Genomic DNA, 493,797 nt, shown 5'->3' on the forward strand with positions numbered 1-493,797 from the left:
TAGTCGCGATAAAAGTTCGAAACAGAAATCCTATCCAATTTTACAATTGTTATATATAAATAGTAGCTTTTATTATAAAGTATGTCATTGATATGCGCCAAGGTTATGCAGAAGTATGTTTTGGTTTGTCTGGTACATGTCTGTGTCTCATATCCGAAAAACATAATCCAGTATTTTGTAGATTTAACCGTCAGAAAACATACACTAAGCACCCTATCTAAAATACAAAGATATATGTATAGTTTAAAGTTCAAAGTTCACAACCTGAAAACAAAGTAACAGTATGATTTTTTTATTTTTTTATCTTTTTTTATTTATTTATTTATTTATTTTTGAAAATTGTAACATTACTAAAATACTTTGATTGAATAAAGCAAAGAGTGTGGATGTCATTGCTAGGATATTGTATTCGAGATCAATCAATAATACAAATGATAATCCTACCTGGTAGTTATCTATGCTCCAGTATGACACCACTTACAAGGAACAGTGAACTAACTGTATGGCTAAAGTGATCAGTCATTTTATCTAAATATAAATTTTCAAAATAAATATGGAAAAGAGTTTTCTTGTTTTTATATATGATGTGTGATGTGCTACATATTATATCTCAATTTCAACTTATATAGTGGATCTGAATTTATTTTATTAGACTTAAAAAAATAAATTCTGATGTCATACAATATGCTAGTTCACAGTCAGATGAGTTCTTTCAGTAGTAATCTAAATATAATTGGGGATAAAATAATTATCGATGGTTTGATAGGTTGGACGTGCACGGGGTACTACAAGGAAATCAAATAAGACGTTTCAACAAATCTTTAACAACATGTTTAATACGTTTCTTGGCGGCGTTCTATGCTTCAAAGGTATCTTCTTGTAGACTTTATTGTTTTCTACAAAAGCGTTTTCTGATCGGGAATGATTTTTATGTCACTGCATATCATATAGATGATTTACAACAAGTCTTGTATTGTTCATTAAACAGAAATGATTTAGCATCCTTTCATTTCCGTATTGATATATTTTAGGATGAGCCTTCCGTGTTGTTGTTCTCAGAAGTACAGAAAATGACAATATATTGTTATCAGCAAGTAACCCACACTTCGATTTGCATCATCCATGACACATCAGAAGACGTAACACATATGAAATACAGTTCCCTGGCGGTACAAGTTATACTTCTTTTCACGCCTGATAATGTTCAGCACAGTTCATGGTGCACATGGTAATACATTTCGCCAACACTAAGTTTTATATACTTATGATGCATTTATTGCAGCATATTTCTTTCTATATAGAAAACATGTAGGAAAACATATCCGCATTTAATAAAGCAACTATGTATTTTTTAATGAATATTCATTCGGATATAAGATATATTTATACTTACTTTATATGCTCTGAATATTATAAATCAAAGCCTTGAAATGTCTGATGTTTGCGAGGTTTTGGTAGATTTATTTTCTGTTTAAATGCCAGTCTATGAATATACATGAATGAGAAACAAATACAAATTTAATGTGCCTCATATCTAAGATGAACTCTGCCTGACCCAGCTTGTGATGTACCATGGGCTGGAATATCTTATCATTGATAGATCTTATATAATCTAAATGGTCAGTGTGAGTGGATACAGGTTGAATAAGAACTGCTTGTTCATTGATAATTCATCCGCATTGTTCATGAATGGGACTATTTTGTATAGCATATGAACATCATTTGGATGTGATTCAGAATAAAATAGAGATGCTATGATTGTCAGAAATACACTTTAACTTTGGTAGCGGGATAAACCCGCAACCAAAAATAACATTTATTTACACAGTAAATAAACAAAAAACTATCGTAAAACAAATTGATGTTCCCTAAAATATGATTGTTGCTTATCAAAAGAACAAAAGTGAAATTCACTGTATGGACACATATACATATTTTTAGTTTACTAATGTTGAATAATCAAACGGCAATATCTCATTGAAAAATCTTTCCACCGGAACATGAAGAAATGTACGCACCTCCTCTTGAGTGGGAAGGATCTTTTGAATTGCCGCTGTATTCCAGCCACTGTTTACTGACATATACTCCGAACTAAGATGGCGCCATAATTTATTAATGATAAATAATTAAAGGGCAATAACACAGTGAAAATCATCCGAGCGGAACATGAAGACAATTGCACATCGCCTCTTGGAAGTGAAGTTTCCTGTGACGTTTCGATTAATTCTACACGAGGAATACTCCGGACAAGAAATGGTACTATAATATACTACATGTAATGTTGAATAATTGAAGGACAAGAACTTGGTGAACACGAGCTCTCCGTAAGACAGACACTGCTCGACTATTCGAATTATCCCAGAAGCAGGAATATTACCCTTAATGTTACGATATCTATAGAGTTTCAATCCAGTATCTGCATTAGTTTTGGAGATATCTTACATGCAAAACTTTATCAAGAGGTTTTTAAGTTCAAAAGGAGACAAAATACATGTCAAAGTTACGTGCAAACAAAAACAGGGTTCGACAGAAAGAGCTTAACGCGCAAGCGAACAGTTCCAAAATACATGTCTTTACTTTTCTGAAATCAAAACAGTAATCATCTGACTACAAAGGTATTTCTTGTCATCCCATTCGGCTACGAATTTCGGAATAAAATTTTACCCTGATATGGATTTGACATGTGCAGATAATTTCTTTTATTTCAAAGTATTTCATAAACAGGGCGTCCATGTTATGCTAAAGTGTGATTTGGCTTGTTTGAGTACGAATCAATATCTCATATCCGTTAAGCATCCATGAAAATTCCATTTCTTTGCGGATTAAACGCATAAACACGATGCCTTTTCCGGGGCCAACATCCGTTGATAAATAATTATAGTTATAAAAGCGCCGAAATGAATTACAGTTTCCTTTATTCCGGAAATTGCCGTGCCATGGATTACAATGTGATTGCATCGCTTTTGTTCAATATTTATATCGAAAAGCCGTTTACGGCCTTCACAGAATAAAAACAGCACTGACTGGACTGCTTTAATCAATAATATTGTCTTTTAAAACATGATTGATTACCCGGATGGTTCCTTCAGATAAAAGCAAATATTTCATTTCAGACTAAAAGGAAACTTATTTTAGTTTAAAGATACATGTATGTTATTTAGGCTGATCTGTTTGATATATTTGTACTGATTTTACTCTCCTTGAAAGCAGAATATAAGATGTTAGAGTCTTTTTTTTCATTCCTTTTCATGAAAAATACAGTTTAATGTTTACATACTATTAAGAGACACTTAAAAAATACCTACCAAGAGACACTTAAAGACTGCTGTTGTTAAAGTTAATAAAAGCTGTGAGAAGATCCTTTGGAAGCATATAACTGTTCATGAGATATTGTTATTTGTGCAACACCAATCATGCTCGCCAGCAACCTCTTTAGCGGAATTTTATCATCCTGATACAGTGTATGGATATCGAGATCCCACAAGACCAGAAAAAAGTATCTTTTACGGCCGCCACAATACACTTTAAGACTGCTGTGATGATAGTTGATAAAATATGTAAGAAAATTGTTTGGAAACACAGACTGCAGTTAGCACAGACATATGAAATAGCAGAATCGGTTTGACTGAGTGCGTTTCTTAGTGGACATTAATTGCGAAACATACATCGCCTGCTTATATGATCATAGATTTACGTAAATTTAAGCTCCACGACGATGACGCATGGTGCGATTTAAATGCACGAAACATAACTCGTATTTATCTAAAAATGTCTAGTCTAAATCAATATTTATCTGAAATTGTCTAGTCTAAATTGTTGCAACGATACATAAAACATAAAATAGTCTATAGCTGTCTACAAAAACAGTTTCTATTTTGTTTGTTTTTTATACAATTCCATATCACATTGAACACAAGTCTGGAATTGTTCAATAAACTGAAATGATCTAGCACCCTTCTGTTTCAGTGTTGATATAATTTAGGAAGATAACTATCTGTGTAGATGTTCTCACGGGAATAAAAATAATATAGAACGACACTTCCGCCGTTGCTTTCGCAAATCAGAGCGCGGCTCTTGGAAAAGGATCATAGAAATTGGAAGACGTTGATTCTAGAAAGAACAATTTTCCGGAGGATGCATTACAAGTTATAGGGGTTGTTAGTGACCCCGTACGGAAATATATGGAGTCAATATGACAAACGGGGAAAAGTACTGACACTCCGTAGTTCCGTGAAGGGTCACTAACTAACCCAATGATTGATTTGTTTTACTGGCTGTTTTCTTTTTAGCCTGATCTGACATGAAACTCTATTGACCGTCCACAGAAATATAGGTGCCTACATGTGGCCACCTTTTAACCAATGAAAATGCTAGATTCTTTTGGAGGTAAAACAATTACTCTTGGTATTCAATATCCTAAAGATCTGTATCAGCAAAGGGATATGATGTAGATTATAAGTGCTTTTTGTCAACCAGATTGCGAAAACTGTCACCAAATCTGCTAAAGGTTATTTGGAACCAAGCAAACTAATAACTGACTCGGTTTTATGGAATCTTTTCATCAAATATAATGCAAAGTATAAAATCTCTCACACAACCGGGCACCAGTACAAGCGAAACTTCATTATACGTATACATTCGATGGACTCCATTACCCCAAATGACTAACTTTGGAATCCAAGCTGGCAATTTCTAACTTTTCATCATCTGCAAATTGTTGATAACCATGTCTGCCAAAGGATCAGAAAATATAACAACCCCAAGTAAAAGTACGGGACAACATTTCACGGCCACCACATGACACTTAAATGCAGTTGTTTAAATTTCAAATGATACAGGCGATAATTTGGAATCATCGAATACAATCGAGCAAAATAATGTAATAATAAAACAAAAAATAAGATATGACATATAGTGAAATGTTGAGCTCTGTTGGGCAAAAAACATTGAATAGACGCGACGATCCCAAACGACTAGAAAATATTGATACTAAGTACGGGCCATATTTTAATACTACTACTACTGCTGCTGCTGCTTCTGCTGCTGCTGCTGCTACTTCTACTATTACTGCTACCACTACTGTCATCATTTTTTATTATCATCATCATCATCATCGTATACTATTCAGATGTTTATTGACACGTAAAGGCGCGTAAGAGACTTGTGTGCAAAATATAAGACAATGGTAAAAGTAGTAAGTAAAATTCTATTTGAAATTATGCGACGATTGTTGTGAAGCAAACAGTATCACCTAACTACTGAAAGTCATAGACTTGTAAATACTTGAAATGGCAAATAAGAACAATTAAGTTATGCCGATAAAAGCTTATTTCCCTGAAAAAAAAATGTCAAAACAGACCACTTGATGTATTTCGAAAAACTTCACTTTGTTACCGACTGGTTACAGCAGAAAGTACCAGACGCTGTTACACACTTGTAACAATACGGCTTGTCATAACCTTCAGCTTAAGTTACCAACACAACTGAGCCAGACAATGAAATGTGACAGATAAGAAATCACACACACAATATGCACGACCGAATTCAGGACACGCAAAAATGATTTACTACACTAGACAGTTTGTGATCACAATGGTAACCACTATTTTATTGATTTTCTTTCAGTAGTAATAATAGTCTCCATAGAAAAGTAAAACAGCACATTAATAATACATTGTCATTTGACTGGAATGTCGACCGTAAATTTTGCTTTTCCAGACATAGAAAGCCAAATTTTTCGCTGCTTATTACTATGAACTGATGCTGATCGTGTTTCATACATTGTTTGTGCCGTGGGAATCTATTTATTGCTGATATTCTATAAATAGCACAGTTCCCCAGAACATTACGACTGTGTCATGTCCGGTTCATAACTCTGTCATCCAATATTAATTGGCACCAACATTTCCCATAACAATAACATTTCTGAAAAGATCCTTGGAAGCATAGAACGCAACCAAAAAACCCAACAGCAGATTCGGTTTAAGTGGTATTGAAATATGCAACACCCCTCACGCCCCTCTAGCACCGGGTTATGCGTAATGCTACTAGAAAGACTTGAAAATTAACAACATTGGGTCAAAATCACTCGTCTGCAGCCCAACAGTCGACATCACCCTTGAAGGTCGGGCCCATAACTGTCGTCTATCAATGGATACTTACTCGTTCAATTAATGATATAACACCCCTGAAAAAAAATGCAAAAATATGAACAATGAACAACTTCGTTTAAATGCTCAAATGCAGTAAATTTAAATGTGTATGTGCATATGCGTCCATACTTACGTGTATTCGTTTAACTTTACGAATTATTAGTCTTGGATGGCGTGCTCTATATTGACTACTCATTCACGACTTCACCGTGTTCCATTGTTTGTTCGTTCCGTCCTCGTTGCCTGTATGTTTTACCTTTATCTATATATTTTTGTGTTTATTTCAGCCATGTACATCTCTACACAAACACTGCTACGGAGTAGTGTTTAAGGGGCTGCGTTCTTAGATATTTGTTACTTCTTAAGCCATTTCTGCACGTTTGATAAGACAAAAGTAATGGTGTAAGTTCATTTATCCGGATGAGGTAGAATAAAGCTTGGACGAAGTATTCTGAAATGAAAATCGTTTTATGGATCAATGGCAGCCCGTGTGTAAATTTATTAAAACGGCAATATTATTTTTCTTAAGATAAACTATGATACTAAAATGTTTGACAGGTTAAATAATTCCAAGTAATATCTTAAATCAGTAATGTAATGTGTGGATCTCTTTACTCATGGGCAAATATTTCAAAAACAAGCATATGGACCTATACCTTTAATTTCTGTATATCATAAAAACATATGTATATTTATGACTGTGGAAAATTTCATTTAAAACTACGATGTAGAAAATAATGAAACCCTGTGTCGTAAGGTCTATATTTTCAAATAATAATAACTTTTTAATGATAGTTTTTCAGTCTAGCAAAAAATCAAACACACCACCATATCTTGTTTAATTGCCGAACTTCCTAAGTATATTCTTAAGTTTTGAAAAAATCAAACACACCACCATATCTTGTTTAATTGCCGAACTTCCTAAGTATATTCTTAAGTTTTGAAAAATCAGGGTTTAATCAAATTCTAAATTATAGAAAAAATTATCCGAACGCGCAGAACTACTTCAAGTAAAGGCAAATTATCTCTTATGGTTGTCAGCACTTACTATTTGGTCAATGAAGAGATATCGTAATTTGTCTATATCTCTTGTTAACATTTGCACAGTACCTGTATATTGAATGCGTGTATTTTTTTTTTCTCGTATGAATCAGAGTTTTCTATATTCGAATCATAGTTTACTATCTCGTTCACATTATATTATTTTGTGTTTAGATATATAAGTTTTGCACATGATGCATCCGTTTAATGTGATAGCTACCTCAATATATATCGATGTATTACATATCTAAAGACTTTCCTCTTTTAATTGTTCTTGCTAATATATTTCTTACTAAACACACTGTTTCAATATAACGCTTTAATTTTGTTGTGTGTTTGGGCAGTTATCTCTTAACTTTGCTTTAAATGATTACTATTTGCCAAATGAGAAACCATGTCCAATTAAACAGTCCGGTGCATTTCCTTTATCATGAACGGTTGCCTGTCAGCAGATTCCACTTAAAGAAACGCCAAATGTATATTTAATATTTCATCTATTATGGTGAGTTTTTCCTTATTATATTTTATGGTGTCAGTATGTCTGCTGTAAACAGTACGTTTACCAAAGTATGTGCAAGCCCATGTTAAGTACTGTAGGATTTTTTGGTTGAGTGTATTTAAATTTTTCTGGACCCAGTTGTTCGAAACTTGAACAGGCGATTAGGCTAACGGTTGATTTACTTTTAGGGTTATATTTCGACAAGAGTTAAGAGTTATGAACACTAAGAAGAAAATATAATCAAAACATCATATCAGGCGGTTAGTTTAACAACTAGACCCTGAACAATTCTTACATTTTATTATTGATATGCTTTTGATATCTATGTGTCAATGTGGATTTATAACATATCTGGTATCGCTGAATTAATAGATATACCATTTGATATGAAATGTTTAAAGATTTATGTATTTGCCTTTGTCCACAGTGGAATATAAAGTAGATAAAATGACACTATATTATTTCAACGAGCAAACTACCATTTCCCAGAAAGCAATTATAAAAATTTAATAAAATACAACGCAAATATTAATTTCCTACGAAATTAAGACGAATTGATTTAAACAGAATCTTGATATGCGTGATGAAAATCAGTATCAGTAAAAGACAAACTAGCATATGCTAGTTCATTTTATCAGCCAGATTCAACATACACAAGTACATTATCACAACTTGTCTTGTATTTTAATTCATGAGTTCTGTACTCGATTCACGAAAAGGATTCATAAATTACTAATAGCGAAAATAAAGTTACCAAAAGCAGCCACATTCTCATCGTAAATGAAATAATATAGTTTTATTAGCCATACGATCTAATAACGGGTGTTAAAATGCTATTCAATGGCATAATATTTCATTTTTACTAAAAATAATGTGCTTTCTAAATTCATTTCATTACAGCCTATGAATATGACTCAACAGAAGTATCACGTATCAACCTATTTTTACCTGACGTCAATTTCGCGTGATTGCTGAACAAGGTAACTTGTATTTATAGAGATGTCAGGATTTCAATCTCGTATGCGCGTGTTTTTTTGGTTGTTTTTTTGTTCGTTTGTTTTTTTTTTGTTTTTTTTGTTGTTTTTTTTTGTAATTCTAGCCAAATGCTCTGAGACTCAGGAAGTGTCACAAACGTATGTACTGGCATTTCTGACAAATTCTATTTACAGCAGAAAATATTCAAAAGCTGATAGTTGAATATTATCCAAGATACTTCGGTGCATTTGAAACACATTTATGGTCATATCCTGCACAACATGCCACATATGAGACAATCGAATGTGACAGGTTTTATATTATACGGTGAAAAAGTAATGCAGACTGGAACTTGAGGAAGTTTGTAGACCGATGTGTAGACAGTTGGAAACCAATGAATATGGTTACGTACTGAATGTAATTAAAATACTTTTTCTTTGGCATTGGAGCACATTACCTTCTATCGAACTTTAGCTCTTTAATATTCTTTTGTCAATAGCTCTGTAAATAAATGAGAGAGAAAACAACTAGATAAAAAGTCACAAAGCAGTCGACGGTTAGGAAACTTGAAAGCTATTAAAGGTATACTACAACAAAGTATCATATTTCAAATAAGAACAATTGATACATATATAGTTTATGTAAACATATAAGTAGCATGTTTTTGTGTATTTACAGTACTATGCGTCAGGTATAAAACAGTACACACTTTAAACATATAGCTAAACACAGTAATAATGTGTATTACCACTAAAGTATTTCAACAATGGACTGCTACTACATAACATTTAATTGTAAATCTTGCTCTACACACAGTTAATCTACTTATTAGTAATCAAAGCACTGAGAGTACTGATGGGGCGGTGCATTTCAGCTGTTTTTGTAACATTCTTAGATGAAAGTCAAATATTGAGATAGGAACCTGTGGTTTGCGCAAGACACTTCGTCTGACTGACGATGACACTCATGCCAAATATAAGATAGATTGCATGATAAAATGTGAAACACCACATTTTATCAATTATATTCAAAGAGTTTAATAAATTCAACGTGGATAGTCACAAATGTAAGATGAATTCTTTTTATCACATGTTAGCCTTTCTTGTTGAAACACCAAATATTCGACTTTATTCTGCTATATAAACAAGTCAGTTTGACCGACGTCGCCTATACTATAAATGACGTCAATGTCAAAGCTTTATTACAATAGTGTAGTATCGTTTTTATTTAATGGCTGTATTACACTCCTGCAACGTCAAATATGTAATAAATAGAGAATATAAGGTTACTGTCATATAAATCTAAATTTATTAAGCGAGTCAGAGAAAATATAAACAAGAGGGCGATGAAGGCCCTGTTTCGCTCACCTGAGCCGTTGACCTAAAGATTATCAAAATTAACATTCTGACCAAGTTTCATTAAGATATGGTCATAAATGTGGTCTCTAAAGTGTAAACTAGCTTTTCCTTTGATTTGACCCGGTGACCCAGTTTTTGACCCGACATGACCCAAGTTCGAGCTTGACCTAAAGATCACCAAGATTAACATTCCGACCAAGTTTTTCCTTTGATTTGACCTAGTGACCGAGTTTTTTACCCCACCTGACCCAAATTTGCACATGACATAAAGATCATCAAAATTAATATTCTGACCAAGTTTCATTAAGATATCTTCATAAATGTGGCCTCTTTAGTGTAAATTAGCTTTTCCCTTGATTTGACCTGGTGATCTAGTTTTTTTTATTCTAGATGACCTAGATACAAATTGGACCTTACGATCTTTAAGATCAACATTCTGACCAAGTTTCATGAAGATATAGTCATAGATGTGGCCTCTACAGTGTTAACAAGATTTTCCTTTAATTTGAACTGGTGACCTAGTTTTGATCCAAGATAACTTGATATCAAACTCGTCAAAGACTTTATTGTGGGTAACATACTGGCCAAGTTTCATTAAGATTGGGCCAAAATTGTGACCTCTGGAGTGTAAACAAGCTTTTCCTTTAATTTGAATAGGTGACCTAGATTTTGACCCCAGAAAACCCAATGTCAAACTCTTCCAAGATTTTATTGAGGGTTCCATTCTGACCAAGTTTCATTAAGATTAGGCCAAACATTTGACCTCTAGAGTGTTTACAAGCTTTCCCTTTGATTTGACCTGGTGACCTACATGTAGTTTTAGAGCTAAGATGACCCAATCAAGAACTCATCAAAAGTTTTATTAAGGGTAACATTCTGACAAGTTTCATTGAGACTTGCTCAAAAGTGTGAAAATTTCTGCGTGATAACTGTTCAGATTGGGAAAAAATGCCATTTATGGAAAGATGTTGTTTGTGTAAAATAACTTATGGTGTTTTCCTAAAAGTTGAGGGCATCTACGGCGCTATTTAAATCATATGACATTTAAAACGGTTATTCATTTTCAAAAGATATTTGAATAACGAGACATGAATATCGTTAGCATTTCGAAACTTTTTTGATTTTTTAATATCTAAAAATGAACGAAATTATTAAGAATTAAAAAGTCTAATCCCATACACAAACAATGTAAAATTATTTTTTTGCCCACCACCAGATAAACAGGTTAAGAAAAAACTGTGGCTACAAACAACAGTTGATTTCTTTCTTAATTAAGATTTAATTCGACATGGAAAATGTTGTGAAACCAAAAATCGGTCATGTGGTTTACGGAATACCTAAGTTATTATCGATTCCGAAAATGGCAAATCGACAGGATACAGTTAATTGGAGTGGTATTTGTTGCACAAACAATTTGTTTTTAAGTGTACACTAATGGAATGAGGTCCAATTGATTGGATACCAATTTGTAAAAATTTAATGCGACTGGAGCCGTACACCTGTTTACTTTCAAAGAACAACTACCTTTGACGATGTAATTTTTTGCTCGTTCATGACCATCATCAAATACATTCGACTACGGTACCTTGCATAGAAATCTGAAGATTAATACGTCAAACCGTTATCTATCTATTTATACTGCATTACCCCTCTTTACGAGTATTATGTGCAGCTGCGCGCCTGTACAAGAAATTTAAAAGTAGAATTGACAGTAGAATACTAGAATACACAAACAGCTAATTATTGAATAGAGCCTTTGAAATAAATCAATTATATTATAAAATAAGTGTAGTCCAAAATATTAGATGTGAACATGTACATGCTCATTTTACCTTCAACATTCATTATTTTATATTTCATTTTTAATCTGCATTGTAACGTCTAAAAGGGTCCTAATATGTAGAATGTAGCATTTTCTCAAACGTAAAATATACGATGTACGCAGATTTAAACAGTTTAGCCTACCGTTATTTATCATATTCTAGTAATATATCGTTTAAATTTACCTTTAAAAACCCTTATATCCAATATATGTCAATTGTGTACAGTTTTCAATACACATTCCGCCATTTTTCAAGCATATGCAGCAGGTTATAATATATTTAGATGCGACTTGGACGAAAAACAGCGTGAACTATTTGCCAAGTGATTTAGAGCGAAAATATTTCGTCTAAAATTGATTCTCAAAATAAATTGTATTTACACAACATTCGGAATAGACCGGCAATGTTGCACACCATAACACAGATACACAGCGATACATACAGTGGAAAGAAACAGCTCGATATTTATACATGAAAAGTAACTTTTATTTTGTAATTATTCACATATGCATTTGAAAAAGGATTATTTTCTGTGTAAGTAGTGTTCTTTCACTTCGGATTGGGTTATGTTGTTCGTAATTTGAAGAATAAAGGCGACATGATGTGTGTTCACTTCTGACTACATGTTATAAATGGCGATCCGATAAGACCTGACATAACCGACCTGACATAACCGATAGACGTCAAAATGTTAAAATATATTATGTCAGGTCTTATTGATAGGACTAAAAATATGAGCTGATAAACAAACGCTAACCTTGTTTAACTTTGTGCCCGACCTCTCTGTTCTGCTTAACATTCTTGAATAATTTTGGTTTGCTGCCATGCAAAATTTTGTCCGAAGTTCAGTTGTTTACCGAATTACCCATCTTCACTAAACAAACGAATGACGTGACTTATACACACGCCATAACGCCGCTTGATAGAACAAATAGGCAACCCGTATCCTCGATGATTTTATTCAATAACACTCCATTCCAGATGCAATATCTTCCTAGATTGAATTGCAGAAAGCTAAATTCCTGAACAAATGCTAATATGAGTCACTTTCCGTTTCTTCAAGCGTTTCCGTTATAAAAACTTTTATGTAGTAATTGCAAATACGGTATGCATACACTATACATTTGTACCATGGTCTCACGAACCTAATAAAAGTCCAGTTTATAATAATAATCGCGTAGATATGTTTTTTTGCAGTTATTCGAAAGAACAAGATGGTGTCGTTTTAAGAAAAAAATTAAAAAAGTAGTCCGCCAGACTACAAGTCACTGACTTGTATATATTTTTAGACAATTCAGATTAAAACCAAATGGGGTTTTCCCTCATGACGTCAGAATGTAAAAATAGTAAAAATAGTCTGGTTTACCTGCCCCTCCTTCACTGTCGTACTAAAATACATAGTACGACGGGAACCAGACAAGTCTAAAATAGCCGCAATATAGGTCATATTCATCCGCTTTGTTTTAGGTGCTCTTCTTTTTGAGAGAATGTAGAAAGTGGATGCGCTTTGCCGTTTTGCACTAAGAAGTGACGGGCTTTCATTTTCCCGTCTTAATTCCATTGGAGGCGGAGCTTACGCACCGCCCCAAAAATAAATGCATTTGATGAGGATTTCCTGCATTTGAAGTAAATATCGAAACATAACATATATATAAGTAAAATATGGCCATTCGATATATCTATCAACCCGTATAATACTCCTAAACACAACAAATCTACAAAATTATTGTCATTAGTAAATTTTGAAACACCGCTAATCAAGATTCAATCAAACGAACATAGTTCCCTTCCTGTAATAAAAATCTGTAAAATGATCTTTGGAAGCAAAGAATGCAACCAAGAGGAATAATAGCAGCCTCTCACGCCCACTAGCGCCGGCTTAAGCGGAACTCTATTACACATATTATGTTGAATGGACTCCATGATCCCAAAGGACCAGAAAATATAACAACACTGAATCCAAGTACGGGGAGACATTTTACAGCCGCCACACGGCACTTAAATATTGCTGTTGTGATAGTTAATAAAATCTGTAAAACATAAACGAACCGTTCATGGTCTACATTTCTAAAGATTCTCATTTCTCATTTAGGAAAATAATTTCATTAATGTTTTCTTAAATTGTGAGACTAACTCTTGGTTATATTGAGGCTTGTAGATCATTTTGCTTCAAGGTATTTCAATGAAAACTTCAAAAAAATTGTCTCATTATAACAGTTATTTAATGTCAGTATATGATAAATAAATATCTTTAGTAAAGAAGAAATACTTTTGCTTTTCAACAGAATGTAAATTGTTGAGATCACAATATGTTATTTTATGTTATCTTTTTTGTCAAAGCAATGGAACGGTTTCTATCTAGACTGCTTTAGATAAAGGATAACACAGTCATATGTTATATTCAGATGCTATACATAAACAAGCTATTTGCAATGAATCTGTATAATAAAATCCTGTAAGTTGGACAGAAGGATAAACAACTGAACTATGGTGTAACATTCTATACTATATCGGAGTATTTTATCTCCCTAACTGACAATCTACAGAGACTGATATCATTCTGCGTGCGCGTAATTGTTTTCATCACCGTAAGTAATTGAATCAATCGCACTAAAAGGTAGTGTGTGGCTAATTTGTCCATAATTAACACAATTTACTTATTTCTTTTATCTGAATGCAAAATAATGATAACTTCAGTGACATAAAGTAGCATCGTTTCTTATTGTAAATATCTGGTAAGATATATATATAAGTGTAGGCTTTTAAGAAAACAGAGTGGTATTCCATTAACAACGTTTCTGCCTTCTCTAAGATAAGTCTAATTATATTTAAGTATTTTCAGCGAATTACGTTAATTTGTCTTATTTTCTGGCTGACTCTACACCTTAGGACAAACGTACTTTTACAACTTTATGAAGCGTTTGTCGTTTGAAAATGTGCTCTCAAAGCAAATGAAAACTTAAAAAGGCCAACTATCTTGACGTGCTGCAAATCAATTTATCAAAAATGTGCAGAAATTTCGCCTTAACTGGCAACTTTTTTGTTAGGATTAACGTCGCACAGACACAAATTTAGATCATATGGCGACTGTGGAGGAAGACCCCAAAGTGCCCCTCCGTGCAGTATTTAATCAAGGGCGGGCACCTAGGTAAAACCACCGACATTCCGTAAGCTGGCTGGATGGCTTTCCTTACATAAAAAATTCAACGCCTCAAGTGAGGCTTACACCAACATCGGTGAAGGGCAAAGGATTCAAAGTTAGCGACCTTAACCATGGATGTCCCTGCCTTTTGAGACAAGTGAGGGAAATTACAGAGGTTGTAAATTGTTTTGTATTTTCAATTTGTCTTAAAGTAGTTTTGTATAATGTTTATTTTTTTTATTCCACGACACCGAACTGTTCAGAACTGTTTGTACAAATGGAAAAACTATAGACAAAATGAACACATGTGCTCATTCCCACTCTACCCATCGTCCAGCATGCATGATAAAGGTTAAATAATACATAGAATTCAAACTCTTTATTACTCTCAGTAAACATAAAACAACAACATGAGGATATATAAAATGAAAACTCTATATTAAGACAAACAATACCCGCAAATATTATAATAATGAAAAGGGCTAAGCAGGTGAAATCTTACCTTTATATTTATCTACAAGTCTTGAAAAAAAATCTGTAGGTTGATTTCATCCTAAAGATTCATCCGCTGTTATTAGAATATAACATACTAGTAATGGGTTAAAATAAAATTCTTGTGTGCTTAAGCAGCGCAGTGATAGTTGTATTCAAACAGGACGAAAATCTTTCTTTACTTCAAAATATGATCATACCTGAGGTAAAAGTTAATGAATAATAAGATTTTGTTTTTAAAAATAAACTTCAGCGCTGAAAAATCATTGCTATGAGCTGTTTATTAACTGCAAGTAATTGGCTAGTTTGGAACTGAACTGTACACTATATTGTTCAAAAAGTGGAATTGTAGTTTAGAAGTGACACAGGAATAGGACGTGGCATAGTGTAATAGGCGTAGGAGCAAGTGGGGAGGGCGTTTGCCGAAGGAATTCCCCACCCCCATCCCATCCCCTTATCGTACGGTTTACATTATCTTCTAGTTTTGCCAATGACAAAATAATTTGAATGATTTTAATAATTAAAACTAACATGTTTTATCTCAGTTTTTCTCCGATTCATGAAATTTTTCGGGCATGGCATACGAAACTGGACTCGGCTAATGGGTTTTCGGATGTCTGATAATAATTGCTGGTGACAACATATAAAACATGACCACAATGGTCCAATTTGGTACATTACTATTTTCCAATCAGTACTCCACTGGAAACCTATACCTACTGGGAACATAGATCTGTCTGATCTGATAAGCCTGTCTGAACAGAAATATTTGCCTATGATAATATTTTGCCAGTTATTCACATACAAATGAGGGGGGGGTGTCACTTTAAAGTATTCAAAGTAAGCTAAAAGTGATCATATCATTTTAATTAGTAGTAAAAGCACACGTGCTTTATAATATAAATCGGCAAAATGCCTAAAACATACACATTTGACATCAGAACTATTTTATTAAGTAATCAACTTTACCCTTTGATTAACACGAAAACTTGGAGCAGAGGATGGAAATTATATTTTGCTTTGCAATTCGTAACAAACATACAATATGCTAAATGCACATGCACTCTTTTGTTATCTATAGAAATCTCATAACCACTTTGCTCATTATCTACTATGGTAAAGTTCTTCACCAAACAAAACAGTATTGATTTTATTTTGTTGGGTTTAATGTCGCATCGAAACAATTATAGGTTATATGGCGACTTTCCAGCTTTGATGGTGGAGGAAGACCCGAGGTGCCCCTCCGTGCATTATTTCATCACGAGCGGTCACCTGGGTAGAACCACCGACCTTCCGTAAGCCAGCTCGATGGCTTCCTCACATGAAGAATTCAACGCCCCAAGTGAGGCTCGAACCCACATCGATGAGGGGCAAGTCATTTGAAGTCAACGACCTTAACCACTCGGCCACGGAGGCCCCATCAAACGAAACAGAGTTGCAATAATATATTGTTAACACTGGAAAGTTGTAGAACCAATGACTGGATCTTGTCCAAAATCAGTGCTCGCTGATCATGCAAATCCAGTTATTTCCAATTTTTTTTATCAAGCTTCTATCATTTCACGAATTTAATTACCAATTCTTCCTTATCAGCATCGGCATTTTAAAGTGTTTTCTGTAATATCATCGGTGAATCAATTAGATAATTCATTCAGATCGGAAGTAGATATCATAGATTTCCAAAATATGAAATACCAGGATATTCCCCAGATTGTCCTGTTTTAAAGACAGACGGAGAATGAAATAAGATAAAAGAGTTTGTAATATTTTCTACTGAAAATATCTGATTTCATGAAAAAAATGTTTTAGTTTGATCTAGCTTTTGTGACATACTTATATAAAGGAAGATGGGTGAACGACCATTCATACAAATGGACAAAGTAAAATGATGTGCATATTCTTCGTATTTCCTTCTGCGTTATGAATAAGGTTCCATAAAAATATGTTTGTATTTCTGAAGATATGGCAGAATTCACCTTTTGTTACTAGCTGATGGAAAGACAAACAGGCAAAACAATTTATATAAAATGTAATTTTGTAACTTTTGATTCCTAGTTTCCTCCTTAGCGATGGCTGGCCTTAGCTATAGATGTTTTGCTGATAGGTAAGCTGCTGTCAGTACCATAAAATAAGAGTCATCAAGTGTCGTTGTTTTCTTCTTTTGTTATCTAATGTTGTTTCTCGAGAGATACTTAGCATATTGTATCAATGTGTGCTTGTCACTATTTCAATTCTTTTGAAGTCAGTTTTAAATGCAGCGGTGACTTCAAACAATTAACCAAATCCATAACAATTATATGCTATTGTCAAACAATAAACTAATATGATATCTAGTTTCTTTGTGCTGACATTTTTGTATATGTACAATTCTATATATCTGGAACGACTTTTTAATTCTTCTGACATTAATGACATCTTTTCTACCAGATCTAGCATACGGTTGTATGTAAATGTGTTGATTATACACAGTAAATGCCAGTTTTTGGTTTACTTTCTTCTCAAATATATAGCAAACTGGTTTGCTTTAGAAGACTGTGAAATAAATGTTTTTGATATTTCAAGTGATTGTACAAGAAATTAGCGAAATAGATTAAGGGGTTATTAATTTTAGTATAGGAAAGAAAATACTATAGACATTGTAGCCAATGCTATTGATTTGTTTGTTCCATTTCTCCTTGTACAAATGGTAACTGATAGTTTGCACTTGGAAACGGCAACATATTTCATAAATTAGAGTGTAATTATCAGTTAAAGTTGTTCAGATGCGCCAAAACAAAATGTAAGCAAACCATTTCAAAATGTTGCATGGTTTATTAAAAACTAACCATCTGAGTTAAAGTTTGGTTCAAACTATTTTGGTATGAGATAACTTAATCCAAGTTTACAAGTGTTATGTATGAATAGTAGCATTTATCATGAAGTTAATATGAAAATTCTATTATTGTAAAATTAAATGTTCTCCATTATCCCAAAGGAAATAAAATAACAACATTAAGTGCAAGTACTGGGTAACATTTTACGGCCGCGACAAGGCACTTAAAAGACTGCAGTGATGAGGATGCAGTTGATAAAATATGTAAGAAAATTGTTTGGAAGCACAGACTGCACCCAAGCAAACTAAAAGCAGAGTTCGTTCGTTAGACGTACAATGTAAATTAATTGTGTAACACGTCACCTAGCACCTGCTCATCTGATAATCTATCATACAGATACATTGAATGGACTCAATAATCCAAAAGGTCTAGAAAATTTAACAACATCGAGTCAAAGTTTGCTTAGCCTTCTTATATTACTGGGGAAATTGTAGGTGTGCATCAACTTGATCCGAAATATATATGAACATTTAAGCTACACGAAGGAACGATAGATTGTTGTAACCGTCGACGCGTGGGACGAATAAATGCTAACTTTAGTTGAGACAAATGTTCGAAACAGAAATCATATCCAATTTTACAAGTGTTATATATGAACAGAAGCTTTTATCATAAAGTATTTTATTGATATGCGGCAATGTTATGCTGAAGTATGTTTTGGTTTGTCTGGTACATGTCTGTGTCTCATATCCGTAAGACATAATCCAGTATTTTGTAGATTAAACCGTCAGTCAGAAAACATACACTAAGCACACTGTCTAAAATACAAAGATCTATGTAGAGTTTAATTGCATCAAATTTCACAACATGAAAACAAAGTTACAGTATCATTTTTTTTTTTTTTTTTTGAAAAATGTAACATTTTCTGTACTGAAATTATTTTGATTGAATAAAGCTAAGATTGTGGATGTCATTGCTAGCATATTTTATTCGAGATCAATCCATAATACAAATTGTAATCCTACCTGGGAGTTATCTATGCTCCAGTATGACACCACTTACAAGGAACAATGAACTAATTGTTTGGCGAAAGTGATCAGTCATTTTATCGAAATATCAATTTTGAAGGTAAATATGGAAAAGTTTTTTCGTGATTTTACATAATATCAACAATGATCACAGACCATGCAAAGTTTGAATCTGACTTGCACTCTTGAATTCAGAAGAATCTGTGGAGGAGGGTGAATGCTGAGACCTTTAATAATACATGATATTGCTGACACAGTGTGTCAGTCATCAAAGAAAGGTCATAACATTGCACAGTTGGTCAACAATGATTTAAATCCTGTCACATTCTGCCAGTGGAGAAATATCTTATCACAATATTTTAAACTTTTGAAGAAGATAACCAAGTATTACCACTTTATCAGGTATGCAGAAACACCTGGATTGTTAGTGTTAAAAATGACAGTCCAGTTGAGACAGTTAACTTACTAAAATCTACTCCCCCTTGCCAAACAAATATTATTGACATGGAATGACACAAGCCCGACAATGGTACCTGTATGAACTCCTAAGAGAATAGTATTTGTCTGAAAAGTCAAAGGATTCTGTTTGTCCCAGACCACTTGAACTGAAAACTGAAATCGTGATTGACCAGGATTTTTCTGAGAACTGAAAAAAGGAAGTGAATATAAAAGATAGAAATTGTTGTTGAATTCAAACGTTTTAATGCACAACACTTTAGCCTGTTTTGCTGTTCATATAGATGTGTTTAGCTGTTAAGGTTAAACATCAAGTAAAGGTTGTAGTTTCAGTTACCTACATTAAAGTATTAGCTGGAAATAAATATTTACTTTTCACCAGAGCTTGTAGCAGTGTAACCTTCATCAAAAGTTAAGCTATTAGGTTAAGTATTTAATAAAGTATTTTTTTTTTGAAAAGGAATTTAGTATGTATGTTGCCATAGTAACATAATTCAAATTACATTTTATTGAAATTATGGACTTGTGTTTCAATAAGGGATCTACAGTATATAATGTAATGGTAAAAGAATGTTCACTTTCTTCAGTATTGTCAGTTATAACTAGCCAGTGAAAAAAACAGATTATGAGGAAAGGGATGACTGAAATGTTTATTCTTACAATAACTACTTTTTTTTACTTTTTTGTTTTGTTATTTTAAAGTGTTTTATGTGAAATTTTCAGATCTCTTTCCTGAATACTTATACTTTCAAATATTTAACTTACTAGAAATACTTTTTTAAAATAAGCTTTTGTTTTTAAGTAGTATTGTAGGAAAAGGGAATTTAAAACATATGTCGCCATGGTAACACAATTTTCTTAGAAAATATGGAAATTTTTTAATAAGTGTACTTTCTAGTATTCTACTTATAAATAAGCATAAACAATAAAAAAAACAATAGTAATATATGTTTCATTTATTTCAAAATAGTTATTTATTACCAGCAGGTAAAAGGCAAGTTATGAAGAAACAATTACAGAAATGTCTTATTCTTATAGTTATTACTCGTGTTACAAACGCTGTCATAAAACAAAACATTTTAATTTTTTAACATGGAATTTTAAGATAATATTTTTGAATACATACCACTTTATAATATTCAAGTTATCTGAAACACTTTTCCAATTTAGCTCTTTTTTAAAGTATTATTATAGAAAATAGAATCGAATGCATATGTTGCCATGGTAACATAATTTAATAATGTTTTTATAGAAAATTTGAAGGACTTTAGCCAGCTAGATGTTTGCACTTTAAGTGTATATCTAAATATACTTTGTAAAAGAAGATTCATTTATTTAAAAAAAGCCAGTGATTACCAATAAGTAAAAATACAAACTGAAGAAACAACGACTGAAATAGTTTATTCTTGTGGTTATTACCCGTGTTACGAAATCTGTCATAAAACCAAACATTATATATCTTTTCACATAAAATTTTCAAATTTTACTTTCGAATATATATACTTAGAAATATTCAACTTATAAGAAACATTATTTCAAATTTAGCTTTTATTTTTAAGTTCTATTGTAGAAAACGGAATTTAATGCATATGTTGCCATGGTAACACAATTTGAATAATGTTTTCATAGAAAATATGAAAGATTTTAATTAGCTGTATTTTTCTGTTTTAAGTAAGCATCACAAGAATAAAATTTCATAGTAATAGAAGGTTCTTTTTTTCCAAAATAGTCATTTATTACCAGCATCTTAAAGACAAGTTATGAAGAAACAATGACAAATCTAACTTATTCTTATGGTTATGACCCATGTTACAAAAAATTGTCATAAAACCAAACATTCTCAATATTTTCATGTGAAACTTTCAGAATATTTTTATAAATACATATGCCTTCTAATATTTTACTTTTTAAAGTCCTTACTTTAAGTGAACAAGATTTTTTTAAAGTTTTATCATAGAAAAGGGAATTTAATATATTTGTTGCCATGGTAACACAATTTGAGAAACATCTTTATAGAAATTGTTGTAGATTTTAGCTGATTATCATTTTGTGTAATAAGAAGGGATCTTATATATATCATGCAATTGTAACAGAAGATAAATTTATTTCAGATTTGTTAGCCGTTACCAGTAAGTGAGAAATAAACTAGAAAGAAAGAATAACTGAAATATTCTGTTTTTATTTTTAATATCTATGTTACAAAATCGGTCATAAAATTGACAATTTTGAAGATTTTCATCTGGAATTTTCAGGATTTATTTCTGAATGGGTATACTTTCTAAATATGCAAAAACCTGAAAATGTCGAATTTCCTCATCTGGACCCATTTTCTCAGTCATGGTCACATATGATGTTTGATATGCTACGTATTATATCTCAATTTCAGATTATATAGTGAATCTAGATTTATTTTATTAGACTTAAAAATATTTTTTATTCTGATGTCAATATGCAAGTTCACAGTCAGATGAGTTCTTCCAGTAGTAATCCAAATATAATTGAGGATAAAATAATCATCGATGGTTTGATAGGTGGGACTTCTTGCACGGGGTACTACAAGGAAATCAAATAAGGCGTTTCAAAATATCTTTTACAACATGCTTCATACTTTTCTTGGCTGCGCTCTATGCTTCAAAGGTATCTTCTTATAGACTTTATTTAAGAAATGAAATGATTTTTTCGGTGTTCATGCGAAATGAACGACAGAATAGGATCGGCAAATCCATTTAATTTGCCGATCCTATTCTGTCGTTCATTTCGTATGAACACCGAAAAAAATAGTTTCATTTCTTATATTTACATTATATTTCCTTTCCATTTGTAAACAAGATAATATGATAAATTGCACATATTTTGTGGCCTTTAACATTAAAATCAGCTTTCCGGCCATTCTGTTCAACACACGGAATAACTGCGACTTCATCTAAGGAACGTTCTCCCTGCCTATACGCGGACGTCGTCAAAACAGCGGTCGGTTATCACTATGCAGCGATGACGTAAATTTCGCGCCTTTCCTTTTGCTGTTAAAACGAAATGAACGTCATAATTTTCAATGGAAAAGAATAGGGCGAATGTAAATATTTTTTTGATCTGAGTTGATTTTTATGTCACTGCATATCATCTAGACGATTTATTAAGTATTGCATTGTTCAATAAACAGAAATGCTTTAGCATCCTTTCATTTCCATATTAATATATTTTAGGATGAGCTTTCCGTGTTGTTGTTCCCAGAGGAGTTTGAAGTACAGACAATGACAATATATTGTTGTCAGTAAGTAAGCCACACTTCCATTTGCATCATCCGGGGCACATTAGAAGACGTAACACATATGAAATATAGTTTTCTGACGATACAAGTTGTACTTCTTTCCACGCCTGATAATGTTCAGCACAGTTCATGGTGCAAATGGTAATGCATTTCGCCAAAACTACGTTTTATGTACTTTTATTACACCATATCTCATTATATATAGAAAACATATCCGCATTTAATAAAGCAACACTGTATTTTTTTACTGAATATTCATTCGGATATCAGATATATTTGTACTTACTTTATATGCTCTGAATAATATAAAAATAACATTTATTTACATAAATAAACAAGAAAATATCGTAAAACCAATGGATGTTCCCTAAAATATGATTACAATGTATTGCTTATTAAAAGAACTTAAGTGGAATTCACTTTCTTGACACATATACATTTTTGTAGTTTACTAATCTTGAATAATCAAAGGGCAATATCTCATTGAAACACCATTCCACCGGAACATGAACAAATGTGCGCACCTTCTCTTGAAAACGAAGGATCCTGTGAATTTTCGCTGTATTCCAGCCAGTGTTTACTGACAAATACTCCGAATTAAGATGGCGCTGTAATTTACTTATGATAAATTAATTAAAGGGCAATAACTCAGAGAAAAACATCCGACCGGAACATGAAGACAATATGCACATCTCGCCTTGGGAGTGAAGTTTCCTATGAAGTGTCGATGACTTCTAGCTGAGAAATACTCCGGACAAGAAATGGTACTATAATATACTACATGTAATGTTGAATAATTGAAGGACAATAACTCGGTGTTCGTAAGACAGACAATGCTCGACTATTCGATTTGTTGTCCCAGAAGCAGGACTATTACCCTTAATGTTATGATATCTATAGAGTTTCAATCCAGAATCTGCATTAGTTTTGGGGATAGTATCTTATCTTAAAATTTATAAAGAAGTTTTTATGTTCAAAAAGAGATAAAATTTTGCAAATTACATGTCATAGTTACGTGCAAACAAGAACAGGATCCGAAAGATAGAGCTTATCGCGCAAGCGAATAGTTCCAAAACACATGTGTTTGCTTTTCTGAAAACAAAATAGTAATCCTCTGACTATAAAAATATTTCTTGTCATTAGGCTACGGATTTTGGAATACAATTTCATCCTGATATGGATTTGACAAGTGCAGGTAATTTCTTTTATTGAAAAGTATTAAAATTTTCATAAATAAAGCGTCCATGTCATGCTTTATTACATATCGTTTCTATTCCCCGTTAAGTTACACTGGTACCGGAAACGTCAATATTTTTCCATACACTGACGCCTGAATTTCATATCGGGTGCGTGACGTAATTCAATGTGGGTTGTTGCACTATTTTTTTCTATTTAGTTCAGTATTGTCAATCCTATTCAGGCAATTGAACATATTTATGATATTTACATAATATTTATACGTGTAGATGCGTATGTAATAAAAAGGTTATTATATTTGCATCAGGAAATATGCACTCGTTCTTCAGCGGATAATATTGCGCTCCTAAAGTCGCGCAATATTTCCGCTGAAGAACTGGTGCATATTTCCCAATAAAAAGCTAATAACCTATTAATAGTGTGACTTGGCTTGTTTGAGTACGAATAAATATCTCATATCCGTTAAGCATCCATGAAAATCCTAATTCTTTACGGAGTAAACGCATAAACATGGTGCATTTTCCGGGGCGAACATCCGTTGATAAATAATTATAGTTATAAAAGAGCCGAAATGAATTACAGTTTCCTTCTTTCCGGAAATTGCCATGGATTACAATGTGATTGCATCGTGTTTGTTCAATATTTTATATCGTAAAGCCGTTTACGGCCTTTGCATAATAAATACAGCACTGAGTGCTTATTGAATAATATCGTTTTTAAAATATGATTGATTACCCAGATGGTTCCTTCACATAAAAGCTAAATTTTTATTTCAGACGAAACGGAAACTTATTTCAGTTTTAAGATATGTTATTAGGCTGATCTGTTTGGTATATTTTTACTGATTTTATACTCCTTGAAAGCAGTATATAAGATGTTAGAGTCTTTTTTTTTTTCATTCCTTTTCATGGAAAATACAGTTTAATGTTTACATACTCTCAAATATTGAATTATGCGCTGACTGATAAGTTACTAAATCAAAAATAAAAGTTCAACTAAAAACATTTTAAGGTATAAAATTCTTTATATATCTGCTTGGCTTTTGATATTTTAAACTTATACATATAAAATGTATATATACGACCATGCACTGTTTTTGCGAATATGTTTTAAATAGATTATAAAGTATTAGAAGATCCTTTGCAAGCATACAACGCTACAAAACAAACTAATAGAAGAGTCTTTTTTATTGAATCTGTTCATGAGAGGTAATGAAATGTACAACACCCCTCACGCCCCTACCTGGATGCTTGAGCGGAGTTTTATTAGAGTAAAATTAAATGTTTTCCAGGATCCGAAAGGATCAGAAAATATAAGTCCAAATACGTCGAGACTTTTACATCCACCAAGAGGCACTTACAGACTGCTGTTGTTAAAGTTAATAAAAGCTGTGAGAAGATCCTTTGGAAGTGTAACGATTACTGAATGCATAAAGGGAAGTAATTCCATTAATATGCAAATTTGTAAACCTGTCAATTGTCATTGGAGTAAGATGACAGTATATAAGAGCGATAAATCACCTTTGGTGATGAGCTAGCTTTTCACCGACGAGATTTGTGTGGCACTAAAACGTTACAAATGGTGGCAGCGGTGGGATGAAGTCAACTGCCGGACTGGAGTTGCCCTACCCATGTATTTCCTAGGCCAAATCTCGGGACGAGATTTCTCGGAGGGGAAAGTAATGTAACGATTACTGAATGCATAAAGGGAAGTAATTCCATTAATATGCAAATTTGTAAACCTGTCAATTGTCATTGGAGTAAGATGACAGTATATAAGAGCGATAAATCACCTTTGGTGATGAGCTAGCTTTTCACCGACGAGATTTGTGTGGCACTGAAACGTTACAGAAGCATATAACTGTTCATAAGACATTTTACGGCCGCCACAAGACACTTTAAGAATGCTATGATGATAAAATATATAAGAAAATTGTTTGGAAGCACAGACTGCAGTTAAGCAAAAATAAAATAGCAAACTGGTTGACTGAGTCTGTTTGTAATTACAGGAAATTAATTGCGAAACTCACCTCATTTGCTTATGTATATGATCAAAGATTTACGTTAATTTAAGCTCCAGGTGCGATTAAAATGCTTACCTTAGTTGCGATATATGTACGAAATATAACTCTTATTTATCTACAAATGTCTAGTCTAAATATATATTTATCTGGAATTGTCTAGTCTACATTGTTGCAAAATACATAAAACTCTATTTTATAGCTGTCTACAAAAACAGTTTCTATTTTGTATGTCTTCCATACAATTGCATATCACATTGAACACAAGTCTGGTATTGTTCAATAACCTGAAATGATCTACCGCCCTTTTGTTTCGGTGTTGATATATTTTAGGAAGAATTATATCTGTATGGTTTTTCTCACGGGAAAAAAAAAAGAATATAAAACGACGGCGAGTATACTACACTTTGATCGTTGCTTGCGCCAATCAGAGTTTGGCCTTTGGAAAAGGGTCATAGAAATTCTAAGACGTTGATTGCAGAAAGAACAATTTCCGGAGATACATTAAGAAGATGCATTACAAGCTATATTGTTTGTTAGTGACCCTGCACAGAAATATATGAATTCAATATGACAAACGGGGATGAGGCGTTACCTGAATCCCTATATTCATCATACTAACCTCCCCCCACACCCCCACCCCCATAGTCTTATTCACTTTCTAACTTTTTCTGTCTAAAAATTGTTAGTAGTATCAGAAACTCGCTGATTAATTATCAACGACTTCCAAGGCTATCGTGGGTCAAAAAAAAATAACACGGGACTTTATAATAAAACTTGGTTTGGATGAAAATGATATGGGATGTAGTGAAATTTGCAACTTCTCACGCTCGTTGTACAAGAATGTCGAATAGACGTGATCCCAAAGGACCAGAAATTGTAACAACATTGATACTAAGTAAGGGGCCTTATTTTACTACTACTGCTATTTTTACTACTATCGTTATCATTATTATTATTATTATGTTTGTTTTTACTATTTTTATTTAAGAAATAATAAGTTCCCAAACGTGGTTTATCGTAGAATAACCCGAGTTTTGAGTTCTTATGCGTAAGAATATATCACGAAGGCCGTAGGCCTGAGTGATATATTGTTTCGCATAAGATCGAATAGTCGAGCATTGTCTGTCTTTACGATTCTAACACGACATACTAGTATAAAAAGTGTTAGAAAAAATGGTAACTACTTTTTACGACCGTGCTGCGCACCTGGACCGGATGACGTCATTGCACGCGAGTGGTTTATTGCGGAATAACCCGAGATAGATTTTGCTCTACACGTATGTAGGTTATTTGCTGGTCGTGTTAGAATATCTATTCTAACACGATCCGCAGCAATTGCTATATAAATATATAGTGAAGTCGCCTATACATGAATCTACGATATAATATGGTTGGCTGTTACATTTCACCCCCCTATGATTGTAACATAAGAGATTCTACTTCTGTTCCATTACATACGAATTATTTCAGGGCCAAACGGTTGAAAACAGCATTTCAAAAACATAAATATAACAAAAAGTCATACTGACTTATGTGTAGGTCCGTAAAACAAGTTCTGACCTCTGCGAGCGAATTCGATTAGTTTAATTATGATTCAGCGATGACGTCATAAATGTATGACATAAAGTATGACGTCATAATGATGTGACGTCATATAAAAATTAAGCTAGCCACTCGTAACACATGGTCAACTCGCCTATTTTGATGATTCTGTTCATAATTAGTTTGCGAGCTGTTAGATTACTAATTTATAAATACTTCTCAAAATTCTGATAAAAAAGAAACAAATATCTTGGCTATGCAACACTTTCTAACCATAGGGGGTAAATTGTAACAGCATATGACCCGAATGACGTATTACGCTGAAAATGTAGTACTGTAAAATACGAATTATTTGCGTTGTTAGAATCGAAATAATAAATATGTTCCAATAATTTTATCAATTAATAAAACATGGGAAGTCGTTTGGATGCGAATAATTAAATCACTCGTGCTACGCACTCGTGATTTAATTATTACGCATCCAAACTCCTGCCCATATTTTATTAACTGATAAAATTATTGGAACATATTTATTATTTCTTAAATAATAATAATTATTATTATTATTATTATCATCATTAAACACTCGTCAGACGTTTATTGCAAGAACGTAAGAGACCTTTGTACAAAATATACAACTGTAAAAGTAGTTAGCAAAACTCTTTCAGAAATGATGCGATAGTTGTTGTGAAGCAAATAGCATCACCTAACTACTGACAGGCATTGGCAAATGCTGACAATAGCAAATAAAGATAATGATATTATGCCAAGAATAGCTTATTTTTCTGAATAAATGTCAAAAAAGACCATTTGATTTATTTCAAAAAATCTTACTTTATTACCAAGTGGTTCATGCAGAATAGTACCAGACGCTGTTACACACTAATAACACTACGGCTTATCATACCCTTCAGCTTAAGTTACCAAAATAACCAGGTCAGACAATGAAATCTGACATATAAGACATCATAGGCTATATACTGGAAAAGACAATATGCACCACCGAACTCAAGACACGCACTGATCGTGTTTCATATATTATTGGTGCCAAGGGAATCTATTCTTTGCTGACAGATATTCTATAAATAGCACAGTTCCCCCGAACAATACGACTAATTCGTGTCCGGTCCATTACTCTGCCAGCCATGAAATTATGGCACAAATATTTCCCACAATAATAATATCTGTGAACAGATCGTTTGGAAGCATAGGACGCAACCAAGCAATATGATATGAGACTTGGTTTAACTGGGTCTGTTTGTGAGAGGTAATGAAAAGTGCAACAAAGCCTAGCGCCGGCTTCAGTGAAATTCTATTAAAGTAAAATTGAATGTTCTCCATAATCCCAAAGGGCCAGAAAATGTAACAACACTGAGCCAAAACACTTGCCTGTAGCTCAATGAAGGTCGGGTCATAACTGTCATCTATCAATTTCTTATTCCTTCCATTAATAATATAATACCCCTGAAAAAAAATGCAGAAATATGAACACTTTGAACAAATTCCTTTAAATGCTTAGATGAAGAAGTAAGTTGAAAAACGTTATCAAATGTAAGTGAATATTCATCTACGCATATATGAATTCGTTTAACTTCTGACTAACTTGTATACGGATTCTTGGTCTTGGATGGCTTGCTCTATATAGATACCTTTGAAACTTACCATTCACGACCTCATCATGTTACTTTATTTGTTCGTTTCGTCCTCGTGGCCTGTTTTACTTTGTATTTTTATGTATATATCAATCATGTACACATCCACACATTTGATAGATATATTTGGACTGTAATTTACAATCTTGTTCCCGTTGCGATAGCTACCTCAATATATATCGATGTATTACATACCAAAAGACTTGTTTGTCTTGTAAGCTTTAAAGTCACACCGACACAGATATAAGTCATATGGCGACTTTCATATGACGGACCCACATTAGTGTGGGGTAAATGATTTGAAGTAAACGACCTTAACCACTTGGTCAGGGAGGAAAGCTATTCAATAAAACACTCCGATGTATTTCCTATTATCATTTACGGTTGTCTCTCGGCAGATTACACTTAAGGAAACGCCTAATCTACATTGGTTCCTTTCATCTTTTGTGGTGAGTTTGTCCTTATTATATTTGTGTTGTATTTGTGTGGTAAGAGCAAACTCATGTTAAATAGTGGGTTAACCTTCTCCGTGAACTTTGTTTGAATTCTTTTTACTTTTTTTAATATTGATATGCCTTTGATATCACTGCACCAATATTGATTTAAAACACGACTGGTTTTGCTGAAATAGCAGATATACCAGATATATCACTGTTATATTTCGGTATTAATACGTTTAAAAAAGATATGAACTGCGCCATGGGAAAACCAACATAGTGGCTTTGCAACCAGCATGGATCCATGCTGTTCGCTAACAATTTCTCTAATTGCAATAGGCTTTGAAAGCGAACAGCATGGATCCTGACCAGACTGCGCGGATGCGCAGGCTGGTCTGGATCCATGCTGGTCGCAAATCCACTATGTTGGTTTTCTCATGGCGCGGCTCATATTTCTTTGCTTTTGTCCCCAGCGGATTGTAATGTAGATAAAATAACAATAACATTCTTGTAAACGAGCAAATTACACTTAGGCATCTAGAATCAGTTCACGTAAAACAGTTCTAAAAGACTGGATGACGTACAGAGATAATATAACTTTCAATATTTTAATAGAATCTTGACACACGTGACAGTTCATTTTATCAGCCAGATCCACCATACACAACCAGAGCCAACATACACAAGTGCATTATGACAACTTGTATCTAAATTCATGCCTTTTGAATTACACGATCGACGAAAAGAATGCATAAATTACAAGCGGCGCAAATGAAGTTGCCAAATGCAGCCGCATTTTCATCGTAAATGCAATAATATTGCTTTATCAGCCATACGATCTAATAACGGGTGTTAACATGGTATTCAATAGCATAATATTTCACTTTTACTAAAATTTATATGCTTTCTTAATTCATTCGATTACAGTATTTGAATATGACTCAGCAGAAGGATCATGTATTAATTTAATTTTAACTGACGTTAATTTCGCGTTATTGGTGAACAAGGAAACTTGTATTTGTAGAGATGTTAGGATTTAAAGCATGTATGTGCTTGGTTTTTATCATTCTAGCCAAAAGCTCTGAGATTCTGGAAGTGTCTAACAGCTTTATAACGGGTGTACTGACATTTCTGACAAATTCTAGTTACTGCAGAAAATTTACAAACGCTGATAGTTTATCATTATCCAAGACAGGGCCTCCGTGGCCAAGTGGTTAAGGTCGCTGACTTCAAATCACTTGCCCCTCATCGATGCGGGTTCGAGCCTCACTCGGGGCGTTGAATTCTTCATGTGAGTAAGTCACCCAGCCGGCTAACGGAAGGAAGGTACCCGCTAGTGGTGCAACACTGCACGGAAGAGCACCTGGGGTCTTCCTCCACCATCAAATCTGTAAAGTCTCATATTACCTATAATAGTATCGGTAAGACATTCAACCCAACAAAAACAAATTATCCAAGACATTTCGGCGCATTTGTAACACATTTGTCGTCTTATCCTGCACAACATGCCACATATGAGACAATTGAATATGACAAGTTCTACATTATACGGTGAAAAAGTAGAGCGGATTGGGACTTGAGGAAGTGTGTAGACAGATATAAACCAGATCTGGCAAGGATATGTGATCAACATTGAAGACGTTTGTAGATAGTTGGAAACCAGATTTGACAAGAATATATTATCAGTATTGAAGACATGGGTAGAATGTAACTAGAATACAGTACCGTACTGAATGTAATTAATGATGACTTATTCTTTGGCATTGGAGCACATTACGTTCTTTCGAACATTAGCTCTTTAATATTCTTTTGTCTATAATTAAGAGGGAAATCAACTACATAAAAAAGTTACAAAGCAGTCGACGATTATTCTGAAGGTATGATAAATGTTAGGAAACTTGAAAACTATTTACACTTAGCCTGCTAAATTTCTAAATTGGATTGGTCCATCATTTAATTTGGGCAATACCATTTATTATTTGAAGGGGTGTTTAGTGAAAATTTACTGACTAAATAGGAAACAGTGCAGACCATGATCAGCCTGCTCGGATGTGCAGGCTGATCTTGGTCTGCACTGGTCGCAAAGGCAGAATCATTTGCTTCCAGCAGGCTAAAGGTTAAAGGTATATACTACACCAAAGGAAATTAGCATGTTTATGTGTATTTACAGTACTATGCGTCAGGTTTAAAACAGTACATTGTACATACTTTATACACGTATAGCTAAATACGTCAGGTTTAAAACAGCACATTGTACATACTTTATACACGTATAGCTAAATGCGTCAGGTTTAAAACAGCACATTGTACATACTTTATACACGTATAGCTAAATGCGTCAGGTTTAAAACAGTACATTGTACATACTTTATACACGTATAGCTAAATGCGTCAGGTTTAAAACAGTACATTGTACATACTTTATACACGTATAGCTAAACACTGTATAAATGTGTATTACCACTTAAATGTCTTTTCAGCAATGGACTGCTAAATTACTGCATGGCATCTAATCGTAAATGTAGCTCTACACTCTCAGTTATGCTACATATTAGTAAAGATAAATACATTGGATGAATATTTTCTGTATTTGAAGTAAATATCTAAAGAAAACATACATAAGTAAATAATGGGAGTTTGGATACATCTATTGTGCAATCCGAATACTAGTATTCCTTAATATAACAAATATACAGTATATTAATTGTCATTGTTGAGTTTTGAAACATATCTAATCAAGACTTAATCAAAGGAACATAGTTCTTTTCCTGTAAAACACAACATAACCATTCAGGGTTTACGTGTCTTAAGATTCTCATTTCTCATTCAGGTAAATAATCTCAATAATGTTTTCTAAAATTGTGAGACTAACTCTTGGTTATATTGAGGCTTGTAGATCATTTTGCCTCAAGGTATTTCAATAAAAACTTAAAAAATTGTCTCATTATAGCAGTATGTTCAATATCAGTATATGATAAATAAATATCTTTCGTAAAGAAAAACAAACTTGAACCTTTCAACAGAATGTAAATTGTTGAGATCAAAATATGTTATATGATGTTATCTTTCTTTTGTCTAAAGCAATGAAACGGTTTTCTATCTAGGTTAGTTTAGATCAAGGATAACACAGTCATATGCTTTACAAATGGTATATATAAAAATTTGCAATGAATCTAGTAAATTGGACAGAAGGATAAACAACTGAACTATGGTGTAATATTCTGAACTTCCCCTGAGTATTTTATCTCCCTAATTGACAATCTACAGAGACCGATATTATTCTGCGTGCGCGTAATTGTTTTCATCACCGGAAGTAATTGAATCAATCACACTAAAAGGGACTGTGCGGCTAATTTGTCCATTATTAACATAATTTACTGATTTCTTTTATCTTAATGCAAAATAATGATAACTTCAGTGACATAAAGTAGCATCATTTCTTATCGTAAATATCTAGTAAAGTATCAATAAGTAGGCTTTTAAGAAAACAGAGTGGTATTCCATTAACAACGGTTTTGCCTTTTCTGAGATAAGTCTATTTTTAGCGCAGTACGTTAATTTATATCTTATTTTCTGGCCGACTCTACACCTTAGGACAAACACACTTTTACAGCCTTTACGAAGCGTTTGTCATTTGAAAATGTACTCTAGCAAAGGCCAACCCTTTCGATGTGCTGTAAATCAGTTTATCAGAAATGTGCTCTGATTCGTAACAGAAATTTTGCCTTAAGGGACGATTGAACGTCGCACCGACACAGTTATGGGTTTATAATGTTTATGTTTTTGATTCCCGGAATCCGAACTGTTCAGAACCGTTTGGACAAGTGGAAAATGTATAGGCTTAATGAACACAAGTGCTAAGAAACGGACTTATTTCAACTCCAACCATCGTTTATATAATAGTAAAAGTTCCATTAAGTAATACATAAAATTCTTAAATAGTCTCAGTAAGCACAAAACAACGACATAAGGATATATATAGTGAAAACTTGATAATTTGATTTTGTTCATAAGCAATACAGTATATATCACAATGATGAAAAAGGCCAAACAGGCGAAAGTGGTCTTACCTTTACGTTTAAATACAACACTTGCCAAACCAAAAAAAGGTTATTAATAAAACCCGGCCTGGCCCGGCCCGGCCCAAACCACGGAAACAGCCGATTCCGATTGTACGGAAACCATCGGAAACTTACGGACGGAAGGCTAATATAATTACGAATGGTAATACCGTCATCTTATTCAAGGCAAATTTATGTGTATTTTATTTCATTATTACAAAAGTAGAAGCAAAGTATTTAATATTGATGATACGTATGTTTGATGAAGTATTGCACTTGACATAAGCAAAGACCTAAAATAACAAGATATTTGAATCTCACCCGATCAAAGAAGTAATACGTTCGGCAATCGATGTGTCATTTTGTGTACCGGACAGACACGAGATAGCAGTTTGCAGGATACTTTCAACAGAACTGGACAGGCTAGTTAATGGTACGTCGTTATTTCACACCTAACGATGTGACACTAGGTTGTGTAGTACGGCGAAGGGGTCTATACCGTGCACCGGAAGTATTTATAAAATTTGGTTGCCCGACCAAGATAGCGTTTTAGCATATTAAGTATTAATTTAATAAAAATATCTTGCCTTAGGGAACATATGAATATAAACACTCTTATATTAAGGTTGTCAAAGATTTGCATTGATAAGTACACATTTTGCGAAAATTAACTAGAAATGTAAGTTTATAAAATTATTATCATTATACTCCTTTTGCCTATCTCGGTTGCGCAACCAAGATAGATCGAAAATATATGAACTTCGAAGCTATGCGCTGTTTTCATACTTGTCATTTGTTTCAGGTTGTTGAAGTATTCAAATTTGAATATAAAATTATAAATTATATCAAAAGCTAAAAACAGTCCACTTTTTACATTTTTTCATATTAAAGGGAGGCAATTACAAACTTTCATAAAAAGTATCAAAGTGAACATTTCCAGAAGAGGTATAACTCTATGTAATAGGTCTTTGTTCCTGAAATACAAGAAAACTGAAAAAAATATCATAAAATGTTGCTTAAATGATAAATCATATGATTTAGCTTTAAACAAAACCGGGTGATATGTATGGAGATGATACCCGGAGTTGCAGTAAGTTGTAGAAATGAATGAACTGGAGTATAAAATATGAAAGATCGGTCGCAAAGTTTCGAACCCGGACCCCCACCCCCACCCCGATACATGCCCGCTCAGTCTGTATAAAACAAAACAATAAAAAAAAAACGGTAATTTTCTAATATGGATAAATGGGAGGGTAGTGATAGCAATGAACTTTCGTGTTTTAACAATTTACTGCCAACGTTATTTTTGTTTTTAGTTATTTAATTTTTGATTTCACTTTCTTTTATATTTGAAAAAATACTAGCATATCTTGTTAACACAGAATTTAAAAAAAAAGCCGGTCTGGTCGGACTACGAACTATTTCAGCCTATGCTTATACACTATTCACACAATGTTAACTTTTTTGTTTTTAAAATGAACATTTTAAAGCATGGATTACAAATGTGTGTAATTCAGATGTTAAATTATTATGTACACATTTTGCGAAAATTAACTAGAAATGTAAGTTTATAAAATTATTATCATTATACTCCTTTTGCCTATCTCGGTTGCGCAACCAAGATAGATCGAAAATAGATGAACTTCGAAGCTATGCGCTGTTTTCATACTTGTCATTTGTTTCAGGTTGTTGAAGTATTCAAATTTGAATATAAAATTATAAATTATATCAAAAGCTAAAAAAAAAAAACAGTCCACTTTTTTACATTTTTTCATATTAAAGGGAGGCAATTACAAACTTTCATAAAAAGTATCAAAGTGAACATTTCCAGAAGAGGTATAACTCTATGTAATAGGTCTTTGTTCCTGAAATACAAGAAAACTGAAAAAAAATATCATAAAATGTTGCTCAAATGATAAATCATATGATTTAGCTTTAAACAAAACCGGGTGATATGTATGGAGATGATACCCGGAGTTGCAGTAAGTTGTAGAAATGAATGAACTGGAGTATAAAATATGAAAGATCGGTCGCAAAGTTTCGAACCCGGACCCCCACCCCCACCCCGAAACATGCCCGCTCAGTCTGTTTAAAACAAAACAATAAAAAAACGGTAATTTTCTAATATGGATAAAAGGGAGGGTAGTGATAGCAACGAACTTTCGTGTTTTAACAATTTACTGCTAACGTTATTTTTGTTTTTAGTTATTTAATTTTTGATTTCACTTTCTTTTATATTTGAAATAATACTAGCATATCCGTTGTTAACACAGAATTAAAAAAAAAGCCGGTCTGGTCGGACTACGAACTATTTCAGACTATGCTTATACAACTATTCACACAATGTTAACTTTTTTGTTTTTAAAATGAACATTTTAAAGCATGGATTACAAATGTGTGTAATTCAGATGTTAGATTATTATATCCCACACAATGTCCAATGCAATTTTCCCATTAGTTTAACTTGACTAATATATCATCTTTACAAGCGTTTTTATATCTCGTGCGCAAAATCGTTATTTTCAATTTCTGCGCATGTGATATTATACAATAATTGCCTTTTGGTGAGATCGATATGAGCCGCGCCATGAGAAAACCAACATCCACACAGTCTGGTCAGGATCAATGCTGTTTGCTAACGGTTTCTCTAATCGCAATAGACAATGTTAGTTTTCTCATGGCATGGCTCATATGTGGATTTATCGGCCTGATAAAAGCAATATCAACCTCGGGCGAATTTATCGACTTGATATCGCTTTAACAGGTCAATAAATCCACATATCGACCACACATAAAAGGCGACAATTGTTTTATTATTAAATCCAGCCTACTCATAAGTAATGTGTAACTTCCGAAAACCGGACCTTCTGAAAACCGGAAACCTTTGAAAATCGCACGAAACTCAAGGTCCTGTTTTTTCTGTTCTTATTTCTATATACTTTTAACTTCTGAAAACCGGAACTTCCAAATTCTGAAAACCGGACGATTTTTGAAGCACCGTTTATATTTTAACACTAAAATTAACTTCCGAAAACTGAACAGCAAAATATTTGCTGGAATAAAAGTGTCACCTGATAATCCGAAAACGCTGTCAACATGTTCTTCGTTTACTGTTAGCGGCGCGCGTTTATTTTGACACGCTGTATAATCACAATGATCATTTGATGCAAAAGTAAGAAAGTAATTAGCGACTATTTTCATTTTTATTCAATTTATGAAAACGTAATGAATTAAATATCTTACGTGTTAAAAGCTTTCTTAATGCTTGAACGAAGAAAGATAGATGTTTTAAACGATATAGTTACATTGACTATGCATTATATCACATAAATAAAAATTTAAGGTTGACGAACTCGGGACTCCAAAGAGAGTATAATGTAAGTGGAAAATGTTTGCGTTAATGCTGTTATTAAAGTTATGTTGTTTCTTTTTATATTTGTTATTTATGTATTTATTATCCTTAATGTTTGTAATTAATTAATTTATTTATTTATTTATTAATTTCTTTATATGTAATCGTAAAATTAAAAAGGATAATAATTTCCTTCATCCTATGTGAAAGAAAATATAATTCTTGTGCACCACGTCCACTTTGCCTACAAACTTTCAAACTTCTGCATTCCGGAATCTTCCAAAAACCGAACTTTTAGGCTGGTCCGGAGGTCGTTCGGTTTTCGGAAGTTACACTGTATAAACATTAGATACAAATGTCTGCAGCCTTAGATCATCTTTCGTGGTTAATTGTATACGACGTCGCATTGTTTTAACATAATAACGTGTGGACGTCACAGCTGGAGGTCAATATGTGTGTTTGGCTCCGCCTTCGAGAAAATACGAGAAAATTATCGTTGAACATGTGACTACATCTAGAACAATGGAAAGGACTATAAATATAGATTTAATGATAAAAACAATAATTTCATATCACATGCGCAACAACGCTATTTTGTTTTTCTGCGCATGTGATATTACATTTTCATGTCTCCCTATGAGAGATCGATACTTTCGTACTGATTAAAAGACGATGCGCTTATTTATACATAGGATTAAATTACTTTATCTTGTGTTCATACATGTATGAACCCGGCCTATTTTTCTTTTCTGCTTTTGAATGGATTTGTTCTACATGCAACATTTGAAAACAATTTTTCATCAAATATTAAACTGAAACTATCACCATCAGATTGGAAATTAACTAACTACTAACTACTAAGACAATGAGTGCTCTCATTATATGTTCCGTAGCTATCGCCGTTTTTCGAATGTTACAGCTGCTAATTATGTTGAAGTATGCCCATAATACAGCGTTATGTAACCTCAAGACTATACCTATCAAAAAGTATTTTTATACAGCAAAGTCGCGACAATTTCTAAGTGCTTACAAGTAAAGCCTCCTTAATTCTGTCTTCATTATTTGGTAAGTAATAACTTTTTTAATGTTGAATAAATCATTTCATTAATTTTTCGGTATAATAAAATAAATAATGTATTCTTGAGAGGGTGATCCCTCGAAATAACTCTGTCCGTGACTAATATTTTTCAATGCGACAATTGTAAGTTACTGTAGAGAAAGAGTTTAGTATTTAAACTGTAAATGTATAATAAAATGTTGACGAAAATGGGCTTAAAATCCTAAAAGGCCACAACAGGAAATAATTCTTCCCGGCTAATTCTGGCTTTTAAGTTGGTCGGGACTTTGATATGCACAGTCAAAATTTTCATAGCACCGCAGCACGAAAATGAACCTGGTAGTCATTTTATAATTTTATTTCATTCAAAAACATTTCAGGAACATTTTCAGAAAATAAAAAATACATACTGAGTGGCGAAAGATCAGTAAAATGTTTAATAAGAAGTATTATATTATATTTTTCATTACGCCGCTTTTGTGTGTAACATGTATTCAGGTATACACGCGTAACAATAAAGATCCGAAAGAAATCGAAAATAGCTAACAAAATAAGAATATAATTAAAATGAAATTTATGCTGTTATAAACCTTTTTTGGTGATTAACTTATTTTTCCCTTAGAAACAAGAATTTGTATGTAAAAATTGAGTGAGCAATAGCTGTGCGTGAAAATAGGGTAGAACATTAAGACAATACCGCGAAAACGAAGAAGGAGACCCCTGTTTATTTTTCGCTCATATTACAATTCATTTTTTATCATAATTGTATTTGTGAAAAAAAGAAGAACACACTACTTAGTCATTCCATTTGAAAACATATAGGTTTCAATGGGCCTGTTATACCAAATGAAACATAATTACTTTTTGGATATAATGGACAACCCCAAAAATAAATTAATCTCCGTAAAAACAGAAACGTCACAACTATAGATATTTAGGGTTGAGCTAAAATGTGATTTCTCGACGCGATTTGCGTAAGAAGTACGATGTTTACCTTTTCAATACAATGTAATATCGGGTGAAGATCATCTTTTACCATTATTTAAACAAGTTATGAAGGATGCAACTTGTTTTTGGAAAATCCCGCTCTTTACCGTAAAGTTGAAAAAATATGTAAGGTTTAAACTTTTCTGAGATGTTTTATGGATTTGGCCACACATGGGCGTTTAACAAACCATTTTAGCTGGAGAATTACACTCAGATCATTCGTAAAAAACTGCAAACTATCGTACAATTACTCTGTATATAAAAAAAGAGCAACAGTTTAATTTGCATAATTACAATAGGTTTGGTTCTACCAATGAAAAAACTCACAGGGTCTCAGAATGCGACAGCATTAAAGCTGCTCAATATAGATCCAAGTACAGTTCACTTCCGGTGTGGTCACGTGACCATAGTAACTGAAGTAAGCAATGTTAGTGTAAATCGTCTGCAGTACATTGTGATATTGATAAATTTACAAAAACAATCTTAATGAAGAAATTTGTGAGATTTGAAGAAACAACATCCATTCAAAGTTTTATTTTGCTTTTTCCAGACTTATTTGTAAATTATGATTAGCGGGCTCAAACGATTCTTCTGTTGTTATGTATCAAAAATGCCGAGCACTAGCAAACTGACTGAATGGGCATTCTGTATGCAATAATATATCAAATCAACCTAAATAAATTGCAAAGTTTTGCAAGATATGTCTAACCATTGAAGTTTAATCTTGAAGTATCTAAATGCATAATCTGAAAGTGTAGAGCATTGGTAAATATCCAAACGAACCTTAACAAGTTTTTACTTGGTCTTTTTTCACGAAACAGTGTGAATCGTTCTATATACCGAGTGCAGTTAAATGGTAATTTTGTTCCCATTTAAAAGATTTATTTTTCGCGTCTAGTTTTGGTTCACCAACTAATGTGAAATACACTCGATGACTGCTTCCTGGAAACTAACCAGTATTCGCACCGAAAGAAGGGACTGTTGGAGTCACGGTCAAAATCCGCTGACAGGATTCGACCCCGCGGCCTCCGGATTACGAGACATCTGTACAAAAATGAAAAAAAAATGTAAAATTTGTATCTTGATTCTACTCTATATAGTTTTGAACTAATTTGAATATAACTTAAGTAAGTCAGTTTATTCAGAGATTACTTGCAAACTTGAAAAAAAAATAAATAAACAGATGTTAAAACATCATAGCAACCTGCCGAATATGAAATCGATTATCGAAAGTGCAAAGACTATGCCACAAACTGCAATGTATCACAATATATTCAATTTGTGGCTTTCATCGTACGTCAATTCAGTCGACTAAGTTCAAGAGATACTCAGAAAATACTGCGTGAACAAACCTATCTCAGACAGTATTTGTTTCTATATATTTATACAGGAATATTTCAAAAATATGGGGTACCGTGTGTAAAACTTTTCAATATTCAACGCTGCATTCTTCGTGTGTAATCGGTATCCTGACCTATCCTATTTTTTTTTACATGACCCTAAATGTTTTATGGTCTTTGAGATTTTTTAAAATCTTTTTAATAAAAAGTTTTAAAAAACTGCTCATTCTATTCGTTAAAAATTGTCAGTGATATTATAAATTATTATTTTTGGACAAAACGTGATTATAAAATAGTATATAATGATAACGATACAAAATTTCGGGAACTAATTAAAAGGCTCGTCAAAACAACGCTATGTATAACGACTTCCTGTGTACAAGTTTACAAATTATATTAATTAAGAAGTTTCTGCAACCAGAAAGAACACGCAGTCTTAACCCATTCATCAAAGAAGTTCCTCGCGGGCATGATATTACTAAATTCTAAATATGTAAGGTGATATCGACACGATATCATTCGTAATTATATTAGCCTTCCGTCCGTAAGTTTCCGGTGGTTTCCGTACAATCGGAATCGGCTATTTCCGTGGTTGTGCCGGGCCGGGCTGGGCCGGGTTTTATTAATAACCCAAAAAAAACATCGGATGGTTCATCCACTGTTACTAGGATATTTCTAGGATATCATATAATGGGCTAAAATCCAATTCGTGTGTTTCATTTATACAAAGCAGCGCATTGATAGCTGTATTCGAACAGTTTGCATTATATACTTTGTGAAAGTTTGTTTTTCTCTGGTGTTTAATTGTTTTGTTTCATTGTTGTTTTTTGTTTGATCTTTTTAATTCACAACTTCACACTTTGGTTGCGTGTTTATAAAACATTTTTCATGATAAACTTAGTTTCGGGCTCTGCATTTACGGTTTCGTCGTCGTCGTGGTCGTCGTCATCATCATCATCATCAATCATCTAACAATAATAATTATAATGATTGTCTTCTTCTTCTACTCCTTTAGTCTGATTTCAAGTACGGAGCCGTAAATGCATCTCAAGCATACTATAGATGAAAACATGACGATCGTAATTCAAAGGTCAAAATAGACAATATTTAAAAAATAAGTATACATTTGTAAAAGCTACTTGACGCAGGTATTGTCTATTGTCCGTAAGTATTGACCTGGCACTCATTAATTTTCGCCAATATTTTTGGGGGTTTCTGTTATTTTACGAAATTTTTGTATCCTTAAATAATCAATATAGATAACCAATGGCATGGTGGCGTAGTGATAGATGTCTGACTGCCATGCACGTTACCACGAGTTCAAAATCATCTCAGACAACTTTTATTTTTATTTTAAAAAATTCAATGTAATGTTGTTATCGATGTTACTTTTTTCTTACAATATCTACGTCACATCTTTCACGAATTCTGATTATTTTCTCTTGTAGTATTCATTTTCTGGAAACGCTGGTGACAAGTACTTTGTCATTTTATCTAAGATACGTTAAAGATTTTCCATAACGGTTATTTTTTCCAGAAATAGACCATAAGATAAGTATGGCAATATTTCTGCCTGTTAGGTTTGCTGATAAAATTGGGGAGGTGGCAGGGGGGAATGGTCCCACGCAGGAGTTGAACCAAAATTACCGATTGGAAGCTAAACATTTTGTCAGCCTGTAACATTGTGAAAATTAGAAAGAAATATGTTATATCCTTTCTGATAAAGAAGAGATTCTGGAAGCTATTCAAACAAGCGGAGAAAAGATAAAAACCGAAATTCAGAGTGTTCGGTCAGATATATCCAAGATTAAAACAGATGTTGGAAGTGTGAAGCTTATTTGTGATGAAATGAAAGCCAGAGTTGATATAATTGATAAGAAACAGTTAGGAATACAAGATAATATTAAAAGGTTAGATGTTAACATGGATCATTTACGGGCAGATAGAGACATGATGCAACTAGATATTGATTCTCTTAATGATAAATACGAAGAAAAATTAGACTATTTTGAGAAATTAGAAGATGCAGTTGAAAGTTTGGAGCGGCAATCACAAAAGGCTAACTTAAGAGTTTTTTGGATTAGAAGAATCTATAGATGAAACTGAGGCAAATTTAAAATCTAAAGTTATTGAAAATGTCTGCAAAATAGCTTGTCCCAACGATACTTGGAATTCGAATCTCTTTGTGAAGTTTATCGTGTTGGTAAATCTGACAAAAATACTCATCGAATGGTAATTGTAAAATTTAAAAATGTCAGTGATAAACACAAGCTCTTTAAAGGCAGAGAGCAGTTAAGATTGAAAAAGATTAGAATTTCGGAAGAGTTAACTACAAGGCAAAGATTCACTCTGGCTAATTTGAAGGAGCGTGGCAAAGATAGTTACTACTTTAAAGGAAAATTGCACATCAGACCTAATGATAACAAGAGAGAAAATGGAAGGTTGTTCGTAAATGCTAAAAGAAAAACTCAGTTTGCTAACTATAACATGGACATAAACCAGGGCAAAAGCACAGATGATGAGCGTAGCGACAATGATGAATCAAGGGACATAGATGTAGACTAGGGGTTCGGCCGAGCCAAAATAAAAACTTTATTAACATAGCATACTGGAATATTGAGGGGTTTATGAAGAAAATTAAATTTTACAGACTTTGTTGTATATCTAAAATCTTTTGATATATTTGCGCTTGCTGAAACCTGGGAAGAAAATAATGAAGAAACGAAATATTTACTTGACACACATACTGTTTCTTTTTGCCAGCTATAAAATATGCTAGGTAATGGTAGAGCAATGGGTGGCATTCAGTATATTGTAGAAATGAATTAAAAGAATTTGTAAAACAGATAGACGTAGATTGCTGTGTCGGTATAACACTTACTATTAACAAAAGTTTGGTTAATTTCGCTAATGATTTACTTTTAGTTTTCTTGTATTTACCACCTCTTGAATCTTCTTTTTATGTTGATAAAGAAGCAAAGGGTATAAGCCTCTTTGAGGATCTCATGTTAACAGTAAATAGCAAATATGAAGCATGTAACATATTAGTGATGGGCGATTTAAATGCCAGGTGTGGCGAACTTAGTGATTGTATAAATAGTGAAAATAATATTACACTATTGGAACAATATAATGATATTTTTCAATGCCCTATCAATGAAAATAGACAGTCTTGTGATAAAATTGTTAATACACAAGGCCGACAATTGATAGAATTATGTAAGATTTTTTCATTATATATTATGAATGGTAGGATGGGTGAAGATAAAGATATTGGTAACTTTACATATACATCAACAAATGGCTGTAGTGTTATAGATTATTGTTTGGTTTCTAAGGATATTGTAAACTTATAAATAATTTTTGTGTAGCCGAACGAGTGAATCTGCACATTTCCAATAAATGTGGAATTAAACAGTTCCAGTTAAAAAATATAATAAAGAGAACTCTCTTCATATAAAGAGACTGTATATAAACTAAACTGTACACATAAACTGTCATTTCAAAATAAAGCTGAAGAGACATTCTCAAAGGATGTACTTAACAAACTTTTATTTGAAATAGACAACCCAAAGAATAATATTAATGACACCGTATCTAACTTTGTTGAAATGTTAAGAGAGGTTGGTAAACAGTTTGAACATTCTTTTGAAAGGAGAACTGCTGATAAAAATCCAAGATGGTTTGATAAAGAATGTATAATTTCAAAACGTTTAAAGTATCAAAAATTGCGAAAATACAGACAACAAAGAAATGATGAAAATCTTCGGTCTTACATACAGGCTAGGAAAGATTTCAAAAATTTATGTGAAAATAAGTGTAAACAGTTTTATGTGAAACAGTTAAATCAGCTTACAAATGTAGTAAATGACCAACGATCATTTTGGTCAAAACTTAAACAAATTACATGTCATAATCAAACAAGAAGTAATAATATAAGCACTTCTCAATGGATAGAACATTTTGAAGGTCTATTAAATCCTGCATGTGCAAACGAAAACAATATAGGAAACATTGACATTTCGATAGATGAACCAAATAATGATATTGAAAATTATATATTTAATTCAGAAATTTTAGAAGATGAAGTTAGACTCGCAATAAAGCATCTCAAGCAAGGGAAAAAACCTGGTCCAGATAACATATTGCCGAATTCTTTATTTATGGTATTGAGAGTATTATTCATATTTTAGTAAAATTGTTTAATAGGCTTTTTACTACTGGGGAATATCCTGAAAGTTGGTTGGAATCTATTATAATAACACTACATAAGAAGGAGACGTAAATAATGTAGAGAACTATAGAGGCTCTCGTTACAGAATGTTTTTGTGTAAAATATATTGTGGAATTCTTGTCTCGAGGTTAAATTTTTATGTACAAATGTATCATAAGATTTCGGAAAATCAAGCCGGATTTAAAACAGGTTATTCAACTGTTGATAATGCCTTTATTTTAAAGTCTGTTATAGATCGCATTTTAAAAAAAAAGAGACAGAAACTGTATGTTGCTTTTGTGGATTTTCAAAAATGTTTTGACACTATAAATAGGCAGATTCTATGGAATATTTTAAAGGAAAATGGTATAAAAGGTAATTTGTTTAAAAGTTTTCAAAGTATGTATCATAATGTTAAGGCATGCGTTAGATGTAATGGTTCAAGAGGTGAATATATACAAAGTACGATCGGCTTAAAACAGGGCTGTTTAGCCAGTCCTATCTTGTTTTGTTTCTTTATAGATGAACTAGAACGATGTCTTTCAATAATAACGTAGGTGGTATACAATTGCACCCAGATACTATGAAGTTATTTCTTTTAATGTTCGCAGATGAGTTGCATTATTAGCAGACACAGTGTATGGCCTTCAAAGGCAACTGAATATTTTGTCAGATTTTTGTGATACATTTAAATTAAAAGTAAATGAAGGCAAAACTAAAATTGTAGTCTTTAAAAATGGCGGCGTACTTGCGAGGAATGAAAAATGGAAATATAAAGATACTGAGATTGAAGTTGTAAATAAATTTGGTTATGTTGGATTGACATTTACTAGACAGTTATCTATGAATTGTATGGTTCATGACCTATGTGTTAAAGGGAAAAGAGCATTAATCTCTATTCTAAATTCACTATACAACTGTGGTCAATTGTCAAAATCTGTATTTTTTAAAATTTTTGATTGTAAAGTTTGTCCTCAATTGCTATACGGTTCTGAAATATGGGGCATATATAAGTTTGATGAACTAGAACGTGCTCAGTATTACGCATGTAAAAGGTTTATGTGTGCTAAACAGAAAACATCTAAATGTTGCAATTTCAGGAGACTGTGGTAGATACCCATTATACATAACAACATACAAAAGGTCAATTAAGTACTGGATGAAAATTCTGAAAATGCCCAATGATAGGTTTGTGAAGAAATGCTATAATATGATGCTAAATGATGATACGAATGGGCATGTAAACTGGGTAACTGCTGTTAAAAATTGTTTGATGAGTCATGTTTTGGTCATGTATGGTTAAGTCAAAATGTGCAGTATGAGTCGGGCTTTTTAAAAATGTTTGAAAATAGGTTAAAGGATATTTATAAACAAGATTGGAATGTACATTTAAACCTAAATGCTAAACTTGTGCATTATAAAGAATTTAAAAATGAGTTTGAATTTGAGCTATACCTGCATGTACTTAATTTGAGAAAGTTCAGATACGTTTATGTTAATTTTAGATTAGGTAGTATGGATTTAGAAACTGAGAAAGGAAGGTATACTAATACCGCAAGAGAAAATAGAAAATGTAAACTATGCGATACCAATTCTGTTGAGGACGAGTACCATTTCCTGTTGCGCTGTGGATGTTATAGAGATCTCCGTGTACTACATATACCAAGCAAATATTATACTCGCCCAGATGTTAATAAATTTAATATTCTTATGTCTACAAGAAATGAAGAATTGATAAAATCAACAGCGGTATTTCTTTATTATGCATTTGAAAAAAGAAAGAAACTTTTACAAACTTTATTAGCGCAAGATATTTAGATGTTAGATTGATGGAGGTAAATACTTATGAAACAAATACCCATATTGCAACACTGTTATATTATATGTTTATATCTATATACGCACACTATACAGATTTTGAAAGCTTGTATATGTATATTGTATATACCTTGCATGGGCCGGAGGCCTTGAAGCAAATAAAGTATTGTCATTGTCATATCCTATTTAGTTTCAGATACCGAGCATTAATTTACGGAAAATATACAGAATATTCATGAGTGCCAGGTCAATACTCACGGACAATAACACGACATTAAATAAATATTACAGTTTAAGCTCATCTAACATTCTTTTCACATGCTCATGTATAGTATGATACCTATGCACGTGCGCAGGTACGGTATAATACCTGTGCACGTGCGTATGTAGGTATTCATTTTGGTTACTAACCCGCAGAGAACAATAAAACAGTTGTGTAAAATGATTTACAGATATGCACGGGTTTTTCATGCAATACAAATGCCATGTCCTTACTGCTGACAATCGTATTTTGCAGGTGCGTAGCAAGCTGGGCATTTTGTTAAATTAATAGTACCCACATTTTTGAGCACATTGTGTTGTTCCTTTTTTGTTGATTTGTTTTTAATTATACATTCATAACGTTTTATAAACCTGAAACCAACCTAGACAGTTTGAAACAAAAAAGCCTGTAGGTAAGTCAGTTATCATTCTCGTAATATGTCTGCAAGGTGTTTGCAGACAAGTGAGTTGATTTGGAAACCTCGCTCGATACGCTCGCTCTGTTCACAAATCCTTCACAGGTCTATAAACACTATGTAGACGAGAACAAAAAACTGTACTAATCCCCAACGATAACAAGGTTCCCGCCGAAACGCAAGGACGATTCTATTTCATGATAACCGATGAAATACCAACCCATAATGCTTACACATTACCTTCTAAGTAAATATTAGTATTTCTTTCATCTTAAATATACTATGATTATATGGAAACATAGCTCAGTCAGGTAAAACGCAGATAGCAACTGAATATAAGCAAATCATTTTGTGGGTTCGAATCTTCGTGAGCTTGTTTTCAATTTTTGTCTGTTTGTGTTTTTTTTTTCTTTTCGTTTTCATTTTTACTTCCGTATTTTTTGTTTTTTTTTCTTTGATGGTTTGTATTTGTATGTATGCCTTTATATAACAAAACAGTATGTTTATTATTTGCATGGCTTAAATGCATGCATTTAGTCAATATCATCTTTAATATAATGCTAAACTTTTCTGATCTGCTATGATATCGGCTTAAGATACTTCTCTGTTGTGTTGACACATAGTTTATGAAGGAATCTACATGTTTATGAGAAATAAAAAGTTATTGTCGATGCTGAGTTTCGAACCCACACGGCAAAAGATCTGTTTAACATGGACTGCATGCTTTACCACTGAGCTAATTTGCAATTGGTACAAAATCTAGAAATATTTAGATTGTAACATGTTAGAAAAATGTTGAATTCCCTATGTTCCATTTTAATCTATTGTGGCGAGATACCTATGTTGATTTGATTTAGTAGTCACATACCTTAAGATTCGTACCTAAAATATTCGCACCACGTTTTCGACCCACCGATGAGTCGTCATAATTCAGTAGACTTAATTAAGTAAACATTAATCTTTCATGAATACATAAAAGAGAGAAAGTTCTATCTACTACTACTATAAAACCAATATTTAAGGCGTTAATAATGGAAAATATACAAAGATTAGTCAAATTACGCACTTAGATGATCATTGTACTAAGGAGCTTGATTTTGTCATTATCATTGAGCGCTCATTAATTACAGTTGGGAAAAAGGTTATAAATACCAGGGCAGCATCACGAAGTGATCAGAATCTGCCAAGCTACCGACCGAATAACATCGCTGAATAATAAATAATATAATAAATTGCCAAATACTATTGGGTTCTTGACCTCCTGTCATAGTCTGGGTTCTTACTCAGAACATTGCGTTCCGTTTAAGTTCCACGACGATAGGAACTCGACATCTGGTAGTATTTAGGTAAAGTCTTAATGTATGGTATTCACCTCAGGCATTGTTTGTTGTGCATCGCCATACTACAAGATCCCATCCACGAATTTGAGTGCTCGTCATCAGTTAAATTGAGATAGATTGATTAGCATTAATTATTTTGTATTTCACCAATCATTTAAGAATCATTTGTTTTCCAATCATTCGGCAAGGAAGCCATAGGAAAATTATATTATATTGAATATACTGAGCTAGACCGTGCACGCTACAAAATTTGGCGCCCAACGGGGGACAATTCATAGCTTCATATAGGCTATCTTATCCACGCTAAAAGATGGCTGAGCACACTTTTGGGTTGCCCCATCACGACGAAACCATGGTTGAAGAGGGTTGAGAGGTTGAGGAGACAAAATAGGATTTTGATACTTGAACGAGAGATTTCAAAGTTACAAACAAGAATAGATAAGACCTTGAGTGATATTGGCACCTCGACCCCAATACAGAGTGATAAAAAGTATGTATTTGAAATGATACACCATGCAGACCTGATGAAGGGTTATCTACGATACATAAAGGACCATTGAAGCCTAGACGTCTGTTACCAGAAACACCTACATCAGAAGATAAAGAAGAGTCATTAAAACCAGATAGATTTGTGACGGAGCGCATAAAAAAGGTTGACCATCCACCAAAATTTGAGGATAAGCAAACTTTAGATTCAAGTGATGATACAAAAATATCAAGCCACATATGACGGGACAAGTGCATGGACAGATTATAAGGCACACTTTGATGCATGTGCTACTTTAAATGGCTGGGATGATAACAAGAAAGGCTTGTATCTATCCGTATCACTACGAGGACAAGCCCAGGGAGTTTTTGGCAACCTTAATTCAAAGACCACCAATTATCATGAATTAATAAGAGCTTTAGAAGATAGGTTTTCACCGAGAAATCAAACTGAGTTGTATAGGGTCCAGTTGAGAGACAGACAGCAGAAAGCTACAGAGTCTATGGCCGAACTGGGACAGGATATCCGACGTCTAGCTAACTTGGCCTATCCTAATGCCCCAGCCGACGTTCGTGAGACCCTGGCTAAGGAACAATTCATCGATGCTCTTGTGAGTTCAGAAATGCGTCTCAAGATTAAGCAGGCCAGGCCTACGGATCTAAACGATGCCGTCAGACATGCGGTGGAGCTGGAGGCATTCTATCGTGCAGAGAAGAAGCAACAAGGAATTCTTAGAACTGCAGTAAATGAGGGACAGTCAAAAGATATTGAAAATCTCAAACAGGTAGTTTCAAATCTGAAAGATAGTGTAGATAGTCTGAAACGTCAAGGACAATATAATAAGCCTGAAAATAGGCCTATGCATAGACCTTATGGTTATGATCGACGAAATGCTCAACGAGGACAATACCGACATCCACCTCCTCGGCCATACCGATATGATGATAGATCAAGAAGATACTATCCTTCGAATCCAACAGTTAGAAACCCTCCTCCAAAGGATATGAGACATGACCCATATAATCAATCTAAGTCAGGCATCTCAGAAACAAGATCTGAGACAGATAAAAAGAAGGATAAGAATACCGAACACAGTTGTAAGAGGACGAGCGTGCGATCTTCTGGTTTATACGTAACAGCTAGCATTAATGGGATGTCAGTTGATTGTCTGATCGATACAGGGGCCACGTTGACAATCATTTCTGAGAAGTTGTGGAGTGTCATTGATCAACAATGTCCAGTTCAACCATTTGACTCCCGGATTGTATCCGCCAGTGGAAACTACTTGAATATCAAAGGAAAAACGGAGATTTCCATTTTGTTTGGTGATAAATATTGCAAAGTTGATGTTATCATTGCAGAAATCGACATAGATGTAGTACTTGGCCTCGATTTCATGCAGAATCACGACGTAAGCATAGACGTTGTTAGCAATACCATGAAACTTCATGATCAAACATTTAACATATTCTGTTCTGGCAAGATAGGATGTTTTAGGATAGTCTTATCAGAACAAGTTGTGATACCTGCTGAAACTGAGATGATAACCAAAGGGATGGTGACTGAATCAGGTATTAAAAGGATAGGATGGGGTCTTATTGAAGCAAGTGATACATTCAGGGAGCTAGGACAGGGGATGGTCGCAAGAACTCTAGTTCGAGCAGATAAAATGGTTCCTGTAAGAATTGCTAATTTTTCGAAGCAGCCACAAACCTTCTATCCTGGGACTAATGTCGCAACTATATGCAAAATTGATTGGGTAGAAGGAGAAAGGACACACAATAATAAAAACAAACATTCTCCCTGAGCACGTTCAAAATCTGTATGAACGTTCAACTTCTGGAATGGCCACTGATAAGAAGCAAAAGATCAAAGAACTTTTAACAAGATATTCACATATCTTTTCTAAATCTGACAGTGATTTAGGTAGGACTGGAATTATAAAGCATCACATCCCAACAGCCAATGCCCAGCCCATCAAACAACCAATTCGGAGGATACCAGTACATTGCAGGATGAGGTTGAAAAACAAATTGACCAAATGCTAAAGGATGATGTGATACAACCTTCAACTAGTCCATGGGCCAGTGGGATAGTTCTTGTAAAGAAGAAGGACGGATCTAGAAGGTTTTGTATTGATTATCGTCGTTTAAATGAAGCCACGATCAAGGATGCGTATCCACTCCCCAGAATTGATGAGTCCCTTGATCAGCTTGCTGGATCCTCGTGGTTTTCGTGCCTAGATCTAGCTTCTGGGTACTGGCAAGTGGAGATGGCGGATGAAGATAAACACAAGACGGCGTTTGCATCAAGGCAGGTCTTTTCGAGTTTAACAAGATGCCTTTTGGTCTCTGCAACTCGCCTGCCACCTTTGAACGTTTGATGGAATATGTGTTGGCTGGTCTTCATTGGAAAATATGCCTCATTTACTTGGATGACATTATTGTAGTTGGTAAAACCTTTGAAGATATGATCAAAAATTTACAGCAAGTTTTTGAAAGGTTTGAAGAAGCTGGACTTAAAATGAAACCCAAGAAATGTCAGCTGTTTAAAAAGGAAGTCGAGTTTTTTAGGACACATAATTAATGAAAATGGGGTAGGAACAGACCAAAGAAAATCGAATGCATCAAACAGTGGCCAACACCTCACAATGTTACAGAAATACGCTCGTTTCTTGGACTTTGTGGATACTATCGGAAATTCATCTTGGGATACTCATAGATAGCTAGACCTCTTGTAAGACTGACAGAGAAAAATACTCGTTTTTCTTGGGATACAGATTGCGAAGAAAGTTTCAAAACTCTAAAAAATAAGTTGATCACAGCTCCGATATTGGCGCATCCAGACTTCTCTTTGCCATTCATCTTAGACACGGATGCTTGTGATTATTCTATCGGAGCAGTGCTTTCACAGAAAATTGATGGACAAGAAAGAGTCATAGCCTATGCTAGTAGAAACACTTAACAAGTCGGAACGAAAATATTGTGTGACCAGGAAAGAGATGTTAGCTGTAGTATATTTTATCAAATATTTCCGCCACTACCTTTATGGTCGTGAATTTCTGGTCAGAACAGATCACGGATCGTTACGATGGCTGATGAATTTCAAGAATCCCGAGGGTCAGGTAGCTCGCTGGATGGAGATTTTGTCATCATATCAAATGAAAGTAGAACATAGACCTGGAAGACTGCATGGAAACGCAGATGGCGTTAGTAGGATACCATGTCGGCAGTGTGGTTTAACTGATCCAGAGAAAATGCAAATTTCAAATACAGTTCCTATCACTGTAAATCAGGCGGCTTTCATTGGCAAGATAACCCAAAACGAAGATACACTAGAAACATTACAGAAACAGGATAAAGACTTAAGTACAGTTATTGAATGGGTGTCTTCAAAGAAAAAGCCTCTTTTCAAGGAAATCGGAGCAGAGGGCTACACTGTAAAATCCTTGTGGAACCAGTTTGACAGACTAGAAATAAAAGATGGTCTTTTGGTGAGACATATAGAAGATACAGAAACTAAACAATCAAGATACCAGTCATTAGTGCCAAGATGTCACAGAAGAAAAGTGCTCACCTGTGCACATGACATAAGGTCGGCCGGACATTTAGGGATCAGAAAAACTCTTTCAAAGATCAGACAGAACTTTTATTGGCCTGGCATGCAAAATGATGTTCGGTTGTACGTTGCAGGATGTGAGATATGCATGAAACGCAAGGGACCTAATAAAACCAAGCAAGCCCCAATGCAGGTTGTAAGGAGTGGCTATCCTATGGAGAGGATAGCTATTGATATCCTTGGAGAGTTGCCCGAGACAGAACAAGGAAATCGTTATATTTTAGTGATAGCTGACTACTTCACTAAATGGACAGAATGCTTTCCAATGCGAAACATGGAAGCTGCTACGGTTGCCAGAATTTTAGTAGAAGAAGTTATAGCTAGGTTCGGAATACCTTCACAGATACACTCAGATCAAGGCAGACAGTTTGAGGGAAAGTTATTTAAGGAGATGTGTGAGGTATTAGGTATAGTAAAGACAAGAACAACGCCATATCATCCTCAGTCAGATGGCATGGTAGAGAGGTTTAATAGAACACTAACGACGATGTTAAGTGCATTTGTAATGAGAATCATCGAAATTGGGATGAGCAAATACCATATGTGATGATGGCGTATAGAAGTGCTGAACACGAAACAACTGGGATGAGTCCAAATATGCTTATGCTTGGTCGTGAAGTATCTACACCACTAGATTTGATATTTGAAATGCCATCAGGTATCAAACCAATACCAGATCATGAATGGGTCTGGGAATTGCGCGAAAGGTTAGAAACTGCACAAACATTGTAAGACAGAACACCGAAAAAGCAATAAATAGGCAGAAACAATTGCATGACAAACGAAATTCATTTGAACAGTTTCAGATAGGGGATAAGGTATATGTTTATTTCCCAGTAAAGAAGGTTGGAATTTCATCTAAGTTCACATCCTTCTGGCGAGGGTCCTTATACAGTGCTTGGGAAGTTATCCCAAGTTCTGTATAATATTGACTGTGGACGAAATCGGGCTCCACAAGTCATTCATTGTGATAGAGTTAGAAAATGTAAGAACCAAAATCTTACTTGATGAAACAGAGATCAATTTTGATAGAAATAGTGATGATGAAGGTAGTACTGGCAGAAACTCAGATGTAGATTTACCGGGTACAGATGATATTGATAAAAATGACGATTTGACAGACATCCAGAGTAACACTAGAACTCGTAGGAAACCGGTTTGGGCTAAAGACTATGTCTTTTCTTATTTAAGGTCTAAGATGCCAAAGATAAAGACTACAGTTCGTACAAATCCACTTTTGCCCATATGTCCTGTATGTAAGACAAGCATACAGAAAAGTGAGAAGATTGAAGCCCATGTTGAAAAATGTAATAGAAGGGACGAACTAGAAAGGACATGTAAAGTCTGTAACAAAGTTATGATGAAGTATGCGTATCTTAAGAAACATATGAAGTTAGTACACAAAGTAGATGGATCCGGATATATAGAGAAGGGGCATAGTGACAAAAAGGACTGGGATAAGAACCCAGATATAGAATTGGATTTTAAGGACAGTGAAAGTGAGAATGAAGAAAAATGTGAGGCAAATTATAATACCAAGAATGGTAGCAAATGTTATACGGTGAGTGCTCCCGAAGATACGGAGAAAGTAGATAAAAGGAAATCAGTGGATGAGAATACAGATAATGAAGATGGAAATTCAGGACAAAGGGAGGTTGAAGTTAGTATCTGTCGAAGTGATGAAGAAAGTAAGAAGAGACAGAAGATTGTTATAATTGAAGAAGGAGAAGTTAATTACGAATCAAACCTTCTATGCCCAGCAAAAGCGATCATTAGCTGGTGTGGATCTTAATCTAGGAGATTATGTTGACGAGGGTCATGTAAGGCCTTCAGATATAAATATTGCTATCAATCAGAATGGTGAGATGACCATAAAAATGCTGGTAGAGAAGTAATTTGTAGTAAAAAAAAAAGTATTTGAAGAAAGTCTTAAAAATAGATATATGAATGGCTTTGTTAGCCAGGTTTGACTTATAAGAAATGTTACAATGATAATACAAAAATGAACTTTTCTGAATACAGTTACTATAAATGCTTCAGTTTATGTTTGTGTTCCAGGTTGAAACATTAAAATAATGGTCTCATATTTATAGTGGTGTACTTTGTTCTATAAATGTTAATCAAGTTTAGTTTGACGATTGTTATATTTGTATATATCATGCGGGACGCATGAATTCGGAGGAGGGAGTAATGTGGCGAGATACCTATGTTGATTTGATTTAGTAGTCACATACCTTAAGATTCGTACCTAAAATATTCGCACCACGTTTTCGACCCACCGATGAGTCGTCATAATTCAGTAGACTTAATTAAGTAAACATTAATCTTTCATGAATACATAAAAGAGAGAAAGTTCTATCTACTACTACTATAAAACCAATATTTAAGGCGTTAATAATGGAAAATATACAAAGATTAGTCAAATTACGCACTTAGATGATCATTGTACTAAGGAGCTTGATTTTGTCATTATCATTGAGCGCTCATTAATTACAGTTGGGAAAAAGGTTATAAATACCAGGGCAGCATCACGAAGTGATCAGAATCTGCCAAGCTACCGACCGAATAACATCGCTGAATAATAAATAATATAATAAATTGCCAAATACTATTGGGTTCTTGACCTCCTGTCATAGTCTGGGTTCTTACTCAGAACATTGCGTTCCGTTTAAGTTCCACGACGATAGGAACTCGACATCTGGTAGTATTTAGGTAAAGTCTTAATGTATGGTATTCACCTCAGGCATTGTTTGTTGTGCATCGCCATACTACAAGATCCCATCCACGAATTTTGAGTGCTCGTCATCAGTTAAATTGAGATAGATTGATTAGCATTAATTATTTTGTATTTCACCAATCATTTTAAGAATCATTTGTTTTCCAATCATTCGGCAAGGAAGCCCATAGGAAAATTACATTATATTGAATATACTGAGCTAGACCGTGCACGCTACACTATTTATAGTCATGTTTGTAAATATCAAGTTATCGTTGGGGCATAGTACAGTGCATTGATTTGACTTGTCAGGGCGGGGTTTCGCGACGGTCCGCTAAATTATTGAGCAGGGTATGAAGTACATGTAACCGATGTAGCGTTGAATTTTAGTCGTTGGTTACCGAAGATTACGGAATTAAACAATTATATTGCTCTACTTATTTTGCTAGTTTTTCGGCGTGCTGTATTAAGCACGATTTTATGACCTCGTATGACCTTATGCCGCCTGAATAATGTACCAATCGGATTGCTTGGTAAGGTATTCTCGGTATTTTCAGCCATAATGAGAGATTTTGTAAGAGTGGCGCTGATTGGAGAAAAGGCTGAAAATGCTTCACTCTGAGTCATGTGTGACACTGAGTGAAATGACAACGCGTTCGTCATCTATAACCTCTATAAGTACAAGAACAAGAACAAGAACAAGAACAAGAACAAAGTTTATTTTGTAAATAAAGGGTTCCGGCCCATAATACAATATTACAATAAAACAAATATAATGATATGAGTTGTGCACAGAAATGTAACTATTCATTATCCTTTAGCTTCATAATAGCGTTAACATAAAAAGCAATGTATTTAATTCTATCATCATTTAAAGATTACATGAGATTAATAAAATGAGGGAATTCATTTCCACCAGCATACCAGGAATATATAAAAATTTGTCTTTCTTGCCTATATTTGTAACATTTAAAAAATTTATGGCTAGAACATCTAAATCTTGCAAGTGATTTTCTAACATAGAATGGTAAGTTCAAGCACAAATACCTTTCGGGATTTAAACAAGTTTTAAAATGTTTGTATGTATCACAACGAGTCGAGCTATGAATATTATCATGCCACATTTGATTCATACAGTCAATTAATCTTTGTTTAAAGACACAAATAAAATTGCTAACATCACTGACCTCTTGACTTAGCCATACAAAACCAAAGCCATAGCGATACAACAAATTTTTGACAGCGCTAGCCCAATTCTGTCTTCCTATTTCATCGTGCCTTTTCAACATAATATAACAATTTTTGGGATATCGTGCGTCAGACATGGCAAGTTATTTACACCATTACTTAATACATTTTACATGATGATCAATGCACAAAGATAATCTGCCACATTCACCAAGGGCAACACTATCATTTACGTAATTATTAACTCCCAAAAACTGCTTACAATATTGAATTTGAACCTGCTCCAATATGTGACATACTTCTGTTCCATATATTTCAGCCCCATAAGTAAGTATGGGTTTAACCATTGAATCGAACAGCTTAAAATATTCATTATGTGAGAATGCACCAAAAGATTTCTGATAAGCCTTTATAGCATAAATAGATTTTCGAGCCTGTGCAGCAAGCTTTGATTGCGCTTTAGACCAAGTTAATTTTGGCGTGAAAATCAACCCCATAAATTTATACATCGAAGTAACATTCACTGGACTATTATTATAAAACCATTTTTCATATGTTCGAAGCGGTCCTCCGTTTCTGAAAACAATTATTTCCATATTTTGCTGGTTTATAGTCATACCGGTGTCTTCGCAAAATTGCGCTATTGAATTTAGTTGTAATTGAAGTTCGACCGCTGTTTCTGCACAGTTCGCGACGTCGTCCGCGAAAAGTATACATATAATGTCCGCAATTGTTCCGTTATAAAGATACCCCGATGACCTTTTGATCTCAAGAAGGAGGATCACTCATTAATGTATAAATTAAAGATTATCGTACTGGTTACGTCCCCTTGTCTGGTGCCAACATTGCAATGAAAGGGCTGAGATAATTTACCGTCACCGACTCTCACTGCGCCGCGCAAATTTGAGTACATAGATAATAGGATTTTGAACAGATTACCCTGCACCCCCTGTCTATGCAAACTGGCAAACAATTTATGGTGTATCAGGCCATCAAAAGCTTTTTTAAAGTCCACATATAAAACATAAAATCTCCCGCCTGGCTTACTTATGTATTTTTGTACCATACTTTGCAAAGTAAATATGTTGTCTATCGTAGAATATCCGACGCGGAAACCAGCCTGCGACTCATCTATTTTGTCAAATTCCTCCGACCATGTATATAATCTATTATATATAATATTCGCAAATATTTTATACATAACGTTAATAAGAGCAACTCCCCTATAATTAGACGGGTCTTCTTTAGATCCCGATTTATGTACAGGAACTATAATACTATCCCTCCAAACGCGTTCGTCATCTATAACCTCTATAAGTACAGCACCATCGGGTTGTATGCGTACCACTTGAACAGGTGTGCGTAACCAAATATTCATCTGCTCATCCGGACATATTTCTGTTTTGTTAAGTTTTCTTGTTAAGTTATTTCTGTTTTGTCATTTCTGTTTTGTTAAGTTTGCTTGTTAAGTTATTTCTGTTTTGTTTAGTTTCCTTTCCTTAAGTTTTGTTTTTACAAAAAGGTTTTTTGTTTTATACAGTCATTAACTCTTACCCTGCATTACAGCAACAATTTCTAACCAGTGCAAATCATTACTAACCTGCAACAACATGTCCGATACTGTTAATTTTTAGACTCTAAATTTTAAATTAATCTTTCCGGTGAAAACAGTACTGTACATATTCTAAATGATAGACAAATTTGATAATAAGCTGAAGTAGGGTAAGGGTTCATGTTGCTTCCAACAATTCCAGAAATAAAGTATAGAACGTATTTCAATATTGTTTGCTTACTGTTACCATCTTTTAAGTATCAAAGGCTCAAAGTGAACTTTTGTGATTGTTTGGTGTCCGTCGTGTGTCCCGCCACAATTTCTAAACACAGTCTTCTTCAGAACTACGTTCCTCATTTATACAAAACTTCACAGAAGCCCCTTTAAACATTGCCAAAATATTTAAAATACAGGTTTCTGACCATATATAACTTGTGCTTCAGTTACATCACGCCGACCATTTTCTAAAGATATTTCTTGTTTTAAAATTACTATTATTTGCATTAGTCAGAGATTAACTCCGCCCTGCCAAGTCGAATAAAACGCACACTATGATTTTGTAAAAAATAACAAATACACGGTCTTTTTCTTGCATTTAGCGCACTACTTCGCTTTCTTTAAAACATTTAAGGAAATTGTATTTTATGTTTCGGTTCTATTTGCACTCCAAATAGTTTAAGTTTAGATGACAACAAAATATAAATACATTAAAATGAAAAGTCTTGAAGTTCAGCGGTCATTGTATTGTACAGGAAACCACCCAAAACCGGATATAATAAACAGAACGGTACTGATGTATCTACGTTCAACGTCAAAATGAAACCGCTGATGGATTTTTTTTCTCTTCTGCGTTTTTCTATATTATGCAAGACCGCCTTCCTTACTTGACTTACCGCTACTGATGGAACATGGTGCAATGAACAAATTGGAGATGATGGGACTATATTCAACATCAAAATAAAACCGCTGATGGATTCTTTCTCTTATGCGCATGCATATAAGCAAGACCGCCTTCCTTACTTGACTTACCGCTACTGATGGAACATGGTGCAATGAACAAATTGGGGATGATGGGACTATATTCAACATCAAAATAAAACCGCTGACGGATTCTTTCCCTTGTGCGCCTGCATATAAGCAAGACCGCCTTCCTTACTTGACTTACCGCTACTGATGGAACAGGGTGCAATGAACAAAATGGGAGTGACGGGACTATATTCTAAAATTCAACATCAAAATAAAACCGCTGACGGATTCTTTCTCTAATCGGCTTGCATATAAGCAAGACCGCCTTTCTTACTTGACTTACTGGAATCCTCCGCATGAATCTTGAATGTGAAACATAACACGCTTTGATAGATTCTCTTTTTTTAATGAGACAATTACATAAATAAGTACTTATTAAACCAATAGTGAATCTATTGATTGTTAGAAAATTTGCTTGTGGTAAACACGGATTTTTTTGTAAAAGTGATAGAAACCAAGGTCTTTCCATTGTAGTCGGAGACAATCATTTCTTTTCGCACGACAAATTCATTCAGAGCTCTCTCTAGATTTTCACAAAACAGCTCCATTGGATAGTTCTCAAACAGAGATTTCATTTGCTGACTTGACTGGATATAGGTTTTTTCTTTTGCTTCCAGAAATGCGAATTTTCTTAATTTTCCAACATCAGCATACTGGTTAGTCTCATATTGGTCAGACTGGACTCCTGCGATCTGACTTCGTAATACTATGTTTATTGCATTTGTTTTCTCCGTTTTACTTTTCTTTGTTCGTAAACCTGCAGGTGATTTTTGACGTGGTTTCTTGGCTGGTCCACCCAATGCCTTTAAAACAGATTTTATACGACAATACTTTTTCAATGCATCAAGGAATTTACTTTTATTTTTTATTTCTGCTGCCCTTTCCGCTGCTTTTGCTTTCCTTATTTTGTCTCTGCTATAGATGATATTCAGTGTTTTTGAATCAAATATGTTTTGTTCCAGGTCATCGTATTCATCATCCTCGTCATCCGAAGACTCGATAGTTGCGTCTAAAGGAACTAATTTAACTTTGGGGAATTTCGGGCTCATTACATGGACGTCCCTACCTCCGGATGTACTAGTTTTAGAAGCTTGTCTAATCTTCTGCAATTCATTGAACAGAGCAGTTCCGGCTGATGGCAATAAAGATCGTCTTCGATTTGTTTCTTTCGTAAGAGATTCCTCTCGTCTTTTTTCTTCTTCCTCTGCCATCTTTATTTGCATCAGTTGTCTACTGATAGGGTGCAGAAATGTTTTTCCTGAAGGCAATGATAAATAAACTAGGGGAACCACAATCTTATGTACTCTTTTGGCTTTTGGCTTCTTCTTACCTTTCAGCATTTTTTTCATAAGAATCATTCTTTGTGCTGGAGTAGTGGCTGTCCTCTTTGACGTAATCTTAAGACCGAGCTGAGGTAACCTTGTCCCTACTTTGCCCATGAAAGCATCTCCTTGTTTAAAAATGACACTTTGCTTGACACTTTGCTTGACATTTTGCTTTATCATCTTACTTTTCAGTTCACGTTTTAGTTCAGCATGTAAATAATTAGCGTATTCTTCCAGTGTTGGAACATTGTCACTTTCCGGTACTCTGGTAACATTTATGATTTTATGATCTTTCACATATTTCTTAACATCAAGTTCAGAAAACTCTGGCATTATTTCGGGTATGGGTTTTTCCAGCTGAGCAATTTGTAGCTTCTTTTCCTTACGCATTTCTTGAATTATTTCTTTTCTTTTCTTCAATTTTATTTCTGTAGATTCAAATACATCTCTTCTGATGGGTTCTTCTGGGTCACCTACAGTGAATAACTTGAGGTACATTTTATGAAAACGACGTACATGTTATTACAATAATTACTGGTACAACTTAACTGGTAATAATTTTTCGACCTGTTATATGCATAACATATGAGAGATGATGCTAAAATGTGCACACGAGTTTTTAATGCATTAACGTCAATAATTTTGACATTCATGAGCCCTAAAAAAAACATACCACAAGTGATAAGCTATTGTCATCACTCACCGTCCATCGTCCGTCCGTCCAAGCTTACATTTGCATACTTAGGTGGCTATAGGAACAATAGGTAATTGTACATTTTCTTTGATGTCATTAATTCCGTAAGCTTTTATGTGGCTATTTTTCTTTTAAGTGGGGTAAAGAACAATTGAGAGAATAGTAGAGTAGCCATATAAATGCCCATATGTAGGTCCGTCCACACTTTTCTCCTTTGAAACCGTGTAGTGTAAGTTGATGGAAATTAGCCTGGATCTTCTTTGGATAGTATAAAGCCAAAATGTTTAAAAAGGGTCCGCTTCGTTGCAATTACGGGCCACAAGAGCTAAGACTAGAAAAATCTCCAAGCCACATCTCCTCCTATTTTTAAATAATTTTACATAAATAGTCCTGTCACCCTCTACTTAGATTTTTCGAATTACTCTGATTTGTCAAAAAGCAGGGCCAACAGTGAGCGTGGTCACTTTTCACGTCTTCTTATTTAAATAGCATTAATGGTAAAAATGCATTTTTTAAAACAGGCTGAAATTGTTACCAAATGCGTTTTATGATCGTCACCTATGCTCAATACATGTTAAATGCTAAAAATATTCGCTTAACTTAACCAGGGGCGGCGGAGTGTGGGGTCGGTGGGGTCCTGACCCCAAGAGTTGTGAGAAAAACTAGTACATGTACGTATTTTACTCATGTACAAGGAGAAAAAAACTTACCCAAGTAGTAATGCTGTCCGAAATTCTCGCCGTCGACGTCCTCGTCGTCTTCCCCTGAGGAAGAGGAGGAACTTCCACTGTCGTCAGGCAAATTGAACTCACCAAGGTACGACACCTTCTCTGTGCAAACGAAGCGGTTCAAATCAACTCTTGGAGGCAAACTTTTGTAGTCGTCGCTTGCGTTACTAAAATTGCTGCACGTGTAACGGTAGTTTTTATTACGTGGAATTGGTGGAGGAATTGGTTTAATACTATCTTTGTGGGACATGAATCTCGTTAACAGCACCCTTTCTTTTTCGACTTGGTTTAGCATTTCTTTCGGGGCTCTTACTCTTCGTTTTCTTGGGTGTTGGGTCAGACTCTGGGGTTCTGTTGCAGGCGGGGATGGTGGCTTGCTGTCCCATGCGCTGAAGCCCGTCATTGAGCTCGTTGCATCTTGAAAATTAAAACACAGTGTCCGCAAATTCGCTGCTTAATTACAACAGACATATTACTGTGTAATCGCAACATGAAATTACATAATTGAGCCGCGCCATGAGAAAACCAACATAGTGGGTTTGCGACCAGCATGGACCCAGGATCCATACTGTTCGCTTTCAAAGCCTATAGCAATTAGAGAAACCGTTAGCGAACAGCATGGATCCTGACCAGACTGTGCGGATGCGCAGGCTGGTCTGGATCCATGCTGGTCGCATACCCAAGTAGTTATGTTGGTTTTCTCATGGCGCGGCTCATATCTTTATTACTAATTGTTTAGTGAACAACAGAAACCTTAGTGTGGAATATATCCGGGTATTTCACTCAGTGAAAACTATCACATGGATATCACACTGATACGGAACTATAACACTGAATAAATTTGAATAAACCCATTGAAAAGTCATAAAATAAGAAGAAAATAGGTTTGTTTCCTAAACACTACATTTTACACTTCCACATGTGACTTAGTAAGTCACTCGTGAAAATACCCCACCCGTGAATAATGTAGGCTAAATGTATTTATAGATAAATTTAAATTCAAATTATTTCAGGAAATCAATTTTCACAGTATAAATTTTAAGATAATTGCGTTCACAACTGCAAAAAAAAAATCTGAAATAAGTCTCCTACCATTTCCGAGAGATTTGAAGTCGATTGTCTCATGAACACAGGAGCTGTTTGTTGCTGTTGTAACATCCGGGTATCCGACAGAACTCTCTTGATCGAAACAAGCCGGTTTAACCAAGTTACCGTAATAAACAAACTTGAGAAGTAATGTCTCTGTGAAGGATTTGAGCTCTGGTGCTTTCTGTAAGAAACGTACACTTACGTCATTATACATACTCTTCAAAAAATAACTGTCGTCTGCGGGTATTCAGCAAGCGCTCGTGAAAGGCTTCAAACCAGTGTAAGTCCATGTATCACAGGTAAATGACCAGAGACCCGTTTCAAGAAGCCTACTCAGGACAAAGCTAAAACTTAGGAGTGATTTTTTTATTTGTATTTTACGAGTATCATTATATAAGTAGATTATTTTTAACTATTCGGCTATTCTTAGAATCTAAGCCGAAGAAAAATAAGGTAGATCCTTCATAAAATTGTATTATCGACAATTTATATCCTATGAACTAAATGTGTTTTAAAAGTCTATACTTTAGAGGGAACGTTGGATGAAATTTATCAACTTTTGTGATACAGGCCCCACAGCTACTTGAATATTTATTGACCACTTAAATCAGATTTTACCTTTGTCACCATAGAGTATTTCTGTCGTTTGGTTTTGGCATATGCCTTTGTCACATTTTGTATCACTTTAGCAGCATGCGTCAAGGAATGAAGACACGTGGTCATCATTTCTAGGAGCTGACCTTCCAATACACGCACTGAATAACCATTTGACCAACTGTCGGAGAACAAAAAATCCCAGAATTCACCTGGAATAAAATATGAAAGAGTACATACTGAAAAGGCTCATATTTTCGCTGTGTCAAAATTTCGCGAATTTGAAAGGGGTAAGTTCACTAACCCCACTATTTTGCCCTGTAATTTCAAATACATTTAAATACTTTAAAAAATATCATTTACGTCTTCTTTCAAATAGACTGACCTTACAGCTTCTAAAAAACATCAATAGATCAGTTCTATCCACAGTATGTGAATATTTACATCGCTTCAATCCAACCCTAGTTTCGCCAAAAAACCTGAATTTTCGCTATTTTTCACTGTTCAGGTGAATAATTCAGTATCAGCGTACCCGTGTACCAAACAAATATTTGTATCAGTAAAAAGTTAGTTAAATACCAACAAAATTATGTATGTATAAGTTTGGTACACAAATGCGCTGATGCTGACATTTGATAAAATACGTTTCCAGGTGGAAAATGTCTATACCCCACCCACCTGATTTATTATAAGCTCACCCGTAAAACATGTTCGTTTACCAGTGAAACGTAAACATCCTTTTCTTTTTAAAAGTTGAACACATAAATACAACATTAAGAACTCGAATGAAAAATATTATAAGAGCCTGTCACGGACGTAGATCTACAGACACGATATAAATTCAAGCTTTTAAGCATGCATTTTCGTTTGGTTATAGAGCATTTTGTTTACAATTACATGAAAGTTTTAACACAGTAACGTTTCTGGTGACGCGAAAATATAACGCCAGTACGTAATTTTCTATAAGCACGCGGTCATTACCGAAGGAGCATCATTGAAGGCACGTGTAGTTTTCCCGCCAAAATACAAAGAAGAAACGTCTGCTTCCGGTTCTATCAAGAAGGCCCGATATTTACGCATATTCATTCTTTTATTCACGTTTCCATCTTAACGTTCACCTATGTAGGTGTGTTCTACCAAACATTAGGAAAATCTTCCGAACAATGTACGAAATCATGTCGAGTCATTAAAACATACACGTATCATGCCCCGACGCCGACAAGACTTGTCATTTCTTTGGACATGATTTATGGAAATTTTGTCAACCGTTTTTAGAATAATGATTTCACACAGTACATGTTTTAGTAAACTTGTTTTAAAGGCACTGACCTCCAGATCATACGACAACAAAAAAAAGGAAAAAGGAAAGAAAAATAGAAAAGTATTGCTATATTTCTTAAGGTTTTAAAACTTAGATACTGACAGATTGTGTTATAGAAACACCTAAGAATTAGTTGTTTTTGCGATTATTTTCCATTCAAAATATCTGTATAGTGTATGTAAACTTCCTTCATATTTATTTAACGACCGTTACGCGCATATTCCTCAGTGGTGTTTAGGTCAGGACCGCAGGAAAAATCTTATTGCCGCGGCGGCCCGGGTTTGATTCCCAACTCAAGCATGTTTTTTTTCTCTCTCTCTCTTGATTTGGCATTTAAGACAGATTAGAAACAAAATCTCGTGTTCTAATGTTCAAAATATGACCAAACTTTAAGCGAAAATCTGGAGGTCAGTGCTTTTAAATGGTTAAACGCTAAAGTAACAACTCGTGATCTTTTTGTCCACATACTGTTTAACGTATAATGGAAATAATTAAGAATGGTAATGTTTTGGAAAAGATATGACATATTACGCAAGTCACATTTATTTTACTTCCACGTAAAATAAGTTTTAAAAAGTTTGTTTTTTACGATGCTGGCTTTGTCATTAATACTTTAAACTGCAAGAATGCACTTATTTATGATAGGTCTGTCTATCATTTGCATTAGTCTGTGGGCAAAATATGATTGGAAACTATTAGAAGATAAGTTCACCTTGCAAATCAAATGAACACGTGGCTTTTGTCTTTTATCATGCTCAACATAAATCATGCAAGTATCTTAAAGAAATTGATGTTCACTATTTTTATAGTTTAACTTTGCAGTGATACGCAAGTGAATTAACTGAACGATTCGACAGAAAAATAGATAAACCGCGCGTGAAACAGTTTAAGTACATAGTTCAATCAATGTAAGGCCACATATAACAGTAAAGAAAACATTTGCGTAATACTGCAGTAAATATAATTGTGTGCGACATTAGTGACTTCCCATAATTATAATCGAGAATTACTGTTGGGAATATTATGATGTTGGTTTTCTCAGCGACTTACACATTTTCTTATAAAAAAAGGTTTCAAAATCCGCTAGTGCTTCACAAATATATTGAAATACCCGAGGCAAATATGTCCTTAATATGGATGATGACGATATGTTATTTACGTCAGCATCGGATAATGAAATCGGTACCATTGATTTATTAACATACGATTTTGTGTGGAATCTGTACGCCTGTTTACAATATTTGTGCGAGCATGAAAAAAATTCGACTGATCTTCATGCAATTTTTTTTACTCAATTCACGCATGTTTTCGTTTCGGCCTGCCTCGATTTCATTTAGCTTCATTCTGTTTCTTTTCTCGGCGTATGAGAAACATCCGTAACTGGTGGCATAATAAACGTCACGTGCTTGTCAGAATACACGAGTGTGAATGAAAGGCGGGAAAAATGGAATTGTCAATCGGTCTTCACGGATTTTATTGAATTCTACATAAGTGCGAGATATCGTACATAATCGGTGACACGATTCTATTACATCAGGAAATGTTGATGGGCAAACTTCCGGCGATTAAGGACGCTGACTGTAAATTCAACGGGAACTTGACAGAAAAAATAAATATTTAATGAACAGAAATAAAAAAGATAATTTTTTTAGATCAGTGATGTCAAAATTGCGTTCCGTGTATCGCGGTCAGTAAAGTAGTGACTTCTAGTTAAAAAGAAAGGACAATATCCGTAAGTAATTAAGAGAGGTGATCAAACACTTACCCACCCATATTTTTACAATCAACCCACCATCCATAAAGACGATTTTTCTGAGGACCATCACCCATAATTATGATTTTCTGATGGACCCCACCACCCATAATTATGATTTTCCGATGGACCACACCACCCGTCAATAAAAAATTCGATTGCCGTCCGACACCCCCATACAGTTAATTTTGGAATCGCCCTAATTTCATTTGAAATGTAAATAAGTATAAAAATATCTTACAATATGTCATAAAATGTATACCCCAATAACGAACACCATATAAAAACGCACACAAATTGTTTTTCTGTCGGAAATGACAGACGACTGCTATAGGTAAAGCCAATTAGAAATATATATTAGTTTTACAAGTGTAACTGTTGATAGTCCATGTGACTCAGTGGAAGAGCACTCGCTTCACGTACTGAAGGTCCCAGAATCGAGAAAAATGTGTTATTTAGCTCTAAGTGAAATATTCAATGATATTGACATTGTTGTTACCATGACAATATCAAATTATTTGACTGTTTGGTATTTTACAAATTATTCTAATAATTATTTCTTGAGAAGTTATAGTCTGCTTAATTTTGTATAGAGCATCTACTGTTGTCATATTAAGAATTAAAACAATGTTTTGTCTCAAATATGCATGGTTACCATAGCAACATAGCCAAAGATAGGATGGAAATCGAAGCAAGTTGCAATTCATCATTGTTGTGTTGTTAATGTTTATAACAGCATTGTTTGTTGTTTAGTAACACGTAATTAAATGCCAATTTTGCAGTGAAAACGGATTTTAAGGTAGTTAGCATTGTTGCCATAGCAACCAATACGATGTCTTTCAGCTGGAAATGAGCCAGGTATTTGAACAGAATATATATTGCTCTATCACATGTGTGTAATTTGTCTGTTTCTGAGATCGGGCAAATTTTGACCATTAGTGAACTTACCCCTTTTGAATTTTGTTCGCGACGTTTAATATTCGCAAAATTGTAAAAATGGTATCCTACTTGAAATTGAATTATATTAATGGTGGATATTTAAGCGAGGATTATCTTTCGCGAGATACCGTATAGGGCCTCGCAAATATAGCGAAAATTAAACCCTTGCGAAAATTTCTGCTTTTACAGTAATATGCTCCTCAAAATGAGATGTGCAGGTAATGCTGTAGATGGTGTTAATGGTATTTCCATGCAGTTATAGCCTGCGATCTAGTCTCGAGCTGTATCTGGACACTTTATCATCTGTCGTCGTTGCCCGTATATAATAGAGGCTGAACTTAAGCGCAGTTCTAGAATATTTTACATGTTTTTTTTTCTTAATATAGCTGAATATTTGCGAACGTAACAGGATACAATATTGCGGTTTTAAGCGATGCTCGGGTCTGATACGAGTTTCCGAGACAGTATGTATACCGTGTGTGGCCACCAACAAAACTTGCAAAGATTTTATCTTGCCGGCTACCTTTTTGCCCCTCTTTGTCAAAAAGTGTTCCGACTTCATTCGCCTACGAAAGCAATAAGGAAGCAATTTTGGTTTAAATTAAAATCCATATTGTACATTTATAAAGCTATTGCGGAATGATATCGGGTTAACAAGTGACGTCTCTTGACCAAAAGAAGAACCAGAAACTTGTAATAATTATTGGCGAGATAATTGCGTGTAAGAAGTATGAATGTTTCAGAATGTTCCTTTCCAAATCAGGTATACATTGAAGGCATCATTTGAAGAAAATCCCACGTTTTTATAGGTAACTCTCACATTACCATAATATAAGGCAATCTTTTCAAATGTTTAACTGCTGATATACCCGTTTCAAATGTCTATAAAACCAGACTTAAATTTGTTAGTTTGCTTTAAAAAAAAAAAGAATCACATTTTCTACAAAAGTACATATTTCAAATATTCTTATATACTTCACCTTTTGTCAATAATACATTTCAAAGAAGAAAGACACTGGGCAAGATATGAATACGCGATAACTCATTAATATGTACAAAACATAGATTATGCTAAACATTTGTCAATGAACTTATACCAAATTATCCTTAAAGAAAATTTATTTTAATGAGATAGCTTTATATCTAGATCTATCGGGGGGCGTGGGGGAAGGGAGAGAGTAAAAAGTGTCTGTTGAATTATATAATAAAACGTTATATGCATGCAGCACAACACTCATCATAACTCTAGTATGATAAATACATCTTTCAGAAAATCTCATCGATCTGATGGAAGGCGATGACTGGTCTTGGTAGATATTACTTTTGAGTTATTGAAAGTCGGAAGGGAAATTATGCGCACATTCTGGTAATCTGTATTCGTAAATAACCGACGGAAAGTTAAAAAAATAAAGATCAAAATAAAAAAAAAATACGAAATAACTTACTGATATTAAATTCTCGGGTAAACTGCGGTACGTCACTGAAATAATCTTCAACAATGACTAGAGACTGTAACGGTGACAGCCCAGCGTCACACTCGGGGTCATATCGCTCAATATTCTCCACTTTACCAACATCTTTGTCTGTGAACGGGTTTAAACGAAACCATGGCTTCTGTTTGTAGCGTTGGTTATAGCTCTGTCTCGCGCTGCTGTATAAAATATTATGCTTCTTGTTTAGCGGCGAGTAGCTTAGATGTTTGCTGCCAGAAATATCTACAGCAACTGCCATCGCTCCGTAAATCTACTAAAATACTGACATTTTACACAAAGCTGTACATTATTGCAATGTCCTTTTGTTGCTAGAGACGTCGTAGCTATGTTTTGACGTTTTACTACAAAGACGATGACGTCTAGACGTCAAAATCAACAAATAGTACTACTGAGCATGTATTCCGCGCACGGCAAATTCTGATGACGTCATGACGTCTTGTGTGCTTCATTATCGCCTAAGCAACAGTTGACGTTTGCGGTGGGAAATTATCAAGGGAATCAATTTATATTGAAATAAATTATGTAAGTTCTCTAATAAAGTTTAAATACATACATTTGGACGGGGAATATGAAGAAAGCGGGTCCAAATGAGAACCTCAGCGGAAAACCAAAGGTTCCCTCGGAGAAGCACGATGTCCTGTATTCAAAGGCGCGATACGTCCTAAATCAAAGACATATCAAGCGACCATGGTTTAACCTAAACCCTTTCTTGGAAAAGACAGATGAAAGTATAGATCTAGAGAATTTTCTTCCGGCAGAAAGCAAATACATACAGCCGTTGGAGTCACTGGTTTTGAGGGAAAGTTTCCACAGTGATCATCCAATAGATACAAGGGAAATGTCAATTGGTATATAATATAATAATAATAATAATAATAATAATAATAATAATAATGATAAAAATAATAACTTTATTTAAAGAAGGTAACACATAAAGATATGTAACAGTGTTAGAACATATTAAACATGTTAAGTTTCAATGTGGCCTTCTGTAATATTAATAAAACAGTTCAACACACAAAAATAGATAAAAACTGATCTGCACTGTTTGCCTTTCAGTCAGTATCTTTTAACGGTCAATGGTACTGTTCAAACTGAAAGATGGACAAGTCCATTATAGAAATGTAGCAGGGTAAGGGTTTTAAGGCAATTCCACAGTCTGCAGACGTAAAGTGGCTTAAAGCGCACATAACTTTCCGTAAAACCGCAAAATGCTGAAATGGCCTGAGCAAGTATGGATGTAACATGGGTTACTGGCAAGTTTCACAATAGTTCAAAAATTGTGTCATTGGTTCTCTCCTATATAATATTATGTACTGTTAAAATGTACCTCTTACGTAAGATAATACTTATACCATTGCGAAATGATGTCCTTAATTCAACTTTATGACACAAGTATCATATTTTGCCCTGCTAAGGTTCTAGTAATAGCCAAACAACTAAAATGAATCTACTTAAAATAATGTTCGCGAAACACCTCACTCCTAAGTTCTAACTTTGTCTTAAGTAAGCTTTGTGAGAAACGGGGTCCTTGGCATTTATTTTTTCTTGACTCTTGCGCATAAGAGCAGCAATTAATTTTAGAAAGTTTTTTTTTCTTAGTTTGGACTGTTATTACAAATTTAAAACAACAAAAGCAATGCTATGGTTTTTACTCTTTCAGTTTTCAACTCATGTCTCTTTTTGCATACAGTAAAACCTGTAAAAGCAGACAGTCAATGAAGCGATAAATTCTGGCCGCTGTAGGCAGGGGGTCTGCTTAAGACAGGTTGAAATCAGAACAAGAAGTCAAGTTAGCTGGCTGGCTGCTTAATGCAAGTGTTCGCTAAATGCAGGTGGCCACTATGGCAGGCTAAACAGTATATGTACGCAAAACCTAAATTCAAAATAGTAATTATAATTCCAGATGCTTTTTTCCAATATTTGTTCTCGGATGAGTGGGGTACGTGTTGTTCTATCCGGGTGCTCGAGGGGCAGCTCCTGGATCAACTCCTGCTCGGTCTGTACCGTCTTGAGAATAAAGGGGTCGCAGTACGTCATACAACGTATGCCTTCGCCAGGAACCATCGTCCCAGAACCGGGTGTTACAAAGTTACCGACAGTGAGGTATGTTAACTAAAAATTTTCATTATTTTTGAACCGTAACATGTTGAAAAAAAGTGCATGTTGACACCATGTGCCTTTGGGTCCATGTGAAACTGACAAAACATTTGAGCTGGCGTAAAAACAACATATGTTTTATTTTTTTAAGATATAACTACTCTTCGAAATGTTCAAGTTTCACCCATTTACGCAGGAATTTTCCAGGAATTTAAAATTATTCAAAATATCTTTAAAAATCAAAAGGTTCCACATTCCAACCATGTCAACCTGTGGAACTTATTCCACAGACTGTATTGGTGAATTCACATGACATTCATGGAGTCAGTGGAGCAAACAGATAGAAGAAGGTATTGCTAGGTTTATTTATTTGTTTATTCAGGTGATGAATAATGATGATCACTAATATTCCATATATATATATATATATATATATATATATATATATATATATATATATATATATATATGGTGTTCCGATAGGGTCAGCGCCTGCTCCATATTAAGGCAGCCCATCCCTAACCATTTCCCGCGAAAATTTCGAATGTCGGTCGATTTCGTTACTCTCCAGTAATTTCCGGATATATCAACATTGTTTTAAAGGATAATTAAATTCGTGTTTGATACGTTAAATTTACCATTTGAATGCTAACTAATCACGATAAACATGTAATATTTGTTGAAAAATAAAAAATGTAAGCGTTTTTCACGACCTTGAAACTTTTACGAAATACTAGTACGATGGCGAAGAGTCCACCTATGTTGATATTCGCCATCGTACTTTCGCGCTTCGCCATCGTACCTTCGCGCTTCGCGTTCATAGAGAGCAGTTGTTGGCCTTACGGAACACAGTAAATAAAAGACTTCTTAAGTCAAGTAACAAGTAGTCCAAATGTAAAGAATCCAAATATTTTTCTCCTTTTTCACGCGTGTTTTCTCAACTGCAAGTTTTCTTTTACTCTAAAGCGTTTTAGTATGTATTAGCATTCTATCGAAAGATTGTTCCTGCCGCAAGCTAGATGAAATGGTAGCTAATATTTTTAGGAAGAAGCGGGAAGTGAATTATTTATGGGGTTATCGTCAATGAAGTGTGACTTTCTTCTTTTAAGTAAAAACTAACACCCCCTTATCTTTTACGGACAAAGTGATCTGGTAACATTGTCTGACTACAAAACCAGGGGTCGTGTGTTCGAACACCCGATCCTCCAACTAAAATAACTAACATTGGGATAAGTGTCCCGTACGCCTGGCACGCTAAAGAACCAGGGAAGCTTCTGGAATTGGAGTGTCTTCTGTATCTTGCACAATCTTCCCAGTTACATTTCCAACAGTATTCTTTGGGAGTCACCCGTATGTGTTACCGGTGGCGCCTATAAATATGATTACAACACTAGTTGGTAATTGATTTTCATATGAGGTTCTATAGTAAATATATGTTCATAATCCATATTAATCTGTCCGAGCTCTTTTTAATTACTGCCTGGGTTTCGCGAGGTAATCATAAGTAATTCGTTTGATCGCGGAATATTCGCGGCAACATGTTCGCGGGATGTTTATGGGGATATCCGCAGGGAGTTTGCGGGAACTTGCACTAACGTATTCGCGGGAATTCGCAGTAAATCTGTTCGCAAAGTTCACAGTTCTGTTCGCGGAAAAAATCTTGCAATCATTGTATCTATGCCATCAAAAGAATCCGCAGCATAATTTACATGCATGTTACATACGACATGTTCATGACATTTGTTCGCTGCACAGTCTGTAACATTTATGCAAGGGTTAAAATTATTCAAACTTGAAATATTAATATTCACAGTCCGCTGGAAGTGTAGAAGAAACACTGTTGCTAAAATTTGCGCATTTTGGACTTTTGACCAAGGAAAAGCCGAATCCAAAAACACTGAACACTTTTGATAATCTTGAACGTGAAACGGAAACTGACGAAACAAACACAAAGACAGAAACAATCTCCGACCTTCCAATAGCACGAGAAATGCCAGGCAAACGTCAGGAAAGAGGTAGTAACCTTTTTTGTAGTTGTTATGGTCTGGGGTTGAAATATACCTATTTCCTTGGTATACGATAGTTTTGAGTAATATAGTAATGCTCACATATCGAAGTGTTGTAATGCCAGAACTTTAAATTTTGAAGCGTATTTCAATTGTTATACAATAAAAGATACTGTCTGTCCGTTCGGACAGTATTATATTGTATGCTATTCATGTCTGCTTTATACATCAAAATAACGCATACCAAATACAGCATTTTTTCGACAGGTTTAATAGCTAACATATTATCTTGGAACTGAAATAAAATCTTCTCACTAGCTTTTCCTGTTTCTCTCAGACTGGATTAAATTCCAGTTGCACATCAAATGACGCTTGCGGTTTTCTTTTCAGGAGTCATCCATTTGAATAACCAGTCAGAGGTGAAAAAACAAAACTCAGTATCTTGTTATTTTGTTTTTGTATTTACTTAAGAAACAATTTATAGCAAAACAGTGCTTTAACACTATTTATACACGGTGGGCGATTATACGCCGGGCGTAATAATTATTATTTCGTACGACGTATAACCGCCGGAGTGTATAAAGAGTGTTAAAACACGGATTTGTTATAAATTATTTCGATTTTATTTTATGTTTTTCGGTGGTTTATCGAAATATAACGGTGAATTATATCCTGATAAACTCACTGGCCACTCAGTGAAAATTATCAAATCTGATACCCGGATTAACGTCAAAAAGTTTACCGAGCGTGCTGAAAGCCGGAAACAATATGACGATGACGTCGTTAAAATGACGTCATCTTTGCGATGCTTCCTGATAAAATTTCCCGCAGATTTCGACATTTTATTGAAATAAACACAACAAAAGTAGAGTTTTAGACATAAAATAAACAGAAAAATTGTTGCTATCGATGTGATATCACAGTAATTTCACTCGTGAACACCAAAAGTTGTTATTTTCACTCGTGGCTGCGCCACTCGAGAAAATATCACTTTTGGTGCCCACTCGGTGAAATTATAACGTGATATTACACCGAAACCAACAATTATCCTCTATCTAATACTTCTTTTAAAAATTAATTCAAATGTTATACAACTGTTTCTTCGCGGATGTATGGCGCCAAATGGTAGGTCGTTACGCTCCATTGTTTATGCACGCCTCTGGACCGGAAATGGTAATACGTCTTGCGGAATCGTAAATGATAGCACATTATTCTGCACAGCTAATAACTAGTTCAGTGTGTATGTAAATCAATCAAGACAGTTGTGTTAGCGACATTTCAAAATATTTGATCAAATTTGAAAGCGCTATCTTTTGATGCGTACATCGTGCTAATTACTTGATGTCAACATAATATCGTTGGGATGATTTAAGCATTGCCTGATCATATAAGAATTGACATTCAACGTATTCTCTACAAGCGTACAGGTATGAAAGTTGCTGCAAAATGCAGCAAAAGGAAACAGCAGTGTATGTAGTACTGATAGAACAGGAGATGATATAACAATACTTGTGTCTATGTTGTAGACCATAGGCAAACTGGCATTCTGATGGGGTTTCATGAATGTTGGAGAAAAATCATTGTCTTTATAGTGTGAGCAGGATTTTTATTGTTGTATTTAGTGACATAATTATTGACTGATCATGACCCATATACGAAATTGACCTTGAAGTTTCGGTATATGGAATGAAACGTATTGTATACACAAGGTTGTGCTTAAATTCAGACTTACGTAGCTGTTCATCCGAAATGAGTTTCAAGCTTAGCTCAGGTGTTATCAAGACCATTATTCTGATAAATGTCTAATCAGGAATGTTGGCTGTATATGATACTTTTATGTCTTTGAATTGGAATGCAGGAAAAAATTGTTAGCTATCCTTTATACCCTAAAGCACAGTATAATTGCATAAATAAGGTTGTGCTTATACAAATGTATATCGGACCCAGCTTTATATCAACTTTAGTGTTGTTTGCGTTGGTTCAGTTTGTCTCCTAGATACTCAATATATTAAGAAATGTATATTCTAATTTTAGCTATGAGCATATGCTTAGACAACAGCAGCCGACAACCTATTAACCCTAATTTACCAGATAAGAAACCTAATTGGGGTCGCCATGGATCACTGGTTTCCAAACATGTACATGCGATAGGTTTCTTGAAAGCGATTCAGACTGATGACAGAAGTCCATCTATTTCAATTCCATCTTCCAGTCAACAAAACAAACGACACTCATTCGCAGCACCCAGTTCTCAGCCAGTTAGCAGACCAAAAATTATGACTGGATTGCCGCCCCTGTCTGAATCCAGACGACATACTACTACAGATCAATCACATTTGCCAGCCTACAGAAAACAATCACTTGCAGTACCCCTTTACTTAGCAGACAAACGGCAACTTAGCTTTAAATCCGTTGAACAGCATGGGCGGGAAAATGCAGGTCAACAACGCTCAGATGAAGGTCGCTCTTTGCCAAAGGCTAGAAAACGATTCCAGAGTAGGATATATTTTCTCGATTTCGATGACGACTTCATGTCAGAAACTGGTGAGATCAATGAAGAAAACGGAGAAGAACTTCTGCCTGAAGAAAAAGATGTCTTCTTTGGTGAAGAGTTATACCTTTCTGATCAGAAAAGAGAGTGCACAAATTACTTAAAAAGTGCTAAAACGATACTCCATGAGAAGAAAAAAGAACTCCATGAGCGTCGCAGAGAAGCTAAACAACAAAAAATAATCCAGTCAGAAAAACTGAAAGAATCTGGTCTTCCAAAACTACCTAAATTAAACATTGAAACTTTGTCTGCACATAGGATACATCATGAAACAATAAATCTACCTGATAAAGTGCCAACACTCGAAGAATTTGTCCAGTTTCTAAAAGACGATGAATATTACGACCCTAGATACAGAAATAAGATCCGACAAAAGAGCAAAAGAATAGCTCAACGATACCATGCACACGGATCCAGCGTTTTCTTAAGTCTCGCAGATGTACCAGACGATATTAGAAATGTTAGCGCATATCCCCGCAGTTCAGATAAATCAGTACCCTTGGTAAGTAGCAAGAAGGATTCTGCTGATGGAAAAAGTAAAGGACATCTTCCTCGTGCGCCAACTTTGCAGGAGTCTGGTCGACGTCATCAAAATCCCCTTCGACTTTCAGAGGTAAGGCAATCAAGTTCCATGTTGCAGGAACGTGGACAGGAAGTGCTTGGTGTTACCGACTCTGAACCATGCAAAGACCATTATATCAACAGCATGAGGCCCGAGAAAGAAACTCGTTCCTCATCCCCACTTTTCCCAAAGATTTCTATGTGCGAAGATGATACAGTATCGTCTGACACCGACTCTGACGATTCAGCAAGCTGGGACAGCTTGGATGAGTGTTTTGACTCCAAGAGGCTTAACTTGAAGTATAGTATTGAACGCCTGAAGAAAAAACGGCGAAGACAAGCAAAGAAGAGAGGGGGATTTATTGAGGTTCTTGCAAAATACTACAACATGCAAAATGCTCTGCGTGTTTTGAGAAAGGGATCAGCTGGTAAAGAAAGCAAGAAAACGCGGCTTAGGGCGAAGCATCTTTTCAAGAAAAGGCAATCAGGTTAGATTTTAATCAGTTTCTTCTTTTTTTGTATGTGCAAAGGATCAGCGTGAGTTTGTACAAAGAGCTACAAACTAAATTTGTGTTGTTTAATTTTCCATGCGGCCACATGGCAACTATCGTCCGCCAGTAGAGAGGTTGTAAGTTTTTTGTATCCTGAGGTTTTTTATTAAAATCTACACCGTATAGTGAAATATGAGTCGAACTTGGCGTGCAACGCAAAACTGCATGGGTGAAAATTGTAAAAAAAAAATCTTACTATAACCTCTGCAAAGAGCCACAAATTTTAAATAGAACTGATCTGACACTGCCGAGACAGATATGTGAAGAGAAATATACCGAGATGTACCCCTAGCTCTGATATATCCTGGTAACACACTCTCACACATACTATAACTATTACTTATAGACTCATCCTGCCTGCAATACTCGCGAGAGAGGTAGCAGCATGCAGACAGATAGACAATAAATATCGCTGAACCTCGTGACAACTAAATGCTTGACGTCATACGAGTGAAATATTTAAACACCATGTTGTATTTTTGGTAACTTACATGTGATGTTGACGTTGTTGAAAGTATAGAAGACATTGGTCACATTGACTTTGACTATAATAGGCAAAGAAAGAAGACATTTCGATATTTCTGTAGAAAGGGCTAATACGGGATAAAAAAAATTTACGCTTGTGCGTGTTTCCACATTAAATTTATTAAACTCGTTAGATAACAAGAGCTGTCTGATGACAGCGCGCTCGACTATTCGAAGAATTGATTGAAGAATGGGGTCAAAATATTTCCACGGATATTCAGACAAAAGAAATAAATAGATTAGACAAACAATGTTCCTGTATTACTTTGATTTCGATAAGTCTTGCACTAAATGGCAAAATATGAGCCAATTTCAAATTCCAAAAACGGCCATAATTCAGCCAAAATAGTTATGTACTCTTGCCTACAGACGGAAATCATAATGATAAACAAGTGTTCAAAGTTTAAAAGCCATATGTCAAATAGTTTTGACAAAACATGGACTTGTATGAAAACAGAACCAATTTCAAAGTCCAAAAAAGGGCCATAATTCAGCCAAAATAGATGACAGAGTTATGTTCTCTTTCCTACAGATAGAGACTATTATACTAAACAAGTGATAAAAGTTTACAAAAAATATGAACTGATACGAAAAACTTAACCAAGATTTCTAAGTCAAAAGAGGCCATAATTCAGCCAAAATCTTTGATGGAGTTATGTACTCTTGCCTATAACTGGACATGGTGATGGTAAACAGGTGTTGAAAGTTTCAAAGCTTTATCTCAAAAGACTTTGTCAAAATATGAACTGGTACGAAATATTAACCCAGATTTCTAAGTCAAAAGGGGCCATAATTCAGCCAAAATCCTTGATGGAGTTATGTGCTCTTGCCTATAACTGGACATGGTGATGGTTAACAAGTGTTGAAAGTTTCAAAGCTTTATCTCAAAAGACTTTGTCTAAATATGAACTGGTACGAAAAACTTAACCAAGATTTCTAAGTCGAAAGGGGCCATAATTCAGCCAAAATTCCAGATGGAGTTACATACTCTTGCATATAGCTGGCCATGGTGATGGTAAACAAGTGTTGAAAGTTCAAAGCTTTATCTTAAAAGACTTTGTCTAAATATGAACTGGTACGAAAAACGTAACCAAGATTTCTAAGTCGAAAGGGGCCATAATTCAGCAAAAATCCCTGATGGAGTTATGTACTCTTGCCTATAACTGGCCATGGTGATGGTAAACAAGTGCTGAAAGTTTCAAAGCTTTATCTTAAAAGACTTTGTCAAAATATGAACTGGTACGAAAAACTTAACCATGATGTCTAAGTCAAAAGGGACCACAATTCAGCCAAAATCCTTGATGGAGTTATGTGCTCTTGCCTATAACTGGCCATGATGATGGTAAACAAGTGTTGAAAGTTTCAAAGCTTTATCTCAAAAGACTATGTCAAAATGTGGACTGGTACGAAAAACTTAACCAAGGTGTGACGCCGACGCCGACGCCGACGCCGTGGTGAGTAGGATAGCTCTACTTATTCTTCGAATAGTCGAGCTAAAAATGGTGAGCCTCGCAGATTATCATTTTAATCAACTCGTTTGAAGACATCCGTGTAAGATCCTCTATTTATCGATGAAAACCTTTTCTTCAAACTCGACTTACTAAGCGTTTGATAAATTGACATGTACGAGATTCCACGAGAAGCCAACTGTTGAACCAGTTACAATTCTGATGTACCATGTAATGAACTTTTATACTATTTTCAGCCAAACAGAGGGAGGAGGAGGGGCCGATGGTCATTGGAAAACTGAGAAAGTTCAATTTCCTGGATGTCAAGGGCAAAAAGAGAATAAACATACATAAGGTATCTCAAGGTGACTTTTCATCACCAAATCTTGTCTTGTTTCAGGAGCAGTTGAACGAGGCTTTGGATAGGTTCGTTGTGAGGCGGGAAATAGTGGTCTCTGACATAACAAATTTTTACACAGCAGCCACTTCTGTAACGTTTACAAAAACGTCTTGCTTCCAACACAAGCATAGAAGTTGTAAAAACTGATTCTTCTTTGCTGTTGTTGTTGTTGTTTGTTTTGAAACTCTTTACTTTGGAAAATACATTTTCGTCTTCCTTCCAGTAATAATTTTGATTAACCATTTTTCTTTGAATAATTAAATGTGGTAATTGCTTGTTGTTTCATGTTATATCTTGCAGTAGTTATACAATACGACTCAGCAATTCAGCATTGTCTTAGACACTTCAAAGCCCACGCGCAAATCTTTATTTGCACCAACAACTCTTCCTGTTCACTACATTTCATGTAATGGACATAAATGAAGTATACATTAATTAAATAAAGTCAACGGAGCACAACAGCAGTATATCAATAGACCATGGGTAAGCAATTAATCTTTATGTAATCAGTAAATGCAATGTACAGCAATTCGTATTCATTCAAGGAGACATTACTACTGAACATAGCATAGAAAATATATATCCTGAACAATTTGTGCAGTACGATTTTGTAACAACTTTGCAACATTAACTTAAATCAATTACCACATTTCATGTAGTCCAGGTAGAAAATGTACAAGATCATCCAGTTGAGTCTCTTCTAAGATTTTATTGCGGCAAATATACTAACTGAAGTTCCATCAAGACAAGGCCAAAACCTCTAGTGACAACAGAAATATTGTGGACGATGGATGAAGGACCCCAGACCACCCATCTGTACTACCTGAATCAGTGACCTTAAAAGCAGCATAATTTGCACAAACATGATGCCAAAGCTATGATACCTGCCCTGAGAAGTCTTCTCAGTAAGTCAAAGTTCTACACATAGAATCACTTGATCTAGTAATTTCTGAAAATCCTGCTTACATGCAAAACTTTCACCAAAATTTCTATGCTTAAAGAGGTATAAATTTACAAAATACAAGCTCTAATAAACCTGCCTAGTAAGATCATCTAATGATGCCAAGACTTGCATGGAGCTTGAATGCATTTGTCCCAAAAGTTGCCAAGAAACCTAGCTGCTAACATGAAAAACTTACACAAACTTTCTAAGGGGGATAACTTTGACAAATACGATGCTGCAAGTTATGCAACATGTCCTTACCTCATCATGCCAAAGACATGAATGGTTTTGAAAGTATTCAGTCCAGAAGTTTCTGAGAAACATGCTTACAAGCAAAACTTTCCCAAAAATTTAGAAGTTAAAAAGGGGAAATAATTTTGACAAAACTAGAGTTATGCAACCTACCCTGTGAGGTCATCTCATTGAACAGCACGGCATCATTCTCACATACCAGAGTTCTATCATAGTTCCCTAGTTCTTTTTGGGATTTTGACAAACCTCTGATGGATATGAATGGTATGACAATTGAATGCATTCATTTCAGTATTTATTGAAGAAACCTTCTTAAAAAAAGTTTTTGTGATGGGGACAAGGATGCTTTGAAAGGGTAATAGTTCTACTATTTTCCTTCACACAGTGTTGACATCATAAAATATACTAGTATGCACACAGATTAATTAAAACAAACAAGAAACAACCTTGAGCTTTGGCACATTACTCTTTAATTTTCCAGTCCTTAACAACATCACAACACCTGCAAACAAATGGAACAATCTACATACATACAATATATATATGGATGAGTGACCTTCTGCACATGTAACCAACTTATGCCTTTTTAATTAAGTTCTGCATATGTATCCAATTTATGCATGTGAAACTAATTTAAGCAAGACAAGAGAACACAGAGTGATCTTGGCGCCCACCATTGAGTTTTTAATGTTCCAAATTTCAAGACTAGCTCAAAATCCTAAAAGTAGGTAACTAATAATTATAACTAATAATCAAACTGATACCCTAAAGAAGAGAGATGACACCATTAATGAGTTATATGCAATATTATTTTTTTCTTATTTAATATGATACAAAGAAATCACATATAATTATTTATATTATAACTAATAATTAAACCCAGAAATTTGAGTACTAAACAAATTAATCATCAATCTACTAGGGTAGTCCATTCACTGCTGAGTGTAATAGGAAAATAATGAACAACTTGAATCATTATCTCATTAGTGTCTGCAGATTTTATGACCCTTCTACAGGTAAGGCCATAAAAAACCAATTAACTACTTGGGTATAAAATTATATTAGAAATGAAAATAAACAAAAGGCCATAACTCAGTCAAAAATTGTTGAACCAGTCTGATTTTCAGGGGGACACAACTAGGGTACCAATGCATCATTCTGACAGTTTGGTCAAAATCCCCCCAGTACTTTCTGAGGAGATGCGATAATGAGAAATTGTTAACAGAAGGACGGACCACGGATGCACAGTGATTTGAATAACCCACCATTTGATGATGGTGGGCTAAAAATGGCATAAACTAAACAAGAAATAATGCATAACAAAAGGATCGTATATTCATACTGGAAAGGAACAGAATGTATATGTAACCAATTTATGCAATTTACCTCATGACTATTAATTGACTTCATTCATAAGAACAAATAAATGCATTTGATGCCAGTCTATGCATTTCTTATTCAATTATGCATGTGTAACTTATTCGAATGGAAGAAAATTGAATAAGTAAACCAGAGACAATGCATTGTGAAGATCAAATATACTTAATAATAAATAAATAAATACATTGGAAAGCAACATAATGCAATTGTGCAACCAAATGATGTGCCTATAATAAAGGACATCGGACATTATGCTAGGGATTTTGCCCTAAGTTCAAAGCTATTTCTTGACTTCAATAGCTGATAGTTTTATATAATAGCTTCAAATACTAATAAATAAGTTATATTCCTATCAAACTGTCACAAAATATAGTTTTATTTCATATTCGTTTTCTTGAAATTTAAACAGTTTGTAACTAAGGGTCATATTTTTGAAAAATTTAAAATGTGTATTTTTAGTTAAAATAAGCATTTGCATTTAAGGTCTATCTACTATGAAATATTTTAACACAACAAATAAACTTATACCATGCAGATTATCAGTTATATTGACATTTTTGAAAATAAACGAAAAGGAAAAAATATGTGGAACAAAACTTTTGGTCCCATAACTGTACTTCAGTTATTTCCACCCAAGTGCCCATGATAACTGATGCATTGATCATAGCCTATTGTTTGTTTTCTATACATCTATTGCTATACTGTATTTATACACATGTACAATACTGACCGGGCAGTATGTGGAGGATTATTATTGAATACATGCAGTGGTGTAGCTGGCCATACATTGGCGTAGTTGGTCTTTTTCAGTTGAAGTGGAGGGGTGCAGGAGACTGCCTATTCCACTGCGGGTTCAGGGATGCCTTACTTTTAGCATTTTATATCAGTGGAACAGAACTTCACTTTGCGGTCCTTACTAGTATTTGGATTGGCTTCAAAATAAGTTTCAGTCGTTTGAGCGAATTGATGTTAATTCTGGGGATGTCAGTGTTAAATCTAGGCAAGTAAGTATTAGTTCTATGGCTGTCAGTGTTAGTTCTTGAAGCAACTGGCCCAGTGGGTCAGTTCAGGAGATGGTTCTGTAGTTCTGTTAGGGTATATGATGCTGGATCGAATAAAAGCAAATGTTCTTAAAATGCATTCTAGGTTCACTTCAATCGTGTCCTACAAAAGGTAAAAAAAGTGCACCAAAGTGGCACTATTCCCATAGAAGTTCGTCTGTATCTCTTTGTCATGTTTACGTTGAAGACATATATATATATATATATATGTGTAATATGTCTAAGCCACTTGCTTGGTGTTTGACTTACGACAGACGCAGTTGTCTCAATCCTGATGACACTCAATCGACGGACTTAGACTGTCAAGAGGAAATAGATCTGATTGAAAATTCATAAGATATACTTATAAGGATCAGTCTGCTTTCTAGCTTGACTTTCTATGTCCGCTATTTATTTAGTTCAGTGTTTTCTGTGCTTGAAATATTTACAAAAATGAATAAAGCTGTAGATATGTAGGTTTAGAAAGCACATGCAATAAGTGTCAAATATTTATGTAAAAATTTATTTGCTGACACCCTGTACATAGTTTTTTCAATTTTAAACACTTTCCCCCCTGTGACCAAGTACCATTTTTGCAGCATACATATATAATAATTATTTACAAAGGTATGTGAACTATTTTGTTGTGTCACTGGGGGGAAAGATATTTAAAACGTAAAAATGATTTATGTTCATATTTTAATAGAAAAGAGAATGAGAAATGTCTACAAAGTCTTCTTTTTTGTTCATAAACTGGTAAAATGAAGTCGCATTTATCAAGAAATGGTCTTCAACTATCGTAACTATGCAATTTCAGAAGTCTATCCCTATGTCACTTTTTCCTTAATCGGATAGGCAACTGAATAGGAAGATGTCCGAGGTCCTTCATGCCTGTGTAATTATTTCCATGCCTGCTAACTGAATCTCTGCATGTAAAACAAATTTATGCATTTGAAATAGGTCTCTGCGTGTTTATTTTATTTTTGTATGAAAAATGCTTACCTAACAAGAACTGCTTTTATTCATATGCCCACACGATAGCCGCATGGACGTAAATGGGCATGTAATTTCAGCCTCAAGAATAGTGTGACCTTGACCTTTGACCTAATGACTTTCTAACCAAAGACAATTATGGTATCAAGTATAACTGCCATAAAGTTTGAAAGCTGTAGCTACCGTAATTTCTGACTGAGAGTCCGGAAACTGAAAATGCTCATGGATGGACAAATGAATGGAAAAACAGACAGATGGACAGACAAAACTTTTCTGTTATATGTCCCATTTTTTCAAAAACAACATATCAAAACAATATGAACCAGCAATGTGTACTTTCGTACTGTCAACAATCTTAACAATTTTTAGACAAACATTTTTTAACTCTGTCCATTCCTTTGCATTCCCAGCTATTATATAACACACTTAGAATCATACAGGACAAATAAAACTAACACAGGTAATGTAACAAAAATTATAAGCACCTCTTCCATATAATATCAAATAACATAACATATCATAACAAGTCTGTATAAATAGGTATTTTCAGGTATTTATATCTTTGACATTTAGAAACATTTAGGCCGGTCTGAGGCTACGTTGTAAGGTTTGTCCTCAGACTGAGAACAAGTTCCGCTTGATCCAGTGTCAGTTTATATACTCCTACGTCATTTAGTGCCGAACGAGCTTCCGTTAACTTTTCAACATCTTTCTTTGGAACATGAAGGGCTGAGTTCAAAACTTCCTTCAGTAAAATGGCTGAACCAACATTCAAATTGAGAATGGTACTTGCTTCTTTTACTCTGAAATAAAATAAAAACATATGCTTAATATTACCAACAAAACTGAACAGTGTGCTATAGAACACACTTCAAGTGTGAAATCAATTATTCTGTGCCCATGAAATCTCGTAGTTTCAGTGAAAAATGTTATTTAATGGGGATATGAATTTGCTGATTTCAACTTTTGAATCTACCTTTAAGCACTGGATAAAAGGCTTCATAATAAAATAAGCGTAAGTTATTTGTTTTATCACTTTGCATTGATACAAGGTACTTCCGGTTTTTCTAAAATGGACTGGTCCATCATTCAATTTGGGCAATACCATTTATTATTCAAAGGGGTGTTCACTGAAAATTTACTGACTGAATAGGGAATAGTGAAGACCATGATCAGCCTGCACGCACATGCAGACTGATCTTGGTCTGCACTGGTCGCAAAGGCAGAATCACTTGCCACCAGCAGGCTAAAGGTTAAATATGATATAGGTCGTTCCATGACAAAACCTGTATACGTGACAAAAAATCAAAACTGAGATAACAATATTTTTCTGAAGAACATTCTTTTACGTTTCAAATCTGAAAACTTGAAGAAATTATCTTCACTATTTCAAAACTTACAAGACATTTAAGTAAATCACAGAAGGCATTTACAGACCTGTTTAGCAAGTCATGAATGCAGTATGGCATGTATTTTTTACATCATTTTTATGATAAATATGCAAATCACTAGCAACATCATATATTTAAATTTTTAGAATCAGTTTAAAACAACTTTACTGAAAAATAACTTAACCATGTATTTATGGATTTCATCATGGACCTTTTATCTATATACATGTACCTCTATATTCTCATGGTTATATCACGTCACTAACAACAGGTTTTCTCATGGAACGGCCCATATATTTCATTAACTCTGTTGCATTATTTCTGGAAATGCAAATGAGCATGTGGCTAATTTTTATATAAAACAAGAGCTGTCCATAAGACAGCCAATGCTCGACTATTCGAATTATTGTCCCAGAAGCAGGAAAATGTTACCCTGTTAAAATATCTATAGAGTTTCAATCCAGTATCTGCATCATTTTTGGAGATAGTAACTTGCATGCAAAACTTTAACCAGAAGTTTTATGTTCAAAGGGGACATAATTTGACCAAAATGCATGTCAGAGTTATGGGACTTGATGCAATCAACTAGTTTTATAACCCCGAAGGCACATGTGAAGTTTCAATTTAATATCTGCATTTGTTCTGCAGATAGTAACTCTCAAAGTACATGTCAGAGTTATGGAACTTGACCTAGTGAGGTTGGTAATTGACCTAGAAAAAGAAAAAATAAGTTTCAAAGCTATATGCCTTTAAATGATAGCTGTATGTACTTGCATGCAAAACTTTAACCAAGATGTGACGCCGACGCCGACACCAGGGTGAGTAGAATAGCTAGACTATTCTTCAAAAAGAGCTAATAAATATCAAACAAGTTAAACTGAACTTACTCCTTAAAGTAGCTGTCAGGTTTGGGTGTGTATTCTCCAAACAAGGGGAACAAGTTCCTTGTCATATCAAACTGTAGCTGCGCAGCACCTCCATGGTTAAATCTGTTCCTTAGTATTACCTAAAGTACAGTAATAATAAAATTATACATATGCTTATGTAACTATGCCCAGTCAAAGGTTTAAAAATATTGCTTTAAGGAGATATTGCAGATGGCTGGTTTGTTCGTAAATAAACTAGTCAAACTTCGTTCACTCGACCATGGATAATTTAAATGCCACCCTTCACTCAGTCATCGTCAGGTCCCGGCAAATCCCTATATAACGTCTAATTTTTCATGGATCAAACTACTGATAATCTAGATAGACTTTGCCTGTCCTGTAGAGTTTGAAAGAACAAAGTTCAACTGTACTTGGAATTATGGACTTCATGCCTCAAATATGACCATTTATTCTGTTATCTATTACCTACACAAAATACCTATTGCAAAATGAACCGACAGTAAGGCACCAATAGAACATGTACACAAATGTACACTAGTAGTATAAAATGCATAGAAAAAACGTATCTCTATCAGATCTACAGCCAGTCTACATCTGCCCAGTTATCACAGATGGCTCTGTGGTCCGAGCACTGACTCTGAACCACTTGCCCCACACAGCTTTGGGTTTGCGCTGCCCATGAACCTCTAGGCCAAATGCATTAAAATGAGGTAGCCATGCAGCTGCTATGCTTAAAGTCAAATGTTTTACAGAGATGTACATGCACACCTATAACTATTTTTAGAGGGATGCTTGATGTCTCCCTATACCATTAAATGCAAGACTCTAAACTGTATTGCTGTGGCTTAAAACAAAAATAGGATGTATTGGACTTTTTTGTTACAACATCCCCCAAGATATTGTTCCGCTGCATTTCAGTCAGTGACAAATATACAAGTACATGTAACATAACTCCCTTCTAAAACCCAACAAACTGTTATTAGACGCACTATACAGTTACCTCCTCATATATGAATGTATTGAGTTCCTGTGCCATCTTCTCCCAGAACAGATTGAACAGCGGTTTACTGATAAGCTCTCCGACTTCCAGCAAGTGATCCTTCAACACCAGTAACATCTCACAGGCTGACGTTGACAGACCTAAATTTACTTCCTTCTGGTATGGAAGGGATATCCACCTACAATAATACAGTGATATATTGTACAACTATAATTTTTCCTGAAATAATATGGCTGTTTTCAAAAAATAGTGTATCACTGCACTGGAGTTTTCTGATCCCTTAATAATTTTAGTCTGTGTAAAATAATACATGTATCAGGGTAGTCTGTACAATATGGAGATATCTCTGTACAAGTACCTACCAAACTAAAAACCAATATTGGACAATAAACCGAAAGAAGACCTTAAAGGTGGTCAATCACATTTAATCAACATTTAATGACATTTTTTACTTTTTGTATATTCTGGTAGAGAATTATTTAAGGAACTAAAAGACCGATTACATAGAGTTAGATTCCTATTTGAAATGTATATTTTATTATTTTTATAAAATTTTGTAATTAATCCCCTTTAATATGAAAGTATATAAAAAGCTGGGTATTTCTTTTTATTTCGATACAATGTCTAGTTTTACATTTGCATTTGATAGACATATCAGCTATTGAACAATCTGAACCAAAATGCAAGTTTTAAAGCTGTGTGTAGCTTCTGAATTCATTTATTTCCAATCTATCTTGGTTGCACAACCAAGATAGGCAAAGGGAGGTAATAGTAACTTTTCAAACTTGCGTTTCTAATGAATTCCATCTAAATACATAATTTTTAATGCAAATATTTTACAAATATATTACAATATGTCTAATATTTATACATTTCCTTAGGCAAAGTATGTTTATCAAATTTATACTTATGATAAAATAACTCTATCTTGGCTGGGGAACCAGGATAGGAAAATGAAATTTTAAAAATACCTCCAGTGAAAATCTAATTTGTATTAAGTGTTAAATGAACATAAATGAGTGTAAATGATCAGATGCTAAAGTTTTGAACAAATCCGTTACATGGCCAAAATCTGATTATCCACCTTTAAATATTTTCTTTCTAACACGCTGACAGAAACATTATCCTAAACTACATTCATCAGAGTAGTACTGAACCAATCAGAGTAGTACTGAACCAGGCATCATTCTAGAGAATTTTACCATATATACTGCTTTCTCCTTGATTCGAGCCTCTTAAATCTTTTAGGTATGTGCATATTTTTTTAAACCTGTTCAATTAAATAATTTTTGTTTGTTGTTACAAAAATATTTGCATTTAAAAATGGACATTCTAACACGATCTGCAGCAATTGCTATATAAACATATAGCAAAATCGCCTATACATGAATCAACGATAAAATATGGTTGGCTGTTACATTTCACCCGCTATGATTGTGGCATAAGAGATTCTACTTCAGTTCCATTACATACAAATTATTTCAGGGCCAAACGGTTGAAAACAGCATTTCAAAAACATAAATATGATAAAAAGTCATACTGACTTGTGTGTAGGACCGTAAAAAACGTTTCAATCTCTACGAGCGAATTCAATTAGCTTAATTAAGATTCAGCGGTGACGTCATAAATGTATGACATAAAGTATGACGTCATAATGATGTGACGTCATATAAAGTTAAGCTCGTAACTTGTAACACAGGGTCAAATCGCTTAATTTGATGATTCTCTTCATAATTAGTTTGTGAGCTGTTAGATTACTAAATTATAAATACTTCTCAAAATTCTGATAAAGAGAAACAAATATCTATACGTTCCATTGGCTATGCAACTCTTTCTAACCACAGAGGGTAAATATGACCCGAATGACGTATTACGCTGAAAATGTAGTACTGTAAAATGCGAATTATTTGCGTTGTTAGAATCGAAATAATAAATATGTTCCAATAATTTTATCAATTAATAAAACATGGGCAGTCGTTTGGATGCGAATGATTAAAGCACTCGTGCTATGCACTCGTGATTTAATTATTACGCATCCAAACTCCTGCCCATATTTTATTAACTGATAAAATATAGGAACAGATTTATTATTTCTTAATTAAAAATTACAACGTTTATCATCTTTTAAATGTACTTCTTTGCATGACACTGAAGGAGGTCAAACTCCACATCATTTTAAAACTTTCTCATCGATTCGAGCCCTTTGTTTGGTAGGTCAATAAATGGTAATATTTGCACAGTCTATTTCCATAAAGCAAATTTTTATCAAGATTGACTCCTTGTTCAATTGTTACAAAAGTCAAAATTTGCTCAGGATGCTTTTAATTTGAAATTTTGACTCACAATATTACCCACTGTGTAATTTCCTCTTGAAATAAGCAAATTTTGATGCAAAATATTAAAACAAATATTTACTCAGTTTTTCAGTGGTTTCATGTCTAATATTTTCCAAGGCATTTTAAAATGTAACTGACTAAAGTTTCTGATGGAAGAACATGCAACATGAGCATGTATTTTACTAAAACATGAGGGCTCGAATCGACGAGAAACAGGCATAATTGTCTCTAAAAGTCTGCATGTCAATCATTGTTTATTGCAGAATATACCGCACTTGATATCCTGCTTTGTTTAACTGACAAAAAAACAAGCCATGTTACAATACTTCTTACAAATATATCACTTAACAACAATGTCTGTTACCTGTCATCCCTATAAGGTTTACTGCGAGCTCTGACATCAGTGAAAACATGGTTAACTATTGCCTTTAACATGTCTTGTCGTAACCTGTCATACAACGCTATCATGTCCTCAAACACTGTCGTGTAACCAAATGGAATGTCTGAACTCTCAGCAGACTGCTGAAAATGTCACATGTTAATTCATTCATCTTCCATAGAAGTCATTTAATTTGAAAAGAAAAAACAACACTTTTAATACTAAAGCAACTATATGTAACGTAATGTAAACGTTCATCAGTTTACATATTAATCTCCCTGTTCAAAGCAGTTTTTTTAAACAGCTTTACTTACAGGAGTAAAGGGGACCTAAACCAAAATGACAGGTTTGTTGGTGATAATATTCCTGTCTGCCTAAAAATAGTTTTTATTAATTCATTTTTCACATCACACTGACACAATCATAGGTCATATGGCTACTTTACAGCTTTTAACAGTGTAGGAATGCCTTTCTGAATGCCTGTCTATATATAATTTAGGTACATTTATAAGCACAAAGTATATCCTGTAAAAAGTTTTGCAGACACTTATTATGATGTACAGGGATATACATGATCCTTTTAATATAACTAACATACCTCAGATGATGTGTGTTCGTTGCACTCCATTCTGTAAAACTGTAACTGCAGAAAGAACTGAAAAAAGAAAATTTCATTTTTTCAAGCACTGAATTCTTGATATTTATCTGAAATTTTGCAGATATATCAATTCTGAACACCGTTCTAAAAATAGAGGCATACAGAATGGAAAAGAAAACAGTCTGTTTGTTTTAAGGGGTTCAACCCATTTTTTAACAGTATTTCAGTTATGTAACACCAGTCATTTCACCTAAGAGGGTTCCTTGATTCTTCACAAGTACTAACCTATTCTACGCAAGAAACTGACAATTTCCCAACACAATCAAAGGTGGAGGGAATGATTTTAGACACAAGTTCTTCTGATAAAAAGCCAAAAGGAATATGTTATACCCAGGAACCAAACTTGCACCATGTTGATTCACATACAAACTAAATCTACAGAATTTATACTGTATATATTATAAACTGTTCTTAAAACTAGAGCTGCTTTTGAGAAAAGTGCATGTCTCCCACAACAGCCTAATCATCTAGATTGGCATTTCTTCTCCATTATGTACCTGAGTCAACCATGCATCAAGACCTGTATCACTGGCATCAGTATTTTTGGTAATTGAAGGGCCATAAGTCCGAAGTGCCTGGGCCGATCTGGCTAGTTATCAAACTTGGCCAAGGACTTGTTAGCAAACACATTTTGGTGAAGATCGGATGAGAAATGTTCAACTTAGAGCACGGACAAGATTTGTGACAGACAAACACACGGACACACACACACACTCACAGACAGAAGTAAATCAATGTCTCCCACCACAGTAAAAATTGCAATTTGGGTAAACTGAAAGTGAATCAAAATTTAATTTATTTATTTATTTATTTGGGTTTTACGGCGCACCAACACAGTATATTAAAACTAAATCTGGACAAGGACATAGATGCCACTGCCAATGCTAGTATGAGTAGAACAGCTCTTCTTAATGTGCTGTGTTTAGCAATATGCCGTGTTACACACAATATTAGAGGAAATACCTACCACAAGTTCGCTCCATTCTCGAAGCACTTCCGTTACATAATATGCTGTGTTCAATATGGAACAGAAACAGTCACTGAGTGGGTTGTGGGTATTGTCCTTCACCTGTATAATTCTGACCCGAAAGTCCTCTAAAAGTTCAAGTTGAAGATCAAGAAAACAAAGTTTCTGTGAAGAGTGTGGCAACGGTTTGTAGCGATCTGAAATGACAAGAAAAATACCCTTGGTTTAAAACATATTCCTATATGCTTTGATAAAAGCTGTTTGTTTAACTATTAATCCTAATCAAGAGAGGCAAGATGGCCTGAGCTGCTCAACTGGCCTTAATTGTTTGACCTTGAATGTGTCAGGGCAAACAGTATCATTGAAGGTAACAATTTTTTTATAACCAACTTGACAAAGAAAACAAAGTTTCCTTTATCTTAATAAAACAACTGACTTCTAATGGTAATGCTTTTCTATCAAATGACCTAGTGACCTAGATTTTATGCCAAGGTGACCCAGTTTTGCTACTGCTATTGACTTCTCTAAGAAGAACATTCTGACCAGATTTCATGTATATCACAGAAAACGGTGTCCTCAGGTAAGATAATTATGAAGTTTCTTCTATGATATTAAACCTTATTATCTATTTTGAATCCAAATATATATATAAACCAGTTTCACACTTCAGCCAGATAAGACCACAGTCACATTCAACCAAGTTTCATCCAAATCAGGTAGATGATCCCCCCATTGGTGTATTAGTTTGGGTATTTTTCTAAGATTTGACTAAGTGACTTGGTTTTTGATCTGGAAGACTGAGTCTTAGATTTGACCTAAATTTCCAGAAGACCATTATTGTGACTCAATTCCATGAAGATCAAGTAAAAATATAGCATTTATAATTTTAACATGTCCGAAACATTGTGGAATGATACTAATTTCACTTGGGTAATGATTACATTCTACTCGGACATAGACTCCTTGTGTAAATTCTTTTTTTTGTTGGGTTTACCATCGCACCGACACAATTACAGGTCAAATGGCGACTTTCCAGCTTTCGATGGTGGAGGAAGACCCCAGGTGCCCCTCCGTGCATTATTTCATCACGGGCAGCACCTGGGTAGAACCACCGACCTTCCGTAAGCCAGCTGGATGGCTTCCTCACATGAAGAATTCAATGCCCTGAGCAAGGCTCGTACCCACATCGATGAGGGGCAAGTGATTTGAAGTCAGCGACCTTAACCACTCCTTGTGTAAAATCTCAAATTTTAAACTAAAGTCAAAGTATCAAATCCATATATTATTTCAATGAAACTTAGAATATTTGTAGTTTGTAGCATCATTTGGGGGATGTGCAGTCAAAAAGTCTTATTTGGTAACTGGAATATTGTGAATTTTATTTTTTAAAGTCACTATATTTTCATTGTAAAATTACTTCGTTTTACCAAGACTAGTGGAAACTGGCAGTACTTGAAAATGCAGCTCTCTCATTGATCAATTAGAACCCCTGATGTCATGATAAAGTTATGAATTTATTAGTTCTTTTCTATAATTTTACTTGCTTGCCCCGAACATCCAGTTTCAAACTTGACCAAGGTTGTATAAAGATAAACAATCTCACCAAGTTGCATATAGATGCATAGTCTCTAGAGTACAAAAACGTTTTCTATTACATGTACTTGATTCAGTGACATACATTTTGACCCTAGATGATGTTTTGAACTTGGCCTAGATTTCATGAAGTAAGTTTAATACAAAACAGACAGAAAATATTAGCTCTAAAATGTAAACAAGGTTTGGACACTGGTTTTTGAAATTTACCTAGTTTTCATAAAGACAAACATTCTGTTCACATTTCATGTAAATCAAGTACAAGAGCTGTCAGTGGACAGCGCGCTCAACTATTCTCAGTGCTTGATAGTTTAATATAAGCAATGAGTAAAACTTTAACATTACAATAAGCATATTCTAAGTCGAAAAGGGGCCATAATTCAGTCAAAATGCTTGATAGAGTTGCCTCCTCCTTTTCACAGACTGGGGTCATGATGGTAAACAAGTATGCAAAATATGAAAGCAATATCTCAATGATCTTTGAAACAAGAAAGGCGGCAATGCCACGAAACCAGGTTTTCAACACTTTTCATAAGAATAAAAAAGTATACTGAATCACAGTGCACCACTTTAAAGCCTAACCCTAACCCTAACCCTAACCTAACCCTATTTTTAGTAACAATGACCTTGACCTTGATCCCAGAAACCCTAAAATCAATCCAAAGCTACAACTTTATATAAGTTTTCCATGCACCAAGTTTCATCATGATAGCTCATTCCTAAGTTAAGTTATTGACCGGAAACCCTTTTTCTATTTTAAGTAACAGTGACCTTGACCTTGACCCCAGAAACCCAAAAATCAATCCCAGCCTTTGTCTTGATATAAGCTACATATATACCAAGTTTTATTCAAATATCTTTGCCGAAACAAAACTTATTGACCGGAAACACCAGTTTGACGCCGCCGTCCCCCCATCTGCCCGACCGCCTAACGACATACCCCAATCTAATAACTCAGGTTTTCTTGAAAACCTGGTTAAATATTTGGGGTGGTACGCAAACTTTGTGTGACGCTAACACTCATGCTCACGCTCACGCCGACGTCGGGGCGAGTAGGATAGCTCCCCTATTCTTCGAATAGTCGAGCTAATAAATGAGTGTTAACAAGGTTTCTTCATGATTTGCCCTAGATTTAACCCCTAGATGACCTTTATTTCATTATTGAGACAGTCATTCTGACCAGGCTTCATACACATGAGGTAGAAATCTTTGCCTCCAGAAAACTAATAAAGTTTCTCCATGATATAACCTAGTGACCTAGTTTTAACCCAGTTTGTCCTAAAAATTATTCTAGATTTTATAAAGCCAAACATAGCCAGGTTCCAGATACACCTGGTAGAAAATATAGCATCTAAAGTGTTATTTTTTTGTTTTAAATGATCTACTCTAGTTTTTTTTACCCCAAATGACCCAGTTTGAATATTTTCATATCAATGTAAGTCAGATCACTTATGCATCAATGAAGCAAATTACATCCACTGTGATCACTGTTCTATCCACTGCAGGATTAAAATAAAACAAAATTTTGAATGATAACCTGTAATTGTAAGCATCAGAGTCATGAAACTTTCGCCACATTCCGGCACCTTCAACTCATCTACATCTGCTATGTGTCTATACTGGGAATCCCAGGCTGTTGGTGATGACATCATACCATCTAATTTCTCTATTGCGACTGTAAGAAAATCACCAGGTAACCTTGTAGTAAAACTTCAGTTAGTCATTCAGTAAAAAAATTTAGTAAACGACAAGAAACTTCTGATGCACATCAATGCAAATATTTGGTACAAGTCTTGTCTGCTCAAGGGAAAAGTTGTAAAATGTTCTATAAAATGTCTTATAAAACATCTTGGAAAATCTATGTCAATTTTTGTTGTAAAACACACGCGGGAGTTGTTGATTGCTCAGAAAAACATTCATATTGCAAAGGTAAATGCACGCCAATGTATCCTGGTAAAATGAGTTAAATGAAAAAGAAATGGGCTTAAAGTCATGATTGAACACTGGTCAGAAGTATATACTGGCTGCCCTCTGATCAGCAGTCACCTGGCTTAAGCAGCCAGTTTGGCTGCATCCCTTGGCTGGCTGCTTAAGACAGGTTAGACTGTATATAAGTTGATTCAGAAGGTGGGCATGTAAAATTTCTCAGGCATTTTGTGTGTTCTTAGTATGATAAAGATCTGATTCTAGTACATTTTTTAAGACCAACCCAACTCCATATCCTACATATGCCCCTGAGTAACTTACATTTTTTCTCAATCTGGAGCCACTTTTTGAAGTACTTGTCCAGGGACAGGACATGGAGACTACCGGGGTATGTTGCCGGGTACCTATAGGAGCTACGTATCTCACGGTCAAACAGAAGGGCCTCATCCACCAGGTGACAAAACTGATGGTCATCATTCATCAACTCTGGAAGATCTGTTAGCATTTTCTCCATCACCATGGTAACCATTCCAATCATAAACTCCAACTGTAAAATATAGCATATAACACTAAAATCTAACGACTGAACATGAAGTGTTTGTCTAAACTTTTTTTAACAGGAAAGTTTAAAACATAGAGCTACTATCCTTCAAATCTACATCTAAGTCTGTCCACAATAAATTTTTTTCAACAACTTTTTACTTTCATTCGTGTATATCCATCTTTCAGCATCCTATGTAACTATTTTGTTTTCTTTTTTAATTTACCCTGGATAATCCATTTCACATCAATATCTGTTTGAAACCATTTTTGGAACTTTTGTAGTTATTTAATTAAAACTGCAGGACCTCAGATCACTATTTCTGCAAGTTACTTACAACTTTTCCACATAAAACAGGCAGAACCACTGAAATATGGCTAAGTTCTAATTTCAGATTCCTGAGCATTCATGGGTATAGGTATGGTGCTAGATTTTAAGTTACTGTTTACTGGGTATCTTAATATCAATTTAATAACTACAACTTCCCCACATGGTACAGGAAGGGAAGATTATCAAATTATCATGTTTCAACAAGCAATTTCAGTGAATTTATATCCCCTGTCAAGCATGTTGTCTGGTGAATGAGGAGACTATATTTTGAAAGATCCAGATATACACAAAAAGTTAAGTTATGTACAAAAGGACTATGCAACAGTTTATTGTTCCTGTTTTTTACAAAATCAAGAGGAAAAACTTTGTCCTATAGTGATCTATTTGTATTAAGTTTCATGAAGATCCATCCATGGGTTACTTTATTTTATGGGAATTTATGAATTTTAAGACTGTTAGGGCAATACCTCTGCAGTTACTGAAGAGATCCTGATGAAAGATTTTTTTTGTCTTGTTTGTTTTCAACAGTATTTTAGTTATGTAACGGCGGGCAGTTAACCTAACCGGTGTTCCTGGATTCTGTACCAGTACAAACCTGTTCTCCCCAAGTAACTGCCAACTTCCCCACATGAGATATCAGAGGTGGGGGACGAATGATTTCAGACACAATGTCTTTTATCAAATCGTCACGGAGAACATAGCGCCACCCAGGGATCGAACTCGCGACCCCGCAATCCGTAGAACCAACGCTCTCCCTACTGAGCTAAGCGGGCGGTCGTAAGATGCACAAACTGCTGCCCTACAGTGTTTGATATTTGTGTTAAACTTCATGAAGTCTAATCTTATAGATTACTTTGTTATGTGGGAATTTACGGACCGTAAAATAATTAAAGGGCAATAACTCAATCATTCAATCAATCAATAGGGTACTTAGATATGGTCAATCAAAGTACTGAGAGGAATGATGGGGGCAATGCTTTGCAGTTTCAAGACTTGATATAACCCATTCAAGTCAGGGAAGTACAAGCAGGCATTATGTAATGTACTTGTGTGGGGCAAGAAATGGAGTGGTCACAACTTTTAACAGTGCACAACAATAAAATTCATTAACTTTGTTTTCAATACACTTCTATATTTTGATAAAAAAATCTATCTTGTTCAATAGCAGTTGTTCATCGACAAACAAAAAACTTTCATTGTCAGATTTGATAAAATGAAAAAGATAAAGCTATAAACTGTATTTCAATTTCTTCAATACTTCTATGTCCTGATATCATGTGTTCTTGACAGTGTAACAGAAACAGGAAAACTTTGTAACACTTTATGAAAGTTTGGAAAAAAAGTCAAAATATTCCAATATGTAAAAGTTTAAAGGAACAGGATTTCCTTGAACTGACAATGAAAACATCTAGGCTATGTTTTCTATTGTGTACAATACTTATTTTTTAAAAAAGTCAGGAATGTTATTTTGTTACAAATAAGCATCATTTTAATAAGGAGTCGTCATTAGTTAACACACAAACACCTGTAAAAAATAATTTTACAGATCTACGTTTATTCCTTTCCAACTATTGCTAAAATTCAGTAACTGCTTTCGTAAAAACATACATGATATATGATGATATTATTATTTATATTGTTTGTTGTATGATGTTTAAAATAACATTGTCTGTTTCAATTTTAAGTTATTTAATATACACCTGTATTTAAAACTATCAATATCATAATATAAGAAAAACATTAAACACTATGAAAACCGTGATTCATCATATCAATGAACCTACCGAACTTGCGTATACAGTTAAGTTCGAATAAATGAGGATACGAAACACCCGCGGAAAAAGAACAAAATTTCTGGTGGTTCTGCCTTCGAATATCACCATCAGAAACCATTTGCACCTTCAGACAGTTGAAATACATTAAACTGATAACATAAATGTACATCTGCAGGGATAATTACCAAGAAAATGAGGCAAAAATATGACGGGTACCTGACGCAAGTTATCATCGCAAATGGTGGATAGCAAAAATTACTCGGTGTAAAAAATGTTGAAATACGTATATGTGTTTACGTGTATAGATATATATATAAACAGTATTTAGCGCACTTTTTACGCTAAACGATAATTTTCCTGCAGATAAATACCTGTCTGATCAGCGTATATGGCGTTTCTTTTTTTTAATATAAAAGTCTGGCAATGAATTCAAGGATTTCTCGAACATTATATGTTAAACACGTCATATACATAATGTTCTGATCTTTAGACTAAAGAATCAGGTACATGTTCAGTTTGGGAAATGCTGTACTTTCCCAGAATAAGCGCATTCCTATTGGCCCTACAGTAAGGTCGGATTTCAGGAAAAAGTAAAAAAAAAATCCCCTGATTTGCCGTGTCGTGGTGGTTGCTATTGAAATTACTGCATGCCCGCAAGATTCTGATATCATAACTTTTGACAACATCTCCATGGATTCAACTCCTCTTCCCTAGATAACATGTATATTCAGGATGGTCTCTCCAATTCACAGTATATATCCACTCTTTGCGAAACATCGGCACCGACTATTCTTTGCTATAAACAGTGCCCACGTTGGTATGGGAGGCGAAAAGTCGAGCTGCCATCCACGATCAAAGGTATACTGCTCAAAAATAAGTAGAGCACGGAACATAAGATTGCCTTTTCTATGTTTTATAGTGTTTACTTTTTAACTATCAGCGATTTTGCTCGCAACTCGATGAAACTTGTTGATGGTGTACTGACATGGAACATTAGCCCGACTTTTTCCACTTTTCCCCATCTTTAACCAGTTGTTGCTTTGATATCATACATATCAAGCGCACTTTATGTTTTCATTTATCAATATTCTTCCAAATAATAAAGATAAATAGGCCGAAATGTGAATGGATTTTTTCAAAACCACTTACTTTCGGTTTTGTCGTGGCACCTTTTTATGCAACTTTTGTGGACAAGACATTTTGATTAATGATTTACAGCTGATTTCGAGATCAAAATATATAAATATACATAATATACAGTCACGAATATGGACGGTCTGACCAAGTACATAAATATGCCTTTAAGCTGTAAATGTTCTTAATAGTTTGTGTAAATTTAAACGGAAAACAATAAGAGAAAAAATCTACTGACGATTATTAGATTAGATAATAATTACAAAAAAAAAATCAAACTGTCAAATTAATTCCTTTCCTCCCCACCCCCGAACCAAATAAGTCATAAATTCAAACTGACGAATAAGTAATGAATTTTTTTTCTACCTATTCTATTTCAAGTAAAACACCGTTTTTATTTAATTTATTATTATTCTTTTGTATAGTATTAATTCTTATAAATAACATCTCTTGAAAATATTTTCTTAGACATGCGAAAAGTATTTCATTTCAGCACTGTATTTCCTGAAATAATATTTTAGAAATAACACCTGCACAGAAAAGATATTTTAACAGATTGTGAATCGGGATCTATATGATTTTGCCGCATATTTATTGATTCGCCTACTGATAAACGGTACTGATCGCCGCATATTGATAAAGTTTCTACATAACGCAATACACATCCACAACATAGTCGAGGCACAGCATGAAAAAATCAATAATCTATCGGCTTATCAGTGGCGTTGCAATTCCTTAGTAGTTGCTATTTTCACGTAGAATCATGAACACATTTTTTAGTGTATTGAAACTGGTTATTGGATTTCAGAATAGGTCACATGATCAAAACATGTGTCGGTTTCAGAATAGATCACGAGATCAAATCAAGCGTCCTTATTATTCTTACGCTTACGAAGATCTATTATAATTTATATTTATAAAAGGTTAGTTTTCTTCACATACTGTTGTTAATATAAAAGGTGTAGATCTATTTAACCCTTAGCCTGCTGGCGGCAAATGATTCTGCCTTTTCAACCAGTACAGACCAAGATTAGCCTGCACATCTGTGCAGTCTGATCATGGTCTGCACTGTTCGCTATTCAGTCAGTAAATTTTCATCGAACACCCCTTCGAATAATAAATGGTTTTGCCAAAATTGAATGATGGACCAGTCCATTATAGAAATTTAGCAGGCTAAAGGTTAATCATATCTGGATCAAAAATATAATTGCAAAATGCAATATGAAAGTTATGTTTGGTAAATACTTTGGAACTTGTTTTCTGTGTTGTCAGATTGGTCATAAGCTCGACAAGAAAATTGAAAGACAGTTTGTTAAATCTGGGGGCATTGCCCCCAAAAATCCTATTTTTTACCAAATCAAGGGGAAAAACTCCTGGGTCAAGGGGATAATACTATATGAGCAAAGGTTATTTGCTTATTAATCATTACGTGAGGTTTGGTAATTCTAATTAAAATATTTCTTAAATTATAAGCATTTTCATGTTGTTGTTTTTTACAAAATCAAGGGGAAAAAACTCTGCTCTGACCTAGTAAAGGGAGAAAATACAACATGTGAGCAAAAGTCATGTGCTAATTAATAAGAGCAAATCCTTGCGGGTGCAGACGCTCATCTGATTTTTTTGTCTCTGTATAATATTTTCTGACTCCAAAAGGAGTCATAATTCTTGCAAAAAGCAGGATGGAGTTATGCTGTACAGAGTCAGCTATTTATGGTGAACAAGTGTTGCAAGCTTTGATAGTTTAGTAGAAAAGCTGACCTAAACATAAAACTTAACCAGGCAACGCCAACGCCGACGCCGACCAAGTGATGACAATAACTCATCTTTTGTTTTTTCTCAAAAAATCAGATGAGCTAACAATTATGTGAGATTTGGTGATTCTAGCTGAAATACTGTTTGAATTATAAGTATTTCCAATATTTTTTTATTTTTTTAAACAAATCAAGGGGAAAATCTCTGCTTGTACTGGGTCATGGGAGATAATACTATATGTGAGCAAAGGTCATGTGCTAATTAATAATTATGAGGTTTAATGATTCTAACTGAAAAAAATTTTGAATTATAAGATCTTTCTTTTTTTTTTTAAACAAATCAAGCGGTAAAACTCTGCCAGTATTAGGTCAAGGAAGATGATGTGAGCAAAGATCATTGTGCTAATTAATAATTATGAGGCTTGGTGATTCTGGCTTAACTACTTTTTAAATACTATACAATTTCAATTTCAGATGGAAGGACGGACACACGCACACAGACAATGCCAAAACAATATAACAAGAGCTTGGTAGGTCAAAAATACTTAAATCCTGAATGTCTTCCCAAATAGTTAAAAAAACATTACATGATCCCTATTCTTCAAAATCTCACGAAGACAGTATTTTAAAATTTTGACCAAAACAGCCTAAACTGAGACAGAATGTCATTTCATATTGACCTGACTTACTGTATGTTATGTTTCCCACAGAGACTAAAATTCTGACGGCAACATTCCTCAACATGATATAAATAAATTCCATATAATTTCATTTCTGAACATTTTTGCCCAGTAAACTGCTGTCTAGACAATGGTTACCACCGAAAGTACAAAACTTAAATAAAAGATGACTTTGAAGCAAGATAATAAATTCTTCTTGCTACATATAATGGCTGTAAGTCACTCTGCTGCTCACTATTTGCCCTTGTACGTATGTATGACATACTGAATGTCAATTGAGCTGCACCCTTGTGATAAAAAAGTTTCATGTGAACTCCAAAAAATGATATGATTTTATTCACACAACAATCATTGTTTGGAGTTAAGATGTGAAGGATTCATATCACAAGGACACAGCCCATTTGATATATAAATATGCATCTGACTACAAACAATTTAAAAAAAAATTTATTCAAGAGAAAATAACTGTTTGAGATATATGATTGATTCAAACATCTACATCCTTGATGCCATCCACCAAGTATCTGCCTGTTTTGTGTGGTACTTTTCCAGTGCACTGCTATGATGTTTGATGCAATGACATAACAACTGTCATACAAAAACAGTGATTTTAATAACACTTTTTCAATCTTCTTTGTTTACTAGGAAAATAAACCGGTTCGTGTTAGAACAGCTTGTAATCATTGAAATACTATTTTCAAAATATTTAAATGACAACCTGAAGGGAATGTATGGTGGTTATACATCAACATTTTAGTTTAATTTTTTAGTGTAGTTTAAACTGAGCATCAGTATTAGTTCTGGTCCAATATGCAGGATAATTTTGTAAAAAAATTCATGTAAGAGATATTGGACTTGATGCCGTAACATTGTGTTATCATCTAAAAGATGTGTGTAAACTTTTAATGTAATACCTGCAATGGTTAAAACATATCGTACCCTCTGCTTTTTTTTAATTGGCGTAACTCTGGAAATAATACAGGTCAAGTTACATACTTTGTCACACTAATGACCATTGTCTCTATGTAGCAAAAGTACACCAAGATTCAATTGAATAGATATTCAAGAAGATATTGGACTTGTTAAAAAACTTTAACCAATCAATGCATTGATGCTTGGGCAAGTGCAATAGCCCTCCTTATTTTTGGAATAAGTTAAAATGGTCACACTGTAAAAATTCTGTTAAGACAGGCTGAAATATTTTTTGAAACCTCGAAATGATACTTCCAACTTCCATTCTTTCACTGATGGTAGGTGCAGATGGGAATATCCGGCTCGAGGGTAACTGTTTTAGGCAGTAACGAGATGGAAAGACTAGCAGTTTGGGAAAGTGGATTATTCCCCAATACTGTACAATATCTATATCAAAAACTATTTTAGGGAATTTTATAACACACCATTCTAGGCAATATAAAAAGAAATGATAATAGATTTACCAGGTTTATATCAATTATATCAAAACAAAAACAATTATATATACAATACACAAAACAGACGAACTGGATTCTGATTACACACAATAAATAGTTCCAATTACATTTCACTTCTGTTTCTTCATTGTAAACATGTAAGTCCTTTAGTCAAAACTTTACAACATTTTAATGAGAGTTCATGTGAAGTTTCAGCTGAATCTTCTGAGGGAATGCTCTCGTACATCCTGGTACCTGACACTTGAATGGATTATCCCCAGTGTGTAACCTCTCGTGCACAGCACGTGCGTACTTACTGTTGAAGGATTTGGGGCAAAAGCTGCACTGAAAGCTCTGATGATCACGATGGTAGCGCTGATGCTGGGTTAATGATGACCTCTTAGCGAACTTGCGGTCACAGATCTTGCAAGAAAATGGGGTATTTCCAGTATGAATGTTCATATGATCCTGCAGACGACTGTTGCTTGAAAACTCATGATTACAGATTTCACAGAAATGTCCGTCATGAAGACGCTGGTGTTTTGTGAAGAAACAGTGACCAACAACCTTATCACAAAGTCCACACTTCATTTTCTCATCATCGAGTTTTACGTGCTTTGTAACATACCCATGCTGCAAGAACAAGACTTTCTTCAGATTACACCTGATTCCTTGCATTTGATGAAGATACTGATGCCCTTGAGCATCCTTGAAGTCTGTGCACAACGCATTACAAACATGACACCAAAATGACACATCAGCCGACACAGCTGACACTATGTCACCCCTAAATGAAGTGTTCACACTATGTCCACTATAAGCACTGTATACAATAGCCGGCGCTGAATGTTTCTCACTGTGACCATTGTCAGAGCTTCCTAACAAAGCCTCAATAGAGAACGGATGAGGCGTTCTGTGCACTGGTGACTCGGCTTCACGCTTGATGTAGATACTTTCGTCGGAACAGATGGAAGAGACACTACTATCTGCACTGTCAGAGTCACAAGATCCCTGGGAAGGAGCAGTGACCATCCCACGAGGCTGGTACCAGGCATAACCAACATCAGTGGCAGGACGGAGATCTTCCTGGTCAACAAGACGATCACAGGTGTGACGTGTGTACTTGTTCTGTGTCAGATCTAGCGGTGAGAGGTTTGCAGTCTGTTTGGCTCTGGCTGCATTCAGCAGGATGTGTGACATCAAAGCTTCCATTCTCTGTAACAAAGTAAATCTCATTGTCAGAAATGTAATAACTCATATCTAAGCTATCATTTGGTTTGGCATCCATACTGAGACACAGAATGAAAATGATTTTTTCAGTAAAACACTAAATAAGAAATTGGGTGATCTTGTATGGAGACAGAGCAGATGGTGATATTATAGGAGAGATCATGTTTTTTATACAAATCTGTTGTATTTTCTATTTTTAGAACTGATAAGACAGTGATCGGGTGGGCAGACGCCGAACATCCGTGTTTTTTGTAAACAGTCTAAACTTTCTTAAACACAAATTTTATCAATATTTTCTTTATCAATGGAAAGGTTATAAAACAAGTAATTTATTAAGTACTTTTGACACTTATTTCGAAATAAAATTGATTTCTATCAATTATGAAAGCTTAACTTACAGTGTTTTTCTAAAAGTTTTGAACATCACTATGCTGCTATTAAAATTATATGTCATTTAAAACAGTTATTCATTTTAAAAAGGTATTTGAATACGAAAATTGTAAGTATTTCAAAACTTTTTGAATTCTGAAAATCCATAAATGAGCGAAAAAGTTGTTAAAAAAGAAATTCCGATCACATACACAATCGATGTAAAAACGTTTGTTTTGCCAAACACCAGACAAACAGATGTTTATGTGTGACATCACGGCAATCTCTCCTATTACAGCATTAATTGAAATAAAAATTCAATAACGATTTCCTAGTTAAGATAACCAGTCAACTCGTTCTTATGGTAATTTGTATCTGAATTTGTGAACTTGACTGAAATTCTAATGGTTTAATTTTTTTCACTTTCTGTGTTATCAAATGGTCATTTTAATTTTCTATCACCAAAAATGTTCTAACAAAGCCAATAAAACTATTTAACAAGACAATTCAGCAAATTGATAGTTACTGAAATTTCTTTACAAAGACGTGTCCACAGGATACTGAAACTAAATATACTACAAAATCAAAGTTTAAATTTTGTTATAGCAATAACAGCAATTATCACATACTCGTTTCTATTCCCCGTTAAGTTACAATGGCACCAGAAACATCATTCTTCCATACACGCCTGAATTTCATGTTGGGTGCCTGACTTTTGAGGAGTGTCGTTGCATTAATTCTTTTATTTAGTTCAGTATTATCAATCTTATTCAGGCTATTGAATTTATACCTGTAGATGTTATAACCTTTGCACCTAAAGTCGCGTAATATTTCCGCCGCAGAACTCATGCAGATTTCCTGACACAAAGCTAACAGCTTGACAGTCAGTTACATACAAAACCAAATGTTTGAAACCTAAAAGGCAGATAATTCATATTAAAGTCAATAAAGAGTTGTCCAACTTGGTTATATAAAAAGACCTGATGGCAAGGAACCTTGCATGAAGTTTCATGCCAATTCCTGGTACTTGCGGCTTGACAGTTAATTTCTTGCAAAACTTTTAGCCATGTGTGAAGTTTCAATCAGAAACTTGAGGTAGCTGCACCCAAATTGTCTAAGTTGGATAAAGGCCATAATTTATATTAAATTCATTCAAGAGTTATCTAACTTGATGGATTCAGGATATTTTTAAGTCTGGAAAGAATGAATTTTCGTGTTTCTAGATGCTGATGATTAAAGATACAACTTGATAGATAGTTGCACCCAATTTGAAAAAGAATTATAATTTGTCAATTTACAATAAAATCTGAACAAAAAAGCAATCAAATTCAAAAGTAAGTGGAGCTAGTAGTTTTCCACTACAGAAAAAATCTATTTATTAAAAAATAAATAATCAGCTATGAAAAATAATGTTAAATAAATAAAATTCAAAAATATATAAACTTTTGCTGCCTTTCAAACATTTTTGTTCAAGAGCATTCAAGATTCAGATTTAGAAATCAGATACAACAGTGTATTAACAAAACAACAACAACAACATTTATTAGCATAATCGACATATATATGCCTTTGGCTAATGAACAGTATACAGTTCTTTCAAATCATGCGTATAAATAATTTGTAATCAAGATTTCAAACCCTTAACAAATAAATTTACTTCAAATATTTACATATATTCCATTGGACTTTTTTCTTAGCAGATGACAACAAATTGTCAAACTTATTGCTTATAGAAAAACATACAGAATAATTATCAGTGTTTTTTTATATTATTGCCATTCATTAATTATTTCATAAAATCATGAATAAAATCAGGTATAGCATATGAAATCATTCTTACCTTTATTGTAGTTTGAATAATCCTTGGAATAACAAAATTACTTCTGTAATTGTAGGATAATGATGTAGATGATTAGAACACAAGTTACTAATTGATGATCAGCAAACATTTCCCTGGCCCTTATATCTAAAACCTCAAACCCCTGGGCCATGCAGGTAGCTTGTGGTTCAAAGCCTGGGTGTGTGACAAACCAAGAAAATCACCTCACTCTGTGAACAACAGGCCTCCCTACATCACAGCACTATATACTTCATAATTGGTGTAATTACAGATAATTACTAATATGTTTGAAAGTTTGTTCCCAATCAAGGTTGATTGGATTACATTTGATCAAAGCTGATTATTAAATAAATGAAGTTTAATCAATTGTTTGTGCATATTATCAGCTTATCTAAACCAAAGGTGTGAAAAATATTACAAAGTTGTTTTTTTCTTCCTTCATCTAACATTCAATCACTAATTTATTTCTATTTGATGGAATACTTCTATAAAGTATTTAGAAACATTTAATCTGAAATGTACATTTAATATACCATACAAATTACAAATATGAATATATTTATTATCATAAACGATAATAACAATGTTTATAGCCATTTCAAAATTACAGTGGAAATGTTTGCAGGAGAGCAAAATGTAAAATGAGCACAATAAATAGGTAATTTTTTCCATACAAAATCTCTTCAAGTGTTGACAATATATTCAAAAGTAATAATGAGCAAATTTATGAAATGTATTTTTTGGCAGCAAAATATATTCATTTTAACCATTCCCCAATCAACTTGTCCATCTTTCAATATGGCCAGTACCATTAACTGTTAATAGGAGTGTATACCAAAAAGATACTGACTGAATGCTGAACTTAGCAGGTCATGATTTGACTGCGTGCAGGCTGATCATGATCTACACTCATCGCAAAGGCAGAATCAATCGTGTCTAGCATGATAAGGGTTGACTAAACAAAGATGATTTCAAGAACAAGAGAGTTTCAAGTTTCTTCATTGTTGGCCAATGACAAAAAAATATGGTTTAAAATATTAATTCTTAGATCACGGAATTTTGGCCAAACAAGTAAAAAATGAAATTCATTTTCAACTCTATTAATATTATATAACATACCTATTCTTTGTTTAAGAAATAATAAATCTGTTCCTATATTTTATCACTTAATAAAATATGGGCAGGAGTTTGGATGCGTAATAATTAAATCACGAGTGCGTAGCACGAGTGATTTAATTATTCGCATCTAAACGACTGCCCATGTTTTATTAAGTGATAAAATTATTGGAACATATTTATTATTTCGATTCTAACTACGCAAATAATTCGTATTTTACAGTACTACATTTTCAGCGTAATACGTCATTCGGGTCATATGCTGTTACAATTCACCCCCTATGTTTAGAAAGTGTTGCACAGTCAATGGAACGTATAGATATTTTTTCTTTTTTATCAGAATTTTGAGAAGTATTATAAATACCGGTAAGTAATCTAACAGCTCGCAAACTAATTATGAATAGAATCATCAAATTAGGCGATTTGACCCTGTGTTACGAGTGACGAACTTAACTTTTATATGACGTCACATCATTATGACGTCATACTTTATGTCATACATTTATGACGTCACCGCTGAATCATAATTGAGTTAATTAAATTCGTTCGTAGAGATCAAAACGTGTTTTGCGGTCCTACACATATGTCAGTATGATTTTTTATCATATTCATTTTTTTGAAATGCTGTTTTCAACTGTTTGGCCCTGAAATAATTCGTATGTAATAGAACTGAAGTAGAATCTCTAATGTCACAATCATAGGGGGTGAAATGTAACAGCCAGCCATATTTTATTGTAGATTCATGTATAGGCGATTTCGCTATATGTTTATATAGCAATTGCTGTGGATTGTGTTAGAATATTTATTATAGATAAAAAGCCTATATCAATACCTTCTAAAGTGATATGTTACAAGTATGATATATTTAGGATATTTCACATGTGTATATTACTACTGAATTTTATTTTTAAAAGTTTAATAAAATCATTAAATGTAAAGCTTTCCTGAGCATTTTATCATATTTATTCAACAAGTTAAATAAATTTGATACCGGTAAAAAATGTGTGTCTTATATTCGTAGGATGACAGTATTATCTAAAGATACAAATGTAATATTCTTTTTTTTGGTTGATAGTGAAACAAGTTCTACTTATATTAATCACTCTTGACACCTCATTCCTGATGGAACCCATTGCCATCTGTGTACAAGAAGAGACCAGTAATGCTGAGCACCAAGAAGACAGCAAGCCTACTGGTACCATTTCTCACGTCTTTGGTATGGGGCCATGGATCAAACCAACAAGCTCCCACACTCCAAGCTGATGATCAACCACTAGGCTATCAAGATGGTATTAAAATCACATCTTAAGCTCTCTCAACCCCTGTTTCAATACCTGACAGCTCTTGTTGAATTTTATCCCAGTAAATAATGAACTTTTAGTATCCCTGCATACATGTACAAGAGGCAAAAGTCAGCAAGCAACAACACCATGTAAGATGTACAGTAGGTAAAAATACTGAGAAACCACAAATAAATGTTCCATCACCATACTAAACTTTGCTTCTACCAAACTGAATGTACCTCAATGATCAGTGGAAAACAAAGAACTCTCAATAGAAGTACAACTTATAAGAAACTTTTTACCAGTTGCAAACTTCTACCATTCCTCCAGTATCTCTAGCAGTGAGTCTAGCAGTGCTGGAAAATGCTTTTGGCACTCATACAGAATTCCACGTTTACGAGACACTCATGGCCTTTCGATTCTTACCACAGAACAAAATTTCAACATAAGTAAAATTATAAATAACAAGAGCACCGCCTTGCGGGTGCTGACGCTCATCTGATTTTTTTTGTGTAATAGAAATATTGTCCTACCCATGATTTTCTAAGTCTAAAAAGGGTCATCATTCTTGCAAAAAGCAGGATAGAGTTATGTTTCTTAATGTACAGTGTCCACTTATGATGGTGAAAAACTGTTGCAAGTTTTAAAGCAATAGCTTTGATAGTTTATGAGAAAAGTTGACTTAAACATAATACTCAACCAAGAAAATGATTTTTCTAAGTCCAAAAGGGGCAATAATTATTGCAAAAAGCAGGATGGAGTTATGTTGCTTGCTTTACAGGTTCAGCTTATGATGGTGAACAAGTGTTGCAAGTTTCAAAGCAATAGCTTTGATAGTTTAAGAGAAAAAGTTGACCTAAACATAAAACTTAACCAAGAAATCTGATATTTTCTAAGTCCAAAAGGGGCCATAAATCTTGCAAAAAGCAGGACGGAGTTATGTTTCTTGCTGTACAGGGTCAACTTATGATGGTGAACAAGTGTTGCAAGTTTTAAAGCAATAGCTTTGATAGTTTAGGATAAAAGCTGACCTAAACATAAAACTTAACCAAGAAAACTGATTTTCTAAGTCCAAAAGGGGCAATAAATCTTGCAAAAAGCAAGATGGAGTTATGTTTCTTGATGTACAGGGTCTGCTTATGATGGTGAACAAGTATTCTAAGTTTCAAAGCAATAGCTTTGATAGTTTAGGAGAAAAGTTGACCTAAACATAAAACTTAACCAAGAAATCTGATATTTTCTAAGTACAAAAGGGGCCATAAATCTTGCAAAAAGCAAGATGGAGTTATGTTTCTTGCTATACAGGGTCAGCTTATGATGGTGAACAAATATTCCAAGTTTCAAAGCAATAGCTTTGATAGTTTAGGAGAAAAGCTGACCTAAACATAAAACTTAACCAGGCAACGCCCACGCCGACAACCACTCAAGTGATGACAATAACTCATCATTTTTTTTCAAAAAATCAGATGAGCTAAAAATTAATATACCTTTGAATCCACAGTTTGTTTGCCAGCCTCCCTTAACAGTGGCTGTATTCTCTGGTCCAAGAAGTCCAGATGGTCTCGTATCCAACTCAGAATCTGCGTAAAATACCACTCAGGCTGAAATCATAAATGATATTCATGTAAAATATGTACAAAAAACATCCTCTTTTATATATTCCTTTTGTTGGGTTAAATGTCATACTAACACAATTACAGGTCAAGACGGGGGAAGACCCAAAAGCATCCATGACATTTCGTCGAAAACATTTCTTCGATGCAACATTTTGTTTACTATAACACTTCGTCAAAACGACATTTCTTCAGGTACAACATATGGTCAAAAAAAATGTTAGGTTAGGTGTGACATTCCAGCAAACTCCTTACACTCAGTTATTATTGTTGTGTGACATGATAAAGAAAATATCATGATAAGAAGGTTAGTAGAAATCACATCTTCTCTTGACAGTGAATCTTCCTATGAAGTTTCGCCAAATTCCAACCTGTGGTTGCAGAGAAATACTCCGGATAAGTATTATACTATAGTCAGAGCTCCAAATAAGCTGCGTATTTGCGTCAAGTGTATTTACGCCATTAAAGTTGCAGAAAACCCAATTAAATTCATAGTGTGCGTACTGAATTTGTCTGAAATGCAATTAAAATTCCTAATACCCAATTCATTAAAAATCACTTGCATATCTCATTTTCCATATTATAGAATGGATACGAGACTTTAATGCTACACAACAGACTGGTTATATGTAAAACAAGAGGGCCATGAAGGCCCTGTAACGCTCATCTAACCTACTGGCCTTTAAAGTGTTAACTAACTTTTCCTTTGATTTGACCCGGTGACCTAGTTTTTGACCCCACATGACCCAGATTCAAACTTGACCTAAAGATCATCAAGATTTAACATTCTGATTAAGTTTCATGAAGATACAGTCATAAATATGGCCTATAAAGTGTTAACAAACTTTTCCTTTGATTTGACACGGTGACCTAGTTTTTGATCCCACCTGACCCAGAATTGAACTATAGATCATCAAGATTAACATTCTGACCAAGTTTCATTAAGATATGGTCATAAATGTGGCCCCTAGAGTGTTAACTAGCTTTTCCTTTGATTTGACCTGGTGACCTAGTTTTTGAGCCTACATGATATAGATTCAAACTGGACTTTGAGATCATCATGATTAACATTCTGACCAAGTTTCATGAAGATACAGTCGTAAATGTGGCCTTTACAGTGTTAACAAGCTTTTCCTTTGATTTGACCTGGTGACCTAGTTTTTGACCCCAGATAACCCAATATGGAATTCATCCAAGATTTCATTGAGGGTAACATTCTGACCAAGTTTCATTAAGATTGGGCCAAAATTGTGACCTCTAGAGTGTTAACAAGCTTTTCCTTTGATTTGATCTGGTAACCTAGTTTTTAATCCTAGATGACCCAATATCAAACCTGTCCAAGATTTTATTGAGGGTAACATTCTGACTAAGTTTCAATAAGATTAGGTCAAAAGTGTGACCTCTAGAGAGTTAACATGCTTTTCCTTTGATTTGACCCGGTGACCTAGTTTTTGACCCCAGATGACCCAATATCAAATTCATTCAAGATTTTATTGAGGGTAACATTCTGACAAAGTTTCATTAAGATTGGGCCAAAATTGTGACCTCTAGAGTGTTAACAAGCTTTTCCTTTGATTTGACCTGGTGACCTAGTTTTTGACCCCAGATGACCCAATATGGAATTCATCCAAGATTTTATTGAGTGTAACATTCTAACCAAGTTTCATTAAGATAAGGCCAAAATTGTGACCTCTAGAGTGTTAACAGTCAAACTGTTGACAACGGACGACGGACGACTGATAACGGACACAGGGCAATCACAAAAGCTCACCTTAAGCACTTCGTGCTCAGGTGAGCTAAAAAGAAAATTAAGTTACAGCAAAACAAGTATCTATTTATTGGAAGAAGTACAGGACCATTCAGTCCGATCAGTGATATCTGGACGCTTTGTAAACAAAAAAATTATGCCGAAAAACTGACTACTTTGCAGAAAAACATTGTTGCAGCATAAACAAACAAAATAGAAGGATATTTTGTTGTTCAGCAAAAACAGTTTATCTGTTTGTGATAATAAAGTGCCACCAATACTGGCCGACATCTTACGGGAGAGCATAATATTGCGGTGAATACATCATTCGGGATATTCATCATATTGTGGATTAATTGATCTCCGGCTGCATTTAAAGTGCCAAAAATACGATGGAACGAAAGTTTCCCAGAAAACATTAAACGATTGGAGAAAAAAATATCATTGGTTAAAATTACACATAATTAGAACTATAAATTAAAATACACATGTTTACTTTCCTTACAGGCATGTAGAAAAATAGTCAAACCTGGTTAATGATATATACTTTAACAGTAAGCATGTTTCATCCAATACAATTTAGCCACAAGAAAAAAAATACTCAATTGTTTGTGCGAGATTGGTCAGATACCCAATTGGTTTTAGCAAATACCCAAATCCCATAGAATATATACCAGAAGTGGTCCTTCTACGTACTTGAACAGATACAGATACTTTTGAAAAGCCTTGGTAATAATATTATTTTTACCCAATTCAGATTTCCAATACCCAAGCAAAGAAAATGATGGGTAAGTACCCAATCCCACCAAAAGCTTACCGTTATCTGCAGCTCTGTATAGTATACCGCTGTTGATTAATCAAAGGGCAATAAATCACTGATAAATCATCCGCCAAAAACACAAGGACAATATGCGTATCTCCTCTTCATAGTGAAGCTTCCTATCAAGTTTGTCTAAATTCTAACAATAGGTTGCTGAGAAATACTCTCGACTACTACTGAATAATGTAAAGGGAAAAAACTCAGTGAAAAATCATCTGATCAGAATACGATTTATAAACATCTCTCTTGATAGTTAAGCTTCCTATGACGTTTCGCGATATTCCAAGCAGTGGTTGCTGAGAAATACTGTAAACAAGAATTGTACTAGAATTGTACTATAGTGTATTAATGTTGACGATAACTCAACAAAAACTCATTCGACCGGAACACGAAGATAATCTGCGCATCTCCTCTTGACAGTACAGCTTCCTATAAAGTTTCACTAAATTCAAACCAGTGGTTGCTGAGAATACTCAGGACAAGAATTGTAGGAATTGTTGGACAGACAGATGGACGGACGAAGCAGCGAATAAATGCTTCCCCTTCTGGAAGCATAAAAACAATGTTAGAATTTAAAACTATCCATTTTTCAAAAAACAAACCTTTCCAATGTCATTAGTCTGTTTATTTCCATAAAAATGGTATTTGAACCTTCTACGTAGTGGTTTAATCATCAACTGTAGAGGCAATATAGGGTGTCTAATCCCGGAAAACTGGGCAAGCTGTGGGTGTAACTGTTCTACTTCAGCTGTTACAGAATCTCTGAGAATTGTTAAAGTCATTAAGTATGTTTGTATACAGAAATAAAATTAAACACAAAAAATCTGTAAGTTTTTAAAAAGTGTTTCCTATTTAGAACTTGGCATGGGAATCATTAAAGATAAACATTCTTACCAAGTTTCATGAAGATAGGGTCATAAATATGGCCCATAGAGTGTTAACAAGCTTTTCCTTTGATTTGACCAGGTGACCTAGTTTTTGACTCAGTTTCAAACCTGGCCTAGAGGTTATCAAGATAAACATTCTGTGCAAGTTTGTATCAAATCAAAAAGCATAAATGAAACTTCTATATGGCTGAAAGGGCCAAAATAGAAAATTTTGCCTCTTTCAGGGGCAGTAATTCTAGAACCCATGATGAAATCTAGCCGGTTTTCGAAATGAACCAAGATCTTATTGTGACTTAAGTTGTGTGTAAGTGTGGTTAAAATCGAATGTAAAATGTAACTTCTACTGTGTTCACAAGGTAAAAATTAACAAATTTTGGCTCTTTCTGGGGTCAATCAGGGGCCGTAAATCCAGAACCTATATCTGGATCTGACAGATTCATCATGGAATCCAAGATATATTGTTGCTAAAGATATTTTGCAAGTTTTATCAAATCAAACCATAAATGAAGTCTCTATATTGCTGCAAATGCCGAAATAGCAAATGCTGGCCCTTTAAGGGGCCAGAACTCTGGAACCCATGATGGGATCTGGCAAGTTTTCGAAAGGAACCAAGCTATTATGCCAATACAAGTTGTGTGCAAGTTTGATTAAAATCAATTGCAAAATGTGGTCTCTATTGTGTTCACAAGCCAAAATAGCAAATCTTGGCCCTTTAAGGGGTCATAACTCTGTAACCCATGATGGGATCTGGCCACTTTTCGAAAAGATCCAAGATATTATGCCAAAACAAGTTGTGTGCAAGTCTGATGAAAATTTATTGCAAAATGTGGCCTCTATCGCGTTCACAAGAAATTGTGAACGGACGACGGACACATCGGACAAAATGCGATCACAAAAGCTCGCCCTGTCACTACGTGATAGGTGAGCTAAAATGCATCAGACAAGAAATTCTGTATCACTGCAGTGCAAGTTTTTGACTCCATATTCCACACAAGTCAGCTCAAATATTCTATCCATGCAGTCTCTTCTGTTTGCTCCAACACACATTATTACAACTTCCATATACATTGTATTAAACAGAAAATATTTAAAAAGTTCATCAAAGCAATTTTGTGTAGATTTGTGTCTCCACTGTGACTGCTCATTGTTATTCACTAAATGTATTTTGCTTTTAAGATGTTTAGTGTGCATTTTTCAGTAAAAGTTTATATTTCTGGACTTGATTTTCTAATGTAAAAAAATCCTCATCAAATGAACATAACTTCAACAAATATATAAATTAGCTGTTTGTAGAGCTACATTTACAATCAAATGTCATGTATAACAGCAGTAAGTTAGAAAAATCTTCCAGTTTTTATAGTGAAAGTAAACATTTATATTGTGCTTTCATATACATATATTAGGTGTGTACTATTTTCACCTAAAACACAGTACTGTTTATAAATAAAAGCATGTTAATTTTGTATTTATATAGGCACTATGAAATAAATATTCACATTTTCAAGTATGACTTGCGTCTATTGTATCTTTAAAAGGATACGGAAGTTGCAACTTCAAAAGCTGTTTGAAGAGTTGTTCCATTTTGGACTTGACCTCTGCTGGATTCTGAACAGGAGGTGCTTTTATTGTCATAGCAACAAGCGGCCATCTCAGCAGCTTTAAAACTTCTTCAAATTCACTGAAATAGTAGTTGGCGCCTTGTTTTTTGTTACAGATAGATACATGAAAAATGTGCACTCAGCTGATTCCAAAAAGTGTTCAGACATGGCATAGTAACAGTTACTGTAAATTCATAGATAGTCCATTTGATCACAAAGACAATAATCAAATCAGCAAAAAATATTAAATCTGTATCTTTACTGATATCAGTTTCTAAACATTCTCACAGAGGCATTGAAAGGTTTTGTATGAGCTACATGATGCAATTCCAATATTTTCTAGATTCATTTTGAGAAAATCAACTTAAATTTTTTATTGTTCTATCAGTTCAACTATTGAAACAAGTGAATGATGAAATTCTCATTTAATATCAAAGTTAGAGTGTTCTAAGTGCTATCATAATACAGTGAGACCTTCCTAATGATATGCATAACTCTAATTTTGTCAAAATGTTATTTAGGGCACTGTGGAATTGAGTTATTTGTCATTCATCAATGTTTCAGGCATCAACGTTTTCAGTTACTTGTAGTGAACAAATTAAACACAAAGCAAGATCTTTTGGACAGATGGATGAAAGAATAAACCGAGGGACAAAGAGACAACTATATGCTCTTCCGTTCAAGGAGCATGAAAATGACATAAAGCTTTTCATCAGCTTTGACAGATATTTGTATGACAAGTAGTATCAAAATTAATCAATAATTTATCTGAAAATCAAAGAATTTAACTATTGCCACATGTAAACTATTTAGGTAGTTCTACACATCTGATAAAACGGATGTCATGGCATATTATCAGAAAACACAGAATAACGCCTGGGTCCAGCAAACAGAAAAGTTCATTATGCCTTAAGTAAAAGGAAACCAGTGTATTAACACATAAAACTGAAAATGTTTCTGTCTTTCTAATATTTTACATCATCATAAAAATGTTTGTATGTGAAAACTCCAAATATTATCATAATGACATTAAAATTAGTTTGAAATTTGAACCCGTCTGTAACCATTTGCAAATATGTCAAAAAGCACAGGGACCTATACATTTTATTTGACCATATGATAGCTGATATTTAGGCTTACAAATGTGAGAAGTTTTATTAAACTCTTCTTTGTAGATTTTTTTCTATATGCAAAAATGTCAATGATAATACAATTCTAATTTAAGATTCCCGTTATGAAAACTTTTTTGAGATTCAAATTGTTTAAATCACAGTCTAGTAACTGAGCATGCAAACATCTCTTTTTTAATGACTGAATGTTTTTTAAACTAACAGGATACAATGTACTTTGAAAACTTAGGGTTAAATCTATTTACAAAGCAGGGTGTATATCACATCAATAAAAATTACATGAATAGGTAAATACCTTGCAATTTTATTCTTCAATATCTTATACCAATAGAGGGTTGTATCTTTTGCGTATTTTACCATATTGTGGCAGCATGATGGCTCTAGTGTTATATACAAGGAGGATAACTCTGTAAACTTCTCTACACACTCTGCTAGTCGTTCTGACTGTAACAACATCTCTATCTTAGAACTGAAATCAAAATATATATAAAATAGAAATATATGATTAATATCAATCATTAAATAAAACAGAATTGTAGACATACAAAAGTCAATGAAAATAGAAACATTCTTGAAACAAGTAACAGAAAAGGAAAGGTCACAATTTATTGTATATACAGCTATAATTTATAGAATAAACAATGGTAGTTCTGGCAACAATATCTTTTGTCACTATCTTATTTACATTTATTTTAGCTAATGATTCTTTTTCTCTTATCCTCTATCTAAAATCAAACAAGTTAACAAACTACTGTGAAACATCACTAGCTCAAGTTTAAATGACTAAAGCAGCCAAGCTTGCTCCAGCTATGCATGCGGTCCCCCTTTTCATTATGTTCTCTGTTTGGATTGCTTGAAATCCTGTATAATGTTTGCTCATCTTATTGAAACCTCAATGTTTTAATTTTCAATAACTATAAATCAACCTTAATTTCATTACAGAAAGTATAAATGAGCCGTGCCATGGGAAAACCAACATAGTGGCTTTGCGACCAGCATGGATCCAGACCAGCCTGCGCATCCACGCAGTCTGGTCAGGATCCATGCTGTTCGCTAACAGTTTCTCTAATTGCAATAAGCTTTGAAAGCAGACAGCATGGATCCTGACCAGACTGCGCGAATGCGCAGGCTGGTCTGGATCCATGCTGGTCGCAAAGCCAATATGTTGGTTTTCCCATGGCACGACTCAAATGTTCAACTTAAAGCCTGAAATATTCATTTACTTACCTTAACGTATCAATCTGTACCAGACAAGACAGATACTTGGAAAGATGTTCAAGTTCGGACAACTCTATGGTCAGTTTACTGGTTTCTTTAACTAGAGAGCTGATATCTCTTCCACGATCCTGTATCTCATGATACAATTCCTCCTTCTTGGCACCAAGTCTTTTAACATCCTTGCCAGCCTTTTCTGCATCTCTTATAGCTTTCTCAATTTCATTTGGAACTTCACTACTTGCAAGTGACAGCTATAGATAAATTACAGATAACCATAAATTTGACTGTTTTGCTGTCATAGCAAATTGTTGTTCCTAGATTTGTCATTATATGATTCATTTCTAATACATAAAAATGGTTTTCTTGTTATTAAAGCTTCTTAAACAAAGCACCCTCTATGTATGCCGACACTTGTCTGTAAATGCTTGACATTGGGCATTATGACTCAAAACCCTCTTACTAATCTACTGATGACAAACAAATGTAAAAAGCTTCATGGCTATATAGCTCTTACAGTATTAGAAAAGTGGACCTTAACAAACTTTTTACCATGAAATACAAAGAGTCTAAACAAGGGCAGTAATTCTACCAAATCCATGACACGTTTTTGCTACTTTATTCAATAAATATTGATGTCAGGGCTCCAGATAAGATGCGCATTAGCGTAAATTACGCTTTGAAATAATGCATATTCACATGTCTGCTAATGTTTAAGCGTATAAAAACGTTTATAAAATTACAGAAACGCATGCAATGACATTTTACTAGCGTAAACAAAATCTTAATTTCTGGATGTTTTATGTAACAGAGCATGATCGATATTAATTCCCCCGCATTGAACATACACAAGCACTGAATACTCTATAAACCTAGGCTAAACTATATCAAACAATATTTCACCCTATTCTTTTCCATTAAAAGTTATAACGTTCATTTTGTATGAACAGCAACAGGAAAGGCACGAAAGTTACGTCACCTCTGCTTAGTAATAATGGACCGCTGTTTTGACGACGTCCACGTACAGTCAGGGATTACATTCCTTAGATGGCCTTGCAGTTGTTCCATCTGGTGAACAGAATGGCCGGGAAGCTGATTTTAATGTCAAATGCAACAAAAAATTATTTCATTTCTTAACTCAATGCATGGGTAAATCAAATAGTTGTGAATTAATATTGATGGTACGGTAGTGTATTTTAAATTGGTGTTGATTTAACATATCAACTTCTGGTGCGGAGTAAAGAACAAAAATGCTGAACTGAAACTGAACTGTAAACAAAAGAAACTGATTTCCATTTTTTTTTTAATTTACAAATTTACAGGAGTAAAATTACCACTAGTCAATTTCAGATTTTACTATTTTACTCATTCCCAAAACATATGAGTAAATACTCATAGGCCAAAAAAAAATATCTGGAGCCCTGGATGTATTTATGTACTCTGAGAGTTTTTTCTTACAAAACATATACAATTTTCTGGCAGAATCATGTATTTAATTTTTGCGAGGTGCAGACAGTCATGTTATTAAAATAGAAACTGCCCCGACCTCCCAGTTATGATCAGAAATTGATTGTTGGGAGTATCCCCGTAGATGTAGATGAAACAAGTTGGTTTTTCCAACATTTTGTCAAATTTGTGTGATTTATTAACGGACAAACTTACTATGCAAGAAATATCCTTAAATAATCAAAAATTGATTTCAGTTGGGATTTTTTAATTACGATTTTTTAATTACACGCATTTTATATATCAATATTTTTCTATAAATTTTATATCATTTGAAAGTACAATGTATAATACATGTATATTAAGTTTTGTAATTCATGTATATAAATTTTTATTCATCAGTATCCCCCAATATTTGCAGTATTCCTAATGGATTATTGGTTTTTCTGGGGTTGCTACAAGTTAGAGGGATGACAAAGTTCTATAAAATATCAAGATCATAAAATAAGTCAACCTGATAATCCAAATGAGTAAGGCTACCAGAAGTGTAGCCTAAAAAGGTAGAAATCATAATTTTACAAAGAAAACAAATACAAGAATTCAAGAAGATTCTACAAAACCAAATCATACTGTTCAAATAAGGAAGTGGCTATTCTTACGGTCCCGTAAGAATAGCCTCGCAGGCTATTCTTACGGCTCTCCCGTAAGAACAGTGAAAAGCCTGCAGGTTGTTATTCCTACCGCAGTTTTTTTTATTACAGGTCAATTAACATTGTTTAGAGTGGTGAGAGATTCGTATTGTTTTGAAAAATTTGCATGCATATAAACGAAACAATTAGATGAATAATTCTCTAACTGGTTTAGTTGAAAACGCTTGGTAAATTTTTTTAGTGTTTCAATATTAACAAGAGCTGTCCATAAGACAACCAAGCTCAACTATTCGAAATATTGTCACAGAAGCAGGAAATTATTACCCAAAATGTTAAATATCAAAAGAGTTTTAAGTTCGAAAGGGGACATAATTTGACCAAAATGCATATCAGAGTTATGGGACTTGATGCTATCAACTAGTTTTATAACCCCGAAGAAACATGTTAAGTTTCAATTCAATATCTGCATTAGTTTTGGAAATAGTAACTTGCATGTAAACTTTAACCAGAATTTTCTAAGTCCAAAAGGGGCATAATCTGCTCAAAATACATGTTACGAGTTATGGAACTTGACCCAGTGAGGTTTGTAATTGACCTTGGAAAAGAATAAATAAGTTTCAAAGCTATATGCCTTTTGGTAATAGCTGTATGTACTTGCACGCAAAACTTTAACCAGAATTTTCTAAGTCCAAAAGGGGGCTTAATTTGCCCAAAATACAAGTCAGAGTTATGGGACTTGATTCTATCAACTAGTTTTATAACCCCAAGGACACATGTGAAGTTTCAATTTAATATCTGCATTAGTTTTGGAAATAGTAACTTGCATGTAAAACTTTAACCAGGGTTTTCTAAGTCCAAAAGGGGGCATAATTTGGCCAAAATACATGTAAGAGTTATGGGACTTGACCCAGTGAGGTAGGTAATTGATCTAGAAAAAGAAAAAATAAGTTTCCAATCTATATGCCTTTTAGTTATAGCTGTATGTACTTGCACGCAAAACTTTAACCAGAATTTTCTAAGTCCAAAAGGGGGCATAATTTGGCCAAAATGAAGGTCAGAGTTATGGGACTTGGTGCTATCGGCTAGTTTTATAACCCCAAAGACACATGTGAAGTTTCAATTCAATATCTGCGTTAGTTTTGGAGATAGTAACTTGCATGTAAAACTTTAACCAGGATTTTCTAAGTCCAAAAGGGGGCATAATTTGGCCAAAATACATGTCAGAGTTATGGGACTTGACCCAGTGAGGTAGGTAATTGATCTAGAAAAAGAAAAAATAAGTTTCCAATCTATATGCCTTTTAGTAATAGCTGTATGTACTTGCACGCAAAACTTTAACCAGAATTTTCTAAGTCCAAAAGGGGGCTTAATTTACCAAAAATACAAGTCAGAGTTATGGGACTTGATTCTATCAACTAGTTTTATAACCCCAAGGACACATGTGAAGTTTCAATTTAATATCTGCATTAGTTTTGGAAATAGTAACTTGCATGTAAAACTTTAACCAGGGTTTTCTAAGTCCAAAAGGGGGCATAATTTGGCCAAAATACATGTAAGAGTTATGGGACTTGACCCAGTGAGGTAGGTAATTGATCTAGAAAAAGAAAAAATAAGTTTCCAATCTATATGCCTTTTAGTTATAGCTGTATGTACTTGCACGCAAAAACTTTAACCAGAATTTTCTAAGTCCAAAAGGGGGCATAATTTGGCCAAAATGAAGGTCAGAGTTATGGGACTTGGTGCTATCGGCTAGTTTTATAACCCCAAAGACACATGTGAAGTTTCAATTCAATATCTGCGTTAGTTTTGGAGATAGTAACTTGCATGTAAAACTTTAACCAGGATTTTCTAAGTCCAAAAGGGGGCATAATTTGGCCAAAATACATGTCAGAGTTATGGGACTTGACCCAGTGAGGTAGGTAATTGATCTAGAAAAAGAAAAAATAAGTTTCCAATCTATATGCCTTTTAGTAATAGCTGTATGTACTTGCACGCAAAACTTTAACCAGAATTTTCTAAGTCCAAAAGGGGGCATAATTTGGTCAAAATGAAGGTCAGAGTTATGGGGCTTGGTGCTATCAACTAGTTTTATAACCCCAAAGACACATGTGAAGTTTCAATTCAATATCTGCGTTAGTTTTGGACATAGTAACTTGCATGTAAAACTTTAACCAGAATTTTCTAAGTCCAAAAGGGGGCATAATTTGCTCAAAATACATGTTAGAGTTATGGAACTTGACCCAGTGAGGTTGGTAATTGACCTAGAAAAAGAATAAATAAGTTTCAAAGCTATATGCCTTTAAATGATAGCTGTATGTACTTGCATGCAAAAACTTAACCAAAGTGTGACGCCAACGCCGACGCCGACGCCAGGGTGAGTAGAATAGCTAGACTATTCTTCGAATAGTCGAGCTAAAAACATGTGTATTAACATCTACATCTGTACAAGCAACAATCGTTTTCTGTCAAATTTCACTTAAATAGGTATTTTACACTAACAACAAATTACAAAGAGCCGTAGGAATAGCCACAGGCGGGCTTTTCATAGCAATGCAATGAGATTTTTGTAAACCAGACTTTTACACTTAAAATGTCATTTTTTCATAAGAGTTTGTACCCCAGAACAACATGGAAGTGAAAAAAAAGAGTTACCACAATACTTAGAAAAAATATATACATGCAAATATGGGCGTTTTAAGGCTCATAAAGCCGTTTTTCAAAAATTTAGCCCGAAAAACAACCTGATACCAAAACAATGACATTTATTTAAAAATCTGACACAAAAACAATCATACTTGACCCCAGTAGTATATATAGTATAAGAGAGCACTAAAAGTCTATATACCTAGGCCTTTTCTGTTATTCCTTGGTCGTATTCCGGTCACAAATATAGTGTATCAGACAACGTGTTTTCAGTAGGCCACAAATATTCAAGTAAATCCCAAACAAGGAGCTGCGTTCAATAAACGCTTGATGCCCCCAGTGGCATCCTTGTCGATACAAAGTAACCTAAGTCCAAAACGAGGTCAAGGTCAAACTGAGGTCAGGTGATGTTTGAAGATGAGGAATGGTCACAGGTTTCATCTGTTTTAGTATCAATTCATTCTTGTAAACGGTATTAATGCTAGACGAAACGGTCCCATTTGGTTAACCAAGAGATGGCCCATATAAAGTAACCCAAGTCCAAAATGAGGTCAAGGTCAAGGTCAAACTGAGGTCAGGTGATGTCTGAAGATGAGGAATGTTCACAGGTTACATCTGCATTAGTATCAAGTCATTCTAATAAGGGGTATTGATGCAAGACGAAACGGTCCAATTTGGTTAACCTCGTACGGACGGACAGGACGATCACTATATGCCTCCTGCATCAGTAGATGCCGGGGCATAAAAAAGTTACTCTATCACTAACTATTGAATGTTGTTTTCATTGGGATATTGTCTAAGATCAGGTTTTATTTGCTGCATTATCAATAAATATCATAGGAAATTATATAAAATTATGGTGTTTTTTTATGTGTGAAAATCTGATGAAACAATCACAGCCAAAACTAAGTTTTTAAGTCCAGTTTTCAATAGAGGGGTTAATTTAGTAACTCTTGAGAAAATTATAATCTTATCCAATGTATTTACAGTCAAACCTGTCTTTAAAGACCACCCTGGGAACTACTAAAAGAGCCAGGCTGTTGTATATATTGTGTATGCAGTATAACTTACTGAAGAGTAATATTCAGGGAGACTTTCAGAGTGGTCTTTCTGGAAAGATGCTATTGTTCTGGGATGGTATTTAGCACAGGTTTGACTGTAAGAATTGTTTTAACTGGAACTGATGGAAAATGCATGCTTTGTAACATGAACAAAAATGATTGTATTAAAAACTCAACTAAAACAAGTTGAACAGCGCTGAAAATGTAATGACTAAAATTATGTATTACTGATTATTCTAATATGGCTTTATGTCATGATATATTTTGATTCTATCATTTCTTAATACATTTTTCCTTTCATTAGTCGATAAAGATTTTAACAATTTGACATTAATGGAACCTTATTATTTTGTCATAACATTCAGTAAATTTCACAAATGGCTTCATTACTGGGTCATGCTAGATTCATGATATAACACATACCAGACAGAGTCATGCAGTCACTGAAGTGAGAGTGTTATGAGACTGGGCCGGGGTGTGGATTGGGAACAACATTTTTTCAATTTATTGTCACTGAAAAAGGTAAAATTAAATGTAAAGAACATGATATATTTAACATTTTAAATAGTCTTCCATGTATTATGCGTTGTTATAACTGTTTAAGCTGTAAAAAACGTAAATATTTACTACGGCGTAGTTGTTACATAATGGGAACGAAAGTTTATGGTAACGAAACAACTCGACAATTTCTACCCGTGATTTTGTTGCATTCTCTCGTTTACTTTGTTAATTTCTATTTGCATTGTGTAATTTATGTACACTTGCATTTACAACTCCAGTAAAAACACTTACAACTAATTCTGAATGGTATAAAATACTGCAAACTGGATTCAATGTTATGAAATTAAATTAATTAAAATTTGTTATGTTTATGATTATCTTTGGTCCGTCAATAAATCATAACCTACACAAGCAAACAAATACCTAAAGCACTGCATACTAGGTTCTTTTACCAACGGAATATCAATAATGGTAATTTTTGTAAAATAAGCAGGTGATCGAACTGTTTTCTATCAATGACTGCCGTAAAAGTTTAGATATCCGAAATCTAAATTATCCGATATCTGTTGCAACTTTTCCAGTAATAAAAATTGTTACCTGGCTTTCAAGTGATTTTTGCTTATCTCTATACTCTCTGTACAAATCTCTCACTGATTTTAACGATTTGATGTCATCTCCTAATTTAGCATTAACAAATTCAATAGCAAATTTATCCGAGTCCGACTTTCCCATGGGCGCTGCCATGTTGGCAAATATGGTTTGATTGAAATAGGCAGCAATAAGAAGATGTTCTTGTTCAATTTCTGAAACAAACTGGCCAACTGTTTTTGGACTTTTTCGTAACTTCATAACTGTTTGCCCTACCGATACAGCTTTTTGGCATTTCTTTTGCAAACAGTTTCTCATTTCCTTTCTTCTTCTTCTATCGGGTTAATCAATTCGCCATGTACAGTGCACGTGGCGATTAAACAGGGCTACTAGGGCAGACCCCTGTAACCCGTGCGTACAATTTTGATTCGACATCAGGAAAATATAGTTAAAAATGCAATAAAATGTAAAGCCTAAGGGGATTACAATAGATCTAGTATGTGTATAAAATTCTTCAAATTCTTTTTTGATATATTATATCAAAGAGCTATAAAAATAATATGAAATTAGGCGCTGCCTATCTGACGGGAAAACCTAGTGATAGTGATACGGATTCTTTCTTTTTTTCTGCATTAAATTGTTCTTTCTGATATTTTCTGTTTGGCTTTCAGTTTTGACAGTAAGCCTGATGGTTTTGCTATTGTTATAAAAATAAGAAGGGGAAATGTTTTAAAAAGTTTTGTTTAAATGAACATAGATCTAATCATTTCTTCAAATGTATCAAGACTAGACAGACAATGGAAAATAGTGTTCATGAGTTAAAGATAATAGTGATATTTGGGTGCACAGAATCTAGTCCCAAAATGCACCACTAGTTGTACTGATGATAAAATAGAGAAAAGTGGAAACTTCGCATGTCGCTCAACACGACAAAAACGAAACTGTTGCATAAACCCGGACAGATAACGGGGGATTTTTGACCTGTCACTTTTTTATTTCTGCAAATTGTTATCATTTATTGGTATCAAAATAATGCTTTTGCTGAAAACTTTACATAATTCAAATTTATATCTAGTAAGCAAATTTTAACTCACACGAAGTGAGCGCCGGAAAGGGGTATGTAAAATGGGGGCCGTACGAACATTGATAAATTCGAACACTTTGTCATTTACAAAATTTTCCTCATAGTATTATATATGGTGCAACAGTCATTCAAAAGTGACCCAATATCAGGCCTTTATGTGTTGTCAGTGAGCATGCGTAAAACACACTCTTCCTCAGTAGTTTTGGATAAATATTTTATTATATACAGATAAATGCAAGTCATTTATTTATACATAATATTACCAATTTTGTTTCTGTTTACAACGATCATGCCTTTGCTATCAATTTGTTTCTCTAATACAAATTTCTGAATCCGGAAATGCACATATTCTTTTCAGTTCATTTGTTACAAATAAATAGTTTCTAAAAACGACAAAACAATCCAAAAAATAAAACACAACAATTTACACATTATGCCTGCGTAACATCACATTCAATATCATCTTGTTCTGATATTCTTTTGTAGTATAGATACCGGAACTTACATAATCCTGCTATCCTAAACACGGACTATTTTAATTCTTTTAAATGCTCTTATTGTCAAATGACACTCTTTTAGGACAAATTGTGTTCCACTAATACAGCTATGGTAAAACTCGTGTATGTGAGAATGACAAACAACCATTTACTTGTGAAATTCTTATTTCAAATTCATTGTAAAAAGTTCTTGACCAGAATTTTATATATAACACAAACACTCTTGGTCGAAATTCAATTTAATTTACCTAACTGCTAACAGTCTGGGACCTTTTTTTTGAATATGATTACGGTTAATTTCTTAGCTTGTTAGTGATCGTAGTGAGCCTCTCAAGTTTATAGCCAACATTTTTTTCCAAGTGTAATTTTACTAAAACTCTAGTCAATGAATTGACTTTTAGAAAGTAGTTGCAATGTATGTGAAAGATTGTGGAAGGGAGGGGAGATAAGCAATATCGATATATGCTTTTCCATGCCTTCGAATATTTTGTTCAAAATTTACAGACAGAACATTGGTTAACTATACTTATTATTGATTTGTGTTCCAGTAATTGAAAAAAGTGTGATAAATATAAAGAAAAAAAAAATAAATTGGGCCTAAGCTAAAATAAAAAATAAATAAAAAAAAATTGAAGCACTTTACGAGATTCCAACTCGGACCTCGCGCATGGAAAATATGTGCGCTAACCACTGGACCAAAGTGACTTGTGACATAAATGTGTGATAAAATTGTGTATATAAATAAATTTTGTTAGGACAGCGTGTCTATACTCGTTTTACATTGACATTTTTTTAAATTATTGGCTTTTCTACATTCAAAGAAATAAATAAACAATGGTTTTGTTATTCAAACAGTGCAGTGATGTAGCTTACATCATAATTCATTATTGGAAACAAAAAGCGGGCCGCTTGAATCATCCATAAACTCGTTTCATGAAGAAACCCGAATAACACCGATTTCTATTGATACCGCAAATTTTCAACTGGATAGAATAATTTGTTTTAATAATGCGGCGCCCGATCGTTCATAAGAAATTTTATTTTATCAAATGTCGTCCTGAAAATTATTTATTGCGCAAGCACGGCAGCAGGTCCGGTAGAATTATGGGAGAACAACAACAACAAAACCGGTGAAGGTATAGAACATATTCCCAAGTTGAACGGTATATAGGTTTACTTTGACATGTATACACGTACACATTATCTATAGACGGAAAAACCTTCGGTTTTCCCGTATTATAGTTCTTTGATTATATGTATTCAATGTTCTACGCCCTTGTGATCCATCTGATAAGTATTAATGGCCAACGTTGCTTCCAGAAAAGTGTTTTAGAGCCTAGATTAAAAGAGTGCTATCTTTGTACAGTGACGCAAAGTCCTGTCCGGAACGTGTAATACAAATGTTAAATGATTTAACTGTCACTTGGGTTTAGAACATGTATCTTATCGTGAAAGCCAACCGATAGCGCCCGCCTTTCTGATTGGAAACGGCAAAAAATGCAAATATGGAATACCAAAAATCTCTAGATCGGTAAACATGCGTACTTAACTGAAATATCTAAATTAATCTTTGGTACGTTAAACATGTGAAAGACAGAAAAAATGTCAGTAGAAAAACAAAGTTTTAGCATTGCTCATACAGTCATCACAAATGACTTTTTTTTTGGTTTTTGTTGGATTTAACGTCGCACCGACACATGATAGGTCATATGGCGACTTTCCAGCTTTAATACAACAACAACAACAACAACAACAACATTTTATTAGCAAACATCGACAAGAACTTGCCTTTGGCTAATGAACAGAAAAAGAAAATACTGATACAATAGATATGTAATCATACATGACATGTTATGAATATGTTGATAGTAAGTACATGTATATAATAGCATGTACATATAGCGGCAGCATGAACAGAAAAAGGTAATATTACCTATAAATAGATATCATAATTATTAAGTACATAATTACACCTCTGCATTTCTGATACTATATGCTTCTTTAAGGTATTTACAAATATTCAAAATAGTTTTCCTTTTATTTGAACTCATCAGACAGTTAAATAAATTGACATTTGGCCACGAAATGCGTGGCAAAAATTTGGTACGAATATTAGAATATTTTTGACAAGTCATTTAATGGTGGAGGAAGACCCCAGGTGCCCCTCCGTGCATTATTTCATCACGAGCGGGCACCTGGGTAGAACCACCGGCCTTCCGTAAGCCAGCTGGATGGCTTCCTCACATGAAGAATTCAACGCCCCGAGTGAGGCTCGAACCCACATCGATGAGGGGCAAGTGATTTGAAGTCAGCGACCTTAACCACTCGGCCACGGAGGCCCCTCGTCACTAATGAATTATTATCAGTCAAAGAGCACATGAAAAATCTTGGATGGCTTGATAACTCAAGTCTTTAGATGCCTTACCCGACTTAACTGAGGTATCAGTTTCGTAAACATTTCAAATTCATTTAATATCATCGAAAATTGCCAAAAAAAAATATGTCTTATATTCTAGAAATTTCTCTCAGTGCCACGAAAAATAAGCAGACAAAGCAGCACGTGCAACGTCCATTCTGAAAAAAAATTACTTGCACCACCTGTGAAATGGACATGGGAATCTAGCTGGATACCACTAAACCAGTGACACGTTCGTCCGTGCGTCATCACATAAAAGGTCGTTTGTATCGTTAACCGCTGAAAACGTCTTGAAGGAATATCTTCAGTGGCAAGAGAATACGTCAGATTAATGATATCTGTCATGTGTTTACGAATCGGATAGAAATATTCGTCCCGAGGGCCCATGCGCAGGTGGCCGAGGCCAGGGACGGATATTTCTTTTCGATTCGTAAACACATGATATTTTTTCTTGCATATCGTATACATATTTATAAGCTTTTTATTCTGACAGATTATTTTTCTTGCATTATTATATCATGGGTACTAAAATGTGCCTTTACAAATAGCTAAAACAAATCTAAATAATTTCTTCGTATTTCAGTTTATACTAATTTATTTATAGGTCGATCGTGAAGCAAGTTATACAACTCTCGACACCTAATTCCTGATGGAATCCATAGCCATGAAGGTATGAGAGGGTATTCACCACGAGGGTATTTTGTATATTACATAAACAATATCAGTGCATAAATCGCTAGTTGTCATTAACAGCACGAGAGTCATCTGGCATGGGGGTGCCAGATGGGTTTTGCCAGTATGGATAAAATCACCGGAAACGCCAGTCCGGAGAAGAATATGTTCACGAAAATATAGAAATAAAGTCCATTTTCTCGAAAATGCATCCTCTGCGGAGAGGGGTGGGGGCGACCACTGAGCAGCCATTTTCTATCAGATATATGTTTCGTAACAAGTTTTATGTCTGCTTGAACTCAGCATCATTACATTTCCGGTTCTTTGTGATTATGCAGTTCATTCAATATTATATCATGGGTACTAAACTGTGCCTGCGGTACCGCCTGCGCCGATGAGGAATGAAGGTACTTCGCCAATGATGACAAAATGAGCGAGGATCGGCAAGTGATTTGTTTTTCGTTTTTGTCATTTTGTTACTACATGGCGCATCTTTTTGAAAATCGGGGAATGTAGCAAGGTGTAGTTGTTTCTTACCTATACATCCATGCTTAATTAAGTGGCAAATGACCAATTTCCTAGAAACGCAGGGAAGGAAACGTGAAATTTCCCGCATCAGCGACTGTTTGGACTAATTTCTTCCTGCTGACCGCTAAAGTATCGTCACTTCTGTCGTAAATTATATCAATAGATGACAATTGATCTGTCAAAAAATAAAATGTGTCCAGGAAATTCCTAATTTGAAAGTTCTGACAATTTTGGTAAGTACAGCACGCACTCCAAAGACGCTGCAGCCCTTCGATGTTCCGCAAGTATTTCTAAAAGAATTAAGGCATACATTTAGCCAAAAAATAACTAAATCTCCAACAACTCGACCTCGTACCTGTGTATATGTATAAAAACACGTGCTAGGGAAGCGAATGGGGGAGGCAAAGCATGTTCTTTTTAATTTCTCTCATGAACAGATTCGATTAACAAGAATCTGCAATCAGTTGCGGTCTATGCCTCCTAAGGCTTTAACTTACAGAACAAAAACCTTACCTGTCACGGACTTTAATTCTACTTATACTTGGGCTCAGTGTCGAGATATTTTCGGGTTCTTTGAAATTTCATTTGATGTAACTGTATAACGGGACTACACTTAAGCTCTTGCTACGTATGTGTGTTGGGGGGAGGGGGGTGCACGCTTCATTCTGATTTCGGCATTATCAATATGACCTTGACCTTTCACCTCAAATAAATCGGCTGCTGTAAACAAGCTTTCTCAAATAATTGATCAGAAACAGGTTTCAGACTAAACAAAAACTCTCCGTAGGACAGCACGCTCGACTTTTCTCAGTGCTTGACTCTTAGAGCTTTGCCAGTAAATGGGGCATAACTCTGCCAAAATTCAAGTCAGAGTTATGCGGATTTCTTCTGGTGTAGCCTTTGATAGTAAATAACTATTTTAAGTTTCATGTCAATAGCTTTGATAGTAACAGAGATATTTGAATTTATCGAAAACTTTAACCACCGGCGATGCCGACGCCGGGGCGAGTGCAATAGCTTTACTTTTTCTTCGAAAAGATCGAACTAAAAGCTATTGTGACCCTTAATCGTTACCGAGTAGACGACCCCAAAACAGGAGTCACCTACTGACCACAGGCAATCATCTTAAGTCTGCCAAAGGCTGATCTTTTACCGTTTTAAATTCAGTCTAATGGGACCTTGACCTATGATCCTTAAAACAAAGGGGTCATCTACCACCCTCAGGCAATCATAATGCAGAGTTTAGCGGTCAAAGGTCTTGCATTTTCAAGTTATGAATAGGATAAAATCACTTTGACCTTGACCTTCAAAACAATTGTGGACATTTACATTGTACTTACAACTACACAATCCTCTAATGAAGCTTTACAGCGGTAGTTCCTGGCGTTCTCTAATTACTGATCTGAAATAGTTTTCATTTTTTAGATCACTGACCTATTGATACCCGAACAATAGTAATATGCAACCATCCTATGAGGTATGATGGCCGCAGACCTAGTCATAGCTTCTACTAGCTGATTGCGTGTACTGACATGCTGTCGTTTGATCGACGCCGTATACATGGATAGATTTAGCTGCCAACCCATCTATTCCAAAGTGTGTATATCAGAAATAGTTATCATTCTGGAGGTCATTTGACCTTCACTGACTAACCACAAGCAATGGGGGTCATCGACTGACCACAGGCTGTCAACTCTTAAGGGGGATGACTGCACACACGAGCATTCTACAATTATTAATTGGAAACCATTTTCATTTTTTTAAGCCACTGTAACCTTAATCTGGACCATAAGACCTTAACAGCTGTTATGCTCCCACAGCAGGCAATCATCATATGATCTGACGACTGTACATGTACGGGGTCTCCAGTTATTGAACAGAAATCAAATGTTCTGCCAACTGACCAACAGATCTACCTACATGAGCAGCAACAACCATTATGCCTGTTATGCTTATCATGATGGCCTGTCAGAGGTAACCAAGTGACTTTTTTCACTACATTCAGTCTCAGTTATACTGTAACTTTGACCTCAATAGTGGTTAACTAATGACCAGACAATAACACTATGGAACTAGAGCTGCTTTTGAGAAAAGTGCACGTCTCCCACAACTCCCAAATCATCTGTATAGTTTTATAAGATTGGATGAGAAATGTTCGAGCGTAAACCCTACTCCCTATATATTCTTAATTCCCAATCAGACTTTCAATGCTTTGATAAACCCAATCAGACTTTCAGTGCTTTGATACAACCCAGTCAGACTTTCAGTGCTTTGATACAACCCAGTCACACTGTCAGTGCTTTGATTATCAACTAGAGCTATCACTAAAGGTGATGAATGTACCCCCCACATGCACTGACACAGTACATTGCAATTTGACGCACACAAGATTGCATAATTATGTGGACTGTATGTATACAGTATAGTAACAAAAAACAAAGTCCCATAACTATGCAGAATATTTATCTAAAAGAATGTAACATGCACCATGCACAACTAGGGTTGGTACTGATCACTTGTGTGAAGTTTCATTAAATTGTGTGCAAGGGTTTGGTAGATTAGGCACGCACAAGACTGCATATGCAGACTGTATGTACATAGTATGTTAACAAGAAACAAAGTCCCATAACTCTGCAATTTTTGTCGCTGAAAGAACCTAACATGCCCCATGCACAACTACTGTTGTTACTGATCACTTGTGTGAAGTTTCATTAAATTGTGTCAAGGGGATGAGGAGAGATGGTGCGCACAAGATTGTGTCTATGTATATAGTATAGTAACAAAAAAACAAAGTCCCATAACTCTGCAAATTTTTTTTCTAAAAGAACCTAACATGCCCCATGCACAACTACTGTTGGTACTGATCACTTGTGTGAAGTTTCATTAAATTGTGTTAAGGGGATAAGGAGAGATGGTGCGCACAAGATTGCGTCTACGGACAGACAGACAGACAGACAACCTGAAACCAGTATACCCCCCTTATAACTTTGTTGTCGGGGTTTCAAGAGCCATAATTCCGAAGTGCCTGGGTCGATTTGGCTAGTTATCGAACTTGGCTGAGGACTTACTAGCAAACACATTTTGTTCAAGTTTGGTGAAGATCGGATGAGAAATGCTCCACTTAGAGCGCGAACAAGATTTGTGACAGATGGACGGATGGACAAACAGATAGACAGGAGTAAATCAATGTCTCCCATCACACAGTTGGCTGTAAGCATTTTCTAGCTACTGACAAGACCAATTTCTAGTCTCAAGGTCACTTTTACCAGAAGTTTTTAAGTTCAAAAGGGGACATAATTTTGCAAAATACATGTCAGAGTTATGGGACTTGATGCTATGACCTAGTTTTATACACCGGAAGACACAAGTGAAGTTTCAATTCAATATTTGCATTAGTTTTTGAGATAGTAACTTGCATGCTTAACTTTAACCAGGATTTTCTATGTCCAAAAGGGGGCATAATTTGACCAAAATAAATGTCAGAGCTATGGGACTTGATGCTATCACCTAGTTTTATAACCCCAAAGACAAATGTGAAGTTTCAAATCAATATCTGCATTAGTTTTGGAGACAGTGATTTGCATGCAAAACTTCAACAAGGCTTTTTTTTCTAAGTCCGATAGGGGGCATAATTTGGCCAAAATACATGTCAGAGTTATGGGACTTCACCAGTGAGGCTGGTAATTGACCTAGAAAAAGAAAAAGTAAGTTGCATGCAAAACCATGGTGTGATGCAGACGCCTGGGTGAGTAGAAAATAGACTATTCTTCGAATAATTGAGCTAACAATATACCCTTCTTCATCAATATTCCTGTAAAAACATTGACCTATCTTAGAAATTTAAAACATAGTATGACTTTGTACATTTTATTTACACCACAAATATCAGACAGAAATCTATTTACAATTACATAATGACTGTGTAATGAAAGCGATTCAACATGAAAGCGAATACTGTAATCACAGAGTTTAGTGTTTCCAAGGCAACAATGTCAAGTGGTTGATCCAGTCACCTGCTGCATGTACCGGTCTCCCCAGAACTGTTCCAAGTCAAATGGTTTAAAGTCTGAAATAAGAATTATAACTATCTTTTTATACTATAAAACAAGCTTGAATTTTTAAAACTAGATGTATGAACATCGCTTTTTTGTTTTTGTTGCATCAACACAATCGTTGGTCATATGGCAATGGTGAAGGAAGAACTCGGGTTATAACAATTAACTTTAACTTATCATAATTCTGTGTAACCACAGGCGCTTGAATCTCTATCAATAAATGTATGTATTATCATATCCCAACCACCTAATATACCATGAAGAGAGATCTAACCTGCATATACATTTTTACTGATTGAGCTTGAAACACCAGTGGTGTAACTCAAAATCATTATGCAGTCACATTTAACTATAAATCAGAATGGCAAGTCTGGAAACATAATGTGGGTATATATTACACCAGTTTTATCTTAATTTGGAGCATTTTCAACACGTAAGAATTCAGCAACATTGGTCAAAGATCAAATGAAGAACTGTTAATTCATGATTGGTAGATCCTGTGATTGGTAGAGCCTGTGATTGGTAGAGCCTGTGATTTATCTGTGGGTCCCTTTCCATGTGAGTCAGAATGATGTTATGCTCAATATGTAATACAAAACATGCACAGAGCTCTGTGATTCTAAAGTCTATATATGGAAAATGTAACTTGATTTCATATAATTATAACAGAACATACCATTAAGTCTGGGATTTGGGTTCTTTTCCCTGTACACAATTGGTCCACCTGCAAATATGTTTAACAAAATATAGTACAATGCTTAATGTCTTTTCACATTCTATGATGCAAACACACAAAGATCATTTATAAACATGCATCAGTAACTGTGTACAAGACAGATTATAAATAAGCAACATCACACATCACTTATTAGTTATTAAGATTCTGAAAAAAAAACACGTCTCCCTGTACCACTTCAACTAAATGAAGCATTGGCTAAACTAAAATGTCCTATCATACAATAGCACAAAAGGTGTGTAAACTTTGAACCAACATGACTAAAGTTGCTTTCTTCTCATTATGACAAGTGTTTGTGCCAAGTTTTTTAAAAAGGATATATTAAAAACTGCCTATTTTCCTATGACCTCATAACTTACTTAAAGTTGCATCCTGCACATTGCTTGAAGAAAATAGTTTCATGAAGATTATAGAGCCTGCATGAAAACCAATCTATATGACCTCTGACCACAATGTACGACACTGACCAATGAAATACCCTAAATGAACATTAGACTATGCATATCATCTCATTAAGCCACTTAAACTTTAAACCAAGTTATTTCAAAATTTGTTCTGAGGATAAAAAAAATTGAAGTGGACAAGTTATGTGACAGACGAGCAGATGACAGCACAAAAAATTTAATGTTTTTCCCGCAAACATGAATCACAATTTATTTTTATGCACAAAATTAAATAACAAGTACCTTCTCTTTGGTTTCTTTCAAGTTCATGGTTTACTCTGTTCCATGCTGAAATGAAGAAAAACAAACAAATGAGCTGCAGCAGAAATAGTCCCTATCCCCTTCTGTCTTTTTTGCACAGACCATGTCATTTTCTTACATCAATATTTTCAAATATCATAGTATTCATACTGGGCTATAGAATATACATTTCAAAACCTTTTTTTCTCATGAAGCATCCTATGAAAAGTATTTTAACAGTTTAACCTTTAGCCTGCTAAATTTCTATAATGAACTGGTCCATCATTCAATCTGAGCAGTGCCACTTATTATTCAAAGGGGTGTTCACTGAAAATTACAAGACTGAATAGCGAACAGTGCAGACCATGATCATACTGCACGGACGTGCAGGCTGATCTTGGTCTGCAATGGTCGCAAAGGCAGAATCGCTTGCCACCAGCAGGCTAAAGGTTAAGGACTGATCCCAGACTCTATGTGGGCACAGAGTACCTCTGTCAATAGAACAGTGCTAAAGAATTAGAGCCAAGACAAATAATAAAATATGACATGCATCTTAAATTTTACTTCAAATATTGTGAAGATGAAAAAAGAAATTTAAGTAATATATAAAATTTAAAATAAAAATTTTACCAAAAAAGGAAAAAGTAATATAACTTATAAGACAGATATTTGAACACCATACATAGAAAATAAAGGTTGAAGAGATCCTTACAGGGAAAATGAAATCCCAACAAACTTTAAGCATGATCTGTTATAACTAATTTCTGACATAACTTACATACAAATGTAAATTGTAGAACTTACTGTCTGATAAATATCTAACCATTTCCTCATGCTGTGCAGAGTACTGTGGCTGCTGTGGGTTACTGTTCTGCCTCATAGGATACCTGGTCCTATTCCCATTAAAAACAGGTTTCGGGGAGCTGAAATATATCAGGACATTGTTACAATCCCAATGCCTTTCCTCAGATGAAGCTACTTAAAGCCTATGAAAACAAATTCCCCTTTAAAGGGTAACAAATTTGAAAGGTCACAATGCAAGATTGTCTATGATTCATCATTGTAACTGCTCTTCACACTTGTAAGCAGACCTCTAGATTCTAGGAGTCTAGTAGCCACTGCAATAATTATCAGCCTCAGATGGAGTGCGAGACCAGTAACTGCTCTTGAAAGATGGCTTCATGGAGTCTAGTAACCAGACCTGTAGACCCTCAGTCTAGATGTACAGTAAATTAATTTTTCAATATAGTACTACTGTATTACTGGTGTACCTGGTGTTTATGGTAATTAATTGGGATAAGCCATGACAAGTTGTCACAAAGCTGCTGTAATAACGCACATTTTTGAAAAAGTTTTTTTTTTATAAATAGCTCCCATAATGGGCTTATGAAACATAATGAATTTGTAATGTAATTTGTGGTAGTCTTCATTATTTACTTAAAAGTAAACAAATTTAACTATATAAGAGCACAGTCCAAGTGTAAAAACTTTTGTCCAAGGGGGGTCTTTTAGGGCAAAAATGCTTTCAATATTCCTGTCCAGGTGCTGCGTTCAATAAACGCTTGATGCCCCCGGTGGCATCCTTGTCGATACAAAGCAACCCAAGTCCAAAACAAGGTCAAGTTCAAGGTCAAACTGAGGTCAGGTGATGTCTGAAGATGAGGAATGGTCACAGGTTACATCTGCATTAGTATCAAGTCATTCTAGTTAGGGGTATTGATGCTAGACGAAACGGTCCCATTTGGTTAACCTGTACAGACGGACAATCACTATATGCCTCCAGCATCAGTAGATGCCGGGGCATAAAGTCTCCCATAGCCTTGTCCAGTGTGGGGGTGGGGGGTGGAAACAGGTTGTCCAGTACTCAGATCTAGAGTTCCAGTTGAGTTACCAGACTATTCAGTTTATTTATTTTGTTGGGTTTAACATCGCACCAACACAATTACAGTTCATATGGCGACTTTCCAGCTTTGATGTTGGAAGATTCAGGAAGACCCCAGGTGCCCCTACATGCATTATTTCATTACCAGCAGGCAAAAGGGTAGAATAACCGACCTTCCGTATTAATTCGTAAACCAGCTGGATGGCTTCCCTATATGAAGAATTCAACGATGAGGGGCAAGTGATTTGAAGTCAACGACCTTAGCCACTCGGCCACGGAGGTCCCTTACTGGCCATACACTGCTCTTCATGTTCTTTAAGCATGATAAGAAACCATTAGCCTAGGACTCATTTGCAAGTAGCTAGGGACTAGGGTAATACATCTGGATCTGGTCTCTAACTCTATTTACTTATCTGACAGTTAGAAGACATAAACTGAAAGGCCAGAAAAATTAGGTCACGCTTGTTTACAAACATATTATAGAACGTGTTGTTGCATGAGACATTATTTTTGTAAATTTTTGGGGCTTCCAACTGCAAATTTAAAGTCTGTGTATGAAAAAAAATTGATTAAATATTCAAATTCAATACCTCATCCCCACAGCAGTTTGTGTCAGCTGCTGTTTTTCAGTGTCCCTGGCAATTTCAAGGTTGTTCAATGTCTTTGAAGGACCTGATATGAAAATAGACAAATGAATTAGCTTCTTTGAAACACGCGCTTTCTTATGGTATGACCAAAATCAAATTCTATACAAAAACCACTGAGAAATCGTAAAATTTACCTACCGATGCGCGCATTTGCAACAATTTTGCTGGGTCTGCTCGGCAATGCATACATTCCCCGTCCCATTTGTGTAACTTCCGGTTTTCAACGTTACATACCTGGTTCCACCTTTAGCCAAGCGATACTCTTATGAAATAGGAACCAATAATACCCTAACCGAATATAAATACCCTGTATTTGCAGAAAGTAATGGAAATGCTAAGTTAGTCATGCCAAGTGAACAAAAACTCAATGTTTAACAAGGACAGAACAGATAAATGAAACTGAAAATACCATAAACAATAAATAAATAATAAAATATAAACTTTATTTAGTCTAGATTTTAATCGAAAGCGCCGCTGGTGTAGTGGTATCATGCAAGATTCCCATTCTTGCGACCCGGGTTCGATTCCCGGGCGGCGCATTTACTTTTTATTTTTGCATAATTATGGTTTTTACCAGTTTTTTTTTGTGCCGGTTTTCATATTTTTATTAAGTTGTGTTTACATATTGTCTGCAATTTATATGTTTTTTTTTTTTAAAGTTATCGGAATTCTGAAATCTGCCAGCATGTACGATGTTACTAATAATAAGTACGTGCATTCACACGCCTGGTAAACTACAGAGCTACCTCTTTAAGAGGTATACGGTAAACCGTCTGTCGCAACTTCCGAGGTAGTGCACGTCGCGATAAAAGAACATCAACAAAGGTGAGTGTCATCATATATTTTGCATTTTTACAAGCAGTGTATCGAATATCAAAAATCGGGGAATGGTAGGCGATGTAGATATGATTTAACTTTACAGAGAACTTTAAGTTTGCTAATTCATTCTGACAAGCTGATTTTGCAGTAAATTTGGCCATTTCGTCATGATAGCACTTTCATTGTCAAATATTTACATTTTAACTAATATTAAGAAGCAAACCGAGTAGGCGTGAGATAGCTGTAAAATATACAATGCATTTGGAAATAAAATATGTACCGAAAATGGTTCGGGAGTAAAATTATTCACTTTTTATTGAGAGAGATAGCTCTGTCGTGAAGGAGATAGTCCTGTCGCTAAGGAGATAGCTCTGTGTTGCATTAACAGTTTTGAGCAGTGTTGAATGTATCCGGATAGTAATTATGTCCACTTACGAGATACAATTGAATTATCTCATTTTTATATTTATACATCATTTGTATAATACATATTGCTTAAATTTTCTTAAATTTATTTTGCTTGTTTTGTATTTAGCGCCGTTTTAACGAGTACTTCTCGATTCAGCACCAGTACTAACTTGTTCTCAGCAACTAACTATCAAGTCCTCCTACAGACACATTGTAAAATAGTCAGGGGTTCAAACTCAAAGCCCATGATCAATAGATCTGCACTTTCACTATTGATCTGAGCGAGCGGGCTATATTTTCTTAGAATCGGCATGTGCTACTTTTTTCTATAAAAAAGATAAATTCAGTTAGAGAATACCAAAGTAATTTGGCGATGGACGATATGTATGTTTATGCCAATAAAATATTTGATTTGACTTGAATATTTAATGCGTGAAATCATCTTGTGAAAAGCAAGGGTTTCCTGTAACTTTAGTGGAAGTGGCTCTGATACTTGTTTACACTACCTATTACACTATATTACATTCAGATATGATTTTACAAGGCTTGTAAGATCATATCTGAATATAATGATACCATAATTGCCTTTCGTTGAAGACACGACCAGTTTGTTTGTACGTACCGGTAAATAAAATATACTTTGTACAAATATCAGAGTCGCTGTGACTTCATCAATGTACGAGCACGTTCAAATGCACTAATGAATCTAAAATCTGAAAGTTTTAAACAGTCAGGCTGATTTACGAGCTAGATAAAAGATAATAGGTAAGGATAGATTTCTCGGAAGCACAGAGCACCAAAAGCACAGCCCCAGAGCCACGTATTTACATAGTAAATACTATGTATTAAGTATAACCACTTTTATTTTTACTTTTGTCATAATATACTTTAAACAGTACTTTAGATATACATTTGTGTAAACATTATGTAGCCTATTGCACATTGTAATTTTTACGCCAAAACGTTTGTAACGTAACGTCATCTTTTATGACGTCATATATTCATGACGTTGTTTATTTCATATCATATTTGTTTACTTCCTGAAGAAGACTAATAAAAATAGTCGAAACGTTGAATGAAAATGGAGTTAGCTTTGTAATTCTCCTGTTCTCTGTATTTACATAGTAGGCACACAACAAAAAGAAGCTGTAATGGAAAAATATTTCAGACGGGTTGCTTCAAACATCCAACAAGTACATATTAACATAAGCTAAATATTGATAAAGGGGAAGGAATTGGTAAGGGGCGAAATGGGGTCGGGGTGGGGGAGGAATCCGAAGGGGAAAGTAGAACAAGGACGAATATACAAGGGAATGCCATGTTCTTTAAAAAACAACAGTCGCAATACAACGTAAAGCACAATAGCGCAGACACTCGTGTACCAAAGATAAACACACAACGACGATCAACTGAATATCATAGAAAGACGAACAAGTAACACATAAGAAAACAGTAGGGCGCCGTTATAGACTCACAAGCTTACAAACGCACCCACACAAGTAGGAAAAAACAATCAAGAACCGTCTTGGGATTCGGCTGCCAAAACAAAGAGGAGCCTCGAAAACTTACTAAAAGTAAAAGGGGGCGGATAAAAGTAGCATAAATGCAAGGGAAAGGAGAGGGCAAAGGGGGGGGGGGGGGGGGGGGGGCGGAGGAAAAACTCTTACAACAAAAAAGAAAACATACGCAACACACAGTACAAGACAGACAAAACAAACTGTTGAAAATAGGGGCACCGCCTTGGATCGGTCAGTAACCTAAATAAAGGAAACTGGGGGTTTAAACGCGTTTAGGGCATGCCAACCTCGCACTTACCCTATTCCCAACAAGTAAGACAAAACAATGTTGATAAAATAACAATAAACAAGACTATATACGCAATACAAAATGGACAGTCAATAAAATGCCAACAACAAACAAGACTACATGTGCAATACAAAATACGAGGGAGACAGAAAACCAGTTGAAAACAGGGGCACCGCCTTGGAACGGTCAGTAACCTTTAAAACGGAAACCGGGGGTTTAAACGCGTTTAGGGCATGCCAACCTCGCACTTACCTTTTTTTTCAACAAGTTAAACAACACAATGTAAATAAAATCCCCGCTGAGAAAGGCTCTAACATAAGTGCAAAAGTAACAGATAAATAAAGCAAAACATAAAATTAAGGTAAATTTAAGGTACAATTACACCAATGTACTCAACAACTTGCCTGAAGTCAGAGCAGCAAGAGCCTAACTTTTAAGGACACGACTAAGAAAACTGTAAGACAAAATCAACTCCTTCCGTCCGTTGTATGTAGGATTTAGGAGAAAAGCATCATGGAGTCCTACACTTTATTAGGCATCGCACCATCAAATAGGAAAGCGTAGCAATTAACTGTAGAGGGGTCAATCACTAAACATGTACTGTGCTTCACGATTTACGCATCGTATCCTCTTTTGATAAACTTTTTAACCAATTTTACAAAATTTGATTAAAATAAGGGGTAGTTTAATTTTCCGAATTTTATAAACTACATCTCTATAGTATTCCGGATGTGTAAGTCCAAGTTTTAAAAGTGTTTTAAGGGGCGTATTGTACTTTTCTAATAGTTCAGACGATCTGTAGTAAAATTTACTAAAAGCTTTCCGTAGCTTATGATAACGGTAACCCTGCTGTAACAATTTCTTGGTGATATGAAGATTTCTGACATTAAAATCATTTATCTTTGAGCAAGCTCTTGCAAAACGAATAAGCTGTGAAATATAGACACCGTATGATGTTGCTCGAGGGACATCTCCATCAAGATGGGGAAAGTTGACAATTTCAAAATTAAAATCGTCCCTTTTATCATATATTTTCGTTTCTAGATTATTATTCACAATTCTTAAATTTAGATCCAGAAATGACGCTTCTAAATCTGAAGTATTAGCCTTGTTAAGCTGTAACTCTTAAGGGTATATATATTTCACCATTTCAGAAAAATATTGGTTGTCCATATTTGAAATATCATCAAGATACCTTGAGGTTCCATTAAAAGCTTCAATAATTTCAAATTGCTTCGCAGTGGATAAACTAAGCATGAAATCTCGTTCATAGCAGTATAAGAATAAATCAGCAATGAAGGGGGGGGGGGGGGGGGCGCAGTTGTTTCTCATCGGGATACCAATTACTTGCCTAAGTTTTATTGCCAAATTTGATAAATATATTATCTAGTAGAAACTTTAGAGCTTCACAAACCTGATCACAACTTCATAGGTTGTATCTCTTAAATGCACTGTTAGAAAAGAATGCTCTAGTTTCATTGCAAGCCAGATAATTAACGTTTTCTCTTGCAAATGTTTTCTCAATTAAAGCTACTAGTTTGTCTTAGTAAGATTATGTGGTAAATTAGTATAAAGAGTAGAAAATTCATAAGTACTTATCATCGAACCTTTGAAGTGTTTGTTTTTTAGCTTTTTGATAACATCTCCAGAGTTCTTGATGGACCAAAACAGATTAACACCCGAGTTCTCATAAACCTTGGAGCAATACTTCTGTACGTGGTCTTTAATTGTAGTAAGACAGGAAGTCAAAAGTACAGAAATGTTTTTTGTAGTGCATAAGGTTGAATTTGCAATGAATCGAGCTTTATATGGAGTTTTGTGAAGTTTAGGAATCCAATAAAGAGTAGGGAGCTTCATTTGACTGTCGTCAAGTGCGACATTAAAATTTATACAATGATTTGCATGACTTTTTGCAATATTTCCTCATCTAGTTGTGATAACTGGTAAGTTTTTGTATGTTTCAGTTCATTTTGTAATACTTCTGTGTAAAAATTGCGTGATATAATAATAATATTATTAGAAGTTTTGTCTGCAGGAGTGAAAACAACATTCGTATGTACCTTGGATAAAGCTTTCTTTAAACTTCGAAGTGAAAACTTGGGTTTAGGAGGTAATAAGGAAGGATTTGATTCATAAAATTTAACTCGAGTTTTAATGATTTTAAATATATTCTTTTTCCATTCAGTGAGAGCGTTCTGATCTGCATTTTCCTTCCGACACCATTTTTGGGGGCAATGACCCCAGAGTTAACAAACCGTCTTTCAACTTTCTTGTCGAGCTTATGACCAACCTGACAACACAGAAAACAAGTTCCAAAGTATTTACCAAACATAACTTTCATATTGCATTTTGCAATTATATTTTTTGGATCCAGACATGATTAAATAGATCTACACATTTTATATTAACAACAGTATGTGAAGAAAACTAAACTGCATTATAAATATAAATTATAATAGCTCTTCTTATGCGTAAGAATAATAAAGACGCTTGATTTGATCACGTGATCGATTCTAAAAACCGACACTTGTTTTGATCATATGACCTATTCTGAAATCCAATAACTAGTTTCAATACGCTCAAAAAAAATGTGTTCATGATTCTGCGTGAAAATAGCAACTACTATGGCATTGCAACGCCACTGATAAGCCGATAGAGTATTGATTTTTTTCATCGCCGTGCCTCGACACTGTTGTGGATGTGTATTGAGAAACTTTATCAGTTTGCGGCGGTCAGTACCGTTTATCAGTAGGAGAATCTATAAATATGCGGCAACATCCTACAGATCCCGATTTGCAATCTGTTAAAATATCTTTTCTGTTCAGGTGTTTTTTCTAAAATATTATTTCAGAAAATACAGTGCTGAAATGAAATACTTTTAGCATGTCTAAGAAAATATTTTCAAGAGATATGTTATTTATAAAAAAATAATACTATATAAAAGGTAATAATAAAAAATAAAATAAAAAAAACAGTGTTTTACTTGAAATAGAATAGGTAGAAAAATCAATACTTATCCGTCAGTTTGAAGTTATGACTTATTTGGTTCGGGGGAAGATGGAGGGATAATTAATTTGACAGTTTGATTTTTTGTAATTATTATCTAATCTAATAATCGTCAGTAGATTTTTCTCTCAATGTTCGAATTCGTAAAATCAACTATGAACAGATTACTTCTGTTTTACACCAACTATTAAGAACATTTTTAAAGCTTCCCAAACGACAAAAACAGGGTAACAAACTACTATAACAAACAACTAATCGTATACAGTATACCATTAGTATAGAATTAGTAAAAAATTCATATGCAAATGAGCTAATAGTTTACTATAACAAACTACTATCAAGATACTATTACTAATCAAACTGTGTAATTAAAGGCATATTTATGTACTTTGACCTCGAAAACTGGAACAACTGATACGTATTAGACCTTCCTGTCGAAAGCAACTGTAAATCGTTAATCAAAATGTCTTGTCCACAGAGTTTGCATAAAAATGAATTGAATTTCAAATAGTTACTAAAATTTAATACACAATTGCACGGTGCATATCCATATCGGCGGACCCTTTGCAAAATATATGCTTTATCGGCGGTTTCTTGCGTCGGCACCGGCGATTCTTTGCTATGCTATAAACAGGTTGGCAGTTATAAAAAGTCAGATAAGCACTCCAAATGGATTCGCGGCTATCACAGATGGAATCGGGAATGGACGAATTAAGATATAAGAATGATATTACGAGTATGGATATGCAGGAGTTGGCATTTAGCTTTGAACAAAGGTCTGACGAATTTGAGAAAATAAATAAACAGGTGCATTACATAGAAAAGGAACACCGGAAGAACAATTTGAGAATATTTGGCTTGTCTGAAATCGAAATGGAATCAGAAGATATGTTAACAAGTAAAGTGAGTGACGAGGTCTTGAAAGTTGCTTATCCGAATAATGAGTATGGTGAAAGTTCTATTATTAGTGCCAAAAGAGTAGGTACATCACAAGAGGGTCAACCTAGAATGGTGTTGTTAAAATTGAAAAGTTTTGACAGCAAACTTAAATTGTTTAGTGTACGTGATAAGCTACGTGAGAGAGGAATTAAAATTGCAAATGATCTTACCAGCTGGGAGAGAGAGCAACTTAGAGTTTTGAATAGACGTGGGAAAAGAGGATACTTTAAAAATGGCGTACTGAATATTTTACCAGAAAAGAATGATGCAGAGATTAAAACAAGGGTATTTAAGAAAGGGTCTAGAAAGGCAGGTGAAAGTACACCAGTGGGCGAATCAATGGAAATGTCAAATGGTGTTGATCGTTTAGTAACTGGTGAATCTTCAAATGTAGATTAGGGGGATGGTCAAGGTCCTGCACAAGTACACCATACATTGAAAATTGTGTCATGGAATATATGTGGATTTTTAGGGAAACAATTAGATGAGGGGTTTGCTGAGTATTTAAAGTCATTTAATGTAGTGTGTCTTATTGAAACTTGGGTGAACGGGCATAACTGCGTACAGCACTTTTTGAAAGACTTTACATGTTTTATTTGTAATGCAAAAGTATCCAAGAAAGGGGGTCGTAATATGGGTGGTGTACTTGTTTATATTCGTAATACATTGTCTTATGGGGTTAAACGTATTTGTGATTATTACGAATTAGGTATTTTTCTCCGTTTTGATAAAAGCTATTTTGGTCTAGAAACTGATGTTATTTTTGCATGTCTGTATGTGCCACCAGAAAACTCGTCTTTTTTTGATGACACTGTTGAGTATGGCATACAATCTTTTGAAAGTGTAATTGTTGAAAATGAGTACCTATTCGCAAATAGCGAAATGTTAATTTATGGGGATTTTAATGCACGAACAGGGGGTCTTTTAGATAATGTGACAATTGATAAACAGATCCCAGAAATGCAGGAGTATCTTGAAATTCTTGACGATGATATAGAAATACCAAGAAAAAATTCTGATAATGTTGTAAATAAGTTTGGACGAGATTTAATTTCGTTTTGTAAATCCTATGCACTATTTATAATAAATGGTAGATTAGGAGAGGATGCAAAAAGAGGCGATTCTACCTATGTTGGTCATCTTGGATGCAGTGTAGTAGATTATTATATTTGTTCAAGGAATATTTTTGACAAAGTTTGTAATTTTTCAATAGCATCTCGGTCTGAAAGTGATCATTTACCTATTTGTTTATTTTTAAGAGTGAATGAATATGTATACCCAGATTTTCAAGATGTGAATACAAGCCATGAAAGTTCAAATGTAGATATAAGAATAAGTATAAACATAGAAAATAGTGAGCATTTTAAAAATGTTCTTCGTGAAAATGCAATCAGCGGTATGTTTGACGCAATAGACTTGCAAATTGATGAAGATGCTGATATAGATGACATTGTTTTGAATTTTGAAAAAGCTATACTAGCTTGTAGTGAGAAAGGGTAAATCTTCGAATAGAATGTCTTTCAAAAATACTTGGTATGACAAAGATTGCAGTGAATTGAAACTCAAAATGAATAAGCTTCTAAGAAAATTCCGCACTAGTAGAAGCATTAATGACCTTAATTTATACATGGGCTGTAAAAAACAATATAAAGCATTATGTAAAGAAAAGAAAAAAATGTATAAAAATCAGTGTCTATATGAACTTGAAGCTTCTGTCAAAAATTCTAAATTGTTTTGGAATAAGCTCAGGAGTAATGTAGGCAGTGGGAGTCATACTCCGAATATTACTTCTAGTCAGTGGTTTGAACATTTCAAACAAGTGTTTAGCTGTGATCCAGAAGAAAATGATGTAAATGCAGAGATATTTGTTGAAAATATAACTATGGATGAAGTAGAAGATATACTGTTTAATAACGATATAACTGATGATGAAATTATTGAAGCAGTTAAATCTCTTAATCCAAATAAAGCTTCGGCAGGCAATCTTATAGCAGAACATTTTATTTATGGAATAGAAATCTTATTACCATATATAAGGAAACTTTTTAATAAAATATATAGATCTGGTCACTTCCCATCAACTTGGACTAAGTCTATAATAATTCCTTTGCATAAAAAAGGTAACATTGATAATCCTGATAATTATAGAGGAATTGCTCTTGTTGATATTTTTAGTAAAGTGTATATAAGTATATTGACTACACGAGTAACTTTTTACTGTAATGCATTTAAAATAATCACCGAAGCACAGGCTGGTTTTCGCTCTGGATACTCTACTATTGATAATGGTTTTGTTTTATATTCTATAATTAGTAAATACCTAAGTATGAGGCGTAAAAAGTTGTATGTGGCCTTTGTTGACTTTAAAAAGGCATTTGACTCTGTTCATAGATCAAAATTATATACAGCAATGATTCAAAATGGTATAAATGGTAATCTGTTGAAATCAATTGTAAGTATTTATCATTCTGTAAAAGCATGTGTAAGAAGTAATGCATCATCAACTGCAACATTCGATTGCCCCCTTGGTTTAAGACAAGGTTGTAAACTTAGTCCAATTTTATTTTGTCTATTTATAAATGAGTTAGATAATGTAATCAGAAGTAGTGGAATTCATGGCATATAACTTTTACCAAATGATGTTGAAATTTTCTTGTTGCTGTTTGCTGATGATGTGGCCCTAGTATCTGATACTGTTAATGGATTACAGAGGCAACTTAATGTCTTACATCAGTACTGTTTAGAGTGGAAATTAAAGGTTAATGTTGACAAAACTAAAATTGTTGTATTCAAAAATGGTGGTACTTTATCAAAAAATGAAAACTGGATGTATGATGGCCAGACCATAGAAACTGTAAATGCTTTTAGTTATGTTGGTTTAAATTTTACCTGCAGATTGTCATTGTATAAAATGTCTGAACATATGGCACTTAAAGCAAAAAAAGTGCTCGTATCCCTTTTAAAGAGTATGTATAATTTGTTACCAATGTCTTATAAAACTTTCTTTAAGATTTTTGATGCTAAGATATCTCCGGTTTTACTATACGGTTCAGAACTTTGGGGCTTAGAAGTCAGGGATTGTATAGAACGTGTTCATGTATATGCTTGTAAAAGGTATATGAATGCACCATTGTATGCTTGCAATGCTGCTGTTTTAGGTGATTGTGCCAGATTTCCTATGTATATATGGGCTTCAAAGAGATGTATAAAATTTTGGATTCGTATTGTTAATATGCCTGAAGATAGATATGTTAAGAAATGTTACAATATGCTTAAACACTGGGACCATCTTGGTTATAAAAACTGGGTTACTACATTGAGAAATAATTTGTATAGTAATGGCTTTGGATATATATGGGAGAAACAAGCAATAGATAATCCAAATGTATTCTTAAAACAATATACAACTAGATTAAAAGATCAATATTTACAAATTTGGAACGTTGAAATGGTTAACAATAAGAAACTGGTATTATATAAAGGGTTTAAGCAAAGATTTGTTTTTGAAGATTACATTGAACACATAGATATTGTTAAATTCCGACGTAGTATTGTGTCTTTTAGAACATCATCTCATCAATTAATGATTGAAAAAGGTAGATATATGGGCTTATCAAAAGAAACCCGTTTTTGCATTCATTGTGATCATGTTATTGAGAACGAGTTTCATTTCCTGCTGGAATGTCCACTTTATGAGATAATTCGCATAAGATATATACCTGATAAGTTTTGGCGCCATCCAACTATACACAAATTTAATGTTTTAATGTCTAGTAAGAATTGCTTGTTACTGCGTAACCTTTCACAGTTTATATATTATGCCATGAAATTACGCTCTGAAATAATATCGTAACTTTAAATTATTAGGTATGCAATGTGACCTAGCACAGTGTATATTTATAATGTCATGTAATTTTGTTTAGATGTAACATCTTGTCATCACTTACGTTTTGTTTAATTATTTAGTTTTGTATTACCATATACCTTTACCTGAACATTTTGTCATGACAACATACACATATTTTATTATTTATGCTTGTATTATACTATTGTGTATGGGCCGGTGGCCTTAAATGCAAATAAATAAAGAATTAATTAAGCTATAATGTTTCCAAAAAGTCACTAGCCCTAGAGCCACTCTGTGCGTAATGCAGAGAGCCTGCCTGTGCAAAAAAAGAAGGAAAAAACTGGTATGCAGAGAGACTGCCGGTGCCACGACAAAACCGAAAGTAAGTGGTTTTCATTCTTGCATACCAGAGGTCTACCGTGGTTCCCCGGATAAACGTTCGTCCCGGGATTTTGACGGACATCTGATGGATGAGAATGGTGGTTTAAAAAAAAAAGATCCATTTACATTTCGGCCTATTGATCTTTATTATTTGGAAGAATATTGATAAATGAATACAAATAGTGTGCTTGATATGTATGATATCAAAGCAAAAACTGGTTAAAGACTGTGGAAAAAGTCGGACTAGTGTTCCATGTCAGTACACCATCAACAAATTACATCGAGTTGCGGGCAAAATCGCTGATAATTAAAAAGTAAAGTCACTATAAAACATAGAAAAGACAATCTTATGTTCCGTGCTCTACTTATTTTGAGCAGCATTCATATGATCATGGATGGCAGCTCGATATTTCGCCTCCCATACCTACCTGGGCACTGTTTATAGCAAAAAATAGCCGGTGCCGACGCAAAGAAACCGCCGATATAGCAGATTTCGCAGAGTGCGTCGATATGAATTTGACTGTGAATTGGAGAGAGCTTCCTGAATATACGCTGATCAAACTGGTATTTATCTGCAGGAAAATTATCGTTTAACGTAAAAAGTGCGCTAAATACTGTTATAACTGTGCGTACACATACGTTTTCATCATTTTTCAGACCGAATAATTTTTGCTATGGGAGGTAATCCACCATTCCGCGATGATAACTTGCCACAGGTGCCCGTTATATTTTGGCCTCATTTTATTGGTAATCATCCCTGTAGATGTTCATTTATGTTACCAGTTTAATGTATTTCATCTATCTGAGGGTGCAAATATTTTCTGATGGTGATATTCGAAGGCAGAACCACCTGGGAAATCTTGTTCTTTTTCCACGGACGTTTCGTATCCTAATTTACTGGAACCTAACTGTATACGCCAGTTCGGTAGGTTCATTGATATGACGAATCACCGTTTTCATAGTGTTTAATGTATTTCTTATATAATTATGATAATGATAGTTTGAAATACAAGTGTATATTAAATAACCTAAAATTGAAACAGACAATGTTATTTTGGTCAACAAACATACCAAACAATATGGATAATAATAATATCATATATCATGTGTATTTTTAAGAAAACAGTTACTGAATTTTAGCAATAGCTGGAATGGGAAAAAAATCTATAAAAATATTTTTGCAGGTGTTTGTGTGTTAACTAATGACGACTCCTTATTAAAATGATGCTTATTAGTAACAAAAAACATTCCTGACTTTTTTAATTGATAAGTATTGTACACATTAGAACACATAGTCTAGATTTTTACAATGTCAGTTCAAGGAAATCCTGTTCCTTTAAACTTTCACATATTCGAATATTTTGACTTTCTTTCCAAACTTTCATAAAGTGTTACAAAGTTTGTCTGTTTCTGTTAGACTGTCAAGAACACATGATGTCAGGACATAGAGTGCAAACAGAAGTATTGAAGAGATTGAAATACATTGTCTAGCTTTATCTTTTTCATTTTATCAAACCTGGCAATAAAAGGTTTTTGTTTGTCGATGAACAACTGCTATTGGATAAGACTAGATTTTTTATCTTTACCTTTTGAACAAAATATAGAAGTGTATTGAACACAAAGTTAATAATTTTTATTGTTGTGCACTGTTAAAGTTGTGATCACTCCATTTCTTGCCACACGCAAGTGTATTACATTATGCCTGTATGTACTTCCCTGACATGAATAGGTTACATCAAGTCTTGAAACTGCAAAGCATTGACCCCATCAGTCCTCTCAGTACTTTGATTTAATATAGTCATCAATAGACTGAGTTATTTCAGAGAGACATTTTTCAAAGTTAATGGACGAGGGAATTCTATATTTTGGACCTTTGGAAAAAAATATTTCTGATTCTTTTATCATTAAAATTTTTAAAATTACCCCTTATGACATGGCCAGCTGGTTGGTAACAGTATTTTGATTCTTTACAGTTACAACTATATGGAACATTAAGTTCTATATCTAAATCCGAGACAATTTGACTTTTTAGGACAACTTTACGTGGAGGCTAATCATAATGCATTTAATGTTTTAACAATGTACGCATTTAATTAGCAACCTCAATTAAACATACAATTTCTGACATAGTTACTGCAGTGATCGAATTCTAAATTTAAGAACTTTCTTTATAATTGAAATTCTAATATTCTCAGCTATTTTCATTTCTATCAATTTATCTTTTATCTGAACCAATCAGACGCTTTTGTCGAAAGGGTCGTGACTTCAGATTTTGAGTAAAATTAACTTTCTTTAGAATTTGAATTTTGTCATATCATGACGTAAGAGCATTAGCATCTTTAAATTGCGAAATTATGAAAAAACATGCCCGAGTTGATAATCGCATTTCCTTATTTATGTACTGTGAAATCATTTAAATTCGCTAGCATGAAATTGCGCGAAAACGGCAAAAAGGCAGTTTCGCGCGGGGTTTAATTCGCGCATTTTCAATTTTCTTTTTTATAAATCATCAGCATCGCATTGTACGGTATAAAATACAGTTCCAATTGCAAACACATTTTTTTCCTAGTTGTGTAGTTTTTGATCCAAGATTACCCATATTAAAAGTTGACCTAGATTTTATCATGGCAATCATTCTGACCAAATTTCATGAAAATCAATTGAAAAACCTCAGCCTCTATCACATATTCAAAGCTTTCCTTTGATTTAACCAGGTGACCTAGTTTTTTTATTCCAGTTAACCCATATTCAAATTTATCCTAGATTTTATCCAGACAAACATTCTTATCAAATTTCATAAAGATAGAGTGTAAAATCATATGCAGTTCATATTGAATAGATAAGGTATTTCTTTAATTAAACCTAGTGACCTAGTTTTTGACTCCAGATAATACATTTTCTTACTTGACCTAGATTTAAACAAGACAACCATTTTGACTAAATTTCATGAAGATCAATTGAAGAATACAGCCTCTATTGCATACACAAGCTAAATGTTGACAGAGAGACAGACAGACGACTGACGACGGACATCGAGTGATCACAATAACTCACCTGAGCAAAAAAGTAAACAGAATGTACAACTATTCAAAATTTACAATTATAACCTCATGAAAAGCCTTAATCAAAACAATAATTGGAAAATTCATACATATGTATATCAAATGGAACAGTAACTTTATATTATTTCAAATGAGGACAACCCAAAGTAAATATTAAAACGTTTAAATTATGAACACAGAACTCTGTTCATGCAACACAGAGCTATCTCCTTAGCGACAGGACTATCTCCTTCACGACAGGACTATCTCCTTCACGACAGAGCTATCACAATAAAAAGTGAATAATTTTACTCCCGAACCATTTTCGGTACATATTTTATTTCCAAATGCATTGTATATTTTACAGCTATCTCGCGCCTACTCGGTTTGCTTCTTAATATTAGTTAAAATGTAAATATTCGACAATGAAAGTGCTTTCATGACGAAATGGCCAAATTTACTGCAAAATCAGCTTGTTGGTAAACATCACCACGACCACAAATTAAAAATGAATTAGTAAACTTAAAGTTCTCTGTAAAGTTAAATCATATCTACATCGCCTACCATTCCCCAATTTTTGATATTCGATACACTGCTTGTAAAAATGCAAAATATACGATGACACTCACCTTTGTTGATGTTCTTTTATCGCGACGTGCACTACCTCGGAAGTTGCGACAGAGCAGTTTACCGTATACCTCTTAAAGAGGTAGCTCTTTAGTTTACCAGGCGTGTATGGGAAATATATCATTTCTTTGATTATGAGAATCTGAGCTTGAGTTTCGAGAAAATTTTGCGGTAGAAAGTTGCTTTATATGATTCTGATACAAATATCAAAAAGAAATCTAAAATTCCCCGTAGGAAAAAGGAGATTTTTTTTTTCTAGTTTTCGGGGGAGATAACTCATGAAAAACCAAAATTATCAGGGGAGGTAATCTAAAGGAAATTTTTGAGAACTTCTGTCACTATATAGCTTGTCAATATGCACCTTATTTATATCGTTTGGCATTTTCAAAGCTTACATTATCAAGTTGTATGTATGCTTTTTGTGAAATTGAGGCCTATTACGGATAGTCATCCTTAAAATATATCTTTGTATTAAGATTGTGATCTACAATTTGAGGGGCTTCACTGCCGATTCAGTTTATTGGTTAGGGCAGCATGACGTCATCAATTTGGAGTAAAATGTAATATTAACAGAGCAAATGTTACTATAAGCTGCATATGAAAAATATGTGGTAATGGGTAATTTCTTTCAGCTTTCACAGAACTCATCCGTAAACGACTAAACGCAAGTAGGATCCGCACACGATATTATAAGCCTTAGTAGTATCGTGCTACTATGACTCATTTAAAATATATATTTGTATTAATATTGTGATCTACAGTATGAGGGGCTTCACTGCCGATTCAGTGCACCGGTTAGGGCAGGATGACGGTATCAATTTGGAATAAAATGTAATATTAACGGAGCAAATATTACTATACAATGCATATGAAAAATATGTGGTACTGAGTTTTTTTCAGCTTTCACAAAACTCATCCGTGTAGGAGTCAACGCAATTGAGAACCTCACACCATATTACAAGCTTTAGTAATATCGGGCTACTACGACCTATGTTTTTATCTTAATCTGGCTTTGATCTACAATTTGAGGGATTTTACTGCCGAATCGGTTCAGTGGTTAGGGTAGAATGACGGTATAAGTTTGGACTAAAAAATTAATATTTACAGAGCAAACGAGCAAATGTTACTCTACGTTGCATATGACAGGTGTATGGCACTGGTTAATTTTTATTCAGCTTTCACAAAGCCTATCCGTATACGACTCAGCACAAGTAGGAACCGCACACGATATTACAAGCCTTAGTACTTTGTTTTATGTGTGTGTCCCCGGACTCTCTATCATTTCAAATATTAAGATTGTGATCTACTATAGGGTCTTCACCGCCGGTTAAGTACATTGGTTAGGGCAGGATGTGGGTATCAATTCGGCATAAAATTTAATATTTATAGTGGCGCAAATGTTACTATACGTTGCATATGAAAAATATATAGTACTGGGTATTTTTTTCAGCTTTCACAAAACTCATCCGTATACGACTCATCGCAAGTAAAATCAGCACACGACATTACAAGCCTTAGTAATATCGTGCTATTATGACTTATGTGTTTGTCCCTCTTTATATATTTAGAGTATACCTTTGTATTGAGATTGTGATCTAAAATTCAAGAGGCTTCACTGCCGATTCGGTTCATTGGTTAGGGCAGGATGACGGTATTAATTGTGAGTAAAATCTAAATTTTACAGAGTGTATATTACTATACAAATGTACGTTGCATATAAAAATATATGGTACTGAGTATTTTTTTCAGCTTTAACAAAACTCATCCGTATAGAACTCAACGCAAATGAGAACCGCTCAAGATGTTACAAGTCTTAGTAATATTGGGCTATTATGACCTAAGATTTTGTCCTTATCTGGCATTGAAAAAAATCATATGTGTATTAAGCTTTTTATCTACAATTCAAGAGGCGGTTCAGTGGTTAGGGTAGGACGGCGGTATAGATTTGAAGTGAAAATTGAAATTTTACATAGCAAAAGTTAATATCCATGGCCTGTGAATTATATTTGGTGCTGGTTGAATAGTTTCAGCAGTCATAAAAATCGTCACATCTTGTATACGAGTCAACGCAAGTGAGAACCTCACATGATGATACAAGCCTTAGTAAAATCTGGCTTCTAGGACTACTAGTAAGTGTTTATCCCTCTCTAGCATTGAAAACATATATGTGTATTAAGCTTATGATCTATAATTTGAGAGGTTTCACTGCCGAATCGGTTAAGTGTTTAGAGGAGGATGAGGGAACAAATTTTAAATACTTACAGAGCAAATGTTACTATACGTTGCATATGGCAGATATATATGGCACTAGTTTTTATTCCAGCTTTCACAAAACCCATCCGTATACGACTCAACACAAGTAGGAACCGCACACGATATTACAAGTCTAAATAATATCGTGCTATTATAACTTATGTTTCTTTCCTTCTCTATGATTTAAAATAAATCTTTGTATTAAGATTGTGATCTACAATTTGAGAGGCTTCATTGCCAGTTCAGTTCATTGGTTAGAGCAGGATGACGGTATCAATTTGGAGTAACAAATTAATATTTACCAGCGCCAAAGATACTTCACAGGCCATGTATATTAACTTTTGCTATTTCACTCTAAATTTGTATCGTCATCCTATCCTTACCACTGAACTGATTCAGCGGTAATGTCGCTTAAATTGTAGATCCAAAGCTTAATAAACATGTGTATTTTCAATGCCAGATAAGGACAAAGACTTCGGTCATTGTAGCCCGATATTACTAAGGCTTTTAATATCGTGCGAGGTTCTCATTTGCGTTGAGTCCTATACGGATGAGTTTTGTGAAAGCTGAAATAATTACTCAGTACCATATTTTTCATATGCAACGTATGGTAACATTTGCTGTGTAAATATTAATTAGATAAATAGTTTGCAAATGTTTTCGGACTACTTCTTCATCAAACTTAACGTTTTGACTTGCATAAGGCGAAAAGCTTGCTGTTAAGCTTTCTAAAACAATCTAATGTGACTCAAAATACAGGTCAGAGACCTTCAATTCAGAAAAGTACATGAACTTACTAGGAATGAGGTAAGTGTATACCTGGGAATAAGGTAATGTTTGTCAGTTCTGATTGGTCAGTCATGTAAACAAACCCTAGAAGTGTGTTTTTTTTTTCAAAATGGAATATTTTACTGCATTTACAGTATTTCATTATACATCTACATTTTATGTATATTGAAAAAAAGGTTTATCAACTGACTTTCTCTCTCCATACCAACGATATAACACGAGATCATCTCATTCACAAGAAAATTACTTAAATAAAGTATCACTATTCATATTTTCGTCCGATATTTTGGTGGAACTAAGATTGTTCTTGAAAAAAAAAAAGATTAATTATACATGTTTCCATTTATGAAGGCCGTACACGCCATGATGTTATAATGGAAGTCTATGGTAAAACAGTTGGTGTTCTCTAACCTATCTATCTTCCGTTAATGTCAAGCCCCTCACGGGGACGTAGACATTTGGCGCGTCAAACCACAAAGAATATTAAAAGACTGAAATGTAAAAAGATAGTTAAAAGCAAGGAAAAATAGCTTGGTTAAAAGTAAAAGTTTAAGATCAGCTATCAGGCAGTTTAAGGTGAGACATGATCAATACAGCAAATGGCTGCGTTGAAGGGAGGTGGACAACAGCAGGAGGGAGATACTTCCAGTGATACACTGTTCTGGGGAAGAAAGAATACTTTAAGTAATCTGTAGTTGCTGTGCATATCTTGTAACTGAGGGAATAGAAGCCTTCTTTGGGGATGGCGGACTTTGTACATAAGGGAAAGTCGGCTATCAATACGTCTGAGATCAAGGCGACGAAGTTTGAGGGATTGTAACATGCCTGTGACACTGGAGGTTTGACGGTAGTCAGCCTTAATCCAGCGAGCTGCCCGTCTCTGGACAGCCTCTATCTGGTCTATGAGGGTTTGTGTATAGGGTGACCATACTTCAGAGCTATATTCCAGCTGGGGTCTAACGAGCGTCTGGTAAGCCATGGACTTAATGCGTTCAAATTTTACCTTGATTGATTCATTTGCAGATGACAGTATGAGATAGACTGCTGTATCAGCTGCAAAGAGACGGACTTTGGAGTTTATATTTTTTGGGAGGTCATTTATTTAAGTTAAAAAGAGAGGGGACCAAGGACGGACCCCTGGGGAACACCGGATGGGACTGGGATGTCATTGGAACTGGTGCAATTCAGGACAGCTGATTGGATATGCTTATCAAAGAAACTTTTAATCCACTTGAAAGTTTAACCTCTGACTCCATAATTTCTGGGGAAGAAAGAATACTTTAAGTAATCTGTAGTTGCTGTGAATATCTTGTAACTGAGGGAATAGAAGCCTTCTTTGGGGATGGCGGACTTTGTACATAAGGGAAAGTCTGCTATCAATACGTCTGAGATCAAGGCGACGAACTTTGAGGGATTGTAACATGTCTGTGACACTGGAGGTTTGAAGGTAGTCAGCCTTAATCCAGCGAGCTGCCCGTCTCAGGACAGCCCCATCTGGTCTATGAGGGTTTGTGTATAGGGTGACCATACTTCAGAGCCATATTCCAGCTGGGGTCTAACGAGCGTCTGGACTTAATGCGTTCAGATTTTACCTTGATTGATTCATTTGCAGATGACAGTATGAGATAGACTGCTGTATCAGCTGCAAAGAGACGGACTTTGGAGTTAATATTTTTGGGAGGTCATTTATTTAAGTTAAAAAGAGAGGGGACCAAGGATGGACCCCTGGGGAACACCGGATGGGACTGGGATGTCATCGGAACTGGTGGAATTCAGGACAACTGATTGGATACGTTTATCAAGGAAACTTTTATTCCACTTGAGAGTTTAACCGCTGACTCCATAATTGTGCATTTTCAGTAAGTCTTTCTCGTGGCTGACCTTATCGAAAGCCTTACTGAAATCTAGTAGTATGAGATCAACTTGTTTCTTACCATAGACTGCAGGTCATTTACTAACATTACTAGTTGAGTGACACATGATCTTTTTTCACAAAACCTATGTTGTATGTCATAGAGGATACTGTGGCTGGTGAAATGTTTTACAGTTGAAGAGGAAACAATGTGTTCCAATACTTTGCACAGAACACATGTTAGAGAAATAGGTCTGTAGTTGGCGGGGATTGACCTTTCACCTTTTTTTGTAAACAGGGGCACATTAGCAACAGTAGCTGACTTCCACTGGGATGCAAGGGATCCCTCCTTAGGGGATTTCTGGAATAAAACCTGTATGATTGGGGCAAGTTCTTTAGATAAAGATTTAAGTATGATGGGTTTTAATTGATCAGGGCCACTAGCCTTAACCTATATGCTTCATGTTTCAGCACAGATACCTGTGTCAAACATCGCCATTTTATGTACATGTTCTCCATTGTAACATGTCTTCATTTTGCACTATTATTAATATATCTATATTTACTTTCAAAGTCATAGATCACAAAGTTAGATGTATGTCAAATGGTCTACTGATGCGTCTAGTGTGGTTTGCTGTGTGTTGTGCGCTTGTCACCTTCCGCTTTCAGCCTCTGTCTCTGGCTAGCCTTTTGGGCAAAAAGGAAGCAGAGTGCGTAAATAAAATCTGAAAAGTAGATCCCTCGGAAGCACCGAAAACAAGGCAAATAGTGAAAATTGCAGACTCGGTTTGATTGAGTCTGTGCATGAGCACTAATGGAAAATGCAACACTGCCCACGCCCCCTAGCGCCGGCTTAAGCAGTGCAGTATTCAATCTTCAAATCTAAATGAGTTGAACTCAATGATCCCGGAGGACCAGAAAATATAACAACACTGAGATGACGTCGGGGCGACTTTTTACGGCCGCCACACAGCACTTAACACCCGCTGTTGTGAAGTAAATTAAATCTGAAAAAAGATCCCTCGGAAGCACCAAAAACAAGGCGAACAGTGAAAATTGCAGTCTCGGTTTGATTGAGTCTGTTCATGAGCAGTAATGGAAAATGCAACACTGCCCACGCCCCCTAGGGCCGGTTTAAGCAGTATTCAATCTTCAAATCTAAATGAGTTGAAATCAATGATCCCGAAGGACCGTAAAAACAAAGACAAATAAGTCTTCCCTGCCAGTACATAGCCTCTCTGTAGACAAGCCCTATGCAGTGCCTTCTCGTGGCGACACATAATAACTGTTATGGATACTGATCACCCTGCTGCCTCAGGCAGAACTGTATAGGACTCGGAGGAGGTCTGCTGCCCCCAGACATGCGGCATGCTAGGCCCACCGGTGTGTGGACATGTCCTGCTGCCCATGAACAGATCCCCTGTGATTCCAGGGTAGGTCTTTTGGCTGGAATCTAAGAGAGAGGAAACCCCGACATAAAACCTACAGAGCTGAAAACAGATGTACCAGGCCAGTTGGCGCTCTCTAACAAACCATGGTACAATGCATTTTTCACCATGACTACACAATCATCTAGATTTAGTTGTGACGGCACTGGTTCTTTGAGATCCTTCCAGGCAGAATCAGTGCCGGGCTCTGAGCCTCGACAGAGTCCACCTCATACTACTGGAGGTAACTCCCATCGCCTTAGAGCTAGGAGACGAGGGACAAAATTTACTGGTCACACGGGAACAAAAAAGAAGCCAATGCAACCTTTCAGGGTTATGCATTGGAATGCAGAAAGACTCCTCAATAAGAAAATGGGCTTAGAGAACATCATTTATAGCCAGAGATTATTACTTTTATCATCTGATGTGGAATTTAACCCAGGACCAACGGCCGAAACTCAACAAATTTTGAATGCTATTTCGTCGTCTAATATGATAATGTCACAACATATCGAACAAGTAAAACATGAAATACTTGCTGTTCGTGCGGATATGGCAGAAGTTAAAAACGAAGTAGCATATATAAAATCCAAAGTTTCTGGAATTGACTCTCAGATGGATACATTGACATATAAAAGTGAAATTGTTGATGGTGACGTAAGAGAACTAGCAGTGAATTTTGAGATGAAACTTGAGCAGATTGATGACATACAGAGACAGATGCACTATCTTGATAAGGAAAATCGTTAGAATAATCTGAGAGTTTTTGGACTTAACGAATCTGATGATGAAACACCAGAATCCTTGAAAACCAAAATTGAAAATGAACTTTTGAAAGTTGCCTATCCAGATGACGATAATATGTTTTCCTCGATCCTATACGCAAGAAGGCTTGGCAGCTTTAACGGTGACCAACCAAGAATGGTATTGATTAAATTTGCAACTTTTGACATTAAAATGAAACTTTTTTCAGTGAGAAATAAATTGCGAGCAAATGAAATAAGAATCTCAAATGACTTGACGAATCACGAAAGGGGAAAACTAAATGAGTTAAAAAGGCAGGGGAAAAAGGGGTATTTCTTAAATGGAAAATTAAACGTTTTGCCTGAAAGACAAGAACACACTGAAATTAAAACCAGGGTATACCGTAAAGCGGGTAGAAGGGTTGAGAGAAACAGCAATACTGTTGAGCTCGACGTTAGCACAGAAAATGTTATGGAAAACGTTTTAAGCGAAAATATAACATCCTATGTTCCATCACCAGATGTTGAATAGGACATCGGCCGAAGTCCAACACATGTGTATAGTAACATAAACATAGTATGTTGGAATATTAATGGTTTAAGTGAAAAATTACATGACTCAAATTTTATTGAATATTTAAAAACATTTGACATAATATGTTTAGTCGAAACTTGGATCTCTGATTTTGAAATCATTCAAAATTTATTATCAGACTACAGCTGCTTTTTTTGTCCAGCTAAACCTTCCAAGAAGGGTGGAAGGAATATGGGTGGGTGCTGGTATACATTAAAACAATGATAGCTAAACATGGGTCTCGAATACTTATGATTGTGACTTTGGTATTGGGTTTTTTTGTTTTGAAAGGTCTTTCTTTTCATTATCACGTGATTTGATATTTGTATGTATTTATTTGCCACCAGAGCATTCTCCATACTATGTTGATAAATCAATGATATGGGTATACAGGGTCTTGAAAACCTGTTAGTTGAAAATCATGACATATTTAATAATTGTGAAATATTAATTTCTGGCTATTTAAATGCACGCATAGGGGATCTTAAAGACACTGTTCCCGTTGAACAAAATATCCCTGAAATGAACGAATACCTTGATATTCTAGATGACAATATGGTTTTACCTACAGAATGCTGTGATAGTAAAATAAATAGATATGGCAGAGAATTAATTTCCCTTTGTAAAGCTTACTCACTATACATATTGAATGGTAGGTTTAACCCTGGTAGTGGCGATTATACCTACATTTGTAATACTGGATGTAGTACTGTTGACTATTTTATAGGTACACGTGAACTGATTGATAAAGTTATTCATATGACAATCGATTCGAAATCGGATAGCGACCACTTGCCTATTTGTCTATCTATCGGTAGATAACGTACAGGACAATGTTGATAATAACGAGGTTAACCAGGCAATAAATGATAAATTTGCCATTAACAACGAAACTGTGATACATTAAAACTGTGTTGTTTTACTATACAAGCATGGATTTTGATACAATGATCTGCAAATAGATGATAATGAATCAGATGTTAATGACATTGTTATTGGTTTTGAAAATGCTTTATATATTGTAGTGATCGTTTTTAAAATACCTACAGTAAGCATACAATTTCTTCCAAAAAAAAGTGGTTGACAATGAATGTTATAATCTCAAACGTAAAAGCAATAAATTATTGAGAAAGTTTCGTCTATCCAGGACTATTGCTGATTTGACTACGTATTCTGACAGTAAAAAACAATATAAGCTTGCATGTAGATTGAAAAAGGAAGATTATAGAAAAAGTTGTCTTAAGAAATTAGAATCATCGGGAAGAGACTCAAATTATTTTGGAGAAATCTTAAATTTAATATTAAGGTTGATAAGCCTGTTCCAAATATTTCGTCAGAGGAATGGTTTCAGCATTTTAAATCGGGATTCGTTACTGAAAATGAGGATGATGAACTGCCTATTCAAGATCAAGATTTTAATTTAGATGAGGTAGAACAAATTTTATGTAACAATGACATTACTGATGAAGAGATCTTAGCAGCAGTAAAAGATATTAATCCAAGAAAACTTTCATCAGGGAATCTATTAGCGGAACATTTTATCTATGGGGTGGATGCGTTATTACCTTTTATTAGAAAGTTTTAACAGATTATATCGATCCGGTGAGTTTCCAGAAAAATGGTCAAAATTTGTTATTGTGTCCCTTTACATAAAAGGGAAATATAAATGAACCGGATAATTATAGAGGTATTGCCCTGATAGAAGTATTCAGTAAATTGTATATTAGGATTTTAACAAAACGAGTAACTTTCTTTGTAAATGCTTTTCATAAAATTACGGAGTCCCAGGCAGGTTTCCGCGCGGGATACTCAACAGTAGATAATGGTTTTGTATTGTACTCGTTGGTAAACAAATATTTGTCTAAGAAAGGTAGAAAACTTTATGTAGCATTTGTAGATTTTAAAAAAGTGTTCGATTCCGTTAATAGGTCAAAGTTATTCTTTGCACTGCGCCAAAGTGGTATAAAGGGGAATCTTTTAAAATCTATTATGAGTATTTATACAACTGTTAAAGCTTGTGTTAGGAACGGCACATGTTTTACAAGTACATTTGATTGTCCAATTGGTTTACGACAGGGGTGTAAGCTCAGTCCTATATTATTTTCAATCTTTATCAATGAATTAGATAATGTAATTCGTAACTGTGGTACACATGGAGTTCAGCTAACACCTGATGATGTAGAAGTATTTCTGTTAATGTTCGCTGATGATGTAGCCCTGTTGTCTGATACAATTCGGGGGTTACAACGTCAGCTGGACGCTTTACATAAATATTGTTTAGAATGAAAACTCTCTGTAAATATTGGGAAAACAAAAATAGTTGCTTTTAAAAATGGTGAAAAATCATCATCAAGAGAAAGTGGTATTACGATGGTAAGCAAATGAAACTGTTAGTGCATTTCATATGTTGGCTTAAATTTTACTTGTAGATTATCATTATATAAAATGGCTGAAGTCTATGGCATTTAAGGCTAAAAAGGTATTAATATCCCTGTTGAATAGTATGTATGAGATGTTACCTATGACTTATAAAACGTTTTTAAAATATTGATACTAAAATAAGTCCAGTTTTGCTGTATGGGGCTGAAATCTGGGGTATGGAAAAAATGGAAATTTATTGAACGGGTACATATATATGCGTGCAAAAGGTTTATGTGTGCGCCTTTAAATTCATGCAATGCCGTAATTGTTGGTGATTGCGCCAGATATCCAATGTATATTAACACTTACAAACGTTGTATAAAGTTTTGGATTAGAATTTTTGAATATGCCAAGTGATAGATATGTAAAAAAATGTATATATTATGCTTAAATACTTTGATAATCTAGGTTACAAAAATTGGGTTACGGAAGTTAGATTAAATCTCTATAGAAATGGATTGGTTATATCGGGAAAGCCAAATTATGGACAATCCAAAGTTTTTTATGATGCAAATGGAAATAGAAATTTAAAGGACCAGTACCTACATATATGGCAAACGGAGTGTTTTTGAAAATAGAAAGCTGACTCTATACAGGGGTTTCAAACCTGTTTTTAAATTCGAACCTTATTTAGATTGTATAGATGTCTTAAAATTCCGAAAAAGTATTGTATCCTTACGAGCATCGTCTCACAAATTAATGATTGAAAAAGGCAGACATATTGGTTTAGCCAAAGAATTACGTTTTTGTATACATTGTAATGGAGTTGTAGAAGATGAATATCACTTATCGATGAAGTGTCCACTGTACGATGGTATTCGCAAAAGATATATTCCGCAAAAATATTATGATAACCCAAGCCTTAATAAATTTTTTTCTGTTGATGTCATTTAGGAATGAAAACACAATGAAGAATTTGGCTGCATTTATCTATCATGCCTTTGAACTAAGAAAAGAAATTGTTACTGTACATGTTACATGACTAGTGTTAAAATATGCTATTTCTATGTACATACTGTGTCATGATGATGTATATGATGTAAGCTATTGATATGTATATATGTTATGTGTATGGGCCGGAGGCCTTAATGCAAAATAAATAAACTGTGAAACATCTTGTTTGGTAAAGACATTCAAGTCTGCTGCATCCAAGAGACACCTTACCGAGGACAAATCCTTCAAGGTTAGAGGCTACCAGTGCTTCCGTTGTGACCGGTTGGGTAGGAGCAAGGGAGGAATCCTAACACTGGTGAGAAACAACATAGCAGCAACACAGATCACGGTGCATATGGATGACTCCGAGTATCAGGTGTTATGCCTAAAACTTAGAGATGTGGAGTTAAATGTTGTCAACCTTTACTCTCCAAATGACAAACCTCTATCCCTTGACACGATCCCAGTGCAGGACTCGAACTTCCTAGTCATTGGCGACTTCAACAGCCACTCACAGAGCTGGGGATATGACCAAACAGACAGACGTGGCAAGAAGATCAAAACTTGTTGCTGATCAACGACCCCGACGACCACGACACTTTCTATTCCAGACGTTGGCACACCACTTCCACTCCTGATAATGGTTTCTACACTGAAGACATCCACAAGAATATTGCAAGTGAAGTAGGCCAACAACTAGGCGGTAGCGATCACCGTCCTGTTTACCTCATCTTGCAGTATAGGACCATACAGGAACCAAGCTTACCTCGTTGGAACTACAAAAAGGCTAACTGGAAAAAATACAGAGAGCTTACAGATGATACCTGCAGACAGATTCGCACTTAAGGCAGGGACATCAACAAAGTCACAAAGGACTTCAATGCTACTCCAGACAGCCAAAAAATGTATTCCTAGAGGTTCCAGGAGAGATTTCAAAATAGAAAAATAAGGAAACTTCACAGGTCGCTCAACACGACAAAAACGAAAATGTTGCAGCCATACTGGAGCAAGGATTTAGAGGGCATTCAGGAGGAGTTGTCAGAAGCCAGGCGAGAGGCTGAAACACAACCGTCACAAACCAACATAAAACTGCAAAAGGCAAGGGCCAAGTTTCTGAGGGCAAAAATCCAGGCCAGAAGAGAGAGCTGAAAAGACAAAAACTGCCTCACTCAATTTAGAAAGAGACAGTACTAAGCCCTGGAAACTCACTCGGCAATTGAATGATGAAGGCGGATGCGAAAGAGGCACTACATCTGTAGAAGAAAATGGTTCTCTGCTGACTCGAAAACAGGCTGCAAATAAGTTTGCTGAAAACTACGAGAAAGTAAGCAACATCACAGTCAACAGAGGACGGCAAAGAGAAGTTAGAAGGGATGAAAGAGAGAGAAGATCCAAAAAGTCCAAGGAAGAAGTGATGGAATCAAGCCTCACACTAAATGAGCTATTTACATCACTGAAGAAACTCAAGGCCAAGAAATCACCAGGACCAGACTACATCACCAATGAGATGCTGACCCATATGGGAAATTTTGCAACGAAAACCCTTCTAGATGTCTTCAACCTGAGCTGCAAGGAGGGAAAACTTCCACAGGTCTGGAGGGAGGCAATCATGGCACCTATCGTAAAACGTGGAAAGGACTGGAAGAAAGTAGCCAGCTATCGCCCTATAAGCCCCACCAGCTCAGTGGGGAAGACCATGGAAAGCATCATAAACCAACGCATGAAGTGGTACTTGGAAGCTAACAATATCTTGGCCCACCAACAGGCTGGCTTCAGGTCATTCCGGTCAACAGAGGATCAAAAAACATACCTTGCACAAGGATTCAAAAATGCCTTTCAGGCAAAAAAGGTTACTCTAGTGACATGGGTAGAGCTTCAGAGAGCATTTGACAAGGTATGGGTGGACGGTCTTCTTGTGAAACTACAGAGGAATGGTGTTGAAGGCACCATGTACAGATGGATAAAGTGCTACCTCTTCAACCCAAGGGCTAGAGTGAACCTTGATGGAACCTCTAGTCATAAGCTTCTGAAGAGACATGGAGTTCCCCAAGGAGGAGTACTCTCTCCTACTCTCTTTCTTCTCTTCATCAACGATTTGGTGACTGATCTTCCAAGAGGAGTCAAAGCTGCTCTCTACGCGGATGATTTGGTGCTTTGGTGCTCAGAGGAATATGCAACAACTGCTAAGTACAGGATGCAAGAAGCTGCAGACAGGCTTACCGCCTGGGCAGAAGAATGGTGTGTCCAGGTCAACACAGAGAAGTCCTGCACAACCCTATTTTTACTGTCACCAAAGCAGACAAATGCTGGCTATATTAGGATTTGTGACACCCCACTTGTAGAAGTGGAGGAGGCAACATATCTAGGAGTAACGTTTGACAGGCGCCTAACATGGAAGGCACATCTAACCAATGCAGAAAGCAAGGCACGAAAAAAGCTTCCCATTCTACGGAAACTTGCTGGTACAAACTGGGGAGCTCACGAAAACATACTCAAGACAGTATACCTTGGGACCATCAGACCCATCCTGGTGTATGGCTCCTCAGCTTGGATAACAGCGGCTAAGATAAATCAGTAGAGGTTAGATAAGGTGCAAAATCAGGCTCTCAGAATCGTCACCGGAGCCCTGAAATCAACACCCATTAAGGTCATGGAAGATGTTACTGCCATCCCTCCACTTGCCAAGAGAAGGGAGTCTAAAACCCTGGTACAAGCCAGCAAATACCAATACCTGCCAGATCATCCCATGAAAGCCAAACTTGAAGGGCTTACAAAAAATCGTTTAAAAAGAGGCAGCTTTGTACACGAAGCCAGAAAGCTCAACAAAACCTTTGCAGAGCATCTTGGACAACCCACTACTCCTTTCACTGTTCAAGATCTACCAGAACCGTGGAAACATGACCAATCCAACCTGACTGTACATACCAATGTTCCTGGTCTTCCCCCTGGTACTTCAGATGAAACGGTCAAGCTATCCTTTACACAGGCCATGATCCAAGAAACATACCCGTCAGAGACATGGACACAGGTGTACACAGACGACTCAGCCTCAGCTGCAATAAAAGACGGGGGAGCTGGCATCTTCATACTGCATACCTCGGGAAGATAGAGATAAATAGTATTCCAACCGGAAGGCACTGTACCAACATTAGAGCAGAGGTTGAGGCCATCAAACAAGCTATTAAACTCATTGAGAAGACTCTTTAGAGAGCTGCCCCAACGTGGTTATCTTCACGGATGCTCTGTCAGTTCTCCAAGCACTGGAAAATTCCAAACAAACATCCCTCTCCAGGGCACTGTTCAGTCTATGAAAATTAAGAGTTGTGTCCCTACAATGAATACCTGCACACTGTGGTGTACCTGGAAATGAGAATGCAGACAGATTAGCCCAGCTTGAAGCTACAGATAACCGGCCACAAAATGCTATTACTCACGAGGAGAAGGTGACAATGATTAAAGCACTGACAAAGCCAAGGCCAACCAAGGATGACTACCACGTACTAGACCGAGGGGAAGAAGTCATCATCTTTAGGCTCCGCACAGGATATAATAGGTTAAATGCCCACATGTACACAAAGCTTAAATTGTCTCCTTTTGCGATGTGCCCTTGTGGCCAGGAACAGCAAACTGCTGAGCACATTCTGCAGAGATGTCCACGTCCGGAAAACCAAAGGAAAAGTGTGTGGACAAACAGCACCCCAATGAAAATCAAAGTGCACAGCAAGATGGAGGACCTGAAGAAGACGGCATCCTTCATTGTTGGATCAGGGGTGATGGTGTAGGCGGTGAACGCCAAGAAGAAGAAGAAGACAAAGTTAGATCTAGCACAATTTATAGTAAAGCTTTATAAATAAACAGGACATAAACTTAAAGAAATGGGGCTAAGTAACTTCAAATTATTAATTATGTCAAATCTTATTTTGTAGGCTACATACCTTTTCTTAATTTCCCAGAGATTTCAACTTTTATGATGATACTACTGTACGGAATATGGATACCGGGTCCCAATCCCGGGATTTAGTCTACTCCAACAAGTTATCTCCCTTATACAAGTGCGCGGATTTCGAACAGTTGATAAATTAAAATTAAACAATTGACCGTAATTTTTATAACAACCACATTATCCGAATAGTTGGCCGAATAGAGATTACTGAACACACGCAAAAATGAGTGTTGACAGTCCAGAAAACGAGTGGGAGCTGAGCAAAGAAAATGTCCAGCCGCTCAGACAAGGCCGAAAAATTTCGAGTTTGAATGCTGGATTGAAAGTTAATTCAGGCGATCAAATATCGAGGATAAAGGAAGAAAAACAGTAAGAGATTTAAGACTTTAGTGCAGTTATTGTTAAAAATTATATTATTACCAACTGGCAAAGTAGGATGAGTCCATACAATTTGCAGGACATCTGCACTTCAGAGACTTCCCCTGGATAATCTGAGAGACATTCTCTCGAACTAAACATTGTCTCTTGTTCAAAAGACAAAATGTCTTTCGATCAAAAGACACAAATTAGCTTATGCGACGTGGTTAGTGTCCGCCTACAGTTCATGAGGTCCGGGGTTCGAGCCCCATTAGGGACTTTGGTATTTTCTCTCTATCTATCTATCTTCCATAACTGTCGAACCCCTTGCGGGGACATAGACATTTTGCGCATCAAAATCATAAAGAGAAATAATAAAGTGATAAAAATTTAGAGTGGAAGAAACTAAAAAAACAACTTTGGTGAAATAAAAAGTTAAAACTTGAGTTTGCAGGATAACTAGGGTGAGACATGTTCAAGGCTGCAAACTGCGGCACTGAACTGCTCTAGGGTAGGGAGGTGGGCAACACTGCGGGGAAGTTGGTTCCAATGGTACACTGTTCTCCGAAAATAAGAAAACTTGTAATATTCAGTGGTTGCAGTTATTAACCTATAACTTAGGGAATGACCATAGCGGACACATCGGGTCATTGGGGTCAGTTAATCTATGATTGGGATAGCAACCAGATCATGATGAATCTTACAGAAGAGTGATAACCTAGAATCTATACGCCTTAAATCCAGTCAACGATGGTTTAGGGAGTGTAGCATCTGTTACACTAGAAGTACGGCCGTAGTCAGTCTCGCCCAGGGGTTTACTTTATATCTTTGAAGGAAGTGCAGGGTTCCCGCTGTCGGTCGCCAATGGCGCCAAATGCGACAAAATGTAAATTCTGGCGCTAAAAATCTCCAATTGGCGAATTTCATTGGCGCCTACAAGATAATCGTCGATCTGATCTTCTGATCTTTCTCAATGACGCAATAACGGATAATCCGACATTTAACACTACACGAAGACATTACACAACGTGTCAATATCGATTTACACCTCGGGGCATAATTTAAAACTTCGTCGAGTCACTAGAGCGTTCCTCCACGCAAGAACGATTATCAGTCAATCTGATTCGCCATATTTAGCCCCGCCTGCATACACGAAAGCAAATGAAACCAAATATTAGCTGCGCGCTTCCTCTAATGCACCACCTTTTTTATGATGCAAAAAACGCGAGATAAAACAGATTATTTTAATGACAATCCGATTCGCCAAAGTAATTGAGACCAAGAAAATGCCGGAAATAATGACACGTCAAAGCGCGATCAAAAGATACACATATTCTCCAATCGTAAATAGATAAATTTTGCACAAGCGTTGTTAAATAAATCTACGCGTTCGTAAATTTCATTCGCGGTCGTATAATTTCAATCGGAGAATTTTTGAGATACAAATGAACTAAAGCAGTTCTTTTGGTTCTTTTACATGCCCAACGTAAAGCATTGATACACAGGGGATAATTCTAAAAAGCTCATCCCCAGCGCTTCGAAACAAAGTGCTAATAATACCTGTAGGTGGTATTTTCGCTATACAGTAGTATGTATGAAACGAAATAGAAATTTAGTTATATATATAATGAAACTTAAGCATTTTAAAAAAGCTTTTCAAAAGTTATAAAATAATATAAAACAACACTGTTTTTGATAAATGACCTAAATTAATTTTGAAATAAAAAGTTAAAAGAATAAAGAGATAAATATTCATGTTTTAAAAACATCTATTTAGTGAAAATGACCCTTAAAGGGAGATAATTAAAAATGGCAAACTATATAAAGGGATAATTTTATAGATTGAGCAATTACTTTTGTTTAGAAAATGTTCTTGAAAATGGTTGAGAAGATTAAAAACTTTTTTTGATTCAGTGTGATATTAGGATAAATATTCATGTTTTAAAAACATCTATTTAGTGAAAATGACCCTTAAAGGGAGATAATTAAAAATGGCAAACTATATAAAAGGGTAATTTTATAGATTGAGCAATTACTTTTGTAAAGAAAATGTTCTTGAAAATGGTTGAGAAGATTAAAAACTATTTTTGATTTAATGTGATATTAGGATAGACTGGTTCAAGAGCAAATTGCATGGTTACTGTAAAGAATCAAATGAAAAAGAGATTGAAAAAGAAAATGGTATGTCGCCCATCACAGACTATTGGCTCCAACTTGAGAGCCACTGGCGCAAACTTTTCCTGATTGGCGAATTTGTTGGCGCAAAGTGAAATTGACCCAGAGGAAACCCTGGAAGTGTCTATCCGCATGACCGTCATGCCAATTATTTTTCTTATCCGCATGACGGTCGTGCCGATTAGTGTTCTTATTCTCGATATCGATATTAATATATATGTCATTATGGATAAAATCCCGTTTTCCGGTATTAACCACTAATAAACGGCCGTTCCCGGTTTTACGGTGAGGGGGTATCGACCATTACACTAAGTTTTAAACAAAGAAAATGAATAAAAAAAGTATTGCAGATTATCATTAAACATTGTTGTAATTAAGATGTACTATCATGTAGCAAAAATATCCTCAAATTTTACTTTATTTTTGAAATTTTATCTTTTATTCTACACTGCAGCTTCCGTGGCTCGATACCGAAGGTGTGAAATTATTTGCATTTTTCAATGTAAACAGATTATTTTTGAAAAAAAAATGTTGCCGAGGTCGTAGAATAGTATTTCCATTGTGAGAAAGTAAGAACTTTCCTAAATCCTTATCTTCTGGCAAAAATAATCGCTAATATTGTACATGGTCTTTATATCGGTTAATCTCGCCAGCCCCCCTGACCCTATGTACGGATGTACCGGAAAACGGGATTTATCCTTAATGTCGATATGGTCAATCTGCATGACGGCCGTGGCGATTAGTATTTTTATCCGCACGACGGGTGTTTCGGTAGCATTTCTATTTTTGGCATAAGGTATATCTTAGTTAAAAATACAAGCTGTAAAAGCATCATGTTCATTGTTTGAGATATCAAATAAATAAACTTTGATTGGATATTAAAACAACCATTATTAGTAAAATTAATTGAATAATTCACCCTTTGCAAATAAATCAAAAGAATGCAAAGAACACATATTCTTGCATAATTAATAATAGTTAGTTAGCATAACTTCATGCCGTTATTTTATTTTTTTGAGACTTTTCGGAAATTACAGTCTAACCTGTCTTAAGCAGCCAGCCAAGGGAAGCAGACAATTTGGCCGCTTAAACCAGGTGACCGCTGATCGGAGGTGCAGCCAGTATATGTATTTTTCAGACTTCTGACCAGTTTAGCTTTTAGGCCCATTTCTTTTTCGGTTTTCCTTTATTATTTTACCAGGAAACATTGATGTACATTTGCCATCGCAATACGAATTGTCTTTTTTGCAATCTAAAACTCCGGCGTGTTCTGTTTTTACAACAAAAATTGTTAGGCTACGCCGCTACAGACAATTTTCCAACTTCAAAACAAGTTTGTTTACAATTTTCGCCATTTTGGTAAGGGAAGCTACTCTCTGCGCTTACTGTCTACGCTAGAATCTAAGAATCCCGTTACGTTCTGTAAAAGATCGAGTGGTTTATATTTCTTTCAAACACAATAAATTTCATATAAATTTAATAGTATTTTGATGACGGAAATATAAAAAAATCACAAATATTATGCTACTTATTAGATATCGTGTATTATCTTTAACCGAGATCAAACAGTGAACAACAAAACTGACATGAGGTGACACGCTAATTGCCGATAATTATTGGCCATTTGATCGTAACAAAAAGGGGATCACACCTTTGGTTATCAGTTTTAATTGAGAAGCTCATGTCATTTTGTCGTTCTTGTGGTGAAGTCACGCGAAACTTAGCAATCACGTGTTTCTCAAAAATCGGATATCTTTGGCGATTATCACCTAAAAATAACTGGTTTTGAAAGAAACATGGCCGCTGAAAGGGGTCAAATATGGCGGTCGGGAGGCAATTTCGGTGGCCGGTGGCCGCTGGCCGCGGACGGGAGGTGGACGCTGAATAAAGTTATAAAATAGAGGAAAATGGGTCGGGGGGCGTCATAAAATGACCGCTGATCGGAGGTGACCATTAGTACAGGTTAGACTGTATTTATGTGACGAAAAATGAATACAAATAAGGGGGTTATGTCTTTCGAGTGTTAGTAAGTTGATTTCTGACATCACTGACCATGTTTAAAGCATAAAAAGTGCAGTTTTGCAACTTTTTGTTAACAAGTTGAAAAAAAAATCTCCAAGGAAAAAAGGGTAAACTTCAGAAAAGATTAACTAAATTTCACATATGTATACATATTTCTGATCTCTGTGTGGTGGGGGCTTTTGTCTCACTCTGTCCCTCTGGTCGAATCGCTCTGTGTCTGTACTAGTACAGGATGAATTTCGCGCCCTGTGTGGCTGCATTTGAACTCTGTAAAGCGCCTTTGAACGTGAAATTGATCATGAAAAGGGCGCTATATAAATCTGGTATAATAATATAATATATTTTTAGTTGTATCTGTAACAAAAATAATCAACATGACTTTCCAGTCATGTCAGCAGATCGTCGTGCGAATAACGAAAATAATCGGCACAACTGTTGTGCGGATAAGGAAAATTATCGGCACAACCGTCGTGCGGATAGCCTCAGCCATCTTTAAAACTGGGAGATGATTTCAAATATTTGCTCTTGTATTTTTCTCATCGTTTTAAATACATTGTAAGTGATAGGAAACAAGTAGAATCTATTTCCCAAGAAAAATACGATTGCAGATTGGATAAATAAATAGCAATTTCAAGGGGGGGGGGGGTGAGTTGCCAAGAGGGGAAGGGACCCAGGCCAGTATTTTGGCAAAGGGGAATAAAAACCTGATGTAAAGTCAATTTTTGGGGAAAACTGCATGATTTAAAAGAAATTTGTTGAGGGAAGGGGCCGCCTGTTAATGGCCCCTATTATAGAAGGAAAAACAAACCTGAATTTGTATGTCGTAATTGGAGGCTTTTATCAAAGTCTTGTTTTTAGCTCACCTGTCACATAGTGACAGGGTGAGCTTTTGTGATCGCCCTTCATCGGCCGTCAGTCTGCAATTTCTTGTCTGCACAATAGTGGTTTCATTTATGATTTTATTTTAACCAAACTTGCACACAACTTGTATCACCATAAGATCTTGGTTCCTTTCTAGAACTGGTCAGATCCCCTTATGGGTTCCAGTGTTATGGCCCCGGAAAGGGCCAAAATTAGCTATTTTGACCTTGTCTGCGCAATAGCAGCTTCATTTATGATTTGATTTTAACCAAATTTGCACACAAATTGTATCACCACAAGATCTTGATTCCTTTTTTGAACTGGCCAGATTCCATTATGGTTTCTAGAGTTATGGCCCCTGATAGGGCCAGAATTAGCTGTTTTGACCTTGCACAATAGCAGCTTTATTTATGATTTGAACTTAATCAAACTTCCACAAAAACTTGTGTCATCATGATCTTGGTTCCTTTCTTGAACTGGCCAGATCCCATAATGGGTTCCAGAGTTATGGCCCCTGAAAGGGCCAAAATTACCTATTTTGACTTTGTCTGCACAATAGCAGCTTTATTTATGATTTGATTTTAACCAAACTTGCACACAACTTGTATCACCATAAGATCTCGATTCCTTTTTATATGCCCTAAGAGACGTATTATGTTATCGCCTCCGTGTCCGTCTGTCTGTCTGTCTGTTGGTTAGCAATTTCCCTTTCACTCTGTGACTCTTGAACCCCTTGAAGGATTTCAAAGAAACCCGACACAAATGTTTACCTCATCAAAATGATGTGCAGAGCGCATGTTTCGGATGGCTCACTTTAAGGTCAAGGTAATACTTAGGGGTCAAAGGTCATATGACTTTGTTTTGTGTGTATATTACTCTGCATTTGCCTTGCATTGCAGTGCTCTTGTTTTTATTTGGCAGATTCTTCTTTATTTTTGTTTTAATTACTTCCCTTTTATGTTACTATAAATAACTTATTTAGTAACATTTTTATTATTGGCTGTAGGGAAAAACTGAGACCACTTTCCTGTGGTACAACATGGATGGTACCTCCAATTTATAGGTGTATTTTGACATATCTGTACCTTTAAGAAAATTTCAACTGTATTTTCTCAGGCCTAAATTAAAATTAAGTTTGTTTGACCTTTACCGACCCAGTATTTTTACAGTGGGTAGGTAGGTAGGTAAATAATTTTATTATATTTTAGTTTTTTTTTAATGTTTGTTGTCTCAGTAATAATAAAAATTAAAGTCTATTTATTAATACCTATTGCTTGTAGATAATCTTGGAAGATGCTCTGTTAAATGTATGCTTGTAATAAACCCCTAGCCCTATTCATGCACACACAATATGGGCACAGACTTAATTTGCACATAAGGCAAAGTAGTATCTTTCATGTCTATACTTTTTCTTTATATATATATCGAAAATGTTTTCACTACATCTGCGCTTAAAAGTACAAAACGATATAGTCGGGAAAATATTTGGCATCTAAACACACTACTGAATTACAGCTTATTTTCAACAAGTGTTTGATGCTTAATTCAATAGCTTTTTATGAGTTTTAGAAGGTTTTTACAACGGTTATGGCAGTATGCAAGCAAAAGTGATGATTTTTTAGCTTTAAGCTACTTGCACGTATTGGTCATGTTACTAAGAACAGAAACAAGATTGGGTTTCCCCGACATCAGACATTTATTATGCCACTGTCCTGGCAAAAGAAGTATAAGATTTTTATACCTCTTTGTTCTGGCATTACAAAATTAAAATATTAAAACTATCTAGCTTGTCATATTTCAAAACATTTTCGTTCGTGTCAAATTCTTGAAATTCGGAAACTGAGATTTTCTCACTTCCAACAAATGCATTTCAAAACGATCTCTGATTAAAGACATTTTGAAATCAACAATTAAGTCAGTTCATAATATATTTTCACAGATAATCAAATTTCCCACCACTCGCCTGTCAATTGCCGTAATACTGTCACTTTTATTAAAGCAGTATTATGTACAAGCAATTTTCAGATATAACACATAGCAGACAAATAATAATCTCATGTACATTACGTTTCCTTTGTAATCAATCATATTTGTTCTTCTTAAATTTCGTTTTCACAGCAGACATTTTTCTTTCAGGGTATTTTAGTAATCACCACCACCTAGTTGCTCTCCATAATAACTGCATCGGTAGTAAAAATAATCACAGTCTAGCCCTTACCGTATTTTCCAAAAATGTTAGGACTAGTTATTTTCACTTTCTCAAGACTTATTTCCCGAAAAATGATTATTTTGTAAAGTGTCCCAAAAATATGGACACAATAATCTTAATCCACCCAGTGTTGAAAGCGTAATAAAAAGCGTAAACGATTATCGGTAATTAATCTGTTGATAAACTTAGTCCTTGTCCTTGTTTTCATCATCAAGTAACACCCGCCTCAAAGAGCTAAAAGAAGTGTGTAGGTATCACGGCATCTGAAGCGGAGATCAAAGCGTTACAGTTGCCCGAGATTGTCATGGAATTACGTCATGTTTTCGCGCCATATAACACATCACTGTTTGATCGTACCGCCTCGGTTCTTTGAATTAATCAATAAAAAAGTTTCTTCTTTAATTTCTTAAAGCGAATTTAATAGCCTGTATAAACTGACAGTAAATGTGTCAAACGATAATTGTGGATATCCTACCTCTGTGAGCTATTTTGCCGCACTAACATAAATCTGTTTGCCAAAAGTCGTTTTACGCCATGTATTTAAATTGCTGACGCTTTTTCATTATTTAAGATTTTTTTATTCTGTTTTTTTTTTTTTTTTTTTTTTTTTTTTGTACCTTCTGGTCGAAAGTCTGAACTTTATGCCCATAGAATTTATCATTTATTTACTCTTAGAAAGAAATAAGTAATTTTAAGACCGCACTGTTTGAAATTTTACAAAGAACTAAATTTAAATTTGACCGTTTTTATAGAATTTTGCCTACATTCCTGTCGATATCTTATTAAAATCGTTATAGAATTCAAACTATATTACTTCTTAAGCGGTGCTAAAAAATATTGATGCGATAATAACAAAAAAATGAATGCACTACGCGCGTTTCTTTTTTGTGTATGTGTAAACAAAAGTAACGTCGAGTGATGGAAATTAGATATTACGATAGCTCGCACGTGCTCGTGGAATGGAAAAGTACCGGCATGACGTTTTGGTGTCTTTACGTTTAGCGGGTAAATTAAATACTAGATTTGTAAAATTATGTCGTTTCGTCAGATTGCCTTCCGGTTATAAGCGGTTTGATTGTCGTCTGCATCCTATGGCCTTAGGCAACGTTATCGGCATAGTTGACACGTTTTCGGAATAACGAGATGATAAACAGTCCGCTTTATCGATTTCTACTAGCCGACCGCGGGTTGCTTTCTCACTTGCCATACTTATGTACGCATTTGTTAAATAAAATAATCGCCAGTTGCAAGCACCAAAATAAGTTTTTCCCTTTGATAAGAAAATAAAAATATTTTTTTTCTCTGGAATGCAATAAAATTATTTGAGTCGGGGCAATTTTTTCGGGTCGGTCGGTAAAGGTCAAACAAACTTAATTTTATTTTAAGCCTCATGATTCTTTTGATTGATCTTGATTATGGTTTTTTGACCTTCTTGTTCTTAAGTGCAATGATGACAGGTGAGCGATATAGGGCCATTATGGCCTTCTTGTTCTTGGGATTGATGAATCTATTAAATGATAAATTTAATATTGTTTTCTTTAGTATTTAAGACATGGATTGGGCTCATGAATTGTTAACTTTGTTTTACTGCTTGAGTAAATAAAATAGATCTAACAGTGATTACCGAAAATAGCTGTTAAAATTTCATATTCAATAGATATGCCTCAAACCCGAGTGAGGTTAATAATTAATTATAAATAAAATATTTACCAAAAAAAAGTAATAATGGCAACTTTATGACAGCTAATCGTAACTGTTACCAGAAGAAACTGGGCCCAATCCCAATGGCAGATAGTGTTTTTTCCCCAATTTCAAAGCTTAAATTAACAAAGTTAAAAAAAAAAGTTTTTACTTTTTCAGCCAAGACTGTACCTATGAATCCTTAAATATTTTAATCATAAGACAGTATGCTAACTTAAATGCATTTATAACCATTTTTTTTCTTAAATGTAATATTTTGATAGAAAAAAAATGACTTAAAATTAACAATTCCCAATTGCCTGATTTCTTAAAAAAAACAAAAAAAAACAACAACCAAACAAAATTACAGACATACTGACCATATTCTTTCCATGCCACAAAAACAAATTTTAAACTAGTCTTTTTTACCTTATTTATTTTTGATTGATGAGCTGCAATTCCATTTGGAGAGAAAAACATACTTTTTCAGGTGGTGACTTACTCGGTTTACTGGAGTCATTTGATTTTATAATGAAGATCTAACTGGAGGCATGATCAGTTGTCCAAATCTTATGCCTAGGGATTGTCATGGTGTTGGGGAATCATTTTATAGCTTATTAGCTCGACTATTCGAAGAATAGTCTAGCTATTCTACTCACCCTGGCGTCGGCGTCGGCGTCACACCTTGGTTAAGTTTTTGCATGCAAGTACATACAGCTATCATTTAAAGGCATATAGCTTTGAAACTTATTTATTCTTTTTCTAGGTCAATTACCAACCTCACTGGGTCAAGTTCCATAACTCTAACATGTATTTTGAGCAAATTATGCCCCCTTTTGGACTTAGAAAATTCTGGTTAAAGTTTTACATGCAAGTTACTATCTCCAAAACTAATGCAGATATTGAATTGAAACTTCACATGTGTCTTCGGGGTTATAAAACTAGTTGATAGCACCAAGTCCCATAACTCTGACCTTCATTTTGGCCAAATTATGCCCCCTTTTGGACTTAGAAAATTCTGGTTAAAGTTTTGCGTGCAAGTACATACAGCTATTACTAAAAGGCATATAGATTTGAAACTTATTTTTTCTTTTTCTAGATCAATTACCTACCTCACTGGGTCAAGTCCCATAACTCTGGCATGTATTTTGGCCAAATTATGCCCCCTTTTGGACTTAGAAAATTCTGGTTAAAGTTTTGCGTGCAAGTACATACAGCTATTACTAAAAGGCATATAGATTTGAAACTTATTTTTTCTTTTTCTAGATCAATTACCTACCTCACTGGGTCAAGTCCCATAACTCTGGCATGTATTTTGGCCAAATTATGCCCCCTTTTGGACTTAGAAAATTCTGGTTAAAGTTTTGCGTGCAAGTACATACAGCTATTACTAAAAGGCATATAGATTTGGAACTTATTTATTCTTTTTCTAGATCAATTACCTACCTCACTGGGTCAAGTTCCATAACTCTTAACATGTATTTGAGCAAATTATGCCCCCTTTTGGACTTAGAAAATTCTGGTTAAAGTTTTACATGCAAGTTACTATCCCCAAAACTAATGCAGATATTGAATTGAAACTTAACATGTTTCTTCGGGGTTATAAAACTAGTTGATAGCATCAAGTCCCATAACTCTGATATGTCCCCTTTTGAACTTAAAACTCTTTTGATATTTAACATTTTGGGTAATAATTTCCAGCTTCTGTGACAATATTTCGAATAGTCGAGCTTGGCTGTCTTATGGACAGCTCTTGTTTTTCATGAAGTCATAACCTATTATTTATTGGTGTTAATTCAACTTAATTTCTCCACAGCCTCAGGATTGTTGATGGATCAACAAACTATACTCTTTGAAAGAAGAATGATTTCAGACTTTTGACTGAATGTTGATAACATATTATATAGAAAATATTAAGTATGCCTATAGATCCAGTATGCTGTGACATTTTTAATCTGACTACAAAGGTTTAATAAAGGGCCAGGGGATGGGGATATCCTCCAGCTATAGTGAACTGAAGACCCAACTACTTTTCCTGTAGCAAGTAGGTTCTGAATGGGAGAAACTGCCAGACCCCTCCTCTACTTTGCAGCTTCACCTACTAATTCAGTAATTGATGCAATAATTTTTTCCTTATATAAGCGGTACCAAATATCGGACCCCTTCACAGTTGGAAACGGTCTTCCACACTTTTCAAATTGGGTCCACTGGACCCAGTAATCGGGTACAAATCACTTAAATGGTTTCGTTCAACAGTTGTTTCGTATACCAATTGAATAAAGTTTTGATTCACCAAGTATTAAAAAAAATCACAATTAATGGGGGAAAATGTACAATTTTGAGAAAAACAATGCTAATTTTCCGAATTTTTCTGGTACCGGACCATTTCATAATTTAAAAAAAAATCACTATAATGAAACCCCTATGACTACCTTTGTTCTGCCACTTTACAGGTCAGATATCTTTGACTTAAATATCTTTAGTTCACATATGTATTTTACTTGCAGTGTGTTTGAGGCCGAGCTTAGAACATATTCTGGAGATGATCCAATTGAAGTTTGGTACAGGTGAGGTTGATTAGAGATTCAGTGCTCCAGCTAGGATTCAAAAAGGGCAGGGTGCTGAACTGAAAAGGGCACTTCTAGGGGAGTCGGTCTATGGAATTTGGCATAATTTACGCATGGTATTTTGCACACTTTAGGCATGGTATAAGGCATACTTTGTCTTTTGATAGGCTATGGTTGTCATCTCTGATACACCTATTTATTAACTAAAAATTCTGCTACTTGTAGTTTACTTGGCATTGATTATCAACTTGTAACATTTCTTTGTAATTGCATATTGTGTTTAGGCCTATTTTACTTGTTACAATTTCAGTACACATCTTCTCCATGTACTTGATATTTAAAAATTTGTAAGTGCAACATACATAAGATAAAGTTTAAACTTCCACTTAAATAAATGAAATAAGGCTTAGTTTATAACTTACAACAGTCTAAAAGCAAGTTTAGCTCTTCTAATAGAACGTATTCTGGGTATCCAAAAGTTTGTATCTGGGTATGGTTACACTTTTCTAAAAGTTGCCTAATGTCCAGTGTAAACAATATTTTTGAAAAAATATGATGCAGAGACAGTTTAACAGCATTTTACAGTATCTGACATTAAAGTGTACCCTGTCATTACATCTTGTTAAACTAATTTCAAAGAAATCTTCGTGAAAAATCGGCAATTTCACACAGCAGACGACAACCTACTTTCGATTTTAAAAACTTGTAAAACGATAAAATCAAAATATTTTCTTATCTAAATTTGATTTTGATCAATTTCAATTAATTAGATTTAAATGTCTGTTGTCTTGACTTAAGTTTCAGTTGTGTATGAACGGTTATTTACAACTATGTTACCGAAAACGAAAGTACACTTTGACAGGTGGTGCGAAAATAATAATAATTTCAGACTGGTTTGCAAACTGTTTTAACCACAAGGTTCAGTGATTTTAATGCTAGTGGAGCAGTCTAAAATATCACGGTCTGCCTCGGGCATGATTACACAGCAGGCAATTGTTTGCTAATTATGTCAATATCCCCCGGCATGTATCACTCAATAAAAAGGGGGCAATAATGCAGTTTATTATAATCACTGAGGCAAAAAAGGGAAGTTTGGCTAAAAAGGAAATGAATGGTTGTAAAACGGGCAGGGTGCCTGGCGGGGCAACAGGGCGGAACGAATTTCGGAACGGTCAATGCTCCCTGCTTTAAATAGCTAGCTGGAGCACTGAGATTCATCAGTCATGAAAAGTTAAGGCCTTGTTGAAGTTTGTTAAAACTCTTCAAAAACACTGAAGTTTTTATTGCTAGAATAATGTTTTTTAAAATGAAGCTGATTAAATTATTATAAATTACCATAAAGTTTAGTGTTTACTGTTAGATTTTACTGATCTGAGCAATGAGTTGGAATAAAATTACTTTTGATTATCTCCTATATCTTTCAAGTTACTATTATTTGGCATTCGCATAATTGTGATTGATATAATGCCAAAATTAATATAGAAAAACAATAATAATATGAAAAATTGTACTTGATTTATTTGTACGGTGATCATTTTCAACCAACATTAATAATTTTTAATGATTAAACCTTTAGCCTGCTGGCGGCAAGTGATTCAGCCTTTGCGACCAGTGCAGACCAAGATCAGCCTGCTTATCATGGTCTGCACAGTTCGCGATTCGGTCAATTTTTGGTGAACACCCCTCCAAATCGAAAGTGGTACTGCCCATATTGATTGATGGAACAGTCCATTTTAGAAATTTAACATGCTAAAATGTTACAGATATATTCTGTGGGCAGAGCAGTCATTTCCCAAAGGAGGACGAGATTCAAATCTGACAACAATATTGGAGAGATGTGTGAGACAGTTTAAAGACGTGGAAAACTATAGAAATGATGAAAGATACATTTATGCCTGGATGAAAATGGTACAGCTTCCTTGTACATGTAGTTTGAAGAAAGGATTTAAAAATTAATTTTCTTCCCTAATTTGAATATTGCATTTTTTTGCCACAGCTGTTAGAGAATTACATTCTTTGTGTTATTATTAGCCAAAATATGGTGAAACTGTCCATTCTGGTCATATCCCTCATTGTCTGTACTAGTGGAGAATGAATGGCATCCTCTGTGGCTGCCCTAGTATGTAAAATGCCTTTGAATGCTTTTATCATGAAGTAATGTATGTATTATATATAATGATTAAAATAGTTGAAGAGTTTAACACAATACCAGTAAAATAGAATTTTGTTTTAATGTTTTTTACAGGCAGATGTATGTAATGATCCTCTGGAGATTTACAACTTTATGTATGATCAGAATATTGGCTGTGATCTTAGCTGTTTCTATGAAGGTTGGGCGTGCCTGTTGGAACAGCTGGGTAACTACAAGAAGGCAGATTCTGTATACCAGAATGGCCTGCGTAGAAATGCCAAACCTTATGAAAACTTGAAACACAGGCATGAGTAAGTTTTAGTTAGAAAATTCTTGCTGATTTTTTTTATAAACTTAAATTATCAGTATTCCACAAGATTAAAAAAAAAAATGTTCCATCATTTATCGTATCTTTTAGAGATCGAAATCCACACCAAAAAAATCATTCTTGTTCTGAAGAAATCACAATATTTTGATGCTATTGAAGAAGTATTTCACAGTATGTGGACATAATTGTAAGTTAAACATTTCAGTCTCTTAAAATAACTTTAGAGTTTACACATGGAAACTCAGTCATTCTATGATTTGAAAGTCAATACTGAGCTTACTGTTAGTCAAAACATAAAAATTGCACACACAAAATTGATGTAATTTGTATTTTTATTTGTATAAAATGCTTTCAACCTCCTTAAAGGGACTTTCAGAAACGTGTTGCTCGTAAAATGGTAAATGGTGGAGAAGATTCCATGGATGGTTCCCAGGAGTCTGAAGGCCAGCATAGACAGGTACTGTCACAACTGAGAACCATGGGAAAACGAAAGCAGGCACCAGTTAGTAGAACAGGCAGTGCAATACGTGGTAAGGTTCATCAAGTAGCTCTACACTGCAGTGTTCCCACTCAGATTTTTTTTCAGGGGTAAACTTACCCCCTGGGTACAAAAACTGGGGGTAAAACACAAATTTTGGGGGTATGAAAATTCAAGATCAAATTTTCCATGCTTAAGGCTATACATAAAACAACAAACACATAGTTTGAACGGTAGCTACAATTGCCATGAAGCCAAATGCCGAAAGCTTTGACTGCGACATTCTTGCAGACGAGACAGTTCCCGGGGACCCGGATGTAGATCGGTAACCGTTTAATAAGTGTACATTCATTTACCAATGCGTTAAAAGATACAACCCGTCTACATTTTTTGACGTCAGAGAGCTGTAAGCCAATCGATTCGCAGATGACGCACTGCGGCAGTGTTTCCAAGGTTTATTTTTGTACACATAGCGTGGGATTCCAGCTTAGCGGATTCGTCCCAGGCAGTTTCGTACGCGCGCAATCTCGCACCGGGTAAAAAATACTTGCGTGAATTTTATTTTTATTACGTGATTTACGTAGTATTTTACGTGAGTGGGAACTCTGACTACATATAGTAAAAGTGAGAATATATTTAAAAGATTGTTTCAGTATGTTTTAAAAATGTGTTTGGTTTATGAGACTAGCTTTTCCCCAGAAGTTTCACCCATATCAGAACCAAATAGCAGCTCTGTGTGACTCAAATAAACAAAATAAGCTATAGTTCCTTTAAATGTTGAGAAAGTGACTTCATATTATGCACACATAAACTAAAAATAATTGCAGCTAATGCTATTTTCATTTTATTAGCTCATCTGATTTTTTGAAAACAAATGATGAGTTATTGTCAACACTTGAGCGGTTGTCTGCGTCGGCGTTGCCTGGTTAAGTTTTATGTTTAGGTCAGCTTTTCTCCTGAACTATCAAAGCTATTGCTTTGAAACTTGGAATACTTGTTCACCATCATAAGCTGACCCTGTATAGCAAGAAACATAACTCCATCTTGCTTTTTGCAAGATTTATGGCCCCTTTTGTACTTAGAAAATATCAGATTTCTTGGTTAAGTTTTATGTTTAGGTCAACTTTTCTCCTAAACTATCAAAGCTATTGCTTTGAAACTTAGAATACTTGTTCACCATCATAAGCAGACCCTGTACATCAAGAAACATAACTCCATCTTGCTTTCTGCAAGATTTATGGCCCCTTTTGGACTTAGAAAATATCAGATTTCTTGGTTAAGTTTTATGTTTAGGTCAACTTTTTCTCTTAAACTATCAAAGCTATTGCTTTAAAACTTGCAACTCTTGTTCACCATCATAAGCTGACCCTGTACAGCAAGCAACATAACTCCATCCTGCTTTTTGCAATAATTATTGCCCTTTTGGACTTAGAAAAATCATTTTCTTGGTTGAATATTATGTTTAAGTCAACTTTTCTCATAAACTATCAAAAGCTATTGCTTTAAAACTTGCAACAGTTTTTCGCCATCATAAGTGGACACTGTACATCAAGAAACATAACTCTATCCTGCTTTTTGCAAGAGTGATGGCCCTTTTTAGACTTAGAAAATCATGGGTAGGACAATATTTCTATTATACAAAAATCAGATGAGCGTCAGCACCCGCAAGGCGGTGCTCTTGTTTCAATTGAAATAATCATTCTTAAAGGTACTATTCTCTGTTGAAGATGCTCTTCTATTTTCAGGAAGTGCAGGTGTTCTGAGTGGGGCCCGGCCAAAGATTGTGCCCCAGGTGAGTTCAGGTGAGATACAGATATTCTGTGATGAAAACCAGGATCCTGCCAGTCTGCCCCCACAGACCGGCCAGTGGACAACAGTTCCTAAACGAGATGTGACGAACAAAGAGAACGAAAAAAAGGCGGGAGTTTGGACAAAACAAAAGGTAATCCCATGGTTATAAAACTAGGAGACCAGTCTTAAAATACAACCTTGGCATTGGTCAATTTTAAGACTGAGAAATTGTCAGAAGTGGAGATTTGAGACTGGTTGCTAAACTTTCTGACTAATTACTTACGGTGGTGGAGCTGTAATGACCGAGCTTTCATATATTCTCGCGTACTCGGGCCTAAGACGTAGCTTTTTTCCATGTGATGACTTGAAAATGCAGAAATGGCATGCTGAAATTTCCAGAAAGTAGGCTGAGAGATTACTGATTTAGCTGAAATTAATTAGTCTAAAACTAAATTGGATACAGAAGATCATAATCAGATGGAAACTGCGGCGTGTCATTATGACTCTCTTACTTAACATGCTTTATGTTGTATTGTCTGTGCATAACATTTGTCTCTTTTGTAATATAGTTTATACATGAAAAGAGTTTAAAATGCCATCTGTTTTGCAAAGTATTGCAAAGAAATAATTAATTTTGCAGTGTGAAAAGAGTAGACTTTGTTGTATCTTAAAAGATAGATGTTAATTATATTCTGATTATTAATGTTTAAAAAAAGGTGACTGTCTTAACTCTGTAGAGAAAAAAATGCATATTGTCTCTATTTTGAATTTTAGTATGAACATATTTGAAGAAGAAACACAAAATTTAACACAACTATATATGTATTTAACAGATGGGCAAGCCATCAGTGAGTGTTCCAATCTCGGCTGTAAATTCGTATAAACAGCCATCCTTCTCTGTTCATGTTGACGAGAACAATGATCAAAACATGAGGTAAATTACTGCTCTGTGTTTTTGCTTTTATTTTACTAGTATATTTATTCATACCCATCTAAAGACAAACAACTTTTTAGCTTGACTATTTGAATAATAGGCAGAGCTGTTGGGCGTCTGCATCCGTATTTGTTAAAGTTTTTGTATGTAAGCTGGTATCTCAGTAACCACTTGTGGGAATGGATTGAAACTTCACAAACGTATTCACAGTGATAAACTGACCTACTTTGCACAGGTTCCATAACTCTATTTTGCTGTTTTGATTTCTACAAAAGCATGACCCTTTTTTGACTTTTGATTAAGATTTTGTGCGTAAGCTGGTATCTCAGTTCCCGCTGATAGGAATTGATTGAAACTTCATACATGAAACTTGTCCACTATGATGAGCTGACATGCATTTTACAGGTTCCATAATTCTGTTTTGCATTTTTAGCTCACCTGAGCCAAAGGCTCATGGTGAGCTTTTTTGACAGATCAGTGTCTGTTGTGCGTCGTCCGTCCGTCAACATTTTCTAAAAAAAATCTTCTTCTTGAAAACTACTGAGCAGAATTAAACCAAACTTCACAGAAATTATCCTTGGATGGCCCCCTTTCAAAATTATTCAAAGAATTGAATTCCATGGAGAACTCTGGCTGCCATTCGACTTTTGATTAAGATTTTGTGCGTAAGCTGGTATCTCAGTTCCCGCTGATAGGAATTGATTGAAACTTCATACTTGAAACTTGTCCACCATGATGAGCTGACATGCATTTTACAGGTTCCATAATTCTGTTTTGCATTTTTAGCTCACCTGAGCCAAAGGCTCATGGTGAGCTTTTGTGACCGATCAATGTCTGTCATGCGTCGTCCGTTCGTCAACATTTTCTAAAAAAATCTTCTTCTTGAAAACTACTGAGCAGAATTAAACCAAACTTCACAGAAATTATCCTTGGGTGGCCCCCTTCCAAAATTATTCAAAGAATTGAATTCCATGGAGAACTCTGGTTGCCATGGCAGCCGAAAGGAAAATCTTTAAAAATCTTCTTATCCAAAACCGCAAGGCATAGAGCCTTGATATTTGGCATGTGACATCATCTAATGATCCTCTAATAAAATTGTTCAAATTGTGCCCCAGGGGTGTAAAGAGGCCCCGCCCGGGGGTCACAAGTATTACATAGACTCATATAGGAAAATTTTTTTAAAATCTTCTTGTCTAAAACCACAAGACCTAGGCCTTTGATATTTGGTATGTAGCATTGCCTTGTGGTCCTCTACCAAAATTGTTCAAATTATGTCCATGGGGTGAAAAGAGGCCCTGCCCCAGGGCATCTCAAGTTTTACATAGACTTATTTAGGAAAAAACTTTAAAAATCTTCTTGCCTGAAACTGCATGGCATAGGCTTTTGATATTTGGTATGTTGCCTTTCCTAGTGTTCCTCTACCAAAATTGTTCAAATTATGCCCCTTGGGTGAAAAAGATGCCAAGCCCTAGGGTTCCCAAATTTAACATAGACATATCTAGGGTAGAAAATCTTCTTGTTTGAAAGTTCAAAGCCTAGGCCTTTGATATTGGGTATGTAGCATTGCTTAGTGGATCTCATACAAGATTGTTCAAATTATGCCCCTGGGGTGGAAAGAGGCTCTGCCTTGGGTGTCACTTGTTATATGAGTTATATAGGAATAAATACTTCAAAAATTATCAAGTCATATTTGCTAGAGTGCTAAATCATAATTACCTGATGACCCGAAGTGATTAGGGGTTACTTGACTGTGACCTTGACCTACTGACCTACTTTCTTGTTTTTTAAGATACAGCCTTGAAATTTGGATGACATGTACAGTTTTTCAAACCAATCTTAAAACTGACTCTCAGTGACCATGAATGTGACATACTGACCTACTTTCCAATATTTTAGCATCAGTTTGCCATTTTAAACATGTGGCTCATATTACTCAGGTGAGCGATTCAGGGTCATCATGACCCTCTTGTTAGCTCATTTGAGCACAAGGTGCTCAGGCTGAGCTATTGTGATCGCTCACCGTCTGGTGTCCACACTTTCCACACTTTAGGGTTAGGGTTAGGGTTATTAAACTTTAAGGTAATTTAAATAATTTAATCAGTTTCATTTTAAAAAACATTATTCTAGCAATTAATAACAACATCTCCTCCTAAACCACCAGGCCAATTTTGATGAAACTTCACAGGAATGTTCCTTCGGTGGTCTTCTTTAAAAACTGTTAAGATTTGAATTCCATACGGAACTCGGGTTGCCATGGCAACCAAAAGAAAAAAAATTAAAAATCTTCTTGTCCAAAGCCATAGGTCATAGGGCTTTTATATTTGGTATGTAGCATTATCTAGTAATCCTCTACCAAGACTGATTAAATCATCCACCAAGGTTCAAATATGGCCCCACCATGGTGGGGGGTGGTCTTATGGCTTACAAAGACTAACGTAGGGAAAACTTTCAAAATTTCTTTTACAAAACCACAGGTCCTAGGGCTTTGATATTTGGTATGTAAAATCATCTAGTGGTCCTCTACCAAGGTTTTCAAATTATTCCCCTAGGTTCAAATATGGCCCCGCCCCGTGTGTCGTGTGGTTTATATAGGGAAAAACTTTGAAAATCTTCTTGTCCAAAACCACAGGGCCTAGGGCTTTGGTATGTAGCATCATTTAATGATCCTCTACCAAGTTTTTACAAATAATTCCCCTAGGCTTGAATATGGCCCAGCCCCCATATAGACTTACATAGGAAAAAATCTGAAAATCTTCTTGTCCAAAACCATAGGGTCTAGGGCTTGGATATTTGGTATGTAGCATCATCTTATGTTCCTCTAGCAAGTTTGTTCAACTTATCCCCCTAGGGTGAAATTTGGCCCCGCCCCGGGGGTCACATGATTTATATAGACTTTTATAGGGACAAACTTTGAAAATCTTCTGGTCCAATGCCACATGGCCTAGGGCTTTGATATTTGGTATGTAGCATCATCTAGTTTGCAGCAGTGGCAAAGAAATTTGGACCACAAGCATAATGTTTGATACAGATATCAATATTCATCTTGAATTGTCTTAATCATGACCTACTGACCTACATTCTTGTTTTTGAAGGTACAGCATAGAAATTTGGACCACCAGTTTAATTTTTAAACAGATTTCAGTAGTGATCTTGAATAATCTTTACCATGACCTACTCACCTAGTTTTTTAGTGAAGCTTAAGCAAAGAAATGTGTTCAAGCAAGCAGCTAAACTCAGGTGAGCGATATAGGGCCATCATGGCCCTCTTGTTACAACATTTTGCCCCTTTTTGACTTTTATATTTATTATCCCCCCGCCAAAGGCGAAGGGGATATCAGAAATGCTCTCCGTGCGTCCGTCTGTCAGCAACGATCTCTGTCCGGAGCATAACTCCAAAAGTACTGGAGGGATTTTCTTCAAACTTCATACACTGATAGAACACATTGGGAGGAAGTGCAGTGTGCAAGAACAATAACTCTGTTTTGCCTATTTTTTGAGTTATTCCCCTTTATCTTATTTCCTTAAAAAAATTTGTCCGGAGCATAACTCCAAAAGTACTGGAGGGATTTTCTTCAAACTTCATACACTGATAGAACACATTGGGAGAAAGTGCAGTGTGCAAGGACAATAACTACCATGCCTTTTTTTTGAGTTATTCCCCTTTATCTTATTTTCTTAAAAAAATTTGTCCGGAGCATAACTCCAAAAGTACTGGAGGGATTTTCTTCAAACTTCATACACTGATAGAACACATTGGGAGGAAGTGCAATGTGCAAGAACAATAACTCTACCTTGCTTATTTTTTGAGTTATTCCCCTTTATCATATTTTCTTTAAAAAAAATTGTCCGGAGCATATCTTTTTCATGCATGGAGGGATTTTGATATATCTTGGCACAAATGTTCACCACCACGAGGCGGAGTGTCATGCGTAAGAACCAAGTCCCTAGGTCTAAGGTCAAGGTCACACTTAGAGGTCAAAGGATACAAGAATGAAAACTTGTTCGGAGCATTTCTTCTTCATGCATAGAGGGATTTTGATATAACTTGGCACAAATGTTCACCACCACGAGACAGAGTGTCTTGCGCAAGATCCAGGTCCCTAGGTCTAAGGTTAAGGTCACACTTAGAGGCCAAAGGTCAGATACAAGAATGACTTTGTCCGAAGCATTTCTTCTTCATGCATGGAGGGATTTTGATGTAACTTGGCACAATTATACACCATCATGAGACGAAGTGTCATGCGCAGTTCCCTTCTTTAGAATTACTTCCCTTTGTTGTTACTTTAAATAGCTTTTATTGTAACTTTTTCATTACTAGTCGTAGGGAAAAATCAAGACCACTTTTCTGTAGTACAACATGCATGCTACATCCAATTTTGAGGTGTATTTTGACCAATCTCTACCTGGTAAAGATTTTTGTGAGGACTTACAATTTTTTTTTTTTTTTTTTTTTTTTTAAGATTAACTTCCCTTAGTTGTAACTATAAATAACTTATATTGTAACATTTTTATAATTGACCGTAGGGAAAAAACAAGACCACTTTTCTGTGGTACAACATGGATGTTACTTTCCAATTTTAGGTGTATTTTAAGATATCTCTACCCGGTAAGGAGTTTTTTTGTGGACTTAGAAAAGCAAAAGACTTACAATGATTACTAAACAACCACAAAATTAAAATTCCATTTGCAAATACAGCTGCTAGAGTAAAGAAATTTGCCGTGACGGGCGTATATTGTGACATTCTGGCACTCTTGTTCCCTGTTAGCTTTCCATTCCTTCTTTTTACAGTAGCCATATAGAAAAACATTATAGCTATACTGTTCATGAAAATTAATTAAATTTAGCAGTAAACCACCTCACCACTGACTTATTCTTTCTTCCACATCTTTAAAACCCCTGATGCGGACCACAACGAAACGGTTCTTCAAAGTTTTCCCCAAAATTAATACTTTCAGACACTAACTTGCCAGGAACTTAAGCCTTCAATTATAATATGCCCGTCGGGGGGATTGGCCATGTCTAACATGGCTCTTGTTCAATTGACAAGGCTGTTATATAGCCGAGTGTTGCAGTTCTCTGACAGCTGTTGTTAAATTGTTCATTAATTATTTTCATAATTGCATTGTGATCAATAAGATATATCATTATTGCACTGTATCCTTATTTCTTTGCTCATTGCATTTGTGGTAATAAAACAATAAAGTTGAAGTGAAACAAAAGTTTGCACTGTAAAAGTGGTTGCGTGTTTGAAGCTGGTATTACAGATGTTGAATATAACCTGTATCTGAAGCCTTTTCAGAGATTCCACTTTTTACCTTTGGAGAAATTTTCGATACAAGTAAAAAATTTTATTTCAAAAGAAATTCAGAAAAAATTGGAAATTACTGAAGTATTGAAATGCATTTTTCAGGACGCCAGCAAAGTTGCCAGAAATTGGAAATCAGGTCCTCAGGTAGTTATTTACTTGGTTATTGCATTTTCTGCAGGTTTGTTGAAGTTTAAAGAAAAGAAATATATTCCTGAACATTTGTTATATATAGAGCGTTTTAAATTATGCAGGTAATATATTGTGTTTACAATAATCTGTATATGTAGACCTTGAGCTGACAATTGACCCTGCTCCCCCCCCCCCCCCCCCCGCCAGGGGGAATTTTCAACACTATGATTTTCTTAAACCTTATGGTAGTTGGCATTCACAGACAAAAGTTTGCAAGTTTCCGTTGGGGCTTTAACGAGTTACGGAGATTTAAAATACGTTACCATGCAAATTTTCATTTAATTCACCATTTATGTTAATTTAATATTATAAACATGCCTGTTGTACAATTAATCGTAATAAACAAGACGCTTAGATATGTTTATGTATTTAAAATTGAAATTATCATTATGTTCATATCATTTTAGGTGAACAGATGTTATGTATCATCTGTAACTTATGTTACTTTTTTTGAAATTACTAGAACATAGAAATAGATCTATATCAACAATGATGATTTTTTAAGTTGTAAAATACTGATAATGACCAATACACAGTTCAGTAATTAAGTTTATATATAATAAAACTGTCCCTAGAATTAACTTATTCAATACGTCACATATGATACGTTACCTTTCCGAAATATGTGTTAAAGAAAAAATATTTAAAATTTTGGTATTATCTATATGGTTAGGATTTTAAAAAATATATACATTGGACTATAAATAAACATCACCAGACATGAAAAACATTATCAAATAAATGTATATAAATTTTATAATTCATTAGAAATATTATTTAAATGTATATTAAGAATATATAGCTCTTTGAATGTACCAGTATGACTGCATATCATAATTATCATTAGTATAATTAAATAACATAGACTCCGCAATGCGAAGCAATATTAGTCCTAAGGTATGACGACTAAGTGTGACATTGAGCTTGAAATGAAAATGGTATTCACTATACCAGGGTCGACACTCTTATTAGGGGTGGAAGAGGTTTCTAACGCTAAAAGGCAGATGGCCTTAGATTTCGGTTGTTGATCATGTTGATGATAAATACAACTGCATTCAATAAAGTCTGGTCGAGAGGAGATACTCCTCGTAAAGGATTGATCCTCCTAGCCGTGTGATGTCGATCCTCCTCGCTGATTTGCTGTTTATCCTGTGACCTCCGACAGTGACCTTGGTTACCATTAACAGCATTCTCACTACACTCCCCCAGCCCTGTTCTGTAAATTGGGTCATAAGGACTTTGGAGGCTACAAATGGATTCCTTGCAGAATCAGACATAACAGGGATACCCTGCAGGATAATTAACATGGAAGTTTTGCCAATAACGATTATACATCTAATGCGAAGCAGACCACAAGTACTTCCTTCTTAAAACAAACGAGATTCTCCAATGGATGGTTAATTACTATACTGAAGCAGTTATTCCACACATATCTTATAATAACAAAACTTAAGGTCATGGGATACCCTGACCCAAGTTCATAAACTTCCGGGATGCCTGGAAAAAAATACCATACTAATGTGTACTGTGGGATACTCATTCTGACCTATATTTTTAAAACACAGTCAAGATACCTAGCAAAACATACAAATCTGAGAAAATTGGGTTTTCTTGAAAGTTTGGCGGACGGATGGACATAGCTTCTGCATCTTTCACAAGGATAAACCTGGGATACCCAGGAAGCTGGGAAGACTTCAAACAGATGGACACAGTTTCTGCGTCTATTGCTGGACTGGGCTTTGCCTCTGCTGACACATATCTAAACGAGGGTCTCAAGTAAATGATCTAAGACCCGAAGTCCCTTTCCTAGGCCTCCAGCCCAAGAATCTCTATTGCTTAAACCAGACAGGTCCCGCAACAGGTCCCGAAATACCAATACCCATCTGGAAGGGACTCGTGTTTCAATCCAAGTGCAAAGGATGTTGTGGTTGAATAAACGCTGCACAGCCATATCTACATCAGTTTTAGAGACTGCAGTCTCACACTGGAGATAAGTTGATTTTGCCGCCACATAACCAAATCCACACGTCCATTTACTGAGTAAGGGTAAGCAAGCCAAAACCAGACCAATAAGTGAGACTCTGGCACAACGTGCCCCTACAGGTCTATCCATCAGAACAGGAGACCTGAACACATCCCATAGACCCAGCCCCTCCAAGTCGATGTTTCCATAATTATGTAAAGCCATAGTTTCAGTAGCAAGGTCCATACTGTAATTCTTGTCATAACCCAACCCTTTCCCCCGAAATGTGCACAGTAAGGGTAGTGTAAACTACCAACCTCGGAATGAAGGAATTAGTAAAATAGACATGAAGGACACTGATCCCCAAACAACGACAATATTCCCCAATAGTGTGCTATTTGTCTCTGACCTTAGGTTCTCTAGAAACCAGTTGAGGTTCAAATGACTGGAAATCAAATAGGTCCTCTGTCTGGCATAAACGTGTCAATTGGTAACGGATTTCACCCATAAAAGTTTAAAGCCCCATATTTGCCATCAAAAGAGTTAGTTTTGTAAGAACTTGCCTTCAGATTGGGCAATCAAATGCACTTTACTTTACCTACTAGAGTTACATTAATTTCACTTGCAGAATATCCTATTTTGATGCAGTTCCTATAATTGTCTTATTGAAGTACCATCAATATATACATATCGTATTAAAGAAAGTCACAGTATTCCAGTCATGACCATTACTGGATACAGGCTCCATAGAAGATACATGTTCCTGGTATATCTACTTAAGGATACAGTTTAGATTGACAACATGTTGGATGAAGTCTATGTTGATGAATGAATCTACTGTACATTCAAAACAATCACAGTTACAACATACAGCAGTTAACAAAATGTAAAATTTGTGTGCATACACATGCACAAGATTTCTAAATATCTTGATATGCCTGTTTCAAATTTAGCATCTTTATAGAGCACTGTGTTGGGCAATGTCTGTATATATTATAAGTATGTCACTACAATGTGCTTAAATAGCTGAATATATATATCAATTGTTTAAAAAATGTTTTGCTGCGTAGTGTTCTCGTGAAGGTGTAATCACGGACCATGTAAATTAGGTTCTAGAATGTGTTTAGAATTGAAAGCAAAATATTTAAAACAAAAAAAAAACATTGTAAGTTTGCTATTTTTCAAAGATAAAGTATATGCTCACAATACAGAATACATGAAAATGTATAGCTTATATGTTAGGTAACGTACTACATAAATTGTAACGTAGATTGTTTTTTAAAAACATGGGTTTAAAGTTAAAATGCAAAGCTATGTTAAAACATATTTTGATTGAATTGTAGATATGCTTTTTGAGTCGGCTAAACGCTTTCAAGCGTTTGACGAGTCCTTGCTATCGCCCGATTTCTCATTCTTAAATGGCCTCACAACACAGCGAAGTGATGTAGTTCCATTAGATTTTCTCTAATTTCAAAGAGTTCATTGATCGAATGAAGTTCATTTATGTCAATCCTATTTGCTATGACCAATATACGATGTAATCTGTCATATTTATGACTTGTAATTGTGTAATACTCGAATAAAGCCACGTATTTTCTTCCGCGGTAGCTCATTAAGCATAAACACGCATAACGATTCTGCGGGATTTGGTAATACAATTGCGCATATGATTATGGTGACGAATTTTATGCCCTTTTGTCACAAAATAGCAAATATGATGTTCACAAATTCAAATAAAAACTGCAAATTTACTTATTAGCCAAATTATCCATTTGTTACCCTGTCTGTTTCAAAAAATAATCTTTAAAATCATTGCGCAAATAACAAATTTATTGCGCTGTGCATTTTATGAATTGCGCAGGCTTACCAAGCTTGCGTAACATCCAGCGAAGGACAAAATATAGTTCCAGAACATACTGCTAGTATTTTATTGAGTGGGTACCTCTGAAAGCATTGGAATGTCTCTTATCAAAGAGTTTACCACATCGATGAAATTAAATTATGAAAGCTTCATTTTAAATGACCCGAATAAGATATGTGCAGTACTTTAATTCTTCGGCGAGACTTCGCGGATGAATCCTAACTACATTCTGGACACTCGTCGGCGAACACGCGTGACCTGTTTATAACAACGCTTCTACGACTTTGCGTGGGTTGAATTTTGCAGTTAGTAAACGGATAAATTAGTGGAAGAAGAAGCTCTTATTGGTTTGTTTAATTACTACTGATATTAAAAATGATTTTATTTCTTATTTTTCGAGAAATAAACAAATCGGCGAAACATTACATTGCATTTTCTTGTAGTTTTTGAAATCGAAAGTAGATCGTCTATGTTTGGCTGCTTTGACGAAACGAAACAACTTTTTTATGAAAAGATTTAAATAAGAGGTAAATTAACAGTAAACTTCAATGTCAGATACTGCCAATTGCTGCTAAATGTCTTCGTATCATCACAATTTGTAAAACATATTGTTGAAACTGGAGAAAAGTGTAATCGTATCCGGATATAATATTTTGGGTAAATATCGAGATGTGTTGTGAAATTTTAACATTCAAGTAACAGACATGATAGATATTATTGTAACAGAAATGATTCTGGAATTTATTTTTATAACACCTACATATAATCTATATCAGACTCATATTCTAGCCCTGAGGCATGATCTAAAAGTGAAAAGATGAAGTGACGGTCATACTTTGGATATTGTAATACTAGAAAGAATCTAGGTAATATTTAAAGATTTATCAAGGGTCTACATATTCAAAAATTTCTTGTGGTGATACCCCAAACCTTTCTTGCAGGAGGGGGTATCCTCCCGCACCCTTCCCCCATATTGCCACTTTACAGTTTGATACATTTGCTCTTTTACCACCCGCCGCAATGCCCATTTCAAAATCTGACTGCAATTTAAAGCAACACTTTTATTTCTGCGAACCACTCTTCAATTTTAGAGAAATATATTGCCAATGGGTTTAAATACTTGTATAATGTCAATCAAAGTTTTACCAGGCATCGACCGAATGTTCATTTCATTTATTGTAACAAAATCTCTCTTTAGTTGGGGAAAAAAACTAAAAACAAACTGAAACTGGTAGACTATACTGTCAGTACATCAATCATTATCCGACTCAGGCCCTTCAGGCCTTTGATTTCAAGCGCTACAGTATATTTAAGGTAACAGAACACAAGAGATATAGGTAGTTTGTTCGGTAACGTAAATTGTAACTTAATTTGATATATTTATACGTGTTTTAAGTTAAACCTTCAATTTGAAATGCAAAACTATACTGCTGAGAACAGAATTATATTGTTGTGTTTTTTTTCAACTGATAAAGTGTGTTTAAAAGAAAATGAAGACATACAATATAATTTGTATGTTTGGTAACGTAAAATGTAATGTAGAATTCTATGTATAGTGTTATTTCTAGAGCTCAAAAAGGGCAGGGTGCTGCCAAAAAGGGGCAGGGTGCTGTCCGAAAGGGGCAGGGTGCCCTTTTAGATGTGAAAGTTACCATAGCAGTAGTTGCATTTCTAGATGTCTATAGTTAATATGTATTCCATTTATCTTTATTGCACACTTAAAAGAAATGTCACAGAATAAAGTGCTAAATCTTCCCAAAACTAGTAACAAAGTTTACAAAGGCTTTTTACTTACTTTATAGTTTAGGTTAAACCATTCAAGCCTTTCTATTAAAAATGTCACCAAGAATGTCAGCTTATTCATATGAATGTGAAATAGTGGAGGGCCTTAATATAAGCTTAATCTTGAAACCAAGATCATGTTGTAAACAACATAGTTAAAGGTCTGTTTCAGGTCACATTGTAAACTGATAATTATCAAAAGTCCTAATGTATTTATCAGGTCTTTCATCAATATTTCATTAACATAAAAGTGCTATTACAGTAAGGTTAAAGTTTACTAAATCGCATATCCAAAATATACTGTCCAGATACTGGTACACTTTCGGAATATTGTCTGAAAGTAGTTTTTACTCAGTTTAAATGACCCACTTCGGTAAACCAGAGATAGTTCCACATATTTTGATGTTTCTCATCATAAAAAATACACCGACTGTCAGCTTTTTTGAAGGAAATATGGAAAAATTGCATACGACATCGGGAGTAATAAGACTCGTGAACGGACATTCTATTCGATAATCATTAAAATGTGTGCATTTTCTAGTTTAAATTACAGTAGAATCACACTGCATTGATATATACTTCTTATACTAAACGACGGTCTAATTTAAATTTTGCCCAAAGAAATCTAGGGCACTTTTCACGTGCTCGGTAATCAGCTGGCCGCTTACGCACGCTTTTTTGACATTTCACAGGATCCATACTCTTTATCAATTTGTTTTAACACTTCATTGATTCTCATTACCTGTGTGCACTCGCCGTGACGTAATTTGCTGATCAAAAAATCGCCGAGGCATGTCAACAGGGAATTTGGCGGGATTTAGCATAAGATCAAAGGCAACAGGGCACATTTTACGGGCAGCGTGGCGGCAGTAAAAAAGGGCAGGGCGGGGCGCCCCGCTGCGTCGCTCTAGAAATAACACTATATGTAAGACATCTTACTAGTTAGAGGTTTGTTGATAAATAAGTATATAGTTGTATTACATGTAACTAAAGAATGTCAATATAAAACTGATAGAACATTTTTATGAAAAACATGTTTGAAGTAGGTATGATTGAAACTTAGCATATTTTGGAAGAATGACATTACATTTTAAGAATCGCTAAAAGTATGCTTTCCCTTAACTTATACTAGCAATCTATATATCATTGTTTTTGCTGAACTTTGAACTTTTTAATAGTAACTTCAATTTCTAATTACCTGGTCATCTTAATTTGCAATAAAACTTCATGCCAAAAATTTTGCTTTTTTTAGGGTAACATATCTTTTTCCGATATTTTTCTTCTTTAACATCACATTTTAGATATTAAAATTTTATCAAATTGCAGCATCTAGTATACACCTTGTAATAAAATATGCAAACTTGAAATGATTTACTAACATAATGGTACCATTTGTCTGTAAAAATTGATGAAAAAATTATTGGTTTTAAGGGTAACATATTTTAAGGTGTTGTTACGGAGAAAAGCCCCACTCACCAGTTGCAAACTTTATGCCAAAATGTTCACCACACATTGGCGTTTCAAAAAAATATGGACCACAAAATTCCCCCGGGGGGGGGGGGGGGGGAGCAAAACCCCTTCTGGCTCATAGTCTAATGCTTATGGGCTTGTTGATTCAAACTGCAGAACTGTCCCATTTTGATAATCTAAGATAATATTTGTATTAAGTTGCAACATAAAGTATCTGGATATTGAAAAGCCTGACTATAAGTTTCCTTGGCGGAAAACTTTCTGCTTAGCTCCCTGGAGAGTGCGCAGATCTACAGATCATGAGGTTTGGCAAGACATGTTCTCTGACAATTTGATAAAAAGCATTTTGTCTGAAGTATTTTCATCCACCTCTGATTCATGTGGAGAAGTTGGCAATTACTTGCGGAGATTTGGTAAGTGCTAGTACAGAGTCTAGGAAGGTTATATCATTACATAACTGAAATAATTTTGAAAAAGGGCGCTAAACCCAAAACAAACAAAAACTTGGAGAGCAAAATTTACCTTCACAGTTTGACTCGAGATGTTTCATTTGAAGTAACTCTTAGAAACTTCTTTTAAAATGAAAGAAATCCTATTTTCCAAGCTCTGTTACTTGCCATAATATCACATACTTTGGCATTAGCAAAACTTGGTAGTTGTTAGATTTTTTGTGAGCATCATCACACAAGCCATAAATTTATTTATTGAGTAATTAAATTCCCATTTGTTGCAAGGAATAGTTCTCATGAGATAATAATAAAAGCTAAATTAATAAAACATAATCAACAAACCGTAATAAAAAAACAAGTATACTTATAATACACAGTTCTAGAAAAGAAGATAAGACTACAACCAGCAGTTATCTACGTACAATGACCTCAACACAAGACAAAAGTGAACGACCAATGTATTGCAAGGATAAGATCTACTGTGGTGCTGAAGAGTATTCATTCGAGGAACTGAGAGCAATACGCTGGATGAAGAGGAAGGAAAGAGAGGAGGAAGAAAGGGCTGTAGAAGGTTTCACTTGCTTCTGTTCAATTTATAGGGCTGAGATAATTCTGAAGGAAAGCTTTAAATATGTGTTTCAAAAGTCAAACCCAACATTTTTGAATATATGGAAATAGGGTCCGAAATGTCGTCCAGTGGTTTCTGACATGCATTTTTAACCAAATATTTTTAAAGAAGTTACAATGAATATAATTGCCGTAATAAAGTTGCTAATGGTAACATGTCTGAAGTTTTCAAGTTGGTAATGTTAACACGTCTCAAGTTTTCATGTTGCTATTGTTAACATGTCTGAAGTTTTGAAGTTGCTGATGCTAACATGTCTGAAGTTTTCAAGATTCTGATGCTAACATATCTGATGTTTTGAAGTTGCGAATGGTAACATGTCTGATCGCTTCGTGTCCCACAATCTTAATCATGAATTTTAATTATTCATTGACTCTTTGGTGTATTGTAAAATTTTGTTATTTCGCATCAGAGGTGCGTGCCAAGTTGCAGCAAGAGCGTCAGCAGTTGCTGGACGAAGCTGAGAGAGTTAAACAGCAACGATTGCAACTGCAGAATGAGGAGAAAGCTATGTTAGAGGAAGCTCGGAGAAAGCGGCAAGAAATCCAACAACAAATGGAGAGAAACAGGTTTAAATAATTGGTGCTTCTTAAAGCAGATAGAGAATTTTGCATTACATAGGTTTACTTAGCTTGTAATAACAAGAAAAATATGGGACAAAATTTGAATTTATATAAAAACGTGTCCGATCATTAACAAAAGTGAACTGTGAAATCATTTAATTTCATGGGCATGAAATGTTTTGGTTTTGGTCCAGACAGCTATAATTTCATGGGAATGTGAGTTCTTGCATTGCAAGGTTTGAACATAAAATGAATTGTTCATTTGGATATAGTTTTGCAGATTGACTCTACCACGAAAATTAGACCCCCACAAATTTTAATGCCAGTATTAAATCCTGGAACACTGTATGTTTAATGATATGCAAATTCAACAAAACCAGTCGACTAAATGGTTGTTCATACTTCACAGTATTGCACCTTTCCTCTGTATAGATACAGTGGTAAGGCAACACTAGATAAATTTGGTCTTCTCTCTATCATCGTATTGAAGCTGTTTAAGTTCAAATGGTCCGACATACTTTCCATTCACACATTGATCCCCTTTTCCAGACTCGCACATTTTGCAAAAACAACTTAGTTGTCTCACTTTCAGGCTTTTCTGTGATTTCATGTTACGGATTTGGTGAAACTGCCTTGTATTTGGAATGGTTTTTATGCCCCCGAAGGGAGGCATATAGTTTTTGAACTGTCTGTCGGTCTGTCAGTCTGTCCGCAATTTTCGTGTCCGGTCCATATCTTTGTCATCGATGGATGGATTTTCAAATAACTTGGCATGAATGTGTACCACAGTAAGACGACATGTCGCACGCAAGACCCAGGTCCGTAGCTCAAAGGTGAAGGTCACACTTAGACGTTAAAGGTCATTTTTCATATAGTGCATTTGTGTCCGGTCCATATCTTTGTCATCCATGGATGGATTTTCAAATAACTTGGCATGAATGTGTACCACAGTAAGACGACGTGTTACGAGCAAGACCCAGGTCCGTAGCTAAAAGGTCAAGGTCACACTTAGACATTAAAGGTCATTTTTCATGATAGTGCATTCGTGTCCGGTCCATATCTTTGTCATCCATGGATGGATTTTCAAATAACTTGGCATGAATGTGTACCACAGTAAGACGACGTGTCACACGCAAGACCCAGGTCAGTAGCTCAAAGGTCAAGGTCACTTTAGACGTTAAAGGTCATATTTCATGATAGTGCATTGATGGGCGTGTCCGGTCCATATCTTTGTCATTCATGCATGGATTTTAAAATTATTGGGCATGAATGTGTACCACAGTAAGACGAGGTGTCGTGCGCAAGACCCAGGTCTGTAGGTCAAAGGTCCTAAACTCTAACATCGGCCATAACTATTCATTCAAAGTGCCATCGGGGGCATGTGTCATCCTATGGAGACAGCTCTTGTTATAAATGTTTCAGGCCGATTTCTGTCTATCTCATTTTCTTTAATGAAGAAAAATTTCCGTTTTGTAAGGACTTCGTTTGTTTCCAAGTGGGTTTTACAGTACTGGAACATGTCTTCTGCATTGTTTATAATTACTTTGTTCCCTATTATTGCCCTGTCAATGGCTTTGTTTATTACCCCAATTTCGCCATCACATGCTTTTACCATGTTCTGAACCGAAATAATTTCGGTTAACATCAGTCGTTTCTGAAGCTAAGTCGGCAAATGGGCCTTTCGACTTATACTGACTAGAGCATCCGTCACTGAATATTATGTACCGGTTTGATGGATGCCGAGTTTGTTCACAAATATGCTTTTTCACGATTTCCTGGTAATGGTGAACAGCATGGTAGTCATGCTTGAAATCTTCTGAAATAATAACACATGATTCTGTAGCTAGCCCTTGGTCTGTTTTGTAGAAGTTAATGATAGGGTGGAGTGTTACCTGGTCGGCAGTGTAGTATGTTGCCTTAATTTCGTCTTGATATTTGATTTCTCGATTCTTCGCGAAATCCATTACCTGAAGCACAGTGTCATCCGAAAGATCTTTCTTCACATTTTGGAATTGCAGAGTTTGCCACTGTGCATTAAAGTAATGCTTGAAAAAGGTTGTTCCCTGAGCAGGTTTCTTTATGTCGTTCCCTACAAGTTCTATCAAGAGATCCTCCTTTTTCCCTCTTTTGGTTACGACAATCCTCTTTTCTTTGCCATCTTGTCCTTTCACCTTTTCCCATCTACTCCAACTCAACTGTAGATTTCCAATACTGCTGTAGAATTTGTTAAGCATGTCCATATAGTCCCTACACTTGTCACAAGATCCATCGATATAACTAGGGTTATGGAATCTCTCGTTGTCACCTTTAGAGCATAACACTATATCTAACAAATCTCCTTCATTTATCTTTTTCTTTGTAGAATCTGACATTGCCCTAGAAAGTGTAAGTAGTTTAAACCGTACGTTCATACAGTACACACAACAACAATAGTTTCTGTGTGCTTTGGATAACAGCCTTACATTTTTCTTTCTGAGCAAAGCGAACTTTTCAAGACAAATATTTCGAATGTGCTGAACTGACAGGCACTTGCCTGATATAACCAGGGCCCTCCTTTGTGGCGTATCTCTTATTTGGCAGCACTTGAGAAATATCAGAATGCAGATAAAACTTTTGAATTCCTATAGCATCAACTTTACTTCTTCTTTTCTTGAGATATTTTTTGATGAGGGACTCGGCTACACGAAACCGTGGGTGCCTCCCTTTAGCACTTGTCCTTAACTTCTTAGGCTTCTCACGTTGGGAAGTCAGTTGTTCAAGAGCCTTCCTTTTCCTTGGGGTGGCGTTTTTCATCAAGTTACCTACTTCCTTTGCGAATTTCTGTTTAGCTCTTCTTTCCCTTTTCCTTTCACGGTCTTTCTTACGGATCCACATCTGTTTCTGGTAAGTTTGTCTTTGTCTTTCTTCTTGCTCCTTTACTCTATTATACTCTCTTCTTGACTGTACATTATGCTTGTTTGAGGTTTATTTTGCGTTTTCTTCTGTGGGTTCTTTTTTGTCTTCAGAAAACTGTCTGTCAAGTTTACAATTAGCTTGTCTTTTTTATTTTTTTCACAGTAGATCTTTTGTCTTCGCCTCTGAAGTTCCAACAAATGTTTCTTTTTTTCAATGGCATCTTTGTCAGGTTTCTTCTTTTGAAGCTCTTGTTTAAGTTTCTCTCTGTTCTTTTTATTCCGCTCTTTGGATTTTTCGAGATACAGTTGGTATTTGTCTGGATCCTCCAACTTCAGTTTCCGTCTGTACTCTGTTGACCGGTGAGCCATACTTATTTCTAAAACGATATGTAGATGGATTGGAGGATTGATGGATTAATCAAAGGGAAGCGGTAGGGTACAGGGTAGGTTAGAGCAGGAGGTAGTGTACGATAGGGTAAGGTGTAGGGAAGGGGTATAGTGGAGTAGGTATGGACAGGGTTTGGGGTAGGGTAAGCTGGGAGTAGTGTAGTGTAGGCCGGTAGGATATGGTATGGGTCCGGCTGGGTACATGGTAGGGCATGTTAGGGTAGGGGATAATGTAGGGTAGGATAAGGTGGTTGGTAAGGGTAGTGTAGGGAAGGGTAGGGCGTAGAGAAGGGGACATGTGCGGAGGGTATGGGGTTCGATAGGTAGGAGGCCATGGCATGGCCATGATAGGTTGGGTTAGTGTAGGTGGTAGGGTAGAGCAGGGTATTGTAGGGAAGGGAGTCGGCCGGTAGTTATGGTATGAGGTCTGGTAGGGTAGGGTAGGGTAGGGTGTAGGAGTAGGTGGGGTATTAATTCTGTCAAAGTATTATGACCTCAATGATGTCTGTCAAAGTCGATTATGATCGCAGCAGTCTGCCTATCATGCTGATTTTCAGGACTGTTTTCAACATAAGACTACCAAAAAGCTTTATAATTTTGGCGTAATACTGCACATACATATTTTTATGGGTTTAACTGGTTCTTTAATTACTACAAGGACACGTAATGATAAATTAAAATCTAAGTCTGTCAAAACCGTTAGATAGCTACAAAATGTCTGTCAAATATTACTGTAATCGCAACACTGTCTGTCAAAATAGCGAAGCATCGCACTTGTTTCTGTCAGTGCCTTAAGATCGCATCAGAAATTCTGTCAGAATTTATTGATGATTGCAACATTGTCCGTCAGGCGTTATAATCGCATCAGAATTTCTGTCAAAATTCATTGATGATTGCAACATTGTCCGTCAATCATATTGTAAATCATGACCGAAGTCTGTCAAAGAGTTTACGATCGCTACACGAAAGATAAATTTCAAGCGTTTGGCGTGACCAAAACTTCGCATTCATTTATTTACAACATAAAAAGACAATATAAATCAAGATAAGAGAACTTGCAACACATTTCACACTTCAAAAAGCCGAAACCTGTACACTACATACTGTAAATCCGGTATTATTCGCGGTGTTATAATTTTCGCTATTTTTCGCAAATCAGGTGCATCGCGAAATCATGAATCCGCATAAATATCCTTCTATAACATACAGACATATTGGAAAAAATGAATTTCAATTCATTTCACATTTCAATGTATTATGAATAATTCATGTAGAATATTCGCTAAAGGTTAGATTTACATGCAGCAGGCAGTTTTTAACAGAATGCATCTCCTTGATGCACTTCGTATGTGTCAAACAAGCAGAGCGCGTGTTGCCCGAGAGGAAGATCCATATCATCTTCTCGACAAACCTGGTATTTTCACACGTTCAAGAGGGATTATCGGACAATTTATCACACCTTTGTATTATATACTTGTACGTTAATCATTTATGAAATGGCTGTATCAAACTTTGAACATTTTATCACTTATTAAGTGTAATAAGAATTATCGCCAGTAAATTGAATAAAGGATTTAAAGGCTCAATTATTTCAGTCTGTGTGAATACAATAACCGATTCATAGTACAAAATAATGGTTACGGAACATGTGTTTCACGAGTCTTTGACATGCATAAATTCGGCACGGTACGGAAATTCCTGACCCTTTCGTAATTCATAAAATAATTCTGGGTACCGGAATTCGTGAAATAAAGATCACGCTAATATAAAGTGATTTACAGTAGCGATCGTAATATGGTGTGGACATAAAATAAAGCTGACAGAGACCTTGTGATAAAGATTTACTCGCCACACATTCAGCCGTGAAAACAATCCGCCATTTTAATCTTTTCTCTGCACATGCGTCGTCACGGGAATGCCAGACCAATCGTTATTAAACAAGCCAAATCTCGCACAACCACGTATTATGTTGTGATCAAAAAGGGACAAGTTTGACAGAAATGACGATCTTCTCTGTGTTCTGTTTCATTTCGTGTTTTGTCAATGATTTGATGCGTTATGATAGACTGTATAAAACGAGTGTCACAGAACAAGAAATAAGGCATAGCATTACACAAAATTTTGGTTTGTGTGATCGTCATAAACATGCAGAAAAAACGAACAAGTTCAAAATACGTGTTACTTTCAAACAAAGGAAGGAAAGAACAATAAAAACGGATTTTGAGAGATTTTATTAATGTTTATTACATTTAATTAATATGGATCATGACTTGTAACAAAAATAGTCATTTTTACCACAGAATATATAAAAACCCCAGAAATCCGGGAGTCATGACCATCAAACTATTGCGATTTCTGTAAAGGTTTCGTTTTTAGCTCGACTTTTCGAAGGAAATGTAGAGCTATTGCACTCGCCCCGATGTCGGCGTTGGTTAAAGTTTTTGATAAAGTCAAATATCTCTGTTACTAACAAAGCTATTGACTTGAAACTTAAAATAGTTATTTACTATCAAAGTCTACACCAGGAGAAACAATCCCCATAACTCTGTTTGAATTTTGACAGAATTATGCCCCTTTTTAACTTAGAATTTTTGGTTAAAGTTTTTGATAAAGTCAAATATCTCTGTTACTATCAAAGCTATTGACTTGAAACTTAAAATACTTATTTACTATCAAAGTCTGCACCAGGAGAAACAATCCCCATAACACTGAATTGAATTTGACAGAATTATGCCCCTTTTTAACTTTGAAATTTTGTTAAAATTTTAGATAAAGTCAAATATCTCTGTTACTTTTAAAGCTTTTGACTTGAAACTCAAAATAGTTATTTACTATCAAAATCTACACCAGGAGACACAATTCCTATAACTCTGGTTTGAATTTTGACAGAATTATGCCTCTTTTTAACTTGGAAGTTTTTTTTTTTTACTGGCAAAGCTCATATTAAGAGCCAAGCACTGAGAAAAGTCAAGCGCGCTGTCTTACGGACAGCTCTTGTTATATTTTTTGTATAGCTGCAAACATTAATTTTAATTATTAATCTAAATCACCTGTCAATCTCATAAAGACAAAAGGCAAAAGAATTCCGTCCTTTATTTCATCTTAAGACAGTAAAAGCTGTGCGATTTTTTTGACGGACGTTTTCCTTTCTTATCTGGAAGTTGTCTAATGCTTTACAGGCAGGCAGAGATACAGCGGCACCAGGAAATGTTGGAGAAAGACATCCAGAGTCGACTACAGGAACAGAATGTACGGTCCCAGGAACTTGCATCTGCATCAAAGTCTCAACTGTAAGCTTGTTATTATTCATGTAGTAATCCTTTTAATACATGTATTTACTCAAACTCAACTTTCAAGTTTGCATAAAGGACTTCTAGCTGGACTACAGAAAGAATATAGAAAGCTACCTTACTCAACTTGGTAGCTTTGTTTTGATCAGGGATCATCCTAGGTCAAAATTTTAGGAGAAGATTCGGCATAGTATTCAGTTTCCCGCATATATATCCGCTTTCTGTGGGTCTTGCTATAATTTATAAACAGTAATTATTTAAGGAAATTGAATATTGCATTATTATTTTCATGAATTTCTAAATAAAGTACAAACTGAGCTATGAAAAAGTCGCCTTTAAATTTTTATACGAAATTTACTCGTCCGAAACTCGTAAATTTATCAGGTGCATGATTGGAACGCCGTGAAAATTTTCATTCATGTTTCGATTCTCGTACTTTAATAATGCCCGATTCTTGCATCAACCTGTTCAGATTTATATATTTAATTGATTTATTTATTTATCTTTTCGAAAATAATACCAAACTTGTAGATATTGGCGATCTTTTTACAATATTTTGTACCGCAGTTCAGACGTCCACTGAATCGTTTTTTATCCACAGCGCCCGGGCAATTCATTTACAGAAATTGGCCGTATTTGAAATAATTTTTGAAGTAATTTTTAATAAAATCAAGAAATAATTTACAATTGATGCATAAGATCATGCACTCGTTAAGTTTATCTGCTTTTTACACGCCGATAAAAATTTTTCAAAATGGCGGCGGCTTACAATATCTTATTGATTAACTACAGTGAGATTTTTACACTACGATTGGCTGAAGTTTGACAGGCGAGTAGACGGGGTTGACCATGGATTTATCGGTAATTTAATCTAGAATATGCATCAAGTTTTACAACTTTAAGTAAACAGATTACAACACTCAGAAAAAACTCGGCGATTTGGATTTCGCCCGGAGGCGATAATTAAGCGAAGTAGCCGACTTTACAGCGACGATATCGCTAAAGTCGCTTTGTAGGATGATCCCTGTTTGATGCAGTTTCAGGTTATTTTTACTGCATGGATTTAATTCAGACTTAAAACAGATCTTCCTCATCATAACCCATATCATATGACACAAAATCTGTTACTCTTGCACCAATATTTCATGAATCTGCTTGTAACTTAGAATTCTATATCGTTCAAAATTATTTTCATCAGTAAATGAGATTTTGTTCCACACATGGGCATCGGTGTATTACTGCATGGTGAATGGTTAAATTTATTACTGTGTAGTCTTGTGAAATACTACGTTTTAAGTGGTTTAAACGATATAAACCGGTTTAATTGTGATTATTTGTTTTTTATTCGATGTGTTCTACGAACATTGATGTTTGAAATTTCAGGTTAAATTTTTGATGCATATTTACTCATCTTCGAGGTTACTGAATAAGTGATTTCACTCTATTTCTGTTGTTGTTAGATGGGTTAGACAAACATTGAGTTTATTTGAAACACAACGCAGAGTAAATCTTCAGCTCTTAATGTGGTTGTTGGTGATGAGGTAGGTGTTCACCAAAGGTAAGGAAAGAAATTCACTTTAAAGAAACTGGACTTTTATTTTTTCTTCCAGACATGGGAACTCAACACTCAGAGTGCAGGTGTAAGGAAATGACTAAAACTAAACTATTGAGTGTCCTTTTAAAGGATATTAACTGTCTTTGCCCAGATGTCATGGTTATTTGTAATTATGTCTCCCGCCACACAGTGGTGTAGGAGACATATTGATTTCTCCAGTCTGTGTGTCTGTCACAAAGCTTGTCCGCACTCTAAGTCAAACATTTCTCATCCGATCTTCACCAAACTTCAACAAAATGTGTCTGCCAATAAGTGCTCGGCCAAGTTCGATAACTAGCCAAATCGGCCTAGGCACTTCGGAGTTATGGCCCTTGATTTACCAAAAAGACTCAGATTTCTTGCGCAGTTTTACCCCTAAACCGGCGCCTCTACTACTAGTAGTATAGGCGTCCTTTTGGTGTCAGGAAAGCGCATGCACATGTGGATTAAGTAAACAGTATATAAAGACTGACTTACTATTTAGATGATTAGGCAGTTGTGGGAGACATGCGCTTTTCTCAAAAGCATCTCTAGTATTGGTAATTGTGTCTGTAATGAAGCATCTAATTATTTTGATTAGGTCAGCACGTCAGTTGTTGTTTGAAGATGGTTGCCATGGAAACACAGAGAATATACCTCCACAGATGATGGCCCAGCTCCAGGCTTCCAGTAGCAAACGTCCTCTACAACAGCAGCAACAGTGTTTAACAGCTGGGAACCAGAGTCTAAACTCTAGCAATAGAACACCAAATTCATTTGCCAGCATAAGCCAGCCCCAGTCAGCAGAGAGCTTTGATAGGGTAACTGACTTTTTTATATCATCAGGCTTTGATAAAAAGCATCATACGGTTTTCACATTCAGGATTCTATCTGACCAAAGAAAATGTTCGACAAGAAATATATTTTAGTAGATAACAAATACACTAAACTTACTTCTATAGCTGTTACGCAAATACTGAAATTCATTTTTCATTTCACCTCCTTCACTTTAGGGAAGTAAGGCAAGGGTCCTCTAATGGTTACTTTTTTTTGGGGGGAGGGGCATTTTAAAGGAGAATTTTTAGAAGTTAAAAGTTCATTCCGAAATCCTTCAGTGAGAAGATAATTTTTACAAAATCAGTGTGAGAAAAATTTATTCCATGGTGAGGAGAATGGGCACCTAAAACTTGAAACAAGACCCTTTATTTTCCTAAAATGGATTTGAGTGGTAGGTATTCAAATTATGTTTGCATGTTTCAGACAATGAGTGGAGCACCGTCCCCTACAGTAAATACTAAGGAAGCTATGAGACTGGTGATGGGAATGTTTAATACTTCACTAGAACTTGATAAACCTGCTCCATCAGAGGATATACAGATGATTGAGCCAGAACAACCTGTCCAGCCTGCAGGTAAACTCCCTGACATTGTTTTTAGATAGACCATTATGCTGAGTTTGGGACTACTCTTCTGATGGTAGTGACTTTAAGTCAGTGGCATGGCAATATTTCTAACTGACATTTAAACAAAGACCATATGATCTTGTATGTATGTAGGACTCTTCCGTTGGTAGAGACATTAAGTTAACAGCTAGCAACAGTTCTTGTTCAAATGTCCAAACACATAGTATGCTGATACACATATGACTTCAGATGTATGTTGAACTTTAAACCCAACAAGACTGGTAACAAAAAAAAATGTCCCAGAACACTGTTCATTTAATAAATTGTCATTTCATGAAAGAACGCTAATGTGCCTTAAAACAGAGACACTTGAGATAAAAGTTGACTTTCATTTAAAGACAGGTGGTAGAGGATATCTCTACAGCCATGTGTCTGCCTTGCTGTCATTCATTGTTCTGTGTTGAATGTTTGTACCCAGTATCATTATTTCTGTGTCAGATTTCTCCTTTCATTAGTGTTTTTCTCTCAGAAAAAGGAGGTGCAATTTTCAGTCGTTACTGTATATTTAAAGATACACTAGACCCAATTTTCGTATTTGAAAATATGTACTATTTCTACATATGTTATATCAACTTGCCAGTAGCAAGTTTATGTGTATTGGCATACTATGTGTTTCGTTTAAAATAGTAAAAACATAATACTTGTTTAGCTAAAAGCAATTTAAAGGTGTAACTAAAACTGAAGTTTTTTTTACAGTTGACTGTTACTGCATGACATTTGATTATGACTGTACCTCTACATACACAATTAGTTTATTAGTAATCTAAATGCATTTGATTATGACTGTACCTCTACATACACAATTAGTTTATTAGTAATCTAAATGCATTTGATTATGACTGTACCTCTACATACACAATTAGTTTATTAGTAATCTAAATGCATTTGATTATGACTGTACCTCTACATACACAATTAGTTTATTAGTAATCTAAATGCATTTGATTATGACTGTACCTCTACATACACAATTAGTTTATTAGTAATCTAAATGCATTTGATTATGACTGTACCTCTACATACACAATTAGTTTATTAGTAATCTAAATGCATTTGATTATGACTGTACCTCTACATACACAATTAGTTTATTAGTAATCTAAATGCATTTGATTATGACTGTACCTCTACATACACAATTAGTTTATTAGTAATCTAAATGCATTTGATGAGGATCTACATTTGAAGTAAATATCTAGAGATAAAATATTTTAGTGAAAATGAGCAGTGGATATCTGTAAATGCTTAATTTTCTTTCCTATCTATTATGACAGGGTCTGGAACTGCCGGAAGTGGCCTACCTTTCATGATATATGATGAGTCCCAGGAACAAAAGAAAGCACCACCTAAACCTTTTGCTGCTCCATTCACAGTATTTCAAGATGAAAACAACAGGTATGATATACTTACTTAATGACTGGAAATGAAATAAGAATAAGACACTGATCATATGTAAAATGAAGGTCATGCTTACAAGAATTAAGTTTATTCTTGGGCATTTTAAATCACTTTTTTTTTTTTCAAAGTTAAGATATAAGTCTGAATGCATGCCTTCAGGAAACATGCAGTTTTACATATAATGAGTTACATATTCTACAGTATTTGTTGTTGTTTTTAAACCTACATTGTCTTGTGTTTTAAGTTCCACCATTTGCATAATTATGTAGATTTCTAAGAGTTTTTTGGAATATTTTTAGCTCACATGCCACAAAGTGACAGTGTGAGCTTTTGTGATCGTGCAGCGTCCGTCCGTGCGTCCGTGCGTAAACTTTTGCTTGTGACCTCTCTAGAGGTCACATTTTTCATGGGATCTTTATGAAAGTTGGTCAGAATGTTCATCTTGATGATATCTAGGTCAAGTTCGAAACTGGGTCATGTGCGGTCAAAAACTAGGTCAGTAGGTCTAAAAATAGAAAAACCTTGTGACCTCTCTAGAGGCCATATTTTTCACATGATCTTCATGAAAATTGGTCAGAACGTTCATCTTGATGATATCTAGGTCAAGTTCGAAACTGGGTCACGTGCCTTCAAAAACTAGGTCAGTAGGTCAAATAATAGAAAAACCTTGTGACCTCTCTAGAGGCCATAATTTTCATGGGATCTGAATGAAAGTTGGTCTGAATATTCATCTTGATGATATCTAGGTCAAGTTCGAAACTGGGTCAGCTGCGGGCAATAACTAGGTCATTAGGTCTAAAAATAGAAAAACCTTGTGACCTCTGTAGAGGTCATACTTTTGAATGGATCTTCATGAAAATTGGTCAGAATGTTCACCTTGATGATATCTAGGTCAAGTTTGAAACTGGGTCAGGTGCCATCAATAACTAGGTCAGTAGGTCAAATAATAAAAAAACCTTGTGACCTCTCTAGAAGCCATATTTTTCATGGGATCTTTATGAAAGTTGGTCAGAATGTTCATCTTGATGATATCTAGGTCAGATTCGAAACTGGATCACATGCGGTCAAAAACTAGGTCAGTAGGTCTAAAAATAGAAAAACCTTGTGACCTCTCTAGAGGCCATATTTTTCACATGATCTTCATATCATCTTCTTGATGATATCTAGGTCAAGTTCGAAACTGGGTCACGTGCCTTCAAAAACTAGGTCAGTAGGTCAAATAATAGAAAAACCTTGTGACCTCTCTAGAGGCCATACTTTTGAATGGATCTTCATGAAAATTGGTCAGAATGTTCATCTTGATGATGTCTAGGTCAGGTTCGAAACTGGGTCACGTGCCATCAATAACTAGGTCAGTAGGTCAAATAATGAAAAAACATTGTGACCTCTCTAGAGCCCATATTTTTCATGGGATCTTTATGAAAGTTGGTCTGAATGTTCATCTTGATGATATCTAGATCAATTTCGAAACTGGGTCAGAAAGTTGGTCAGAATGTTCATCTTGATGATATCTAGGTCAGATTCGAAACTGGGTCACGTGCGGTCAAAAACTAGGTCAGTAGGTCTAAAAATAGAAAAACCTTGTGACCTCTCTAGAGGCCATATTTTTCACATGATCTTCATATCATCTTCTTGATGATATCTAGGTCAAGTTCGAAACTGGGTCACGTGCCTTCAAAAACTAGGTCAGTAGGTCAAATAATAGAAAAACCTTGTGACCTCTCTAGAGGCCATACTTTTGAATGGATCTTCATGAAAATTGGTCAGAATGTTCATCTTGATGATGTCTAGGTCAGGTTCGAAACTGGGTCACGTGCCATCAATAACTAGGTCAGTAGGTCAAATAATGAAAAAACATTGTGACCTCTCTAGAGCCCATATTTTTCATGGGATCTGTATGAAAGTTGGTCTGAATGTTCATCTTGATGATATCTAGATCAATTTCGAAACTGGGTCAGCTGCGGTCAAAAACTAGGTCATTAGGTCTAAAAATAGAAAAAGCTTGTGACCTCTCAAGAGGCCATACTTTTGAGTGGATCTTCATGAAAATTGGTCAGAATGTTCATCTTGATGATATCTAGGTCAAGTTTGAAACTGGGTCACGTGCCATCAATAACTAGGTCAGTAGGTCAAATAATGAAAAAACCTTGTGACCTCTCTAGAGGCCATATTTTTCATGGGATCTGTATGAAAGTTGGTCTGAATGTTCATCTTGATGATATCTAGGTCAGATTCAAAACTGGGTCACATGAGCTCAAAAACTAGGTCACTATGTCAAATAATAGAAAAAAAACGACGTCATACTCAGTTCAAAACTGGGTCATGTTGGGACAGGTGAGCGATTCAGGACCATCATGGTCCTCTTGTTTTTTTTTAAGAGGGAAAAGATATTGTTTTTGAAGAGGGGATTGGGGTTGAATTTCGACCCCCAAAATGGCCTTAAAAAACACTGTACTGTATAAACTGAAATAAAATAATTTAGTGTCTGAACATTAGACCGGCAGTGTCAAACTTAGGTAATTCAGACACCACCCTTGGCTTGAACTCATTGTCGGGTCCCAGCAAAATCCCTATATAATGTATTTTGTTTGATGGCTTGAACTACCGACGACTTGAATGAATTTTTGCTGGTCCTGTCGAGTTTGAGTTTGACTATGTATGTAAAAAGCTGCTAACTGAAATTTGGTTATTGATGATGGATAAGTTAAACTTAGTTGTATTTAATTTACTGGCATATTCTTTGTAGTATTCCTTCAAACAACACATCCACAAGAAACACCAGCATAAAGCCTACGTTTCATCAGCAGTCTCGAAGTACCACTTCAGAAAATATACGGGAACCAGCTACACGATCTTTGGTATGTATATTGCTTGTTTTACCGTAAACTGGGTACACATGTATATATGTGAAAAACTTTTTCGTGGATTCATGGTTGCATCAGTATGGGAAAATGTGAAAAAACTTGCGAAAAGTTCCCTTGACTTTATCTTCTGTAATTTATATCTACATAAAAAGGTTGTTTTCATCAAAAACACCAAACAATATGAATACAAATTAAAATATTTCATTATGTGTACAAGCAAATAATAACAAAAAAGAGGCAGTTAAAACTTAATATTTCTATAATTTATACCATTTCTAGTGAGTTTAACCCTTACCCAGCTAAATTTCTAAAATCGACTGGTCCATCATTCAATTTTGGCAGTACCATTTATTATTCGAAGGTGAGTTCACTGAACATTTACAGACTGAATAGCCAACGGTGCAGGTTGATCTTGGTTTGCACCGGTCGCAAAGGCAGAATCACATGCCGCCAGCAGGCTAAAGGTTAAACTAGTTCAATTTACTGAAATTATTTTAATGACAGAATGTTTAGTTAAATTGAAAATGCTTGAAAATAGCAAGTTTCACTAAATTCAGTAGTATTTCAGACTACAGTAAAATCATTAATGTTTGTTGGGGGACTAATTTTCTTGTTTTTGTCATTGCAAAAAAATAAACAAAAACAGAAGTCCCAGTCATTTTATACTGCGTAAGTGGATAATTTGGCATCACAGGAACTTTGTGAAAGTCCAAAATAGGACATTTTGTGTGCTGAAATAAAGTTCTTGTATGATTTGCAGTACCATAATATTAGCACACAGTGAGAAAAGAATTCATTCAGATTTAGTAAGCAGTGTTTCAGTATTATGTTATTGTTTGTTTAATTACATTTTTATATTTGAATATGTTTGTGTAATTGGATACTTGTGACATAATAATAGTAATTATGAGGATAGTACACCCTGATGAAAGCTGTTAGGAAACAGTCGGAGAAAGATGAAAATGATCAGACATTTATTTCAGAAGTGTGACATTTAAAAATAAATACTTTAATAAGCTAATATATGTTACCAGCAACATGTTACGATTGAAAGACTTGAAGAAGTAGTTGAAGAGTATTTCTCTGATTCATCAACCATATCAGATTCGGATTCAACAACACGAGTGCTATTTAGTTACTCTAGTAGCTATTCTAAAGGGAAGGTACATTGAGTGTTCAAGTTGTTCAATATATTGTCAATTTTATGTCATATTTATTAGTTTTCTACAGTTAATTTATCAAGGCCTGGGTTTTTTACAGGACTGGTCCTGCTTTCAGGCATTTGATTGCCAAAATTTTCTTATTTAGTATATTAAATGTATTGAAAAGTGTCATTTCAGGTTCTTGAAAGGCATCTCAATCCCAGGCCTGTTTATCTTCAGTAGTTGCTCTAAATGTTGGTGGCATTCAAGTTCTTATTTTTAAAATTGTTTCCATTTTTGATGTTTTTCTCTTTAACAACTTCGTCATCTTTGATCTTAAAATGTTAGAAAATATCTGATTATTCATCATACAGTAAGATATTCAAGTCATATAATTGTCAGAGGTTTTTTAAAATTGATGTTGTCCATGAAATCTCTTGCATTCACATACCAGGTACCTGTTAACTCCCAAGTTAAAAGATGTATTTGCAGACTCTTTATTAACCAGGAAAACCTGAGTTATTAGATTGGGGTATGTCGTTGGTCGGGCGGGCTGATGGGCGGGCGGCGTCAAACTGGTGTTTCCGGTCAATAACTTTTGTTTTGGTAAAGATATTTGAATAAATCTTGGTATGTATGTAGCTTATATCAAGACAAAGGCTGGGATTGATTTTGGGGTTTCTGGGGTCAAGGTCAAGGTCACTGTTACTTAAAATAGAAAAACGGTTTCCGGTCAATAACTTAACTTAGGAATGATCATGATGTTACTTGGTGTATAGAATACTTAGATAAAGTTGTAGCTTGGGATTGAGTTTGGGGTTTCTGGGATCAAGGTCAAGGTCATTGTTACTAAAAATAGGGTTAGGTTAGGGTTAGGGTTAGGGTTGTGCTTTAAAGTGGTGCACTGTGATTCAGTATACTTTTTTATTCTTATGAAAAGTGTTGAAAACCTGGTTTCGTGGCATTGCCGTGTTTCTTGTATTCTCAAGTTAAATCTTTCCCCAGTTCAATGTTTTTGAGAAAAGTTTTATACCATGTTCATTGTCCAAATGTTTATTTCATTAGAAATTATTTTGTCTAGTGAATATTCTGGAGGTGGGAGTGTAAGAAAGTTTAAAGTGTGTTTTATTATTTATCATTAAAAAGATAATATTTGGAGTAATTCACGAAACCTGTTATAAAATGAAATAGAAGGATATCCATGATATTTTACAAATAATTTATGTAACTGGTATGTAATCAGTAGTACTAGTCTGCCCACTTAGCTCAATATGGAGAGCACAAATCTTCGGATCACTGAGTTGTGAGTTCCATCCCTGGGCAAGGCGTGTATTTGATAAGACATTGTGTCTGAAATAATTTGTCCTGCGCCTTTAATTCATGTGGGGAAGTGGGCAGAGAATAGGTTTGTACTAGTACAGAATTCAGGAACACAGGTAAGGTTAACTGCCCGTCATTACATAACAAAAAAACTTGAAAAATGGCATTAAACCCAAAACAAACAAACTATAGTGATTTATGTTTGATGTTTGACTTGTATCTGTTTATACACAGCCAATGTTTGAAGACGACAATTTCGAGGGTATTGAGTCACATCCTAGAGATGATATTACACTGGCACCTGTTGGTTCTCACCTGAGCTTTGCTGCAGCAGCCAAATTTGCCTCAACACCTTTCAACCCCAACTCTTCAGGTAATTTTATGGTTTAGTTTGTTCAATTTTTAACTCATTAGAGAAAGAATCTTTGATTTTTTTGCCTTTGTGTCTTTAAATGACAATTCTTTATGCAATTTTGCAAATTATTTGACCATAACTGGTTCTGTAATTAGCCAATCAAGGCACTAAATTGGTGTGACGTAAAACCTAACAGATAAATAAATAAAACAAATCTCCAGTTTTTTGTTTTTCTGAACAGTGAAGATAATAAATTATGAAAGTCTTCAAATGTCATCATAACATAATTATGACCATACAGAGACACACATCTAGTGATGCTATGACTCTTCCGGCAGTCACCTTTATCTGTGTCATACATGTAGTTATGAGTAAAACTATGTAAAGCAGTTGAAATATTACCTGAAATGCAAAAAATTAGATCAAATACAGTTGAATCTTGATATCTCAAACTTGCTTATCTCGGTTTCAAGTCTTGTCCCAAAAACTAATGCACAAATTATCATTTAAAGTTGAATTTCTGTCATCTCAAAGTAAAACAGTTGATCCCTCGGAATTTCCGATACCGAGTTTCAACTGTACATAATGTTGTATGAAATATAATAATGTCAGCCATTTGAGGTTGAAGGAATGCCTTTGAATTTTTAGTCCAACATGCTTATGTTATTAGTTACAAGCCAAAATTCTTGTTACGAACTAAATATCTGCACATTTCTTGCTTTGACTGTTAGTATAATGTAATGTTAAATATCATTTAAGGTGGAGCTCGTAACAGTCCAAGCCTTGATGTGAGTGACATTGAGATGCACGAAGATAACAAACATGAACCAGCAGCACCAGCAGGACCAGAAACCAATACTGAAGACATGGAACACCAGGAGAGTAAAGATCAGACAGCCAGTAATTCATCTTCTAACTCATTCAGAAAAAATCTCAGGTAAATATATTTATAATAACTCTTTGTTTTTTGCAGTTTGCCCAGAGAATTTGCAGAGTAAAGTATTCTGAATTTGACCAGAAGGTAGTATGACCAGTGTTGATTGTCTTTAATCACTGTGGGAAAAATGTCTTGCTGTCGGCTCATTCTTGAAAAAAAGGCATAATACTCAGTACAGAAAATAAATTGAGCCGCGCCATGAGAAAACCAACATAGTGGGTTTGCGACCAGCATGGATCCAGACCAGCCTGCGCATCCGCGCAGTCTGGTCAGGATCCATGCTGTTTGCTAACAGTTTCTCTAATTGCAATAGACTTTGAAAGTGAACAGCATGGATCCTGACAAGACTGCGCGGATGCGCAGGCTGGTCTGGATCCATGCTGGTCGCAAACCCACTATGTTGGTTTTCTCATGGCACATCTCAATTAATGATTTATCAAATGTAATATGAATTAAAACACAACATACAAGGGTTACATCCCATGCATGCTTCAGATTTATATTTGATATGATTTCATTTAAATCTCATAAAAAGTTTAGAGAAGTGAACCTGTTTGAAATACTACTGTGAATTACCACTGACACTGTGTCGAATTTTTCAGCCCGATAATGGAGGGTTCATCTGAAGATTCTAGTGCAAACAGCAAATCGAGTAAACTCCACCATACAACAATGGAATCACACCACGTGCTATCAAAAGTTAAACTTACACCTGTCATGGACCAGTCAGAGGACACTATGAGTCTTCTACAAGCTGTAGATGATGGGAACCAGTCTATGCACGTGATCGACACATCCGCTTACATTCCACCAGATTTGGATGAGAAAACGGAACAGCTCATGTCAATGTCCATATGCATCGTGGATCCAAAAGATCCGTTTGATAGGGAAGATAGGGAGAAAATGTTGTCCCACCTGAAAACTCCGCTACATCACTTTGACACCTATAACAAGTTAGATGAACACATGCCTAGTGTTAGAAAGGGAAATATCCTCTCTTTAGGTATGAACAACAATGTGCATATTGTCAAATAATCTATATGATATTTACATACTGTGAAATCGTTTTTAGCTCGACTATTCATAGAATAGTGAGCTATTGCACTCGCCCATGCGTCGGCGTCCGCGTCCGCGTCCGAGTCCCGATTTTGGTTAAGGTTTTGTATGTAAGCTGGTATCTCAGTAACCACTTGTGGTAATGGATTGAAACTTCACACACTTATTCACTGTGACAAACTGACTTACATTGCACAGGTTCCATAACTCTATTTTGCTTTTTTACAAAATTATGCCCCTTTTTCGACTTAGAAATTTTTGGTTAAGGTTTTGTATGTAAGCTGGTAACTCAGTAACCACTTGTGGGAATGGATTGAAACTTCACACACTTATTCACTGTGATGAACTGATCTACATTGCACAGGTTCCATAACTCTATTTTGCTTTTTTACAAAATTATGCCCCTTTTTCGACTTAGAAATTTTTGGTTAAGGTTTTGTATGTAAGCTGGTATCTCAGTACTTACTAATGGGAATGGATTGAAACTTCACATACTTGTTCACTATCATGATCTGACATGCACTAAGCAAGTCCCATAACTCTACTCTCTTTTTTTTCAAAATTATGCCCCTTTTTCGACTTAGCAGTTTTTGGTTAAATTTTTGTATGTAATCTGATATCTCAGTATCCACTAATTAGAATGGATTGAAACTTCACACACTTGTTCACTGTCATGATCTAACATGCACTGTGAAGGTCCCATAACTCTACTTGGCATTTTTACAAAATTATGCCCCTTTGACTTAGCAGTTTTTTGTGAAGTTTTTGTATGTAAGCTGGTATCTCAGTATCCACAAATTGGAAAGGATTGAAACTTCACACACTTGTTCACTGTCATGATATGACATGCAGTACAGAGGTTCAATACCTCTACTTTGCATTTTACAAAATTATGCCCCTTTTTCAACTTTTGTATTCATTCAATTGACAAGGCTGTTGAATAGTCGAGCGTTGCTGTCCTCCGACAGCTCTTGTTGTTCGTGTAGGACGAATTTTCGCATATTTCGTGCTAGGACCGATGCGCGAATTTTAAACCACGCTATTATTAATCCATTTAGTACATAGTTATCCGAATTTATTTCCTGCCTGAAATATACATGTATGTATGTTATGAAACTTGTGTATTTCAGTCTTTCTGAAAAGGTCATAATTGATCTGCAGTTAGTTAAAGGTTGTCTTGATAGGAACTTATTTCTTTTTACAAAAACGGAATATAAAGTCTGATTAAATTAATAATTTTAATTGATTAATGGGTTATTCTTTATGAACGCTTTAATTACTTACGCTAGAAATATATCGCTGTCATCGTCTTAAAAGTGATACGAAATATGGCTTCAGTCATCATTTAATATTTCACAGAAAACTATTCAATTATTTGAATGCATGTGTATAAATTAATTCGTTGTCTGATTCATGTGGGTAAGTTTGCAAATACTTGTGGAAAAACAGGCTATTACTGATACACCTTTCAGCAACACTGGTTAGGCTAACTGTCCGCCGTTACATATCTGAAATGGCGTTGAAAATAAAACGACATTTATTAAAGCTTGCACTGTTACCTGCAGACTTGAGGCTTCTTTTACATGAAGCATCAGTGCGGTCAGGAAGTCCCGGTTCCGACTGCGGACGGGTCGCAACTTTGCCATTTTACAACCTTTGAAGAATACTGTTACTAATACCGTCAATGATAGATAGTTATTTCTTACGTATTATAACAAATATATTAACGTATTCTCGGAGGAAAGATGAGAATGATGGAAATTATTTCTGATCAATTTTATATATCCTCTTGAATGTTACAAGAATTATTCGCACATGTCATTGTTGTTTTAGAGTAATTGGACAGGCGCCGTTCATAATAAGACTTCAAACACTTCGTTTATTTTAACTGGCCTTTTTAGACTCGGTCACGCTTTACCTAACCATAGCATCAATTAATAACAATTATCAGTTGGACTGTCATATTGTTTATTTCACAAGGCCATAAAACGGGCCACTCTATTTGACAGGCGATACATGATAATGCCACGTACAGTACTAGCGATTTCAACAGAAAAAAAAAGATTTTTTGTTAATTTTTTACAGTCTTTTTTTCACGTTTGCGCGAAATTTCATGCCAGCAAATTTAAATGATTTCACAGTATACCAGTTCCATTGTTGAATGATGATAACCACAAGATATTTGTTCTGTGTGTTTTACAACATTTTGCCTCTCAAATTTTGAAAGAACAGACAGTATAGTCAACTTGAGCTTTAAGAGATATTTGTCACAAAATTTTGTTCGGATGGGTGGGCGGGCGATGGTGAGGAGGGGGACGTGGAAGTATGCCTGTGTGGCAAGGGGTGTTGATTTGATGAAAACATTATTTGATGGAATCAGACTGTTGTCAATTCTTTTTAAGGTTTAGAGGTATATGAAGTTATGGAGAAGATAGCTGAGGGAGGTTTTGCGAAAATATATCTTGTTGAAGACAATGAGCTTGACCTGGGAACAAGAATGATGGATGGAGAATCAAGTGTCAAATCTACTCTGGCTATCAAGGTAATAATTATTGTTTAATGGCAAGCTTGGTCTTTGAGATGATTTCTTCAGGATCATGCACTCATACACATGTTTTTAGCTCACCTGTGCCAAAGGCTCATGGTGAGCTTTTGTGACCGCTCAATGTCCGTCGTCTGTCGTGCATCGTCCGTCTGTCAACATTTTCTAAAAAAATCTTCTTCTTGAAAACCACTAGGCAGAATTACACCAAACTTCACAGGAATGATCCTTGGATCAAAATTGTTCAAAGAATTGAATTCCATGCAGAACTCTGGTTCCCATGGCAACCGAAAGGAAAAACTTTAAAAATCTTCTTCTCAAAAACCAGAAGCCCTAGAGCTTAGATATTTGGTGTGAAGCATTGTCCAGTGGACCTCTACCAAGTTTGTTCAAATCATGACCCCGGGGTCAAAATTGCCCCTGCCCCAGGGGTCACTTGATTTTACATAGGAAAATCTTCAAAAATTTTCTAAAAACAAACTAGAAGGCCTAGAGCTTAGATATTTCACATGTAGCATTGCCTAGTGGACCTTTACAAAATTTGTTAAAATCATGACCCCTGGGGTCAAAATTGACCCTGCCCTAGAGGTCACTTGATTTTACATAGGAAAATCTTAAAAAATCTTCTCAAAAACAAGAAGCCCTAGAGCTTAGATATTTGACATGTAGCATTGCCTAGTGGACCTCTACTAAAGTTGTTCAAATCATGACCCCGGGGCCAAAATTGACCCTGCCCTAGGGGTCACTTGATTTTACATAGGAAAATCTTCATAAATTTTCTAAAAATAAACAAGAAGGCCTAGAGCTTAGATATTTCACATGTAGCATTGCCTAGTGGACCTCTACAACATTTGTTCAAATCATGACCCCCGGGGTCACCTGATTTTACATAGGAAAATCTTCAAAAAATTTCTAAAAATAAACCAGAAGGCCTAGATCTTAGATATTTGACATGTAGCATTGCCTAGTAGACTTCTACAAATTTTGTTCAAATCATGACCCCCGGGGTCAAATTGACCCTGCCCCATGGGGTTACTTGATTGTACATAGAAAAATCTTCAAAATTTTCTAAAAATAAACCAGAAGGCCTAGAGCTTAGATATTTGACATGTAGCATTGCCTAGTAGACTTCTACAAATTTTGTTCAAATCATGACCCCCGGGGTCAAATTGACCCAGCCCCAGGGGTTACTTGATTGTACATTGGGAAATCTTCATAAATTTGCTAAAAATAAACCAGAAGGCCTAGATCTTAGATATTTGATATGTAACATTGCCTTGTAGACTTCTACAAACTTTGTTCAAATCATGACCCCACATGGTAAAATTGGCCCCACCCCAGGGGTTACTTGATTGTACATCGGAAAATCTTCGAAAAAATTTCTAAAAATCATCAGTTTGACATTTGAAACATGTAGCTCATATTACTCAGGTGAGCAATCCAGGGTCATCATGACCCTCTTGTATATTTATGATACAGTGAATACTGCTCACATGAGCTTGATTTAAGTACCAGGGTCAGAAATACATTTTGTTCCCAGGTAGTTTTCAGATATGTTTTCTATGTTTGGATTGCAAGAATTTTTTATTTATCAAGCATTTTGCTCATTCTTGTGTGACTTCAGGTGATCAGTATTTTACTGTACTTCATATTCAGATCCACTATTATGTTACCTCCTTTGAAAATGCTGCTATGCTATATAGTCTTCAATTGTAGAATGTTGTCTAGGTGATAACAAATACTGGGGGTTTTTTTAGCTCTCCTGTCACAAAGTGACAAGGTGAGCTATTGTGACCGCTTGATGTCCGTAGTGCGTCTTGTGTCCGTCAGCAATTTCTAAAAAAATCTTCCTGAAAACCATTGGGCATAATTACACCAAACTTCACAGGAATGATCCTTGGGTGACCCCCTTTCAGAATTGTTCGAAGAATTGAATTCCATGCAGAACTCTGATTACCATGGCAACCAAAAGGAAAAACTTTAAAAATCTTCTTGTCCAAAACCACAGGGCCTAGGGCTTTGATATCTGGTGTGTAGCATCATCTAGTGGCCCTCTACCAAAATTATTCAAATTATCCTCCTAGGGTCAAATTTGGCCCCGCCCCGAGGGTCACATTGTTTATATAGACTTATATAGGGAAAACTTTGAAAATTTTCTTGTACAAAACCACATGGCCTAGGGCTTTGATATTTGGTATGTAGCATCATCTAGCGGTCCTCTACCAAGATACTTCAAATTATCCCCCTAGGGTCAAATATGGCCCAGCCCCGGGGGTCCCAAGTTTTACATAGACTTATATAGGAAAAAAAAGTTTAAAAATCTTCTTGTCTGAAACCACAACACTTAGACCTTTGATATTTTGTTTGTAGCATTGTCTTATGGTCCTCAACCAAAATTGTTCAAATTGTACCCCTTGGGTGAAAAGAGGCCCTGCCCTGGGGTTCCCAAGTTTTATATAGACTTATATAGAAAAAGCTTTAAAAATCTTCTTGTCTGAAACCATACGACCTAGGCCTTTGATATTTAGTAGGATGCATTGTCTAGTAGTCCTCTACCAAAATTGTTCAAAATATGTCCCTGGGGTTAAAAGAGGCCCTGCCCTGGGGTCACTTAGTTATTATGTGAGTTCTATAGGAAAAATACTTAAAAAATCATCTGATCCTATTTTCAAGACTGTTTAATTATAATTACCTGGTGATGTCACTTGACTGTGACCTTGACCTACTTGTTTTTTAAGATACAGCCTTGAAATTTTGATGACATACACAGTTTTGCACACAAATCGTAAAACTGAATTTCATTGACCATGAATGTGACCTACTGACTTTCTTAATATTTTATCATCAGTTTGACATTTGAAACATGTAGCTCATATTACTCAGGTGAGCGATCAAGGGTTATCATAACCCTCTTTGTTTTAGCTCACCTGAGCACAAAGTGCTCATGTTGAGGTATTGTGATCACGCCGTGTCCTTCAAGTCGTCCGTCATCAACAGTTGTGTTTAAACAACATCTCTAAAACCACTGAATGGATTTTGATTAAACTTGGCCTGGATGTTCCTTGATCGGTCCTCTTCCAAAATTGTTCAAACGGTTCTGCTTGGTTGCACATAGGGGCCGCCAGAGCTAAATATAGAAAAATCTTCAAACGACATCTCCTCTTGAACCAATGGTCCGATTTTGAAGTTATTTTACACAAATGGACCTTCTGTCACCCTCTGCTAAGATTGTTCAAATTATACTGATTCGTCAAAAAACATGGCCGCCAGGGGGCACGTTCACTTTTCCCTATGTATATAGTGGAAATTTATGTGAAACTGCTGGCCCGAGTTTTAAAATAATTTCACACAAATGGTCCTTGTGTGACCCTCTACCAAGATTGTTCAGATTATTTTGATTTGTCAAAAAATATGGCCGCCAGAGGGCGTGGCCACTTTTCACTATATGTATATAATGGAAACTTTAAAAATCTTCTTGTGTGAAACTGCTTGCCCAATTTTAAAATAATTTTACACAAATGGTCCTTTTGTGACCCTCTACCTAGATTCTTCAAATTATTCCGATTCGTCAAAAAACATGCTTCCAGAGAGCGTGGTCACTTTTCCCTATATGTATATAGTGGAAATTTAAAAAATCTTCTTGTGTGAAACTGCTACTGTAATAGACCAAATTATTGCCCTAAGGTCAAAAATGGCCAAGCCCCTGTATATGACGTGTACTTACTAAAGGCTTTTATATATTAAGAAACTTTGAAAACCTTTTTCTCTGAATCAGTAATAACTAGAATCTTGATTTTTGGCATATGATATCAGGGTTGTACTGTCTAACTATTGCCCTAGGTTAAAGAATGTGTGTGACAGCTAACATAGAAGAAACCTATCAATACTTGTACCATTATGTTATATAAACACACTTAAAGCATTATACACAGGTGAGCACTTTAGGGTCAATGACCCTCTAGTTAAATTTCAAAACAATTTAAAATGTGATTTAAAAAATGCAATCAGTTTTAGAAATGGCATTACGAAAACTTAATTCAATATTTTATTTCATTTAAGTCTGCTTTGACATGTTCGTTTTCACTGCCTTGTCTGAATATATTTTCAGGTTGAAGAGCCTGCCCAGAAATGGGAGTTCTATATCTGTAACGAGCTTCACAATCGACTGTCAAAGCTGAATGATCCTGTAGATGTGGTATGTAATTTGGTATGGTGTAGAATTTGGAGACTGATACACACAGGAGTCTTGATGCTGATTATTAATCCTTACCCTGCTTAATTTTTATAATGAACTTGTCCACCTTTCAATTTGGACAGTACCATTAACTGTTAAAAAGGATGCTTACCAAAATATACTGACTGAATGGCGAACAGTGCATCTTGATCTGCACTGGTTGTAAAGGCAGAATCAATCGTGTCCAGCATGATAAGGGTCACCGAATCTAAATCAGTTGCCCTTCATTACTTTGGGTTCTAAACTTTGAGTGGGGTGCAGAACTATTTCATATGGAGAAGCCAGCCAGCTAGTCATTGGTTCTATCCAGGGGCCGGTTCTTGCCAGACATAAACATCTGGAAGTGCACCCAAGGCCTTCTGCTACTACTGAAAGCTGGAAAGTCACCATATATTCTATTAAATGGAGTTGTTGTTACTTGAAACCCAACAAAAACGGGCAAACACAACAAGCTTTTTCATACATTTCCTTGTAAGAACAATCCCTGATAGTAAGTGCCAACAGTGAAGTTGCCATTTATTTTGCTTTTACCTTGGCTGTTTGGTGGAAATTGTTTATGTCTTATGTATCCTGATACTGCCTGGCCTGCAGTGTTCTGTTGTAAATCAGCATGAGTAAAGGAACACAGAAGCTGTGTGTTAAGAATTCTGCCATATTTACTTACACAACCGTATAATTTTTAAATTTCAGTGTACTCTGTATAGAAAATAATTTATGATATTCACACAGTTCTGATGAAGTATTTTTCATTTGTTACATAGAGACCAAGTGTAATGCAGATAATCAATGGATTTTTCTTCGAGAACGGAAGTATCTTAGTCACCGAGTATCAGCCTCGAGGAACCTTGCTGGTATGTATTCAGAATGATGTTCTTTGAACTAATTATTCTTAGGTCAATATATATATCTATATCCTCATGACAAAAAAATTTACTGACCAAATTAAATGATTTCACAGTATGTTGGTTAAAGAGTAACTTTTGGAAAATGAAATGACTTAAGATCAGCTAATCATACTCTTATTGTTTAGGGATCTCGCAAGAACAAATTACAAAGCATAAGAAATATGTACTGCTGGGATGTTGGCAAATAGTGTTGGTCACTGTGATCTTACAGCTAAAACAAATTGAAAGAATTTATTTTAATGGATATGAATTGCGGTGCGAGTAATTTCCATTTGAGAATGAAATCCATAGATATATTTAAACTACATTAACACAACTATATATTCATACCCAAATGGAGATTACTTAAATTGCAGCTCATAGAGTTACAATTGATTGCTCTTTCTTTCACAGTATTTGAATTGGTTAATCGATGGTTTTAAATCTCTGAAAGAAAAAAATTCAGCTTACCGTGTTTGAATACAGCAACTGTTTTACACGCTTTCCAAGTATGCCATGCTGGTATGATGTATGTAGATACATGTTAACAGCCAGACATTGTGATTTAAAAAGCTTTTGCCATCAGGATCTGTACAAATGAATTTACAAATTGACCAAGATGTGTCTGACCTTATATCTTATGTGATTATTTACCTGTATTCTTTTACAGTAAGGACTGTAGTGATATATTTTGTCGTCATTTTGTACAGGATTTGGTGAACAAGTGTAAGAAGAAGAATCTGCAGTCTGAAGCGATTATTCAGCATCTAGAACCTGTGATGGCATTCATGACGATAGAACTACTGCATCTCATAGAGAATATACATAAATGTCACATCATACACGGTGATATCAAGCCTGACAACTTCCTTGTGCTGCAGTTGTAAGTACTAATACAGACTTTATTAGGTTGTAGTATGATGTTGAGGAGTTCATGGTGGAATGGTCATGTTACTGAATTTTAGTCACTTTTCCTTTATTGCTGTTGTTTCAAAACTCCACAAGGGATGTAGAATTATTTCATACGAGCAAGCCACCAGATGGCTTTCAGAAGTTTGGTGGTTCTACCCAGATGCCCGAAATAATACCAAGGTGCACATCTTTGTCAGAAGTAATACCCAGAAACTGTTTTTCTTATATATCCAATATAACCTATAATGCCTAGGTGGTCATCTGTTCCAGAAATGATAGCCAGGTGCCCATCTTTACCTGAAATAATGCCCAAAGGTTTTTAGCCTGTCTGATTTTTGAAAAATAATTGATGAGATATTGTTGTCACTTGATCATCGGCCTTCGTTAAAATGTTTGTTTAGGTCCACCTTTTCTCAAACACCGTAAGAGTTACAGCTTTGAAACTTTGCACACTTGTTTATCATCATTAAAAGAATATGTAGGCAAAGAACCATAACTCTGATTGCATTTTGTCAGAATTATGGACATTTTTGTACTTAAAAAATTCCAGTTTCTTGGTTGAAATTTTTGTTTAGCTCCCCCTTTTCTCAAAAACTATAAAAGCTACAGCTTTGAAAATTTGCACACTTGTTTATCATCATTAGGGGACTATGTAGGTCTAGAACCATAACTCTAAGCTGCATTTTGTCAGAGTTATGGCCCTTTTTATACTTAGAAAATCTGAACTGTAACACTTTTCTTACATATTGTCTAGCATTTGCAGACGAGCGATGGCACCCGTAGGTGGTGCTCTTGATTGTTTTAATTCTAATTCATTTCTTCCTGATGCATTTACACTGTTTTGCATATTTTATCTCTTAAACAGCCCTCGTCTTCCAGTGAGTACAGATCCTTTGGTAGTGTTCGGAGGTACCAGCAGGTTTGTTCAGTTGATAGACTTTGGACAGAGCATAGATATGTCCAAATACCCAGCAGGTACAACCTTCCTGACCAAAGTCAACACACAGTGCTTTCAGTGTATAGAGATGAAAACGAACAGACCCTGGACATACCAGGTATGTACCAATAGACAGTACTTTATTCATCACCTGCCCGCTTAGCAATAAGGAGAGCACAGATCACAGAGTTTGATCCCCGTGCAGGGCATATTTTCTCCGTGATGATTTGATAAAAGACATTATGTCTGAAATCATTTCATCCTCCATCTCAGATTCATGTGGGAAAGTAAGTAGTTACTTGTGGAGAAGAGGTTTGTACTGGTTCAGAATCTAGGAACACTGGTTAGGTTAACTGCCCGTTGTTACATAACTGAAATACTGTTGAAAAACGGTGTTAAGCCAAGAACAAACAAACTTGATTCATTATGGTAAAATGATCATTTGCATTATAAGCATAATCTTTTGGGGGATTTTAATGGTGGTATAATTGTTACTAGTGGTTCAGTTTGATATTGTTGGACAGTACTGCTATTTTTTTGTCATGCAGTAGAAAATGGTTGATGAAAAACAAGAATTTTAAAGTACAGTGACATCATTATGTCTCCCCCAGGAGACATATTGTTTTTGCCCTGTCTGTCCGTCCGTCTGTCCGTCCGTCCTTCCGTCCGTACGTCACACTTCATTTCCGGGCAATAACTGGGGAACCATTTGACCTAGAACCTTCAAACTTCATAGGGTTGTAGGGCTGCTGGAGTAGACGACCCCTATTGTTTTTGGGGTCACTCCGTCAAAGGTCAAGGTCACAGGGGCCTGAACATTGAAAACCATTTCCGATCAATAAGTAGAGAACCACTTGACCCAGAATGTTGAAACTTCATAGGATGATTGATCATGAACAGTAGATGACCCCTATTGATTTTGGGGTCACTCCGTCAAAGGTCAAGGTCACAGGGGCCTGAACATTGTAAACCATTTCCGATCAATAACTAGAGAACCCAAGACCCCGAATGTTGAAACTTCATAGGATGATTGGTCATGAAGAGTAGATGACCCCTATTGATTTTGGGATCACTCCATCAAAGGTCAAGGTCACAGGGGCCTGAACATTGAAAACCCTTTCCAATCAATAACTAGAGAACCACTTGACCCAGAATGTTAAAACTTCATAGGATGATTGGTCATAAAGAGTAATTGACCCCTATTGATTTTGGGGTCACTCCATCAAAGGTCAAGGTCACAGGGGCCTGAACATGGAAAACCATTTCCGATCAATAACTTGAGAACCACTTGACTCAGAATGTTGAAACTTCATAGGATGATTGTACATGCAAAGTAGATGACCCCTATCGATTTTGGGGTCACTCCATTAAAGGTCAAGGTCACAGGGGCCTGAACATTGAAAACCATTTCCGGTCAATAACTTCAGAACCACTTGACCCAGAATGTTGAAACATAATAGTAAGGTTGGTCATGCAGAGTAGATGACCCCTAACGATTTTGGGGTCTCTCTGTGAAAGGTCAAGGTCATAGGGGCCTGAACATTGAAAACCATTTCTGGTTTTCCGGTCAGTAACTTGAGAACCACTTGACCCAGAATGCTGAAACTTCATAGGATGATTGGTCATGCAGAGTAGATGACCCCTAACGATTTTAGGGTCACTCTGTTAAAGGTCAAGGCCACAGGGGCCTGAACATGGAAAACCATTTCCAATCAATAACTTGAGAACCTCTCGACCCAGAATGTTGAAACTTCATAGGATGATTGTTCATGCAGAGTAAATGACCCCTATTGTTTTTGGGGCCACTCCGTTAAAGGTCAAGGTCACAGGGCCCTGAACATTGATAACCAGTTCTGATCAATAACTTGAGAACCACTTGACCCAGAATGTTGAAACTTCATAGGATCATTGAACATGCAGAGTAGATGACCCCTATTGATTTTGGGGTCAGTCTGTTAAAGGTCAAGGTCACAGTGGCCTGTTCATGTAAAATCATTTTTTGGAAATAACTTGAGAACCACTTGACCTACAATGTTGAAACTTAATAGGATGATTGGACATGCAGAGTAGATGACCCCTATTTATTTTGAGGTCACTTGATCAAAGGTCAAGGTCACAGGAGCCTGAACAGTGACTTGAGAACCACTAGGCCAAGAGTGTTGAAATTTAGTGGGATGACTGGACATGCCAAGTAGATGATCCCTATTGCAGCCAACCATCAGTGTCTCTTTGATTTTTGCTCCTGACCCCTATTGACTTCTTGCCTATAGGACTTTGCATTGGGGGAGACATGCGCTTTTTTACAAAAGCATTTTCTAGTTTAGTTTTGTTGGCAAAAAAGAATTGTGGTTTTGGCCAAAATGGCTATTAGTATTTGATGGGGTCTGAAATTTGTGTATTTCAAAACTGAAAAATAAAATAAATAGGATTTGTTTTAACTTGTTGAGATTTAATTTTCTAGATTTACACTTTATGTAATCACACTAATGGAAGTTTTATGTATGGTCCCTGCAGGTCAACGTGATTTGTTTTGTGTAAAAGGTTGCCATCTAATGTTTCTGTCTTCGTATCATTTTATGGCAGACCTTTTTGTGGAAGTCCACCAACAGCCATGAAATTGGGAAACTGTTTTCTGAAATTATATTAATTTAGTACAGTTAAGTTTCCATAATGTTTATAAAGATGGTTTATTTTGTGTGTAATATTTACATATGTTGGATGGCATTGTGATCATGGCTCATTAGTGTTTTGTATCTTTTATTTATTTAATCAAAATCAACATACCTAGTATCAGATCTTAAAGATAAGGTCAGTAAGTTATATAATGCTCTATTGATGATTCTGTGTTACAGACTGACCTGTTTGGACTGGCCGGTACAATCCATGTGATGATATTTAATCAGTACATGAAAGTTTACCAGGAAGGTGGAATCTGGAAGATGACGTCCAAATTCACCAGGTAACTCTTAATATATTACTCATGAATTGCTAATGAAATAGAAATCAAAGAGAACTTAATGGAAAATGCTCCTTTATCATTTTACTTGATTTTGTAATTTATTCTCCAAATTCAACAGGTGACTTTCAATAATTTACTCATGAATTGCAAATGTAATACTGTGAAATCATTTAATTTTGTGGGCATGAAATTTCGTGGTTTTGGTCAGAACGGCACTTTCGTGGGGATATGAATTCGTGGATTTCAACTTTTGAACATAAAATGAGCAGGAATTTTACTTGTTCATTGGGATTAAATTTCGTGGATTGACTCAACCATGAAATCCACGAAAAATAGTCCCCAACGAATATTAATGATTCCACAGTAGAAGTCAAGGAGAACTGGATTGAACTTGCTCCTTTATCATTTTACTTGATTATATAATTTGTCATAAACTTTGTCATATGAATTCTAACACAGTGCGCAGCAATCGCTATATAAACATGCAGCAAGCAGCCTATATATAAATCTTCAGTAGAATATGCTTGGCTGTTACATTTTACTCTACAGTTGTAACATTAGAGATTTTACCTCAGTTTCTATTATATGCCGTTCATGTACTACCAAGGTACTTTTTTCAGTGCTGAATGGTAGTAATACAAAGTGCATCAGATTTGATGAACAATTGCTGACTGATATTTATTTGCAAGTAAAAAGCCGTGGGAAAATGTTTTGCCAGACTACCTATAACTTGTTCAGCATCAGTGTCATCAGTTGATAGGGCTATGTATGGCTGAATTTCACAATTTCACACCATGTAAATGTCAGTTACCAATACTATAATGGAAAAGAAACACCGAAATGTCCTGGTGTGTATTTGTGTCCTCAAGAATTGGCACATGTCACTTGTTCTATTTTTAGAAACTGCATAGACTTCATAAATATTTAATAAAATATTAACTTTTGATTTTTGACCAAAGATGATATTGAAAATAAAATACTACTACTTTTTACTTCTGTTAAAATCTACCAAATATCGCAAAATTCTATTATCCAACTAAGGGGAGTAAATTGTAACAGCCTAAGGCCTGAATGACATTTGGAGTTAAAGTTTAGTGCTTTAAAGTGTGAAATATTTGCGTGGTTTGAATCAAAATGATAAACATGTTTCAATCATTTTATCAGTTAATAAAATATAGACATCATGCTGTGGACTTGCGATTTAATTATTACGCATTAGTACTCTTGCCTATATTTTATTAACTAACAAAAAAAGATCTATTATTTCTTATTTAATGATACAAAATGCAACTAAAAATTAAATAATATTAAAAATAAGAAAGCTTAATATCTAGTTGGCTTGGTTTGTTTAAACTGTGTAATTGCAAAGGGTTGGTAGTGAGTGTAATTAGCAGGGCAACCTGTTTCTCAGCCATTACTATCCTAGACAAGGCTTCCTTAATTTTGTTGTATTTAACTTTAAGGAAAGTAATCATTTGCAAAGAACTGATTTTATTCTGATTGGTAACCACCAAAAAATGTATGATTAGCAGATGCACTTACATAACTGAGGAGGTTCTCATAAATTGTCCAAAACCAAACAAGTAATTTCAAATGTGTATGCCCTTTTCAAAGAATAAGTGTATTTTGATTTTCTCATGTCCCTGTGTCAAGATACCATTTGGTGTCTTTTCAATGGCTGGAAAATTCTTGGGATCACAGCAGTTTAAGTTCATGTTATGATTGCTTGTGGTAAGCAGATGATCCTTATTGTTTTGAGGAAATAGTAGGTCAGTGGTCAAGGTCACAGTTCCTGGAAAACTCTTGGGTCTAAGATCTTCAGATTTCATAGAATAATTGCCTGTATTTAAGAGATGAATCCAATTGTTGTAGAGTTCAAGGTAAGCATGATCTGCTGAAAACAATTTTTGATTAGTAACTATAGAATACTGTGATCTACAATAGACAAACTATACCGTGATTTCCTGTCAATGAATGACACCTATTGTTTGAAGGTCCAGTAGGTCAAAGGTCAAGGACAGTTACATCAAGACTGAAAATGGTTTCAATCAATAACTGGAGAACACTTGGACTTTCAGAAGATGATTGTCTGTGGTCAGTTGATGATCCCAATTGTTTAAAGAATAGTTGGTCAAAGGTCAAGTTTACAGTAACTGTGGGACAGAAACCAGTTTCCAGTCGATCACTGGAAAATGTTTCTGCATACAATGGTCAAAGTTCACTTGTTGGTTGTGTTACATCGGTAGACAGTCCCAGTTGTTAAAGGGGTCAAAGATGCAGTTACCTCTAGCGAATGCTTGGGCCTGTCACTGGCAAATTTAATATGGTGATTACCTGTGAATAGTAGATGATCTCTGTTTATTTTGGGGTCAGTATATCAAAGGTCAAGGTCACAGGCTTCAGTCTTAGAACAGTTACCTTATAGTAACTGAAGAATGCTTGCAGCTACAGTAGTGAAACTTTATAAAGTTATATCTTCTGATAAGTAAATCTCTTCTGCATGTTGTGATCATTATAACAAAGGCAGTCAGTAAATTTCTTCTTCATGTTGTGGTCATTATACTAAAGGCTAAGATCACCCATACTTTAGACTGAAACCTAAATACACACTTGCCTCTGTCAGGCCAATATTCCGGTCGGTGGCTGAGTTTATGAATAGCTCTATTCAATCTTTTAACTTGCAGGTTAACTCTGTTAGTTTGAGTATAGGTATAAGACATTTGTGAAGTTTGTGATCACATATTGTCATATTACAAACAACGCACATAATTTTCACTCACTGCCTTTACGGTAAAAGTTACACAATATGTATTGCACATTGATCAAACTGTCATTGTTGACTGAAGTCATAATTCAGAACACAAGAATCATAGAAATCGAGACAGTGATTCCATGAATAATTTAAAATCTGATATGTATGCATGTAATGCTTTTCAAATTTATGAAAGTGAATTATGACCATTGTATATACCATTGATCTCTTTTAGCATGGAAGTTAAAAGTTGTTTGATTTCAAAAAGAAGTAAATGTTTAATTAGCTCTTCTTTAAATGCTCTAATGTTCTTTTCACAGAAATTGGAATTCTGCTTTGTGGAAGAAGTTATTTCATCAGTTACTGAATGTACCGAGCTGTGACGAGCTTCCAGACATTGCTGCAATAAGACAAGAGTTTGAGAACTACTTTGTTAATGACTTGTTACAGAAATACAATACGCAATGTGGATCGTTTAACAAAACTATTGCCAGCCAATGATTGGCTGTCAGTTCTACATAAGCTTTAATACTGCGAAATCATTAAACTTTAACCTGCTGGCGGCGGGATTTTGCCTTTGTGACCAGTGCGGAGCAACATCTATGCAGACTGATCATGGTTTGTACGGTTTGTAATTCAGTCAATAAATTTTCAGTGAACAAACATTTAAATAATAAGTGACACTTCCCTAATTGAACGATGGACAAGTCCATTTTAGAAATTTACCAGGGTAAAGGTTAATATTTGTTGGGGTATTCCATGGTTGAGTGAATCCACAAAATAAAATGTCAATGAAAAAGTAAAATTCCTATGCATTTTATATTCAAAATTAGAAACCCACAATTTTATACTTCCACGAAATAGCCATTCTGGTACAAACAAACAGATTTTTTTTTCAAGTAAATTTTAATGATTTCAGAGTATAGTTACTTGAAGTTTGTTGATAGTTTACTTCACATGATACGGTTTTGTACAGAGTATTATTAGTTAGCAGAATAGAATAAATGCATATTGACTACAAGAATATTATGGGCTGTGCTACAGAACAAAATGGTAGAAAATGATACTGCAGGTGTTCATTGTCCAATTAGAATAATCTATTTGCAGCAAAATTGTTCATTAGGTCTTGTTTGTGTTGAGTTCATGTTTTCCAACAGTTGTGGTTTTTCACAGGGAACATTTAGATAAAAACAGGGCATGTGGATGATATTAAGATTAGAAGAAGGCATTCCTTTGACTATAATTAAAGACGTTTCAAAGAAAATATAATCTGATTGTTTTGGTCATTGTCCTTTATAAGGTACACTCCTACAATACATTTATAGTAACAGTACAAGGATTTCCTTTAAAAATAGCCTTTAACAAGTAAAAATTATTATATATATTCATTAACATTTTAAGTTTAAACATCATTCTTAGAGTGTAAAAGCTATAATTTGTTTTTGCTCTGTCACTGTTAAATAAGCACAGATCATAATGAAACATTGCATGAATGTGCATTCTGAGGCTATAGACAGCTTTTGAAAATTTCATGGGTATAAATAAGCAAGAAACAAAGGTATGGTAGATTGAAAATTCAAATTCATTGTTGAAAATAAAGTCTGTAAGAAGATCCTTTAGAAGCATAGAATGCAATCAAGCAAATTATTATTATTATGCCCCCGAAGGGAGGCATATTAGTTTTCAACTGTCCGTCCATTCGTCACAACGTTAACTTTTTGCATGAAGGCACTTTACTCACAAACCACTGCACCCAGGACCTTCAAACTTCACATGCTGATAGTACTTATTGAGTACACGACCCCTATTGACTTTGGGGTCACCAGGTTAAAGGTCAAGGCGCTGCGGGGGCATTTGTTACCATTAGTGACAGCTCTTGTTATTATTATTATAACAGATTTATATAGCGCCCAAATTAATAGCAGACTCAGTTGGATTGAGACTGTCCATGTGTGGTAATGAAATGTGCAACACCACTCATGCCCCAAGCACCAGCTTTAGTGGAATTCAGTAACAGTGTAATTGAGTGTACTCCATGAAAGTAAGAAAATATAACAACACTAAGTCCAAGTACATGGAGACTTTTTACAGCCGCCACATGGTACTTACAAACTGCTGTTGTGATAAGTGTAAGACTCAGTTTAAGACTTACAACATTAATGAATACAGGCCCTGGATTTTTACATACTTTATTGTGAACACTTGGTTAATTGAAATTTACCTTTGAGATTTTCGGTTTAGTGTTACATGTATGATAAGGCTTAATTTTTAAAGTCTCGGATTGCATGACATACGTTTGCATATGGCAATGAAATGTATTGAAAATACATGTACATTATATTAATTTATTTACATTATAAAACATTCCTATTGAGAAATATTAATCTATATGTAAATAAACTAATTTATGTATATCATTTTCACAGCATACAGTCACATCTGTATTAAGCAGCCACTCAAGAGAGAGGCACAGTCTGGACGCTTAACCCTTACCCTGCTAAATTTCTATAGTGAACTTGTCCATCTTTCAATTTGGACAGTACCATTAACTGTTAAAAGGGGTGCTGACCAAAAAGATACTGACTGAATGGCGAACAGTGCAGATCATGATCAGACTGCTTGGATGTGCAGGCTGATCATGATTACACTGGTCGCAAAAGCAGAATCATTCGTGTCCAGCATTATAAGGGTTCAGGCAGATGGCTGCTTAAAGGGTTGTTAATCAGATTTGATCAGGTAATGGATTTGATTAAAAGTTTAACATATGGTTATTTATGCTTATTTGTGTTCATTGTCAATAAATTTGAATGCTTACTACATGTTCGATTTTAGCTGGCAGTATTTCTAAAATTTTGATTTCACTATCCTGTTTGCTTAACAACAATAGAGTTATTTTAGCATATGTTTAAATTTGATAAACATACTTTGCCAAAGGAACATGATAAGTTAAGAATTATTGTATTATATTTGTCAAAGATTAACATGAACAATTATATATATTTAGCCTAAATTCATGAGAAATGCCGAGTTTGTAAACTTAATAATACCTTTGATCGATTTGAAATCAATGAATCAGGAAGCTACACACTATTTACCATTTTATTCAGATTATTGCAATATCTCAATATCTATCAAATGCAAATGTAAAACTAGTGATTTGGTTGAAATCAAATAAAATAGTCCATTTTTTTAATACTTTCATGTTAAAGGGGAGTAATTACAAAATTTCACACACAAAAAAAGAGTGATAAGACATATATTTCTAATTGGGATCTAAGTCTATGTAATGGGTCTTTTTGTTCATTAAATAAGTCTTACAGAATACACTAAAAATGAAAAATGTCATTAAGTGTATTTGGGAAGTTATCCATCTAGCTGCTTAAGACAAGTGGTTGATTACTACAGATGGCCACAAGACAGGTTCCACTGTACTTTCAGTTCTTGCTAGACAATTGATTCTTTGAATAATTTGCAGCCCTTGGCAAACAAAAAACATGCCATTATAGCACTGAGTGTTTAAACTGATATTTATACAAATAAATGATTAAATATAAAATTTTATCTTGAGTTTGAACACTTAAGTTTACATTTCAAGTTTTATTGTCTTTCAAGTGAAATAAGGGTGTTACGGTAATAATTATAAAATTGTCATCAGGGAAAGTATGTTATAGAAAATGGAAGTGATAAGTTGAGAATAAACCCATACATGAGGGGGAAAAAACTAGGGATAAAAGCTGAAATATTCGAATAAGTTATGTTTTAAATTGACAACCAAGATAACCTTTTGGCCTTAGTTACAGATATTTTTGAACTTACAGTTAACCTATTTTTGAATGCTTTTGTTACTGGGCCCACCTGGTTAGTTTGGTAGGTAAAGCCCTAGACTGTAAATCAAAAGGTCACAAGCTTGATCCCTGGGTTGGTTTATGCTCTGTATGGCATTTTGAAGAAAACAAAGTGTTTATAGTCAGTCACCTCATTTGTCAATTACTTGCAAAGGTCAAGTCAGTACTGGTATAATAACTGATCACAATGCTATGTAGCTGAAATACTGTAGAAAAATAAATGGTCTGGATTAGAAAAAGAAAGAAAAAATTACACAAGTTTCTATAACTCTTTTGATGAGATTAGCAAATACTTCGTTGTCTAAAATAGCTATTTTCAAGATTCAGTATAGTAATATAAGAAAGTGTTAAAGTGTTGTGCTTGTTCTTTGTTCTGAAAAAGAAATTCTGGTAACAATTATGTTTGCAGTAAAATATGTGATAGTGGTAATCATTAACTGTCTCGTTCATACTGTTTAAAGCTGCTCACGAACATTCGGGGAGAATATTTTGAAGTTTCTTATGTACACAAGTCTGATGGAAAATCAACCCCTGAGAAATAACAAAATAAGCAAAATCTGGTATCAAAACGTTGTTGTTGTTGTTGTTGTTGATTTTGGCTTTTGGCGACTTTTCAAGCTTTTGGTAGTGAAAGAAGACCCCAGGTGCCTCGCCATGCATTGTTTCAGGGATGGACAGGAACCTGGTTAGAACCACCAACCTTCCCTGTCAAAAATTAGTGAAACCCTCACTTAGCATACTGCTTTCATCCACCATTTCAAAAGTGTCTGACAGTTTACTCTAGTTGTATGTTTGCTTTTGTGCTTTCAAAGGATCATTTGCTTAAAAAGATAAAGTTTGTGCCAAATGCCACTATTTATGAAGTACATTCTTATACAATTTTTTGGAGGACCAAGTTTTCGAGTGGTGCTAAAAAAGGTGAATGAAACAGTTTAAAATCAGTTAACAAAATAAATACAGTACTTCTTGAAAATTTTTATATATACTTTTGTATACTGTATTGTGTTCAGTTAAGATGCAATATGCCAAATGTGTTCAGATGTTTTATAAATTTACGAATTACCAAATATATGTGTAAATATGTGTAACAATTGATGAATAATTTTGTCACAAATGTAGATGAAAACCAGGACAAGAGTCTACATGAAAAACCTGTTGACCTGTAGAGATGAATGTAGTATAAGACCAGTTACAGTGTTGCATGTTTTCTATGGTTTAAAGCTACTTGCAGAGGAATGCAGACAAAATCTCCTCTGTTTAATTTGACCAAATTGGACACAATTTTCGCTTGGATTTTTTTTTAAAATTATATCAAGATTTTAACTTTATTCCTTTTAGAAAAATTATAATTATTATCTTAAAAATATATATCTTTTTTTTTTTCTAAATTACTGTTCCCATTTTTCATTTCAAAGTTTTTATTTAGCAAATTCAAGGTGGTGGGGGCGTGTTGTCTTGCCTTGGTCAAGTTGAGCAGGAGGATTTTGTCCTAATTTCACTCGCCAACAATTTGGGTGAAATTTTTCAACATGTTCATTTCCACCAAGTTGGGCATAGAATGTATATATGACATTGAGAAATAGTAATGTGAGTGAAAAATAAGTGTTGGATTTTGTTGTTGTTGTGTTTTTTTAAAACAAGAATATGTTGATTTTCTCCATTTTTTCAAAAGTGTGGCAAACGTTAATTGGTATGATATCTTGCAAAATATTGTGTCAGTAAGTTTATGCCACTGGTTATTTTTGCAGTAGCCACATTTCGTGGATTTTTTGAGAGAGAAAAAATTTTAATCTAAAATGTGCGAATGAGTGGCTTTCATATATGAAAAAATGAACTAAAAAAACATGCAAGTTGTTTGTTCTGTTCAGCTAGATATTTTTATCATAATTTAGTTATTGAGCATGTGTTTTGTGATTGACTATCTATGGCTGTGTATTATGTGTTCTTGCTATTTTTTGGAAAATAATGCATATGTGTGCAAGCAAAGTAAAAGTACATGTATATAATCTATATGTAAACATAATACAAGTTATGTACCCTGAATATAGTAATTTATTTGTAAAAAAAAAAGATTTTGGATAATTACCATGTGATTATTCAAGTTTTGCTGCATGATTTGGAAAAGTGCACAGAAAAAAATAAATAGAAAATGTCAAGAAATGTTCTTATTATTTATATCTTTTATAAGCATCAGTGTGAAGGTAATGTCTGACATTTCTATAAAAACGTCTGTATACATATTTTAAAAGAAAAGTCCTTTGTAGTGTAGTGGAAGATATACAAAGTGTGTGCTATTATCTATAATCAAAATTGATATTGCTCATATCGTGGTGCATCCTTCCACCCTACCTATTTGCCTTAAATATACCAAAGACGTAAATATATGATCCTTACGACTTGAAACTTTTTAGAGAACTCCCTAGACTGGCATCAGTCGTTAGAGTCCATCAAAACAAATATCTCTACTATAAAGTAGAGAGAAAATGGTTTTCTGAGAACTTGAAATGTCAGTGTCAGTATGAAGAAAGAAACTAACATTATTACAGTTTATTTGATCTCAACAGACTATAAGTCTATGAACTCCTCGTGTATGTTAGATTAGAACTGTTTGCATATTCCTACAACTTTTTGCACACTTAGCGTTTTACATAGCAGCAAAGGAGACACGTTTTTAAATACATTTTACTTTTTCTGATGGAAGAATGAACGGTTCAATCAATGAGCGAATCGAAATATATATTTAACAGAGACAGGCGTCCTTACCTGCGGGGAAATCTATATGGTTTCTACTGGAGTACATAATTATTTGATTTACTATTAAAAAAATACGGTTTCGAATTAAAAATCAGTTCGGGCTATTTCGTTTCAGTTTTACAAGGGAAGATAAAAACTACATACAGCCAAGAGTTGTTTTGACAACCGAATATAATATCTCGACAATAAACTTTTTTTTCAAATTTAATATAAAAGGTTATCTTGATCCTTAAGTTTTTCAAATACGAGTGGCTGTCATGATTTTTTTCTTTTCAATGTTTTATTAATGATGCAGTTATCTGACAAAATACATGTGCAAAAACTGTTTGATATAAATGCGGAACTGGCTTTTTCAAAATAGGTTCAAAATTCGATGTTGATTTCACAGTCCAACCAAGGTCGTAATTTCGATTGAAACATTTACTATGTGATACCGCTGACCTTAAAACCAGTTAATCCTTGCACTTGAAATATATTTCATGTTTATTTATTCAGTTAACATTTCCTTAAATTAGAATGATTTTCAATAGAGCTTTAAAGTGTGACGTAGTGAATTTAAACATTGGTTTATAAAATGAACTTTATTTTAGTTTACATACAAGATTTTTTACTTAGATATATGTAAATATTATGTTGTTAGGTAAACTACTCGTTCACACTCGCCCAATCGTAAATTATAAAATTGATAAACCGTTATATTTACATTAAGCCGGGTTAACCCTTGATCCGAACATTGCTTTTTATCTATTTCAGATTTTATAAGCAAAATATATTTAAAGATGTCCGCATATGTACTGAACGCACCTAGTATTTTATTTTCCGCATTGTTTAATCATACAACCATAAACAATGAAGCAGTTTACTAATATAGCTCACAATCCAACTGCGGAATGACTGCCATTTTTTCGTTGTGAATAACTTCTGGAGACAGGAAACAAATCACCTTGGGAAATTCAAAAGAATCCATTTATCCAATATAATCAGAGCTGTTTTCTGTTGTTCGGGATTATTTCATCGAGATATAATTCTTACCTGTTCACCGGCTGAGGTGTGACAAATGAAATAGTACAGTGATCGCTGTGGAATAAGTGTATACATGTGTTTTTCTATAAAATAGATAAAATGGATATTAAATGCCTGAATCAAACCAGTGGATATATATAAATGTTTGGAATTTCCGTGCGAGGGAATTCTGATTTTCTTGGACCGGGGGATATGCCTCCGGGGGTTTATGCTGATCTTTTTATGGAAGCATGTCTTCGTTTGTGCGGAAAGTAAGAATTATACGTTTCGTTTTTATATAGTAAAATAGTAATTCACGTGTCCCAGCTTGTTAAAATCACAGTTATAAGAAATCTATATATTTTCCCCAGCTTTCTGTTATTTTGTTATTAACTAACTTGTGACAGTCATAAATAACAATTTTATACTACATTTACATATAAGTTAATAACTTTATCAAAACAAATATGGAGAAACTACTGGCCTGGAGAGAAAATGTGTTTACACGAATAGTTGCTTTCTAACTCTTATTTAAATATTTATTTACAGGCAAAATAAGCCGACTTTCAGTTTTGTCTATATTATAAAGATATTTCTAGCTATTGTAAACTAATAAATGATCGTTATATCGAGTTTTGGATTAAATGGGCATTGACATGTACTTGAAGTTAATATTTAGTAAACCGACTGAATTATTGTTCTCTAATTCTCCGCGTATTATATATTTCCTATTGTGATTTCATTTAATATCGAAATACTAAAATACACTACAAGTATGTCGGTCGGTGTCAAGTTAACACGAAAAAGAATACTAGTATCTCAAAATCAATATGGTATATCACTGTATGATTGTGAAAGACCAACCACGACCCTATACATTCATTATCAAGACACGAGTAATCGCACCTGTTAGCGTATATGAAAGATGCGACACCTTTTAAATGTAGCTCTGTGCTTGTATCATTTGATTGAGTTCGCATATTTCTTACCATATAAAGTAAAGTTTTTCATTTTGGTTTGTTGCGTCCAATCTTTTTTCGTCACAGGTATAATACATACTCGTGTCCATGACATTTACAACATTTTGCGACGTAGATTTCTAACAAGTTCTCGAATTATTCTGAGCTGTATACGTATTGGTCATTTTACACCCAATTTGATTTCAAAGCTCGTCAATATTACTGCTACACGGGCATACGTGCTAGCCGATTTCATTCTCGTTTCCAGCTATATAGCTTGTGTGTTCATTAAAGTTAACATCATTCAGCTTTGAGGTTGAAACGCAAAAGAAAAAAAAAAACGACCTCCTTAAAATTTGACATCTGTATTTTACCTGGAAGTTTCTTTTAAATGAATTCCTTCGGAGAAAAAGATAAAAACATCTCATTTCTAATTTTTGGTAAAATGATACAAGGAAGTGAAACTAGAAGATGCTTTTGTAGAAAAGCGCATGTTTCCCCAATGCATAGTAGTAATAGGCAAGAAGTCAATAGTGTACAGGAGCGAAAGTCAAAGAGACACTGCTGATGGTTGGCTGCAGTAGCTATCTAGGCATGTCCAATCATCCAAAGAAGTTTCAACATTCTGGGCCTAGTGGTTCTTAAGTTATGGATTAGAAACGGTTTTCCATGTTCTGGCCCCTTTGATCGAGTGACCCCAAAATCAATAGGGGTCATATACTATGCATGTCCAATCATCCTATGCATATACTATGCATGTCCAATCATCCACTGGGCCAAGTGGTTCTGAAGTTATTGGTCGGAAATGGTTTTCCATGTTCAGGCCCCTGTGACCTTGACGTTCAACAGAGTGACCCCAAAATCAGTAGTGGTCATCTATTCTGCATGTCCAATCATCCTATGAAATTTCAACATTCTGGGTCAAGTGGTTCTCAAGTTCTTGGTCGCGAAAATGGTTTTCCATGTTCAGGCCCCTGTGACATTGACCTTCAACAAAGTGACCCCAAAAACAATAGGGGCCATCTACTCCATAAGCTCTTATGAAGTTTGAAGGTTTTAGGTCAAATGGTTCTCCAGTTATTGATCGGAAATGAAGTGTGACGGAAGGACTGACTGCCTGCCTGCCTGCCTGCCTGATGGACGGACGGACGGACGGACAGGGCAAAAACAATGTGTCTCCCCATGTGGGGGGCGATATAATTTTCAGAAGTTATAAGAGTAAGTCGCCTACAATATCTATATACCGAACTATCGTGACACTATGACGTCATCGTACTCTGATAATTAGCACAATTATTATTCAGCCGACTTTCTTATCGATATTTTTCCTATCCTAACGACTTCCACGAATATTGTTATGCCGAGACTTTCCTGACAACTTGTGCTCCTGTGAGTCAATAGTTGTGACTACTGACCGGCATGCCATTCAGTATTACATCAGAAATATATTTTCATATTATTTATCTTTATGTTATTAATTAATAGTGTAGACAGATGTAAACTTTAAAATTGTATACTGAATTCATGCTATGAAATATAGATATTTTTAAACTACATGTAATCTCCATGTGAAACAGTCCCATAGATAAAAAAAAAAAATAACGCGCAAAATCTCCGAAAGTCCGGTTTTCAAACCGCAAACCATTTTAAAGAAGTTAATCTACGTCAAAAGTGTTCCTTTTATAATAAACAGCAACCACTTTTCTCTCCCTAGAAACGGGAACGTTGACCCTCAGATGGCCTCGTTTATAAACAGTCTCAATTAAAGCTAACTACAACTGAAATTAAATTTGAATCCGGGAGTGACACGGCCTTGGCCCCAAAGTGATTTTTTTTATCTTGAAAACAACAGAGGATGAGGATTTTTTGAAAATAATAAATTTGTAATATACCATCATGAATAAGTCAAACAGACTGATGGTTCGAGCACCACATGGTCACAGTCACGCCTTCTCATATGACACCTGTACTGGCAGGGATTGACAGGTCACAATCGAGCTTCTTTTTTTTTGAATCATTAACAAATTGACCAGAAAAGTTCTTATTATTACTTTTTTGGCAAGTATACGTTTGTTTGTTTGTTTTGGGGTTAACGCCGTTTTTCAACAGTATTTCAGTCATGTAACGGCGGGAAGTTAACCTAACCAGTGTTCCTGGATTCTATACCAGTACTAACCTGTTCTCCGCAAGTAACTGCCAACTTCCCCACATGAATTATCAGAGGTGGAGGACGAATGATTTCAGACACAATGTCTTTTATCAAATCGTCACGGAGAACATACGCCCCGCCTGGGTTTCGAACTCGCGACCCCGACGCTCTCCCTACTGAGTTAAGCGGGGTAGCGTAAATACGAAAGTGACTCTCGTTATATCATTAGATATTGTCACTGTGTATTTGAGTATTTTTCACGTTGGTGTCAAGACAAAGGCTAATAGTAAACGATGTTTTCTCAGGGGAAATATCCTGAATACATGAAGTGTGCTAAATTACATGTAGGGCGTAAATGAATAAACAAAACACCAACCCACGCGCGCAAGCTCAAATGCTGTTTTGAATGTATATGTATTAAACATTTTTCATAATAATCTCCAGCATATGAACAAAATCATGCAAAAAATGTGCAAAATTTGGAGATAAGTTGGTAAATATTTAAACTTTGACCCACCACAAAATAACTGTAGTGTCTTTTGTTTCCACGATGGTAATTATACATGATTTGCATAAAAAAAGAGAAATACAAGTATATAGTTACAAAATGATATTGGTATATATAAAGGCCAAGACAATGTGTTTATGTCTTAACGTTTCGAATTAATGTAGCAGTATATGCACCTTTATCTATTACTCTAGTAATTCAAGATCACAGAATTCAATTCTGTAACTGATAGAAATTCTCTAAAGGAATATGTAAAAGACACAAAGAGGAGATAAATCAATAATTAATAAAAAGGAAGTTATAGATATTGCTGGCTTAGTACATGAATACCCTAAGACGTACATGTATATGTATAGGATGTATCTTAGGTAACTGTTAAAGAAGTTGATTGAAAATGGTCGGCAATTCGTTCGGATGTTGTTACAAAGACAAGCGCCATAATTCGTAAACTTGACATAGTGCATATATATTTTGACACTGTGCACAAGTTCTCTTCAGACGTTTTATAGAATTTACCCATGTAGTAAAAAATAACATTTTGCAAAAATTCAAAGGGCAATAACTCCTAAACCTTGCAACGCAAGTTTATATCTTGACAGTATGCTAATGATAAGTTTATAGGTATACGAGGATTATCCGAAGAAACCTTTCATTAGTATTTTGTACAATTTCGAAGGACCAGGCATGGTATATGTACGCGAGTGTCCTGACAGAGTCTGCAAGTTGTATTCATAGTGATGCATGCACGTTTTTGTCAGCTCTCTTAAAAACTGCAAGCGAAGTTATCCGGACTAGCATTGCATGCTCATGAAATTTTAGTAGTTCTACAGAATTTCAAAGGAACCATAACTCCTAAACCGCTCAAGCTCATAAACCGCTGTAGGTACATTCATAGACTGACAATACGGACAAGTTCACTTCATGTAGTAACATTTCCGTACGTCTGGGACAAAACCTTTGAAAACTGTAAGAGATAGTATAAGATTTAAATAGAGTATGGATCGGACGGACAGTCGGAAGAACGCAACTATGTGCACATACCCTGGCATTTTTTTGTCCGTGGAGTGAAAAAACGAGAGAAAAAGTTCTAAGGTCATTATATATTTAGATTAAGTGATTCATTTATCGGTTCAGGATATGTCTTTGCGTCCTCTATAAACGGCAAAAGTTCCTAGATTTATGTCAAAGTTATACAAACTTTTTTTTCTGCTATTCAAAATCAGCATGACTGAAATTTTTTCTTTACGATTAAGTGATTAATTGATATTGATCAGAAACATTGCTTAAGTGATACCATCAGGCCAACAAACATCTTGACATGTAACCAGTGGTGTTGCAGGTTTCAGCACAAAGCCGTTTTATGAGATACTTATGTAATTTGTCCTTCGTTCGCAGAAGTGAGTAATAACTGACGCTAGATAAGAGAACATGACTAAATATTTGATTATGATTGTGGGAGTTAATTGTTTGTTCAGGTTCGCCTTGATGGCAGAACATGATCTTTACTTCGAGAAATAGTGTATAGGGATGTAGGACCAAAAGATAGCATATTTTGCAAAGGCTTACATAATTTGCCGATCAGTTTCGCAGATGAAGGACGGTTGAAACTGTTTATTTATCAGTTATTTACAATCAAATATATTGTAGAAAATATGTATAGACAAAGTACCATAGGAAGTTACAAACTACATATTAGCTGGATAATAATTAAGCTTTTTTTTTCAACAGACATAATTTCGGATGAACAAAAAAAGACAAATTAAATAGGAATGTACAAAAAAAAATCATAAACTAGAGCAACTACATTATATATAAAAGAGACATAGATTATTAACGCGTAATTTTGGCTCATGAAATATAGGAAGCTACAAAAAAATATGGTTATGATCATGTATTTATCATAAATACTACGTAAGAAAAATCCGGCATATTAAGATAATGAACGTGTTCAGTTTTGGATAGACTGCACATATCACCATGTTAATCACATAGAGCTGAAATGCATGTGCTATAAAAAAAAAATAATAATAATAATTATAATAAAATAAACACGTAAAAACTTTACATGATTTACCACAGGCACCTGAAATTCTCTGCATAATACCTCAGACAGCTAAATGTAAAAAAAAAATATATACCGGTCAGTTTTTATATCTGACCGTTTGAGGTATTCATTTGTCTTTGGATTTACAAAACCAAAGACAGTGCCTAAGGTAAAAAGAAAAGAAATATGAAAAGGCAGACGGAACAATAGCAGGAGCAGTAACTGAAGTAAAAACCATTGACAGCTTAAAAATTATAAAGCAAACGGACAAAGTAATTTAAAGTAGTGCTCAAAGCGGACGTTGTGGTCAAGTGGGATCGAACTCATGACCCCAGGTTTTCATAGTCAGTGTTTAACGACCCCAGGTTTTCATAGTCTGAACATTCTGGAACTGGAGCGCCTTTTGTATGTTGCACTATCATCCAGCTAAAATCACTGACAGTTTTCTAGTGGAGTCGCACACATGGGTTACCGGTGGTGGCTATAAATTTAGGCTTAATATACACAACATAATTTTTTGTCCAGTACCGTACTGGAGCGGGATTTATCCATTCTTCCGAGTCACTCAAATGCATTATCTGTATATAACAAGCGTTTTTGATACTTAGATGAAACCGGAATTATTTTTTTTATTTTCCGAATTAATCGAATAAAAACATCTCCTCAAAGGTAATGAAGCTTGTAAGACTAATAAGACTATAGCCTTCTTAGCAGTAGAATCTATCGTTAAATCATTAAATTTATGATGATATAAATACTGGTTGGGAATCATTTTCCGGACAGGACCAGTTTCCGGACACGTGTAATATCCGCTTTATTTCGTTGTTATTCATGGAATTGTTTCCTCTAGATCATTTAGATGTTTAGTCTTTATGTCTACAACAAACCACTATTTTATAAGGCTATGTAATGTTTGGGTTTTTGATAATAACTCACCTGCGTTTACAAAACAACGTTCTGTCTTAACGGGGCATGAAGATAGCATTGCGCATGCGCAGTAGTTCACACATGCCGAGGTATCAAGTGGGGAAGGAATATTCAAACTACATAATGATTGTCTGCTGATAACATGTTCTACTTTTAATTTCACGCTAAAAGTTACGTAAGATGCAGGGCTGTCGATTTTTGCACTAATTTTATTCTATATCTATTGGAATTAGCAAGAATTCGTATAAGACGAAATTCGAGTTTTTTATAGTCAACCTCGGTTTGCTTTCATAGCTGCTATTGAAAGTCGGGTTATGTTTCATGTGTAATTTTGAAGAGTTGAATGATAAAGAAATGTGTAGAAATAGTTTAATTACTTATTTTGATATCAAATTAACAACAAAACACCGTCAAAATATTTGTCCGGAAACTGGTTTACCTGACGGGAAAAATAACTCATTTTAGTGACCCCATTTGAGGCCCCATGGAACCCATATTTTACGTCACAACGCGATGCTGATTACAACATCGGATGTGGAAGGAGCTGAAGTATGTGCAGTATGGGCTTCATTTGTGTCAAATATCTTTTTTAGGGAATAATGGAGCCGAAATATGAAAATGTGTCCGGAAAATGGTTCTCAACCAGTATAGAGTTAAGACGAGAGATGTTGCTGGTGTTGGCTGTGACTAAATACAGAGTTGGTGCGCCCGTGATATATTACAGACTCCGGTATATACCGGATTAACTTAATTCGAACAAAAATACCTTAAATGTATATATTTTGTAACCATGGTGATTCTAACCCTAACCTTTAGTCAGTATAATATGAAATTAGGCGCTGCCTATCTGACGGGAAAACCTAGTGATAGTGATACGGATTTTTTCTTTTTTTCTGCATTAAATTGTTCTTTCTGATATTTTCTGTTTGCCTTTCAGTTTTGACAGTAAGCCTGATGGTTTCGCTATTGTTATAAAAATAAGAAGGGGAAATGTTTTAAAAAGTTTTGTTTAAATGAACATATAGATCTAATCATTTCTTCAAATGTATAAAGACTAGACAGACAATGGAAAATATTGTTCATGAGTTAAAGATAATAGTGATATTTGGATGCACAGAATCTAGTCCCAAAATGCACCATTAGTTGTACTGATGATAAAATAGAGAAAAGTGGAAACTTCACATGTCGCTCAACACGACAAAAACGAAACTGTTGCATAAACCCGGACAGATAACGGGGTATTTTTGACCTGTCACTTTTTCATTTCTGCAAATTGTTATCATTTATTGGTATCAAAATAATGCTTTTGCTGAAAACTTTACATAATTCAAATTTATATCTAGTAAGCAAATTTTAACTCACACGAAGTGAGCGCCGGAAAGGGGTATGTAAAATGGGGGCTGTACGAACATTGATAAATTCGAACACTGTCATTTACAAAATTTTCCTCATAGTATTATATATGGTGCAACAGTCATTCAAAAGTGACCCAATATCAGGCCTTTATGTGTTGTCAGTGAGCATGCGTAAAACACACTCTTCCTCAGTAGTTTTGGATAAATATTTTATTATATACAGATAAATGCAAGTCATTTATTTATACATAATATTACCAATTTTGTTTCTGTTTACAACGATCATGCCTTTGCTATCAATTTGTTTCTCTAATACAAATTTCTGAATCTGGAAATGCACATATTCTTTTCAGTTCATTTGTTACAAACAAATAGTTTCTAAAAACGACAAAACAATCCAAAAAATAAAACACAACAATTTACACATTATACCTGCGTAACATCACATTCAATATCATCTTGTTCTGATATTCTTTGTAGTATAGATAACGGAACTTACATAATCCTGCTATCCTAAACACGGACTATTTTAATTCTTTTAAATGCCATTATTATCAAATGACACTCTTTTAGCGTAAATTGTGTTCCACTAATACAGCTATGGTAAAACTCGTGTATGTGAGAATGACAAACAACCATTTACTTGTAAAGTTCTTATTTCAAATTCATTGTAAAAAGTTCTTGACCAGAATTTATATATAACACAAACACTCTTGGTCGAAATTCAGTTTAATTTACCTAACTGCTAACAGTCTGGGACCTTTTTTTGAATACGATTAAGATTAATTTCTTAGCTTGATAGGGATCGTAGTGAGCCTCTCAAGTTTATAGCCAACATTTTTTTCCAAGTGTAATTTTACTAAAACCTGGAACAACTGATACGTATTAGACCTTCCTGCTAAAACTCTAGTCAATAAATTGACTTTTAGAAAGTAGTTGCAATGTATGTGAAAGATTGTGGAAGGGAGGGTAGATAAGCAATATCGATATATGCTTTTCCATGCCTTCGAATATTTTGTTCAAAATTTACAGACAGAATATTGGTTAAGTACATGTGTACTTATTATTGATTTGTGTTCCAGTAATTAAAAAAAGTGTGATAAATATCAAGAAAAAAAATTAAATTGGGCCTCAGCTGAAAAAAAAAATCAAGCAACTTGCGAGATTCGAACTCGGACCTCGCGCATGGAAAATATGTGCGCTAACCACTGGACCACAGAGACTTTTGACATAAATGTGTGGTAAAATTCTGTATATAAATAAATTTTGTTAGGACAGCGTGTCTATATTCGTTTTACATTGACCTTTTTTGAAATTATTGGCTTTTCTACAATCAAAGAAATAAATAAACAACAGTTTTGTTATTCAAACCAGGGGTCACACTGGGAATTTTTTTCTCTGAGCCACTGCTTTTTCCGAAGATAAAATTATGAGGCCAATAACGGTGAAGCGCATGTAGCACTGACGTTCTTGTAGGACTACATTGTATCAGGGTCTTTCAAAAATGAGTCATTTTGAGTGACCCTGATTATATGTACCAAAGTACTCATACCACTCAAGAAGTTAATGTATAGTTATTACATATTTCTTAGTAACCATTTAAAAAGCTATTTAGAAAATCATTTTTTGTTAACTTCTAAAATTATTGTTTTTATAAACATCTGCCATTTAATAAAAAAAAATTCAGAACATGACATTTAAAATAAAGATGTCAAAAAAGAAGAAATTTTGTTTAAGCAGTGTTTTATTTTCCACACTGCCTATTAGTGGGTGGGGTTCGATGCCTTCGCATGCTTTATTCTCGAAAAATACTTTAAAATATGAGCTCCTTTTGCAACAGTTTTCATATTTTTCTTAAATGTAGACTCTTTTTTGGGTTTTTATTTAAGACTGCACTAAAAAATCTCGTCAGAAATGACAGAAATTTCCGAAAATGAAGGTCGCGAAAACGGGTGACAAATACGGAAAACGTAAGTTAGAATTAAATTTTTGATAAAATACCTATGTTTTATTGCTTTTCTGTCATCATATCTATTCAATACTTACAATTTCTGCTTATCTAAAGCATTTTTATTTGTTTTTGCCCAAACTAACCCTCGGCAACTAACATGATTAAAGAAAATTTGCTACAGATTGTCTAACAGCCGATTGCTCATAAAAAGGTATCAAGCGCACAAAAAGATGATAATAATTATCCAGTTTGTTATTCAATAATCTAATTATTGCCAATTAACTGCCTGGTCAAATAAAAATTTTGCAAACTGGCTTCCTCCCTTTCAATAACAGATGTTGTTTGTCTACACAGATTATCGATTTTTCACACCTTTTGGTTCCTAAAACTGGCAATAATCGTAGTTTTGTAGACAGACGTAGCTTCGGGCCATTTTCGCCACTCAGAAAATTTCGGAGCCACATTTAGTTTTTTGTCGCAAATGGCTCAAGTGGCGATCGACAGCGTGACCCCTGCAAACAGTGCAGTAATGTAGCTTACATCATAATTCATTATTGGAAACGAAAAGCGGGCCGCTTGAATCATCCATAAACCCATTTCATGAAGAAACCCGAATAACACCGATTTCTATTGATACCGCGAACTCGATAGAATAATTTGTTTTAATAATGCGGCGCCCGATCGTTCATAAGAAATTTTATTTTATCAAATGTCGTCCTGAAAATTATTTATTGCGCAAGAACGGCAGCAGGTCCGGTAGAATTATGGGATAACAACAACAACAAAACCGGTGAAGGTATAGAACTTATTCCCAAGTTGAACAGTATATAGGTTTACTTTGACATATATACACGTACACATTATCTATAGACGGAAAAACCTTCGGTTTTCCCGTATTATTGTGTAAAATAAAGGAATGCTTGAATCAATAAAAATTTACCAAGCTCAGAGTGGACAGACGGGTCTAAAATCTTACCTGAGGTAAAGGAAGTCAGGGCACAGGAATCTGAAATTCTATCAATAAGACCATAGAAGTCTATCTTTACAAAAAATACCCCCTATATATATAAAATAAACACCAGGAATGAAACGTCAAAAACCCAGGGTTCCCTGAAAATACGCATGGAACAAAGGGTGATCGCAATTTAGCGAGCATAGTTAAGAAATAACACTAAAATACACCTACCACACTCGACAGCATTCAAATCTGATACACTTTACAATAGTAATCAGACATTTTCTGAGGTTTTCTGAGATTTTCAGCTGTCGCCGAAGCCATTCGCTGACGTCACAACAACAACAACTACATTGCCGAGATAAAGATAAAATACTTATTTTATCCTTTAAAATTTGTACATCGAGTAAATAAGTAGAGCGGGTTCGGGGTTATTCGGCCGTTTAATTAATTCAATTCCATATGGGTAACATTCTAGTTTCGATTTCGTATTCTAGTGAGTCTAAATATAGATCAGACTGTCCCGCACATTTTCAGGGGTTAATTGCGGTAAAACATTGTAAGAATTGATAACCAGTCAATGCAAGAACTGTCTAGTATCATCGGCCCATGTCGGCCGTTTTCGATGCTGGTCGGCCTCACAGTCGGGTTTCACCGGCCGTGACAAAGTTTTTTAAAAAGACAATGCTGTTTTGATAGAAAATGTAATAATTGTTTAATGAATTAAATAAAGCACTCAAAATTCATTTTAAACATATCTACGACATAAATTCGCAGGAACAAACATGCAGAACATGTCACATGCTGTAAATCCTTTAAAAATTAATGCCGAATCAATTTCAGAATTTAAGAATGTAGACAAAGTAACAGAAGTAGCATGGTCAGTAACCTTAATCATTTAAGATGGTGACCATGCTCTGTGTGAAACTTCTGTTACTTTGTCTACATTCCTAAAATCTGAAAAATCTAATCAACAATAGACACACACAAATGATGTTACGTGTTTGTCATTCAATTTCAACACAATTTCACACACATGCAACACATGCCCAGTAAACTCTAGAACATCGGATTGTTGGGTTAAACGTACGTCACACTGACACAATGGTGACTTGCCTGTTTTTGATAGTGGAAAAAGGCCCCCGAGCAACTGGGTGAAGGGCAAGTGGTTCGGTGTCAGCGACCTCGGCCACGGAGGCCCGCGGCTGCCCTTTGCACACTGAATACTACCTAAATGCCGATTCGTATATAAAAGACAGAACAATAACGAAATATATTTTTTATAGAATTAGAGTTGTCCCAAAGATTAATGCGATCGGCCCTTTATGCCCACAAACGTGATATTAGGCTAAAGCTAGGCAACTCATTTGTGTACATTTACAGATCAAAACACACAAATTAGAAGTTATAATATGTTCTTTTCATATCTGGACAAATATGTAGATCTATATTAGGCATAAGAAAAAAAATGCAGCAGTTTGGGGTTCGCAACAAGATCGCCAAAATAACAAACAACACTGCTCTTGAAAAGCATGTGAATCCAGTCTGACAATTTCTAGCTTTTTTTCTACCTGCAAATTGACAAGTTGATAATCGACGAATGAATTATAAACTCGATGGATGCCAATTAACACTAATTAAAGCAAATTAAGCGGGATCTTTAATGCGTGATTTCTTCTTATTACAACAATTAGATCTATTTATACATATATATCGGTATATAACATTTTATTATAGATATCATAATAATATTTAAAGTACTTTTTTCTCTTAAATGATTTTTGTGCAAGTGTCCGAGTTGACAAGAATTGTAAAAATTTCGTCGGCCTTCCTCAGCCACTCTAAAAATAGATTTGAAACAACTTCAACCTCCATCAAGCGTTTACGAACATAGATTATACGATATTGATTGATAAGATTGTAAACTCGATTCCTCGAAACTACATTTTGTTTGACCTTGAAATTGTAATAAATTATACATGTCAAATGTTAAATATAGATAAGTTACTGCTGCTAAAATTAAATCTGTCCCTAAAATACTGAAAACGTACTGAATATCATTGATTTTCAAATTTTAAAAAATGACGGACTGAAAACTTCCGTATTTGCGCAAATTGACTCGACAACGGCATAAATAGTGTTTCTACCCAGTGGCCGGTTACTGCCGATGGCCGACCAGACCGGAACCCGCTCTATTAGAATATTTATATGTTTACATCAGTCTATAATATCCCCTAGATTCCTTTTGCAATAAAAAGATAATTTACAAAATTCGATTGGGAAAATCCGTAAAGAGAGGTTACTCTTGGGATAATCCATTTTACGAAGCAGCGGAATATCTAAATTTCAGTAGTAAAATTTGATACTTGGTGTACAATGACTTTTTTATATGAATAGAGCAATATGAAAATGCCTGTTATGTAATTTGAAGGTAAGACAGTACGGGAATTGCTACTTTCTAATTTTATCCCGGCACTGTAATTGTTGTTATTGTTGTGACGTCAGCGAATGGCTTCGGCGACAGCTGAAAATCTCAGAAAACCTCAGAAAATGTCTGATTACTCTTGTAAAGTGTATCAGATTTGAATGCTGTCGAGTGTGGTAGGTGTATTTTAGTGTTTTTTCTTAACTACGCTCGCTAAATTGCGATCACCCTGTGTTCCGTGCGTATTTTCAGGGGACCCTGGGTTTTTGACGTTTCATTCCAGGTGTTTATTTTATATATATAGGGGGTATTTTTTGTAAAGATAAACTTCTATGGTCTTATTGATAGAATTTCAGACTCCTGTGGTCAGGGTAAACATAAATAGTCATCTGTCCATCTAGATTTAACTCAAATTTATGAAAAAATAAATTGTTGTGAGACGTACACTTTTCTTACCTCCATTATTTTCATCTGGTCACATAAAAGGTATACATTTGTTTTAGGTTGGATATTTGCAGATAATATGGGACAGGTAGTGCTAGGTATGCAATTTGGGCCATTTTTGCCTTAAAATTTAATGTTCTAAATTTCTAAAACCAGAATTTTACTAATTTTTATCACAAAAACAATGTATTTTATGGACTGAAACTGTTGCATGATGTAGTGCAAAATATATGCAATACATTCGCTCTGTCTTTCACCAACATTTCTCAAAATGTATTCTGTAACATGCTTTTGAACGTGTACATGTGTGTGAAAATAGTGCTATATAAAATGTGGTATAATAATAATAAAATTGTATTTTTATGATTTTTTTTGCACTGGTATCAACGCAGATTTATGGAATTTCAAATTTACTGTCCCCTGCCCATATAATCTCATGTGCTTAAACTTGTGTGTTTACATATGTCACTACAGGGAAAAAGTTAATTCTGACTCACTGTCAGAATTTTATATATATTAGTGGAATGCTTCTATCAAATTTCTTCTAGCCTATACTCTTGTATTGATGAGCCAGTTCTGTTACTGAGGTGGAATAATGGCTTTGGATAGGTAGCTACATGTATTCAGATGTCACTTTAGCACAATAGCTTGCACCCATCTGTAAAAAAAATTGATTTTGTCTTGGGAATTCGGTGGATAGACAGGCATGGAGATATGTATAGCCTGAACTACAGAATGATATAATATCAGCTGCTTTCTATTTGATAGGGGAAAACAACATAATATATGTGACTCATTTAAGCATCTCACCTAGGGTGCAAGGTCATATCTTAGTTGCATGTATTAGCAAACTTCACAGAGGGCTTCCCAGTCATAAACATACTTAAAAAACAAGTAAGATATATAATCTCTTGTTTGAATTTAGTGTAAATTATGACTTTTTTTAGCCCGCCTGCTTAGCTCAATAGGGAGAGCGCAGACCTGGATAATGGGATCATGAGTTCGAGCCCTGGGTGAGGCGTACGTTCTCTGTGACGATTTGATAAAAGACATTGTGTCTGAAATCATTTGTCCTCCACCTCCGATTCATGTGGGGAAGTTGGTAGTCCAACTAATTTGACACGATCCTAGGAAATATTGAGATAATTTTTTCATATGGGCAATATCCCCACTTGCGTCAAACACTCGAATGACCAAAATAGTTGAAGCAACTTCCGATGAAATTTTCATTGCTGCTGATGCTTTACATACTATAGGTTTAAGTTCCGATTATTTCACGACTTTGCCATAAAATTAAAATATAACTTACATGTATCGAAAGGGGATTCAATTCCTTATTAATCTATGTTAAAATTATTAGATAATATTCAAAATTACGAATTTCTGGTTATTTAAACCTTTGTATGTACTGTACACGATCAACGTTTACCGTGTGTTTACATGCCATATAAAACCAATAACTTCACATGACTGTGTACTGTGATTTAACTTCCATTATTTTGGTCCTTCAAAGTTTTGACGTTGAGATTGCCAGTCCGAAATATAAAATAATCTGAACGTCGAATTATTTTGACTAGGGAAGTTGGCAGTTACTTGATGAGAACAGGTTTGTACTGGTACAGAATCCAGGAACATTGGTTAGGTTAACTGCCTGCCGTTAGTCCGTTACTAATACATAACTGAAATACTGTAACAGTTGAAAAACGGCGTTAAACTCCAAAAAACAAAAAAAACATATTTTTTTTACTTAGAAAAACATTCAGTTAAAGTTTTACATGCAACTAACTATTGTACTGTTTCTCATTGACAACTACATTATTACATTGGATTGAAACCATTCTCATAAAACATTATAACATAACCATGTGAGTAAATTCAAAGTACAGCCCTTATTTGACTTAAAAAAATTTGGTGAAGTTGTCTTCATTTATATAGTATTATATAGATTATAGTATTATAATCATGAAATTCCTCTTAGCTCACATACACAAATCACCCATATATCATCTGCACCAGCATCCATGTCCAGAACTTTGTTCATGTTTTGATATATTTTCACTTCATTGCTGATATTACTTGATGGATTTGTTTCTAATTCCTAATTTGACATCACTCTCTATATGACACAAGGTCCCTAACTGTATCATAAATATTTAGCTCCCTTTTCACTTAGAATTTCAGGTTACAGTTTTGATGGACTTCCATTCTATCTCTAATTAATAAACAGACTTGAAATTTAAAACAGTTGTTCCGCATCTTTGCTCATATCGTTTCACATAAGATCATTAACTTTTTGAAAAAACAAAACAACAACATGATTTATGCCCCATTTTTGGTTACAGTTTCGCATTAAAGATTTGATGCACTTTTAGAAGTCCAATGATTGATGAGAAAGACCTGCTAGGGGTGACCTGGTAATATGCCACTTTCATAAGGAAACACATGTACAAGGAAAGGAATATACCATATTTACTCACCAATGGAATGGGGGAGATTTAACCATTATTTCATGTCGGAGGTCAGCTCCCCATCTAATGAGATCAAAAAAATTAATGTTCAAGTTTTTTCCAAGTCAAAATCGGGCAGAAAATTGGCGAAAAATGGAGAAATTTCTAACAATAAAGAAACTTAGCAGTTTAACTTACATTTCTTACAGGAAAATCATAAACTGGTGCTGAAATATCCTTGGTAAAGTGTGAGTAAGATTACTTAGATGTTGTTTACTGACTTTGTTGCAACATAATTTATTATTGTGATATTTGAGAGCATTAGATTAGAAAAAGTGTTTAATGTTTTTAAGGACAAACACTTCAAAGTTTCAAAATAAACAATTACCTTATCAGTTGATTGAATTAATCAAACAATCGAGAAAATTCACCCACAGTCAAATAAGTTAAAATAGGACAAGTAACCAAACCTGTTTTAGGTAGTGGAAACAGTAAATTTGGCTTCAAAAATAATGGATTTAGAGAGGTTTATTATGTTTTTTATTATAATAAATGATCTTGTTTCTTAAACAACTTTTATTTACTTTATATACTTTCACTGAAACACACTTTTTTTGCAGTATTTTTTTGCCTTTTTCAGGTGGAAATATTTTATCAGTAATGAATATCATATTTAATTGTGTGATAATCAACTGCCAAAATAGTACATTTGTATAAGTAATTGAAACAAATGACCTCTTTCAACCACATTGGCAGTCATACATTTTAAATGAATGACAGAAAGTGTTAAAGACATACAGCACAGTTTTCGATATGTATATAGGCAAAAGTTTTCCTAAGGACAGAATTTCTTTAAACTTTGTGTACTGACTAAGAGTCGAGATTAAAACGGAAATATATTTAAAAAATCATAGGTACCCGGGCTTGAGCTTGAAATATCTGCCCTTGAAAATCAGAAAATATGAAGAAATCCAATTTTCAACTTCAAGGGCAGATAATTCAATATAAAGGCAAAGAAAGGCGAAGTTTAAAGAAATTTGATCCATGGGAAAGACAAGGACTTTGCGGTATCATTTTTTAGCTCGACTATTCAAAGAATAGTCTAGCTATTCTACTCACCCAGGCGTCGGTGTCGGCGTCAGCGTCACACCTTGGTTAAATTTTTGCATGCAAGTACATACAGCTATCATTTAAAGGCATATAGCTTTGAAACTTATTTATTCTTTTTCTAGGTCAATTACCAACCTCACTGGGTCAAGTTACATAACTCTAACATGTATTTTGAGCAAATTATGCCCCCTTTTGGACTTAGAAAATTCTGGTTAAAGTTTTACATGCAAGTTACTATCTCCAAAACTAATGCAGATATTGAATTGAAACTTCACATGTGTCTTCGGGGTTATAAAACTAGTTGATAGCATCAAGTCCCATAACTCTGACCTTCATTTTGGCCAAATTATGCCCCCTTTTGGACTTAGAAAATTCTGGTTAAAGTTTTGCGTGCAAGTACATACAGCTATTACTAAAAGGCATATAGATTTGAAACTTAATTTTTCTTTTTCTAGATCAATTACCTACCTCACTGGGTCAAGTCCCATAACTCTGACATGTATTTTGGGCAAATTATGCCCCCTTTTGGACTTAGAAAATCCTGGTTAAAGTTTTACATGCAAGTAACTATCTCCAAAACTCCTACAGATATTAAATTGAAACTTCACATGTGTCTTCCGGGTTATAAAACTAGTTGATAGCACCAAGTCCCATAACTCTGACATGTATTTTGGGCAAATTATGCCCCCTTTTGGACTTAGAAAATCCTGGTTAAAGTTTTGCGTGCAAGTACATACAGCTATTACCAAAAGGCATATAGCTTTGAAACTTATTTATTCTTTTTCTAGGTCAATGACCAACCTCAATGGGTCAAGTTCCATAACTCTTAACATGTATTTTGGGCAAATTATGCCCCCTTTTGGACTTAGAAAATCCTGGTTAAATTTTTGCGTGCAAGTACATACAGCTATTACCAAAAGGCATATAGCTTTGAAACTTATTTATTCTTTTTCTAGGTCAATTACCAACCTCACTGGGTCAAGTTCCATAACTCTTAACATGTATTTTGAGCAAATTATGCCCCCTTTTGGACTTAGAAAATTCTGGTTAAAGTTTTACATGCAAGTTACTATCCCCAAAACTAATGCAGATTTTGAATTGAAACTTAACATGTTTCTTCGGGGTTATAAAACTAGTTGATAACATCAAGTCCCATAACTCTGATATGTATTTTGGTCAAATTATGTCCCCTTTCGAACTTAAAACTCTTTTGATATTTAACATTTTGGGTAATAATATCCTGCTTCAGTGACAATATTTCGAATAGTCGAGCTTGGCTGTCTTACGGACAGCTCTTGTTTATGTTCATAGTTAAGGACATTTGCCACCGTGTCTATATTGACATGGGGCAAAACTTTCTTACAGACAGAATTTCTTCTTTAAACTGTGTTTAGTGACAGAATCAAATCAAAAACAGAAATATGAAATAAAACAAATCATGGGTACCCAGCCTTGGACATGCATTATCTGCCCTTTAAAGTAAGAAAATACTGAAAAAATCTATTTTCAAGGGCAGATAATTCAAGATCAAGCCCGGGTACCTAAAAGTTTTAATACATATTTCCGTTTTAAACTTGACTCTTAGTCAGTACACAAAGTTTAAAGAACTTCTGTCTGTAGAAATTTTTTTGCCTATATACATAGAGAAAACTGTGCGATATGCCTTTAATTGGCGGTGAACATCCTTCACAATGCAAGCAAAAGTCTGTACTATTCGATTTGCATCTGGGCTAATTAATTTTATTTGCAGCTTGTTTCTGTCTGGGTCACAATAAAGTACCTTTAATGGAACTGAAAAGCTCAAGTCATGTTTCTGCATGAGCTGTATGTGATATAAAAAAAACTTTTATGGGTTTGTCTTATTAAAATTATTACGGAAAGTGTATACATGTTTTAAGAAGGATTCGTTGGAAGGGGTGTGGTGGTCTAGTGGTCTTCTAGTGGTAAAGGTGTCAGCCGCTGAACCATGGGGTCATAGGCTCGAGCCCTATTGGGGTCATAACCATGACTTCTCATGACACCAGTACTGGTTTGTCCAGGAAGCAGGCTCAAGAGTGGTTCAAATAAACTTGAAGCTTTCATCACAATCGAGCTAAAATGAATTAGTATAAACTAAACTAAGAAGGATTCCCTTTGGAGTCATCAAATACAGTTTGTGACAAAAAAAAATCATGAATAGTCTGCAAATTATAAGTGATTCATAGTTGTGATAAGCTAAAATAGAATCTTTTGTGGCATTAGGGGCATTCATGGCCCTTCATGGCTGAGTGGTTAGGTCACAGACTTCAAATCACTTGCCCCTGACAGATGTGTGTTTGAAACCACACTTGATGTGTAGAATTTTTCATGTTAGGAAACTATCCAGCTAGCTTATGGAAAGTCGGTGCTCGCCTGTTGTGAAATAATGTCTGGAGGGGCACCTGGGGTCTTCTTTTACCATCAAAAGCTGGAAAAGTTGCCATACAATATAAATTGTGACAGTGTGGATCTAAACTCAACAAAAACAGTGACATAAGCTTGGCATATTTCACAATAGTCATGTAGGACAAATTAAATCTTGAACTTGATGACATTTTTGTTGGCAGCAATAAGTTCACCAGTTGTTCAACATTTACATGATAAATGTCTGTCTGCTTTAAATAAAATATTATGGTAGAATTTGTAATTTATTATTGATATTTTCAATACATTTGTATATGCAGATTTATTCTGTTTGTTGTATGTCAAATATTCATAATATAATTTTTTATTGTCTACCTGTTGGTTACTATATTGCAGTAATTTTTTTCATACAGCAGATAATAACATTTAATGTAGAAAGTTGATTTTTTGTTTCATTAGAGCATAGACTTTCAAACCGAATTTTAATGAACCAGAGAATGAAACGGAGCATGGATTTTGCCAAAAAAAAAAAAAAAACAAGTTAAAAATATCTTGTGACATATTGTGTAAGTTACTGCTCTGGGAAGTTGGTTATGTATCTGCAAAAAATACTCTTAGGTGGGGTTCTAGTAAAATTGTGTAAAATCAAGTTTTCCATGAGTTTTGGTCTTCAGTGGAACAAATGTACATTGCAGACTAGCTGAATTGCATCCAATAGAGGATATAATTATGCTTTTTCAATGTAGGGATGAAATGTCTTTCACTGAGAGTACACGACATGCAATTTGAAAATGTAAGATATAATGATCTTGAGTGAAAGATATCATGTTTTCTAGCTTTTACAGTTGCTTTTATAATTTTTAAGGATGTTTTAACAGGAAAGTAAAAATGTGTTCATAAGATCATGTGCCGTTAACACACCTTTCCAATACCCAGGATCTGTGGCAAAATGCAGTCTTATTTTGGCCTTGTAATGCATAATTAAAACAAGTTGAGAGGAATAGCGCGTCATTTCATACTGCATGAATGCATGTTTATAATGCAAAATCCCGTGGGGATGGGTGCTGTACTGGGGTGCTTGAACACCGCTCATTACTTCCTTCTTCTTATATTGTACTAAATGTAACCCATTTTATAGTTTCTTGACATATATTTCACTCTATAACGTGTGCAGTACACACAAAAACAAAAAGAATTTTCCTTACAAATAAGTCTGATAAGAAAATCTTCAGTAGAATCAGACTTGGTGACTAATTCTTTTATATACATCAACAAGGAAATAGAAAAGTCTTTGTTGTTTTTTTTAATTATTTTTCTCATACTTCTAGAAGACACTGTAAAGTTTAAAATCATTTTATTTTGTGAGCATGAAATTTCATGGTTTTTGCCAAAACAGTTACCGGTATTTCAAGGGCATATATATTTTCATGGATATTAATTTTTGAACAGAAAATAAAATGGGAATTTTACTGGTTCATTGGAATTCAATTTTGTGGATTGACTCAACCTCAAAATCCACAAAAATTGATCCCTCATGAATATTATTGAATTTCCACAGTAATTTTTTGTCCTTGTTTTGTTGATAAATCTTATCAGTTGTCGAGACTGAAACTAAATGAAACTTCCTTCTTAATTCTTTTCATATAATCTTTTTTTTTCTGATTATGAATAAGGCAGTATGAGATTAGTCAGCTATTGTTTAGTTTCCGTCATGTCATTACATATCCTGTGTCCATGTCTTAAGTTAACATAACAATTTTTATTTATTTTAATGAATTACAAAAAAAGGTGGCTTGAAACATTCTATAGTACTTTGATATACTTTCTGCTACTGCTGCATTATACATATGAAATATTTTGGTATGAATGTGTTGTGATTAATAGGCATGTGACAAAACATAGAACACTTAGCATATGTACATGTACAAGCTGAAGTGCCTTTGACATGATTGTGTAATGAAGTTTTTATTGAAACAGGGTTAATCCGGTCATGTATGTACATGCAGTGAGCAAGTAGCTATAAAGTTTGTATAATGTTTTCCCCCTCTGCAATTACAGAGGTAGGGTAATCTTAGCCAGTAATTGTAATCAGCTTTAAATAAATTAATCGATTACATGGATCATATGTAATCCATAATCAAAATCATTTTTGATTATTTGTAATCTCAGTTTACCTGATTCCTGCAGAAACATTTGTAATCATGATTTAACTTTCTGATTACATTTTGATGCTGAACATGAATTTGTTGAATTTTTGATATCCAACAATGAACTGATGATATCACAAAATGAATTTATGATATCCATAAGTGAATTTAGGGTACCGTATTAGCATATCACATTAGAATATCACAAAATAGTGGATAAAGAGTAAAACTTCACCCTACATCATTTAATATTGTTTGTTTCCCGGTAGTTGTATTTGTGTATTGGTATGTACCCAATACAGAGACTGGGTCAGGCCTGGTTCACATGATTATAGCAAACATAGACTTGACAATACAAGCTGTGTTGTTTTTTATGGTAGATTGAATATGTAAAAAGTGTTCTTAAATATTGGTCAAACATCTCCAAGTTATGTGTTGTCTTTCATGCTTTTCTAAATGTTGGCTAGAAAATCCTTGATATCAAAATGATACTGCTTATACTAAAAAACCTGTTTCTATATTTTAGACGCAGCATGGACTATAACGATGTTGATGAGAAGCAACCACATCTTCCTAAAGGGGCAGCAGTACCTCGTAACCAGGTCGCCGGTCACAAGCATGAAGGCAGGTCTAAACTAGGTATGTATGTTACAGAGGAAAAGGGCTGCAGTACGTCGTAACCAGGTCGCCGGTCACAAGCATGAAGGCAGGTCTAAACTAGGTATGTATGTTACAGAGGAAAAGGGCTGCAGTACGTCGTAACCAGGTCGCCGGTCACATGCATGAAGGCAGGTCTAAACTAGGTATGTATGTTACAGAGGAAAAGGGCTGCAGTACGTCGTAACCAGGTCGCCGGTCACAAGCATGAAAGGTCTAAACTAGGTATGTATGTTACAGAGGAAAAGGGCAGCAGTACGTCGTAACCAGGTCGCCGGTCACAAGCATGAAGGCAGGTCTAAACTAGGTATGTATGTTACAGAGGAAAAGGGCTGCAGTACGTCGTAACCAGGTCGCCGGTCACAAGCATGAAGGCAGGTCTAAACTAGGTATGTATGTTACAGAGGAAAAGGGCTGCAGTACGTCGTAACCAGGTCGCCGGTCACAAGCATGAAGGTCTAACTAGGTATGTATGTTACAGAGGAACAGGGCTGCAGTACGTCGTAACCAGGTCGCCCGTCACAAGCATGAAGGCAGGTCTAAACTAGGTATGTATGTTACAGAGGAACAGGGCTGCAGTACGTCGTAACCAGGTCGCCGGTCACAAGCATGAAGGCAGGTCTAAACTAGGTATGTATGTTACAGAGGAAAAGGGCTGCAGTACGTCGTAACCAGGTCGCCGTCACAAGCATGAAGGGTCTAACTAGGTATGTATGTTACAGAGGAACAGGGCTGCAGTACGTCGAAACCAGGTCGCCGTCACAAGCATGAAGGCAGGTCTAAACTAGGTATGTATGTTACAGAGGAACAGGGCTGCAGTACGTCGTAACCAGGTCGCCGTCACAAGCATGAAGGCAGGTCTAAACTAGGTATGTATGTTACAGAGGAAAAGGGCTGCAGTACGTCGAAACCAGGTCGCCGGTCACAAGCATGAAGGCAGGTCTAAACTAGGTATGTATGTTACAGAGGAAAAGGGCTGCAGTACGTCGTAAACCAGGTCGCCGGTCACAAGCATGAAGGCAGGTCTAAACTAGGTATGTTGTTACAGAGGAAAAGGGCTGCAGTACTCGTAACCCAGGTCGCCGGTCACAAGCATGAAGGCAGGTCTAAACTAGGTATATATGTTACAGAGGAAAAGGGCTGCAGTACGTCGTAACCAGGTCGCCGGTCACAAGCATAAAGGCAGGTCTAAACTAGGTATGTATGTTACAGAGGAAAAGGGCAGCAGTACCTCGAAACCAGGTCGCCGGTCACAAGCATGAAGGCAGGTCTAAACTAGGTATGTATGTTACAGAGGAAAAGGGCAGCAGTACGTCGAAACCAGGTCGCCGGTCACAAGCATGAAGGCAGGTCTAAACTAGGTATGTATGTTACAGAGGAAAAGGGCAGCAGTACGTCGAAACCAGGTCGCCGGTCACAAGCATGAAGGCAGGTCTAAACTAGGTATGTATGTTACAGAGGAAAAGGGCTGCAGTACGACGTAACCAGGTCACCGGTCACAAGCATGAAGGCAGGTCTAAACTAGGTATGTATGTTACAGAGGAAAAGGGCTGCAGTACGTCGTAACCAGGTCGCCGGTCACAAGCATGAAGGCAGGTCTAAACTAGGTATGTATGTTACAGAGGAAAAGGGCTGCAGTACGTCGTAACCAGGTCGCCGGTCACAAGCATGAAGGCAGGTCTAAACTAGGTATGTATGTATGTTACAGAGGAAAAGGGCTGCAGTACGTCGTAACCAGGTCGCCGGTCACAAGCATGAAGGTCTAACTAGGTATGTATGTTACAGAGAAGAAGGGCTGCAGTTATCAAGGTCACAAGCATAAAGGCAGCTCTAAATTAGTTATATATGATACAGAGAAAAGGAAGCAGTACTCGTACAAGCCCTCCCTGCTGAGTGGTGCTTCAAATCACAGTAACAGGTCATGGTCAAAACATGAAGGCAATTAACTAGGTACTAGTATGTGTAACAGAGAAAAGTGGCTATGTTTAACCAGGCCCGGTTACAAGCATGAAGGTGTAAACTAGGTATATATGTAACACAAGAAGGACAGCAGTACCTTGTATATTTACCACATCTTACTAAAGGGGCATCAGAACCTTGCAAACAGGTTGCAGTCATAAACATAAAGGGAAGTTTAAACTAGGCCTTTTACTATGAATATCTTGTACTTTGATGGTATAATGCTATTAACCTTAAGGGACAACAGTTCCAAGTAAAGAAGATTGTAGGTTTTTCAACAAGAAGGGATGTCTAAACTAGTTATGTTGCTGTAAAAATTTCACATAGCTACATCTTTGAAAGCCTAAAGGAGCTGAATTGGTGACAAGTTTCTTATTTATTTATGATTGTGCGTCACTAACTTGATATGTAATGTGTGAACAAAGCACTATTTTAACCAGTTATTTTTACAAGTTCATTTGTTTGAACATGGCATTCATTTTGAAATATTTACTAATTAAATTACCGGTAGATGATTTGTCAACCTGATAATGTCTAAAACTTATGCCAAAATCATGCTATGTATATTCACCAGTCACTATAAATAATGTAATTTGGAATGATTTAAAAGTATGATATTTCATGAGGAAATATCTAAATATATTCCTTCTACATGACGTCACATACCTAATTACTATAATTGAGCATTCATGTTTTGATATCTTTTGTTTAAGAAAAAGATAATCTGATTGCTTTACGTTTGGACCATTCAATATTGGCAATTGTTAATTTACAAGTAACTTGAATCTCAATGAAATATTTTTGGCTATTGATTTAAGAATGACTTAAAATTAGTATCAAAGCAGTTCGCTTTAAAACTAAAATTCAGTTACAGATTTGATAAAGCAAAAGTGTTAAAAGAGTTGGTAAAATGCCCATTGACGTCATACTTCATTGTCAAAAGACTTGTCTTTTTTAACTGTCATAAATTTAGTGCTGAATGTATTTTAAATCCACATTTCATAGGTTATTTCATAAACCTAATTGAAATTATGAATGTTTGACAGATGTATTTCTGGTAAAAGGCTGTAGTTAAGGAACGAATATGGTCAATTCATTAACATTCATGAGGAACTACGTTTTGTGGATTTTGTTGTTGTGTGAATCCACGAAATTAAAGCCCAATGAACATGTAAAATTCCCATGCATTTTTTATTCCAGATTTAAAACCCACAAATTCATATCTCTACGAAGTAGCCATTTTTGACCAAAACACAAAATTTCATGCTAACAAAATTAAATGGTTTTGCAGTAATGTGAAAATTAACTTTTTCAAGTCTTAAAAATATAGTGTTTCATAAATCAGCAATCTGTCTTGAGGATATTGAAAAATTCTGCAGTCCTTCATTGCAAAGTGGTTAAGGGTTTTGAGTTCGAAAAACTCGTCCTTTTGCAGAGCGGGTCCATTTAAGATATAGAATTCATTCATGTGAAGAAACTGTCCAGCGGGTTCTTGGAAAGTGAGTGGCTCTACCCATTCCTGCAATAGCTTGTTGTTTTTTTTTCACCATTTAACATAACATCCAAAATTATGTCTTGAAGCCCCCCTCCCCTCACCCCACTCCTAAAAAAACAACAACAAAAACATTTTGAAATCAATTTCAATCAAACTTGCACACAACTATCTCGGTTACTATCGAAAACTTGCCAGATCTCATCATGTGTTAAAGAGTTATGGCACCTTAAAGGTCCAAAATTGGCTATTTTGGCTTTTGCAGCCATATAGAGACTTCTTTTATAGTTTGATTTGATACATGCTTGTAAAATATCTTTAACAACAATAGATCTTGGATTCCATGATGAAACCGTCGGATCCAATCATAGGTTCTGGAGTTATGGCCCCTGATTGACCCCTGAATTTAATTTTTACCTTGTGAACACGATAGAAGTGACATTTTACATTTGATTTTAACCACACTTAAACACAACTTAAGTCACAAGAAGATCTCAGTTCCTTTCGAAAGTCGGCTAGACTCCATCATGGGTTCTAGAGTTACTGTCCCTGAAAGGGGCAAAATTTTCCATTTTGGCCCTTTCAGTCCTATTGAGGTTTCATTTATGCTTTGATTTGATACAAACTTGCGCAGAATGTTTATCCTGATGATTTCTAGGCTATGTTCAAAACTGGGTTATGTGGGGTCAAAAACTAGGTCACTAGGTCAAGTAAAAGGAAAAGCTTGTTAACACCCTAGAGGCCATATTTATGATCCTCTCTTCATGAAACTTTGTCAGAATGTTTGTCTTGACGATTCATTTGCCAAGTTCAAAACTGGATCAGATGGGGTTAAAAACTATGTCACATAGTTAAATCAAAGGAAAAGCTTTTTAACACTTGTTGGGCCACATTTATGACCCTGTCTTCATGAAACTTGGTCAGAATGTTAATCTTGATGATTCCTAGGCCAAGTTCGAAACTGGGTCATGTGGTATCAAAATGGAAAAGTTTGTTAACACTGTAGAGGCCACAATAATGACCATATCTTCATGAAACTTGGTCAGAATGTTTATCTTGATAATTCCAAGGCCAAGCTTAACAGGTGAGCGATATAGGGTCATCTTGTTCAATTTTCTCCCTTTACCAGAGTAGAAGTACTAGAGCTGTAACAGTCTGAGGTTATTCTTTTTGTCTACTTTCAGGTTTATTAGAACATGAAGATGGTTATATATTGAAAGCATTACAGAAGCCCCCTCGCGGGACGAGGGAGCTGGATTTCTATAGAAAAATATTTGACGAGGACTGCACTGATAAAGATATTTTACAACTACAACAACAAATGCCGCAGTTCTATGGTTCTTTTCACTTTGATGAATATCCAGATGGTAAGTTTTAAGATGAATATTATAGAAAACTGTCAAAAATGATTGAGGATCAAAAAAAGAGCTCACAATAATTTCTCATAAAGCTTTTTTATAAATGATGTATGTGCTTTTTATGCCCCCTTTTTCTGATGTCGGTCAGTCGGTCCATAGACCAGTCAGTTTCTTGATGATAACTGAAGAATACTTGGGCCTAGGATCATGAAAGTAGATAGGGAGGCTGGTCATGACCAACAGATAACTCCTATTGACTTTGAGATCAGTAGGTCAAAAGTCAAGGTCACAGTGACCTGGAACAGTTAAACCATTTCCAGACGATAACTTGAGAAAGTCAAGGTCACATTGACCCAGAACTGTAGAACATTTTTTTTGCCAAATAAATAGAGTTCTGTTCCTTCTGCAGTTATGGAATGCATCATGGGGGCATTTCATGTTCTACCAGCTCTTGTTCTTGTTAAATGAGAATTTTTAAATCCTTAGTTTATGTCTATAGAGACAGTTGAACAGGTTCAAATTTTATTGGTGACATAATTTGATTGTTGTGTCCTTTGACCCAAATCAGCAACTACCTGTACAAAGTCTAGAAGTCATGAAAGCTGTACTCAAATACAGTTACATAAATGTGTGAACTCTCTACAATTCTATATGAACGTTAATCATTAAGAAAATTCTGTGGGTCGTGTCTTAATAAGAGGCACCAAAGGTCTTCTGTAAACAAGCTGATGTACTGACTGTAAAATTATTTTTTAATAAAAATGGAAAAAAGCAACATTCTGGTTGCAGTGTAATACTTCTTCACGTTTTTATTTAAATCATGAGTGTCAGCTACCTTAGATATATGTTATATTAAATGTCTTATATCAAATAGCCTCAAATATTTGAAGGACATTTACAATATTAAATACATTCATTAAAGATATTGTGGTTAAAATTTATACATCATTAAACAAACTGGTAATAATTTGAAGTAACTCAATATATTATAAAGTTACCTTTAATACAGTGTTTATATGTCTGACAGGTGATTTATTTAACAGTTTGTTTATAGTTAAGGGGCAATGAAACATGCTTAACGTATGGGAGTACCTTTAAATCTGAAATTGTAAGATGAAAAAGGTGTAAGCGTAATTAAGATGTTGTTAACTTGATATATATGTTGTTTACATCACAAAGTGCCTCACAACATGAAATAATTAAGGTTAATTAATGAATGTATGTAGAATCATAAGATTTTGCCTTTTATACTTCGCCTTTGGCTGATCTACTGATTACGAATGTGTAAGATATGACTTGCTGATTGATTTCATAGATATATGATTCAGCTTGTTTACATTTTGACCTTTAGCCTGCTAAATTTCTATAATGAACTGGTCCATCATTCAATTTGGACAGAACCATTTATCATTTGAAGGGGTGTTTACTGAAAATTTACTGACTAAATAGCGAACAGTGCAGACCATGATCAGGCTGCACAGATATGCAGGCTGATCTTGGTCTGCACTGGTCGCAAAGGCAGAATCACTTGTTGCCAGCAGGCTTAAGATTAAAAACGGGGAGCTGTGATCGCGTGGTTGAGTTGTCGGCTGCTCATCATGAGGTCGTTGGTTCAAGTCCCTCCGTTATCACCATCTCATATGACACTAGAACTGGCTTTTTCTAGGAAGCATACTCAAGAATGGTTCAAATTAGCTTGAAGCTTGCATCACAATTAGAGTAAAACATCTAAGTATAAAAGAAAGAAAAATTAAATATCTCGTTGATTAATCGAAAAGATATGTAAAAGAAGTATAAAGCCTTAGTCAGATTACAAGTAGTGTCACATTAGTAATCTATGATATAAAATAATACTATTAAATTTTATATGTTTTCAGCGATTTGACCCAGCAAGTGTATAATACGTACCTGTCAATAAACCATACGGTTATATGAACCTTGTGATCATTTTATTGATTTTCACCGACATATTGAGGTTCCATTGTGTTAGTATATTAATATTTTCATTTAAATGGACTCAGACATTAGACTTGCTAACCTCGGCTGTTGTATTCAAAACAGACTTAATTTCAAATGCACTACATTCGATTATGTCTTTAATATCTCCGCTTTAATAGATTCTATTGAATATCTCGAAGGAAAACAGAACAAGTGGTTTATACCCGTTTGATTTTGAAATGGTAAAAGTTTGTTGGATAATGAATAAATAATTGTGGTATACTGGTCCAGATTGTGAAACTTGGCCAGATGAATTTATGTTGTGTTCTGTAAAACCTTTTTATTTTGCGGGAAGGAAATTTTGTGGTTTGGTCAGAACGGCTTTAAATTTGTGGACTTTGACCTTTAAACATAGAATGAAAAGGAATTTTACTGGTTCATTGGGGTTTAATTTCATGGATCGATCGATGAATCCATGAAATCCACAAAAAATGAGTCTTCCACAAATGTTAATGATTTTACAGTATTTTCTGCTTATTGCCAGTGCTGATCCTATTCACGAATAGCAAAACTTCAGTTTAGTGAAATGAAATTCAGAATGCAAACAGTCTTGTTATCTTGCTGCTAAATTTAGTACATTGATGGTATTTTGTTTTCCATAATTAATTCAGTATAAATATCAGTAAAATTCAAAAAGGAACATTACAAACTAACTCTAGCTGGAATAGAGATTTTGAACAGTTTTTCGGTCTTGATCCACATTGGTATAAAAATGGGGTGTTTTCTTACACCTACATGTTGTTTATTTAGTAGTTGACAGTTGTTTAGTGGGCCGATCATTCAATATAACGAAACTGCATCAAAAATTCGTAAATTTAGATCACACACACATTTTTTCTTTAAACTATATATTAATAGGTCAACAACTGGGTATTTAAGGAGACATACTATATTCTTTATTCATATTTCCTATTTTGTGATGTTTGATGTCATTTCTAAGCACCCTTTTTGTGGGCAGTGAAGCGTGACCACAGATTTACCATACCACAAATCTACGGTCAAAATTCTTATCCAAAACCGAAGAACAAGAAGTTCCATGTCCTCCATAATGTAACGTAATTCAAGTCTGTTTAACTTTCAGAAAGCTTCTGAGATTCAACTTTATCAAACAAGAGGACCATGATGGTCCTGAATCGCTCACCTCTTCCCACATGACCCAGTTTTGAGTATGACGTCGTTTTTTCTATTATTTGACATAGTGACCTAGTTTTTGAGCTCATGTGACCCAGTTTTGAACTTGACCTAGATATCATCAAGATAAAAATTCTGACCAATTTTCATGAAGATCCATTGAAAAATATGGTCTCTAGAGAGGTCACAAGGTTTTTCTATTATTTGACCTATTGACCTAGTTTTTTTAAGGCACGTGACCCAGTTTCAAACTTGACCTAGATATCATCAAGGTGAACGTTCTGACCAATTTCCATGAAGATCTTGTGAAATATATGGCCTCTAGAAAGGTCGCAAGGTTTTTCTATTTTTAGACCTACTGACCTAGTTTTTGACCGCACTTGACCCAGTTTTGAACTTGACCTAGATATCATCAAGATGAATATTCAGACCAACTTTCATACAGATCCCATGAAAAATATGGCCTTTAGAGAGGTCACAAGGTTTTTCTATTATTTGACCTACTGACCTAGTTTTTGAAGGCACGTGACCCAGTTTCGAAATTGACCTAGATATCATCAAGGTGAACGTTCTGACCAACCTTCATGAAGATCTTGTGAAATATATGGCCTCTAGAGAGGTCACAAGGTTTTTCTATTATTTGACCTACTGACCTAGTTTTGAAGGCACTTGACCCACTTTCGAACTTGACCTAGATATTATCAAGGTGAACATTCTGACCAATTTTCATGAAGATTTCATGAAATATATGGCCTCTAGAGAAGTCACAAGGTTTTTCTATTTTTAGACCTACTGACCTAGGTTTTGACCGCACATGACCTAGTTTCGAACTTGACCTAGATATCATCAAGTTGAACACTCAGACCAACTTTCATACAGGTCCCATGAAAAATATGGCCTTTAGTGAGGTCACAAGGTTTTTCTATTATTTGACCTACTGACCTTGTTTTTGATGGCACGTGACCCAGTTTTGAACTTGACCTAGATATTATCAAGTTGAACGTTCTGACCAATTTTCATGAAGATCTTATGAAATATATGGCCTTTAGAAAGGTCACAAGGTTTTTCTATTTTTAGACCTACTGACCTAGTTTTTGACCGCACGTGACCCAGTTTCGAACTTGACCTAGATATCATCAAGATGAATATTCAGACCAACTTGCATACAGATCCCATGAAAAATATGGCCTTTAGAGAGGTCACAAGGTTTTTCTATTATTTGACCTACTGACCTAGTTTTTGATGGCACGTGACCCAGTCTCGAACTTGACCTAGATATCATCAAGGTGAACGTTCTGACCAACTTTCATGAAGATCTTGTGAAATATATGGCCTCTAGAGAGGTCACAAGGTTTTTCTGTTTTTAGACCTACTGACCTAGTTTTTGAAGGCACGTGACCCAGTTTCGAACTTGACCTAGATATCATCAAGGTGAACATTCTGACCAATTTTCATGAAGATCCATTGAAAATTATGGCCTTTAGAGACGTCACAAGGTTTTTCTATTTTTAGACCTACTGACCTAGTTTTTGATGGCACGTGACCCAGTTTCGAACTTGACCTAGAATTTACCAAGATGAACATTCTGACCCATTTTAATAAAGATCCCATGAAAAATGTGACCTCTAGAGATGTCACAAGGAAAAGTTTACGGACGCACGCACGGACGCACGTACACACGGACGACGGACACCGCGCGATCACAAAAGCTCACCTTGTCACTTTGTGACAGGTGAGCTAAAAATGCACTGCTTAAGTACAAATTTGTTGTAATCTATATTTTATAACAAAAACAACGCGTATGAAAATGAGCATGCTTGCTTTGATCACATGACCAAAACAATTCTTCATCATGTGACCAAAATAAACTGTAAATAACCTACAAAAATACTATTAATATATAGTACTTCAGCACCATCCGCGTAGATCTATGCGTCTTTTGTAAACGTTTTAAATTAAAACTCAGTTCCTGCTAGAAAAGTTAATCGAAATTTTATTATTATAACAACACCAATGAGCTTGTTTTGGTCATATCTAACTAGCACGGCGTGCGTTTTATTTACGGATAAAATTGCACCCGTGTATCTGTCAAACTTTGTAGCATAGAAATGGTTTTATGGAAAGATATCTTGCATGAAATCAACAGAAGAGGTGTTATCCTATTTATTTTTCATAGAGAAAAGGTACGATCCTTTCATAATATTTACGTAAATAATTTTTATTTGCACGACTTAGGAAAATAATTGCAGCCGTAACGGAGGGGGTGAAATATTCGTATCTGTTTCCCGAAAATACGAACGTATGCACTTCAATTTGATTTAATATTACATTCCAGCTGGTGTTTGTGATTGACATATCATTAAAGGGTATAATTAATTTGAAAGAAACATTATTTTTAACAAATTCGCCTTTTAATTGCCGGTAGATTTGCGGTGTTTTTGTCCCCAAATATTCACGTTCTGGCGTACGATTTCTTCTCGGATAATTATACACGGAATTCGGAAGACTGCAGTGAAATCATTTGAGATCATTCAAACTAAGTTAGAAAAATTTCAGTTTTCAATATTTGAATTTGAACAATAGTATTCGTACAAAGACCCTTTGGAAGCATAGAATGCAGCCGAGAAGACTAATAGCAGACTCGGTTTGATTAAGTCTGTTCATGAGAGGTAATGAAATGTGCCCCCTAGCGCCGGCTTAAGCAGAACTCTATTACACATATGTTGAATGGACTCCATGATCCCAAAGGACCAGAAATTTAACAACACTAAAACATGCATATTGCCATGATTATGAGGCATATTATATTAATCTACAGCTGAAAAATGACTGAATGCAACCCGAAGATCATGATGTGTGCTGATATTGGAGATAGAAGTAGTTGTTTTAAAATTGAATGAAACATTTAATTTCATTGTAAATATTCTTTTATGGTTGCGTTTAGTTTAAGAACTATTCTGAAGTGTCTTTTATCTATGTAATTTATGTATAATATATTCATAGTCTGCTGTTATCAAGATGAGATCTCATTTGAAAAAAAATCAATAAATAAAAAAAAAAAATCACCTGTCAATGTCACAGGGGCCTGAACATGGAAACCCGTTTCTGATCAATAACTTGAGGACCACTTGACCCAGAATGTTGAAACTTCATAGGATGATTGGACATGTTGAGTAGATGACCCCTATTGATTTTTGAATCACTTGATCAAAAGTTAAGGTTACAGGAACCAGAACTTTGAAAACGGTTTCCAACCAGTAACTTTAGAATCATTTGACCCAGAACCTTCAATCACGATGATAGGAATTACAAAGTCGATAACCCTTAATGTTCTGGCGTCACTTGACTTAAGGGAAAGGTCACAGAGGCATGAAGATGGAAAAACTTTCTGGATCAATAACTTGAGAATCAGTTGACCCAGAGTGTTGAAACTTCATAGGATTATTTGACATGCTGTTGATTTTGGACTCACTCGGTCAAAGACCAAGGTCACAGGGGCCTGAACATGGAACACGGGTTTCTTGAGAACCATCTGACCCAGAATTTTGTAACTTCATAGGGTGACTGGACATGCCAAGTAGATGATCTCTATTGCAACCAAACATAAGTGTCTGTTTGTCTTTCGCTCCTATCCTCTATTGACTTCTTGCCTATTACGACTATGCATTGGGGGACTAGGGAGACATGGGCATCTTCTTATTTGAAATTTAGTTGCCCTCATTCGAAGGAGGAGGGGTATATTGTAAATATTAATGTTTGATGATGGATGTTGGTCGGTCTGTAGACAAATCAGTTTCTGGATGATAACTGGAGAACACTTGGGCCTAGGATCATGAGATCGGGAGATTTGTCATGACCAGCAAATGACCCCTATTGGTTTTGAGTTCAGTAGGTCAAAGGTCAATATCACATTGACAATAGAACTTTTTTGCCAGAAAACTATATTATGCTTTGGTCTAAGATCACATTTGATACGGAGGTCATTTAAGACTGGTAAATGACCCATGATTATTGATTTAAGATCAATACGTTAAATGTCCAGTAGGCAGTGACCAAATAATTTCTGTTCCTTGTCAGTTAATTCATGCAAGTGTTCTACAAGCTCTTGTTATAACTTGAATATCCAAACAACACATAATTATCAGTTAGTCCGAGACCTTTGCTGTTATTCCCCTTGTTCCAGTAAAAGCAGGGTGTTTCCCATTGATTTGTTGGAAAAAAACCGCTTATAATTCAAAAAAGATTTTGAGCAAAATTAACCAAACCTCACAAAATTTTCAGTAAGCACACGAGCTTTGCCCATACATTATTTTGTCCCCTTTGAGTAAAAGCAGAGTTTTACCCCTTGATTAGTAAAAGAAAGGTTGAAAATGCTTATTAATCAAAAGTAGTTTAACTAGAATCACCAAACTTAAGCTAACTGTTCATGCCCATTACCAGAAGCTGTCAACCGCTGCCCACATCAGTCCTCTCAGTGCTTTGATTATAAGCAATGTAATGATCAAAAGTTTTTGCTCATCAAGTCAGTACTAGAGATAGTCTGATGCATGTAATAAACACAGAGACAGAGAATTAATTGACTGTTCCAGGGATGGTGTTTTGTTTATAAGATATGATCCATGGAAAATCGGGTTAAACCGGTTTGTCTGAATTCAGAAATTTAAACAAACATTCTCTTGGCACTCTGCCAATTATGTTTTGTTATGTAATTATGGTGTAGCTGGTGATTGTTGACTAACACAAAAGCAACTTGACTGCCTCCAGTGATATGGTCATTCTTGTTCAGGCGCATAGCTGCCTTTACGCAGATACGCAGAAGCGTAGTGAATATTTGACATGAAGCAAAAGAAAGAAATCCACTGAACTGCAATAATGTCTTTATAGTATAAAAATTTTATTCAAGAAAGAATATGGTTTGCTTCAAATATATGCCAAAATGTATTATTTACCGTCCTCCTTAAAAATAAATTGTTTGGGATTATACCTCAGAACCTCCATACAGTAACACAACCTCTGCAGACTATGATAAAGGCCCCAGCTACGTCTCTGTTGTTTATATTAATTTATATCAGCTGTATTGTAATGTAAGTTTTCAGCTTATTGAATCTAAGTACAGACTGTTACCGTGGAAGATACAGTGGTCTTAATAGGAAGTATGGACAGTTTTAAGGGCTTCCATTACCACGTGTTTAAGGACATTAACAGATCAGTTGCCCCTCACATCACTAGGTGGAAACCCTACACTTGTTACATGATGAAGTGGTCTAGTTGGCTTATGGAAAGATTATACCAAGGTGCCTTTCCTAGTCTGAAAGAATGTCCAAAAAAGCATCTCTTTGGGGCGTAGAATTCTTCACGTGAGGAAGCCATCCATCTGGCTTACGGAAGGTCGGTGGTTCTACCCAGGTGCCCGCTCGTGATGGAATTGTGCACGGAGGGGCACCTGGGGTCTTCCTCCACCATTAAAGCTGGAAAGTCGCCATATGACCTAAAATTGTGTCGGTGCGACGTTAAACCCAACAAAATAAATAAATAAATAAAAAAGCATCTACGGCCATTCAGGGTTTATTCCATTATCTAAAACCTGAAAAATGCAATATAACTTAGTATGTGTCTGTTTTACTTAACTATAAACCTTACATAGGTTTGATCCTTATACCTTCAGGGTAAGTTGTCAACACCTTCTCATTTCAGGACGAATTGTCTTTCTTATTTATCTTTTATATTTGCACATGAGACTTACATTTCATCTTGCTGCTCATATGCATGATCAGTTTTCTTTTCCTCTGAGTCATTTATTATGTATTTCAGTGACTTACTTGAAGTTGGAGAACCTAGTCAGTAAGTTCCGGAAACCATGTGTTGTAGATATCAAAATGGGGAAGAAAACGTACGATCCCGAGGCCGGACCTGCTAAGATCGCTAAAGAGATGACAAAATTCCCACATGTAGAAAAATTTGGCTTTCAGTTTACTGGAATGCAGGTACAGTTGTAAATCTGATGCCTAAAAATTGTTTTTTTCCTTATTAATTTCCTTATTAGTGTTTTGCTATATTTGACCATATAATGCATTAGAGAAATAAAGTAATCCTTTTGTAACAATACCATAGTTATTACAAGAGATTTGGAAATCGTGGTCCCTAGTTTAGAACAATGATGGAGTGTGTCCAGCCAAACCCAGGGAGAAAATTAATGGAAGTAAGTTTGTTTGGTCAATAAAAATGAAAACTTACAATATGAAGAAATGAAAATACTTTTTGTTGATTATTTTTGCTGAAGGGTATCAAATTAAGTTTTGTTTTAATTATAAAAGTTAAATCAAGCTGGATACATAGATTTAGAAGCTTTGAAACTGAATACTATTAAATAAATGTAATTGAAAATCTAGGGTCTTCTCAGTTTTCTCTAAAATTTCTAATTTTAATTGTCATACCCTTTTATGTATGCCGATTTTAAACAAAATGATCTTAGTACGCTTAAAAGGCTATGACTCCATTCATCAATGAATAAATGATGCATATTTTCCTTTGCAAAATACTTACAAGAAAATCATAAGGCTGTGTAAGGAGATCTTTGAAATACAATCACATGCAAAACACTTGACAGGAAATAGAAGGATTGCCTAGGGTGTTCTGTGAAATACAAAGATGTTACTTACGGAAGTTATTTCATCTCAAAATAGTATGATGATAAATTATTTCTAATATAAGCATTAGTACATGTTATTTATATCACAACATAGAGTAGTATTATTACATGTCTTTCCTTTACAGTAAAAAAATATTGATTTGTGATATCAAGGTCTGTAATGTCTTAGTAATGTTATTAGTGCCCCTGCCCCCCTTCTTCACACTTGACCATATCAACCCTATTATGGAGATTTGAGTTTCTCTTCCTGTTGCATGTAAACCAGTTTCAGATTTTGTGCAAAACAAATGACTTCAAATGAATTATCAAAGTTTCACTTGATATAAACGAGTGTTTTTTCACGTTTTGATTTGCCGATAGTGCACACAAAAGTATGATATGTACATTACATTAGAAAAATGTATATTATTTTCTGATAAACATATTATTTTCTTGTTGTTCTTTAATGTTCATTATATATTTGCAAAAATGTTACTTGAACAAATGCAATTTTCCAGACGTTATCTTTTCTAAGGATTGAAACCTGAGAACAAAATCTTGAATAATGACTGTAATTTACTTTTCATTTGTCATTATAATTGTACATCTTGGAACAAGAATGTTAATTAATTGCATTGTATTGCCATGGAATTAGTATGATAAGAATATTGACAATTCCAGAACAAGCTTCAAAAGAAAATTCTTATTTTGATTTGGTTAATTATTCTTTACATTACTATATGTCTTTACATGGTTTAGATATGTAAAAGTAGTTCCATTACCAAACTTGTTATTCTTATATTAAAGAGCCATGCCATGAGAAAACCAACATAGTGCGTTTGCGACCAGAATGGATCCAGACCAGCCTGCGCATTTGCGCAGTCTGGCCAGGATACATGCTGTTTGCTAACAGTTTCTGTAATTGCATTAGGCTTTGAAAGCAAACAGCATGGATCCTGATCAGACTGCGTGCAAACGCACTATGTTGGTTTTCTCATGGCGCGGCTCAAATGTGCTACAAATTACAAAGGCAGAGGATTATTAATTTAAGGTTCTGTTGCTTCTAAAAAATGACTTTGAAACAGGAAGTCCAACCAGAAACTGTTATTGGTCATTCTATGTAAGAAGAAAATAATAAAATGCGAAAGAATAGATAGCCCAATTTAAGCAGAGTTTGTTTGTTTGTTTGTTTTAGGTTTAGCGCCGTTTTTCTAAAAAAAATTCAACAGTATTTCAGTTATGTAACGGCTGGCAGTTAACCTAACCAGTGTTCCTGGATTCTGTATTGGTACAAACTTCTCCACATTAATCAGCAGTGGAGGACAAATGATACTAGACACAAAACCTTTTATCAAATCATCGTGGATAACATACGCTTTGCCTAGGGATCCAACTCACAACCCCTTGATCTGTAGATCTGCGCTTTACCTATTGAGCTAAGCCAGTGGGCTTAAGCTGATGAGGAATGGTCATTTGTCAGTTGGACCTCTGGTCGAAACCTTTTAGCCAAAAGATCAATAAAAACGAGTTCCTTTTCCTTTTGGCCAAAAAAATTCCAACAGATAGCGTGTCTTCTGGTGTGTAAGGGACATATAAATGTTGTTACAGGACTCATTTTATAAATCACCAGTCAATGGTTCATGCTATTGACTGGTCTTCAACAGTAAATATTGCTTAAATAAAGTCAAAACTTGAAGAAATGAATATGAACATTTATTTCTGATGTCATTTAATAAAACACTTTTGAATGGCTTGCCAATCAATATTCAAAACTATTGGCTGTCGGTACTATGAACCTTTGGCAATAGTTTTGACTATTGGCCTGTAGACCATTCAGTAAGTATATACTCTATTTTGCCGGTCAATAGTCAAAACTATTTGTTCTAGGTCTATCTTTTTGACCTTGGACAATAGTTTTGACTATTGACAGGCAAGCTATTCAGTAATTGTATATTGGTTTTATTCCCATATGAAAAAGGAGATATTTGTTGGAGCATGAGTATATAGTTGTCTCTGTGTCTGTCTGTAAGTCTGTCTGTTCGACCATGCATGACTTCTTAACAAATAAACATAGTTGTGTAATCAAGGTCAGAGTCTAAGAGGTCAAAGATGAAAATGTTTATTTGGTTTCTGCTGTGTTACTGCATGTTGTTATTTACAAGAACATGTTGAGCTAAACTGTTAGTTTTAGACATGTCAGTTTAGTGTAAAGGCCATGCTTCATACTTGGAGGTCAAAGCTGAAAATGACTTTACATGTATCTTATTTTGTTATGCCCACACACATTTATGTCCATACCTCCAAAATCATGTGTGTTCAACTCCTCCCACACTATTATCCTGATTTGCTTTCAACAGATGGACAAGCTTGATGTGCAGATGACCATAAAGGAGGGTTTTTTTTTCTGTGAACATTTTTACCACAGTTATGGCCCTTTTGATAGTTTTAAATATTGAGAAAAATATTGTGCAACCAACTCCTCCTACACTATTAACCTGGTTTGCTTCAAACTTTTACAGATGAACAAGCTTGATGTGCAGATGACCATAAAGGAGGAATTTTTTCTGTGAATATTTTTACTTTGGTTATGGCTCTTCGATAGTTTTTGCTATATAGAGGATGGCACAGTATGTGGGGGCATCCGTGTCCTATGGACACAATGCTATTTTTTTATTTCATTGATACTGCAAGTTGGAATAATTTATAAACATAAAAATAGATCTTTATTGTTTATGTAAGATATATTCCTTTAATATAATATGAATTTACAATATGTATTTTTCAGACATATGATCCAGTTGAAGAGAGGATCAAGTTTTATGACAAGTTTTTCTGCAGAAAGCTAGGAGAGAATGAGCTTTTAACAAAAGGTGAGTAACTAACTTTTTTATGAGGATGGCTTCTCAAATGACTGCAAAAACATGTCCCACAGTGAATAAGGTTGAATACATACTTTTTATTTTTTAAAAGGTAAATGGTTGACTGATTTTTATGCCCCCGAAGGGAGGCATATAGTTTTTGAACCGTCTGTCAGTCTGTCGGTCTGTCAGTCTGTCCGCAATTTTCGTGTCCGGTCCATATCTTTGTCATCGATGGATGGATTTTCAAATAACTTGGCATGAATGTGTACCACAGTAAGACGACATGTCGCTCGCAAGACCCAGGTCCGTAGTTCAAAGGTCAAGGTCACACTTAGACATTAAAGGACAGTGCATTGATGGGCGTGTCCAGTCCATATCTTTGTCATCGTTGGATGGATTTTCAAATAACTTGGCATGAATGTGTACCACAGTAAGACGACGTGTCGCGCGCAAGACCCAGGTCCGTAGGTCAAGGTCACACTTAGACATTAAAGGATAGTGCATTGATGGGCGTGTCCGGTCCATATCTTTGTCATCGATGGATGGATTTTCAAATAACTTGGCATGAATGTGTACCACAGTAAGACGACATGTCGCTCGCAAGACCCAGGTCCGTAGCTCAAAGGTCAAGGTCACACTTAGACATTAAAGGATAGTGCATTGATGGGCGTGTCCGGTCCATATCTTTGTCAACCATGGATGGATTTTCAAATAACTTGGCATGAATGTGTACCACAGTAAGACGACGTGTCGCGCGCAAGACCCAGGTCCGTAGCTCAAAGGTCAAGGTCACACTTAGACGTTAAAGGTCATTTTTCATGATAGTGCATTGATGGGCGTGTCCGGTCCATATCTTTGTCATTCATGCATGGATTTTAAAATAACTACGCATGAATGTGTGGCACAGTAAGACGACGTGTCGCACGCAAGACCCAGCTCCGTAGGTCAAAGGTCCTAAACTCTAACATCGGCCATAACTACTCATTCAAAGTGCCATCGGGGGCATATGTCATCCTATGGAGACAGCTCTTGTTGTTTTCTGAATTTACAAGACATAATATAGAATATATCTTTTTAAAAATCAATGTTGATAATTATCAGGTTTTGAAAACTGGATATTGTCAGCTTAGCGCAAAAAGTGAATAAGTCCTTCTTTAAGTCAGTGGAGTTATCCACTTTTTGCAATGAAGTGATGGTATACAAAAAAAAAATGTACTGTAAAGTCATTTAATTTAGGCGTAAAATATTGTGGTTTGAGCCATACCGGCTCTTGAACATACTCAAAATTTCAAATTCGCAAAATTTTGACCCAGCGAAAATATATGCTTTTACAGTATGAGAAAACAAGGCAAATTTGTGACTGATTAAATTGAAGCAGCCAATATGGAGTTGAATAATGAAATTATCCTAAATGTGTTATTTGGTATTATATAATATGCTAGGCTTGTTTTGCATCTCTTTCAACTGCTTTGTTAAACATCACCAATACAATTTGTATCTATTAATACTCTTGGACAGAATCACTTTCCTTAGGTCAAAAAATTCTCATATCAATCTTGCTAAAGGGCAGTAATTCTGTTATGTTCAACTGTTGATTTACAAAAAGTGTAAATTTAGGTATTTGGTGAGGCTACAGTTTTTATGCCCCCCGGCATCTACTGATGCGGGAGGCATATAGTGATTGTCCTGTCCGTCCGTACGAGGTTAACCAAATGGGACCTTTTCGTCTAGCATCAAAACCCCTAACTAGAATGACTTGATACTAATGCAGATGTAACCTGTGACCATTCCTCATCTTCAGACATCACCTGACCTCAGTTTGACCTTGACCTTGAACTTGACCTAAGTTTTGGACTTAGGTTGCTTTGTATCGACAAGGATGCCACCGGGGGCATCTAGCATTTATTGAACGCAGCTCCTTGTTCTATCTAGGATTATGAGTTAGGTCATAAAGTACAATGTTCATGATGTGTAGCCAACTTGTGAAATATATTTGACTTTTTATAACAGTAAAAGGTCTTCTGCTAGTATTTAATATCATACAGTTAGTCAGCGCTTATAGCATTAAAAAAACAAACAATCTGAATAAAAATCTATTAACTCACTGAGGCCGATATCGTAACATACCTGCTGCGGTGGGATAGGAATTACCACCTGACGTCGAAGAACATTATCTAACCTTATCATAGTCACACTCGCATACAGTCAGTTGAAATCATGCAGGGAAACATTATTAACTTGGGTGTAAATTGAAATATACTTACAAAATATTCGAAGTTTGAACAAATATTTTTTATATCCAATTTCGTCCGTAGCTTATATTCAGGGTTCATACGCGTCAGGGAAAAGTCAGGGAAAAAAATTTTTTTCAAGGTCAGGGAATTGTCAGGGAATTTTACAAAATGTCAGGGAAATTTTGAAATTTGGAAAATATCAGGAAAATGTCAGGGAATTTTCTGATCTGGTTAGGCAACAATTTGTAAAGGTTAAGGCAGTTTCTTCAAATATTTCCTTTTTCATGAAAGCTATCACACTTACAACAATTAAAGCATAATTTTAAATTATATGCATATATCTATATTCTACATATTTTTCAAATTCCATATAGAAGAAACTGAAAGGGATTTGCACCCCTTACCTCCTGAGCAAATCTGGTGATGGCTGTATCTAATGATTCGATCCCCTTCTCTCCTGTATAGTGTCCATTACACATAGCTATTACTATATATACATACAAGGCTCCAATAACACAAACATATGGTCTTGCTTGTATATAATAGTATGCAATACTGTCACTTAATTATGCAGGGCTTATTTTATATGCGATATATAAAATTGAACATAATATTATCTACAATACCTTAAAGACATGCTTTTGCTACCAAGGTGTTTTGCATGGTATATATCCTATAGATGTTACTCTTTTTAGTTGGTAATCAGAATGACAATTCCATTTTAATGTAATTTAGTAAAGCTATGTTCAGAAAAACAGTTCGATTTGGCTAATATGTTCAGGTTTCCAAAAGTAATTGCTTTATTGTCTATTGGTCATAACATAAAAACATTTGTTTGTTTGAAACAGTGTATTTGATTACTTTTTAATGCATGATAATTCATGTCATTTTGCTTGCCAATGTGTTTTGTATAATCACTAGCTCCATATCCAGTTGATTTGGAATAAACAAACAAAATATTAAACAATGTAAATGTTTGTCAAAAAAGGAGGTAAGGGTTGGCTGTAGCGGTGGTGGAGGCCAACATTCTATTTTTCATTTAAAATTGAACCACTAAATGTGCACATTTTAAGATAACAAAAGTCATACTAGGTGACTTGGTTTGTATCGTACCGAACCAAAAAGTCAGGGAAAAATGCTTTCATGTCAGGGAAAAGTCAGGGAAATGTCAGGAAATTTTGTCTGAAAGAATGTGTATGAACCATGATATTCAAATAGAACAAAATTTTCACTTCGAAATATTCATAATTTTAACACACCTACTGCGTTTAATAGATATTTGAACATTAAATTCCCATAAATAGAAATGCATCATTAACACTGAATATTTACATCAGCATTACATAAATTTACACCCGTTTTTGTGTGAATATCAGTGGTTTATTTTGATGTATAATCTATTTCTAAACATGTACACAAATGTTGTGTGTCACGTGCTGAGACAGTTAAATTGTAATATTTACATCCATCTTTGAATAATTATTAAATTTACAAAAATGCATTTATTTACATATACTTTTTTTGTATTTTATGAAACATGCTTTGTTGTGTTATCTTTTAACCATTTGTATCGTATGTAATGTAAGTGTACCAATATTTCAGCCTTCTAAAACTTAACATTTTCCGACCATTCATTTGTCTGATAATGGAATCGCATTGTCGGAATCATCATCCAACGGAACTGATATTCCAGAATCAGCATGATAATACATGAATATTTTCTTCATTTTAAGAAAGATCTCTGGCCGACGACATTATTTTACTCTTTTGAAATACAGTATGACAAGTAATACAGCGGAGATCGATCATCTTTTTATTTCATTTACATTACTGCATAGATACAGACATTTATTTTAACAAGGGAACTAATTATTAGCACAACTAGTAATTATTACATCAAAGAAATAATAGCCAGTATGCAAAGTAATTTTGCTTTTGTCAAGATTATCAAAATTAACAAGTACTTATCGCAATCACAATGATCTCGGTGCCGCGACTATACTCGTCAATCGCCGTCCTGGGGAGTCCTGATAACGCGCGTATAGTCGCATATCGACGCTACAGGGGTAGAAAATATAACGCCTATAGTCACATTTCGGCCCCAGGGAGTTAAAGGAGAAATAATGAGAAAATAAAACTGTTGCAAAAAATTATCTACTCTTATCTAATAGCATGCAATTTTGACCTACCATTACTCTTCTGCATGTTATGAAAAGTGAGGACAAACTGAGGAGAAAATTGGAACAGTTTAATTAGTAAATGGCTGTTATTTGCCTTGTTAACAAATAAGTTTTTGTTTCATTTTCAGGACTAGGGACCTACTTCAGTATAAAACATGGACTTAGAAAAGATGCTATACTCCTTTTAATTGAAAAGTTAAAAGAAATTGAAAAATGGTTTGAAAGCCAGAGACGATTTTCATTTTATGCTAGCTCATTGTTAATGATATATGAAGGGGATACACAACAAACTGACTATTATACCCCCTGCAGTCATTGTCACAAGGGAGACTGTATGTGCAGTACGACGGATTCTGAGCAGACGGACTCGACTGATCAGTCGGACAATGCATCATCGCGCGTAACCGACAGCACAGATTTGACAACATCAACGGAAACTGTGTTATCGGAAATGGATACGGCGTCATCAAGTAGAACGGACAATTCCTCACTGACAGCATCAGTTAGTAACATATCAGTTGATACACAGTCTACGTCAGGAAGTTCTGGAGTTAACAACCATAATGCAATTCTGGCAGATGTGCGTATGATAGATTTTACGCATGTGTTTAATGTAGAAGAACGGGACGATAACTACCTGTATGGTTTAAAAAATCTAATCTCCAATATGCAACAGCTTCTGGATTCATAGCAGTTTATGGATATATGAAGCCAAGGAAATATTTTAAATATGGTTGAAGTCTGATGAACATGCTTTACAAAGTCTTGCTTATAAAAAGCAGGTAATTGTTGGTGATATTTCAGCAGAGATATTTTTTTTGTAAACTTTAGTCCGTAGTTTGCATTGTTTATAGTTTTAAAAAGAAAATTTGTCAATGTGCTATATATTAACTAAAAATCAAATAAGTTCTGTTAGATCAAGGCATTTGGTAGAAATGAATGATGGTATTTGTTCGATACCTTGTTTTCCTAACATACTGTTTTAGTTCACCTGCACACAAAGTGCTAAAGGATAAGTAGCTCTTGGAACTCAAGAATTTGCTCAGATGCAGTATCAAAGTGAAATTAGTCACCTGATACTTTTTATCTGTACTCTGCTTATTATCACTTGGCCTGTTGACTATTTGCAAGAATGTTAACATGACAGGAAAAAATGCTGTCTGCTGATGGCCTATGTCAATACTTGTGAAATTTTTGTGAGAATTGTGCATTTGCAAATTCACAGGCGACTTTATTCAGCCAGTTAGCAACTCTGTTATGTCTTTGACACAGTTGTTAAACGTTTGCAAGTTTCGTAAACATGAGAGTTTTGAAAAGAAATGGTTGATAAACTTAGCTTTTTTTTAGATTGGCATTTCTACGAACTATTTGATTCCCCACGGTTTATGAAAGACTTGTTGACTGTTTCTTTAAAAGAAATATTTACTACATGTTAAAAGACTGGCTTTCATTCAGTTTGAAAGTACATCTGTTTCTTGCAAATTACTTTTCAGTTTTACTCAAGGGAGATACAATTGACGCCAAATGTAAATAAAAAAATAAATGATCACATTAATGGCTTTTATCCAGAAACAAGTAAACTTTAGTCATTTTAAGCAGGTCTGATTATTGAAAAAAAAGATCTACAAGGTATTGTCACATGATGTTTGGCATCAGCTTTGGTTAAGATTTTTGTTTAGGTCCACTTTTATAAAAGCTTAAGCTTTGAAACTTTGCATACTTTTTGTTTTATCAAAGTTGAATAAGTAGGTCAAGAACATTTACTCTCACTTTCTTTTTTGTTAGAATTATGGCCCTTTTTGTACTTAAAAAAATTTCCAGTTCTTGGTTAAAATTTTGGCTTAGGTTCAGTTTTCAGAATTCTATAAGAGCAATGGCTGAACTATTCAGACATAATTATCATCATTTGGAGAGTAGTTTGGCCAAGAACTATAACTCTAGCTTGTATTTTATTAGAATTATGACCTTTTTTGTACGTAGAAAATTGGCATTTCTTGGTTAGAACTTATGTATAAAAAAATGTAGGTCCACTTTACTAGAATATTATAGCTTTGAAATTTTATAAAAAGTCATGATCAAGAAGGCCATGAATCGTAACTGTTCCTTGCATGTTGACTTAGATCAGCCACTCACAGACAAGTGTTGGAACACACAGACAGTGCTCTTGTTAGAATATGTGTCAGTTGTTATAAATACAACAGAGTTAAGGCCCTTAAATTATTCAAAATCTCAATATTTCACATTTTTCATGAAAACACACAGAATACATATAGTCACAAGATCAGCGACAAGTTTGTTAAAAGGCAAGACTACTCAAATAGTGCCAGAGTTATGGCCCTTAATTAAGTATAAACTGCTATATTTTCACTATTCATAAGTAACTTAAATTGAGGAAAATATTTAAATTTATGTAGTTGGTTATTATTTTTTGTGGTTCTTATAACAAATATGTAACAGTATACAGCTTATAATATTCCATTTTCCAGGAAAAGTAAACTCGAATAAATAAAAAAAAAATGGTGAATTCCAAGAATACCAGGAAGACTTGTGTCTTTGTTTGAGAACTATGATAGAAACTATATAGAGACAAATGACTGGCATCAAGATAATTATGGAATCAAGGACCTTTAAGACTGGAAGGTAGTAAATAAATTTGTTCTGTTAAAAAATAAACAATCTTCTGAGAGCTGTCACACATAGACAGGCCCAATTTAAAAAGAATTACTAACCAAAATGTTCATAAGTGACCTTTAAACAAAAACAAAAAAATAACACCAAGAAAAGAAAGGGTCACATATCTTCTCAGAGAGATTTTTGTCAATACTATGGAACATCTTCCTATCTGACAGCTAACATATTGGTATGAACACATGTAATAAGGTTTGTTTACATTTCTAAAAAGCTTTAAAATCTACCAAAATATCAATTATGAATCCAAGCAACTGGCTTGTATAAAACATGAAAATGCCAATTCAGCTCCAAAAAAAAAAGAGGATTTATTTGGCCATTATCTGACTATCCCAAGAAGTTCTAGCCTATCTTTTTACTACTGTGGTACCTTCAGTGATCTTGCTTTAACAACTGTTGACATTTTCATTAGATATTTAATGTCATTTATTTTATCATTTATTTTATGATAAGTTGGACTGGTAGCAGAGAAATATTTCCCATAGTATTACTTATTTCAAAGGTTGAGCATTATTTATGAGTCATTCCAGGAATAATTTGTAGAACACAGTGTTTCCACAGTAACTGACAAAACTGGTACACGTATCTGTGATATGTATGACTGTAGGGTTGATTTGATAGTAACTGGTCTAATACGAGAGACTTACTTTCTCTCATTCTTGTACTGAAGTTGTTTTTTTTCATAGATAATGTTGTATTGTAGAATAAGCTAAATGTGTAACTGTAATAGTTTTATGTTCTTTTGAAGGTACAAATTGTTTCGGTCTTAATGAAGTGTTCACTATAAATAAGGTTTACCCAACAAATTTTATTAAATTTTGTTAAATTAAACTCCACTGTTTCATTAATGAGTGGAATGTCTTAATTTTATAAAGAAGTGAGGCATGAAAAAAAAAAGTTTGTTTCAGGTAACATGCTCAGAAAAATTAGGGTAGGTAGGTCGGTAAATTTTTTGGGGGGATTTTTTTTTATTAAGTGGAACTTTTTGGAAATTATTTTTGTGTCAAAAAATGAATACAAATAAGGGGGTTATGCCTTTAGAGTATTAGTAAGTTGATTTCTAACATCTCTGGCCATGTTTAAAGCATAAAAAGTGTAGTTTTGTAACTTTTTGTTAAAAAGTTGAAAAAAAAAATTCTCCAAGGCCATAAAAAATTTTAGGGTCGGGCCAAAAATTTAGGGTAGGTCGGGATACAGGAAACAATTTTTTTTACACCTGATTTTTTTTTTTTTTTTTAAAAAAGGTATAATTCCCAGAGTTAAAGGCTTTTTTCGGACAGACATTGCAAGTTTCCAGTGGATATATTGCTGGTTTATAATGTTTCAAGCAAATTAGATATGGTAGAATTTGAAATACTGTCATTTTCTTTAAATAATAAAACAACTCAAAACCACTGGAGTGTTACCAGGATTCACCTTGAACTAAATGGAAATAAAGAATGACAGACTGTGAAAATTGTAGAAAATTGCTGAATAATCAAAAAAAATACATGTACATTAAACTGTACCCTATAATCATTGCATGGCTAGATTCAGGAAAACACTCTTTCTTTTTGTCTGTTTACTGTATGCCATTTCTGACAAAAGCATTTAAATGTTGTCCTGTCAGAAATACATTTAATGTTGAAATATTCATTTTTCTCTATGTTCAGGTCTCGGAGGTGGTTATTCAGATCTTTTGCCAAGTAATGGGTTCTGTTTGAAACTGAGTAGCTGATCATTTACTCTTATTTGTGTTCACTGAATGTTCAGTACATGTTACATGTACTTGTTCACTGGAGGTATTATTTTATCTCCCACATGACTGTGGTGGAAGACATATTGATTTACTCCTGTCTGTGTGTGTGTTCATCCATCTGTCAGTCTGTCACAAATCTTGTCTGGCTCTAAGTTGAACAGTTCTCATCCGATCTTCACCAAATTTGAACAAACGTATTTGACAATAAGTCCTCGGCCAAGTTCGATAACTAGCCAAATCGGCCCAGGCACTTCGGAATTATGGCCCTTGAATTACCGAAAATACTGATGTCAGTGATACAGGTCTTGGTGCATGGTTGACTCAGATACATAATGGAGAAGAAATGCCAATCTATATGATTAGGCAGACGTGGGAGACATGTGCTTTTCTCAAAAGCAGCTCAAGTTAAAATTTGATTTCCCTATCTTGTTTGCAAAACCAAGATAGTTTTTTAGAATGCTATAAGATAACTAGAAAATGCTTTTGTAAAAAAGCGCATGTCTCCCCCAATGCAAAGTCCTATAGGCAAGAAGTCAATAGGAGTCAGGAGCGAAAGTCAAAGAGACACTGATGGTTGGCTGCAATAGGGATCATCTACTTGGCATGTCCAGTCATCCCACTAAATTTCAACACTCTTGGCCTAGTGGTTCTCAAGTCACTGTTCAGGCTCATGTGACCTTGACCTTTGATCAAGTGACCTCAACATAAATAGGGATCATCTACTCTGCATGTCCAATCATCCGATTAAGTTTCAACATTTTAGGTCAAGTGGTTCTCAAGTTATTTCCAAAAAAATAATTTTACATGAACAGTCCACTGTGACCTTGATCTTAAATAGACTAACCCCAAAATCTATAGGGGTCATCTACTCTGCATGTTCAATCATCCTATGAAGTTTCAACATTCTGGGTCAAGTGGTTCTCAAGTTATTGATCGGAACTGGTTATCAATGTTCAGGCCCCTGTGACCTTGACTTTTCACGGAGTGACCCCAAAAACAATAGGGGTCATTTATTCTGCATGAACAATCATCCTATGAAGTTTCAACATTCTGGGTTGACAGGTTCTTAAGTTATTGATTGGAAATGGTTTTCCATGTTTAGGCCCCTGTGACCTTGACCTTTAACAGAGTGACCCCAAAATTGTTAGGGGTCATTTACTCTGCATGACCAATCATCCTATGAAGTTTCATCATTCTGGGTCAAGTGGTTCTCTAGTTACTGACCGGAAATGGTTTTCAATGTTCGGGCCCCTGTGACCTTGACCTTTAACAGAGTGACCCCAAAATGGTTAGGGGTCATCTACTCTGCATGACCAATCATCCTATTAAGTTTCAACATTCTGGGTCAAGTGGTTCTCAAGTTACCAACCGGAAATGGTTTTCAATGTTCAGACCCCTGTGACCTTGACCTTTAACGGAGTGACCCCAAAATCGATAGGGGTCATCTGCTTTGCATGTACAGTCATCCTATGAAGTTTCAATGCTCTGGGTCAAGTGGTTCTCTAGTTATTGATCAGAAATGATTATCAATGTTCAGGCCCCTGTGACCTTGACCTTTGATGGAGTGACCCCAAAATCAAAAGGGGTCATCTACTCTTCATGACCAATCATCCTATGAAGTTTCAACATTCTGGGTCAAGTGGTTCTGTAGTTATTGATCGGAAATGGTTTTCAATGTTCAGGCCCCTGTGACCTTGACCTTTAACAGAGTGACCCCAAAATCGATAGTGGTCATCTGCTTTGCATGTACAGTCATCCTATGAAGTTTCAACATTCTGGGTCAGGTGGTTCTCTAGTTATTGATCGGAAATGGTTTTCAATGTTCAGGCCCCTGTGACCTTGACCTTTGACGGAGTGACACCAAAATCAACAGGGGTCATCTACTCTTCATAACCAATCATCCTATGAAGTTTCAACATTCTGTGTCAAGTGGTTCTCTAGTTATTGATCGGAAATGGTTTTCAATGTTCAGGCCCCTGTGACCTTGGCCTTTGACAGAGTGACCCCAAAAACAATAGGGGTCGTCTACTCCAGCAGCCCTACAACCCTATGAAGTTTGAAGGTTCTAGGTCAAATGGTTCTCCAGTTACTGCTCGGAAATGAAGTGTGACGTACGGACGGACAGGGCAAAAACAATATTTGGGGGGGGGGGAGACATAAATAACAAACTTTGCCTAAGGAATAATATGAAAATGAGAAATATTGTATAATATTTGTCAGAGATTTGCACCTTTGAGGAGGAAATGAAAACATGTCAGAAATATTCAAGTATTTATCAATTCAAATGTAAAACTGGGAACTATATTGCAAATAGAAGCAATAGTCCATATTTTAAATACTTCCAAGGGGGTAGTTACAAAATTTCATTAAAAAATGATTATCATACATATACTAAAACTGAAAAATGTCATAAAATCTTGCTTAAATGTGGTTGACCACTAATCCCTAGTATAAATTTAATCATATCACTATTTATGTGTCTTTATTTAACTCAAGAATACCCAGGAAAAAGATCTCATTTCATATAATCTTGTATCTGTATATATTTTCTGCTTTTTCATTATTTGTTTTTGTTGCTGACTCTGAATGTAAAATACTTAAAACTGCCTCTGAACTTCTCAACTAGTGTTCTGTTTGTAACTGGTATGAAAACTTGTTTTTTCTTGATAGTTTTATAAAGTTTTGCTGTGTGCATATGATTTGATGAAATATTTTCACTTCGAATGATTTTTTTTTTATGAAATATTTTTACTTTGATAGATCAAGGTAAAGCTTTTGTTCTCAGTTTTTGATGTTATTGCCTTAAGTTAGTTCTGCACCTTCGAAAAAAACTGGAAGTGTTGGTGTAATATCATTTATCAGTAAAACATAGAATGAAGCCCGGAAGACTGGCTCTAGCAGATGGAAGCATAAATTAAACCACAGTTTAAATAGAAACTTTTATTTTAACCAGTAAAGCTGGCAATGTTTTAGTCTTTCTAAAGATTAAATATATGAACAAGAAGTTGACACAAAAACAAGTTGGCTCTTAAATTAATCAGCTTGAAATTTTCAGTTCTCTTTAACTATGGGTTAATATCAGAATATATAAATATAGTTAATTTATTTGACCAAACAAAAGACATTTTGTAAAACTGTGAAAGTTTCATCAAAATCTAAGTTATAGAAATCTTTCTAATTGGCTGAATTTTGTTTATAGTATATCTTGATTTTTTTGCAAAATCGTGGTTTTAGTCAAATTCTACATAGAAGAAAAAAAATTGATCTAAACATGCAGAACTACCTTAAATACATTTCAAGTGTTATATTGTAAGCATTTTTGTTGAATTAAATTTCTTCACTTTTTTGTTAAACCTGATACAGGTGAACCGCGCCATGAGAAAACCAACATAGTGGGTTTGCGACCAGCATGGATCCAGACCAGCCTGCGCATCCGCGCAGTTTGGTCAGGATCCATGCTGTTCGCTTTCAAAGCCTATTGGAATTAGAGAAACTGTTAGCGAACAGCATGGATCCTGACCAGGATGCACAGGCTGGTCTTTATCCATGCTGGTCACAAAGCCACTAAGTTGGTTTTCTCATGGCGCGGCTCAGGTATTTATTTCCTCTTGTTGTAGATAATTCCTCAGAAATTTAATCCCACTAATTACCTAGAAACTGCATCTTTCTGAAAATAGATGATTGTGTGCTGCAGCTGTGTGGGAGTTGATGGTTAGATAGTATCAGATGTGTGGGTAAATTGACTGTTACATGCTGTAATATGGCAGGTTTGTTGTTGTTTGTTGTTGTTTGTTCTCTGAACAATATGTACATTTTTATTTTCGGCCAGAACAAAATAAGGTGTGGTTAACAGATTTTTACATTTTCACACTAGGTCAGAATGAGTTGGGTTTTTTATTAAAGGGAAATTAAAAAAAAAAAAAAAAAAAAAGGAATTAACCACTTAGCGACTTTCCCAAATGATAAGATGACTAAATGCCTCTGATAAATTAGTGAAGTTGTCTAGCTAGCTAGTGCAAGTTTGTTTGTTTGACCCAGGTTCCAGTTCAAGCAGTACCTGAAATATTTCTCAATGATTTGCCTCAAACTTCCACTATCAAATCTAGAACACTTCAAAGTTACCTTAAATATGTTCAAGCAACAAAACAACAAAAAGTAAAACAAAAAATTGCTCTCCCTTGTATTTTTACATAACAATGTCAGTACATCTGTAATGGTTTTATGTTGTGGCTGTTGTATTGGCAAGTGATTAGTCTCAGTTGCAGTTATTGTTGTGCTTTGTTTAATCTTTATGACTATTTTCTAAACCAAAGATAGTTCAATTATGTTGATGGTTTCCAAACTATATATACAAAACAAAAAAGGTAGTTCATATTAGGGTATGTTAAGGTTTCAGACTTTAATTTCAGTACAATAGATAGTGCATATTATGTTGAAGGCTTCAGACTGTATTTACAGAACAACAAATTGTGTACATTATGTTGAAGGCTTCAGACTGTATTTACAGAACAACAAATTGTGTACATTATGTTGAAGGCTTCAGACTGTATTTACAGGACAACAAATTGTGTACATTATGTTGAAGGCTTCAGACTGTATTTACAGGACAACAAATTGTGTACATTATGTTGAAGGCTTCAGACTGTATTTACAGGACAACAAATTGTGTACATTATGTTGAAGGCTTCAGACTGTATTTACAGGACAACAAATTGTGTACATTATGTTGAAGGCTTCAGACTGTATTTACAGGACAACAAATTGTGTACATTATGTTGAAGGCTTCAGACTGTATTTACAGAACAACAAATTGTGTACATTATGTTGAAGGCTTCAGACTGTATTTACAGTTTTCAGACTCTTTACAGAACAAAAATGTAGTGCATATTATGTTGAAAGTTTCAGGCTGTATTTGCAGAATAAAAAAAGGTTGTTGTGTTAAAGGTATTTACAGCTTTAATCTTATGCTTGACATCACATAATTAAGAGTGAAACTACCAGTAATGCCAATTATACAATTGTTGGTGTTTCAGTGAAAAAGCTATTGGTATTTAGTAACAGATAGAGTAACTGTTCTATCATCTCTCGCCATTTTTAGCTCACCTGTCACAAAGTGACAAGGTGAGCTTTTGTGATCGCGTGGCATCTGTTGTCCGTGCGTAAACTTTTGCTTGTGACCACTCTAACATTTTTCATGGGATCTTTATGAAAGTTGGTCAGAATGTTCATCTTGATGATATCTAGATCAAGTTTGAAACTGGGTCATCTGCAGTCCAAAACTAGGTCAGTAGGTCTAAAAATAGTGTTTTCAATGAAACTGAGCCACAATGAACTGGGTTGCGTGTGGACATGTGAGCGATTCAGGACCAGCATGGTCCTCTTGTAAGATTTCACTGTTGAGCAGGTTTTCATCACACTAAATAAGATTTGCAGTGTCTGCTGTCATATACTCAGATATATTTTGCTAGAATAATATTTTCTAATTGATTACCGTATTTTGGTGTGTATTGGTCGCGGTAATGTATAGTCCGCATCTAATTTTTGCTCTGGAAATGGTCGGAAAATTGAACTTCTAGCGTATTAGTCGCAGTTAAATTTCGGATTTTTCCCCCAGCAATATTTAATATTTACCGGCAAAAAAGTTATGGCGGCGGCCATATTGATGCCGCGGACTGAATTATTATCAGAACCTGATTGGTGGAAATCGGACAGTGTTGTTTTCGTTCCCAACCGTTTCGTACCAACAGTAGTATCGGTAACAGATTATATCAAAGAAAAGCGGCTTTTTGACACTAATTGGCAGCAGACGGTTTGCGTTTACATTCTGTTATCATGCAAGTTTAAGTGTGAATTGTTTGCACAGCAATTATAACACCTTTCCGTGTCATGTAATTAACCGCGTTCTTTTGATTCTGAGTAAAAAGATTAACAAAATATCTCTTTTTGGATTTTTTTCTTTTATTTAAAAATCAAAAGTAAAAAATTATCTTTCAAGTTTTTTAATACGCTAAGACTTAGTATAAACAATGTTTGGAATGGAGGACGGATCTGTCCAGAATTTATCCAACCCGGAGTACATGTCAATGGCGTCCAGTAAAATGAAAGTAGAAACAAACGTGATTCAGTCTGCAAAAACATCTTTGAATTAAAGTCATTCGTGATTTTAATAGTCTGTATGGGTTATTTACGATATATTTTATTGAAAGTAACCGCTATTGGTTGAAAAGCCGCCGATATTGATATTTTTTATCCATTTTGTTCGTTCGTAACAGATGCACGTAATTTTGCGAGAGCTACGGTCAGAAAATTGGCCCGAAAAAAAAACTGGTGGCAATGTTCTGTCGTATAGGTCGCAGGAACTTTTTCAGGCAGCAGAATGGGTAGAAAAAGTGCGACCTATACACACTGAAATACGGTACTTGGCTTAAACAGTTTGACCACTCTACCTAGTATTGAAACATTGTTTGAAAGTTTATGAGTTTAATGAAACAAGATGACCCTTTAAACCTGAAAGTCCTACAAACCTGTCTTATTAAATGTGAATTTTATGTAAGGTAAGTTTTACTTTAATGCATTTACTTGAACTATGATATAAGGTTTATCTTTTAGATTTCACTGAAGTTATCAAAATATTGTTTTGGACAGAATACTTAGGAAAGAAAAAGTCACTCCAAATCATTCAGTTACATTTCAGTGTAAACTGTCGGATAATTTATAATTAAAGCGTTATTTTTTCAGCCTTGACTAACATGCTTTGAACCCATGACCTCATTTGAGGTTTCTGACACTGTCTACTGACTTTCTCCTTTAAGATAAGCAATTTAACCATATTTTTCTATGATACAAAAATAATATCAGCATCAATGCAATTCCTCATTGAAACTATATATCAAATGGCAGAAGGCCATTGTTAAAATAATTATACCTTTTCAGGTGGCTTTTTCTACCTATCCATATTCTGTATCTATACATAAAATGGTTTTCTCTGATGCAGCAATAATGTCATTGATTAATATAAAGACATGTTTACCGGCAGGCTCACAATGGATGAAATGCTGTGCCTTATTGATACTCCATAATTACCTCTGCTGCTGTGGTCAATAACATTCAAACTAGACATTTGAACCTGAAAGTAGGCCATTTTTTATGTTTTCTTCATAAGGCAATTTTGTTTTAGATTAATAGGTCTTCAGATACAAATAAAAAGGGAAATTCAAGGCTTTTGGAGATTTTACCCATCAGACAATTTTAAGCCACAGAAAGGTTATTTGGTAAAAAGCTGTTTGTGAAATTTTTTTTCTCAGCTAAACTACTGGGGGGAAAATGTTCCTGTACTTTCATTTGGTATGAAATGTAGATTCTAAACAAAAATTATATTTTATTGATAAAATAAACCATTTCCCAACTAGGCATTACTCGCTGGGCCAAAAAAAAGAGAAGAAATTAAACAATAACAGTAATAAAATCATGTCTGTTCATTAAGATGACAAGTTATTGGAGTGGTATTTTTGTACAAATTTGTAGCTTTCCACATTGAAAGCACTGAAAGAATATTGTGTATCCACTTTTTTCCAGAAATGTATATCAAGGTATAATTTTGTTTTTATTTGTTGCAAGAAAGGCCGCTATTTTTTTTATAGATTGCTAGTAACACAATAGAATTTTTACATATTAAGATTAAACTTTAAGGCAAAAGACTTTAACACTATATTATGTATCCATGTACAATAAGCATTATTTTAACATTCCAACTTTAATACCGGTAGTAAGTTATTTTCTACCTCAGTATTTATAATAAAATATAGCTCTGCTTTACCTAGTTCGCAGATTTTCATATACAAGGGAGACAACTACTGACATCTGTTTTATACTTCTCAACAGAGTTATTGCTCTCTATCCTTCTTTGTAGTGAGGACTATAATATCTACTCTGTTCCAACTGAACTTGCAGAAAAATGTTCATGATTATTCTTTGTATATATATAATTGTGACAGAATACCTTTGTCAAATCGGTATTATTATTTCACGCACATGAAAAGAAGCTTAATGTATTCTTTAATATTTAATAGAATATAGGCATGCCTTATTCACTGTTATATATTATCGTTTTATTTTGTGTACATATGCCTAAAAGACCTCTGAGTGATTGGTTTGAAAGTAGTTCATAGACATGTATATTGTGATTCATTGTTAAAGCTATCGTTATACATATTTTTAGATTACTATTTATTTTTGTACAAGTTGATCGTGCCTTGACAATTTTTGATATCGTAATTTTATACTTATATTCAGAAAAGTATGAATGCCTGCTTGTTAATTATAAACTGTAAGTGTATTGATTCTATATGATTATATTTATAATGTGACAGACTTTGTTTTTTATTAAAATAAAAAAAAATAAAAAATGATAACCTGGCTTTTCTTTTTCTGGTTTATAGATGTAGATAGAGAAATTTGAACTTACATGACATACATAAAGTCAGACTTCGTTCACTCCAACACGACAGGACAAGCAAAATGTGTTGGAGTTATCGGTAGTTCGAGCCATAAAAAAATGTATGTTATATAGATATTTTGTCGGGATATATGTAATTGGATAGGTTCAAATTTTCCATCGCCATCAACAACTAAAAGATAGAGATGTGGACACTGATATGTATATATTCATTATGACTGCAAAGGTTTGTATGAAGTTTCAGTCCAATACATGCAGCGTCATACATAGGCTTCAGAAATATTTTAGGAAGTATCTTTTTCTACCTTTATATTATACCCCTACCAAACATTCTCTGAGAGGGCTATATTTGAATCACTTTGTCCCATCTTGTCTGTCCCTGTCCCATCCCTTCTAGGGAACCAGTATAGGTATCAAGTTGAAACACATACACTATATTATCAAATGTTGATGACAGAATTGAAGAAATATCTTGTTTTATGAGGCATCTTTCAGTTACCCAATCAGAGAAAAACTAATTTAAAACCTTTCCTAACATTTTAGCTTACATCAGTAGAGTGCTTGGGATGAGCTATAGCGTTCACCAATGTTCTTCGTATGATCCTCAGGTGATTTACTATCAAATTGAGAGATTAGTATCACAAAATAATATTCAGTTGACTTTTTCAGACATACTTATATCCTTTGGATTTTTAGCAAAAGTATTGCATATACAGCTAGTATCATGCAATTATGTATTTCCTAACAGATATTTAAAATAATAGCAATTAGTTATATAAAAATGTACTGATTATTTGCTAGGAGAAGTAGTTATATAAGTTAACGATTATCTGAAATTTGATTATCAGTGATAGCGAACAAGGCCAGTTTCATCAATTAATTGATAACTATTTACAATATATTATCAGATAGTATCATACGTATATAGTGCACAGTAATATAACACTATTGTACAGTGTCAGTTGGAATACTACATTGGTCCCAGTATGTCAGAGAAGGTATCAATCTATTCTTTCACCTGGTTCACCATTTTACCTATTTCACACTTTTACTGGCGTAATAATATCTGGTTAAAGAGACGTAAGAAATATGAGTTATGGACACCTTTTTTTACCCGATACTCATTTTATTTAAAATTTAATAAACATTAGGTTTTCATGGTTTATTTACTCACAAAGATATAAGTTTGAGTGGTTGAAAATTCAAGCCTCGGAACAATAAACCATGGTAAATCAGTTGATAAAGCACAGGAAGGCCTTGCTCATTTTTCACTGAAATATTACGATAAAAATTATGACGAAATTCATTCTTCAGAGCATTATGTGGTAATGGGATGTCATAACTGACGTCATTATTAAAGTTCTCTCACTGACCTTCCATCCCATAAGTTAAAACATGTCTAATCAACAGACATATCAAACTGTGTTAAAATCCTGATTTTAGTAATAATGTGATGTAAGTACTTCTGAAAAGTATAAAAATTCAATATTTTAAAAATACAGTGCATAGTTGTCCAGAATCCCTACGGCTGTAGGTAAATGATGGATTAAGTTCATTTTATATCTACTGAGTAGGTTTACCGTTTTAGACATTTGATAAACATACTTAGGGTAAGGACTGATATCAATATAAGACAAAATTCATTACATTTCTCAAAGATCTGCATCCACAATTTTATATTTTACAGAAATTCGCTGGAAAGGCAACAGTGTAAATGTTATTACCTCCCTTTTTTGTTCAGACTAGTCTGAACAGTGTATAATAGAATATTTGAAAGATGAAAATTATTGCTTAATGAGATCAGTCTCCTTTAAGCAACATTTCGTGGCATTTTTCAGTGTTTGTATATTCTGTTAGAGGTACAAAAAGAACCATGTATGTTTTATTGAATTTTAATATAAAAAATATTACCCCCCTTTAATGGTGGTAAATCAGATTTTAGTTAAGTAAATGGATTTGTTTGAAACTAACAAACTTAGACTGATCCTTTATACTTATTTGTGTTCACTCAGTGCTTGGTTAACACATGCTTGAATTTCACTGGAAATATTTTTAAAATTTCTTTTCTCAATCTTTGGTGGAGTATAGATTTAATAAACATAATTTGCCTAAGGAATGATATAACTATAAGAACTATGAAAGATTTGTCAACTTGTAAAATTATTATTAACTCCCTTTAGGCAAAGGTTGCAAACTGGGATAAATTTGAAATAAATCAACTTGGGAGATACATTATACACACTTTTTAATTTTTTTTGAAACTTTCCTTTTGGTTCAAATTATGCCAGGCCTGTAAATTCTTGAGACTTTTTTGATATTTCAAAATTGGGGGACTAGTGGGGGACTGGCTAGCTGAACTATGTTTTTCACTGAAAATTTTTGGACAACCAAAAAAAAAGTTCTTCCCCATATTTGCAATGGGCATTGTCAATCTCCTTATCAGTACATCTAAATGCTCTCTCAAAACTGCATTTTTTATCCGTTAAACATGGTCAGTGATGTTAGAAATCAACTTACTGATGCTGTAGTCATAACCACCTAATTTGTACTAATTTTTTGACACCAAAATAATTTTCGAAAAGTCCCTAATAAAAAAAATAATACCGACATTTTTTTGAGCATGTTACCCCGGAAACAAACAAATTTTTTTACAGAATGAATGACATCAAAGAAAAAGTACAGTTACCTATTGTTCCTATGTAAATGTATGTTCGGACACACGGACGATACTATTATAACTATATCCCTCCGCCTTCGGCAACGGATAATAAAGTCTGGCAGACGTTTTATACTTATTAAGAGTCGAGCGATTTTTCTCATGTGCACGATACCGAAAAGTCACGTTGGTTGGGAACAACAATTGACTTGAACATGTTTATATAAGCATGTAAACGGGTGATCAACGGGTACACGTTTATGCTCACGTGAAAAATACCCAATAAATGTTAAAGGGGAAGCGTATAAATTGAAGCATATTGTTACTATTCGGTGTCATAAAACGAAATATAAATACTGACGGTATGTACCCGATACATTATGTTTGTGGAAAATAAAAAAAAAGAAAATAAAAAGAAAAAAAAACGAGATAAATTTGACGATGTAATTAATTAAAGGTCAATAATATTCTACTCACAAACAATGGGAGAAACTTCCCGTCCGTGAAATTAATTGATGATTTTCCCAACTTCATGAACGGGAAACTTGTTACTAAATATTCCCTTATCTGTTCAGAGTTTCTTTTTGTTGTTGTTGTTGTTTTAGGTCCATATGAAAGTTTAAATGATGCATACTATATTGCGTACTTGAAATCATATTAGGCCAGTACTGTCTGAGCAAAATAACATTTAAAACAAGTCATCTGCACTATATGAGTATAAACTGTGTATTTGTCAAAGCATATGGAAAAATATTATTTTGTTTTAGCAATCATCAAGCTTGGCAATATTAAAGTGTTTTAAAAGTATTATCTGTGTAACTGAAGTACTCTATTCAATATAAATCTATATACTGAGCTTCCTGATCGGGAAGATAAGTTTCCGATTCTGGAATATTCGTACCTTTTTTGTTCAAGGGCCTTGCTATGACAAATGTGTTACCTGACATGATAAACATTTTACACTTGTCAGCTGTATCAGTGGCCTGTTAACTCTTTCTGTACTCAATTATTGATAAACCTCTGGCTGTATGAAAATAAAAAAAAATAAAAATAAAATAAAAAAAACAGAGATAAACGTATGTTTTTTTTTTAATTGTGGCTGCTATTGCAACAAAGCTATTTCGGTGCTTTCCATATAAATGTGTTATATACGAAAGAGCATTAGTGCCAGGTGTATTTTATTTATTTATATCTCGAGAAATTTCGAGTTACGTTTCTCGAAATTTCGAATTAGTAAAGTTTCGAGTTAATAAGTTGAATTTTCGAGTTAAGTAACTTGAAATTTCGAGTTAATAACACGAAATTTCGACTTCGTATCTTGCCCTTTTATCCGCAAAATTTGAACGTCTGTCCGTCTGTCAAAGGCCAAAAATGTAATGGACGACTTTTGACTCATCGAAGTGGAATCATCTATCTACACATCCATATATTGTACCCAACATGTAGCGATTTGAACATATACTACCATACATCAATGTATGACCTACCTCATAGCCTCTAGAGCTACTCCAGATTTCAAACTGTATCCAGGATATATACCTTCATTTACAAGTACAGTATGTTCAGGTGGTAGGGGCTAGAACTAGGTCGAAAACCTTACAGATATGGTCAAAATAGTGAAATATTCTAAGTTTGAATACTTCCCGGTCACCTTCTATGACCTCTCCTCAAAATCTAAATCTATCCAGGCAAGGCCGTCGCGAGCGGTCCGGCCGGTCCGGCCATGGCCGGACCACTTTTTTGTCCGAGCATAATATCGGCCGTACCAGCTTTTTTTTTTTTCGCATAAAATTTCAGCTTTTGCTTAGATTAAAAGTGCCGAAATATTGCCATGCTAATTATCGGCAACGAGCTGTATCTGTCATGATTGCCCGCGGGGTGTGAAAACTTCGACACACTTCGTGTCAAAAGTAACGACCCTGCTTGATTGGATTAATCATAAATAAACGCTTTAAATCTGATATATCTTTAATCCGGTATGATCTAAAGAGCGATTTTTTTTATAATCTATAATAATTGCTTCGATGGAAAAAAAATAGTCGTATGTTTAAAAAAATTGGAAACAATTGTGTTTTTCGTGGTATAATAAAACAAAACTAACCGAAAGCTAATTTCTTCTAATTATTTTGAATAATCTTAAATAACTGCTTTAAATAAAATAAAATACCGACGTACATCTAAACTATACAATAATATAAACTTCGTTTCTATCTACTCTAAATTCTGAAACCGTATGCTTAACTTGTTGCTTAATGTATTGCTGCAAAATGGACATACCTGAAATTCCAAATCAACATTTAATTTTAATCTTACATTTAAATTTCCGAAACGCACCTTTGATCAGAAAAATCCGGTGAACAGAAGTTTTCAGCCCCCTTACGAGAGGGTGGAACCCCCCTCTCCTGCTCTCCCTCCTCTACTGCCTTCGGCACTCGCGGGACGCCTTCGACGTGGCCCATGGGCTCAAACTAGGTCGAAAACATGGTTTAAATAGTAGGCTTAATATTTTTTATGAGCAAAACGCTGCCCGGTCAGCTTAATCATATGATCCTGTAGGGCTACCCGATGAATACACCAGGTTACCTAATCTTGGCCAGGACCTAGATACATCAACGTAAACTACTGTAGTTAGTAACTTGAAATTTCGAGTTATTAAGTCGAAATTACGAGTTACGTACGTATCTCGAAATTTCGAGTTATATTAGTTAACTCGAAATTTCGACTCAGTAGCTCGAAATTTTGAGTTAGTTACTCGAAATTTCGAGTTGATAAATAACATACATCTGGCACTAATGCTTTTTCGTAGTTATATGTATACCAGTGTGTATAATTTCTTGCATTGTCCAAAGATTATCGCTGTGCTATATATACGTTTTTTATTTGGGTTATTTTGTTAAATTTTCATATCTTTGGTCTTATTTCAACCTATATATATTGTAGATAAAAGACATTGTGTTCTAGATGATTATTTTGGGAATGATATTAAAATGATCATATTGATCGATATATAATGTTGGACATGGGAGCAATATATATTGTCATGCTATATGATTACCGCCAATAGATATTGATTCATTGTCAAAAAGCTAGTCTAGTCTGGTGCCGTTGCATTCATTCAGATCCATCAGTACTATGTAAATAAACAACTTTGAAGTCAAAATCGACACGATTTAAATTTTGTGATGAGTACTGGCAGACACACATTTACGTTTATAAGCGCACATAGGGGCCAATCATAATACAATACACTTCCCCTTTAATTCTCGGTATAATCGGATCACGTGATACAAACAAATCTAAATTTTGGTACTGTACAGTATCGTTAGATTTTTTGTGTTTCCTGCTGACAAAATGACATCTGTTCACACAAATAAATCTTATACACAGGATAGTTTGATTCAAAGCGGGACAAATAATTCCTATGGAGTTAAGTCGGACGCAACGCACATTTGGATTCCGGCCGGCGAAAAAAGTCAACATGTCAACGGGACTGGAAAATCCGAAATAAACAGAAATCTTTCCGTATTATCACCTGCAGAAAAGGGTTCTACATTAACCATTCATGATATTAAATATACGGTGAAGGTTAAAACAAAAGCATGTTGCGGGACAACAGAGGACAAAGCCATTCTCAAAGGAATCGAGTAAGTACATACATGCATGTGTACATGTACAGTGTGTAATCAGCAGAATAGTATTCGGACAATTACATTTTTGGATATATGTATTAAAAATCATAGGTACCCAGGCTTGATCATGAATTATCTGCACTTGAAAGTCGATTTTTTTGCAGTATTTTCTGACTTTCAAGGGCAGATAATTCATGATTAAACCTGGGTACAGTGCTTTAGGGTATAGCGGATTTTAGGGTATAGAGGATAGATTGGTAAATTTTATATTTAGACTTGAATTATTGTATAAATTTTCATATCATTCTTTTACTGGCATGCAAACAGACATTCTGACATACATTTTAAATATTTGCTTGTTGTGTTATTTTTCATATGTCATCAAATGTAAAAGAAAGCTATCCCCTATAGACTAAATCAGTGTATATTGTTATGTCATTTACTTGTCAGGATAATCCAAGTTAGGGTTCGAGACCCAATATGAATAACACTCTTAAGTATTATGTACGTTGATATTTTGGCTGGAATTGCAACAAACGTAATTCTAACGTAAACAACTTTTTATTACGAATACCCTCATTATCATTGTCGTCACAATATACATCTCTGTAACTATGGTCTTATACCTAATACATGACATCACCCTCACACTAAATTGAAATATACTATTAAGACTTCTAATCGGTAATGTTCATAGTCATACTAATTAAATGTTAGTCAGTGTATCCAGTTTTCAATCCGAGTTCAAAATAACTGTTTAACAAAAGTATTCTTAAAAGTTACAGATGCAAAGTATATGTCAAGAATGTCATACATTGAAAGTTTGTATCAACAGTGTTACATGTATGTAATGAACATTTATACCAACATTTAAAAAAAAAAACAACTTGAAACAATGTTTTTAATGTCTCATAACTGTTACAGTATACTTTGAAAATTATAAAGATCTTAACTGGAATAATTATCAATAAGAAAACATGCTGATGATAGATATAGGAGTTTAACCCCTATTTTGATCACTTAGGGATTATTATGCCCTGTGCACAAGTGATCAAATCACAAATTTAACTTTTCAACTTTCTTGCGAATTCTTGTTGGGTAACGTTTTTCTGTAGGTACAGTATTTTCAGGGGGTTGCTGCTGGTTTCCAGTTGTTTGCTCAACTTTCGCAGGACTTGTTGATGACTGACTAGCTGTTGACTGACTAGAAAATGACTTACTAGCTGATGAACGACTATTTACACTATCTGACAATGGTAATTAGAGTCTTGTACCACACGATCTGGTTCAGGTACAAGTTCTGACCTTCGAATCTGATCTGCATGCCGATGCCAGCTGACACCCAGCGCAATCCTTACACGATACGAAACAGGACCAGTTTTCATGTTTATTTTGCCTGGAATCCAAGTATCTCGACCACTACGATAATCTCTGATCGTAACACAATCACCAATATCGAAATTACGATCTGTAGTACTGCGATGCATTTTGGATTGCTGATCTTCTACTCTCTTTCGCAAACTAGGTTTAAGTTTCTCCAGTCTAGTTGGTAAGTTACGTCCATAGAATAGACTGGCTGGACTGACTTTAGTAGTTTGGTGTTCTGCATTCCTGTAAGCCAATAGGAATCTTGAGAGTTTGGTTTGACGTTCTTCGTAATTTTGCCAAGTCTCACTTGTGTTATCAAAACACTCAATTTTTCTTATGGATACTGCCATTGTGACTGTCCGAAATTATTGTCTATCCGACACCTATTACACTTTTTCTTGATCGGATATAAAATGTCCTCCAGGATAGAATTTCCTCTCGAATATTTTACCACGCGTTAGATAGATGTAGAATTCATCTTCTAATTGGTTTATCTCGTCGCCAATTATTATGTACGTTGATATTTTGGCTGGAATTGCAACAAACGTAATTCTAACGTAAACAACTTTTAATTACGAATACCCTCATTATCATTGTCGTCACAATATACATCTCTGTAACTATGGTCTTATACCTAATACATGACATTAAGGTTAATACATTTTAATCTGCATGATACAAGTGCAACTACAAGACTGCATACTTGACAATGAAACATGCCTATTATATAACACAGTAACAATAACTCAGTGTCCTAATAGTGTTGCTGATACAGCGTTGTTGTGTCCCTTAGTATGTATGTAATCCAGTTGCACAACACCCCTTTTCCAAAGTATGAAAGTTACTGTTGATTTTTAACTCGAGGTTTGTCTGTAACATCATGGTGGTGTTATGCACTAATAAAAATAAAATATGTAAAAACATAATTGAAATGTCACATCGTACATTCCACTGTTATTGCTAACCTAAGCTAAATTAAATCAATAATTGTAAACTGCCTCAAACAATTACAAGTTTAAACGATCTGGCGGTTGGAAATTCTCCCAGACCTTGTAACAACACTGTTTGAACTTTCAGCATTTGATGTGTTTTGATTAGGAGACAGTTGCGAGTCTGATTGTTCGTTAGACACTGGTGACTGGAATGGGATATCAATTTCTTTATCAAAGCTTACTGTTTTGTTCAGTTTAACTAAATGTCTACGATTTCTTGAAATAATACTTTTAGGAGTTTCTACAACAAATGATCTCGGTCGTGAATCTTCTTTTATTATTTTACCCTCAATATTCATGTCTTTCACAAATACACCATCCCCTTGCTTCAGTGGAGGAAGGTACTGAGCGCGTCTAGACCTGTCATAATTTTCTTTGAGAAATTACGGTAATTCTTTTCTTTCTGCTGTATCTCTCTAGAATTTACCGGTTTCGGATCAAGCTTTTGTGGCGCTTGAGGGAGTGTAGTTTTAATCTGACGCCCGAATAACAATTGACTTGGCGAAAGCCCATTTTGCAACGGAGTAGCCCGATATGTCAACAAAGCGAGATACGGATCATCACACGCGTTCAGCAGACGTTTGACAGTCTGTACGGCACGTTCAGCTTCTGAATTACCCATAGGGTACCTCGGACTTGAGGTTATGTGCTCGATACCGTAATCAGCACAAAACTTGTTGAAAGTATCCGAAGCATATTGCGGACCTCCGTCTGTGACTATAGTGTCGCATAGTCCATGACGTGACAAGATTGATTTAAGATGCGCAACAACAGTCGCAGACGACAGTGAACTGAGTTTAGCTATTTCCATGTAGCGAGAATAATAATCTATCACCAGCAAATATGTGCAACCGCGCCAATGAAACAAATCTGAACCTTGTTTACAAATCTTGTTTCTGGAGCACTACACAACCAATTGCATAATTGGAGCTGTCCGTTATAAGAGTAGTCTCTCTGTTTGGGTCATACAGTGCAAGAACAGGTGTTTCTGTCAAAATACACTTGATCTTATCAAATGCTTCCTGTTGGTCACTACCTCAGTAAAATTGATTTTTACTACTCAGCAAATCTCTAATTGGCTTTGAATACTCAGCTAGAAGTGGGGAAAACTTTCCTAGCTGTGTGACCATGCCCATGAAACTTCGAACACTGTGCACATCCTTAGGAGGTGCCAAGTCCCTAATAGCCTTGACTTTGTCAGGGTCTACAGCTATGCCATCTTGGCCAACCATATGTCCAACAAACTTTACCTGAGTTTTCTTGAACACACATTTGTCTTGGTTAAGAGTCAAGTTTGCTTTTTCTAGCCTAGTTAAGACAGTCTCTAGTCTCGAGTCATGCTCTTCACTTGTCCATCCATAAACTAGAATATCGTCAGTCTGGCATAAAACACCGTCTATGCCTTCAAAGATTTGCAACATTCGCTTCTGAAAATATTCAGAACTGCTGCTAAGCCCCATAGGCAGTCATTTAAATGCGAACCTACCAAATGGCGTTATGAATGTTGTGAGTAACTACCTCTCTGGTGCAAGATTTATTTGCCAAAACCCGCTATTGGCGTCCAGCTTGCTGAAATACTTTGCACCCGCCATCCGCCCCAAACTTTGATCTATGATGGGCAAGGGATAATTTTCACGGCGTACATTTTTATTCAACTGTGTAAGGTCAACACATATTCTAACGTTAGAATCGCTTTTTGGTACACAGACTATGCCTGCACACCAGTCAGTGCTTTGATCGACCTTGAAAATGACACCCGACTTTTCCATTCTTTCAAGTTCAGCTTTTACTTTTGGAAACAATGGAATAGGTACGCGCCGCGGTACCGCTAGAGCAAACGGTTTCGCCCCTTCATTAAGGGAAATACGGTATTCTCCATCTAACTGTCCTAGCTCCCTAAACAATCTAGGATGGGTGCGCTTAACAGAATCTACCGAAGTAACTTCATCAATGTTAAGCTTGACCAAATTTAAACCGATAATTGCCGGTCTACCCAATAGACTACGATCAATGCCACGCACAACATATATTTCTTCTACTGAGTACTTGTTTTGGCTTGATAACGTTTCGGTAAAAGAACCTAAGACATTCAATTTCTTATTTCCAGGGCCAAATAGGTTTTTGTTTGTTTTCTTTAATTTTGGACTCCCTAGAGATAAGTATACAGTTTCAGGTATCACCGTAACATCAGCCCCAGTGTCTATCTTAAAACAGACTAACAAATGTCTCACCTTTAGTTTGGCTCTCCATTGACCATCTCCTGTTTCTATAGTTCCCAGATAATCACTTTTTTCTGCGAGTTCATTTAGTGTTTTAGTTCTGCAGCACACAGAGAAATGATCCATCTTTCCACATTTGAGACAGTTTTTCCCTTTTGCGGGGCATTTTCCCTGAATATGCGTCCGGTTACACCTAGTACATTGATTTTGTCCTTTAGGCTTCGGAGTCCTATGTTGTTTCTTTTTTGTTGGTTTTTGCTTCAGCGCCCGATATTCTCCCAAAGACTGTTTTGGTCTGGCTCTGCGGCTGACCTCGTCCGCTGACCCTCGCTCTTTATCGTGCTGATCTTTGACCTGTCGTTTTACGATTTCACTTTGTCTAGCCATTTGAACTGCCTTTTCAAGTGTGAGTTCTGATTCTAATTGCATTTTCTCAGATAAATTTGTATCTAATATTCCAATCACAATTTTGTCCCTTATTTGCTCATTTTGGTGTCTCCTGGAAATGCACAATTTTCAGACAATTTGTAAAGTGTTCGTATGAATGACTCAACGGTCTCTCCTTGATTTTGTCGTCTTGAATGAAATTTTGCACGTTCATGTATAACATTTTTCTTTGGATTGAAATGTTTATCAAATTCGTCCAAGACTTTTTCAAATTTCTTGCTATCATCAGCTGATAGATTGAAGGACTTCAACAGATTGTCTGCATTTTGACCCATTGTATAAATTAATGTAGCCACCTGGATCTCTCCATCATCCTTATGCAGTTTTGATGCAGTTCGATAGAATGAAAATCTTTGTTTCCACTCATTCCATTTGCTCGAATTCGTAAAATCGAAATTTTCTGGAGGTGATAATTTCGCCATTATTCCAACAATTTAATGTTGCACTCTGTTATAAACAATTTAATGTTAATCCATATTAATTTACAATTTAATGTAAGTCCACATTGTGTCAGTTTTTCACTTCTGACACCATGTTATGTCATTTACTTGTCAGGATAAACCAAGTTAGGGTTCGAGACCCAATATGAATAACACTCTTAAGGTTAATACATTTTAATCTGCATGATACAAGTACAACTACAATACTGCATACTTGACAATGAAACATGCCTATTATGTAACACAGAAACAATAACTCAATGTCCTAATAGTGTTGCTGATACAGCATTGTTGTGTCCCTTAGTATGTATGTAATCCAGTTGCACAACATATATGTAAAAAACGTCAGTGAATGAAAAGTATTTGATAGAAATTTAAAAAGCTGAATGTTTTTGAAAAGAGAATACATTATTATTCTGATTTATATTAAAGAAGTCTTAGAAAGTTTGTTAAGATGTGGATTTTAAACTATTTATGTAAAAGATGACCAAAGCTATCCTGTACACGCTAACTCAGCTCATATGTAAACAATGGCATGGAGAGAAAAAACACATGAATTTCTATGAAAAGCTGAATGTTTTAAGAAGAATAGATGTTTTCTGTCTGATATACTGAAAAAAAAAACTATTATTGTCATTTCTTTGAATTGGAATGCAGGAAAAATTAGTTAGCTATCCGCTATACCCTAAAGCACTGTACCTATGATTTTTCGCTCATCTGATTTTTAAAAAAAAAATGATGTTATTGTCGTCACTTGATTGGCGTTGGCATTGCCTGGTTAAGTTTTATGTTTATGTCAGCATTTCTCCTAAACTACCAAAGCTATTGCTTTAAAACTTGCAACACTTGCTCACCATCAAAAGCTGACTCTGTACAGCAAGAAACATAACTCCATCCTGCTTTTTAGCTCACCTGAGCACGAAGTGCTCAAAGGTGAGCTTTAGTGATCACCCTGTGTCCGGCGTCCGTCGTCGTCCGTCGTCCGTCCGTCCGTCCGTCCGTCCGTCGTCAACAATTTGACTGTTAACACTCTAGAGGTCACATTTTTGACCCGATCTTAATGAAACTTGGTCAGAATGTTACCCTCAATAAAATCTTGGACGAGTTCGATATTGGGTCATCTGGGATCAAAAACTAGGTCATCAGGTCAAATCAAAGGAAAAGCTTGTTAACACTCTAGAGGTCACATTTTTGGCCCAATCTTAATGAAACTTGGTCAGAATGTTACCCTCAATAAAATCTTGGATGAGTTCGATATTAAGTCATCTGGGGTCAAAAACTAGGTCATCAGGTCAAATCAAAGGAAAAGCTTGTTAACACACTAGAGGTCACAATTTTGGCCCAATCTTAATGAAACTTGGTCAGGATGCTACCCTCAATAAAATCTTGGACGAGTTCGATATTGGGTCATCTGGGGTCAAAAACTAGGTCACCAGGTCAAATCAAAGAAAAAGCTTGTTAACACTATAGAGGTCACATTTTTGGCCCAATCTTAATGAAACTTGGTCAGAATGTTACCCTTAATAAAATCTTGGACGAGTTCGATATTTGGTTATCTGGGATCATAAACTAGGTCACCAGGTCAAATCAAAGGAAAAGCTTGTTAACACTGTTGAAGCCGCATTTATGACTGTATCTTCATGAAACTTGGTCAGATTGTTAATATTGATGATCTTAAGGTCCAGTTTGAATCTGGGTCATGTAGGATAAAAAACTAGGTCACCAAGCCAAATCAAATGAAAAGCTAGTTTACACTAGAGGCCACATTTATGACCATACCTTAATGAAACTTGGTCAAATCTTGATGATCTATAGCTCAAGTTCAAATCTGGGTTAGGTGGGGTCAAAAACTAGGTCACTAGGTCATATCAAAGGAAAAGCTTGTTAACACTCTAGAGGCCACATTTATGACTATATCTTCATGAAACTTAGTCAGAATGTTAAACTTGATGATCTTTAGGGCAATTTTGAATCTGGGTCATGTCGGGTCAAAAACTAGGTCACCGGGTCAAATCAAAGGAAAAGCTAATTAACACTGTAGAGGCCACGTTTACGGCCATATCTTAATGAAACTTGGTCAGAATGTTAATCTTGATAATCTTTAGGTCAAGTTTAAATCTGGGTCAGATGGAGTCAAAAACTAGGTCACTAGGTCATATCAAAGGAAAAGCTTGTTAACACTCTAGAGGCCACATTTTTGACTATATCTTCATGAAACTTAGTCAGAATGTTAAACTTGATGGTCTTTAGGTCAAGTTCGAATCTGGGTCATGTCGGGTCAAAAACTAGGTCACGGGGGTCAAATAAAAGGAATAATTAGTTAACACTTTAGAGGCCACATTTATGACCATATCTTAATGAAACTTGGTCAGAATGTTAATCTTGATGATCTATAGGTCAAGTTTAAATCTGGGTCAGGTGTGTTAAAAAACTAGGTCACTAGGTCAAATCAAAGGAAAAGCTTGTTAAGACTCTAGAGGCCAGATTTATGACTGTATCTTCATGAAACTTAATCAGAATGTTAATCTTGATGATCTTTAGGTCAAGTTCGAATCTGGGTCATGTGGGGGCAAAAACTAGGTCACCGTGTCAAATCAAAGGAAAAGCTAGTTAACACTTTAGAGGCTACATTTATGACCATATCTTAATGAAACTTGGTCAGAATGTTGATCTTGATGATCTTTAGGTCAGTAGGTCAGGTGAGCGATACAGGGCCTTCATGGCCCTCTTGTTTGCAAGAATTATGGCCCCTTTTGGACATAGAATATATCAGATTTCTTGGTTAAGCTTTGCATTTAGGTAAACTATTCTCCTTAACGGTCAAAGCTATTGCTTTAAAACTTGGAGCTTTTATTTGCCATCAAAAGCTGACTCTGCACAGCAAGTACCATAACTCTAAATTACTTTTTGCAAGAATTATGGCCCCTTTTGGACTTAGAAAATCATGGGTAGGCAGAGCTCCAGATGAGCTGCGTATTTGCGTATTTATGCAATTAAAATTGCAGAAAACCCAACTGAATTCATACAGTGTGCGTACTGAAACGCAAGTAAAATTCCTAATACCCAATTCGTAAAAAATAGGTTGCGTATCGCATTTTCCTTATAACTAGAACGGGTACGAGACTTTAACGCTAGATTTGACTGACTGGTATACGTTACCGCAGAACAGGTTGCAATTTATCGGAAAAATCACAGGACCATTCAGTTGGCTGATAGGTGTTATTTGGACGCTTTGTAAACAATTTTACGCCGATAAAATGTAAAGAGGTTGCAGGAAAAAAAACATTGTTGCAGCACAAACAAACAAATTAGTGGGATATTTTGCTGTTCAACAATGACAGTTATCACACTGGCCATAGCTTTATCAGATCAAGTGGTTCCAACGTTGTTTGAGCGGTGAATTTTACGCTGATCAGATAGAGAAATATGGCCGATACTACAAATTTCCTGTATTGTAAGTATGATTTAAAGGAATTTCCACCTGTTAAATAACGAATCAAATGAAAACGATGGGTGCACCTGGAGCGCAAATGTGTCTATGTTTTAGCACGTATGTCCATTTAGCTGAGATTTGTGCCGTTTATTCAAACACTTCTGTACAGTCCGGCGGGGGAAGGAGATTTTTTTACAGTTTTTGACAATGTCCCCTCAAATATAGTGTTTATCGGTAACAAGTAACTGTTCAAACACTTTTCATGTAAAGGGCTACCTCTTAAAACAAGGGGTGTGTATTTTCATAGAATTATTCAGCGTAGTTTCTGAAAAATCGGCCGAAAACCTAATGCAACGCTGTTTCGAGTGGGTCGCTATGCAACGCAACCAAGTGGATACCGTTCTGTGTCTTACTTGCGAAGTCTTATCCGTCTTAAAAACAGTCATTAAAGCCTAACAATGAATAAGTTTAGAGAGTTTTATATCATTTTAATGATCCCGCCATTTCTTATATATTGTACTTTTACATTTTTATGTTAGCTTAGCATTTAACATACTTTTTAGGACATTGTCAAAAAACATCAACACAGAAACATAAAGCAAGGATGAACATCGAACAATATCATTAAGTAAATAATAGTAATAGTGCATAAAAACAAGAACCAGTTCACGGATATTTATCTCCTCCACGACTGTTACTGAACAGCATACCAAAATCGGGTTGACTCTTTAAATCAGTATAGTTACAGCTGGTTACTTTTTAATCCCATAAAACCAATACATTGCGATTTCATTACTGATTTGTTGTGCATTTGAGCTGTTCATACAGATTAAATAAAATTCGGTCCATGATAAAAGTATTGATCAGTTGTTTGTATATGTTTTCATTCGTGTAGCGTTCACTTATTTTCAGAGAGATAAATCACAGAGAACGTTAAAATTGGCCAGGGAAAAGACAGTATTTTATTTGTCCTCCATAAAACAGAAACGACGTAATAAACCTCTATGGTCGCAGTTCAAAAATGAAAATACAAATGAAATACAGACACCAATGAAAGAAAATAACCGGACCAGCAATACTAAAGACGTGTCATCAAGCAAACGATTAAGAGCGTTTTCTTCATGTCCTCAAAGTGAATAATAATAAAAAAAACAACACACAGAAAAAAAAACTGAAAAGACTGCTAACTCGAACTTCAAACACCAAAATATCAAGGAAAAAAAACTGTCCACAATAAGGTATTAAAGAGAGAGTCTTATGTGACGAAATGTTTGAAGAATTAACAGAGGAAGAGACAGATTTTTAGAGATTGCAAGCGACAAGGCTATCCTGAGACAACATTCTGCTGAAATCTGAAATCTCCTTTCCCCGCCGGACTGTACAGAAGTGTTTGAATAAACGGTACAGATCTCAGCTAAATAGACACATGTGCTAAAACATAGACACATTTGCGCTCCAGGTGCACCCATCGTTTTCATTTGATTCATTATTTAACAGGTAGAAATTCCTTTAAATCATACTAACAATACAGGAAATTTATAGTATCGGCCATATTTCTCCATCTGATTGGCGTAAAATTCACCGCTCAAACAACGTTGGAACCACTTGATCTGATAAAGCTATGGCCAGTGTGGTTATCAGTTTGTGACGATGTAGTGTCACCAATACTGGATGACATCTTTTGGAAGAATGCATATTGCAGTGGCCACATCATTTGGGATATTGTGGATGAACTGATCTCCAACTGCATTAAAAGTGAAAAAGAAAACAACAGTATGAAACATTCATTACAATTTTAAATACATTTTTTGTATTAAATATTGAAGGGCGCCATTAAAATACTTAGTCAGTCCTGTTCAGTGATATATACCATGTATACTGTAAGCAAAAAAATACTCAGTTGCTAGTGCGAGATTGGTAAAATACCCAATTGGTTTTAGCAAAGACCCAATTACTTCTGAAAAGGCTGGGTAATGATATTATTTTTACCCAGTTCAAATTTCCGATACCCTATTCAGACAAAAAGTGATTGGTAAATACCCAATTGCACCAAAAGCTTATCTGGAGCTCTGGGTAGGACAACATTTCTAATATACAGAGACAAAAAATCGGATGAGCGTCTGCACCCGCAAGGCGGTGCTCTTGTTAATACATATTTCTGTTTTAAACTTGATTCCTGGTCAGTACACAAAGTTTATAGAAATTCTGCCCGTAGGAAAATGTTTGCCCTATATACATATAGGAAACTGTCCCATTTACCCTTAAAGTCATTTTTCCTGTCCACTTTAACTTTATATGCTTGCATAACAGCTCAGATATTCACCATAACAAAAGGTTGAGTTGCATTCAATATTCATAACCCTACCTTATAGGTCAGTAGGTCACATTTTTAGCTCACCTGAGCACAAACTGCTCAGGGTGAGGTATTGTGATCGCTCACCGTCCGGCGTCCGTCCGTCCGGCATCCGTCCGTCCGTCCACACTTTCATTTAAACAACATCTCCTCCTAAACCAACAGGCCAATTTTGATGAAACTTCACAGGGTTGTTCCTTGGATGGTCTTCTTTAAAAATTATTAAAAGAATTGAATTCCATACAGAATTCTGGTTGCCATGGCAACCAAGAGGAAAAACTTTAAAAATCTTCTTCTCAAAAACCAGAATCCCTAGAGCTTAGATATTTGACATGTAGCATTGCCTAGTGGACCTCTACTAAAATTGTTCAAATCATGACCCCGGGGTCAAAATTGACCTCGCCCCAGGGGTCACTTGATTTTACATAGGAAAATCTTCAAAAAATTTCTAAAAATAAACCAGAAGGCCTAGAGCTTAGATATTTGACATGTAGCATTGCCTAGTGGACCTCTACAAAATTTGTTCAAATCATGACCCCCGAGGTCAAAATTGACCCCACCCCAGGGGTCACTTGATTTTACATAGGAAAATCTTCAAAAATTTTCTAAAAATAAACCAGAAGGCCTAGATCTTAGATATTTGACATGTAGCATTGCCTAGTAGACTTCTACAAAATTTGTTCAAATCATGACCCCCGGGGTCAAATTGACCCCGCCCCATGGGATTACTTGATTGTACATAGAAAAATCTTCAAAATAAACCAGAAGGCCTAGAGCTTAGATATTTCATATGTAGCATTGCCTAGTGGACCTCTACAAAATTTGTTCAAATCATGACCCCCGGGGTTAAAATTGACCCCACCCCAGGGGTCACTTGATTTTACGTAGGAAAATCTTCAAAAAATTTCTAAAAATAAACCAGAAGGCTTAGATCTTAGATATTTGACATGTAGCATTGCCTAGTAGACTTCTACAAAATTTGTTCAAATCATGACCTCCGGGGTCAAATTGACCCCACCCCATGGGGTTATTTGTTTAGCTTTAGCAAAGAATTTTTTTCAAGAAAGCAATTAAACTCAGGTGAGCGATATAGGGCCATCATGGCCCTCTTGTTTACATGATCTTTCTTGTCCAGTCAATAATTTTTGTTTAAATGGATGGATATTCAAGACCTTTGGTACAAATATTTGCCATAACAAGACAACATATGGCATTAATAACCCATACACTACTGTAAAGTTAAGGTCACACAAAAGAGGCTGAAGATTTAAGGTCATTTTTCCTGTCAGTTCTGTATTTTTTATGCATGCATGGATATTCAAATAACTTAGCACAAAATGTTCACTATAAGAACATGATGTATTGTTTTCAAGACCCATGCGTCGTCCTTAAATGTCAGTCACTCTGAGGTCAAATTTGTGTATAACTAATACAGTTGCCCATGTCCGTCCCCCTGTCTGTTCGTCCATCCATCCAGATTAATGTAGTGCATATCTCAAAAATTATTTGACCTTGAGTCATTAAACCTCACAGGATTGTTATTTAGCAAGGGAAGTGGTGCACCTAGTGTTTTAATTGGGATCTCAAACAGCCAGATCAGAGTAAGTTACAGCCCTTGAATCAGTCAAAAATATGCATGAAAATGGCCTAAGTTTGTGTCACATGTATCTCAAAAATTATTTGACCCAGGACTATGCAACATTACAGGAATATTATTCAGCATGTATAGTTCAAAGACTTGATATGTACATTGCTGTTATGAGGGCAGTGGGCCAAAGGTCAAGGTCACAATAACTATTAGTTCAAAAAGAGTTGTTGCTCAATTTATTCAGAACTCATCGACCTAAGGTCCTCAGACTGCATGCACGTTACCAATTGGCATTAAATGAACAATATTAATTTTGAGGTCAGTGGGTCAAAGGTAACAGTTACTTAAGTACTAGAAGTTTTTCCACTCAATTCATTATTACTTCTTTCATTTTGACCAAGGAACAATCAACATGTTGCTTTAAAGCAAGTGTGTAGAGATGTTCTTGTAATTTTTTTCAGTGGAATATTTCGACCTGGTATGAATGCTATTCTTGGACCAACAGGCAGTGGAAAATCTTCGTAAGTATATTGTGCAGAAGTTATGTATGATGATGTGTTTTCAATATTTTAAAAAGTGATACATTTTGAGATTTTAAGTTTCCTGTGTGTTATGTATCTGCATTAATTGTTTTTAGAATGGTACTTTCATATTTCAGTTTGAATAGTGTGTTGAAGAAGATCAGCTTCGCTGTGAAACAAAAACTGACATTTATCATAGTTATACAGATTTTTCAATTTTTAAGATTTAATCTACACCTTCTTGTGGTTTATCATCTGATTTACCATGGTTTAGAGTTCAGACACACAGGAATAAAGTTAATATTGAAGCATGCGAATGTCAGTTGACCCATGGTAAATCAGATGGTAAACCACAAGAAAGTCTTGTTCATTTTCATTTTAACTTGCTAATTGAAAATATTATGATAAAATTATGCTGGACTCAACTCACCAGAATAGTAATGAAATGAATGTCATGCAGCAATTTGACATATTACAAATTTTTTTTTATGCCCCCGAAGGGAGGCATATAGTTTTTGAACCGTCTGTCTGGCTGTCGGTCTGTCAGTCTGTCCGCAATTTTCGTGTCCAGTCCATATCTTTGTCATCGATGGATGGATTTTCAAATAACTTGGCATGAATGTGTACCACAGTAAGACGACGTGCAGTGCGCAAGACCCAGGTCCGTAGCTCAAAGGTCAAGGTCACACTTAGACGTTGAAGGATAGTGCATTGATGGGCGTGTCCGGTCCATATCTTTGTCATCGATGGATGGATTTTCAAATAACTTGGCATGAATGTGTACCACAGTAAGACGACGTGCAGTGCGCAAGACTCAGGTCCGTAGCTCAAAGGTCAAGGTCACACTTAGACGTTAAAGGATAGTGCATTGATGGGCATGTCCGGTCCATATCTTTGTCATCGATGGATGGATTTTCAAATAACTTGGCATGAATGTGTACCACAGTAAGACGACATGCAGTGCGCAAGACCCAGGTCTGTAGCTCAAAGGTCAAGGTCACACTTAGACGTTAAAGGATAGTGCATTGATGGGCGTGTCCGGTCCATATCTTTGTCATCGATGGATGGATTTTCAAATAACTTGGCATTAATGTGTACCACAGTAAGACGATGTGTCCTGCACAAGACCCAGGTTTGTAGCTCAAAGGTCAAGGTCACACTTAGATGTTAAAGGATAGTGCATTGATGGGCATGTCCGGTCCATATCTTTGTCATCAATGGATGGATTTTCAAATAACTTGGCATGAATGTGTACCACAATAAGACAACTTGTCACACGCAAGACCCAGGTCCGTAGCTCAAAGGTCAAGGTCACACTTAGACGTTAAAGATCATTTTTCATGATAGTGCATTGATGGGCATGTCCGGTCCATATCTTTGTCATTCATGCATGGATTTTAAAATAACTATGCATGAATGTGTGACACAGTAAGACAATGTGTCGCGTGCAAGACCCAGCTCCGTAGGTCAAAGGTCCTAAACTCTAACATCGGCCATAACTATTCATTCAAAGTGCCATCAGGGGCATGTGTCATCCTACGGAGACAGCTCTTGTTGGACATCATAGTGTTTTCTCACTGGTCCACATGTCAGCTGTTCTTTATCACAGAATATACAATGCATTATTAACTTAGCTGTTAAGATCTTTACATTCACTTTGGAAATAAAGCTCTCATTAATGATCCTGGAAAGGCAATAGTTTATAATAACGGATTTGTGCACTTCCATCAGTCAGGGGTGTAACTGTTTCAAGTTATCACAGTTTATAACCCATTTGAGTTATTGCTTAAACTTTCATAACTTGTTTCAATTATCATAAAATATTACAAAGCCCTCCTGTGCCAAATCCTCATTTTGAATGAGACTTATGCAATTATTTCCTGAATCCTTGACCTTTTGTCTTTCCAGCTATGCAGTAAAAATATTTTACCAAGGCTGATAAAAGTTTTATGCAAAAGATTTAAAGCTATAAAACTCTTAATAACCCATTATGCTTGTCAGGTCATGATCAGACTAAAAGAGAATTTGATTAACCACAGTTTGCTACTAATTTCACTTTAAAGGTCACTTTGTGAGAACAGCAAAAAGACTTTTTTTGAATAACTTACACAAGTTAACTATATTTTATAACTAATACAGGTTATAAAATGCTTGAAAAAGTAACTGAAATAGGTTACATAACTTAAAACAGTTACACCCCTGACTGTCCATTGTCTTATGCTACTCTCGCGCTTAGCTCAATAGGGAGAGAGCAGATCTACGGATCTTTGGGCCCTGAGTTCGATCCTCGGGTGTGGCTTATGTTCTCTATGACGATTTGATAGAAGACATTGTTTCTGATATCATTTGTTCTTCACCTCTGATTCATGTGGGGAAGTTGGCAGTTACTTGCAGAGAACAGGTTTGTACAGGTTCAGAATCCAGGAACACTGGTTCTGTGGTTAACTGCCTGCTGTTACATAACTGAAATACTGTTGAAAGACCACCTAAAACCCAAAACAAACAAACAAACATTTTGTCACATTAAATATACAGTATAGCATTTCTACACGTTTCCAAGGTTACTGGATGTGTTAGCTGGAAGAAAAGATCCAAGTGGACTGTCAGGGATGCTGCTTTTAGATGGTTGTCCACCACCTGAAAATTTCAAATGTATGGTCGGATATGTTGTACAGGTAGATCTTTGTTCCTTAACATTGACTGCTTTTGTTGGGTTTCTGCAGTATTTTATAGAAAAACTTGAGAGTAATACCCCAGTCACACATAACGGCGCAGATAGCTACGTCTAGCCAGGGATATAAACATAGTAATCCATATCAAACATCGTTTTTGACAATGGTTTACATTTATTTCTTTACAAATGGCATTCTTTTTTAAAGGGGGACAACTCCTTTAGAATATTTTAAGTATCCAATTCTATGGGACAGAACAGTAAAACATCTTTTGGACAGATAAGTTGTTTGTCAAGATGTGTTCGTTTACTAATAATTTCTGCTAAATCTTAAAGACAGAGAGTTCAATTTTATACACTTGACTGCCAATTAGGGAAATCAGCATGATTTACTTCATCTTATTTAGGTAAGAACCACCATCGTGCTGAATATGTTACATTACCTAAATAACGGACTGTTCCATTATTAAAAGTACAAAAACATCGCTGACCTTAAAACCAAACTACCGGGTATATTAAAAATTTGTTGTTTTTTTTTTACACTTGACTGAATTTTTACACTCAACTAAATCCTCTTGTCCAAAAGATACAATATAAAATTTGGTTATATAAAACTGGATAAATGAGAAGGCTTTGTAGGATTTACGGATCATTACTTATTTGTGATAGTGTCCTTAAAACATTCTTTTGGGAAAATGTCATTAGATACAGTTCCTTTATTTACCTGAATAAGGCCATTTGAAATTACTTGCTAGATTATCATCCAAATTTTCATCAAAATGGGGAAGGCGGTGGGGGACATTGGTTTTTATTTCTTTTATATCCTGTAATGACAGACTAAAATGAAAAATACCAAGCAGAGTTTAGGTCAGTTAAATAAACGGATAATAAAAACGAAAATAATTTTTGAAATATAAAGTAATCTTAGATGTTCTTTTTTCTTTGGAAAAATAAAGAGTCAAGGCATTATGAGAATTTGGAGGCAAGCAGAAATGATAATCAAGCTGTTGGTTTATAATATTTTCAACATACAGTAAAACCTGTCTTAAGCAGCCAGCCAAGGGAGTGAGAAAAAGTGGCTGCTAACAGCAGGTGCCTGCTTAATGCAGGTAATTTATAGAATGAATGACCATGTTGGGAAATGAGACACTGGCTACTTAATAGAGGTGACCACTAAAGCAGGTTTTACTGTAGTTTAAAGGTATATATTAGCTTGATTTCTAGGTTAGTTAGTATTTAAATTCATAAATGAATGCCTATAGTGCTGTGCAGATAAGGTATCTGCAAAATACCCATACAAATTATATGCATGTTTAACTTACTGTTCTACTTTCCTTAAACTTAAGTTAAAATTTTGTTGATGTCAGAGGTCAAGATTCCTGATCTAAAAATGTGACAGCGTGAGTGTTCAGATGTAATAAATATGTCTTAGGCGTAAAAAAAAAATTGTTTGTTTCCAGTATCCCGACCTACCCTAAATTTTTGGCCTGACCCTAAATGTTTTTATGGCCTTGGAGAATATTTTTTTTCAACTTTTTTACAAAATGATGCAAAACTGCAATTTTTATGCGTTAAGAATGGCCAGTGATGTTAAAAATCAACTTACTGATGCTCTAAAGGCATATCCCCCTTATTTGTAATCATTTTTTGACAAAAAAATAATTTCCGAAAAATCTCCCTTAATAAAAAAAATTTCCAAAAAAAAATTTTCCGACCTACCTACCCTATTTTTTTGAGCATGTTACCGGAAACAAAGAATTTTTTTTTAGGCCTTATGTAGTGGCCTCCATGGCAAGGTGGTTAGGGTCATTGACTTTGAATCACTTACCCCCTCTCTAGGTTTACGTGGGTTCTAAATCCATTATGGGATCCAATGTATATTTCTGACTTCCTATGAAACTAAGCAGTTGGCTTGTGGAAGGTCGGTGGCTTCACACAAGTGTCAGCATATGCCTGAAGTAATGCCCAGAGGAGAGGCACCTAGGATCTTCCTTCTATTTTAAAAATTCTGCAACGTTGCCATTTGTCCTGAATTATGACAGTGTTACTTAAGACCTAGCCAAACACAATAAAGAGAAATGCTCTCAGTTTCAGACAACATTTACGCGTGAGTGGGATTTGAAACAACTTTGTAAGCTGATGCAAATATTTAAAAAAAAAACATTGAAATACTATAGGTTATAAGTTTTCTTGAATTTGTAAAGATTAATGTTGGTTTCGTATTTCTTAAATGGAAAAGAACACTCTGTAGTTTATCCCAAGATATTCTAGTTTCTCACTGATAAGGCTAAAATTTTAGTTGTTATAGCTCCCATGTAGTGCAGATTAAGTTTCAGCTTGTTTCAAAGTCCTGTGTTTTGCAACAAGAATTCATTATATGAAATCCCTTTGTTCACAAGAAAAGACATGTCAATATTTTGTAGAAAAATAGAACTTTTAAATGGTGGAATGGAAAACCAAAAAAAAAGATAAAAAAAAGGCCAAAAAGATATTGTGAATGTAAGTGGTGGAAACAAGCTCTGCTTGTGTATACATGCAACTAGTAGTTAGGACCTTTTTTCTGAATACATTTGAAATTGAAATGTTGCTTGTTTTTAGCTCGACTATTCGAAGAATAGTCTAGCTATTCTACTCACCCTGGCGTCGGCGTCGGCGTCGGCGTCACACCTTGGTTAAGTTTTTGCATGCAAGTACATACAGCTATCATTTAAAGGCATATAGCTTTGAAACTTATTTATTCTTTTTCTAGGTCAATTACCAACCTCACTGGGTCAAGTTCCATAACTCTAACATGTATTTTGAGCAAATTATGCCCCTTTTGGACTTAGAAAATTCTGGTTAAAGTTTTACATGCAAGTTACTATCTCCAAAACTAATGCAGATATTGAATTGAAACTTCACATGTGTCTTCAGGGTTATAAAACTAGTTGATAGCACCAAGTCCCATAACTCTGACCTTCATTTTGGCCAAATTATGCCCCCTTTTGTACTTAGAAAATTTTGGTTAAAGTTTTGCGCGCAAGTACATACAGCTATTACTAAAAGGCATATAGATTTGAAACTTGTTTTTTCTTTTTCTAGATCAATTACCTACCTCACTGGGTCAAGTCCCATAACTCTGACATGTATTTTGACCAAATTATGCCCCCTTTTGGACTTAGAAAATTCTGGTTAAAGTTTTGCATGCAAGTACATACAGCTATTACTAAAAGGCATATTGATTTGAAACTTATTTTTTCTTTTTCTAGATCAATTACCTACCTCACTGGGCCAAGTCCCATAACTCTGACATGTATTTTGAGCAAATTGTGCCCCCTTTTGGACTTAGAAAATCCTGGTTAAAGTTTTACATGCAAGTTACTATCTCCAAAACTAATGCAGATATTAAATTGAAACTTCACATGTGTCTTCGGGGTTATAAAACTATTTGATAGAATCAAGTCCCATAACTCTGACATGTATTTTGGGCAAATTATGCCCCCTTTTGGACTTAGAAAATCCTGGTTAAAGTTTTGCGTGCAAGTACATACAGCTATTACCAAAAGGCATATAGCTTTGAAACTTATTTATTCTTTTTCTAGGTCAGTTACCAACCTCACTGGGTCAAGTTCCATAACTCTTAACATGTATTTTGAGCAAATTATGCCCCCTTTTGGACTTAGAAAATTCTGGTTAAAGTTTTACATGCAAGTTACTATCTCCAAAACTAATGCAGATATGGAATTGAAACTTAACATGTTTCTTCGGGGTTATTAAACTAGTTGATAACATCAAGTCCCATAACTCTGACCTTCATTCTGGTCAAATTATGTCCCATTTCGAACTTAAAACTCTTTTGATATTTAACATTTTGGGTAATAATTTCCTGCTTCTGTGACAATATTTCGAATAGTCGAGCTTGGCTGTCTTACGGACAGCTCTTGTTATTTACAGGATGATGTTGTCATGGGAACGTTAAGTGTGAAGGAGAATTTCCATTTCTCCGCTGCACTAAGGTTACCCGCCACAGTCTCTGCAGCAGAGAGAGAAGAGAGAGTACAGAATGTTATCACAGAACTCGGGCTGCAGCATTGTGCCAGTACAAAGGTACGACAGTAACTGTTGTCAATTTTACATGAAATTTTCAAGATAGAATTTCTTTGGAAAGGATGATTTCTAAGTAGGGAAAATTGTTAAGATGTTGAGGAGACTTTTCCTCACCCAAGTTGAGGTGAAGTATTTATCCAAAGTTCTGTGAATTGTGTCACTTGTGACAGGGTAGTGAAGGGAATAGAATCGTACTCCATGGTCACATGAACCCAAAAGTTTGTAAGCATTTAAGTCATAAAAATAAAACTTTTATTAAGGAGTTGCACAATGGCATAGTAAAATGATAGTTTAGGTAATTTCAGGACTATATATTTTATTTTCTTTTTCTGGTATTTTTCTCTACATTTTAAGAGTCTGCCGTGCCTGATTCTGTTTGCAAACTGGCATATTACATGTATGCTGTGTTATGCAAAACTCATTGTTATGTTGTCACATTAAGGTTGGAAATGAGTTTATACGTGGGGTCTCTGGTGGAGAGAGGAAGCGATGTAACATTGGAATGGAGCTGATTATCTCACCACCTGTGCTATTTTTAGATGAACCAACCACAGGGCTTGATGCAAACACAGCTAATACAGTCATGCTTTTGTTAAAAACGTAAGTTAATTGAACTGAAATCTTGTCCTAAAAAATTCAGGAAGTGGACTGAGCATGATTCAAGCAAGCTTCCAGGCTACTCTGTCTGTCGTAAAAAATAAGTGGAAGCTAAATGATAAAGTGTGTTTTTGTAAGCATTTGATTAAGATTACAGATTTAGAATTATTACTTTTATAGTCTGGCTGCATAAGACAGGTATCTGCTTAAGACAATTTGAAATAAGATTAAAATGTCAATTTGGCAAGTTAGTTGAATGGCTGAGTAAAGCAAGTGATTGCTTACTGCAGATGGCCATTAAGGCAGGTTTAACTACATAAAAATCTTTTTGTCATAATGGCTTGATTGTATTTAGAAGATCTTGTATTGACAACTTCCAGTTTAGCAATGCGAGGACGGACAATCATCTTTTCAATACATCAACCAAGGTTCAGTATATACAGACTGTTTGACAATCTATGTTTGTTGTCTATGGGGGAAGTTGTGTACCATGGAAATTGTGAAGAATCTCTGCAGTTTTTCCAGTCAATAGGTGGGTATACAAGAATGGTACATGACATACTAGGGCGAGGGCCTTGTAATAGATGTTTGATTGAGTCTGTTCACAAGAGGTAATGAAATGTGCAAGACCCGATATGCCCCCTAGAAATGGCTTAAGTGGAACTCTATTATCCATAAACATTGATTAGACTCTATGATCTAAAAGTACCAGAAAATGTTACAACACTATGTCCAAGTATAGAGAGACTTTTTACAGCTGCCACATAGCAGTTAAAGGTGCTGTTGTGACATGTTCGCTATTTAAGATAAAATATATGTCAACAGAATAATCACATTTGCCTGGAAACATGTACACAATGTTTGCATTCATACATTGGTTGTGGTGCAGTAGAAATTGGATGTCATGAAAATTAAAAGGTTGTAGTAGACTAGTGATTTTTGCAACGTCATTACAGACTAATAGTGCTATAGTCATACATGGGCTGGAATGACCATATTTGGGTCTGTTTATTGTAATGAATAGATATAAATATATATAGAGAGAGAGAAAGAAAATGATATGTAATGAAATAATGTTAAACAAAATACTGTTGTAAAGATATTTGAAATAAATAGATTTCTACTTCACATTTTACCACATATTACTTGAATATTGCAGGTTATAAATGTGAAGAGCATAATAACCCACCAGATTTCTTCCTTGATGTCATTAATGGAGATCCAAATGCAGTTACCAGTGATATCTCTCAGATTATCTCCAGTACAGGTAGAAACATTTATATAATAGAGCTATTACCTTGATCTACAATGTTGTATTTGGTGTGAGTGGATTTTGCCAAGACTGGATTCCAACGAAGGCTTTGACCCGAGTGTGATCTGCTCTAGCAGAATCCAGGAGAGCGTAAGGCATCATTGTGTATGGCTTTAATGACCCTTTTATCATATACAAGCTGTATTTCACACTGAAAATTTGTAGGTATATAATAAAGCTGAATACAACCATACAGTTTGTGTGGGAGGAAAACTCTGGCCCAGTTTTAAGGCCCCTCATCTATCTGAGTTAACACTGCGCTCACAGGAAGCCATTTAACAGGCTTTTGGAAGGTTGTTGGTTTTACCAAGGTGTCCGCCTGTGCTTTTAAGTAATCCCCAAGTAAACACATTGCATCTTCCTCCACTGTTAAATGCTGTAAAGTCACCTTATAACCTAAATTCTTTAATCTTGTTGATTTTTGCAGATTTACTCTTTGCTATTAAAGTGTTGTAATTTTAAACTCTACCTGACCAAAAAGAAATTTAGGAACTGTTACTGAATTTTGGTCAGAAAAAAAAGAACTATTTTGTAAGACAGGATGTATGGAAATAAAACTGAATGCTGAAGGAAAATTTTTTTTTTTTGTGAAATCTAAAGTTAGAAAAAGGCAAAACATCTTTAAAATATATAAAGATTACTGAACTTTGGTCAGAAAAAAAATATTTAAAGATTGTGTAAGATGAACTGATACCTAAGATAATAAATGTGTTAATCTTTGTAATTACAGATATGGAGACAGTTTCTCTTGGAGGAGGTAAGAGTTGTGACCATTGTATTCAATTTTTTTTGAAGATTTCATTACTTATGACACAATATTCTGATGTAGTTTTTATAAACTGCTCGCTTCTAATTGCTTTAGGGGTATGTTTCAAGTAAATCATTGATCGTTGATTGATTTTGTTGAATGCTTTTTCGAATGCTTCAGGCTCTTCAAGGTTATAGCAGAGCCTGTTTCTGCAGTGTGGATATTTCGTAACTGAATGTGCTTATGCTACTCATATTTTCTGCACTTACAGCAAGTTGCATAGACATTGTTAGACATTTCGTATACATTGTTATAGTAACACAGGTGACAAAATCTAAGATCATGTTTAGTAACCCTGTTGTTTGGTCCATCTAATCAGTAACCATTTTCTTACGAATTACAGCTTTGTTTTGCAAAATCCATACATAAAATATACATCATTCAAAAGGTTTATGAGAGTGGTAGTAGGATCTTTAAAGAATTTTATAATATCGTTATTAATATCAGTTTTATTGCCAAAAATGTTCTTTTCCCATTGCAAGAATCTGGCAAAATCACAATTTCACACTTTTTGGGGGTTTTTTTTACGTTTTCTTCTTTTAGAAATTTCCTAAAATTTTTGCAGGGAAATATTGTTATTATGGAAAATAAGATACTCTGAAAGTTTTCTAATAGTCCATCAACGCATGAAGCCAAAATTTAAATTAAAAACAAAGTTGGTGTCAAAAACGGCCAAACTTCACAATGGAAAATAAGCCACCAAAATTGGTTTTTTTTATTATAAATTCAAAATTAACAAAGATATTTTGAAAATTTATGAAGTTCCTCTTACCATCCCTGGAGTTCTTTTATTATGATAAATGATTATAATACCAGTAGTATAGTTTTATAAAGAACTTTGTTACGGAAAAGGTGGATCAACTAGTAATGCCATATATATATTTCTCATGTAAATTATTTAAATTATCTCCTTATAAATGCATCAGAGGAAAGTAGTAAGTGTGGATTTTGCTTGTTTGTTCTAAGTTTAAAAAAGCATGCTCGGATATGTAAATACTGTAGTTCTGTCATCATGTAATAACTTTATCAGTAAACTTGAGACATTTTTATCAGCTCCCAAAGATAAGTACAGAAAAAGAACTAAAAGTGATTTAGATCTTTAATCTGAAATTAAATATTTGTAGAACTTGTAGTCAAAAATTATATTCCCAGCTATTTCTGCATATTTTGACCATTGTAAAGTTTTATGAAACAGGCTGGAAGTGAACGACTTTGAGTTTGCTTATTTTGTTTAGCAACATTAAATTTGTTAGAATACCTAGAATATCTGAGTGAATGGTAAATATTTTTGAAGTTTTGCTATTTGATCCCTGATCAGGATTAGAATTTACATTTGATAATTGAAATGCCATAATTGGAATAAATCCATTTACTCAGAGCAATTGTTTTTTTTTACCAAGATATTTCGGCTATATCGCATAGCCTTCATCAGCTGACAGCACTGAGTTCTTGTCAGTGGGTGTCACATGACTTTGACCAGAACTCAGTGCAGTCAGCTGATGAAGGCTATGCAATATAGCCGAAATATCCAGCTAAAAATCCAATTACTCTGAGTAAATGGATTTATTCAAAATATGGACAATCCAGAGCAAGAGAACAACCTTCATGGTTGAAATGCCATAAGTTTACTGTATTACTTCTTTGCTATTAACATAGTTTTGTACTAACTTTCTATTAATCATCAAATTTATTTGAACAGACCATGTTTAACTTCATATTTTACATAGTAATATTGATTAGCTACTAAATGTTGTTATCTAAACCATGCACATTAATTTTCAAGTGATCAAAGATAATTATGTAGAGGGTACGTAACAGACATGAATATTCATCCCCATCACATTCCAGTCTCCCGCCTCCCTACCTAAAGTATAGTATCCCTTATAGTCTTTGGTTTCAAGAGGGGACTTGCCTGTAACTCTTACCCAGTCTGTCATAAATGGCAGCCTGTTCCAAGGAATTAAAGGCAGTTATTCATATTTTGGTCAAGTACAGTTGAAACTCGATATCTTAATCTTGCGTGACTAAGATAGTAAGATAGGTTTGAAATAAATGATTTTAAAAGCTACAAGTTTTTCAGTTTCGTCAAATGCATACAGTCATGTAAGTTTAGAAGTTGTATCGAAATAAAAAGAAATACAGTTGTGTTTGACCATCTTTAATTTTGTTTTGTTTTACTTTTGGATTGTTGGCAAGTTTTATAATGAAAACTGAGCTTAAATACTCACCAGGACGTATTTGATTTCACAGTAGAGGCCCATGAATAAAATTTTGACTAGGAAAGTCAATGTAGCAGTGTTTATATAATGTATATAATTGGTCTATAATTTGGATTGTCCGATTAGGTCAGTTGGTAGAGCATCTGACTTGCAAGCAGAAGGTCACAGGTTCGAGTCCTGTATCGGTCTGCACATTTTTCTGCTCCTATTAGATTGGTGCCGTGAGTGTGGTGATTAGCCTTGGAATCCTAGAGCTAGGGTGAAGCAATGGCTGGGTTAGTTAAAAGAATCTGAGTTTGTCTTTGAAAAAAGGAGGGAGGAATGTAGCAGTGTGTATATCATTATGTCTCTCCCCCTGAGACAGATTGTTTTTGCCCTGTCCGTCCATCCTTCCGTCCATCAGTCACACTTCATTTCCAATCAATAACTGGAGAACCATTTGACCTAGAATCTTCACACTTCATAAGATGGCAAGGCTTATAGAGTAGACGACCCCTATTGTTTTGGGGGGTCACTCCATCAAAGGTCAAGGTCACAGGGACCTGAACATGGAAAACCCTTTCCGATCAATAACTTGAGAATTACTGTACCAAGAATGTTGAAACTTCATAGGATGATTGGTCATGCAGAGTAGATGACCCCTATTGATTTTGGGGTCACTCTGTTAAAGGTCAAGGTTACAGGGGCCTGAACATGGAAAACCATTTCCGATCAATAACTTGAGAACCACTCGACCCTGAATGTTGAAACTTAATAGGATGATTGGACATTCAGAGTAAATGAGCCCTATTGATTTAGGGGTCAGTTGGTTAAAGGTCAAGGTCAAAGGGGCCTGAACATTGAAAACCATTTCCAGTTAGTAACTTGAGAACCACTTGACCTAGAATGTTGAAACTTCATAGGATGATTTGTCATGCGGAGGAGATGACCTCTATTGGTTTTGGGGTCACTCTATTAAAGGTCAAGGTCACTGGGGTCTGAACATGGAAAACCATTTCCTGTCAGTAACTTGAGAACCACTTGACCCAGAGTGTTGAAACTTGATAGGATGATTAGTCATGCAGAGTAGATGACCCCTATTGATTTTGGGGTCACTCTGTTAAAGTTCAAGGTCACAGGTCCCTGAACATGAAAAACCATTTCCGATCAATAACTTGAGAACCACTTGACCCAGAATGTTGAAACTTTATAGAATGATTGGACATGCTGAGTAGATGATCCCTATTGACTTTTGGGTCACTTGAACAAAGCTAAAGGTCACAGGGGCCTGAACATTGAAAAGCATTTCCAGCCAGTAACTTGAGAACCACTTGATCCAGAATGTTTGTAGGATGATTGGTCATGCAGAGGAGATGACCCCCATATTAATTTTGGGGTCACTGTTTAAAGGTCAAGGGTCACAGGGGCCTAAACATGGAAAAACATTTCCAGTCAGTAACTTGAGAACCACTTGACCCAGAATGTTGAAACTTGGTGGGATGATTGGAAATGCAGAGTTGATGACCCCAATTACTTTTGGGGTCACTTGGTCAAAGGTAAAGGTCACAGGGGCCTGAACATGGAAAACCTACAGTCAGTATCTTGAGAACAACTTGACCCAGAATGTTGAAACTTCATAAAATGATTGGTCATGCAGAGGAGATGACCCCTATCGCTTTTGGGGTCAATTGGTTGAAGGTCAAGGTCAAAGGGGCCTGAACATGGAAAACCATTTCTGGTCAGTAACCTGAGAACCACCTGACCCAGAATGTTGAAACTCCATAGGATGATTGGTCATGCTGAGGAGATGACACCTATTGATTTTGGGGTCACTCTGTTAAAGTTCAAGGTCACAAGGGCCTGAAAATGAAAAACCATTTCCGATCAATAACTTGAGAACCACTTGACCCAGAATGTTGAAACTTTATAGGATGATTGGACATGCTGAGTAGATGATCCCTATTGATTTTTGGGTCACTTGATCAAAGGTCAAGGTCTCAGGGGCCTGGACATGGAAAACCAATTCCAGTCAGTAACTTGAGAATCACTTGACCCAGAATGTTGAAACTTCGTAGGATGATTGGTCATGCAGAGTAGATGACCCCTATTGATTTTGGGGTCACTTGATCAAAGGTCATGGTCACAGGGGCCTGAACATGGAAAACCATATCCGGTCAGTTACTTGAGGACGACTTGACCCAGAATGTTGAAACTTCATAGGATGATTGGTCATGCAGAGGAGATGACCCTATCGACTTTGGGGTCACTCTCTTAAAGGTCAAGGTCACAGGGGCCTGAATGTGGAAAACCATTTCTGGTCAGTTACTTGAGAACCACATGACCCAGAATGTTGAAACTTCATAGGATGATTGGACTTGCAGAGTAGATGACCCCTATTGATTTTGGAGTCGCTCTATTAAAGGTCAGGGTCGCAGCGGATAGAAAATGAAAATCCATTTCCAGTTAATAACTTAAGAACCATTTGACCTAGAACCTGTAAACTTCACAGGGTGATAGGAATTAGAGAGTAGGTGACCCCGACTGTTTTTAGGGTCACTCCATCAAATGTCAAGGTCACAGGGGGCTGAACATAGAAAACCATTTCCGATCAATAACTTGAGAACCACTTGACCCAGAATGTTGAAACTTAATAGGATGATTGGACATGAAGAGTAGATGACCCCGAATGATTTTGGGGTCACTTGATCTAAGGTCAAGGTCACAGGGGTCTGAACATGGAAAACCATATCCAATTCATAACTTAAAAAACCTCTAGGCCCAGAGTGTTGAAACTTAGTGGGATGATTGGACATGCCAAGTAGATGATCCCTATTGCAGCCAACCATCAGTGTCTCTTTGTCTTTCGCTCCTGTCCTCTATTTACTTCTTGCATATACGACTTTGCATTGGGGGAGACATTTGCTTTTTTACAAAAGCATCTTCTAGTTGGTCTATAATTTTGATTGTCCAATTAGCTTAGTTGGTAGAGTGTCTGACTTGCAAGCAGAAGGTCGCAGGTTCGAATCCTGTATTGGTCTGCACATTTTTCCGCTCCTATTACATTGGTGCCATGAGTGTGGTGATTAGCTTTGGAATCCTAGAGCTAGGGTGAAGCAATGGCTGGGTTAGTCAAAAGAATCTGAGTTTGTCTTCGAAAAAAGGAGGGAGGAATGTAGCAGTGTGTATATAATGTATATAAATGGTTTATAATTTCGATTGTCCAATTAGCTCAGTTGGTAGAGCATCTGACTTGCAAGCAGGTCGCAGGTTCGAGTCCTGTATCGGGCTGAACATTTTTCCGCTCCTATTACACCATGACATATTACTCAACCTACGCCTTTTTTCCATGACACAGAAAAATCCACCTGAATAGATTTGTAAAGTCACTTGCATATAGTATATCACTGTTTTTTTTTCTCCTTTCATTATTTTTATCTTGAACTTCTGATAAGTCTGTTTACTAAGTGAAATATATAGGTCAGTAAGAAAACAGTTAGTTGTCAGCTTTTCATAGATGCATTTGCATCTATTTCAGATTATATAAAGGTGTTTTGATGAACCTTCCTGAAAAATGGTCATTTTAGGTTTAGGAAGATTCTGCAGAAGTTCACCTTATTCTAGCTGCTTCCCTTGCTTCTTTTATTAGCTCACCTGTCACGTAAGGTGAGCTTTTGTGATCGCCCTTTGTCCATCGTCCGTCCGTCATCCATCCGTCGTCTGTTCACAATTTCTTGTGAACACGATAGAGACCACAGTTTTCAGTCAGTTTTAATCAAACTTGCACACAACTTGTGTTGGCATAATATCTCGGTTCCTTTCGAAAACTGGCCAGATCCTGTCAATGGTTCCAGAGTTATGGCCTTTAAAGGGCCAAAATTTACTATTTTTGCCTTGTGAACTAGATAGAGACCACATTTTGCATTCAACTTTAATCAAACTTGCACTTAACTTGTATTGGCATAATATCTCGGTTCCTTTCGAAAACTGGCCAGATCCCATCATGGGTTCTAGAGTTATGGCCCCTTAAAGGGCCAAAATCAGCTATTTTTGGCTTGTGAACACGATAGAGACCACATTTTGCAATTAGCTTTAATCAGACTTGCACACAACACATCTCCCTTTATTTTATGTAAACGAATATATCTCAGCAGCATCTAAATTGTGAGATTGGTTTTAAATGTTATTTAAGTCTTCCAGGGTAACAAATAGTCATGCTTGTACAAAAATGCAGCATTTGAGCCTAGGACCCTCAAACTTGATATGGAGATTGGCCCTGACTAGTATGTGACCCATAGGTCAAAAGGGACTGTTACAAGAAAATATTTATCCTGATGATATTTAATGAGTATGCCTATGTGATCTATGTCAGAACTTTATCTTATTAAGAGCAATGGTACTCAGGTGAGCGATATAGGTCCGTTATGGCCCTCTTGTATTATCAAGAACCACACAGGCCAAGTATAAATAAAAGCATGGTTAAATACCTGTATTCTATCAGAGAACCAATAGTCGGGTGTCATACGTAATAGATATAGTATGTGTGAGAGTGTGTTACGAGGATATATCAGAGCTAGGGGTACATCAAGGGTATTTTTCTCTGCACATATCGTCGAGGCCGGTAGGCCGAGACAGATATGTGCAGAGAAAAATACTGAGATGTACCCCTAGCTCTGACATATCCTTGTAACACACGAGCATTACATATTATAACTGTTTTTTCGCATAGTTTTATCATTAAAATTTATATATTATTTTCATTTAAATTTGTTTATTATTATTTTTACTCTTTTGATTCCTCTTCTGCGCCTCGCTGACTGAAACACTAAAACTTCTGTTTTAGAAAATGTGTTCCCCAGATAAAAGTATCCAACAGATTTCTGCATTGGTTTTAAATCTTTGCATTTCATTGGCCAAACATATTGTAAAACATGTTGTTTTGTTTGTAAAAAAAAAACAAAGAAAAAGAAACATTTGAGAAATCTAAGAATTTCATATATTTCTGAATTTGGTGATAACTATCGAGTCTTTGAAATATTCTAGTTTATTTATTCTTTTACTTTATAAATGTAGGTGTTTGTGATAATTCTTTCTCTGTGAACTGTAAATTGGAGCTAAAATCATCTTCTCTTTGAAAGGAAAAATAATACTCCCTCAATAGGACATCGATAGAGAAAAAGTGTTGCGATATATATCGAACAGTTTTACTGTGCTGATATAATATCACAACAGTTTTTTTCTAATGGAACTCCATAGAGATTTCTGTTTTGTTTGTTTGTTTGTTTTGGGTTTAACGCCGTTTTTCAACAGTATTTCAGTCATGTAACGGCGGGCAGTTAACCTAACCAGTGTTCCTGGATTCTGTACCAGTACAAACCTGTTCTCCGCAAGTAACTGCCAACTTCCCCACATTAATCAGAGGTGGAGGACTAATGATTTCAGACACAATGTCGTTTATCAAATAGTCACGGAGAACATACGCCCCGCCCGAGTATCGAACTCGCGACCCCGCGATCCGTAGACCAACGCTCTTACCTACTGAGCTAAGCGGGCGGGCTAGAGATTTCTGTGTTGATATATATCGTAACAGTTTTGTAAAATATCAGCACAGATTTTGTAGTATTAATGTGTGTTACCATGTTTAACATACTGCAAAGATCAAAGGAAAACTGCCGCACTATGCCATAAAGTTTATAAGTACAACTGTACATCCTTAAGGCAAGTGTTTGTTGGGCCATACATTGTTTACATCATCTTTATTGTTGTTATTGAGAGAAAAAATCATCGTTTTTTTGCCTTCTTTTTTATGACACTCAGGAGTTAAAATACTATACAGCCCAGGGAAATTGTCTGCTTTAAAATACAATACAACACCAAAAATTATCTGCTGTCAATCCCACCAACAGTCTTAAAACTATTTTGATGTAGATTGCACACCTGTTGATGTCAGATTGCCAAGGGTTAAGTCCTAAAATGGGGTATTGACCCCATATTGTATTCACAAATGAAATCTGAGACCTTATTGAAATGTGATCTTTATCTGATTAGTTTAAAAGTATGATGAAATATGTTGCACAACACAGTGTTCTGTTTAATATGCAGAAATTTTACATAAGAAATTTTATGAGAGAATTTACTTCGTCATTGAATACTTGCCCTTAATATAGGATACAGATGGTTGAAAAAAATGATTTATTTTGTAGTTGAAAGCCACATGTTCTAGAATATGATACGCAATTTCCTTTCATGTACATGTATATATAACCAGTTACATAAGAGAGATTGAGATCTGTTACATATAATTGTGTGTACATGTAAGATTTGTTTTTGTGTATTTCAAGAATCGTATGAGGTATCAAAATTTGTGTATATTTACTTGTACTATAAAATCATTAATATTCGTGGGGTACAATTTTTTATAGATTTTGTGGTTGTGTCCATCCACAAAATTTAATACCAACAAACAAGTAAAATTCTTATTAATTTTATATAAAAAAATTGAACCCCACGAAATCTATCCCCACGAAATAGCTGTTTTGACCGAAACCAGTATTTAGGCTTTTGTTTTAATGAATAGACACCTTTTTGCAGAAGATATATATGCCAGGAAATTTCACAACCATTCTAATAAGTTCATAAACTTTTATAATTATCTTGACTTTTCCTTCTAATTACATGGCTCTCATCTTTTTGTTGCAGCTAAATAGGGGAAAAGAAACTTCAATTAACCAATTAGTCCTAAGCTAAATGTGAAATGTGAATCAATACATGTCTAGTTTATAGCTGTTGATGCTATGTGGTCAGTAAAAAATGAAATCATTTATATTCGTGGGGGACTTGGTTTCGTGGATTTCATTGTTGAGCCAATTGAGTTAAATCCCATCGAACAAGTAAGTCATGTTCATCATGTTCATTTCAAAGGTAAATTCTGAAATCTGCGAAGGCACATGAAATAACTGTTTTGGCCACCAAAATCATGAAATTTTGTACCCACGAAAGTAAATGTTTTCACAGTGCTTGGAGTCAGGTTTCATTATTATTTTGTATTTTGTCTTTACAGAAGGATTAGCCGTACATGAGAAGCTTGTGTCAGCTTATAATCAGTCACCATGGAAACGAAAGTATGCATACTATATTATAATTTTATTCTGTTTCAAGTTAGTTGCTTCAAACGTTATCGCACTTTAAATAACGTAACAAGAGAAGAACTACATACAATACTAAATGAAAAACTGGTGGGCATCATAGTGGTCCCAATCATTTTCCGTATAATTTTCCAGTTTTGTTTCATTCAAAACCACTGGATAATGCAGATATTTTCCTCATTCCCTTGCAACCTTGAGTTATATTTCAAAACCATTGAACTGACAAAGCTGCAAAGAGACTCTTATGAAAGAGTGTGTATAATAACCTAGGATGGTACATGAAAGCTCAAGTGAACTAAGCTGATTTTGAACAGGGTCCAGGAATATTGTACAAATATGATTCAAGTTGCTTCTTGTTACATATCGTTGATACATTTGTCTAAATTTTTAGTTTTGTCTAAAGTTCTGGTTTTTCCAGGAACATAGACTCAAAAGTGGTTTCTTTCATCACATTTGAGCAGAAACATATTTGTATTAACTAAACTAAAACTAAAACTAAATGATATTTACAATCTTCAGTACAGTTTATGGGTGTAATACTGTAGAATCTGGTAAATAAGCGCATATTTGAATATAAGCGCATATCAAAAGTAAGCGCATACGGCCTTACCGTTATTCTGTATGGGATAATAAGCGCATGTCATGCCCTTACCATAATTTTGTCTCGAAAATAGGCACATATCCGATTACTGGTAAACAGACAACAGATGCAGCAAAAAGATAATACCGTGATAATTGTTTATCATAAATACAGGCGACAAGTGTTATTACCTAATGAATAGCCGGTAGGTCTTAACAGATATTAGCGTCTATTAATTGTCTGATAAAATGATTATTGCTTACGATAATCATGCTTTTTGAATAAAAAGGGTTTTGCATTGTCATAACATTTTGTCATTCTTTTTTTAAATCTGTGTAAAGAATATAGATAAAATGCTACAATCTTAGTGTTGAACAGTTATTGAATGGTCTGAGAGATTGAACATTATTTGCAAATTATGTATTCATTATGCTTTCATTATGTCTAAATACTGTATGCAATAAAAGGAAGTAGTTCACTGTGCACATCCATGACCATGTTTTACTTTCGTTTTCTCAACCAAGGTAAGCACTGTCAATGACTCAGTATTCTAAATATATCAAAACTAGGCGCACGCATCTTGTCTATAAGCGCATATCAAATATAAGCGCATAGTTTTGGCTTAAGTATAAGCGCATATCAAAAATAGGCGCATAGAAGTGTCACTAAAATTATTATAAGCGTATATGCTTATTTACCAGATTCTACAGTATATTTTTTGGTCCTTAGGCAGTGCTAATTGGAAGATAAAGAAATATTTTCCAGTTTAGAAGCAGTTGTTTATAAGTTCAACCCACAATATGCTACTTGCACAGGTCTGATAACTTCTGCAGCAGACATTGCAAGGAGTGGACTCTTCGCCAGGTACTATATATATGAGGACTGGTTGGTTATTGGTTGAAAAAAAAACAACAACAAAACGGCAAGACCTTTTTTGGGGGTTCTACATACATATGTGAGTTTAGTATGACAGCGTAAGAAGCTTAGTAACTACCTTGTCTATCTCTTGAACCTTTGATAAATTGTTATATTTCATTTTTTTCAGACTTACAAGTGAGCTTGACCCAATACTGCAAGAACACGAGTCCAGAATCAGTAGGGGTGTTGTTAAACGGTTACCACCTATTGAATATGCTACCAGTGGTTTCACACAGGTATTATATTGCTTAAGTTAGTTAAAGACAAGCTGGCTTAAAGAAGATTTTGGTTGTTTTGTTTCAGTTAAAACAGGAAATGCTTAAAAAGCAGTAAATTTTAAAATATTTGATAGTTTCTCCAAATACTGTTTTAAGATTGGAGACTTCATTTCTCCAAGATGTCTGGGCAGGTATTACAAAGTGAACTGTCATAATTGATTTTTGTGCATGTGTGTGGAGATAATAAATCGGGAAAATGTTATTCCAATAAGGAGATGAAGTTATTGATAGTTACAGAGTAACATTGTTAAATTTTATTGACATGTAGGTCTTTATCTGAGAGATTGTGTTTGACCAACAAAAATTCAGATACATGACCAGATATATGGAAAGAGAGACAATTCAGATAAATCTTTTAGGGCTGTCATGTGACTTGTGTGTGAGTTGTTAAACAGAATATTTTTGGACTTGTTCCAGTGCACAGATTTTAGATGCTATTTTTCTGTATTTTCAGTTCTTGTACTGCAGTCAGAGAACATTACGCAACTTGATAAGAAATCCAGCAGTATCTGTGTTACAGGTTTGTACCGTATTAGTTTTGAATTACATTATTTACCTAAGAGACAGTTGAAACTGCTATCTTGAATTCCATTGGATCAAATGTTTTACTTTGAGATAACTGAAATTTGACTTAAAATATTTTTTCATACGTTTTCGGGACCTTACTTGAAAACTTTTGAAATAGCCGGAATTTTGAGATAAGCGAGTTAGAGATACCAAGTTTCAACTGTGTAAGGCAGCTAAATAGTTGTTGTAAAAAATAAACAAATTATAGCTAGTATGTTCTTGTACACAATGTTGGTAAACATTCATAACCCTTTGTATGTCGCTAACTTTATGAATGCTAAACAAAATAAAACTGTTGTGACTGTTCTCCAGTAGGCACTCATAAACAATTCATCTCTGAAATGTTAATCTTGGTTGTACTATAACTTTCACCAGTCAGTTCAGTAGATTCTGTGGAAAACATAGAAAGAAGACACCCCTCAAACAGGGAGAAAACATTGTCCCATTGGTATTTTTTGTAAAGTACCGGTACTCTTATTATAATTAGTTATGCTGCACTTAGCATGTAGTACCCACATGAAGCCAGCTGCCCGAAGATTTGCATATGAAAAATCGAAATCCAGGGCTCAGGAATTACTTCGGTATCTTGTTAAAGTTGCCTCTGTTTCATACTTCTCCCATTAATTATGGCATTTTGTATGTTGCATGTTTATGAATTTATGTATTGACAGTGTTGATTGTGCAGTAGTACCATTTAGATTAAAGGTATTGACATGAATTAATAAATATTGACTGTATCTGTATATATTTTCAGGTGTTGACAATGGTTATATTTGCTGTAGTTGTTGGCGCCATCTACTGGCAGATTGATGACTCGTGTAAATCAGGCCTACAAAATAGGTTCGCATTCTGACTTTATGCCCCTGATGTCGAAGCATTTGAAGTGTCGGTCCGTCACACTTTCTTGTATACACAGCTCCACTATCAGATTCAAATTAAACTTCGTATACATTATCAGCATGAAGTGAAATGCACATAATAATTGAGACATTCCTGTCAGATTCTTTCTTGAGCCATGGCCTTTATTTGGACATTGAAATTTTATAACTAGCGGTACAGCTGTACCTTGTGTACTGTAGTCAGTTCTACAGTTTCAGCCCAAAGTTTGCAGTTGGGCTAAAATAGGTCACTAGATAATCAGCCAGTAGTCTTGGAACAAAATAGACCGTGAGGCAAATCCTCTAGTTTCACAATAGAATCTATATACATGTGTTTTGCATTTACAGAACTGGTGCTTTCTTCTTCATCATTATGAACATGGTGTTTGGTAACCTGTCTGCTGTAGAACTGTTCATCAAAAACAGAGCCATCTTCTTGTAAGTCACACTATGTAATGAAGAATAAAGTCTAAATGTTGCTATGTCCATTGCCAATCATATGTTGTTAGCGTTTTACTTTTTACTGTTTTCTTCTCACGAACCACAAAATGGATCTTCACCAAACTTAGTCAGAATTATCTCTGCATGGACATCTTTCAAGTTTGTTCAGATGGTACATGTTCAGATGGTACAGCTTGGACCCTATTATGGGCTTCCAGAGTTAAAAATAGAAAAAAAAAAACATCATTTTCACAATTTCTTACTACTTTAAGGATCATCACCAAACTTGGTCTGTAGCATCCTTGTTAGGTCTTCTCTCAAATTTGTTCAGACTAGGCTCAAAACTCTTAACATCATTTTTGTAGGGATAATACACGTTTTTTTGTGTATTAACGTCTGCAGAAGCCTGCGGGATTGTTTGTGACCGAGACCGACAACGTGTATTGTCGCTATTCTTGCATAAAAAACATTACATGATGACTTTATGTGTTGTTTTCATATGTGATGACTTGACGTTTCCGGTACATTTTTTATTTACCATTCCTGTTGTCTTGGAAACGGTAAACTTGTTTTAAATATCCGTATCCAGGGCCCAGAAATAAACAACACTATCAAAAGCATATCATGAAGGTTTTTAAGCGATTTTTTTATCTCTCGTTATTACAAACATAAAATTACCAATAATTGTTCATGTCATTTCACAATTTGGTGGACTCGATCACAATTTCAAGAATAATAACTTTACATTCGAGTTATATTGAGTACTGACACAGTTGGAGTACGGATGAGTACGAATGTAGTGTCAAGCTTCCAAGCTGTTTATATAAATTCTTCGAGAAAATAGATAAAAACATACTGACTGATACCAAAATCATAAATATGATTCCTAAAAACAAAGAATCGCACAGGTAAACACGCGATTCTTTAACATTCACGATTGTCTACAAAATCTGAATTGACGCTGAGTTCTAAAAGGGGAGTAAACAAGGGAAGAAACAAGTACGAACATTGTTGGGGACAGTGCATTTGGCGTTAGTTACTGATACAGTAAAACATTCTATGGTTTAGATTGCATCTTTAATGCTTCAAGAAGAGGTTTTTATGAAAGAAACAAGACACAGATACCAGATGTCAGTCTGCGCAGAAATACATATACGGCCCTGGGAAAGCATTTCAAAAATAAAAATCTGGTATTAACAGCACGTGAATTGCCTTGTTTGCACATGAATTTTCTCCCGTTAATACATGGGCGGATCCAGTGAAAAAAGTAGTTTTTATGCTAGAATAGCTATTTGTGACTTCAATATTGACCAGTGATAAGGTAGCATTCTGAGATAAGAATCTGGCAAAAGAACCAGGGGCCTGTTTCACAATAGTTCATTTGTTTCATCCTAAGTTCCCTTCTAAGTATGGACTTTAAAAACTCATTCATTTCATAGGACATTACATGTATCCTTTTAAAAAGATATTGTAGTTCAACTTAATGACAAATCTCTCTTATTATTGTTTGGCTTGATTCCAAGAATGGTCAAATAGTTAAAATGAATCTGCTTAGAATTGTGTTTGTGAAATACCTTACTGCTAAGTTTGTACTAAGTAGGCTTTGTGAAATGGGTGCCTGTTTTCTATTCCTTATCTGTACTCGTTGTTAGAGAACTTCTCAAGTTACCTTTGTTGTAAAAGTGTACTCTTTAAATTTACATGAAAGACAATCTTATATTTGTTTAAGCTTCTCTTTACAAATATTTACTACGGTATTATGTTTGGTGAACAACATTGGTATGAATAATTTCCTTTGCAAGTTCAAATTGCCAGATATTGAAACTTTGAAAGTGAAAAGGTAATGGTCCTTTTCAGGTGAGTGATTAGGACCCATTTGCTTTTCTTGTCAAATTTGGAACTTAAACAAAATTGAAAAATTTTAAACATTGCTTATACAGGTAGTTAAAAGGGATATTTCAATACAGAATTTCATAAAAATAACTTAATAAAAATGTATAAGTTAAGAAATTTCTGCATGATCTTTTTTGAAAATGCATGTGAATATTTGAGATATAGACTAAGTAACTACTCTACAATAATCACAGAATTCTGTCTAACAGAAAAAAACATGTCTTTCTGGAAGTTTTTGCTTCCTGGGAGTGTTATTTAAAAAGGCTATATGGTACTAAATTGTGACCAATGTAAGATTTAATGAAAAATGATTAAACTTCCTAATGTAGAGCTGTTTTATTTCAGACATGAGAATGTGAGTGGTTTCTACCGAGTTTCAGCGTACTTCATATCAACAGTCCTGTGTGATGTGATTCCTATGAGATTTCTGCCAACTCTTGCCTTTTCTGCAGTAGTGTACTATATGTTAGGTAAGTCTGCCAACTTTTCACTTCTCTGTAGCAGTGTGCTATATGTAAGGATATCATACTAGCTTTCAACGTTTTACTGTTACTAAAATGTCTGAAGATTTCAATTTCTCCCAGAATTTCTGTTCAGAGGGTTAATGATTGGCATGAAATTATAATAGCATGGAATGCCAGAGAGTTACAGATAGCATCTTTAGATTGGCTTTTAATAGCCCTATCAAATTACCAGCACCCTTCTCCATGGTCAGTTTTAGAATTGAGATGAACATTAGGTTTATGGGTTCATTGCTTCAAGAAAAAGATACGAAAAATGTATTTTGAATGAAATGCTTAGGAAATTTAACACACTTGGAATTCAAGTATAGCATATGAACCTATGAAAGTTTAACAAATTAATCTTTATCACTTTTAAAAGAAACTATAAGCAGTCCATATTGGAGTTATAGTAAGAAATAGTTTAAAGGCCCAGTAAGACTTTGGATGTAATAATTACAACACCAAGAAAGTTATCTTTCCAATGAAATTGGCCTTTATTTGCTCAGATTTGGTTTGTATGTACAGTTAATTAAATTTCATTTAAAATACAGTAAAACTTGCCTAAATGGCCAACTGTCTTAAGTTTACAGTCACATAAGTAAAGGAGTCGGTGGCACAGTGGTTACAAGGTTGGACTACAACGCCAGTGGTCTGGGTCCGATTCCCGGTCGCGGCTGATATCCCAACTAGTGTTTAGTGCTAGGTGATTTACTTAAATTGGTACTGTTTCCAGCAGTATCAGCCTAGATTGGATGCTGGGGAGGTAAATATGACGCCTGCTGTGGGCTCGGCTGGAAATAAGTTGTTCCATCGATTCCAGGTTGGGACCTCCGTGGACTACCCAAGAAACTTTACCTTTTTTTCTGTAACATTGTGTCATTCCGTTTGTTGACTGCTTAATACAGGTTTGACTGTACTTAAAAATCAGAGTCAAAACTTCATCATCGCTTTAGCTATATCTGAAATACAATTTTTATGCCCCCGAAGGGAGGCATATAGTTTTTGAACTGTCTGTCGGTCTGTCAGTCTGTCCGCAATTTTCGTGTCTGGTCCATATCTTTGTCATCGATGGATGGATTTTCAAATAACTTGGCATGAATGTGTACCACAGTAAGACGACGTGTCGCGCGCAAAACCCAGGTCCGTAGCTCAAAGGTCAAGGTCACAGACATTAAATGTCATTTTTCATGATAGTGCATTCGTGTCCGGTCCATATTTTTGTCATCCATTGATGGATTTTCAAATAACTTGGCATGAATGTGTACCACAGTAAGACGACGTGTCGCGCGCAAGACCCAGGTCCGTAGGTCAAAGGTCCTAAACTCTAACATCGGCCATAACTATTCATTCAAAGTGCCATCGGGGGCATGTGTCATCCTATGGAGACAGCTCTTGTTTAAATTGTTTTAACAAATAGACACCTTTTTATACGCCCGTTTGAAAAACAGGACGTATTATGGGAACGCCCCTGCGGGCGGGTGGATGGGCGGGTGGACGTCATCCACAGACTTGTCCGCAGCATATCTTCTTCAGGCATGAAGAGATTTTGATGAAACTTGGCACAATTGTTTACCATCATGAGACGGAGTGTCATGCGCAAGAACCAGGTCCCTAGGTCTAAGGTCAAGGTCACAGAGGTCAAAGGTCAAATTCAAGAATGACTGTCCGGAGCATATCTTCTTCATGCATAGAGGGATTTTGATGTATCTTGGCACAATTGTTCACCATCATGAGACTGAGTGTCGTGCACAAGAACCAGGTCCCTAGGTCTAGGGTCATGGTCACACTTAGAGGCCAAAGGTCAGATACAAGAATGACTTTGTCCAGAGCATTTCTTCTTCATGCATGGAGGGATTTTGATGTAACTTGGCACAATATTGTTCACCATCATGAGACAGAGTGTCATGCGCAGGTCCCTTCTTTAGAATTACTTCCCTTTGTTGTTACTATAAATAGCTTATATTGTAACTTTTCATTACTAGTCGTAGGGAAAAATCGAGACTACTTTTCGGTAGTACAACATGCATGTTACATCCAATTTTGAGGTGTATTTTGACCTATCTCTATCTAGTAAGGATTTTTGTGTAGACTTAGAATTTTGTTTTGGATTTTTTTTTATTTATTTATTTATCTTTTCTTCTTTTTAGATTAACTTTCCTTAGTTGTTACTATAAATAACTTATATTGTAACCTTTTTTATAATTGACTGTTTTGAAAAACCAAGACCACTTTTCTGTGGTACAACATAGATGTTACTTTCAAATTTTAGGTGTATTTTAAGATATCTCTACCTGGTAATGAGTTTTTTTGTGGACTTAGAAAAACGAAAGAATTACAATAATTACTAAACAGCCACAAAATAGTGTAAATTTTTTGTAATCTCCTGTTTGGGGTCTGCGTCACAAAAGTTCTGCATGTTAGCAGGTTTCTCAACAAGGCCAAATGCTATTAAATTTCACACATGTCTTCGGCATCATAAGATGACTTCCTAAGACAAGTTCTGTAACTCTAGTGTTTACTTTGTCAAAGTTATTCCCCATATTTAACTTTGGTTTTCAGGTGAAAGTTTTGCATGTAAGCATGTTTCTCAGGAATTACTTAACTAAATGATTTCAGATTTTCCACACATCTTTTGCATCATGGGGATGACCTCATGTGGCACATTCATAAATATGGCTTACATTTGAGCAAAATTATGCCCTTTTACAACTTAGAAAATTTTGCTAAAACTTTTGTATGTAAGCTAGTATTAGGTGGAATGGCTTCAAATAGTTGAGCATGCTGTCATTAGACAGCCCTTGTTTTAATTGATCAGTGACACAATTGCAGTCTTGTACAAAAATTCAACCTAAATCCCTATTTTATATTCATATCTGAACTCTATATTAGTGAATTTATCAAGTTGCCATTGCTCGGTGGGACATATTTTATAGTCCTTTGCTGAATACAATAACTAGTAGTTCATATATCTCCACTGATTTATATTTTCAGGTTTCATTACTGCTTTTGAGAAATTCCTGGTATTTTTCCTGGGCTTGTTCCTAGTGTCAATGGCAGCCTCAGCAATTTCATTCTGTATCAGTGCATTGGTTAGAATCTTTGCTGTAGCCAACCTTCTCATAGCCATGGCTTATGTTGTCATGATGGTAAGTTACATTTTATATTAGCGCATTGGTTTGAAACTTTGCTGTAGCTAATCTTCTCATAGCCATGGCTTATGTTGTCATGATGGTAAGTTACACTTTATATCAGCGCATTGGTTAGGATCTTTGCTCTTGCCAACCTTCTCATAGCCATGGCTTATGTTGTCATGATGGTAAGTTACACTTTATATCAGCGCATTGGTTATAATCTTTGCTGTAGCCAACCTTCTCATAGCCATGGCTTATGTTGTCATGATGGTAAGTTACATTTTGTATCAATGCATTGGTTAAAATCTTTGCTGTAGCCAACCTTCTCATAGCCATGGCTTATGTTGTCATGATGGTAAGTTACATTTTGTGTCAATGCATTGGTTAGAATCTTTGCTGTAGCCAACCTTCTCATAGCCATGGCTTATGTTGTCATGATGGTAAGTTACACTTTGTATCAGTGCATTGGTTAGAATCTTTGCTGTAGCCAACCGTCACATAGCCATGGCTTATGTTGTAATGATGGTAAGTTACACTTTATATCAGCGCATTGGTTTGAAACTTTGCTGTAGCCAATCTTCTCATAGCCGTGGCTTATGTTGTCATGATGGTAAGTTACACTTTATATCAGCGCATTGGTTATAATTCTTGCTGTAGCCAACCTTCTCATAGCCATGGCTTATGTTGTCATGATGGTAAGTTACACTTTATATCAGCGCATTGGTTATAATCCTTGCTGTAGCCAACCTTCTCATAGCCATGGCTTATGTTGTCATGATGGTAAGTTACACTTTATATCAGCGCGTTGGTTAGAATCTTTGCTGTAGCCAACCTTCTCATAGCCATGGCTTATGTTGTAATGATGGTAAGTTACACTTTATATCAGCGCATTGGTTAGAATCTTTGCTGCCAACATTCTCATAGCCATGGCTTATGTTGTCATGTTGGTAAGTTACACTTTATATCAGCGCATTGGTTATAATCTTTGCTGTAGCCAATCTTCTCATAGCCATAGCTTATGTTGTCATGATGGTAAGTTACACTTTATATCAGCGCATTGGTTAGAATCTTTGCTGTAGCCAACCTTCTCATAGCCATGGCTTATGTTGTAATGATGGTAAGTTACACTTTATATCAGCGCATTGGTTAGAATCTTTGCTGTAGCCAACCTTCTCATAGCCATGGCTTATGTTGTCATGATGGTAAGTTACACTTTATATCAGCGCATTGGTTATAATCTTTGTTGTAGCCAACCTTCTCATAGCCATGGCTTATGTTGTCATGATGGTAAGTTACACTTTATATCAGTGCATTGGTTATAATCTTTGCTGTAGCCAACCTTCTCATAGCCATGGCTTATGTTGTAATGATGGTAAGTTACACTTTTTATCAGCGCATTAGTTAGAATCTTTGCTGTAGCCAACCTTCTCATAGCCATGGCTTATGTTGTAATGATGGTAAGTTACACTTTATATCAGCGCATTGGTTATAATCTTTGCTGTAGCCAACCTTCTCATAGCCATGGCTTATGTTGTAATGATGGTAAGTTACACTTTATATCAGCGCATTAGTTATAATCTTTGCTGTAGCCAACCTTCTCATAGCCATGGCTTATGTTGTCATGATGGTAAGTTACACTTTGTATCAGCGCATTGATTTGACTCTTTGCTGTAGCCAACCTTCTCATAGCCATGGCTTATATTGTAATGATGGTAAGTTACACTTTATATCAACGCATTGGTTATAATCTTTGCTGTAGCCAACCTTCTCATAGCCATGGCTTATGTTGTAATGATGGTAAGTTACACTTTATATCAGCGCATTTGTTAGAATCTTTGCTGTAGCCAATCTTCTCATAGCCATGGCTTATGTTGTCATGATGGTAAGTTACACTTTGTATCAGTGCATTGGTTAGAATCTTTGCTGTAGCCAATCTTCTTATAGCCATGACTGTATGTTGTCATGATGGTAACTTACATTTTCTGTCAGTGCATTGATTTGAATCTTTGCTCTTGGCAATCTTCTCATAGTCATGGGCTATGTTGTAATGATGGTAAGTTACACTTTATATCAGTGCATTGGTTAGGATCTTTGCTCTTGCCAACCTTCTCATAGCCATTGCTTATGTTGTCATGATGGTAAGTTACACTTTATATCAGTGCATTGGTTAGAATCTTTGCTGTAGCCAACCGTCACATAGCCATGGCTTATGTTGTAATGATGGTAAGTTACACTTTATATCAGTGCATTGGTTAGAATCTTTGCTGTAGCCAACCTTCTCATAGCCATGGCTTATGTTGTCATGATGGTAAGTTACACTTTATATCAGTGCATTGGTTAAAATCTTTGCTGTAGCCAATCTTCTCATAGCCATGGCTTATGTTGTCATGATGGTAAGTTACACTTTATATCAGCACATTGGTTAGGATCTTTGCTCTTGCCAACCTTCTCATAGCCATGGCTTATGTTGTCATGATGGTTAGTTACACTTTATATCAGCGCATTGGTTAGGATCTTTGCTGTAGCCAACCTTCTCATAGCCATGGCTTATGTTGTCATGATGGTAAGTTGCACTTTATATCAGCGCATTGGTTAGAATCTTTGCTCTTGCCAACCTTCTCATAGCCATGGCTTATGTTGTCATGATGGTAAGTTACACTTTATATCAGTGCATTGGTTAGGATCTTTGCTCTTGCCAACCTTCTCATAGCCATGGCTTATGTTTTCATGATGGTTAGTTACACTTTATGTCAGCGCATTGGTTAGGATCTTTGCTCTTGCCAACCTTCTAATAGCCATGGCTTATGTTGTCATGATGGTAAGTTGCACTTTATATCAGTGCATTGGTTAGAATCTTTGCTCTTGCCAACCTTCTCATAGCCATGGCTTATGTTGTCATGATGGTAAGTTACACTTTATATCAGTGCATTGGTTAGAATCTTTGCTGTAGCCAATCTTCTCATAGCCATGGCTTATGTTGTCATGATGGTAAGTTACACTTTGTATCAATGCATTGGTTAGAATCTTTGCTGTAGCCAACCGTCACATAGCCAAGGCTTACGTTGTCATGATGGTAAGTTACACTTCATATCAGTGCATTGGTTAGAATCTTTGCTCTTGCCAACCGTCACATAGCCATGGCTTACGTTGTCATGATGGTAAGTTACACTTCATATCAGTGCATTGGTTAGAATCTTTGCTCTTGCCAACCTTCTCATAGCCATGGCTTACGTTGTAATGATGGTAAATACACTTTATATCAGCGCAGTGGTTAGAATCTTTGCTCTTGCCAACCTTCTCATAGCCATGGCTAATGTTGTAATGATGGTAAGTTACACTTTATATCAGCGCAGTGGTTAGAATCTTTGCTCTTGCCAACCTTCTCATAGCCATGGCTTATGTTGTAATGATGGTAAGTTACACTTTAAATCAGTGCATTGGTTAGAATCTTTGCTCTTGCCAACCTTCTCATAGCCATGGCTTATGTTGTAATGATGGTAAGTTACACTTTTTATCAGTGCATTTGTTTTTGCTGTTGCAAACCTTCTCATAGCCATGGCTTATGTTGTAATGATGATAAGTTACACTTTATATCAGCGCATTGGTTTTAATCTTTGCTGTAGCCAACCTTCTCATAGCCATGGCTTATGTTGTCATGATGGTAAGTTACACTTTATATCAGCACATTGGTTAGAATCTTTGCTGTAGCCAACCTTCTCATAGCCATGGCTTATGTTGTAATGATGGTAAGTTACATTTTGTATCAATGCATTGGTTAGAATCTTTGCTGTAGCCAACCGTAACATAGCCATGGCTTATGTTAGCATGATGGTAAGTTAAATTTTCTGTCAGTGCATTGGTTACAATCTTTGCTGTAGCCAATCTTCTCATAGCCATGGCTTATGTTGTCATGATGGTAAGTTACACTTTATATCAGCGCATTGGTTATAATCTTTGCTGTAGCCAACCTTCTCATAGCCATGGCTTATGTTGTAATGATGGTAAGTTACACTTTGTATCAGTGCATTGGTTAGAATCTTTGCTCTTGCCAACCTTCTCATAGCCATGGCTTATGTTGTCATGATGGTAACTTACATTTTGTATCAGCTCATTGGTTAGAATCTTTGCTGTAGCCAATCTTCTCATAGCCATGGCTTATGTTGTCATGATGGTAAGTTACACTTTGTATCAGTGCATTGGTTAGAATTTTTGCTGTAGCCAATCTTCTCATAGCCATGACTGTATGTTGTCATGATGGTAACTTACATTTTGTATCAGTGCATTGATTTGAATCTTTGCTTTAGCCAATCTTCTCATAGGCATGTCTTATTTTGTCAAGATGGTAAGTTACATTTTGTATCAGTGCATTGGTTTGAATCTTTGCTCTTGCCAACCTTCTCATAGCCATGACTGTATGTTGTCATGATGGTAACTTACATTTTGTATCAGTGCATTGATTTGAATCTTTGCTTTAGCCAATCTTCTCATAGCCATGTCTTATTTTGTCAAGATGGTAAGTTACATTTTGTATCAGTGCATTGATTTGAATCTTTGCTTTAGCCAATCTTCTCATAGCCATGGCTTATGTTGTCATGATGGTAAGTTACATTTTGTATCAGCGCATTGGTTAGAATCTTTGCTTGTAGCCAGTCTTCTCATAGCCATGACATACGTCGTCATGATTGTAATTTACATTTTGTATCAGTGCATTGGTTTGAATCTTTGCTGTAGCTGACCATCTCTTGGCCATGGCTTATGTTGTCATGATGGTAAGTTAAATTTTGTATCAGTGCATTGGTTAGAAACTTTGCTGTAGCCATCCTCCTCATAGCCATGGCTTATGTTGTCATAGTGGGGAGTTAAATTTTGTATCATTGCATTTGTTAGAATCTTTGCTGTAGCCAACCTTCTCATAGCCATGGCATATGTTGTCATGGGGGTGAGTTAAATTTTGTATCATTGCATTGGTTAGAATCTTTGCTGTAGCCAACCTTCTCATAGCCATGGCATATGTTGTCATGGGGGTGAGTTAAATTTTGTATCATTGCATTGGTTAGAAACTTTGCTGTAGCCAATCTTCACATAACCATGGCTTATGTTGTAATGATGGTAAGTTACACTTTGTATCAATGCATTGGTTAGAATCTTTGCTGAGCCAACCTTCTCATAGCCATGGCTTATGTTGTCATTTTGGCTGCTGGTGGCCTGGCTTCATTAATTTAAAGTTATTTTTTGGGTTACTGGCGAACCTTTATTCTATCCCCAGCCTTTTACATTTACAGGTGTTCAGTGGGTTACTGGCGAACCTTTATTCTATCCCCAGCCTTTTACATTTGCAGGTGTTCAGTGGGTTACTGGCGAACCTTTATTCTATCCCCAGCCTTTTACATTTGCAGGTGTTCAGTGGGTTACTGGCGAACCTTTATTCTATCCCCAACCTTTTACATTTGCAGGTGTTCAGTGGGTTACTTGCGAACCTTTATTCTATCCCCAGCCTTTTACATTTACAGGTATTCAGTGGGTTACTGGCGAACCTTTATTCTATCCCCAGCCTTTTACATTTACAGGTATTCAGTGGGTTACTGGCGAACCTTTATTCTATCCCCAGCCTTTTACATTTACAGGTGTTCAGTGGGTTACTGGCGAACCTTTATTCTATCCCCAGCCTTTTACATTTACAGGTGTTCAGTGGGTTACTGGCGAACCTTTATTCTATCCCCAGCCTTTTACATTTACAGGTATTCAGTGGGTTACTGGCGAACCTTTATTCTATCCCCAGCCTTTTACATTTACAGGTATTCAGAGAGTTACTGGCGAACCTTTATTTTATCCCCAGCCTTTTACATTTACAGGTATTCAGTGGGTTACTGGCGAACCTTTATTCTATCCCCAGCCTTTTACATTTACAGGTATTCAGTGGATTACTGGCGAACCTTTATTCTATCCCCAGCCTTTTACATTTACAGGTATTCAGTGGATTACTGGCGAACCTTGATACTATCCCCAGCCTTTTACATTTACAGGTATTCAGTGGATTACTGGTGAACCTTGATACTATCCCTGACTTCCTAGAGTGGCTCAAATATATCAGCATCTTCAGATACAGTTTAAATGTAAGTAAAACAAAGTAGTTCTACCTTTCAAAATATAGTTGTCAGACTAAGCAGTGAAAGTGGAAGGGGCTTCTGTGGCTGAGTGGTTAAGGTTTCTGATTTTAAATCACTTGCCCCTCACCAATGTTTTTTTTCGAGCATGCATGGGGCATTGAATTCTTCATGTCGGGAGACCATCCAGCTGGTTTCAGAAGGTTGTTGGCTCTACCCATTTGCCCACCTGTGATGAAATAATGCACAGAGGGGCACCTTGGGCCTTCCTCTACCATGAAAAGCTGGGAAGTTGCCATATGACCTATAATAGAGTATAATTTATGTAGTTGTGACGTTAAACACAACCAAAAAAAAGTGGAAGGAAGTCTATGTGTCATGCATATAGACCTCTTTGGCTCACTCACTTCATCTGATAGACATGCGTTGAACATTAGAAACAGTAGAGAAACATACAAAATTAGATAATAAATGATAAAGAAATAGTTGCTGTAAAACATCAAGCAATCCAAACTGACAGTCTTAAAAAATGGCCAGGAACTACAGGAATGGCTCATGTGACCCAGGATGCCCAAGCCACTGATGCTCCAATTATTTTACTATAATTGAAAGTCCTCCTGAAGCAGTAGATGCCATTTTTGAGCACCATTACTTCATCACCTTTTCTTTATACAAATAGTAATGCTTGTAACCATAAAAAGTAAATTTTTGACTTCTATGCAAGATGTTATGCCTCCTTTGTCAGTATAATTATCCTCTCAGTTCAAATTTAAGAGCATGTAAATAGAGTTGAAAAACTTCACTGAGTTGTAATTAAGATACTTTGGCCATTAATTACTTATTATTTGGTAATAGCCATGTATGAAACAAATAATGATTGCAAGTGGCCAAAAGGGTGATTTTGTTATTTGTTGGTCCATTGATAACTATTTTGTTTCAGATTAGTGTTTTAAGAACATTTGGGCCTATGTATGAAATTTAATAGATTGTGACTATTGTTTTTTGTCATAATATATGATAGGTTTCAAGGGGAAGCAGTAGTCAAGCGGTTATAATGTCGGCTGCTCAACCAGGGAGTCGTGGGTTCGAGCCCAACTGGGGTCATGACCAAGCCTTCTCATATGACACCAGTGGTTCATATAAGCTTGGAGCTTTCATCACAATGAAAGTAATATAAATTAGTATGAACTAAAACAAATATATGACAAAAAATACATATTTATTATGGATAGCAAATACATATATATCATCGACAGCAAATACATATATATGACTGACAGCAGATTCATATACTCGTATATGACTGACAGCAAATACAGATATATGATACTTATTAGTCCCCTACTGGTTGAAAACCAGTTTCGGGGACTATAGGAATGCACTGTCTGTCCGTCCGTCCGTCTGTCCGTCCGTCCGTCCGCAATTTCGTGTCTGGTCCATAACTCTGCCATCCATGAAGGGATTTTAATATTACTTGGCACAAATGTTCCCCATGATGAGACGACGTGTCATGCGCAAAACCCAGACCCCTAGCTCAAAGGTCAAGGTCACAATTGGAGATCAAAGGTCAACAGGGCTTTTTTTCTGTCCGGTCCGAAACTCTCCCATCCTTGAAGGGATTTTAGTATTACTTGGCACAAATGTTCCCCATGATGAGATGATGTGTCATGCGCAAATCCCGGACCCCTAGCTCAAAGGTCAAGGTCACAATTGGAGGTCAAAGGTCAACAGGGCTTTTTTCCTGTCCGGTCCATAACTCTCCCATCCATGAAGAGATTTTTCATTTTACTTGGCACAAATGTTCCCCATGAGGAGACGATGTGTCATGCGCAGAACCTGGACCCCTAGCTTAAAGGTCAAGGTCACAATTGGAGATCAAAGGTCAACAAGGCTTTTTTCCTGTCCGGTCCATAACTTTCCCATCTATGAAGAGATTTTAATATTACTTGGCACAAATGTACCTCATAATAAGACGATGTGTCATGCACAACTTTCAGACCCCTAGCTCAAAGGACAAGGTCACACTTAGCAGTCAGATGTTAACATAGCATGAACAGGGTCTGTTTCGTGTCTGGTCCATAACTCTGACATTCATTAAGGAATTTTAATATCACTTAGCACAAGTGTTCCCCATGATGAGACGATGTGTCATGCGCAAATCCCAGACCCCTAGCTCAAAGGTCAAGGTCACAATTGGGGGTCAAAGGTCAACAGAGTTTTTTTCCTGTCCCGTCCATAACTCTCCCATCCATGAAGGGATTTTAATATTACTTGGCACAAATGTTCCCCATGATGAGACAACATGCCGTGCGCAAAGCCCAGACCCTTAGCTCAAAGGTCAAGGTCACAATTGGAGGTCAAAGGTCAATAAGGTTTTTGCCCTGTCCGATCCAGAACTCTGTCATCCATCAAGGGATTACAATATTACTTGGCATAAATGTTTCCCATGATGAGACGACGTGTCATGCGCAACACCCAATACCCTAGCTTAAATGTCAAGGTCACACTTTGAAATCAAAGGTCAAGAGGATTTTTTTCCTGTCCGGTCTATAACTTTGTCATGCAAAGCAGGATTTAGATATCAGTTGGCACAAATATTCCCCTGGATGAGACAACATGTCATGCACAAGAACCAGGTCCCTAGGTCTAAGGTCAAGGTCATATTTAGAGGTCAAAGGTCAGGTTCAAGAATGACTTTGTACGGGACATTTCTTCTTCATGCATGGAGGGATTTTGATGTAACTTGGACCAAATGTTCACCACCATGAGGCACTCTTGTTTTTAGAATTACATCCCTTTGTTGTTACTATAAATAGATTTTATTGTAACTTTTTTATTACTGGCGGTAGAGAAAAATCGAGACCACTTTTCTGAGGTACAGCATGCATGTTACATCCATTTTTTAGGTGTATTTTGACCTATCTCTACCTGGTAAACAGTTTCTTGTGGACTTGTATTATATATATTTTTTTTTTTTTTTTTTTTTTAAAGATTAATTTCCCTTTGTTGTTACTATAAATAACTTACATGATAACATTTTTATAATCAGCCAAAAAAATTCAATGTGAAAACAACTGTAGGTTTTTATATATATAAATTTTAATCCAAGTGTTTTGTTATAACATATTGTATATATAGTACAATATTGTTTATACATCATTGAAAGATATCAGTTCATTATGTTATACTGCAGTAGAGAAAATTAGGTGCCTTCCAGTAAGGGACTTTGTATTGCATGGCAATACTTCATTCACTTGTTATTTCAGGCATTAAATATTAACGAGCTGAAGGGAATGACATTTGTCAATTCAACAGTAGATGAAAACTGGTGAGTATCTTTTCTACTAACAAGTCAATGCTACCCTCTTAAAGCAAACACCAACTGCGGGAAGACAGAAATATATCAGAAATAATGCCTGCAGGGGTACATTATTCCACCATTAAATCTTGGTCTATAATATTCAAGTTATCAAGGTTTCAGTTTGAGTAAAATAGGGTTATTACAACAGTAGCTCAAACTAAGATGCTGTATTCGGCTTGAGTGGATTTTGCAAGATCAGATCTCACGAGGCATGGAAGCGCAGAGTGTGATCCATCCTTGCAAAATCCACGAGAGCCGAATACAAAATCCCAGATCAAGCTACTGATGTAATGACCCTAATTATATACTCCCGTCTTTTTGTTTGCTGTTTTGTTATCGAACGAAATCTTTATTGTTTGTCGATGTTGAAATAGAAATGAGTGAAGTTTTAAAGGTTTTGTGTGCGCTATTTATAGAGCTGTATCAGGTCATGAATATTAAATGAAAATAGTCTGGCAGCATACAATACAAAAGGTACAATATGGATTTCTTTTCCGTCTGTTCACATTTACTTGTGAAATACAAGCAGTATCTTCAACAGAAATTATATAGGTATATAATAAAAGAAGTTTCCGTTACCTGTAAAGTTTAGGTGTAGACTCACTGATTGATGAACTTCCATTGTGATTGATCAGTGGAAGTGCCTTGCTGACAAATAAATAGCAAATGTTCTCATGTATTGTAGTTCTTTTTTGAACTAAATATATTTACAATATTGTATCATTCATAATTCAAAGCTTTTATCATGTTTGACATTGGTAGAGTGATATAAAGCTATTACATAATTTTGTTATAATATTAGTGTAATAACAGTTTGATGTTGATGTTATTTTAAGTGTAGGAAATGTTGTTCCAACTGACCCTGTCTATTTTAAAGTAAAGATTTTTTTTATTGTTTGAGCAGGAAAAACTAACACGTGATAAGAAGAATATTACATTTGTGTTTCACATTGAATTGATTAAACTTGTTGAATTAACTGGATAAAATGCTCAGTAGAGCCTCGCATTCTATTATTAGCTCGATTAGTCTAGCTTTTCTATTCACCCTGGTGTCGGCGTCACACCTTGTTAAAGTTCTGCATGCAAGTACATATGGCTATCATTTAAAGGCATATAGCTTTGAAACTTATTTTTTTCTTTCTCTAAGTTAATTACCAATCTCACTGGGTCCCATAAATCTGACATGCATTTTGGCCAAATTATGCCCCCTTTTGGACTTAGAAAATTCTGGAAAAAGTTTTACATGCAAGCTCCTATCTCCAAAACTAAAGCAGGTATTGAATTGAAACTTTTCGTATGTCTTTGTGGTTATTAAACTAGGTGGTAGTATGAAGTCCCATAACTCTGACATGCAATTTGGCCAAATTATGGCCCCTTTTGGACTTAGAAAATTCTGGTTTAAGTTTTGCGTGCAAGTTACTATCTGCAAAACAAATGCAGATATTAAATTGAAACTTCACATGTGCCTTCGGGGTTTAAAAACTAGTTGATTGCATCAAATCCCATAACTCTGACATGCAATTTGGCCAAATTATGTCCCCTTTTGAACTTAAAACTTCTGGTTAAAGTTTTGCATGCAAGTTACTATCTCCAAAACTAATGCAGATACTGGATTGAAACTCTATAGATATTTTAACATTTAGGGCAATACCTCGGTATTCCTGCTTCTGGGACAATGATTCGAATAGTCAAGCACTGGCAGCCTTACGGACAGCTCTTGTTTTATTCAACTTGTTTAATAAATTCAGCATGAAAAGACATCATGTAATATCTGCTATTTAAAATATTAAAATATCATTTAAAGCATTAAACTCATGTCTGAAGGAAACTATGCTACAAGTAATGTGTATCCGTTTGAAAGAAAAAAACTGGTCCAACAATTACACATATGATAAAAATATATCTTGTTGAAAGCTCCGATCTTTAGCTGGGCCAAGTTAAATTTAGGCATTTTCATAGAGGTAAAAAAAAGACTTTTTAATATTTTCTAGAATCGAAACAAATACATTTTATTCAGAAAACTAATAAATCTGTAAGTCTTGCATACGAGTGTCAGGTAATTGTTGATAGTTGTAATTAAGAAATAATTTATAGCAAAACCGTATTTTAACACTATTTATACACAATGGGCAGTTATATGTTGGGCGTAGTAGTTTATTTCGTACGACGTATTGCCAGTGTATAAATAGTGTTCGAAAATACTTTAGTAAGTAAGTAAGTAAGTAAAGACTTTATTTAATGAGGCTACACATTTGGTTTCCCAATCTTCCATGTGGGCCTCAACAATAAGTTATTAGCTCATCTGATTTTTTGAAAAAAAAAATGATGAGTTATTGTCATCACTTGAGCGGTTGTCGGCGTCGGCGTTGCCTGGTTAAGTTTTATGTTTAGGTCAGCTTTTCTCCTAAACTATCAAAGCTATTGCTTTGAAACTTGGAATACTTGTTCACCATCATAAGTTGACCCTGTATAGCAAGAAACATAACTCCATCTTGCTTTTTGCAAGATTTATGGCCCCTTTTGTACTTAGAAAATATCAGATTTCTTGGTTAAGTTTTATGTTTAGGTCAACTTTTCTCCTAAACTATGAAAGCTATTGCTTTGAAACTTGGAATACTTGTTCACCATCTTAAGCAGACCCTGTACATCAAGAAACATAACTCCATCTTGCTTTTTGCAAGAATTATTGCCCCTTTTGGACTTAGAAAATCAGTTTTCTTGGTTAAGTTTTATGTTTAGGTCAGCTTTTATCCTAAATTATCAAAGCTATTGCTATAAAACTTGCAACACTTGTTCACCATCATAAGCTGACCCTGTACAGCAAGAAACATAACTCCATCCTGCTTCTTGCAAGATTTATGGCCCCTTTTGGACTCAGAAAAAATCAGTTTTCTTGGTTAAGTTTTATGTTTAGGTCAACTTTTTCTCTTAAAGTATCAAAGCTATTGCTTTGAAACTTGCAACTCTTGTTCACCATCATAAGCTGACCCTGTACAGCAAGCAACCTAACTCCATCCAGCTTTTTGCAATAATTGTTGCCCCTTTTGGACTTAGAAAATCATTTTCTTGGTTGAGTATTATTTTTAAGTCAACTTTTCTCATAAACTATCAAAGCTTTTGCTTTAAAACTTGCAACAGTTTTTCACCATCATAAGTGGACATTGTACATCAAGAAACATAACTCTATCCTGCTTTTTGCAAGAATGATGGCCCTTTTTAGACTTAGAAAATCATAGGTAGGACAATATTTCTATTATACAAAAAAAATCAGATGAGCGTCAGCACCCGCAAGGCGGTGCTCTTGTTTTGATTCATATACTGGTATGTCTTTTATTGTTAAATTCAGATCAAATATGATAAAACTGTTCCTTGGTGCATGTATGGCGCCAAATCGTAGGTCATCATGTTCCTCTGTTTATACATGGCAGGACTGGAAATGGTAATACATCTTGCGGAATAGTTTCATTACAGCACAAATGGTGGCGAATTATTCTGCACAGTGATTAACAAACCCAGTGTTTGTGTAAATTAATCAAGACAGTTGTTTTATGTGACATTTCATTTTAAACATGTTTTTAAGTGAATTGTTTGATCAAAGTTGAAAGCGCTATTTCTCAATGCATATATGGTGCTAAATATCACGTGGACGTAACATCAACATAACATCATTGTGATGATTTAAGCATTGCTAGTAATATTAGAATGATAAAGAATGTTGGGTAATTTTGTCTTACCTATTGCAGTATTACGGGTAACGAGTACCTGGATATTCAGAATATCGCCTACGACACAGACTGGGACCTGTGGTCCAACTACGTGGCATTGGGAGTGATATCAGTTGGGTTCCTGATCCTAGCATACCTACGTCTGCTCTTCATGAACAAGCTTAGATAATCGACATGCGACTCAGGGAATTTGTTTTTTCTGTACCATTTTAGATACAGCAGTTTTGTATTGTATGGATAGTTATATACTTAAGTAACAGTAACAGACGTTCAGGGAAGTACAGACGTTCAGGGAAGTTTAGAAAGGCCTTGTAGATGACAATATACACAAGTTAATTGAATTCCAGTGTTTAATGGCATAAAAATATTTAAGAAATAATTTATAGCAAAAGAGGGTTTTAACACTATTTATGCACAATGGGCGGTTATACGTCGGGTGAAATTATTTGTACGACGTATTACTGCCCGAGTGTATTAAAAGTGTTAAAATATGGTTTTGCTATAACTTATTAGTCCCCTACTGGTTGAAAACCAGTTTCGGGGACTATAGGAATGCACTTTTCCGTCATTCCGTCCGTCCGTCTGTCCGTCCGTCCGTCCGCAATTTCGTGTCCGGTCCATAACTCTGCCATCCATGAAGGGATTTTAATATTACTAGGCACAAATGTTCCCCATGATGAGACGACGTGTCATGCGCAAAACCCGGACCTCTAGCTCAAAGGTCAAGGACACAATTGGAGGTCAAAGGTCAACAGGGCTTTTTTCCTGTCCGGTCCACAACTCTCCCATCCTTGAAGGGATTTTAGTATTACTTGGCACAAATGTTCCCCATGATGAGATGATGTGTCATGCGCAAATCCCGGACCCCTAGCTCAAAGGTCAAGGTCACAATTGGAGGTCAAAGGTCAACAGGGCTTTTTTCCTGTCCGGTCCATAACTCTCCCATCCATGAAGAGATTTTAATATTACTTGGCACAAATGTTCCCCATGAGGAGACGGCGTGTCATGCGCAAAACCTGGACCCCTAGCTTAAAGGTCAAGGTCACAATTGGAGGTCAAAGGTCAACAAGGCTTTTTTCCTGTCCGGTCCATAACTTTCCCATCTATGAAGGGATTTTAATATTACTTGGCACAAATGTACCTCATAATAAGACGATGTGTCATGCACAACTTTCAGACCCCTAGCTCAAAGGTCAAGGTCACACTTAGCAGTCAAATGTTAACATAGCATGAACAGGGTCTGTTTCGTGTCCGGTCCATAACTCTGACATTCATTAAGGAATTTTAATATCACTTAGCACAAGTGTTCCCCATGATGAGATGACGTGTCATGCGCAAATCCCAGACCCCTAGCTCAAAGGTCAAGGTCACAATTAGGGGTCAAAGGTCAACAGAGTTTTTTTCCTGTCCCATCCATAACTCTCCCATCCATGAAGGGATTTTAATATTACTTGGCACAAATGTTCCCCATGATGAGACAACATGTCATGTCAAAGCCCAGACCCTTAGCTCAAAGGTCAAGGTCACAATTGGAGGTCAAAGGTCAATAAGGTTTTTGCCCTGTCCGATCCAGAACTCTGTCATCCATCAAGGGATTACAATATTACTTGGCATAAATGTTTCCCATGATGAGACGACGTGTCATGCGCAACACCCAATACCCTAGCTTAAATGTCAAGGTCACACTGAGATCAAAGGTCAAGAGGATTTTTTTCCTGTCCGGTCTATAACTTTGTCATGCAAAGCAGGATTTAGATATCAGTTGGCACAAATATTCCCCTGGATGAGACAACATGTCATGCGCAAGAACCAGGTCCCTAGGTCTAAGGTCAAGGTCATATTTAGAGGTCAAAGGTCAGGTTCAAGAATGACTTTGTACGGGACATTTCTTCTTCATGCATGGAGGGATTTTGATGCAACTTGGACCAAATGTTCACCACCATGAGGCACCCTTGTTTTTAGAATTACGTCCCTTTGTTGTTACTATAAATAGATTTTATTGTAACTTTTTTATTACTGGCGGTAGAGAAAAATCGAGACCACTTTTCTGTGGTACAGCATGCATGTTATATCCAATTTTTAGGTGTATTTTGACCTATCTCTACCTGGTAAAGAGTTTCTTGTGGACTTGTATTATATAGATTTTTTTTTTTTTTTTTAAGAATAATTTCCCTTTGTTGTTACTATAAATAACTTACATGATAACATTTTTATAATCAGCCAAAAAAATTCAATATGAAAACAACTGTAGGTTTTTATATATATAAATTTTAATCAAAGTGTTTTGTTATAACATATTGTATATATAGTACAATATTGTTTATACATCATTGACAGATATCAGTTCATTATGTTATACTGCAGTAGAGAAAATTAGGTGCCTTCCAGTAGGGGACTTTGTATTGCATGGCAATACTTCATTCACTTGTTTTGATTCTAATATGCCTTTAATCTAAAACAGTGGATAAAATATAGTAGCGTTCTTTCTTGGTCGCAACAAAAACTTTGACGTCACTGCATGTTAACGTGATGTCATTCTACCGTAAGCATGTTTTAACAGAGGCAAGCATATTAGAATGTTATTTAATTCCATGAAAGTATGTATAAATAAAGTTAATACCTCTAAGCATTTTTATTAAAACACAATATTTTTTTACACTTGTTTTCTTTGAGTAAAACTTGCATGTGTGCATGTTTACACATTTCAGATTTTTTTTATATCATGTCAGGTGTCGACAAATACCTGTACATACAAGACCAATTTTTCCATCTTGTAATGGAAGTTATTTAGTGTGCATATTTATATGAAAATTTTTATATCTTGGAAATATGTGCTCAGATTCATATATCTGGTAGATATGTACTTAAATTCATTTGTCTGGGAAATATGTAATTGTAGCAATAAGTTACAACTAATGACGGACCTTCACATTTGTTTCTTTCTTTATATTTGATTTACAAAAAAAGAACTTTGTATAATGTAACCTTGACATGTTTGCTGGAATTGTTAAAATGGTAATGAGGAACATAATATAAATTGTTTAGAAGTACAGTAAAACACAGCTTGTTCAAACATAAAAGGTACAAACACTTCTGCTAGCCAGAGTATGGATGGCACGAGCACTCAGTCTGGCTCAAGTATTGTTGGCTAGCTCGAGTATTGTTGGCACAAGTACTTTGGCTAGCTTTAGTATCAATGGCAAGAGCACTGAGGTGAGCTCAAGTATTGGTGATACAAATACTTGGGCTAGCTTGAGGAGTTTATGTGGTTCACAACCGTTTTTCTTATACTTTCAATGTTTGTATCCCTCAAAAATCCTGGACAACTCATTTTGTTCATTCCCTTGCATTCTTGAACAATCAGGGTTCTACTGCAGAGGTAAACATTCTTCAGCATACCTCAAGAAATTGGTGAGAAAAATATTTATGTTTACAGATAATCACTGAATTAGTTATTAATTTTTAGAATAATTATAATGTTAAGGATGATATAGTGTGTTGTCCAAAAGTTCCTCAAAGGTCAAGGTCACAGGCTCATATCAAGTTGTATTGTGATAGCTTAGATAATCCAGGGTTTCTGAAATCTGCTTATTAATTGGTACTTCAAAATTTTACTCCTGTAGCGCGACAGTTTTAGTTTGTTTGGCAATATTTGATTAATGTATAGTTACTGGGGTTAGACAGAGGGCATAATTTTAGACTATTTTTTCCTCTAGAATAAGAAACATTGCCTCTGGGCATAATTACAACAACAGGTAGTTGTCAGTCCATTAAAAAAAAAGAAATTGCCAGTTATGTCAATAGGTGGTAAGTTAAGGCTCTGGCAATTATAAGTAATTAACATTGAAGACTTGATTTCTGGACTACTGGTCATAGAATTTTAATGTATCCCTGCACGCTCACTCTGATAAATGCAGAATTTTCTGGCAGCCCTGGACTACGGACATGGGATTTCTAAAACCCTTTATTCTGCTGTATTCTGTAAATTTTTATCTTTTCTAGTTTCATGTAGCATTTGTTTCAGAAATTGTTATGTTGTGTTGATATTTTAGTTTATTTTTGTTATACTTTTTCTTGAAATGTCCCGGTTGTTCATATTGTCTCGTACCTTACAACCAAATGAAGGATATAGCCAATGTAATTTTTGATGTTTTGAAAAAATTATTTCACATTATTAGCTGTAATGACTGGTACTGTGCTGTTAAAAACAAAACTCTTATGTCTTTTTGCAAAAGATCTGTGTGTTTTCCCTGACTGAACGAAGGTGATGAATGTGCTGCTGGCATGCACTGACACAGTACATTGCAGTTTCATGCACACAAGATTGCATAATTATGTGGACTGTATGTATATAGACTCTATGTACAAAAATTATTGTTTTACTATGGATACTAAACATGACTTATGTATATTGTTAGTATTATTAGATAGTATAGTAACAAAAAAGAAAGTCCCACAATTCTGCAAAATATTTTTCTGAAAGAACCTAACTTGCACTATGCACAAGATTTGGGGAGGAGGGGGGGTACAAAAATGATTGTTTTACTATGGATACTAAACATGACTAATGTATATTGTTGATATTATTAGACTTACTGAAAAAAAATGATTACTTTTATTTGTCTTTCATATTAAAATGTTTACCATGGTATACTTATATACTGTAAATACTTATGAAACCGTTGTTTTTTTTTTTGCGAAATGTTGTAGTTATGGCCAGTACAGCTACATTAAGTTTTGTGCCGATACAAATTCATGGATTTCAACTTTTGAAGATAAATGGGAATTTGTTAGTTTATAGAGATATAATGCCACATATTGATGGAATCCTGGAAACCTAAAAAGTCTGTCCCCAATACATAGTAATGTTTACCAAGTATTTTAATTGTACCTCAATAAATCGTCGTTTTCAATATACACACATGTATATAAATGGTGTTAAGTTTATACAGCCTATGTGTATATGTTCCATAGACTTGCCAAAAGACAATCTTTTATTTATTTTTTTATGTACTCATTTCCAGTAAATACTGTGTATTCACTTACTGCTCAAATGTTTTCATATGTTACAGCTGCATTGTGTGCTTAAATCTAGTCCAGTTTTGCAACATTTTTTGTTAAGTCAAGTTTTTGAAAGTCAACCTAGGCAGATCTATTGTATTAGGGCCTTTATTGATCAAGATTAAATCTGAAACTGAAGACTGGTGTTATGTAAAGCAAATTTTCAATTTGCTATAATTGTGTTGATAGTTCAGTTTATACTGGTAACATATATGTCATGCAAGATGAAACTTTAATAAACACATCTTTATCATACATGTAACACAAAAACTGAAAAACAAAAAATGTAAATTGCAATTAAGTGTTCTGAGTAAAGGACTTACAGAACAAGTCTCATAGTCATCAGGTTATAGTTAGTCCACCAGAAATAATGGCATAGATAAGGTAGAATAAAGCCTGGACTCGAATATTAAATATTAATATAAAAATATTAAAACAGCAATGTTACTATCTTTCTAAAGGTAAATGACATTATAATAAAATGCTTGACATGTTGATTATTCCCAACTTACTTATATATTCTTACTGTAGCTTGAAATGTGCAGATCTCATTGGTTATAGGTAAATACCTCAAAAACAAGCTCACAAACTTCTACATTTTATTGCACCTTATTATATATTTTGTTTATTTATGACTGGGAGGAGTTTCATTAAAACCTATGTTGCAGATAAAATGTACAAATGCTTTTAATTTGTACAATATATTTAATAAAACACCAAACGACTTGTGTCGAGCTGGTTAAACCAAAAGTAAGACAGAAATCCATGTCACATTTTATTTTCACTGTATCACTGTACAATGTTTTGCCATTAGTTGCCGTATTGTTTTATTTTCTGTATTTTGATACAACAGATACATTTGCTTTATTTTGTACTCCTTGAAAATATAAAAAGTTTATAGCATACAATTTGTTGTCCTTATATTTTATACCATGAACTGACAAAATTCACATCTCAAGACTTCAAGTGTTTGATCCATCTTTTCTGTTACAATGTTTTGCCTTATGTAAGATAATACTTTATAAATTTACGTCATTCTAAAGAAGCCCGAGAAAGACGTATTCCATGAATGAAGAGCACTCGAAGTTGTGTAAAAACGTACAGATTTTCAAAACCAAAGAATAAGCACGGTAAAAGTGGGGAGTCCTGTTTCAATACTCGAGCAAATCTGAGTATTATCTGACCTATTGCATTGTAGCATTCAGACTAGTCTGCAAGCTCAGATTTCTAAAGTCAGAACCTTGTATACTGCATTTGGTAACTTTGACGATGGGTATAGTTTTGTTAAACTTGGCAAACACTGACAAGTCAGTCCAAAATGCATGTGAATATTCAGCAGCCTCATCTCTGAAAGTAGCACAAACTACTTTGTGTGAATTCTTAACAACCTAAAAAGTCTACAGTATTTATTACAATGCAAAATAAAAGTTGCTCGAAAATTGTACAATCTACACCATTACAACAAGAGGGCCATGATGGCCCTATATCGCTCACCTGAGTACCATTGCTTTAACTAAAAACAAAAAGAAAAAATTCTTACAAGGTACAGATATGTCAAAATACACCTAAAAATTGGAGGTACCAATGTTGTACCACAGAAAAGTGGTTTCAGATTTTCCCTACGGCCAGTAATAAAAAAGTTACTAAATAAGGTATTTATAGTAACATAAAAGGGAAGTAATAAAAAAAAAATTGTAAGCAAACAAAAGAAGGATCTGCCAAATAAAAACGAGCACTGCAATGCAACGCAAATGCAGAGCAATATTCACATAAAACAAAGTCATATGACCTTTGACCCCTAAGTGTGACCTTGACATTGAATTTAGCCATCCGAAACATGCGCTCTGCACATCCTTTCAATCAGTGAACATTTGTGTCAGGTTTCTCCGAAATCCATCAAAGGGTTCAAGAGTTACAGAGCGGAAGGGAAATTGCTAACCAACACACAGACAGACAGATGGACACCGAGGCAATAACATAATACGTCCCTGCGAGCGTATAAAAAAGAATCGAGATCTTATAGTGATACAAGTTGTGTGCAAGTTTGGTTAAAATCAAATTATAAATGAAGCTGCTATTGTGCAGACAAGGTCAAAATAGCCAATTTTGGCCCTTTCAGGGCCCATAACTCTGGAACCCATTACGGGATCTGGCCGGTTCAAGAATGGAACCAAGATCTTTTGGTGACACAAGTTTTGTGCAAGTTTGATTAAATTCAAATTATAAATGAAGCTGCTATTGTGTAGACAAGGTCAAAATAGCTAATTCCGACCCTATCAGGGGCCATAACTCTGGAACCCATTAAGGGATCTGGCCGGTTCAAGAAAGGAACCAAGATCTTATGGTAACACAAATTTTGTGCAAGTTTGGTTAAAATCAAATCATAAATGAAGTTGCTATTGTGCAGACAAGGTCAAAATAGCTAATTCTGACCCCTTCAGGGGCCATAACTCTGGAACCCATGAAGGAATCTTGCCAGTTCCAGAAAGGAACCAAGATCTTATGGTGATACAAGATGTGTGCAAGTTTGGTAAAAATCAAATCATAAATAAAGCTGCTATTGTGCAGACAAGGTCAAAATAGCTAATTTTGGCCCTTCCAGGGGCCGTAACTCTGGAACCCATAACAGGATCTTGCCAGTTCAAGAAAGGAACTGAGATCTTATGGTGATACAAGTTGTGTGCAAGTTTGGTTAAAATAAAATCATAAATGAAACCACTATCGTGCAGACAAGAAACTGTTGACGGACACATGCACGGACTGACGACAGACGAAGGGTGATCACAAAAGCTCACCTTGTCACTATGTGACAGGTGAGCTAAAAATGCATATGACAGAGTCCTGATAAGTCACTGAGGTGTATCAAAGTCATGTATGATCATCACTTGGTGGTTCTTTCTTGATTTTCTTTGGTTTGCTATACCTCAGCTCTGACCTTCCAAATGGACAGATGTCTTTGTTGAGGCATTCCGAACACTTTGGGTTAACAGGTAGGCATGTCTGCTGCCCAAATCCTACCAACAGATGGTTAATATCTGTCCAGTACTCTCTGAAATAAAAATAATTTAGAATATAGTAAAACTGAGTGTGCGCATGCGTGAACGGGTCTAGCTTCTTTTTTTTTTCAACAATTTTGTAACTGAAACATTCAATCTATTACAGTTTCAGACGTACAATATGCAAAAACAAATACTCTATAAATGGTTAATTTCAAATATGGACATGTTTGCAAATGGGAAGTCTTCACAAAGTCTAAATCAAGCGTAAGTTAGATTGACAATGTCATGTTAATTAGTTTCTCACAATTTAATAAAACTGAAAAAGTTCAGCTGCTTCATGCTAGTAATATGTCGGAACAAGTAATGACCTTATGATAAAGGGTGATCTCCGCAAATCATCTGTTAAGAATGATTTAAATTTCCTTGAATGTGCAATATTTGTATGCCTGCGAAATGGGACGTATTATGGGATCACCTGTGAGGTTTTCAAAGCTGTATGCTGACTAACTTTGGCCACATTTTATATGGGCAAAATATCTTAGCCAAGTTCAATAACCAGCTGAGCCCCCACCTCTCTCCCCAAAAACTGCAAAATTGAGTGTCTATTCTCTAACTTGAGCAGTTCTTATCCAAATTTCTGCAAACTGGGTCTCAATGTTTTCAGGCATAGTATGTCAGACAATTTCAATAACCATCTAGATTTTTCCAGTGACTGATGTTGTGACCACTGAATTACTTAAATATTCCATATCCAATGTTTATCAAACTTTGTCACAATGATTACTGGCATAGTATCTCGGGCAATTCAATACCTAGCCAGACAGTACCAGTCACTTTATTACTTACAGCCCTTGAATTACTTGTAACTTCAAAAACTGACTGTCTATTAAATAACTCAAGCACTTCTTTCTAATGTTCATCAAACTTTAGTCAGAGTGTTTATAGGTATATGAGCTTTTGTTTATCTGGAACTGTGACCCTTGAATTAGTCAAAGTTAAGAGAATTAACAAACAGACAAGTAGTCTCCAAAATAAGTAGAGTATTTTGCAAGTCAAAAGCAATTTTCTGTCGCAAACAAAATTTTAGGAATTTCACAGAATATTCACTTTCACAATATACCAAAAGTCTTAAAATACTGAATGAATATTCCTTGTTTTTAAGCCATCCCACTAAATATACCAAATTTACAGATGTGAACAGTCCCAAAATATTGAATTTTTTTTCAAAATTTCAAAATTTCATGTATACTTGAAAATTATTCAGTTAGATTTTTAAGGAACCATTTATAAGAGAATATATGATTTAAAATGAAAATGTTAAGCCCCCTACTTTTAAAATGGGTTGATGAAAAATATTTTAAGTTGTATAGGAATGTTAAAGACTTCAATTGGTCTGGATCTATTCAAATTATATGGACTAATAAGTATAGGTCCATGGCTAAAATGCACTATTTCCATAAGAATTTCATGGTTTGAAACATAAAAATCCGCATCTAAAGCCCACAAAGCTGTTTTAATTTTTTTTTTTCGAAAGTGTTGCAATACATTAAAACAGCTATAAAATGTCTTACTGTGTTCAAAAATTAAACTTTTTGGCAACAGCCTCAATTATACATATAAAATGAAAGTATGCTTGGCTGAAAATATGGGCATTTTGCATGTTTTGCTGCTGACAAAGCCTTAAGAAAAATGTAGGTCAGCTATGGTCCGTTGTTGAATAACCAAATTTCCAGTGCATACAACAACATGCCTCACCTTGGCAGCCAGTCTTCAAGTGCCTTTCTTGTGTCCTCAGGTTGTTTTGTTGTCTTCTTCACCCATCCAAGTCGATTAGAGATTCTATGTACATGTGTATCAACTCCTATGCCTGTAAAATATGGAATCACTGATAGCATTTCCCCCCGCAAAATTTGTGGCAGATAACATCTAGTGCATTGCATATTGCAATACTGTAGAATAAGTATGAACAAGAGATGTTGAAATTCTATGAAAACCAGAGTTTTCAAACATTTGAACAGTGATCTTAATCTTACAGTTGCCACAAAATCAATCCACCAACCTTTCTGTCCTATTAAGCTAGCTACATACCAAGTTCCATCACAATAAGTTATAACTCATTCGTACTTGGTGTCACTGACCAAAAAGCATTTTTTTATTTTTAATAACAGTGACCCCAAATATAAAATCCAGCACTAGTTGTTCATTATAAGCTTGTTGTATACCAAGGCTATTGACTGTATGTCAATCCTTACTTTCATAAAGCAGAAACCAACTTTTTTGATGATGCCAGTGAAAAAATAAACTTTTCTTCTCCAAATAAGCGCGACCTTGACCCTATGTCATCTCAATGGCTCTTTTGTATTGCCAAAAACAACATCAACAACAATAACAAGCAAAAACAAACTGAAAATCTGAACTGGGATTAGATTAACTACCTATCTGCTGCCCTCCGACATTTCTATATTCAAAGACCACTGCACCACACTGGAATTTCCAAAGTATCCAGATCAGTTAAGTTATGCTGATCTTGAACGAAACCCCACTGACCCCATATGCAATCAATCCAAGCCTTGGTTTTTCTGTATGTTACCTATAGGCCAAGTTTAATTTCAATATAAATCCAAGCTAAAGTTATTACACAAATTATTTTTCTTTCTTTCTATTTTTAGTAACAGTAACCCTGGCCTGGAATTCAATGGCCCAATATGCAGTCCCAACCTTAGTCTTACTGTAAGCTACCTACAGACCATGTTTCATTACACTATCTCATCCCAAAATGGCAAACAAGTAATTTAACAGAAATGAAAAACTTCACATTGTTCATCCAGCAACTAATACTGTAATAAACCTAATTAACCCTTACCCTGCTAAATTTCTATAACAAACTTGTCCATTTTTCAATTTGGACAGTACCAATAGCTGTTAAAAGGGGTGCTTACCAAAAAAATACTGACTGAATGTCGAACAGTGCAGATCTTGATAAGACTGCATGGATGTTGCATGCTGATCATGATCTACACTGATCACAAAGGCAGAGTCAATCACGACCAGCATGATATGGGTTGTCTGTTAAATTGTTGCAATTATCAGTATCCGTGAGTGAGACTTTGCATTTTTAAAGCTGTTTGACGTTTTGACATCTATAGACCCTTTTGAAATAGGTAGTGGTAACAAAAGCTACCAATATTAGTCATCCAAAAGATAATACAAACCAAAACTAAACAGCGTTTGCTTCATATTTAAAATACCTTCTATTTGGTTCCATGCACATTTCATAACCAAATAAGCCATCTTGGGGCCAACCCCTGGTAGTTTACACAGGTCTTGAACAGTGGTAGGAATGTCACCTTTATACTGTGTTTTAAGTATCTCACTGGTTTTCTTTATATATTCCACTTTCCTCTGAAAAAAAGATAATTTTACACTTATGAAATGGCATCATCAACATACTATAAATATATATATATATAGTAACTTGTAGACAGGTACTGACTTATCACACAACACAAATAAATTTATTCACACTTTTTGCATTACTAGTAAGAAAGCAAACAAAATCTCCTTCATAAATATTGATAGTTTTCATAATTAACATAACTTTAAGAGTATTCAAGATGCATAATTATTATGCTGATGACTGGCTGTAGAACTTGCTGATTAATTACTTTGAAGATCACAAAAGATCATGATTTTCTACTGCTAACCTTCCAGAAGCCAACAGGGTAGATAAGCTCCCCCAATACTTTATCAGAGGTAGAGAGAATGTTTTCATTGGTACAACCATGTGATCTCAGTTTGGCCATTGCTGCAGATGTGATCTGGTCTTTGGTCTGACTTGACAGCATCAGAGAGAGTAATACTTGATATCTGTAGACCTGAAAAATTTATGAATACAGCCTCATTCAATGTATCACAATATGCACTTAATATTTGTCACTGACAATCTGAGGAGTAAAAAAAACTACCAAGAGTGGGTCATAAAATAGAAGCATTATTATGTAATAATGAATTAAAAAATGGAAACAAAATATAAAACAATACAACCAAGTAACACTGAATGAGCTTTTTGACTGATTTTTCACAATAATTTCAACTGAAAATGTCTATAATTTAAAGCTGACATCTAACAAAAAAAAATCAACTGTCCATCAATAAATTTGACTGCTGATACAAAATGATACAAAAATGAAATCACCCCTGTACTAACCAGGTTCAGTCAAGTTGAACTGAGGACAACTTTTACTGTTTTAGCCATGATAATAGTTAGCATCAATGAAGGGTTGCAAAAATCAAAGAATTTATATGAAACTTATGAACTTTTATGAAATTGGCCTATATACATATATGTGATGCACGGTTATAAAATAGAATGACATATATTTACATTCGGCCTATTCTTTTCCACTGAAACTTTTGAGGTTCATTTCGTATGAAAAGCAAAGGAAAAGGCGCGAAAGTTACGTCATCGCTGCTTAGTGATAACCGACCGCCGTTTTGACAACATCGGCGTATAGTCAGGGAGAACGTTCCTTAAATGACATCGCAGTTGTTCCGTCTGTTGAATAGAGTGGCCGGGAAGCTGATTTTAATGTTAAATGCTGCAAATTCTATGCAATTCATAATATTACATAGTTTACAAATGGAAAGGAAAAATAATGTAAATATAAGAAATGAAACTATTTTTTCGGTGTCCATGCGAAATGAACGACAGAATAGGATCAGCAAATGGAACATGATCGCTAGATTGCCAATCATACTGTGTCGTTCATTTCGCATGAACACCGAAAAAAATCATTTCATTTCTTAAATAACCTCTGGTTTAGCTTTCTCATCACTGATTACATCACATCCCATTGTGTCAACTGGAGCATCCCATGCTTTCCTCATTTCAAAGATGTTATCTAGCTGCTGTTTCCACATTGGGGGGAACCAAATATTCTGAACATCTCCAATGTGACCAACTTCTGTCTCCTTGTTCAATTTTTGTTCTTCAGTCTTTACAGTGGAATGCAAAACATTAACTCTATCGCTATAAACATCATTTGTTTCGATCTTTATTTCAATGTGTTCTCTTTTCCTTCTTAATTTGCTACTTAACGTTTTAGAATCGTCACTACTTGCAGTAACTTTTGACTGGGCTTTCCCAGTATGACTGACCCCAGTGTTAGGTTTGGAGGTGTTAGCATCCTTAATGCCTTTTGTCATACAAGTGGATCTAGTTAATCTCGTTGGTAAAAAGTATTTTGATTTGCTCATAGCCTCAAACTGAACGATTCTTGTGCCTTTTTTTGGAAGTTCGTAAAAATATCTCCCAGACTTCAAAATGTGTTGCATCCCACCATGAAGGGAATTCCCGCTATGTTGCATTTGATTGGTCGATAACAAATGTCAACATAGTCGCTTATCTAAAATAAGAAAAATAAATACAGTTTAATTTCAATTGAAGCTCAGGATTTTGTTTGAATTTGAAAAAGTAATAACTAAATATTTATTATGTAATTATTCTATGTTAAAATGCTTTAAAGAGAGTCTGACTCTACCTTGTTTATTTAATTTTTGTTAACGGTGTTGAAGCGGCCCTATTTGAGGTGAAGGACGTGGTAGAGGTTGTTTAGGAGAATAATTTCGATGACGTAATGGATAATAATTTGAATTTTTACGACAACGATTGCGACAGTCATTTAAATACACTATTTGTCATAATAAATAATAAGTATGATCAATGATTAACAAATTATCGATGGTTTAAATTATTCTCCATTTGGTTTAAATATTTGATCATTAAATATTCTCCATATACCTACTATTCCCTATTTAGGCAAAGAAGGAATAAACATTATTCATTTCGTCAATGAAATTATTCTCCATTTGGTTGTACTGCAGTAGTTATAAATTATTATCCATTTCAGTAATAAGTTTATTCGTTACAGGTACGCATCATATACATTACCGGCCCTTCGTGCAGCCGGTCGTCGGCTAGTCCTAGACGTCGGCCACCCAGAAATAAAATATTATCCATTTTGGCAATGAAATTAGATGTATTCTCAATTTGGTAGTTGTTATAAATTATTATCCATTTCAGTAATACATGTGCACATCATATACACTACCGGGGCTTCGGCCGGTCGTCGGCTACCCAGAAATAAAATATTATCCATTTCGGCAATCAAATTAGATATATTCTCCATTTGGTAGTAGTTATAAATTATTATCCATTTCAGTAATACAGGTACCGGGGTTTCGCGCAGCCGGTCGTCGGCGATCAAGGAATAAATATTATTCATTTCGGTAATGAAATTATTCTCCATTTGGTTGTAGACCTTTATAAATTATTATCCATTTCAGCAATATATAAGTTTGTTAGTAACAGGTACGCATCATATACATAACCGGGACTTTGATTGCGCGGCCGGTCGTCGGATACCCAGAAATAAATATTATCCATTTCGGCAATGAAATTATTTCGTCGTAGTCATAACTTGTTATCCATTTCAGTAATAAGTTTGTTAGGTACAGGTACGCATCATATACATTACCGGGACTTCGTGCGGCCGGTCGTCGGCTACCCAGAAATAAAATATGATCCATTTCGGCAATAAAATAATTCTCCATTTCGTCGTTGTCATAAATTATTATCCATTTCAGTAATAAGTTTGTTAGGTACAGGTACGCATCATATACATTACCGGGACTTTGTGCGGCCGGTCGTCGGCTATCCAGAAATAAAATATGATCCATTTCGGCAATATAATTATTCTCCATTTCGTCGTAGTCATAAATTATTATCCATTTCGGTAATAAGTTTGTTAGATATAGGTACGCATCATATACATTACCCGGGTTTCGCGCGGTCGGTCGTTTGGCTACCCAGGAATAAAATATTATCCATTTCGGCAATGAAATTATTCTCCATTTCGTCGTAGTCATAAATTATTATCCATTTCAGTAATAAGTTTGTTAGACATAGGTACGCATCATATTCATTACCGGGACTTCGCACGGCCGGTCGTCGGATACCGATACCCAGGAATAAATATCATCCATTTCTGCATTGAAATTATTCTCCATTTCGTCGTTGTCATAAATTATTATCTATTTCAGCAGTTAGTTTGTTAGTTACAGGTACGCATCATATACATTACCGGGGCTTCGCGCGGCCGGTCATCGACTACCCAGGAATAAAATACTATCCATTTCGGCAATGAAATTATTCTCCATTTCGTCGTAGTCATAAATTATTATCCATTTCAGTAATAAGTTTGTTAGGTACAGGTACGCATCATATACATTACCGGGACTTTGTGCGGCCGGTCTTCGGCTACCCAGAAATAAAATATGATCCATTTCGGCAATATAATTATTCTCCATTTCGTCGTAGTCATAAATTATTATCCATTTCAGTAATAAGTTTGTTAGTAACAGGTACGCATCATATACATAACCGGGACTTCGATTGCGCGGCCGGTCGTCGGATACCCAGAAATAAATATTATCCATTTCGGCAATGAAATTATTTCGTCGTAGTCATAAATTATTATCCATTTCAGTAATACGTTTGTTAGATATAGGTACGCATCATATACATTACCCGGGTTTCGCGCGGTCGGTCGTTTGGCTACCCAGGAATAAAATATTATCCATTTCGGCAATGAAATTATTCTCCATTTCGTCGTAGTCATAAATTATTATCCATTTCAGTAATAAGTTTGTTAGATATAGGTACGCATCATATACATTACCCGGGTTTCGCGCGGTCGGTCGTTTGGCTACCCAGGAATAAAATATTATCCATTTCGGCAATGAAATTATTCTCCATTTCGTCGTAGTCATAAATTATTATCCATTTCAGTAATAAGTTTGTTAGACATAGGTACGCATCATATTCATTACCGGGACTTTGCACGGCCGGTCGTCGGATACCGATACCCAGGAATAAATATCATCCATTTCTGCATTGAAATTATTCTCCATTTCGTCGTAGTCATAAATTATTATCTATTTCAGCAGTTAGTTTGTTAGTTACAGGTACGCATCATATACATTACCGGGGCTTCGCGCGGCCGGTCATCGACTACCCAGGAATAAAATACTATCCATTTCGGCAATGAAATTATTCTCCATTTCGTCGTAGTCATAAATTATTATCCATTTCAGTAATAAGTTTGTTAGGTACAGGTACGCATCATATACATAACCGGGACTTCGCACGGCCGGTCGTCGGATACCGATACCCAGGAATAAATATTATCCATTTCTGCATTGAAATTATTCTCCATTTAGTCGTTGTCATAAATTATTATTCGTTTCAGTAATAAGTTTGTTAGATATAGGTACGCATCATATCCATTTCAGCAATAAGTTTGGGTACGGATCATATACATAACTTGGGCTTCGCACGGGCGGTCGTCGGCTACCCAGAAATTAAATATTATCCATTCCGCAATGAAATTAGATCTAGTCTCCATTTGGTTGTAGTTATAAATTATTATCCATTTTAGTAATCAGTTTTTTAGTTACAGGTGCGCATCATATACATTACCGGGGCTTCGCGCGTATCATAGATATTAGGCTTACTTTGCGCGGCCGGTCGTCGCGGCTTCCCGGGTATGAATATTATCCATTTCAGCAATGAAATTATTCTCCTTCACAATGGTTGTAGTATTAAATATTGTTATCCACTTCAGTAACAAGTTTGTTAGTGACTTTTAATCATGTTCATTACAAACTGCGCCATCGACGGGTTTCGTGCGGCCGGTCACGGGTATAAATATTAATTATTTTAGCAATGCAATTATTCTCCATTTGGTTGTAGTAATATTCTCTATTTCTGTAATAAGTTTGTTAGTTACAGATACGTATCATAGACATTAATGATAGCGCAATCGGCGAGCTTTGTGCGACCGGTTGCTGGAACTGCCAGCGATTTTTCAAAATTTTCCTAATTTTCTGCTTTTTTTATACATGTAAATACCAACCAAAATATACATCAAGACAGCACAATAAGGTTGATTCATTTTACAGATTTTATTATATACTTATTAGATATCATATTTGTAATACTACATCCTTACAATAATGGGTAGATTCTAAAAATGAAAAATAAATCTTGTTTCCTATTCACTTTTGTGAACTTTTTTCAATGAAAATACCCTTAGAGAAGAATAGTTTTTTTTTAATTTTGAAAAAAATTGTTTCATAGAATTTTTTCCTATTTTTCTTGTGTATGAATAATTATATTGTGAGCATGAAAATGGCTAAAACTGTATGGGTAACAGGCTAAATTTTATGTTAAGCAGTGACTGGGAAACCCATGAGACTTAAGTGCTGATCTGTGTCACATGGCTAAACTGTATTGAATGCAAAAGAATGAAACTATTTAATAGTGCAAATCTTATGTAAAGGAATGTAACCAGTGTGGGATTCAAAGTTCTTTCAGTGTTTAAAAACATGTGTTAACATAGTATTTTATTCTTGACTTTGATTTTTATGTCAGTTTTCAATGTATTTGTCCCCAGAAGAGCGAGGAAATTGTTGCTAGTAAAAGGGCAAAAAAAGTTACCTTTAAGTTTTACAAAAAGGATATCAACAATAATGAGGAATTGACTTGCGATGAAAATAACAACACCCCGTTTTTAAATATATTTATTTCTGTTGAAGTTTTTATAATAAGTAAACAAGCAGTTTGTGCTCTTGGTGTATTACCTAGTATAAAACTGAGTGGATGTCTACTGCTACACGTAAAATTCTCTGTGCTTTTAAAAAATTGTTCATAGAAGTAAGGGTACACTTCTGCTTCTTATTCCAAAGTATTAAATGTTGACAAAGTTTACTTTTATCACATACAGGTACATTGCTGTAAAATTCTTTCAAGAATCCAGGGTATGATTAGAGCATTGTTCGGAAGACTTACATTTATTATCAGTGGTGTAAAGGAGCACTGTTCAGTTCTACCAGGAAAGTAGTTTAAACGAACTGCGAATTACCCAGTATCAAATGTAAACTGCTTTGAATAGTATGGACATGTTAAGCTGTTACAGTTTTAGTTGCTATACTTGTACTTAATTAAGAGCTTCTTTAATCTGAAATATATATAAAATGGAGCGAACCTGACCAAATTGATTACATGTATATCTGCTACTAAGAAGTTAAGGAAAAAGTTTTTAAAATTCTTAATTCTTTCTATAATTGAATACTAAATAATCTGAAAGGTGATATTGTGTTATCAGTACTAAGTCAAAATTATATTGTCAGTGTCTTACATTATATGAACAACACTGTCTTTGTACTAAAATGTGATGTGAAAACACAACCACAACAAGAGCTATCCATAAGACAGCATGCCCGACATTTCTCAGTGCTTTACTCTGAATTAGAGCTTTGCCAGTAAAAATAATTCTAAGTTAAAAAGGGGCATAATTCTGTCAAAATTCAATTAGAGTTATGGGGATTGTTTCTTCTGGTGTAGACTTTTATGGTAAATAAGTATTTTAAGTTTCAAGTCAATAGCTTTGATAGTAACAGAGATATTTGACTTTATCAAAAACTTTAACCAATGCCGACGCCAATGCCGGGGCAAGTGCAATAGCTCTACTTTTTCTTCGAAGATACCTGGCAGGCATGGTACTTGTCAATACAACATAAACCAGTATCAACATTTGATTACTGATAAAACTTATCAAAAATGTTATTTCATTCAAGATTCCTCATATTTAAGGTTGTCTGTCACATGTTTCAACAAATGTTGATTTCATTTCAGTTTTCCGTAGAAAATGTCGGCTGCAGAGAAAGATGCGCATAAATAACTATAGGAATTACCTTTAAGCCTATGTAAAACTTGTGACCCCCGGGATGGGACCTCTTTTCACCCCAGGGGCACAATTTAACAATCTTCATTGAGGACCATAAGATGATGTCACATGCCAAATATCAATATCTACGTCTTGAGGTTTTGGACCATTTTTTTTAAAAAGTTTTTCCTTTTGGTTGCCTTGGCAACCAGAGTTCTATATAGAATTAAATTTTTTGAACAATTTTGAAAGAGCACCACCCAAGAATCATTCCTTTGAAGTTTGGTGAAACTATGCATAGTGATTTTCAAGTAATTTTTTTTTTGAAAATATTGACGGACATACGACACTCGACAGACATTGAGCAGTCACAAAAGCTCACCATGTCAGAGCCTTTGGCACATGGTGAAGTAAAAAGTTAAAATCCACAAATTCATATCCCCATGATATTACTGTTTCAACCAAAACCGCGAAATTTCATGGCCTTGAAATTAAATGATTTTACAGTATTTAAATAACAACAGTTACTGTCTGCAAGTTGCTGATAAACCACTTTAAACAACAGAAAAACAATACAAAACACATTTAGAAACATTGAAACTATGAAATATTATTTAAAAAAATCATAATTAATGATTTCTGAAAAGCAAAACTGATCTCTGAACATTTACTTTCTGGCCAATGTCTTCCTGATGAAATAAAATATACTGCATAAAAAGCATGTTTTTGTACATTATTGTACAGATTTTATATTACAGCAAGTGCATTATGTGTTTGGTAGGTTCTCGCCGAGACTTGAACTCGGAACCTTCTTTCTTTGAAGTGAAAGATGTTCTACCATTGGAACTACAAGAACTGATCTACCGTTAATTAACACAAAATGCACAGCAATTGAGAAGTTTTACATTTGAAATTTTTAAAAGAAAATGTGACCAGCCATGAGAGAATTGGCCAAAATGAGGTACATGTACAGAGCCATACATAATTTGGCTACTTGGGTTTTTATTTTACTCTTGACAAGGCAGTCTGAAAGAAAGCTAAATCCCCCGCCACTGTTATGGATAGTGAAATGGTAAACCTTTGACCTTCAGCTGTGACCTTGAGCTTGAACTAACCCATGAATTCTGCTCATCGTCTTGATTAGGAGATACAGAGCTCAAACCTTTGACATTGAGTTGTGACCTTGACCTTGAGTTGACATGGCTGACTCATGAGACACAAGAGTTCTTGATGAGGTGATCATTTGACCACAGTTTCATGATTACCTTTCAAGGGGTTTAGGAGATACAGAGCAAACGAAATGGGAGCTCAAACCTTTGATCTTCAGTTGTGACCTTGACCTTGAACTGACATGGCTGACTCATGTCTTGATAAGGTGATCATTTGACCAAAGTTTCATGAAAATCCTTCAAGGGGTTTAGGAGTTACAGAGCAGACACAAAATGTTACGGAAGGACAGAAGTAACTTCACCAGAGTGCACACTGTTTAAGACAACGTGTTTCCCTCGGGAAATCCCTGGCACCTGCTCGGACAATTTTTTTTTTTTTTGATTTAACGTCGCACCAACACATGATAGGTCATATGGCAACTTTCCAGCTTTAATGGTGGAGGAAGACCCCATGTGCCCCTCCGTGCATTATTTCATCACGAGCGAGCACCTGGGTAGAACAACCAAACTTCTGTAAGCTGGATGGCTTCTTACATGAAGAATTCAACGCCCCGAGTGAGGCCCAAACCCACATCGATGAGGTGCAAGTGATTTGAAATCAGCGACCTTAACCACTCGGCCACGGAGGCCCCTACCTGCTCGGACAAATGTATACTTTCCCTGCTAGGTAGGCAAGAAAGATTGATGATAATTCGAGATAAAACACACATATACAAGTTTCAAATGACATTTATCACGCCTAAAAAATTATTTACACAAACTTCGAATCTAAAATATCCAATAGCTGGATAACTTTAACAAGAGCACCGCCTTGCGGGTGCTGACGCTCATCTGATTTTTTTTTTTGTGTAATAGAAATATTGTCCTACCCATGATTTTCTTAGTCTAAAAAGGGGCATCGTTCTTGCAAAAAGCAGGATAGAGTTATGTTTCTTGATGTTCAGTGTCCACTTATGATGGTGAAAAACTGTTGCAAGTTTTAAAGCAATAGCTTTGATAGTTTATGAGAAAAGTTGACTTAAACATAATACTCAACCAAGAAAATGATTTTCTAAGTCCAAAAGGGGCAATAATTATTGCAAAAAGCAGGATGGAGTTATGTTGCTTGTTGTACAGGGTCAGCTTATGATGGTGAACAAGTGTTGCAAGTTTCAAAGCAATAACTTTGATAGTTTAAGAGAAAAAGTTGACCTAAACATAAAACTTAACCAAGAAATCTGATATTTTCTAAGTCCAAAAGGGGCCATAAATCTTGCAAAAAGCAGGATGGAGTTATGTTTCTTGCTGTACAGGGTCAACTTATGATGGTGAACAAGTGTTGCAAGTTTTAAAGCAATAGCTTTGACAGTTTAGGAGAAAAGCTGACCTAAACATAAAACTTAACCAAGAAAACTGATTTTCTAAGTCCAAAAGGGGCAATAATTCTTGCAAAAAGCAAGATGGAGTTATGTTTCTTGATGTACAGGGTCTGCTTATGATGGTGAACAAGTATTCCAAGTTTCAAAGCAATAGCTTTGATAGTTTAGGAGAACAGTTGACCTAAACATAAAACTTAACCAAGAAATCTGATATTTTCTAAGTACAAAAGGGGCCATAAATCTTGCAAAAATCAAGATGGAGTTATGTTTCTTGCTATACAGAGTCAACTTTTGATGGTGAACAAGTATTCCAAGTTTCAAAGCAATAGCTTTGATAGTTTAGGAGAAAAGCTGACCTAAACATAAAACTTAACCAGGCAACGCCGACGCCGACGCCGACAACCGCTCAAGTGATGACAATAACTCATCATTTTTTTTCAAAAAATCAGATGAGCTAAAAATGATGTAGTTTCACATAAATTGAACACAAACCATCTACTGATAGTTAACTAAGATCACAGTTTAACTGATATCACAGCTAGGCCTATTAATACTACATGTACCTTTATATTATAGAAATAAATACTATCTAGAATAAGACTGAATTAGCAAGAGCCAAAATCCTTATAAACAGAGGCCTACATGTATATTAATCCATTTTCCAATCCAAAAATATACTACTTTTTCCCAAATGTGGCAGACATATTTCCAGAAATGCAAGGTATGATTTCCCAAAATCATTCCAATAGATGGTTTTGATTTTTTTTCACATTTTTTATATTTCCATTGAAAGTATTGATATTTTTGTTGGACACTATAGCGTAACGGTGCAAAGGACATGCGCGGATCCAGAGGGAGGGTCCGGACCCCCCTCCTCCTGGAAAATCCCTAAAAAGGAAAGAAGAGAAGACGGGAAAAAAACATTAGGATTGCATTCAAAGTGTATATGTGGCAGCTGCTATATATGACCCCAACGTAATTCATATTTATGTTAATTATGTCAAAGAATCTAAGAATTCTACCTTTAATAAAACTTTATAATTTTTCCCAAACTTAACAGGTTAGTCCTTAAAACTGTGAAAATAAGGAGTATATTTTATATAAAACTGCAGCAGAAAAGGTGCCCTTAAATGCTCCTAAAATGCCCCAGAATGCAGGAAATGAAGAGCTGAATTTCAAAATTTTCCAGAGGGGCATGCCCCCTGACCCTCCTAGCTGGGCCGCAAATTTTTCTATTTCAGCCTGTTTAACAAAAACAATTCCTGTTCATTTATACGGCTAACATCTAAACACAAAAAAGCACACCATCTAATTATTTAGTGTATAAAGACACATGTTTGTCATAGCTCAAACGATTGGTACCTATTAGCTAGACCATCCTGGTCTTAGTGAGGGGGCCGGTCGGACCCCCTCTGAGAAAATTGGGGTTCCGTGCATGAAAGAACACATTACAAGTCTAATCCCTTACCGGGATGTTCCATGACCTGGATTTTTGTCCGTGTTTCAGAGGAGATAAATTGAACTCATTCTTCTCGTGTTCATTTCTGGTTGATTATTTTTCCCAAAATGTACAATTATCCCGCATAAATTTCCAGCCTCTTCCCAATTTCCTGTTTTAACTTTTAAAATAGGAAAACAAATTGTTGAAATCATCTACTGCAAAATTGTTTTTGTGTTTTTCCGTTGTGTTAAATACATGGTTAGTCACAGGAAACAGAATAATTTATAATTCATGCATACTAGACGGGGATTTCCGGTATCTTTACCGGTGCTGGAAAAATCCATCTTACACCCCAGGGTGTAAGACGACTCGCATGCTGTAGAGTTGGAAGTATGCTAACAGGTCTATAATTTTTCTTCTGAAAGGGATCATCTTTTTTATATATTGGGGTGACCTGTGCCATTTTGAGCTGATCAGGGAAATTAGAGGTTTCAATACATTTATTAACTACAGTTGTAACAGGCCTGCCAGTACCTCTGCCCCTGCTTTGATAACTCTTGGCGATATAGTATCTAATCCAGTGGCCTTATTTACGTTTACACTGTTAAGTAGTTTAAAAGTTTGTTCATGACTTACTGGTTGAAAATTAAATTTTGGTACAGATGGATGGGCTTGAGTAATATTAATTATACTCGGGTGTTGTTCATTTACTTCTACAGAGCTGTTTATTCCGATATCCCTAGCAATATTTACATAAAAATTATTCAATATATTACCTACTTCCCTCTGGTCAGAGATTAGAGTATTGTCTTCGTTTAGAATTATTTTGGCATCAGATTTAGATACAGATTTACTTCAGAGATAGGGTTTTATAGTAGGCCAGAAATGTTTTGATTTTGGTCCCCCACCGCACCTCTCAGTAAAGTAAATTTTCATTGATTACCTTTTTATATGAGTGACAAGATTTCTCTGCTTTCTGTAATTTTCCCAGTTTATTTTATTTCTAACTTGGAAAAATTTATTCCTTAATTGTCTTTTCTGATAAATAGCATGTCGTAACTCTCCGTTCATAAAAGGTACTTTTTGTGTTTTAATTTTGGTTTCTTTCAAGGGATCATGTATATCAATCACTTCTTTTAACAAAAATTCATTTGCCCAGTAGATATCATTAACATCATCAAAAATATTTGCTACATGAAACGGTACAGTATTTAAATCCTCATTAAATTTCATTTGGTCAAAGTTTTTGTATGATCTAAATATTTTGGTTTAGTTTTAGAGCAATGTTCCTTAATAGTAGTTGCAATTAAATTGTGACAATCACTTATGCCACTATTGAAACTTATAGTATTACAGATAAGATTCGAGCTGTTTGCAAGGATAACGTCTAAACTTGAAGGTATACCATTCTTGGTAAAACATGTAGGCCCCTTTACCACATTTGTTAGACAGTAAGTGTCACATATTTGCTGTAAAGGTCAAATTTGTTTACAATACTGTAGGGAGCACAATTGCACATACAAGTCGTTCTTTTGGCCGCTTTTTTTACTACTGATACCAAATAATTGTGTACAATTCCATTTAATAACATGGATAATCAACAATTTCTTTATAAAACATTGCTAAATATGTTTTCCGCCATTTCTCCAAGCGCTCAGAGGATTTAGTTAGCCGATTTACGGCAGTGGAAATTTTACTCCATTACGTCGTCAAAATATTATCCAATACTGACTCTTCGGAAGGACGTGTGAAACCAAAACAAAACGGCCGTTTGAATTAATTTGCGAAAAATGTCTATTGCTGGGCAACAGAGATGTCCTATGGTTGTCGTATCGGGGAACTCCCACCCAGAGCTTGCACAGACAGTAGCAGAGTTTGTACATTTATATTGCATTATTTGCATAATTATCTGCATTTATGCCTGTTTCTCGTCGATTCGAGCTTTCTCATTGATTCGAGCCCTTGTGTTCCAGTAAAATTCATGCTCATGTAGCATGTTCTTCCATTAGAAACTTGTGTCATTCACATTTTAAAATGCCTTGGAAAATGTTAGTCATGAAACCACTGAAAAAATGAGTAAATACCTGTTTTAATATTTTGCATCAAAAATTGCTTACTTGTAAAGGTAATTACATAGTGGGTAATATTGTGAGCCCAAATTTCAAATTAAAAGCATCCTGAGCATATTTCGACTGTTGTAACGAGTGAACAAGAAGTCAATCTTGATAGAAATTTGCGTTATGGAAATAAAATATGCAAACATTAACACTTAATGACCTTCCAAACAAAGGGCTCGAATCGATGAGAAATTTTTAAAATGATGCGGAGTTTGACCTCCTTCAGTCTTGTGCAAAAAAATACATATAAAAGATGATAAAAGTGTAATTCTTATTTCCCATTGTTAAATGCAAATATTTTTGTAACTAAAAACAAAAATTATTTAATTGAACAGGTTTACAAAAATATGCACAACCCTAAACGATCTAAGAGGCTCGAATCAAGGAGAAAGCAGCATATTTGTTGCAATGTTTGTGATTATCTCCCCTTGTTGTAGCAGTCACATGGAATCACAGACATTTGGGGTCTGGAACCCCCAACCCCTCCAACCCAAACTACTAAGCACCTGTATATATTTTTATCATCATCATTGTATATCCAGACACATACTATAATCACACAAGCAATATTGAACTTATTTGAACTTTTTTAGAATTTGAAAATATATAAAATCTCTCACTAGCTTAAAAATACACAAGATATAAATGTTCGCCAGAAATATCTCGCACACCCACCTTGAAAAATCATCTCATGTTTACTATTTTTGCAACTTTCCCATAGAATTTTAATTTTCTTTAGTACAGTATTATTTTTCTGCAAGATGATATTCAGGATAGTATTGGATTTTCAGTGCTGTCAGCAGAATACCCGAGGAATTCTGCAATTGTCAAAAAATTCGCTCCATTTACAAAATCTTTCGACTACGTCAGCTATGACTGCCGGCTTCGTATAGTAAATATTTTTCGCGCAGTGAAGACTCGATCAGCTGGTTCCCACATTCATTACGCAATTTCAGGGGTGTAAAATTCCACTCGCCCGCTCGCATTGGCGAGTTAAAGTCTGAGTAGGACGAGCGGACCTCGCTGTATACTCGACCGATCGGGCGAGTGGTTTTTTACGTCCTTACTTCACCAAAATTCAGAAATTACAACTCCAAAACGTCAACAAACTTTGAGATGGTTCAGTCGCTACCTGGATTGACTGAAATTCACCCGCGAATCGTAAAGATACCAAAATGTCATGCCGGTAATGTTCCATTCCACAAGCACGTGCGACCTATCGTATTAAATATCTAATTTACATCGACACGTACACAAAAACCGTGCGTAGTGCATTCATTTTTTAACATTTTCGCTTTAAGTTTTCAACACCTCTTGAGAAATAATACTATTTGAATTCTATAATGATCTTAATAAGATATCGACCGAAATGTAGGCAAAATTCTATAAAAACGGTCGAATTTTCATATAATCATTTGTAAAAATTCAAACAGCGCGATCTTAGTTACTTATTTCTTTCTAAAAGTAAATAAATGATGAATACTCTGGGCATAAAATGCAGACTTTTGACCAGAAAGAACAAAAAACAGAATAAAAAAATCTTAAATAATGAAAAAGCGGCAGCAATTACAATACATGGAGTAAAACGATTTTTGGCAAACCGATTTCTGTTAGTGCGGCAGAATAGGTCACGTGACCTCGTGAACGTAAATAGAAATGCGATTTTAAAATAAAGCAATGTGATGTCATTGCGGTTTTTAATAAGTTTTAAATGAATCTTTGTACATGTATTTTTGACCAACAATTTAAAAGGTTTTTTTGTCAAACAATAATGTTAATTCCTTGAGGGCAAATAGGTCACAGAGGTAGGATATCCACTATAGTAACTGTCGTTTGAGACATTTACCTTTTATACGGGATATAGCACATTCGCTTTTGATAACAAATTAAAGAAGAAACTTTTATTGATTTCTATTTCTCAGCAATTTTAAGAACTGATGCCGTACGATCAGACAGTGATGTGCCACATGGCGCGAAAACATGACGTAATACCATGACAATCTCGAGCAAAAATACCGCTTTGATCTCCACTTCAGATGTCAAGATACTGACACACTTCTTTTAGCTCTTTGAGGGGGTGTAAATTGATCATGAAAACAAGGTCAATTACTTAGTTTATCAACTGAATAATTACCGATAATCTTTAACGTTTTTTTCCCTCTCTTTCAACACGGGTGGATGGACGATGATTATTGTGTCCAAAATTTTTAGACACTTTTCAAAATAAATATTTTTCGGGAAATAATACTGTTGTACATAATACTCCTATCATAAAAGTGACAGTATTAAAAGTGCCAATTATTAGGGCGAGTGGCTGTTCACTAAGGGCGAGTAGATATTACTGGCTACTAGTCCTGCAGGACGAGTGGTGTGAAAAAAAATTTTACACCCCTGGCAATGTTTATTTATCGTACGAAGCCGGAAGCCACAGCTTACGTAGTCGAAAGATTTTGTAAATGGGACAAAAATTTTCACAATTGTAATATTTCTCGCGTATTTTGTTGACAGCAGTGAAGATAAAGTATTATCATGAACATCATCGTGAAGAAAAATATGTATTGTATTAAAGAACACCAATATTCTATGGGAAAGTTGCATAAATAGTAAACATGGGACGATTTTTCAAGGTGGGTGTGCGAGATATTTCTGGCGAACATTTACATCTTGTGTATTTTTAAGCTAGTGAGAGATTTTATATATTTTCAAATTAGTTGAAATAAGTTCAATATTGCTTGTGTGATTATAGTATGTGTCTGGATATACAATGATGATGATAAAAATATATACAGGTGCGTAGTAGTTTGGGTTGGAGGGTTGGGGGTTCCAGACCCCAAATGTCTGTGCATGGAATATATGAATACAGGCTGACTCGGACCATGGCCGATTCGGACCAAATTTACTTGGCTTATTCGGCCCAAATTGTTTAAGTTTTCCTGAAAGTAATGTCATGAGTAAAAATAATATTTATGAGTATTATTTAATTTAAGTTTAATGTCTTATAGTGATTTTTCACTATACTGGAGCCGAATTGCAAGAAATACAATGTTATCTGACTACTTAGCTTAACAGATAACAAGGATGAACAGTACATTCACAAAAACGGCTACTTACAACCGATATATATCGAGGCTGCAGCAGATTTATGAAGAGCAATGCAAAACACGTCTACACAATAGGAATGCTTGGACTCAACTGACGCTGGCTGGCTGGAATTTCCGCGTGCTGCTTTGGTGACGTCACTTCTGCAGGTCGGCGACCCCTTCCATCGCTGATCACAGGCCACTATTCACTACACTCCTCCCTTTCTTATAAACCAGGTCCCCGGGGTAGAATATTAGTGACTCCCCGGGGGTAGGGCTGATGTCAGGGACTAACCCTGGCTTATAAGTTTGGTCCAGTGGAGAACTGTGACCTGCTAACGTAAGTGAAAGCAAGAGCCTAGCTAACCAAAAATTCAAGCCAAGTTTGGCCTCCAGGCGAGAATGTATGAACTGCCTCATTAAGAGTAACCCCCAGGGATATCTATTGCCCTGGTGGAAAAAGAAGGGTCTACATAAAGTAACCAGCGTCCCAAAGAAAACATGGGTAGAAATCAATTAAAACAACGGGGACAACTCTGTAATTAATTTTTAACAATCCAACGGTGTTAGATTTCTAGAATAGTCACAATTCCTGCATATTTAAAGTGTTTGACCTAGCCAGCATACGGAATAAGGTAAAGCAATCCCCCAGAAGTGTAATGACTTCTGGAACAACATAAATAAAACTGGCGACATAATAATTAAATAACTGAAAGGTAGAGCACCATGATCTGATCTTGTTTGTTTCTTTTCAGGAAAACAGCCTGTTAGCATTTTCGCAGCTTCTGATCATTAGGGATCCTGGGGGGGGGGGAACCACAGGAGGTGTGGCATCAACAACAATTAATGATGCCAAAGGGATGAGACATTAAACAAGTATTCCACGAAATGCAAATGTTAAAGGATTGATTCACACAGTAACAACCCATTGAATACTATATAGACTGGTCATTAGGGATCCTGGGGGAAACCCCAGGAGGTATGGCATCAACAAAAGTGATGCCAAAGGGATGAGACATTAAACAAGTATTCCACAAAGGGCAAATGTGAAAAGTTTGATTCACACAGTAAGGACCCATGGTAAATTAAGTTGGGGACTTACTCCACCCCCCATTACATGCAAGGTAATTTCCTCTCTCTGGGTCACAGTTCCACAGGGTGAACATTTGGGTGATGCATTATTAGCCTCTTGTGAGAGTTCCAGATGTTTATCATCCAAATACTGAAAAAACTGTTCCAGGTCATCATTCGAAAGAATAGGTTTATCCAGCCGGTAACCATTCCTATCTTGACACTGTTCCTCTTTGCCCTCAGTCTTTCGGGACAGATCTTTGACCACTCTTATCAGGGACTGACCACTGACCACAGTTTTATTAGACTGGCCCTCAGCCTCAGTAATGATGGACCGACCCTCAACATTATAAAAGGGTTCAACCTCAGTTTTATCATACTGACCCTCCATGTGATACAAGAGCTCCACCTCAGTTTTAATGTACTGACCCTCAACAGTATACGAGGGATCAACCTCACTTTTAATGTTCTGGCCCTCACTGTTAAACAAGGGCTTGCCCTCACAGTTAGTGAACTGAACCTCATTACAGCAATAGGGCTGACCCTCTGCCTCAGTAAAGGCAGTCTGATCCTCTACCTCAGTACAAGGCTGACCCTCGACCTCTGTATTTGGGGACTGACCCTTAGCCTGGTTGTGTATGGTCTGACCCTTTACCTCGGTACAAGGGGTTTGGCCTTCAACTTCAGCATTAGGAAACGGGTCAAGGGACTCTGCGTTACTGGTCTGACACCTTACCTCAGTATAGAGGGACTATTGAGCATTAATTCCCTTGACTTCAGTACGAGGGTAGTTGCTCTCGGCCTCTACCTTTTGGGTTTGACATTCAGTATATAAAGCACTTTCTACAAAGGCTTCCAATAAGGAATCTTCAGATTCATCTTGGGACTGATTTTTAATAGGCCTAGGTACAGCATGTTGACCTGGTTCGATAAATGCCTTGTGTAAATTATCATAATCTTTCTTACACAATCTTTTGCTCTGTTTTACAGGGCTTAATGTTTTGGCCAACTTGCTTAATGGACTGATTATCGCCGTTTTTATAGGGGTTGAGGTCATAGGGCACGACGGATTATCGATAACTGTTCCTTGTTGGGAATAGCATTTCTCAAGGAAAGCCTGATGTTGGGATGGCTTTGTAAAACAAACTGGTGACCTTGGTTGTTGGGGACCATACGAACTATGAGATGGATTGGGGTATCCAAAATCAGCTACTGCTCCCCGATCCAAAATTAGTTCCCAGACCCAATCACTGTCCTGCAAAAGCTGTGGCGAAGTAGACCAAGAAGTATCACAGGCCTGGACTATATGTGAATCGGAGTTACTTTGCAAATTGGGGTTTTTACCCACTCTGCTCTGAAACATCACACATGCTAGGATTCTGATCTTGGACTACGTAACTTTGTGAATTGGCGTTGTCCCCATTTCCGGGTGACATAGTCCACATGAAACTGTTCTTATCTGGGCCTAAATGGTTTGATGTATTGGAGCTGCCCTCGGACCGCGGGGGCAGAGTCCCTGTGTGAGGAACCCCAGAAGAATCAAAGTGACGCTGTGTTTGGGGGTAGTCCCCACACACAAGTGACATATACCACCTGGTAGGATCCCAAACAGGACCTAATTAACATGGTGTATGAGGGCTTGGGTGGTATTGGTTATCTACATGGGCGGTTACCCCCGGCATCCCGGGGGGTTGTCCCAAACTGGTTTGATCCCCTTTCTGAATTCCAGTTTGTTTAGTTCTGCCCATTGTTTTCTCGTTTTGGGCAAACCCATTACTTTATCTGGGGACCAAACGCCGCTTTTCATGGAATTACACGCCACAACCCGTGTATCATTGAAGGTTCCATGTTCACCGCCGTTTGAATACATCTGCTGATGTCTCTAAATTGCTTTTTGTACTTTTAGCATGTTTAAATGTTGAGTTCTGCTCAACCCGGGGCTAGAGGGCGTGGACGGTAGCATGCATTTCGACTACCGTCCATGAACAGGCTCAATCAAATCGAGCCTGCAACATTTTTGTTTTTGTCGTGTTGATCGACCTGTGGAGTTCCCACTTTATAGCTCACCTGTCACAAAGTGACAAGGTGAGCTTTTGTGATCGCGTGGCGTCCGTCCGTCCGTCAGTCCGTGCGTGTGTGAGTAAACTTTTTCTTGTGACCACTCTAGAGGTCACATTTTTCATGGGATCTTTATGAAAGTTGGTCTGAATGTTCATCTTGATGATATCTAGGTCAAGTTCGAAACTGGGTCACGTGCGGTAAAAAACTAGGTCAGTAGGTCTAAAAATAGAAAAACCTTGTGACCTCTCTAGAGGCCATATTTTTCATGAGATCTTCATGAAGATTGGTCAGAATGTTCAACTTGATGATATCTAGGTCAAGTTCGAAACTGGGTCACGTGCGGTCAAAAACTAGGTCAGTAGGTCTAAAAATAGAAAAACTTTGTGACCTCTCGTGAGGCCATATTTCTCAATGGATCTTCATGAAAATTGGTCAAAATGTTCAACTTGATGATATCCAGGTCAAGTTCGAAACTGGGTCACATGCGGTCAAAAACTAGGTCAGTAGGTCTAAAAATAGAAAAACCTTGTGACCTCCCTAGAGGCCATATTTCTCAATGGATCTTCATGAAAATCAGTCAGAATGTTCATCTTGATGATATCTAGGTCAAGTTTGAAACTGGGTCATGTGCGGTCAAAAACTAGGTCAGTAGGTCTGAAAATAGAAAAACTTTGTGACCTCTCTAGAGGCCATATTATTCATGGGATCTTTATGAAAATTAGTCAGAATGTTCATCTTGATGATTTCTAGGTCAAGTTTTGAAACTGGGTCACATGGGGTCAATAACTAGGTCAGTAATTCTTAAAATAGAAAAACCTTGTGACCTCTCTAGAGGCCATATTTTTCAAGAGATCGTCATGAAAATTGATCAGAATGTTCACCTTGATGATATCTAAGTCAAGTTCGAAAATGGGTCACATGTGGTCAAAAACTAGGTCAGTAGATCTAAAAATAGAAAAAACTTGTGACCTCTCTAGAGGCCATATTTCTCAATGGATCTTCATGAAAATTGGTGAGAGTGTTCAGTTTGATGATATCTAGGTTAGTTTTGAAACTGGGTCACGTGCGGTCAAAAACTAGGTCAGTAGGTCTAAAAATAGAAAAGCCTTGTGACCTCTCTAGAGGCCATATTTTTCATGAGATCTTCATGAAAATTGGTCAGAATGTTCACCTTGATGATATCTAGGTCAAGTTCGAAACTGGTTCACGTGGGATCAAAAACTAGGTCAGTAGGTCTAAAAATAGAAAAACCTTTTGACCTCTCTAGAGGCCATATTTCTCAATGGATCTTCATGAAAATTGGTCAGAGTGTTCATCCTGATGATATCTAGGTCCAGTTCGAAAATGGGTCACGTGGGGTCAAAAACTAGGTCAGTAGGTCTAAAAATAGAAAAGCCTTGTGACGTCTCTAGAGGCCATATTTTTCAAGAGATCGTCATGAAAATTGATCAGAATGTTTACCTTGATGATATCTAAGTCAAGTTCGAAAATGGGTCACATGTGGTCAAAAACTAGGTCAGTAGATCTAAAAATAGAAAAAACTTGTGACCTCTCTAGAGGCCATATTTCTCAATGGATCTTCATGAAAATTGGTGAGAGTGTTCAGCTTGATGATATCTAGGTTAGTTTTGAAACTGGGTCACGTGCGGTCAAAAACTAGGTCAGTAGGTCTAAAAATAGAAAAGCCTTGTGACCTCTCTAGAGGCCATATTTTTCATGAGATCTTCATGAAAATTGGTCAGAATGTTCACCTTGATGATATCTAGGTCAAGTTCGAAACTGGTTCACGTGGGATCAAAAACTAGGTCAGTAGGTCTAAAAATAGAAAAACCTTTTGACCTCTCTAGAGGCCATATTTCTCAATGGATCTTCATGAAAATTGGTCAGCGTGTTCATCCTGATGATATCTAGGTCCAGTTCGAAAATGGGTCACGTGGGGTGAAAAACTAGGTCAGTAGGTCTAAAAATAGAAAAGCCTTGTGACGTCTCTAGAAGCCATATTTCTCAGTGGATCTTCATGAAAATTGGTGAGAGTGTTCAGCTTGATGATATCTAGGTCAAATTCATAACTGGGTCATGTGCGGTCAAAAACTAGGTCACTATGTCAAATAATAGAAATAACGACGTCATACTCAGTTCAACACTGGGTCATGTGGGGATAGGTGAGCGATTCAGGACCATCATGGTCCTCTTGTTCTATTTTATTAGCACAGCAGCGTTGTTTGTGCTGTGTGGCGGCCGTAAAAAGTCTCCCCGTACATTCAATCAGGGCTGTTATATTTCGATCTTCTCAGATCGTTCAGCACGACTTTTATGTCGTGTTATTGGTACTGTTTATTTTTTCAGCATTGACCATTTCGGCCTGGGTGGTTCCAATACTCCCGCTCATAGCCTTGGGTATTGTATAATCACCCCTTGGATATGGTGCCTTTTATGTCGTTTGTTTTTGTACGTTTCTGTATTGCATTGACCATTTCGCCTGGCTGGTTCCAATACTTCCGTCAAGCCTTGGGTATTGTATATCACCCCTTGGAATACCTTGCCTGCTTTTAATTGTGTTTTGACAGTTCCTGGATAGCAGCTCCATAACTCTAGATCCCTTTCTAAATTCCAGTTGTTAGTTCTCCTTGTTTTCTCTATTTTGTGGCAACCCTTTACTTTATCTGGGACCAAACCCGCTTTCATGGAATACACGCACAACCCGTGTCATTGAAGGTTCCATGTTCCACCAGTTTGAATCATCATGGGCTGCTCTGATTTTTCTTTGACTTTTAGCAATGTTTAAATGTTGGATTCTGCTCAACCCGGGCTAGAGGCGTGGACGGTAGCATGCTTTCCACTACCGTCCTGACAGGTCAATCAAATCGTAGCTGCACTTTTTTTATTGTCAGTTTGGGGACTGTGGAGTTTCCACTTTTTCCTATGTTATTGATTACCTGGGGTGGACCCCCACTAACTCGATTCAAAGTAAGATACCTATGACTAGAGGATATGTTTGGGACGTCCCCCACAGTTTTGTCTGCAGTTGAAGGGTTCTCCAATGAAGCAGTCCCAGAGTAAGCCACCATGCACGCTGTCACTGGATATAAGCACCATGCATTTAGAGAGCCCAGTAGGACCCCCAACTGATGCATTAAACTTTAAGGTTGCCAGGTCTGGGAGCTTGTCTTTGGTTGATAGGTGTTTGATTTGCTGTGAGCCACCAAGATACGGAACGGCAGTGCCATAATGTGGGTACACTGGTGAAGTAGTTTCATATGACCCCGTGCGGTTTCCCATCAGCATTCAGGCCTGGGTGTAGTGGAAATGTACCCACCATTTATATACTGGTTGCTCCAGACAGGACATGACCGCTGTTTCCAGTACTAGGTATGTACAGTACTTTGTAAACAAGGGTTGGCAAGTGCAATGTCCTCCCTATGAGGAGGAACATCCTGCCAACAGTGGTTTGAAGTAGTCCCCTGGTTGGATCTCAGCACCATAAACCTTCGAGTATTGTCACTTCCTAGTCCCTCAGATTGCTCACTGGAAGGTGTAGCCCTAATAAAGGGCAGAGTTTTGTAAGAATTTGTCTTGATTTTGTTCAACCACTGTCTAAAATCTTAACCTTCTCTGCCCTCAATATCAAATTCTCACAAACATCAAATGAACCACCCAATCATAATGTCAGTGAACTTTTATCCTCTTGATATGTCCTCCCCAGTACTATGTTAGCAACTGTATAACTATACATACTCCTATGTTGCCCCCTACTTTTCTTCACGCGATTGCTTTGCCCCCTCCCAGGGTATACCCGGGATTACTGCCCCACGCTTCAAATATTTCAATGATTTATGAAGATCGGTCGGGGATATCCTCGTTATTTTTTTTAGGGCCATACTAAATACAACTTAGGACCTACTTATCATACAAGTAACCCCAATATATTTCAGAGATAAAATAACATGTAAATAAGTTTGAGAGAGTGTCTTGCGCACTGTGTCTGCGAGTATGATTGCACAAAGGCAAACAGAAGTTGGAACCACGTCGCTGCCTGTGCGCAGCTGTTTTGCGCAGCGGTTCCCTCTCAGAATTTATTCACGTATTATCAAAGTCTGGGCCACAATAAGAAATCCAAAAGGTATTAACAAATTTACAGCTTTTTCAGGGGTTTTGGGAAAAAGGCCCCTGGTCATATTGGGAATTGTTAACGCAGTAAATTGTCGAATTTGGGAAATAACTGACAAATTAGTGAGTTTTTAATCAAGATATACGGTATTAGTTTAAATCCTCAGTTTCGAATTTACTGTAACAGTACCATTGTGAAACTTTGGGATTTTTTTTCAGTCGTGTTCCAATATTGCCTAAAATACGAAGCTCTTACCTATTACATGCTAAAATTTTGTGTTTTACGTTTGTTTTCACCAAAGTTTAACTGAAATTAATCCAAAAAGTCGAATGGCCAAAGTGCCGTGTATTTTGAGTGAAAACTAGGGTCGCGAAAATATGAACGAATCAATTTAATGTATAAGAACTACCTGTCCAACTGTTTTGTACCTTATCAATTAATATTGTGTTTATATGCATTTTGAGAGGTTTTGCATACAACATACATTTCTTCAGCAACATCTTGTAATTACTTCTCCGAGATTGCAGACGTCATGTACTAAAAATAGACAAGAAGTTTGGTTTTTCAACATTTTGTTTGATTTACTTGGCAAACAAAACTAATTGTGCAAGAATTATTATTGAAAAACAGAAAGTAACTGATTTCAGTTGGGAAATTTTTTGATCCAGATTGGGAAAAATAGAGCATATTTGGCATTGGGAATGGGGCCGAATATCGGCCCTGTGAGATATGGTGAAAAAGCCCTGTTATATAGACCTCCCCTATGGAATTCCCCACACTGGGATAGGCCCCCGGTACGCTATAAGTTTATAGCTGCTTAGTGCCCCGGGCCCGTAAGATCCGGGGGTAATAACCTATGAGTGGTCAAAAACTCACAGACACGACAATTCCTTGGGAATTGGGCACTTTCGGATAATTTGTGCTGATGTTTTTCGAGCCGCTAACCCCCTACTCCCTCCCAAAAACTTTAGACTTGACTGACGTGGGCCCGAAAACCACTCTGACACCAATATAGTGATTTTTCACTATACAGGAGCCAAATTGCAAGAAATACAATGTTATCTGGCTGCTTAGCTTAACAGACAACAAGGATGAACAGTACATACACAAAAACGACTACTTACAACCGATCTATATCGAGGCTGCAGCAGATTTATGAAGAGCAATGCAAAACACGTCTACACAGTAGGAATGCTTGGACTCAACTGAAGCTGGCTGGCTGGAATTTCCGTGTGCTGCTTCGGTGACGTCACTTCTGCAGGTCGGCGACCCCTTCCATCGCTGATCACAGGCCACTATTCACTACAGTCTGATGCAAAGAACAATTAAAGTCCTTATTCAAATGCATAAATGATGCATTTTAGTTTGTCAAAACTTCTTACCTGTTTGTATGGTGTATATTTTATGTCCTTACTTCAAGTTAAACCTCAACATAAGCTATAATCAACATTATTTTCTGAAAATTGCTGAATCATCCAAAATTTATGGTCATTATTGACTGTTAAATAAAATTTTGTGGTCTGAATCAGCCAAAATATATGGTCATTATCTACTTTTATTCAAAGTATGTGCTCCGAATCAGCCAAAATATTTGGTCCGAATCAGCCATGATCCGAATCAGCCACGGTCCGAATCAGTCTGTTTCCGGAATATATTCTATAAAGACCTGACAACATTTCTTATAGGAGAGATCGTGTTTGTATACAAATCCTTTGTATTTTCTATTTTTAGAACTGATAATACAGTGATAGGGTGGGCAGAAGCTGAACGACCATGTTTTTTTGTAAACAGAGATGTTTTTCTAACGGCCTAAACTTTCTTAACAAAATTAAATTATATCAATATTTTTTGATCAATGGAAAGTTTATAAAACAAGCAATTTAATTTATTAATTAGTATTAATTACTTTTAATTGTTATTTCGAAATAAAATGGATTAATTATGAATGCTTAACTTACAGTGTTTTTCTAAAAGTTTTGAACATCACTACGCCGCTATTAAAATTATATGTCATTTAAAACGGTTATTCATTTATAAAGGATATTTGAATACCAAAATATGAAAATTGTAAGTATTTCAAAACTTTTTGAATTTTGAAAATCCATAAATGAGGGAAAAAGTTATTAAAAATTAAAAATTTCGATCCCATATACAAACGATGTAAAAACATTTGTTTTGCCCACCACGAGATAAACAGGTATTAATGCATGACGTCATGGTGATGTCTCCTATACTATCCATTATAACAATTACAATACAAATTAAAATAAATGTAAAGTAATGAATGATAATCATGGTAAAATGTGCATGTACACAGCTAAGAGGCTGGAGAGAACACCAATACGAGCTAAAATATAGCTAGATTGAGCTATAAACCAAACAACAGAATTTAGAGGTAGCAAATTCGTTTTTCTGTATATAGTCATATAGGGAGGGGGGAAAAATAATCTGACTGCCAGTGACTGGCCAGAAAAAAAGGTTGGGTCGCAGTGATTTTCACGGGTAGGTTGTGTTAGCACAAACATGAAACAATTTTTTTTTTTTAATGATTGCCTGGTTTTATCATTTCAGGAAGTTGTCAACACATCTCTGTGACTGCTGTTGTTACCATAAAGCTAACAGAGGTAAAGTATATCTTACTTAGAGTAATATCAAATACATATTCTTGAAGAAACAATGCTAACTCCAAATTTTAAAAAGACCTTACAAGTTTGAAAAAAGTATTGAAAACTGAACTTCATAAATTTCTTTCAGTAGTTGAATATCTTTTTTTGAAGACAGTCTTTATTAGCTTGACTATTCAAGGAATAAGGAGGGCTGTTATACTTGTATCAATGTCAGTGGTGTCAACGTCATTTTGTATTCAGGTTAAAGTTATATGGTAATCTTTTCAATTTCTCTATATCTTCTTAACTACCCGGGTTTTAAGCGTATTGCCCAGCCCAATGGGTAATACTGGGAAAACCCTGGTTTTACTGGGCAATAGTGGTCAATACTGGGCAGTATAATTTTAAGTTCAAACTTCAATATATATTTCAACATTAGTTGACTAACAGCCCATATAGTATATATTAATCTTTATTTACGTCTCATTCATGTACAATATCACAGGTACAAGATTACATTTCAATACATAAATAAAATTAGTACATGACCGTTCAAATTTGAACTATAAGAGACAATCATCAAATATTACAATATCAATTTACTCATAACACATAGTTACAATTAAGTTTATAAAATGATGTGTAAAAAATACAACTTGTAAAAACCGAGAAGCTGATATTAATCTTGGCTTTTATTTCTTTTTTTATAGTGATAGCAGTGACACCTGCATGCCTAGTCCTATAATATCTGTAAAAATCTATTGAATAAACATTATTATGATGATGATTGAGCAATTATTGAGCAAGATTAGGGGATTAAAGTTAGAAGTGTGGACAACAATTAAATCTAGTCATTTTACTCATGAAAATCAGTTTAGACCACATTGTCATTTCTATCATATAACCATAAAACCTAAGGACCCTGTGTGGAATTGTTCTAATGTTACTGTAGATGATTAAAAAAAGATTGCAAAATGTAAAGACTGTGGCACTGTGGTTAGTCACTTAGTGCTAAAATTGAGAGTCTGAAAGGTCATAAACTGAAATGTTATACAGCGTTAGTCAATTGAAAGGGTGTTTTCAAACTTTGGTATTATTCCGACAAAACTCAGAAACAGACTTGGGATCGAATAAACTGCAAAACTTGTGTTCAGTTACAGAATGCTTCCTGATAAAGAACTAGACTGGTAGACTATCATATATGTTAAGCAAAATCTTGTTGTGACCTAGCCAGATCTAACTAGAAATGTTGAAAGGTGTTTACTTAACTTGCACATAAAAATATTTTATTGTGTAAAAAACCATAATTTTGTTAATGAAACTGTTCTGTCAGCTACGTATCACTTCACCAATGTTTTCAAAGTAAGTAAAACTTAATGTAAGAATTAGCTCACATTTTATAACATAGAAACTCAACTGTTTTGTTAAAAAAGAAATAGAAAAACTTCTAATTGCCCAGTATTGCCCACTTCATTCATTTTTAGCTCACCTGAGCCAAAGGTTCATGGTGAGCTATTGTGACCGCTCAATGTCCGGCGTCCGTCGTGCGTCGTCCATCCGTCAACATCTCCTAAAAAAATCTTCTTCTTGAAAACCACTGGGCAGAATTACACCAAACTTCACAGGAATGATCCTTGGGTGGCCCCCTTTCAAAATTTTTTAAAGAATTGAATTCCATGCAGAACTCTGGTTGCCATGGCAACCGAAAGGAAAAACTTGAAAAATCTTCTTGTCCAAAACCACAGGGCCTACGGCTTTGATATCTGGTGTGTAGCATCATCTAGTGGTCCTCTACCAAAATTTTTCAAATTATCCCCCTATGGTCGAATATGGCCCCGTCCCGGGGGTCACATGGTTTATATAGAGTTATATAGGGAAAACTTTGAAAATCTTCTTGTACAAAACCACATGGCCTAGGGCTTTGATATTTAGTATGTTGTATCATCTAGTGGTCCTCTACCAAGATTGTTCAAATTATCCCCCTAGGATCAATTATGGCCCCGCCCCGGGGGTCACATGGCTTATATAGAGTTATATAGGGAAAACTTTGAAAATCTTCTTGTACAAAACCACATGGCCTAGGGCTTTGATATTTGGTATGTAGCATTATCTAGTGGTCCTCTACTAAGATTGTTCAAATTATCCCCCTAGGGTCAAATATGGCCCCGCCCCGGGGGTCACATGGTTTATATAGAGTTATATAGGGAAAACTTTGAAAATCTTCTTGTACAAAACCACATGGCCTAGGGCTTTAATATTTGGTATGTAGCATCATCTAGTAGTCCTCTGCCAAGATTGTTCAATTTATCCCCCTAGGGTCAAATATGGCCCCCGCCCCAGGGGTCGCAAGTTTTACGTAGACTTATATAGGAAAAAAAGTTTAAAAATCTTCTTGTCTGAAACCACAACTCTTAGACCTTTGATATTTGGTTTGTAGCATTGTCTTATGGTCCTCAACCAAAATTGTTCAAATTGTACTCCTGGGGTGAAAAGAGGCCCTGCCCTGGGGGTCCCAAGTTTTATATAGACTTATATAGGAAAAAGCTTTGAAAATCTCCTTGTCAGAAACCATACGACCTAGGCTTTTGATATTTGGCATGATGTAATGTCCAGTAGTCATCTACCAAAATTTTTCAAATTATGCCCCTGGGGTTTAAAGAGGCCCCGCCCTGGGGTCACTTAATTATTATGTGAGGTATATAGGAAAAATACTTAAAAAATGATCTGATCCTATTTCCAAGACTATTTAATTATAATTACCTGATGACCCCAAGTAATATGATGTCACTTGATTGTGACCTTGACCTACTGACCTACTTTCTTGTTTTTAGCTCACCTGTCACATAGTGACAAGGTGAGCTTTTGTGATCACCCTTCGTCCGTCGTCCGTCCGTGTGTGCGTCGGTCTGTGTGTCCGTCAACAATTTCTTATCTGCACGATAGTGGTTTCATTTATGATTTTATTTTAACCAAACTTGCACACAAGTTGTATCACCTTAAGATCTCGGTTCCTTTCTTGAACTGGCCAGATCCCATTATGGGTTCCAGAGTTATGGCCCCTGAAAGGACCAAAATCAGCTATTTTGACCTTGTCTGCACAATAGCAGCTTTATTTATGATTTGATTTTTACCAAACTGGCACACAACTTGTATCACCATAAGGTCTTGGTTCCTTTCTTGAACTGGCCAGATTCCATAATGGGTTCCAGAGTTATGGCCCCTGAAAGGGCCAGAATTAGCTATTTTGACCTTGTCTGCACAATAGCAGCTTCATTTATGATTTTATTTTAACCAAACTTGCACACAACTTGTATCGCTATAAGATCTTGGTTCCTTTCTTGAACTGGCTAGATTCCGTTATGGGTTCCAGAGTTATGGCCCCTGAAAGGGCCAGAATTAGCTATTTTGACCTTTTCTGCACAATAGCAGCTTCATTTATGATTTAAATTTAATCAAACTTGCACAAAACTTGTGTTGCCATAAGATCTCAGTTCCCTTGTTGAACCAGCCAGATCCCCTATTGGGTTCCAGAGTTATGGCCCCGGAAAGGACCAAAATTAGCTATTTTGACCTTGTCTGCACAATAGCAACTTCATTTATGATTTGATTTTAACCAAACTTGCACACAACTTGTATCACCACAAGATCTTGGTTCCTTTCTTGAACTGGCCAGATTCCATCATGGGTTCCAGAGTTATGGCCCCTTAAAAGTCCAAAATTGGCTATTTTGGCTTTTGCAGCCATATAGAGACTTCATTTATGGTTTTATTTGATACAGACTTCCAAAATATCGTCAACAACAATAAATCCTGGAAGTTATTTTATATCTGATTACCTCCCCTGATTGTAGTCAAAATGGATTTATATCAGTAAGTACTTATAGGACTTATTTGAAATTTCATTATTGTCATTAGTTGGACCGAGCTAATCAGGGTAGATAACTATGGACTGATTTTATGCCAAATTACCTCCCTTTATTTCAAATTAAAATAGGTATATTTCCGTAACTAATGAAGATACTGATCTGAAATTTCATTTATGTCAACAGATTTATTTGGCAGATTCTTCTTTTGTTCACTTACAATAATTTTCTTTTTGATTACTTCCCTTTTACGTTACTATAAATAGCTTATTTTTAGCCCACCGTCATCAGATGGTGGGCTATTCAAATCACTCCGTGTCCGTGGTCCGTCGTCCTTCCGTCCATCCTTCCGTTAACAATTTCTCGTTATCGCATCTCCTCAGAAACTACCAGGGGGATTTCGACCAAACTTTGTCAGAATGATGTATTGGTACCCTAGTTGTGTCCCCCTGAAAATCAGACTGGTTCAACAATTTTTGAATGAGTTATGGCCCTTTGTTTATTTCTATAATTTACATAGATTTATATAGGGAAAAACTTTGAAAATCTTCTTGTCCAAAATCAGAGAGGCTAGGACTTTGATATTTGGTATGAAGCATCATCTAGAGGTCCTCTACCAAGATGATTCAAATTATTACCCTGGAGTCTAATATGGCCCCGCCCCTGGGGTCACATGGTAAATATAGACTTATATAGGGAAAAACTTTGAAAAACCTCTTGTTCAAAACCACAGGGCCTAGGGCTTTGATATTTTGTATGTGACATCATCTAGCAGTCTTCTACTAAGATTGTTCAAATTATCCCCCTAGGGTTAAATATGGCCCTGCCCCGGGGGTCACATGGTTTACATAGACTTATATAGGGAAACACTTTGAAAATCTTCTGATCCAAACCACAAAGCCTAGGGCTTTGGCATTTGTAATGTAGCATCATCTAGTGGTTCTCTACCAAGTTTGTTAAAATTATCCCCCTACGGTCAAATATGGACCCGCCTTGGGGGTCATATGGTTCATATAGACTTGTATAGGGAAAAGCTTTTAAAATCTTGTCAATAACCTACAACATTCAGCTTTGGACCACGTGTATGGTTTTGAGTGGACATGAGTTGACCTTGATTTTGACCTAGTGACCTACTTTCATATTTCTGTAGCTACAGCCGTCGATTTTGGACCACATGCATAGTTTTGTGCACTGAAAAAAACTTTGACCTTGACATTGACCTAGTAACCTACTTTCACATTTTTGAAGGTACAGGCTTCAAATTTGGACCACATGCATAGTTTCGTGTTCTGAAATGAAATTTGACCTTGATTTTGACCTAGTGACCTACTTTCACATTTCTCAAGCTACAGCCTTCAAATTTGGACCACATGCATAGTTTTGTGTACCGAAATGAACTTTGACCTTAAGATTGACCTAGTGACCTACTTTCACATTTTTGAAGGTACAGGCTTCAAATTTGGACCACATGCATAGTTCTGTGTTCCGAAATAAAATTTGACCTGGTGACCTACTTTCACATTTCTAGAGCTACAGATTCAAATTTGGACAACTTGCATAGTTTTGTGTACCGAAATGAACTTTGACCTTAAGATTGACCTAGTGACCTACTTTCACATTTCTGTAGCTACAGGCTTCAAATTTAGACCACATGCATAGGATTGTGTACCGAAACAAACTTTGACCTTGACATTGACCTGGTGGCCTACTTTCACATATTTGAAGGTACAGGCTTTAAATTTGGACCCCATGCATAGATTTGTGTTCTGAAGTGTAATTATGTCTCCCCCAGGAGACATATTGTTTTTGCCCTGTCCGTCCGTCCGTCCTTCCGTCCGTCCATCCGTACGTCACTTTTCATTTCCGAGCAATAACTGGAGAACCACTTGACCTAGAACCTTCAAACTTCAAAGGGTTGTAGGGCTGCTGGAGTAGACGACCCCTATTGTTTTTGGGGTCACTCCGTCAAAGGTCAAGGTCACAGGGGCCTGAACATTGAAAACCATTTCCGATCAATAACTAGAGAACCACTTGACCCAGAATGTTGAAACTTCATAGGATGATTGATCATGAAAAGTAGATGACCCCTATTGATTTTGGGGTCACTCCGTCAAAGGTCAAGGTCACAGGTGCCTGAACATTGAAAACCATTTCCGATCAATAACTAGAGAACCACTTGACCCAGAATGTTGAAACTTCATAGGATGATTGGTCATGAAGAGTAGATGACCCCTATTGATTTTGGGGTCACTCCGTCAAAGGTTAAGGTCACAGGTGCCTGAACATTGAAAACCATTTCTGATTAATAACTAGAGAACCACTTGACCCAGAATGTTGAAACTTCATAGGATGATTGGTCATGAAGAGTAGATGACCCCTATTGATTTTGGGGTCACTCCGTCAAAGGTCAAGGTCACAGGTGCCTGAACATTGAAAACCATTTCCGATCAATAACTAGAGAACCACTTGACCCAGAATGTTGAAACTTCATAGGATGATTGGTCATGAAGATTAGATGACCCCTATTGATTTTGGGGTCACTCCGTCAAAGGTCAAGGTCACAGGGGCCTGAACATTGAAAACCATTTCCAATCAATAACTAGAGAACCACTTGACCCAGAGTGTTGAAACTTCATAGGATGATTGTACATGCAAAGTAGATGACCCCTATCGATTTTGGGGTCACTCCATCAAAGGTCAAGGTCACAGGGGCCTGAACATTGAAAACCATTTCCGGTCAGTAACTTGAGAACCACTTGACCCAGAATGTTGAAACTTAATAGGATGATTGGTCATAAAGAGTAGATGACCCCTATTGATTTTGGGGTCACTCTGTGAAAGGTCAAGGTCACAGGGGCCCGAACATTGAAAACCATTTCCGGTCAGTAACTTCAGAACCACTTGACCCAGAATGTTGAAACTTAATAGGATGATTGGTCATAAAGAGTAGATGACCCCTAACGATTTTGGGGTCACTCTGTGAAAGGTCAAGGTCACAGGGGCCCGAACATTGAAAACCATTTCCGGTCAGTAACTAGAGAACAACTTGACCAAGAATGATGAAACTTTGTAGGATGATTGGTCATGCAGAGTAGATGAACCCTAATGATTTTAGGGTCACTCTGTTAAAGGTCAAGGCCACAGGGGCCTGAACATGGAAAACCATTTCCAATCAATAACTTGAGAACCTCTCGACCATGAATGTTGAAACTTCATAGGATGATTGTTCATGCAGAGTAAATGACCCTTATTGTTTTTGGGGTCACTCCGTTAAAGGTCAAGGTCACAGGGGCCTGAACATTGATAACCAGTTCCCATCAATAACTTGAGAACCACTTGACCCAGAATGTTGAAACTTCATAGGATGACTGAACATGAGAGTAGATGACCCCTATTGATTTTGGGGCCAGTCTATTAAAGGTCAAGGTCACAGTGGCCTGTTCATGTAAAATCATTTTTTGGAAATAACTTGAGAACCACTTGACCTACAATGTTGAAACTTAATAGGATGATTGGACATGCAGAGTAGATGACCCCTATTTATTTTGAGGTCACTTGATCAAAGATCAAGGTCACAGGAGCCTGAACAGTGACTTGAGAACCACTAGGCCACGAGTGTTGAAATTTAGCGGGATGACTGGACATGCCAAGTAGATGATCCCTATTGCAGCCAACCATCAGTGTCTCTTTGACTTACGCTCCTGACCCCTATTGACTTCTTGCCTATAGGACTTTGCATTGGGGGAGACATGCGCTTTTTTACAAAAGCATTTTCTAGTTTGACCTTGATTTTGGCCGAGTGACCAACTTTCACATTTCTCAAGCTACAGCCTTCAAATTTGAACCACTTGCATAGTTTTATGTACCGAAATAAACTTTGACCTTAAGATTGACCTAGTGACCTACTTTCAGATTTCTCAAACTACAGCCTTCGAACTTGATGTACATGCATAGTTTTGTGTACAAAGAACTTTGTTCGTGAAATTAATCTAGTGACCTACTTTCACATTTCTCAAACTACAGATTCGAATTTGGACCACATGCACGGTGTTGTGTACGGAAATGAAATTTGACCTTGAGCTAGTCATTAAGTCTTGAAATTTGGAACACTCAAAAATGGTACATTGGTGGGTGCCAAGATCACTCTGTGATCTCTTGTTAGTAACATTTTTATTATTGGCCGTAGGGAAAAACCAAGACCACTTTTCTGTGGTACAACATGGATGGTACTTCCAATTTTTAGGTGTCTTTTGACATATCTGTACCTTGTAAGAATTTTGTTTTTCTGTTTGGTTAAATTTCTTACTTTGTTGTTCCTGTCCTTTGGACTTAGATATTTTTTCTAAGGACCTTCTTGCCCTCAAGTGCAATGATAACAGGTGAGCGATGTAGGGCCATCATAGCCCTCTTGTTTAAGATACAGCTTTGAAATATTGATGACTTACACAGTTTTGCACACAAATCGTAAAACTGAATTTCATTGACCATGAATGTGACCTGCTGACTTTCTTAATATTTTATCATCAGTTTGACATTTGAAACATGTAGCTCATATTACTCAGGTGAGCGATCCAGGGTCATCATGACCCTCTTGTTAGGAGTATTGCCCAACCTGGGAAAACCCGGGTTTTCCCGGGCGGGTAGTCGCCAACCCAGGCTGTTATTGATATCAAACCTTGCGTAATTTATTGGTCATGGTAAGTGACAGACATGTTATTGTTAAAATGGGTGTGCCTTAAGTGTGAAAAAAAGAAATGTGTACAAAAATAAGATATACCTAATTTGTTTTATATCTAATTTAATTTATTGTACCCCCCGACAACAAAGTTGTAAGGGGGGGTATACTGGTTTCAGGTTGTCTGTCTGTCTGTCTGTCCGTCTGTCCGTAGACACAATCTTGTGCGCACCATCTCTCCTTATCCCCTTGACAGAATTTAATGAAACTTCACACAAGTGATCAGTACCAACAGTAGTTGTGCATGGGGCATGTTAGGTTCTTTTAGAAAAAAAAATTGCAGAGTTATGGGACTTTGTTTTTTTTGTTACTATACTATATACATAGACACAATCTTGTGCGCACCATCTCTCCTCATCCCCTTGACACAATTTAATGAAACTTCACACAAGTGATCAGTACCAACAGTAGTTGTGCATGGGGCATGTTAGGTTCTTTTAGAAAAAAAATTTGCAGAGTTATGGGACTTTGTTTTTTTTTTGTTACTATACTGTATATATAGACACAATCTTGTGCGCACCATCTCTCCTCATCCCCTTGACACAATTTAATGAAACTTCACACAAGTGATCAGTAACAACAGTAGTTGTGCATGGGGCATGTTAGGTTCTTTCAGAAAAAAAAATTGCAGAGTTATGGGACTTTGTTTTTTTGTTACTTTACTATATACATAGACACAATCTTGTGTGCACCATCTCTCCTCATCCCCTTGACACGATTTAATGAAACTTCACACAAGTGATCAGTAACAACAGTAGTTGTGCATGGGGCATGTTATGTTCTTTCAGCAACAAAAATTGCAGAGTTATGGGACTTTGTTTCTTGTTAACATACTATGTACATACAGTCTGCATATGCAATCTTGTGTGTGCCTAATCTACCAAACCCTTGCACACAATTTAATGAAACTTCACACAAGTGATCAGTACCAACAGTAGTTGTGCATGGTGCATGTTACATTCTTTTAGATAAATATTCTGCATTGTTATGGGACTTTGTTTTTTGTTACTATACTGTATACATACGGTCTATATACATACAGTCCACATAATTATGCAATCTTGTGTGCGTCAGATTGCAGTGTATTGTGTCAGTGCATGCGGGGGGTACATTCATCACCTTTAGTGATAGCTCTAGTTTTTTATTATTTTGCAAATGGTATGAATCAAACTTCTAAAACAGTAAACTGTCTTGCACCAATAATAAAAAAATAAACAACAAAGATAATTTACAGAACTGAAATACAAAGTCAAATACTGTGATAGCCTCATATAAAATTATTACATCTTCAATATATGAAGTGGATATAGCTACTTTAAATGCTGTTAAATATTATTGTCTCATTTGGTTTTATTATTTTCATTTATTTTACTCTATTTTTATTCGATAGAAACAGTTGTTGAGATTAAAGAGTCCATCAGAGGGAAGGATGTCTATATTATACAAACTGGAACAAAGTAAGTTCATATTAAAAGTTTTCAGTTAGTTTTCATCTTACATACCTCTTTAAATTCTTTTGATCATAACAGTGAAATTCAAAAAAATAGTATCAGTGGATGAGTAATTTTCATGGTGTAAGTGCAGCAGTCCACATTTTATGGGGGAGGGGGGGTGGGGGTGCAAATATCTGGATTACAAAGTTGATGTGTACAGTGAAACCTGTATGAAGCAGCTAGTCAAGGGAGCAATGCAATCTGTCTGCTTAAGGCAGGTTGCAGATTATGCGAAAATCTTTAACGGACTGGTTACATAAGGTAATTGGCTGTTTAACACAGGTGGTCATCAAGGCAGGTTCAACTGTATTTTGATATTTGTCATTTGATAGTGTATTGTTATTCAAACTTTACCATGATAGTTCTAGTATTAAGTAGTGTTACTGTTTTGTAGGGATGTTAATAATGACATGATGGAACTACAGATTATAGCATATGCCTGCAAGACAAGCTCGGCAAGGAAAGTGGTAGGAGTTGTGCCCTATATTCCATACTCCAAACAGAGCAAAATGAGAAAACGAGGGTCCATAGTTTGTAAACTTCTCGCTAAAATGCTCAGCACATCTGGTGAGTGGAGGAAATATTTTGGGTTGTTTTCTGGTCAAACAATTTAATTGTACCCCTCGACAACAAAGTTGTAAGGGAGGGTATACTGGTTTCAGGTTGTCTGTCTGTCTGTCTGTCTGTCTGTCTGTCCGTATACACAATCTTGTGCGCACCATCACTCCTCATCCCCTTGACACAATTTAATGAAACTTCACACAAGTGATCAGTAACAACAGTAGTTGTGCATGGGGCATGTTAGATTCTTTCAGAAAAAAAATTGCAGAGATACTTTGTTTTTTGTTACTATACTATATACATAGACACAATCTTGTGTGCACCATCTCTCCTCATCCCCTTGACACAGTTTAATGAAACTTAACACAAGTGATCAGTAACAACAGTAGTTGTGCATGGGGCATGTTAGCTTCTTTCAGAAAAAAATTTGCAGAGTTACGGGACTTTGTTTTTTGTTACTTTACTATATACATAGACACAATCTTGTGCGCACCATCTCTCCTCATCCCCTTGACACAATTTAATGAAACATCACACAAGTGATCAGTAACAACAGTAGTTGTGCATGGGGCGTGTTAGGTTCTTTAAACAACAAAAATTGCAGAGTTATGGGACCTTGTTTCTTGTTAACATACTGTGTACATACAGTCTGCATATTCAGTCTTGTGCGCACCTAATCTTCCGAACCCTTGCACACAATTTAATGAAACTTCACACAAGTGATCAGTACCAACCCTAGTTGTGCATGGTGCATGCTACGTTCTTTTAGATAAATATTCTGCATAGTTATGGGACTTTGTTTTTTGTTACTTTACTGTATACATACAGTCTATATACATACAGTCCGCATAATAATGCAGTCTTGCGTGCTTCAAATTGCAATGTACTGTGTCAGTGCATGCGGGGGGTACATTCATCACCTTTAGTGATAGCTCTAGTTTTGTTTGGTTTAACATCGCACCAACACCATTATAGGTCATACGGCTACTTTCCAGCTTTGATGGTGGTGGAAGACCCCAGGTGCCCCTCCGTGAATTATTTTATCACCAGCGGGCACCTGGGTAGAACTACTGACCTTCCGTAAGCCAGCCGGATGGTTTCCTCACACGAAAAATTCAATGCCCCGAGTGAAGCTCGAATCCTTATGGTGACATTGATGAGGGGCAATTAATTTGAAGTCAGCGACCTTAACCACTTGGCCATGGAGGCCTCTTCTAGTCAAACAAAACTACTGATATTATTGCACTGAAGATAAGTTGATATTATGCAGTGCAGTGAAAAAATAGGACATTGTTGGTACACATAAACAATACCATGAAATCATAAAAATTTGCGAGGGACTTATTTTTGTGGATTTTGTGGTTTAGACAATCCATGAAATTTAATCCCAACAAACAAATAAATTTCCATTCGCCTGAGCTTCAGAAGTTGAAATTAAAAAATTTATATCCTCATAAAAAAGCTTACTGTAAAAGCACATAATTTTGCTGGGTCAAAATTTCACAAATTTGAAGTTTTGAGTATGTTCATGAAGTTTAATATTCACAAAATTGTAAAAATGGTATCCTACTTGAATTAGAATTATACTAATGGTGAATATTTACGCAAGAAAATTTTGTGGCAGACTAATTTTTGTAGATTTCGTGGTTCCTATTCTGATTTCATTTTAAGTTTTAAGTTTGAAATCCATAAATTCGTATCCCCTTGAAATTGCTGTTTTTACTATAACCATAAAGTTTCATGACCTCGAAATTAAATGACTTCACAGTACATTTGTATTACAGGATTGACCCACATTATAACCATTGATCTTCATCAAAAGGAAATCCAGGGTTTCTTTGACATCCCAGTAGATAACCTCAGAGCTTCACCATTCCTTATAGAATATATCCAGGGAACGGTATGTAGCAAGGATTTATGTGTTAAATTTTGGGTCAGTTAAGAAATGGTACTGTTAGATAGATTGTAGTGTATGAAAGAAATAAAGAACTGTAAAGAGTATTCTGTAAACATTTTCATGTGTTAATGGTCATCAATGTATTGACTGCTAATTTAAGATTTAATGTTTTTCAGTTTGCTTTTTAGCTTGACTTTTCGAAGAAAAAGGAGAGCTATTGCACTCGCCCGGCCATTGGCGTCAGAGTAGCCATCACCATTGGTTAAAGTTTTTGATAAAGTCAGATATCTCTGTTACTATCAAAACTATTGACTTGAAACTTAAAATAGTTATTTACTCTCAAAGTCTACACCAGGAGAAATAATCCCCATAACTCTGGTTTGAATTTTGACAGAGTTATGCCCCTTTTTGACTTAGAAGTTTTTGGGAGGTTTTTGATAAAGTTTATACTGGCAAAGCTCTAATTCAGAGTCAAGCGCTGAGAAAAGTCGAGCGCACTGTCTTATGGACAGCTCTTGTTTACGTTAAATATTTATTTTTAGTGTTTAGCTTTATTTTTATAAGACGAGGGAAAGTCAAGCCTATGTTCTTTTTCATAGATGCTCAGTCGATACTCAGTCACTTAGTAGAGTCACTTGAAGCTACGGATCTCAGTTCATAAACAAACTTGTAATATTTCTTTGAAAAGTCTTTCTATATATGATACATCAACAGTAATAAAAGATTTTGCTAAATAAGATTTCAAATCCTGTAAATATTTTAAATGTGATGAAATGTTTTCTTCAGTAAACACTGAAGAGGGAATTTTGATTTGTTTTAATATCAGATTCCAGATTTCCGTAATGCTGTGATAGTAGCCAGAAATCCAAACTCGGTAAAGCGTGTCACGTCATTTGCCGAGCGTCTGCGTCTGAGTATCGCTGTGATTCACGGTGAGGATAAAGATGAGGATGAGCCCTGTGACGGTAGAACCTCGCCTCCTCCTCTCATGCAAGAGGCAGACTTTGGAATACATCCAATACCTGGTAGGTTTGAATAAGGTGGAATCTACCTTCTAAAAATAGAAAAATGATTAATGGTGAAACTTTACTATATGCTGCATCAGGAGTTGTTATTGTTATCGTACTTTGACAGTTTATTGCACAAAAGTTTCTTACATTTGATTGACAGGGGTTATGAAATTTGCTTCATGAAAATCTTGGAAGTGAAAAATATAAGGTGTCACAAAAAAATAAACAAAATGATAATTTGTTAGACTTTTTCAGTGGAAAAGGAAATTTAACAAATTTCATATTTTGTTTTAAATACTAGTTTTGAATATGAATCTTCAAATTAAAATCCTATGTGTTTGGCAAACAATCTGTTTTAGAGCATAATGAACGTTCTTGGTTTGTCTTTGTAAGTAATTTAAGTAATTAACTTAAAAAATGAAAGTGATAAGAAAGCTGGCAGTTTATTGGTCAATGATTTTGGTTATATATATGAAGAACATACGAGAAAAAAAACACTTCAGATTACTAATAACAGTCAAACCTCTGTTAAGCAGCCAGTCAAGGGATTGACACAATCTGGCTGTTCCAGGCAGGTGGCTGCTTAAGACAAGTTGAAATTAAAACAGAAACTCAAATTTGGAAGTTAGCTGGCTGGCTGCTTAAGGAAAGTGGCTGCTTAATACAGGTGACTGCTAAGTAATGTGTGTTTGAGCAGCTTCAGGTCCATTAAGTGTTGTTTTGTCATGTAATTTAGTTGATAAAAGAATTAATCTTTTGCTTAGAGAAGGCATGCATGATGTATTGTGCGCACACAAATCAGCTCTAGATCTTAGTCACTTAGATACATGCCTGCTAATACACCCGTTAGTAGGAAATGGGGGAGAGTTAAAGCAAGTGAAACAATCATAAGTTACAAAAAATATTTTTCCTGATACATGACAAGTTTTTCTTCCAAATCGTTTTCAGTTGTGAACTTTCAGGGCAAGATGGGTTACATCTGATTTATAGAGTCCCTGCATGCAAAATATGAAATAAAACACACAAAAAATAAATATAGATAGGCTTAGCCAAAAGAGAAGTTGAGATTTAGTAAACTTCTACATTTTTTAAAACCTTTTACAGACCCTATTCAAACTTGTTTTGATGAAATTTTAAAGTTGCCCTAAATTCGTGTTGAGATTAGTGTCTTTGCTTAATCAAAGCTTAGCCTCTGGTCCTCCTGCAGAAATCTGTGACACATGCAAAACAGTAACAGGAATTTTATATCTTATTATTAGGCACATTGTATAAATACATCTGAGTAAAGTCAGTTTTCAGAAGGAGTTGAAAGTAATTTTAGAAATGTTAATTCAGATGTAATTGTCTAAATTAATTATACATCGATCTAATTTGAATAATTAATATTTGTGGAGAACTAATTTTTGTGGATTGAATGGTTGAGTCATTCCACAAAATTTAATTCCAATGAACAAAAAAGCCTCAGATTACTGAATCTTTAAAGTAGGAATTCCAAAATTCTTTGTCCCCATGAAAAAAGCTGTTTTAACCACACAATTTTATGTCCATGAAATTAAATGATTGCTTGGTATTTTTTATCAGAAATTGCAGTCGCTTGATATAAGTACAAACTGTGCATAACTTGACCCTGGTTTTGTCAGCGTGGTTTTAAATGTTGTAAAAATTATTTTTTACTTGCTTTTTTGTATTGCAATACTGATATAGAACTTGTAGCATGTTAGGTAACTCATGTGTCCTGTTTCAGATTCAGATCAGGGTAAACAGTTACTCCCCTTGCCTGCTGCCGAAAACAGCAATTCAACATGTAAATGACCTAGTTTGAGGTGTATTAATAGCATGCTTGACTAGCAGTTTCTTTATCCATTTGACAAAGTTTTGCTAAAGAGTATTTATCTATTTTAGCTCAAATTGGATCTGTAGACCTAATAGCTAATTTGCCAAATTTTATAATCCTTTTTGTCTTGAAATCATGGGTGTAGCTAATGTTTTTTTTTCAGAGAATGTAGTGCTGTTTATAGTCTGTTAGTGTTCTTTTATGACTTACAAATAATTTGTAAAGTCTGCAGCCAAATCCTTCTTTTAGAGGGAATGTTCTGTTTATTTGCCTTACACCGCAGGCTTGCATATAATACAAAGAATACTATATAACAGAAATTTTAAATTTTGTTTCGTAGCACAATACAGGTACTACACTAGATTTTCTTAGAATATTTCACAACGAAAGCTAAAAAAATCACAATAATCTTAATCTTATGTACTGGTAACGGAATGGTAAAAAACATATCATTTTTGGAAGATTGCATAGCATACACATTTTGAAGTATTTATTGATTGCTATATTATACTAGAATAAATATTGAAAACTACAGGTATATGTAAATATATGACTAGTCACATGTGACTGTAGTTAACTTTCATTTGTTTTTCTTTTATTATGTCTGAGTGAAGTTTATATGAAATTGGTGATTTGGATTTTCATACCTGTGTGAATTTCTTCCAGAAATAATATCTAGAAAGGTACTAATAAGTTCAGTCAAATAACCACTCATTTTCATTAGTAACTGCCATTTCGTCAAATTTCCATTTTGACTTTCCGCACTGTGGAGCTTAGATACTTAAGTTGAGCTATAAATATAGTTGAGTACTCCTGTGCCATGAAAATGTTTCTTTAAACAACTTATGAGAGGCTTGTTGGATCTTCTCGATAATTATATTGTCTGTAACATTCATGTTTGGATCTGTCTTGAGCTTGTTTAGATGGTTAGGCTTGACTGAACCAATTGGGCAGTGAAAGCTAACATAAAATCCCTTTAATCCACTTCTAATGATTCAGAAATGGTTGATGGATTTTCACCAAACTTGTCTTAGCATCCTTTCATCTCTCTCAGATTTGCTGAAATCAAAGAGTTATGAATAGATCTGAAGTTATCATAATAGCAGAAATCTTGCTATGTCTTATGACAAACAAACAAGATTTCATTCACCATTTCATTTTATTTGTTATTTCTTTGATTAGGTGGTTCTGCATTATTGCTCACTGGGGCCACTACAATTTAAAATAGAAAAAATCCTTATGAATTTTAGCTGTTAGTATTTCCACTGGACTTGATCTGTAGCATTTTTGCATGGACCTTTCTCAAATTTCTTAGATGGTTGTGCTCCACTGCACATATTAAGTAACCAGAGCTATAAATAGAAGAAAAAATATGTATGACTTATTATCATAAGTATGTTGATGTATTATCCTGAAAGTTGGTCAATAGCATCCTTACAATTATCTCCCATAATTTTGCTTAATAATATTGAATGACATGGGGCATGCTTGGCCCTTTTGTTTGGAAACTTGAAAGATGGGAATGTATGCTTACAGCAGTTGTTGTTAAACAATTAAATTTACTTAGCACTTTAGTTGTTGATAAATGTGCCTGGGCAGGGTATCATCTCGCATGTCTATGGCATGATATTCCAGTGAAGCAGCACTATAAAACTGAGCATTTTGCTTACTGCTACAAGTGGACAAGGTCATTTATATGACTGAAAAATTGTTGAAAAAGATGTTAAACCCAGATATACACACAATTGATGATACATCAAATCATAATGTGCATAGTGTCATTTTGCAAGAAGCTTGCAGACTAGGTTTACCTTTATGGTGATTTTGCATGTTTGATAAACTGGAGGTAATGCTGTTGTGTCAGTTGGCCAGAAGACAAACAATAAAGCCTGGACACATAATTTTTTATGGAAAAGATGAATTAATGGTACCTAACTGGGGTTACTGTTTTTAAAAACTGCAATATAATATAATTACAAATATATTGATGTGATAAAATTCCAAATAATGGCTTATGAATGTATATTTTGACTGATAAAATTCCAAATAATGGCTTATGAATGTATATTTTGACTGATAAAATTCCAAATAATGGCTTATGAATGTATTTGTATTTGACTGAATTTTCTTTGTACATGCTGAAGTTTTAGAAAATAAGAGTTTACTTAGATTCTAAATTGTAGTGAAAAAAAGATCCAAACATGCAGAACAACCTAAAAGCAAATTCAGCAGAAATTTGCATTTGTTTAACTGTGTTTAACCTTGCTACAGGTCCCAGAGGAGGCAGATTTAAAAGTATGTTTAAAATCTGTTACACAGATATGTTACAAAGAAATAGAGGATGTAATAAATGTTACCCTGCTTTGTAGTTGCTTAGGTATAAGGTAGTGGACCCCTCATGACACTCAGCAATTTCTGTATGATAGTGTATTTTCATGAGGCAATTCAGCATTTTTGGGTGCAAAATAGCTCAAGGTGCATGTAGTTTCCTGTAAAAAACTGAAAGTGACGATATTGCATACAGAGAAAACATAATTTGCTGATTGTGATTATGGGTGCACTTCCTTTATGAGTAAATATGCATTGGGTGCAGAACAGAGCTCCAGAAATTTTGAGAACTCAATCGGTCTGAAACGAAAATCCTGATATCGGCGCTACCCCACCCACCGCATTACCAATATACCATATTTGTAAAACGTGATAGAGTAAAAGAAATAAGCATGTCATGCATTAAAAACGAGTTACCGGTCACCGCGATTTACCATACAATGAAGACAGTTATTCAGTGTTATGTGTGATCGTTACGTTGTTTAAATTTCGATGTTTTTCCGAGAAAATACTTGCAAGGATAAAATTGCCGAGGCATTGACACCGTGTACCTAACTGGTCTTAAAGCCAACGCACGTGACTTCGGTACTGTATACACAGCAGATACTTTGTGATGTTTCCTCATTCTTTGAAGGAATTTTATAAAATACAATGGGTCGAAGTGAATTACTCAGCACATATTCTCTGCTAAACATCCTCAGTATTTTCAGATTACTCTGCCGCGGACCGAATTTGTATGTTATGTGAATGCTGAGATCGAATTTCCTGCCTGTATAGTATCAAAAGGTCGCACGGGTTGGCCACGGATATTTCACTGATGTTGTACTTCAATAAGCAACTACATTTTATAAAGTAAGATGTTCTCTTTTGATGTAAACAAAATTTCATTTTGAAACTTTTTTTAAAAGACCGATTTGATAAACAGCGCCACTCCGGTTTTCTTTATCATTCATGTTTTCCAGTCCATTTTTAGCTCATCTGATTTTTTTGAAAAAAAAATGATGAGTTATTGTCATCACTTGAGCGGTTGTCGGCGTCGGCGTCTGCGTCGGCGTTGCCTGGTTAAGTTTTATGTTTAGGTCAACTTTTCTCCTAAACTATCAAAGCTATTGCTTTGAAACTTGGAATACTTGTTCACCATCATAAGCTGACCCTGTATAGCAAGAAACATATTTCCATCTTGCTTTTTGCAAGATTTATGGCCCCTTTTGTACTTAGAAAATATCAGATTTCTTGGTTAAGTTTTATGTTTAGGTCAACTTTTCTCCTAAACTATCAAAGCTATTGCTTTGAAACTTGGAATACTTGTTCACCATCATAAGCAGACCCTGTACATCAAGAAACATAACTCCATCTTGCTTTTTGCAAGAATTATTGCTCCTTTTGGACTTAGAAAATCAGTTTTCTTGGTTAAGTGTTATGTTTAGGTCAGCTTTTATCCTAAACTATCAAAGCTATTGCTTTAAACCTTGCAACACTTGTTCACCATCATAAGCTGACCCTGTACAGCAAGAAACATAACTCCATCCTGCTTTTTGCAAGATTTATGGCCCCTTTTGGACTTAGAAAATATCAGATATTTTGGTTAAGTTTTATGTTTAGGTCAACTTTTTCTCTTAAACTATCAAAGCTATTGCTTTGAAACTTGCAACACTTGTTCACCAACATAAGCTGACCCTGTACAGCAAGCAACATAACTCCATCCTGCTTTTTGCAGTAATTATTGCCCCTTTTGGACTTAGAAAATCATTTTCTTGGTTGAGTATTATGTTTAAGGCAACTTTTCTCATAAACTATCAAAGCTATTGCTTTAAAACTTGCAACAGTTTTTCACCATCATAAGTGGACACTGTACATCAAGAAACATAACTCTATCCTGCTTTTTGCAAGAAAGATGGCCCTTTTTAGACTTAGAAAATCATGGGTAGGACAATATTTCTATTATACAAAAAAAATCAGATGAGCGTCAGCACCCGCAAGGCGGTGCTCTTGTTTCTTCTGTTTTTTTTTTGATTTCTGTACAGTCGGGTTGCAAAGACGATTTTCTGCACTTGTTTCAACTGGAGCCCCAACAAATGAATCATGTAATTTTTACAAATCAAATAATTTTTAAAATATTTATACCGGTTTCCCGTGTTATGTCTCATTAAATGCAGTGACCATTTGTTTCTTACCCGTGATCAAACCTATAACCTTTTGAAATAAACCATCCTCTGGATTCTAAATAAAAGAAGTGGATCCCCGTCGAAAGGATTTGGATCCAGTCAGAAACATTTGGAAACCAGTCAAAAATGTTTAATACATTGCAGTCGGCTGTCTGCAAACATTAAAGGATGTGCCGCACAAGCACCGATAGCTTCACGTGCTAATTACGGACCGATTATCAAGGTGACAATCAGATCGTTTGACACGTTTATTGATTATCTGAGGGTGCGACCAACAATTTCTGCTTGGCAGGTGATCGTGTATTGAGATTTCAGACCGAAATTTATACTTATCTCCATTTTGACGAGACCGATTTTTTTCGTTTTTTCACTTTACGAATCGGTCTCAAAAGTCAAAAATCGGTCCAAAACCGGCAAATTTCCGGAGCCCTGGTGCAGAAGTTACGCATTTGACACAATGTCATGCTGTTGAGGACTTTTTGCATCCTTTTACAAAAGCTCTCCATTGACTTCTAAAGATCACTCTAAATAATGTAATTTAAAAAAAAAAAACACTGAAACCTTTCTTAACATTTTAGATTTTGAATCCAGGTAGAGTTATGTAATGTGTATGCTTTGATTTAAAATCAAGATAGAGTTATGTAATGTGTATGCTAGATTTATGTGAAATATTAAAAACTTTGTAAATTTGAGGCTTTGGAGGGCTTTTATATAAAATCTATCCCCAATCACACAGGAGTGTTGCACATGGGATTTGGATTTATATGAACTTCCTTTTTTCACCCCAAGCCATGAAAAATGAAAAATATATACTCAGTGTTCAAGCCCTTTCCAATGATATAATTTATACACATAGGGAAGACCAGAATCTCCTCTGTGTACTTGAGAGACAGAACCTAATCAGTGTTCCATGCTCAGTAGATATACAGGTGTTTCAATAGTTTATTACTGTTTGTGGTCAAAAGGCTTACTGGTATTCCATGAGCAGTAGGTCTCAAACCCCCTCTTGCCCCCCATTGTTCTGTAGTCAAGATACCGACTAGTATTCAAAAGTCAATAGACCTACGAGTGTTCCATGGCCAGCATTCCTTCCAGTGTTCCATGGTAAATTGGCCTACTGGTGTTCTATGGTCAGTAGACCTACCAGTTATCCATGGTCGACCAACCTGGTGTTTCAGTATATATGTTGGGTATTCCATGGTCATTAAGCTTACCTTGTGTTCCATAGTGAATAGACCTACTGTGTTTCATGGTAAATAGTCCTATAACTTCCAGTATCAGTGTTCCATGTTCAGAAAATGTAGTGGTGTTCCATGGTAAGTAGACTTGTACCTGTAAGTTTCCATGGTCAGTAGGCCTACCAATTTTCCATGGCTGACAGACCTATTAGTGTTTCATGCTCATTAGACCTACTGATGTTCAATGGTCAATAGACCTACCAGTGTTCTGTGGTTAATAGAATGTGCTGGTGTTCCTTGGTAAGTAGACATGTAAGTTTCCATGGTCAGTAGGTCTACCAGTGTTTTGTTATTAATAGATCTACAAGTGTTTCATGGTTATTAGATCTACTGGTATTTCTTGGTCAGTAGACCTACTGGTGTTCCATGCTCAGCACATATACTAGTGTTTCATGCTAGTAGAGCTGTAAGTTTCCATTGTCAATACACCTACCAGTGTTCCATGTCAGTAGACTTTGGTGTTCAATGGTGAATAGACCTGTTGGTGTTCTGTGGTGAATAGACCTGTAAGTTTCTATGGTCAATAGGCCTACCAGTATTCCAATGAAGTTGATTACAAACTCACGGACCACCATTCCTGCAAAATTTCCTGTAAGACTTTGACACGTGTTAATTTAAATTGTTACTGACTTGTTTTTGTCAGAAGTAGGTGATCTCTAAACTCAATTGTTAAAGTATTATTAAAACACAAGTACCTGTGAAAGCACTTTTCAAGCTAACAATCAACTCAAACTTTTATAATTGGAAATCCTTGTCAGTAAGTGTATCATTTAATCATGTTACAACTTCCTTTTTGTTGATTAAATATCAGTATACATGTATCCCAGTAAATCTAATCTAAATTATGTTTCATGAGTGGGTAGCACAGAGAAAAGGCTATTGGTACAGGGATTTATTATGCAGATATGATAAATTTACAGGTTACGAAAATCTTACAAGGACAAATTTTTTCAATGGTTAGGTGTAGCATTCTTGTTTGCCCATTTTGGAAAAACAATTGTATTTTGTGAAGGTGCGTGTCTGCCTGTCGTAATTCTAGTACGGAGTATAATAATGATTCAAGTCATTTTCTTTAAACTTGGCATATAAGTTGATGGTGAAGGGATAATGTGCAGGGAACAAGAACTAGGTTAGTAGGTCAAAGGTCAAGGTCACAAATGAAACTCAAATGTCAAATCTGTGCTTGACATAATTGTGTCCAGAGCATAACTTGATAACCAATTAAGGTACTGATTTCAATCTTCGAATTGGTATATAGGTTGATGGCAGTTAGATAATATACGAATGCATGAATCAGGTCTGTAGGCCAAAGGCTAAAGTTACAGCAAAGTCAAATTTTGCAGTATTATTTTGTTTCCAGAGTCACTCAGTTTCTTATGCCTTAATTTTCCATCATTGCTTCCGCAAAATACTGCCCAACTCCTCACCCACTACCACATTATATCCCCCCTCCCAGATCCACACCAAAAAAAAATTCTTTAAAGTTTTCTTCCTCCTCCTCTGATCTAGAACTTTTGGGATATATTGCCCTGCTTTGCGGTGCTCTTGTTAAATTTCTTGAGTGTAGTAAAAAACATTTGTTAAAAAAATGTCTTTGTTTTTCAGTGGCATTATATTATATTCATACTACATTTACATCTACATTTATTAGTGTGTAGTATTTCAAAGCTGACTCAAATAACTGTTTATACAAACATGCTTATAGTGCGTATTTTCTGACCTGGCGAAGATATTTTTAGTACAGGCTTTACCATTAAAATCAATAGGTAACTTGGTGCTTATCGGATTTATCCGACGTAATAAAACGAAATCTAATGATATAACCGATTACCCTAAACTCAATGATAGAATGGCCCATTTATGACCTTTCTATAAATATCTCCGCCAGGTCAGAAAATATGCACTATACCTTATGGTAATAACATAGAAACTGTGTAGTTATGGTTGATGTATGAATTTTGGGCACAATGTATCTTAAGTAGGGAAAGCCCTTAAATGATAATGATGCTGGAAGTATGTATTTATTTGACTTACAAAAAGTAAATCCTTATATATCTTAAGATATAACACTGTTAAAGCAGATTCACCCCTTTATCTCGTTATCGCATGGCCATAATGTATTAATATTGAACGTTTGCCATTACTATAAATGATGATGATGTTGTGGGAGCGAAATTAAGCAGTCACATACTTTTGGTTTTACACAAGTATAATAACCTGTTGATGTTCATATCGTAATAAATATAGGAGACATTTGTGCCGCACCATGAGAAAACCAACATAGTGCTTTTGCGGCCAGCATGGATCCAGACCAGGATCCATGCTGTTCACTAACAGTTTATCTAATTGAAATAGGCCTTGAAAGCGAACAGCATGGATCCTGATCCGCGCAGGCTGGTCTGGATCCATGCTTGTCGCAAATGCACTATGTTGGTTTTCTCATGGCGCGGCTCATTTGTTGAATTGACTTTTTCTATAATAGGTAAAGAAAGAATATTTTTTATCCCACCTGAGCTATTGTGATTGCAAGGCATCCGGCCGTCCACACATTTCTTTAGATGACATCTCCTCTGAAATCTACTTGTCCTTTATCAAATTATATCTCCCACCACACAGTGGTGTGGGAGATATATTGATTTACTCCAGTCTGTGTGTGTGTGTGTCTGTCTGTCTGTCAGTCACAAAGCTTGTCCGCACTCTAAATCGAACATTTCTCATCTGATCTTCACCAAACTTCAACAAAATGTGTCTGCCAATAAGTGCTCGGCCAAGTTCGAAAACTAGCCAAATCGGCCTAGGCACTTCCGAATTATGGCCCTTGATTTACAAAAACCACTCAGATTTTTTGTGCAGTTTTACCCCTAAACCGGTGCCTATACTACTAGTAGTATAGGCGTCCTTTTAGTGGGTAGAAAGCGCATGCACATGTGGATTAAGTAAACAGTATATAAAGACTGACTTACTATTTAGATGCTTAGGCAGTTTTGGGAGAAATGTGCTTTTCTCAAAAGCATCTATAGTTTATTTAAATGTTTTAGCTTGGCCCCATTTAGTGGCCACTACAGCTAAAGAAAGAAGTACCTTTAAATGACTTCTCATTAACCACTTTTTGGATCTTCATTAAACTTGGTTTGTAGCATCATTGCAATGTTCTTTCCTAGATTTTTTCAAATAGGGATGTTTAGCCCCTTTTAGGGGCCACTACAGCTGAAATAGGAATACCATTAAACCATTGCTTGATGAATCATCATCAAACTTGGTTTGTAGCTAAAGTGTAAGGTCCTCTCGCAAATTTGTTCAAACGGGGGTACTTGGCTCCTTTTAGGGGCTGCTAGAGCTAAGAATAGAAATACCTTTAAACAACTTCTTCTCATGAACCGCTAGATGGATCTTCGTCAAACTTGGTTTTGTAGCATCATTATAAGGTCAAGGTCCTCACATATTCAAAAGGGGTCAGTTAAAAACCTCAGTTGAAAATAGCATTATATAACTGATTGTGAAGAGTAAAAGTTATCTTTCTTTCTCAATTTATTTCATTTTATTTCAGCAATACTTGCCAAAGAGAAGCCACCTTTAAATGTTGTTGGAGATGTTGGTGGGAGAATAGCAATAATTGTGGTATGATGTTATTTTGTTGAGTTTTATGTTACACTGACCTTCAGCTAGTGAGCTGGATGGTTTACTTAATATATAGATTTCAGTCCCTGGCTTAACCGGAACCAATAGTTATATGAGGTTCAAGTAATCTTAAACATCCGAACAGAGCCCCCTGAGTTGATAGAGATAAAGTTTATATTACATCCTTCAATCAGGATAGACTCACTTACTGTACATTATTATGTTTCTGTATGTCTTTTTCATACAGGAACCACTTTAGTTTTAATGTGAGCCTTCCCACTTTGCTCAATAGAGAGAGCATAGTACTCTAGGTTGTAGGGTTGTGTCTGAAATCATTCTTCATCAATCTTTGATTCATGTGGAAAAGTTGACAGTTACTTACAAAGTACAGGTAATTACTGTTACAGAATCCTGGAAAGGTTAACTGCCAGTCATTTCTTTAACTGAAACTCTGCTGAAAAACAGTTGAAAAAACAGTGCAAAACCCAAAATGAAGAAACAAATCAATTTCAGTTGTGCATTGTCGTTGAAAATGTAATGATTATATAAATGTTTTATACATTATGATTTTCACTTATAAGAAATTATTATTCCAGGATGATATGATAGATGATGTAATGTCATTTGTGAAAATAGCCGAGGTGCTAAAGGAACGCGGTGCTTACAAGATCTATGCTATGGCCACACACGGACTGTTATCCTCAGATGCTCCAAGACTTATAGAGGATTCTTGTATAGATGAGGTACAGTCTGACTTGCATTAGCGTGTCCCTGCTTAGAGTAATCACTATCTGATCTGACCTTTGGAATCCTAATTTGAAATAATTTATGCATCATTTTAAACAATACTACTTAAATACATAATAAGCATATTTAAGTTAAAACTAGTGTTGATGTCCTACATTGAAAACCTGGATGAAGTGGTCGCCTGCCTATAGTGGTCACCTTTGACTGTATGTTTAAGATTCTTATTCTCACCACAAAGTGAGGCAAGGTTATGTAACCCAGCACCTAGTATCCTTACCGCAGTTTAGTCAGTGAAAAATGGAGAAATTTTTTGCTACCATGGTGAAGAATTAATTAATTTTTTCAGGTGGGTGATTTCAGAAAAGATAGTTGAAATTTGAGTGATCTTTTACAAAGATTGTGTCTTTAAACAGCATTTTACCAGCAGTGTTGTTGACTAACTCTAAACCTAGACAACACTAACTGTAAACCTAGACAACACTAACTGTAAACTTAGACAACACTAACTGTAAACCTAGACAACACTGACTGTAAACCTAGACACCACTAATTGTAAACCTAGACACCACTAACTGTAAACCTAGACAACACTGACTGTAAACCTAGACAACACTAACTGTAAACCTAGACAACACTAACTGTAAACCTAGACAACACTGACTGTAAACCTAGACACCACTAACTGTAAACCTAGACAACACTGACTGTAAACCTAGACACCACTAACTGTAAACCTAGACACCACTAACTGTAAACCTAGACACCACTAACTGTAAACCTAGACAACACTGACTGTAAACCTAGACAACACTGACTGTAAACCTAGACAACACTAACTGTAAACCTAGACAACACTAACTGTAAACCTAGATATTTAGAGGTCAATAATTCTACCCAAGTTGCTCTGTAAAGTCATATTTTGATGTTTCTTGGTCTTTCACCAGAAGCTAGAGAATTGCAGTTTGAACAGAAAAAATTAGTAATACAATCAACATGTATCAAATGCAAATCCAGAACAAGAAATTGAAAGGAAAAGAAATAAAAGGGACCTCCATGGCCCGAGTGGTTTAGATTGCTGACTTCAAATCACTTGCTTCTCACGGATGTGGGTGCTAACCTCAGTTCAGGGTGTTGAATTCTTCATGTGAGGAAGCTATACAGCTCGTTTACTTAAGATCAGTGGTTCTACCCAGAAGTCAGCAATCTAAACCACTCGGCACGCCTGAGATGAAATAATACATAGACGGGGCTCATGGGGTCTTCCTCTACCATCAGAAGATGGAAGAAAAGTTGCCATATGCCTTATAATTGTGTCTGTTTCATGTTAAACCCATCAAAAACATTCCTAACTGCTGTATGAAAAGGAAAGTAATTACAAAATTTTATAAAAGCAATAAATAGAGATTTAACTCGTTGTAATGGATTTTTTTATACTTTGAGTAAATCTCAGATAGAATATAGTAAAAGTGAAAAATGTCATAAAATGTTTAAGTGTAATAAACCACCTTAAATGATGTTTACTATTTTACTTACCAGGTTGTTGTTACAAACACAGTACCCCACGAGATTCAGAAGATGCAGTGCCATAAGATAAAGACTGTTGATATAAGTGGTATGTTGGTGGAAGCAATACGGAGAATACACAATAACGAGTCGATGTCCTACCTGTTCAGATACATCGGAATGGACGATTGATGAAAGACTTCGGGTTTCCAGGAATTTTATGTCTCATTGTTTGGAGGAGGAGATAGATAATCGATCTGTTATTGGAAGAGATTGTTAATGCTGCAGCAAAGTCCACTTTCCCCTGCATAGTTCAAACCAACTTTATTCACGATCGGCTATGTTAAGCATGTACTGCAAAATTATTAAAACCATTTTATGTAGCATCAAAACTGAAATATCATATTCTTTGATATTTTAAGTGTTGGGTGTTAGTGTGTTGGAACTTGTCATGTATTTTAAAGTTTTGAGTTAATTGAAAGGAAAACTCTAAATCAAAATGAATATATGTCAGGGCAGGGAAAAGGTGATTGATTATGGTGGATGGTGAAATTTATATTATATTATGATCTGTTTGGGTAACCCTTGTTCTGCTTACTCTCACAGCCAGCCAGTTTATAAAAGGTTGATGGTTCTTCCTAGGTATCTGATTACACATAAAATATTCAGAGGGGTACTTAGGTCTTTCCATGCCATCAAAGTCTTCATATGACTTTCTTGTTGGTGTGACTTGAATCCCAAGAAATCAAAGAAACATATTTACATTTACAATATGTTTTGTATAGGGAAAAAAAGGCATTGTTCAGCAATATCTTTCAAAATTGGACAAAGAACATTAGATTATAGCTAACTAACTTTCCTGACAGTAAAGATCAAAATCTTAATCTACATGGCTATGATTACGATTTTTTCCTGGATTTAAGGATATTTTGAATAAAACCCAGAAACAATATTTTTACCTGAAGCCCAATTACATTTTAATGTGGGCAGATCTTTTTAGCTGTTCTACTGAGACCAATATCCTGAAATTTAATTTGATTCACTGATAGATGGGTATATAAATTTACTGACTGAATGGCGAACAGTGCAGACCAAGATCAGCCTGCACATCCGTGCAGTCTGATCATGGTCTGCACTGTTCGCAAAGGCAGAATCATATGCCACCAGCAGGCTAAAGGTTAATAGATTTAGCTAATTTTTGGGAAAGGGGCATTATGAAGACAGGTTATAAATAATAGCTTATTTGGGAGCATTGTTAGGATGTCGGAATACATCAAAAACAAAAATTGTCTTTGAAGATCATGTAGTGAAAAATTTATTCAGGATTCTTCAACAAAAGTATTAACAGCACATTCTTAATATTGTGGAAACTGAAAGACAACCTCGTTTATGTTTAATGGTGTATTATTTTATCATATTGTTAAATTTTATGTTACGTTTTTGTGGATATATTTTAGTGTGTTAATTTACTGATGAAATGTTTTTATCATAAATTGATATTTTGAAATGAATTATTACCAGTATTTAAATGCAGTCATTATCAGCCTTTGATTACAGACTAATTTTTAGCCAGACCCCATGTTTCTTGAGGGAGAGGGAACCCATGGATTTTTCCTTTTCCATATGTATGTCTATCCATTTGAATTTGTGTCATATATATCTCAAAATGTATTTGACATAGTCTTCAAACATCATATGATTTGTTATTCAACATGTGAAGTTATGTGCCTTGGGTTTTGTTTGGGGTATCATTTAGTCAGACCAGATTCATCAGAAATATGCATTAACGTGTACACTTTGGGTTGCATTTATTACTCTACCCCCCCCCCCCCCCCCCCCCCCCCACCACCCCACCCCAGTATGGCACTGACTTTGCATTTTCCATGTTGTGTTTCTTTATATCATACCAGTACAAGTCTGTTCACTGTCCCAGTACAGTCTAGTAGAGAAAATGTTTTGAGATGGTCCAGATATCTACAAGAGATATCAAAGCCTATTTTTGTCCCATTTATTGTTTGAAAGGAACTACTTGAATTCTCTGTATAGAGATTAAGCAATATGAAAACATTTCATTTTATTCTCCTCCATTGTACATACATGCCAGTTCATTCCAGATCTTGCTACTCAATTCAAGGTTGTGAGATTTACGTGGTGCTTGCCTCACCTATTTTTGGAAGACATACCAGTAGTACTTTATTTTAATAATGTAAATTATTTTCTGGTAGACTTTTTATCATTCTTAAAAGACAAAATTCATATAAAAGACTTTTTATCATTCTTAGAGGACAGAATTCATATAAAAGCTGATAGAGGTCTTAAAACAAGTGTGTGTATGCTATGACAAGGGTGAGCTAGTAGTATAGGTGGATGGTCCGGCATAGTTGTGTGTCACCTGGCATTGGTGTCATCTTTTTAACTTAAAACATTTCCACTGAAGCTACTGGACAGAATTACATCAGACTTGGTCTATAGCATCATTGCAACGTCCCCTCTCAAGTTTGTTCAAATAGAGGCACTTGGTCCTTTTAGGGGCTGCTAGAGCTATAAATAGAAAAACCTTTAAACAACTTTTTGTTATGAACCATTTGATGGATCTTCATCAGACCAGGTCTGTAGCATCATTGTAAAGTTCTCTGTCAATTTTATACTAATGGGAGGCATTTGGTCCCTTTTAGGGGCAGCTATAGCTTAGAATAGATAACTTTAAACAACCTCTTGTCATGAATCACTTGATGGATCATTTTCAAACTTTGTTTGCATTATCATTTTAAGGTCGTCTCTCAGATTTGTTCAATGGGGGCAGCTGTAGCTAAAAATAGAAATACTTTTAACGGATTCTTCTCATGAACCATTTGTTTGATCTTCATCAAACTTGGTTTGTTGCATCGTTTTAAGAGTCTTCCCTAAAGTTTGTTCAAAATGGGATTTTTGGCCCCTACTAGGGGCTGCTAGAACTAAAAATAGACTTCTTCTCATGAACAGCTTAATCGATTCTCATCAGATTTGGTCTGTTGCATCATTGTAAGGTCCACTTTCAATTCCCTTTAAATGGCACTTAATCCCTTTGAGGACTTAAAATAGAAAAACCTTCAAACAACTTCTTCTCATGAAACTATTTGTAGATTTCCATCAGATTAGGTATGTAGAATCATTTTAAGGTCCTCCCTCAATTTTTAGCTCATCTGATTTTTTGAAAAAAAATGATGAGTTATTGTCATCACTTGAGCGGTTGTCGGCGTCGGCGTCGGCGTCTGCGTCGGCGTTGCCTGGTTAAGTTTTATGTTTAGGTCAGCTTTTCTCCTAAACTATCAAAGCTATTGCTTTGAAACTTGGAATACTTGTTCACCGTCATAAGCTGACCCTGTATAGCAAGAAACATAACTCCATCTTGCTTTTTGCAAGATTTATGGCCCCTTTTGTACTTAGAAAATATCAGATTTCTTGGTTAAGTTTTATGTTTAGGTCAACTTTTCTCCTAAACTATCAAAGCTATTGCTTTGAAACTTGGATACTTGTTCACCATCATAAGCAGACCTGTACATCAAGAAACATAACTCCATCTTCCTTTTTGCAAGATTTATTGCCCCTTTTGGACTTAGAAAATCAGTTTTCTTGGTTAAGTTTTATGTTTAGGTCAGCTTTTATCCAAAACTATCAAAGCTATTGCTTTAAAACTTGCAACACTTGTTCACCATCATAAGTTGACCCTGTACAGCAAGCAACATAACTCCATCCTGCTTTTTGCAAGATTTATGGCCCCTTTTGGACTTAGAAAATATCAGATTTCTTGGTTAAGTTTTATGTTTAGGTCAACTTTTTCTCTTAAACTATCAAAGCTATTGCTTTGAAACTTGCAACACTTGTTCACCATCATAAGCTGACCCTGTACAGCAAGCAACATAACTCCATCCTGCTTTTTGCAATAATTATTGCCCCTTTTGGACTTAGAAAATCATTTTCTTGGTTGAGTATTATGTTTAAGTCAACTTTTCTCATAAACTATCAAAGCTATTGCTTTAAAACTTGCAACAGTTTTTCACCATCATAAGTGGACACTGTACATCAAGAAACATAACTCTGTCCTGCTTTTTGCAAGAATGATGGCCCTTTTTAGACTTAGAAAATCATGGGTAGGACAATATTTCTATTACACAAAAAAAATCAGATGAGCGTCAGCACCCGCAAGGCGGTGCTCTTGTTTTCAAATGGGGGCACTTGAGCAGTTCTGTGTTTTTGTATGTGAAACACAGGTATTACCATATGATTTAGTAAGTCGTAATGTATATTGGAGGTCAAATAATCCAGGTCACTTGAGCAACTTAGGGCCACTAAAGCTAAAAACAGAAAAAACCTTTAACCACTTGTTGGATCTTTATAAAGCCTGGTCTCTAGCATCTTTGATAGGTCCTTCCTTAGTATTTTCAAATAGGGGCTGCTAGAGGTAAACTGCTTGGTGAAACTTTGGTCAGTAGCATCATTGTAAGGCACTCTCCCTTTGCATAGGGGTATATAGCCCCTTTAAGGGGCCATTAGAGCTAAAAAATAAAAACCTGTTAACTTCTTATGAACCGCTTGATGGATCTCCAAACTTGGTATGTTGAATCATTTTAATGCCCTCCCTCAAATTTGTTAAAATACTGGACCTGTTTAATGTTTTTGTATGCTAAACACAGAAATTACTATTCATGATTCATTCTGTCATATGTATATTCAAGGTCAAATTGTTAAGGTCAGTGATGTATTTTCATTTTAGGTATGTTTTTACTGTGTCTTTTTATGTCTCATACTCCAGCTCATATTATAAGAGGGTATGAAACCTGTACTTGCAGGAAATTGTTACTTTACGTTTGATACATTTTATCAGCTCAGCAAGCAAAATTGTTAAGGTGAAGTATTGTGAATCTCACATGTCCGATATCATTGTCAATTAATTTAAGAGTTAACATGTGTAACCTCAGCTAACAAACAATCTTCATGAAATTTACACAGATTTGTATGGCAAGTTCAATATTGGGATAAAATTGCTAAAAGTTACACAAAGGGTATTTGCCTCGAATCAGTTGATACTGTCATGTTTTACATGGATATCACATAAAAGGCCACATTTCTTGAGATTCTTCATAAAACTTACACAGAAAATATACAGCCGCAAGATCTAGCATATATTCAATAATGTAGACCTGGTCCCAGGTTTGACCCTTTTATTACGACATTATTTTCACATTTCACATTGTGAGCATTACTAAAAGCCACATTTCTGGAGTAATCTTCACGATTAAAATTGCAAAATATGTTTGCAGAAGTGTGATAATGCACATGATTGCTCCATTAACACAGGTGGGGCCTCAGTGGCCAAGTGTTTAAGATCATTAACACAGGTGGGGCCTCAGTGGCCAAGTGTTAGATTGCCAACTTCGAATCATTTGCCCCTCACCGCTGCGAATCAGAAACCCTGCTTCGTGTAAATTCTTTCATGTCAAGAAGCCATCTATCTGGCTTATAGAAGGTCAATGGATCTACCACGGTGTTTACCCAGCGGTTACATTTAGTGTGTGGGACTAATTTTTGTAGAATTCATAGTTGCATCTACAAAATTTAATCCCAACAGAAATGCAATTTTCATTTGTTTTATGTTTTTAGTTTAAATCCATGATTTCAGATTCTGACAAAATAGTTGTTTTGGCTAAAAGCAAATATTCATCATTTTAAGATATCTTGAAGACACTTTTAATGTGAATTTCATTTGATTAATTAATTTTGTCAGTTCATTTAACCAGGAAATCTACAAAAGTTTAATAGTCCCCACGAACATTAAGAATTAGTGTAACAGTGTAGCATTACAGATAATGTTTGTTGTATATCTTGTTAGTACAATTCCTTCTCCAAGCTGACCAAGTTTTTGCTGTATATTACTTTGTTAAATGTTTTATCTGAAGATGTACAATTCCTAAATCAAAGAAATCTATTTTGTTCGCTCGTTGTTCAATAACGTTGTTATGAAATATGTAATAAATTTGAGCCGTGCCATGGGAAAACCAACATAGTGGCTTTGCGACCAGCATGGATCCAGACCAGCCTGTGCATCCGCGCAGTCTGGTCAGGATCCATGCTGTTCGCTAACGGTTTCTCTAATTGCAATAGGCTTTGAAAGCGAACAGCATGGATCCTGACCAGACTGCACGGATGCGCAGCCTGGTCTGGATCCATGCTGGCCGCAAAGCCACTATGTTGGTTTTCTTATGGCACGGCTCATTTGAAATCCCTAAATCTTGCTGTGTTTTATTGTAGTTCATGTTCATTGGTACTACATTATGTAACATGAATTTCCAGCAGTTACTGCAAAGTTGCTGTTACTTTGTTTTGTGGACATTACCTTGTGGCAGGTGAGAAAGTCACTTGCTCCAACAAAATCATACATCGAGGGCTGAGCGCGAAACTATTGTATCTTGTTCTTTATTTATATACAGATACAATAGTTTCGCGCTCAGCCCACGACATGTTTATCATGGAAGAAGTGTTTTAAAATTTGTAACCTGAATCATTTAACAAAAACAAGAGCTGTCAAAGGAGACAGCACACTTGAGTATTTCGATGCTTGATAGTGAAACTGGGCACATCTGAGGAAGCTGGAGCTGTCACTGGAGTGTTTAATGACTCAAATGGTGGATGAAGATATTGGACAATAGTTTGAGTCTGTGCCAAAAATATACTGTAAGTGTACTTATATTAGCCCAGCTAAATTTTAGCCAAACGCCTTAAATCGAGTAGTTTCGATTAATTAGCGAGTACATGTATTAGCGCAGTATCAGCAGCGCTAAAATAACCAATTGGCGGTATCTGAAACACCGATTTCCGATGAAATACTGAATGGTCAGAAACATTCAATAATAAAGCATATTCACGCAAGCTGGCTTATTACTGCCCATCAAAATGTGAAAACTCTACAATACTAAATGGGTGGCGGCATGCATAGGTCTACAGTATGACCTAAAATCTACATTCGTTTAGATCGGTGTTAATCTGTATACTGTAAATTTGCACACATTCAGTGCAGAATGGTGATAATTGTTTGTTTTCAAATTCACATTTGGTTTTCAAAGCAATAAAATGTTATGGTGACACTTGTAATTAGAGTGACCAGACAAACTGGCGATCTACTCCGAAGGTGTTGTACACGATTTTTACAGACAAAGGCAAAGATAAAACAATGCAACTTAATTTACAAATTTAAAATAGATGACTTTTGTTCAAACAGGTTTCATTATTCTGTTCAAAACTTTCAGCAGAATATTAGTTAAGAATGCAGTTATTGTCATATTTACACAATAAATGTGTATTTCTCTGTGTTCTGTTGCATTGTAATTACGATATTTTCAATACAATAAATGTTACTTTTTATTAGGAAAGCCTATCATTTCAGTCTAATATTAGCGCTAGACATGAATGAGCAAATGCCCGATCCTGCTAATAGTGCAAAAATTAGTACTCCGCTAATATTAATACACTTACAGTAAGTAACAAGCAAATTCGATGAATTGGTATCCCCCGCCGAAAGGGTCTGTGGTGAGGAATGGCAAAAAGATATATCCGGCAAAAAGTTAAAGGATGTTAATAAGAAGCAAATAATTTCATTAGTCAAAATCAATTTAACAGAAAACAAATCTTTAATTAAAGAGTACATAATAAATGCATGATACTTTGATCCTGACTAAAGAATTTATTTTGAATGGGATATGCTTACTGTAATAAGCTTAGCTTTTAAAATTAAATGCAGTTAATTGAAATGTGAGCTTGAAGTTTAACTGGAACAAAATATTGTCTTCGAGTGGTTTGGCACCAGGTGTTGCTGTTTAACATGTACATTTGAACTTAAAAGAACAGTTGTCCTTAAGAGAACACAGGTAAGATATCTTGAACATGGCTGAGGGCAAGGTTTGTGCAGTCTCAACTTAACATGTTGAAGGTTTGAACATTTAAAAAAAAAAAAAAAAAGGAATGGAAATACATATATCTATATAGATATATGTCTATATTTATTTTTTTAGGGGGTAAAAAGGTGAAGTTGGTGGAAGGGGGGGGGGGGGCAGAGGATGCATGATCAGTGGTGGGCATGACTGGTTGGAGAAGTGAGGTGGGGGAATGGTACAACTTGGAAGGTTTGAAAAAAATCTAAAATAAGAAATGAAAAAAAATTTGGGGGGGGGGGGGGAGGTGGGTGACCAGGTGTGGGTGCGCAACCTCACATGTTTATAATAAATGTTCACATAAAAGAATGAAAGAAATTTAATGAAATTCTGCCAAATGGTAAGTTTGTTGTGTACAAATATGTGGATTTTTAGACAATTAAAGGGCAATAACTCTGAAGTTGCAAAAGAAATCCGTACAAAATTGTCTGTGCACAACCACATTATAGTGCTCTAATTCTGTTAAAGTTTCATAGTTCTAGGTCAAAAATATCAAAAGTTAAGATGCAGAAATTGCCATATCTGTAGATCTATATAAGTACCCTATATAGTTAACACTAGAAACTTCTAAGGGCCATAAATCTGGTGTTACTTGGGCAATCTGTCTGAAACTTGATGGGCCCCATAACCTCATAGTGGTGAACATGTATATGAAGTTTGTTTGAAAAAAATCTAAAATAATGAATTTTTTTTGGGTACACAACTTCACATATTTACAATAAATGTTCACGGAAAAGAATGAAAGAAATTTAATGAAATTCTACCAAATGGTAAGTTTGTTATGTACAAATATGTGGATTTTTATACAATTAAAGGGCAATAACTCTTAATGTACAAAATAAATCCGAATGAAATTGTGTGTACACAACCACATTACGGTGATCTAAATTCTGTTTAAGTTTCATAGTTCTAGGTCAAATATATCAAAAGTTATGATGCAGAAATTGCCATATTTATAGTACCCTATATAGTTAATACTAGAAACTTCTAAGGGCCATAACTCTGGTGTTACTTGGGCAATCTGACTGAAACTTGACGGGCCGCAAGATCTCATAGTGGTGAACATGTACATGAAGTTTTAAATAAATATTCCCAACCATTTCCTAGATACGGCTCCGGACGAACGGACGGAAAGACGGACAACGCCAAAACTATATCCCTCCGACTTTCGTCGGGGGATAATAAGAGAGATAAAGTGTATCAAAACACTAAATAAGTATAATTCTTAGCAAAAAAGGAGGCATAATTCATAAAATATTGGTGCAAGAGTTATGCACCTTGTGTCGTAGGATGTGGGTGATGATGTGGAACAACTACTTCAAGTTTGAATCGAATCCATTTAGGTAGTACTAACTGAGATATAGTGAAAATGCATCAAAATTAACCTTAAATTCTAAGTAAAAGGGGGCATAATTCATGAAAAATTGGTGCCAGAGTTATGCACCTTGTGTCGTATGAGATGGAGTGAAAGTGCATCAAAACTTTAATAACCTGACATTCTAAGTAAAAGGGGGGATAATTCATAAAATATTGATGCAAGACTTATGACCCTTGTGTCAAATGATGTGAGTAATGATGCTGAACAACTATTTTAAGTTCAAATCAAATTCATAGATAGAGTTAAAGTGCATCAAAATTTTAACCTGAAATTCTAAGTAAAATGGGGGAAAACCAATTAAATATTGGTACCAGAGTTATGGACCTTGTGTCATATGATGTGGAAGAACTACTTTCAGTTTGAATCAAATTCATTTAGTAATAACTGAGATAGAGTAAAAGTGCATTGTGCATCAAAACTTTAACCTGAAAGTCTAAGTAAAAAGGGGGCATAATTCATGAAATATTAGTGAAAGAGTTATGGCCCTTGTATTATATGATGTGGGTGATGATGTGGAACCACTACTTTCAGTTTGAATCAAATCCACTTAGTAACTAGAAGATGCTTTTGTAAAAAAGCGCATGTCTCCCCCACTGCATAGTCGTATATGCAAGAAGTCAATAGGGGAGAAGAGCGAGTCAAAGAGACACTGATGGCTGGCTGCAATAGGGATCACCTATTTGGCATGTCAAATCATCCCACTAAGTTTCAACAGTCTGGGCCTAGTGGTTCTCAAGTTATGAATTGGATACGGTTTTCCAAGTTCGGGGTCATTTACTCTGCATCTCCAATTATCCTATTAAGTTTCAACATTCTGGGTCAAGTGGTTCTCAAGTTATTGATAAGAAAGAGTTTTCTATGTTCAGTCCCCTGTGACCTTGACCTTTGAAGAAGTGACCCCCAAAAACAATAGGGGTCACCTACTCTGTTATTCCTATCTCCCTATGAAGTTTGAAGGTTCTAGGTCAAATGGTTCTGAAGTTATAAACTGGAAATGGATTTCCATTTTCTGTCCACTGCGACCTTGACCTTTAGCAGAGTGACCCCAAAATCAATACGGGTCATCTCCTCTGCAGGACCAATCATCCTATGAAGTTTCAACATTCTGGGTTAAGCGGTTCTCAAGATACTGAATGAAATTTGTTTTCCATGTTCAGGCCCATGTGACCTTGACCTTTGATCAAGTGACCCCAAAATCAGTAAGGGTAATCTAGTCTGCATATGCAATCATCCTATGGAGTTTCAACATTCTGGGTCAAGTGGTTCTCAAGTTACTGACCGGAAATGGTTTTCCATGTTCAGCCCCCTGTGACCTTTACCTTTAATAGAGTCACCCTAAAATCATTTGGGGTCATCTCCTCTGCATGACCAATCATCCTATGAATTTCAACATTCTGGGTCAGGTGGTTGTCAAGTTACTGACCGGAAACGGTTTTCCATGTTCAGACTCCTGTGACCTTGAACTTTAACTAAGTGACCCCAAAATCAATAGGGGTCATCTACGCTGCATGTCCAATCATCCTATGAAGTTTCAACATTCTGGGTCAAGTGGTTCTCAAGTTATTGATCGGAAATGGTTTTTCATGTTCAGGCCCCAGTGACCTTGACCTTTAATAGAGTGGCCCCAAAATCAATAGGGGTCATCTACTCTGCATGACCAATTATCCTATGAAGTTTCCACTTCCTGGGTCAAGTGGTTCTCAAGTTACTGACCAGAAAGGTTTTTCCTTGTTCGGGCCCCTGTGACCTTGACCTTTAATGTAGTGACCCCAAAATTAATAGGGGTCATCTACTCTGCATGTCCAATCATCCTATGAAGTTTCAACATTCTGGGTCAAGGACTGGAAATGGTTTTCGATGCTCAGACCCCTGTGACCTTGAACTTTAACTGAGTGACCCCAAAATCAACAGGGGTCAATTACTCTGCATGTCCAATCATCCTATGAAGTTTCAACATGCTTGGTCAAGTGGTTGTCAAGTTACTGACCGGAAATGGTTTTCCTTGTTCGGGCCCCCGTGACCTTGACCCTTAATGCAGTGACCCCAAAATCAATAGGGGTAATCTACTCTGCATGATCAATCATCCTATGAAGTTTCAACATTCTGGGTCAAGTGGTTCTCAAGTTATTGGTTTTCCATGTTCAGGCCCCTGTGACCTTGACCTTTGACGGAGTGACCCCAAAAACAATAGGGATCGTCTACTCCATAAGTCCTGCCACCCTATGAAGTCTGAAGGTTCTCGGTCAAATGGTTCTCCAGTTTTTGATAGGAAATGAAGTGTGATGTACGGATGAACAGGGCAAAAACAGGGGGGGAGACATAATAACTGAGATAGGGTGAATGTGCATCAAAACTTTTACCTGAAATTGTAAGACAAGAGGGCCATGATGGCCCTATATTGCTCACCTGTTACCATTGCACTCGAGGACAAGAAGGTCCTCAGAAAAAATATCTAAGTCCAAAGGACAGGAACAACAAAGGGAAGAAATTTAACCAAAAAGAAAAAAAAAATTCTTACAAGGTACAGATATGTCAAAATACACCTAAAAATTGGAGGTACCATCCATGTTGTATCACAGAAAAGTGGTCTCGGTTTTTCCCTACGGCCAATAATAAAAAAGTTACTAAAAGTAAGCTATTTATCGTAACGTAAAAGGGAAGTAATTAAAAGAACAAGAGAACCATGATGGTCCTGAATCGCTCAACTATCTCCACATGACCCAGTGTTCAACTGAGTATGACATCGTTATTTCTATTATTTGACATAGTGACCTAGTTTTTGAGCACATGTGACCTAGATATCATCAAGATAAAAAATTCTGACCAATTTTCATGAAGATCCATTGAAAAATATGGCCTCTAGAGAGGTCACAAGGTTTTTCTATTATTTGACCTAATGACCTAGTTTTTGAAGGCACGTGACCCACTTTTAACTTGACCTAGATATCATCAAGGTGAACATTCTCACCAATTTTCATGAAGATCTCGTGAAAAATATGGCCTCTAGAGAGGTCACAAGGTTTTTCTATTTTTCGACCTACTGACCTAGTTTTTGACCGCACATGACCCAGTTACGAACCTGACCTAGATATCATCAAGATGAACATTCTCACCAATTTTCATGAAGATCCATTGAGAAATATGGCCTCTAGAGAGGTCACAAGGTTTTTCTATTTTTAGACCTACTGACCTAGTTTTTGACCCCACGTGACCCAGTTTCGAACTTGACCTAGATATCATCAAGATGAACATTCTGACCAAAATTCATGAAGATCTCATGAAAAGTATGGCCTCTAGAGAGGTCACAAGGTTTTTCTATTTTTAGATCTACTGACCTAGTTTTTAACCCCACGTGACCCAGTATCGAACTTGACCTAGATATCATCAAGGTAAACATTCTGACCAATTTTCATGAAGATCCATTGAAAAATATCGCCTCTAGAGAGGTCACAAGGTTTTCCTATTTTTATACCTACTGACCTAGTTTTTGACCGCACATGACCCAGTTTCAAACTTGACCTAGATATCATCAAGGTGAACATTCTGACCAATTTTCATGAAGATCCATTGAGAAATATGGCCACTAGAGAGGTCACAAGGTTTTTCTATTTTTAGATCTACTGACCTAGTTTTTGACCCAACATGACCCAGTTTCGAACTTGACCTAGATATCATCAAGGTGAACATTCTGACCAATATTCATGAAGATCCCGTGAAAAATATGGCCTCTAGAGAGGTCACAAGGTTTTTCTATTTTTAAATCTACTGACCTAGTTTTTAACCCCACGTGACCCAGTTTCGAACTTGACCTAGATATCATCAAGATGAACATTCTGACCTATTTTCATGAAGATGCATTGAGAAATATGGCCTCTAGAGAGGTCACAAGGTTTTACTATTTTTAGACCTAATGACCTAGTTTTTGACCCTACGTGACCCAGTTTCGAACTTGACCTAGATATCATCAAGATAAACATTCTGACCAATATTCATGAAGATCTCATGAAAAATATGGCCTCTAGAGAGGTCACAAGATTTTTCTATTTTTAGACCTACTGACCTAGTTTTTGACCCCACGTGACCCAGTTTCAAACTTGACCTAGATATCATCAAGGTGAACATTCTGACCAATTTTCATGAAGATCTTTATGAAATATATGGCCTCTAGAGAGGTCACAAGGTTTTTCTATTTTTAGACCTACTGACCTAGTTTTTGATGGCACGTGACCCAGTTTCGAACTTGACCTAGATATCATCAAGATGAACATTCTGACCAACTTTCATAAAGATCCCATGAAAAATGTGACCTCTAGAGTGGTCACAAGCAAAAGTTTACGGACGCACGGACGGACGACGGACACCGCGCGATCACAAAAGCTCACCTTGTCACTTTGTGACAGGTGAGCTAAAAACTATTGTAAGTGAACAAAAGAAGAATCTGCCAAATAAATCTGTTGACATAAATGAAATTTCAGATCAGTATCTTCATTAGTTACGGAGATATACCCATTTTAATTTGAAATAAAGGGAGGTAATTTGAAATAAAATCAGTTCATAGTTATCTACCCTGATTGGCTCAGTCCAACTTATGACAATAATGAAATTTCAAGTAAGTCCTAAGTACTTACTGATATAAATCCATTTTGATTACAATCACGGGAGGTAATCAGATATAAAATAACTCTGGAACCTACGATTGGATCTGATTTGTCATGGAATCCAAGATTTATTGTTGTTGAAGATATTTTGGAAGTTTGTATCAAATAAAACCATAAATGAAGTCTCTATATGGCTGCAAAAGCCAAAATAGCCAATTTTGGACCTTTAAGGGGCCATAACTCTGGAACCCATGATGGAATCTGGCCAGTTCAAGAAAGGAACCAAGATCTTGTGGTAATACAAGTTGTGTGCAAGTTTGGTTAAAATCAAATCATAAATGAAGCTGCTATTGTGCAGACAAGGTCAAAATAGCTAATTTTGGCCCTTTCAGGGGCTATAACTCTGGAACCCATTAAGGGATCTGGCCGGTTTAAAAAAGGAACCAAGATCTTATGGTGACACAAGTTTTCTGCAAGTTTGATTAAATTCAAATCATACATGAAGCTGCTATTGTGCAGACAAGGTCAAAATAGCTAATTCTGGCCCTTTCAGGGCCCATAACTCTGGAACCCATAAAGGAATCTCGCAAGTTGAAGAAAGGAACCAAGATCTTATGGTGATACAAGTTGTGTGCAAGTTTGATTAAAATCAAATCATAAATGAAGCTACTATTGTGCAGACAAGGTCAAAATAGCTAATTCTGGCCCTTTCAAGGGCCATAACTCTGGAACCCATAATGGAATCTGGCCAGTTCAAGAAAGAAACCAAGATCTTATGGTGATACAAGTTGTGTGCCAGTTTGGTAAAAATCAAATTATAAATAAAGCTGCTATTGTGCAGACAAGGTCGAAATAGCTAATTTTGGCCCTTTAAGGGGCAATAACTCTGGTACCCATAATGGGATCTGGCCAGTTGAAGAAAGGAACCGAGATCTTATTGTGATACAAATTGTGTGCAAGTTTGGTTAAAATAAAATCATAAATGAAACCACTATCGTGCAGACAAGAAATTGTTGACGCACGGACGGACGGACGGACGAAGGGCGATCACAAAAGAAGAAGTAAAAATAAGGGGGCTAATTCATGAAATATTGGTGTGGAAGTTATGGCATGCTTCAGATCAAGATTCTTATTGGCTTGATTTGACTGCTTGCTAAAGGCTTGATTTGATTGCTTGTTAAACAAAGAAGGTCAAGCTCTGTATATTCTGTGATAATTTATGGTTATCGTTAGATGCTAAGATATTTAACCACTCTGGGCTAATGCCCTCGTGGTTCTATTCCTGCACACCTGAACTCTGAACCATGATAAACAAGGCGGCAAACCATTTAAAGGCCTTGACTATTTATTAAACAAAACCATTGTTTTCCAACATTTATTTTGAAAATAATATGCAACAAGACATGGCAAGCATGCATAAAGTCTGACATTGTCTATTAAGGAGGTAGGTTACCTTAATTTATGTAAGTGCGCATGTCCAACCGGAAGCTAACTTGACGATTTACGACGACGTTTACGACAAACTAAATGTGTTTGTATATCCATTCTTCTGGAAATAAATCTTGAACCTGCCTCCGATCTTATGTTTAATGGTTTAATAATGCAGAAGTAATGAATGAATTGCCGCAGAAACGCTTCAAAACATTGTTGCCTTAAAATGACGTCATTGACGTCATGACGTTACGTGTCAGTTACCGCGCAAAATTAAATGCTTTTATTTTGACAGTACGTTATTCTGTGCTTTTACTTTATTTGAACTGTTTTTAAACAGCCATTATTTGCTGAAATACTTTTTATTAGTCTTTTGCTCTGAAAAATTATCAATATTTTGCTTCTTTTATGTAATTATATTGAAATGTTATGCGGAATGTAAGAAAATGGACGATGGTAACTGATGTGATTGGGAATATAGTTGGCTGAAAGGAAACTTATTACGGTCATTTACAAATAAAAAATGGACAGTTTGATTTGTTATACCTATTCCAAGTTTCCGTTGATAATTTGTTACTTAAATACTAAAACTAAGCTCTAAATTTGTTACAAATTTCAGTATAAAATTTATGGTTGTCTTGATTAAATTGGATGTTACCATGGAAACGAAGCCCATGACCTATATGTCTAATTGTAAAAATTCAAAAGCGTTGACACTGGTCTATTTAAGGAACACAGCTTCGGCTTTTTATTTTCATTTCAACAATATCCATGAGAATAATTAGCAGCATGCAGAACGATTTTTCAATAAAAATGTCAGACGACGGGCACTGCTGTAAGTATTTTAAGCTGTGAAATTTGTTAAATTAACTGCTATTCATACGAAAATATACTAACGTTAGAAATAAGATGTTTTAAAGCTACATTAACAAGAAAGATAATTTTATATAATATATTTTTATAAGAAATTACGATAAAAAGCAACATATAAGCTATTTTTAAACATCTCTGTTGCGATGGTTACTCTAAAATTTAAGAAAAACATAGTACCATGTAAAGTTCTTGTTCTTTTGCTAATCATATACCCAAATATTCCATGTTGGTCAATAACAGAATGGCACTGAAGCCGTCGAAAAACCCGTTTTCATACATAATTGTTGAAAAATGAGAGAAAATGCGTTACCATGGAAACACGAGCCCCGCGACATATACATTTTAAGCTTTTATTAGAAAGCTAATGCGCATACTAGTAAAACTATTAATTATGCAGACTTCTACGGATAACATTGAAACCAAAACACACTGAAAAGTGTTAAATATCCGTATTTTCCTTCTTCTTTCTATATAAAATACCTTAAGAGGGTCATGTACTTCAAACCTGGATAATAATTGAATTAAATTGTACTTGAAGGGATAGAGATAAACGAAACTGAGATTGTATCAGTTAAAACATTAAATTACACGAAATACAAAAAATCACTGCGGTTCAACTAATTTGAATTTACCCTGGTAACAAGGTAACCTACCTCCTTAAGTACCAATGGACTGATTTTTAATATGAAAGACTTGGTATATTTAGTTTATACATATGTACACACTGTTTATGAGCTGCCACTAAATGCTGATTGGTTGCTGAGAAGCATGTGACTATGACATCATTGACTGTTGCAAGGAGACAACCAGTGTAAACATTCCACAGTCTAATACAACCATTGTTCTGTCGGCACAGAAGTAGACCATGTGACATTACACAATAATTAATGCATCTGAAAGAAAGATGAAAATGTAGTAAAAGCTCTTAATACAGATAAAGAAATTATTAGCAATTTATATAAAAGAAAATTTCTTCATCTTGTGATCATTTCAAGATATCCAAACAATTCCCACCAATCTAGACTATCATTCTCTTCCTTATGTTTATTAAATCTTTACATTTTAAGCCAGATGGAATCGTCTATATGGTCTGGAATAAATTCTGTAGTTTTTTTAACTAGACTATTAAAAGAAATGACTACCATTATTCTCGCCCCAACATCAGCATCCCTATTGCCTGAAGTTTTTTTATGAAGTCCAACATCTTCTTAAGATATTCAACTGAAACTTGGTGTACTTGTTCCCAGTGACAATGTTCATTAATGTGACAATATGTTTAACCCTATCTGCAAAATTTTCAGAACACAATATATATTTGCAAATCTTGTTCAACCCTATTGAGTCAAACAGCTATAAGGATTTCATAAATGTAAAATAGTTACCCTGTCCAATTATCGTGGACTGTTATAGATGTTAAAGTCTCCGAGGTACTCATACAGGGATTGATGACCACAACTGTTCCAGCTTCTATACTCTTCTTCCTGGTCAGTAGGGGAACTAACAGAAAACCCTGGAAAAATAGTGATTGCGTATGTCACATTGTCTCATATGGGTAACTTCATGCCAAGTAATTGTTAAATCATGAACAGGACACATGCCTGTTTCTTAAAATATGTGTTAAGAAACTGTGCCAAGTAATATCAAAATCAGTTAACAGATTGCAAAAGGATTCTGACCTTTGTCTTGTGCATGTGACATCATCTGAATACTGGAAACATTTTTGTCAAGCTACATTAAAATTCTTTACTGGATGGCAGAGTTGTTGAAAAGACATGAAATAGTCCAAGAACGACCTTGACTTTAAAGCTATGGGCTTTGGTCATGCACACAGCACACTGTCTCCTAATGCCAAGTCAATGTTTGTAAGGGACAATTTCAATTGCAATCGATTTTGTTAATTTTGGGATTAACGCCTTTTTTCCATCTGTATTTCAGGTATATAACGCCTGACCTAACCAGTGTTATTGGATTTTGTACCAGTACAAACCTGTTCTCCGCAAGTAACTGCCAACTTTCCCACATGAATCAGAGATGGAGCACGAATGATTTCAGACACAGTGTCTTTTATCAAATCATCTAAGAAAACATTCACCTTGTTCAAGAATCGAACTCATGACCCTGCAATCTGTAGAGTTGTGCTCTCCTTAATGAGTTATTAACAAGGCAGTCTGAAAGACAGCTAAATTCCCCGCCACTGCTATGGATAGTGAAAGGGTAAACCCTTGACCTTCAGCTGTGACCTGGACCTTGAACTGACTCATGAATTCTCAAGAGCTCAAACCTTTGACCTTGAGTTGTGACCTTGACCTTGAGTTGACACGGCTAACTCATGAGTTCTTGATGAGGTGATCATTTGACCCAAGTTTGATGAAAATCCTTCAAGGGGTTTAGGAGATACAGAGTGGACACAAAATGGAAGGCTCAAACCTTTGACCCTAAGTTGTGACCTTGACCTTGAGCCGGCATGGCTGACTCATAAGTTCTGCACATAGTTTTAATGAGGTGATCATTTGACCCAAAGTATTATAAAATTCCTTCAAGGGGTTTAGGAGATAGAGAGCGGACACGAAATGGAAGGCTAAAACCTTTGACCTTGACCTTGAGCCGGCATGGCTGACTCATAAGTTCTGCACATCGCCTTGATGAGGTGATCATTCGAACCAAGTTTCATATGAATCCTTCAAGGGAATTAGGAGATACAGAGCAGACACAAAATGGAAGGCTCAAATCTTTGACCTTCAGTTGTGACCTTGACCTTGAGCAGGCATGGCTGACTCATAAGTTCTGCACATCACCTTGATGAGGTGATCATTTGACCCAAGTTTCATGAAAATCCTTCAAGGGGTTTAGGAGATATAGAGCGGACACAAAATAGAAGGCTCAAACCTTTCACCCTAAGTTGTGACCTTGACCCGGCATGGCTGACTCATGGGTTCTGCACATCGTCTTGATGAGGTGATCATTTGACCCAAGTTTTATAAAATTCCTTCAAGGGGTTTAGGAGATATAGAGCGGACACAAAATGGAAGGCTCAAACCTTTGACCTTGAGTTGTGACCTTGACCTTGAGCTGACAAGGCTGGCTCATGGGTTCTGCACATCGTCTTGATGAGGTAATCATTTGACCCAAGTTTCATGAAAATCCTTCAAGGGGTTTAGGAAATATGGAGCGGACACGAAAGTGTTACGGAAAGACGGACGGAGACCATTCCTATAACCCCCCACCACTTGTGGCGGGGGATTAAAACAAGAGCTGTCAGTGGACAGCGCGCTCGACTATTCTCAGTCTTGATAGTATAATATAAGCTATGAGTAAAATTATAACATTACAATAAGCATATTCTAAGTCGAAAGGGGCCATAATTCAGTCAAAATGCTTGATAGAGTTGCCTCTTCCTTTTCACAGACTGGGGTCATGATGGTAAACAAGTATGCAAAATATGAAAGCAATATCTCAATGGACTTTGAAAATATTTGGGGTGGTACGCAAACTTTAACATTTATTCTAAGTCAAAAAGGGGCCATAATTCAGTCAAAATGCTTGATAGAGTTGCCTCCTCCTTTTTGCAGACTGGGGTCATGATGGTAAACAAGTATGCAAAATATCAAAGCAATATCTCAATGGACTTTGAAAATATTTAGGGTGGTACGCAAACTTTAACATTTGTGTGACGCTCACGCTCACACTCACCCTCAGGCCGGGGCAAGTAGGATAGCTCCCCTATTCTTCGAATAGTCGAGCTAAAATTATTGTAATCTACCATATAGCAGGTTAATTCTGCCGGCAAAAAAACGTGATTTTTCCCTAAAATGGGCCTAGTTTATTTCTGCGATTTTCATTTCTGCGACCTTAGAGAAAAGCTTGAATTAATTTTTGCGGTTTGCATAAACCAGAAGTAAATTCTGCGCATGGGAAACATTTACTATGTCATAATTAACGACTCAGATGCATATTGTTCTTGTCAGTTATGTCTTGGTGGCATTATCTAGGTTGGAATCTAGGATAGTGAAGTTGGCGCAGCTGATTTATGTTTAAATCTGATTTCTTTTCATTAGCGTGCATGATCAGAATTCAGAGTTAAAAATAAATACTGTAGGTCTAGTACTAGTAATTCATTTTGAAAGATATTTTCATAAAATATAACACTGCTGGTAGAAAAATTTATAATTTATTTACAAATATATACTATATATATTTTAATTTTCCCAAATTTATATAACGTTTGTCAAATTTTTCATAAACCTAGCGCGTTCTGTGATATACACTTGTTAAGATTACATGCCCGAAACAGTAACCATTCATTCATGGTCAATAGATTGATACAATAACAAAAGCAATCAACCACAATTGATACGGTGTGAATAACTTGACAGCAGAAGAAAAACTCATGAGATGAAGATAACGGGTCATTATATTAAGCGAAATACAAAGTTTATTTCTGCGTCAAAAAAATTCTGCTGATAGTTTAAATGTGCGGAACTTATTTCTGCGCGACGGCCTCGACCCGCAGAATAGGCAGAAATAACAAGAGCTGTCAGTGGACAGCGCGCTTGACTATTCTCAGTGCTTGATAGTATAATATAAGCTATGAGTAAAACTTTAACATTACAATAAGCATATTCTAAGTCGAAAAGGGGCCATAATTCAGTCAAAATGCTTGACAGAGTTGCCTCCTCCTTTTTACAGACTGGGGTCATGATGGTAAACAAGTATGCAAAATATCAAAGCAATATCTCAATGGACTTTGCAAATATTTGAGGTGGTACGCAAACTTTAACATTTATTCTAAATCGAAAAGGGGCCATAATTCAGTCAAAATGCTGATAGAGTTGCCTCCTCCTTTTTGCAGACTGGGGTTATGATGGTAAAAAAGTATGCAAAATATGAAAGCAATATCTCAATGGACTTCGAAAATATTTGGGGTGGTATGCAAACTTCAACATTTATTCTAAGTCGAAAAGGGGCCATAATTCAGTCAAAATGCTTGATAGAGTTGCCTCCTCCTTTTTACAGACTGGGGTCATGATGGTTAACAAGTATGCAAAATATGAAAGCAATATCTCAATGGACTTTGAGAATATTTGGGGTGGTACGTAAACTTTAACATTTGTGTGACGCTCACGCCGATGCCTGGGCGAGTAGGATAGCTCCCCTATTCTTGGAATAGTCGAGCTAAAAACCCACAGAATTAACCCGCTATACGGTAACAGACATTTGAGCATACTGACCTGTTCAGCAAAAGCCAGAGTACAGATTGGATCAGGGGGACAAACATCAGATACGTCAACAGTCGACAGCAGATACCCATGCTCATGATTCCTGTAAAAATAAGTTCATCTAATTACAGTTGTTCTTACACAATTGTTATCCTTGCACAGGTAGGTGCCTACAACAAAATCATCTAATATCTCTAACAGTTGTTACTTACCACTAAATTAGATAGAGAAAACATTGGAAGCAGATTTGTCAGTGCATACAGGAACAACTAAATAAATATAGCTAATGCTGGTAATCAAATGGTTAAGGTCTCTGATGTCTGATAGAACGTCCCTCCGCTTTGGATTCAAATTCTTTCAAAAGAGCGAGACATCCATTTAGATTGCAGTCTGGCATTTCTGCCAAGGAACTTTTAACATGACAGCCAACATATCAAACTAGGTTTTATGGCCTACCCAACATACAGACCTTATTATATAACTGAAACTAAAAAACAAGAACAGAGAAAAAAATCATCACACTAATCAATCTTCTGATCTGTTTGTTTTGTTGGACACTGGCAGGGACTTGGGTGAAACCACCTACACAGGCAGGCATTTGGGACAAAAGGAAAGCACTTGGGTGGACCCATTGATACAGGAGGTGTTTAAGTGAAATTCGGACAAAGAAAGGCACTAAGGTTGAACCATCCAACTGGCAGATGCTTGGTGGAATTCAGACACAGACAGGTGCTTGGGTGAAACCACTGATACAGGCAGGTGCTTAGGCAGAATTCCAAAATAGGCAGGCGTCTGGGTGGAACCATAGACACTGGCACCAACTTGGATGTAAACATTGATACAGGCAGGTGCTTGAGCAGAATTCTGACACAACCATCAACACAGGCAGTTGATTTGGTTTGATCTTACACAAGCAGGTACTTTGGTGGAAGCATCAACACAGACAGGCGCTTTTAGAATTTCATTACTGTGCAAAACATTAACAGGGGTATATTGAATAAAGTCGTTTCCTGCATTAAGAAGTTTCTGAATTGATAACCAAAGTCTGTGCCAAAAAGGGGCCGTAACTCCACCAAAAATTTGTTGATTGTAACAGTAATCAAATTTGGCCTGTATTTTATATGCATATACCTGTGTGACTTTGTAAAGCACCATAACTTATTCTAATATCTAAACAATACCTACCATATTTGTACTTCAGCAGTCTTTGTGATAGTCAATACAGCAGCATCAATACCTCTCACACGTACAAGGTGTGTTATTTGTTTATCTGAACTATCTAACTGGACACTTGACCACTGTCCACTACCTGTGTCCAAGGAGTATTTGCTTAGATATGTCCTCTCATCTGTATAGTAACTGATAACAACATGATTCTTAGACAGTGGACATACCTGAATACTGAAATATGCAAGGCAATACATTTAGTACCAATTCTCTATAAAGATGGCATCACTACACTTAATTATAACAACTTTTATTGTTTAAAATCTGATGAAAAATAATGTTAATAATATTACAATGTTTTAAAAGGAACAATACATTTTTAGGTATTGAATCCAATTAATAATATAATACTCGACCTCACTTTTTTATGCTTTTTCCTTTTGTTTCAAAATAGTTCTGGGATCAGCAATTTTAAACATTGACATTATAATGTTTTGTCATTAATTACATAAACAAATCTTTTAAATTTTAAGTTTGGATCCTTGCGCTTTTGTAAATTGTATTCAATGTATTATGAAAAATTCTAAGTTCCATAAAGAAACAAGCATAAGAAAGTTGTATTAGTTTATAAAATTTATTTTAGTTAAATTGCGACAAAACCTTTAAGCTTATCTGAAGCACTCTCAAGTCCACTTCCTGGCAAAAACAGTACAGGTTTCATACGAGCTGTTGTCCTGACCTTAGTGGGGGTCAAACATAAGGCTCGCAGGCTGAGTAGCCAAATACCTTAATCGCTAGACTCCCCTAGTCTGAAAAAAGCCCTCTCTTTTTTTAAATGCATATATCATCATATGGTTACTATCATACCTCTTAGAAAATACTTTATCTAACACTGACTGTATCCATTTCTGCTGAAAGTATGTATACACGTAGATACATATACAATCAGATTTCATGCCCAGCAAAACTACTGATACAGTGTCACAGTCTGGGAGAGAATACATCAAATTTCCAGACTTCTTTCTTGTCTGAAAGTAAGAATAACCATTATATATGTATAACACATCAGAAAGGAAACGTATATTCCCATGTCTATAAAAAGAATGTACCAATTTTCTTATATCTCTATGTTTACTGATACAACTTTTCAAACAAGAAGTGTTATTTTAGTTTATAATTGCATATTTTTCAATCAAAGATTAAAAAATACTACAGTGTATGCAAAGGATTTTTTTCATATTGTCGTATACACCGGAGTTACAAGGATATTACAAGTGTCTTTACTTTATTAAAAGAGCTAAATTAAACAAAGGAATACGTGGATCTACCAAGAAATTGATCTTCTCCAGCCAACAAGTTTAATAAATTCAATGCGGAAAGACACAATCACATGAAATATTTGTTTATCACATGTAAGCTTTTTTGAACATCAAAATTTCTCCTTTCTATATTTATTATAGACAGTCTATTCAACCAAAGTCTCTATACTTAAAATAATGTCAATGTCTAAATGTTATTACACTATTAATATTAGAATTATAGACTTTATTTGAGCCATGCCATGAGAAAACCAACATAGTGGCTTTGCGACCAGCATGGATCCAGACCAGCCTGCGCATCTGCGCAGTCTGGTCAGGATCCATGCTGTTCGCTTTCAAAGCCTATTGCAATTAGAGAAACTGTTAGCGAACAGCATGGATCCTGACCAGACTGCACGGATGCGCAGGCTGGTCTGGATCCATGCTGGTCGCAAAGCCACTATGTTGGTTTTCCCATGGTATGGCTCATTTGATCTTACAATAAATCCCAGCTTGGTGTTTGCTACACAAGTCCACTGATTGTTGCATACTGTGTAAAGCTTGAGACAAGAAGAGCATAAACATAAAACATATGGCTGGATCTGGTCATTACACACTGTCTCTACACACATCACTGAATGCACATAGTCACATTTCGGAACCTGTAAAAATAAATAATAAATAACAGAATTCCTTACTATATGTCATTTAGATTTACATGTACATTTATTTTTTCAACATATAAATGCATAGACTGCTATACACTGTTCTAAATAATTAATAAAATTTTCTTTTCCCAATTAATCTAACACATCTAATGAAATTAAAACAATATCATCAAGTTAAAAACCTTTCATTAATTAAACTTCTGTGTAAGTTTGTGAACATTTACATAATGATCATAGTTACATCTGATAAATGGCGCGTGTTTGGGTATAAATACTACAAAGTGAAAACAATCCGCACAACATACTTAACAAGAGGACCATGATGGTCCTGAATCGCTCACCTATCCCCACATGACCCAGTGTTGAACTGAGTATGACATCGTTATTTCTATTATTTGACATAGTGACCTAGTTTTTGAGCACATGTGACCTAGATATCATCAAGATAAAAAATTCTGACCAATTTTCATGAAGATTCATTGAAAAATATGGCCTCTAGAGAGGTCACAAGGTTTTTCTATTATTTGACCTAATGACCTAGTTTTTGAAGGCACGTGACCCACTTTTAAACCTGACCTAGATATCATCAAGGTGAACATTCTGACCAATTTTCATGAAGATCCCGTGAAAAATATGGCCTCTAGAGAGGTCGCAAGGTTTTTCTATTTTTCGACCTACTGACCTAGTTTTTGACCGCACATGACCCAGTTTCGAACCTGACCTAGATATCATCAAGGTGAACATTCTCACCAATTTTCATGAAGATCCATTGAGAAATATGGCCTCTAGAGAGGTCACAAGGTTTTTCTATTTTTAGACCTACTGACCTAGTTTTTGACCCCACGTCACCCAGTTTCGAACCTGACCTAGATATCATCAAGGTGAACATTCTGACCAATACTCATGAAGATCTCATGACAAATATGGCCTCTAGAGAGGTCACAAGGTTTTTCCATTTTTAGACCTACTGACCTAGTTTTTAACCCCACGTGACCCAGTTTCGAACTTGACCTAGATATCACCAAGGTTAACATTCTGACCAATTTTCATGAAGATCCATTGAAAAATATGGCCTCTAGAGAGGTCACGAGGTTTTTCTATTTTTATACCTACTGACCTAGTTTTTGACCCCATGTGACCCAGTTTCAAACTTGACCTAGATATCATCAAGGTGACCATTCTGACCAATTTTCATGAAGATCCATTGAGAAATATGGCCTCTAGAGAGGTCACAAGGTTTTTCTATTTTTAGACCTACTGACCTAGTTTTTGACCCCACATGACCCAGTTTCGAACTTGACCTAGATATCATCAAGGGGAACATTCTGACTAATTTTCATAAAGATCCCATGAAAAATGTGACCTCTAGAGTGGTCACAAGCAAAAGTTTACGCACGCACGCACGGACGGACGGACGCACGCACGCACGGACGACGGACGCTGCGCGATCACAAAAGCTCACCTTGTCACTTTGTGACAGGTGAGCTAATAAAATGTGAGGGAAGATCCTTTGGAAGCACAGAATGCAACAAAGCAAAATAACAGCAGACTTGGTTTGATCAAGTCTGTTCATGAGAGCAGACCTAGAACTATAGATGTTTAAAATGACAAGCTTGAAAACTTACTTTCTAAAGTCTGAAATGTATTTTTTCAAGCATTTTACAGTTGAAACTCGATATCTCAGACTCGCTTATCGCAAAATTCTGGCTATATAAAAGACATTTTCAAGTCCCATCCTGTAAACACATGCATAAAATATCACGTCAAGTCAAATTTCAGTTATCTTGAGGTTAACCCTTATCATGCTGGACACAATTGATTCTGGCTTCACGACCAGTGTAGATCATGATCAGCCTGCACATCTGTGCAGTCTGATCATGATCTGCACTGTTTGCTATTCAGCCAGTATCTTCTTGGTAATCACCTCTTTTAACATTTAATGGTACTGTCCAAATTGAAAGATGGGCAAATTCATTATAGAAATTTAGCAGGGTACGGGTTAAACACTCAATACCTTGGAATTCGTGATACTAAGTTTCAACTGTATGACTGTGGAAATGCTGACAGTCAGGACAAGTCCTGAGAAGTTCCACGCCTGGAGAGGTAACCAACTGTGTAACATCGCTCACCTCACCCAGCAGAAACTTCAGTGGAATTCTATTATTACCGTCATCTTGCAATTATAGGTCGCACCTTTTTTTACCAAGATTCTGGTCAGGAAGGACCAATGCGACCAGAAAATAATTATAATAACACTGAAACCAGGTACAATTTACAATGTTACCATATGCTGGTAAGTATGAAGTGTTAACCCTGTGTCAATTCAGTTTCTGTATTACTGAAGCTTTGCGAAATTTTCCAAAAGAAAAAAGAAAGGTTAAATTCAAAGGCTAACATTACCTGAAAGCTTCCTATTTGTTGTAGATGTAAACATGGTTCTTTTACTTTTGTGCCAGGGTCTATGTCTACACCCTGATCTGTGTCTGACTGTTGCACTACATCACAGTCTGTTAAACAATTATCTCCCTTGCTCTTGAGTCCATTTTCCCTTTTTCCATGAGGATATTCTACTTCATTAATAACTTCTTCTTTGCTAAATCTGAAAGTGCTGTCATAAGATTGGGAATCAAATAATGTTGGTGAAATTACTTCCTCTTTTTCTGAATTACTTACATAATTGTCTGTAACAACTTTAGAGAGTTCTGAAAGATCTGTTTGAATTTCTTTTGAAAATTCAGATTTAAATGTTTTCTCTTTTTCAATGGCCATAAGATCCTTAGATCCTGAATGTATATGATGTGTTTTTGTAACAGGTACATCAAAGGTTTGATCATAATCATCAAGTTTCGAAACATTGTCTGGTTTAAGTTGTGATTCCAGAACATCAGCTGGAACACTGAATTCTTCTATATCACTTTTCCTTCTTCCTTCGTCTACAAGACACTGAAATACTGAAGAAATAATTACTCTCTTTTTAGCTGCTGCTTCACCTGTTGTTACAAATGAAGGGGAGATAACTTCAGATTCAGTAGACTGTGACTGTGAATCTTGACTAGGCTGTCCTGCTATCCTCGATGATCTACGTTGTGCTTCAAAACCAGATGATCGTCTTTTTCTTGATCCAGACCTTCTCCTAATTTTAGTGCTATCCTCATAATGTTCTACACTGTCATTATCACACACTGTTGACACTGATGATTCAGTTGAACTTAGAGTAGTAGAAATGGCAGAGGCAGCTTCTGTGAATTTTTCAAGAGATTTCCTATCAACAGCAATATTGCCTTTTGATTTTTGAGATCTCTTTGCAGTCTTTGATTTAAAATCTTTATTTTCTTTGTCTTCATTACTTAACTGCCTTTCAAAAACAATAACTTGTCCTTCGCTGTAAACTGTTCCTTGTGCAGTATTCTGTGAGTCATCCTGTATTTCACTGGATATGACCCCAGTATTCCTGGAGATTCTATTCTCCATGCCACCAGCTGTAATTTTAGATCCATGGAAAACTGCTGAATCATCACTTGGTTCAGTTGAAACAGATTCTGAGGCATGTATTTTGACATCCTCTTTTTTAACACTCAATCTTTTAAACTTCTGTTTAATATTCAAGTCTTCTTTTTTCACAGGATTAACAAAATTCTTCCTTTTGTACTTTGAAAGTTTTAATTTTGACAAACTATTCTTCAGCCTTAATACTTCACTATTTCTAACCTGTTCCGCATGTCCTGGTACGATAATAACTTGGTCTGCATCAGTATCATTATCAGTGTTTATATCTGCATATTTGAAACTGTCTGCATGTTTAGGTGGTGACATAAATATATCTTGACTGTCTGCACTATCTGTGTATTTCTGTTCACAAGTCATCACATTAGCAATGTCTTCTTCAGCTTCTACTGGTTTACTAGTTATTTCATCTTGTATTGGTTTTCTTAACTTGCTGTTTAGAACTTGACTTACAGAATGTTCAGAATCAGTTTCTATTTTTGGAAAAGAACTTGTTCTTATGGCTGTAATACTGTTGTCTTTGTTTTTAATGTCATTAGCCTCATTCAAATGTTTCAATTTATCTGAAATATAAAATGTGTTGCCTAGGATCTGCAAAAACACAGGTGTCTGAATTGCAAGTTAGCAAAGCAACATTTAAAATTGACAAATAAAGTGTACAATTAAATCATCTCGAACAAACACTCAGCAAACAGCAAAGATGTAAATAAGTTATTCTTTCTATGATTTTTTGATGTTCAAATTTCAAAAATGTATATATCCATCAAATCTTTAAGATTAAAAGCTACAAGTGCATATTTATATGTAAATATGATTACAGTATTACAACTTCATGTAACCATTAATACAGTGAGTCCCAAAAAGTAAAACTACAGTTACATTTCCTCGGAATGATTATATTGTCATTTATTAAGATAATTTGCATCTGAATAATAACCTTTAATTATATGTTGGTAAGTGTTTCTCATCTGAATCTCAATTGATTCTATTTACAGAACTGATTTCATTTCAGAAAATAAACTACAAATAATTCAAACTGTACCTTGAACCATACAACCTGATTTCTGACTATTTGCTGCGGAACGTTTGGTTTGGTATTCTCTACTAACAGATGTTTCTACAGATATACAATTACTAGCTTTATAATGCCTTATTAATATATCTTTACCTTTAAAACTGCTGGCTGTATGGTTTCTCAATGATGTGTCTTCATGTTTCAAACTGCTAAATGTTTGGTGCCTTGACTGTAAGTCTGCAGGTTTCAAACTGCTAAATGTATGGTGCCGCACTGATACAGCTTCAGATTTCAAACTGCCAGTTGATCTTCGCCTGTCTTTCAAGTCACTACTTTTATGTCGCCTCACTGATTTGTCTGCAGGTTTCCGACAGCTAGACTTAAGCCGTCTCACTGCAGTCCCTGTGTTTTCAGCCTCCTCTTTAAGTCTTTGCTGAACATACGCACGAGCCCCTGCTGCCCTGTTGTGTTTCTAAATGTAAAAATTGTTGTGCAAAGATACAACTAGCAATACAAGGATAATAGTGTATTTGTTAACTAAAACTATCTTCTTTGTTAACTTTAATATATCATCAGTATGACACTGCCAACTTCTCCAAATGAAACAGAAAGCAAGCAACTACAACAAGAGCTGTCGCAGGAGACACTGGGCTTGACTATTTCAATGCTCGATAGTAAAACAGATCTGCATACATGGGGCAGCAGGAGCTGTCAATGGCGTGAATTATGACTTTGATGAGGATGAAAACACTGGACAAAAGATTAAACAAATAATTCAGGTTAGAATCAAATCAATTTAGTAATAACTGAGATAGAGCAAAAGTGTTTCACATCTTCAGTCTGAAATTCTAAGTAAAAAATGGGGCATAATTTATAAAATATAGGTGCAAGATTTTTGATACTGTGTCATTTGATGGGAGTGATAATGGGGACAAACATTTCAAGTCAGAAATAAATCCATCTAGTAACAACAGAGATATGGTATAAAAAGCATCAAATTAAACTATAATTCTACAGAAAAAGGGGCATAATTCATGAAATATTTGTGCCACAGTTATGGACCTTGTGACATATGATGAGGACAATAATGTGGAAGAACAAAGACATAATTATAGTGGAATTAAAGTGCACAAAATTTAACCTGAAATTTTAAGTCAAAATGGGACTAAAACACTGGTGTGAGCATTATGGACCTTGTGTCATATGATGTGGGTGATGATGTAGAACAACAATTTTTAGTTTGAATCAAATCCCTTCTGTAATAACAGAGATATGGTGAAATGCATCAAAGTTAATCTAAACTTCTAAGTAAAAAGGGGGCATAATTCTTAAAGAAAAATTTGTGCCAGAGTTACTGACATTGTGTCATATGATGTGGGTGATGATGTAGAACAACTATTTTAAGTCTGAATCAAATCCATTACCAGAGACAAGTGTGCAAATGCACCAAAACTTCAACCTGAAATTCTAAGTAAAAAGGGGGGGATAATTCATTAAAAATTGGTGCAAGAGTCAGGATTCTAGCCAGGATTTTATTATAGCCAGGCTCTGCAGAATTATAGCCGAGTACACTTTTTAGTGGTTTATCGAAATAGGCAACTGAGATGATAAATTATAAGAATGATATGAAACAGCTTGTGAAAATGTAAAAGAGCTATGGATGTTGTGTCACATGAACTATTTCAAGTTTGGAGCAATTCGATCATGTAGTAAGAGAGATAAAGAGAAAGTGCATCGAACTTTAACCAAGGTGTGGATGTGGACATCGAGTTGAGTAGGACAGCTCTCCATCTACATCACTACATGACTTTAAAAGTAACACAGTAACAATAAAATAAATGCACATACCTCAAGTTTTCTGATTTTTTTACTGTACTCTTTACTCAGCTCTTTAAGTCTACTTTCTAAACTCTGAAATATAAAACGAGACGGTCATTTAAATTTCAATACAGCAAAAACAAAGACAGCAAGTATGGCCAAAATTGCTAATCATAACAAGTTGACACAGTTACAACACTTTTGAACAAACTGAACATTGAGAAAGGGCCAAAGTGCTAGCCCCCTACAACCTGCTGGCAGCCATGCTTTTTTAACAAATCAATATGGCCTGTATGAATTTAGCAGAGGGTCTATAAAGAGAGATTTTGGTAGGAGTATTATTAAATTAGACTATTAGTTTCAAAAGAGATTTTTAAGATTTTTCATACAGAGAAGACTAGCCCTGCCCCAAGCAACCATGTTTTTAAAAATAACTGAAAAATTTGGTAGAGGGTCAGCCAAAATATCTGTGTGAAATTATCGAAGAATAAGATGAGCGGTTTCTGAAGAGATTTTAAAAAAAGTTCCCTTTGGTTGCAGATACACTGTTAGTATATCTGCTTAGGATTTTTCTCCTTCTAGACATACCTGCTGTGTAGGAAATGTAGGAACAATTCTATCTACCGTATTTCAATATGTTACCCCTGATGCCATAGAAAGAGAGTTTGTAGAGGTGTTGATGTGGTACTTTATTGAATGCCTTGGCAAAATTAAGTAGGATAACATCAACCTGCCTTAAAATTTGACTTTTGCATGATCGATTAGATCAAAAACTGTGTTCATTATCTTTCAATGTGTGTAATTCATTATGGAGCTGTGGATGGTATGTTCTAAGATTTTACATTCGGTAGGGGTGATAGTTTGAAGGTAGGTAATGCTTTTCCCCTTTTTTTGAAACAGGCACAATAAGCACATCTTTCCAATGCAGACACTGGCCAAAGTCTACTGGTATCAAAGCAGTATCCGTCGGCTAGTAGTATCCGATAACATGTCACTTTACGTCTTGTGAAGTTCTTTGCAATATAAGTTGCAATTATTTTCATAACGAAACCCTGCAAACCAGAGCTCTGCGAAGTTTCTGCAACTGCTTATATCAAAATTGTTCATTCTACAATTGTTTTGTTTACATTCTGCACTTGGCTGATTTCATAAGCAGCTAATGTGCATGTGCAAAGGATAACTCCTTCGTCCCCAATTGAGCTGAAAGTTTCTCCCCTTGGCGGCAAAAACCAGACTTTTTGGATTTAAAGTCGCACCGACACATGATAGGTCATATGGTGACTTTCCAGCTTTAATGGTGGAGGAAGACCCCAGGTGCCCCTCCGTGCATTATTTCATCAAGAGCAGGCATCTGGGTAGAACCACCGACCTTCCGTAAGCCAGCTGGATGGCTTCCTCACATGCAGAATTCAACTCCCCGAGTGAGGCTGGAACCCACATCGATGAGAGGCAAGTGATTTTTAAGTCAGCGACCTTAACCACTCGGCCACGGAGGCCCCCCAAAACCAGATGACTTACCAAAAATACATAGTAATAACAAAAATGAGTCGTTTTTGTGCATCGGCAATAAATTTTGATTTTTTTTCACAATAAAGAAAGCAGAAACAAATATAAAAAACTAGAGCTGCTTTTGAGAAAAACGCATGTCTCCCACAACTGCCTTATCATCTGAATAGTTATGTATCTGAGTCAACCATGCACCAATGACTTAGAGTGCGGATACTAGCATTAACCATGCACCAATGACTTAGAGTGCGGATACTGGCATTAACCATACACCAATGACTTAGAGTGCAGATACTGGCATCTGTGTACAGAGTGATTTTCGGAAATTCAAGGGCCATAATTCTGAAGTGCCTAGGCCGATTTGGCTAGTTTTCGAATCTGGCTGAGGACATATTGGCAAACACATATTGTTCAAGTTTGGTGAAGATCGGATAAGAAATATTTGACTTAGACAGTGGACAAGATTTGAGACACACAGACAGGAGTAAATCAATATGTCTCCCACCCCATTGTGTGGTGGGAGACATATTGATGAAATGTCAACATCTAAGTGAACCCTTGCCGAATGTTCTTATCCAAGGGAGGTAACTGGTACACACACACTTCGTGCTACATGTATGCAAAGTGACGGTTAAAAGGTTTGGAAAAGCATGGATGGTGCTCTTCTAGTCTATGTACACTGTCATAATGTACATAAATTTTCAAACAAAAATCGATGACGGAAACTGCTTTTGTAGTCAACCGGTTCAGCGCAATTCATACACCCTGTTTGCAGCCCCTCTTAGTGTTATCACGTGCAGTAGACACTTTTGATATTTATGTTTTCATAAAGCACAAGAGCTAAGGTATTTTCTTTGGGAGATTTTTATAGAACTGAAACATTCTAAAAAAATACATTTAAAAAACATTTATTTTATGATGGAAACTGCTTCGATACCAGTAGTGATTTTTGGAAGAGTTTATCAGGATAGATGCCAGTTCATTTTCTGCTAGTCTAATATTGCCAAAGGGATGGCTTCAGGTCCAGCTTCTTTGTGCAGGTTCAACTGGTGTAGTTGTTTAACCCTTAGCCTGCTGGCGGCAATTGGTTTTGCCTTTGCGCCCAGTGCAGACCAGTATCAGCCTGCACATCCATGCAGGCTGATCATGGTCTGCACTGTTCGCTGTTCAGTCAGTAAATTTTCAGTGAACACCCCTTCAAATAATAAATGGTATTGCCCAAACTGAATGATGGACCAGTCCATTTTAGAAATTTAGCAGGGTAAGGGTTAAGAACACCCGTTTTGCTTATTTTGATTCCTTCCCTAGGTCTATCAAGACTTGTTTACATACTCTTGAATGGAAGAAATTTTCTCCTTGGCATAGACTGACTGCAACTGTTTGTTAAGGATTTTGGCTTTCTTCTTACTCCCGCTCACGGTTGACATTAAAGTGGGAAATACTCGTGATTCCCAGGGCAACAGGAAATACTGGGACCCATCTCAGAAGCGACTAACTATAGGAGAGATTGCCGTGACATCACGCATTAACATCTGTTTATCTGGTGGTGGGCAAAACAAATGTTACTTCGCTTGTAGATGGGATCGGAATTTTTAATTTTCAATAACTTTTTTGCTCATTTATGGATTTTCAGAATTCAAAAAGTTTTTAAATACTTACAATTTTCATATTCAAATATCTTTTTAAAATAATTAACCGTTTTAAATGACATTCAATTTCAATAGCGGCTGTAAGATAAATGTTCATAATTAATCCATTTTATTTCGAAATAGAATCTAGAAACTAGAAAATGCTTTTGCAAAAAAGCGCATGTCTCCCCCAATGCAAAGTCCTATAGGCACGAAGTCAATAGGGGTCAGGAGCGAAAGTCAAAGAGACACTGATGGTTGGCTGCAATAGGGATCATCTACTTGGCATGTCCAGTCATCCCGCTAAATTTCAACACTCGTGGCCTAGTGGTTCCTAAGTCACTGTTCAGGCTCCTGTGACCTTGACCTTTATTAGACTGACCCCAAAATCAATAGGGGTCATCTACTCTGCATGTTCAATCATCCTATGAAGTTTCAACATTCTGGGTCAAGTGGTTCTCAAGTTATTGGAACTGGTTATCAATGTTCAGGCCCCTGTGACCTTGACCTTTAACGGAGTGACCCCAAAAACAATAAGGGTCATTTACTCTGCATGAACAATCATCCTATGAAGTTTCAACATTCTGGGTCGAGAGGTTCTCAAATTATTGATTGGAAATGGTTTTCCATGTTCAGACCCCTGTGGCCTTGACCTTTAACAGAGTGACCCTAAAATCGTTAGGGTTCATCTACTCTGCATGACCAATCATCCTACGAAGTTTCATCATTCTGGGTCAAGTGGTTCTCAAGTTACTGACCAGAAATGGTTTTCAATGTTCGGGCCCCTGTGACCTTGACCTTTCACAGAGTGACCCCAAAATTGTTAGTGGTCGTCTACTCTTTATGACCAATCATCCTATTAAGTTTCAATATTCTGGGTCAAGTGGTTCTGAAGTTACTGACCGGAAATGGTTTTCAATGTTCAGGCCCCTGTGACCTTGACCTTTAATGGAGTGACCCCAAAATCGATAGGGGTCATCTACTTTGCATGTACAATCATCCTATGAAGTTTCAACATTCTGGGTCAAGTGGTTCTCTAGTTATTGATCGGAAACGGTTTTCAATGTTCAGGCCCCTGTGACCTTGACCTTTGACGGAGTGACCCCAAAAACAATAGGGGTCGTCTACACTTTATGACCAATCATCCTATCAAGTTTCAACATTCTGGGTCAGGTGGTTCTCTAGTTATTGATTGGAACTGGTTTTCAATGTTCAGGCCCCTGTGACCTTGACCTTTGACGGAGTGACCCCAAAATCAATAGGGGTCATCTACTCTTCATGACCAATCATCCTATGAAGTTTCAACATTCTGGGTCAAGTGGTTCTCTAGTTATTGATCGGAAATGGTTTTCAATGTTCAGGCCCCTATGACCTTGACCTTTGACAGAGTGACCCCAAAATCAATAGGGGTCATCTACTCTTCATGACCAATCATCCTATGAAGTTTCAACATTCTGGGTCAAGTGGTTCTCTAGTTATTGATCGGAAATGGTTTTCAATGTTCAGGCCCCTGTGACCTTGACCTTTGACGGAGTGACCCCAAAAACAATAGGGGTTGTCTACTCCAGCAGCCCTACAACCCTGTGAAGTTTGAAGGTTCTAGGTCAAATGGTTCTCCAGTTATTGCTCGGAAATGAAGTGTGACGTACGGACGGACGGACCGACAGGGCAAAAACAATATGTCTCCTGGGGAGACATAATAATTAAAAGTAATTAATAAATTCCTTGTTTTATAACATTTCCATTGATAAAAAAATTATTGATATTATTTGTGTTTTGTAGTGGGAACGTAGTTAAGGTTAGTTAGGTCACTGCAAGAGGTCACAGGAGAACCAGCCGATCGGAGAAGAGGATTCCTATCACATGGCCAGGAGGACCAATCACCGACGAGCAGCATCGCTTCACGACCAGACTCCATTGTATCAAGTTGTATATTCTGCTTATCCACCGAAATCCAGGGCCATCTGGGTAGTAAGTGACCTGTATTGTAGTTATATCTGCCTGTTAGGGTTAGGAACATTTTCTGCCTCTAATAGGAGTGTCAAATCCTGTATAGCGAAGGCCATTTTTGCTATACTGGTGTCAGAAGTAATCGCAAACATCTCGCCTGGAAATTCCCTAGTAGGTCCCTGTCCGTTACGTAGTAGAAGGCGAAAGCCTTTGAACTGTCCCTTCGCCAAGGTTCCAGTAACCAGCTTGATAACTCTGCATCAGATAATGGTGGGAGTAATATTGCTGACACCACTAAATTACTGATTCCCAACAAGTTAATTAGTGAAGGAGACCATTCACAATCAGAGACTGTACCCACTCATAATCTTAGCACTATGTGTGTTGGTGCAGATACCGAACTTAACCTTTCACTGAGCGCCCCCTGTAATTTAGAAAATACGGCTACCATATCAACCCTTAATGCCAGCACCTAATGCAATATGGGCAGTAATACAAATACTGTATCTACCATTTTGTCCAATGCCAGGTGCAATATAGACTATGTGGATGCCAGCATCCAATGCAATATGGACAGTAATATAAATACTGTAACTACCATTCTGTCCAATGCCATGTTTAATATAGACAATGCGGATACCGTAGTAAACCACCAGTCTAGCACCCCATATGAATTGGACGGTGTTACGGATACTATACCTACCTTTCCTTCCAACGCCATCTGCTCTATTAATGACACCGGTACCGTATCAGCCACAAACGCTAGCGCCCTATATGCCCTATACCATAAAGCAGATACCGTACTTACCATATCTTTGGATGCCCCAGAAAGTATGGTTACCCTAGTCACTCCTGTTTCTAGCGCTCCATGTGCTCTGTACAATAAGGCAGATAATGTATGTAACACTTCTCCTAGTTCCATGTGTGCTATAGACAACATAGATGCTACATTCATCCCCAGCTCTAGCACCCCATGTGATTTACACATTAATACTGATACAGTATCTTCTTATCCCCCAAGGGCTTTGTTCAATTTAAACAATACGAAAACCATATTCTCTCCTGATCCTAATGTCCAGTTTGCTTTGCACAAAAATATGAACATTGCAAATACCTCAGTTGCAACCACCTTATGCAAATTAAACACTAGGCGTACTCAATTAGCTCCAGTGTCTGAGTGCCCTGCAGACTGTGACAATAACAAAGATACGGCTTTTAGGGAGCAGTTATCCAATAATGTTCTTGAGCACAGTACTGTGCCTCTGTTTAATACTGGCCTGTATATATTAATGGTAATTCAAGAAGATAATTATAGGAACTGCCTCACAATAAGATATCCTATAAGTGAAATTGATGTATCTCTGGTAGCTAAAGGAAATAGGCAAAATGGTACATCCGATTTGCCCAACTCAGAGACTGGTTTTTACAAGAGTAACTCTTGACGGCAAATCTGGGACTTCAGACTCTAGGGGTGAAGGCCATGACCAACGTCTTCCACTAAACTCCTTGCCAAGTTTATGCCAAACTAAAGCCCAGTTCAATACAAAGTCATCTGGACCTCAAGTGGCATCTGGGGAACCTAAGGTCATAGATGAATCGGGAATAGTAGGGAATCTTGTTACTAAAGGTCAAGGCACCGGTGGAAAGCTCAGAGGCCACTGTATTCCAAAAGTTTGCGGACCTGATACTAGCAGCTATGTTCAATATCAAGAGCTTGGTAGGGTATTGCCCTTCAATCATTCTGGGAAATTGCCGCCTTATCACGTTGGAGAACCAACAGTTAGTTAATTCCTATCTGACTTTGCCCATGAGGGTTCCCTTGCTTGGGAGTTGCCGCCACCAGCAACCTTGTCATTGTACTCTATACCACCCCCTCCCTCAGGGTTCCCTTTTCCGGTAATCAACCAGCCCATGAGGGTTCCCTTGCTTGGGAGTTGCCACCACCAGCAACCTTGTCATTGTACTCTATACCACCCCCTCCCTCAGGGTTCCCTTTTCCGGTAATCAACCAGAGTGCCTGTACATTATGTCATTCTCCAGGGCAGCAACTATGGAACAAGTATGGGTTTATCGATTCTTGCTCTTGGTCACAAAGTATAGTGTCCTTGTCTGGGACTCTGTTTTACTCACCCTTTCATTCAGAGATAGAAGGTTTGTACTACACTTTCCGTTCACAATCCGGGGAAATAATGTTGAATTCTGACAGGTTCAGTAAGGGCCTCAATGCCTCTGCCGCAACAGCTTTACATCATTGTGGAAATACTGAAAGAGAGGTTTTTGGTGTAGGGTCTCTGGGATGTGTTCAGGTCTCCCATTCAGATGGACAGAAGAGTAGGGGCATAGTCTGCCAGAGTCTCACTTGTGGGTCTGATTGTATTTTGGTATCACCTGCTGACATTCCTAGTGTGAGACCAAAGTCTGTGCAGCCTTTATTTAACCACTGCATCCTTTGGACTGTAGCACAAACTTCTTCCAGATGGGGATGGGGATTCCGGGATCTGTCACGGGACCGGTCTGGTCTTAGCAATAGAGATCCTTGGGCTACGGGCCTGGGGAAAGGGACTCCAGGTCACGGATCACCTACTTCAGATCCTTTTTCCTATACGGGTCAGTAGAGGCAATGTCTCATCCTTCAATAGACGCAGAAACTGTGTCCATCTTGGGGTCTCCCCAGCCTCCTGGTATCCCGGGATTATCCTTGTTCTAGATGTAGAAACTGTCCATCTGCTCAGTGCACCCCATGCCTCTTGGGCATCCCAGGTTTATCATTGGAATAACTGGTCCTGATACCGTCAAGTGCTAAAGTATATCCATAGACTATAAACTCTGTTGGGTCCCTTTATACCTTAATGCAGAATGGTCTAAACTTTAGACAGCTTTGCTTCTTAAGATTAATATGGGTGTCCCATGATCTTTAATGAGGTATTTCAATGACTGGCGGTTCTCAGATCTGAATGTTTTGCTTGGTGCATTTTGTGTTATGTCCTGGTGTACTGCAGTATGGGTATCCCATGGTACACCTTGATATGACAGTTGTTTCGCTGGGTATCCCAGCACCTTAATGATTTATTATGCCTCTCCGGGTAACCTTAAAGTTATAAACTGATGTAAGTATGTGTAATTCCTGGTATGCATTAGTCATTTAGTGTATAATGGTTCTTCCCCTGGGTATATCTATAAATACTGCATGACACCCTTGCAAGTATTTTATGCAGGTGCGCGTCAGTGCATGAGAGTTTAAAAGCAGGAATGTACAGGAGAAATATTGTAATACATAAAGTATTTGTGAGAATTTGAGACAAAGCTGATAGTGCTAATAAAAAGGCGAAATGTACAGTAAAAGGATTAAAAACAGCCTGGTCACTCAGAAGTCCTGGCCCAGTTTGGTTACCCCTTGCCTAAACTGGTCCAGGGTAGGTGCTTGAGCAATGTCAGCCGGCAAAGAATTCCAGAGAATGATGGTAGCCGGGTAGAAAGAGAACTTGTAATAATTACAGGGTGTTTGAATTTGCCGGAAAGATAGGGAATGCATGTGTCTAGTGAGCCGGGTAGGAGGTAAAATATAAGATGGCATTGGCACTGCAACCAGTCCATGGACAATCTTGTAAAACATCAGTAGCCTGGCATCATTTCTTCTGTTTGCAAGGGAACGCCACCCCAATTGCTTTAACATGTGTGTGACACTGCTGTAATTTGAATAGTCACTGGTGACGCATCGAGCGGCCCTGCGTTGGACCATCTCAATTTTATGTATGTTGAGCTGTGTATGTGGACTCCACACTGAGCTGCAGTACTCTAGTTGTGGTCTAACAAGGGTTTTGTAGGCAAATTCCCTAATATTTTGCTGTTTGGAGGGAATATTGCGCTTAATGAAGTTAAGTGTTTGACCAGCTGTTAAAGTGACCTGGTTTATGTGTTTGTTCCAGTTTAGATCTGAAGTGATGCTAACACCAAGGTATTTTGTATCACTCATGGTTGCTAGTGTCTGCCCATGTAGTGTGTAAGTGGATTTGTAAGGGTGTTTAGACTTGGAAATATTAATCACTGTACATTTGGATGGGTTGAATTCCATGTCCCATGTGTGTTCCCATTTTTGTAACCTGGTTAAGTCCTCTTGCAGAGTATGTTGTTGTGTAACATTGTTGACTGTGATATAAACAGCAGTATCATCAGCAAATAACCGAACCTGTGAAACAATATTTTCAGGCAGGTCGTTTATGTATAGCAGAAAGAGAAGAGGGCCGAGGACAGAGCCCTGTGGGACACCAGATGTGACCGGGACCTCATCCGACTTATCACCATTGACTAAGACGGACTGACGGCGACCGATGAGAAATGATTTGACCCACTGTAGTGTACAGTCCTGGATGCCATGTTGGTGCAGCTTATATAGTAACTTTAGGTGATTAACCTCATTAAACGCCTTTGAGAAGTCGAGGAGTATTAAGTCTGTTTGGTGACCTTGGATTAAATTCCTGGATAGGTCCTCGACAAGTCCTAATAGTTGAGTTTCCCAGGACCTTAATAATTTGATACATTTATCTGGGTTACCCAGAAAATTATGAACTTAGGTCAGTATGGGGATCCCATGACCTTAATTCCTGTTATTAAAAGAGATGTTCGGAATAACCGCTTCTAAATGGTAATAAATCTCCTATGGGGGAATCTCGTCCATTATTTCAGAAGTCCTTGTAGTCTGGTCTGTTTTGCATCAGATGTAAAATCGTTATTGGTGAAACCTCTCTGATTATTATTTAAAGCAGGGTATCCCGGTTATGCCTGTCTCTGCGAGGAATCCATCTGTGACCTCACAGGTCATCTCTTTACTGTGTGATTCACACGGACCCTGGTGACCCACTTTATAGAACGGTGGGGGTGGGGGTGGGGGGGGGAGTGTAGTGGGAACGTAGTTAAGGTTAGTTAGGTCACTGCAAGAGGTCACAGGAGAACCAGCCAATCAGAGAAGAGGATTCCGATCACATGGCCAGGAGGACCAATCACCGACGAGCAGCATCACTGCACGACCAGACTCCATTGTATCAAGTTGTATATTCTGCTTATCCACCGAAATCCAGGGCCATCTGGGTAGTAAGTGACCTGTATTGTAGTTATATATGCCTGTTAGGGTTAGGAACCTTTTCTGCCTCTAATAGGAGTGTCAAATCCTGTATAGCGAAGGCCATTTTCGCCGGTATTTGGGAATACCGAAAACTACTCCATTACCGAAAACTACCGAATACCAGTTTTGATTACCGAAAACTACTTATTTTTCTAAAAGTATTATTATTATGATATTAAATTTAATACATACTATTAATATATAATATTTTATTATAACAGGCGAAATTTTGAATTAATTCGTCCATGTTTAAGTGTTTTATCCGACATTATTGATTACGCTTTGAAAATGAAACATTGAGTTACTTCCCTTTCATATATATACTGTACAAAATCAGTTACACTGATTTGTTTTAGAGTTTCCGTAATATGAATATAAAATTATTAAGTTGATTTTTGAGAAAAATTAATTGTTGTCTTAATAGAAAGTTTGCACTTTTAGTCGAAAGAAAATATCAACGAGTCATTAAAACGGTGAGTTTATTTGTAGAGTGTTTGAAGAAAGAAGTTCAAAGGTAAGTATAAATGTTTTTCATACCTGGTTGAAAATTATTTTTTTGATATATTAACTAATTATTTAATGAGTGTTAATTTTAAATTTAGAGTCTTTTCAGGTTTGCACGTGCATCTTTAATCCATCTGTATGGTGCTAAATATATTCCCGCTCAAGTTCTTTAAGGTGATAACAATGTGTCTTTAATCTGAGCTTTCAAACGACACATTGAAGGTAATTATTAAAAACAATATATCTTGAAATTGATTCTTATTGAATCTGCTTCTCTTTATAATCTACTTAACATCAGAAGAAACTACATAAAAAAAGTTTTGTCACTCATTTTAATTCTTCATAGCTTGTTGTCTTCTTTGTTTTTAACGTATATTTAAGCTAAAAAAATACGAAAAAGTAGCCTCAGTACCATTGTCTTTGGTTTCATTATGGAATATCCATGCTCTGTCTGTGCTCTTGAGTGCCATGAAGGCATACATTGTTCCAATTGTCAGAATTGGGTACATAGTGATTGTGCAAATTTAAGTTCTAAGGACTTGAAAACTTGGTCTGCTGCTCACTTAAACTTTCTGTGCAAATGTTGTGTTTTCTCTGGATTTAACTACGATGCAAGTGCAGCTTTGTCAAGGTAAATATAACTTCTTTATATTCAGCCGTTATGATTTTAGAATCAGCTGTTGATAAACGGATTTTTGGATAATAATGAAGTATTTTCAAAATTAGTATGCATTAAAACAGATATGTATTTCACTGACCAATTATAAAAACTTTCAACAATCTTCAAGAAATCGTTTTGACTGATGTCTTTTTTTAAAATAAAAATGTCTTTTCCAATAACCAGCAGGATAGTTATAAACATTTATCAAGCAATAATTACTTGAATATGCAGGAAATTTGCAACGCTCATAACACGTGCAAAAAGTCTATTTTCCGTCCAGTACGGACATAATATATGCCGTGACCCGTCAAACATGTTATTTGTTATTTAAATCTAATAAATTGAGGTACTTTATCTGAAAATGGAGATCATGTTATTCATGTTAATGTTCATATAAAGTCTTTTTAGTACGATTTCGTTTATATCTTACCGTCACAGACTGTTATATGGTATTGACCTGTTATATGCTTCAAATTTCACGCGTGTCAGCAGAAATTTCTTCAATTTGTAGCAAATATAAAACATTTTAGGCTTTACGTTTCCTAAAAGCATCAAGTATGCGAGGATAAAATTTAAAAGATAAATGCAAATATGAAAATATTTTTACCTTGAATATCTAAGCTTTCAGAAAATATGTTTTTTTTTATGTTTGTATGATGAATGGTCTGTGAGTTTTAATTGTTACAAATTCAGTCACATGAGATATTTCTGGATTCAATGAAGTTGCTATTCTCATGTTTTTTAAGTCTCTGGTAATTCTCAATGACAAAATCTAATTACTTCTACAAGCACGTGCAGAGAAGTCAAGTCACATGATTGGTCATATATATTTTCCGTCACGTGCGGACTGGTAATATATGCACATATGTGCCGTACGAAAAGGTATAATTGTATAATAATATAATACACTGCAATATAGTATTTGGCTATAACTTATAGCCTTAAAAGTTTACAAATTCTTTTCATGTCTGCTTCCCGTCCGTCATTTAGCAAATGTCCCCATACCGCATTGCACGTCCGTAAAGATGATAAAAATAATGAAATATAAGAAGGAAAGAAATTCAAAGGTTAATACGTTGTTTTTTTTTTGACAATATTATTATTTTACGGAACAGTGTCAACGTCATTTTTATTGTTTAAAACAACATTACATTTCAATGTTAAAGTGGAATAGCACTTAGTATTTTTACAACACGCATATGATTTTAGATCATTTTAAAGAAGACGTTATCACCGGCATGAATTCTGTTTTCTTGGTTACTAGTGAAACATTGTGAATGTCGTTTTTCATCATTTTTTTTTCTAAAAAGTTTCACTGGTAAAAATTACAAAGGGCTATTACACCTTAACGTCGTTGCCTATTTTCTTTTTTGCATTTCAGTTATATGTATCATTTTATTTTAAAACATAGTTACCATATTTCGGTCGGTGGCATTATAAAAAGTTCCTTCAATTATAGTTATTTTTATTTTAAAAAAATAAGACGATTTATGTGTATTGTATGAATAGACGGTCCAACAATGTGATCTATTAAATAAATATGCTATTATGTTTCAGATATTGGAGTCATTTCGTTGTAACTATTAAACATTGTGTTTTTGAACAATTATATATTTGATACTCACTCTGAAAGATTTGAAAAAAATTGAATTGACAAGTATGTGCAATGGTTTAGCTTCAGTCGGTCTTTAAGGTGGCCACAGTCAGCATCAAATGCCCCATCCCTGACAAATAAAGTTTATCCCCCTTATAAACTGAAGCCCATTGCACATATCAGATGTTATGAGACAAGATGTAATTTATAAAGGCATTATGTTGTTAAGGATGACAAACTTGTCACTTCGAGTGACGGACGAAGTACTGTAGTTGGCCCAAGGACAGAAGGCAAAAAACCTGGACAACGTAAACGGAAAATTAATGTACGTACGGTGACGGTAACAAAAAAGGCCAAAGGAGATTGAACATGTATGATTTCCATTGTGTCACACACTATGAATATTGTGTAACACCAGATTTTACTCTGCAAACATAAACTGAAAGAAAGAAAAAAAAAGTAACAGATATATATATCTATATATGTAAATATTTCGTAAATATGTTTAACACGATGAACATTGTGTCAGATCAGTTTAAAAAAACAAAACAAAAAAAAAACATCTTTATATGATAAAACGTGAACATACAGAATGATGTAAAATGTTGTTCTTTTTTATTTCACCAGCCTTCATCAGCCAACACTGTGATTCCGTCTTATTCCCGCCATCTGTCAAATCGTTGGGCAATATTATACGAAAAATACATGAACATATACAATAGATGTAAAATGTTGTCCTCTTTCATTTAAAGCTATACTGAGTATTCTATTGGATTCAGTAGTGGTATTGTAAGCCAAAGTAAACCAAGGGAGAACAAAAAGCAAAAACTTGAATGCTGAATTGAAACTGAACTGCAAACAAATTCATGGGTGTTACACCAAATCAATAAATATGTTATAAAACCGTTTTCTTCTTTTTTTACATTTACAAATTTTCAGGAGTAAAATTATTCCTAGTAGATTTCAGATTTTACCATTTTACTCATTCACAAAAATTATGATGAGTAAATACTCATAGGCCAACAAAATTATCTGGAGCCCTGTAAATGTGAGAACAGCTCAAGAAACATGACACAGTATTAATACTTGTGTACCTGACTAATTATTTATTTTTCTACGATACATGATACAATTATTTATTTTATCTACCTATAATAATCCATTAACATCCGCTGTTCTCTAAAACACTAGTCTTTAAAAAATCATATGCAATCATAATTTGATAATGTTTAATAATACAATTATTTATAACATTATTTTCAAATAAAACAAACTTTTGACGACAATGACATTTAATACTATTCGATTATTTAATCAAAGGGAAGTAACTCAGTATACAATTATCACTCATTTTAATAAAATCCAAATTAAACCACTTTAAAATTGTCATATTTCTTCAAAATTTCGTCTGTTAATATATATTATTATATGTTATCAGAATATATTAACTTAAATTCCAAAACAGTAATACTTTTAGAAATATAAGTAGTTTTCGGTAATCAAAACTGGTTTTCGGTAGTTTTCGGTAATGGAGTAGTTTCCGGTATTCCCAAGTACCCATTCTCGCTATAGTTTTAAGAAAGTTTATAACATTAGAAAAAAATCACTGTTTACAAAAAACATGGACGTTTGGCTACAAAAAACATTCACGTTCAGCATCTGCCCACCCGATTACTGTCTTATCAGTTCTAAAAATAGAAAATACAATGGATCTGTATACAAACAAGATCTCTCCTATCGGATAAACAGTGTTAGCATAATTTTACTTAGTCCAGGGTAAGTCAGTTTTGAAAATTCCTTAACCATCCATTTAATTCTTACATTAATTTCTTCCTGTTTGTTCACTGACATTGTTTCAATACAGTATCATCAGACTTTCTGTATTATTGTGAATTAAGTCTATGTTCTCAGCTGATATTCCGGCAAAATTGTCCTGTCGACTATCCGTATCTTGGACTGCGTTGTATCAATCCAAATCCTAGAACAAATCCGAATGAAAAATCCGGAAATTATAACTCGCACGCATGCGCATATCTGTAATATATGGGATGTTCATGTTTTGACAGCAAAAATAGAAGAAAGTTTTGTTATTATTCCATAAGATTTCGGAAAGATTCGTTTAATTTCATTCATTTTTCTATGCTTTATAACAAAATATACACCACGAGCTAAATATTGATCGGAGAAAATGACTTAAAACAACAGAATATACACCTGAATTCTGATCATGAACTTTTATCCATAACACAGTTCATCCAGTGAACAGTTTTCATACTGGAGGCTAATGTCTTTGCACACCGAGCCCAGATCCCCTGGTCCTGGGTCGCCTAAGCCATATGATTGCTTGTTGAAGTTCCTTCTTGTTGGTGATAGTGATGTTGGCAAGGAAGAATTGCTGGGTGGTATGGACAATGGCTCCTCTGAATCGCCTTACAGTGCTTCAAGTTGTGGTATGAATTTTTTCAGAGCTCCAGATAAGCTGCGTATTCGCGCAATTAAAGTTGCAGAAATCCCAATTGAATTCATACAGTGTGCATACTGAAACACAAGTAAAATTCCTAATACCCAATTCATTAAAAATAGGTTGTGTATCACATTTTCTGTATTAATAATAATTTAGTACTGTTATACTTTTATAGACAACAGACTGGTTATACGTTATGGCAGAATAGGTAGATATTAGAAAAAACACAGGACCATTCAGTCTGATCTGTATTATTTGGACGTTTTGTAAACAAATAATACGCCAATAAAATGACCACTTCTAGTACTAAAAGAGGCTGCAGAAAAACATTGTTGCAGCACAAACAAAGACAGTTTATCTGTTTGTGATAATATAGTGCCGCCGGTACTGGCCGAAATCTTATGGGAGAGCACATATTGCGATGAATACATCATTCGGGATATTGAGGATAAATTGATTTAAAGTGAAAAAAAGTACGATGGAACGAAAGTATCCCAGAAAACATGAAACGATTGGAGGAAAAATATCCTTGGTTAAAGTTACACATGATTAGAACTATATAAATGAAAAAAATACACATGTTTACTACTGTTTGCAGATCAGATTGCCCCTTCAACTTTTTTCAGATCCATAGAGTTGCACGTTTACGTCACAAAAACTGTGAAGCTGAAGCTATTTTTGGAGTAACCATGACAGGTTAACCCCGACTCATCCGCAATAAATTATTTAATTTAGATCTACCTTGTCTTGAAATTTTTTTCTTTATCTTGACGTCACACAAAGCGTGCGCTCTGACACCATTTATGAAGTATCACCGTACTTGCATACATTGTAAAGTGCAATAAGGTGATAATGGATACGTTTTAAAAGTAGAATATAGAATATTTCAACTATGTTCAAATGAAAACAGCGTTTTTTGTTTGTTATGACAATTATTATTGACGTAATTTCCAAACAAGCAAGGTATACAAAGTTTTATAGAAAGGTAGGCCTATCATTGAACTTTCAAGCTACATAACACTTGTAGATCTAATTGTCATATCCATAAAAACTGATTTATTTGATATTCAAAGTTTTTCAGAGCCTTCCGTAGCTTAACTGTCGCAAATCTAACTTCATTATAGATCTAGTTTTTTTTTTTAATTTTATTTTTTGTTGGGGTTTACGTGTATGTGAATTTATCTACTATTTATTTGAAGTCGTTAAAACAATATTTCAGTTATTTACATACAGGCAGTTGATAAGCCTTATCTTCATTCATGGAAAGAACCAGTTTTAGACTCACATAAGTCAAAATAATTCGATGTTTAGTTTGTTTTATATTTGTGACAGTCACTCTAAAAGGACCAAAATAATTGAGGATAACAGCACACCGTCACGGGTTGCTTCGGTAGAGCTACCGTCTATATTCGCGTATAAGACGCAGTTTTGGGGATCATATCTTCGTTTCCTAGAAGGGTATGCGTCTTATAAGCGCATACTACAAGAAAATTAAGTGAAAATTTAAAAAAAGTCCCGAGTTTACAGCTCAGGACATCTCATTTCCGCGTCTGCAGACATGTACTTTCGTTTTTCGGCAGCCATTGCGCATAGCAGTGCTAAAAACTTTACGGACACGTACCGTATTTCGGTCCGCTATAAAGATTTATTATTTACCTATTTTACGATTTGATAGATTAATATCAAAAGTATATTTTATTTATAAATGTATTTTTTTCCGAGTCTGCAACCCGCTACTTACGTTTTTCGTCAGCCATTGCATATCGGTATTAAAATCTAAACGGACAAGCGCCGTGTTTCGGTCCTCAATAACGATCTATTATTTACTTACTTTACGATTTGGTAGTTTAATATCTGAAGTATTTTTTATTTACAAATGTATTTTTTTCTTTTAAAATCAAAAATTCTTTCAGAAAATCTGACGAATTAGCTTTACTTAAATTGGAAATTTTGAAATAATTATCCCCAATTGCATATGATACGGTACCTATAATTGTTGCAAGTGTAAACTGTTAAAACGCACCCATTATAAATCATCTGAAGGTGCAAACTGTTAAATAAACACATGTATAGAAATAGATGTATCATAAACACTGATTGATGTTAATTGGCGGCTTCATAGAATAGTCGGCTGCAATTATTTTAATTCTGCCCTCTAGTCAAATGAAGGTACAGTAGGGATGTCTAGCTACTCGGAACTGGAATATGATTGGATAACATTTCAAAGTGGGCATATCCATATTTGATTGACAAATGTGTCAGATTTACTGCCATAAAAGTACATGTATCCTAATCTCGCCACCTTTTTTGCTATCTTATCAGTAATCAATCGATACGTTATTGTCAGTTTTTTTTTTGTGTTTGAAATATGTGATAAATTAATGCATTATTAGTTACTGTATGTCACATAAAATTAAAATATGTAATATGCTTTGTTTGTTTGTTTGCTTTTTTGAACTTGCGTTAATTACTTTGGGAAAATTGGTGAGGATATTTTATCCTCATTAATTTTCTCATTGTATGCAGCGCATGCTTGAATGAAAAATCCTAAACATGTATTGGAGATCCTTTGAAAGCAATTTAAAAATTGCGTATCCTCGAATAATTGCAAGAAATACATTATTTTCCTAAACATTCTGTGTTACTGTTATGGAAACATGGCCAAACATTCAGCGTTTCTAAGCATTATGAGTAAAATGGGCGAATATCGTCACATTTCTAGACGTAATTTCTCCCGTTTCGGAGATATTTTGTGCATATTATTACCAATGAAAGTGGATTTTAGAATACTTTATTTTATTCTACATATTATGAAACAGATTTTCAAGTTTCTTCAAAAAATAAAATCGGCGAAAATCGTCAATTTTCCGCCGTTTTGAAGTTACTACATTGCATTTTTACACACGAAATTGATTTTAAAATAATTTATTTTATTTAACATAATATAAAACAAGTCTGCAAGTTCTTTTAAAAATAAAATCGGCGAATATTGTCAAAATTTCGGCCTTTCTTTAACCTTTTTCCGCTGTTACTAATTCATTTAAATTCTGCATTTTTACAATAAAATTGTCCATTTTCTGCTATTTACTATTGCAAATCATAGAATGTTGGGGAAAATAATGCATCTCTACAAATTTCTGATGTAGTTTGTATAAAAATATGACTGCGTCTTATACGAGGGTCAGTGCAAAACCTCCCCGATCGATAGTACAATATCAGGATGCGTCTTATAAGCGAGGGCGCCTTATACGCGAGTATATACGGTATATATGCTGCTATTTGTGCCGACATTTGTATATACGTGGCAACATATTTGTTTGCATGGGCAGAGGGTTCTACCTTCTGGACTCTACTGGCAAAAGGACTGCAAAGACAATAGATATATCGTAGATATATATATTTAATTGTCAGAACAACAATGTATAAATGTTTACTACTTATTGTAGCGATGGCGAGTGCAATGATTAAAGTATTACATCACATATAAATGAAAAGAGCATATCATATAAAACAGTACAATACACATTCATAATGAAATGAGAACGTTTCCTTTTACAACAGTTATATGATTTAAATTACAAAGTAGACAATTAAAGCATATTATACGTTTAGAGTACAATCAAAGACTTAAATATAAAACTAACCTGTAAAGACAATAGATATATCGTAGATATATATATTTAATTGTCAGAACAACAATGTATAAATGTTTACTACTTGTCGTAGCGATGGCGAGTGCAATGATCCATCGCTTTATTTTATAACAACATTGTTGTAATGTTACGGGTGACGGGTTAGTATTATGTTAGTGAACGTATAACAGGATAATGTATAGGACAATATAAGCGATCAAAATATAGGAGATAGGGCCAGGGGTTTGATTGTACTTCGTAATATGCTGGACTTGTAGGAATAATTGAGTTATTTCCCCTTAATTGTAAGGTTTAGGAAAAGGGAATAATACAAACGAAAACAAGCTGAATGAATATCATGTTTTATAACTGTTTTATTTAATACAATGGATAGTAAATATTTGACCCTATGACATAAAGTTATTAGTTTTATCGCTTGCACTTTGTGTAACCTTAAATTAATGAGGAATTGAATTCCCATTTTGATTAGTCTGAATAATGACCTCGGGAAGACCGATTTTACATTTTGATATTTTACGTTGTCTACCTAAAGGGGATATCGACCAGTCAAAGAATAAACGATATTCAACTCTTGAGTACAATTATTTGGACTACCTTTTGATACATGTAAGTTTTATTTGAATTTATCTCATATTTACAACAAAATCAGCATTTAAACCCAAATCTAGCGATGACAATTTCTTTCGAGTGGAGAAAATAACTCGTAACTGTTTCCTAGGATCGCGTCAAATTAGTTAGACTAAGACTCACACATTCCATAAGAAATTGCCGACTTTTTTCAACTAAAGACGCATGGTCGGTTCCGGGATTCGAACTTATGCCCTTCAGTCAATGATGAGCGAATCCAACAACTCGAGTCAGGCACGTTTTATAATTATAGTGAAAACTAAACACGAGATACATTATTTAAAAGAAAATTCTGCAGCAAAAGGTACTAAAATTTAGACAGAAAAAGGCCTGTAATGTATAAGAGGGTGTCTTTTTTCACATCCACGCTATCTAAATGTAGTGTGCATTGTGGCAAGATTCATTTAAATTCTAAATGAAGATTAGATCTAGTACATCTGTTACAATCTGGTTAAACACCTGTTCCAACAGTATTTAAATCATCATTTCTCGGTCATGCACCCAATGTAAACAAGTTCATTCAGTATTTTTTACTCATATCGGAAAGGCGGAGTTACCTGTATAGTTGAGATCCAAAACTAGCTTCAGCATCTCTGCTTTTGTGACATAAAGGTACAAGTCTATCGATTTAAAAAAAGGCGAAAGGGCAATTTGATCTGCAAACAGTAGTACCTTGCTTACAGGCATGTAGAAAATTAGTCCAACCTGGTTAATGATATATACTGTAACAGTAATGTTTCATCCAGTACAATTTAGCCACAAGAAAAAAAAATACTCAATAGTCAATTGTTTGTGCGAGTTTGGTGAGATACCTAATTGGTTTTAGCAAATACCCAATTACTTTTGAAAAACCTTGGTAATAATATTGTTTTTACCCAATTCAGATTTCCAATACTCAGTTCAGACAAAAAGTGATGGGTAAATACCCAGTTGCATCAGAAGTTTATCAGGAGCTCTGATTTTTTGTTTTTATTGAAAACTATTCTACTTCTTCAGCTGGTAGTCTTATTATTCTTGTAAGTTAAATATTTTTCCTTGTCAACTGCACCAATCAATTTGTGTACGTTTATACCTAGTTACGGGAATTATTAAAGTTTATATAGGTGTATCAAATCTATCTGGCTAGCTTAATTGGTAGGTGACATTTTAAAGTCATTTTTCATGAGCAAATTTAAAAATAAGATATTTTAAGATGAGTTTCATCTGTTACCATCAAAGAAATGGAAATCATGTTTTCACAGGCTGAATTTATTTTAAGGGAAAACTCTGATATCAGATAAAAAAAAAACAAACAAAAAAAACACAACATTCAACAATTTTACAGTTGTACTTGTAGGTTTTTTGTATGTATAAATTATCACTTAAATGCGATCAGTATTAAGAAAAGACAATGCTGTAATCAACACTTAAGAATTATGATTTCTAAGACAATGATTGTGCTGGCACATTGAAAGCATGATATTTTTGTAGCTTTACTGGAAATTATATACATGTGTCAAAGCAAAGTATTGGTTGCAATTACAGGTATTGAATATAAGACAACAACCATTCTGCTTGATGGACGAAGAGTGAAACTGATGCTTTGGTAAGTCATTTAATGCTGCTAAAAATCATATAATATTATGGAAATTATGAACGATGTGTGCCTGCGAGAATGTAGCAGGGTTATGTCCAGCTTCAACCATTATACAAAATATGGATCAATAGAGCTTACATTTGGTTGTTTGATGATGAAAATTAATTTTTATTATACCTGTTGATTTAATTTTTTTGTCCCCCCCATGAGTGGTGGGGGCATATAGATTTGCTGTTGTCCGTCCGTCCGTCCTTCTGAGAATGTTGTGTTGCGCCTAGCTCCAAAAGTATTTGACGTAGAGTCACAAAACTTCACAGGAATGTTGGTCAGCATGTGTAGTTGTGCACCTGGGGTTTCACGTCCAGATTCATTCAGTCATGTAGGAGTTATGGCCCCTGAATTTGTAAAAATTGGTCATTTTAGTGTTGTGTCATGCCTAGCTCCGAAAGTATTTGACGTAGAGTCACAAAACTTTACAGGAATGTTGGTCAGCATGTGTAGTTGTGCACCTGGGGTTTCGCGTCCAGATTCATTCAGTCATGTAGGAGTTATGGCCCCTTACTTAGTAAAAAATTAGTCATTTTAATGTTGTGTCGCGCGTAGCTCCAAAAGTGTTTGACTTAGAGTCACCAAAGTTTACAGGAATGTTGATCAGCATGTGCAGTTGTGCACCTGGTGTTTCACGTCTGGATTCATTCAGTCTTGTAGGAGTTATGGTCCCTGACTTATTTTGTTTTTAGCTCACCTGTCATGAAGTGACAAGGTGAGCTATTGTGACCGCTTGATGTCCGTCGTGCGTAGTGTGTCGTCTGTCGCGCGTCAACAATTTCTAAAAAAATCTTCTTCTTGAAAACCACTTGGCAGAACTACACCAAACCACAGGAATGATCCTTGGGTGGCCCCCTTTCAAAATTGTTCAAAGAATTGAATTCCATGCAGAACACTGGTTGCCATGGCACCGAAAGGAAAAACTTCAAAAATTTTCTTGTCCAAAACCACACGGCCAAGCGCTTTGATATGTGGTGTGTAGCATCATCTAGTAGTCCTCTACCAAAATTGTTCAAATTATCCCCCTAGGGTCAAATATGGCCCCGTCCTGGGGGTCACATGGTTTATATAGACTTAAATAGGGAAAACTTTGAAAATCTTCTTGTACAAAACCACATGGCCTAGGGCTTCGATATTTGGTATGTAGCATCATCTAGTGGTTCTCTACCAAGATTATTCAAATTATCCCCCTAGGATCAAATATGGCCCCGCCCCGGGGGTCCCAAGTTTTACATAGACTTATATGTAGGAAAAAAAGTTTAAAAATCTTCTTGTCTGAAACCACAACACTTAGACCTTTGATATTTGGTTTATAGCATTGTCTTATGGTCCTCAACCAAAATTGTTCAAATTGTACCCCTTGGGTGAAAAGAGGCCCTGCCCTGTGGGTCCCAAGTTTTATATAGACTTATATAGATAAAAGCTTTAAAAATCTTCTTGTCTGAAACCATACGACCTAGGCTTTTGATATTTGGTATGATGCATTGTCTAGTAGTCCTCTACCAAAATTATTCAAATTATGCCCCAGGGGTTAAAAGAGGCCCCGCCCTGGGGTCACTTAGTTATTATGTGAGTTATATAGGAAAAATACTTACAAAATCATCTGATCCTATTTCCAAGACTGTTTAATTATGATTACCTGATGACCCCAAGTACTATGATGTCACTTGACTGTCACCTTGACCTGCTGACCTACTTTCTTGTTTTTTAAAATACAGCCTTGAAATTTTGATGACATACACAGTTTTGCACACAAATCGTAAAACTGAATTTCATTGACCATGAATGTGACCTACTGACTTTCTTAATATTTTATCATCAGTTTGACATTTGAAACATTAGCTCATATTACTCAGGTGAGCGATCCAGGGTCATCATGACCCTCTTGTTTAAGTTTTTTCATTACACAAGACCAGACTTCTTGTCCAGACTTACTCAAAAGAAAAAAAGGTTTGTGAAACATGTATGTTAAAATGTACTAGACCTAGAATCATAAAACATTAGAGGATTGTTTTATAGCCTGTGAAGTGTTCTCTTTAAAATTTTATTCAGCTAGGCCAGAGTTATGGCTAACTAAGTACAAAATACACATAAGGTTCTTAAAAGTTTGTGTTGCAAACATCTTAAAAATTGTTTAACCTGAGTCATTAAACCATGTTACAGTGGCAGGAGTGGGGGGCACCTGTATCCTATGGACACACATCTAGTTAATAAATATTTTGTTGATGTCATGGGTAAATTTTCTTTCACAGGATTTCACAAACAAATATCGTGCATAATCAGCTGGTTTTTGAAAGTTTACATTAAATATATCTTATTTTTGACAAAAATAAAGGAAATATTAGGATGACGGGCCAGGGATAACTTTTTGATTCACATAGTATCCATAATACATGTATTGCTCTCATGTTTACAAATTTGTGGGTTCTGTGTTTAGCTTGTTAAATTGATCTTCAGCATCTTAACTGTCACATTTTGTATCAAAACATTTGATAAAAAAGACAAATAAATAACATTACATCCACTCTGTTCATGAAGAACCCAAAACCATTACACGTGTGTGTGGTTGCGAAGGAGAAGGCATGCTTTGTTTAATTGCTATACCTTAAGACCTTTAGTTGTATTTTCATAATTTTTATAGTTTTCATTTTTAGCTCATCTGATTTTTTGAAAAAAAATGATGAGTTATTGTCATCACTTGAGCGGTTGTCGGCGTCGGCGTCGGCATCTGCGTCGGCGTTGCCTGGTTAAGTTTTATGTTTAGGTCAGCTTTTCTCCTAAACTATCAAAGCTATTGCTTTGAAACTTGGAATACTTGTTCACCATCATAAGCTGACCCTGTATAGCAAGAAACATAACTCCATCTTGCTTTTTGCAAGATTTATGGCCCCTTTTGTACTTAGAAAATCAGTTTTCTTGGTTAAGTTTCATGTTTAGGTCAGCTTTTATCCTAAACTATCAAAGCTATTGCTTTAAAACTTGCAACACTTGTTCACCATCATAAGCTGACCCTGTACAGCAAGAAACATAACTCCATCCTGCTTTTTGCAAGACTTATGGCCCCTTTTGGACTTAGAAAATATCAGATTTCTTGGTTAAGTTTTATGTTTAGGTCAACTTTTTCTCTTAAACTATCAAAGCTATTGCTTTGAAACTTGCAACACTTGTTCACCATCATAAGCTGACCCTGTATAGCAAGCAACATAACTCCATCCTGTTTTTGCAATAATTATTGCCCCTTTTGGACTTAGAAAATAATTCATTTTCTTGTTGTAGTATTATGTTTAAGTTGACTTTTCTCATAAACTATCAAAGCTATTGCTTTAAAACTTGCAACAGTTTTTCACCATCATAAGTGAACACTGTACATAACAAGAAACATAACTCTATCATGCTTTTGCAAGAATGATGGCCATTTTACTTAGAAAATCGTGGTAGACAATATTTCTATTACACAAAAAATCGATGAGCGTCAGCACCGCAAGCGGTGCTCTTGTTGTGAAAACAATTATGACACATGCGTAGAAAACTGCACTTTTTTATAAGATAAATATCTTGATAGTAAGGCTGAAAGTGTAAATAATTAGTTTCTGAATATATTGAAATATCAGAATTTTTTTTGGAAATTCTTAAAACAGAACTCGAGACAAATATTTTGTCATTTATTTTGAATGGTTCATTGTGTCCTGCTGTATTTCTTCTAGAATAAGACATTTTCAAAATTTCCTGAAAAGACAGACCTGTGTCAGTAGAATGGACAGAAGAAATCATCATTTGTTTAAGCATTGTAAATGAATGCTAATAAATACTTAAATTGATTTAAACTTCTTGTATTGTAGGGACACATCTGGTCAGGGAAGATTTTGTACGATATTTCGCTCGTATTCAAGGGGTGCACAGGTAATTATTTTGCTTCAATTTCCTACAACTTCAGTGTTAACTTTAAGAGCTATAGCTTTGAAATTTTGTATAGTTGTGAATCAGTATTAGTTGAGTAAGAAGGCCAAGTACCATGACTCTCACCTCCTGTCCTGTATTCGCAACATTTAGCTTGCTGGCGGCAATTGATTCTGTCAGTGAATTTTCAGTGAACACCCCTTTGAATTGGCACTGCCCAAATTGAATTATGGAACAGTCCATTTAAGAAATTTAGCAAGGTAGAGGTTAAAAACATATAATTTCTTGGTTTGTGGGGTCAAATTTAGCAATGTTTTCTACCAGCTATAATTAGCTAGTGCATATTTGTTGACAAGCTAAAAGGAGAAGCTACTAGCTAAACAAAAATATTCTGTTGATGTTTTACTGGTCAAACCTTATGAAATGATTATTAATATATATACCTAGTAAATAACCAGTCACAAACTAGAAAATAACAGATTTAACAAGGCTTCTCACATTACAATGTATAATTCTTATTATTAACCATTTCATTTGAATGATTGCAAGTTAACATTATTGAGAATAATGCTAAGAACATTTCTTTCTGATTACATTTTTAGCTCACCTGAGCCAAAGGCTCATGGTGAGCTTTTGTGACCGTTCAATGTCTGTTGTCAGTCGTCAGTGGTGTGGTGTCCATCGTGTGTCCGTCAACATTTTCTAAAAAAAAATCTTCTTTTTGAAAACCTATAGGCAGAATTACACCAAACTTCACAGGAATGATCCTTGGATGACCCACTTTCAAAATTGTTTAAAGAATTGAATTCCATGAAGAACTCTGGTTGCCATGGCAACCGAAAGGAAAATCTTCAAAAATCTTCTTGTCCAAAACCACAGGGCCTAGGGCTTTGATATTTGGTATGTAGCATCATCTAGTGGTCTTCTACAAAGTCTACTCAAATTTTCCCCCTAGGGTCAAATATGGCCCCGCCCTGGGGGTCACATAGTTTATATAGACTTATATAGGGAAAACTTTGAAAATCTTCTTGTATAAAACCACATGACCTTTGGCTTCGATATTTGGTTTGTAGCATCATCTAGTGGTCCTCTACCAAGATTATTCAAATTATCCCCCTAAGGTCAAATATGGCCCCGTCCCGGGGGTCACAAGTTTTACATAGACTTATATGTTGGAAAAAAAGTTTAAAAATCTTCTTGTCTGAAACCACAAGACTTAGGCCTTTGATATTTGTTTGAAGCATTGTCTTATGGTCCTCAACCAAAATTGTTCAGATTGTACCCCTGGGGTGAAAAGAGGCCCTGCCCTAGGGGTCCCATGTTTTATATAGTCGTATATAGGAAAAAACATTAAAAATCTTCTTGTCTGAAACCACACAACCTAGGCTTTTGATATTTAGTATGATGCATTGCCTAGTAGTCCTCTACCAAAATTGTTCAAATTATCCCCCTGGGGTTAAAAGAGGTCCCGCACCAGGGTCACTTAATTATTTTATGAGTTATATAGGAAAAAATACTTAAAAAAATTATCTGATCCTATTTCCAAGACTGTTTAATAATAATCACCTGATGACCCTATGTAATATGATGTCACTTGACTGTGACATTGACCTTCTGACCTGCTTTCTTGTTTTTTAAAATACAGCCTTGTAATTTGGATGACATGTAGGGTTTTGCACACCGATTGTAAAACTGAATTTCATTGACCATGTGTGACCTACTGACTTTCTTAATATTTGAGCATCAGTTTGACATTTGAAACATTAGCTCATACTACTCAGATGAACGATCCAGGGTCATTATGACCCTCTTGTTAAAAAACTACTATCGCAGTCAAAATTATAAACAAGAACATTTCAGGGATATTTATAACATTTTTGTTTAGGTCCATTTTACTTGAATACTTTAAAAGTTATAGCTTTGAAACATTGTACACTTGTGTATTATCATTAGTTGATTAAGAATTTGAAGAACCATATTTTTTCTGCATTTTATCAGAATTATGACACTTCTAAACTTTAATAGAAAACTTGTATTTCTTGGTAAACTTTCCTTTAATACAATAAAAGCTAAATCTTTGAAACATTATACATTTCTTAACTATTGACAGATGAGTACCGTTAAGACGACCAAAAACCATAACTCTTTCATGCATATTGCCTAATGTCAAGCACTTACAAACAAGGTTTTGCACTGCATGCAGTGCTTACATTAACTGGAAGCAAGGCCTGGTTGGTTTTATCGCCCTTATGCCATTGATGCAATTATTTGGATAGTTTGTTATTGCTTGTAAATATCTGTACTTTGTTGAGTTTACCACTGACATTTAGCATTATGTATTTCAGGGTATATTACTAGTCTATGATATCACAAACAAGTGGTCATTCGATGGAATTGATAGATGGATTAAAGAAATTGATGAGGTAATTTGTTGTAGATTTAAAATAGATAATCTGGGGTGTTAAATACTTGTAAAAATGGATAATCAAGGAATATTTGAGTGATGAAACTTAAGCAAATTCAGGGTTTGCACAGACTATGAAAACTCGAAGAAAACTAAAAAAAAAAAAAGATTTCAGCAAGTTGTTTGTGGAGTGAATAGAAAAAAATGACATTGAAAGAAAATAATGATATATGGGCAGTTGTTGATCCAGTATGCACCGGAAGTGGTCATAATAGTATTTTATCACAGTTTACAGGTAGCACAATTTCCACTAAAACACCCTGTTGGAAATAGTTTGTAGCAGATGTTAGGAATAAGTTTTGAAAATGTGATTGGAGAAAGATAGTCCTTGAAAAAGTAAAAGAAATATATTTGAATAATCATTGAAAAATATTTGAATATTGTCCCAGATGTTCTGTATGAATTCAGTAATTTGTTAACTACTTAAATGGTACAGGGCTTTTATGAAGTAATTAGAGATAACATTTACTTTTAAGACTCTATTTGAGGCCACTGTGGCCGAGTGGTTAAGGTTGCTAACTTCAAATTGTGTGCATCTCACCAATGTTGGTTTGAAAGTAGAATTCTTCATGTGAGGAAGCCATCCGGCTGGCTTCGGGGAAGTTTGTTAGTTCCACCCAGGTGCCCGCTTATTCCTGAAACAATGCTCAGAAAGGTATATGGGGTTTTCCTGCACCAACACAAGGTGGAAAGGTCACTGTATGATCTAAATTGTGTCAATGTGACTTTAAACCCATCAAAAATAAAAAAGATTGGACTGATTTATTTTGATACAATTCTTGCTAAGTTGTACTTTGTTACTGTTTAATTGTTTTTATAAGAAACTTACCTGCTTACTTAAGTTCTTGCCGAGTTATTGTATCTCTGACATTTCATAAAATTACATACCGGTAAAATTTCTCATATATTTTATACAATATACCTTTTATCTTTTCTTTGATCAGCATGCACCAGGAGTGCCAAAAATCCTTGTAGGAAATCGTCTTCACCTTGCCTACAAACGTCAGGTCAGTGAGGGAGAGGCGGAGGCATATGCTGTTAAGAATGAAATGGCATTTTTTGAAGTTAGCCCACTATGTGATTTCAATGTGACAGAATCATTTGCTGAATTATCTCGAGTTGCCATAAAGAGAAATGGAATGACTAGGTCATGGGGCGGCCATAAAGGTATGTCCACTTTTTCTCATTCAATATAGATGAAACTTTTTTCCCCCCAGAATTTCGATATAAATAGCGTAATTAGTATTTCCAGTTACTGTTTTCACATGTTTTTTTATCTCACTGAATTCACTTTCAACCTTAAAATAGACAGTAACAACCCTGTTGAAATAGAATGTTCATCGTTTAAACCAAGAACCAGGACTCAAACTAAACCAGTATCAGCTAGGTAAGTGCCTAGCAACTGATTCTACCACTCTACCAAATTGCTACAACCCACCAAAAAATTGCACTATTAATGCTGATAAACTTGGCAATAGCACCACCTTGATGACAAGTGAAATATATATCACAACACTGATTATATGTGTGGGAAGATGAAAAGAGTACTTTAATTGTAAAATAAAAATCTGGATTTTATACACTTGTTAGTGTATTGTTTAATTAACAAAAATACTTCTTCAATGCATCATAATTTAACTGTTAATCTAAGTAGATTTTGTAGCCTCATAAATATGAAATAACTCTTCGGAATTATATTTTTCAGCCCTAAGCCTCCAAGAACTAGCATGTCGGACAATTGTATCGAGTACCACAATATATGGTATAGAACAGCTGCCATTGCCACAAACACTTAAAAATCATCTCAAATCATATGCTCTCACTAACAAGACTCGTGCAAGGATGCTCAGTTTCATCCATAGAGACACGAAAGATAAACACAAAAAGACAAAGTTTCTCAACCCAACAGATTCTCCCCCAGCCCACTGCAGAAAGAGTTGTGTGATTAGCTAGTATAGTGTACGCATTATCTCAGACAGTTTTGGGTAAATGCAGGAGCATTCCAATTGATAAAAAAATCTCATGCTTTTGGAATATCTTGGATCTTTTGGTGCAGTGTAAGTGCAGAAAAAAAGTTGTGCTTGAGTATGAATGTGCTATTGTTAGGTATCTTCATCCTGATAGCAAACACTACAGTGCTGAATAGATCAATGGATAAAGATCACAAAAATGAGTCACTTGGTTAAAGATTGCTTACTGGCGTAGAAAACTGCATTTTCATAATAATATTTAAGGCCTTTAGCATGAGCATTTTGCTGCATTCTTAATAGATTAGTCATGTTACTGTTAGGAGTGTACAATACTTTATCAGACTATATAAAGTCGCCTCATTTTGTGTTTTAAAAGTTTTTGTGAAAAGAAAAATATAGGTTTGATTTTTTGCAAACGGTGCAAGTCGTTAAGGAATAAACTAGTCTAAAAACATAACATCTGATTGGTTGTTTTTAAGCAGCCTTTTCAATGATTGTATATAAGCAGCTTCCTCATTGGTTGTTTATAAGCAGTCTTTTGAATGGTTGTATATAAGCAGCTTTCTGATTGGTTGTTTATAAGCAGCCTTATAAGTTATACTATTGACCAATAGAATGTTAGTATATGTTAGTATTCATAGGCTGGTCACTGAACTCAGTTTTGTAAACATAGAAGCAGATATTTTTGTTTTTGTGTTTAGTTGTACAACATGAATACCTTCCAATAGTTAGTTTTAAAAACCACTGCCCCAAAAATACTTGGGTAGATGAAGGTCTTCCAATATTTTTTTTAAAGAAAGTTAGTTTGCTAAATATTGTTTAAGCTTATGCTATATTTTATATAATTCAAATTATGACACATAACTTGAAATTTGTATGCAAGAGTTTGGAATATTCTGTGTTATGCAAAATTTTTGTGTTTGAGGACATGCTTGCTAGTTATTTTGCTTGTTTAGTGCACCATTGTGAGCAGAGTATTATTTGTTTCCTGGGAGTTATTTATTCAAGGTTGTTTGTATATATTTTTTTTCAGCATATCATTTTAAGCTCACCTGAGCCAAATGCTCATGGTGAGCTTTTGTGACCATTCATTGTCCGTCACGTGACGTGTATTGTCACTGTTGTGTGTCCGTCAACATTTTCTAAAAAATCTTCTTGAAAACCACTGGGCAGAATGACACCAAACTTCACAGGAATGATCCTTGAGTGGCCCCCTTTCAAAATTGTTCAAAGAATTGAATTCCATGCAGAACTCTGGTTGCCAGGCAACCGAAAGGAAAAACTTTAAAAATCTTGTTCAAAACTACAAGGGGTAGAGCCTTGATATTTGCATGTGACATCATCTAATGGTCCTCTATGAGGATTATTCAAAGTGTGCCCCTGGGGTGAAAAGAGGTCCCTCCCCCGGGGTCTCAAGTTTTACATAAACTTACATAGGAAAAACACTTTGAAAATCTTCTTGTCTGAAACTGCAAGACCTAGGTTTTTGATATTTGGTATGTTGCCTTGCCTAGTGATCCTCTACCAATTTATTCAAATTATGCCCCTGGTGTGAAAAGAGGCCCTGCTCTGGGGGTCCCAAGTTTAACATAGACTTATATAAGAATAAAAAAATAAAAATCTTCTTGTCTGAAAGTTCAAGGCCTAGGCCTTTGATATTTGGTATGTAGCATTGCCTAGTGGATCTCTAATAAGATTGTTCAAATTATGCCCCTGTGGTGAAAAGAAGCCCCACTCTGGGGTTACTGCTTATATGAGTTATATAGGGAAAAGTACTCAAAAATTATTAGATCATATTTCCTAGACTGTTTAATTGTAATTTCCTGATGACCCAAGTGATTAGGGGTCACTTGACTGTGACCTTGACCTACTTCCTTGTTTTTTAAGATACAGCCTTGAAATTTAGGTGGTGTGTACCAGTTTTGCACACCGATCTTAATACTGACTTTCTGTGACCATGAATGTGTTTCTTAAAGGCCTAGATTTTGGCAGTGGGCCAAGGGATTTCTGTCTTCACCAGCACAGTTGGGGGCTAATGACCATCACAGTATGGTTCCAATAAACAAGGGTCAATGTTTATTGGAGAGTCAGTCTACCTTACAAGTGTATCAATTAGTGAGAAGGGGAAACAATGTAATTTATTTTAAATTGATATATAATTGATAACTTTTAAAGTTATACTAGTTTTTTTTTTTTTTTTTTTTTTTTTTGGCATTTCTATGTAAAGAAAAATATTTGTTGATCAAACACAATAATAAGATAATCAGAAACTTATTTTCACAATAATGAAATAATGACAAACTTACTTGAAGAAATATGCAAGTTTTTATTTTTTCAAAGTGTGTCTGGAGAATTGTGATATTTCAGAAAAATGTGACTTTCACTCATCTAAAGCTTGCAGAATACTGTAAATAACATTTGTCTAAAACTGAAAACAGTATGTGCATTTCAAAGTTACAAAGCAAAGCATGAAAAAAGTCACTTTTGGCAACATACTGAAAATGAAAATTCAGTATTGATGGGACACAATAATTATAAGTTCAAATAATGTTGATTACATGAATACAAGAAACCCAGTTTCCAATTAGAAAAATATTGTTTGTCAGCACAAAGAACTCATGAAGTTTTCACTATACTTGTGTTTTATTATCATTATTATTTTCAATATTATTACTGTATCTTTAATCATCCTTTATGTATAATAATAATAATAATAATTATGATTATTTTATTATTATTATTATTATCATTATTATCATTATTATAACATTAAAGTAATAGTTATTATCATCTATATAATATCAAAATAATAATTAATATTATTATCATTCCACATTCACTGAAGAAAAATTAATTTCTTTCAACTCCACTGCACACATCTTCATGGTCTAGTTGGGGTCCCTGCTGTGCTAATTGTCCTCTAATCAGTTATGGTTACATAATCGCTGATAAGCAGCAGATAAGATGGGAGTTGTATATTGGATTTGGGGGGGGACACTTATATAGTAGTGAATCTAGGCCTTTAATATTTTAGCATCCATTTGCCATTTGAAACATGTGGCTCATATTACTCAGGTGAGCGATTCAGGGTCATCATGACCCTCTTGTTTAAAGATTATTTTCATCCAAGAGGGCATCTGATTTTGAATAACAGTTCCTTTTTGGTGTTATTTCTTACCTGACGGGCATTTTCAACAACTCTATATCAGCTTGGGAATGAGTTTCATGTGTCAGAAATATTTGGCTAAAATCTCACTTTTCTGTAGGGCATATTTCTTTTAAATATTTAAAATTTCCAACGTTATTTGAAAATGATTTTTGCTGTGTTATCATGGTTATTCCAATTTAAGATGGAAGATGTTAGACCATTACATTTAATGTATGATATTTTAAGATATTATGTCTGCACAACATACATGTAATGCTGATGCAACATACTGCCTTTACACGAGGGTCTGTGTTATAATGTACAGTTGTACTATGCTGCTGATTCTATACACATTATTCACACATTGAAACATCTGTTTTAAAAAAAAATCATCAGTTTCTGAATATTTGTCAAAAATTGCATTCTTTATCATTTTTAGCTCACCTGATTTTTTGTAAAAAAAAATGATGAGTTATTGTCATCACTTGATCGGTGTCGGCGTCGGTGTCGGCGTTGCCTGGTTAAGTTTTATGTTTAGGTCAGCTTTTCTCCTGAACTATCAAAGCTATTGCTTTGAAACTTGGAACACTTGTTTACCATCATAAGCTGATGCTGTACGGCAAGAAACATAACTCCATCCTGCTTTTTGCAAGATTTATGGCTTTTGTACTTAGAAAATATCAGATTTTTTGGTTAAGTTTTATGTTTAGGTCAACTTTTCTCCTAAACTATCAAAGCTATTGCTTTGAAACTTGCAACACTTGTTCACCATCATAAGCTGACCCTGTACATCAAGAAACATAACTCCATCTGGCTTTTTGCAAGAATTATTGCCCCTTTTGGACTTAGAAAATCAGTTTTCTTGGTTGAGTAATATGTTTAAGTCAGCTTTTCTCATAAACTATTAAAGCTATTGCTTTAAAACTTGCAACACTTGTTCAGCATCATAAGCTGACCATGTACTGCAAGAAACATAACTCTGTCCTGCATTTTGCAAAACTTATGGCCCCTTTTGGAATTAGAAAATAACAGATTTATTGGTTAAGTTTTATGTTTAGGTCAGCTTTTCTCCTAAACTATTCAAGCTATTGCTTTGAAACTTGCAACAGTTGTTCACCATCATAAGCTGACTATGTACATCAAGAAACATAACTCCATCCTGCTTTTTGCATAATTATGGCCCTTTTTGGACTTAGAAAATCATGGGTAGGACAATTTTTCTATTATACAAACAAAAATCAGATGAGCGTCAGCACCCGCAAAGCGGTGCTCTTGTTTTCAGAGGTGATTAAATTTTTCATATTATCTAGAAAGTATGTAATAAAACTTAAGTGTATAAACCTGCCACTATCTAAAGTTTTAGATGTATGCAAAAAAAAGGGGGGAGAGGTAATGCAATTTTTGCCTAGAATTAATCTTGATGTAAATTTAATTATGCCTTAAATTTAAGGTAGTGCAAAGTATAGAATATTTAGTATATGCATATATGTGTGGTGTTCATAATTTTTTTCCTGTGTTTCAGTAGACATGAAGTATTTTGTTTTATTTTTTACGACTGTCACTTTGAATTAAAGATGGACAACAAGACTTGAATTAGGAGCCTTTGACAGCCTAAATTTCTCACAGTGCTAGTACATGTATAACTGGTATAAAATTATTTGTAAATAAAGAAAAAAATTACTTGTGAAATAAGAATAAGTGTTTCTCTCAATCACTGTCTATTTTTACGACCAGTCACTAACAAGTGAGCAGTCGAAAAAATGATGAAAAGGGCATTCAAATTACAAAATCAGTCTTAAATAGTCTGGAAAAACTAGGTTAATAATCCAGGTTTGAATTTAACCTGGATGTCAGTGCATCTAGAAGGTTGTGATTCTTTTTAAATGCTTACATTCTGATTTTCCAATGTATGCATCAGACTGTAAGATATTCTTGTGTATTAATAATTTTTTTCATAAGCGGGTATCTTGATATAAAATCAAAGTTTTCTAGCTTATTTCGTCGTACAGCATGCAAGTTGTTAACTTGTATACTATAAGCTATTTTGCAGCAGCTCTACCTTGAAAAGATCTGACCTGTACTATGCTCAGCTTTATTTGACTCGCATCACTTGAAAAAGTACCTTGTAGTAATGTTAATGTGCAAAACAGCACCGGTGGGGGAGATTGAAATTATTTAGTTTTTGAACAAGGGGCCTCTGTGGCCGAGTGGTTAAGGTTGCTGACTTCCAATAATTTCTCCAAACAAGTGTGGGTTTGAAACACTTGAGGTGTAGAATTGTTTCATGTGAGGAAGCCATCCAGCTAATTTATGGAAGGTCAGGGGTTCTATCCACATGCCTACTCTTGCCTAAAATAATGCTTGTAGAGGAACCTGAACATTTGTACATTGCTATAAGCTACTTTTTGTCTTGATGTTATTTATTGGTATCTCCATCTGTCTCATTTTGTATATAATTTGCGTAACTTTGGTCATTGTTTTTAAATATGCAGGAACATATTCTACACAGTGTACGCTGCTGTAATTGATGTATAAAGCATGTCGTTTTTCTTCCCTGTTTAAATCAAAGAGCTATAAAAATAAATAGATTGGCAACTTGAAAGGCATATAGAGCAAATCTCTCCAACCTCCTGTGACAAAAAAACGAGATCTCGTTTACCGGAAGTGGCGCTTTCTCCACGCGCCATTTTGTATGCGAAAGCAATTATTCATCGGTAAAATAATTATCACTGTATGACCACGCTTCTTTCGATGGCAAAAAAAACGTGTGCTTCGTGTCTTAAGATCATTTCACATTAAACTAATTTTGTTTTAGAAGCTAACATGTATTTTAAATGTAGTTTGAAAGGTACAAATTGTAACTCCATGCTCGCCGATGTTTGTTTTTAGAAAGATAACGCCCAATCACGCTCTGACACGAGCTCACGCGAGATTACAGCCAGTTGCCATTCTGTGTATTTTATACTTCTTTGTTTAAATATAGTAACAAACAAAATACTGCAGTAATAGCTTTGCTGTCAACATATGATTGTAAATATGAGTGTTTATACCACAAATAAATAGACAATAATTCGCCAGGTTTTAGATATAAAGAGAACTTGTGGATACAGAAAATGCTTATGGTACCAGTTCTTAGTAGTTGTGTAAAATGAGCCGCGCCATGAGAAAACCAACATAGTGGCTTTGCGACCAGCATGGATCCAGACCAGCCTGCACATTCGCACAGTCTGGTCAGGATCCATGCTGTTCGCTAAAGGTTTCCTTAATTATGAAAAGCTTTGAAAGCGAACAGCATGGATCCTGCCTAGACGGCGGATGCGCAGGCTGGTCTGGATCCATGCTGGTCGCAAACGCACTATGTTGGTTTTCTCATGGCGTGGCTCAAATATTTTTCACTCTGAGGTTGGCTAGATTTTTTCATGACTTCTGTATATTTGTGCCTATTGCTTTAACTAGGATTATTCTGTTTTGATTGTATATTTTCATTAAAATTAATTTGATACTGTTGTTATCAAATGAAAAAGGACACATTTGAGGAATTGGTGTGAGAAAAATAACTGCATTGATAAATACATTAAAGTTGCTTTTTAAATAGTTTTTTAAACAGGAATAATAAGTTAGCAAAGAACAGCTAGGTCACTGGTAGAGTTGAGTAAAAAATACATAATCCACATGTATATATTCACAATTTAACTAAAAAAATATGTTTCGTATTGTTTGGTGCTATAACATGCTCTGTTTTGTTTAAATTCCATAATCCAGTCATTTTCATTCCATCTTGTATACCGTTTCGAAATTGCTTTTTAAAGCTCACTGGAGGCTTGTATTCATCAGGGTTTAGCTTAAACATATTCTGTCTGAATTTCTTTGAAGGAAAATTAGCAAATTTTTTTTTATCACTCTTATTTTCCTATTCTGAAAGTTTAACCAATTTTGAAGAATGATTTGGACACACCATATAATAGTATATGGTCATCATTTTGGGAATGAAATACATGTACTGTGAAATTGTTTTATCTATTTTATTTTCATGGATTTTACCAAAATAGCAATTTAGTGGGGATAATAATTTGTTGATATCAAACTTTGAATGCAGAAGGAATGGAAACTATATTTGTTTGTATCAATTTGATTTTGTAGATCCATGAAATCCACAAAATTAGCCCCCCCCCCCCCCCACCACACACAGAGCAAATATTCAGTAATGTCACAGCATACATGGAGTTGACTTGTTTTGGACATTGACCAGAACTTATTGTTGCACTGATGTATATGCATTTTTGGTGTCAGTCATGTATTATTTGCTTCGTTTAGTCATGGCAGGTCATTAAGAAGTAACTGAAGGTGTCAAAGCATTGACTCACTGTGCTCAGCACAGTGAAACTGCTTCAAACAATAGCTTAACTCTTGAACTGTCAGCCTGTCATTTACCAGATTCCAACACTGACATTATGCAAGGGAACCCCAGAATCTCATTTGATCTCAGTTTTCATAGTCATTTTTTTGGCATTAATGTTTGTTATTATGTTAAGTGTCATCTCATTTATTGTATGTCAGAGAATGCACATTTTTATATGTTTCATGTATTTCTGTTCATAAATAGCTTCTAGTGCTTGCCATAAATACTTCCATTTCCTTAATATACTTTAACTAGGAATTTTACCTATGTACCAACATACTGCCAATAAATGTCAACTCATTTCTGATGATTAGCTGGTTGGTTAAAATTTCACAAACCAAAGAAACCTATGTTAATTATTTGATGAGCCTGAGCAAGGGATTTAGATTGTTTGGGATTAATTCAGATCAAGGTCAATGTCATTGTTACTAAAAATAGAATTTTCATTGCATAATTGTAGTTGCATTGATATTTAAACATACAACTTAACTCTTAGTGTTTGATCCACAAGTGTTATTTTCTCCTGATATAATATTCTTAACATTATGTACCAAATACAAGCGCATATTTTCTATGGCCTATCCAATATTGATCTAAATTATGCATTCTTCTTTCATAAACATATATTATAAATATATTGTTTTATATTATATTGTACATATGTATATAGACAGATGTATAAAGTGTTTGTTGTTTTGTGATACTGTTCACCAAAGTTTTCAGAAAAGGTGAAATAAAATTTGAAAAACTGAAATGAAACGTGTAACTTCTATTTTTTCCTCTCACTTCAGCTAGCAGCCTACCAATTTTCACCTATCAGTTTGCTATTACTGAAATAGTTGGATTTACTGGCATCACTTAGCATAAAGGTTCTTGGCAATGAGATGTTGAACAGAGTGCATGAACCATGTCACTAGGTCAAAGGTCGGGGCCAACAGCAAGGTCAAATCTGTCAAATTTCGTATCCAGAGCAAAACTTAAGGTATTGACATCAAACAGAGCACACGAATCTGGTCGGTAGGTCAGAAGTCAATGGCACAGATGGAAGTTCAAATGTCGAATGTGTGCTTCGTATTTCATGTGGTATTGGCTAGAAGCCCTGGAATATAGTTTGATGATAATAAAACGATATGCAGCGTGCAACAATACAAAATACTCGCCCTCCACCGCCACACAACCCCCACCCCACGACTATCCCCATCCGCAGCTACATTTCCCCTCTCCAACACGCGCGCGCGCGCGCACAACCAAAAAAAAAACGTTAAATTTTACTTTCTCATCTGATCTGTAATTTCGGGCTTCACGGAGTTCTTTTTCTACCCTCGTTATGTTGATTTAAAAAGGGAAAGCCTGTTACAAAGGTAATCACACTGAAAAGCCAATGCCGATTTGAAATTGGAAGCCCAACTACACGATCCAACGACAATACTGCAGACAAATTTCAGTTTTTATGTATGAAAAAATAGGTGCACAAGAATTGTAAGTTTATAAAGAACGGAACATAGCTTTGCCGGTGGACAGCAACAAACATTGCCACTAAAACGTGGAGCAGTTGCATAACCTTGTGATAAAACGAAACACTCAATAAAATATAAGATACACATTAAGCACTTGTTGGACCATACTTTTCACAAACAACATAATACGATCCTATTGCAGTTAGAATAGCATCGTATTTTTACATAGACAAAACATATTTATCACATTTTCTGTGAAATTTGTGACTGACTCCACTTTTCGGGTCCAGTGTTTAGCAACCTTGGGCTGGTAGGTTTTCAGGTGTTAGCTCGAAAAAAGTCTGAAACTGTTAAAAAAAACATTCACTTCAAGCCATCAAACAATCAGCGCAAGCATTCGCCGGGTATTCGCCGCAAATATCTATTTACCGAGTGTTCACAGTTACCGCTGCAAGCATTCACCAAATATTCGCAGCAAAATCCAGTCACCAATTTGCATGTGAAGTGAACTGAATCTGATATTAGAACTTTTATTCACAATTACCTCCCAATGTTTTCACTCCTTATTCA

The 493,797-nt window shown here is 35.5% G+C and overlaps 12 protein-coding genes and 1 non-coding gene across 21 annotated transcripts; 8 read left to right on the forward strand and 5 right to left on the reverse strand.

Annotated features, from left to right (window-relative positions):
- Positions 1-53,397: 53,397 nt before the first annotated feature.
- On the forward strand, positions 53,398-54,640 carry LOC128550072 (uncharacterized). The gene is made up of 2 exons (XM_053528129.1): positions 53,398-53,555; positions 53,881-54,640. The coding sequence occupies exons 1-2, from the start codon at positions 53,398-53,400 to the stop codon at positions 54,638-54,640; spliced, it is 918 nt and encodes a 305-aa protein (XP_053384104.1).
- A 5,021-nt stretch (positions 54,641-59,661) lies between these two features.
- Positions 59,662-69,598, reverse strand: LOC123563010 (uncharacterized). Its single transcript, XM_045355571.2, has 5 exons — positions 69,219-69,598; positions 63,785-63,972; positions 63,170-63,347; positions 62,060-62,494; positions 59,662-61,128 (listed from the first exon to the last, which is right to left on the reverse strand). Exons 1-5 carry the CDS (start codon positions 69,502-69,504, stop codon positions 59,723-59,725), a joined length of 2,493 nt encoding a protein of 830 aa, XP_045211506.2. The 5' UTR covers positions 69,505-69,598; the 3' UTR covers positions 59,662-59,722.
- A 117-nt stretch (positions 69,599-69,715) lies between these two features.
- Positions 69,716-79,683, forward strand: LOC123565035 (uncharacterized). The gene is made up of 5 exons (XM_045359024.2): positions 69,716-70,114; positions 71,173-71,372; positions 73,180-73,381; positions 75,407-76,972; positions 79,266-79,683. The coding sequence occupies exons 1-5, from the start codon at positions 69,835-69,837 to the stop codon at positions 79,553-79,555; spliced, it is 2,538 nt and encodes an 845-aa protein (XP_045214959.2). The 5' UTR covers positions 69,716-69,834; the 3' UTR covers positions 79,556-79,683.
- A 3,208-nt stretch (positions 79,684-82,891) lies between these two features.
- Positions 82,892-124,774, reverse strand: LOC123565036 (RAD50-interacting protein 1-like). Of its 2 annotated transcripts, none has more exons than XM_053537667.1 (14): positions 124,520-124,774; positions 117,634-117,875; positions 116,702-116,875; positions 115,219-115,356; positions 113,394-113,553; positions 110,099-110,212; positions 95,475-95,700; positions 94,765-94,902; positions 91,635-91,831; positions 90,608-90,664; positions 89,995-90,149; positions 87,295-87,472; positions 86,295-86,413; positions 82,892-84,819 (listed from the first exon to the last, which is right to left on the reverse strand). In XM_053537667.1, the coding sequence occupies exons 1-14, from the start codon at positions 124,769-124,771 to the stop codon at positions 84,612-84,614; spliced, it is 2,358 nt and encodes a 785-aa protein (XP_053393642.1). In that variant the 5' UTR covers positions 124,772-124,774; the 3' UTR covers positions 82,892-84,611. The 2 variants fall into 2 exon arrangements, with proteins under 2 accessions (XP_053393642.1, XP_045214960.2); XM_045359025.2 differs by having other exon boundaries at positions 89,995-90,152.
- Positions 124,775-133,560: 8,786 nt separating this feature from the next.
- Positions 133,561-138,000, reverse strand: LOC123563009 (MAPK regulated corepressor interacting protein 2-like). The gene is made up of 6 exons (XM_045355570.2): positions 137,849-138,000; positions 137,654-137,735; positions 135,986-136,104; positions 135,185-135,229; positions 134,439-134,486; positions 133,561-133,773 (listed from the first exon to the last, which is right to left on the reverse strand). The coding sequence occupies exons 1-6, from the start codon at positions 137,910-137,912 to the stop codon at positions 133,700-133,702; spliced, it is 432 nt and encodes a 143-aa protein (XP_045211505.1). The 5' UTR covers positions 137,913-138,000; the 3' UTR covers positions 133,561-133,699.
- A 178-nt stretch (positions 138,001-138,178) lies between these two features.
- On the forward strand, positions 138,179-138,249 carry Trnag-ccc (transfer RNA glycine (anticodon CCC)). The gene has a single exon. It is a non-coding gene; the product is annotated as a tRNA-Gly (tRNA).
- A 29,397-nt stretch (positions 138,250-167,646) lies between these two features.
- On the forward strand, positions 167,647-239,164 carry LOC123565034 (mitotic checkpoint serine/threonine-protein kinase BUB1-like). 3 transcript variants are annotated; one of them, XR_006689082.2, is made up of 27 exons: positions 167,647-167,888; positions 179,331-179,390; positions 181,154-181,298; positions 181,636-181,832; positions 182,216-182,379; positions 184,073-184,269; positions 184,952-185,052; positions 190,464-190,505; positions 198,453-198,646; positions 199,113-199,269; positions 205,724-205,834; positions 208,009-208,228; positions 208,668-208,818; positions 210,144-210,264; positions 213,014-213,125; positions 214,166-214,294; positions 215,828-215,966; positions 216,708-216,885; positions 217,488-217,888; positions 220,344-220,483; positions 224,592-224,678; positions 225,479-225,568; positions 226,312-226,484; positions 227,379-227,568; positions 230,303-230,409; positions 233,482-234,443; positions 235,035-239,164. XR_006689082.2 is itself a non-coding variant. In XM_045359022.2 (26 exons), the coding sequence occupies exons 1-26, from the start codon at positions 167,743-167,745 to the stop codon at positions 233,660-233,662; spliced, it is 3,933 nt and encodes a 1,310-aa protein (XP_045214957.2). In that variant the 5' UTR covers positions 167,647-167,742; the 3' UTR covers positions 233,663-239,164. The 3 variants fall into 3 exon arrangements, 2 of the variants coding, with proteins under 2 accessions (XP_045214957.2, XP_045214958.2); XM_045359022.2 differs by having other exon boundaries at positions 233,482-239,164; XM_045359023.2 differs by lacking the exon at positions 214,166-214,294 and having other exon boundaries at positions 167,648-167,888; positions 233,482-239,164.
- Positions 239,165-240,470: 1,306 nt separating this feature from the next.
- Positions 240,471-297,904, forward strand: LOC123565033 (inositol polyphosphate multikinase-like). Of its 3 annotated transcripts, XM_053537668.1 has the most exons (7): positions 247,013-247,091; positions 254,539-254,577; positions 263,092-263,204; positions 267,858-268,040; positions 276,972-277,144; positions 280,574-280,658; positions 285,192-297,904. In XM_053537668.1, the coding sequence occupies exons 3-7, from the start codon at positions 263,099-263,101 to the stop codon at positions 285,752-285,754; spliced, it is 1,110 nt and encodes a 369-aa protein (XP_053393643.1). In that variant the 5' UTR covers positions 247,013-247,091; positions 254,539-254,577; positions 263,092-263,098; the 3' UTR covers positions 285,755-297,904. The 3 variants fall into 3 exon arrangements, with proteins under 3 accessions (XP_045214952.1, XP_045214954.1, XP_053393643.1); XM_045359017.2 differs by lacking the exons at positions 247,013-247,091; positions 254,539-254,577 and adding an exon at positions 240,471-241,034; XM_045359019.2 differs by lacking the exon at positions 254,539-254,577 and having other exon boundaries at positions 246,970-247,091.
- A 957-nt stretch (positions 297,905-298,861) lies between these two features.
- Positions 298,862-364,752, forward strand: LOC123565032 (broad substrate specificity ATP-binding cassette transporter ABCG2-like). Of its 3 annotated transcripts, XM_053537671.1 has the most exons (20): positions 298,862-298,942; positions 303,988-304,244; positions 317,531-317,590; positions 320,151-320,265; positions 324,195-324,347; positions 324,790-324,947; positions 325,325-325,476; positions 326,104-326,211; positions 326,987-327,013; positions 328,848-328,871; positions 336,320-336,380; positions 338,030-338,138; positions 338,635-338,700; positions 339,502-339,587; positions 339,974-340,063; positions 342,305-342,429; positions 345,454-345,608; positions 351,617-351,706; positions 354,964-355,025; positions 358,802-364,752. In XM_053537671.1, exons 1-20 carry the CDS (start codon positions 298,931-298,933, stop codon positions 358,950-358,952), a joined length of 2,061 nt encoding a protein of 686 aa, XP_053393646.1. In that variant the 5' UTR covers positions 298,862-298,930; the 3' UTR covers positions 358,953-364,752. The 3 variants fall into 3 exon arrangements, with proteins under 3 accessions (XP_053393646.1, XP_053393644.1, XP_053393645.1); XM_053537669.1 differs by lacking the exon at positions 298,862-298,942 and having other exon boundaries at positions 303,861-304,244; XM_053537670.1 differs by lacking the exons at positions 298,862-298,942; positions 328,848-328,871 and having other exon boundaries at positions 303,862-304,244.
- Positions 364,607-372,214, reverse strand: LOC123565028 (endonuclease III-like protein 1). Its single transcript, XM_045359010.2, has 5 exons — positions 371,656-372,214; positions 370,548-370,718; positions 370,092-370,245; positions 368,599-368,710; positions 364,607-366,893 (listed from the first exon to the last, which is right to left on the reverse strand). Exons 1-5 carry the CDS (start codon positions 372,208-372,210, stop codon positions 366,713-366,715), a joined length of 1,173 nt encoding a protein of 390 aa, XP_045214945.2. The 5' UTR covers positions 372,211-372,214; the 3' UTR covers positions 364,607-366,712.
- An 11,122-nt stretch (positions 372,215-383,336) lies between these two features.
- Positions 383,337-428,672, forward strand: LOC123565029 (phosphoribosyl pyrophosphate synthase-associated protein 2-like). Of its 2 annotated transcripts, XM_045359011.2 has the most exons (10): positions 383,337-383,471; positions 396,607-396,659; positions 406,629-406,695; positions 407,126-407,298; positions 409,077-409,192; positions 410,016-410,214; positions 411,944-412,003; positions 421,312-421,382; positions 421,979-422,125; positions 423,666-428,672. In XM_045359011.2, the coding sequence occupies exons 1-10, from the start codon at positions 383,389-383,391 to the stop codon at positions 423,822-423,824; spliced, it is 1,128 nt and encodes a 375-aa protein (XP_045214946.2). In that variant the 5' UTR covers positions 383,337-383,388; the 3' UTR covers positions 423,825-428,672. The 2 variants fall into 2 exon arrangements, with proteins under 2 accessions (XP_045214946.2, XP_045214947.1); XM_045359012.2 differs by lacking the exon at positions 411,944-412,003.
- Positions 428,673-440,068: 11,396 nt separating this feature from the next.
- LOC123565026 (uncharacterized) lies at positions 440,069-469,487 on the reverse strand. Its single transcript, XM_045359008.2, has 10 exons — positions 469,346-469,487; positions 454,593-454,655; positions 452,898-453,216; positions 450,626-452,292; positions 448,058-448,219; positions 447,127-447,287; positions 446,278-446,493; positions 445,105-445,195; positions 441,259-441,386; positions 440,069-440,769 (listed from the first exon to the last, which is right to left on the reverse strand). Exons 1-10 carry the CDS (start codon positions 469,373-469,375, stop codon positions 440,556-440,558), a joined length of 3,051 nt encoding a protein of 1,016 aa, XP_045214943.2. The 5' UTR covers positions 469,376-469,487; the 3' UTR covers positions 440,069-440,555.
- Positions 469,488-469,583: 96 nt separating this feature from the next.
- LOC123565027 (ras-related protein Rab-40B-like) lies at positions 469,584-486,917 on the forward strand. Its single transcript, XM_045359009.2, has 6 exons — positions 469,584-469,974; positions 475,793-475,853; positions 479,732-479,792; positions 482,135-482,212; positions 483,198-483,420; positions 483,959-486,917. Exons 1-6 carry the CDS (start codon positions 469,809-469,811, stop codon positions 484,204-484,206), a joined length of 837 nt encoding a protein of 278 aa, XP_045214944.1. The 5' UTR covers positions 469,584-469,808; the 3' UTR covers positions 484,207-486,917.
- Positions 486,918-493,797: the final 6,880 nt, after the last annotated feature.

This window comes from Mercenaria mercenaria, chromosome 2, assembly GCF_021730395.1.
Source record: "Mercenaria mercenaria strain notata chromosome 2, MADL_Memer_1, whole genome shotgun sequence".
Taxonomy (NCBI): domain Eukaryota; kingdom Metazoa; phylum Mollusca; class Bivalvia; order Venerida; family Veneridae; genus Mercenaria; species Mercenaria mercenaria.

Bases quoted from the DNA above. Each gene is read 5' to 3' on its own strand.
- LOC128550072 (XM_053528129.1), top strand. From the start codon at position 53,398: ATGGCGTATAGAAGTGCTGAACACGAAACAACTGGGATGAGTCCAAAT. The intron at 53,556-53,880 runs GTTAGAAACTGC...CAATTTTGATAG, and splicing joins GTCTGGGAATTGCGCGAAAG to AAATAGTGATGATGAAGGTA.
- LOC123563010 (XM_045355571.2), bottom strand. From the start codon at position 69,504: ATGGCAGTTGCTGTAGATATTTCTGGCAGCAAACATCTAAGCTACTCG. The intron at 63,973-69,218 runs GTAAGTTATTTC...ATTTTATTCCAG, and splicing joins TACCCGAGAATTTAATATCA to GTGAATTCTGGGATTTTTTG. The intron at 62,495-63,169 runs GTAGGAGACTTA...TTAATTTTCAAG, and splicing joins CTTCAAATCTCTCGGAAATG to ATGCAACGAGCTCAATGACG.
- LOC123565035 (XM_045359024.2), top strand. From the start codon at position 69,835: ATGAAGAAAGCGGGTCCAAATGAGAACCTCAGCGGAAAACCAAAGGTT. The intron at 70,115-71,172 runs GTATATAATATA...TTATAATTCCAG, and splicing joins TACAAGGGAAATGTCAATTG to ATGCTTTTTTCCAATATTTG. The intron at 73,382-75,406 runs GTAGTAACCTTT...TTCTAATTTTAG, and splicing joins AGGCAAACGTCAGGAAAGAG to CTATGAGCATATGCTTAGAC.
- LOC123565036 (XM_045359025.2), bottom strand. From the start codon at position 124,771: ATGAAGTTACGAAAAAGTCCAAAAACAGTTGGCCAGTTTGTTTCAGAA. The intron at 113,554-115,218 runs GTATCCTTTTAA...AACAATTCTCAG, and splicing joins CTTTTGAAGTTGCAACTTCC to AGATTCTGTAACAGCTGAAG. The intron at 95,701-110,098 runs GTATATTAATTT...TATATTTTACAG, and splicing joins AACAAACTGTGGATTCAAAG to TTGGAGTTTATGATTGGAAT.
- LOC123563009 (XM_045355570.2), bottom strand. From the start codon at position 137,912: ATGGGACGGGGAATGTATGCATTGCCGAGCAGACCCAGCAAAATTGTT. The intron at 135,230-135,985 runs GTAAGTTCTACA...TCTTCATTTCAG, and splicing joins GGTTAGATATTTATCAGACA to CATGGAACAGAGTAAACCAT. The intron at 134,487-135,184 runs GTACTTGTTATT...ACATATTTGCAG, and splicing joins TGAAAGAAACCAAAGAGAAG to GTGGACCAATTGTGTACAGG.
- LOC123565034 (XM_045359022.2), top strand. From the start codon at position 167,743: ATGAGTGTTGACAGTCCAGAAAACGAGTGGGAGCTGAGCAAAGAAAAT. The intron at 198,647-199,112 runs GTTTCACTTGCT...ATTTCGCATCAG, and splicing joins GGAAGAAAGGGCTGTAGAAG to AGGTGCGTGCCAAGTTGCAG. The intron at 213,126-214,165 runs GTATGTATATTG...ATATGTTACCAG, and splicing joins AACCAGCTACACGATCTTTG to CAACATGTTACGATTGAAAG.
- LOC123565033 (XM_045359017.2), top strand. From the start codon at position 240,925: ATGTTTGGAATTTCCGTGCGAGGGAATTCTGATTTTCTTGGACCGGGG. The intron at 241,035-263,091 runs GTAAGAATTATA...TCTATATTTTAG, and splicing joins TGTCTTCGTTTGTGCGGAAA to ACGCAGCATGGACTATAACG. The intron at 277,145-280,573 runs GTACAGTTGTAA...TGTATTTTTCAG, and splicing joins TTCAGTTTACTGGAATGCAG to ACATATGATCCAGTTGAAGA.
- LOC123565032 (XM_053537669.1), top strand. From the start codon at position 303,952: ATGACATCTGTTCACACAAATAAATCTTATACACAGGATAGTTTGATT. The intron at 304,245-317,530 runs GTAAGTACATAC...AATTTTTTTCAG, and splicing joins GCCATTCTCAAAGGAATCGA to TGGAATATTTCGACCTGGTA. The intron at 325,477-326,103 runs GTGGGTATACAA...TGAATATTGCAG, and splicing joins GCAGTTTTTCCAGTCAATAG to GTTATAAATGTGAAGAGCAT.
- LOC123565028 (XM_045359010.2), bottom strand. From the start codon at position 372,210: ATGCAACATAGCGGGAATTCCCTTCATGGTGGGATGCAACACATTTTG. The intron at 370,246-370,547 runs GTTAGCAGTAGA...TCTTTTTTTCAG, and splicing joins ACCCTGTTGGCTTCTGGAAG to AGGAAAGTGGAATATATAAA. The intron at 366,894-368,598 runs GTGAGGCATGTT...TTTTTATTTCAG, and splicing joins CTTGAAGACTGGCTGCCAAG to AGAGTACTGGACAGATATTA.
- LOC123565029 (XM_045359011.2), top strand. From the start codon at position 383,389: ATGTCTATTGCTGGGCAACAGAGATGTCCTATGGTTGTCGTATCGGGG. The intron at 396,660-406,628 runs GTAAAGTATATC...TTTATTCGATAG, and splicing joins TTACCATAAAGCTAACAGAG to AAACAGTTGTTGAGATTAAA. The intron at 421,383-421,978 runs GTATGATGTTAT...TTATTATTCCAG, and splicing joins GGAGAATAGCAATAATTGTG to GATGATATGATAGATGATGT.
- LOC123565026 (XM_045359008.2), bottom strand. From the start codon at position 469,375: ATGTCAGTGAACAAACAGGAAGAAATTAAT. The intron at 452,293-452,897 runs GTAAAGATATAT...TTTATATTTCAG, and splicing joins TACAGCCAGCAGTTTTAAAG to ATAAATTGAAACATTTGAAT. The intron at 445,196-446,277 runs GTAGGTATTGTT...TTATTTTTACAG, and splicing joins ACTGCTGAAGTACAAATATG to GAATCATGAGCATGGGTATC.
- LOC123565027 (XM_045359009.2), top strand. From the start codon at position 469,809: ATGTCTTTGCACACCGAGCCCAGATCCCCTGGTCCTGGGTCGCCTAAG. The intron at 482,213-483,197 runs GTAATTTGTTGT...TTCTTTGATCAG, and splicing joins GGATTAAAGAAATTGATGAG to CATGCACCAGGAGTGCCAAA. The intron at 483,421-483,958 runs GTATGTCCACTT...TATATTTTTCAG, and splicing joins GTCATGGGGCGGCCATAAAG to CCCTAAGCCTCCAAGAACTA.